We start from the raw sequence: 576,716 nt of genomic DNA, 5'->3' as shown, positions 1-576,716 counted from the left end.
GAAGACCCCTGGAAGCATTTCTGACTCCCAGGTCACAGCTGTGAACAATGTTGTCAGAATCTTACGCCATTTTTACAGGCGCAAAATAACACATACAAAAACAAAAACAAAATGGATTTTCCTGGGAAATATGTTAAGGAACATCCTTTCCAGGGTAATGACTTTTATATAAGGCAAAATAAATAGCTCAAAACAAAAATGTTCCTCCACCACTTGGGCTATGTTCACACGTAGTGTTTTTGATGCGTTTTTCAACTTTACCATTGCTTTCAACCAAGAGAAATGCATTCACTGGGAAATGTCACTTTAACAGTTTACAAAGTTATTTGGCCATATGGTGTATGACACATCATCAGACACATCCTGCTTCATTTATGAAGGAGGGACTCTGAAAGTCACAAAGTTATTTTTTTAAGGCCAGCAGTCGGCCCTCACTATTCTTAGAGAGGTATCAGCAGGCTATGGTTTGTTGTTTCCATTATTAAACATTGAGTCCCTTATACAGTTAGTGCATATGCAGTGAGTGGCAGGACTGCCCAAAATTTGGACACACCCCAACAACCTATTGAACAGATGTCATGGATGTCCACATGCAACCAAAGTTCCAAGTATTCATTTGGTACTCCCATACTGTTTGCTTATGCATTGAATGCAAGGCCTTCCCTGCAGCAAAGTTACATGCACCCCAATAAGCCTTTGAATACATGTACTGGATGGCCACAGGAAAACCAAGTTCACATTATTCAACTGGTACTCCCATAATGTTTGCTTATGCATTGAATGCAAGGCCTGCCCTGCACCAAAGTTACATGCACCCCAATAAGCCTTTGAATACACGTACTGGATGGAGACAGGAAAACTAAGTTCACATTATTCATTTGATATTCCCATACTGTTTATGCATTGAATTCAAGGCCTGCCCTGCACCAAAGTTACATGCACCACAATAAGCCTTTGAACCCACAAACTTGATGGCCATAGGGAAACCAATTTCACAATATTCATTTGGTACACATTGAGGAGAAGGAGGATAACAGTAAATAGCCAAAATCAGGAAGCGTATACCCATGTGTGGGTGTGAAGAGGTGCATGAGAATATACCTCACAAAAAAAGACAATGGATTTGAGTTTAGGTTTCACTGTTATCATGAGGTGGTGTACATAATTGTGGCCCAATCCAGCCCTTGTTCATTTTTATAAGAGTCAGCCTGTCAGCTTTTTCAGTTGACAGGCGGATGCGCTTATCAGTTATAATTCCACCAGAGGCACTAAAGATGTGCTCTGACAACACGCTAGCGGCAGGACAGTCCAGGACCTCCAAGGCGTAAAGAGCCTGTTCATGCCAGGTATCCATCTTTGAGACCCAATAATTAAAGGCAAAGAGGAATCTTGGAGAACTTTGGTATGGTCAGCAAGGTACTCCCTCACAATCTTCCAAAACTTTGCTCTCCTTGTGAGAGTACCCTACACCTCAGGGCCACTGCGATGGGAGGGTCTGAGAAAACTCTCCTAGAACTTTGCCAGTGTTCTTGTGCCTCTGCTGGATTGGAGTTGTGTCTCTCTCACCTGTACTCCTTGGTTGTTCAACAAACTGTTACCTCTGCCGCCAGCATTCTCAGATGGGAATTTTTTTAATAATTCCGGAACAAGGGCCTTCTGGTACTGCAACATTTTAGTACACCTGTCTGCCTCTGGAAGAAGAGATTGAAAGCTCTCCTTGTAGTGCAGGTCTAGAAGTGTCACCAACCAGTAATGACTGTCAGCCAAAATTTTGACAATACGATGGTCACGGCAAAGGCAGCGCAACATAAAGTCAGCCATGCATGGCAGACTTCTAACGGGCAAGACTTCCGTGTCCTCACCAAGAGGACGATTGACCATGCTCTCCTCCTCCTCCTTGTCCTCAGGCCATCCATGCTGAGCAGTCGGTATGACAGTTGTGCTTGTAGTACAGTCTATAGCGCATGAAAGTAGCTCCTGTTCCTCCTCCTCCTCTTCCTCATTGTAAACCAATTCACATTGGGATGACATGAGTAATCACCCTGTATGCTTCCTTGATCCATCTCATTGTGCTCAGCCTGCAATGCTACCTCTTTGATTGTGAGCAGAGAGTGTTTCAGAGAAGCAAGATTGTGATGCTAGTTATGGCATCATCGCCGCTCACCATCTTGGTGGACTCCTCAAAGTTTTGTAGGATGGTACATATGTCTGACATTCATGTTCACTCCTGAGGTCTTATGTGTGGAGTCTAAACTGAATACTGACGGCCTTGTTGATGCTATTAGTCAACAACTGCCCTCTTCTGCTCACAAATCCTTTCCAACATGTGCAGTGTTGAGTTCCAATGCGTGAGAACATCACACACCAGTCGGTGAGCAGGAAGTTGCAAACGCTGCTGAGGCATGGGAAGGGCAGAGGAAACTGGAGCTGACTTTCTAAATGGGCATACAGGCGGCGTACTTTGACAAGCAGATCTGGCAGCTCCGGGTAGCTTTTGAGAAACCGTTGAACAATGAGGTTAAGCACATGGGCCAGGCATGGTACGTGTGTGAGCTCAATAGAAATGTCCAGCTCACCAGAGAAAGCATCCTGGGCATCGGAGCACGAGACCGCCGTGTGAAGGCGCTTGAATAGCACACTGAAGAAAATAAATTGTCCAGCTCCACGATGTGGTGAAAAAATAGTATTCCTTTTATTCACTTCATTCCATACAATTGTGAGGTTAAAATGCCAGCACAGAAAAAACAAATGATTGCGTTCTCAATGCGTTTCTGGTGACTTCTCACCCTTAGTCATGATACTAAGCTTTGTTACACATAGATCTTATATACTATGTCCGGTTGACACACCGGTAAAATAATTAACATTTAAGAAGGTAAAAACGTGATGCAGACAGAATTAAAATCATGAACGAAATCAAAAGTTATACATGACGTAATATGCAATTCAACTGTGTCATAATATGCAGATGATTTGACATATTTTCATAGATTAAAGAGTAAATTTCCTTTTTTTCTCCATATATATATATATATATATTTATATATATATACATACAGTTGTGGCCAAAAGTATTGACATTCCTGCAACTCTGTCAGATAATACTCCATTTCTTCCTGAAAATGATTGCAAACACAAATTCTTTGGTATTATTATCTTCATTTAATTTGTCTTAAATGAAAAAACACAAAAAGAATTGTCCTAAAGCTAAATTGGATATAATTCCACACCAAACATAAAAAAGAGGGCGGACAAAAGTATTGGCACTGTTCGAAAAATCATGTGATGCGTCTCTAATTTGTGTAATTAACAGCACCTGTAACTTACCTGTGGCACCTAACAGGTGTTGGCAATAACTAAATCACACTTGCAGCCAGTTGACATGGATTAAAGTTGACTCAACCTCTGTCCTGTGTCCTTGTGTGTACCACATTGAGCATGGAGAAAAGAAAGAACACCAAAGAACTGTCTGAGGACTTGAGAAACCAAATTGTGAGGAAGCATGAGCAATCTCAAGGCTACAAGTCCATCTCCAAAGACATGAATGTTCCTGTGTCTACCGTGTGCAGTGTCATCAAGAAGTTTAAAGCCCATGGCACTGTGGCTAACCTCCCTAGATGTGGACGGAAAAGAAAAATTGACAAGAGATTTCAACGCAAGATTGTGCGGATGTTTGATAAAGAACCTCAACTAACATCCAAACAAGTTCAAGCTGCCCTGCAGTCCGAGGGTACAACAGTGTCAACCCATACTATCCGTCAGCGTCTGAATGAAAAGGGACTGTATGGTAGGAGACTCAGGAAGACCCCACTTCTTACCCCGAGACATAAAAAAGCCAGGCTGGAGTTTGCCAAAACTTACCTGAAAAAGCCTAAAACGTTTTGGAAGAATGTTCTCTGGTCAGATGAGACAAAAGTATAGCTTTTTGGGCAAAGGCATCAACATAGAGTTTACAGGAGAAAAAAAGAGGCATTCAAAAAAAAGAACACGGTCCCTACAGTCAAACATGGCGGAGGTTCCCTGATGTTTTGAGGTTGCTTTGCTGCCTCTGGCACTGGACTGCTTGACCGTGTGCATGGCATTATGAAGTCAGAAGACTACCAACAAATTTTGCAGCATAATGTAGGGCCCAGTGTGAGAAAGCTGGGTCTCCCTCAGAGGTCATGGGTCTTCCAGCAGGACAATGACCCAAAACACACTTCAAAAAGCACTAGAAAATGGTTTGAGAGAAAGCACTGGAGACTTCTAAGGTGGTCAGCAATGAGTCCAGACCTGAATCCCATAGAACACCTGTGGAAAGATCTAAAAATGGCAGTTTGGAGAAGGCACCCTTCAAATATCAGGGACCTGGAGCAGTTTGCCAAAGAAGAATGGTCTAAAATTCCAGCAGAGCATTGTAAGAAACTCATTGATGGTTACCGGAAGCGGTTGGTGGCAGTTATTTTGGCTAAAGGTTGTGCAACCAAGTATTAGGCTGAGGGTGCCAATACTTTTTTCTGGCCCATTTTTGGAGTTTTGTGTGAAATGATCAATGTTTTGCTTTTTGCTTCATTCTCTTTTGTGTTTTTTCATTTAAGACAAATTAAATGAAGATAATAATACCAAAGAATTTGTGTTTGCAGTCATTTTCAGGAAGAAACTGAGTATTATCTGACAGAATTGCAGGGGTGTCAATACTTTTGGCCACAACGGTATATATATACATATGCATATGTATATGTATTTTTTTCTTTTCTTTATTTTTTTTTTCTTTTCTGTGCCAAACTACCGTATTTTTCGCTTTATAAGACGCTCCGGATTATAAGACGCACCACAATTTTTGATGAGAAAAATAAGAAAAAAAATATTTTTTAATAAAATGGTGGTGCCTCTTATAATCCTTGCATCTTATTGCTTACCGGGGTTGGTGGCTGCGGTGTAGAGGGGTCCCAGGCTCGCTGCTGGAGGAGGCAGGCGTGGAGTGATGCTGCAGGCCGCATTCAGGGATGAGGGGGGGCTCCGATGTGTGCTGTTGCTGCTGCAGAGTCTTGTGCTGGTGTCAGGTTTCTCCACTTGTCCGGCGGTTGGAGGCCGGTGCTGCGGGTGCTCCGGTGCGGCGTTGTGTGCCCATCGATGCCCGGGGCTCTGCCGACATTGTTTGACAGACCAGAGCCCCAGCATTTCCTTGGTTCCCTGTATATGTGCGCTGAAGTGCCGGTAAAAAAAAAAAATGGCCGCCGGCGCATGCGCAGATGGGATCTCGGGACCAGTTCTCGAGAGTTGAGATCTGAAATCTCATCTCTCGAGAGCTGGGTCCCGAGATCCCATCTGCGCACGCGCGGCGGCCATTTTTTTGCAGGCACCACCGCGCGCACACAGGGAACCCAGGGAAAATGGCCGCCGGCGCGTGCGCAGATGGGATCTCGGGACCCACCTCTCGAGAGATGAGATTTCAAATCTCATCTCTCGAGAACTGGGTCCCGAGATCCCATCTGCGCACGTGCCGGCGGCCATCTTTTTACCGGCACACAGGGAACTGAGGAAATGCCGGGGCTCTGGCCTGTCGCACAATGTTGGCAGAGCCCCGGGCAGCGACGGGCACACAACGCGGCACCGGACACACCCGCAGCAGCGGCCAGCAACCGCCGGACGCCCCGATCACAGCCTAGTTTAGGCATGTCCGCTTTGTAAGACGCACCCCTGTTTTCCCCCCAAATTTTGGGGAAAAAAAGTGCGTCTTACAAAGCGGAAAATACGGTATTTGTTTTTGAGCAAGGGTAAAAAAGAGAAGTAATTGCGATTTATTCCTGAACAGACAATATTTTTTCTAACAATTTGGCATGATAAAATGATGACACTTTTGGCAATATTGTATAGAAAACCCCAATGATATATGATGCAAATGATGCAATTTTTAATTTCCTTAGAGGAAAAAATGCTCTACCAATTTTTTATTTTTATCTATCCAAGTCAAAAGATAACAGATGATTTATTTAGATACACATATTAATTAGAATCCATAACTATGCAAATTTGTTATTAATAACATTATAAGATGCATGAATGGGTGTTCAAAATTCACGAAAATTTATATGAACTCATTTTTCATCTAATTTTTCCCAATTATTCAGAAATTGCCTAGATTTGTTAGATCAATAAAAAAGCATAATATCCTTTCTTTTATTTAACCCCCGTGGTGTTCTGGTATTTAACTTGAAGATCCACCAAGCTTCTATGTTTCTAAGTGTGGTTTCTGTATCACCTCCTCTGATTCGCTTCTGGATTTTTTCTATGCCATAAATTTTCAATGAGTCTAATTTATTTTTATGAATTTCGACAAAGTGCTTCGATAATTGATATATATTTCTATCCTCATTAACGTTCTCTACGTGTGGATGTGCTCCCTGATTCTTGATTTCAATGTGCGCTTTATACTGCCCACATATTTTAGCTGACAGGTTATGCACTCCATGACATAGACAACGTTCTTAGAATTACAATTTATAAAATCTTTGATTTCAAACAAGGTATTATCATTGAAATCTCAGAATTTTGTGCACTTTTTGGTATATTTACACGTTTTGCACTGATTAGCACCACATTTAAAAAACTTTTCATGTTCAACCAATTAGTGGCATGTTCCTGCGATGTATCAAGAAAACTTGGTGATAAACTTTGTTTTATTGAGGGCGCCCTCCTCAAAACTATTCTTAATCCTTTTTTTTATTATTTCCTCTATTTCTGGATCCTCTTTGAGGATTGACAAATTAACCTGAATAATTCTTTTTATACATGGAAATTGGTTGCTAAATTGTAGAACCAGCGTTACAGGGTTACCAGAATTATTAATTGCGTCATGTTGTTTTTTAAAACGAGGTTTTTTAGCTACAATTTTTTCAGCCCTATGTAGGCTCCATTGATTTTAGCCTCTTCTGCTTAAACGCTGTTTTATACCACATACTTCTTTTTTGTAATCCTCATAACGAATGCAATTTCTTTTGGTACGTGTCATTTCACCCACTGGTATACTTTTGATCGTATGCTTTAGGTGATGCTTTTAGTGTGCAGTGTCGTATTTTCAGCTGTGTCTTTTCTGAAAGTGCATGTTATGAAAAGAAAAAAAGAAATAAAGAAAAGTAAAAAAATACATATGCATACGTATATATATATATATATATATATATATATGGAGAAAAAATGGAAATTTAATCTATGAAAATATGTCAAATCAAGCCTCTCGCAGCTTTCAACCTCTGAGACACACAATGATGGTAACACCCTTGATCTGGTCTTTGTCCGGCTCTGCTCAATCTCCCACCTAAATAACTCCCCGCTTCCACTCTCTGACCACAACATTCTCTCCTTCACACTCACAAATCCTCGCCCACCCCAGCTCACTCCTACCTACCACACAGTCAGAAATCTACAAGCCATTAACCCTCAGACACTTTCAGACTCGCTACACTCATCACTGTCCCCAATCTCCTCTTTTTCCTGTCCTAATCTGGCTGTTCATCACTACAGTGACACTCTTAGAAGCACCCTTGACCAAGTAGCTCCCCTCACCCTCCCCTCAGAACCTCCAAGCACAGAGTTAAACAGCCCTGGCTCACATCGCAAACTCAACTTCTCCAGCGATGCTCTAGGAGTGCTGAACGTCTATGGCGAAAAACCCGCACACCAGAAGACTTCATGCACTTCAAATTTATGTTAAGAACCTATAACGCTGCTCTTCACCTCGCCAAACAGACCTAATTCACCACCCTGATCTCCTCACTAGCCAACAACCCCAAGAAACTTTTTGACACTTTTCACTCCCTCCTCAGGCCAAAAGCACAAGCCCCTTTCACAGACATTTGTGCTGATGACCTGGCCTCCCACTTTACAGAAAAAATAGATAATATCCATCAGGAAATCTGCCCCCAGCCACCAAGTGCTGTGACTCCCATCCCTTCCATCCCCTGGCTCACTTTCCACATTTGATCCCATCACAGAAGAAGTCTCCAGACTCCTCTCTTCTTCTCGTCCGACTACATGCACTACCGACCCCATTCCCTCACATCTCCTCCAGTCTCTATCTCCAGTCGTCACAACCCACCTAACTACAATCTTTAATCTCTCACTCTCCTTGGGTATTTTCCCAGCCTCCTTCAAACACGCCATCATTACTCCATTACTAAAGAAACCCGCTCTCAACCCATCCTGCACAAACAACTACAGACCAGTCTCCAATCTCCCCTTCATCTCTAAATTTTGGAGCGCCTAGTTTACTCCCGCCTTACCCATTACCTCTTCACTCACTCCCTTCTAGACCCTTCACAGTCAGGCTTGCGCCCCCTACATTCGACTGAAACTGCACTCATCCATCAAAGTGACCAATGACCTTCTGACAGCAAAACGTAATGGTGACCACTCTCTGCTCATTCTTCTTGACCTATCTGCTGCTTTCGATACTGTTGACCACAATCTCCTACTCTCTAGGCTCCAGTCACTAAGCATTAAGGACACTGCTCTCTCTTGGTTCTCTTCCTATCTCTCTGACCACTCCTTCAGTGTTTTGTTCTCTGTCTCCACTTCATCTCCTCTTCCTCTTGTTGTCGAGGTACCTCAGGGCTCACTCCTTGGCCTCCTTCTCTTCTCTCTCTACACAGCCCCAATTGGACAGACCATCAGCAGATTTGGCTTTCAGTACCATCTTTATGCTGATGACACACAACTATACACGTCATTCCCCGACCTTACCCCCTCTGTACTACAGAACGCCAGTGACTGTCTGTCCACAGTCTCCAATATCATGTCCACTTTCTATCTGAAACTCAACCTCTCCAAAACTGAACTTCTTCTGCTCCCGCCGTCTACTAACCTCCCTACATTTCCCTCTCCGTGGGTTGTACCACAATAACACCCCGGCAGCAGGCGCGCTGTCTAGGCATTATGTTTGACACCAATTTCTCCTTCACATCCCATATAAAATCTCTTGCCCACTCTTGCCGCTTACACCTAAAGAACATCTGTAGAATCGGCCCTTTTCTCACCATGGAAACAACAAAAACCCTCACTGCAGCATTGATCCACTCCCGCTTGGATTACTGCAACGCTCTATTAATTGGCCTCCCCATCACTCGACTATCCCCTCTCCAGTCCATACTTAATGCAGCAGCCAGGGTTGTCCATCTGGCTAATCGGTACTCGGACGTGTCCTCTCTTCGTCAGTCATTACACTGGCTGCCCATTCATTATAGGATCCAATTCAAAGTACTTGTTCTCATCCACAAATCTCTCCACAGTGCGGCACCCCCCTACATCTCCTCCCTCATTTCTGTCTATCAGCCTAGCCGATCGCTGCGCTCTGCAAACGACTTTCGACTAACCTCTGCACTCATCCGTACCTCCCACTCCCGACTCCAAGACTTCTCCCGTGCTGCTCCTATCCTCTGGAATGCTCTACCCCAAGAAATTAGGACTAACCACAATTTGCATAGTTTTAGGCGCTCCCTCAAAACACATTTGTTCAGAGTGGCTTATCACGTTCACTAATCAAAGTCATTCTATGTGTAAGTGTGTGTGTGTAGCCCATTCACTATATCCATCCACCCTTCACTCCCTCAAGATGGCTGGACCTTAATTGTAAATATACAATTGTAAATACACACCTGTACTTTGTATCTCCCTCACCTCATTGTAGATTGTAAGCTCTCACGAGCAGGGTTATCTTATTTCGTCTTATTTTGCTTTAATTATTGTATTGTTAACGTTGTTACTTATGGCTTGTGTTTTGAAACTGTTAAACTGTAAAGCGCTGCGGAATATGTTGGCGCTATATAAATAAAGATTATTATTATTATTATTATTATCTGCATATTATGAAACGGTTGAATTGCACATTACGTCATGTATAACTTTTGATTTCGTTCAAGATTTTAATTCTGTCTGCATCACATGTTTTTACCTTCTTAAATGTTAATTATTTTACCCGAGTGCCGACCGGACATAGTATATAAGATCTCTGTGTAACAAAGCTTGGTATCATGACTAAGGGTGCAAAGTCACCAGAAATGTGTGTGAGCTCGCCTTGCTTCAGACCCACCATCAGATTCTGGCCATTGTCACACATGACCATGCCTGGCTGCAGGTCCAGCGGTGTCAGCCACACGTCTGCCTGCTCTTTCAGAGCTGTCCACAACTCTTCAGCATTGTGTGGTTTGTCACCTAAGCATATTAGCTTCAGTACAACCTGTTGATGCTTGGCTGAGGCAGTGCTGCAGTGCTTTCAGCTTGAGACTGATGTGGTTATTTCAGAAATGGAGGCTGAAGAGGAGGAGGAGGTGCAGAAGCTGTAGAATGTGGGGGCAACCCTGATTGAAGTAGGGTCCGCAATCCTTGGTGTCAGGAGGACGTGTTCCATCCCAAGGTCCCTGTGGGACCTGGCTTCCACTATGTTAACCCAGTGTGCCGTCAGCAAGCTGTAGCATCCCTGCCCACAAGCACTTGTCCATGTGTCCGTGGTAAGCTGGACTTTCCCAGTAACAGCATTGTTCAGGGCACGGGTAATGTTGTGGGACACATGCTTGTGTAATGCCGGGAGAAATAGTGGTGGCTGGGCACTGAGTACCTTGAAATGGCCGCTGCCATCAGGCTGCGGAAGCTTCTGTCTCCATGAGCCTTAAAGGCAACATTTCGATTGCAAGCAGATGAGAAATGTCTGAATTTAGTACTGTGGCCTGTGGGGCGTTGGCTGCGTATTAATGCTTGCATTCCAATGACTGGGTTATGGGCAACTGAAGGCTGCGCTGGGACAAGGACATGAACATGCTTGATGATGGTGGTAGTTGAGTGTGGGCAATGACAGGTGCAGGCAGGAAGCATCTTCACATGCAACATGGACAGGGGATTGGCTTGCACGCACAACAGTGGAAGAAGCAGTGTTTCCACCCACAGACACTGTTCCTGGAGCCTAATGTTCGGCCCACAAAGTCGTGTGCTTTGCTGCCATGTGCCTGATCATGCTGGTGGTGGTCAGGCTGTTAGTTTTGTTACCCCTGCTGATGCGGGCATGGCAGGTTGTGCAAATGGCTTGTTTGGAGTTATCAGCAGAGTCTTTAAAAAGCAACCAGACTCAGGAAGATGTAATAGTTGTACTGCCAACTTCCGTCGTGTTGGTGTTATGAGGAACGGTTGCCCGCCTTCTGTCTGCGGACACCACACTGCTTCTTCCTACTTGTTGGGGTGCTACGCCTCCCTCCCCCTGTGTGATGCTGTCCTCGCTCTGCATGTCCTCCTGCCAGGCTGGATCAGTTATTATATCATCCAGCACCTTGGCTTCCACTTCCGCGCCCTGGTCCTCCTCCTGACTTTCTGGCAATTGTGTCTCATCATTGTCCACCTTTTGTGACATGTTCCCACTGTTGCCTTCGTGTGAACATGGCTGCTCAAATATTGGGGCATCGCTACATGCGATCTCATCTTGCCCCGCTTTGAGAGGCCCGAATCTATAAATTGAAAAGAGAACAGATATTCAGAGTGTTCAAGTGTGGGATCAGTTGTCTCCGGGCACTCAGCATGGCAGGAGGAAGGAGGATCAGGGTGAGGAATATGTGGTCCAGACTCACGGCTACTCAGACTTGACTGTGTGGATGACACGGTGCTGGAGGAAAAGTGTCTGGAAGCATTATCTGCTATCCAACCAACAACCTTTTGACACTGCTCTGGTTTCAATAGTGCTGTTCTGCGGTCCCCTATGAATTTGGACAGGAAGGTCATGTGAGAAAATGTCAGTGTTTGCTTCCCCATCCCTTGCCATGTGCCTTGCCCATTTTAAATGGACTACAATATTTTCCACATTCACTACAAATGGCTGAATTGGGAGCGAACTTGTACTGTATGTGATCAGTGTGTGGGAATACCACACTTTAAAATTTCTGGAATATAGGTAAAAATTTATTTTTTGTTATCAAATTAGTGTCAATAACTAGGGTAAGACACAGCAAACACAGTGGAATGGAGGCTTGAAATGCAACAATTTGTAACCCACAGATAGATGAGACGCCTGACGGAGATGACACACTGTTCAATATGTGGCCTGTATTTTTTATTTTTTACCCCAAAATAGTGTGGCGCCCCTGAGGCTCAGTCGCCACAGAGGTACTGCACCTTCTCCTAAGGAGTAGTGCCCCACCATCCTGGTAAGTTGGGAGCTCCTTTCCACACTCCAACACCTACACCCGCACACAGGATAGTTCAGCAAAGGACCAGATTGCAGCTCCATGCTTAGAGAGTAGCAGAGCACCTTTCGTGGGTCGTTGCTTCGTAACACGAGATGTGCTGGGAGGTGGGTGGAGTTTAGATCCATATAAAAGGTTGGGAAGGTTTAGAATGACAGGTCAGTCCCTTAGAGGGCAGTCTGACAGAAGGACAGTCTTGGGTGAGTCCCAGAGGAGAGAAGAACAGTCAGTCAGGAGAGTCTGAGGACGGGTCCGAGGAGAAGGAGAGAGACTTAGAACTGTAACCTAAGCATCCATACGAAGGAGAGACAAGTACGGAATGAAGGAGTGAAGAGAACAGAGAGGAGGAGTGGGTTGGATAGGAACCCTGCCTATAGGTTCTCAGCGCAAGGCTGGGGCCCGGTCCCCGAGGTTGTATGGACACTTATGGTTCTGCAGCAGACACCGGTGGAGTAGTTGGCTGTAAATGCACTACTCCCATCCAAGACTTGGGACACAACAGCAACACGGATAGAGAGCCGGGATCCAGGAGCATCCCCGAGCAGGCTACAGCTGTCTGTCATACAAGTAGAGTTCTAGGAACATCTAGACAGGAGGTATTCCAGGGTAACTAAGTACTGGAGTGCTTCACACCACAAGGCGCATTGGAGGAGTCGTTCAGAAAAGGAACATGTTGGCGGAGTGTTGGAGAGGAGAGCCCTGACTTGCTCAGGAGGTTGATTGAGTTTTTACCCCGGAGGACATGGCACGGAGGCAGGCACCAGTGTGTACCACGAACTGTGAGTAAAGCTTTGAAACTGCAAGCTCTGGTGGCTTCCATTCCTTCGTCGCTAACACCTTCAGCACCGCTACATCTGGGTACCAGCATCCACACCATCCTGCACTTCTCCAGATCCATTGCACCTACACTGCCCTGGGACTACAGCTCCACCTGTGGGGAGCTACACCATCTTTGCTGCATCACACCATCAGTCCCAGCGGATCTGCACACAGCGTTGGCTTAACATCTTACTTGCCAAACACCACAGGTGGCGTCACGAACTATTCCATTAACCACAAAAAAAATCACATTGATATTGGGTGCCCAGGACCACAGACTGGGTCACCGCCACCACTGTGACACATTCCCCCTGACACCGGCCGGTACCGAGTACCCCACAGCCCTGGGAGGGCGACCCAATAGTGCATAGACCTAGGGTAACGTACAGCAAATACAGTGGAATGGAGGCCTGAAATGCCACAATTTGTGGCCCACAGATAGATGAGGCGTCTGAAAAAGATACCAGACTGCTCAATATGTGGACAGTATTTATTTATTTTTTACCCCAAAATAGTGTATAGAACTAGGGTAACAGACAGCAAATACAGTAGAATGTAGGCCTGAAATGCAACAATTTGTAGCCCACAGATAGATCAGACATCTGACTGACACCACACTGTTCAATATGTGGCCTGTATTTTTTATTTTTTACCCCAAAATAGTGTCTAGAACTAGGGTAACAGACAGCAAATACAGTAGAATGTAGGCTTGAAATGCCACAATTTGTAGCCCACAGATAGATCAGGCATCTGACGGAGATACCACACTGTTCAGTATGTGGCCTGAATTTTTTTTATTTTTTACCCCAAAATAGAGTATAGAACTAGCGTAACAGACAGCAAATACAGTGGAATGGAGGCCTGAAATGCCACAATTTGTAGCCCACAAATAGATGAAGTGTCTGACGGAGATGAAACACTGTTCAATATGTGGCCTGTATTTTATTTGCCCAGCTAAATTGTGTCAACAAGTAGGCTAAGATACAACAAAAGAATTTTATGGAGGCCTGAAATTGCACATATTTGAGCGCAATGATATGCGATCCGTGTAGCGGACAAAACCCGGTGTAAAATATCTGCTTTGTAGCTAAATATTTTTTTGGAAGCTAAGTATTTTTTGGGCAGCAAAATGGTGTCAAGAAATTATATAAGAAACTCCAAAAATTTTTTCAGTACCATAAAAATGTCAGAAATGTCTGCGCACTCAGATGTGATGGCTGGGATGGGCAAACCTGTTTAAAACAGCTGGATTTTCACGCTGTACTATGAAAAGGATCTGGCTGTATTCTGCAGTGTCAACAAGCAAATGGAGAAAAAAGGGGGCTTTGGATTGCTTTGGAATAAAATAATCAGGATTAAGATACAAAAAAAAATTTTTCCTGCCTACTAAGACCTGGGGCTAGGTATATACGGTCAATATATGTAATAGGCAGCAGCAGACGGTAATGGAATGGACCCTCTTGATGTATGCAATGAAGTATGCCACTGATATCTATATACCCACATACAGTGCCTGCATGCCTTGCACTGATATGTATATACGCACATACACTCCCTGCCTACCTAGTACTGCAATCTATATACCCCGTAATTAGTCCTTAGAAGGACTGTTGATTTAGCTGGATTTGTGTATTCTATTATGGTATACCCACACTAACTTAGGGCGGCGAATAATCTCGGAAATGCTCGGCGCTCACCGAGTGCCGCGAGTACAGCAATGCCCGGGCGAGAACCGAGCATTACCGAGTATGCTCGCTCATCACTAATAACTACCCATTCTTTCTAATACATATGGGGCAAATGACACTGCAAGGAAGGACCTGGAAACCGTCTGCAGTGACTTTGACGACTTGGGCAAGAAAGTGAAAGAACTGGGAGCGCAGGTGGTCTTCTCATCCATCCTCCCAGTCGATGGCCATGGAACAAGGAGGTATAACAACATTCTGCAGCTAAACAACTGGCTATGTTGATGGTGAAATCAGCAAGGATTTTGGATTTCTGGATCAAGTAGTGAATTAGCTATACAATGGACTACTTGCAAGAGATCGTCTGCACCTTACCAAGACTGAAAAACACATATTTAAAAGTCACGTTGCTACACTCATCAGGAGAGCTTTAAACTAGCACATTTTCCCATTGAAAAAGCTTACGCGAAATGTGCGTCTGGGTTTGGCCGCTGGGAATTATGTGGTCTGTGCACTGGCACTTTACAACATGGGTAAGTGCAAACAACCCTTCTAACTTGGGTATGGGGAGTACATTTACTTTATGCCACTGCTTTCCACATTATCAGTTTATAATTTGTGGTAGATCCTCTCAGCACCAGGACTTTATGTTAATTGCAATATTACTACATTTGCACTAGGAGAGTATATGTTTACATGATCTTCCGATACTGTAAACTTATGTAATTTGTGGAACTGCCTCTTACCCCTAATGCCTCATTTCCAGTGCTTCTATTGCGGATCCTATATTTTCCTTCCTCAATATTTTTTGTGTATAAGATTATGTAAGTTACTTATCATTGTAGTAATAAAATCATGTTTAATTTTTGAAGTTCGCACTCCAAGTATCGTTATTTATAAATCTTGTGGGAAGGCAAGCAAAAGGTCAGGGAAAGCCATACAGCGAACAAATACTATTGAGGACACTGCTGTTAGAAGTGGAAAAGAAGAACAAAGACAGAAAAATCAGAATAATGAAAATATTGGAGAAAGAGAAACCTATCACAAACTAAGATGTTTCTATACAAATGCACAAAGCATGGGCAACAAACAAGGAGAATTGGAACTACTAATGCAGGAGAAGAAATATGAAGTTATTGGCATCACTGAAACTTGATGGGACGATACATGTGATTGGAATACAAGACTAGAAGGATGCAATTTATTTGCAAGAAACAGACTTAATAAACGAGGAGGAGGTGTCGAATTGTGTGTTTGAAAAGCATATATCTCTACAGAGATTGAAGCTTCAGAGACTGGGAATTCTGTGGAAAATGTTTGGTTAAGAATACAAGGAAGCTTTGAAATTTAAACATTAACGTTAAATAGTGAAATACTTGCTTGGTTATTCTTTATTATTATTATTATTATTATTATTATTATTATTATACTGTCCTCATACACGTTAGCAGGGTGTGCAATGAGACATGTAGCTAAACCCCCTGTCTTCTTTAAGAAAAGAGGCTGTAAAATTGTAACCTTCTTTTATTGATTGCAGATGTGACAGGAAAGGGTGAAACTATAGGATGCAATAACAGGAGCATTTCAGAACATATAACTGCACAGAGCATAAAATACAGATAGTCTGCAATACACAGTAATATGAGGTAATACATAGGTACCATGAGGTAATACATAGGTTCCATGAGGTAATACATAGGTAACATGAGGTAATACATAGGTACCATGAGGTAATACATAGGTGTGATGGTCAACGTGTGACTGGATACACCGCCTCCAGTAGGGCGAATTTAAATAATATAACGTGCAGCCAGATACACCGCCTCCAGCAGGGGAATTTCAGAATTACACGTGAAACTGGATACACCGCCTCCAGCAGGGCAAATTTAAATAATAAGGGGACACACCAGGGAAACCGTTACACGTTACAATGGAGGGCCGTGCGATAGGGAACGGGGACGTGGAAACCTCCTGCACTCCCCTGAGCCAGTCTCTACACTCCTAACAGTCCCTATACAGTCTCCGCACCTGTCGCCAAGCTGGAACCTAAGAACCCTAGCTCGTCCTGCACCTAGCCCTTTCTAATGAAATGGACGGTGCATAAACTAATCCCACCACTGCACTGAAACACACATAAGGGAAGTCACAAACAGGGATAACACCACTTAGCTTTGCTCTGTTGCTCTTGCTCCCAGCAACAGAGTCCACCACCAGAATGCAGCTTTCTTCCAGAATCGCTGCTACTTCTCCAAGCTTTGTCAGAGCTGCAAGGAACACCTCTCTGTAATTCCTTCCTTCACCAGACTTTACACCAGAGCTCTCCTGAACTGCAAGGAACTCCTCTCTGTAGTTCCTTCCTCCACCAGACTTGGTTGGAAATGAGCAATATCACCAACAGTGAGTGAGAGAACAAGACACTCCTATATAGTTAAACCAGAGCAATCACACCTGTTAGTGATAATCACGTGCACTAAACCAAAGTAACCAGAGTGCAATGACCCTAACGGCCACCGGGGGCAAAACTAGAACTGAAATCACCACAGTTCAATGACCCTAATGGCCACCGGGGGCAAAACTACCTTTAAGCACACAGCCTAAGGAAAAAAAAAGGTTACTTGTGCATTTATCTGTCATAATCCAACCTGGATCTCGCCTTGTTTTCCTATTTTTACTTCCACCTTACGTACGATTCCATCCTTACTTGGGAATGTCTGGGTAATGAGACCTAATGGCCATTCATTTCTTCGAGACTGACAGTCTTTCATTAGTACTATATCGCCAGGCTGGAGGTTAGGCTTGCTGGTTTGCCACTTTCGCCTCTGTTGCAGAGTAGGCAGGTACTGTTTTTCCACTTGTCCCAAAAGGCATTGGAGAGACTCTGTACTTGTCTCCATCGACTCCTGTAACGGTCTTTAACATTAAATTCTCCAGGTGGAGAGCAATTAGGGTCGGTCTTCTGCGTAAGCAGCGGGGCTGGGGTGAGAACAGTTGGGTCATCAGGATCGCTGGAAATTGCAGTCAACGGTCTGGCGTTTATGATGGCTGACACTTCGCCATGAATGTTGTCACACTTTCGTGTGTCAGTCTTGCAGATCCTTCCTGTAAGATTAAATCGAGGATTCTCCTTGCGACACCTATCATTCTCTCCCATACACCTCCCATATGTGAAGAATGTGGTGGGTTGAGTGTCCAAGTACACCCTTGTACACTTAGGTATTTTTCTACGTCATTCATATCCAAGTTGGAAGAGAGTTGCAGTTCTCTTGCTGCTCTGGGTTTCCTCAGAACACTATCTTTTAGTATTGGTCAATGATTGGATAAACAGTCGATTTCTTTGGCATAGTTTTCCCGTTGTACAGCTCGGATAATTATATTCTTCAACTGCTCTAGCTGTAGAGCTGTGTGGATGTGTTTACCATGGTACCAGTGGTCCTCAAAGTCTTGAAGTGTAGGTGCTAACTCTGCATGACCGTTCTTACATATCTTCTCCATGAAGGTTAAGAAATGGTCTTTCATCTTTGGTCTACTACAGAAGCTGAGCATGATGGAGACAAAGTGCTTGTAAACTTGTTCTCTTTTATCAACAAACGTTGTCTTTGAGGCTTGAAGGGTAGAGATGCAATCCATCTCTTCGTTTTGTCCTGCACCATTCCTTGCTCCATCATCTCTAGGAACAGTCTATCTTCAAATGACATTGCTGTACTATTATCTTCTTTGGTCTTGTGGAAGACTGTACACCCAAGGTGATCTTGGTCACAATTCTGAATGCAATCATCATTGGCACGACTCGCTAAGATACTTGGTGCTGAAGTCCTGTGTAGCAACTCCTTTATGAAGTAGTGATTTTCACATGGTTGAAGGAGAGCTCAAGCGTACTGGTAAGCATGTTGTTAACCACTGTCAGTTTGTGTGCTTCTCCTAAACAGTCCTCTCTTACAATGACCCACCCAAGGTCGAGTCTCTGGGCATATGGAGCGTTGTGAGAGCCATTGATATGCTGCCTAACCTTGTGGACTCGTAGAATATCTCTCCCAAGGAGCAAGACTATTTGAGCCTCTGGGTCAAGGTTAGGAATCAGGCGTTCTATACGCTTCAGATGAGGATGATACGATGCCACTTCAGGCGTATGTATCTCTGACCTGTTGTCAGGAATCTGGTTACATTCCAATATGGTTGGTAAGGGCAGACGCATTTGGTCATCTATAGACTCGACTACGTAGCCTGTTACTCTCCTACCAGCTGTCTCAACTATACCGACACAAGTTTTCAAAGAGTAGGGGGCACTGGGTCCTCTGACGTTAAAGCTATCAAAGAAGACAGACTTGGCTAATGACCTGTTGCTCTGATCATCTAAAATCGCGTATACTTTGATGGCTTTGTCCTTTTCATCTGCCGGGTAGACTCTCACTAGGGAAATTTTAGAGCAGGACTTGCCTCCTATGAGATTTCCACAAACTTCTGTACACTTAGAAGTAATGGCTGGAGTGTCAGTATTTGAGTCATTCAGCTCCCCGCTATGCTCTTGGGGCAAAGCATCCGATGGTGGTCCAGGGTGTAGAACTGAGTTATGTTTGGTGCTGTCACATTCGGTACACCTTGCACTAACCTCACAGTCCCTGGCGAAGTGGGATGTTGAAGAGCAGCATTTGTAGCAGATGAGGTTCTCCTTAAGGAAAGCCTTCCTTTATTCCAATGATTTTTCTCTGAAAGCTCTGCACTTAAGTAAGGAATGTGGCTTCTTGGGAAAGGGACACTGCCTGCTTGGGCCTTTGGATTTGTCTTCTCCTTGACCGGAGCTGAACTTTTTGCGAACTGAACCTGTGGAAGAAATGTTAGTTTTGTGGACTTCTACAGTTGTTCTACGAGGTTTACTAACAGAGTTATTGACACATGACAGCATGAAATCAAAGCTAGGATCATTTCTAATTTTTGCTTGTTCTAAGACAAAATCTACAAACACATTGAATGGAAGAAATGGTACATTGTAAGTCTGTTTATACCTAGAACCATATGTAACCCATTTGTCTTGCAGGTTATATGGGAGTTTTTGAACTATGGGGTTCACACCTCTAGCAGTGTCAAGATATGTCAACCCCACAAGATCTCCTTCTGCTTTTGCTACACACAACTCCATTAACAAGTCAGTTAATTCTCTGAGCTTTGAATAATCCTTGTTTGCTATTCTAGGAAAGTCCTCTATTCTTTTAAACAAGGCACTTTCTATAACTTCAACTGAGCCATAGCATTCATCAAGTCTATTCCAAATTCTTTTGAGGCCGACATCTGGATAATTTACATTAATGTCTCTGATTCTCTTTGCGTGTTTGGCAGACTCACTTCCTAGCCATTTTACCAAGAGATCCACTACATGATAGACATATGTCTCTTATGGTATTTTTGAAGGAGGCTCGCCAAGCCCTGTAGTTTTCAGCGCGATCGCTGAACTTTACAAGTCCCTTAGTGACCAACTCACGGCGAGCCAGAAACTTGGCAAAGTCCATCGTGGCTTGATTGGCACTGATGCCAGCTGATGGAGTGTTGTCAGTGTACATGTGTACTGTGCGATCATACCTGTTAGATGTCTCTGGTTTGGTCCAACTGCTATATAGCAAATGGATAATAGACATATTATATGTGGAGGCCTAAAATCTACGATTTGTAATGGCCATAAAAGATGATCAGTAATATAAATCATATATCATGATCCACATAATTGAAACAGGACAAATGCAGGACAACTGCACATTTACTAGAAATTACCAAAGAAAGAAGCAGTCAAAAATCCATAGAATTACAATGTTTATTGAAAATACTAATAAATATGGACACACAGTATATGGAAGGGGAGAAACAGCATAAAAATGAGCACAATGGTCCTTAGGGCCAGCTATGCTGCGAACACCTCGTCAGGCAAATAGTATGCAGCGCTAAATATTATAGCTGGTAATAAGTCAGGGGCACATAATTACAGATAGTATAGCAAGAGGTGTATATAACATCATCATGTAGCAAATGCTACTGCCCTTAATAAAAATGTTCCCTGACAAAGTAAAAGACACAAGGTCATTAAATAGACAGTGCACAAAGAGCATCATAACAATGATATAAAGGACTGCATAACTATACCTAGAACCAGTGAAGCAGCAAGGTCGGTCCTGTCCCCGATGCGCGTTTCGGAGCCAAAAGGCTCCTTCCTCAGGGGGCGTGGAGAGTGGCGCAACCATCGGGTTTATATAACGCGCCCGCCGGAGGTCATCAAAGTGCGCAAACAGCCCATCATCAGTAAGCTGGATCAGTGCTGCGGCGAAACCGGAAACACGCGGGCCCACGTGATCCAGCACACCGGGCAAAGAACGCCCACTGGCTAACCGATGGACAGTGCGCATGCGTGTAAATGACACCAGGCTGGAGTCGCCATATTTAAAAAGGGCAAAGTATGGGGCAAGCATAAATAAATGTACAAGACAGCAAGGTATTGTGTAAAATACACCCAGAATATAGCGTCAGGATACAAACTGATAACAGATATTCAAAAAAGCATATAGAGAATATAATATATAAACAAAAAAAGAAAAAAAGAAAATTACACTAGGCATATTACACTGGCCTATGCCAATAACAGATGGCCTATACCAATAGCAGATGGCTGCATATAGGGTACATCAATATGCACATATTCGTCATATTAGGAGCTAAACTGACTCACAATTAGGCGAAAACCCGATGTTGGGTCTATGTTATACAAAAAATAGTGTCCATATATAGATGCAATCGTCAAGATTTACATATAGACTCTTACTATATACGAAGATATCTTAAGACCATCAAAAAGCCCCCTACACATAGATGGTTATATACATGGAGGAAAAGGCCACAATGTGCACATACACAGTAAAATAAAAAAGATTACAGAACACAAAAAGTTGCCAAAATATGATTAACCAAAATAAAGTATGCAATACACTAGACTATAATACAATGTGGATGGCACAAAACAAACTGTCACTATAAGATTGACAAGTATATACTACCCCATATATATATTATATATTATTAAAAGTTAGTAAACTGATGCATAGCACAAATCTATCAAATTGTGTCAGATTATATCAGAAAAGCCAACATAGGTATAGCATCCATTTAGCAACTTTATGGTGCCAGACCACCTTCAGACTCTTTCCACAATTCCGGAAGACATCAGATCATGTTCAGAATACTACAAGGATAAAAAACAAAATAATTAAAATACAAAACCACAGTGCTCATCTGGGTATCAACTCAAATGAAACTACAAGTATGGAACATATGAAATATTTTCATTTAGTCCACGTGGATGAATAGTGTCTAAGGTCCAAATCCATCTGCTTTCGGACCCCGCCAAGCGATTGGACAATTTGCCACCCCTTACATTGATGCTAAGAGCATCAATACCCCTTACTTTGAGGAGTGTAGCATTACACTGGTGGAATTGCTTAAAATGCCTGGGCAAGGTCTTTAAACTTAAATCATCATCACAGGTAGCAGCAGCCTGTATGCCCAGGACATGTTCCCTTGTGCGCACTTTCAACTGGCGTGTGGTCATCCCCACATAAATGAGTCCACAAGGGCAGGTAGCATAGTATATCATGTACCGAGTGGTGCATGATATACGTTGCTTAATGGAGAATGTCCTAGTACCATCATAATTAGTAAAAGAGGTACTCCTCTCGATATTAGGACAGGCTATACATCTGCCACAAGGGAAGCATCCATTTTTAGTCGGGATATCATCCAGAAAGGTACGTATTGGATGATCAGCATAATGGCTAGCCACCAACTGGTCACGTAAATTCCTTGCCCTTCTAAAAGTAATGGATGGATATTCCGGGAGAAATTTACTCAGAATTGGATCCACCGCAAGGATGGGCCAAGCCTTTCTCATTGCATCACGCATCATCTTATGTTGGGGGTGAAAAGAAGTGATGAACCTTACAACATCACTCCCCTCCGTTGTTTTGCGATTCCCATTGACCAGATCATTACGAGTCACATGTTTGGCACGTTGATAGGCCTTTTTAACGCTTCGTCTACTGTATCCACGGGATAAAAAACGAGCTTTCAGTTCATTAGCACGATATTCAAAATCCACATCGGTGGAACAGATATGACGGAGACGTAAGAACTGCCCCATGGGGATAGCCTTAATAAGATGATGCGGATGGCAGGATGAGGCGTGAAGCAAGGTGTTACTAGATGTTTCCTTACGGTGGATATCCGTCTGGATTATTCCTTCTGTATCCTTTCTAATGAAAACATCCAAAAAATTATTCTTTGCCGGATGCCAGGTCAAAGTAAGCTTAATATTGAGATCATTGCTGTTCAAGGTGGATATGAATTGCAGGAGGTCGATGGAGCTGCCCTGACAGATAAAGAAGATATCGTCGATATAGCGTGCCCATAATTGGACACGCTCAATCGACCCCTGTTTATCAGACAGGAAGAGGTCCCTCTCCCACAGCCCCAGGAAGAGATTAGCATGGGATGGCGCAAAGGCTGCACCCATAGTGGTCCCCTGAAGCTGCAGGTAGAAGGACCCCTTGAACACAAAAAAGTTGTGTGTGAGAGTGAACTCTAAGAGTTCCAAGATGAGGTCCCTAAGTCCCACCGAAAGGGTGCAGGTGGTCAAAAAAAATAGAACGGCACGTAGGCCATCAGTGTGCTTTATGTTGGTATATAGGGACTCAACATCAGTGGAAACAAGAAGAGAATCACTCTCCATACAGAGTCCATCGACCTTCCGCAATAGATCTCCAGTGTCCTTGAGGAAAGACGGGAGACTGGACACCAGCGGCTGAAGATGATGATCAATCCATTTATTGATGTTCTCAAGGAAATTCCCTCGACCATTGGGCAATGTGGTGATCTGGCCTATAGTAATGTATGAGAGGGAGGCACTCCGTCAATTAAACAACTCGGTGTGCTACAAAAAACTCACATATAACCCCCTCTCGGCCTTTGTGCTAAATTGGATCTGATTATTAACAAGGCTGTGATCAACGGCATTGTCACCAAACAATTGGCCCCGGCACTCACTGTAAAAGAGCCCACCATAGCCACATTGTACCTCTTGCCTAAAATTCATAAGGACATCAGGTCGCCACCGGGCAGACCTATTATATTTGGTCGGTGGGACTTAGGGACCTCATCTTGGAACTCTTAGAGTTCACTCTCACACACAACTTTTTTGTGTTCAAGGGGTCCTTCTACCTGCAGCTTCAGGGGACCGCTATGGGTGCGGCCTTTGCGCCATCCTATGCTAATCTCTTCCTGGGGCTGTGGGAGAGGGACCTCTTCCTGTCTGATAAACAGGGGTCGATTGAGCGTGTCCAATTATGGGCACGCTATATCGACGATATCTTCTTTATCTTTCAGGGCAGCTCCATCGACCTCCTGCAATTCATATCCACCTTGAACAGCAATGATCTCAATATTAAGCTTACTTTGACCTGGGATCCGGCAAAGATTAATTTTTTGGATGTTTCCATTAGAAAGGATACAGAAGGAAAAATCCAGACGGATATCCACCGTAAGGAAACATCAAGTAACACCTTGCTTCACGCCTCATCCTGCCATCCGCATCATCTTATTAAGGCTATCCCCGTGGGGCAGTTCTTACGTCTCCGTCGTATCTGTTCCACCGATGTGGATTTTGAATTTCGTGCTAATGAACTGAAAGCTCGTTTTTTATCCCGTGGATACAGTAGACGGAGCGTTAAAAAGGCCTATCAACGTGCCAAACATGTGACTCGTAATGATCTGGTCAATGGGAATCGCAAAAGAACGGAGGGGAGTGATGTTGTAAGGTTCATCACTTCTTTTCACCCCCAACATAAGATGATGAGCGATGTAATGAGAAAGGCTTGGCCCATCCTTGCGGTGGATCCAATTCTGAGTAAATTTCTCCCGGAATATCCATCCATTACTTTTAGAAGGGCAAGGAATTTACGTGACCAGTTGGTGGCTAGCCACTATGCTGATCATCCAATACGTACCTTTCTGGATGATATCCCGACTAAAAATGGATGCTTCCCTTGTGGCAGATGTATAGCCTGTCCTAATATCGAGAGGAGTACCTCTTTTACTAATTATGATGGTACTAGGACATTCTCCATTAAGCAACGTATATCATGCACCACTCGGTACGTGATATACTATGCTACCTGCCCTTGTGGACTCATCTATGTGGGGATGACCACACGCCAGTTGAAAGTGCGCACAAGGGAACATGTCCTGGGCATACAGGCTGCTGCTACCTGTGATGATGATTTAAGTTTAAAGACCTTGCCCAGGCATTTCAAGCAATTCCACCAGTGTAATGCTACACTCCTCAAAGTAAGGGGTATTGATGCTCTTAGCATCAATATAAGGGGTGGCAAATTGTCCAATCGCTTGGCGAGGTACGAAAGCAGATGGATTTGGACCTTAGACACTATTCATCCCCATGGACTAAATGAAAATATTTCATATGTTCCATACTTGTAGTTTCATTTGAGTTGATACCCAGATGAGCATTGTGGTTTTGTATTTTAATTATTTTTTTTTTTATCCTTGTAGTATTCTGAACATGATCTGATGTCTTCCGGAATTGTTGAAAGAGTCTGAAGGTGGTCTGGCACCATAAAGTTGCTAAATGGATGCCATACCTATGTTGGCTTTTCTGATATAATCTGACACAATTTGATAGATTTGTGCAATGCATCAGTTTACTAACTTTTAATAATATATAATATATATATGGGGTAGTATATACTTGTCAATCTTATAGTGACAGTTTGTTTTGTGCCATCCACATTGTATTATAGTCTAGTGTATTGCATACTTTATTTTGGTTAATCATATTTTGGCAACTTTTTGTGTTCTGTAATCTTTTTTATTTTACTGTGTATGTGCACATTGTGGCCTTTTCCTCCATGTATATAACCATTTATGTGTGGGGGGCTTTTTGATGGTCTTAAGATATCTTGGCATATAGTAAGAGTCTATATGTAAATCTTGACGATTGCATCTATATATGGACACTATTTTTTGTATAACATAGACCCAACATCGGGTTTTCGCCTAATTGTGAGTCAGTTTAGCTCCTAATATGACGAATATGTGCATATTGATGTACCCTATATGCAGCCATCTGCTATTGGCATAGGCCATCTGTTATTGGCATAGGCCAGTGTAATATACCTAGTGTAATTTTCTTTTTTGTTTATATATTATATTCTCTATATGCTTTTTTGAATATCTGCTATCAGTTTGTATCCTGGCGCTATATTCTGGGTGTATTTTACACAATACCTTGCTGTCTTGTACATTTATTTATGCTTGCCCCATACTTTGCCCTTTTTAAATATGGCGGCTCCAGCCTGGTGTCATTTACACGCATGCGCACTGTCCATCGGTTAGCCAGTGGGCGTTCTTTGCCCGGTGTGCTGGATCACGTGGGCCTGCGTGTTTCCGGTTTCGCCGCAGCACTGATCCAGCTGACTGATGATGGGCTGTTTGCGCACTTTGATGACCTCCGGTGGGCGCATTATATAAACCCGATGGTTGCGCCACTCTCCACGCCCCCTGAGGAAGGAGCCTTTTGGCTCCGAAACGCGCGTCGGGGACAGGACCGACCTTGCTGCTTCACTGGTTCTAGGTATAGTTATGCAGTCCTTTATATCATTGTTATGATGCTCTTTGTGCACTATCTATTTAATGACCTTGTGTCTTTTACTTTGTCAGGGAACATTTTTATTAAGGGCAGTAGCATTTGCTACATGATGATGTTATATACACCTCTTGCTATACTATCTGTAATTATGTGCCCCTGACTTATTACCAGCTATAATATTTAGCTCTGCATACTATTTGCCTGATGAGGTGTTCGCAGCATAGCTGGCCCTAAGGACCATTGTGCACGTTTTTATGCTGTTTCTCCCCTTCCATATACTGTGTGTCCATATTTATTAGTATTTTCAATAAACATTGTAATTTTATGGATTTTTGACTGCTTCTTTCTTTGGTAATTTTTGGTCCAACTGCTGTAGCACCTTTCTGAAGTGAAGGGATTCTCTTTAAGCCGGGACAGATTCCGGATCTTCTGTTTTGGAGAAAGATTATTGTAGTCAGTATCATCCCAATGTGTTTTTCCTTACTTTTGGTAAGAAGACTGATAGTTGGCTTTCTGGGGGGGTCCGAATTATCTGGTTGGCTTGGCTTGTTGACAAAATGCTCTGTCTTCACCTGTGGGTCTGGATCGTCATTTGATTTGGAATGCTGATGGACGTACTCTGCAGTACGCTGCAATGGATCATGAGTAACTTGTTGTAGGCCTAGCACACTGCTGTGTTCGTCGTCAGAATATATGGCAGCTTCAAAGGCTTCTGCTTCTGCTATGGCAGCTGCTGTTTCTTTTTCAATAGCAAGTTTCTGTAAAGTTGCTTCAAGGTGCACTTTCTCTGCATCCAGGCATGCTTGTTGACGTGCTTTCTCTGCTTCCAGGCATGCTTGTTGTAGTTTCAATTCTATCTCTTGCTCAGCAAAGGTGCTTCTTGCTTTTGCTGCTTCAGCTTTTGCGCAGGCAATAGCGGCGGCATTGCTGACGGCTGATGTCTTAGAGGAACCAACTCGTGATCTTGTCTTGAAAGAGGATGCTCGTCCATGAGACATGATTCAACAGTTAGGCGACCGCTGTGATATCCCTTTGTCGGCTCTGCGTGGATAATGGCGGGCTCAGTATGGTCCGATTTCGGTCCGACCGTTAGGAGGTTGCTGCAATACTGTATCAGTATGCAATAACCGTATGCTTGGATAATGGCGGGCTCTGTAACTTCAGATCTTCTGAGCTTGTTCTCAGCAGTTGTTTCACTATACTGTCCTCATGCACGTTAGCAGGGTGTGCATTGAGACATATAGCTAAACCCCCTGACTTCTTTAAGAAAAGAGGCTTTAAAATTGTAACCTTTTTTTATTGATTGCAGATGTGACAGGAAAGGGTGAAATTATAGGATGCAATAACAGGAGCATTTCAGAATATATAACTGCACAGAGCATAAAATACAGATAGTCTGCAATACACAGTGGCATGAGGTAATACATAGGTACCATAAGGTAATACATAGGTACCATGAGGTAATACATAGGTACCATGAGGTAATACATAGGTACCATGAGATAATACATAGCTGATGATTACCTATTTAATACAACAAACGTTATGAACACAGGATTATAATACCTAGATAGTGCTTACCAACTATGCTTAGAGCAGGCTGTTTAAGAAGCATGAAGAACACGAATGGTGTAGTTTTTCCTAAGACACATGGAGGAATAATGGCTGCTGTTCCCCTCACAGTGTCATAAACAAAACTATGATGTAACAGGAACAATCCCACAATGCATTGCAAATTAAACTAGAATCTATGCATTAAACGGCCAGCAGGTGGTGTTGTTAGCTTACAGTATGAAATATATGAAGGATTAATACACACAAAAATACAATGTCTGTAATAATCGAAGACATAAAAATTGACTAGACCTTCCAGACAGCAATTATATGGCTGGACAGAACAATCATAATTATTATTATTATTTATTTATAAAGCGCCATTGGTTCTATGGTGCTGTACATGAGAAGGGGTTACATACAATTTACAGATATCACTTACAGCAAACAAACTAACAATGACAGACTGATATAGAGGGGAGAGAGGACCCTGCCCTTTCCGGCTTACATTCTACAGGATGATGGGGAAGGAGAAAGTAGGTTGGGGGTTGCAACAGCTCCAGTGATGATGAAGTGGTAGCTCCAGTAGTGGTGAGGGGGCAGCAGGGGATCATTGCAGGCTGTAGGCTTTCCTGAAGAGATGGGTTTTCAGGTTCCGTCTGAAGGATCCAAGTCTGGTTGATAGCTGGACTTGTTGGGGCAAAAGAATTCCAGAGGATGGGGGCTATTAGGGAGAAGTCTTGGAGGTGGTTGGGTGAGGAGCGAATAAGTGTGGAGGAGAGAAGGAGGTCTTGGGAGGATCGGAGATTATGTGAGGGAAGATATCGGGAGATTAATTCAGAGATATATGGAAGAGACAGGTTATAGATGGCCTTGTAGGTCAGTATTAGTAATTTGAATTGGATACATTGAGGGAATGAGAGCCAGTGAAGAGATTTGCAGAGGGGAGAAGCGGAGGAGTAGCGAGGAGACAGATGAATTAGTCGAGCAGCAGAGTTAAGGATGGACTGTAGAGGTGCGAGGGTGTTAGCAGGGAGGCCACAGAAAAGGATGTTGCAATAGTCGAGATGGGAGATGATGAGGGCATGCACAAGCATTTTAGTAGAGTGAAGATTGAGGAAGGGACAGATTCTGGGAATATTTTTGAACTGGAGGCGGCAGGAGGTGGAGAGTGCTTGGATGTGCGGTTTGAAGGACAGGGCAGAGTCAAGGGTTACTCCGAGGCAGCGGACCTCCGGTACGGGGGAAAGCGTGATGTAGTCAATTGTTATAGATAGGTCAGGTAAGGAAGATCTGTGAGATGGGGGAAAGATGATCAGTTCAGATTTGTCCACATTCAGCTTGAGGAAGCGAGAGGAGAAGAAGGAGGTTATGGCTGATAGACACTCCGGGATTTGGAGAGCAGAAAGGTGACGTCTGGGCGAGAGAGGTAGATCTGGGTATCATCAGCATAAAGGTGGTACTGGAATCCGTGGGACTTTATGAGTTGCCCCAGGCCAAGTGTATAGATTGAGAAGAGTAGGGGTCCTAGAACAGAGCCTTTGGGGACTCCAACAGAGAGAGGGTGGTATGAGGAGGTAGTGTGGGAGTGGGAGACACTGAATGTGCGGTTGGAGAGGTATGAGGAGATCCAGAATAGGGCAAGGTCTTTGATGCCAAAGGAAGAGAGGCTCTGTAGGAGGAGGCAGTGGTCAACTGTGTCGAAGGCAGAGGACAGGTCTAGAAGGAGGAGTATAGAGTATTGTCCGTTCGCTTTGGCTGTAAGTAGGTCGTTAGTAATTTTGGTTAGGGCTGTCTCAGTGGAGTGATGGGGCGGAAACCAGATTGTAGATTGTCAAAGAGCAGGTTAGATGAGAGATGGGAGGAAAGTTCAACATGGACGTGCTGCTCCAGGAGTTTGGAAGCGAATTGGAGCAGCGATAGCTGGACATAGCGGTTGGGTCGAGGGTTGGCTTTTTGAGGATAGGTGTGATTATAGAATGTTTGAAAGCAGAAAGGAAGGTACCCGAAGTTAGTGATAGGTTGAAGAGGTGTGTTAGAGATGGGATAAGAGTGGTGGCGAGGTTGGGGAGGAGGTGGGATGGGATGTGGTCAAGTGCACAAGTGGTGAGGTGTGATTTGGAGAGAAGATGAGCAAGCTCCCCTTCAGTGATGTTGGATAAGGAGGTTATGGGGTTTGGCATTCGTCTGGTATACAAAGGGGTTGTGGTGGTTGAATAATAAAGACTTGCCGTGTTTGGTCTATCTTATTTTTGAAGAGGATGGTGAAGTCCTCAGCAGAGATTAGGGAAGTTGAAGGCTGCAGTGGTGGGCGGAGGAGGGAGTTAAAAGTACTGAACAACTGTTTAGGGTTGTGGGATAAGGCACATACAAGGAATGTAAAGTAGGCCTGTTTAGCAGAGGTGAGAGCTGATTTGAATACAAGTGTTGCTTGTTTGAGTGCAGTGAAGTCGTCTTCTGAATGTGTTTTCTTCCACGGCCATTCAGCAATTCTGGATCCTTACCGAAGGTTTTAAGTGGTGTTATTGTGCCAGGGTTGTGTATTGATTCGTCGCATTCTGTTATGCATGACAGGGGCGACCGAGTCGATGGCTGATGCAAGAGTGGCATTGTAGAAACTAGTGGCAGTGTCTGTCTCTGTAAGGTTCTCAGTCTTTTTTTACATGTTTTTGAAATTCATTTTTTTCCCTCGGCCATTTTGCTTTCTGTCCTGCAGCAGCTATCTTGCCCTCAGTTAATATGGAGTTTCCAGTTTTCATGTTCCCGCCCTGATTCTCTCCCTCTTGCCTCTTAAGCAGCCTCAGCTGAGCAATCAGTGCTTCGGAATCAAGTCTGCAGTTAGCCTGTGACCTGCTCCTGGAAGTCTTGGACTTGGTACTCCAGCCATCTCCTGCTGAGGAACTTTTGAACACTTGTGGACCCTGGAAACCTGCTGCCTGCTAAATCCACAGTTGCAAGGGAAGTAACAGAGAAAGACCATGAACCTGTTGTGGAAGTTCTGATATGCTTAATGTTTACTCTGACCTGCTGTGTCTCCTGCCTCTGTATCTGCAAACTGTGTGAACCCTTTTGGCTTACTTGTATGAAGTAATACAAGTCCTTTCTAATTACACCTGTGTCTCCTGTGTTTTTCCTCGCACCCAAGCACAAGATGCCATATGAATTGTACACAGTACATCACAAGATTCTGAAGCCAGCGTTGGTGTCTGCTGGGTCTGGGAAGGCCGTGTCTGCCGTGACCGTGGATGTCAGATATCTGTTTATATCTTCTGTGATGACAGTGGTTGTGACTTCTCACAACCATTCCAGGTGAGCACATTCCCTTCTTTTTACTCTGGAGTGTTACCACAGGTAAACACTATTGTGTGCTTTTTTTTTTCCTTCCAGTACTTTTGCCTTAAAGGATCTGGAAGATGGAGGCTCGCATCAAGGAGTTGTGCAGAGTGACTGCATATATACAGACTTTAAAAACCCGCTTTTCACGCCTGCAGGAACTTACTAATCGTAATTTGCAGGTTTTTGGACAAACTACTCAGGATTTACGAGTCATGATTGAGGCTCTAGAGGAACGAGTCCAGGCTCCAGCCATAACCCCGAGTTTCCCCCCCTTTCGTTTTGGCGGTGAACGTGAAAAATTCAGGGGATTTATTAACCAATGCAACCTATTTTTCTCTGCACATGCTTCACAATTTCCCACTAAACGGTGCAAAGTACTTACTATAATCATTCTGCTTACCAACAAGGCTCTGATGTGGGCAAATCCTCTGATTGAGATTGAGGATGAATGTTTGAATCATCTTGATGCTTTCATTTCAGCCATGGGGCAGGTGTTTGATGACCCCAACCGAGGTGCAACAGCTGAATCAGCCATGTTAGCTTTGCGCCAAGGTAAGCGCTCAGTAGCTGAATATGCCTTGGATTTCAGGAGATGGGCTCTTGATACCACTTGGGACAGTTCCGCTAAAAAAAATCTATTTTTCGGAAGGGGTTGTCTCCTCTGATGAAAGATGAACTTGCTTGAGCAGACCCTCCCACTGTGTTAGGTGACTTTATTAACTACTGCATCCGTATCGATGCTTGTCTTAGTGAACGCAGACAGGAGAGATGGTTCGAAAGTAATCGCACTAACTTTTTCCTACCTTACTCCCCAGCTAAGGAAACTTTGAGCAGAATCACAGGGGAACCTGAACCCATGCAGGTGGACTCAGTACAGAGACGGGTTAGTGATGCACGCAAGAACCATCGCCTAAAGGAAAATCTATGTTTCTGCTGCGGTAAGTCAGGGCATTTCATTATAAACTGCCCAAGCCGTTCTCGTAAGAGTACTGCAGCAGTCATTCACTGTGAGTGTTGCGAAAGGAGGTCTGTCATGTCTGAGCCTCAGGCTCCAGAGAGATCTGCAGCCATAGGTATTGATTTCTCAGACTTAAACTCTGTTAGTTCTGAGGCCGATGACTGTGTAAACGTAGCAATTTTTCAAGTTACCTCAGCAGTGTCCCAGCTGAGCTGTAAGAAGAACTAGATGTGTATTTCCTGAAGGAAGTACAGATAGTGCTTTGAAATGGTGCCCGGGCTGCCCCTGTAAGAGAGACTTGCCTGCTACCCCTGCAAGACTTTCAACTCAGGATCCGTTTTAACTGTGGGTGCCTCTCAGGGGCCACTTTGGCCTCAGGGTCTGATTTGGTGGGTGGGGCCCCTCAGGATCCGATTCGGTGACCTGGGCTCCTCAGGGCTTGAATTGGTGGCCGGGATCCCTCAGGGTCTGATTTTGTGGGTGGGGCCCCTCAGGGTCTGATTTTGTGGGTGGGACCCCACAGGGTCTGTTTTTGTGGTTGGGGCCCCTCGGGGTCCGATTTTGTGGTTGGGGCCCCTCAGGGTCCGATTTTGTGGCTGGGGCCCCTCAGGGTCCGATTTTGTGGGTGGGGCCCCTTAGGGTATGATTTTGTGGGTGGAGCCCCTCAGGGTTTGATTTGGTGGGTGGGCCCCTCAGGGTCCGATTTGGTCTGCGGGGCAACTCTGGGTCCGATTTGGTGAGCGGGGCCACTCTGGGTCCGATTTGGAGGCCAGGGTGGCTCAGCCTCCGATTTGTAGGCCAGGGTCGATCAGCCTCCGATTTGGGGGCCGGGGTGGCTCAGCCTCCGATTTGGAGCCTGGGGTCACTCAGCTTTCGATTTGGCGCGCCGGCCCTTTAAGACTCATTTCGGTGCGCTGGCCCTTTAAGAATCACTTTGGCGCGTCTTCCCTTTTAAGAGCCAGTTTGGCACACTGGGCTTCTGTGACGCACAGTCTCTCTCAGGGACATGCGTCATGTGATGAAGCTAGATTTGCATTTGTGCTGTGGGTTTCGCTTTAAGAGCTGAAATTATCTGGCAGAAACTGTGTCCTGCTGGGATCAGGTAAAGTTCGTAGGCGTTGGCATAGTAACTGGGTCTGCCTGCGCATATCAATGAGCTTAACTGCCATTTGAATCGCCTCAGGGCATGTTTTCTCTGTGGCAACATTTTCCCATTGAAATGCATTGAGACAGTGCATTCCAATGATGGGAAAAAAAATTTTCAAACGCAAATTGCGCAAAAACTACAAATCCGATCGACATGAAAAATACTTAGCACACCACTCGTGGACGCTGGCTTCGAAGCGACACCTCAACGGAGTCTGTGCGTGTAGCGGTTCGGGCCGCATTAATTGCGGAAATCAACTGAATAATAATAAGAAGCAGAAGAAGAATAAGTTAGCAGCATTCGGATTACAAGATAGTGCTTTCTTCAAAGCACTATAACAATTCTTATAGCTTCCTTTCCATCAAACTCTGGGTTGACTCTGTCTGAGTGTCTAGCTCTGCTATGATCGACTCAGGGGCAAGTGGCAATTTTATGGATATTTCCTTTGCTCTGAAACATGGAATATGTTCAGTGAAGAAGGCTACTCCAGTACAGATGGAGACTGTGGATGGCTCCCTGCTGACCTCTGGACCAGTGGATCAGGAAACGGAGCCTTTGAAGGGCCTTATGGGTAAAGATCATCAGGAGAAACTGTCGTTTATGCTTATCTCTTCTCCCCACTTTCCCATTATTCTAGGGCTATCATGGCTGCAGGCTCAGAACCCTACAATTAACTGGGAGACCAAGGAACTACACTTTCCTGAGAAACAGATGAGTCCAGAAGTTTCAGCTTGCTCTGATCCTAAAGGAACCATGTCAGTCCTGGAACTACCAGCTGTATACCAGGACAATGCGGATGTGTGTGACAAGGAGAATACTGACCAGCTTCCCCCTCACCGTCCATATGATTGTCCAATTGAATTATTGCCTGGAGCAGAGATACCTTTTGGTAAGATCTACCCCCTGGCAGGGCATGAGCTAAAGGCTTTGAAGGACTATATAGACAAAAATCTAGCCAAGGGCTTCATACGCCACTCTTCATCTCCTGCATGTGCGCCTATCTTCTTTGTAAAGAAAAAGGATGGATCGCTGAGACCCTGCATAGACTATAGGGAACTCAAAAAGGTTAATGTTAGAAACCGTTATCCATTGCCTTTGATCCCGGAGTTATTGAAGAGTGCGGCATGCCAAAATTTTCTCTAAACTGGATCTCTGTGGGGCCTATAACTTGGTCTGTATTAGACCTGGGGATGAATGGAAGACTGCATTCAGGTCACGCTACAGACACTTTGAATATCTAGTCATACCTTTTGGTCTGTGTAACACCCCAGCCACTTTCCAACACTTGGTGAATGACATCTTCAGGGATCTCCTAGATACATTTGTGGTGAGTTATCTGGATGATATTTTAATTTTTTCTAACTCCACAGAGGAACATCATGGACATGGGAGAATGGTTTTAGAACGCCTAAGACAGAACTATTTTTACGTCAAACTTGAAAAGTGTGAATTCCATAAGACCGAAATTCAGTTTCTGGAGTATGTAATGTCTACACAAGGAATTAGTATGGATGGAAGCAAGACCCAAGACATCAAAAATTGGGCAGTTCCTAGGAATGTGAAGGAGGTGCAGCGCTTCATCGGGTTTGCCAATTTCTATAGACGATTTATTAGGAATTTCTCTGAGGTAGTGTCACCTATCACACAACTTACCCGGAAGGAGTCTAGGTTCTCCTGGACCCCTCAAGCCCAAGAAGCATTTTCCCGTCTAAAGGATAAATTTACCACCGCACCTATCCTAGTGCATCCCAACCCCGAACTTGCCTTCATAATAGAGGTGGATGCTTCAGACTGTGCCATCGCAGCTGTACTGTCTCAGAGAAGAGGTGAGAAGAATGTTTTGCACCCTTGTGCTTTCTTGTCCCAGCGGTTGTCTTTGGCTGAGGGGAACTACGATGTGGGCAATAGAGTTGTTGGCCATTATTGCTGCCTTCAAGGAATGGAGACATCTTCTTCAGGGAGCTGCACAGCAAATAGTCGTCCTGACAGATCATCGCAGCCTTGAATTTATCAGGTCAGCTAAGTGCCTGACTCCTCGCCAGGCTCGTTGGAATCTTTTCCTAAACCAATTTAATTTTGTAATTTCTTATAGGCCAGGATCTCGCAATGGAAAGGCTGATGCACTCTCTAGGATTCATTCAACAGAGACCCGTCCACTTACTCTTCCTAAGACTATTCTTCCTGACTCTAGATTCCTGGGAGTGATTCATAATCAAGACCTACTTAAGGACATCAAGGAAGCATACCATTCAGATTCTTTGTTGGCACAACCTCCAAGGGACGTAAGTCTTGTCTTTAAGAATGGTGTGTGGATACAGGGACAACGCTTGTATATACCCGAAATGGTCAGATTGAGAGTATTGCAACTTATTCACGATTCTAAGATAGTTGGGCATAGTGGAGTTCTAAAAACACAAGAATTTCTTTCTCGTTTCTTTTGGTGGCCCACCTACAGAAAGGATGTTTTAAACTATGTCACTTCATGTGAAGTCTGTGCAAGATGCAAGACACCACGCTCCTCGCCAACGGGTCAATTGCAACCCCTTCCCACCCCGTCCCGCCCATTGGGATCCATTTCTATGGACTTCATTGTGGAGTTACCAACCTCTCAAGGGAAGAACACCATTCTAGTGGTGGTGGATCGGTTAACAAAGGCAGCCCATTTTATTCCCTATGTTGGCTTACCCACTGCAAACAGACATCAGATTTGGTGATTCAGAATGTGTTTTGCTTGCATGGAGTACCGGATGAGGTCATTTCAGATCGAGGGGTGCAATTCACTTCAAGGTTTTGGCAGAATTTCTGTGCCGCATTGGACATTAAAGTAAACCTTTCTTCTCCTTTTCATCCCCAGACTAATGGACAGACAGAATGGACCAATCAGACCCTAGAGCAGTATCTCCGTTGCTTTATCTGCCACCTACAGGATGATTGGGTGGATCTATTTCCACTGGCTGAGTTCTTTTATAACAACTCTCAGAGCGCCTCCACTAAGCAGTCTCCTTTTTACGCCAATCTAGGTAATCATCCTAACATTCTTCCTCGATTCCCCATAGATACGCCCTTGCCGGCAGTGGCCAAAAGAATCACATCTTTACAAAAGACTATTGATCTTCTAAAGGAAAATCTGGAATTGGCTCAGGAAAGGTACAAGAAAGCAGCAGATAAATTTCGTAAACCTGCACCAGCTTTCAAGGTAGGAGACTTGGTCTGGCTGTCAACCAGAAATCTTATGTTAAAAATTCCATCATCTAAATTGGGACACAAGTACATTGGACCCTAGAGAATTATAAGTGCCGTTGCTTGTCGTTTTCAACTGCCCAGATCTATGAGAATCCACCCTGTCTTTCATGTTTCCCTACAAAAGGCTGCAACACCTAACACATTTCCTGGACGTTCTTCTCCTCACCCTGACCCAGTGCTGGTTGATGGTCAGGAAGAATTTGTGGTGGAAAGAATTCTAGATTCCAGGTTGTACAGAAATCAGTTACAATACTTGATTAAATGGCAGGGCTACCCAGTGGAGGACAACTCATGGGAACCAGTCAATAACATTAATGCTCCTCGCTTACTCCGCCAGTTTCATCAGAGGTACCCAGACAAGCTTGGTCTGAGGTCATCCGGAGGCTGTCCCTAAGGGGAAGTAATGTAAGGTTCTCAGACTTTTTTGACCTGTTTTTGAAATTCAGCTTTTTCCATCGGCCATTATGCTTTCTGTCCTATTGCAGCTATCTTGCCATCAGTTAATATGGAGTTTCCAGCTTTCTTGTTCCCGCCCTGATTCTCTCCTTCTTGCCTCTTAAGCAGCCTCAGCTGAGCAATCAGTGCTTCAGAATCAAGTCTGCAGTTAGCCTGTGACCTGCTCCTGGAAGTCTTGGACCTGGTACTCCAGCCATCTCCTGCTGAGGAACTTTTGAACACTTGTGGATACTGGAAACCTGCTGCCTGCTAAATCCACAGTTGCAAGGGAAGTAACAGAGAGAGACCATGAACCTGTTGTGGAAGTTCTGCTGTGCTTAATGTTAACTCTGACCTGCTGTGTCTCCTGCCTTTGTATCTGCAAACTGTGTGAACCCTTTTGGCTTACTTGTATGAAGTAATACAAGTCCTTTCTAATCACACCTGTGTCTCCTGTGTTTTTCCTCGCACCCAAGCACAAGACACCATATGAATTGTACACAGTACATCACAATCTCATGGAGTGAGGATATGGAGGACAGTGGTAGGATAGAGTCAGAGAGTGTGTGAGTGTCTAGATGTGCAAGGTTTCTGCAGGGGGGTGCGCGTATTGCTGGACAGGTGTGGAGGACAGGGATGAGAAAGTGAGTAGATGGTGGTCAGATAGAGGGAGAGTGGAGGTTGTGTAGTTAGATAGGGAGCAGAGATGGGTGAAGACCAGGTCTAATGTGTGTCCATCTGTGTGGCTGGCTGAGGAGGACCACTGAGTAAGTCCAAAGGAAGAAGTAAGGGACAGAAGTTTGGAAGCTGCTGACTGGTGGGTGTCAATGGGGATATTGAAGTCACCCATGATTATGGTGGGAATGTCAGCAGAGAGGAAGTGAAGGAGCCAGGTAGAGAATTGGTCAATGAAGGCAGTGGTCGGGCCCGGAGGTCGGTATGTAACAGCCACTTGGAGGTTGGAGGGAGAGTAAATGCGGACAGAGTGGACTTCAAAAGAGGGGAGATAAGAAAGGGAAGAGGTGGGATTGGGTTGAAGGTGCAGTTGGAAGAAAGGAGAAGGTCCACTCCTCCACCACGTCTTTTGCCAGGGCGATGAGTGTGGGTGAAGTGGAGGCCGCCATAGCATAGTGCAGCAGGGAAGGTGGTGTCAGAGGGTGTCAGCCATGTTTCAGTGAGGCCAAGGAAGGAAAAATTGCAAGAGGTAAAGAGGTCGTGAATCACATGGAGCTTATTGCAGATGGAGGGGGCATTCCAGAGTGATGCAGAGAGAAGGAGCAGGGTGGTGGGCGTCAAAGGTACGGATTTGAGGTTGGAAAGATTTTGGGTGTTTTTATTGGATTGGGGGTGATAGAAGCGGGTAATAATGGAAGGTATGAGCTGTGGGGGTCCAGGACTGGGAGATATGTCGTCAGCAGTGAGAAGCAGAGAGAGGCAGAGCAGGTGGGAGGAGGAGAGTGTGAGACGTGTTTTGTGTGCTATTAGGAGTGAAGTTGAGGAGCAGGTCAGCGGAGGAGGTCAGGTGAGGAGGCAAGAGGGAAGGAGATTATTACTTGGTTAGAGGGTGCTGGGGTCTGTGAATAGTGATGGAGAGTAAGGAGTAATGGAGGCAAAACCATTAGAGCATATTTCAGCATGGTGAGAGTAAGTGTAGAGCTAACAGAAAGAAATTTTGTAGGTTTAAACAGAGTTTTGGCTTACCTTCTGGTCACTTCTGGCTCATTTCAGGCATATTTCAATTGTTATCCTTAAAATGACATCCTTGTAATGACAGACCAGAGTCTAGACATACCAATGGGTCTGAATTTATAACCGTTCGAATGCACATCAAACAAGCCAGGTGTGATCATTAGGGAGGGGCAGCAGGGACACTGGTTGCACACCCAGGAGGGGATTAATTAGAAGTCAGGAAGGAAGAGAGAAAAAAAACAGATCCAAAAGGACAGATAAATCATTGATAGCAGACAGATACAGGAGTGATTGGGGTTCAGGAAAGATGGGTGCTGAAGGTATTGCAGCCACGGGACATACCATTGATAGCAGACATTGATATTCTAAACTTATTGTTATCTGTTTTCCTGTTGATTTGCATATTTACTAACATTAATTGTTTAAAGTTACTGTTGTATATAAATAGCATTGTATCAATTCCATACTGTTCCCGCTTAGTAATCTGTTTGTTGCATCCAGACACCTGCATTACATATGGATAAACACTTTATGCATCAGATGATCAAGTTCTCAAAAATATGACATAGTGGTCATGGGAGATTTCATCTATTCAGACATTTGTTGGGAATCTCAGGCAAAAGTAACAGGTCCAGCAAATTATTTTTCTCTCTTGATGTATACTTTATTCATAAAGCAGAGGAGAAAAAAAGAGGATCTGCTACCTTGGATCTTATCCTTATATACAGTGAGGAAATGGTTGTTAGGGTAAGGGTGGATATCCTTAAGGACAGAAATGTCCAAGAAGGATGGGAAATTTTGAAAAATGAGATTCTCAAAGCACAATCGTTAACAATCCCTAAAAGAGGGAAGAATACGAAGCATTTAATTAAACCAGGATGGATGAACACAGAACTTAAGCACATGATAAACAGGAAGAAAGAAATGTTTATCAAATGGAAAGAGGGAGGCATATCTAAAGAAGAATATAATGCTGTCTGCAGAGCTTGCAGGGCACGAATCAGATTACTAAAGCTGACAATAAATTAAAGCTTGCAAAGTATGTCAAAAGCAATAAAATAGTATTTTGGGGATATGTCAAAAGTAATGGAAAAGTCAAAGATGCTATAGGAGTTTTACAGGATGAAAGTGGTGAAGTGGTACAAAATGATGCTGAGAAGACCAAACTTTTAAATTAATCTTTTGCATCTGTTTTCTTTCAGAAAGTGAACGTAACATCAGCTGCTTTTCACTGCATTATTGAAAGAATAGAAGCATCCACACTATCTGTACACAAAGAAAAAGTGAGGGAACAATTAGCTAATGTAAATTAAATAAAGTCTCCAAGTCCAGATGACTTACATTCTAGGGTAATGAAGAGACGAATACCAAGAGACGGGGTCAGAGATCAGTCCGGGTCATACACGTGAATATCAGTCAAAGGCAGGAGGATCACCAAGGTACAAGGGTCAGAGGCTCTAAACTGGAAGCTTGAGCTATCGCTAACACTGATCAGCAGGCTGTGAGAGACTGAAATAGCCCAGCTAGCTCCAGAACGAGGCTGAGGAGATTAACCCCCGCATGACCAGTCTGGAGTGAAGACAGCAGAAAATAAACTCCGGACTGGACCATGACAAGATAGAGGATTCGAAAATATCTAAACAAACTGGAACCATGTCCTATGAGGAATGGTTAGAGGATCTGGGAATGTTTAGCTTACAAAAGAGAAGACAGAGAGGAGACTTAATAGCTGTCTAAAAATATCTCAAGAGCTGTCACATTGTAGAGGGATCATCTTTATTCTCATTTGCACAAAGAAAGACTAGAAGAACTGGAATAAAACTGAAAGGGACAAGACAGATTAAATGGGAGAAAAAAATTCTGACAGTGAAGGTGATCAACGAATGGAACAGGCTGCTAAGAGAGGTGGTGAGTTCTCCTTCAATGGAAGCCTTCAAACAGAGACTGAACAGACATTTGTCTTGGATAATTTAGCGAATCCTGCATTGAGCAGGGGGTTGGATTGGATGACCCAGGACGTCCCTTCCAACTCTAACATTCTATGATTCTGGAGCAATAGTGTGATTGTAACCTCCGCTTCCCCTATATATAAATCCCTGACACTATATGAAGCATTGTACAGACCGCCCGAAATCATAAAACAGCCCCAGATAAAAGAACACTATAGATTTGGGGCAGAGTAAACATTCATACTAATATTTTAATCTATTTTGAAGCAAATTTAATTTTCTTGCAGAAAACCAACAAGTCGTTATTAATGAGAAGTCTAAAGGACAAGAGGAACTAAAGATATTTTTATGGAAATAAGGTTTAATGTTTAGTCCAAACCAATATCTGAATGAGATGGCAGAAATGAAAATTAGCTGTTGATGACATGTTGATATCTGCAGTGATGCCGTGTAAATCTGAACATGGCTCTTTACATGACAATTAAATGCATACTTATTCATGCTAGTGGTGCTCATTTATAAATACAGCAAATTCTTTGCTCTTTAGCTATCTTGACATTTTGGCAATTTGTAGCTTGTTTATGTTGACGCATAAACACAATGCCACCAATCCTGTCATGGAGAGGCCCCTAAAGAGCCCAATTAGCAGACATGGGTCGCCCTCCCAGGGCTGTGGGGTACTCAGTACCAGGCCAGTGTCAGCGGGATGTGTCACAGTGGCGGTGACCCGGTCCGTGGCCCTGGGCGCCCAAGTAATGGGGGAGATTGAATGGTGGAATGTAATTGATTAAATGAATAGTTTGTGACGCCACCTGTGGTGTTCGGCAAGGGAGGTGTTAAGCCGACGCTGCATGCAGATCCGCTGGGACTGATGGTATGGTGCAGCAAAGATGTAAAAGCTCCCCACAGGTGAAGCTGTAGTCCCAGGGCAGTGTAGATGTGGTTGGCACGGGGATGTAGCGGTGCCGGAAGGGTAGGAAGCAGACAAAGACACAGCGGGGTGTAATTTACCTTTACTTGATAAATGCAGTCCAGGGACCTGATTACAGATGGCACAGGAGCAGGCTAGCCTGGAAGCAGCTCAGATTCTCTCTCAGCAGATGGGCTGTGCAGTCTCCTTCCTAGCGCTTATTTGAGTGAAGTACTCCTAGTACTGAGTTACACTGAAGTTCCTCTCAATTCTCCTCTACTTGCACTCCTCGTATGGCAGACAGCTGTAGCCGCTCTTCCTGTCTTGGCTCACTCCGTGCTTTTGTGCCTCCGAGTCTTAGATGGGGGTAGTGCATTTACAGCCTCCTACTCCTCTGGTGTCTGTCGCAGGACCATTAGTATCCATACAACCGTGGAGACCTGGCTCCAGTTAATGCGCTCTCTCTCTGCTCGATCTCCGCACTTCTCCACATCTGCACACTTCACCCTCCTCACACTAACCAACCACTCCTTCCTCCTGGCCCTCAGAGAGCACTCCTCCACTTAATTCCGGTTCAGAGTCCACCCTGCTGGCCCGGAGTGGAACTGTGTTGCACGTATAGGTTAACTGCGAGAGAGACCCTTCACTGCTTCCAAGCCTGGCATTACCCTCCCTGGAGGAAGGCAAAGCCACTGTGGCGGCCATACTCCTGGGGGCGCCACAGATACCAGATTCCATCACAGTGTCTTAGGATAGATACGTTACTCACACGTAACCCTCCAGTGGTGATGTGCTGCTGGTTGCTGCGGGAGCTCGGATAGGTTTCTTACACACTATTCCAGACACAATTGGCAGTATTCAATGTAAGGACTTGGCAACTATTTTAGGTTTGTACCAATATTTGCAAACATTTCACCATGTCTGCACACAGAAAGGGTCTTCCTAGTAATTGAGTACAGAGCTCGACCTCTGCACTAACTCAGTAATGAATCTGATCTCCAAGCCAAAACATTTCCTGCCGAAGAGCCAAACTTCCATAAAGAGAAATCTACAGTGGAGGAGGGCTGGAATGAATCTGTAACTAGACCTTAGGAACGTTAAGTAAAAGGATTCCTTTCTATAGCCTCTGAGCACAGAGACATAGGGCTTATCTCTTTCTCTCTATATATACTCCTCGCTAGCACTTGTAAATCCACTGTAAAACTGGGCAGATAAAAACTGGAACTGTACAGTCAGACAAACAAGCTGGTGTTTATATACAGATATTGTCACATGCCTGTACCCCACTGGGGGTCTGAATTTTAGAACTTGTGAATTAGGTAAACTGGGTATAAAAGTTAAGAATCATAAAGAGCATAAGGATGTTTTTCTCCAAGTATCAGTGTCCTATTTCTGTGCTCACGTTTACCTTACATTTTTTAAAGTGTGTGCTAAATGAACAGCAAATCACTGCAATTTGCCTCATGATAGGGTGAGGTTGGACTTCTCGGACCAGAGCTTATCTGAAGAATAAAAGGTATGAAACATCTAAAGAGCCTTACTTTAGGTGCACCACCAGGTCTGTAGGGTAATCTTAGAAGGGGATGCCGTGCTATACTAGTGCTGTGGGTCCTTCATTCTCAGGATCAATGAGGACCTGGGGGTCAAATTGCGACTTATCATGAAAAGATGGTATATATTTGCAATGTGTAATCACTTTGCCAAATGTATAAGCCCATGAAAAATGTTCTCTTGAACTATTTAAAAGAATGGTTTCCAATGGCTTCAAAAGCTTGTTCCATGAAGACAACCTCTTTCCATATCCCCTGGTAGGCCATAAAGCTTTAAAAGGGAGAGAAGTTAGATTGGATAGCTGGGGTTAAAAAAACACTTCCATTTTAGGTGACCAATCACAGACTTGACATAATAATTGGCTATTCATTTGAATTACCACCACATACTAATTGAGAAAGGGAAATTGAGCGGTTTCTCCCAACCCTTGTGTCACAGAGATCCAGAAAGTTGAGATCTGGAAATAGGTATGACAGGGTCGTCACACTAGAGAGATGGGGCTCACTGATTAATATTGCTGAGTAACTCAGTGGTGGTTCTACATGGTTATAACTGAAACATGAATTCTTCTGGTCTTATGGAGGGGGAACAACATATTGATGATCATGGTCGTCATACTTAATGGTGAATGATTTGAGTAGCGACTACTGTTGAGCGATACCAACCGATATTCAGAAATATCGGATCGGATTGGATCGGCCCGATACACAAAAAGTATCGGGTATCGCCGATTCCGATACCGGAAGTCCCATTCAAGTCAATGGGACAGAAATATCAGAATTAAAAAAAACCTTTCTTGCCTTGTACATCCTGTTCGGGAGGGGGGAAGAGTGTGGGCGGTGCGTGGACGGACACTGTGCGTGTCTGTGTGTGCGGGCGTGGGTCTGTGCGGGCCTCTCGGGGGTCTGTGCCGACTGTCGGGGGCCTGTGCCGGCTGCCGGTGGTCTGTACAGGCCTCTCGGGGGTCTGTGCCGACTGTCGGGGGCCTGTGCCGGCTGTCGGTGGTCTGTACGGGCCTCTCGGGGGTCTGCACAGGCCTTCGGGGGCCTGTGGCGGCTGCCGGTGGTCTGTACGGGCCTCTCGGGGGCCTGTCACGGCTGTCGGTGGTCTGTAAAGGCCTCTCGGGGGCCTGTGCCGTCTGTCGGTGGTCTGTACGGGCCTCTCGGGGGCCTGTGCCGGCTGTCGGTGGTCTGTGCCGGCTGCTGGGGGCCTGTGCCGGTTGCCGGTGGTCTGTACGGGCCTCTCGGGGGCCTGTGCCGGCTGTCGGTGGTCTGCGCGGGCCTGCCGGGGGTCTTGTGTGTGTGCAGGCATCGTCTGATGGGACCACAAGTCCCATCGGGCGATGCCTGCTACAATGACAGTGATTGACACATTAGCCAATGATGGGACAGTAGTAGTCCTATCATCCAGCTAATGTGTTGAATGTAAAAAAAAACCATACTACATACATACTACATATATACTACATTCATACAACATACATACATACTACATACATACTACATATATACTACATTCATACAGCATACATACATACTACATACTACATACATGCTACATATATACTACATTCATACAACATACATACTGCATACTACATACATGCTACATATACAGTATACTACATTCATACAACATACATACATACTACATACTACATACATGCTACATATATACTACATTCATACAACATACATACTACATACATGCTACATATATACTACATTCATACAACATACATAAATACTACATACTGCATACATACTACATACTACATACTGCATACAATACATTCATACAATACATACATATAGACATACAGTACATATAACATAGAGTACATACTCACCATCACTTGTCACTTTGATCCTCGAAGCCAGTGTCATCTGTGGAAAAATATGAAAATAACAAACAAACAATATACTCCCTGATCCGCAGAAATCCACGCGTGTCCCACGCCGATCTCCCGTGGAAAACAGCAGCATCAGCTGATGTGACCGCTCTCTACGGGGCTCCAGGAATCCTGTGACGGGAGGTAGGTATCCTTCCGCACTGTATTCCTCCGCCACTGTAAAAAAATAGTCCCTGGTCTCACTTTATGGCCAAAGCTGCGTGGCAACTTTCTCACACAGCAATGCCAAAAGTGAGACTAGGGACTATTTTTTTACAGTGGCGGAGGAATACAGTGCGGAAGGATACCTACCTCCCGTCATTGGATTATTGAAGCCCCTAGAGAGCGGTCGCATCAGCTGATGCTGCTGTCCTCCACGGGAGATCGGCGTGGGACCCTCGTGGATTTCTGCGGATCAGAGAGTATATGACTTGTTTGTTATTTTCATATTTTTTCATAGATGACACTGGCTTCGGGGATCAAAGTGACATGTGATGTGAGTATGTTCTCTATGTTATATGTACTGTATGTCTATGTATGTATTGTATGAATGTATTGTATGCAGTATGTAGTATGTATGTATGTATGTTGTATGTCTGTAGCATGTTGTATGTATGTAGTATGTATGTAGTATGTATGTATGTTGTATGAATGTAGTATATATGTAGCATGTATGTAGTATGTATGTATGTTGTATGAAAGTAGTATACATGTAGTATGTATGTAGTACATAGTATGTATGTTGTATGAATGTAGTATATAGGTAGCATGTATATAGTATGTAGTATGTATGTATGTTGTATGAATGTAGTATATATGTAGTATGCATGTATGTATGTTGTATGAATGTAGCATATATGTAGAACTATGATATGCCATGGACTTCTATGGCCCCCACCCTGGATATGCCCCAACCCCCCATCCACCTTCCCTGTGCCATGGACTTCTATAGCCTCATCCTGGATCTGCCCCCATGCCCCTATCCACCTTCCCTATGCCATGGACTTCTATAGCCCCACCCTGGATCTGCCCCATTCACCTTTCCTACAGCCCCTACCCAACATCCCTACAGTCCCTATCCCTATTCCCTTCTGTACACTTGTTTTGGCAAAACTAATGTGTATTTAGTCCTGCCAATAAAGCTTCTTTGAATCTTGAATCTTGAATCTATGTAGTATGTATGTAGTATGTAGTATGTATGTATGTTGTATGAATGTAGTATATATGTAGCATGTATGTAGTATGTAGTATGTATGCATGTTGTATGAATGTTATATATAGCATGTATGTAGTATGTATGTATGTTGTATGAATGTAGTATATATGTAGCATGTATGTAGTATGTAGTACGTATGCATGTTGTATGAATGTAGTATATATGTAGTATGTATGTAGTATGTATGTATGTTGTATGAATGTAGCATATATGTAGTATGTATGTAGTATGTAGTATGTATGTTGTATGAATGTAGCATGTATGTAGTATGTAGTATGTATGTTGTATGAATGTAGTATATATGTAGCATGTATGTAGTATGTATGTACGTTGTATGAATGTAGTATATATGTAGCATGTATGTAGTATGTAGTATGTATGTATGTTGTATGAATGTAGTGTATATGTAGTATGTATGTATGTTGTATGAATGTAGTATATATGTAGCATGTATGTAGTATGTATGTATGTTGTATGAATGTAGTATATATGTAGCATGTATGTAGTATATATGTATGTTGTATGAATGCAGTATATATGTAGCATGTATGCAGTATGTATGTATGTTGTATGAATGTAGTATATATATGTAACATGTATGTAGTATGTATGTATGTTGTATGAATGTAGTATATATGTAGCATGTATGTAGTATGTATGTATGTTGTATGAATGTAGTATATATGAAGTATGTATGTAGTATATACAGTATGTATGTTGTATGAATGTAGTATATATGTAGTATGTATGTAGTATGTTTTTTTTTTTTACATTCAACACATTAGCCGGATGATGGGACTACTACTGTCCCATCATTGGCTAATGTGTCAATCACTGTCATTATAGCAGGCATCGCCCGATGGGACTACAAGTCCCATCGGACGATGCCTGTACACACACACAAGACCCCCGGCAGACCCGCACAGACCACCGGCAGCCGGCACAGACCACCGACAGCCGGCACAGGCCCCCGAGAGGCCCGTACAGCCCACCGGCAGCCGGCACAGGCCCCCGACAGGCCTGTACAGACCCTAGAGAGACCCGTACAGACCACCGGCAGCCGGCACAGGCCCCCGACAGGCCTGTACAGACCCCCGAGAGGCCCGTACAGACCACCCGCAGCCGGCACAGACCCCCGACAGTCGGCACAGACCCCCCGCAGTCGGCACAGACCCCCCACAGTCGGCACAGACCGCGCATCATGATGCGCACAGATCGCGCATCATGATGACATCATTTCAGCAGCCAATCACAGCCACAAGAGTGGCTCATTGCATTATGGGGACTTCCGATTCCGGTATCCGATATTGAAAAAATATCGGTACTCGGTATCGGAATTCCCATACGGCAAATATCGTCCGATACCCGATATTTGCAGTATCGGAATGCTCAACACTAGTAGCGACAAAGTAAAAATTAAATTTGAGGGAGGATATTTATACAGGCAACCCCTCTCAGATTGGTCCTTACAATAGTGTATGTGTACAAAGGGAAATTGACCTCTTTCTCTTTGGGCTTAGGAATATAAATGAACTCAGGAGAGGCAGAAAGTAGAGCTGAACGAAAAGAACTGCAGGCCCTGGTTCGACATCCAAGTTGGTAATCCATGGCAGCCGTACCAAGGTAGTGCCACGGAGAACAAAAATGGATGATGAACAAGGCTTCTGTGAATCTTTTTGCTCAGCTGTAGTAGTAACAGCTTTACTTTAAACTAATAAAGAACTCCACTGTCCATAAGAGCTTACACACTACTGTATAGAGAGACTTAGTGACTCTGGAAAAATGACTCTGCCATAGAAACTGTGCCCCACTGGGGACCACTGTTTTTTGATGGACCAGGTATTGTCCACCACTGTACAAGGTATGATAAGATGTCATAGCACAAGGGTATTATGAGAGGCCCACGCGGAAATGCAAAATGACATTTGCCTGCTCTCTGATGCTTAAATGTCACTAATTTCTCTACCCTGAGAGAGAAGTGGCCAGAAAAGCATGAAGATTTATCTTCTAAAAATAAATTGCATTTTTTATTTAATATACACATAATATTTAACAAATAAACAAAATAATGAGTAAAAAACAAATGCCTCCAATGTGAGGGACGCTAATGGCTAAGGATACCTGTTGCGAATTCACTTTCTGGCCTACTTCTGGATGCTGGTGAAGGTAGTGGAGATGGTTGTATTGACAGAGGGGTCGCAAGTTCTCTTTCCGGGCTCCCTCTGGTGGTTACAGGAGGTAATGGAGTGGATCTAATTAACAGAGGCCTGCCACCTGATAATGAGGAGGACGATTGGACATTGGGAGTTTCTGACTGGATTTAAGACAGCCGACTCCCTCTATCCCTGCTGGTGATATTTCCTGCCTCCTGAGGTCTTAGTTTCCAGCTCAGTCCCTGCATGCTCAAGCTAAGTGTTCTTTTGCTATTGTTCACATTTGATTTGGTTTTGTCTATTTCAGTTTTGTGTCGTCAGCCAGCCCCGGCTGGGGCTGTGCTGAATTTCCATCCTTATGTTATTGTTTGTGCCAGTTTGTTTTTGTCCCTTATTAGATTGGCCTCTCTTTGCTCTGTTTTCAGAATATACCAGAGTGCTGATATAGTGGGCGAAGTCTAGTGACTTCAGTATTTTTTCTATCAGATGTGTTGGGCATTTTTTGCAGGGTTTTTTGTGTGATTGCAGACAGTGTCTTTCCTTTCCTGTCCTGTCTAGTTAGTTTGGGTGCCATCATTTGCTCAGCCTATTTTCTACCTGCGTTTGTGTTTTCATCTTGTCTCACCGACAATATATGTGTGGGGGCTATCTATTCCTTTGGGGTCTGCTCTGGGGCAGTTTAGATTTCCCCTTTCTTGCGTTAGGCTTATTTAGTTCTTTGGCTGTGTCGAGGCATCTAGAATCATCGTAGGTACACTCCACAGCTACTGTTAGTTGTGTGGATAGGATCAGGGGTCTGCAATCCGCTTAGTTACCAACCTCTCTGGTTTTTTGTGGCTTAGCTTGGTCTTGCTTTCCTCCTCGGTGACCCAATCATAACAGATACCATTAAACACACATAGCTAGTAATTATGTGTAGCCAATTCCAGTAATAGATATAACATATCCCATTGTTGGGTGTAGGAGAAAGGAAGAAAATGCGGCTTGCCTGATATGGCATGTATTGAATGCCTCCAAGAGTATGCTATGATATCTAAAGTGCTTGTGCTTCAATTGGACTGAAATAACTGCCTGCGTATTGTATTTGCATATGGATATACCAAAAGCAAAACATCTTGCCATGGGACTCCACTAAATAATGAGAGCATGCCACCACAGAAAACCCAGATGAGGCTATACAAAAAATTCACATGCCACTTCCCAATAATTTAAAGCAGCCTGAAAGCTCATAAATGATACCTACAGTGTGTACTGTGTCCAAGCCACGTTTCACCACCCCGACGCGCGTTTCATCCACACTTCTTCAGGGGGCGAGCCTGCTTTAAATTATTGGGAAGTGGAATGTGAATTATATGTGTAGCCTCATCTTGGTTTTCTGTGGTGGCATGCTTTCATTATTTAGTAGAGTCCCAAGGCAAGATGTTTTGCTTTTGGTATATCCATATGCATAATTCAATATGCAGGCAGCCATTTCAATCACATTGAAGCACAAGCACTTTAGATATCATAGCATACTCTTTTAAGCATTCTATACAGGCCATATCAGACAAGCCGCATTTTCTTCCTTTCTCCTACACCCAACAATGGGATATATTATATCTTTTACTGAAATTGGCTACACATAATTACTAGCTATGTGTGTTTAATGGTGTCCTTAGCCATTAACGTCCCTCACATTGGAGGCATTTGTTTTATACTCATTATTTTGTTTGTTTGTGAAATATTGTGTGTATATTAAATAAAAATTGCAATTTATTTTAATAAGATAAATGTTCTTTGTGCACCAATTTTTGATTAAATCTCTGATGCTTCAGCAGTATGGGAAATGGTGCTTTGCAAGTTTTTTTTTTTTTTTAGCGAACCGTGAATTGATTCTCAAAATGTTCAAATTTATGAGTTTCAGGAAATTAGACTTAAACTCGATTATTCACTAATTGATCAGCTCATCTCTAGTTCCTACTCAAGATCTTGGCTCTGAATCCTACTAAAAACTGGCAGTTGTTACTTTTGAAAGGGAAAAGCAGTCCGGGCTTTCTTGTGCCTTAAAAAATATTTTGATTTAGTTTAAGATTTTGTATACTGTATATACTGTATATATGAGTGTGTAGTACTGAGTACCCACAAAAAAAAGAATTATTTACTTTTTTTTATTCAAGATAACATCTTGAAAACATTAGTTCCCTTCAAAATATTGTCCATTACATGACATGCACTTGTCCCAACGGTTTTTCCACTGTTTGAAACTTTTTTATATTCTTCTGAACTAATGCCAAGTGCCTCCAGCTATCTTTTCTTAACCCCTTCTATGTCCTGAAATGTTTTTTAAATAAATAATACTTGTTTTTTTTAAGTACCCCCTCATATATACTATATATATTGGTCTGATTACTAAGGAGAATCGCATGACGTTGGTGTCCCCGATACTGATGTAGTGGATAGCGTGATCATGAGAAGAGAAAGAGAGAGGCGTGATGAAAGGACAAAGTGATCTACCAGAGATGGGTCCTGCGAAAGGACGCCTAATAGTACAACCCCAAGTTTATAACTCAGAAAGGTAATGGGCCAGGATGGAACAGAGAATGTGAGATGAGGAGAGTGCCCCAGGTAGGAGTTCCAAGGCATCAGCAATCTGAGAAGCTAAGTACCAGCCATATTGGAAAACGAATTTCCTTAAGAGGGAAAATCACGTGGAACCACAGGTTAAGAATAGGACTCTGACCAACTGGACTCTAGTAGTGTGCTGGGTGGTGGTGAAGACAGAGAAACTTGAAGCAGGAACAAGGAAACTTGAAGAGGCAGTGAGACTGTGTGTGAAGAGGCTGCGTGTTGTAAAAGAAATGTTCATGAAATTACGCACCATCTATCTATGGTACATAGTTCCCACCAAGTTAATGTTGAGTAAAAGACAGTTTAATTTTGAGTGGTGGTCTCCCTCATTGAAGTCCTCAACATCGGGTCCTGGCCAGCAGAAAAGTTACTGGCATCATGCTCCCTGCAAGGGTGTGGCGCCCTCATATACGAATTACACACACCCAGCAAGGAACCCCATCTTCACGTAGGGTATCTGGGAATGAGAGACGAGTACTTCACCCATGGCTACCACTCTGTGCCGCATTACATATTCATGAGAATATTGTTTTTCATCATGATCTTGGGAACATCTCTAAGTTTTGGAAAGCTTTTAACACCACCTTAAAGGGAGTCTATCACTAAACTTTTGTAAATCTGAGAGCAGCATGGTGTACAGCAGAGAGCCTAAATCCAGCAATGTAACACTTGTTGGAGTTTTGATAAAATCAAGTAGACCATCAGAAAGGCCACTTTCATAGGAGGTAGACAAATATCGGGTGAGTCATAAAGGACGGACGTTTTTAAACTAATCATAAAATCGTTAAATATTTATTAAATATAAATGTATTCACAGATTTGGTTACGTATACTAATAGCATTTGACAAATTCAAGTGTGGAAAACAACATCTGCCATGTGGTGGCCATTATCAGTGATGCATTTCCAAAGGCGTTCTTGGAAGTTGGCATCAACACGTTCCAACACAACTCTGTCGATTTGGGCAACTTCCACTCGAATAGCTTCCTTCAGTTCTTGTAATGATCGAGGCTTAAGCTTGTATACACGTGATTTGAGGTGACCCCATAAGTAATAATCGCACATGGACAGGTCTGGGGACCTAGGAAGCCAATTAATATCGCCAAACCTGGAAATGATGCGACCAGGGAAGAGAGGGCGAAGAACGTTCATTGTTGCTCCGGCTGTGTGGGCCGTTGCCCCATCTTGTTGAAACCACACACTAGAGATGGGGATATGTTGCCGTCGTAACTCAGGAACAAAGAAGTTATTTATCATGGCGATATAACGTTGTGAGTTCACGGTAACAGTATTGCCATTATCGCCTTCGAAAAAGTACGGACCGATCACGCCATATTCGCCCATAGCTCACCACACCGTTACCTTAGGGCTGTGCAGCGGTCGTTCATGTAATTCTTTCGGATTTTCATAGGCCCAATAACGGCAGTTCTGCTGATTAACCATGCCATTGACATGGAAATGAGCTTCATCACTCATGAATAAAATAAGGTTGTCGTTTTGCTCAATAATTGCTTCCATCTCATGTGCGAACTTCAGTCGCGCTGCGTAATCCCCGCGCTCCAACTGTTGCACAATGGCCAATTTATAGGGGTGGAAATGCAGGTCTAAATGCAAAATACGCCTTACTGTACGATTACTGAGGGCAAGTTCTAAAGAATGTTTCCGAGCAGATCGACTCGGACTATGCAGCATGGCTTGCCTGACGCGTTCCACATTTTCAGGGGTACGTGCCGTTCGTGGAGCCCCCGGTGGTCGTTTGTTCATTAGTGTACCTCGTGTACGGAGTGCTTCAACCCAACGTAGGATAGTGTTACGAGCGGGAACAGCTTGATTTCTGTGAATATTGAAATGACGCCGAAACTCACGCTGAACGGCTGTGATACACTCATTACTCTTGACAAAACTGTCGTACGCAAAAACGCGATGTTCTATCGTCCACGGCACCATAGCTTAAACTGAAACTAAAATAAAAACAATGCTTTCACCTCACAAACATAACCCCGCCTCCCGCACATCTCTACCTCCACCTGGTGGTGAGTTATAGCCACTTCAAATACATCCGTCCTTTATATTTAACGATTTTATGATTAGTTTAAAAACGTCCGTCCTTTATGACTCACCCGGTACTTATCCTGTCAAGAGTTTAATGAATATTAATGACTTCCAGTAGAAAACTCCCAGCATACAATAATTACATATGGTGTATATGTTATGGCATAGTGGTATATGAATTGTTTGTAATCTGAGAATATGCTGACTATTAGTTGTCCCATATTAGGGAACTAAGTAAATCTAACTATTGGCTTGAGCTAACCTTCACCTTGTGTCCTTAACAAGAGGGCAATTCTCTAGAAATATGAATCCGAGTGACCATCTATAAAAAGTAACACTTAAAAATAACGCTTCAATATATTTGTGGAGTCTGATGAGAAAATCTGGAATATTGCCATGAAGTTCTCTAAAAGACCAGAAGTCATATGCCAGCTAATAGGATTTTTTTCTTTTATTGTCCACCTGTTTGTATTAGGCATGAACTTTCATTGCTTTTTTAACATGTGTTTTTTTTAAATTTTATGTATCACACAGTAAATATTTTGTGTATAAAATATTACAAAATCCATTAATAAACTGTATTTTTGATTATCTAAAAAAAACACTTTTAAAAGAGTGTTGTGTATTGTATGAGTATTGGAAATGTGTTAGACAGGTGTCTGTAAGCTGTAGGGCATCGGGATGGCTCGAATCCTGGTAGGCAGTGGGAAAGTTGCTTTTCTTAAGAGATTATCAGGTGTAGAGTATGGATGTTGATGGTGCAGTGCATAGAACAGCACAAAATTAGCAGCAATTTAAACTTTATCAGATAGATTTAAGAGGAGTCTGTCAGCCGATGTTTGCTATGTAATCTGAGAGCAGTATTATGCAGGGGCAGAGAGATCGATTCCATTGATGTATCAGTTGCTGAACTGCTTGGTGTAGTTTTGATAAAATCATTGCTTTCTTTGCTGCAGGTCTAGCAGGGCTCTGAATGCTGTGCTCTGTTATGCCCGCCCACACCACTGATTGGCAGCTTTTTATGTACTCTTTTCATTGGCAGAAAGCTATCGATTAGTGGTGGGGCAGGGGTTACATAAACAGGAGGATTACATGGCACTAGAAAAGTAGTCTCTTATTCAAAATCTCCTGCTGATAAAACACTAGTTTTATTGAAACTACAACAAGCAGCCCAGTAAGTGACATGTCAATAGATTCAGGGTTTCTGCCCCTCCATCATGCTGCTCTCAGATTAAACAGAAAACCTGTCGATATATTCGTTTACAGCGCAGGTAAGAATCACCAGGGTGACTTTAAGGGCAAAAGCTTTATAGTTTTAATTCTTTTAATATGAGTGAATTTCCCTTTTAGTGACCCCCCACCCTTGGATTGAAATGTGATTATTAGTTTCATGGCCGAAAGTGTTGGCACCCTTGAAATTGTTTCAGAAACAGACGTTATTTACTCAGGAAATTATTGCAGTTACACGTTTTGTTATACATGTGTTTATTTCCTTTGTGTTATAGATTGCTCTCAGTGGGAGAAACAAAATAGGAATCTTCTGGGTGTGATACCTGTTAATGGCTAACAAAATATAGTGAATGATGTTACAAAGCAAGCTTTCAATACTGCTTACTTATCACAGCCGTAAAATTCCTATTTTGTTTCTCCCACTGAGAGCAATCTATATCTCTTTTTTTTTCTACTGGCTAACACAGTACCAAACCACTTTTTTTTTGTTTTCCTTTGTGTGTATTGGAAGAACATAGAAAAAAAGAAAAAAAAGCAAATTGGACATAATTTCGAACAAAACCCCCAAAATTGGTCAGAAAAAATTGTAGGCACCCACAACTTAATATTTGGTTGCACACCCTTTGGAATAAATAACCACAATCAATAGATTCCTATAACCATCAACAAGTTTCTTATATCTCTCAACTGGAATTTTTGACCACTCTCTTTTGTAAACTGCTCCAGGTCTCTCATATTTGAAGGTGCCTTCTCCCAACAGCAATTTTTAGATCTCTACACAGATGTTCAATGGTATTTAGATCCAGACTTATTGCTGGCCACTTCAGAACTTTCCAGTGCTTTGTTTCCATCCATTTCTGGGTGCTTCTTGAAGTATGTTTGGGGTCATTGTCCTTCTAGAAGACTCATAACCTTGGCTTAGGGTCCCGTTACACTTAGCGCCGCACCAGCGATCCCGACAATGATATGACCTGGTAAGGATCGCTGGTACGTCGCTACATGGTCGCTAGTCAGCTGTCAAACAGGCAGATCTACTCAATGACGCAGCAACGATACGGAGATCCGTATAACGACCTTGACGGTCGTTGGGCCCTTGTCAGACAGCAGCTATTCTGACAACTCAGACCTCGATAGGCGTGCTTCAGCGTTGCCTTTTCCATGCCCCTCTGCTCCAATTGGTGGCCACTACTGCGTTATCACTGCGTGGTTTGTTTCAGCGTCCCTGTCTGAGTTGCTAGTGCGCTATTTATTCGTGGATCCACAGTCACTGACACAGGGACACACGATTATTATAACTGTACATGTTAAATGTTATGATTGCATATAATTGATAGCTGACCTATAAAAGGAAACCCTACAAAGATTCTAATTTGAGACCACCAATCGGAGCTGAGGGGGCGTTATAAAGGCAAAGCAAAATCACACCTGCATCCCTGAGTTCTGAGTCGCCGACGAGGTCGCTCGTCGTTGTTATGGTGTCAAACACAGCGATGCATGCTGGTCAGCGGGACACCAACGATCAAAAAATGGCCTAGGACATTCGAGCATGATCAGCAATATCGCAGCGGGGGGCCGGTCGCCGCTATGTGTCACACGTAGCAAGATCGCTGGCGAGGTCACTGTTGCATCACAAAACCTGTGACGTTTCAGCGATCTCGCTAACGATCTCGCTATGTGTGAAGTACCCTTTACTCATGTACATTTTGTAAAACTGCAGTCTAGTTTTTTATGCCTTTGAGTCAGCAGTAGGGTCATCTTAGGTCTCCTGCCATAGCATTTAATTTCATTCAAATGTTGATGGATGGGTAGTTTGCGCTGACACTGATATCACGTGAGCCTGCAAGACAGCTTGAATTTCTTTCGAACTTGATTGGGGCTGCTTATCCACCATCGGGACTATCCTGCTTTGTAACCTTTCAGCAACTTTTCTATGCCATCCAAGCCCATGGATTGTAAACTTCTTGATTGTATTCCGCACCGTGGACAAAGAAACATCAAGATATCTGTAAATGGACCTGTGATCTTGAGATTGCTGCTATTTTTCAACAATATTGGTTCCCAAGTCCTCAGACAATTCTCTTCTCCTCTTTCTGTTCTCACAATGCAAAGATTGCGTCAACTCCTTCCCTTTTTATCTGTTTTCCGGTGTGAATTTCATTTTGCCCACACCTGTTACTTGTCACATCTGAGTCTGAACTTGCAACTCATGCTTGAAACAAAGTTGTTTACTCATAATTTTGTAAAGGTGCCAACAATTTTGTCCAGCCCACTTTTGGGGTTTTGTGAGAAGTCCAATTTGCATTTTTTTTCTCTGTTTTTTTTTTGTGTTGTTCCAATACACGCAAAGAAAATAAGCATGTGTATTACAAAACAAGGCTGCTTCTGTGGAATAATATCTAAAGACAGACCAGCAATATAATCTAAAGATTAGGACACCTTTGCTAATGAACACACATTAGTTTATTGTTATTTAAAACATACTTACAGATGTTTTGCTCTGAATCATCCTGTTAATAGCATTTTAGGGTTCAAAGCTTTACATCTAATAAATACAATAAATCTACAATTGTTTGAGCAACTGTTAGTTCAACCTTCCCAGTATCATATATTTTTAGTTATTCTACAACTATTTATGTTATTTCAGAAAGAGTGAAGGTGATGTCACCTACCACTTATCTAAATCCAGGATCAGGTAAGCCCCAATGGACATTTGATGGACACTGACTCTCACTCAGAAATGTGGAGATTCTATCAACTAGCCTATTAATGTGTTTTGATTTCTTAAAAGTAGATGTCGGAAGCCAACAGTGAATTTCATGCCAAATATCTAACTATTAACTTAATAAAGTGACCCATTTTGTTATGAACATCAGTTAAACATTCCCATTCCCTTGCTACTCTTACTTCCTGTCTGTTTTTTTTAAACTTCCGATGACATGTTGTTTCAGGATCCCAACAGGCACTGAGGATTCTCAAATGAGTCATCGGGGGGGGGGGGGGGGGGGGGGCAGGTGCTGTGGTCACTGCCTGAGCTGCTTTCACCAAATTGAAATGGGACATCATCAGTAATGTCCCTTCAATCAAGGGGTTGGGCTTATCTCTTTTCCACTGAGAATGTGTAAGGAGGTGTTCAGGGACCCTCGTGTGCTTCCTCTCTCCTGAACACTGAGTACAGGGTCACGTATGGCACACTGACAGTTATTCATTTTCACTAATGCTTATGTAATGTGCGGTTCCCTAATGTTCATTAATGTGTGTCATGTATTGTAATGTGTTGCATTTGTTATGTACTGTGTGTAAACTTAGGAACAGTATAGGACCATAGGTGGATTAGAAAAGAGGGGCCATATTAGAGATAGAGAATAGGATAGATAACAGAATTGGCTTAGACACAAGCAGCAAGGAGTTAAGTAGATGGGAGGGGCATATAGCAGGACAGCACAGGGCAGGGAGTTATAGGACAGATACTTCCTGGTTCTGTCAGACTCCTGAGCAGTCTGCCAAAGGGGCAGAGCGCATGCAGTGAGACAGTTACAGCCTGTGGGGGATAAGTCTGCAGATGGCAGTAAGGGGCCCCTCGGCTGAAGAATAGTACAGTCAGGCACCAGCTCAAGAGGACCGTTCCCAAGAAGGATCCGGGTTCTATGACTGGGGCGGAAGCAGCTGAGATGGCGTTCCTGGCACCTTTCCCTATTGGAACTGGACAAGGGGCTGACAGAGAGCTGGTGACGTTGAAGGTACAGATGGGACATGAACTGTCCAAAGGGACTGCCCATATGACAGAGGAAAGAAAAGTACAGGAAACGTTGCACTGTGTGAACTCTGCTGCTGATGTGATGGATGCCTTACTGTTTAGTAAAGTTCAACTGTTGGAAAAGAACTGTGACTCTGTGGTGTTTCCTGGAACCTGGAAGCCAGAAGCTGTAGTAACAGAGGTATACAACTGTATAGCAGTTCCAGAACTTTATTTGTCTTTTCTTATGTAAGGTGTCAGGGTGTTCACTGACTGTTCCTTAGTGGACTTGCCCACGACTACCACTCCGTGCCACCTTGTTACACATGCGCCATTTGTCTATTCCAACACATGCTCATTATGGACTCCCTGATTACTGCGATGACTGCACTGTATTTCTTTCACTGCTCATTGTGCTCCTATGCTGGGTCTAAATAGAAGTGCACAAAAGGAGAGAACACGCCAAGCAGGGAGAGCAGAGACTAGCCCAGCCCTCAAAACAGACGTCACTGATGATGTCCCATTTCAGGGCAGTGACATCCATTTCTGTAATGGGTGAAGGTATATGCAATGGGGGAAAACTACTTGCCTGACCTGACACAGAAGAGAACATTGAGAAGAGCCCTAAAAATTACTAATACTATTACTAATCCGTCAGATTTTGCAGCTAGGCAATCATTAGTGACTTAGAGATGGTTTTCTAATTGGAGCAGAGAAATTCAAAAGCCTTCCTGAGTGGTGGGACTGCACATACTGTAAAATATATTAAGAAAGAAATCAATGCTAAGATAGTTTATGTTTTACATTAGGTAAAGTAATGTAAACTCGAGGCAACTTTTATTAAATGCCATAAAACATTGTTGTACAAAATCCCATAATGAATGGAAAGCTAAACATTGGACCTTGGTGTCTGGATATGAATGAACCTAAAAATCTCATTCATGTGGGGCCTTATCACTGAAGCTTCATATTGTATCACAGTAACAAAGTGAACTTTTAATGTATACTACAAAACCAATTCTACCAGGCTGACATAAGAAATGTAATGAATTTACATTGTGTGCCAAATCGTATATCAGGTTAAAGCTGGCTGTTGGTTTTGAAAAAGTTTCAGTAAATATTTCTCTGCATTTAATGATCTGTTAATGGTTTTTCACCTATGATGTTACACTGTACAGAACTTTCTAAATCACACAGGAGGGGGAAGGTTTCTAAAACTATCTTGTTCATTATTTTAGTAGTAAAAGCTGTCGGAGGTGGGAACAGAATAGGCATTAGAAATCACCAACAAAACAAATGTATTAATTGATATTATTCCCAAAATAGTAGTGGAACACTAAACCTAGAAAGAGAACACAAAGGCTATTTGCCTACTAATTTATTCAATTTTTGGCAAATGATTGATGACAGAAGAGGAGGTATGACATAGCCATTGGTGTCTTTAAGGGGTTGTTCAGGACGGCCACTACACAGATTACGGAGCTGTGGTGTTCCAGCTCCTTTCACTTTGTACAATCAGCGTAGGTGTTCGCAGGAGAAAACTCCACATGTGAATTTGTGAATCATTGCGGATTTAAAAACTACAAGCTAGATCCACATTAAGTATGGATACTATACTGCACATTATATACCATTATGAATGAATTATTTGACAACGTATTAATTAATTTTTTTATCATTTATTTCTGATTACATATTTAATTTAATTTTGTTGAGAGTTGTTGTCCTGGATTTGTAGCCTCATTTACCATTAGAGGATATAAACCTTATGACTAGAGTTGAGCGACTTTTGGTTTTTTTATGGTCGAGTTTCGTTTCGTGAAACCCGACTTTTCCAAAAGTCGGGTCGAGCAAGATCGGCCGATTATAGGGAAAAGTCGGGGTCGTCCCGAAACACGAAACCCAATGTAAGTCAATGGGGAATAAAAGTCGGCAGTGAGAGGAGGACAGGAAACACACCTACAGTGCTCATTTGAATGCCAAAAGCATCAATTCTTCTTACTTAAGCTGGTCAACCTTAATTAACTTCATAATACAAGTTACGCACTGAAAAATGGAGGAAATTTGGCTAAAGTTGGGGGGGTAGGGCTGGCTCCAGGTTTTCATGTGCCCTGGGCGAAAGAGTGCCCCTTTAACACATAATACCACAACTCATCATGCTCCGATACGGCAGAGAAATAGCGGTATAGTACAATGAAAAATACTTCACTTTTTACATCTCATGACGAGGCCCATCTATTTCTCCATACAGAATCATTGGTCCCATATAATGTTTGAAACAGTATATGATGAGCTCCACATAATGCTACAGTATATGTTGGTCCCCATGGATGAAGCTCCACTGTCTTATGGGCCCAAATAATGCTCCAAACATAATGGGCCCCATTTCTAATGCTCTAGTGTATAATGGGCCCTGTAAATGCTGCTCCAGTGTCTGATGTCCACCTTTGGAATGTTCCAGTGTATGGTGGGCCCCATCTATCATTCTCCAGAGTATAGTGCTCCCCAAAAATTGCTGTCCCAACATTGAAAACAATCAAATAAGTCTCCTCGCTAGGGAATCCCTGTACTAGTCTGGACTTCTCGTCGTCCCCATCTTCCATCTCACTGCACAGTATTTCAACCTTGCAAGTGCTGTGATCCTGAGCAAGCAGGGGGGGCCCACTCGTTGGCGACGGCACTGGCACAGGGCCCCTGATAGTACGGTGGTGTGTCTGATGGCGGGTGGGCCGAACCTGCACTTTCATCTGCAGCTTCCTCTTTGTCACCATGTAAGATGGAACTGTATATGGGAAGGGTAACCTGAGTTTCATCAGGGTCAGATTCAGGCCGGGTAGCGTGCGAGGGGAATGTAGTGGTCAGGGTCAATGTACCAGCAGATTCATCGAGCAGTGGCTGGGCATCAGTGCACTTGTGTCGCCCCCAGGAGTACGGTCGCCACAGTGGCATTACCTTCCTCCTAGGGAGTGTGATGTCATGCTTGGGAGCAACGAAGGATCTCTCTAGCAGGTTAACTGATTGGGCGGCGTTATTCCCACGAGTCATGACCCTCCAAACAGCGTTCATGAAGGCAAAGTGTTTGTTTTACGTGGGCAGTATGGTTGCAAAGCTGAACCTTAAAGGAATGTCCAGAAGGGCACCACCAGGAGTGGAGCCTACGGGGTAATTTGACTCAACACGGGCAACCTCAACCATGCCAGCTACAGAACAGATGCACACATTGCAAGCTTAATTCCGCTAACGAACGAGACTCCGTCATGCCCCGTGGTCCGAGTCTGGCTTACTAAAGGGACATGTGAGGCTCTGGCACATGAGATTGGCCAATAACTGGTGTGTCATGCCCTTACATGTCCGTGGCTGCATGTGCGCTACACTGAAAAGGCCAGCGTTTGTCGCTTACAGGTGCAGATAACCCGCTGAACAACGTTAGTGATGGGGATCACTGATTACAATTATTACTCGCGAACGATGATTTCCCAGTAAGTGCAGGTCAACCGCAGTTCCGGAATTAGGCCTAACCGTCAGTCCTGAAAAAAATGAAAAACGTGTGCAAACCACAGGTGCTGTAGCTTGCTTAACAGCTCGCCAGCCGTTCTCACGCCCAGTATGGGTTACACGTGATTGCACAAAGGTGAGAAAGGGTACCGTATCCCCGGATAACATGTATGGATAGCATACACATTCAAAATATATGTCTATACATCAGGAGGCAGGCTCAGACGGTGTTAGGCCCAGTATGGCTTGCACGTGATTGCACAAAGGTGAGAAAGGGTACCGTATCCCCGGATAACATGTATGGATAGCGTACACATTCAAAATATTTGTCTATACATCAGGAGGCAGGCTCAGACGGTGTTAGGCCCAGTATGGCTTGCAAGTGATTGCACAAAGGTGAGAAAGGGTACCGTATCCCCGGATAACATGTATGGATAGCGTACACATTCAAAAGATATGTCTATACATCAGGAGGCAGGCTCAGACGGTGTTAGGCCCAGTATGGCTTGCACATGATTGCACAAAGGTGAGAAAGGGTACCGTATCCCCGGATAACATGTATGGATAGCGTACACATTCAAAATATATGTCTATACATCAGGAGGCAGGCTCAGACGGTGTTAGGCCCAGTATGGATTGCACGTGATTGCACAAAGGTGAGAAAGGGTACCGTATCCCCGGATAACATGTATGGATAGCGTACACATTCAAAATATATGTCTATACATCAGGAGGCAGGCTCAGACGGTGTCAGGCACGGTATGGCTTGCAAGTGATTGCACAAAGGTGAGAAAGGGTACCGGATCCCCGGATAACATGTATGGATAGCGTACACATTCAAAATATATGTCTATACATCAAGAGGCAGGCTCAGATGGTGTTAGGCCCAGTATGGATTGCACGTGATTGCACAAAGGTGAGAAAGGGTACCGTATCCCCGGATAACATGTATGGATAGCGTACACATTCAAAAGATATGTCTATACATCAGGAGGCAGGCTCAGACGGTGTAAGGCCCAGTATGGCTTTCAAGTGATTGCACAAAGGTGAGAAAGGGTACCGTATCCCCTGATAACATGTATGGATAGCGTACACATTCAAAAGATATGTCTATACATCAGGAGGCAGGCTCAGACGGTGTTAGGCCCAGTATGGATTGCACGTGATTGCACAAAGGTGAGAAAGGGTACCGTATCCCCGGATAACATGTATGGACTAGGTGGTGACCCCGGCCATGGGGGGGAGGCAGCACAGTTAGGGAGTTTTAGAAAGTGGCATATGCTGATGTTGGACATTCAGCTGATGCAAAAGGCGAAATAGGTCAAGTCCCAGGAAGAGGTGGGCCAAAGCAAGCCATTTTTCTGTCACCCTATGTGTCATCAGGGGAAGGTGGGACAAAATCCTTGGAAACCCATGCATGGTTCATTTTAATGAAGGTTAGATCATCCACATTTTGGGTTGACAGACAGGTCCTTTTTTCTGTCAGGATTGATCCAGCTGCACTGAAGACTCTTTCCGATAGCACACTTGCAGCTGGGCAAGCGAGCTCCTGTAAGGCATATTGTGCCAATTCAGGCCAGGTGTCCAGTTTAGCAGCCCAATAGTCAAAGGGGAATGACCTGTGTGGGAGAGCATCGATATGGGAGGAAAAGTAGTTTGTAACCATAGTTGACAACTGCTGTCTCCTGTCACTTTCCATCGATGCTGTATTACCAGTTGTGTGAGCGGTACTTGAAAAATCAGTCCACAACATTGTCATGAAACCCCTGTCTCCAACGCCACTTCTGCTGTGTGCACCATGAACACCTCTGCCAAGCTGCCCCCGGCCCGTACGGCTCGTGTGAGAACCATCACCGCTGCTGTGTGCTGGGAATGCCTCAAGCAACCGATTTACCAGAGTTGCTTGTTTATTAGCCAATATTAGGTCAAGCTTCTCCTGTGGCATGATAATTTGTAATTTGCCTTTATAGCGTGGATCCAGGATGCTGGCCAACCAGTAGTCGTCATCGTTCATCATTTTGGCAATGCGGGGGTCCCTTTTTAGGATCCGCAAGGCATAATCTGACATGTGGGCCAATGTTCCCGGTGTCAATGATGCACTGCGAGTGCTGGTTGGAGGAGCACTTTCTGGCAAATCCACATCCCTCCAGTCACGCACAAACCCTGTACCAGACCTTGCCACGCCAACATTTTCACTTGCCCCACGAGATGCATCCTCCTCCCCTAAGTAATCATCCCCATCATCATCCTCCTCCTCCTCTTCTTCCTCCAACTCGTCCAGGAGAGGTCCCTGAGCAGACAATGGCTGAATGTCATCAAGGATTCCCTCCACCTCTTCCTCCTCGTCAACATTGGCTGCAGACGCCTGCTCCTTAAGGTGCGTCAAAGTTTGCATGAGCAGACGCATAAGTGGGATGCTCATGCTTAGGATGGCGTCGTCTGCGCTTACCAGCCGTGTGCATTCCTCAAAACACTGAAGGACTTTACAGAGGTCTTTCAGCTTCGACCACTGCACACCTGTCAACTCCATGTCTGCTCTCAAGGTGCCTGGCCGTGTATCCTCCCTCAAATGCATTATGGCCTGCCTCTGCTCGCACAGCCGCTCCACCATGTGCAGGGTGGAGTTCCACCTTGTTGCAATGTCGATAATGAGGCGGTGGTTGGGAAGGTGGAGCAATCGCTGCAGCTTCTGCATACGAACGGAGTGTACAGGCGACCGGCGGATGTGCGCGCACAGTCTTCGCACCTTATGGAGCAGGGCTGTTAACTCCGGATAATTTTAGAGGAAGCACTGCACCACCAGGTTCAAGGTGTGAGCCAAGCAAGGTATGTGGCTGAGTTTTGAAAGGGCTATGGCTGCCACAAAATTACGGCCGTTATCACTAACTACCTTGCCTGCCTCAAGATGTACACTGCCCAGCCATGACTCAGTTTGTCGCTTCAAGTACTCGGCCAGCACCTCGGCGGTGTGTCTGTCGCCCAAACACATCATCTGCAACACAGCCTGCTGACGCTTTCCACTAGCTGCTCGATAGGGGGACACCTCGTGTGCAACAGTGGCAGCTGCAGATGGAGTGCTCGTACGACTGCGCTCTGTGGACGAGCTTTCGCTTCTGGAGGAGGAGGAGGAGGAGGAGGAGGGTGGAACGCCTACAGCCAACTGTTTCCTATACCGTGGGCTAGGCAGCACTGTCCCACCACCGCTGTCCCCTGTGGACCCTGCATCCACCACATTAACCCAGTGCGCAGTGATGGACACGTAACGGCCCTGGCCATGCCGACTGGACCATGCATCTGTTGTGAGGTGCACCTTTCCACTCACTGACTGCTTGAGTGCATGGACAATGCGGTCTTTCACATGATGGTGGAGGGCTGGGATGGCTTTGCGAGAGAAGAAGTGGTGACTGGGTAGGTCATAGCGTGGTACTGCATAGGCCATGAGTTCGCGGAAAGCTGCGCTTTCCACCAACCGATAGGGCATCATCTCAAACGAGATTAGTTTGGCAATGTGGGCGTTCAAACCCAGTGTACGCGGATGAGAGACTGAGTACTTTCTTGACCTACTCATAGTGTCTGGGAGGGTGAGCTGGACTTGAGAGCTGCATCTGGTAGAAGTAGCGGTGGACAGGGCGGACTGAGAGAGGGTTGATGATGGTGATGGAGTTGGTGTTCTTTCTGATGGCCTAGATTCAGTATTTCGTTGATATAACAGTGGGATTCCCTGACTGCTGTGGCCTTGCAACGACACCTCAACATTTGCTGCTGTGCTAACCGGTGGGCTTACAGTGGGGGAAACAATGTAGCATTGCTGACTACCTTCTTTGTGATCAGTTGCACATGTGGCACTTGAGGTTTGGTGTTGTGTCCACGCTTGCAAGTGCATGCTGGTTAAATGTCTAAGCATGCAACTGGTATTCAAATTTTTCAGATTTTTCCCTCGGCTAAAGGTCTTTGCGCACTTCTTACAGATAACCTTGGCCTGATCATGAGGATTTTGTTCAAAAAAGTGCCACACTGCACTCTTCCTACTTTGGCAGACATTTTGCGGCCTAGCACGCTGTGATGTTTTGACCCTCTGGACAAGCTGTCCAGCAACTCTTTTGATTTTTGGAACCTGTCTTTGGAGTGCTCCGGGCCTGCCAGATAACAGCTGTCGCGATGTTGATGTCTGCTGTGGATGCTCCTCATCTGAGCTATTGGAAGCAGCACCCTCTTCCCCCAATGGATGCCAATCTGGGTCAACAACTGGGTCATCCATCACCTCCTCTTCAATGTCATGTGCACCTTCCTCTGTGTCACCGTGTATGGTGGTATAGTGTGCGGGAATGGGCACCTGAGTCTCATCAGGGTCAGAATCTGGCTCTGTACACTGCGAGGACAATGTAGTGCTCTGAGTGAATGTACCAGCAGAATCATCTATCAGCGGCTGTGCATCAGTGCACTCCATGTCAGATTCATCTTGGCCTGGGTAATTCACCATTTCATTTGATAATCCAGGCATGGTATGTGAAAACAGCTCCATGGAGTAATCAGTAGTATGGCCTGCGTCATCCTTCAATCTTGGTTGTGGTGAAGGACACAAGGAAAGGTGTGGTTCATGAACATGAGCCTCGAATGACGACTCAGTGCTTTTACTTTTTACAACTGAAGAAGAGGAGGCGATAGAGCTGGAGGCTGAGTCAGCAATGTAAGACAAAACTTTTTCCTGATGCTCTGGCGTTAAAAGCGGTTTGCCAACTCCTAGAAAACTAAGCCTTCGAAGCCTTATGGAGCCAGACGATGATGCAGGCTCAACACCTCCTGCATTCGGTCCTATTTTGCTTTTGCCACTACCATCAGATCCACCACCAACACCATCATTACCAGCTGCCAACCCCCGCCCAATTCCACGGCCTCTTCCACCAGCCTTCCTCATTTTTGGTAGAAATGTAGACAAAATCCAACAAACTATATAGTAATGTAAAACAAGGTACAAGGTGTCTATAGGACAGGGGAGATTTAGATTTTCTGCACACACTAGTGGACACTGGACACTTTTGGATTGTGTGAGGCCCACTGAATATCAGAGCGCTATGTCACAGGCTCGATGGCACAGGTGTGAAAAAAGTGACTACAGGATAAGGGAGATTTTGAATTTCTGTGAGATTTTGAATTTCTACAGACACTTGTGGACACTGGACACTTGGATTGTGTGAGGCCCACTGAATATCACAGCGCTATGTCACAGGCTCGATGGCACAGGTGTGAAAAAAGTGACTACAGGATAAGGGAGATTTTGAATTTCTGGGAGATTTTGAATTTCTGCAGACACTTGTGGACACTGGACACTTGGATTGTTTGAGGCCCACTGAATATCACAGTGCTATGTCACAGGCTCGATGGCACAGGTGTGAAAAAAGTGACTACAGGATAAGGGAGATTTTGAATTTCTGCAGACACTTGTGGACACTGGACACTTGGATTGTGTGAGGCCCACTGAATATCACAGCGCTATGTCACAGGCTCGATGGCACAGGTGTGAAAAAAGTGACTACAGGATAAGGGAGATTTAGATTTTCTGCAGACACTTGTGGACACTGGACACTTGGATTGTGTGAGGCCCACTGAATATCACAGCGCTATGTCACAGGCTCGATGGCACAGGTGTGAAAAAAGTGACTACAGGATAAGGGAGATTTAGATTTTCTGCAGACACTTGTGGACACTGGACACTTGGATTGTGTGAGGCCCACTGAATATCACAGCGCTATGTCACAGGCTCGATGCAGCAAGTGTGAAAAAAGTGACTACAGGATAAGGGAGATTTTGAATTTCTGCAGACACTTGTGGACACTGGACACTTGGATTGTGTGAGGCCCACTGAATATCACAGCGCTATGTCACAGGCTCGATGGCACAGGTGTGAAAAAAGTGACTACAGGATAAGGGAGATTTTGAATTTCTGCAGACACTTGTGGACACTGGACACTTGGATTGTGTGAGGCCCACTGAATATCACAGTACTATGTCATAGGCTCGATGGCACAGGTGTGAAAAAAGTGACTACAGGATAAGGGAGATTTTGAATTTCTGCAGACACTTGTGGACACTGGACACTTGGATTGTGTGAGGCCAACTGAATATCACAGCGCTATGTCACAGGCTCGATGGCACAGGTGTGAAAAAAGTGACTACAGGATAAGGGAGATTTTGAATTTCTGTGAGATTTTGAATTTCTGCAGACACTTGTGGATACTGGACACTTGGATTGTGTGAGGCCCACTGAATATCACAGTGCTGTGTCACAGGCTCGATGGCACAGGTGTGAAAAAAGTGACTACAGGATAAGGGAGATTTTGAATTTCTGCAGACACTTGTGGACACTGGACACTTGGATTGTGTGAGGCCCACTGAATATCACAGCGCTATGTCACAGGCTCGATGGCACAGGTGTGAAAAAAGTGACTACAGGATAAGGGAGATTTTGAATTTCTGCAGACACTTGTGGACACTGGACACTTGGATTGTGTGAGGCCCACTGAATATCACAGCGCTATGTCACAGGCTCGATGGCACAGGTGTGAAAAAAGTGACTACAGGATAAGGGAGATTTTGAATTTCTGCAGACACTTGTGGACACTGGACACTTTTGGATTGTGTGAGGCCCAATGAATATCAGAGTGCTGTCACAGGCTCGATGCAGCAGGTGTGAAAAAAGTGACTACAGGATAAGGGAGATTTTGAATTTCTGCAGACACTGGACACTTTTGGATTGTGTGAGGCCCAATGAATATCAGAGCGCTATGTCACAGGCTCGATGCAGCAGGTGTGAAAGAAGTGACTACAGGATAAGGGAGATTTTGAATTTCTGCAGACACTGGACACTTTTGGATTGTGTGAGGCCCAATGAATATCAGAGCGCTATGTCACAGGCAATGTAAGACAAAACTTTTTCCTGATGCTCTGGCGTTAAAAGCGGTTTGCCAACTCCTAGAAAACTAAGCCTTCGAAGCCTTATGGAGCCAGACGATGATGCAGGCTCAACACCTCCTGCATTCGGTCCTATTTTGCTTTTGCCACTACCATCAGATCCACCACCAACACCATCATTACCAGCTGCCAACCCCCGCCCAATTCCACGGCCTCTTCCACCAGCCTTCCTCATTTTTGGTAGAAATGTAGACAAAATCCAACAAACTATATAGTAATGTAAAACAAGGTACAAGGTGTCTATAGGACAGGGGAGATTTAGATTTTCTGCACACACTAGTGGACACTGGACACTTTTGGATTGTGTGAGGCCCACTGAATATCAGAGCGCTATGTCACAGGCTCGATGGCACAGGTGTGAAAAAAGTGACTACAGGATAAGGGAGATTTTGAATTTCTGTGAGATTTTGAATTTCTACAGACACTTGTGGACACTGGACACTTGGATTGTGTGAGGCCCACTGAATATCACAGCGCTATGTCACAGGCTCGATGGCACAGGTGTGAAAAAAGTGACTACAGGATAAGGGAGATTTTGAATTTCTGGGAGATTTTGAATTTCTGCAGACACTTGTGGACACTGGACACTTGGATTGTTTGAGGCCCACTGAATATCACAGTGCTATGTCACAGGCTCGATGGCACAGGTGTGAAAAAAGTGACTACAGGATAAGGGAGATTTTGAATTTCTGCAGACACTTGTGGACACTGGACACTTGGATTGTGTGAGGCCCACTGAATATCACAGCGCTATGTCACAGGCTCGATGGCACAGGTGTGAAAAAAGTGACTACAGGATAAGGGAGATTTAGATTTTCTGCAGACACTTGTGGACACTGGACACTTGGATTGTGTGAGGCCCACTGAATATCACAGCGCTATGTCACAGGCTCGATGGCACAGGTGTGAAAAAAGTGACTACAGGATAAGGGAGATTTAGATTTTCTGCAGACACTTGTGGACACTGGACACTTGGATTGTGTGAGGCCCACTGAATATCACAGCGCTATGTCACAGGCTCGATGCAGCAAGTGTGAAAAAAGTGACTACAGGATAAGGGAGATTTTGAATTTCTGCAGACACTTGTGGACACTGGACACTTGGATTGTGTGAGGCCCACTGAATATCACAGCGCTATGTCACAGGCTCGATGGCACAAGTGTGAAAAAAGTGACTACAGGATAAGGGAGATTTTGAATTTCTGCAGACACTTGTGGACACTGGACACTTGGATTGTGTGAGGCCCACTGAATATCACAGTACTATGTCATAGGCTCGATGGCACAGGTGTGAAAAAAGTGACTACAGGATAAGGGAGATTTTGAATTTCTGCAGACACTTGTGGACACTGGACACTTGGATTGTGTGAGGCCAACTGAATATCACAGCGCTATGTCACAGGCTCGATGGCACAGGTGTGAAAAAAGTGACTACAGGATAAGGGAGATTTTGAATTTCTGTGAGATTTTGAATTTCTGCAGACACTTGTGGATACTGGACACTTGGATTGTGTGAGGCCCACTGAATATCACAGTGCTGTGTCACAGGCTCGATGGCACAGGTGTGAAAAAAGTGACTACAGGATAAGGGAGATTTTGAATTTCTGCAGACACTGGACACTTTTGGATTGTGTGAGGCCCAATGAATATCAGAGCGCTATGTCACAGGCTCGATGCAGCAGGTGTGAAAGAAGTGACTACAGGATAAGGGAGATTTTGAATTTCTGCAGACACTGGACACTTTTGGATTGTGTGAGGCCCAATGAATATCAGAGCGCTATGTCACAGGCTCGATGCAGCAGGTGTGAAAAAAGTGACTACAGGATAAGGGAGATTTTGAATTTCTGCAGACACTTGTGGACACTGGACACTTTTGGATTGTGTGAGGCCCACTGAATATCAGAGCGCTATGTCACAGGCTCGATGGCACAGGTGTGAAAAAAGTGAATTGTAGAATTGGGCAGAATAGGAATCTCCCTAGAGTGTAGGTCTGTAAGAACCAAACAAGTCCTCCACAGTGACACACAGATAGCTTCACTGTGGCTGTGATAACAGCCGTTACACGGTACTGTGTGAGGAGCGTACACCGCTGTATGGTGTGAATAAATGCACGCTCAGTACCTTAGCAGGACAAAAAAAAAATTGGGATTGCTTTTAAAAAAGCAGTTTGCAGAGCATTGGGGAAACAGCAATGCAGCTGTCAGGAAGCCTTAGAAGGCAGCCTAACAACCAACACCGCTGATCCACCACAATATAGCCTCCCCTTGCACTGCACACACAGTGACTGGTGTGTTGCACAGGCAAAATCGCTAGCAGCAGAAGCAGTTTTTTTTTCTTCTTCCCTGCCTAACGCTCTCCCTACAGAATCAGCAACCTCTCCCTATGCTAAGATCGGCAGAAGTAAGATGGCGGTCGGCGTGCACGCCCTTTTATACCCCCTGTGACGCCCACCAAAGCAAGCCAATCACTTGCATGCCCTTCTGAAAGATAGTGGTGACCCCTGCCTATGTCATCACGTTGTCCACAGTGTCCGTGGATCCTGATTGGCTGAAAAAGAGCGCTAAACAAACTTTTGAAACGCGACTTTGGCGCGTAAGTCGCCGACCTCGTGGCCGACCTCATCCTAGGATCGGGTTTCGTTTCATGAAACCCGACTTTGCCAAAAGTCGGAGACTTTTGAAATTGTTCGACCCGTTTCGCTCAACTCTACTTATGACTATACAGGATATGACTTACAAGACAGCGATTTTCACACCTTTTATGCAATATCTAAGGACTCTGTTGCAAATGCATTTGCTTTTCTTTTTTTAAGGAAGCTGTGACCTTTTTTATCTGTATAATAAAGAACTGTTTTTATAAGAAGATGCTGACTCTGAATTTCCTTAATCTATTGTCATGGTACATTACCTTGTGGCACTATAAGTTTCCATGCATTGAGTCTTGTAGTAGGTGAGCTGTACTTTGCAATCCCTTGTGTCCCAAAAGTTCATATGCTTACAGCAGATAAATGGTTAACTTCAGGTCTCAGCTAGGAAGTAAATGCAGTAAGTTGATAAACAAGCAGTTATTTGTTGAATAGATAATTAGCCAGCTGAGAGAAGTGGATAATGAGGCAAACTAGGTGGTAACAGAGTGGTGTTGATCCTGCTGTCTTAGTCAGCCTTAAAAGATGTTGATTGATGAAGTGAAAGAAGATTAATGGGTCACCATTAGTGATGAGCGAATATATTCATTACTCGAGATTTCTTGAGCATGCTCAGGTGATCTCCGAGTATTTGGATGTGCTCGGAGATTTAGTTTCTGTAGCCGTAGCTGCATGATTTTCAGCTGCTAGCCAGCCTGAATACATGTGGGGATTGCCTGTGTGTTAGGAAATCCCCACATGTGTTCAGGCTGTCTAGCAGCCGCAAATCATGCAGCTATGGCGACAGAAGCTAAATCTCCGAGCACATCCAAATACTCGGAGATCACCTGAGCATGCTTGGAAAATCTTGAGTAACGAGTATACTCACTCATGACTAGTTACCATAGTAACCCAATTTAAACTTGCACAAAAGGAATGGACCCTAGGGAAAGGAACAAAGAACCAGAGCTTGGGCTAGGAGATGTGAGTAACAGTACCCCCCCATTAGGTCCCCTCCCAAAACAGTTTGTTACAGTAGAGAGGGGATTCTTGGCATGAAATTTCCTAATTAAGACTGGAATCCAGCATCTGAAAGTGAGCTCACCATATAAACATATGGTAACCAGTGACAACCAACAACTTGTGTAACAAAACAAAATTATCCAAAAATTGTCCTTTTTGAGTTCAGTTGCCTACCTTTGCATGTCTATAATGCCTTTTTTTCACAAGACATGCAAAAATTATGGGATGAACAGACATGTTCACTGTTTAGATATAGAAACCCCATTACTAACCCCATAGTTAGATTGTAAAAAAAGACAGCCAGAATAAAGTCCTATATTGAAATAAAGACACTGACATGTTTATTTGAAATAAAAATAAAAAACTAAGTTATATTCACCTTTACACCTAATCCACTGAAACCCATGTCCCCTGTAAAAGAATAAAAATATTAAACCACCATAATCCTCACCTGCACAATGTGAAGATTATCCTCTGATGCCCATGTCACCTGTAAAAGACAAAAAATAATCCACTAAACTTCTCACCTGTGCGATGAGAAGATAATCTATACTGTTGCACAAAGATCCATATGAGTTGATGAACCCCGGTCACCCCTATTACAGCACTGTTGTCAGTTTGAGAACTTTGCTATCTAACTTGTCTTATAAACACCTCTCCATTTCTAACCCCTGGGCTTGATGGTGGCCATAAAACAGCTGATATCAACCTCAAACCTATTGCCCCACTTGTCACTGCCTCAGGGCAAGTGGAAAGATCTGAGCAAAGCGCCAAAGTTGGCGCAGCTAATAGATGCCCTTTTTCTGGGGCGGCAGCTATATTTAGGCTGGGGGTGCAATATTCATAGCCCCTCGCCAGTCTGAGAATACCAACCCCCAGCTGTCTGCTTTAGCTTGGCTGGTTGTTAAAAATAGGGGAGCAAACCATTTTTTTAAAATTATTTATTTAAATATTTTTAAAATAATGTGTGGGACGCCTCTGATCTTGATAACCAGCAATGATAAAGCTGACAGCTGAGGGTTGCTGTTGGTTTTGCTTGTGCTGGTTATCAAAAATAGATGAGACTCCACTTCATTTTTTTATTTATTTATAGCACAGGTGCCAGCTGATGAAAACTCTTATCAGTCTTGCCTGCTGTCTCTGCAATCAGCGACAGCAGATATACGCTGATGAGAGTAGTGCTCCCTCATCAGCCGATGCCTGTGACTGGCAGTAACCTTTTTACCACTGATCACAGCTGTTGGCTAGCACGCTGTCATCTGTTTGAAAGCGTGGGAGCAGCAGTGCTCTGAAGGACAATAACAATCTTATCACCAATCAGATGACAGCATGGCAAACAATCGATGTTTGTGAACTCCATTCGTCTGATCGGGGTCCGTGTTCGAGTTAAAGTATGGGTACTGTTGTGGTACCCAAACCTAACTTTTTTAACATTTTGTCCTGATCCGCCAGTCTTGAACATCAATGGGTTTGCGCATCAGTACTTACTAGTCTTAGAGAGGATCTGGCTGCAAAAACACAATTCATTGCAGATTTGCAACAGGTCATCTCTGATCTGTCAAGGCTTGGTATAAACAGCATGTTACCCTTGCTCATGAAACACGTTTTTGTTTCCAAAATGGCACAGGAGGAGACAGCAGCAACAGAGTCCACATCTCCCATGAATCAAAGAACTTCAGATACCAGGGGACAGGTGGATCGGTCGCTACAGCTCACTCCAACAGCATTGGAGTACAGCTGCTTCCAGAGTCAGGAGGATAGTTGGGGATAAAGAAGTGGGTGGGAAATGGATCACACCATTTCCAATCCGCCAAATCATCCAGAAAGACCAGAGGAATATTATATCAAACATAGCATGGAAAGGATAAGTTTCTTGTTTCAGATCTTCAAGGAGATCTTAACATACGATCCCTTTACTTCATGCAACCATGCAACACCTTAGAGGGTCATTGCAATAAATATTCTCTGGCCCTCGTTTGGAGGAGTTATTCAAATTGTGATTGCCTACACACCTTGTGCAGAGGTATGGGGCAACAGGAGAATGCAACCCAGGAATGGGCAGTTTCATGATGAGACAGAACACCTTTCCTTACTCATGAGATTGGCAACGGGACACTGGAACGCTACTCCGGAAATCCTGACAAAGTTCAAGCCAACTGTAAGCAGTGAGCCTTTGACTCTGTCTCTACATTCTTTGTCTCTACAGCAGATAGGACATGACAGTAGACCACTGGGATATTTTTCCCGTATCCTCTCGCCTGTCAAATGAGGGTTTGACAAATTGCCGGTAAAAAAGGACACCAATGCATGTCGTCTCACTATAAAGCTGTGTGTCCCTAATAAATACACCCCGATCTCTGACCCTGTAGTTGCACAGACTCCCAACATAATGACAAGGATAAGTTGCAAAAGCTACAGTATGTATTCTCATCCATCGATGTCCCCAAAGGATTCTTTTCAATCGAACTCACTAAGAGCTGTATTTGCAAATTTGCCTTTACAGTTGGAAACAAACAGTACATGTTTGATGTACTTCCTCATGGGTTTCACAGCAGTTCCATGTATTTTCACCAGGCATTGGTAGCCATACTGAACATGTTTTCTTGTCTGGAATGTCTCATTCAATACTTAGATGACTTGCTCACAGAAACCATGGAAGAACACTTGGTTCTGTTATGGAAGCTGTTGGGACTACTAGCTAAATCTGGACTCAAGCTGAGTACTCACAAGGAAAATTTGGCCAGGGCAGACTCTCCTTGGGGTCCTGATTTCATTTGAAGCAAAATAAATTGTGGCAGCCCAGATGGAAGACATGGTTACATTACCTTGGACCGACTCTCTGCAGGACTTGTTATTGGGATTTGTCAACTTCATGAGGGAGTTTATGCAGGATTTTGCTACTAAAAGTGAAACCTCTTTATGAACTCCTTCGAGGAGAAGAACTCTCACTTAAGGGCTGGTCAGAGGCACAGGAAGAGCCCTTTTCAACTTTGAAAAGAGATCTCTTCTCTGTGCCTGTATTGGCCATCCCCAACTTTGATAGGGAAATAGACTCAATACCAATATGACTATCTCAGTTGTCCTTCTACAGTAGATAGGGCATGATAATAGACCACTGGGATACTTTTCCCAACTCTTCTCGTCTGTCAAACGAGGGTTCAATGAATTTGCCAAACAATTTGCTACTATACATTATGTCGCTATAACCACAGAGCATATTGTGTAGTCGGTTGGAAGCTATCTAGAGGAAAGTTTCAATGCTTCAAGGTATCAGTGTTCTACAAGTTATGATCTGCATGTTTGTTGAAAAATTCCCATACCTTGACACTGCACTTCAGCTAAGTGCAGCGAGGGAACCATCTCTTAGGCTGGGTTCACACGTAGCGGAACTCTCTCGGAATTTACCGAGAGAGTTCCGGAATTCCATTCCGTGGGAAAATCGCGGGAATTTAAAATGCGATTTTCCCATGGAATGGAATTCCGGAACTCTCTCGGTAATTTCTTGCAAAATTAGCTTGCAAAATGCTAGCGTTTTCCAAGCAATCTGTAGCATCGCTTGGAGAACTGATTGACAGGTTGGTCACACTCATCACACATAGTGTTTGACAAGAGTGACCAACTTTTTACTATTGAGGCCGCCTATGCAGCATCAGTAGTAAAAGATAAAATGTAAAAAAATAATAAAAAAAATAAAAAATGGTGTTATTCTTACCTTCCGACGTCCCACGCAGCCTTCCCGCCTCCCTCCACGCTCCCGTTCCCAGTAATCCTTTGCGAAAATGCCCGCGATGATGTAAGTTCTCGCGGGATCGCGACGTCTCACGGTAAATCGCGATGACGTCGCGTGAATGACCGCGAGACTTCGCGATCACACGAGAACGGACGCCATCGCGGCCATTTTCGCAAAGGATTACTGGGAACGGTAGTGTTGAGAGATGCGGCAAGGCTGTGCGGGATGTCGGAAGGTGAGAATAACAATATTTTTTATTTTAAATTCTATTTTTTGCAGGGATATGGTACCCAAAGCCCGGAGGACAGTCTCCTCTCCTCCGGACCGTGGGTACCATCCGCAATTGTTCTGCTTACTTTTCGCATGGTGTGCACAGCCACATGCGGAAAGTAAGCAGAACAATGCATTCCTATGGGTGCGGGATCGCCGCGATTCCGCAAATTAATGAGCATGCTGCGTTTTTTACTGCAAAGCAATTCCGCCGCGGTAAAAACCGCAGCATTAGCACAGCATTGCGGAATCCCACAGGAATGCATGGGATGCTTATTTTTCGCGTTTTTGCGGCAAAATCGCGCGGTTAAAACCGCCGCGGAAACGAGAAAAAAATGCCACGTGTGAACTCAGCCTTACTGATGTAGCCAGCCCATAATTATTGAGCAATGTAGATAAGATCTAATACATAGAATCGTAGAGTTGGAAGGGACCTCCTGGGCCATCTGGTCCAACCCCCTGCTCAAAGCAGGATTCGCTAAATCATCCCAGTCAGATGTCTGTCCAGCCTCTGTCTGAAGACTTCCATTGAAGGAGAACTCACCACTTCTCGTGGCAGCCTGTTCCACTCATTGATCACTCTAACTGTCAAAAAGTATTTTCTAATATCTAATCTGTGTCTCCTCCCATTCAGTTTCATCCCATTGCTTCTAGTCTTTCCTTGTGCAAATGAGAATAAAGTTGATCCTTCTACAATGTGACAGCCCTTTAGATATTTGTAGACAGCTATTAAGTCTCCTCTCAGTCTTCTCTTTTGCAAACTAAACATTCCCAAATCCTGCAACCTTTCCTCATAAGACAGGGTTTGCAGGCTTGTTCCAGTTTGTTGATGTCTTTTTTAAAATGTGGTGCCCAAAACTGGACACAATATTCCTCCCATTCTGTATAAGCTTTTTTCATTTTTATTGCCCAGATGTAGTACTTTGCATTTCTCCCTGTTAAAAACCATTCTGTTAGTTGCTGCCCACTTCTCCAGTTTATTTATATCTTTTTGAATCCTCTCTCTCTTCTCTAGTATTAGCTATCCCTCCTAGCTTTGTGTCATCAGCAAATTTAATCAGTTTACCCTCAATTCCTTCATCTAAATCGTTGATAAAGATGTTGAACAATACAGGGCCCAGGACAGAGCCCTGTGGTACCCCACTTGAGACATTCTTCCAACTGGATGTGCAGCCATTTACGACCACTCTTTGGGTCCGATCACTAAGCCAGTTATGAATCCACCTAACAGTTGCCTTGTCCATTCCATACTTAGTCATTTTTTCAATAAGGATTGTATGAGAGACTTTGTCAAATGCTTTGCTGAAGTCAAGCTATACTATATCTACAGCATTTCCTTGATCCACCCAATCAGTGATTCCGTCATAGAAGGAAATTAAGTTAGTCTGACATGACTTATTAGTTACAAACCCATGCTGACTCTGTTTAATCACTTCATTCTTATCCAGGTACTGACATACATGTTGTTTAATAATTTGTTCAAAGATCTTTCCTGGTATAGAAGTCAGACTCACCGGCCTATAGTTGCCTGGGTCCACCTTCTTCCCCTTTTTGAAGATAGGAACAACATTTGCTCTTCTCCAGTCTTCTGGCACTTCTCCTGTTCTCCAAGAATTTTCAAAGATTATGGAGAGGGGTTCAAAAATTTCTTCTGCTATCTCCTTCAGTACTCTGGGGTGTAATTCATCTGGACCTGGACAATTACACTGCACAATTAGAAGTCCGTTAAAGTTAGGGAGCATGTGCCTGTACACAACAGATCAGAAAATGAACTTGAACATCGTGATAAAATTAAATTAACTGTTCACCCCATGGCTCTGCCATTGGAAAGGACAGGGGAGAGAATTTGATGTTTTCTTTGTTTGCAATATGAACACCTGAGATATTGTCCTCACTGGATATGGCACCGTAACGACCCTGAAATATCTGGCAATAATAATGGTTTCAAGATGAAACCTAATTATGCCATAACATGGGATGGAACAGGCAGAAAGAAATCAGGAACATTTAAAAGGGCAGGCACCTAAACATATGGCCATTGTGAATGCCCCAGCTCATGTAACAGTGGGTGTGAAATCTAACGATTCCACAAAAAGAACTATGGTTGAGAACCCAAAAGTGGCAGAATGTACCTCACACTTTCATTACTTACTTGGAGTGTTGCCCACATCGATTTACAAGCAGGTATTCCCAAAGATCTGGAGCCAGAATGTCATGTCATACTGAATGTTTCTGGGAGACACCACATAAAGACCAGAATCAAAGATCAAGATACGTAAATCATGCTTGACACTGGTGCATTACTAATGTCAAACATGATTTACATTCCAACAGACCTCAGTGTGTGGTGATCGGATTTGATCACCAACAAGGGGAGGGGGTTACGGACCACAGAATTATTCCCTTAGTTACCAAGCCATTTTGGTACTTAATGACCAAGCCACTTTTTACAATTCTAACCACTGTCAGTTTATGAGGTTATAACTCTGAAATGCTTCAATGTATCCCACTAATTCTGAGATTATTTTTTCATGACATATTGTACTTCATGTTAGTGGTAAAATTTCTTCGATATAATGTGCATTTATTTATGAAAAAAATGGAAATTTGGCAAAAAATTTTAACATTTTACAATTTTCAAACTTTTAATTTTTGTACACTTAAATCAGAGAGTGGTGTCAAACAAAAGTTAATAAATAACATTTCCCACATGTCAACTGGACATCAGCACAATTTTGGAAATATAATTTTTTTTTTTGGAATGTTATAAGTAGTGTTGAGCATTCCGATACCGCAAGTATCGGGTATCGGCCGATACTTGCTGTATCGGAATTCCGATACCGACTTCCGATATTTTTTCAATATCGGAATTCGGCATCGGAATCGGAAGTTCAGTTGATTGACGGCCTGACGTCATCATGATGCGCGGTGTGTGCGCATCATGATGCGCCGTCATTTCGGGCCTTCCGGGGGTCTCTGCCGGCCTGCCGGGGGGCTGTGCCGGCCTGCCGGGGGGCTGTGTGGACTGCCCGGGGTCTCTGCCGGCCTGCCGGGGGGCTGTGCCGGCCTGCCGGTGGTCTGTGCACCCTGTGGGGGGCTGTACCGGCCTGCCGGGGGGCTGTGCCGGCCTGCCGGGGGGCTGTGCTGATGTCCGGGGGTCTGTGCAAGCATCGTCCGATGGGACTGCAAGTCCCATCGGGCGATGCCTGCTACCATGACAGTGATTGACACATTAGCCAATGATGGGACAGTAGTAGTCCCATCATCCGGCTAATGTGTTAAATGTTAAAAAAAAAAAAAAAAAATACTACATACATACTACAAGCATGCTACATACATACTACATGCTACATACATACTACATATATACTACATACATACTACATACATGCTACATACATACTACATGCATGCTACATACATACTACATGCTACATACATACTACATGCATGCTACATACATACTACATATATACTACATACATACTACATACATGCTACATACATACTACATACATACTACATGCATGCTACATACATACTACATATATACTACATGCATGCTACATACATACTACATGCTACATACATACTACATATATACTACATACATACTACATACATGCTACATACATACTGCATGCTACATACATACTACATACATACTACATACATACTACATGCATGCTACATACATACTACATGCATGCTACATACATACTACATGCTACATACATACTACATGCATGCTACATACATACTACATATATACTACATACATACTACATACATACTACATACATACTACATACATACTACATGCATGCTACATACATACTACATATATACTACATGCATGCTACATACATACTACATGCTACATACATACTACATATATACTACATACATACTACATACATGCTACATACATACTGCATGCTACATACATACTACATACATACTACATACATACTACATGCATGCTACATACATACTACATGCATGCTACATACATACTACATGCATGCTACATGCATGCTACATACATACTACATGCTACATACATACCACATACATACTACATACATACTACATACTACATATATACTACATGCATGCTACATACATACTACATGCTACATACATACCACATACATACTACATACATACTACATACTACATATATACTACATGCATGCTACATACATACTACATGCTACATACATACCACATACATACTACATACATACTACATGCTACATACATACTACATATATACTACATGCATGCTACATACATACTACATGCTACATACATACCACATACATACTACATACATGCTACATATATACTACATGCATGCTACATACATACTACATATATACTACATGCATGCTACATACATACTACATGCTACATGCATGCTACATACATACTACATACATACTACATGCTACATACATACCACATATATACTACATACATACAATACATTCATACAATACATACATAGACATACAGTACATATAACATAGAGTAACATACTTACCAATACTTGTCACATTGTTCCCCGAAGCCATTGTCTTTCCGGAATAAATATTAACATAACAAACCACAAAAATACTCACCCACGATCCGAAGCAGTCCACGAGTGTGTCCCACGACGATCTTGGGTAGAGAACGGCAGCATCAGATGATGCTGCCGTTCTCTACGGGCTGCAGGAATCCAATGACGGAAGGTAGGTATCCTTCCGCACTGTATTCCTCCGCCACTTAAAAAAAAAAAAAGTCCCTAGTCTCACTTTATGCCATTGCTGTGTGGGAAATTCCCACGCAGCAATGGCATAAAGTGAGACTAGGGACTTTTTTTTTTTAAGTGGCGGAGGAATACAGTGCGGAAGGATACCTACCTTCCGTCATTGGATTCCTGCAGCCTGTAGAGAACGGCAGCATCATCTGATGCTGCAGTTCTCTACCCAAGATCGTCGTGGGACACACTCGTGGACTGCTTCGGATCGTGGGTGAGTATTTTTGTGGTTTGTTATGTTAATATTTATTCCGGAAAGACAATGGCTTCGGGGAACAATGTGACAAGTATTGGTAAGTATGTTACTCTATGTTATATGTACTGTATGTCTATGTATGTATTGTATGAATGTATTGTATGTATGTAGTATATATGTGGTATGTATGTAGCATGTAGTATGTATGTAGTATGTATGTAGCATGCATGTAGCATGCAGTATGTATGTAGCATGCATGTAGTATATATGTAGTATGTATGTAGCATGTAGTATGTATGTAGCATGCATGTAGTATATATGTAGTATGTATGTAGCATGTAGTATGTATGTAGCATGCATGTAGTATGTATGTAGCATGCATGTAGCATGTAGTATGTATGTAGCATGCATGTAGTATGTATGTAGCATGCATGTAGTATGTATATGGTATGTATGTAGCATGTAGTATGTATGTAGCATGCATGTAGTATATATGTGTTATGTATGTGGTATGTATGTAGCATGCATGTAGCATGCATGTAGTATGTATGTAGTATGTATGTAGTATATATGTAGTATGTATGTAGCATGTAGTATGTATGTAGTATGTATGTAGCATGCATGTAGCATGCAGTATGTATGTAGCATGCATGTAGTATATATGTAGTATGTATGTAGCATGTAGTATGTAGCATGCATGTAGTATATATGTAGTATGTAGCATGTAGTATGTATGTAGCATGCATGTAGTATATATGTGTTATGTATGTAGCATGCATGTAGTATGTATGTAGTATATATGTGGTATGTATGTAGCATGCAGTATGTATGTAGCATGCATGTAGTATATATGTAGTATGTATGTTGCATGTAGTATGAATGTAGCATGTATGTAGTATGTAGTATGAATGTAGCATGTATGTAGTATGCATGTTGTATGTATGTAGCATGTAATTTTTTTTTTTTTTTTACATTTAACACATTAGCCGGATGATGGGACTACTACTGTCCCATCATTGGCTAATGTGTCAATCACTGTCATGGTAGCAGGCATCGCCCGATGGGACTTGTAGTCCCATCGGACGATGCCTGCACAGACCCCCGGAGCCTGCACAGACCACCGGCAGGCCGGCACAGCCCCCCGGAGCCTGCACAGCCCCCCAGCAGGCCGGCACAGCCCCCCGGCAGGCCGGCACAGCCCCCCGGCAGGCCGGCACAGCCCCCCGGAGCCTGCACAGACCACCGGCAGGCCGGCACAGACCACCAGAGCCTGCACAGACCCCCTGGCAGGCCGGCACAGCCCCCCGAAAGGCCCGTACAGACCCCAGAGAGGCTGTACAAGGGCAGGAAAGGGTTTTTCTTATTCCGATACCGGAAGTCCCATAGACTTGAATGGGACTTCCGGTATCGGAATCGGCGATACCGATACTTTTTTTAAAGATCGGCCGATACCATCCGATACGATACTTTGAAGTATCGGACGGTATCGCTCAACTCTAGTTATAAGGGTTAAAATTTGACCATCGATTTCTCATTTTTCCAACAAAATTTACAAAACCATTTTTTTAGGGACCACCTCACATTTAAAGTGAATTTGGGGGTCAATATAACAGAAAATACCCAAAAGTGACACCATTCTAAAAACTGCGTCCCTCAAGGTGCATTAAACCACATTCAAAAAGTTTATTAATGCTTCAGGTGCTTCACGAAAGCTAAAGCAATGTGGAAGGAAAAAATGAACATTTTACTTTTTTCACAAAAAAATTTACTTTGGAATCAATGTTTTATTTTCACAAGGGTATCAGGAGAAAATGGACCACAACATTTGTTGTGCAATTTCTCCTGAGTTCACCAATACCCCGTAAGTGGGGGAAAGCCACTGCTTGGGCACATGGTAGGGCTCAGAAAGAAGGGAGCACCATTTGACTATTTGAACGCAAAATTGGCTGGAATCAATGGTGATGCCATGTCGCGTTTGGAGACCCCCTGACATACCTAAACAGTGGAACCCCCCAATTCTAACTCCAACCCTAACACCAACACACCCCTAACCCTAATCCTAACCATAACCCTAACCACAAACCTAACACACCCTTAACCCTAAACCCAACCCTAACTGTAATCCCAACCATAACCACAACCCTAACCCTAGCTCCAACCCTAACTTTAGCCCAACCCTAACTTTAACCCAACCTTAACCCTAGCCCCAACCCTAACCCTATCCCCAACCCTAACCCTAGCCCATCCATGACCCAAACTTTAGCCCAACCCTAACTTTAGCCCAACTGTAACTTTAGACCAACTCTAACCATAATGGAAAAATAGAAATACTTTTTTTATTTTATTATTTTTACCTAACTAAGGGTGTGATCAAGAGGGGTTTGATTTACAATTTTTTTTTATTTTGATCACTGTGATAGGGTCTTCACAGTGATCAAAATGAACCAATAGGAAAAAGTTCCTATTGTTGCCGGGTGCCGGCCGGCAGATCTCGGCCGGCGCACTGCTCATGCGCCCGCCATTTTCTTCCCAGAAGGGGAAGTTCACGGGGGGTTACAGGGACACCGGAGGTACCAGAGGTGATCAGGGGACCCCATTTCTTTCTCCTCTGATGTGCGATTTGGGAAATCAGGCTTTTTTTGCAGTCACTGTTATTCCCATAGAAGGAGTAGAGGAGGATAATTACTTCAAGTGATCTAGACTCTATGCTTCTCTTAATTCATCCTTGAACGTGTTTGCCTTTTTTTGCTGCTGAATGCAACTGTTGACCTATGTGCAGTCTGTGATCTATTAGTATACCCAAGTCTTTTTCACACATGCTATTGCTTTGTTATATTCCTCTCACTCGGTAGATGTAACGTTCGCTTTTTTTTGCCCAGATGTAGAATCTTGCATTTCTCCCTGTTTAATACCATTCTATTGATCGCTGCCCGGGGGACTTAAAAGGTGGGTTGCATGGACACCAGCTGTCCATGGGGGTGATCAGGGGGACCCCATTTTTCTCTCCTCTGTTGTGCGATCAAGTTCTCTGGGGGCACCGGTAGCCAAGACCCCGGAGATATTCCGACTCCGGGGGGCACTATACACTTATTTCTCAGCTACGTTAAAAAGCGGCGCTGAGGCACATGTGCCCTTAACTGCAGCAATTAAAAGGCGTATTGGCAGTCGTTAAGGGGTTAAGGAAGTGATTGACCAGATTGCCAAATATGTAACCCTCAGGATCCAATTTTGTATTACCCGGTTCTGACAACCTTGCAGGCAATGGAAATCTCAGCAGGTGCACTCGAACACAAATAGCTAGAATCACAGAATCATAGAATATTAGAGTTGAAATGGACCTCAAGGATCGTCATGTTCAACCCCCTGCTCAATGCAGCACAGGATTCCATAAACCACCTCAGACAGTTGTATTTCCAGCCTCTCTTTGAAGACTTCCATTAAAAGAGAACTCACCACCTCTCATGGCAGCCTGTTCCACTCATTCATCACTCTCACTGTTGAAAAGGTTTTTTTTCTAATATCTAACCTATATCTTCTCCCTTTCAGTTTCATTCCAGAGCTTCTCATGTTTCCATGTGCAAATGAGAATAAAAATGATTCCTCTACACTGTGACATCCCTTCAGATATTTATAAATACCAATTAAGTCTCCTATTAGCCATATTTTTTGCAAGTGCAAGCTAAACATTCCCATAGGAGGAGAAGAGGAGGATAGTTACTTCAAGTGATCTAGACTCTATGCTTCTCTTAATACAGTATATCCTTTAACTGTGTTTGCCTTTTCTTGCTGCTGCATTCAACTGTCCTATGACCTATGTGCAGTCTGTGATCTATTAGTATACCCAAGTCTTTTTCACACATGCTGTTGCTTAGGTATGGACCATCAATAAATGTCAGTGAAAATACATTTTAAATCAAATCTGTCACCAGATTTTACCTTTCTTTACCTTTCTATATTCCTCTCATTCTGTAGATGTAACTTTCGTTTTTCTTGCCCAGATGTAGAATCTTGCATTTCTCCCTGTTAAATACCATTCTATTGAATGCTGTCCATTGTTCAAGCTTATCTATCCCTATTAGCTTTGCATCATTGGCAAATTTGATCAGTTTACCTTTAGTTCTTTTATCTAGATAATTTATTAAAAGCTTTGTGGTACCTCACATGAAACACTCTTCCAATGGGATGTGCAACGATTTATTCCCACTCTTTGAGTATGATCACTGAGCCAGTTATGAATCCACCTAACCATAGCCTTGTCAATCCCATACTTGGTCATTTTTTCAATATGGATAGTATGAGTACTTTATCAAATGCTTTGCTGAAGTCGAGATATACTATATCTACCGCATTTTACTTATCCACTCAGTCAGTGATTCCATCATAGAAGGAAATTAGATTAGTTTGGCATGATTTGTTTGCTACAAACCCATGCTGGCTTTGGTTAATTACTGTATTTTTATCCAAGTATTTACATATATGCCATTTAATAATTTGTTCAAAGATCTTTCCTGGTATAGAAGTAAAGCCCCCGTCACACAAGTCCCTAAGTCACGAGTTTTGTGATGCAACAGCGATCTCACCAGCGAGATCGCTGTGTGTGACACTGACCAGCGAGCGCCCCCCCTGCCGGTTATCGCTGATCGTCCTGGAAAGGCCAGGACATTTTTTTTTATCGCTGGTCTCCCGCTGGCCAGCACACATTGCTGCCTGTGCCAGGCGGGAGACCAGTGATCAGCGCGCTGGTAACTAAGGTAAGCGTCGGGTTTCTAAGCGGCGTGCAGCGCTTAGAAACCCGATGTGTACCTTAGTTACCAGCGCGCTGGTGCATGGAGCTGGTAACCAAGGTACACATCGGGTTTCTAAGTGCCACGCGCTGCTTAGAAACACGATGTGTTCCTTGGTTGCCAGCTCCCTGCAGCAGCGAGCTTGCAACTAAGGTACACAGTGGGAAACTAAGTGACGTGCGTCGCTTGTTACCCTCCTGTCGCTGTGCTGATAGCTGGTAAAGCTGCCTGTTTGACAGTTCACCAGCGATCATGTAGCGACACACCAGCGATCCTGACAAGGTCATATCATTGTCGGGATCGCTGGTGCGTCGCTATGTGTGATGGGGCCCTAAGGCTCACTAGCCTGTAATTTCCTGGCTCCATCTTTTTTCCTTTTTTGAAGATAGGGACAATATTTTCCCTTCTCCAATTTTCTGGGACGTCTCCTGTTCTCCAGGATTTTTCAAAGATTATGCCTAGTGGTTCTGTAATTGCCTCTGCTAACTCTTTCAGTACCCTAGGATGTAAATCATCTGGACCAGGAGATATAAATCCATTTAAATTAGCTAAGTGTTCTCTCACCATCTCTCTGTTTATAGATAGTGTGGATTCTTTTATTACTTCTAAGATCAGTTGATGTTACAATTTCTTTCTTTGAACACACAGATGCAAAATGGGAATTTAAAAGTTTGGCCTTCTCAATATCATTTTTTTACCACTTCACCCTTTTTTGCTTTTGACATACCCCAAAATCCCTTTTTACTGCTTTTGGTCTCCCTTTCAATTCTTACTTCATCACAGGCTTTAGCTCTTCTAACGCTTGCCTTGCATTCCCTGCAAACAGCATTGTATTCTTCTTTAGATATGCCCCCTCTTTCCATTTGATATTCAGTTCTTTTTTTCCTTTTTAGCAAGTGATTAAGTTCTGTGTTCATCCTTCTTGGTCTCTTGAAATGCTTCCAATTCTTCATTCTTTTCTAGATTATTACCGATTTTGCAGTGAGAATTTCATGTAGCAAAATCTCCTCTCTGTCTTGGACATTTCTGTCCTTTAGAACATCCAGCCATTGGACCTTTCATACCCTCTTTCTGAGTCCATTAAAATCTGCCATTCTGAAGTCCAACTTTAAAGTCGGAGTCCTCACTGTTTTTTCTCCTTTTGTAATCCAGAATTAGAGGATAGCATGATCGTTGCCTCTTAAATGCCCAGCCATCTTTACTTCATCAACCATTTCCTCTCTGTTGGTAAGAATTAGGTCCAGGATTATAGATCCTCTTGTTCTCTTTTCTACCTTTTCAAATATAAAGTTGTCAGCAAGAGAAGATAAGAATTTTCTGGACCAATTACTTTTGTCTGAGAGAGATTTCCAACAAATACAGTATATGGATAGTTAAAATCTCCCATAATCACTATGTCATATTTTTATTAGATAAGAGCACATCTGATGTAAAACAAGTTCATCCATATCTTTAGTCTATCCAAATGGCCTATAGAAAACACCTACAATATTGTCCTTTCTGTTCTTCTCTCATTGTATTCTTACCCAAACAGTTTCTACAGAGCTACTAGTCTTGGAAACTTGGATCTTTGTAGAGATATACGTTTTCCTAACATACAATGTAATACCTCCTTCCCTCTTGTTAATCCTGTTTTTAATAAGTTGTAGCCTTCAAGGTTTGCATTCCAATCATGTGTATCATCCCACCAAGTTTCAATGATGCCTATGACATCATATCTCTCTTCCTGTTAGCACCTCCAATTCACCTAGTTTGTTTCCCATGCTCTGTTCATTTTTATAGGTACATTTTAGTTTGTAGTCAATATCTTTTCGCCTCTATTTTCATTCAGAGCTTGTTGTTTTTGTTCTTTATTTCCATTTCTAATAGCAGTGTTCTCAAAAGAATCACTTAGCTGCATATTTTTTCCTGGCCATATATTTCCCATCCCATATTGCACTAGTTTAAAGCTCTCCTGATAAGTGCACCAAGGCATCTGCCCCCAAATATGTGTTTTCCTGTTTTCGTAAGATGCAACTAATCTCTAGTAAGTAGTTAATCATGCAGGTAATTCACTTCACGCTCAAGAAACCCAAAACTTTGCCCACGGCACCATCGATGTAGTCAGTTGTTCAACTGTAAAACCAGGTTCAATCTCCTTGGTCCATGTCCATCCATTTCTGGGAGGATGGATGAGCAGACGACATGCGCTCCCAGTTCATTCCCTTTCCGACTTAGATCTTCAAAGTCTCTGCATATAGCTTCCAGGTCCTTTTTTGCCGTGTCATTTATTCCTACATGTATTTGTAATCGTAGGTAGTCGTTTGTAGCACTGATGAGTCTTGATATCCCTTCAGACACATCTTTGATTTGAGCACCTTGAAGACAGCACACTTCTCATGAGGTAATGTCCAGTTGGCAGATGGTGGCTTCTGTTCCTCTTAATTTAACACAATCCAACATATTTAAGAATATGAATTCATTTTCTTATTAAAGAAAAGAATTGTTCAAACATCATGGAGATATGACAACTCCCATACCAATTATATAATCCTACATCGAATATCCGGAGTGTAATGCCCAAAATTCAAACTCAAACAAATAATATAGTGAAAAAATATGTACACTCTTTATTGAAACACATACATAAAAGAATGAGGTGCATTAAAAATACAATAATATGATCAGGTGGCGGAGGCGACACAAAGGGGAAACTGACAGCAGCATTAATCACATATTACGCCTTGGTCCATAAAGTAACCAACAAATCCCCAGCACAGCAATGACTCACTGAATAAATTGTGCCACAATACATTCAATCTGCATTTCAATTGATAAGGTGCAAAACAGCATACCATCTCATGAATGCTGTGCAGGGCATAAAGAGACATGCATAGCAAGTGTTAAGGTGCCTAGTGCAGAAAATGAGGGAAATGTTGTAATGACCATGCTTACCCGTTTGGGGCATATATCAGCTGCGTGTCAGGTCCCAAGCCCCAACGCACGTTTCACGCTGGGATTCGTTGGGAGGCTTGTGTGTGTTGCTGCTCAATGCACAGAGTTTAAAAACATCCATCACAGCTGGCCGTAATTACCACCGCTCCAAAGGGCACATGAGAGGCGGACTCCCGGTTCCTCTTAGTAGGGAATCGCCCATGACTACAACTCTCCTTTTCTTCTTCACCACAGCACTTCTTTTTCTCCCTTCAAGAGGCTCCTGATTTCTTGATGGGGTGTTCTTTGTGGACAAAGCACTTTTTTAATGTCCATCTTCATACTTGTCCTGAATGAGAGCCTGGTAGCGGTTCTCCAGCAGTATGGGTGCTGACTGCCTCCTCATCCTCCTGCTTCTTAGGGTCACATGCTTCCATTTCTCTTCTTCTGAAGGTACATTAAAAAGGTGCTTCTGTTTGAACACTCTGAACAGTTATTTCTACTCTGTCATTAGCTGCTGCAGGAACACTGAAAAGCTCTTCTCTTGCAATATTCACACAACATAGACCTTTAACCCATTGTGTACGAACATCCTGATCTGTGGGCCAAGAGTAAAAACAACTGTGACATAATGATTGGTGTTCAGGTGCACATACAAGGGCAAGACTCACCTACTCAATGCCAATACCACTTCCCACCAGAAGCGACACAGTCTATACACTACACTGTCCTGGAATTGGAGACGAAAGGTGTGGTCATCGAGGGAAATTCAAAGTGCAACAACCCTCTTAGGCTGGTGAATAGGAAGGATAGCAATGCATGGCGTCTCACTATAGCCCTGTGTGTCCTTAATAAATACACCCCATGTCTGCCCCTGTAGTAGCACAGAATCCTGACATAATGGTGAGGATAAGTAGCAAAAGCTGTGTATTCTCGAGCATCAATGCCAACGGATTCTTTTCAATCGATATCACTGAGTACGGTAGGGACAAATTTGCTTTTACAGTAGGAAACAAACAGTTCATGTTTGGTGTACTTCCCCAGGGGTTCCACAGCAGTCCTACAAATTTTCACCAGGCACTGATGGCCGTAATGAGCCTGTTTTCTTGGCTGAAATGTCTACTGCAATATGTAGATGACTTGCGATTGTACACAGAAATAATAGAAGAATACTTGGTTCTGCTAAGGTAGCTGTTAGAAATCATATTTAAATTTGGACTCGAGTCCTCACAAGACCAATTTGGCCAGGGCAGAGGTGCCTTTCCTTGGGGTCCAGAATTCATTTGGAGCCAAAGGAATTGTGGCGGCCTGAGTCGAAGACATGGTTACGTTACCTTGGGCCGACTCTCTGCATTATTTTGTGAAAGTTCCTCAGAGTGGCCACCTTCATGTGGGCATTCACAGAGGATTTTGCTGCCATAGCAAAGCTCTTATATGAAATCTTCAGAGGAGAAGAACCCTCACTTAAGGGTGTCGGAAGCACAGGAAGAGGCCTTTTCAACTCTGAATTGAGACTTCTCCTCTGTTAAGACACGACAGTAGACCGCTGGGATACTTTTCCCGGCTTCTCTCGCCTGTCAAAGGAGGGTTCTACGAATTTGCCAAACAAATGGCTGCCATAAATTATGCAGTTTAATCCACATAGCATAATATAGGCTTTAGAAACCTCACTTATCTGACTCTGCATTCCCCTTTGGTCCTCTTGCTCCAAGATACACTCCATGGAGTCGCCTAATAGAGATTCGAGAGGTGGATCATGGACCTCAGAGGCCGGAATATAAAAGTGGACCAAAAGGCAAAGTATGTTCTGTCCTAGTTATTGAATATTACAGGGACCGAACATGACTGTGGACAATCACCACAGATCGCTTTACCACAAATATTCAGGACTGACAGCCATCCGGCAGACAGGGTTATCATTGTTAATGGCTCTCTATTCTGTCTGGACGCACCTATGTGTTATGATTTGCATTGCAAGATGAGATAACAGGCACCCATAGTTTCATCAGGCTGCCAGGTTACATGTCAACACACTGGGCTGAACTGTAGGCTGTCAAAAAGGCTCTCCTCCTTCAGGGAATTGAACAATATATAATGACAGTTCATATGTACAGCAGATACAGAGAGTATTCAGACCCCTTGAAATTTTTCGCTCTTTGTTTCATTGCAGCCGTTTGGTAAATTCAAAAAAGTTAATTCCATTAATGTAAACTCTGCACCCCATCCTGACTGAAAAAAAACCCAGAAATGTAGAAATTTTTGCTAATTTATTAAAAAAGAAAAACTGAAATATCACATGTTCATAAGTATTCAGACCCTTTGCTCACTCATATTTAAGTCACATGATGTCCATTTTCCTTGTGATCCTCCTTGAGATGGTTCTATTCCTTCATTGGAGTCCAGCTATGTTTAACTAAACTGATAGGACTTGATTTGTAAAGGCACACACCTTTCTATATAAGACCTCAAAGCTCGCAATGCATGTCAGACCAAATGAGAATCATGAGGTCAAAGGAACTGGCCAAGGAGCTCAGAGACAGAAATGAGGCAAGGAGCAGATCTGGTCAAGGTTACAAAAGAATTTCTGCAGTACTCAAGGTTCTTAAGAGCATAGTGGCCTCCTTAAATGGAAGAAGTTTGGGACCACCAGAAGTCTTCCTAGACCTGGCTTTCAGCCAAACTGAGCAATTATGGGAGAAGAGCCTTGGTGAGAGATGTAAAGAAAAACCCCAAGATCACTGTGACTGAACTCCACAAATGCAGTAGGGAGATGGGAGAACGTTCCACAAAGTCAACTATCACTGCAGCCCTCCACCAGTCAGGCCTTTATGGCAGAGTGGCCCAACGGAAGCCTTTCCTCAGTGCCAGATAAATGAAACCCCACATAGAGTTTTGTAAAAAACGCATTAAGGACTCCTAGACTATGATAAATAAGAGTCTCTGGTCTGATGAGATGAAGATAGACCTTTTTGGTGATAATTCTAAGCGGTATGTGTGGAGAAAACCAGGCACTGCTCATCACCTGCCCAATACAATCCCAACAGTGAAACATGGTGGTGGTAGCATCATGCTATGGGGGTGTTTTTCATCTGTAGGGACAGGATGACTGGTTGCAATTGAAGGAAACATGAATGTGGTCAAGTACAGAGTTATCTTGGATGAAAACCTCTTCCAGAGTGCTCTAGACCTCAGTCTTGGCTGAAGGATCCCCTTCCAAGAAGGCAATAACCCTAAGCACACAGCTAAAATAACAAAGGAGTGGCTTCAGAACAACTCTGTGACCATTCTTAAATGGCAGAGGATCCCCAAATCCAAGTGTGAAAAACTTGTTGCATCATTCCCAAGAAGACTCATGGCTGTGGTAGCTCAAAAGGGTGCTTGTACTCAATACTGAGCAAAGGGTCTGAATACTTATGACCATGTGATATTTCAGTTTATCTTTTTTAATAAATTTGCAAAAATCTCTACATTTCTGTTTTATTCAGTCACGATGGGGTGCAGAGTGTGTATTAATGAGAAAAAAATTGAACTTTTTTGAATTTACCAGATGGCTGTAATGAAACAAAGAGTGAAAAATTTAAAGGGGTCTCAATACTTTCCATACCCACTGTACATGGGGAAACATAGGACAACAGAGGAGCATGATGTGAGGCCAGGTTCATATGTGAGGTGACATTATATATATACACTCACTGGCCACTTTATTAGGTACACCTGCCCAACTGTGTGTTAAGACTTAATTTCTAATCAGCCAATCACATGGCGGCAACTCAGTGCATTTAGGCATGTAGACATGGTCAAGACAATCTCCTGCAGTTCAAACCGAGCATCAGTATGGGGAAGAAAGGTGATTTGAGTGCCTTTGAACGTGGCATGATTGTTGGTGCCAGAAGGGCTGGTCTGAGTATTTCAGAAACTGCTGATCTACTGGGATTTTCACGCACAACCATCTCTAGGGTTTACAGAGAATGGTCCGAAAAAGAAAAAAAATCCAGTGAGCGGCAGTTCTGTGGCCGGAAATGCCTTGTTGATGCCAGAGGTCAGAGGAGAATGGGCAGACTGGTTCGAGCTGATAGAAAGGCAACAGTGACTCAAATTGCCACCCGTTACAACCAAGGTAGGCAGAAGAGCATCTCTGAACGCACAGTGCGTCGAACTTTGAGGCAGATGGGCTACAGCAGCAGAAGACCACACCGGGTACCACTCCTCTCAGCTAAGAACAGGAAACTGAGGCTACAATTTGCACAAGCTCATCGAAATTGGACAGTAGAAGATTGGAAAAACGTTGCCTGGTCTGATGAGTCTCGATTTCTGCTGCGACATTCGGATGGTAGGGTCAGAATTTGGCGTAAACAACATGAAAGCATGGATCCATCCTGCCTTGTATCAACGGTTCAGGCTGGTGGTGGTGGTGTCATGGTGTGGGGAATTTTTTCTTGGCACTCTTTGGGCCCCTTGGTACCAATTGAGCATCGTTGCAACGCCACAGCCTACCTGAGTATTGTTGCTGACCATGTCCATCCCTTTATGACCACAATGTACCCAACATCTGATGGCTACTTTCAGCAGGATAATGCGCCATGTCCTAAAGCTCGAATCATCTCAGATTGGTTTCTTGAACATGACAATGAGTTCACTGTACTCAAATGGCCTCCTCAGTCACCAGATCTCAATCCAATAGAGCATCTTTGGGATGTGGTGGAACGGGAGATTCGCATCAGGGATGTGCAGCCGACAAATCTGCGCCAACTGTGTGATGCCATCATGTCAATATGGTCCAAAATCTCTGAGGAATGCTTCCAGCACCTTGTTGAATCTCTGCCACGAAGAATTGAGGCAGTTCTGAAGGCAAAAGGGGGTCCAACCCGTTACTAGCATGGTGTACCTAATAAAGTGGCCAGTGAGTGTATATATATATATATATATATTCTGGCGCAGTGTAGTGCTGTACATCTGTCTGCTCAACCTAGCCTAACTGGTAACAATTAAGGATGGAATTAATTCTAATACTGCACTTACTGTAGGTTCTTAGACATCACCTATGCAGCCATCAGCTCTTCCTGCCGTTCACCAGAACCTAAGGTCTCCATCCACAGAATGCACTGTCTTCTTCTTTCTGGATCTTTTCTTGGTTCATGATGAAAGTCTTTTTGTTGTCTCAGTTTTTCATGGTTCAGGTCTTTCTCTGCAGTCGTGTGGTAGACTTTCATACAATGTGAAAGGGGACTCTCATATATGTTAGATGCTAGTGTAAGGGGTCTCAATGTGTGGGGGACAATATACTGCATGGTGTCTAATTTGGGGGTCATTATATAGTGTAGGGTCTATTATGGGGGCCCTCATACAATATGGGAGCTAATGTGGGGGAGCCTAAAATTGGGGACTAATGTGCAGGCATTCATAAAGTGTTAGGGATGACTGTGAGGGCCATCATAAAGTGTGGATACAATAGAGGGGGCCATCATACAGTGTGAGGGTAATTATACAGTTTGTGGGCCATCATACAGTGTGAGGATTACTGTGAGGGGCATTATACTCTGTTTTTGTGGAAACAGTGAGGACTAGAGTTGAGCAACTTTGGTCGGATCGGGTTTCATGAAACAAAATTTGTTTCAGATGAAACTGGTCCGACTAGGGCAAAAAAAGTCGGAGTTTCGTCCGAAACCCGACCCCAATGCAAGTCAATGGGGAATGCCGACTTTTATTTCCCATTGACTTGCATTGGGGTCGGGTTTCGGACGAAACTCCAACTTTTTTTGCCCTAGCTGGACCAGTTTCATCTGAAACAAATTTTGTTTCATGAAACCCGATCCGAAGAAAGTCGCTCAACTCTAGTGAACACATCATACCATTATACTGTGTATAGGGGAGTTGAGGACCCATCATACTGTGTATGGGGGAGCTGTAAATGGGGATCAGGAGACATTATTAAAGAAATTCTGTTTTTATTATGGCTCTGCTATTTCGGATCTGTGGACCAGAATTGGGCAAACAGGGCACGTCACTGGTGGGGGGTGGGGCAGCGTTAGTGACAGCAGTCTGAGCACACATGCTCAGATCAGACCTCACTCTCCTCTCTGCTTGGATGCTGCTTTGAAGTGCTGTCCATTCAGCTGAGAAGCCAACAAAGTATTTCACAGGTCTTATCAGCTGAAGGGACAGCACTTGTGAACTCGGTCATGCGTGGTGCCGACCGAGTCTGCTGATGCTTTGAAGTGCCGTCTACAAGCAGAAAGAAAAGTGAAGTCTGATCTGAACGTGCATGTGTAATAACGTGCAGGAATGAGAGTTTGTCCCCATGGAACAGATGGACCAACAGTTAAAGGGAGGTTTATTTACAGTGAATAACACTGGCAGAATTATCAGTGTAGATATGAATATAATATGAAAACAAGTTAAGCAAGCAGCCAAAAATCATGAACAGTGTTGAACAGTAATAAAGGTAATTTTCCTATGCGGAACTTATCAGTCTGTGGGGTTACTGCGGGAGCCAGAGGGGCATGAGACAAACGATATCCCCTATGCTCCAAGTCCTTCTTTCCAACTCCACAGCGGTGCTTCCCCACCGGAATCAGGGACTCTGCATTAACACAAGGGTCACCGGAACTTTGTACGTGGTATAGTCTCTCTAAGCAAGTCACAGCCCTGTCACGGGGCGTAGTCTCTTTGCAGGGATAAGCTCTTATCGCAGCACACAGTCTCTTTACAGGGAAGCATCTTGTCACAGCACACAGTCTCTTTGCAGGGAAGCGTCTTGTCACAGCACACAGTCTCTTTGCAGGGAAGCGTCTTGTCACAGCACACAGTCTCTTTGCAGGGAAGCGTCTTGTCACAGCACACAGTCTCTTTGCAGGGAAGCGTCTTGTCACAGCACACAGTCTCCTTGCAGGGAAACATGTTATCACTGAGGTGAGCACGCAACCTTCCTGTCACTGCAGTACCCGGCTTCACATACTCACGGTCCGCAGCCTTTGCACATGGTCCCTCTGACTCTGGCTGTTGTACCGGAGATCTCTGTCTCTCCCGGTCTGTGTCAGCATCCTGCCCTCTCTGCGCCGCTCTGAGGAAAGCACGCGCTGTTTCCCGCTCTCTGCTCTCTTCCCTTCCTGTTCCTGGCTGCCGAACAGGCTGCTTTTGTCTCCCCTGGGGAACCTGCTGCCCTGCTCAATGGTTCCAGGCACGGAGCAGAAAAGGCAACTCCCCTCAGCTCTTCCTGTACTTCACCCCCTTACACATGCTCAGACTGCTGTCACTCACTGAGGCATAGCCCTGCCCCACCAGTTACGTGTCCTGCTGTGATCATCCCACTCTGGTCATCAGATTGGAAGTAGCACAGCCAGAATCAAAACAGAAGGATGTATGATGCACAGAGAGATGAGCTTAAAGATGCAGGTAATAAAAGTGTATTAGAAAAGTGTTAGGAAAAGTTAGGACGAGTTAGGACAAATAACAGGTGGTGAAATTAGTAGTGGAAAACCTCTTTAAAGGTTAAGTGGGGAGTTAAGCATTATTGCTATAGGGTCACTCAGAGTACTGTGACCAACAAAGGTGCACATGGGACATTATTACATTCTAGGGGCAGAATGTGGACACTGTTTTCTAGGGTACTTGCCCGGGGCATTAATATTTTCAAGGGAGCAATTCATCTAGTGGGCATTTCACTTTATAAGGGGCAAAGTGGTGACATTGTTATGTGGGGCAGTATGAGGAGCGGTTATTGTACCACACAGCAGGTGCAGTTATAGGGACACATACCGCAGCAGGGGCTCAGCATTGGTGTATCAGCACGATGAGGCATTTGTGCAGGTTGGGAATCCAGTCCTCCTGGATGGAGAAAGAAAAATGTTGTGAAGAAGAAACGGAGAGTGGTGGTCATGGGGGATTCCCTGTTGAGAGGAACAGAGGCCGCTATCTGCAGACCGGATATAACTTCAAGAGCAATGTGCTGTCTTCCAGGTGCAAAAATTAAAGATGTGTCTGACAGGATATCAGGACTCTTCAGACCTACAGATGACTACCCATTCCTGCTACTACATGTGGGGACAAATGACCTCAAGAAATGACCTGAAAACCATCTGCAGAGACTTTGAAGACTTAGGCAAGAAAGTGAAAGAACTGGGAGCGCAGGTGGTCTTCTCTTCCATCCTCCCAGTGGATGGCCATGGAACAAGGAGGTGGAATAAAATTCTGCAGGTGAACAACTGGCTACGTCGATGGTGCCGTCAGCAACGATTTGGATTCATGGATCACGGAGTGAATTACCTTTACAATGGACTGCTTGCTAGAGATGGGGTGCACCTTACGAAGACTGGAAAACATGTATTTGGAAGTCGCCTTGCTACACATGTAAGGAGAGCTTTAAACTAGAACAACGTGGGAAGGGAAGCAAAAGACCAGAAAAAGCCATACACCTGACAAATGCTATTGAGAACTCTGCTATTAGAAGTGGAAAGGAAGAACAAAGACAAAAAAATCTAATTAATACAAAAATTGGAAAAAGAGAAACCAATCACAAACTAAAATGTTTCTATACTAATGCACAAAGCATGGGCAACAAACAAGGAGAATTGGAACTACTAACACAGGAAAAGAAATATGATGTCATTGGAATCACTGAAACTTGGTGGGACGCTACACATGATTGGAATACAAGACTAGAAGGATACAACTTATTTGCAAGAAACAGACTTGATAAACGAGGAGGTGTCGCATTGTATGTTAGAAACGCGTATATCTGCACAGAGATTGAAGCTTCAGAGACTGGGAGTTCTGTGGAAACTGTTTGGGTAAGAATACAAGGACAGAACAATGGAAAGGACACCATTGTAGGCATTTACTACAGGCCGCCTGTGCAAGCTGAAGATATGGATGAACTCTTTATGCATCAAATGGCCAAGTTCTCCAAGAAATATGACATAGTTGTCATGGGAGATTTCAACTATCCAGACATTTGTTGGGAATCTCTCTCAGGCAAAACTAACAGGTCAAGGAAATTCTTATCCTCTCTTGCTGACAACTTTATATTCCAAAAGGTAGGGGAGAAAACAAGGGGAACTGCTACCTTTGATCTAATCCTTATAAACAGGGAGGAAATGGTTGAGGAGGTAAAAGTGGCTGGGACCCTAGGAGGTAGCGACCATGCTATTTTAGAATTTTGGATAACTAGAGGTGGAAGACCTGTGAAGACTCAGACGTCAAGGTTAGATTTCAGAAAGGCAGATTTTAAGGGATTCAGAAAGAGAATTGGAGGGATCCAATGGCTGGATATCCTTAAAGACAAAAATGTCCAGGAAGGATGGGAAATCTTGAAAAATGAAATTCTCAAAGCACAATTGTTAACAATTCCGAAAAGAGGGAAGAATAGGAAGCATTTAAGGAAACCAGGATGGATGAACACAGAACTTAAGCACATGCTAAAAAGGAAGGAAAAAATGTTTATAAAATGGAAAGAGGGAGGCATATCTAAAGAAGAATATAATGCTGTCTGCAGAACCTGCAGGGCACAAATCAGATCTACTAAAGCTGAAAATGAATTGAGGCTTGCAAGAGATGTCAAAAGCAATAATAAAGGATTTTGGGGATATGTCAAAAGTAAAAGAAAAGTCAAAGATGCTATAGGATTTTTACAGGATGAAAATGATGAAATGGTAAGACAGGATGTTGAGAAGGCCGAACTTTTAAATTCCTATTTTGCAACTGTTTCCTCTCAGAAAGGAAACGTAACATCAACTGTTCTTCACTATCCTATTAAGGGTATAGAAGAATCCAGGATATTTATAAACAGAAAGATAGTGAGGAAACACTTAGCTAACCTAAATGAATTCAAGTCTCCAGGTCCAGATGAATTACACCCCAGAGTACTGAAGGAGATAGCAGAAGAAATTTTTGAACCCCTCTCCATAATCTTTGAAAATTCTTGGAGAACAGGAGAAGTGCCAGAAGACTGGAGAAGAGCAAATGTTGTTCCTATCTTCAAAAAGGGGAAGAAGGTGGACCCAGGCAACTATAGGCCTGTGAGTCTGACTTCTATACCAGGAAAGATCTTTGAACAAATTATTAAACAACATGTATGTCAGTACCTGGATAAGAATGAAGTGATTAAACAGAGTCAGCATGGGTTTGTAACTAATAAGTCATGTCAGACTAACTTAATTTCCTTCTATGACGGAATCACTGATTGGGTGGATCAAGGAAATGCTGTAGATATAGTATATCTTGACTTCAGCAAAGCATTTGACAAAGTCTCTCATACAATCCTTATTGAAAAAATAACTAAGTATGGAATGGACAAGGCAACTGTTAGGTGGATTCATAACTGGCTTAGTGATCGGACCCAAAGAGTGGTCGTAAATGGCTGCACATCCAGTTGGAAGAATGTCTCAAGTGGGGTACCACAGGGCTCTGTCCTGGGCCCTGTATTGTTCAACATCTTTATCAATGATTTAGATGAAGGAATTGCGGGTAAACTGATTAAATTTGCTGATGACACAAAGCTAGGAGGGATAGCTAATACTAGAGAAGAGAGAGAGAGGATTCAAAAAAGATATAAATAAACTGGAGAAGTGGGCAGCAACTAACAGAATGGTTTTTAACAGGGAGAAATGCAAAGTACTACATCTGGGCAATAAAAATGAAAAAAGCATATACAGAATGGGAGGAATAGGGCTAAGCAACAGCACATGTGAAAAAGACTTGGGTATACTAATAGATCACAGACTGAATATGAGTCAACAGTGTGATGCAGCAGCAAAAAAGGCAAATGCAATTCTAGGATGTATTAACCGAAGCATACAGTCTAGATCACGTGAAGTCATTATTTCCCTCTACTCCTCTTTGGTCAGACCTCATCTGGAATATTGTGTCCAGTTCTGGGCACCACATTTTAAAAAAGACATCAACAAACTGGAGCAAGTTCAGAAAAGAGCAACCAGAATAGTGACCGGTCTGCAAACCCTGTCTTATGAGGAAAGGTTGCAGGATTTGGGAATGTTTAGTTTGCAAAAGAGAAGACTGAGAGGATGCTTAATAGCTGTCTACAAATATCTAAAGGGCTGTCACATTGTAGAAGGATCAACTTTATTCTCATTTGCACAAGGAAAGACTAGAAGCAATGGGATGAAACTGAATGGGAGGAGACACAGATTAGATATTAGAAAAAACTTTTTGACAGTTAGAGTGATCATTGAGTGTAACAAGCTGCCACGACAAGTGGTGAGTTCTCCTTCAATGGAAGTCTTCAAACAGAGGCTGGACAGACATCTGACTGGGATGATTTAGCGAATCCTGCTTTGAGCAGGGGGTTGGACCAGATGGCCCAGGAGGTCCCTTCCAACTCTACGATTCTATGATTCTATTCTAGATAGAAATGTTATAAGTCAAATGCGTCTTTGTTGTATTCTCTGCAGACGAGTCGTGGCCAGCAAAGTTAATGTGTCCATCTTGGTCAGATGGAAAAGATGGGAAAAATTAAGAACGAATGTCATCTGTAAGTCACCATCTATAACTGGGCTTTAATCTCATATATGTTCTGCAGGACTGCTGTCTACCACTATATGAACACCATATGGCAGTAATATCATTGTTGGTATTTTTATATTGATTTATTTTTATTAACAGCACTGTCATCTGCTGAGGTTCCTCCATGCTCACTATTAGCTGCACCATCATAGTTGTAATCAGGGTTACTTGGTCAGGGGCCACTTATATGTTTTGCCCCCCCCCCTTAGTTGAACTTCTAGCTATGCCTCTGGCTCATGAAATTGCTCAGTTGCAGCTGACAGGTAAACCATACAGCAGGAGATAAATTTGCTCCTTGATGCAAATTGTCACTAACCTTTTGTTTCCTTCAAGACTCTGGCTTAATGTTAGTTTTTGCCCCCGGTGGCTGCTGGGGTTATTACAACCTTGGTGGCTGCTAATGGGTTTTGCCCCATGTGGCCGCTGGGGTTATTACAACCTAGTTGCTGCTAATGGGTTTTGCCTCCTGTGGCCGCTGGGGTTACTACATGTTAAATTAGCCAGCAGGTGTTAACCCTCCCCTCCTTCCTATAAAGGGGTGTCATGTGCTCTGGATCACCGTTGGTGATACTGGTCATTTCCTAACCAACCTTGTAGGAGAGAGGAGCTATTGGGAGCAGTGCTTTGCAGCTCATCCAGAGCTTTGGTGTTTCAGCTGTTCAGTTGGAAGCTGTATCCGGGTGCCGTACTCTGTTGCCTCAGGAGCATTGGCAACAGAGAAACCTAAGTTGTTTGTTTTTCCCTGTTCGTTATTTTCCCTAGTGTTATATTAGTACAGCGGTGGGACCAGTGTCTGCACTAGCCAGTTCCCTAGTAAGGGATAGGTGCAGGGCTAGTGAGGGACTAGGTATCCTGGTCAGCGACAGGTGAAGAGCCTGTATAGGGAACGTTGGGAGTGTTCAGGGACACAGCCTCAGGAGAGAGCAGAAGGTGTCCATGTCCCCGTTCCCTATTGTAGGGCCCACCGTTGTAACTGTGTCCCCTTTGTTCCCTTGTTTGTTTTGTCGTTCTAGTTACCAGCCTGCTGGTCACGTCACACAGGACACGTCACTACGTGACACAAATAAACAACTCATCTGTCATATGACGTTTTAGTCCCTCAAGCTCTAAAACTGCTTGACAGCACTTTCCATTACATTAGAGAAAATAAGGAGAGCGGTGTGTGAAATCAATGATCTTCCATGTGGCTGTAGATGATGGGGTTTGGTCCATTGATTCCATTCAAGAGGAAATACAGAAGGAGACAGATATCCATCACATGGAGATGGAACTAGATATAAATCATAGTCATGGAGGCCTCACCACCTTTTCTGCTTCAAAACATTTACTCAGTGGACTGCGAAAATCATGTCCACAGTTGCTTTCTACAGTACAGTGCACTTTAAAGCTCAAAGACAAGTCAAAAGAACAGCCAGTGTTTTCCTGTATGTGAGAACACAGAGCAGACACCCCTTTCTGTGAGAAAAAGTGGTGGCTAATTATCTACAAGTGAGGTCGAGCACACGCCATCATTTTTGTAAAGGCAGTTGACTCCACTAAGTGGTACAGAAGCAACTGCACCACCAGCAGCTTGACTAAGTGGGAGTTTCTGAATGACAAGTGGATTAGAGCATATGTCTGTTTCATTGACACACAAAAAGGGATGGATATATTGTAGCACAATGGTAAAGGAGAAATACTCAGAGTACGACAAGCATTAGTAGTGGGTGACGATGATGGCAATCATGACACCAACCAGGTACCTCGGCCTGGTTCATAAAAAGACAAGCATTAGCATAATTAGAATAATTGCTGTCCGGTTTGCTTTTTCAAAATGAACAGGTGATGTTGCCTCATGTGCTCATAGAGAGCTTTAATTCCTATTCTATGCGAGCCTAGATGTCTTTGGTTTATTTTCATCACACAGAGCCTGCAGCCTATCAAAGATTCATCTGTCGGTAAAATGCCAAAAAAAAACCTCCCACATCTAAAATGCCCCCACGTGTGACTCATTACCACCACAACTATAGCTTTCAGTCCCGGTTGAAAATCCTCCATCAACAGCATAACTTTACCTGTTCCACAGTGAACTGCGAAATAGATTTTTCACTGGATGATCTTTGAACCAAAAATCACCATTTCTGTGCATTACCGAGCCCATTACCTTCTTACTCTGATGATATCAAATCCTCGTCATCTCTAACTGGTTCCCATGACTCGTCCACCACACAATCATTATCCCCGAGTTGGCTGACACTGATGTGGAATATGTCCCAAGCTCCGTGCTCCTCTATCTGATTCCTTCTTTGATATTTGCCCTTGTTCAGAGTGTCAAGTATCTTTGCCAGTTTCACTAGCACCACAGCTCGTAGAGACAGCAACATCATGAGACATTTAAATAGTTCCACCACTGAATTGAAATTTTTTTTAATTCGCCAGGACCTGTGAATTTTATGAAATTAAACTCAAAGTCGATTCAATCATCTCTAATTGGAGAGAATTTCAGATGGTTGATTTGATGCATAAACTAGAATGTACCAATTAACTTAGAATCTAGTTTCTTGCATTGACTGTTTAAATGGATGTTTTTGGTGGAAACTGAAACCTTATCTCTATAAGAAGTGTTGGGATCAGGTTGACGGTGTTAATCAGCATTCATCTTTCGCTTTAGACACACCCGTAGCGAAACTGGATTGCACCTCAATCTAGATGTTATGAATGTCCTAAGAGACATTGTTTATCACATAAAGTTGATTTTTTTTTATGAAAGTGGAAGATGAAGCTTTTGAGCATACACTCTGACAAATGGAGATTTCCAAGAAAACTTCAAAACTGAATTGTTGTGGGTACATTTGGCCCAAGGAAACAAATTTAGCCAAATATCTTGATGAGAATTGGAGAATTTTAGGTATTGCTCCATAGACTGATTGATGTTCTCAGGTTGCTCATTACTTTGGTGATAATAAGCAGAAGAGAAGATTATTTCAGAGAGTCCTCCAGAACCTAGAAACAAATTGTACACCACAGTCAGACACTGTAAGAGCTGGGAGACAGTGGAACTGGAACATTTATTTGAAAAACATATGGGTAAAATGTGGAGGAGTTGTAAGTCCTGGTAATGCAACAAAATGAGACTTCTTGGAGAAATGGTCTACTCCAACACAGAAAGTAGTGAACGCTTGGGCCTCAGTAACATCTGTAACAAAAATCCTTAGAAACCTAATTCCAGGGCTTTTTATGGTATAGGTGTAGGGGAAGTGGACTGACCTATGGACCTGTCTGTAGTGGGAAGGTAAATGTACATTGTGCTTGACATGGACTGCTGTATATGAAGGTGGGAGACAGCTGGAGATATTAAGGGATGGTGGAGTACTGGGTTTGGCCACTAGAGGGAGACCAAGAACAGCAGAAATAGAAGAAGGTGTAGTACTGTAGTTTGGCCACAAGATGGGAGAAGGGAGCAGTGAGGAAAGGGCTTAACATCAGCTTAGGGCTACGAAACTGCAGAGTCATGGGGGTGTAGTTATAGGAACTCTAGAGGGGGAATTCCCAGGGAGGGCAATATAAGAAGGGGTAGAGAGTTCCAGAAGGAAGCCAGTCCAGGGAGAGGAGCTTAGGAGAAGAAGAGAAGAAAGGTGGAAACGGACAGAGGAGAAGCTCCGGCAGGGACTGAGGAAGAAGACAGTCAGGGGGGTGGCCCCTGACAGGAGAGCCACAGGACAGAGAAGGCCCCGGGGGTACCAGTCGGACGGACTCGGACAGGTGAAGCGCCTTGGTGGTGGGCCTAAGGCAGCCACAGTGAAAGAGCCGCGAGGGACGTCACTGTATAGGACAGAGAAGAAGGTGAAAGGTACCTGGGCCTGTGCGTAGAAGCTGTCGTGCTACTGTTGTGTTGCTGTGGTCATTGACAGGACGGCCAATAAAGAAGGACCTCTTGAACGAACATCAGTCTCTGTCTCAAGTCTATCTGCGGCGGAAAACGGTCCACCCCCAGTCAGCCCACGTACCTACATAGGAAGAAGCTGAAGAGGACCTACAGGTGCCTCATGTGAAGGTTTGAGCTGGAGCCTAGAAAAGGAGTGATGATATTCTTAGGAACTAAAGATGTATAGTTATTCCAGGAATTGCCGCAGACAAAAGGTTAACAGCATAGTTGCATGCTATCATCAGACATACGATCAATGGTAGAGACATGAGGATAAGCACTACAGAGTTTACTAAGCTGTAGTGTTCCAGCTTGGTACACTGTGTATACGTCTGTCTGCCACAAGACCTGTGCCGGGGTTCTTTGACCTTTCCTGGCACATGCGCACTGCTGTACTTTTCTCTGCCCTCAACAGAGCAGAGAAGTATACTTGCACAGGAGTGCAATGCAAAGGACACTGTGTGGATGACATATGGATGCGTCATCCACACAAAGCAAGAAGGAGAATGGCATCAAAAGAAGAAGGGAGGCGCCAGACCAAGACAGCAACACCCATCGGACCCAACCGATCCCACAAGTGAGTATAATAAAAGGTGTTTTTCTTTTGTTGCAGGCCGGATAGGGGGCATATACACAGTACATTAGTATGCTGTATATGAGGGCTGAAAGGTGGTGGCCATACCTCATATTGAGCAAACCTGGTGACAGGTTCCCTTTAAGTACAAGTAAACACTCAACCTGAATAATACTGTACTTTCCTATAATAACACTTCAGGAAAGTTTCTAAAGGTCAGTCATAAGAATGTACATTCAATTATCTAATTCATAGTTAGTGGTTGAACATTTAAGTTTATCAGAAATAATAAAAATAAAGTTAAAACAAACGCATTAGCCTGTGTCCATAAAGTCATATACATCCATCTGTGTAAATGCATAGATGAGTGTGTCAAATTTAACAACAAATTCAGGTGTTCTACCTTTATCTTTTTACTAAGTTGCATAATATTTTTGGACAATTTTTATGAATCCTTATCTATTTTAACTTCCCATACAATATTGACAACTCAGATTCTTGAAGAGTTCTTAGAACTGAAGAGTATGAGCCATGATTTGCTCTTCAACCAGTGTTTAGTTTACAAATTTCACCCACTTTGTATCTAGTTGTTGACGTCTAGTGCCTTAGAATATGGATGATAGTGGAAAGTTCTAAAAAAGTTCTAAAAAAGCACTATCTGTATAGTTGCTAAAAGTCAACCCTGACTTAATTGCAAATACAAATAATAATAATAATAATAATAATAATAATAAGGTGACGTTGAAGATAAAGAAGAAGAAGAAAAAAATAATACAGATTAAGGTTCATGGAATAATCAAAAATGTAGACACCTGTGCAATAGTCACTTCAAAACCATTACAAAATTAATTTTTCCTGAATATTTGTTTGTTTGGTGCTTTAAAAAAGCTAATTAATCAGATTTCCTCATAGAGTCTCACCATCAGGGCTTTTTTCTTCTGAGTCCAACTGCTGAGGTCAGGTAAACGGTTCTCATCCATGTGGTCTCATGTTGCTGACATGAGGATTAACACCTTAGGGATCCACATACACAGCTCTCATGTCTTCCTGCCCCCGCACAGATGACAGACCTGAAAGTGTGACTTTTCTCCAGGCTCAGTTACTCTTAGAGCAGAATGCATGACCTGACATCTTCATTCCAGATGGCATAAACATAGGTCAAGATCTATCAGTTTCCTGTCAGCATAAACACCCCCGCCTGCTTCCAATCTGCAATGCTTCTCCAGCCTCATAGCTGCTGTGTCTTTCTGCGACTAATGACTGCCCTTACATGGGGAAGATCAGCAAAAGGCTGTTTACTGTAGGGAACCTTGCAGTCAGGTGCCTGCTCTATTGCTTCTTTAGAGAAGCCAAATGGTTTTACAAATATATCAAACCCTTCAGCTTATCATTCAGTGCCCCCCATCCTTTACCTGTTTGACATTTTCTGAGACTGAGTGAGAAGGTTTATCTGGGATAAAGCATGATCCTCAGTAAGTCCAACTTCTCAGGAGAACCAAGTTAACTTCCTTTTTGGAATCTAAAAGGCTGTCTTCAAGGGTGTCTACTGACAAAAATGTTACCTTTGGTGCTTTAGAAATTAAGGAGCTGTCCATTAGTACACAAAATATTTAATTATCTCTTCATGGAGGAAGACAACTGGACCACATGGTATAAGTACACAAAGAGAAAGTGTAAATGCAACTGGTGCACCGACTATGGCCTAGTGAGGAAAACTAAAGATACTGTAAACCAGAGACTGTAAGTGGCTTTATATGGAGAGCCTGACCTGTCAGCCAGCACAAACAGAGGCTACTAGTGACTGTATGTTAAACTGATCAGCTACAGCACTTCCATGACCACAAGGACCTGTGTTAATTTCTCTCCATTAGGTTAAACACCTGGTGAACCAGAGTCATTGTTCAGATATTCTGCTCCGGTACAGAATGATTCCTACTTGACCCTCAGGGACACTTAGCTGGCAATAAACTTGCAAGGCTGAGGTTCTAATGTCTGTGGCCGGCCTGGAAGTACAGAAGAATATCGCTGTGTTACAATTCCTGGTTGATAAAGAGAGTTATTACAAAATCAAAGTGTTTTCTGTGTCCTTGGAAGGTCCATCATACTTCACATATTGTCACCCAAAATTTGCCTGGTGATACTTGTGTCCAACCAGAGCAAATTTTTCTGAGGGGCTAAACTATACAGAACAGGTACACATCCATTTTTCACTGCATAATAAACCTTGTGGTTATACACAGCATATAGTATAAATATGCTACTGGAAATCAACCTATAAGAAATTGAGTCAAGTGGCAGATTGGCTGATAAACCAGTATTTTTAAGCTGTATATTTTGGGCTTTTTTGTGTGCCAAAGCCTAGGCCCTAAGAACAGGTGGTTGGCCATTCTGACCATGTTGTCAGTTTTGTAGGCTTCTAACTCAATATAAAAGCTTGAAAATTGAAGTTGAATAATATCTCATAATTAGTGTTGAGCGACTTTTGTTTTTTTAGGGTCGAGTTTCGTTTCATGAAACCCGACTTTTCCAAAAGTCGGGTCGAGCAAAATCGACCGACTATAGGGAAAAGTCGGGGTCGTCCCGAAACACGAAACCCAATGTAAGTCAATGGAGAATTAACGTCGGCAGTGAGAGGAGGACAGGAAACACACCAACAGTGCCCATTTGAATGCCAAAAGCATAAATTCTTGTTACTGAAGCTTGTCAACCTTAATTAACTTCATAATACTAGTTACGCACTGAAAAATGGGGGTTATTTGGCTACAGTTGTGGGGGGGGGCTGGCTCCAGGTTTTCGTGGGCCCAGGGCCAAAGAGCGCCCCTTTAACACATACCACAGCTCATGATGCTCCGATACGGCAGAGAAATAGCAGTATAGTAAAATGAAAAATACTTCACTTCTTACATCTCATGACTGATATCCATTTTAAATTCTCCAATACCTCCAAAAACGGACAGTATATAACTCCATACAGTATTATGGCCAGCGCTTAATGCGCTATACAGAGTAATGAGGCCCATATATTTCTCCATACGGAATCATTATTCCCATATAATGTTTCAAACCGTATATGATGAGCTCCACATAATGCTACAGTATATGTTGGTCCCAATGGATGAAGCTCCACTGTCTTATGGGCCCAAATAATGCTCCATATATAATGGGCCCTATTTCTACTGCTCTAGTGTATAATGGGCCCTGTAAATGCTGCTCCAGTGTCTGATGTCCACCTTTGGAATGCTCCAGTGTATCGTGGGCCCCATATATCATTCACCAGAGTATAGTGCTCCCCAAAAATTGCTGTCCCAACATTGAAAACAATTACATAAGTCTCCTTGCTAGGGAATCCCTGCACTACTCTGAACTCCTTGTCGTCCCCATCTTCCATCTCACTGCACTTGGCTGTTTAGGCCCTCCCACCGGCAGAGACACTTTTGCGTACTATGCGGTGCCCTGTGCCAGTGCCATCGCCCATGAGTATGCCCCCCCACCTGCTCAAGGAACCTTCACTTTCATCTGCACCTTCCTCTTTGTCACCGTGTAAGGTGGTACAGTATGCGGGAAGGGGAACCTGAATTTCCTCTGGGTCAGATTCTGGCTGTGTAGAGTGCGAGGGGAATGTAGTGGTCTGGGTCAATGTACCAGCAGCATCATCCAGCAGTGGCTGGGCCTCAGTGCACTTGTGGCGTCCCCAAGAGTACGGTCGCCACTGTGGCATTGCCTTCCTCCTAGGGAGTGTGTTGTCAATCTTGGGAGAGCCACAGGACAGAGAAGGCCCCGGGGGTACCAGTCGGACGAACTCGGACAGGTGAAGCGCCTTGGTGGTGGGCCTAAGGCAGCCACAGTGAAAGAGCCGCGAGGGACGTCACTGTATAGGACAGAGAAGAAGGTGAAAGGTACCTGGGCCTGTGCGTAGAAGCTGTCGTGCTACTGTTGTGTTGCTGTGGTCATTGACAGGACGGCCAATAAAGAAGGACCTCTTGAACGAACATCAGTCTCTGTCTCAAGTCTATCTGTGGCGGAAAACGGTCCACCCCCAGTCAGCCCACGTACCTACATAGGAAGAAGCTGAAGAGGACCTACAGGTGCCTCATGTGAAGGTTTGAGCTGGAGCCTAGAAAAGGAGTGATGATATTCTTAGGAACTAAAGATGTATAGTTATTCCAGGAATTGCCGCAGACAAATGGTTAACAGCATAGTTGCATGCTATCATCAGACATACGATCAATGGTAGAGACATGAGGATAAGCACTACAGAGTTTACTAAGCTGTAGTGTTCCAGCTTGGTACACTGTGTATACGTCTGTCTGCCACAAGACCTGTGCCGGGGTTCTTTGACCTTTCCTGGCACATGCGCACTGCTGTACTTTTCTCTGCCCTCAACAGGGCAGAGAAGTATACTTGCACAGGAGTGCAATGCAAAGGACACTGTGTGGATGACATATGGATGCGTCATCCACACAAAGCAAGAAGGAGGATGGCATCAAAAGAAGAAGGGAGGCGCCAGACCAAGACAGCAACACCCATCGGACCCAACCGATCCCACAAGTGAGTATAATAAAAGGTGTTTTTCTTTTGTTGCAGGCCGGATAGGGGGCATATACACAGTACATTAGTATGCTGTATATGAGGGCTGAAAGGTGGTGGCCATACCTCATATTGAGCAAACCTGGTGACAGGTTCCCTTTAAGTACAAGTAAACACTCAACCTGAATAATACTGTACTTTCCTATAATAACACTTCAGGAAAGTTTCTAAAGGTCAGTCATAAGAATGTACATGCAATGATCTAATTCATAGTTAGTGGTTGAACATTTAAGTTTATCAGAAATAATAAAAATAAAGTTAAAACAAACGCATTAGCCTGTGTCCATAAAGTCATATACATCCATCTGTGTAAATGCATAGATGAGTGTGTCAAATTTAACAACAAATTCAGGTGTTCTACCTTTATCTTTTTACTAAGTTGCATAATATTTTTGGACAATTTTTATGAATCCTTATCTATTTTAACTTCCCATACAATATTGACAACTCAGATTCTTGAAGAGTTCTTAGAACTGAAGAGTATGAGCCATGATTTGCTCTTCAACCAGTGTTTAGTTTAGAAATTTCACCCACTTTGTATCTAGTTGTTGACGTCTAGTGCCTTAGAATATGGATGATAGTGGAAAGTTCTAAAAAAGTTCTAAAAAAGCACTATCTGTATAGTTGCTAAAAGTCAACCCTGACTTAATTGCAAATACAAATAATAATAATAATAATAATAATAATAATAATAATGTGACGTTGAAGATAAAGAAGAAGAAGAAAAAAATAATACAGATTAAGGTTCATGGAATAATCAAAAATGTAGACACCTGTGCAATAGTCACTTCAAAACCATTACAAAATTAATTTTTCCTGAATATTTGTTTGTTTGGTGCTTTAAAAAAGCTAATTAATCAGATTTCCTCATAGTATATGAAAAATATATATAAAATGTGAACGTTTCAATAAGCGCGAGGTGAAGGAAAAGATATTTTTCATATACCATTTTTTTATATACGATTTTATACAAAAGACAATTTAATATATATACACATTTTTTTATTATTTTTTTCCATTTTAGCAATATGTTTAGATAATTTTAGAAACATGGTATGAATCCCCCTTTCCCAAGCGTGTTTCTTCTCTAGTCCAGTGTTTCTGGCTCTGGACCTTCATTTCCCCTTTTTTTTCCCTTTTCTTGACGGGTTCGTTTTACATCATTCTCATGTCTTTTCGGGAGAATTTCATTCTTCCTCATCTCCTCTCCTTTTTCTTCTATAAATCCCTTTTTAAGATATCCCCTGCAAACATTAGAAGAAAAATGATTAAAATGATTACAATGATTTTAACTTTGCTCCTGCGCAATTTTAACCTCTGAACTCTGACTCTTGTTCCCTGTCACATGTGTTCTTGGCGCCAAAGTTCAAATATTGCATGTATTTAACCAGAAGCCGCTGTATCACTTCCCCTTATGTCAACCCCTGAAGAAGAAGTGGTTTACACTTTGAAACGCGTAGGGAATTAAATGGTCAAATTTCTTACATTGTGGTGATTTCATTACGGTCAAGCAGCGCACAGTAAGCCCGAGAATAACTTTATATCCTTAAGGATTTGCATTGGAGGTCACGCAGTGGACCTTCGGGCGTGCAGCAAGCTGACGGCGAGTCTATATGCTTATACCTCTCCTGGAAAGGGTGAGTAGACTTTTTTCATATCTATTCCATTTATCACCAGATAAGACCCTATTGCGCTCTTTTGTTTCCTAGTCTCATTATATTTGTTGATATAACAGTGGGATTCCCTGACTGCTGTGGCCTTGCAACGACACCTCAACATTTGCTGCTGTGCTAACCGGTGGGCTTACAGTGGGGGAAACAATGTAGCATTGCTGACTACCTTCTTTTTGATCAGTTGCACATGTGGTACTTGAGGTTTGGTGTTGTGTCCACGCTTGCAAGTGCATGCTGGTTAAATGTCTAAGCATGCAACTGGTATTCAAATTTTTCAGATTTTTCCCTCGGCTAAAGGTCTTTGCGTGCTTCTTACAGATAACCTTGGCCTGATCATGAGGATTTTGTTCAAAAAAGTGCCACACTGCACTCTTCCTACTTTGGCAGACATTTTGCGGCCTAGCACGCTGTGATATTTTGACCCTCTGGACAAGCTGTCCAGCAACTCTTTTGATTTTTGTAACCTGTCTTTGGAGTGCTCCGGGCCTGCCAGATAACAGCTGTTGCGATGTCGATGTCTGCTGTGGATGCTCCTCCTCATCTGAGCTATTGGAAGCAGCACCCTCTTCCCCCAATGGATGCCAATTTGGGTCAACAACTGGGTCATCCATCACCTCCTCTTCAATGTCATGTGCACCTTCCTCTGTGTCACCGTGTATGGTGGTATAGTGTGCGGGAAAGGGCACCTGAGTCTCATCAGGGTCAGAATCTGGCTCTGTACACAGCGAGGACAATGTAGTGCTCTGAGTGAATGTACCAGCAGAATCATCTATCAGTGGCTGTGCATCAGTGCACTCCATGTCAGATTCATCTTGGCCTGGGTAATTCACCATTTCACTTGATAATCCAGGCATGGTATGTGAAAACAGCTCCATGGAGTAATCATTAGTATGGCCTGCGTCATCCTTCAATCTTGGTTGGGGTGAAGGACACAAGGAAAGGTGTGGTTTATGAACATGAGCCTCCAATGATGACTCAGTGCTTTTATTTTTTACAACTTCAGAAGAGGAGGCGATAGAGCTGTAGGCTGAGTCAGCAATGTAAGACAAAACTTTTTCCTGAAGCTCTGGCTTTAAAAGCGGTTTGCCAACTCCTAGAAAACTAAGCCTTCGAGGCCTTGTGGAGCCAGACGATGACGCAGGCTCAACACCTCCTGCATTCGGTCCTATTTTGCTTTTGCCACTACCATCAGATCCACCACCAACACCATCATTACCAGCTGCCAACCCCCGCCCAATTCCACGGCCTCTTCCACCAGCCTTCCTCATTTTTAGTAGAAATGTAGACAAAATCCAACAAACTATATAGTAATCTAAAACAAGGTACAAGGTGTCTATAGGACAGGTGAGATTTTGAATTTCTGCACACACTTGTGGACACTGGACACTTTTGGATTGTGTGAGGCCCACTGAATATCACAGCGCTATGTCACAGGCTCGATGTCACAGGTGTGAAAAATGTCACTAGAGGATAACGGAGATTTTGAATTTCTGCACACACTTGTGTACACTGGACACTTTTGGATTGTGTGAGGCCCACTGAATATCACAGCGCTATGTCACAGGCTCGATGTCGCAGGTGTGAAAAATGTCACTAGAGGATAACGGAGATTTTGAATTTCTGCACACACTTGTTGACACTGGACACTTTTGGATTGTGTGAGGCCCACTGAATATCACAGCGCTATGTCACAGGCTCGATGTCGCAGGTGTGAAAAATGTCACTAGAGGATAACGGAGATTTTGAATTTCTGCACACACTTGTGGACACTGGACACTTTTGGATTGTGTGAGGTCCACTGAATATCACAGCGCTATGTCACAGGCTCGATGTCGCAGATGTGAAAAATGTCACTAGAGGATAACGGAGATTTTGAATTTCTGCACACACTTGTGGACACTGGACACTTTTGGATTGTGTGAGGCCCACTGAATATCACAGCGCTATGTCACAGGCTCGATGTCGCAGGTGTGAAAAATGTCACTAGAGGATAATGGAGATTTTGAATTTCTGCACACACTTGTGGACACTGGACACTTTTGGATTGTGTGAGGCCCACTGAATATCACAGCGCTATGTCACAGGTTCGATGTCGCAGGTGTGAAAAATGTCACTAGAGGATAACAGAGATTTTGAATTTCTGCACACACTTGTGGACACTGGACACTTTTGGATTGTGTGAGGCCCACTGAATATCACAGCGCTATGTCACAGGCTCGATGTCGCAGGTGTGAAAAATGTCACTAGAGGATAACGGAGATTTTGAATTTCTGCACACACTTGTGGACACTGGACATTTTTGGATTGTGTGAGGCCCACTGAATATCACAGCGCTATGTGACAGGCAGAAATTGGCTAGTGTATGACAAACTACAAGGTGTATATGGAATTGGGCAGAATAGGAATCTCCCTAGAATGTAGTTCTGTAAGAACGGAACAAGTCCTCGACTTATCCTTACAGAGCGACACACAGATAGCTTCACTGTGGCCATGACAACAGCCGTTACACGGTACTGAGAGAGGAGCGTGCACGTACACGGCTGTCCGGTGTACGTAAAATTGTCAAGCTCCGTGATTTTTAAGTATTCGGACTGACACACGCTGTCTCTCTATAGTTTTGAATGTGATCAAACAGCAAATATATTTAACTGTTTGAAAGCTAGACAAAACTAGAAGGTGCAGGTCTGTAAGAACGGAACATGTCCTCGACTCATCCTTACAGAGTGACACACAGATAGCTTCACTGTGGCTGTGATAACAGTCGTTACACGGTACTGTGTGAGGAGTGTGCACCGCTGTATGGTGTGAAAAAATGCATGCTCAGTACTTCACCAGGACAAAAAAAAAATTGGGATTGCTTTTAAAAAAGCTGTTTGCAGAGCAGTGGGCAAACAGCAATGCAGCCGTCAGGAAGCCTTAGAAGGCAGCCTAACAACCAACACCGCTGATCCAGCAAAATATAGCCTCCACTTGCACTGCACACACAGTAACTGGTGTGTTGTACAGGCAAAATCGCTAGCAGCAGAAGCAGTTTTTGGTGTCTTCTTCCCTGCCTAACGCTCTCCCTACAAAATCATCATCAGCAGCAGCTCTCCCTATTCTGAGATCAGCATGAGTAACATGGCGGTCGGCGTGCACGCCCTTTTATAACCCCTGTGACGCCCACCAAAGCAAGCCAATCACTTGCATGCCCTTCTGAAAGATGGTGGTGACCTCTGCCTATGTCATCACGTTGCCCACAGTGTCCGTGGATCCTGATTGGCTGAAAAAGAGCGCAAAACACACTTTTGAAACGCGACTTTGGCGCTTAAGTCGCCGACCTCGTGGCCGACCTCATCCTAGGGTCGGGTTTCGTTTCATGAAACCCGACTTTGCCAAAAGTCGGCAACTTTTGTTATTTTTCGACCCGTTTCGCTCAACTCTACTCATAATAACTTTCCATCCATCCATCTTGCATTGGACTGCCGTAAAATGGATCATTAGCTGACAGGCTAATCTGGCAGTGTTCGCTGTAGTATTTCACACTGCTAACACAATCATTCAACTGGGACACAATTGAAATCTAACAAATAGAGAATTTCCCTCTACATACATATAATTCATACAGTTATATGTCCATCACACGGTAGCTGATGAACTCCGTCAGTGTTGATACATGCAGGAGATATGTCATTAATGCCTCAGCTGTTCCCATTAGTTTTTGCTTTCAACATTTCTACCAATGGGAGCTGAAAAGTAAGAATGCTTCTGGACAGGTGGTTGAGAGAAAGCTCTAGTGTTGACTACTGCAGAAAATGGCAACCATGAAGAAAATTAAACCTACAGAGCACAATATGGATTTTGTTCTTTGTAGGACATCTGAACAGCTGAATACCGCAAATTTCCAGCAGTGCTTCCCTATTGATTTACTTTCCTAACATTACCACTCCATAGCTAAATGAAAATTAATTGAATGAATTCATAATCCATTGATAACAATATCTGTTCTGATGAGAACTTGGTTAACCTTACCAATGGTAGTCAATAGACATTAAAAAGCTGCTATATGATTGGTTGAAAGGAGCTGCAACATATACTGTACATCACTTTAAAACAATCAATGTGACTGATTTTTACCATTTTATCTAATAACTATACAAAACTTTTTCTTAAAGGCTGATAGTTGATAATCATGCCTTAAGGCTAATTTAAATTGAACCTAAGATAAAAACAAAATGAACAAATATCCTCTAATAAGTAAATACAGTTGTGGCCAAAAGTATTGACACCCCTGCAATTTTGTCAGATAATACTCAGTTTCTTCCTGAAAATGATTGCAAACACAAATTCTTTGGTATTATTATCTTCATTTAATTTGTCTTAAATGAAAAAACACAAAAGAGAATGGAGCAAAAAGCAAAACATTGATCATTTCACACAAAACTCCAAAAATGGGCCAGACAAAAGTATTGGCACCCTCAGCCTAATACTTGGTTGCACAACCTTTAGCCAAAATAACTGCGACCAACCGCTTCCGGTAACCATCAATGAGTTTCTTACAATACTCTGCAGGAATTTTAGACCATTCTTCTTTGGCAAACTGCTCCAGGTCCCTGATATTAGAAGGGTACCTTCTCCAAACTGCCATTTTTAGATCTCTCCACAGGTGTTCTATGGGATTCAGGTCTGTACTCATTGCTGGCCACCTTAGAAGTCTCCAGTGCTTTCTCTCAAACCATTTTCTAGTGCTTTTTGAAGTGTGTTTTGGATCATTGTCCTGCTGGAAGACCCATGACCTCTGAGGGAGACCCAGCTTTCTCACACTGGGCCCTACATTATGCTGCAAAATTTGTTGGTAGTCTTGAGACTTCATAATGCCATGCACACGGTCAAGCAGTCCAGTGCCAGAAGCATCAAAGCAACCCCAAAACATCAGGGAACCTCCACCATGTTTGACTGTAGGGACCGTGTTTTTTTCTTTGAATGCCTCTTTTTTCTCCTGTAAACTCTATGTTGATGCCTTTGCCCAAAAAGCTCTACTTTTGTCTCATCTGACCAGAGAACATTCTTCCAAAACATTTTAGTCTTTTTGAGGTAAGTTTTGGCAAACTCCAGCCTGGCTTTTTTATGTCTCGGGGTAAGAAGTGGGGTCTTCCTGGGTCTCCTACCATACAGTCCCTTTTCATTCAGACGCCGATGGATAGTACGGGTTGACACTGTTGTACCCTCGGACTGCAGGGCAGCTTGAACTTGTTTGGATATTAGTCGAGGTTCTTTATCCAACATCCGTACAATCTTGAGTTGAAATCTCTTGTCAATTTTTCTTTTCCGTCCACATCTAGGGAGGTTAGCCACAGTGCCATGGGCTTTAATCTTCTTGATGACACTGCGCACGGTAGACACAGGAACATTCAGGTCTTTGGAGATGGACTTGTAGCCTTGAGATTGCTCATGCTTCCTCACAATTTGGTTTCTCAAGTCCTCAGACAGTTCTTTGGTCTTCTTTCTTTTCTCCATGCTCAATGTGGTACACACAAGAACACAGGACAGAGGTTGAGTCAACTTTAATCCATGTCAACTGGCTGCAAGTGTGATTTAGTTATTGCCAACACCTGTTAGGTGCCACAGGTAAGTTACAGGTGCTGTTAATTGCACAAATTAGAGAAGCATCACATGATTTTTCGAACAGTGCCAATACTTTTGTCCACCCTCTTTTTTATGTTTGGTGTGGAATTATATCCAATTTGGCTTTAGGACAATTCTTTTTGTGTTTTTTCATTTAAGACAAATTAAATGAAGATAATAATACCAAAGAATTTGTGTTTGCAATCATTTTCAGGAAGAAACTGAGTATTTGACAAAATTGCAGGGGTGTCAATACTTTTGGCCACAACTGTAAATAGTAATAGTACATGCAATAACAGAGTACTTAGTACTTAGTTGACAATATTTTGATCAAAATAGCCTAAAAGCCATCCCACTGCTACGAGGTGTACCCAATCGGGAGGGACCCTAACTGTTGCAGTTCAACTCACTATGTGTCAGTTGACCTCAAAATAGATGAGAAATGAGCAGGACCGGGCCCCGACTGTTCAGACACCTGCCCATGGTAAGTTATATAGATGATGTGGAGACAAAAGGGTCAGTGGGTGCTCTCGTCCGCTGGCCTGGCTGCGTTTAGAAAGACTCAGTAGACCAGGGCTTATCCCACTGAGCGCTCCTGGGCATAATTCTACTCAGATATCACAATGAGGGTAAAACAGTGTGACAACACTTTATTGAACTACCAACAGACAAAAAAAATTTAGAACAGTCCCAGCTAATACACAAAATGGTGCAAATTACAGAGTCTCATCTTTCCTCTGGCACGCTGGGATTAGAACAGCTGCAACTTTGGGGCTTCCAGGGCCGACTACTCCCACCACTGGCACCCCGCTTTTGGCAGGTACCCACAGAAAGGAGCTAATGACAAGCTAAGGAAGCTGATAGTCCATTGAGGTACATGGCCAGATGATCTGATTGTCCCAACCTGGCTTCTCCAAATGTCTCGATGTGGCCAGGTGACCTGATTGTCCAAACTTGGTTTCTTTGAACGTCTCCATGGGGCCAGGTGACCTGACTATACCAACCTGGCTTCTCCCAGTGTCTCAATGGGTTCAGTGATCGTCAATGGATCAGATGTATATTCCTCCAACTGGTCCCTTAAGCTGGCGTTGTGTACAGTGTCAAATTTGTATTCCTCCGGTTGGAGCCATGGGTCCCTAGCTGCTGCTCTGTAGAGTCTCTCTGCAGATGGATAGATGTACCTTTTTATACCCACATCTGTCCTTCAGGCCATCATCCACAGGTCAGGGGAAGGTGGGATAAACAAACGCTATTTGTTTGAGTATTCAATCAATCTGCATACTTTGTTCTTCAACGTTTGCAGGTCAACAAGCTGCATGGGCTGATACAATCAGTAATCAACGAATCAGAAAACATTGATTGTTCAATGACCCTGTATCCTTGTCCTGTAAGAATACTAGCAAAATACGCTACAACATACATCAATTCAAGAGTCAATGTTCACGCTAATATGAACAATGGCCTATGTCTCTTGACCTACTGGAAAATATGTCTATAAATGCAATGTCGTCACAGATTAAATGTCCAGCCCAAAATGAGAAGATGATACTTTATTGCACAAAGTAAAAAAAACTAAAGCAAAACTGAAGCATTTCTTAACAGCTCAGAAGGACTCCTTAGAGAGTCCCGACCAATTTTTTACATCAGCCCCCTTTCGGTTAAGATCCGTGAGTGGTTTAACAACTTGTGAGAAACTTTTAATGAATCTCTGGTAATAGTTCGCAAATCCTAAGAAGTGCTGGAGCCCCTTGAGATCTCGAGGTTGAACCCAGTCTGCGATTGCCAGCACCTTCTTAGGATCCATACGAAACCCCTCACAGGACACAATCAGCCCCAAAAAAGACAGTTCCTATACGAAAAATGAACTTTTTTTCAATTTAACAAACAATTGGTTCTCCCTGAGTCTTTGGAGAACTGTCCGTAGAAGTTGCAAGTGAGACTGACTGTCGGGGGAATATACCAAAATGTCATCCAAATAAATGATAACAAAACAGCCTATCAGGTCAAAAAACACAACATTGATAAAGTTATGGAAAATAGCGGGGCATTAGTTAACCCAAACTGCATAACCCAGTTTTTCAAAGAGTCCCTCTGATGTGAGGAACGCCGTTTTCCACTTGTCCCCTTCCCAAACCCTTATCAGGTTGTAGGCCCTCCAGAGATTTAATTTGGAGAACCATTGGGCCCCTGATAACTGGTTACATAAATCTGAGTTGAGGGGAAGCGGGTAAGTGTTCCTAACTGTTATCTTGTTAAGTTCCCGAAAGTCGAGGCATGGCCACAAACCACCATCTTTCTTCTTCTCAAAGAAGAATCCTGCTGCCACAGGTGAAACAGAAGGCCTGATATGACCTTTGCGGAGACTCTCAGCTATGTACTCCTTCATGGCTTGGCGCTCCGGCCCAGACAAAATTGAACAACCGAGCCTTAGGTAACTTGGCTCCGGGTACAAAATCAATGGCACAATCGTAGGGTCTATGTGGTGGCAGCGCCTCAGCCTTTCTTTCGGAAAACATGTCTTAGAAATCCTTCAGGTATTCCGGAATACCCTCCAGACCGACAGATGACACAGATACGGATTTAACAGAGTTAACAAAAGGTCCCAGGTTACAACATTTATCCTTGCATCCCCATTGAGTGTTCTCCCCATTACCCAATCAATGCTAGGATTATGGCATTGAAGTCAAGGCAGCCCCAGTACCAGTCCCGCAGGCAAGTTATATAACACAAGACCACTTAGTTTTTCCACGAGTGGGACCTGTCATGGTCCAGTCCGGAGTTTATTTTCTGCTGTCTTCACTCTGGACTGGTCATGCGGGGGTTAAGCTCCTCAGCCTCGTTCTGGAGCTAGCTGGGCTATTTCAGTCTCTCACAGCCTGCTGACCAGTGTTAGTGATAGCTCAAGCTTTCAGTTTAGAGCCTCTGACCCTTGTACCTTGGTGATCCTCCTGCCTCTGACTAGTATCCACGTTTATGACCCGGACTGATCTCTGACCCCGTCTCTTGGTATTCGTCTTTGCTCCTATGTTTCCTCTCTGGCATTTGATTTCCCGGCTTGTACCCCGACCACATATTTCGACTCACGTTTCTGGACCCTGATCTCATGTTTTGGCTTTCTGACCCTCGGCTTGGTATTTTGACTAGGTGTATTGCTGCTCCTTCTGGTACGTCTGCTCCTGCTAGTTTCTGACTTGGTTCGTCTGACCATTCTCTCTCGTTACCTGTCACACCTGTGCTATTGCTCAGTGTTTGCTACTCTTAGTGTGTAACCTCTCTTCCCTCACCAGCTACCCCTGGTGGATGTTTCACTACAGGACCCACTTTCAGAGAAAAAAGTTCAGACCTGAAACACAGTCCTGGGTATGAGGTGACGAGTCAATTGCCACAAGTTTAACAGGATCCTGAACCCTGACAGTCCCTATCTTATTAAGAGTCATAATCCGGGTATCAATCAGGTTAATGGCAGAACCACAGTCAACAAAGGTGGTAGTCTGAACAGGACTGTCACCAAGTTCTAGTTCCACCTGAAGCACAATTTTTGCAAGTGAGGAAAAATGTACCTGAAGGTCAGGGTAGCCTCCTCGACTACTACCCAGACCTAGCTGTTTCCCACCACCTTGGAGGATGACGGACAGGAGGGGCAGTCCTTCTTCCAATGTCCAGATTCCCCACAATAGAAGCACAACTGCTTCTCCACGCAGCGTCTTCTTTTCTTCTCCTCACAGGTGACAGTGCTCACCTCCATAGCCACAGGAGGAGTCCAGGTCTCACCTCCACTGGAGAATAACGATGTTTCAAGTTGCATAACGCCACTTACCCGCAGTCTGTGATCCATGAGACCTGCTTGGGTAATGGCGTCCTCCAGGGAGTCAGGTGGAGGATGAAGTGCCAGGACATCCTTCAGACGTTCACACAGGCCTCTATGGAACAACCCCTAAAGGGCGGCATCACTCCAAGAAACCTCAGCTGCCCAACTTCTGAATTCAGAACAGAACCACTCGGCCGATTGCTTCCCCTGACAGACACTCATCACCTTGTACTCAGCCAAACACACTCTATCCGGCTCAAAATATGCCCTAAGGCCTCAAAAACGCATCCACAGTCATTCTCTCTGGGGCAGAAGAGGAAAGAGAAAATGCCCAAGCTTGCGGTGTCCCCCTAAGCAGGGACTTAACCACCCCCACCAACTGTTTCTCATCCCTAGAGGAGCGGGGTCTCAAGGAGAAAAAGAGCTTACAGCCCTCCTTAAACACTCTAAATTCACTTTTGTTACCAGCAAATGTATCTGGTAACTTAACCGGGGGATTGGGTGGGACTAAAATGACATCTCTAACCCCCACCTGCTGAAAACCTGCGGAAAGCGCCCCTGAACTGAGTCCGCAACCTGCCATTGGGACTGGGCCAGAGCTGGTGCTCCAAATTTAGCTTCTGCAGCGACTGAGTCAAGTGTTTCACCTGCTCAGATAAAGCATGCATCTGGTCCTTGCTGCAGAAGGGAACAAAACGTTCACGGTCAGTTATAATATTAGGAGAAACTGCCAGGTGGGCACTTACCAGCGGTTTCAGCAGCCCTGACAGTGAGAGCCCGGAGCCTCTGATGGCCTGTGACAGCTGTACTTACAGCGTCTGGGAGCTGGGCAAGATGACAGCAATACAGCAGGGCTGGAGTGAGCAGAACGCAGGGTGGTGAGTGTACTGACAGGACCTGCAGCACGTGACCACAGGGGCTGGGGCTTAGCGTCCTGCTGCTGGAGATGAGTGAAGGATGCTACAGGGACCCTGGAGCAGAGGAGAGGGGGAAGGGGACCATCGGACACCAAGGAAAGGACAGGGCACCAGAGGGAGACGAAATCCAAGACAAGCTGAGGTCAGTAAATGAAAGAGGCAACACGGTACATAAAGAGCAGGCTAATCAAGAATGGTCAGGGACGTAGCAGGAGTCAGAGAACCAAACAAGCAGATCCAAAGGCAAACTCACAATGGGGGACACAATCGGGTCAGAACCACACAAGCAAGCTAGAACACAGGCATAAGGCACAGGCACACAGGAGTCGACACACTTAGTCAAGGGCAAAAGTATAACTGACGGGGATTGGAGCTTCCCAGGGCTATAAGAAGCTCTCCCCGAATCAAAGAGAGGCCACTATAATTAACCCCAGGTGTGCAGGTCAGAACCTGCACTGGGATCAAGACATTAACCCCTGGCATGCAGGTCAAAACCTGCACTGGGATCATGACTATTGCGGTATTGATATAAAATTGGCAATGCAAGTCTATGGATCAGTGAAAAAATCGGACAGCACTCAGATGCCATACGTGTGTGGTCTGATTTTCACAGCCCATTAGACAGGTAAAGGTGGAGAAACTTTTTATTCACGTTAGAGAAAAATTGATGAAAATTAGACCATATTTTGATGAAAGTCGGATGACACTTTGATGAAAATTACTGATGAAACTTGGTTTGTTTTTACGGTAAAAACAAACCAAGTTTCATCAGTAATTTTCATCAAAGTGTCATCCGACTTTCATCGAAATATGGTCTAATTTTCACCAATTTTTCTCTAACGTGAATAAAAACTGACAATCTGAATAATATATATACACTGTATATATATATATATATACATATATATATATATTATTCAGATGTCAGTTTTTCATGTACCCAGCAGCTGACTGGTCACGTTATGTATATATATATATATATATATATATATATATACAGCTCTGGTAAAAATTAAGAGACCACCACATCAAAACCCTGTCATGGGCAGCCCATTCTCCAGACCTGGACCCCATTGAAAACCTCTGGAATGTCATCAAGAGGATGATGGATAGTCACAAGCCATCAAAGATAAGCTGCTTAAATTTTTGCGCCAGAAGCAGTGTGAAAGACTGGTGGGGAAAGCATGCCAAGACGCATGAAAGCTGTGTTTTAAAATCATGGTTATTCCACAAAATATTGATTTAAAAACTCTTCAGAACTCTTCCTGAATTAAAACATTAGTATTGCTGTTTCTAAATGACTATGAACTTGTTTTCTTTGCATTATTTGAGGTCTGAAAGCAGTGTTTTTTTTTATTTTGACCATTTCTCCCTTTCAGAAAAAAAACAAAACAAAATTTATTGCGTGGAAATTTGGAGACATGTTGTCAGAAGTTTCTGGACTAAAAGAACAATTTACATTTTACTCAAAAATATACCTATAAAGAGAAAAATCAGACAAACTGAACATTTGAAATTGGTCTCTTAATTTTTTCTATATATATAGATATATATATATATATATATATATATATATATATATATACTGTATTGACAACCTAAATGGAATTTTAACCCCTTTCTGCCATGTGACGTACTATCCCGTCCATATGCCCTGGGACTTAATTCCCAGGGACGGGATAGTACGTCACAGCGATCAGCGGCGCCCACGTGGCGAGCGCCGCTGATCGCGGCCGGGTGTCAGCTGATTCTCACAGCTGACACCCGGCACAATGTGTCAGGGGCAGTCACGGACCACCCCCGACACGTTAACCCCTTGCACACCGCGATCAAACATGATTGCGGTGTACCGGGGGTTAAAGGGAAGCATCGGCAGGGAGGGGGCTCCCTCTGTGCTTCCCTGAGCTCCCCACAGCAGCGCAATGTGCAGCGCTGCTGTGGGGGGCTCTTTCTCTACAGGCCCCCGAATCCAAGATGGTGACGGGGACCTTCGGGGGCCTGCAGGGAGCTGGCTTCCTCATGCCTGCAAAGCGCAGGCAAGGAGGAAAACTTGTGCACTGCCTGTGACAGATCGCTGATCTGTCACAGTGATCTGTGATGTGACAGATCAGTGATCTGTCACAGGACAGTGATGTCCCACCTGGGACAATGTAATAAAGTTAAAAAAAAAGTGTAAAAATAATTTTTAAAAAATCGCTAAATAAATTAAAAAAAATATATATTCCCTAATAAATTCATTTTTTGGAAATAATAAAAAAACAATAAAAGTACACATATTTGGTATCGCCGCATCCGTAACGACCCGCCCTATAAAACTGTCCCATTAGTTAACCCCTTTAGAGAACCCCTTAAAAAATAAAAATAAAAAAACGAAGCAAAAAATAATGATTTATTATAATACTGCCGAACAAAAAGTGCAATAACGCGCGGTCAAAAAGACGCATATAAATATGCATGGTACCGCTGAAAACGTCATCTTGTCCCACAAAAAACGAGCCACCATACAGCATCATCAGTGAAAAAATAAAAAAGTTATAGCTCGCAGAATAAAGTGATGCAAAAATAATTATTTTTTATATAAAATTGTTTTCATTGCATAAAAGCATCAAAACATAAAAAAAGACCTAAATGAGGTATCGCTGTAACCGTACTGACCCAAAGAATAAAAGTGCTTCATCAATTTTACCGCACGCGGAACAATGTAAACGCACCCCCCAAAAGAAATTCATGAAACGCTGGTTTTTGTTCATTCTGCGTCCCAAAAATCGGAATAAAAAGCGATCAAAAGATGTCACGTGCCCGAAAATGGTATCAATAAAAGCGTCAACTCGTCCCACAAAAAATAAGACCTCACATGACTCGGTGGGTCAAAATCTGGAAAAATTATAGCTCTCAATATGTGGTGATGCAAAAACAATTTTTTACAATAAAAGCGTCTTTTAGCGTGTGACAGCTGCCAAACATAAAAACCCGCCATAAATAGTAAATAGTGTTAGGGTTAGGGTTGGAGTTAGAATTGGGGGGGGGGTTTCCTCTGTTTGGGCACATCAGGTGCTCTCCAAATGCAACATGGCGTCTGATCTCAATTCCAGCCAATTCTGCGTTGAAAAAAGTCAAATGGTGCTCCTTCCCTTCCAAGCTCTGCCATGCACCCAAACACTGTTTTACCCCCATATCTAGGGTATCAGCCTACTCAGGACAAATTGCAAAACAACTTTTGAGGTCCAATTTCCCCTGTTACCCTTGGGAAAATAAAAAATGGGGGGCAAAAATATCATTTTTGTGGAAAAAAATGATTTTTTTATTTTTGCCCGCGGGCGTTATAAACTTCTGTGAAGCACTTGGGGGTTCAAAGTGCTTACCACACATCTAGATAAGTTCCATGGGGGGTCTAGTTTCCAAAATGGGGTCACTTGTGGGGAGTTTCAATATTTTAGGGACATCAGGAGCTCTCCAAATGCACGACACCCGCAGAACATTCCATCAAAGTCTGCATTCCAAAACGTCACTACTTCCCTTCCGAGCCCCGACGTGTGCCCATACAGTAGTTTTATCCCACATATGAGGTATCAGCGTACTCAGGACAAATTGTACAACAAATTTTGGGGTCCAATTTCTCCTGTTACCCTTGGGAAAATAAAAAATCGGGGACTAAATGATCATGTTTGTGGAAAAAATACGATTTTTTTATTTTCATGCCCGGGCATTATAAACTTCTGTGAAGCCCTTGGGGGTTCAAAGTGCTCATCACAAATCTAGATAAGTTCCTTAGGGGGTCTAGTTTCGAAAATGGTGTCACTTATGGGGGGGTTTCCACTGTTTAGGTACATTTGGGGCTCTCCAAAGGCAACATGACACCCGCAGAGCATTCCATCAAAGTCTGCATTCCAAAACGTCACTACTTCCCTTCCGAGCCCGACGTGTGCCCATACAGTAGTTTTCTCCCACATATGGGGTTTCAGAATACTCATGACAAATTGGACAACAACTTTTGGTCCAATTTCTCCTGTTACCCTTGGGAAAATAAAAAAATGGGGACTAAAAGATCATGTTTGTTGAAAAAATATGATTTTTTTATTTTCACGCCCGGTCGTTATAAACTTCTGTGAAGCACTGGGGGGTTCAAAGTGCTTACCACACATCTAGATAAGTTCCTTAGGGGGTCTAGTTTCCAAAATGGGGCCACTTGTGGCGGGTTTCCACTGTTTAGGTACATCAGGGGCTCTCCAAAAGCAACATGACACCCGCAGACCATTCCATCAAAGTCTGCATTCCAAAACGTCACTACTTCCCTTCCGAGCCCCGACGTGTGCCCATACAGTAATTTTCTCCCACATATGGGGTTTCAGCGTACTCAGGACAAATTGGACAACAACTTTTCACGTCCAATTTCTCCTGGTACCCTTGGGAAAAAAAAATAATTGGTGACTAAAAGATCATGTTTGTGGAAAAAATACGATTTTTTTATTTTCACACTCGGGCGTTCCTTGGGGGGTCTAGTTTCCAAAATGGTTTAATTTTGGGGGGGTTTTCACTGTTTTGGTACATCAGGGGCGTTCCAAACGCAACATGGTGTCCGATCTCGATTCCAGCCAAAAACGTCAAATGGCGCTGCTTCCCTTCTGAGCTCTGCCATGCGCCAAATAGTCGTTTACACCCACATATGGGGTATCAGTGTACTCAGGACAAATTGCACAATAACTTTTAGGGTCCTGTTACCCTTGGGAAATTAAAAATTGGGAGTGAAAAGATCATTTTTGTGCAAAAAATATGATTTTTTAATTGTACCGCTGTACGTTATAAACTTCTGTGAAGCCCTTGTTGGCTCAAAGTTCTCACCACATATCTAGATAAGTTCCTTGGGGGGTCTAGTTTCCAAAATCGGTTCACTTGTGGGGGGGGGGGTTTCCACTGTTTAGGTACATGAGGGGCTCTCCAGACGTGACATGGCGTCCGATCTGAATTCTAGCCAATTTTGCATTGAAAAAGTCAAACGGTGCTCCTTCCCTTCTGAGCTCTGCCATGCGCCGAAACAATGGTTCCCCCCCATATATCAGGTATCAGCGTACTCAGGACAAACTGCACAATAATTTTTGCAGTCCAACTTCTCCTGTTACCCTTGGTAAAATAAAAAAAATTGAACCTGATGTATTTTTTTTGTGAAAAAAAGTTAAATGTTCAAAAAATTCCTGTGAAGCACCTGAATGGTTAATAAACTCCTTGAATGTGGTTTTGAGCACCTTAAGGGGTGCAGTTTTTAGAATGGTTTCACTTTTGGGTATTTTCTATCATATAGACCCCTCAAAGTGGCTTCAAATGTGATGTGGTCCGTAAAAATAAAATGTTGTTGCAAAAATGAGAAATCGCTGGTCAACTTTTAACCCTTATAACTTCCTAAGAAAAAAAAATTTGGGTTCCAAAATTGTGCTGATGTAAAGTAAACATGTGGGAAATGTTACTTATTAAGTTTTTTGTGTGCCGTATCTCTGTGATTTAAGCGTTCCAGAGTTATTACCTCATAAAGGGACAGTGGTCAGAATGGTAAAAATTGGCCCGGTCATGAACGTGCAAACCACCCTTGGGGGTTAAGGGGTTAATTATAATATGTGAAAAGTAGAGTTGGTGCGAAATGATTTGCAAGGCCACGTCTGTAATTTATGGCAACTGGACGGGGCCCCTGAAAACTGCCTCTTATGTGATGGCATCCTCAGCTCTTTGTCAAAGGTGTCATTGTTCTTAGTTACCTAGCAGCTCTAAAGAGGGCCTCCACAGACAGTCTTTCCAGTAATCACACCATTTACCAGATCCCAGGCTCAGGCCATATGGGCTTCTACAGGGACTATGTCCATAGGGGTAAACTGCTGCCCAGTAGTGTGAACTGGTGACACAAAGGGTCGTCACCCAATGTCAATGCCAAGAAGTCAAGACAGGGACTGCATTGGAAAGCAACCAGGTAGTCAAAATACAAGCCATAGTCAGAAAACTGAGAAATCAGGATAACAGAGCAAATTCAATTAACATTACTATAGAATATACATGACCTCCCAACTTTTACAGAACAGTTGTCGGCTTTCCCTCTGCTGACTATGAAAATTACGGGGGACTCCAACATTTTTTTATTACTTTTTTAATTGTCAACAAGAAGAGTAAGGTCACCTGAGTTCATAGCAGCTGTTTCTTTTGCTTTGCAAGTGCCAGTGCCGGACTGATGAAGTGTGTCCAGTATTCTACACTCTGGCATTCAACAGTTTGGTACTGGCGCTACCGTGAGACCCGATGGCTTGAATTCAGGTAACCAGAGTTCAGAGCTGCCTGGTCTCCTGGCAGCTGTGAGGCCCGACAACCTCATATGAAACTTTGAGGGACATTTTAAAGTTATTGAAGTTTCCAGCTCCAGGAACACCTGATGACTGTAAACTATGGATACCTTGGGTGTGTATTTTACTGTACTAGTAAATAAATTAAAATAAACAAAAAAACAGAACGGGGTCACCCGTAATTTTCAAAAACAGCTGAGGGAAAGCCGATGGCTGGGGGCTGATGTTAATATTCTGGGCAAGAGACAATATTGATAAAGGTTCCCAGGCTATAAATATCAGCTCACAGCTGTAAACGTAGCCTCTCATAGTTATTAAAATGGGATACCTCCCCCAAAAAATAATGTAGGGTCCCCCTATATTTAATAACCAGCAAAGGTTAGTCAGACTATAGTGTGTGCTACCACTGCTCAGTTTCTTGTGGTGTACTGCTATGCCCTGACTGACCTGAGGGCACCGGGAGCATGAGAAAGTTCTCCTGCTCATCGCGGTGCCGACAGACAGGTCTCAGGAGTTCACAGCCAGTGAACTCACTTCACCTTTCTGACTTCAGTGCGAGCGTCTCAGGAAAATTTCCCATGGCGCTAGCGCCGATGTCACATGTGAAGTGAGTTCATTGTCTGTGAATAGAGTTGAGCGATACCAGCCGATACTTGAAAATATCGGATTGGAATGGATCGGCCGATCTTAAAAAAAAGTATCGGTATCGCCGATTCCGATACCGGGAACCAATGCAAGTCAATGGGGCCAAAATATCGGAATTAAAAAAAACCCTTTCTTTCCTTGTAGGTTAATTCTACATGAAGAAAAACAACTAAGAATAATGTAGAATGTATTGTGGGAGGTGGAGGAGACATTAAAGCCATAGAGGTTTAGCCCAATCAAATGGAATAGCAGGAATTAAACTTTTTTTTTAAAGACGTTAGGAGTTACAAAGATATTGACTATGTTAGCCGCATTTATATTTTGCCAGACATGTATGTCTTCTTCTTCTTTCTTCTTTCTTCTTCTTTCTTATTCTTCTTCCTTTTTTACCTTCTTCTTCTTATTATTATTCCTTTTTTTACATTCTTCTTCTTCTTCTTCTTCTTCCTTTTTTTACATTCTTCTACTTCCTTTTTTTACATTCTTCTTCTTCTTCCTTTTTTTACATTCTTCTTCTTCTTCCTTTTTTTAAATTCTTCTACTTCCTTTTTTTACATTCTTCTTCTTCTTCCTTTTCTTACATTCTTCATATTCTTCTTATTCAACAATTATTATTCTACATATTCAACTTCTTCATCTTCTTCCTATTCTTCTTCATCATATTCTTATTTGTGTCAGGCATTCCTGTAGTTGTTATCTAGAAAAGTTAGAAGTTTACACCTTCCGTTCTGCCTGTCACAAAAGATTTACAACAGGATTTGTCCGCGTTCAGTTTGGCCTGCAGCAGCAGGCCTTTTCCAGGGGCACCACGAGGAGGAACGGACTCACCCCCATACACTGCTTAGTCTTCTTCTGCTTATAAATAAGATAATATCATTTGCTCAGAGTATTAGTCTTATGCTTAATGTTCTTCTGCTTTGTTTTTTTATGCTTCTTTGTCTTCTCTCTCTTGTTGTTCTGCATCTTGGTGGTTGTCTTCCTGTTCTTTGTCCTCTTGAACCAGCTGACGGTACTGGCACCCGGAGGGGCAGCAGAAGGAACAAGAGCCAATGGCACTACCGAGGACCAGCTGACGGTGCTGGAACCCGGTTACTAAGCAGGAGGTACCTGTGCTACAAAGCACTACCAAGGACCAGCAGACGTTGCCGGAACTCGGATACCGAGATGAAGGCACCTAGGCCAAAGGCTCTGCCGAGAACCAGCTGACAGTGCTGGAACCCGGAGGGGTAGCATAAGCTGCAAGAGCAAATGGAAATAGCGAGGACCAGCTGACAGTGCTGGCACCCGGAGGGGCAGCAGAAGGAATAAGAGCCAATGGCACAACCGAGGACCAGCTGACGGTGCTGGAACCCGGTTACTAAGCAGGAGGTACCTGTGCTACAAAGCACTACCAAGGACCAGCAGACGTTGCCGGATCTCGGATACCGAGATGGAGGCACCTAGGCCAAAGGCTCTGCCGAGAACCAGCTGACGGTGCTGGAACCCGGAGGGGCAGCTGAAGTTACCCCTGAAAAGCAAAGTTGGCATGCCGCAAGCTGGCCGCAGTTACCGAATCACACAGTCCTACAGGGGGTGCTTGTCCTACCGGCACTACGGAACAAGCCTTTCTTACCAGAACCCGCAGTCCACATAGGAAGCACCTAAACTGCTGGCACCCTAGCCTCGGCTAACCCAACCGCAACACGACATGGCAACTTGGGGTGGCAAACTGACATTGACACTTCCCGGAAACAGCAGGCAGGGCTGGAACCAAGCTGGGCAGGAGGGAGTACCCGTGCCAAAGTCAGTTATGAGCAGCAACTGGCGATGTTGGAGCCCAGGGACAAGCACTTAGCAGGCTGAGGCCTGATGTGCTGTCAATTGGGAGGCAGCAGGACAGATTGCCATCAAAACTAGTTATGGGAATGTGGACAGAGCAGGCGACATTGCCGGACACACATCAGGTGATTAACTGACCGGACTGAACACCTGTAACACAGGAACAAGTGTGGATTGTGCAGACGCCACTTCGGACTGGCAGGGTTGGAGGACAGGGGAAATACGAGAGACAGTGGAGCCACAGGCCTAATTGGAGCACGGTTAAAAATCAGTAGTAGTAGGACTGTGTAGGCAGCAGGAGACTTTGCCATCCACACAGCAGGGGATCAGCTAGCGTTACTGAACCCCACTGAGACACGGCAGCAAGTGTCTCTTTCCGTGTGGACGGCACTTTCGAGCTACAACTGGCTGTGTTGAAGCCCAGGAAATAGGAGGGTGTAGGCAGAGGCCTACTGTCTTTGGAATGCGGAGACAGCAGGAGAGACTGCCATCCACACAGCAGGGGAACAGCTGGCGTTACTGAACCCCACTGAGACACGGCAGCAAGTGTCTCTTTCCGTGTGGACGGCACTTCCGAGCTACAACTGGCTGTGTTGAAGCCCAGGAAATAGGAGGGTGTAGGCAGAGGCCTACTGTCTTTGGAATGCGGAGACAGCAGGAGAGACTGCCATCCACACAGCAGGGGAACAGCTGGCGTTACTGAACCCCACTGAGACACGGCAGCAAGTGTCTCTTTCCGTGTGGACGGCACTTCCGAGCTACAACTGGCTGTGTTGAAGCCCAGGAAATAGGAGGGTGTAGGCAGAGGCCTACTGTCTTTGGAATGCGGAGACAGCAGGAGAGACTGCCATCCACACAGCAGGGGAACAGCTGGCGTTACTGAACCCCACTGAGACACGGCAGCAAGTGCCTCTTTCCGTGTGGACGGCACTTCCGAGCTACAACTGGCTGTGTTGAAGCCCAGGAAATAGGAGGGTGTAGGCAAAGGCCTACTGTCTTTGGAATGCGGAGACAGCAGGAGAGACTGCCATCCACACAGCAGGGGAACAGCTGACGTTACTGAACCCCACTGAGACACGGCAGCAAGTGTCTCTTTCCGTGTGGACGGCACTTCCGAGCTACAACTGGCTGTGTTGAAGCCCAGGAAATAGGAGGGTGTAGGCAGAGGCCTACTGTCTTTGGAATGCGGAGATAGCAGGAGAGACTGCCATCCACACAGAAAGGGAACAGCTGGCGTTACTGAACCCCACTGAGACACGGCAGCAAGTGTCTCTTTCCGTGTGGACGGCACTTCCGAGCTACAACTGGCTGTGTTGAAGCCCAGGAAATAGGAGGGTGTAGGCAGAGGCCTACTGTCTTTGGAATGCGGAGACAGCAGGAGAGACTGCCATCCACACAGCAGGGGAACAGCTGGCGTTACTGAACCCCACTGAGACACGGCAGCAAGTGTCTCTTTCCGTGTGGACGGCACTTCCGAGCTACAACTGGCTGTGTTGAAGCCCAGGAAATAGGAGGGTGTAGGCAGAGGCCTACTGTCATTGGAATGCGGAGACAGCAGGAGAGACTGCCATCCACACAGCAGGGGAACAGCTGGCGTTACTGAACCCCACTGAGACACGGCAGCAAGTGTCTCTTTCCGTGTGGACGGCACTTCCGAGCTACAACTGGCTGTGTTGAAGCCCAGGAAATAGGAGGGTGTAGGCAGAGGCCTACTGTCTTTGGAATGCGGAGACAGCAGGAGAGACTGCCATCCACACAGCAGGGGAACAGCTGACGTTACTGAACCCCACTGAGACACGGCAGCAAGTGTCTCTTTCCGTGTGGACGGCACTTCCGAGCTACAACTGGCTGTGTTGAAGCCCAGGAAATAGGAGGGTGTAGGCAGAGGCCTACTGTCTTTGGAATGCGGAGACAGCAGGAGAGACTGCCATCCACACAGCAGGGGAACAGCTGGCGTTACTGAACCCCACTGAGACACGGCAGCAAGTGTCTCTTTCCGTGTGGAAGGCACTTCCGAGCTACAACTGGCTGTGTTGAAGCCCAGGGAAATAGGAGGGTGTAGGCAGAGGCCTACTGTCTTTGGAATGCGGAGACAGCAGGAGAGACTGCCATCCACACAGCAGGGGAACAGCTGGCGTTACTGAACCCCACTGAGACACGGCAGCAAGTGTCTCTTTCCGTGTGGACGGCACTTCCGAGCTACAACTGGCTGTGTTGAAGCCCAGGAAATAGGAGGGTGTAGGCAGAGGCCTACTGTCATTGGAATGCGGAGACAGCAGGAGAGACTGCCATCCACACAGCAGGGGAACAGCTGGCGTTACTGAACCCCACTGAGACACGGCAGCAAGTGTCTCTTTCCGTGTGGACGGCACTTCCGAGCTACAACTGGCTGTGTTGAAGCCCAGGAAATAGGAGGGTGTAGGCAGAGGCCTACTGTCTTTGGAATGCGGAGACAGCAGGAGAGACTGCCATCCACACAGCAGGGGAACAGCTGGCGTTACTGAACCCCACTGAGACACGGCAGCAAGTGTCTCTTTCCGTGTGGACGGCACTTCCGAGCTACAACTGGCTGTGTTGAAGCCCAGGAAATAGGAGGGTGTAGGCAGAGGCCTACTGTCTTTGGAATGCGGAGACAGCAGGAGAGACTACAATCCACACAGCAGGGGAACAGCTGGCGTTACTGAACCCCACTGAGACACGGCAGCAAGTGTCTCTTTCCGTGTGGACGGCACTTCCGAGCTACAACTGGCTGTGTTGAAGCCCAGGAAATAGGAGGGTGTAGGCAGAGGCCTACTGTCTTTGGAATGCGGAGACAGCAGGAGAGACTGCCATCCACACAGCAGGGGAACAGCTGGCGTTACTGAACCCCACTGAGACACGGCAGCAAGTGTCTCTTTCCGTGTGGACGGCACTTCCGAGCTACAACTGGCTGTGTTGAAGCCCAGGAAATAGGAGGGTGTAGGCAGAGGCCTACTGTCTTTGGAATGCGGAGACAGCAGGAGAGACTGCCATCCACACAGCAGGGGAACAGCTGACGTTACTGAACCCCACTGAGACACGGCAGCAAGTGTCTCTTTCCGTGTGGACGGCACTTCCGAGCTACAACTGGCTGTGTTGAAGCCCAGGAAATAGGAGGGTGTAGGCAGAGGCCTACTGTCTTTGGAATGCGGAGACAGCAGGAGAGACTGCCATCCACACAGCAGGGGAACAGCTGGCGTTACTGAACCCCACTGAGACACGGCAGCAAGTGTCTCTTTCCGTGTGGACGGCACTTCCGAGCTACAACTGGCTGTGTTGAAGCCCAGGAAATAGGAGGGTGTAGGCAGAGGCCTACTGTCTTTGGAATGCGGAGACAGCAGGAGAGACTGCCATCCACACAGCAGGGGAACAGCTGGCGTTACTGAACCCCACTGAGACACGGCAGCAAGTGTCTCTTTCCGTGTGGACGGCACTTCCGAGCTACAACTGGCTGTGTTGAAGCCCAGGAAATAGGAGGGTGTAGGCAGAGGCCTACTGTCTTTGGAATGCGGAGACAGCAGGAGAGACTGCCATCCACACAGCAGGGGAACAGCTGACGTTACTGAACCCCACTGAGACACGGCAGCAAGTGTCTCTTTCCGTGTGGACGGCACTTCCGAGCTACAACTGGCTGTGTTGAAGCCCAGGAAATAGGAGGGTGTAGGCAGAGGCCTACTGTCTTTGGAATGCGGAGACAGCAGGAGAGACTGCCATCCACACAGCAGGGGAACAGCTGGCGTTACTGAACCCCACTGAGACACGGCAGCAAGTGTCTCTTTCCGTGTGTACGGCACTTCCGAGCTACAACTGGCTGTGTTGAAGCCCAGGAAATAGGAGGGTGTAGGCAGAGGCCTACTGTCTTTGGAATGCGGAGACAGCAGGAGAGACTGCCATCCACACAGCAGGGGAACAGCTGGCGTTACTGAACCCCACTGAGACACGGCAGCAAGTGTCTCTTTCCGTGTGGACGGCACTTCCGAGCTACAACTGGCCGTGTTGAAGCCCAGGAAATAGGAGGGTGTAGGCAGAGGCCTACTGTCTTTGGAATGCGGAGACAGCAGGAGAGACTGCCATCCACACAGCAGGGGAACAGCTGACGTTACTGAACCCCACTGAGACACGGCAGCAAGTGTCTCTTTCCGTGTGGACGGCACTTCCGAGCTACAACTGGCTGTGTTGAAGCCCAGGAAATAGGAGGGTGTAGGCAGAGGCCTACTGTCTTTGGAATGCGGAGACAGCAGGAGAGACTGTCATCCACACAGCAGGGGAACAGCTGACGTTACTGAACCCCACTGAGACACGGCAGCAAGTGTCTCTTTCCATGTGAATGGCACTTCCGAGCTACAACTGGCTGTGTTGAAGCCCAGGAAATAGGAGGGTGTAGGCAGAGGCCTACTGTCTTTGGAATGCGGAGACAGCAGGAGAGACTGCCATCCACACAGCAGGGGAACAGCTGGCGTTACTGAACCCCACTGAGACACGGCAGCAAGTGTCTCTTTCCGTGTGGACGGCACTTCCATGCTACAACTGGCTGTGTTGAAGCCCAGGAAATAGGAGGGTGTAGGCAGAGGCCTACTGTCATTGGAATGCGGAGACAGCAGGAGAGACTGCCATCCACACAGCAGGGGAACAGCTGGCGTTACTGAACCCCACTGAGACACGGCAGCAAGTGTCTCTTTCCGTGTGGATGGCACTTCCGAGCTACAACTGGCTGTGTTGAAGCCCAGGAAATAGGAGGGTGTAGGCAGAGGCCTACTGTCTTTGGAATGCGGAGACAGCAGGAGAGACTGCCATCCACACAGCAGGGGAACAGCTGACGTTACTGAACCCCACTGAGACACGGCAGCAAGTGTCTCTTTCCGTGTGGACGGCACTTCCGAGCTACAACTGGCTGTGTTGAAGCCCAGGAAATAGGAGGGTGTAGGCAGAGGCCTACTGTCTTTGGAATGCGGAGACAGCAGGAGAGACTGCCATCCACACAGCAGGGGAACAGCTGGCGTTACTGAACCCCACTGAGACACGGCAGCAAGTGTCTCTTTCCGTGTGGACGGCACTTCCGAGCTACAACTGGCTGTGTTGAAGCCCAGGAAATAGGAGGGTGTAGGCAGAGGCCTACTGTCTTTGGAATGCGGAGACAGCAGGAGAGACTGCCATCCACACAGCAGGGGAACAGCTGGCGTTACTGAACCCCACTGAGACACGGCAGCAAGTGTCTCTTTCCGTGTGTACGGCACTTCCGAGCTACAACTGGCTGTGTTGAAGCCCAGGAAATAGGAGGGTGTAGGCAGAGGCCTACTGTCTTTGGAATGCGGAGACAGCAGGAGAGACTGCCATCCACACAGCAGGGGAACTGCTGGCTGTGCTGAACCCCACTAACACTTGAACGAATGTGTTTGGCTCTGTGGAGACGACACTTCTGAACACCAACTGATGCTGTTGGAGCCCAGGATTAGGCGAGGAGCAGGCTGGGGCCTGTTGCTTTTGGCAGGTGAAGGCAGCAGGAGACTTGCCATCTCCACCGCAGGGGAACAGCTGGCAGTGCTGAACCCCACTAACTGTCATGGTATGCCTAGGTTACTTTAGGCAGAAACCCCGGGACCCCTGCGATGTCCCTCAGACTCGGGGAACCCTGTCTGTCCCTCTACCCAGGGTTTACACTGAAGGTGTGCCTGCCTGAGCCTCCACCCTGTCCCTGTCTCCTGTCCAGCCCTAAGCTGAACCCACCACCCTCCACCCAGTGAGGGGACCAGACACCAGACCCCACAAATACGTATGGACAGGGGTAAAAGAAACACCACACAGTTAATACAATAATGTGCAAGGGCAACCAAATATATATATATAACAGATTGGAGAAAGAACCACTGAGGGATATACTGCACCAGTTATCAGACGCTCCAACACCACCACTGCTGACCGGTATTGCTAGCACTAGGCTAAAGCTATAGTCGGCGACGCCCATAGTCAGGACGAACTATTTAAAGACCAAGGGCGTGGCCCATCCCTCAGCCAGCATGACAACCTGGTTAACCCTATCCCGACTGGAACAGAATACCCAACAGGGTATTACCGCTGTCTGCCAGACACCCTGGTGTGAACAGTGTCTGACATGACAGTACCCCGCCTTCTACGAGGGACCTCCGGAACCTCACCATGTCGAGGACCTGGCTTGTCCGGATGGCGATGATGGAACATAGTAACCAGTCGATCAGCATGAATGTCAGAGGCCGGCACCCATGTCCTCTCCTCAGGACCATAACCACGCCAGTGGACCAGGTACTGTAGAGTGCGACGCACAACCCTAGAGTCCACCACTTTGGACACCTCAAATTCCAACGCGCCATCCACCAAGACGGGAGGTGGTGGCCCGGGGGAACCATCCACCAAACCCACGACCTTCTTTAGCAATGCTTTGTGAAATACATTATGAATCTTATACACAGCCGGCAACTCCAAACGAAATACCACGGGGTTGATCACTGCGGAGATTCTAAATGGGCCAATGAACCTGGGACCCAACTTAAGTGACGGTATCTTGAGCTTAATGTTCCTAGTAGATAACCACACCCAATCACCCACACACAGGTCCGGACCTGGCACACGTCTGCAGTCAGCCACCCGTTTGTACCTGGAACCCACCTTCAACAAGCGCTGCTTGACTTTCCTCCAAACAGACGACAATTGAGCTCCCAACTGGTCCTCCTCAGGGACGCCAACTGAGCACCCCTGACGCAAGGTGCAAAATTGAGGATGTTGACCATACACACAAAAAAAAGGAGATTCCCCAGACGATTCCTGGCAATGGTTGTTTATTGCAAATTCTGCCAGAGGAAGAAACGCTGACCACTCTTCCTGATTGTCGGAAATAAAGCAGCGCAAGTATTGCTCCAGGTTTTGGTTCATCCGCTCAGTCTGTCCATTCGACTGAGGGTGGAAAGCCGATGAATGAGATAATTTGATTCCAAGGCGAGAACAAAAAGCTCTCCAAAACTTTGCCACAAACTGCGTACCTCGATCAGACACAATGTCAGACGGGACACCATGAAGTCTGACCACCTCGCGAATAAATATCTGAGCAAGAGTCTTAGCATTGGGCAAAGACGGTAAAGCAACGAAATGTGACATTTTGGAGAACCTATCAACAATTACCAAAATGACCGAGTTCCCTGCCGAGGCGGGCAAGTCAGTAATAAAATCCATGGAAATCTCAGTCCATGGCTTACTGGGCACCCCGAGAGGCTGCAAGCTACCAGCGGGACGGGAACGAGGAGTCTTGGCCCGTGCGCACGTGGTACAGGCAGCCACATATGAGGCCACATCCTGCCGGATTTTAGGCCACCAAAAACGACGCAATACCAGTTCCAGAGTGCTCTTAACCCCTGGATGACCTGCCAGTACCGTGTCGTGATGTTCGCCCAACACTCTAGAGCGTAGATGTAGCGGCACAAAAGATTTATTAGCAGGCAACCCCGGCGGTACCACCTCCTGAGCCTCCGCAATCTCTGCCTCAATCTCTGTCGTGATGGCAGATACCACCACACCCTTTTGGAGAATAGGCACCGGCTCTTCACATAACTCTCCACCAGGAAAACACCTGGATAAAGCGTCTGCCTTAACATTCTTCGACCCAGGTCGATAGGTAACAATGAAGTTGAACCGGGTGAAGAATAATGCCCAGCGAGCCTGTCTGGAGGACAGGCGCTTAGCAGATTCTAAATAAAGCAAATTCTTATGGTCGGTTATCACAGTAATCTGATGAACAGCCCCCTCCAAAAAGTGTCGCCACTCCTCAAATGCCAATTTGATGGCCAATAGTTCCCTGTTGCCAATATCATAATTACGCTCCGCAGGCGACAGCTTCTTGGAGAAGAAGGCACACGGATGCAACTTGGCCCAAGAAGGGCCCTGAGACAGTACAGCCCCCACTCCAACCTCCGACGCATCCACCTCCACGACAAACGGTAAGGAGACATCGGGCTGCACCAGAATGGGCGCTGAGGCAAAACTATTCTTGAGGAATTCAAACGCCTGTACCGCAGGCTCAGACCAGTCAGAAAAGTCGGTACCCTTCTTAGTCATGTCAGTCAGTGGTTTGGCAATCATAGAGAAGTTCTTAATAAATTTCCTATAGTAATTGGAGAAGCCAAGAAATCGCTGAAGCGCCTTAAGATTATCAGGCCGATCCCAATGTAGTACCGCCTGCACCTTAGCGGTGTCCATCTTAAAACCTGAGGTGGAGATTATATAACCCAAGAACGGTAGCTCCTGTACGAAAAACACACATTTTTCAAGCTTGACATAGAGCCTGTTCTCTCTGAGCAACTGCAGAACCTGTCTAACATGCTCTATATGTGTATCATGGTCGCGAGAGAAAATGAGGATGTCGTCAAGATAAATTATAACGAACCTCCCCAACAACTGAGAGAAGACATCATTAATGAAGTGTTGAAAGACCGCCGGTGCTATAGTCAACCCAAACGGCATTACCAAACTCTCAAAGTGACCCTCAGGGGTATTGAACGCTGTCTTCCACTCATCCCCCTGACGGACTCTTATAAGATTGTACGCCCCCCTGAGGTCCAGTTTGGAGAACCACCTGGCACCAACCACTTGGTTGAATAAATCGGGTATAAGTGGCATAGGGTAAGGATCACGGACCGTAATCTGGTTGAGTTCTCTGAAATCCAGACACGGGCGTAAACCGCCATCCTTCTTTTTAACAAAGAAGAAGCCAGCAGCCAGAGGAGAAGAGGAAGGTCTAATATGACCCTTGCTCAGGCTATCCGCAATGTATTCCTTGAGAGCTAGCCTCTCGGGACCTGAGATATTAAACATTCTAGCTTTAGGTAACTTGGCCCCTGGTTTCAACCTAATAGCACAGTCATAGGGGCGATGCGGTGGTAGTTCCGAACAACCCTTCTCAGAAAATACATCCGCATAATCCAGCAACGGCTCCGGGATACTGGGGGTCAAAGCGGAAATACATGTAGCCAGGCACCTCTCCTGACACTCCCTGCTCCACTGAATTATGTCCTGGGTCTTCCAATCAATAACAGGGTTATGCATTGACAACCATGGAAAGCCCAGAACCATCTGAGCCGGTAAGTTACTAAGCACCTTACAAGTTACCCGCTCTGAGTGTAATACTCCGATGTGGAGTTGTATATCCAACACACACTCTGTGATCTCCCCTTGAGACAACGGGGAAGCATTGATGGTAACCACCCGGATGGGGTTCGGCAATTTCTCCACCGGAAATCCCGCTGTTTGCGCGAACCTCTCATCAATGAGATTGGCAGCTGAGCCACTATCAATAAATACTGTAATAGAGAGCATTTGCCCCCCAAGTACCACCCTAGCAGGGAGCATACACTGGGAAACCATGACGGAGGATACACAAAGGCTCAGACTAGACTCCTCCAAACCCTCTGAGCCTATCAGTTTTCCGCCGGCGCGCCCTTCTTAGGTACCAGGGGGCAAGCGTTAATAAAATGTCCTCCTTTGCCACAAAAAAAACAGAGCCCCTGCCTTCTGTGCCAAGGACGTTTAGGCTTGTTACTCGGTGACTGTGCTATACCAGCGATCTGCATGGGTTCCACGGATTCACCCGAGGCAACCTCACCGACCACTCCCCCACCTCCCGGAGGCAACGAAACCAGCGCCCCCTGACGGAGACGTCGGTCTATGCATACTACAAGTGCCATCGCAGCCTCCAGAGAGGCGGGAGTCTCATACATTAGGAGAGTCTGTTTAACCCTTCCAGAAACCCCATGCAAAAATTGACTTCTAAGCGCAGGGTCATTCCACTGCGTGTCCACTGCCCAGCGCCGGAATTCCGTGCAGTAATCCTCAGCTGGTCGATCACCCTGTAGCAGTGAGCGTATCTTAGACTCTGCTAAGTTTAATCTATCCGGATCGTCATAGATCAAACCCAGAGCAGAGAAAAAAAAAATCTACAGATTCAAATGCCGGTGAGTCTGAAGGGAGTGAAAAGGCCCAGGCCTGTGGGTCACCACTCAGCAAAGAAATCACCAAGCCCACGCGTTGAGCCTCATTACCTGAGGAATGTGGACGCATACGGAAATACAATTTGCATGATTCACGAAACACCGTGAACTTACCACGATCACCAGCAAATCGTTCAGGAAGGGGAAACTTGGGCTCAGCTGCCCTGGCTGCAGCCTCAGCAGGTACTGCAGGAGCTGACAGGCCTTGTTGCTGGACCGCCCCCCTGAGTTCAGTGACCTGTATGGATAGAGCCTCCAGCTGCTTGGTTAGGGAAAGTATAGGATCCATAGTAAGTAACCCCTATATTCCCTATCTATACCTTTTTTTTTTTTTTTTTTTTCCTCTCACTTTATTATTTGGGCCGACTATAATGTCATGGTATGCCTAGGTTACTTTAGGCAGAAACCCCGGGACCCCTGCGATGTCCCTCAGACTAGGGGAACCCTGTCTGTCCCTCTACCCAGGGTTTACACTGAAGGTGTGCCTGCCTGAGCCTCCACCCTGTCCCTGTCTCCTGTCCATCCCTAAGCTGAACCCACCACCCTCCACCCAGTGAGGGGACCAGACACCAGACCCCACAAATACGTATGGACAGGGATAAAAGAAACACCACACAGTTAATACACAAGGGAATACAATAATGTGCAAGGGCAACCAAATATATATATATATAACAGATTGGAGAAAGAACCACTGAGGGATATACTGCACCAGTTATCAGACGCTCCAACACCACCACTGCTGACCGGTATTGCTAGCACTAGGCTAAAGCTATAGTCGGCGACGCCCATAGTCAGGACGAACTATTTAAAGACCAAGGGCGTGGCCCATCCCTCAGCCAGCATGACAACCTGGTTAACCCTATCCCGACTGGAACAGAATACCCAACAGGGTATTACCGCTGTCTGCCAGACACCCTGGTGTGAACAGTGTCTGACATGACACTAACACTTGAACGAATGTGTTTGGCTCTGTGGAGACGACACTTCTGAACACCAACTGACGCTGTTGGAGCCCAGGATTAGGCGAGGAGCAGGCTGGGGCCTGTTGCTTTTGGCAGGTGAAGGCAGCAGGAGACTTGCCATCTCCACAGCAGGGGAACAGCTGGCAGTGCTGAACCCCACTAACACTTGAACGAATGTGTTTGGCTCTGTGGAGACGACACTTCTGAACACCAACTGACGCTGTTGGAGCCCAGGATTAGGCGAGGAGCAGGCTGGGGCCTGTTGCTTTTGGCAGGTGAAGGCAGCAGGAGACTTGCCATCTCCACAGCAGAGGAACAGCTGGCAGTGCTGAATCCCACTAACACTTGAACGAATGTGTTTGGCTCTGTGGAGACGACACTTTTGAACACCAACTGACGCTGTTGGAGCCCAGGATTAGGCGAGGAGCAGGCTGGGGCCTGTTGCTTTTGGCAGGTGAAGGCAGCAGGAGACTTGCCATCTCCACAGCAGGGGAACAGCTGGCAGTGCTGAACCCCACTAACACTTGAACGAATGTGTTTGGCTCTGTGGAGACGACACTTCTGAACACCAACTGACGCTGTTGGAGCCCAGGATCAGGCGTGGAGCAGGCTGGGGCCTACTGGATTTTGGCAGGTGTAGGCAGCAGGAGACTTGCCATCTCCACAGCAGGGGAACAGCTGGCAGTGCTGAACCCCACTAACACTTGAACGAATGTGTTTGGCTCTGTGGAGACGACACTTCTGAACACCAACTGATGCTGTTGGAGCCCAGGATTACGCATGCCGCATGCAGAGGCCAATGGGCAGCGGTTTTTATGGAGGTTGTTGACTACTACTGATTCTAACCATGCTCCACTTAGGCCTCTGGCTCCACTGTCTCTACTATTTACCCTGGCCTCCAACCCCGCCAGCTACATCTCTGAAGTGGCGTCAGCAAAATCTACACTTGTTCCTGTGTTACTGGTGCTCAGTCCCGTCAGTTGATCCCCTGATGTTTGTCCGGCAAGTTCGCCAGCTCTGTCCTCATTCCCACTACTGGTTATGGGAATGTGGACAGAGCAGGAGACCTTGCCGGACACACATCAGGGGATAAACTGATGGGACTGAGCCACAGGAACACAGGAACAAGTGTAGATTGTGCTGACGCCACTTCAGAGATGTAGATGGCGGGGTTGGAGGCCAGGGGAAATAGTAGAGACAGTGGAGCCAGAGACCTAAGTTGGGCACGGTTAAAAATCAGTAGTGGTTTGAATGTTGATGGAGCTGGTGACTTTGCCGTCCACACAGCAGGGGATCAGCTGGCGTTACTGAACCCCACTAACACAGGAGCTAGTGTGTTTCTCTGTGCAGACGACACATCTGAGCGACAACTGGCTGTGTTGAAGCACAGGGATTATAGTTCAGGTGGTAGAAAAATGAACACACCAGCAGACCTGGATACAGTTGCCAACTACTAATTTAGTCTGTAAGAGGAATGGCAAAGTCTTTGGAGATCCAGGCCTTGTTCATTTTCAGAAAAGTCAGCCGGTCAACATTATCGGAAGATAGTCGCGTGCGACGGTCTGTTAGTACACCACCTGCGGCACTAAAGACGCGTTCCGATAATACACTGGCAGCAGGGCAAGCCAGCACCTCCAATGCATACTGGCTAAGCTCTGGCCATGTATCCAGCTTAGAGACCCAAAACTTGAAGGGGGAAGAGCCATCTGGGAGTACAGTGACAGGACAAGACACGTAGTCTGACACCATCTGACGGAAGCGTTGCCTCCTGCTGACTCGAGGCGTCGCTGATGGTGTAGACAATTGTGGTGGACACACAAAACTTTGCCACATTTGGGCCATAGTGGTCTTGCCTTGTGCTGCGGCGCTGCCTCTGCTCCCTCTTTGTGCAGAGTTTCCTCCACTGCCTCGACGCACAGAGCTGCTTTGTAAAGCACTAGCAACAATGCTGTCGGGTGGAATGGAAAACATTATGGACTGCACCAGTGACTCTTCGTACTCCCGCAGTTTACGCTCCCGGTTCAACGTTGGTATGAGCCTTTGTACGCTGTCCCGGTAGCGAGGATCTAGGAGGGTGGACACCCAATAATCAGCCGAGACGAGAATGTGGGCGATGCGGCGGTCGTTTCTCAGGCACTGCAGCATGAAATCAACCATGTGCTGCAGACTCCCAACTGCCAAAGAACCGCTGCCCCCTATTTGAGGCGTGACCTCGGCCTGCTCTGCATCACCCCACCCTCGCTGTACATACTGAGTAGAGGTTTGTGTACCTCCCTCCTCTGGAGAGATGTCTTCCTCCTCCATCGACTCCTCCTCATCCTCCTCACAAAGTGTCCCCTGCCTAGGCCTTTGTGAGGAAACACGTAGGGCAGACTGTCCAGAAGCAGATGGCATTTGGGACTCCTCATCCTCCACCTCTTCCGAAACCTCATCCCTTAGTGCTTGCAGTGTTTGTTGAAGCAGGCAGATAAGGGGGACAGTCATGCTGACTAGTGCAACATCTGCACTCGCCATCCGCGTGGATTCATCGAAGGCATGCAAAACGAGGCAGATGTCCTTCATAGAGGCCCACTCAATGGTGCTGAAGTGTGAACGGCGCACAGTGCGACTTGTTTGCGCCTGATGCAGCTGGTACTCCATGACTGCTGCCTGCTGCTCACACAACCGCTCCAACATATGTAACGTTGAATTCCACCGGGTGGGTAGGTCACATATGATGCGATGTTCCGGAAGGCCAAATCGTCGCTGCAGAGCAGCGAGGCGCGATCTTGCCGCAAGTGAGCGCACTCTATGCGGACCTTGTGCAACAGTGCATCAAGATCCGGATAGTCCCTCAGAAAGCTCTGCACGACCAAGTTAAGCACATGTGCCAGACATGGGATGTGTGTGAGGTTGCCTAGGCCAAGAGCTGCCACCAGATTTCAGCCATTGTCACACACTACCAAGCCCGGCTGGAGATTCGCTGGCCCAAACCACACATCGCTCTCCTGCTTGATAGCATTCCAGAGCTCCTGCGCTGTGTGGCTTCGATTCCCCAAAGAAATTAATTTGAGTACAGCCTGTTGACGTTTGGCCACGGCTGTGCTCATATCGGTCGTAACAGGCTCCTGCTCTGCTGTTTCTGAGGAACTTGAGTAGGAGGAGGAGTCTATGTGTACAGACTGGAGTCCTGCAATCCGTGGCGTTGGAAGAACACATACAGCGCCACTCTCCAGATCTGTACCCGGCTCCACAACATTGACCCAGTGGGCAGTGAGGGAAAGGTATCGTCCCTGTCCATGGTTACTGGTCCACGCATCGGTGGTCAGGTGGACCTTGCTACTAACGGCGTTTAGTAGCGCATGTTTTATTTTGCCCTCAACATGTTTCTGCAGGGCAGGGACGGCTCGCCTGCTGAAATAAAAGCGGCTGGGCACGTTGTATTGGGGGACTGCCAATGCCATTAAGTCCCGGAAGGTGTCAGTGTCCACCAGCCTGAATGACAGCATTTCAACTGCCAGAAGTTTGGCAATGCCAGCATTCAGAGACTGTGCTCGGGGATGGTTTGCCGAGTAAGGGCGCCTTTTATCCCATGCCTGTGCTACCGATTGCTGTGATGGATGGGAACGTGCTGCTATGGGTGGAATCTGACGGGGTCTCTGGACAACAGTGGCAGAGGTTCTTCCTTGGCGATCCTGTGAGGAAGCCGAACCAGCAGTGTGTGAGCTGGAGGAAGAGGCCCCAACACGAACTGAAGAGGTGGTAGGTGGTGCTGTATGTTGGCCTACGTCTTCAGGGTGTCTCTGCAACTCCAACTTGTGCTTGGTGCGCACATGTTTCCACATATTTGTGGTATTGAGGTTGCTGACATTTCTCCCTCTTTTGACTTTCTGATGACACAGCTTGCATTTGACAAAGCAAATGTCATCTGCAACTGTGTCAAAAAAGGACCACGCACTGCAAGTCTTGGGAGCGCCCGTTTTGCCTTTGGAATGAGGAATGCTCCTAACGGGTGCCGAAGTGGAGGGTACAGGCAACCAAGTCTTCCCCCTCCCTCTGCCTCCTGTTTTGGCTGGTAGGGGAATCTCTTCCTCCGAGCTGCTCCCACCACCTTCCTGTTCCTCACGCCATGATGGGTCAAGGACCTCATCATCTTCCCTCCCCTCTTCAAACAGCTGCTTCTCCGGAGTTGTCTCGCCAGCACCGTACGCACCAGAAAGTGGCAACTGAGTCTCGTCATCATCTGATGCATACTGAGGTGTGCTGACCATAGGCATTGGCCCACTCGCCTCTTCAGATTCAGAGGGACAAAGAAGTTGCGCATCACTGCATACTCCCTCTTCTTCACATTCAGGAATGCTGCTTGGCTGGCCCCCTCTTTTCAAGCCAACAGATTCCGAGAACAGAAGTAGAGACTGTGATGGCTCCTGTCCATGTCTCTCTGACTGCCTGGGCACTTTGGCAGGTGGTGAAGAGACAGATGGTTGCTCTTCGGTTCTCTGGTCCTGAGAGGCTGTGGAAGTAATTGAAGTCGATGCGTTAGCTGCCATCCATCCGACAATGGCTTCAATTTGTTCCTCCCGCAGCAGTGGGGTACGTTGAGGTCCTACAAAGCTGCTCATAAAGGACTGTTGCCTGCTAAAACTGGGGGATGCTGATCCACTGGTGCCCGCAGCAGGCCCAGAATCCCCACGTCCTCTACCTGCAGAATCCCCACGTCCTCTCCCTGCAGAATCCCCACGTCCTCTCCCTGCTGAAACTCCACGCCCACGCCCACGCGCCTTACTCCCTGCCTTCTTCATCTTGCCAGACTGCTTAAGATAGGCAGAAAAGTACAAAGGGGGCCTTAGTGTGCTTATTCCTGAACAGCTGGTTACAGGTACAAGAAATACTAATTTTATGAAGTGTGTGTGAATCATAGAATCATAGAATCATAGAATCGTAGAGTTGGAAGGGACCTCCTGGGCCATCTGGTCCAACCCCCTGCTCAAAGCAGGATTCGCTAAATCATCCCAGTCAGATGTCTGTCCAGCCTCTGTTTGAAGACTTCCATTGAAGGAGAACTCACCACTTCTCGTGGCAGCCTGTTCCACTCATTGATCACTCTAACTGTCAAAAAGTTTTTTCTAATATCTAATCTGTGTCTCCTCCCATTCAGTTTCATCCCATTGCTTCTAGTCTTTCCTTGTGCAAATGAGAATAAAGTTGATCCTTCTACAATGTGACAGCCCTTTAGATATTTGTAGACAGCAATTAAGTCTCCTCTCAGTCTTCTCTTTTGCAAACTAAACATTCCCAAATCCTGCAACCTTTCCTCATAAGACAGGGTTTGCAGACCGGTCACCATTCTGGTCGCTCTTTTCTGAACTTGCTCCAGTTTGCTGATGTCTTTTTTAAAATGTGGTGCCCAAAACTGGACACAATATTCCAGATGAGGTCTGACCAAAGAGGAGTAGAGGGAAATAATGACTTCACGTGATCTAGACTGTATGCTTCTGTTAATACATCCTAGAACTGCATTTGCCTTTTTTGCTGCTGCATCACACTGTTGACTCATATTCAGTCTGTGATCTATTAGTATACCCAAGTCTTTTTCACATGTGCTGTCACTTAGCCCTATTCCTCCCATTCTATATATGCTTTTTTCATTTTTATTGCCCAGATGTAGTACTTTGCATTTCTCCCTGTTAAAAACCATTCTGTTAGTTACTGCCCACTTCTCCAGTTTATTTAAATCTTTTTGAATCCTCTCTCTCTCTTCTCTAGTATTAGCTATCCCTCCTAGCTTTGTGTCATCAGCAAATTTAATCAGTTTACCCTCAATTCCTTCATCTAAATCGTTGATAAAGATGTTGAACAATACAGGGCCCAGGACAGAGCCCTGTGGTACCCCACTTGAGACATTCTTCCAACTGGATGTGCAGCCATTTACGACCACTCTTTGGGTCCGATCACTAAGCCAGCTATGAATCCACCTAACAGTTGCCTTGTCCATTCCATACTTAGTCATTTTTTCAATAAGGATTGTATGAGAGACTTTGTCAAATGCTTTGCTGAAGTCAAGATATACTATATCTACAGCATTTCCTTGATCCACCCAATCAGTGATACCGTCATAGAAGGAAATTAAGTTAGTCTGACATGACTTATTAGTTACAAACCCATGCTGACTCTGTTTGATCACTTCATTCTTATCCAGGTATTGACTTACATGTTGTTTAATAATTTGTTCAAAGATCTTTCCTGGTATAGAAGTCAGACTCACTGGCCTATAGTTGCCTGGGTCCACCTTCTTCCCCTTTTTGAAGATAGGAACAACATTTGCTCTTCTCCAGTCTTCTGGCACTTCTCCTGTTCTCCAAGAATTTTCAAAGATTATGGAGAGTGGTTCAGAAATTTCTTCTGCTATCTCCTTCAGTACTCTGGGGTGTAATTCATCTGGACCTGGAGACTTGAATTCATTTAGGTTAGCTAAGTGTTTCCTCACTATCTTTCTGTTTATAGATATCCTGGATTCTTCTATTCCCTTAATAGGACAGTGAATAACAGTTGGTGTTACATTTCCTTTCTGAGAGAAAACAGATGCAAAATAGGAATTTAAAAGTTCAGCCTTCTCAACATCCTGTCTTACCATTTCATCATTTTCATCCTGTAAAAATCCTATAGCATCTTTGACTTTTCTTTTACTTTTGACATATCCCCAAAATCCTTTATTATTGCTTTTGACATCTCTTGCAAGCCTCAGTTCATTTTCAGCTTTAGATAATCTGATTTGTGCCCTGCAGATTCTGCAGACAGCATTATATTCTTCTTTAGATATGCCTCCCTCTTTCCATTTTATAAACATTTTTTTCTTCCTTTTTTGGAAGGGGTTAAGTTCTGTGTTCACCCATCCTGGTTTCCTTAAATGCTTCCTATTCTTCCCTCTTTTCGGAATTGTTAACAACTGTGCTTTGAGAATTTCATTTTTCAAGATTTCCCATCCTTCCTGGACATTTTTGTCTTTAAGGATATCCAGCCATTGGATCCCTCCAATTCTCTTTCTGAATCCCTTAAAATCTGCCTTTCTGAAATCTAACCTTGACGTCTGAGTCTTCACAGGTCTTCCGCCTCTAGTTATCCAAAATTCTAAAATAGCATGGTCGCTACCTCCTAGGGTTCCAGCCACTTTTACCTCCTCAACCATTTCCTCCCTGTTTATAAGGATTAGATCCAAGGTAGCAGTTCCCCTTGTTTTCTCCCCTACCTTTTGGAAGATAAAGTTGTCAGCAAGAGAGGATAAGAATTTCCTTGACCTGTTAGTTTTGCCTGAGAGAGATTCCCAACAAATGTCTGGATAGTTGAAATCTCCCATGACAACTATGTCATATTTTTTGGAGAACTTGGCCATTTGATGCATAAAGAGTTCATCCATATCTTCAGCTTGCACAGGCGGCCTGTAGTAAATGCCTACAATGGTGTCCTTTCCATTGTTCTGTCCTTGTATTCTTACCCAAACAGTTTCCACAGAACTCCCAGTCTCTGAAGCTTCAATCTCTGTGCAGATATATGCGTTTCTAACATACAATGCAACACCCCCTCCTCGTTTATCAAGTCTGTTTCTTGCAAATAAGTTGTATCCTTCTAGTCTTGTATTCCAATCATGTGTATCGTCCCACCAAGTTTCAGTGATTCCAATGACATCATATTTCTTTTCCTGTGTTAGTAGTTCCAATTCTCCTTGTTTGTTGCCCATGCTTTGTGCATTAGTATAGAAACATTTTAGTTTGTGATTGGTTTCTCTTTCTCCAATATTGTTATTAATTAGATTCTTTCGTCTTTGTTCTTCCTTTCCACTTCTATTAGCAGAGTTCTCAATAGCATTTGTCAGGTGTATGGCTTTTTCTGGTCTTTTGCTTCCCTTCCCATGTTGTTCTAGTTTAAAGCTCTCCTTACAAGTGTAGCAAGGCGACTTCCAAATACATGCTTTCCAGTCTTCGTAAGGTGCACCCCATCTCTAGCAAGTAGTCCATCGTATAAGTAGTTCACTCCGTGATCCAGAAATCCAAATCGTTGCTGACTGCACCATCGACGTAGCCAGTTGTTCACCTGCACCTGGACTACACTTTAATAGGAGCTGATGTGGCCTACACAAGTTCCAAATGTAGTGTTTGGTGAACTTTTTTTGTGGTTTCTTTGTTGGAAACAAACTCAAAGTATGTGAACAAAGAATTGAAACTGATAGTATCACCAACTTTTTGGAGCTATTACAATGCAGGCAGGTAACCTACAATGCAAAAGATGAGGCTCCAAAAAAATTGGGTAATACTAATCTGGCTGCCCCGGCAGGGCACAAGCCAGAAAAAAAGGCTCCTCTATCTACTCCTATATAGTGTTTGCAACCAACCAATGTTGATGGATACGGATGGATGCACACTAATAGGAGAAGAAAAAATGAGCTGCACTCAAAGACAAATATGTGTGAGGCAGTGACGCACGTTGAGCGTCCTACAACCAGACGTAGCTGCAGGACACTCTACTCAGCGTGAGCTGAACTCACACACAGTCAGAGACCTCTCAGACAGCCGTGAACAGTGCAGCTAAGTGGGCACTGGCACTGACAGGCTGCAGAAAGGCTCCGCTGTGTACTCCTATATAGTGTTTGCAACCACCGTAGATGGAGATGGATGGATGCACACTAATAGAAGAAAAAATGAGCTGCACTCAAATAAAAATATGTGTGAGGCACTGACGCACGCTGAGCGTCCTACAACCAGACGTAGCTGCAGGACACACTACTCAGCGTGAGCTGCACTCATAAACAGTCAGAGACCTCTCAGACAGCCGTGAACAGTGCAGCAAAGTGGACACTAGCACTGAAAGGCTGCAGAAAGGCTCCGCTGTCTACTACTAGTGTTTGCAACCAACGTATGTGGATACGGATGGAAAGATTGAAATTATGTAAAAAATGCAGCTCAAAAATTAAAAGATGTATGAGGCAGCAGTGAGGCACGCTGGGCAGCCTACAACCTGACGTGGCTGCAGGACCCACTCCACAGCGTGAGCTGCACTCACACAGCCCTTGCAGACAGCTGTGAACACTGCTGCTAGGGCAAAGAAGGCTACAGTGGTGGTTTATGTAGCCTGGGTAAAGCACTAGATGTTTGGTGGAATCGCTATTTCTAACTGTCCCTCACAGTCTTCTACAGCAGCCTGTCCCTAACTGAATTCACAGCAGAGTGAACCAGAAATGGCGGCTGCGGTGGCTTTTATAGTGCATCATGACATCATTTCGGCAGCCAATCACAGCCATGCCAATAGTTAACATGCCTACATGCCTAACAGGATGTGCCCACACTTCGGAGGATTCCCATTGGCTTAATCAAAGCAAGCAGGCTCATAGCATGATGGGAACTTCCGATTCCGGTATCTGATATGACAAAAGTATCGGAAGTCAGTATCGGAATTCCGATACCGCTAATATCGGCCGATACCCGATACTTGCGGTATCGGAATGCTCAACACTAGCTGTGAACTCGCAGTACCTGTCTGTCTGAACTGTGAAGAGCAGGAGAACTTTCTCATGCTCGTGGTGCCTTCAGACAGAGAATAGCAGTTCACAGGGAGACACTCTACACACGGTGCTCAGTGTCTACTGGATGACAGGCTGTATGGATGCATCATGCATCCATACAGCCTGCCATTTAGATGTAGCAGAGCTGGATCCATTGTGGGACTAATGGATTAAAAGCATCTCTGTGGAAAGGTGAGGAATACTGTTGTTTGTTTTTTTACCTCTTTTGCAGATGACGAGGACATCGGGGGAATGGGCGAGGCCATTAGTATGGTTTAATTAAGAATATTAAAGGAGTCTGTGTCATTTTTTCAATTAAAGGACTTTTTTCTGGGTGTCTATGTTTTCTTACAATGTGACTATGAGGTTAGTAATGGGGGCATCTTATTGATGCCTCTCCATTACTAACCTCGAGTCTTGATGTCAGCTGACAATACAAAGGTGACTTCAACCCTCCCCAACTATCACCCTACTTGCCACCGATTCAGGGCAAGTGGAAAGAACGAGGCTAAATGTCAGAATTGGCGCATCTTTGAGATGCGCCTTTTCTGAGGCGGCTGAGAGCTGATGTTTTAGCCAGAGGGTGGCCAGTATTCATGGTCCCTTCCTAGGTTATTAATATCAGTCCCCAGCTGTCTGCATAGCCTTTGCTGGTTGTTAATTACAGGCGGACCCTACGCCAATTTTTAGGGGGGGGCCCACCATTTTAATAGCCAGTAAAGTATACAGTTGTGAGCTGAGATTAAAAGCCTGGGAAGCTCCATGGGTATTACCCCATTCCCAGGCTATAAACATCTACCCCCCCAGCCGTCGGCTTTCCCTCTGCTGGTTATGAAAATTTCACGGGAGCCCACGCCATTTTTTTCTGAAATATAATCTTTTATTAATTAAATTAAATACATGTACACTAATTTGCACACACATTGTACTAATTGTATTTGCCGGCTTTTATTCTATATATCTATGCAATATAAATACATATATATATATATACTGACATATATTCTATGTGTATATATCTATTCTATCTATTCTATTCTAACTTGTCACCCTGTGATCATACTGTACGCGGCAGGTGAATTGCCGGCCTTTAATCTTTCTTTCTATCTATTATATATATATCATATATATACACTCACTGGCCACTTTATTAGGTACACCATGCTAGTAAGGGGTTGGACCCCCTTTTGCCTTCAGAACTGCCTCAATTCTTCGTGGCAGAGATTCAACAAGGTGCTGGAAGCATTCCTCAGAGATTTTGGACCATATTGACATGATGGCATCACACAGTTGGCGCAGATTTGTCGGCTGCACATCCCTGATGCGAATCTCCCGTTCCACCACATCCCAAAGATGCTCTATTGGATTGAGATCTGGTGACTGAGGAGGCCATTTGAGTACAGTAAACTCATTGTCATGTTCAAGAAACCAATCTGAGATGATTCGAGCTTTATGACATGGCGCATTATCCTGCTGAAAGTAGCCATCAGATGTTGGGTACATTGTGGTCATAAAGGGATGGACATGGTCAGCAACAATACTCAGGTAGGCTGTGGCGTTGCAACGATGCTCAATTGGTACCAAGGGGCCCAAAGAGTGCCCAGAAAAAATTCCCCACACCATGACACCACCACCACCAGCCTGAACCGTTGATACAAGGCAGGATGGATCCATGCTTTCATGTTGTTTACGCCAAATTCTGACCCTACCATCCGAATGTCGCAGCAGAAATCGAGACTCATCAGACCAGGCAACGTTTTTCCAATCTTCTACTGTCCAATTTCGATGAGCTTGTGCAAATTTTAGCCTCAGTTTCCTGTTCTTAGCTGAGAGGAGTGGTACCCAGTGTGGTCTTCTGCTGCTGTAGCCCATCTGCCTCAAAGTTCGACGCACTGTGCATTCAGAGATGCTCTTCTGCCTACCTTGGTTGTAACGGGTGGCAATTTGAGTCACTGTTGCCTTTCTATCAGCTCGAACCAGTCTGCCCATTCTCCTCTGACCTCTGGCATCAACATGGCATTTCCGGCCACAGAACTGCCGCTCACTGGATTTTTTTTCTTTTTCGGACCATTCTCTGTAAACCCTAGAGATGGTTGTGCGTGAAAATCCCAGTAGATCAGCAGTTTCTGAAATTCTCAGACCAGCCCTTCTGGCACCAACAATCATGCCACGTTCAAAGGCACTCAAATCACCTTTCTTCCCCATACTGATGCTCGGTTTGAACTGCAGGAGATTGTCTTGACCATGTCTACATGCCTAAATGCACTGAGTTGCCGCCATGTGATTGGCTGATTAGAAATTAAGTCTTAACACACAGTTGGACAGGTGTACCTAATAAAGTGGCCAGTGAGTGTATATATATATATACACTCACTGGCCACTTTATTAGGTACACCATGCTAGTAACGGGTTGGACCCCCTTTTGCCTTCAGAACTGCCTCAATTCTTCGTGGCAGAGATTCAACAAGGTGCTGGAAGCATTCCTCAGAGATTTTGGACCATATTGACATGATGGCATCACACAGTTGGCGCAGATTTGTCGGCTGCACATCCCTGATGCGAATCTCCCGTTCCACCACATCCCAAAGATGCTCTATTGGATTGAGATCTGGTGACTGAGGAGGCCATTTGAGTACAGTGAACTCATTGTCATGTTCAAGAAACCAATCTGAGATGATTCGAGCTTTATGACATGGCGCATTATCCTGCTGAAAGTAGCCATCAGATGCCTGTTCTTAGCTGAGAGGAGTGGTACCCAGTGTGGTCTTCTGCTGCTGTAGCCCATCTGCCTCAAAGTTCGACGCACTGTGCGTTCAGAGATGCTCTTCTGCCTACCTTGGTTGTAACGGGTGGCAATTTGAGTCACTGTTGCCTTTCTATCAGCTCGAACCAGTATGCCCATTCTCCTCTGACCTCTGGCATCAACAAGGCATTTCCGGCCACAGAACTGCCGCTCACTGGATTTTTTTTCTTTTTCGGACCATTCTCTGTAAACCCTAGAGATGGTTGTGTGTGAAAATCCCAGTAGATCAGCAGTTTCTGAAATACTCAGACCAGCCCTTCTGGCACCAACAATCATGCCACGTTCAAAGGCACTCAAATCACCTTTCTTCCCCATACTGATGCTCGGTTTGAACTGCAGGAGATTGTCTTGACCATGTCTACATGCCTAAATGCACTGAGTTGCCGCCATGTGATTGGCTGATTAGAAATTAAGTCTTAACACACAGTTGGACAGGTGTACCTAATAAAGTGGCCAGTGAGTGTATATACAGTATATATACATGTTTTTAATGTTTTTCTGTGTTTTCACATGGCCTAGATTCATGCACATGTGCTGCTGTGCTCTTTTTTGTCTATATTATGCAGTTTTCGCAGCTTGCACGTGTTCACACCAGGAGGTGCCGCAATCAGCTCTACCAGCCCATAAATTGTAGGCTTAGCCCAGTAGTGACATGTTTGTCCAAAGTTGTAGGCTGGTGGCCTGGAAGTGGCTTGTAGTATAGAGCAGGGACTCATCAAAGGGCGGTCAACTTGCCATGGTTGATGGGCATACATGAATTGGCCAATTTGTGCCCTAAGAACCTTCATTTTTTTCATCTATTACTGTAAGTAAAGAAAAAAATTTTGAAAAAAGTTTTTTGAAAAATTTTGCTAAATTGAATGTTTTTAACTTGTCACCATGTGATCATACTGTACGCAGCAGGTGAATTGCCGGCCTTTAATCTTTCTTTCTATCTATTATATATATATATTATATATATATATATATATACATGTTTTTAATGTTTCTCTGTGTTTTCACATGGCCTAGATTCATGCACATGTGCTGCTGTGTTCTTTTTTGTCTGTATTATGCAGTTTTCGCATCTTGCACGTGTTAACACTAGGAGGTGCTGATTGTTTTTTTTGGCTTATCTATTATATATATACACTCACTGGCCACTTTATTAGGTACACCATGCTAGTAACGGGTTGGACCCACTTTTGCCTTCAGAACTGCCTCAATTCTTCGTGGCAGAGATTCAACAAGGTGCTGGAAGCATTCCTCAGAGATTTTGGACCATATTGACATGATGGCATCACACAGTTGGCGCAGATTTGTCGGCTGCACATCCCTGATGCGAATCTCCCGTTCCACCACATCCCAAAGATGCTCTATTGGATTGAGATCTGGTGACTGAGGAGGCCATTTGAGTACAGTGAACTCATTGTCATGTTCAAGAAACCAATCTGAGATGATTCGAGCTTTATGACATGGCGCATTATCCTGCTGAAAGTAGCCATCAGATGTTGGGTACATTGTGGTCATAAAGGGATGGACATGGTCAGCAACAATACTCAGGTAGGCTGTGGCGTTGCAACGATGCTCAATTGGTACCAAGGGGCCCAAAGAGTGCCAAGAAAAAATTCCCCACACCATGACACCACCACCACCAGCCTGAACCGTTGATACAAGGCAGGATGGATCCATGCTTTCATGTTGTTTACGCCAAATTCTGACCCTACCATCCGAATGTCGCAGCAGAAATCGAGACTCATCAGACCAGGCAACGTTTTTCCAATCTTCTACTGTCCAATTTCGATGAGCTTGTGCAAATTGTAGCCTCAGTTTCCTGTTCTTAGCTGAGAGGAGTGGTACCCGGTGTGGTCTTCTGCTGCTGTAGCCCATCTGCCTCAAAGTTCGACGCACTGTGCGTTCAGAGATGCTCTTCTGCCTACCTTGGTTGTAACGGGTGGCAATTTGAGTCACTGTTGCCTTTCTATCAGCTCGAACCAGTCTGCCCATTCTCCTCTGACCTCTGGCATCAACAAGGCATTTCCGGCCACAGAACTGCCGCTCACTGGATTTTTTTTCTTTTTCGGACCATTCTCTGTAAACCCTAGAGATGGTTGTGCGTGAAAATCCCAGTAGATCAGCAGTTTCTGAAATACTCAGACCAGCCCTTCTGGCACCAACAATCATGTCACGTTCAAAGGCACTCAAATCACCTTTCTTCCCCATACTGATGCTCGGTTTGAACTGCAGGAGATTGTCTTGACCATGTCTACATGCCTAAATGCACTGAGTTGCCGCCATGTGATTGGCTGATTAGAAATTAAGTCTTAACACACAGTTGGACAGGTGTACCTAATAAAGTGGCCAGTGAGTGTATATATGTATATATAGTATATATACAGTTGTGCTTAAGGCTATGTGCCCACGCTAGCGTTTTTAAACGCTCAGGAAAAGGATCTCCTTTCCCAGAAAACGCGCGGAAAAAGACGCGCGTTTTTTTACGCGTTTTTTGACACGCGATTTCTGGGAACATTGAGGATGGCTAAAAACGCTCAGCTATGCGGAAAATAATGTGCATGCTGCGTTTTTAGCCGCTAAGCGATTCCTGAGCGGTTAAAAACGCATGCATTGGCACAAAAAGCCAAAAACGCATGCAAATGAATTAGAAGCATCTTGTAATCATTTCTGCAGCGTCTGAGCCGGCACAAATGCTGCGGAAACGCTTACAAAAATGCAACGTGGGCACACAGCCTAAAAGTTTAGAACCCCGGTATGTAAACTTTTGAGAACAACTGTATATGTGTGTGTGTTTTGAAGAATATTTCCGTTGAAAACGATGTGTAAATGACAGAGAATTGCTGTATGTAAAATCTCATGTTAAAATCGCATTGCAATCAGATAGAAATCGCAATGCACTCGGATGTAAATTGGATGGTAGGTGTGAGAAATCGGATTGTACTCGCATGACTCTCGCATTACACTCCTGCGATTCTCAGCAGGGAGACTCGGACCGATTTTCCATACGTTAAGTGTGAAGCTTGCCTAAAGGTTAAAACAGTAGCACAATACAATAAGATGTGTGTGGGTCGGAGCTGTTCAGTCAAATAAGCTATTTATATGCTGAGAATTAGAAATAAAACATTATCCCAGCTCCTGTCCGTGAAATGGTCATTGTGTGGGCATGACTATTTTGCTCCCCCTGCTGGTACAACATTGTATAATTAGTCTGAAAATATAATATACATTACATATGAGTGATGCCCAAATGGTGGCCCTCATGTTCTTGGGGTCCCGCTGCCTGGGTGTCAGTAAATTCAGTATTGGTCAGTTATTTTAACGCTGGCAAGCCAGTAAGACCAGATCTAATCTGTTTCCTTTATGGAGACACTATGCTATCTTTCCCATGTCTAAACATTATGTAAATCCAAACTAAACATTTTCATTTTTCCACTCGATTAGGTCTCCTTCACACGCCCTGATATTTCTAGTACTGTAATAACCAGTACCAGTAAGGTCCGTGGTTTGTGTCCGTGTGCCATCCGTGTGTACATGTGTGCTGTCCGTGTGCCATTCATGTGCACCATCAGTGTGACAAGTGCTGGAATAGATTGAAGAATCCAAATGACAGATGTTGAGGTGTTGGATGTGCAAATATAGATAGATACAGTGGGGAAATAAGTATTTGATTCATTGCCGATTTACAAGTTCTCCCACCTACAAAGAATGGAGAGGTCTGTAATTTTTATTGTAAGTACACTTCACCTGTGAGAGGCGGACTCTGAAAAAAAAATTCAGAAAATCACATTGTATAATTTTTACATTATTAATTTGCATTTTATTGCATTAAATAAGTATTTGTTACAATAGAAAATCAGAACTTAATATTTAGTACAGAAATCTTTATTTGCAATTACAGAGGTCAGACGTTTCCTGTAGTTCTTGACAAAATTTGCACACACTTCAGCAGGGATTTTGACCCCCTCCACCATACAGATCTTCTGCAGATCTTTCAGGCTTTGGGGCTGTCGCTGGACAACACTGAGTTTCAGCTCCTTCCAAAGATTTTCTATTGGGTTCAGGTCTAGAGACTGGCTAGGCCACTCCAGGACCTTGAACTGCTTCTTATGGAGCCATGCCTCAGTTACACTGGCTGTGTGTTTCCGATCATTGTCATGCTGGAAGGTCCAGCCACGACCCATCTTCAATGCTCTTACTGAGGGAAGGAGATTGTTGGCGAAAATCTTGCGCTACATGACCCCATCCATCCTCTATTTAATGCGGTGCAATTGTAGCATTCCTTAGTCTCATCTGACCACATGCCATTCTCCCTCCCCTGGATCATCCAGAAGGAAATTGGCGAACTTGGAATGGGTCTCAACATGTGCTGGTGTGAGCAGGGGGACCCTGGGTGCCCTGCAGGATTTTAATCCATGATGGCGTACTGTGTTACTATTGGTAATGTTTGAGACTGTTGTCCCAGCTCTTTTCAGGTTATTGACCAGGTCCTCCCGCGTAGTTCTGGGCTGATTCCTGACCTTTCTCAGAATCATGCTCACCCCATGAGGCGAGATGTTGCATGGAACTCTAGACTGAGGAAGATTGACAGTCATCTTGTGTTTCTTCCATTTTCTAATAATTGTGCCAACAGTTGTTGCCTTCTCACCAAGCTGCTTGTCTTTTGTTATGTAGCCCATCCCAGCTTTGTGCAGGTCTACAATTTTGCCCCTGATGTCCATAGACAGCTCTTTGGTCTTGGCCATGGTGGAGAGTTTGGAGTGTGATTGATTAAGTGTGTGGACAGGTGTCTTTTGTGCAGGTAGCGAGTTCAAAAATGTGCAATGAATACAGATAATGAGTGCAGAGTAGGAGGGTTTTTTAAAGAAAAACTAACACGTCTGTGCGAGCCAGAATTTTTGCTGGTTGGTAGGTGTTATATATTTATTTCATGAAATAAAATTTAAATCATTTAAAAATCATACAATGTGATTTTTTATTTTTTATTTGTAGATTCTGTCTCTCACCGTTAATGATAGATAGATGGGTAGATAGATAGATAGATAGATAGATAGATAGATAGATAGAAATATGTCAGTGAGATATAATTAGTGCTGTGTAGTTTTTTGTACTTGTGTTTATCTAAGAATTAAAAAATGGATCTGGGTCCCCCTTATATTTATTAACCAGCTGATGGGAAGTAGACAGCTGGGGACTGGTGTTATTATTCTGGGAAAGGACCAGTATTCTTAAAGGTTCCAGCCTAATAAACCAACAACTAAGTGACAAACAAAATCACTCAATAACCCTTTAGCATAATAGAATATTCATAATTAACATCATAACCTTCTCAAAAAAATGAATAAATCAAAGAGTCCCAGAAATATAAAGACTCAAATAATTTCATTTAATAATACAAAAAGGAAATACAGAACAAATGGACATATTGAAATACCATAAACATTTATTTTTTAAAAATTACAAGGAGATAGATGCATAGTAAACACATTGGCCACAATAACAAAAGTAATCATATGAGCATAATAGCAATAATAAAGTGCATAGTATAATTAGGCTGAAACCAGCCTATTAAAGTGCTTAAGAAGTATAACTAAATCATAGATACCCGTAACAAGTGGCTCAGTGTGTCTCAAGCTCCCTCCAACGTACGTTTCGCCTACCGTGGCTTTTGATATTAATATCAACTCACAGCTGTCTACGTAGCCTTCACTGGTCGTTAAAACGGGGGACACAAAAAATGACTTGGGTTCCCCATTATTTTTAATAACCAGCAAATGTTAAACAGACAGCTGTGGTCTGATATTACTGATATTAATAGGCTCAGAAGGGGCCATGGATATTTGCCCGCTCTGAAACTAATAACACCAGCCCTCATCTGCCCATGAAATGGCGCATCCACTAGATGCACTAATTCAGGGGCTTAGGATTATTTTTTCCCACTTGCCTTGGTGTGTTGGCCAGCTGGCTAATGGTGTAGGGCAGGGTTCCCCAGCTCCAGTCCTCAAGGCCCACCAACAGGTCATGTTTTCAGGATTTCCCTTGTATTCTACAGGTGATGCAATTAGAGTAGCATGAAAACCTGGCTGCATTGACGAGTAGTTACATTATTAAGGTTGCCATATGTCACAGGCAGTAGTTCTCAAGGTAGCTGTGTGAGCCAGCTATGTGTGACCTGCGGTAACCTTACTGAAGTCACAGCTTGCAGCGTGAGAACTTTTTTATTTACTTATTTGTTTAATGCACTCACTACAACTGTCATCTCCGTCGCCTGGTCTCGCTGATTACAGGGACACCAAGAGAGGGTGATGAGAGTTATAGTTAGCACCGGGCGCTTGGGAACAGCGCTAACTGAAATACTTTTCCTAGTCGCCGGTACCTGTCACACTGTACTTGTGTTTAGCTCAAAAATAAATAAATAATTTTTAAAAAATGGTGTGGCGTTCCAACTATTTTTAATAATGAGCTGAGGGGAGAACAGATAGCTATCTAAGGAGAAGGCTAAGCACCAAAATTGGTGCATATAAGGAATGTGCCATTTCTGGGACAGGTGAGGGTTGATCTTATTAGCCTGGGATGGGGGCAATATCCATAGAGCTTCACAGTTTACTAATATCAGCTCACAGCTATCCAATTAGCCTTAACAGGGTTCTAAAAAGGGGGGACCCTAAAAAATATTATGTGGGGTCCACCCTATGTTTAATAACCACCAAAGACTAAACCAGCAGCTGTAGGCTGATATTAATAGACTGGGAATGGATATTGGCCCCCTCCCAGTCTAATAAGACCAGCCCTCAGCTGGCCCAGAAGGATCATGGACTATATCTTTGGTGGACAATTCTGCACGCTTGCTCAAAACTTGCGACATCTGTGGCATTGTGCTGTGTGATAAAACTGCACATTTTAGAAAAGCCTTTTATTGCGGCACCCTAAGGCACACCTGTGCAATAACTGTAAGGGGGATGACAAGACAGCAGTTGCCTACGTAGAATCATAGAATCGTAGAGTTGGAAGGGACCTACTGGGCCATCTGGTCCAACCCCCTGCTCAAAGCAGGATTCGCTAAATCGTCCCAGACAGATGTCTGCCCGGCCTCTGTTTGAAGACTTCCATTGAAGTAGAACTCACCACTTCTCGTGGCAGCCTGTTCCACTCATTGATCACTCTAACTGTCAAAAAGTTTTTTCTAATATCTAATCTGTCTCCTCCCATTCAGTTTCATCCCATTGCTTCTAGTCTTTCCTTGTGCAAATGAGAATAAAGATGATCCTTCTACAATGTGACAGCCCTTTAGATATTTGTAGACAGCTATTAAGTCTCCTCTCAGTCTTCTCTTTTGCAAGCTAAACATTCCCAAATCATGCAACCTTTCCTCATAAGACAGGGTTTGCAGACCAGTAACCATTCTGGTCGCTCTTTTCTGAACTTGCTCCAGTTTGTTGATGTCTTTTTTAAAATGTGGTGCCCAAAACTGGACACAGTATTCCAGATGAGGTCTGACCAAAGAGGAGAAGAGTGGAATAATGACTTCACATGATCTAGACTGTATACTTATGTTAATACATCCCAGAATTACATTTGCCTTTTTTGCTGCTGCATCACACTGTTGACTCATATTCAGTCTGTGATCTATTAGTATACTCAAGTCTTTTACACATGTGCTGTTGCTTAGCCCTATTCCTCCCATTCTGTATATGCTTTTTTCATTTTTATTGCCCAGATGTAGTACTTTGCATTTTTCCCTGTTAAAAACCATTCTGTTAGTTTCTGCCCACTGCTCCAGTTTATTTATATCTTTTTGAATCCTCTCTCTCTTCTCTAATATTAGCTATCCCTCCTAGCTTTGTGTCATCAGCAAATTTAATCAGTTTACCCTCAATTCCTTCATCTAAATCGTTGATAAAGATGTTGAACAATACAGGGCCCAGGACAGAGCCCTGTGGTTCCCCACTTGAGAGTGCCGGGTCTGGAACTAGAGAGACTGCGTCCACTGTTCCCAGGGGGAAGTATTAGTAATGTGGACCTTCCCCTGCTGCCTGAGGGAAGCGCTAGTGAGGCGCACCTTCCTGCTGACTGAGGGGGCTGAGAAAGAGGATAAATAATCGCGTGCAGCAGAGCAATTTGGCGCAAACTGAGGGCAGCGCAGAGACAGGTGAGCAGTGTGCTCCGCTCTTCATCCCTTTATGTTATGGCCTCCCCATAAGAGCGACACCTTTAACAAGGTGCTACAGATTCTAGAGGAAATGATCGGGGACCCCACAGATGTCGGAGATATTAGAATCTATTTTGTTTTGACCATCCGCCGTCTTGTTGTGGTTTTCTAGCACCTGGTCTTTTTCCCCTTGTGCTGGGATTGTCTGAGGTCAGGTGATTGTATCACCCTTTATTACTCAGCACCTGCCTCCCAGTCCTTGGTGGACAACAGTGTTAATCCGCTAGAGTTCTGGCAAGGTGCTTTGATAGCGTTCTGTGTTTGATGTCATGTAGTTCTGGGATCTCTAGTTCTGCCTGCTTTGTCTTTTTGGTTTTCCTTTCGTTTCTGCAGCTCCCTCTATTTTCCTACTAGGAGGTTACCTGTTTTTTTATTCCCAGTCCCTAGTTCATTTCAGGGAGACCTTTAGTCTTGAGTTGCAGATCCATAACAGTATTCATTTTTTCCACCATGTGCAAAGGGGGAGTCCGTGAATACATGAATGAACGTGGTGCAGGAGATCCACGCTGCAATTGTTAAGCAAGATGGTAAGATGACATAGGCATAGGACCCCCTGACATAGTGCTGCAAGACCAGTTAGTGACTAGCTTTAGAGATGCGCTGCTTATGCAAGCCCTTTGTGAATGCCTGCGAGCTAACCCATGCATAAGAAGCCTTGCGTATGCATTTTTTCCGCCATGTCCAAAGGGAGGTGGAGTCCGTGACATCTGGATTTCAAACTGAACAATGGCATGATGGGAGCGTTCAGGGTGAAATCCAGGTGATACTGAGCTCCTGAAAGTGCAGCTTGATTGACAAATGGTGATGTCTTAGAGGGTACCGCCGGTCACTGAAGCTGCGGTTCTCATGGGTAGTTCACTGTGAGTGGGCCGATGAACTGCAGTGACCTCAATGAGATCACCGCTAGCACCAGATCCTGACTTTTAGGACTGCTACTTCCAATAGGTGGCCCTAGAGTTCTAGTCCTCTGAAGAGACAATTTACATATTTCCCAGAGGAGCATTGCAAGGCTTAAAAGTCTCCTCACCTTAGCATGTCAGGCTTGACACGTCAGTCTCCGCAAGGAGTATCGTTACCCCTTGGATGCACGTCAGACGCTTCTCACCTAGCAAAGCCAGATTTCACCTTTTGTACTGAGGAGGGACAGTACCAAAAACAGTGTCTGCAAATTAAGATTTTGGTTTTGGCTTTTACCCTAAAGGCCCCGTCACACTAAGCGATCTCGGTAGCGAAATCGCTGCTGAGTCACAACTTTTGTGACGTAACATCGATCTCACCAGCGAGATCGCTGTGTGTGACAGCGATCAGCGAGCGGCCCCCCTGCCGGTATCGCTGATCGCTCTGGGAAATCTCTGGACATTTCTTTGGTCGCTGATCTCCCGCTGGCCAGCACGCATCGCTGTGTGTGACAGGCGGGAGACCAGCGATCAGGTGTAAAAAATAATAATAAAAAAAAAAAATATATTGTTATTCTCACCTTCCGATGTCCCGCGCAATCTTCCGGCCTCTCTCCACGCTCCGGTCCCAGTGATCCTTTGCACGAATGACCGCGAGATGTCGCTGCCGCGAGACCGTGACATTCTCGCGGTCATTCTCGCAAAGGATCACTGGGACCGGAGCGTGGAGAGAGGCCGGAAGACTGCGCGGGACATCGGAAGTTGAGAATAACAATATTTTTTATTTTAATTCTATTTTTTACAGGGGTGGCCAGTGATGCCGCACGCTCGGCATCGCTGTGCTGATCGCTGGTGAAGCTGTCTGTGTGACAGCTCACCAGCGATCACATAGCGACTTACTAGCGATCCTGACACCTTGATATCGGTGTCGGGATCGCTGGTAAGTCGCTTAGTGTGACGGGGCCTTAAGTTATGTGGCAAGGCTCATTAGAGGGTCAATATTGACTTTTAGGATTGCTATTTCCAATAGATGGCACTAGAGTTCTAGCAATCTTCCTCTGTGAAGAAACAATTTGCATTTTGTTACTGAAGCTGATCCGGGCACGTCTGGTAGTGGCTTACGTCCGGGAAGAACAACCAGATTGAACCTATCATGCCTGTTTGTTCTTTCCAAGAAAGTTAGGAGACCATTAGTGATGAGCGAGCATGAAAATGCTCGGGTGCTCATTGCTCAGGTCGAGCAAATTGGAATGCTCGGGTGCTTGACCCGAGCAACAAGCCTAATGTAAGTCTATGGCAAAACCGATTATTTTTACCGCAACCACCCCATGGGTCCTTTTAGGGTCTAAAAACGTCTGAAAATTATGTAAGCAGTGCTCAAGTGACATGGGTACATCATGGTGACGACCCCTGGAAGCATTTCTGACTCTCAGGTCACAGCTGTGAACAATGTTGTCAGTCTTACGCGATTTTAACAGGCGCACAATAAAACCTACAAAAATGAAATCAAAATGGATTTTCCTGGGAAATATGTTAAGGAACATCCTTTCCAAGGTAATGACTTGTATATAAGGCAAAATAAATGACCCAAAACAAAAATGTACCTCCACCACTTGGGCTATGTTCACACGTAGCATTTTTGATGCGTTTTTCAACTTTAGCATTGCTTTCAACCAAGACAAATGTATTCACTGAGAAATGCGATTTTAACAATTTACAACCTTATTTGGCCATGTGGTGTGTGACACATCATCAGACACATTCTGTTTCATTCATGAAGGCGGGACTCTGAAAGTTACAAAGTCTATTTTTATAGGGCCAACTGTCAGCCCTCACTATTCTTAGAGAGCCATCAGCCGGCTATGCTTTGCTGTTCCCATTATTAAACATTGGGTCCCTTATACTGTTATTGCGTATGCAGTGAGTAGCAGGGCTGCCCAAAATTTAGAAGCACCAAAAACAAGCCATTGACTTCATGGATGACCACATGCAACCAAAGTTCCCATTATTCTTTTGGTACTCCCATACTGTTTGCCTATGCATTGAATGCAAAGCCTTCCCTGCACCAAAATTACATGCACCCCAATAAGCCTTTGAACCCACGTACTGGATGGCCACAGGAAAACTCATTTCACATTATTGTTTTGGTACTCCCATACTGTTTGCTTATGCATTGAAGGCAAGGTCTTCCCTGCACCAAAGTTACACGCCCCCCCAATAAGCCTTTCAACCCATGTACTGGATGGCCACATTCAATCAAAGTTCCCAAAATTTATTTGGTACTCCCATACTGTTTGCTTATGCATTAAATGCAAGGCTTGCCCTGCACCAAAGTTAAACACACGACAATAAGCCTTTGAACACAAGTACTGGAAGGCCTCAGGAAAACCCACTTCACACTATTCATTTGGTACTCCTGTGGGGAGGAGGACTCCCAGACAGTGACTGGGCCGGTACCCAGGGGACCGCCATCAGGGTTCCTGAGGGAACAATACTGGGAGAACAGTAAAGGGAGAGACATGACTCGAGTTGTCAGGGCAACAGGGGGCGGGGCGAGGATAAAAGGAGCAGGGGGCGCGCTCAAGTAGCAGTTGGGAGAGAGTGTGACAGGAGGCAGGAAGCCGGGTGACTGGAGGAGACACGGACAGGGGCCTGTGAGGAGGATACTGCGCACTCACCGACAAGTGAGACGTGAGAAACTTTTACCGGAGGCCACTTCCCCGCCCACGTTCACAGAGAGCCATGCCCGCCGTCCCCCGCCCTTGTGAGACAGATCCCTTACCTCAGGTCGCGGCTGCGGCTACGCATAAAACTGCCACAGAGGCTTTGACACTGCCCCCCGGCCTTCTCCCACCGTGGCGACCCTGTCATCACTGGCCTCAGGGGACGCCACCTCGCCATACGCGACATTAGAGGCCCCTGTCCCGGCTACGGACGGACCCTTAGCGGAGGACAGTCACCGGACATTTAGGGGAACTGCATCCTTACCGCGCCCCACCGGCATCGTTTCTTCAGGGCCTGCTGCGCCCCATCGGCATCGTTTCTTCGGGGCCTGTTGCGCCCCACCGGCATCGCTTCTTCAGGGCCTGTTGCGCCCCACTGGCATCGTTTCTTCATGGCCTGTTGCGCCCCACTGGCATTGTTTCTTCAGGGCCTGTTGTGCCACACTGGCATCGTTTCTTCAGGGCCTGTTGCGCCCCACCAGCATCGCTTCTTCAGGGCCTGTTATGCCCCACCGGCACCGTTTCTTCAGGGTCTGTTGTGCCCCAGCGACACCGTTTCTTCAGGGCCTGTTGCGCCCCATCAGCACCGCTTCTTCAGGGCCTGTTGCGCCCCAAGTCTTCCCGGAATATCGAGGCGTCAAGACAGCCGCATCAACTATCTCAAAGCAGCCGCATCTGCGATCCCGAGTGACGCAAGGAAGGATAAGTGGACTATAGCAATAAGTACCATAGTTTGGCCATATTTCGGTCTTTGACACCCGGACTAGCCGGGTACTTCCCGCTACTTAGGAAAGTATTGTTTATTTTATTGAGTCCCTGCGAGCACAGATTTGTGTTACCCCTTCTTCGGCCTGTTCAGCATAGCCCTAGTGGCGCCAGTTTATAAAAGTTAATTACACAAGTCATACCCTGTTTAGTGTCTCGTCACTGCATCCTGAGAATCTGCTAGACCCTACACTCCCATACTGTTTGCTTATGCATTGAATGCAAGGCTTGCCCTTCACCAAAGTTATTCAGACAAATAGAACTTTTTGTGGATTTATTGTGCTGCTAGACATGACTCAGAATCAATCATTCATAAAAGGAATGCAGATTTATTCATATTCCCAACGCATTTCGAAGCTAAAAACACTTCTTCCTCAGGGGATGATATAAAAGTACAATAGCGTTGCTTGCAGGTTAAATACATTTGACATTTGAAAAAACTGGAGCCCAAAAATCACATGTCAAAAAAAGTCAAATTTCATACAATGACCTATACACCATCATATGATTGTATCAGATCATTTTCTTTTGTATAAAACAACTTTTAGAATAATATTATTTTTTCATTTAATTTGCAGATACAAAATAAATATATATAAAGAGAAAAAGAAGAAAAAAGGAAGAGAAAGGTTCAATTTATCTGAATATCTCTGCGGTCATTGATTTGGCTGACTGACAATTCTATGCGGTATACTTCTCATATATCAGGTGAGTGGAACTGTAGTACTATCTGTACCCTGTCTACCAGATAAGACCCTATTTGCGCTTTTTCAAATCCTACAGTGTGAATCACTGCACCAAAGTTACACACACCCCATTAAGCCTTTGAACGGAGGTACGGGATGGCCACATGCATCCAAAGTTCACATTATTCATTTGGTACTCCCATACTGTTTGCTTATGCACTGAATGCAAGGCCTGCCCTGCACCAAAGTTACAGGCACCCGAATAAGCCTTTGAACCCACGTACTGGATGGCCACAGGAGGACCCACTTCACATTATTCATTTGGTACTCCCATACTGTTTGCTTATGCATTGAATGCAAGGCCTGCCCCGCACCAAAGTTGCATGCACCCCAATAAGCCTTTGAACCCATGTACTGGATGGTCACCGGGAAACCAAGTTCACATTATGCATTTGCTACTCCCATACTGTTTGCTTATGCATTGAATGCAAGGCCTGCCCTGCACCAAAGTTACACGCACCCCAATAAGCCTTTGAGCCCACGTACTGGATGGCCACAGGAGGACCCACTTCACATTATTCATTTGGTACTCCCATACTGTTTGCTTATGCATTGAATGCAAGGCCTGCCCCGCACCAAAGTTGCATGCACCCCAATAAGCCTTTGAACCCATGTACTGGATGGTCACCGGGAAACCAAGTTCACATTATGCATTTGCTACTCCCATACTGTTTGCTTATGCATTGAATGCAAGGCCTGCCCTGCACCAAAGTTACACGCACCCCAATAAGCCTTTGAGCCCACGTACTGGATGGCCACAGGAAAACCCACTTCACATTATTCATTTGGTACTCCCATACTGTTTGCTTATGCATTGAATGCAAGGCCTGCTCTGCACCAAAGTTGCATGCACCCCAATAGGCCTTTGAAACCACGTACTGGATGGCCACAGGAAAATCAAGTTCACATTATTCATTTGGTACACATTGAGGAGAAAGAGGAGGATAACAGTAAATAGCCAAAGTCAGGAAGTGTATACCCATGTATGGGTATGAATAGTTGCATCGGAATATACCTCACAACAAAAGACACTGGATTTGAGGTTAGGTTTCACTGTTATCATGCAGTGGTGTACAGAAGTGTGGCCCAATCCAGTCCTTATTCATTTTTATAAGAGTCAGCCTGTCAGCGTTTTCAGTTGACAGGCGGATGCTCTTATCAGTTATAATTCCACCAGCAGCACTAAAGACACGGTCTAGCAAAATGCTAGTGGCAGCACAGGCCAAGATCTCCAAGGTGTAGAGAGCCAGTTCGTGCCACGTATCCAGCTCTGAGACCCAATAATTAAAAGGCACAGAGGAAGCTTGGGGGACATTGGTACAGTCAGCAAGATACTCCCCCACCATCTTCCAAAACTTTGCACTCCTTGTGTGAGTACCCTATGGCCACTGCGATGGGAGGGTCTGAGAAAATTCTCCCAGAACTTTGCCAGTGTTTACCTGGATTGGATTGGAGTTTTGTCTCTCTCGCCTGTATTCCTTGGTTGTCCAACAAACTGTGACATCTGCCGCCAGCATTTTCAGATGGGAATTTTTTTTAATAATTCCGCAACAAGGGCGTTCTGGAACTGCAACATTTTAGTACACCTGTCTGCCTCTGGAAGAAGAGATTGAAAGCTTTCCTTGTAGCATGGGTCTAGAAGTGTCACCAACCAGTAATGACTATCAGCCAAAATTTTGACAATACGAGGGTCACGGGAAAGGCAGCGCAACATAAAGTCAGCCATGCGTGGCAGACTGCTTACAGGCAAGACTTCCATGTCCTCACCAAGAGGATGACTGACCATGCTCTCCTCCTGCTTCTCCTCCCTGTCCTCAGGCCATCCATGCTGAACAGACGGTATGACAGTTGTGCTTGTAGTACTGTCTATAGCGCATGAAAGTAGCTCCTGTTCTTCCTCCTCCTCCTCTTCATCATTGTCAACCAATCCACGTTGGGATGACATGAGGCTGTGCTGTGTGTAATCACCCTGTATGCTTCCTTGCCCCATCTCATCGTGCTCAGCCTGCAATGCCACCTCTTTGATTGTGAGCAGAGAGCATTTCAGAAGATAGAGAAGTGGGATGGTGATGCTAGTTATGGTGTCATCACCACTCACCATCTTGGTGGACTCCTCAAAGTTTTGTAGGATGGTACATATGTCTGACATCCATGTCCACTCCTGAGGTCTTAAGTGTGGAGTCTGAACTGAATATCGATGGCCTTGTTGAAGCTGGTAGTCACCAACTGCTCTCTTCTGCTCACAAATCCTTTCCAACATGTGCAGTGTTGAGTTCCAACGCGTGGGAACTTCACACACCAGTCGGTGAGCCGGAAGCTGCAAATGCTGCTGAAGCATGGCAAGGGTGGCGGAAACTGGAGCTGACATTCTAAAATCGGCACACAAGCTGATCCGGCTGCTCCAGGTAGCTTTTGAGAAACCGTTGAACAACGAGGTTAAGCACATGTGACAGGCATGGTACGTGTGTGAGCTCGCCTTGCCTTAGAGCCACCACCAGGCTCTGGCTATTGTCACACATGACCATGCCTGGCTGTAGGTTCAGCGGTGTCAGCCACACATTTGTCTGCTCTTTCAGAGCTGTCCACAAATCTTCAGCATTGTGCTGTATGTCACCTAAGCATATTAGCTTCAGTACAGCCTGTTGACGTTTGGCTGAGGCAGTGCTGCAGTGCTTCCAGCTTGTTACTGATGTGGTCATTTCAGAGATGGAGGCTGAAGAGGAGGAGGAGGTGCAGGAACTGTAGACTGTGGGGGCAACCCTGACTGACGTAGGGCCAACAATTCACGGCATTGAGAGGACGGGTTCCATCCCAAGATCCCTCTTGATCCCGGCTTCCACTATGTTAACCCAGTGTGCTGTCAGCGAGATGTAGCGTCCATGTCCACAAGTACTTGTCCACATGTCCGTGATTAGGTGGACTTTCCCAGTAACAACATTGTTCAGGGCACGGGTAATGATGTGAGAAACGTGCTTGTGTAATGCCGTGACAGCACACTGGGAGAAATAGTGGTGGCTGGGGACTGTGTACCTTGGGACGGCCACCACCATCAGGTTGCAGAAAGCTTCTGTCTCCACAAGGCTAAAAGGCAACATATCGAGCGCAAGCAGACGAGAAATGTGTGAATTTTGTACTGTGGCCTGTGGAGCGTTGGCTGCGTATTTACGCTTGCGTTCCAATGACTGAGATATAGACAACTGAAGGCTGCGCTGGGACAAGGACGTGGACGTGCTTGATGATGGTGGTAGTTGAGTGTGGGCAACGACAGGAGCAGAGCAGGAGGCATCTTCGCATGCAACGTGGGCAGGGGATTGGCTTGCATGCATAACAGTGGAAGAAGCAGTGTTTTCATCCACATAAACTGTTCCTGGAGCCTGGTGTTTGACCCACAAAGTTGAGTGCTTTGCTGCCATGTGCCTGATCATGCTGGTGGTGGTCAGGATGTTAGTTTTGCTACCCTTGCTGATGCGGGCATGGCAGGTGGTGCAAATGGCCTGTTTGGGGTTATCGGCAGAGTCTTTAAAAACAACCAGACTCGGGAAGACCTAACAGTTGTACTACCAACTTCTGTCGTGTTGGTATTACGAGTTACTATTTTGGCCAAAGCAGATAAGCTCGCAACCCAACGTCAAGGGTCCCCAAATTTTGCGAGTCCCTAACACTAAATCTGAACAGCGCACATAAGAAAATTGGAAAAAATTCCCAAAAATTAAAAAAAAAACACATTTATGTAGTAGACTCACCAAACAGTGACTAATGCACTAGCAGGATGCAGCACCATTAATAAAGGCTGGGGCAGCACAGGTGCAAACCACTGATGAAGACAGCCAGTAACCCAAGAGGGTCTGGTTGCCTAGTGGAAAAAATGCACACAAATAAGGCTTGCATAGGACATCAGTCACACAGATAAGTGTGGTGCAAAGTGTCTGAACAGCCTATTAATGATGCCCATAGTATTAGCAGGCGGGCTGCTCAGCACTATATATATGCATCACATAGAAAAAACAAGCCAACATAAAGAGGCCTAGCTGCTTCCTGCAAAAATGATAAAAAGTGCAAAAAGATAAATAGATATGGGGTATTAGTTACTATTTTGGCCAAAGCAGATAGGCTCGCAACCCAACATCAAGGGTTCCCAAATTTTGCGAGTCCCTGTCCTAGTGAGAACCCACCCCCTGTACAGGTAGTGTCAGGGGCAAGGCCAAGGGGGTGAGCCACCATGGCAGCTGGACCAGACGGCAGGCTCAGGGAGACACTATTGAGTGCCTGGCAACAGGCCAGGAACAGGTACAAGAACGGAGGCCTGCGCGTGTAGAGAGACATGCCAGGGACAGGTACATGGATGGAGGCCTGCACGTGCAGAGGGCATGCCAGGGACAGGTACAACATACAAACAAGGTGCGTGTATAGAGACATGCCAGGGTCAGATTCAAGGCAGAGTCCTGCGCATGCAGAGAGACACGCCAGGGTCAGGGTTTGAGGCAGAGTTCTGCGCGTGCAGAGAGACACGCCAGGGTCAGGTTCAAGGCAGAGTCCTGCGCGTGCAGAGAGACACGTCAGGGTCAGGTTCAAGGCAAAGTCCTGTGCGTGCCCTCTGCACGCCAGGGTCAGGATGTGAGAACAGGGTTAGGGCCTGTGCGTGCAAGAGGCACGACAGGGTACATGGCAAGACCTGCGTGTACTTTTACAGAAGCACGGGGAGGTATGCCAAGGAGCAGGCGAGGGCCTGCGCGTGCTTTAGAGAGCATGTAGACCACAGTGCAGAAACAGCGTGAGGTACAAGGAAGCACAGAGAGCATGGCTAGGGCACTGGCTCGCTGGACGGGCTGCAGCACTGATAGACGGGCAAGACTCCAGCGAACCCAGCTGAGGCATAGCAGGCGACACAGCTGTCACTGACTGACGAGCACGGCTGAGGCACAAGCAGGCGGACATGGCTAGGGCGGGCACGGCTGAGGCACAAACAGGAGGCTAGGAAGGCCAGGCGCATGCAACGGGCACACGAAGCAACAAGACAAGGCAAAGCAAGAAACAAGGCAAGGCAGGGAGCGGAACATGGAGAGGAACATAGGCAGAAACACAGAGTCAGGTCAGAGAGAGAACAGAGCTATCAGCGGAGCGTAGGCCGAAGCCCTGAGCCGAGCCAAGGCAGAGCCTTAGGACTAGTCAGGGAGTATGCTAGAGAGCACCAGAGGACAGAGTCTAGCAGCGGAGCGTAGGCTGAAGTCCAGGGCCGGGCCAAGGCAGAGCCTTGGGACTAGACATAGAAATGTGCAAGAGAGCACAAAAGGTAAGAGAGGAGGAATGATGCGAGTGCCAGGAGGTACCACAGAGCACCATAGGAAGAGAGCGAGGCAGAACAAGCAAAGACCGAGAACATAGGAAGGAACACAAGGCAGAGTATAGCGAAGGCAAGACATGGCAGAAACAGGCAAGGCAGAGAACAACGGAAGGACAACAAGTCCAAGCAGGACAACGACAAAACATGGCACAACGGACAAATATAAGACAAGGCACGGGACAAGAGACGGAGTACAAGCACGTAGCATGTGCAAAGACGCACGACAGGGCAGAGTGCAGGGGCACAGAATAGAGGGAGCGACTCAGCAGACCAAGCAGCCATGCAGGGAAGCAACACAATACTCAGGCCCTGACCATAGGGAGGGGCGGTCTGATATAGCACGAAAGCACCAGTACTTCCGGGTCAGGACCAGGGAGGGACTTTGGGTTCAGATCCTCCAGTATCATAGAGAGCAATGCTAGAACAGCCTGGGTAGAACCATAGAGAATGTCACATGATCAGGGGTTCCAGGAATACTGCGGATTGCAGAACCAGAGCAGGGCTGGAACATAGGAAAGGTCACATGATCAGTGGTTTCCAGGAATACAGCAGATTGCAGAGCCAAAGCAGGCCTGGAACATAGGAAAGGTCACATGATCAGGGGTTTCCAGGAATACAGCGGATTTCAGAACCAGAGCAGGGCTGGAACATAGGAAAGGTCACATGATCAGGGGTTCCAGCCGTACAGCGGATTGCACAGTCAGACAGAGACGGATGGTTACCCAGCAACAGCGTGCAGCCATGAGGTAAGGCGCGTGCACACTGCTCCAGGCAACTTGCGGCATAACAGACATAGCGGACATGACAGGCAACTTACGGCATAACAGACATGGCGGACATGGCGGACATGACACTGATGTCCTATGCAAGCCTTATTAAGGTCAGTATTAGTAATTTGAACTGGATACACTGAGGGAATGGAAGCCAGTGAAGAGATTTGCAGAGGGGAGAAGCGGAGGAGTAGCGAGGAGAGGTGTGAGGGTGTTAGCAGGGAGACCACAGAAAAGGATGTTGCAGTTGTCGAGGCGGGAGATCATGAGGGCGTGCACAAGCATTTTAGGAGATTAAGGGTTGAGGAAAGGACGGATTCTGGAAATATTTTTGAGCAGGAGGCGACAGGAGGTAGAAAGAGCTTGGATGTGCGGTTTGAAGGACAGGGCAGAATCAAGGGTTACTCTGAGGCAGCGAACTTTCGGTACTGGGGAAAGCATGATGTCATTAATTGTGATAGATAGGTCAGGTAAGGAAGATCTGTGAGATGGAGGAAAGAAAACCAGGGGAAGAGTCTTGAGGAGATCATTTGCATATTCTCAGTGCCTTCTGGGATAAGTGAAGAGTCTCCGCGAGCTCAATGATCACTGGGTTTTGGCCGTTGCAGCTGAAAAGAGGAAATCGGAAAACCGCGCGCCGAATTTTGGCTCATCTTTCATCGTCTTTAAGAAATCTCAATATGGAAGAGGCCAGGAGCCATTTGGTGAGCTGCATTTCTTGCTGCATGTTCACAGACTTACCAGTGGAAAAGCCAAACTTCACATGCCACAAATGCAAGCTTGTGTCCCTGTTGGAGGAAAAGTTGCAAAATCTCGAAGAGAGGTTAGCTACGTTGAAGATCATTAAGGAAGGTGAAGAGTTCTTGGACAGAGCAGAATTATCTCTTCATGTTACAGAAAGAGAAGAAATTCGAAGTGCACCTGAAGAAACAGAGGAATGGAGACTTGTGACCCAGAGAAGCAGGAGGATCAGGAGGCAGTCAGCACCCATACTGCTCAGGAAACAGTACCAGGCTCTCACGCAGGAAAACGATGAAGAAATACATCAGGATAAGACTTTCCCACAATCAGCAACCTTGTACGCCTTCAGAGTCCTCCTGGATGGAGAAAGAAAAATGTTGTGAAGAAGAAACGGAGAGTGGTGGTCATGGGGGATTCCCTGTTGAGAGGAACAGAGGCCGCTATCTGCAGACCGGATATAACTTCAAGAGGAATGTGCTGTCTTCCAGGTGCAAAAATTAAAGATGTGTCTGACAGGATATCAGGACTCTTCAGACCTACAGATGACTACCCATTCCAAATGACACCGCAAGGAATGACCTGGAAACCATCTGCAGAGACTTTGAAGACTTAGGCAAGAAAGTGAAAGAACTGGGAGCGCAGGTTGTCTTCTCTTCCATCCTCCCAGTGGATGGCCATGGAACAAGGAGGTGGAATAAGATTCTGCAGGAGAACAACTGGCTACGTCGATGGTGCCGTCAGCAAGGAATTGGATTTCTGGATCACGGAGTGAATTACCTTTACGATGAACTACTTGCTAGAGATGGGGTGCACCTTACGAAGACTGGAAAACAAGTATTTGGAAGTCGCCTTGCTACACTTGTAAGGAGAGCTTTAAACTAGAACAACATGGGAAGAGAAGCAAAAGACCAGAAAAAGCCATACACCTGACAAATGCTATTGAGAACTCTGCTATTAGAAGTGGAAAGGAAGAACAAAGACAAAATAATCTAATTAATAAAAATATTGGAGAAAGAGAAACCAATCACAAACTAAAATGTTTCTATACTAATGCACAAAGCATGGGCAACAAACAAGGAGAATTGGAACTAGTAACGCAGGAAAAGAAATATGATGTCATTGGAATCACTGAAACTTGGTGGGACGATACGCATGATTGGAATACAAGACTAGAAGGATACAACTTATTTGCAAGAAACAGACTTGATAAACGAGGAGGAGGTGTCGCATTGTATGTTAGAAACGCGTATATCTGCACAGAGATTGAAGCTTCAGAGACTGGGAGTTCTGTGGAAACTGTTTGGGTAAGAATATAAGGACTGAACAATGGAAAGGACACCATTGTAGGCATTTACTACAGGCCGCCTGTGCAAGCTGAAGATATGGATGAACTCTTTATGCATCAAATGGCCAAGTTCTCCAAAAAATATGACATAGTTGTCATGGGAGATTTCAACTATCCAGACATTTGTTGGGAATCTCTCTCAGGCAAAACTAACAGGTCAAGGAAATTCTTATCCTCTCTTGCTGACAACTTTATCTTCCAAAAGGTAGGGGAGAAAACAAGGGGAACTGCTACCTTTGATCTAATCCTTATAAACAGGGAGGAAATGGTTGAGGAGTAGTGTTGAGCATTCCGATACCGCAAGTATCGGGTATCGGCCGATACTTGCTGTATCGGAATTCCGATACCGACTTCCGATATTTTTTCAATATCGGAAGTCGGCATCGGAATCGGAAGTTCAAAGTTGATTGACAGCCGAAATGACGTCATCACGATGCGCGGTGTGTGCGCATCATGATGCGCCGTCATTTCGGGCCTTCCGGGGGTCTCTGCCGGCCTGCCGGGGGGCTGTGTGGACTGCCCGGGGTCTGTACCGGCCTGCCGGGGGGCTGTGCCGGCCTGCCGGTGGTCTGTGCACCCTGTGGGGGTCTGTACCGGCCTGCCGGGGGGCTGTGCCGGCCTGCCGGTGATCTGTGCACCCTGTGGGGGTCTGTACCGGCCTGCCGGGGGGCTGTGCCGGCCTGCCGGGGGGCTGTGCTGATGTCCGGGGGTCTGTGCAAGCATCGTCCGATGGGACTATAAGTCCCATCTGGCGATGCCTGCTACCATGACAGTGATTGACACATTAGCCAATGATGGGACAGTAGTAGTCCCATCATCCGGCTAATGTGTTAAATGTTAAAAAAAAAAAAATACTACATACATACTACATACATACTACATGCATGCTACATACATACTACATGCTACATACATACTACATATATACTACATGCATGCTACATACATACTACATGCTACATACATACTACATACATACTACATGCATGCTACATACATACTGCATGCTACATACATACTACATACATACTACATACATACCACATATATACTACATACATACTACATGCATGCTACATACATACTACATACATACTACATACATACTACATACATACTACATACATACCACATATATACTACATACATACTACATGCATGCTACATACATACTACATACATACTACATACATACTACATGCATGCTACATACATAACACATATATACTACATGCATGCTACATACATACTACATGCTACATACATACTACATATATACTACATACATACTACATACATACTACATGCATGCTACATACATACTACATGCTACATACATACTACATATATACTACATGCATGCTACATACATACTACATGCTACATACATACTACATATATACTACATACATACTACATACATACTACATGCATGCTACATACATACTACATGCTACATACATGCTACATATATACTACATGCATGCTACATACATACTACAAGCTACATACATACTACATATATACTACATACATACTACATACATACTACATACATGCTACATACATACTGCATGCTACATACATACTACATACATACTACATACATACCACATATATACTACATACATACTACATGCATGCTACATACATACCACATACATACTACATACATACTACATACATACTACATGCATGCTACATACATAACACATATATACTACATGCATGCTACATACATACTACATGCTACATACATACCACATACATACTACATACATACTACATACATACTACATGCATGCTACATGCATACTACATGCTACATACATACTACATATATACTACATGCATGCTACATACATACTACATGCTACATACATACTACATATATACTACATACATACTACATACATACTACATGCATGCTACATACATACTACATGCTACATACATACCACATACATACTACATACATACTACATGCTACATACATACTACATATATACTACATGCATGCTACATACATACTGCATGCTACATGCATGCTACATACATACTACATACATACTACATGCTACATACATACCACATATATACTACATACATACTACATACAATACATTCATACAATACATACATAGACATACAGTACATATAACATAGAGTAACATACTTACCAATACTTGTCACATTGTTCCCCGAAGCCATTGTCTTTTACGGAATAAATATTAACATAACAAACCACAAAATTACTCACCCACGATCCGAAGCAGTCCACGAGTGTGTCCCACGACGATCTTGGGTAGAGAACTACAGCATCAGCTGATGCTGCCGTTCTCTACGGGCTGCAGGAATCCAATGACGGAAGGTAGGTATCCTTCCGCACTGTATTCCTCCGCCACTTAAAAAAAAAAAAGTCCCTAGTCTCACTTTATGCCATTGCTGCGTGGGAAATTCCCACACAGCTTTTACCATAAAGTGAGACTAGGGACTTTTTTTTTTTAAAGTGGCGGAGGAACACAGTGCAGAAGGATACCTACCTTCCGTCATTGGATTCCTGCAGCCCGTAGAGAATGGCAGCATCAGCTGATGCTGCAGTTCTCTACCCAAGATCGTCGTGGGACACACTCGTGGACTGCTTCGGATCGTGGGTGAGTATTTTTGTGGTTTGTTATGTTAATATTTATTCCGTAAAAGACAATGGCTTCGGGGAACAATGTGACAAGTATTGGTAAGTATGTTACTCTATGTTATATGTACTGTATGTCTATGTATGTATTGTATGAATGTATTGTATGTAGTATGTATGTAGTATATATGTGGTATGTATGTAGCATGTAGTATGTATGTAGTATGTATGTAGCATGCATGTAGCATGCAGTATGTATGTAGCATGCATGTAGTATATATGTAGTATGTATGTGGTATGTATGTAGCATGTAGTATGTATGTAGCATGCATGTAGTATGTATGTAGTATGTATGTAGCATGCATGTAGTATATATGTAGTATGTATGTAGCATGTAGTATGTATGTAGCATGCATGTAGTATATATGTAGTATGTATGTAGCATGTAGTATGTATGTAGCATGCATGTAGTATATATGTAGTATGTATGTAGTATGTACCGTATGTGGTATGTATGTTGCATGTAGTATGTATGTAGCATGCATGTAGTATATATGTGTTATGTATGTAGCATGTAGCATGCATGTAGTATGTATGTAGTATGTATGTAGTATGTATGTGGTATGTATGTAGCATGTAGCATGCATGTAGTATGTATGTAGTATATACTGTATGTGGTATGTATGTAGCATGTAGTATGTATGTAGCATGCAGTATGTATGTAGCATGCATGTAGTATATATGTAGTATGTATGTAGCATATATGTAGTATGTATGTAGCATGTAGTATGTATGTAGCATGCAGTATGTATATAGCATGCATGTAGTATATATGTAGTATGTATGTAGCATATATGTAGTATGTATGTAGCATGTAGTATATATGTAGTATGCATGTTGCATGCATGTAGTATATATGTAGTATGTATGTTGCATGTAGTATATATGTAGTATGCATGTTGCATGCATGTAGTATATATGTAGTATGTATGTTGCATTTAGTATATATGTAGTATGAATGTAGCATGTATGTAGTATGTAGTATGAATGTAGCATGTATGTAGTATGCATGTTGTATGTATGTAGCATGTATGTAGCATGTAATTTTTTTTTTTTTTTTTTACATTCAACACATTAGCCGGATGATGGGACTACTACTGTCCCATCATTGGCTAATGTGTCAATCACTGTCATGGTAGCAGGCATCGCCCGATGGGACTTGTAGTCCCATCGGACGATGCCTGCACAGACCCCCGAAGCCTGCACAGACCACCGGCAGGCCGGCACAGCCCCCCGGCAGGCCGGCACAGCCCACCGGAGCCTGCACAGACCACCGGCAGGCCGGCACAGCCCCCCGGCAGGCCGGCACAGACCACCGGAGCCTGCACAGACCACCGGCAGGCCGGCACAGACCACCGGAGCCTGCACAGACCCCCTGGCAGGCCGGCACAGCCCCCCGAAAGGCCCGTACAGACCCCAGAGAGGCTGTACAAGGCAAAAACAGGGTTTTTCTTATTCCGATACCGGAAGTCCCATAGACTTGAATGGGACTTCCGGCATCGGAATCGGCGATACCGATACTTTTTTTTAAGATCGGCCGATCCATTCCGATCCGATACTTTGAAGTATCGGACAGTATCGCTCAACTCTATTGAGGAGGTAAAAGTGGCTGGGACCCTAGGAGGTAGCGACCATGCTATTTTAGAATTTTGGATAACTAGAGGAGGAAGACCTGTGAAGACTCAGACATCAAGGTTAGATTTCAGAAAGGCAGATTTTAAGGGATTCAGAAAGAGAATTGGAGGGATCCAATGGCTGGATATCCTTAAAGATAAAAATGTCCAGGAAGAATGGGAAATCTTGAAAAATGAAATTCTCAAAGCACAATTGTTAACAATTCCGAAAAGAGGGAATAATAGGAAGCATTTATGGAAACCAGGATGGATGAACACAGAACTTAAGCACATGCTAAAAAGGAAGAAAAAAATGTTTATAAAATGGAAAGAGGGAGGCATATCTAAAGAAGAATATAATGCTGTCTGCAGAACCTGCAGGGCACAAATCAGATCTACTAAAGCTGAAAATGAATTGAGGCTTGCAAGAGAAGTCAAAAGCAATAATAAAGGATTCTGGGGATATGTCAAAAGTAAAAGAAAAGTCAAAGATGCTATAGGATTTTTACAGGATGAAAATGAAGAAATGGTAAGACAGGTTGTTGAGAAGGCTGAACTTTTAAATTCCTATTTTGCATCTGTTTTCTCTCAGAAAGGAAATGCAACATCAACTGTTATTCACTGTCCTATTAAGGGAATAGAAGAATCCAGGATATCTATAAACAGAAAGATAGTGAGGAAACACTTAGCTAACCTAAATGAATTCAAGTCTCCAGGTCCAGATGAATTACACCCCAGAGTACTGAAGGAGATAGCAGAAGAAATTTTTGAACCCCTCTCCATAATCTTTGAAAATTCTTGGAGAACAGGAGAAGTCCCAGAAGACTGGAGAAGAGCAAATGTTGTTCCTATCTTCAAAAAGGGGAAGAAGGTGGACCCAGGCAACTATAGGCCGGTGAATCTGACTTCTATACCAGGAAAGATCTTTGAACAAATTATTAAACAACATGTATGTCAGTACCTGGATAAGAATGAAGTGATTAAACAGAGTCAGCATGGGTTTGTAACTAATAAGTCATGTCAGACTAACTTAATTTCCTTCTATGACGGAATCACTGATTGGGTGGATCAAGGAAATGCTGTAGATATAGTATATCTTGACTTCAGCAAAGCATTTGACAAAGTCTATCATACAATCCTTATTGAAAAAAATGACTAAGTATGGAATGGACAAGGCAACTGTTAGGTGGATTCATAACTGGCTTAGTGATCGGACCCAAAGAGTGGTCGTACATGGCTGCACATCCAGTTGGAAGAATGTCTCAAGTGGGGTACCACAGGGCTCTGTCCTGGGCCCTGTATTGTTTAACATCTTTATCAACGATTTACATGAAGGAATTGAGGGTAAACTGATTAAATTTGCTGATGACACAAAGCTAGGAGGGATAGCTAATACTAGAGAAGAGAGAGAGAGGATTCAAAAAGAAATAAATAAACTGGAGAAGTGGGCAGCAACTAACAGAATGGTTTTTAACAGGGAGAAATGCAAAGTACTGCATCTGGGCAATAAAAATGAAAAAAGCATATACAGAATGGGAGGAATAGGGCTAAGCAACAGCACATGTGAAAAAGACTTGGGTATACTAATAGATCACAGACTGAATATGAGTCAACAGTGTGATGCAGCAGCAAAAAAGGCAAATGCAATTCTAGGATGTATTAACAGAAGCATACAGTCTAGATCACGTGAAGTCATTATTTCCCTCTACTCCTCTTTGGTCAGACCTCATCTGGAATATTGTGTCCAGTTTTGGGCACCACATTTTAAAAAAGACATCAACAAACTGGAGCAAGTTCAGAAAAGAGCGACCAGAATGGTGACCTGTCTGCAAACCCTGTCTTATGAGGAAAGGTTGCAGGATTTGGGATTGTTTAGTTTGCAAAAGAGAAGACTGAGAGGAGACTTAATAGCTGTCTACAAATATCTAAAGGGCTGTCACATTGTAGAAGGATCAACTTTATTCTCATTTGCACAAGGAAAGACTAGAAGCAATGGGATGAAACTGGATGGGAGGAGACACAGATTAGATATTAGAAAAAACTTTTTGACAGTTAGAGTGATCAATGAGTGGAACAAGCTGCCACGAGAAGTGGTGAGTTCTCCTTCAATGGAAGTCTTCAAACAGAGGCTGGACAGATATCTGACTGGGATGATTTAGCGAATCCTGCTTTGAGCAGGGGGTTGGACCAGATGGCCCAGGAGGTCGCTTCCAACTCTACGATTCTATGATTCTATGAAGATGATGAGTTCAGATTTGTCCACATTGAGCTTGAGGAAGCGAGAGGAGAAGGAGGATATGGCTGATAGACACTCCGGGATTCTGGACAGCAGAGAGGTGACGTCTGGGCCAGAGAGGTAGATCTGAGTATCATTAGGATAAAGGTGGTACTGGAATCCATGGGACATTATGAGTTGACCCAGGCCAAGGGTATAAATTGAGAAGAGTAGGGGTCTTAGAACAGAGCCTTGGGGGACTCAAACATAGAGAAGGTGGGATGAGGAGATAGTGTGGGAGTGGGAGACGCTGAATGTGTGGTTTGAAAGGTATGAGGAGATCCAAGATAGGGCGAGGTCTTTGATGCCAAAGGAGGAGAGGATCTGTAGTAGGAGTCAGTGATCAACTGTGTCGAATGCAGAGGACAGGTCTAGAAGCAGGAGTATAGAGTATTGTCCATTTGCTTTGGCTGTAAGTAGGTCGTTAGTAATTTTGGTCAGGGCTGTCTCAGTGGAGTGATGGGGGCGGAAACCAGATTGTAGATTGTCAAAGAGTAAGTTAGATGAGAGGTGGGAGGAAAGTTCAGCTTGGACGTGCAGCTCCAGGAGTTTGGAAGCGAATGGGAGCAGTGATATTGGGCAATAGCTGGGCATAGCGGTTGGGTCGAGGGTTGGTTTTTTAAGGATAGGCGTGATTGTGGCATGTTTAAAAGCAGAAGGGAAGGTATCGGATGTTAGCGATAGGTTGAAGAGGTGGGTTAGGGATGGGATAAGTGTGGTGGTGAAGATGGGGAGGAGGTGGGATGGGATAGGGTCAAGTGCACAGGTTGTGAGGTGCGATTTGGAGAAGAGGCGATTAAGCTCCCCTTCAGTGATGTTGGAGAGGGAGGTTATGGGGTTTGGGCATTGGTCTGGTATACAAAGGGGTTGTGGTGGTCGAACAATGAAGACTTGCCATGTTTGGTCAATCTGATTTTTGAAGTGTGTGCAAAGTCCTCAGCAGAGATGAGGGAGGTTGGAGGGGGCAGTGGTGGGCGGAGGAGGGAGTTGAAAGTTTTGAATAACTATTTGGGATTGTAGGATAGGGAAGATACAAGGGTTGTGAAGTAGGCCTGTTTAGCAGAGGTGAGGGCAGATTTGAAAGCGAGTGTTGCCTGTTTGAATGCAGTGAAGTCATCTTGCGAATTTTTTTTCTTCCATCGCCACTCTGCAGCCCTGGACACTTGCCAGAGCTTTTTAGTGGTGTTATTGTGCCAGGTTTATCTGTTGGTACGTCGCTTTCTGCCATGAACGAGAGGAGTGACTGTGTCAATAGCTGATGCGGGAGTGGCATTGTCTGTGTCTTGGAGTGAGGATATGGATGCCAGTGGTAGAATAGAGTCAGAGAGCACGTGGGTGTCTAGGTGTGCAAGGTTTCTGCGGGGGTGCGCATGTTGCTGGACATGGGTGCCAGGAGAGGAGGACAGGGATCAAAAAGTGAGTAGATGGTGGTCAGAGAGAGGGAGAGGGGAGGTGGTGAAGTTAGAAAGAGAGCAGAGGTGGGTGAAGACCAGGTCTAATGTGTGTCCGTCTGTGTGGGTGGCTGAGGAGGACCACTGAGTAAGTCCAAAGGATGAAGTAAGGGACAGGAGTTTGGAGGCTGCTGACTGAAGGCTACCAGTGGGGATAGTGAAGTCACCCATGATGACAGTGGGGATGTCAGTTGAAAGAAAGTGAAGAAGCCAGGTAGAGAATTGGTCAATGAAGGCAGTGGTTGGGCCTGGAGGTCGGTATATGACGGCCACTTGGAGGTTGGAGGGAGAGTAGATGCGGACAGAGTGGACTTCAAAAGAGGGGAGTATTAGGGAATTAGGGAGGGAAGAGGTGGGATTGGGTTAAAGGTGCAGTTGTAAGAAAGGAGAAGACCCACTCCTCCACCGTGTCTGTTGCCAGGGAGAGGAGTGTGGGTGAAGTGGAGGCCTCCGTAACACAGCGCAGCAGGGGAGGCGGTGTCAGAGGGTGTCAGCCAGGTTTCTGTGAGGCCGAGAAAGGCAAGATTGCGAGAGAGAAAGAGGTCATGAATCACATGAAGCTTATTGCAGATGGAGCGGGCATTCCAAAGTGCTTCAGAGAGAGGGAGCAGGGGGTTGGGTGTCAATGGCACGGGTTTTAAGCTGGAAAGATTGCTGTAGTTCTTATTAGACAGGGAGTGGTAGGAAGGGGTAGTAATGGGGGGTATGAGCTGTGGGGGTCCAGGATTGGGAGATATGTCGCCAGCAGTGAGGAGAAGCAGAGAAAGGGAGAGCAGGTGGGAGGAGAGTGGGCAGCTTGTTAAATGTTTAATTAGGACATATTTGAGTTTGAGGAGCAGTTCAGCAGAGGAGGTCAGGTGGGAGGAAAGAGGGAAGACGAGATGATTATTTGGTTAGAGGGTGCTGGGGTTTGGGGATAGCAAAGGAGAGTGAGGATTAAAGGCGCAAACACTGTGAGGGCATATGTAAGCATGGTGAAGGAGTAGGAGGGTTAATAGAAAAGCTATAGAGTTATAGATTGTTCAGTGCACATTGGCTGCAATTGTTCTCGGCAGAACAAGTCTTGTATAAGTAAAATGATGCACTGCCGAGAATGATGATCTTTTGTGCAAACCAAATGGTCATTTTACCTAATGAAGGAACATTTTCCTTGTTCGTTGCTGTTCGGCAGCCTGTTTAGACTGCACGATTATTGTGAAACAAGAACAGCTTGTTAACGATCATCAAGTATAGTAAATGCACCTGTACTTTCATATCAGTAGCTGATTCATGGCTTTTATAATGTGAAGTTTGATAGTCTTGGAAGTAGTTGCCTCAGTAACAAGTCACACAATTAAATTTCAGAGTCACTTTTATTTTCCTTTTGTCACTAGGGAGCATTTCCTTGTGTGTAGATCTACAACATGCAAATGCTGTTGATTCATGGTTTAAAGTTCTCTTAATGAAGAAATAATGAGGAAGAAAGAAATGATTATCACTCACCATAGCGCGTACGATGGCAGCACTTCACGAACGTCTCAAGCTATGGCAAAGGATATTGCTTGGAATTTTCTGCTTCCCTCTGTTACCTTTCTACCTGTGTTTCTACTGCTTATGTGAGTACAAGATCCCTCTGCTCCTCCATATGTAATATTATTATGCATGATTACATTACATGCTATCTATAGGATCAATTATGCAGTAAATTAGAAACTATTATGTGTACAATTTGCCACTTTTCACCTCTACCATTATTATTATGCTTTGCTTATTATACTGCCATCATAATGCACAGTGCTGTATTAACATCATCACTGTCCCCATTGGGGCTCGAAATCCAAATTCTCTATCGGTATGTCTTTGGGATATGGGAGGAAACCCTATAAAACACGGGGAGAACCTACAAACTCCTTGCAGATGTTGTCTTTGGTAGGATTTGAACCCAGAACCCCAGCGCTGCAAAGCTACAGGGCTAACAATTGAGCCACTGTGCTGTCCATGTAGCCAGGTTGCTTCATTTACATCAAGGTAATAGGGGCAAACATGATTCCATGATTCTCTAAGCCGATATCAGCAGAATATATTTGTCAATGAATATAGCAGGTGAGTGGTTACAAAACACTTACAGAAAATGTGGTTTTCTTTAGCCCTTTCGCCACCAAGCCTGTTTTCACCTTCACGACTAGAGCAAATTCTGACCACTGTCACTTTATGTTGTAATAACTCTGGAACACTTCAACAGATCCCACTGATTCTGAGGCTGTTTTCTATGCAACATATTGTACTTCATGTTAGTGTTAAATTTATTTATTTATGAAAATGTCAGAATTTTGGAGACATTTTAAAAATTTCGCAATTTTCAAACTTTTCATTTTTATGCCCTTAATCTTTTCATTCCCCTCCCCCCTAAGTCTGTTTCCACTTTCATGACCAGGCTAAATTTTACAATTCTGACCAATGTCAATTTGTGTGGTAATAGCTTTAGAATGCTGCAATGGATCCCAATGATTCTGAGAACATTTTTTCATGACATATTATAATTCATGATAGTGGCAAAATTTATTCAGTATGACATGGATTTAATTGCGAAAAAATTGGAAATTTGATACAAATTTTCCAATTTTCAAACTTTTAGTTTTTATGCCCTTGAACCATAGAGTTATGTCACACAAAATAACTAATAAATAACATTTCCCACATGTTTACTTTACATTAGCACAATTTTGGAACAAAAATTTTTTTTGTTAGGAAGTTATAAGGGTTAAAAGCTGACCAGCGATTTCTCATTTGTACACCATTTTATTTTTAGGGACCACATCACATTTGAAGTCACTTTAAGGGGGCTATATGATAGAAAATGCCCAAAAGTGACACGATTCTAAGAACTGCACCCCTCAAGGTGCTCAAAACCACATTCAAGAAGTTTATTAACCCTTCAGGTGCTTCACAGGAATTTTTTGAATATTTAAAAAAATGAACATTTATCTTTTTTTCACAAAAAAATTACTTCAGGTCCAATTTTTTTTATTTTACCAAGAGTAACAGGAGAAATAGGACCATAAACATTATTGTGAAATTTGTCCTGAGTACGCTGATATGTGGGGGGGAACCACTGTTTCGGTGCATGGCAGAGCTCGGAAGGGAAGGAGCGCCGTTTGACTTTTTCAATGCAAAATTGGCTGGAATTGAGATCGGACGCCATGTCACTTTTGGAGAGCCCCTGTTGTGCCGAAACGATGGGACTCAAACTGCATTCCTCGAGGGCTGCAAACCATGCGTGTTTTCAAGATTTTCTTAGCATTGCACAAGGTGCTGGAATCATTATCTGTGCAGGTGATTAAATTATCACCTGTGCAATACAAGGAAATCCTGAAAACATGACCTGTTTGCGGCCCTTGAGGAATGCAGTTTGAGACCTCTGACCTAAACAGTGGAAACCCCCCACAATTGACTCCATTTTGGAAACTAGACCCCCCCATGGAACTTATCTAGATATGTGGTGAGAACTTTGAACCCCCAAGGGCTTCACAGAAGTTTATAACGTACAGCCGTAAGATTAAAAAATCATATTTTTTCCACAAAAACTATCTTTTCACCCCCAATTTTTATTTTCCCAAGGAAAACAGGACCCCAAAAGATATTGTGCAATTTGTCCTGAGTACGCTAATACCCCATATCTGGGGGTAAACCACTGTTTGGGCGCATGGCAGAGCTCGGAAGGGAAGGAGCTCCGCTTGATACAAAATTGGCTGGAATTGAGATCGGGCGCCATGTTGCGTTTGAAGAGCCCCTGATGTGCCTGAACAGTGGATACCCCAACAAAGTGACCCCATTTTGGAAACTAGACCCCCAAAGGAACTTATCTAGATGTGTGGTGAGCATTTTGAACCCCCAAGTGCTTCACAGAAGTTTATAATGCCCAAGCGTGAAAATTAAAAAAAATCATATTTTTTTCACAAACATGATCTTTTAGTTCCCAATTTTTTATTTTCCCAAGGGTGACATGAGAAATTGGACCCTAAATGTTGCTGTCCAATTTGTCCTGAGTACGCTGATACCCCATATGTGGGAGAAAACTACTGTATGGGCACATGTCTGGGCTCGGAAGGGAAGTAGTGACGTTTTGAAATGCAGACTTTGTGTGATGAGCACTATGAACCCCCAAGTGCTTCACTGAAGTTTATAACATAGAGCCATAAAAATAAAAAAATCATATTTTTTTCCACAAAAAATGATTTTTTTGCCACCAATTTTTTTATTTTCCCAAGGGTAACAGGAGAAATTGGACCCCAAAAGTTGTGCACTTTGTCCTGAGTAGGCTGATACCCCATATGGGGGGTTAACCACTGTTTGTGTGCATGGTAGAGCTTGGAAGGGAAGGAGCACCGTTTGACTTTTTCAATGCAGAATTGGCTGGAATTGAGATCAGACGCCATGTTGCGTTTGGAGAGCACCTGATGTGCCCAAACAGTGGAAACCCCCCAATTCTAACTCCAACCCTAACCCCAACACACCTCTAACCCTAGCCCTAACCCTAACCCTAATGGAAAAATGGAAATAAATATATTTTTTTATTTTATTATTTTTCCCTAACTAAGGGAGTGATAAATGGGAGGTTTGATATTCTATTTATGGCAGGTTTTTATGTTTGGCAGCTGTCACACGCTAAAAGACACTTTTTATTGTAAAAATAGTTTTTGCATCACCACATTTTGAGAGCTATAATTTTTCCATATTTTGACCCACAGAGTCATGTGAGGTCTTATTTTAGGCGGGACAAGTTGACGTTTTTATTGGTACCATTTTCGGACACGTGACATTTTTTGATCGTTTTTTATTCCGATTTTTTGGACGCAGAATGAACAAAAAACAGCATTTCATAAATTTCTTTTGGGGGGGCGTTTACACCGTTCCGTGTGTGGTAAAATTGATAAAGCAGTTTTATTCTTCGGGTCAGTATGATTACAGTGATACCTCATTTATATAATTTTTTATGTTTTGGCGCTTTTATACAATAAAAACAATTTTATATAAAGATAATTATTTTTGCATCGCTTTATTCTGCGAGCTATAACGTTTTTATTTTTTTGCTGATGACGCTGTACGTCGGCTCGTTTTTTGCAGGACAAGATGACATTTTCTGCAGTACCATTTTTTTTTATATACGTATTTTTGATCGCGTGTTATTGCACTTTATGTTCGGCGGTATGATGATAAAGCATTTGTTTTTTGCCTTGTTTTTTTAAGGGGTTCACTAAAGGTGTTAACTAGTGGGACAGTTTTATAGGGTGGGTCGTTACGGACTCGGCCCCCGATACACTGCGATCATGTTTGATCGCAGTGTGCCAGGGGTTACTGTGACCTGACCTGGCACATAGTGCCGTGAGTGCCGCTGATCGCTATGACGTACTATCCTGCCCATGGGTATTAAGTCCCAGGGCACATGGACGGGATGGTACGTTATATGGCAGAAAGGGGTTAAATAAAATGTTCCTGTGTTGAGATAATCTTATAAATGTGCCCCTGTTGTGGACTGTGTAATGGCCATTTCTGACGGTACAGGAACAAGGTCAGATCACACCACATCTCCTGGGCAGGGAAAGATACAAAAGAAAATATACAGGTAGCTTAGCATGGGATCACAGCTGATTCTTTCTGTGAGGTAAAATATTTCCAAGCCTGCTTTTAAACAATGTTTTTCTTCAAAGAAAGAATCATTTGTGATCACCTACTGTAATGTCTGTATACTCTTTTGCATCCGCCCCTGTCCAGGAGATGTGATATGACCTTCCTTAATTTTTTACATCATTTATTCTATTTCTATAATTATTTAAAGGGAACCTGTCAGGTCCCCCATGACCTCCAACCCAGCAGCATTCACCTACGTATGATTAAACTCCCTGCCTAACCAGCCCTGTATAATGTAATTCAGTTAAATAAATGCTTTAAAAAAAGATTAATAGTGTTTCAGTTTCCTATGCTAATGAGCGATTTGACTAGTTTATAGGGCGTTAGTTTCCGCAGACTAATCAGCCCTCTTTCCATGTTATCAATAACATAATTTGCACAAGCCTGCCTTATCGCTAGCTCATGCAAATCTAGCACATCACACAGCTCATTTTGACAGCATCCATGCATCTCTGAAGCCGGGTGTACGCTTCCCAGCTTCAGAGGTGTATTGCGCATGACCAGAAGCTCAGAAGATGTCCCCTGGTCCTGAAACCCTGCGGCCAACTCCAGAACTGTTTACAGAAACTGCACAGTTTGTCTCTGTCCCAGTGACTGTCTTGTCCTCTCTAGGACTTTCTATTCAAATTAATGTCTCTGACCCTTGGGGTCAGCTGCTATTGCCAAACGCTGCCCTGGTAAATACCTGCCGCACAAGCCTGACCTCATCGCCAGAGGCTCCAGTGAACACCAAGGTAGCTGCTTAATTACACCCCTCCTGGGTAAGTCCGGCCAATCGCACAGTGGGTCCATGAACCACGTGTGCCACCTGCAGGCGTGACACCTCACTGTTCATCTATAGATCTGCACATTTTGCACTGACCAGCTGAGTCCTCAGTTGACTCTATCTTCAGACACTAATAAAGTGTACTCATATCTATATAGCTATGCGTTATCAGTGATACTAGTATATGACAATCCTCTCTGCTGTTATGTATTTCCAGGTCTTAAAGATGATAGAAAGGTGGAAGATATTGAAGAAAACCGCCAGAGCTCCAGTGAGTCATCACAAAACAAAAGTAATCCTTACTGGGTTATTTCCATCTCAGTTGTTAATAGCTTAGATAGTAATAGCGTCCAAGGCGCTAGTAACAAGAGGTGTTCTGGGAACAGTCATAAAAACAGCAGAGCTGGTCTGCTGACATTCATTTCTATGGGAGTTGCAGAATTAGAGTGAAACAGCCTCTTGGACATTGATATTTCCATCTCAGTCATGAAAAGACGTGACAAAAATAACCCACAAAGATTTGGCATGTGTCTACCACCTTGAAATGGAGATAATTGCTGTAAATTAAACTCTAACATTGTGATATTTCTTTATCAGGTCTGGAAAATGGACGAAAAAACCAAACCAGATTATCATTCATTAACCAAGGTATGAACACCACTATGGTATTGTAAATGCACCAAGCTGGATGATAACAGTGTTGTGAGCTATAATGGTGACCATATTGATCGTCACTCAGACGTGTCTATGTTTGTTGGAACTATATTAAGAAACTAAAAACTAAAAAATCATAAAGACAATGAAGCAGTATAGCACATGATAGTACTGTATATACACATTACAAGAAAGTAGTCTGTAGATGATCTACTATGTCATACAATCAGGAAATTTGACAATCAATCAAGAAATAAGATTCCCCAAAAATAAAATCTTCTGGATGCACCAATTTCAGTCGGACTAACGAGCTATCTTATGTGTATTGAGGCATCCTGACTATCCACCTCATCTGAAACTGCGGGATGCTTTTGTACTCAGAGGAACTAAAGCTCCGTCTAAGTTGCCTCAAAACACTTCACAAATGCTAATGCAAATAGCCACAAAACATATTGTCAAGCAGACAACATTCTGAAAACAATAAGACCGGATACTGTATATCTCAGCTTCAGCAAAGCATTTGATAAACTATCTCATAGATCCTTAGTAAAAAAAAAAATGACCAAGTATGGGATTAAAAAGGCTATGGTTAGGTGCATTCATAACTGGCTGAGTGATCATACTCAAAGAGTAGTAATAAATGGTTGCACACCCATTTGGAAGGATGTTTCATGGGGGGTACCACAAGGCTCTGTCCTAGCTCCAGTGTTGTTCAACATTTTTATAAATGATCTAGATATGGGAACTGAAGGTAAATTGATCAAATTTGCAGACAATGCAAAGCTAAGAGGGATAGCTAACACTAGAGAAGACAGAAAGGGTTTAGAAGCATCTAGGTGAGCTTGAACAATGGGCAGCAACTAAAAGAATGGTATTTAACAGGTAGAAATGCAATATTCTACATCTGGGCAAGAAAAATGAAAATTACATCTACAAAATGGGAGGAATAGAACTAAGCAACAGCATGTGTGAAAAAGACTTGGGCATACTAATAGATCACAGACTGCACATGAGTTAACAGAGTGATGCAGCAGAAAAAAAGGCAAACACAGTTCTAGGATGTATTAAGAGAAGCATAGAGTCTAGATTACGTGAAGTAATTACCCCCCTCTACTTCTCCTTGGTCAGGCAGCATCTGGAATACTGTGTCCAGTTCTGGGCATCACATTTTAAAAAAGACATTGAAAAACTGAAACAAGTTCAGAGAAAGCTACCAGGATGGTGAGCAGACTACAAAGTATGTCCTAGCAGGAATGGTTAAAGGATCTGGGAATATTTAGCTTGCAAAAAAAGGATAAGAGGAGACTTAATAGCTGTCTACAAATAGCTGAAGGGATGTCACAGTGTAGCGGAATCATCATTATTCTCATTTGCACATGGAAAAATGAGAAGCAATGGAATGAAACTGAATGGGAGGAGACACTGATTAGATATTTGAAAAAACTTTTTGACAGTGAGGGTGATCAATGAGTGGAACAGGCTGCCATGAGAGGTGGTGAGTTCCTTCAATGGAAGTCTTCAAACAGAGGCTGTCTTAGACAGTTTAGGAAATCCTGCACTGCGATGACCCCGGAGATTCCCTCCAACTCTAACAGTCTGTTTCTTTGCTTCTATGATTGGTTCAGACAGCATGTATCAGCTGTCAGGTTCCCTTTAAAATGTAATTATGCCTCCTTTCTGCTTTCTTAATAGTAGTTGCCCCCCCATAGTGCTCGCTATCTAGTGTAGTTCTCCTCCCTTATCAGCAATCCATATTACTAAGTTAGGGTTGTTAATTTAGCAGTAATGTTAAGTTATGTATGGTAATTTGGCTGGTAGTTTTTATGTATATTTTGCTACACTGCGGAGAGTATATTATAGTCATTCACTACATTTCACAAATGGTCTGTATATGTTGCCCATGATGTTTTATTCGATAAAAGATGGAGGAAGGTTGACTGGTTGATATCTGACATGGCGTATCTAAGCAATTGTTTCTTTTGGGAAATTTACAATTTATTAACTGCCTTAATTTCACTTTTTGTTTGTTTCTTGTCTCGAAATGAAGAAAAAATGTTTGTTTTTTTGCACATTCACAATGTTCTTGTAAGACAGTATTTATTACTACTTTTGTCAGATTCAAGTTATTTCTGTGACCATTGTGAGCTTTTCTGTTATTAAACGAGGGGTACCAACAATTTTGACCACATGAATATATGCACCCTACATACCAGTAGATATGCGTCCTGGCCCCATCCCATCCTGGTATATATATATATATATATATATATATATATATATATATATTAGCTGAAGAGCCCGGTGCTGCCCGGGCATAGTAACTAACTGTAGCTAGTTATAGCAAATTATAATTATCCTCCCTCCTATAGTCCCGTGCCCATATACCCCTCACACATCCTCCATCCCATAGTCCCGTGCCCATATACCCTTCACACATCCTCCATCCCATAGGCCCGTGCCCATATACCCATCATACATATCCTCCATCCCATAGTTGAGTGCCCATATACCCATCACACATCCTCCATCCCATAGTCCCATGCCCATATACCCATCACACATCCTCCATCCCATAGTCCCATGCCCATATACCCATCATACATATTCACCATCCCATAGTCGAGTGCCCATATACCCATCATACATATCCGCCATCCCATAGTCCCGTGCCCATATACCCGTCATACATATCCTCTATCCCATAGTCCAGTGCCCATATACCCATCACACAGGCCCGTGCCCATATACCCATCATACATGTCCTCCATCCCATAGTCGAGTGCCCATATACCCATCACACATCCTCCATCCCATAGTCCCATGCCCATATACCCATCACACATCCTCCATCCCATAGTCCCATGTCCATATACCCATCATACATATTCGCCATCCCATAGTCGAGTGCCCATATATCCATCACACATCCTCCATCCCATAGTCCCATGCCCATATACCCATCATAAATATTCTCCATCCCATAGTCCCATGCCCATATACCCATCATACATATTCTCCATCCCATAGTCCCATGCCCATATACCCATCATACATATTCGCCATCCCATAGTCGAGTGCCAATATACCCATCACACATCCTTCAGCTCATAGTCCCATGCCCATATACCCATCATACATATCCTGCATCCCATAGTCCCGTGCCCATATACCCATCATACATATCCGCCATCTCATAGTCCCATGCCCATATACCCGTCCTACATATCCTCCATCCCATAGTCCCGTGCCCATATACATATCCGCCATCCCATAGTCCCGTGCCCATATGCCCGTCAAACATATCCTCCATCCCATAGTCAAGTGCCCATATACCCATCACACATCCTCCATCCCATAGTCCCGTGCCCATATACATATCCGCCATCCCATAGTCCAGTGCCCATATACCCAGCACAAATCCTCCATCCCATTGTCAACCATTATGACATCATAATGAGCGGCGGCAGGGCTTGCAACCTATGATGACATCAGTGTCACCATGGCAACCATTGTGACATCATAATGAGGGGCGGGTGTTGTGAGTTCATTTTCCCCTTCGTCACTGAGGTCTGGTGAACTCCCTATTCGGGTAAAGGAAGGTAATGTGCCTGATTATCAGGCACCTGAGACTAATGAGGATGACTGGCTGAGTGGAGTCACTGACTGGATATAAGGCTGCCGACGCCCTTCTGCCCTGCGGGTGATTTCTCTGTGGACTTCTAGGACACCAGTCTGATTCCTGCTTCCCTAAAGCTAAGTTTTCTGCTTTGCCTGTTTGCATTTATGTTTTGTTTTTGTTTTCCTTGCTTTTCTGGATTCTGCCATTCCCTGCTGGGGTGAGCTGAATCTCCTTTTGCCTGTTGCTCTGTCTTCAGAATAATCCGGAGTACTGACATAGCTTTTTTGAAGCCTAGCGTCTTCAGGGCCTTTTTCACTGTCAGTCTGTTGGCTCTTATTTTCATAGGGTTTTTCACGGATTGCAGACAGCAGCCTTCCTGTCCTTTCCTATCTAGGTAGTTTGGGCCCCGTCTTTGCTCAGTCTATCTTTCTGTCTGTGTTAGTGTTTTCATCTTGCTTCACCGTCATTATATGTTGGGGGCTGCCTATTGCTTTGGGGTCTGCTCTGGGGCAGTTTAGATTTCCCCTTTCTTTCTGTAGGCCTATTTAATTCTCCGGCTGTGATCGAGGGGTCTAGGGCATAGTAGGAACCCCCAACGGCTACTGGTAGTTGTTGTGATAGGATCAGGAGTCTGCAATTCGATAGCTGCCAACTGCTCTGGTTTTCTGGACTTAGCTAGCATTTCTGTTTTTGCCTCCTACGGTGACTCAATCATAACAGAATCACCCGCCATACCGCAGATCCTGGGGTACTCAATAGCAGGAAAGAATTGTGTTTAAAAGAAAAAAAAAAAAAAAAAGTGTGTGTATATTCTTTCCTCTATATCTCTGAGGCCGTAGGGGGAATTTTTTTTTCTCTCAATGGAGATAAAGCAATTGTCTGATTGTGTGGAGCAGCTCGCTGCGGAAGTGCGGGGAATTTCCGCCTACCTTGCTCGTTCGCATGCTGTTGAACCAAAGATCCCTACACCTGATGTATTTTTTGGGGATCGATCTAAATTTTTGAGTTTCAAAAATAATTGTAAATTATTTTTTGCCTTGAAGCCTAACTCGTCAGGGAGCTCCACGCAGCAGGTTAAAATTGTCATCTCTTTGCTGCGTGGCGATCCCCAGGATTGGGCGTTTTCTTTGAAACCAGATGATCCTATTCTGACTAATGTGAACACATTCTTTCAAGCTTTGGGGTTGTTGTATGACGAACCTAATGCTACTGATCAGGCTGAAAAGACCCTGTTGGCATTAAACCAGGGTCGAGATTCTGCAGAGTTGTACTGTCAAGAGTTCCGAAAGTGGGCGGTCCTTACTACCTGGAATGATAATGCCTTGGCTGCTCTCTTTCGGAAGGGTTTGTCAGAAGCCGTAAAAGATACTATGGTGGGATTTCCTGTTCCCTCTGGTCTGGACGATTCTATGTCATTAGCCATTCAGGTTGATCGGCGTTTACGTGAACGCAGGATTGCACGAGAGGTGTTGCCACCGGTTGAACAGACGTCTGAACCTATGCAATGTGATAGAGTTTTGTCTAAGGCGCAACGTCAGGAGTTCAGAAGGCGTAATAAGCTGTGTTTTTTCTGTGGAGATGCCTCGCATATTATTTCTGTTTGTCCTAAACGAGAGAAACGCTTTGCACACACGTTTCCTGTTGGTGGTGTTCAACCTAAGTTTCTTCTGGCAATTACTCTGATCTGCTCCCTGTCCACATTTTCCGCCAAGGCTTTTGTGGATTCGGGAGCAGCGCTAAACCTAATGGACTTGGATTTTGCTAAACGTTGTGGATTTCTGATGACACCTCTGCAGACGCCTATCCCTTTGAGGGGGATTGATGCTACTCCTTTGGCTAAAAATAAACCTCAGTTTTGGACCCAGGTGGTCATGCGGGTTGCCCCAGACCATCAAGAAAATTGCAGATTTTTGGTGTTGCATGGTCTGCATGATGCCGTTGTTCTGGGGTTTCCCTGGTTGCAAATTCATATTCCAGTTTTGGATTGGAAGTCTGTGTCTGTGGTGAGTAGGGGTTGTCGGTGTGCCTTTAGTGAGGCTCCGGTTTTTTCCACCTCTCCTCAGTCGCATGATGTTCCTGACTATTTGGCGGACTTTTATGATGTATTTAGTGAGAATGAGTCTGCGTCCTTGCCTCCTCATAGGAGTTATGACTGTGCAATTGAACTAAGCTCAGGGTGTAAATTTCCCAAGGGTCGGCTCTTCAATTTATCTGTACCCGAGCACGAGGCTATGCGGTCCTATATTAAGGAGGCGTTGGAGAAGGGTCATATTAGACCATCCTCTTCACCCTTAGGTGCCGTTTTTTTTTTTGTGGCCAAAAAGGATGGTTCTTTAAGGCCTTGTATTGATTATCGTGCCCTCAATAAAATTACTATTAAATATCAGTATCCGTTATCCCTGATTTCGGATCTATTCTCTAGAGTTAGAGGTGCTTGCTGGTTTACCAAGCTTGACCTCAGGGGGCGTATAATCTTATCCGCATTAAGCAGGGGGATGAATGGAATACTCCGGAGGGACATTTTGAGTACCTGGTGATGCCTTTTGGACTCACTAATGCCCCTTCTGTCTTCCAGTGCTTCATGAACGATATTTTCCGAGACTTAGTCGATAAATTTTTGATTATCTATCTGGATGATATTTTGATCTTCTCCAAGGATTGGGATTCTCATGTGGAACATGTTCGGACTGTGTTCCGGATCTTGAGGGAGAATTCCCTGTATGTCAAAGGATCGAAATGCCTTTTTGGAGTACAGAGGATTTCATTTTTGGGATTTATTTTGTCTCCGTCAACTATTGAAATGGACCCGGCCAAGGTACAGGCCATATATGATTGGGTTCAGCCCACTTCTTTGAAGGCCCTCCAGAAGTTTTTGGGTTTTGCTAATTTTTATCGGAAATTTATAGCAAAATTTTCTAGTATTGCCAAGCCATTGACTGATCTGACTAAGAAGGGTGCTGATGTGTTGAATTGGTCTCCGGAGGCTGTTGCTTCCATTCAGGAGCTGAAGCGAAGATTTACCTCTGCCCCGGTTTTGTGGCAACCTGATGTCTCACTCCCGTTCCAGGTAGAGGTGGATGCTTCTGAGATTGGTGCAGGAGCTGTTTTGTCCCAAAAGGATCCTGTAACATCTAAAATGAATCCCTGTGCTTTCTTTTCCTGAAAGTTCTCTCCATCTGAACGTAACTATGATGTGGGGAATCGGGAACTGTTGGCCATGAAATGGGCATTTGAGGAGTGGAGACATTGGTTGGAGGGAGCTAAACATCAAGTTGTGGTCCTCACTGACCACAAGAATTTGATTTACCTAGAGTCGGCTAAACGCTTGAACCCTAGACAGGCTAGGTGGGCCTTGTTTTTTACACGTTTTGATTTTGTGGTCTCTTTTCTTCCTGGAACTAAGAATGTCAAGGCAGACGCCCTCTCTAGGAGTTTCTTTGCTGATTCTCCTGTGGTGACCAAGCCTGCTACCATCTTAGGCGAAGGGGTAGTTCTTTCTGCCATCTCGCCCGATTTGAGACTTGCTCTGCAAGAGTTCCAGGAGGACAAACCTGAGCATTGTCCCAGTGGAAAGTTGTATGTTCCTGACCAGTGGAAGAAGAGAGTGATGTCTGAAGTTCATTGCTCTGCATTGGCTGGTCATCCAGGTATTTTTGGTACTAGAGATCTGGTGAGTCGCTCTTTTTGGTGGCCCACCTTGTCTCATGATGTCAGGAATTTTGTGCAGTCCTGTGGGACTTGCTCCCGGTCTAAATCTTGTTCTCGCTCTAGTGGGTTGTTGATGCCTTTGCCGGTCCCCAGGAGGCCATTGACCCATATTTCAATGGATTTCATCTCTGATATGCCGGTCTCTCAAAGAATGACTGTTATTTGGGTGATTTGTGATAGGTTCTCTAAGATGGTTCATCTTGTACCACTCCCTAAGTTGCCATCTTCCTCTGAGTTGGTGCCCCTGTTTTTGCAACAGGTGGTTCGCTTACACGGGATTCCTGAGAACATTGTATCTGACAGAGGAGTTCGTTTTGTGTCTAGATTTTGGAGGACCTTCTGTTCCAAGCTGGGAATTCAGTTGTCCTTCTTCTCTGCTTTTCACCCTCAGACCAATGGGCAGACAGAGAGAACAAACCAGACCTTGGAGTCGTATTTGAGATGTTTTATTTCCGCTGATCATGATGATTGGGTTTCATTTTTGCCCTTGGCCGAATTTGCTTTAAATAATAGAGCTAGTTCTGCTACTTTGATGTCACCTTTTTTTTGTAACTTTGGGTTTCATCCTCGATTTTCTTCAGGGCAGGTGGAGCCTTCTGCCTGCCCAGGTGTTGACACTGTGGTGGAGAGAATGCACCAGATCTGGGACCAAGTGGTGGATAAGTTATCTCTCTCCCAGGAAAAGGCCCAGCGGTTTTCCAATCGACATAGGACCATTGGTCCCCAGTTTAAGATTGGTGATATGGTGTGGTTATCATCAAAAAATATTGCTATGAAGGTGGCTTCTCCTAAGTTTAAGCCTAGATTTATTGGACCTTACAAGATTTTGGAGATTATTAATCCAGTCTCTTTTCGTTTGGCTCTTCCTGTCACATTTAAAATCCATAATGTGTTCCATAAGTCCTTGTTGAAGAGGTTTGTTGAACCAGTTGTTCCTGGGGTGGCACCTCCAGACCCTGTATTGGTTGAAGGTAACATGGAATATGAGGTAGAGAAAAAACTGGATTCCCGTCTGGCTAGACGGAGACTCCAGTATTTGGTTAAGTGGAAGGGTTATGGTCAGGAGGATAATTCCTGGGTCTCTGCCTCTGATATTCATGCCAAAAGATTGGTGCATGCCTTTCATCGGGCTCTCCCTGATCGCCCTGGTGGAGTGGTTGAGGGTTCGGTGATCCCTCCTCAAGGGGGAGGTACTGTTGTGAGTTCATTTTCCCCTTCGTCACTGAGGTCTGGTGAACTCCCTATTCTGGTAAAGGAAGGTAATGAGCCTGATTATCAGGCACCTGAGACTAATGAGGATGACTGGCTGAGTGGAGTCACGGACTGGATATAAGGCTGCCGACGCCCTTCTGCCCTGCGGGTGATTTCTCCTTGGACTTCTAGGACACCAGTCTGATTCCTGCTTCCCTAAAGCTAAGTTTTCTGCTTTGCCTGTTTGCATTTATGTTTTGTTTTTGTTTTCCTTGCTTTTCTGGATTCTGCCATTCCCTGCTGGGGTGAGCTGAATCTCCTTTTGCCTGTTGCTCTGTCTTCAGAATATTCCTGAGTACTGACATAGCTTTTTTGAAGCCTAGCGTCTTCAGGGCCTTTTTCACTGTCAGTCTGTTGGCTCTTATTTTCATAGGGTTTTTCACTGATTGCAGACAGCAGCCTTCCTGTCCTTTCCTATCTAGGTAGTTTGGGCCCCGTCTTTGCTCAGTCTATCTTTCTGTCTGTGTTAGTGTTTTCATCTTGCTTCACCGTCATTATATGTTGGGGGCTGCCTATTGCTTTGGGGTCTGCTCTGGGGCAGTTTAGATTTCCCCTTTCTTTCTGTAGGCCTATTTAATTCTCTGGCTGTGATCGAGGGGTCTAGGGCATCGTAGGAACCCCCCACGGCTACTGTTAGTTGTTGTGATAGGATCAGGGGTCTGCAATCCGATAGCTGCCAACTGCTCTGGTTTTCTGGACTTAGCTAGCATTTCTGTTTTTGCCTCCTACGATGACTCAATCATAACAGGTGGGGCTTGATATGCACACACTGCTTCCCCAGTATTCAAATAGGGGCATTATGAGATCACAATGAGGGGCGGGGCTTGACGCACACACACTTTTTCCCCCAGTATGTAGATAGGGGCAAAATTGTTTGGTGAATTGGAACGCGCGGAGTTAAAATTTCGCCTCACAACATAGCTTAGGACGCTCTCGGGGTCCAGACGTGTGACTGTGCCAAATTTTGTGGCTGTAGCTGCGATGGTGCGGATGCCTATCCCAGACATACACACATACATACACACATACATACATACACACTTTGAGCTTTATATATTATATATATATATATATATATATATATATATATACTGCTCTGGCAAAAATTAAGATTTTTCTCTTTATAGGTATATTTTTGACTAAAATTGCTCTGCCTTCATACACGTTGACACGGTGTGCACTCTAGCATACAGCATAAACCACCTTCTATATTCCAAAATAAGCAGACCGTTCTCTGTAGTCCAACTTGTTTATTTGGTGAAAAGTATAGAACATGCGGTAAAACTATAAATATAAATACAAACACAAACAACATGGGTAAGTATTGGGGAGACGATCACACAGCTAACACAATTACAGGAAGTATACAGTGTGATGCAAACTTTACATAGAATACACAGGTGTCTAATTACATCTGCTGTGCACTGGCTACTGTACAGTTAATAACATCTCTGTAACACTGCATTGCAAGAAAAGACATTAATCTTACCAGATATGCTTTACCCGGATAACGAACTCAAGTTGGGGAGTTACAGGAGGACAAATAAACATGTGCGTCCCATGAAATACACAGAAGAAAATAGCATCTTCCTCCTCCCAGAATACATTGCTTCAATCTCACAATGCAACACTCTGTTAAAGACACAGTCTATAAAGCTATTTAAGACACAGCTATAAATTCAGCCACCACTAGATGGTGCTAACTAAACCAGCACATAATACAAACATATTTGCCCTATATTCAGAGGGCAGAACACTCCCTGCTTGGCCAAAAGTGATGCCACTTACATTTTCCAGGTTTGGAGCTGTAAAGGCGTGCTTGTAGTGGTGCCAACCTTTACAAGACTGAATGGTGGGTGATGTTGACTTGTAAGGCTGAGCCACATGAATTAAACAAGCAATGGCACAAACAAGCGAGTTTCAGGTTGAAAACCTGCTGAAATGGTGGGATTTGAGGTGATTGTCTGAAGTCACCATACTTAGAGTGGATACCTGAGGGCCGATTTCTTCATCTGCATCCGGATATACCAGTTCAAAGGTGTCTGATTCGTCACTGTAGGGCATTGAACGGTATAAGAATGCAGGGCCCGTAAACCAGGTTGTGTCCTTAAGGTGTCTAGATTCAACAGATCTAGTTGCGTTGTCCTCAGGATTGTGGTGTGTGGTAACTGTTTGCCACTGTTTAGGGCAAGTGGACCACCTGATCCTTAACTCAACGTCCTTGATTTCCAGGTCAATTTCTGTTGAGATAAGCTCAGCTAACTCTACTGCTAGCACAGCCACACAGAGTTCCAGCCTGGGTATTGTGTGCTCCTGGACTGGCGCTAGTTTTGTCCGGCTCATAGCAAGCCTTACATGGCATTGCTCCTTGATGTCAGTAGTTTTCAGATATGCTTCCGCTGCAATCGTCTTGGTTGAGGCATCGCAGAAGATACAGAGACTTTGCGTCTTGACTCCTGTTGATGGCACGGAAGCGTATGGTCGTGCCACATAAAGATATGACAAGGCTTCTAAAGTTTTCTTCCATCTTACACACAAATCTCTCTTCTCCATGGGAAGCGAATCATCCCATTCAGACATCTCTTGGGTGAAGTCTCTCAACATCATTTTACCTTGGATAGTTACAGGGGTTACAAATCCTAGAGGATCATACCGGCTGTTTATCACGGATAGGACGCCTCTACGTGTGAAAGATTTTTCTTCTTCATTGATCCGAAAGGTAAATGCATCTCTCTTCAAATCCCAGAGCAAACCAAGGCTCCATTGCATGGGAAGGGAGTCCGTGTCTAAATCCAAGTCTTTTAGATCAGTTGAGTAATCTTGAGAGGGAAAAGCTGCCATCATTTTTTGGCTGTTGGAAGCAATTTTGTGCAGCATCAAATTGTGTCCTCTTTAGGAGACTGACTGCCGATTCATCTGTGGGTGTGGATTTCAAGCAGTCGTCCACGTAGAAATCCTTCTCCACAAACGATCTAACATCCGACCCGTACTTTGCTTTGCCCTCTCTGGCTGAATGTCTAAGACCATAGATGGCGACAGCAGGGGAAAGGCCGTTCCCGAAGATGTGTACTCTCATCCGATACTCCATGATGTCTTTGTAGGGGTCATTATTGTGGTACCAGAAAAACCTCAAATAGTTTCTATGTTCTTTTTTGACAAGGAAGCAATGAAACATCTGTTGTATGTCAGCCATGAATGCCACTGCATCTTTGCGGAAGCGAAGAAGTACTCCTAGAAGTCTGTTGTTGAGGTCTGGGCAAGACAAAAAGACATCGTTTAGCAAGACACCTTCATATCTGGCGCTTGAGTCAAATGCTACTCTTATCTGACCAGCTTTCTTAGGATGATACACATCAAAAATGAGTAGGTACCAACATTCCTCGGAATCTTGGAGTACAGGTGCAATTTCTGCATGGCCATTCTGAAGTATTTTCTCCATGAAGGCAAAGAAGTGCTCTCTCATTTAAGGTGCCTTCTGAAATTTGCGTTTGAGGAGACAAATCGACCGTAGACAGGTTCTCTGTTGTTGGGTAAGTGTTGCCTCTGGAGTTTAAATGGTAGAGAGGCCATCCAACTCTTTGACTCATCTCTTACCATCTCTCGATCCATGATGTCCAAAAACAGTCTGTCTTCTATGGACATTGCTACCTTGTTGTCCTCTCTTGTTCTGTGGAAAAATGTGCACTCTATGTGATCTTGGTCACCGTCACATGTGTGGTCTTCTCAGGAAGGATCAGCTAACGGACAAGGTAGAGGAGCTGTCATGATCCAAGGTGGATCTGACAAGTAAATGGACAAAGTGAACTTTTTTTCCTTTGGCTTGTTGCCAAAGTGGGTTGATTGCCCCCGGTGGCCATTAGAATTATTACACGTGGTGTCGTTCATTCTAAGTTGCCCCGGTGGTGGTGAGCGGTAGTGCACTTTAGTTTCTTTGGTTTAATGTGCACGTAATTATAAATCAGGTGTGAGGCTCTATAAAAGAGAGTCAGGTGTGTTCAATCACTGTTGTTGATATTGTGAGTTAGTCATCCTCAAGGAAGCCTGGGTGAGGAAGGAGCTGAACATGAGTCCTGCGCAGCCCAGCCAGAGGGGACGAGTGGCAGCTATGTGGTCTGCAAGAAGGGATGGCATGGCGTGGTGGAGTCACAGTTTGTGGTGTCGGCAGAAGGTGCTTGCATGGCTTGGTGGAGTGGCGATGATGGAGAGAGTTGTACTCAGCATGCGGGACTTGGTTGCTGAGAGCTAGACTCAAGCATGATTGACTTTTTGGGCAGGAGCTGAACTCATCTTTGGAACTCTGTTACTGGACTTCTGCAATTGGCGGTGGACTCTGCTCCAAGGATGCACTATGGTGAAGGATCTAGTTATAGTGATGGATCCGGGTGGAGGAGATGATGCACACAGGTGGTGGGCTCTGTTGCTAGGAGCGTACGCAACAGAGCAAAGCTAAGTGGTGTTTCCCCTGTATTGTCATTTTCCCTCATGTGTGTTTAGTGCAGTGGTGGGATTAGTTTCCGCACCGACCAATTCCCTAGTGAGGGTTTAGGTTTAGGGCGAGCTAGGGTTTTTAGGTTCCTGTGCGTCGCCCGGTGCGGAACTGGCATAGGGAACGTTAGGAGTGCAGGGACACTGGCTCAGGGGAGTTCAGGAGGTCTCCACTTCCCTATTCCCTATTGCAGGGCCCACCATTGTTAATGTTACCCAGGTTCCCCTTTATTATTTAAATTCGCCTTACTGGAGGCGGGGTTTCCAGACTATTGTATAATACGTGTAATACCTAAATTCACCCAACTGGAGGCGGTGTATCCAGGGTCACGTGTGTCATATGGGTTCGCCTTGCGGTACTCGCTGCGTCCAGACACACGTGACCGTGACAGGAGCATTGCGTGGCAACTCTTTTATCAGGAAGCTACTCTTACATGGCTGGAAGAGAGACGGATGTCCATTTTCAAGAGTATTGTGAAGCATGCTGTCGACTAAGGCCGGCTTGTGTGCTCCTCCTAGACAGACGTCTCCTATGATGACCCATCCAAGGTCGTGCCTCTGTGCGTATGGAGCGTTCCTGGAGCCGTTTATACATTCTCTAGCCTTGTGGACTTGTAATATATCTCTTCCCAGAAGTAGAGCTATTGGGGTTTCTGGATCCATCTCAGGTATCAGGTGGGCTATACGCTTTAGATGGGGGTGATGTGTCGCCACCTCCCGTGAAGGTATTTCTGACCTGTTGTCAGGAATCTGGATGCACTCCAGGATGGTCGGTAATGATAGGCAGGTTTGGCCATCTATGGACTCCACCTTGTATCCGGTTTCTTTTCTCCCCGCCGTCTCAACGGTACCTGAACACGTCCTCAGGGTGTAGGGAGAACCAGGGCCTACAATGCTGAAGTTGTCAAAGAAGATGGACCTGGCTAGAGACCTGTTACTTTGGTCATCCAGGATTGCATATATCTTGAAGGCTTTGTCCTTGCGGCCTGGAGGATAGACTCGGACAAGGCAGATCTCCATACATTTAGAGCTGACCTCAGGGGTGTCTTCGTCGGTGTCTTTCTGCTTCTCATCGTGCTCTTCTGTTTGTGACAACACTCGTGGAGTTGATCCAGGGTGCAAGGCTGTATTGTGATCCGTGCTGCTGCATTCTGCACATTTCATGCTAATGTAGCTTCACAGTTCCTGGCGAAGTGAGAGGTTGTGGCACAACACTTGAAGCAGATGTTGGTCTCCTTGAAGAAACCTTTGCGATCCTCTAAAGACATCTCCCTGAAGGCTCTGCATTTTAGTAGAGGATGTGTTTTCTTGTGTAGAGGACAATGTTTACTGTCTGGAGGAGGTTTATTCACGTTGTGAGGAGAGCCTGTGGAAATCACTGGGGAACAATTTGAAAAAATTTTTCTGTTGAGTAAGGTTTTTGAGCTGATTTATACTAAAATTGGCATGCTGATTCCAAAAATGTAGTCAGTTTTTTTCTATCACGTCAAGTTTTTCCTCCTCAACTTACCTGCCATAGAAGAACAATTGCACTGATTTCTGTAATAAGACTTGTTATCTGAGTACAATTCGACTCATATAGAGCTACGTGGCAACTTGTAAGAGTAGTCACAACTGAGACAGTGTGGTGAGAGGTGTGTACAGCTCCCAATACGTCAAAATTATCAATATCTTTACACAAAAAATGTATCATAGTAGGAATAAATAGGATTTGTGATAGCTTTTCTCTTTATATTGGGCGCTTAGTTGTAATTTATATATCTTTTATGATTTTTTTCTTTGTTAGTTTTCAAAGCTTGTAACTTTCCATCTCAGTGTTTTATTTACTTACCGTATTTTTCGCTTTATAAGACACTCCGGATTATAAGACGCACCACAAATTTTGAGGAGAAAAATAAGAAAAAAATATTTTTTAATAAAATGGGGGTGCCTCTTATAATCGTTGCATCTTATTGCTTACCAGGGTTGATGGCTGTGGTGTAGCGGGGTCCCAGGTTTGCTGCTGGAGGAGGCAGGCGTGGATTGATGCTGCAGGCCGCATTCAGGGATGAGTGGGGGCTGCCATGTGTGCCGTTGCTGCTGCTGCCGGTATTTGTAAGCTGGCCGGTGCTGCGGGAGTCTCCGGTTCCCAGCGGTGCTGCATTGTGTGCCCGTCGATGCCCGGGGCTCTGCCGACATTGTGCGACAGGCCAGAGCCCCGGCAGTTCCTCGGTTTCCCTGTGTGCTGGTAAAAAAAATGGCCTCCGGCGCGTGCGCAGATGGGATCTCGGGTCCCAGTTCTCGAGAGATGAGATCTGAAATCTCATCTCTCGAGAGCTGGGTCCCGAGATCCCATCTGCGCACGCGCGGCGGCCATTTTTTTTACCAGCACCACTGCGCGCACACAGGGAATCCAGGAACAATGGCCGCCGGCGCATGCGCAGATGGGATCTCGGGTCCCAGTTCTCGAGAGATGAGATCTGAAATCTCATCTCTCGAGAACTGGGACCCGAGATCCCATCTGCGCATGCGCCGGCGGCAATTTTTTTACCGGCACGCAGGGAACCGAGGAAATGCAGGGGCTCTGGCCTGTCGCACAGAGCCCCGGGCAACGACGGGCACACAACGCGGCACCGGAGACACCCGCAGCAACCGCTGGACGCCCCCGATCACAGCCTAGGTAAGGCATGTCCGCTTTGTAAGACGCACCCCCGTTTTCCACCCAATTTTGGGGAAAAAAAAGTGCGTCTTACAAAGTGGAAAATACGGTATGTACATATTTCCTTTGTTTCAGATCATGTCTGCTCCTTCTTCCTCTCGTCGTAAATGCCTAAACAACCCTGACTCCTTCTGCTATATTTGTGGTGTTTTCACCATTCCAGTTCAAAGGGCAAACATCAGTGCATTTGTCAAACAAGCATATTTTGCATATTTTAAAGTAAAACTCGGTGATCAAGATAAGCCATGGGCCCCTCACATAGTGTGCAAGCAGTGTGTCGAGAGTTTACGGATGTGGACCAAAGGAACACGTGAAAAGTTGGCATTTGGTATCCCCATGGTGTGGAGAGAGCAAAAAAGTCATTCCACAGACTGTTACTTCTGTTTAGTGAAAACATCAGGAAAAATAAAAGTAAAATAGAATATCCAAATCTACCGTCAGCTATCAGACCAATGCCTCATTCAGCTGAAATTCCAGTGCCAGTTTTCGAACAGCTACCATCTCTAGAAGTTCTGAGTGATGTTGACGAACACAGTGACAGCAATGATGCAGAATTTGAAAGTCACAAGGATTCAGTTCGTAAGGGATTTGATCAGTACGAGTTAAATGATTTAGCACGTGAATTGGGCTTATCAAAAAAAGCTTCAGAATTACTAGCATCAAGGCTGAATGAGAAACAGTTACTTGAACAAGGAGCGAAGGTATCATACTTTTGTACTAGAGAAAGTACATTTTTGCAGTACTTTCGGTGTGACAGCGGTTTTGTGTTTTGCCATAATATTCCTGGTTTACTACAAGAATTAGGACTTTCAATGTACAATCCAAATGAATGGCGACTGTTTATTGATAGCTCAAAGCGGAGTCTTAAGTGTGTCCTTCTACACAATGGCAATTTATTTGGTGCAGTCCCTATTGGGCATTCTGTCTCTCTTCGTGAAGAACATGGAGATGTAAAGAGAGTTATTGAGTTATTTAAATATGACACACACAATTGGATCATCTGTGTTGACCTTAAAATGGTTTGGTTCCTTCTTGGTCAGCAACGTGGGTACACAAAGTATCCCTGCTTTCTCTGTATGTGGGATAGCAGAGCTCGAGAAAAGCATTGGGTTGAGTCGAATTGGCCTCCAAGATCTGGTCTTAAACCTGGAGATCCTAAGATTCTACATCAGCCACTTGTTGACAGGAAGAATATACTATTCCCAACTCTGCACATAAAACTAGGTCTCATGAAGCAATTTGTAAAAGCATTGCCAACTGACGGCGACTGTTTTAAGTACATCATGTTGGCACTTCCTGGACTGTCCATTGAAAAAATCAAGGCTGGTGTGTTTGATGGTCCACAAATTCGACAGCTCATCAAAGATGAACATTTCACCGGGACTATGTCAGATCTTGAGAAGAATGCTTGGTTATCATTCAAAGACGTCGTCAAGAACTTTCTTGGAAATACACGTGCAAGTAATTACAAAGAAATTGTTCAGAAACTATTGGAGAGCTACAAAGCGCTTGGTTGCAACATGAGTATTAAACTACATTTTCTGCATTGCCATCTTGCCAACTTTCCGGAAAATCTTGGTGCTGTTAGCGATGAGCAAGGTGAACGATTTCACCAAGATTTGAAAGTTATGGAAGACCGTTACCAGGGTAGATGGGATGTACATATGATGGCTGACTATTGCTGGAGCATCAAACGTGATTGTCCTCAAGTTAAACACTCCAGAAAAAGCTATAAATGTACATTTTTACCTTAAATACTTGCATATATATATAAATATATATATATCCTTTGTAAAAAACATGATAGTGTTAAAAAACATATTTGTCATGCCTATTTCTTATATATTTCATTTTTTGTTCATATTTGTACTATTTAAAAAAAAAAAAAAACTTTTTAGGTACAGTAGTTTACATATTTTTGAGAAGACAAAAATCCTATAGTTCAAAAACTTGACGTGATAGAGAAAAACTGAGATCATTTCTGGATTCAGCATCCAAAAATTAATTAAGAACAGTTGTCTGACCTAACTCCTAAAAAATTGCGTTCCCCAGTTTTGTGGACTGCCACGGGTGTCCTACTGGGTTTGACACCAGGGGCAGTGGAACATGACAGAGTAAAGTCAAAACTAGGGTAATTTCTAATCCTAGATTGCTGGGTGACAAAATCAACAAATACAATGAAAGGAGGGAATGATACATTATGATTTTGTTTATACCGTGAACCACATGTAATTGACTTTTCTTGTAGGTTGTAAGGAAGTTTCTGTACTATCTGATTGACACCCTTAGCGGTGTCTAAAAATGCCAATCCGGGCAAATCTTCTTGCTCCTGGGCAACCTGTAGCTCAATCAATAAATCACTCAGTTCTCTAAGCTTTTGATAACCTTTAGGACCTATCTTAGGAAAATCATCAATTCTTTTATATAAAGCATTCTCTATGACTTCTACTGTCCCGTAGCATTCATCAAGTCTTTCCCACACTTTACATAGACCTGTGCGAGGATGCTTTACATTAATGTCTCTAGGTCTTTTGGCATGTTCGACCAACTCACTTCCGAGCCACTTTACTAGGAGATCTAACTCCTCACTACAAGAAATGGCGTTCCGCAATGAGGCTCTCCATGACCTATAGTTCTCGGGTGTGTCAGTGAACTTTACAAGTCCTTTTGTAACCAGTTCTCGGCAGGCAAAAAACTTTGCAAAGTCCATGATGGCTCCATCAGTGCTGGCACGAGCCGGCGTGTTGTAGTCATGCCTAGTGTGTGGTGTATCACCATACCTGTAAGACGCTTCTGACTCCGGAGAGTCTGTGCAGTACCTTCTCGGTGAAGAAGGTGGCTCTTTAAAGCGGGATGGGAGCTGTACCTTCTCAGTGGAACAGTAACTGTGGTCAACATCTCTGTGCTGGACGTCTCCTCGCCTATGGTAATGAAGTTCGAGGTTGGATCTCTGGTAATCGGCATGGGTTGATCGATATGATGCGTCAGGGCTGTCATCCATGCCGAAATGTTGACGGACGTACTCTGTCACTTGCTGCGCTGGATCTTGCTGCTCTAGATCTGGTCCGAGAATGCTGCTGCGTCTCTCAGAATCTGGATTCTTCATAGCTTCCAAACACTCAGCCTTAGCTATTGCAGCTCCTGTCTCTTTGTCTGCCACAAGTCTTTCTCTCTCTGCCTGCAAACGTGCGGCTTCCAACTCTTGCTCTCTTTGTCTCAGCTTTAGATGCATCTCTCGTTCGGCAAAGAGGATCTTGCTTTGGCTGCATCGGCCTCGGCATAAGCAACAGCCGCAAGCTCTGCTATTGACGACCTGCCAGAACTTGCTCATAACCTCATTTTGAGTGAGGATGTGCTGTTTCGAGACATTGTGCGCTTAGCTGCGTACTGCTGAGTATACTGGCGGGAAACAGTCTATGCGTAGCGGCTTCCACGTGGCGGGAATGGTGTAGCACTTGTTGGTGGGCTGCACTCTCATACTGCGGCTGTATGGCGGTTGCTGTGATACCCGTATGCGAAGCAGTGTGGGTGTTAGCGGTCCTGTACAGTCTATGCAATCACCGCGTGCGACCGGTGGCCCTTTACTGAGCCCTCGGCTTTTATTCCCTGTGACTGTATGGCGGCTGCTGTAATACCCATATGCAGTGCAGTCTGGGTGATAGCGTTACCATACAGCCTGTGTAACCACCGCCTGCGACCGGCTGTTCCGTTTTTACTGGACCCTGGACTCTTGTCCCCTGTGGCTGTATGGCGGCTGTTGTAGTACCCATATGCGGAGCAGTCAGGGTGATAGCGGTCCCTTACAGCCTCTATTCACTATCGCAGGCATCTAGCATCTGTTCTACTGTTCTGCCTTCATACACGTTGACACGGTGTGCACTCTAGCATACTGTATAAACCACCTACTATCTTCCAAAATAAGTAGACCGTTCTCTATAGTCTAATTTGTTTATTCGGTGAAGACTATATGTGGCGCCCCTGAGGCTCAGTCGCCACAGAGGTACTGCACCTTCTCCTAAGGTGTAGTGCCCCACCATCCAGGTAAGGCGGGAACTCCTGACCACACTCCAACACTAGCATCCCACACAACAGGGTAGTTCAGCACAACCACATTGCGGCTCCATGCTTAGAAAGTAGTAGAGCACCTTTGGTGGTTCCCTGCTTGGAACACTGGACGTGCTGGGAGGTGGGTGGAGTTAAGATACATAAAAGATTGGGGATGTTTAGGATGACAGATTAGTCTGACAGAAGGTCAGTTGGGAGAAGGTCACTCAGACAGGAGTGAGGATCCCTGGAAGAAGGGATGGAGGAAGGAGTGCTGCAGCTGCCTCAGTGATCTGAGCCAGCTGGCACAGGAAAGGAACAGAAGGAGAAAGACGTAGAACTGTAACCTAAGATTCCATAAGAAAGAAAGATAAGTACGGAACGAAGGAGTAAAGAGAACAGAGTGGACCTGGGTTAGAGGAAGAACCCTGCCTAAAGGTTCAAAGCGCAAGGCCGGGGCCCGGTCCCCGAGGTTGTATGGACACTTATGGTTCTGCAGCAGACACCGGTGGAGTAGTCGGCTGTAAAGGCACTGCTCCCATCTAAGACTTGGGGCACAACAGCAACTGAATAGAGAGTCGGGACTCAGGAGAAGGGAGTCCCCAAAGCAGGCTACAGCAGTCTGCCGTACAAGTAAGGTTCTTGGGAACATCTGTCAGGAGGAATTCCAGTGTAACTCAGTACTAGGAGATCTTCACACAAATAGGCGCTATAGAGGAGACGTTCAGAAAGGTACATGTTGGTGGAGTGTAGGAAGAGAGGGTCCTATCTTGCCTGGAGGTTGGCTGAGTCTCTGACCCGGAGGACACGGCACGGAGGCAGGCACCTGAGTGCACTACAGACTGTGAGTAAAGCTTTGGAACTGCAAGCCCTGGTGTTCTCCATTCATTCTTGCGCCAACACCACTACATCTGGGTACCAGCTTCTACACCGCTTGCACCTCTCCTCTAAGTCCTCCTCTACACTGCCCTGGGGCTACAGCTTCACCTGTGGGGAGCTACACCATCTAGGCTGCAACACACCACCAGCCCCAGAGTATCTGCATGCAGCGTCGGCCTAACATCTCATTTGCCGAACACCACAGGTGGCGTCACAAACTATTCCTATAAACCAATACATTAACCACCATTACTTGGGCGCCCAGGGCCACGGACCGGGTCACAGCTGCTGTGACACATTCCCCCTGACACCGGCCCGGTACCGAGTACCCCACGGCCCTGGGAGGGCGATCCATATAGAACATGTGGTAAAACTATAAATAATACAAATGACATGGGTAAGTATTGGGGAGATGATCACACAGCTAATACAATTACAGGAAGTATACAGTGTGATGCAAACTTTACATAGAATATACAGGTGTCTAATTACATCTGCTGTGCACTGGTTACTATACAGTTAATAACATCTCTGTAACACTGCATTGCAAAAAAAGACATTAATCTTACCAGATATGCTTTACCCGGATAACGAACTCAAGTTGAGGAGGTACAGGAGGACAAATAAACACGTGCGTCCCATGAAATACACAGAAGAAAATGGCATCTTCCTCCTCCCAGAAAACATTGCTTCAATCCCACATGCAACACTCTGTTAAAGACACAGGCTATAAAGCTATTTAAGACACAGCTATAAATTCAGCCACCACTAGATGGTGCTAACTAAACCAGCACATAATACAAACATATTTACCCTATATTCAGAGGGCAGAACAAAAATGTAAATTGTTCTTTTAGTCTACAAACTTCTGACAACATGTCTCCAAATTTCCAAGCAATACATTTTTTTTTTTTCTGAAAAGGAGAAATGGTCAAAATTAAAATAAAAAACCCAGTGCTTTCAGACCTCAAATAATTCAACGAAAATAAGTTCATAATCATTTAGAAACACCAATACTAATGTTTTAACTCAGGAAATGTGAGTTCAGAAATCAATATTTTGTAGAATAACCATGATTTTTAATCACAGCTTTTATGTGTCTTGACATGCTTTCCACCAGTCTATCACACTGCTTCTGGCTCAAAAATGTAAGCAGTTCTTCTTTGTTTGATGGCTGGTGACTATCCATCATCCTCTTGATTACATTACAGAGGTTTTCAATGGGGTTCAGGTTTAGAGAAGGGGCTGCCCATGACAGGATTTTAATGTGGTGGTCTCTTGATTTTTGCCAGAGCTGTATATCGCTAATTCTGGTATATGTCACTTGTCCTGGGCCCCATCCTGGTATATATATCTTTGTGAAAAAGTGTTTGCCCCGTGCCTGTTTTCCTATTCTTTTGCATGTTTGTCAAAATTTAAATGTTTCAGATCACCAAACCAATTTAAATATTAGACAAAAATAACACAAGTAAACACCAAATGCAGTTTTTACCTGAAGGTCTTTATAATTAATCCCTTAACCCTCTGAGCTTTTTTTCGGTTTTGCGTTTTCGTTTTTCGCTTCCCTCATTTCCAGAGCCATAATTTTTTTTTATTTTTACATCAATATCGCCATGTGAGGGCTATTTTTTTGTGGAACGAGTTGTACTTTTGAAGGTCACCATTGGTTTTACCATGTCGTGTACTAGAAAACGGGAATAAATTCCAAGTGCGGTGAAATTGCAAAAAAAAGTGCAATCCCACATTTGTTTTTTGTTTGGCTTTTTTGCTAGGTTCACTAAATGCTAAAACTGACCTGCCATTATGATTCTCCAGGTCATTACGAGTTCATAGAAAAAAAAGAAACTAGACATGTTTGTTTAAGTGGTGAAAAAAAATTCCAAAGTTTGGTAAAAAAAAAAAATTGTGCCATTTTCCGATACCTGTAGAGTCTCCATTTTTCGTGATCTCGGGATGGATGAGGGCTTATTTTTTGCTTGCTGAACTGACGTTTTTAATGATACCATTTTGGTGCAGATATGATCTTTTGATCGACCCTTCTATATCATCCATTATTGCATTTTACTGCAATGTCGCGGTGACCAAAAAACGTAATTCTGGAGTTTTGACTTTTTTTCTCTCTACGCCGTTTAGCGATCAGGTTTATCCTTTTCTTTTCTTGATAGAGCGGGCGATTCTGAACTTGGCGATACCAAATATGTGTATGTTTGATTTTTTTTATTTTATTTTGAATGGGGCGAAAGGGAGGTGATTTGAACTTTTATATTTTTAAACATTTTTTTTTTACTTTTGCCATGCTTCAATAGTCTACATAGGAAACTAGACACTGGCACAACTCGATCGGCTCAGCTGCATAAGGCGATGAGCAGATCGCCTCTATGTAGCTGAATTACTGACTTGCTATGAGCGCCGACCACTGGGTAGCGCTAATAGCAATTCGACACAGACAACCATAGAGGTCTCCAGGAGACCTCAGGTTGTCATGCCGACACACTGGCGTGGGTCACCAGTATGTATATTTCCGGCCCGATGGCCGGAGGCGCCATTTAAATGCCGCTGTCAGAGTTTGACAGCGGTATTTAACTAGTTAATACCCATGGGTGGATCATGATTCCACCTGCGGCTGTTGCGGGCACATGTCAGCTGTTCAAAACAGCTGACATGTCCCAGGAAAGATGTGGGCTCAGTGCCAGTGTTAGGCGTCGGATTCCTGCAGCTACACAACAGGAATCCAGAGTTCCTCTGCCTCTCCACTGAGCATGCTCACAAGACGATCTCCCATTGGAGGTCGGGAGTCACGTGCTCAGGTCCTTCTCCAGACCTGATTGGTCCATCTCAGAGATCTGGAAGGTCCCGGCAGTGCACGGCTATAAAAGGCCAATAGACTCAACTTGCTAGATGTGTGAATGGTGATGGATGTATGATTCCGGTGAATGACTTATTAAGATTCCCCTCCCTCTGATATTACGCATGTGGATAGGGAACTAATTAATTAATGGTGCTATATAAATAAATAATGTTTTTATTTAAGGCTTCCAATACCATGATGGTGAACATCAACAGGAGGCACTCAGTACAGAGTCTAGTAAGTCAATTACTTAATTTATATGACAAAAGATTCACATTTTGTAAAATATCCCCCTTCATGCAGAAATATGCCCCATCATGATCTCCTTCATGTAGAAATGCCCCATCATGATCCCCTTCATGCAGAAATATTCCCCATCATGATCCCCTTCATGTAGAAATGTAGAAATTGCCCATTGCACCACCTTCATCATTTCCTCCTGCCCAGTGTCAGGCAGCTGCCACCAAAGCAAATAGGGTCATGGGATGCATTAGAAGAGGTCTGGGGACACGAGATGAAAACATAATTCTCCCTCTGTACAAATCACTCGTCAGACCACACTTGGAGTATTGTGTGCAATTTTGGACACTGGTGCTCAAGAAAGACATTACTGAACTTGAAAGGGTTCAAAGGCGGGCTACTAAAATGATAAATGGAGTTGGTTCACTACAATACCCAGAAAGGTTATCAAAATTAGGTCTATTTATTCTAGAAAAGAGAAGACTTGGGGGAGACTTAATATATATGTACAAGTATATCAGAGGGCAATACAGAGATCTCTCCAATGAACTGTTTGTACCAAGGACTGTGACAAGATCAAGGGGGCATTCTCTTCGTTTGGAGGAAAGACAATTTCTGCACCAGCATAGAAGAGGGTTCTTTACGGTAAGAGCAGTGAGGCTCTGGAATTCTCTTTCTGAGGAAGTGGTGATGGCCAACTCACTGAATGAATTTAAGAAAGGAATGGATGCTTTTCTTGTGAGTAAAAGTATAGAAAGTTACGAATAACAGAATATTATAGGTAGATGGTTGACCCAGCTTAGGGGAAGGAATTTTTTTCCCTATGGAGAAAATTGGCTTCTACTCTGTGGGTTTTTTGCCTTCCCCAGGATCAACAATGCAGAACAACTGCACTAAAAATAGGCTGAACTAGATGGACATAAGGTCTTCCTTCAGCCTTCAAAACTATGTTACTATGTTACTATCACCCCATCATTGCCCTCTCCCCCCACCATCGTTGCCCTCTCCCCATCACTCCCATCATTGGCCCTCTCACCATCACTCCGATCATTGGCCCTCTCCTCATCACTCCGATCATTGGCCATCTCCCCATCACTGCCATCTTTGGCCCTCTCCCCATCACTCCCGTCATTGGCCCTCTCCCCATTACTCCTGTCATTGGCCCTCTCCCCATTACTCCTGTCATTGGCCCTCTCCCCATCACTCCTATCATTGGCCCTCTCCCTATCATTGGCCCTCTCCCCATCATTGGCCCTCTCCCCATCACTTCCATCATTGGCCCTCTCCAAATCACTCCCATCATTGGCCCTCTCCCCATCACTGGCCCTCTCCCCATCACTCCAGCAGCTTCACTGGCACACACTCATACCACAGCACCCTAACTGACACACACACACACACATACACACACACACCAAAGCAGATTCACTGGCATGCACACACACCCACACACCACAGCAGCTTCAGTGGCACACACACACATGCAACCACACACCACAGCAGCTACACTGGCACACACACACACGCATCCACACACCCACCCACCACAGCATCTTCACTGACACTCACACACACACCACAGCAGCTTCACTGCCACAGTGGCCACACTCACCTCTCCGCGTACCGGCAGCTTCCTTACTCTCACTGGCACAGCGGCTGCAGAGCTGAATGATGTCATCCAGCCTTGGCCGCGCCGCTCAATGTGTGAGGCAGGAAGCTGCAGCTCCGAGCTCCAGAACAAGCATGAGGCGATGCCGCGTGCCATCTGAGAGGGCTCTGCTTGCCCTCTCTGGCACGCATGCCATAGGTTCGCCATCAGTGGCCTAGGACAACTCATAAAATCCCATGGCTTCCAGTACCACCTGTTTGCGAATTACACTTAGATCTACTTCTCTGGCCCAGATGTCACCTCTGCTGTCCAGAATCCCAGATTGTCTATCAGCCATATCTTCCTTCTTCACCTTTCGCTTCCTAAAACTCAATGTAGACAAAACTGAACTCATTATCTTTCCTTCATCTCACATATCTTCCCTACCCGTTCTATCTATTATGGTAAACGGCATCAATCTCTCTCCCGTACCTGCAATCCGCTGCCTTGGAGTAACTCTCGACTCTTCCCTGTACTTAGAATCATAGAATCGTAGAGTTGGAAGGGACCTCCTGGGCCATCTGGTCCAACCCCCTGCTCAAAGCAGGATTCGCTAAATCATCCCAGTCAGATGTCTGTCCAGCCTCTGTTTGAAGACTTCCATTGAAGGAGAACTCACCACTTCTCGTGGCAGCCTGTTCCACTCATTGATCACTCTAACTGTCAAAAAGTTTTTTCTAATATCTAATCTGTGTCTCTTCCCATTCAGTTTCATCCCATTGCTTCTAGTCTTTCCTTGTGCAAATGAGAATAAAGTTGATCCTTCTACAATGTGACAGCCCTTTAGATATTTGTAGACAGCTATTAAGTCTCCTCTCAGTCTTCTCTTTTGCAAACTAAACATTCCCAAATCCTGCAACCTTTCCTCATAAGACAGGGTTTGCAGACCGGTCACCATTCTGGTCGCTCTTTTCTGAACTTGCTCCAGTTTGTTGATGTCTTTTTTAAAATGTGGTGCCCAAAACTGGACACAATATTCCAGATGAGGTCTGACCAAAGAGGAGTAGAGGGAAATAATGACTTCACGTGATCTAGACTGTATGCTTCTGTTAATACATCCTAGAATTGCATTTGCCTTTTTTGCTGCTGCATCACACTGTTGACTCATATTCAGTCTGTGATCTATTAGTATACCCAAGTCTTTTTCACATGTGCTGTCACTTAGCCCTATTCCTCCCATTCTATATATGCTTTTTTCATTTTTATTGCCCAGATGTAGTACTTTGCATTTCTCCCTGTTAAAAACCATTCTGTTAGTTGCTGCCCACTTCTCCAGTTTTTTTAAATCTTTTTGAATCCTCTCTCTCTCTTCTCTAGTATTAGCTATCCCTCCTAGCTTTGTGTCATCAGCAAATTTAATCAGTTTACCCTCAATTCCTTCATCTAAATCGTTGATAAAGATGTTGAACAATACAGGGCCCAGGACAGAGCCCTGTGGTACCCCACTTGAGACATTCTTCCAACTGGATGTGCAGCCATTTACGACCACTCTTTGGGTCCGATCACTAAGCCAGTTATGAATCCACCTAACAGTTGCCTTGTCCATTCCATACTTAGTCATTTTTTCAATAAGGATTGTATGAGAGACTTTGTCAAATGCTTTGCTGAAGTCAAGATATACTATATCTACAGCATTTCCTTGATCCACCCAATCAGTGATACCGTCATAGAAGGAAATTAAGTTAGTCTGACATGACTTATTAGTTAGAAACCCATGCTGACTCTGTTTAATCACTTCATTCTTATCCAGGTATTGACATACATGTTGTTTAATAATTTGTTCAAAGATCTTTCCTGGTATAGAAGTCAGACTCACCGGCCTATAGTTGCCTGGGTCCACCTTCTTCCCCTTTTTGAAGATAGGAACATTTGCTCTTCTCCAGTCTTCTGGCACTTCTCCTGTTCTCCAAGAATTTTCAAAGATTATGGAGAGGGGTTCAAAAATTTCTTCTGCTATCTCCTTCAGTACTCTGGGGTGTAATTCATCTGGACCTGGAGACTTGAATTCATTTAGGTTAGCTAAGTGTTTCCTCACTATCTTTCTGTTTATAGATATCCTGGATTCTTCTATTCCCTTAATAGGACAGTGAATAACAGTTGATGTTGCATTTCCTTTCTGAGAGAAAACAGATGCAAAATAGGAATTTAAAAGTTCAGCCTTCTCAACATCCTGTCTTACCATTTCATCATTTTCATCCTGTAAAAATCCTATAGCATCTTTGACTTTTCTTTTACTTTTGACATATCCCCAAAATCCTTTATTATTGCTTTTGACATCTCTTGCAAGCCTCAGTTCATTTTCAGCTTTAGATAATCTGATTTGTGCCCTGCAGGTTCTGCAGACAGCATTATATTCTTCTTTAGATATGCCTCCCTCTTTCCATTTTATAAACATTTTTTTCTTCCTTTTTAGCATGTGCTTAAGTTCTGTGTTCACCCATCCTGGTTTCCTTAAATGCTTCCTATTCTTCCCTCTTTTCGGAATTGTTAACAACTGTGCTTTGAGAATTTCATTTTTCAAGATTTCCCATCCTTCCTGGACATTTTTGTCTTTAAGGATATCCAGCCATTGGATCCCTCCAATTCTCTTTCTGAATCCCTTAAAATCTGCCTTTCTGAAATCTAACCTTGATGTCTGAGTCTTCACAGGTCTTCCGCCTCTAGTTATCCAAAATTCTAAAATAGCATGGTCGCTACCTCCTAGGGTCCCAGCCACTTTTACCTCCTCAACCATTTCCTCCCTGTTTATAAGGATTAGATCCAAGGTAGCCAAACCACACGTCCAAACTCTTGCCACCTCCTGTCGCCTCCAACTCAAAAATATTTCCAGAATCCATCTCTTCCTCAGCCCTCAATCTACTCTAAAACATGCCCTCCTCATCTCCCACCTTGACTACTGCAACACTCTCCTCTGTGGCCTCCCTGCTAACTCTCTTGCACCACTCCAGTCTGTCCTCAACTCTATTGCCCGACTAATCCACCTCTCTCCTCTCTACTCCCTTGTCTCTCCCCTCTGCAAATCCCTCCACTGACTCCCAATTCCCCAACGAATCCAGTTCAAACTACTAACTGACCTACAAAGCCATCCACAACCTGTCCCCTCCCTATAACTCTGAACTAATCTCACAATATCTTCCCTCACATAATCTTCGATCCTCCCAAGACCTCCTACTCTCCTCCACACTTATTTGTTCCTCACACAACCGCCTCCAAGATTTCTCCCGACTATCCCCTATCCTCTGGAATTCCATGCCTCAACATGTCCGATTGTCCACCACCCTCGGATCCTTCAAACGGAACCTGAAAACTCATCTCTTCAGGAAAGCTTAAAGCCTACAATAACCATTCTGCCGCCTCACCACCGCCCGAGCTGCCGCCCCATCACCACCAGAGCTGCTGCACCCCCGACCTGCTGTCTCTTCCCCATTATCCTGTAGAATGTTAGTCCGCAAGGACAGGGTCCTTTCCCCTTTGTACCAGTCTGTCATTGTATATTTGATTACTGTTAACAATATCTATAACTTTGTATGTAACCCCTTCTCATGTACGGTACCATGGAATTAATGGTGCTATATAAATAAATAATAATAATAATAATAATAATAATAAAAAATGATCCTTTTTTATATTGACTTCTTATTGTTTTTATTTAAGGCTTCCAACACCATGATGGTGAACATCAACAGGAGGCAATCAGTACAGAGTCTAGTAAGTCAATTACTTCATTTTTATGACAAAAAATTCACATTTTGTAAAATATTGCCCCTGGAAGAAGCTGAGCGAAACGCACGTCAGGTTGGGGGAACACTGTGCCAATCTCTTCTCATGCAGGGATTGATTTATTAATGAAAGGTATACCCAGTCTCTCACTATATCATATTTATTATTGCATGTCACTCATTGCTGCACTTTATATCTAGCACATAGTAGGTTATTTCATATGGTGGAAAGCACATACAGTATATATCCATATTGGACATAATTCATTAATTCCACAGTACTTTACAGACATATGCTGTTACTCCCCCAAAAATACCATTCTCTAGCTCTCTTGTATATTCTTACCTGGCTATATCTGTGTCTCTAATGTAAGGCATATTTTTAATATATTTTTATCTATATCGTATTTAATAAAGATTTAATGATTATATTTTTTGGGTAGCTCACTTCTTTCTGCCTTTCGGCTCATTCTAGTCCCAGGCTGTCATGTTGTTTAGTCTTAATTGAAATGGTATGTAACAGTTACATTTAATAAACAGTTTGCTGAACAGTTCTTCAAACATATTCGAACACCAGAGGGGTATCTAGGGGGGCAGCCGGGGCATGTGCCCAGGGTGCATCCGGCCGGGGAGGTGCAGTCGGGCCACCTAATGTGGCGGTCCAAAGTGTCCCCCCTGGCAGCTGCATTCTGCATTCTGTCAAGCTCAGAAGATGCATTGCGCCGGCCACAGTATTCAATTGCGATTGCATCGTACAGATATGAGAACAATTGAAGCTCTGCCCGCAGGTCAGAGCGATGTCGGCAGCATGACTAGGTTGTGTGATTATGCTGGTGACATCAGTAACCGATGTGGAACGCATTGGTCATAAGTGCTCTGCGTTAGTGCAGCTGAAGACACCAAGACTGCAGACTTTCATCTCAAACATGGACAAGCCCTTTAATTAAAAAATGAAGCCCTGTAGTATGCTACTGCTAACAGCGTGTAATATACTCACTGTCAGCATTCAGCCCTGCAGGTTCCAGCAGTCATCACATGACCACTTCACTTATATGCGATTTTCATACTTACTGACACACTGTCACATAACAACGAGCTTCTCTTCCTGCTTCTCTTAGTTTTTCCCTGAACACTGAATTAGGGCGAACAGGTCATCAGCACCTCACTAAGTGTGCAAATTCTATATGTGCTTGGGAGGGATGGGACGCCAAACTGAATTCTTGCCCCGGGTGCCACAAAACCTAGATATACCTCTGCTGAACCCTACTTAATTCAATGGGAGGCAAAATGAAACGAATAGACAACACCTTCAGGGGGGCTAAAAAGCTGCTAAAACAGCTCATATTAGGGGCAAATACCAGGAAAAGTAGCATCAATTGACCCAGAGTACAAAATAGTGTAATTTTGCAGCATGGATGCATGGGACAGGGCCTGGACCACTATTTCTATCTGAAACATTAACCAGTAACAGGTGGTTGAGTGACAGGTGTAGGCCTGGTGCTCTGAGAGGTCTGCCAAATTCAGGCAACACACATGAAGGAGACCCAACTTGGAGTCCAAACATTTTCCAAAATTAGAGGCAAACACCAGTAAAAGTGGCATTAAATGAACCAAAGTACAAAGGCACAGCAGAACCAAAGTACAAAGGCACAGCAGCAGTCATGCATGGGCCATGCATGATACAGGGTCTGGCCCAGCATTTAGAGCTTTGAAATGAAATTAAAATTAAGAGGTGGGTGAGGGACCGGTGTAGGTCTGCTATGCTGGGAGATTTGCCAAATTCATGCAACACACATGAAGTAGACCCAACTTGGAGTCCAAACATTTCCAAAAATTAGGGGCAGACAACAGGAAAAGTGGCATCAATTGACCCACAGGAGAAATTTAGTAAAGGCACAGCAGCATTCTGCCATGTTCCATGCATGAGGTATCAGGGTCTGGGCTAGCATTTATAGTTTTTAATTTAAGTTTAAAATAAGATGAGGTGGGTGAGGGACTGGTGTAAGTCTGCTTTGCTGGGAGCCCTGATACCTCATGCAACAGCTCACACGGCTTTTCTGCTCAGCCACCCTCAGGTGCCACAAATATCAACTTTGTCAACTACTATTGTTAGAAAGATGTAAGGATAGTAACACAGGTAGTTGACAGAAAGTAAGTGCAGGCCTGCCATTCTGAGAGCTCTACTGCTACAAGCAATACACATGAAGGAAACCTAGCTTGGAGTACAAACATTTCTCAAAATTATTACCACACACCACAAAAGTGGCATCAATTTCCCGAGAGTAGAAATAGTATAACTGCAGGTTTTTTTTAAACTTCGGTAACTGTATGGCAGTGATCCCCAACTTTTCTGACTTAGAGAGCCACATTCATCTCTAAGAGAGGTTCGTGGGCCACATCCAGCTCCTGCCCCCCTCACAGTAGTGGCAACCAAAGCCACCATTATGGATATAATAATAACCAAAGCTTTTCCACAGAAATCACCCCAAAGCACTATACCAAAGATCCAGTGGTCCCCACAATATCCCCATTCAGTATTCTCCCATCCAGCACTCCCAATACACTGTCACATCCATCTTCATGCAACTCCTTTGACAGGTAGAATCATCCTGTCTCCAGTGTACCATACTTAAATTATCTCTAAACCCCTAAGAACTGTATATGTGCATCCAGATCTGCTCTTCTGTGCAGGGCTGCTCACGTAAATCACTATTGTGAGATGTGCTCCTCATACCTGTTTGCCAGACCTGGAGCTAATGCACCAAGTTGGCAGACAGCCGCAAGCCACAATTCACGGGACCACGAGCCACATGTGGCTCCCGAGCTACAGGTTGGGGACCCCTGCTGTACGGTCTACTCAACTTTCTTAGGCAGCTGCACAGCTGTAGTATTATTATTATTATGGCACCATTTATTCCATGGCGCTTTACATGTGAAAAGGGTAGAACGGCTTGTGCAGTAGTATGACGGAGCGATGGTTAGTGTAGGTTGTAGGCTTGTCTTCAGGTTACCTTTGAAGGTTCTCATGGTAGGTCAGAGTACGATATGTTGTGGTAGAGAGTTCCAGAGAAGAGGGGATCTACGGGAGAAATCTGATATGCAATAGTGGGAAGGTGTGATAAAAGGGGAGTAGAGAAGGAGATCTTGTGATGATCAGAGGTTGCGTGCAGGTAAGTACCGAGAGAGTAGGTCACAGATGTATGGAGGAGACAGGTTGTGGATGGCTTTGTATGCCAAAGTTAGAGTTTTGAACAGGAATCGCTGAGCAAAGGGGAGTCAGTGCAGGGATTGATTGAGGGGAGGAGTCAGGGAACAGTGGGGTGACAGGTACATTAGTCGGGCAGCAGAGTTTAGGATAGATTTGATGAGTGCGAGAGCATTAGAAGGAAGGCCACAGAGCAGAAGGTTGCAGTAGGTTAAGCGGGAGAGGAGGAAGGCATGCAGCATGCACTAGCTTTTTGGCAGATTCATGGTTGAGGAATGTGCGGATCTGTGACATATTTCTGAGCTAGAGTAAGCAGGAAGGGGACAATGTGCAGCCATTGACGTTGATGGATAGGTCAGGTAAAATTGAACAAGAGCAGATGAAGCTTGAGCAAAGAATGATAGTAAATATACAGAGTACATCACAGATTAAAAACATATGTGACATGCACAAATGTGAACAAGTCGGTTAGACAGTGTTCACACCACCCACTGACTGAAACACAACAAGAAAACACAAAATGACAAATTTGCAAAAATACTCTGCAGTAAAAAAATGACAGTAATCAGCAAGTGCTGGATAACAAATACAGGGTATTTAGTCGATACGTTTTTTGCAAAAAATGTACACCAAGCTGCTACACCTCGTCACGGTAACCGTTCACGGATCAGTCCCTATCTAATGTATTTAAAACCTGAACATGTGAACAGTGTCTAAATGAACAGGATATAGACAGGCACCTCCTAGTATGGGCTCGTGGTGTAAGACAGCTCATTTATGTGCATGTCACACAAGAGAGGTGTGGGGTCTCCCAAACCATGCTAAGCAAGGAAAAAATGGATTAAAAACATATGTGCAAAAAACGTATCAACTAAATACCCTGTATTTGTTATCCAGCACTTGCTGATTACTGTCATATTTTTTACTGCAGAGTATTTTTGCAAATTTGTCATTTTGTGTTTTCTTGTTGTGTTTCAGTCAGTGGGTGGTGTGAACACTGTCCGTCTGACTTGTTCACATTTGTGCATGCCACATATGTTTTTAATCCATTTTTGCCTTGCGTAGCATGGTTTGGGAGACCCCACCCCTCTCTTGTGTGACATGCACATAAATGAGCTGTCTTACACCACGAGCCCATACTAGGAGACGCCTGTCTGTATCCTGTTCATTTAGACACTGTTCACATGTTCAGGCTTTAAATACATTAGATAGGGACTGATCCGTGAAGGGTTACCGTGACTAGGTGGAGCAGCTTGGTGTACATTTTTTGCAAAAAATGTATCGACTAAATACCCTGTATTTGTTATCCAGCACTTGCTGATTACTGTCATATTTTTTACTGCAGTGTTTTTGCAAATTTGTCATTTTGTGTTTTCTTGTTGTGTTTCAGTCAGTGGGTGCTGTGAACACTGTCCGACCAACTTGTTCACATTTGTGCATGTCACATATGTTTTCAATCCGTTTTTTCCTTGCTTAGCATGGTTTGGGAGACCCCACCCCTCTCGTGTGACATGCACATAAATGAGCTGTCTTACACCACGAGCCCATACTAGGAGGCACCGGTCTCAAGAAAAAAGAGGGGGAGAAGCCAGCGCTGCTTGTGGTCAGAACGTAATACAAAAAGTGTGAAAACACACATAGGTTTCAATCTGTATTCAAAAATGAGACATTTAGCAAAAAATTGATCAATTGTTTGAGCTACCCCGCCACGTCAAGGCAGTCTCGTATGGGGAGTCCTACTCTACGTTTTTTATATTCGCTGTGCCATTACGGCCTCCTAAATGTATAAAAGCAAGACCTCATTACATGCACACTGTACCTCAAGCATTTCAGAATCGCTCCTATGGCACCAGAGAGGACAAGCGCAGGTAAAGATTAGCCAGGTCCAAGCAGACATTTCAGGTCCAACCTCCACACTGCCTGTCCAGCACCACATGATAAAGGACGATCCAGGCCCAGATACAGGTGCGTAATCAAATAAAGCCTAGGGCAGGGCAGGGCTGCCGTTTAATGTGAACAGCAGCCTAGATCAATCACTAAGAAAACAGAAAGAATGGCGTACATGACCCAGCGCGCACGGCTACAGTGGTGGTCAGCCACAAAACCAATATCAAGAAAAAAGAGGGGGAGAAGCCAGCGCTGCTTGTGGTCAGAACGTAATACAAAAAGTGTGAAAACACACATAGGTTTCAATCTGTATTCAAAAATGAGACATTTAGCAAAAAATTGATCAATTGTTTGAGCTACCCCGCCACGTCAAGGCAGTCTCGTATGGGGAGTCCTACTCTACGTTTTTTATATTCGCTGTGCCATTACGGCCTCCTAAATGTATAAAAGCAAGACCTCATTACATGCACACTGTACCTCAAGCATTTCAGAATCGCTCCTATGGCACCAGAGAGGACAATGTCGTCATGGACCTGGCTAATCTTTACCTGCGCTTGTCCTCTCTGGTGCCATAGGAGCGATTCTGAAATGCTTGAGGTACAGTGTGCATGTAATGAGGTCTTGCTTTTATACATTTAGGAGGCCGTAATGGCACAGCAAATATAAAAAACGTAGAGTAGGACTCCCCATACGAGACTGCCTTGATGTGGCGGGGTAGCTCAAACAATTGATCAATTTTTTGCTAAATGTCTCATTTTTGAATACAGATTGAAACCTATGTGTGTTTTCACACTTTTTGTATTACGTTCTGACCACAAGCAGCGCTGGCTTCTCCCCCTCTTTTTTCTAGGAGGCACCGGTCTGTATCCTGTTCATTTAGACACTGTTCACATGTTCAGGTTTTAAATACATTAGATAGGGACTGCTCCGTGAAGGGTTACCGTGATGAGGTGGAGCAGCTTGGTGTACATTTTTTGCAAAAAACGTATCGACTAAATACCCTGTATTTGTTATCCAGCACTTGCTGATTACTGTCATATTTTTTACTGCAGAGTATTTTTGCAAATTTGTCATTTTGTGTTTTCTTGTTGTGTTAGAGTACATCACAGGTAAATATTGCAAGAACGTGCAAACAAAATCACCATAAAAGAGTAAATTACACTGAAAATAATGCCATCCAATTCAATCTCTAAACCTTTTAATATGGTGATCAGAAGCACTTAGAAAGTGCTAATGCATAAGTGCAAAACAGAGCCACTTAAGAGAATATAAAAAGAGTAGGAAAGTATTATATTGCATGGAAAGTATTATATTGCATGAAAAGATGAAGAGAACACTAGTAATGATGGGTAAAGGGCTACCACAGAAGTCAATAAATCATATGATATGTGTACTAAGTAATACTCAACTGAGGTGCTTAAGTTGAATTGTTCATGCTGAAATATGATTACGCTGACAACTCATGCAATGTACTATGAGACTTGTATATACCAATTGATGAAACAGCATGAAAAATGTCTGAGAAGATCTGATATTGAAAACAGCAATAAAGTGCAAATGCAGGAGAGAAATATAACATACTGTATACTCAGATAGTAGATGGTATACATGTATGGACAAATGTATAAGGGCTCTTTGAGTTGAAGTGATACCTGGATGGTTGACCTGCACAAGCGGAAACCCCAATGTGCGCTTCGCAGTTGCTTCTTCCTGGGTGGGTACTACTACTGCTAATAAAAATTTAAATGTACGTTATAATATTGTTTGTGAATGCATTATCATTTTGAAGCTTTCTGTACTTTTTTTTTACAACAGATAATAGCATCGACTGATATAAGTATCCAAAAATCTTTCCTCAAAAAACCCATTGCCTGCATCTTTAGAATTTTGGGTACCCCCAGTATAAATGGAGCACAGTACCATATATTATACAATACTTTTTTGCAGAGCATCTCAAACCCATTTTACACTGAACTAAAATTTAAACGCAACACTTTTGCTTTTGCTGACATTTTTCATGAGCTGAAATCAAAGATCTAAGACTTTTTCTATGTACACAAAAGGCCTTTTTCTCTCAAACATTGTTAACAAATTTATCTAAATCTGTCTTGGTGAGCTCTTCTCCTTTGCCGATATAATCCATCGACCTCACAGATGTGGCATATCAGGATACTGATAAGACAGCATGATTATTGCACAGGTGTGGCATATCCAGATGCTGATTAGACAGCATGATTATTGCGCATATGTGGCATATCCAGATGCTGATTAGACAGCATGATTACTGCACAGGTCTGGCATTTCCAGATGCTGATTAGACAGCATGACTATTTCACATACTGTATGTGGCATATCCAGATGCTGATTAGACAGCATGATTATTGCACAGGTGTGGCATACTCAGATTCTGATTAGACAGCATGATTATTGCACAGGTCCGGCATATCCAGATGCTAATTAGGCAGCATGATTATTGCACAGGTGTGGCATATCAGGATGCTGATTAGACAGCATGATTATTGCACAGTTGTGGCATATGCAGATTTGGATTAGGCAGCATGATTATTGCACAGGTCTGGCATTTCCAGATGCTGATTAGACAGCATGATTATTGCACAGGTCTGGCATATCCAGATGCTGATTAGACAGCATGATTATTGCACAGGTGTGCATTAGGGTGGCCAACATACAAGGCCACTCTAATATGTGAAGTTTTACAGTATTGGGAGGTTCCGGGGGTCAGTAAACCAGTCAGTATCTGATGTGAGCACTTTTTGCCGCAATTTAAAATTTTGATAGATCTGCCTTTTACAGATCTGGTGATATCAAATGTTTTTTTTCATTTATATTTAATAGTAATGCAGTAATGTAATTCATTATTCATTTTTCATGTTTGCATGGTTTGGCATTACAGTGTGCTTCCTTTTTTGCTTGAATGTATATGAGTTGGTGACTCTAGCTAAAGAACCTGTTCACACTATGCTTATACTTGGATGTGATGGTCAGTTTTTGAAATTTGCATTCATTTACCTTCTGACTGAGCACTCCACCTGTTAGCTGCAGGCGTTTTTAATCAAACCAGGGCCATTTCCCCTCCACAAAGATATAGACTTCAGTCCTTGCAGAGGATTTTTTATAGGTTCCCATTCAGATGGAGACTACAGTCTTAGTGAGGACTGGCATAGAATAGGGACCTGGAAAACGAGAAATGCCTTAACGTGGCTTCCAGGTACACATTACTTGGCCATTTTATGCGCTAAACTTTCTCAATTTTTCATTTTTCAAATTTTTCATTTTTCATATTTCTAATGCAGTAATGCAATTCATTATTCATTTTTCATGTTTGTATGGTTTGGCGTTACAGTGTGCTTCCTTTTTTGCTTGAATGTGTATGAGTTGGTGACTCTAGGTTAAGCACCTGTTTACACTATGCTTATACTTGGATGTGACGGTCAGTTTTTGAAATTGGCTCCGAAGCATGGGCGGCCGGAGCAGAGCCACGGGAACACGAGAAAAGACAGTAGAGTTTCCCAAGATGGCGGCTGCAGCGGTGTCACAAATCGGGAAGCACAAAAGCAAGGGAAACCCGGAGGCACAGCTGAAAACAACCAGGACAGAGCGGGGAGAGGCAGGGGGAACGCGCTTAAGCCCCAAAGGAGACCGCCGGCCGGAATCGTCAGGTGGGGGGCCCTGTGACAGGGATGCTCTTCCAGGGAGACCGCATGGAGCTGGCAAGAGAGGTGGCTGGGTATCTCATGGGAGATATAAAAACCGCAGTGAAGGAGGCGGTAAAAGATGCCCTGGAAGAGATCCGCGAAATTTCAGCGCACCATGCCAGCAGGTTGGAGCACCTGGAACAGAGGGTGTCTGATTTGAAGGATAGAACAATCCAACTTGAATAGGAGCTGGAGACATCCTGGAAACAGGGCACTTGGATGAGGGATAAACTTGAGGACCTAGAAAATAGGTCCCGAAGAAACAACCTGCGATTAGTGGGGCTGCCCGAATCCGTCACATAGCAGCTTAATGACATTTTTGAACAAGAATTACCTAAAGCCCTAGGAGTAGAGTTGAGCGATACCAGCCGATACTTGAAAATATCGGATCGGAATGGATCGGCCGATCTTAAAAAAAAGTATCGGTATCGCCGATTCCGATACCGGGAACCAATGCAAGTCAATGGAGCCAAAATATCGGAATTAAAAAAAACCCTTTTTTTCCTTGTAGGTTAATTCTACATGAAGAAAAACAGCTAAGAATAATGTAGAATATATTGTGGGAGGTGGAGGAGACATTAAAGCCATAGAGGTTTAGCCCAATCAAATGGAATAGCAGGAATTAAACTTTTTTTTTAAAGATGTTAGGAGTTACAAAGATATTGACTATGTTAGCCTCATTTATATTTTGCCAGACATGTATGTCTTCTTCTTCTTTCTTCTTCTTTCTTATTCTTCTTCCTTTTTTTACCTTCTTCTTCTTATTCCTTTTTTTACATTCTTCTTCTTCTTCTTCTTCCTTTTTTTACATTCTTCTTCTTCCTTTTTTTACATTCTTCTTCTTCTTCCTTTTTTAAATTCTTCTACTTCCTTTTTTTACCTTCTTCTTCTTCCTTTTCTTACATTCTTCATATTCTTCTTATTCAACAATTATTATTCTACATATTCAACTTCTTCATCTTCTTCCTATTCTTCTTCATCATATTCTTGTTTGTGTCAGGCATTCCTGTAGTTGTTATCTAGAAAAGTTAGAAGTTTACACCTTCCGTTCTGCCTGTCACAAAAGATTTACAACAGGATTTGTCCGCATTCAGTTTGGCCTGCAGCAGCAGGCCTTTTCCAGGGGCACCACGAGGAGGAACGGACTCACCCCCATACACTGCTTAGTCTTCTTCTGCTTATAAATAAGATAATATCATTTGCTCAGAGTATTAGTCTTATGCTTAATGTTCTTCTGCTTTGTTTTTTTATGCTTCTTTGTCTTCTCTCTCTTGTTGTTCTGCATCTTGGTGGTTGTCTTCCTGTTCTTTGTCCTCTTGAACCAGCTGACGGTACTGGCACCCGGAGGGGCAGCAGAAGGAACAAGAGCCAATGGCACTACCGAGGACCAGCTGACGGTGCTGGAACCCGGTTACTAAGCAGGAGGTACCTGTGCTACAAAGCACTACCAAGGACCAGCAGACGTTGCCGGAACTCGGATACCGAGATGGAGGCACCTAGGCCAAAGGCTCTGACGAGAACCAGCTGACGGTGCTGGAACCCGGAGGGGTAGCATAAGCTGCAAGAGCAAATGGAAATAGCGAGGACCAGCTGACAGTGCTGGCACCCGGAGGGGCAGCAGAAGGAATAAGAGCCAATGGCACAACCGAGGACCAGCTGACGGTGCTGGAACCCGGTTACTAAGCAGGAGGTACCTGTGCTACAAAGCACTACCAAGGACCAGCAGACGTTGCCGGAACTCGGATACCGAGATGGAGGCACCTAGGCCAAAGGCTCTGATGAGAACCAGCTGACGGTGCTGGAACCCGGAGGGGTAGCATAAGCTGCAAGAGCAAATGGAAATAGCGAGGACCAGCTGACAGTGCTGGCACCCGGAGGGGCAGCAGAAGGAATAAGAGCCAATGGCACAACCGAGGACCAGCTGACGGTGCTGGAACCCGGTTACTAAGCAGGAGGTACCTGTGCTACAAAGCACTACCAAGGACCAGCAGACGTTGCCGGAACTCGGATACCGAGATGGAGGCACCTAGGCCAAAGGCTCTGACGAGAACCAGCTGACGGTGCTGGAACCCGGAGGGGTAGCAGAAGTTACCCCTGAAAAGCAAAGTTGGCATGCCGCAAGCTGGCCGCAGTTACCGAATCACACAGTCCTACAGGGGGTGCTTGTCCTACTGGCACTACGGAACAAGACTTTCTTACCAGAACCCGCAGTCCACATAGGAAGCACCTAAACTGCTGGCACCCTAGCCTCGGCTAACCCAACCGCAACACGACATGGCAACTTGGGGTGGCAAACTGACATTGACACTTCCCGGAAACAGCAGGCAGGGCTGGAACCAAGCTGGGCAGGAGGGAGTACCCGTGCCAAAGTCAGTTATGAGCAGCAACTGGCGATGTTGGAGCCCAGGACAAGCACTTAGCAGGCTGAGGCCTGATGTGCTGTCAATTGGGAGGCAGCAGGACAGATTGCCATCAAAACAGCAGGGGAACAGCTGACGTTACTGAACCCCACAAACACAGGAGCTAGTGTTTTACTCTGTGAAGACGGCACTTCCGAGCAACAACTGGCTGTGTTGAAGCCCAGGGACAAGCACGAAGCAGGCTGAGGCTGCATTGAAGAAATTTTAAGATCGGTTTTAGACTTCTACTAATTTTAACCAAGCTCCACTTAGGCCTGTGGCTTCACTGATACTCGTATTTCCCCTGTCCTCCAACCCCGCCAGTTACAGCTCCGAAGTGGCATCTGCACAATCCACACTTGTTCCTGTGTTACAGGTGTTCAGTCCGGTCAGTTAATCCCCTGATGTGTGTCCGGCAATGTCGCCTGCTCTGTCCACATTCCCATAACTAGTTATGGGAATGTGGACAGAGCAGGCGACATTGCCGGACACACATCAGGGGATTAACTGACCGGACTGTTATGGGAATGTGGACAGAGCAGGCGACATTGCCGGACACACATCAGGGGATTAACTGACCGGACTGAACACCTGTAACACAGGAACAAGTGTGGATTGTGCAGACGCCACTTTGGAGCTGTAACTGGCAGGGTTGGAGGACAGGGGAAATACGAGAGACAGTGGAGCCACAGGCCTAATTGGAGCACGGTTAAAAATCAGTAGTGGTACGACTGTGTAGGCAGCAGGAGACTTTGCCATCCACACAGCAGGGGATCAGCTGACGTTATTGAACCCCACTGAGACACGGGAGCAAGTATCTCTTTCCGTGTGGACGGCACTTCCGAGCTACAACTGGCTGTGTTGAAGCCCAGGAAATAGGAGGGTGTAGGCAGAGGCCTACTGTATTTGGAATGTGGAGACAGCAGGAGAGACTGCCATCCACACAGCAGGGGATCAGCTGACGTTACTGAACCCCACTGAGACACGGGAGCAAGTGTCTCTTTCCGTGTGGACGGCACTTCCGAGCTACAACTGGCTGTGTTGAAGCCCAGGAAATAGGAGGGTGTAGGCAGAGGCCTACTGTATTTGGAATGTGGAGACAGCAGGAGAGACTGCCATCCACACAGCAGGGGATCAGCTGACGTTACTGAACCCCACTGAGACACGGGAGCAAGTGTCTCTTTCCGTGTGGACGGCACTTCCGAGCTACAACTGGCTGTGTTGAAGCCCAGGAAATAGGAGGGTGTAGGCAGAGGCCTACTGTATTTGGAATGTGGTGACAGCAGGAGAGACTGCCATCCACACAGCAGGGGATCAGCTGACGTTACTGATCCCCACTGAGACACGGGAGCAAGTGTCTCTTTCCGTGAGGACGGCACTTCCGAGCTACAACTGGCTGTGTTGAAGCCCAGGAAATAGGAGGCTGTAGGCAGAGGCCTACTGTATTTGGAATGTGGAGACAGCAGGAGAGACTGCCATCCACACAGCAGGGGATCAGCTGACGTTACTGAACCCCACTGAGACACGGGAGCAAGTATCTCTTTCCGTGTGGACGGCACTTCCGAGCTACAACTGGCTGTGTTGAAGCCCAGGAAATAGGAGGGTGTAGGCAGAGGCCTACTGTATTTGGAATGCGGAGACAGCAGGAGAGACAGCCATCTCCACAGCAGGGGAACAGCTGGCAGTGCTGAACCCCACTAACACTCGAACGAATGTGTTTGGCTCTGTGGAGACGACACTTCTGAACACCAACTGACGCTGTTGGAGCCCAGGATTAGGCGAGGAGCAGGCTGGGGCCTGTTGCTTTTGGCAGGTGTAGGCAGCAGGAGACTTGCCATCTCCACAGCAGGGGAACAGCTGGCAGTGCTGAACCCCACTAACACTCGAAAGAATGTGTTTGGCTCTGTGGAGACGACACTTCTGAACACCAACTGACGCTGTTGGAGCCCAGGATTAGGCGAGGAGCAGGCTGGGGCCTGTTGCTTTTGGCAGGTGTAGGCAGCAGGAGACTTGCCATCTCCACAGCAGGGGAACAGCTGGCAGTGCTGAACCCCACTAACACTCGAACGAATGTGTTTGGCTCTGTGGAGATGACACTTCTGAACACCAACTGACACTGTTGGAGCCCAGGATTAGGCGAGGAGCAGGCTGGGGCCTGTTGCTTTTGGCAGGTGTAGGCAGCAGGAGACTTGCCATCTCCACAGCAGGGGAACAGCTGGCAGTGCTGAACCCCACTAACACTCGAACGAATGTGTTTGGCTCTGTGGAGACGACACTTCTGAACACCAACTGACGCTGTTGGAGCCCAGGATTAGGCGAGGAGCAGGCTGGGGCCTGTTGCTTTTGGCAGGTGTAGGCAGCAGGAGACTTGCCATCTCCACAGCAGGGGAACAGCTGGCAGTGCTGAACCCCACTAACACTCGAACGGATGTGTTTGGCTCTGTGGAGACGACACTTCTGAACACCAACTGACGCTGTTGGAGCCCAGGATTAGGCGAGGAGCAGGCTGGGACCTGTTGCTTTTGGCAGGTGTAGGCAGCAGGAGACTTGCCATCTCCACAGCAGGGGAACAGCTGGCAGTGATGAACCCCACTAACACTCGAACGAATGTGTTTGGCTCTGTGGAGACGACACTTCTGAACACCAACTGACGCTGTTGGAGCCCAGGATTAGGCGAGGAGCAGGCTGGGGCCTGTTGCTTTTGGCAGGTGTAGGCAGCAGGAGACTTGCCATCTCCACAGCAGGGGAACAGCTGGCAGTGCTGAACCCCACTAACACTCGAAAGAATGTGTTTGGCTCTGTGGAGACGACACTTCTGAACACCAACTGACGCTGTTGGAGCCCAGGATTAGGCGAGGAGCAGGCTGGGGCCTGTTGCTTTTGGCAGGTGTAGGCAGCAGGAGACTTGCCATCTCCACAGCAGGGGAACAGCTGGCAGTGCTGAACCCCACTAACACTCGAACGGATGTGTTTGGCTCTGTGGAGACGACACTTCTGAACACCAACTGACGCTGTTGGAGCCCAGGATTAGGCGAGGAGCAGGCTGGGGCCTGTTGCTTTTGGCAGGTGTAAGCAGCAGGAGACTTGCCATCTCCACAGCAGGGGAACAGCTGGCAGTGCTGAACCCCACTAACACTCAAACGAATGTGTTTGGCTCTGTGGAGACGACACTTCTGAACACCAACTGACGCTGTTGGAGCCCAGGATTAGGCGAGGAGCAGGCTGGGGCCTGTTGCTTTTGGCAGGTGTAGGCAGCAGGAGACTTGCCATCTCCACAGCAGGGGAACAGCTGGCAGTGCTGAACCCCACTAACACTCGAACGAATGTGTTTGGCTCTGTGGAGATGACACTTCTGAACACCAACTGACGCTGTTGGAGCCCAGGATCAGGCGTGGAGCAGGCTGGGGCCTACTGGATTTTGGCATTGTAGGCAGCAGGAGACTTGCCATCTCCACAGCAGGGGAACAGCTGGCAGTGCTGAACCCCACTAACACTCGAACGAATGTGTTTGGCTCTGTGGAGATGACACTTCTGAACACCAACTGACGCTGTTGGAGCCCAGGATCAGGCATGGAGCAGGCTGGGGCCTACTGGATTTTGGCAGGTGTAGGCAGCAGGAGACTTGCCATCTCCACAGCAGGGGAACAGCTGGCAGTGCTGAACCCCACTAACACTTGAACGAATGTGTTTGGCTCTGTGGAGATGACACTTCTGAACACCAACTGACGCTGTTGGAGCCCAGGATCAGGCGTGGAGCAGGCTGGGGCCTACTGGATTTTGGCAGGTGTAGGCAGCAGGAGACTTGCCATCTCCACAGCAGGGGAACAGCTGGCAGTGCTGAACCCCACTAACACTTGAACGAATGTGTTTGGCTCTGTGGAGATGACACTTCTGAACACCAACTGATGCTGTTGGAGCCCAGGATCAGGCGTGGAGCAGGCTGGGGCCTACTGGATTTTGGCAGGTGTAGGCAGCAGGAGACTTGCCATCTCCACAGCAGGGGAACAGCTGGCAGTGCTGAACCCCACTAACACTTGAACGAATGTGTTTGGCTCTGTGGAGACGACACTTCTGAACACCAACTGACACTGTTGGAGCCCAGGATTACGCATGCCGCATGCAGAGGCCAATGGGCAGCGGTTTTTATGGAGGTTGTTGACTACTACTGATTCTAACCATGCTCCACTTAGGCCTCTGGCTTCACTGTCTCTACTATTTACCCTGGCTTCCAACCCCACCAGATACATCTCTGAAGTGGCGTCAGCACAATCTACACTTGTTCCTGTGTTACTGGTGCTCTGTCCCGTCAGTTTATCCCCTGATGTTTGTCCGGCAAGTTCGCCAGCTCTGTACTCATTCCCACTACTGGTTATGGGAATGTGGACAGAGCAGGAGACCTTGCCGGACACACATCAGGGGATAAACTGATGGGACTGAGCCACAGGAACACAGGAACAAGTGTAGATTGTGCTGACGCCACTTCAGAGATGTAGATGGCGGGGTTGGAGGTCAGGGGAAATAGTAGAGACAGTGGAGCCAGAGACCTAAGTTGGCCACGGTTAAAAATCAGTAGTGGTTTGAATGTTGATGGAGCTGGTGACTTTGCCGTCCACACAGCAGGGGATCAGCTGGCGTTACTGAACCCCACTAACACAGGAGCTAGTGTGTTTCTCTGTGCAGACGACACATCTGAGCGACAACTGGCTGTGTTGAAGCACAGGGATTATAGTTCAGGTGGTAGAAAAATGAACACACCAGCAGACCTGGATACAGTTGCCAACCACTAATTTAGTCTGTAAGAGGAATGGCAAAGTCTTTGGAGATCCAGGCCTTGTTCATTTTCAGAAAAGTCAGCCGGTCAACATTATCGGAAGATAGTCGCGTGCGACGGTCTGTTAGTACACCACCTGCGGCACTAAAGACACGTTCCGATAATACACTGGCAGCAGGGCAAGCCAGCACCTCCAATGCATACTGGCTAAGCTCTGGCCATGTATCCAGCTTAGAGACCCAAAACTTGAAAGGGGGAGAGCCATCTGGGAGTACAGTGACAGGGCAAGACATGTAGTCTGACACCATCTGACGGAAGCGTTGCCTCCTGCTGACTCGAGGCGTCGCTGATGGTGTAGACAATTGTGGTGGACACACAAAACTTTGCCACATTTGGGCCATAGTGGTCTTGCCTTGTGCTGCGGCGCTGCCTCTGCTCCCTCTTTGTGCAGAGTTTCCTCCACTGCCTCGACGCACAGAGCTGCTTTGTAAAGCACTAGCAACAATGCTGTCGGGTGGAATGGAAAACATTATGGACTGCACCAGTGACTCTTCGTACTCCCGCAGTTTACGCTCCCGGTTCAAGGTTGGTATGAGCCTTTGTACGCTGTCCCGGTAGCGAGGATCTAGGAGGGTGTACACCCAGTAATCAGCCGAGATGAGAATGTGGGCGATGCGGCGGTCATTTCTCAGGCACTGCAGCATGAAATCAACCATGTGCTGCAGACTCCCAACTGCCAAAGAACCGCTGTCCCCTGTTTGAGGCGTGACCTCGGCCTGCTCTGCATCACCCCACCCTTGCTGTACATACTGAGTAGAGGTTTGTGTACCTCCCTCCTCTGGAGAGATGTCTTCCTCCTCCATCGACTCCTCCTCATCCTCCTCACAAAGTGTCCCCTGCCTAGGCCTTTGTGAGGAAACACGTAGCGCAGACTGTCCAGAAGCAGATGGCATTTGGGACTCCTCATCCTCCACCTCTTCCGAAACCTCATCCCTTAGTGCTTGCAGTGTTTGTTGAAGCAGGCAGATAAGGGGGACAGTCATGCTGACTAGTGCATCAACTGCACTCGCCATCCGCGTGGATTCATCGAAGGCACGCAAAACGAGGCAGATGTCCTTCATAGAGGCCCACTCAATGGTGCTGAAGTGTGAACGGCGCACAGTGCGACATGTTTGCGCCTGATGCAGCTGGTACTCCATGACTGCTGCCTGCTGCTCACACAACCGCTCCAACATATGTAATGTTGAATTCCACCGGGTGGGTAGGTCACATATGATGCGATGTTCCGGAAGGCCAAATCGTCGCTGCAGAGCAGCGAGGCGCGATCTTGCCGTGCTGGAACGCCGCAAGTGAGCGCACTCTATGCGGACCTTGTGCAACAGTGCATCAAGATCCGGATAGTCCCTCAGAAAGCTCTGCACGACCAAGTTAAGCACATGTGCCAGACATGGGATGTGTGTGAGGTTGCCTAGGCCAAGAGCTGCCACCAGATTTCGGCCATTGTCACACACTACCAAGCCCGGCTGGAGATTCGCTGGCCCAAACCACACATCGCTCTCCAGCTTGATAGCATTCCAGAGCTCCTGCGCTGTGTGGCTTTGATTCCCCAAAGAAATTAATTTGAGTACAGCCTGTTGATGTTTGGCCACGGCTGTGCTCATATCGGTCGTAACAGGCTCCTGCTCTGCTGTTTCTGAGGAACTTGAGTAGGAGGAGGAGTCTATGTGTACAGACTGGAGTCCTGCAATCCGTGGCGTTGGAAGAACACGTACAGCGCCACTCTCCAGATCTGTACCCGGCTCCACAACATTGACCCAGTGGGCAGTGAGGGAAAGGACCTCATCATCTTCCCTCCCCTCTTCAAACAGCTGCTTCTCCGGGGTTGTCTCGCCAGCACCGTACGCACCAGAAAGTGGCAACTGAGTCTCGTCATCATCTGATGCTTACTGAGGTGTGCTGACCATAGGCACTGGCCCACTCGCCTCTTCAGATTCAGAGGGACAAAGAAGTTGCGCATCACTGCATACTCCCTCTTCTTCACATTCAGGAATGCTGCTTGGCTGGCCCCCTCTTTCCAAGCCAACAGATTCCGAGAACAGAAGTAGAGACTGTGATGGCTCCTGTCCATGTCTCTCTGACTGCCTGGGCACTTTGGCAGGTGGTGAAGAGACAGATGGTTGCTCTTCGGTGCTCTGGTCCTGAGAGGCTGTGGAAGTAATTGAAGTCGATGCGTTAGCTGCCATCCATCCGACAATGGCTTCAATTTGTTCCTCCCGCAGCAGTGGGGTACGTTGAGGTCCTACAAAGCTGCGCATAAAGGACTGTTGCCTGCTAAAACTGGGGGATGCTGATCCACTGGTGCCCGCAGCAGGCCCAGAATCCCCACGTCCTCTACCTGCAGAATCCCCATGTCCTCTCCCTGCAGAATCCCCACGTCCTCTCCCTGCTGAAACTCCACGCCCACGCCCACGCGCCTTACTCCCTGCCTTCTTCATCTTGCCAGACTGCTTAAGATAGGCAGAAAAGTACAAAGGGGGCCTTAGTGTGCTTATTCCTGAACAGCTGGTTACAGGTACAAGAAACACTAATTTTATGAAGTGTGTGTGTGTGGACTACACTTTAATAGGAGCTGATGTGGCCTACACAAGTTCCAAATGTAGTGTTTGGTGAACTTTTTTTGTGGTTTCTTTGTTGGAAACAAACTCAAAATATGTGAACAAAGAATTGAAACTGATAGTATCACCAACTTTTTGGAGCTATTACAATGCAGGCAGGTAACCTACAATGCAAAAGATGAGGCTCCAAAAAAATTGGGTAATACTAATCTGGCTGCCCCGGCAGGGCACAAGCCAGAAAAAAAGGCTCCTCTATCTACTCCTATATAGTGTTTGCAACCAACCAATGTTGATGGATACGGATGGATGCACACTAATAGGAGAAGAAAAAATGAGCTGCACTCAAAGACAAATATGTGTGAGTCAGTGACGCACGTTGAGCGTCCTACAACCAGATGTAGCTGCAGGACACTCTACTCAGCGTGAGCTGCACTCACACACAGTCAGAGACCTCTCAGACAGCCGTGAACAGTGCAGCTAAGTGGGCACTGGCACTGACAGGCTGCAGAAAGGCTCCGCTGTGTACTCCTATATAGTGTTTGCAACCACCGTAGATGGAGACGGATGGATGCACACTAATAGAAGAAAAAATGAGCTGCACTCAAATAAAAATATGTGTGAGGCACTGACGCACGCTGAGCGTCCTACAACCAGACGTAGCTGCAGGAAACACTACTCAGCGTGAGCTGCACTCACACACAGTCAGAGACCTCTCAGACAGCCGTGAACAGTGCAGCAAAGTGGACACTAGCACTGAAAGGCTGCAGAAAGGCTCCGCTGTCTACTACTAATGTTTGCAACCAACGTATATGGATACGGATGGAAGCACACTAGATTGAAATTATGTAAAAAATGCAGCTCAAAAATTAAAAGATGTATGAGGCAGCAGTGAGGCACGCTGGGCAGCCTACAACCTGATGTGGCTGCAGGACCCACTCCACAGCGTGAGCTGCACTCACACAGCCCTTGCAGACAGCTGTGAACACTGCTGCTAGGGCAAAGAAGGCTACAGTGGTGGTTTATGTAGCCTGGGTAAAGCACTAGATGTTTGGTGGAATCGCTATTTCTAACTGTCCCTCACAGTCTTCTACAGCAGCCTGTCCCTAACTGAATTCACAGCAGAGTGAACCAGAAATGGCGGCTGCGGTGGCTTTTATAGTGCATCATGACATCATTTCGGCAGCCAATCACAGCCATGCCAATAGTTAACATGCCTACATGCCTAACAGGATGTGCCCACACTTCGGAGGATTCCCATTGGCTTAATCAAAGCAAGCAGGCTCATAGCATGATGGGAACTTCCGATTCCGATCCCGGAATCCGATATGACAAAAGTATCGGAAGTCAGTATCGGAATTCCGATACCGCTAATATCGGCCGATACCCGATACTTGCGGTATCGGAATGCTCAACACTACCTAGGAGTACAAGACAAATGCAAGGTGGAAAGAGCACACAGGGTGGGCCCGCCTGGAGGGAGAAGTGACGACCAACACACCCAGAGACCTCGTCAGGCTATTGGAAAATATTTGGACTTCAAGGATAAGGATAAAATTTTGAGCCTTTTTAGAGCCAGGCGACAACCACTCATACTTCAGGTGCACAAGGTTGTCATCTTTGAGGACTTTTCGCCAGAAGTTACTAAAAAACGCAGGGCCTTCAGTGAGGTCTGCAGCCTCCTCTACAAAGCATTCAGTTCCAGCTACTTTACCCTGCTGTCCTCAAAAGGAGACACACGGATGGCTCCTTTAAAGTTTGGAGGGATTCCAGCGAAGCTACGAGGGAGTTCATGCCATCTCCAGCGGGATCTTCTATTGGACATCGTGACGAGGAGAGAGAAAGTGAAGACAACCAAAGCCACCCAGATCGTCTCAAGACATGAGAGCTTCATCGGAACAGCATCTTTGCTTGGACATTTCCAGGCAGGAAGGTCTTTCTGACGCTGTTGGCAGTTGCTGTGCTTTGATCTTCGCGGAGTTGCTCGAAAGTGAAGAAGGTCTCGCGAACTTTTGAGAGTTATCATAGCATGCTCATCTGGACACGTAGATATATGATGATTGTATTCTATATGTTTTCAATTTTATGTCTTTTATGGTTCGTTCAAATCTTATTGCCGGTACTTTAATTCCGTCAAATTGGTCAGGCTGGGGAGAAGGTAGTGGAGGGCCATGAAGGAAAAAATGGAAGTACTAGTGATACACATGGCAAGGGAGGGAGGGGGAGCGGCAGAAGGGGAAGGGAATGTTGAAAATGTTTTTCACGTTGGGGTATTTAGTTTGGGGACCAGTTGGGTTGGGATTATGTGCTCTAGTACCTTAGATGCTTTCGTCAAGCTTTGGTTCACTTCTTACATCACATCTGGGGGTGGACTTTGGTTGCCCTGTCCAATACCTTATATGCAGACAGATCATTTGTTATTGAGACAGATCGTTATCATGAATGGTTAAAATCATGACATGGAATGTTAATGCTCTCAAGACCCCAGAAAAAAGGTCCCTGGTACTCAAGCATCTAAAAAGATGACGGGCTGACATAGCTCTACTTCAGGAGACACACTTACCCCAACATGATATGTTTCGTATGCATAGACTCTGGGTGGGAGAGGTTTATGGTTCAGGAGCCAGGGGAAGACAGGCGGGGGTGATCATTTTGGTCAACAAAACACTTCCACACAAACTGGTAACGTACCAGCATGACGATCAAAGACATCAAGTCTGAGTGGTCCTAGAGACTCCTAGCAGAACACTTGACTTTCATAATATTTATGCCCCCAACTCGGCTACGGGATTTGTTTTTCCGGACCCTTTGCACCTCAATTATGACTTCTGGCGCGCATAACTTGATCATTGGAGGAGACATGAATGAGGTCATGATGGAATCGGAGGACAGATTGAGATGTGGGAGGGGGGGAAGTAGCTCTGACACAGGGAGGGGAAACTCTCCTTTGTGCAATTTTGCAACTGACCTACTGACTAAAGATGTGTGGAGACAACAACACCCGATTGAGCGGCAGTACACCCATTATTCACACCCACATAATTCATGGTCTCGTATTGACCTGTTCTTAATTAGTGAGAGCCTATCTGCAAAGGCTAAAGAGGTCGAGATAGGTGATTTAGTCATTTCCGATCATGCCCCAGTTATCCTGACACTATTCGATATACACCCAAAAGGCTCAGATATAATATGGAGATTCCCTCATTTTCTAAAAAATGACAAAGACTTCACCAAACTGTTGGGAGAGTGGTGGTCAGAGTATTTGCTCCAAAACCACCAGTCTACAACGGATCATGCACTACTCTGGGAGGCGGCTAAAGCCGTCCTCAGAGGTAAAATCATAGCACACACCTTAGTGATAAAGAGGAGAGTGACCGACCAATATTTTAAAGACAAGTAACTTTGTCAGACAAGCGTACAATAAGTTCCAAGAGCACCCTCTTGAGGTTAATAAAAGAGCTTGGCTGGAAGCGAAGTTAGAATTTGACACGTGGGCTAGAAAGAAGGAGATGATGGGGAGGTCTTTGAGGGATGCTGAGTTCCATAGGTTTGGAGACAAAGTGGGACGCATGATGGCCAACCTAGGCAATGGTAGACGCCCAGGGACCCAAATAGCAGCACTTAAACAACAGGATGACTCTATAACGACTAATCCACGAGAAATAAACAGCGTTCTGGGGAGATTTTATGCTTCTCTGTACGAACCACGACGGTCTGATCGACAACAGGGACGGAGATGACTGGAGAGCATGGAACTCCCACTGATCTCTGAAACTGATCTATTGGAGCTAAACAGGGACATATCGGAGGAAGAGATTTCTGGGGTTAACGGGGATCTGAATATACATAAGGCCCCTGGCCCAGATGGGTTTGATGCCAGCCTCTATAAAATCTTGAAGGATCAGATTGTCCCGCACTTAAAGAATTTATACAATGATTTCTTGGGGGGTCGAGCCATTTCTGACCATATGAACACAGCATATATTAAACTCATCCCTAAGGGTGATAAACCCAGGGATAACCCGGCCATCTTTCACCCTATTTCACTGATTAATCAGGATCTAAAAATTGTGGCAAAAGTTATGGTAGACAGACTGGCAGGGATTCTTCCTAAATTATTGGGACCTGAACAAGCGGTATTTATGAGGGGGAAATCGGCAATGGGTAACATAAGACAATCAATGATGGTGCTGGAGGTGGTGAGGCAGGGAGAACATCAGGGAGGAGCTCCGGCCATGGTCATGTTAGATGGAGAAAAAGCATTTGAAAATGTGGGGTGGCCATGGTTGGAGCAGGTGCTGGTCAAGTTTTTTGTGCAGGGGGGATTCAGAAACTTCTTGTACTCAATCTACACTAATCCCAAAGCCAGAGTTCATACACCGGGGTTTTTGTCAGACATAATACCTTTGGGAAGAGGCACGAGACAGGGCTGCCCCCTTTCACCGCTACTGTTTAATTTAGCCATCGAACCACTTGCCAGGTTTATTAATGCGGGTCCAAGCTTCCAGGGGATTAAAGAGGGCAAAAGAGAGATAGAATCTAGTTTCTTTGCGGATGACATTATCCTTTATATGGCAGACCCAAGCAGAGATCTTCCTAGATTGATGAGGGAGCTGGATACCTTTGGAGAGATATCGGGGTTTACGCTTAATAAAACTAAATGCGAGGCTTTGTTCCTTACTCATAGGCCTCAAGGAATTGGCCAGTTAGAACGGGGACATGCCTTCATACATGCTATACTAATAACAAGCAAGGCGACAAAATATCTGGGGATTTTTCTGGGAAAAGACACAAGGGACATCTACAGACTTAATTATAAAGAAATAAAATAAATAAAATTATTCAAGAATTAAAAAGATGGAAAGACCTGCCACTGTCGCTCTTGGGAAGGAACTATTTGATCAAGATGATCAGCTTTTCTCGTTTGTTATATCCCCTGCAAACATTGCCCCTTCTCTTAAAACACGTCAATATAAACAAGCTCAATAAGGCCTTTTCTGACTTTCTATGGAGAGGGAGAAAAAGTAGAATTTGCAGATGTACATTGATGTTACCGAGGGATGTGGGAGGGATAGCATTGCCCAACATCAGAGGGTATAATCTGGCTTGCATCACCAGACACATTCTTGACTGGCTAAGACACACTAGTAAACATTCAGATTATACATTGGAGGGAGATTGGTGCAAACCTTGGGACCTCACAGCAATCTTGTACTCCTCAAGCGGGACATTAGACCCGAAAGTGAGAAGTTCAGTGATCTTTCAGGATACTACGGGGGCTTGGAAGGCCATAAGATGCAAACTAGGCATGTCATGGAGGATATCTAAATATCTGACAACCTGGGGACACCCTGACTTATGTCAAGGAAAGGATAACGCTCTGTTTAAAATCTGGAGAGAAAAGGGAGTCAGAACTTTGGGGGACTTGATGCAGATTCAAGAAAACAGATGGATGACGGCAGACGAGATTTTTTCCTGGTGGGGACTTGAACCCTCCCATATTTTGCAATATGCTCAGTTACGACATCACTTGTTCTCCAAATTGCGAGACTTACACAAAGAGTGTTATTCTTCTGAACTCGACAATCTTCTTTCAAGGCACATATCTGACGTGAACATCTCAACCATATACCGGACAATGGGGCAGACCGTATTACCATCGGGCCCACAAGAACTGTTTAAGAGTTGGGAGACTAGATTGTAGGAGACCGGGGTAGGGGAATCGATTTTGTCTCGGTGGAATGAGCTGCGTAAGCATGTAAGTAATAAAAGATGGAGGGATACCCACTTCCGATTGATGCACAGAGCTATATTGGGCTTTAATATACCGGTCACATAAACACACAAAGAAAGGCGACAGGTCTGCCCAAAATGTGATACTTTCAGGACAGACATGTTTCATGGCATATGGGAATGTGATAACGTATACACTCAGTGGGAGAAGATAAAAAAACTGGGTGGAGGGTTTGATGAACATACACCTTCCATTAGACAAAATGTTATGGATTTTTCATAAGAGCACTGATTTAAGGTTAACCAAGTCAAACACTCAGCTATTGCAAACTGTTGCAATCTTATACAAAAGACTTATTTTAAGGCATTGGTTGGATGGGAACACATCGGGTCTTTCTTCAGCTGTTGGTGGAACTAAAGAGAGTAATGACTCTAGAGAAAATAGAAGCAGAGAGCGACAAAGACACCAAGACGACAAAATTCTTTTCAAAATGGAAGGATTTTATTCTACAACAACTTTCCAGAGATGATATCTATGACCTGGTTTCTCCCTTCCAGAATACATCCTGGTACAATCTAGAGGATTTGCAGGGCACGTTGGGAGGCTTGAGGATAGGGGTAGATCCACGGACGTGAATCAGAGGGTAGGAAAGTGGAGGGAGAACCATGTCGTGATATGTAAAGTTCATTCATGATCCAGAAAGCATCACTTGATTATACTGGGGGGAAGGGGTGGGAGTGGCACTGTTGGGATATTTGGATTTTCTATCAGTGGTTCTGTAGTGTTCATATTAAGCGGGTATATGTACGCTACTTTGAGATGTACCATTAATGTTTGACTTTTGCACTTTGATGTTTTATGTTTTTGAAAATCAATAAAACGGATTTATAAAAAAAAGAAAGTTTCCGACTGTAGATTCCAGAGAAGCATTTGCTTGATGTCAGCGATGAAGGCAATGGAATCCTTACGGAAGCGCATAAGTACTCCTAGCAGTTTGTTGTTGAGATCTGGTCCTGTCAGTAGAACATCATTCAGGGAGACATCATCAAACTTAGCACTGGAGTCTAACACCACTCTAATCTGGCTCGATTTCATAGGGTGGTATACTCCAATCATGGGTAGGAACCAGCATTCTTCAGAGTCTTTGAGAGTGGGAGCTAGTTCTGCATGGCAGTTCTCAAATATCTTTGACATGAAGGAGAAGAAGTGATCTCTCATCTCTGGCTTATTTTGCAGATTATGTTTGAGAGAGGAGAAACGTTTGAATGCCTGATCTCTGTTGTTCGGTAGACGTGGTCTGTGGGTTCTGAAGGGGAGAGGTGCGACCCAGCTGTTGGTCTCATCTTTTACAAGTCCTTTGTCCATTACCTCTAAGAACAACTTATCCTCTACCGACATTGCTACTTGGTTGTCTTGCTTAGTTCTTTGGAAGACTGTGCACCCCAACTGATCATTATAGCTTCCTGACATCATACTGCTGTCATGAATAAAGTCTATTAAATGGTTGGGTACATGGATGATCTGTGGCAGTTCCTTGACATGGAACTCGTTGTTGCAAGGTTGAAACAGAAACCATGAAAACAATTGGTTTCGTTTAAAAATAATTTTTTATTAATATTAAAAAAAGTTTTTTTCATGAACCAATTAACAAACAAAATTGTATATCAGGTGCCTCAAATAGTAGGGGGAATCTAGCCACCATATTCTCTATATGTGCATTTATAAGTAGATAGGTAGACCATTGAGTACAATATATCCAAGACAAGGATATATAAATTAATTGAAAATAATAAGAAAAAAATAGAAAAAAATCAGAATAATAATATATCCTTATATTGGATATCCACCACGGACCCATATTGCAAGTAACGACATGAGTAAAATTCAAATTGCCCTTTATGAACAAAATTATTGCACAAAAACACTAGCTCACAAATGTGAATAAAGGGTATTTGCATAGAATCCCTATAAGGACGCTTGAAATGCAGAATATAAATACTATAACAGTGAATGTCTGCAGTAATCAAGCGAAATGTATAGACAAAATTATCACATGAAGTTACTAGCTCACAAATGTCAATGAGAAGTATTTATATAAGAACTCTATTGAAGCGTTTAAATACAGAGTAACATAGTAACATAGTTTTGAAGGTTGAAAGAAGACCTTATGTCCATCTAGTTCAGCCTATTTTTAGTGCAGCTGTTCTGCATTGTTGATCGTGGGGAAGGCAAAAAACCCACAGAGTAGAAGCCAATTTTCTCCATAGGGAAAAAAATTCCTTCCCCTAAACTGGGTCAACCATCTACCTATGATATTATGTTATTCATAACCTTCTATACTGTTACTCCCAAGAAAAGCATCCATTCCTTTCTTAAATTCATTCAGTGAGTTGGCCATCACCACTTCCTCAGGAAGAGAATTCCAGAGCCTCACTGCTCTTACCGTGAAGAACCCTCTTCTATGCTGGTGCAGAAATTGTCTTTCCTCCAAACGAAGAGAATGTCCCCTTGTTCTTGTCACAGTCCTTGGTACAAACAGTTCATTGGAGAGATCTCTGTATTGCCCTCTGATATACTTGTACATATATATTAGGTCTCCCCTAAGTCTTCTCTTTTCTAGAGTAAATAGACCTAATTTTGATAACCTTTCTGGGTATTGTAGTGAACCAACTCCATTTATCATTTTAGTAGCTCGCCTTTGAACCCTTTCAAGTTCAGTAATGTCTTTCTTGAGCACCGGCGTCCAAAATTGCACACAATACTCCAAGTGTGGTCTGACGAGTGATTTGTACAGAGGGAGAATTATGTTTTCGTCTCGTGTCCCCAGACCTCTTCTATGCATCCCATGACCCTATTTGCTTTGGTGGCAGCTGCCTGACACTGGGCACTCCAATTTAGCTTCTTATTGACTAAGATGCCTAAGTCTTTTTCCATGTCTGATTTCCCCAGCAATTTCCCATTTAGTAAGTAATTGTAGCATCTGTTTCTCCTTCCCATGTGCATAACCTTACACTTATCTGTGTTAAACCTCATTTGCCATTTTTCAGCCCAATTCTCCAATTTACTCAAATCTGTCTGTAGTTGCAAACTGTCCTCCTTTGTGTTAACTACCTTACATAGTTTTGTATCATCGGCAAATACTGATATTTTACTGTGTAAGCCATCCACTAGATCATTAATAACTATATTAAATAGTAGGGGGCCCAATACAGAACCCTGTGGTACCCCACTAGTAGCCCTGGCCCAATCTGAGTATGCACCATAAATAACCACTCTTTGTTTTCTATCACTAAGCCAGCTACCAACCCATCTACACACATTTTCCCCTAGCCCAAGCTTTCTCATCTTACTTAACAATCTTTTATGTGGGACAGTGTCAAATGCTTTAGAGAAGTCGAGATAAATGACATCCAATGATTCTCCTTTGTCCATTTGAGAGCTTACATCCTCATAGAAGCTGATCAGGTTAGTTTAACAGGAGCAATCCTTCATAAATCCATGTGGATATGGAGTTAAACATTTATTAACATTGAGATATTCCATAATGGTATCCCATAGAAACCCTTCAAAAATTTTACCCACAACAGATGTTAAGCTTACCGGTCTATAGTTTCCTGGTTCCCTTTTACACCCCTTTTTGAATATTGGTACCACATTTGCTTGCCGCCAATCAAAAGGAACAGACCCTGTTTCTATAGAGTCTTTAAATATAAGGAATAGAGGACTGTCTATCACATTACTTAACTCCCTTAATACCCGAGGGTGAATGCCATCAGGGCCTGGTGATTTGTCAATTTTAATCTTACTAAGGCGGTTCTGCACTTCTTCCTTGGCTAGGCAGGTAATACTTAATGGGGAGTTTACATTATCACTCTGCATTTCCCCTGGCAAATCCTTTTCCTGTGTGAACACTGTTGAGAAAAAAGTATTTAAAACATTTGTTTTTCCCACATCGCTCTCTATGATTTCACCCTCATTGTTCTTTAAAGGGCCGACACCATCAATTTTAATCATTTTACTGTTTATATAATTAAAGAATAGTTTGGGGTTTGTTTTACTTTCCTTAGCAATGAGTCTCTCAGTTTCCACTTTTGCTAAATGTATTTGTTTTTTGCACATTTTATTTTTTTTCCCTATAACTTTTTAATGCTTCTTCATTGCCTTCTTGTTTTAGCTTCTTAAATACCTTGTTCTTGTTATTTATTGCCCTTTTTACATCCTTATTTAGCCACATTGGTGTTCTCCTGTTCCTAGCCCTTTTATTTCTGTGAGGTATGGCTAGCTCGCAGAGGGTGTGTAAAACTGATTTAAATATTTCCCATTTATTTTCTGTGCTCCTATTTTTATGGACATTGTCCCAATCAATTCGGCGAAGGTCCTCTCTAAGCTGATCAAACTTTGCTTTCCTGAAATTCAGCGTTTTTGTAACCCCCTTCCAGAGCACCTTACTGAAGGACAAGTGGAATTGTATTATATTGTGGTCACTGTTCCCTAGGTGCCCATCGACTCGGACTTCTGTTATTCTATCTGGCCTGTTGCTTAAAATTAAGTCCAGAACGGCTGTCCCTCTAGTTGGGCCCTGCACAAGTTGTGACAGATAATTATCCTTGGTCACTGACAGAAATTGGCTTCCTTTCTGAGGTACGCAGGTTTCAGTTTCCCAGTCTATGTCGGGGTAGTTGAAGTCCCCCATAATAATCACCTCATTGTGATTTGCTGCTTTGTCTATTTGTTTCAATAATACATTTTCAGTGGTTTCTGTTATATTTGGTGGCTTAAAACAAACCCGTATGAGGATTTTATTACTTTTCCCTCCTTGTATCTCCACCCATGGAGACTCCACCTCTTCATTTCCCTCTTGTATATCTTCTCTTAGTGTGGGCTTTAAAGTGGACTTTATATATAGACAGACTCCACCCCCTTTCCTTTTTTTACAATCCCTCCTAAACAAATAATATCCTTGCAAGTTAGCCGCCCAGTCATAGTTGTCGCCTAACCATGTCTCAGTTATTCCTACAATGTCGTATTTTTCCTCATACATTACCAACTCCAGATCTTCAATCTTATTTGTCAGGCTTCTTGCGTTGGTCAGCATGCAGGAAAGAAGTTTTGCTTCCTTTTTCTTAGCTTCCTTCTGAGTACCTTGTCTTCGGTCCTCTTTACCACATCTAGTATCCTTGATTAGTTTGTCCTTCTGCTGCATGTTCTTGTCCACTGTTTTTCCTCCCATCCCCTCTTCTTCTAGTTTAAAGCCCTCCTGATGAGTGTGGCAAGTCTTCTGGCGAATGTGTGTTTCCAAGGTTTTGTGAGGTGTATCCCATCTCTTGCGAGAAGTCCATCGTAGAGGTAATTCACGCCATGGTCCAAGAATCCAAATCCTTGCTGCCTGCACCACCATCATAGCCAGTTGTTCACCTCTAGTATCCTATTCCATCTTCTGATGCCATGACCATCGACTGGGAGGATTGATGAGAAAACAACCTGTACGCTCCGTTCCTTTATTTTCTTCCCCAGAATTTCAAAGTCTTCGCAGATAGTTGGTAGGTCATTTCTTGCCGTGTCGTTTGTGCCTACATGTATCAGTAGGAAAGGATAGTCATCCTTGGATTTGAGGATAGTTGGTATCCTGTTGGCCACATCCTTGATTTTTGCTCCTGGGAGGCAGCATACTTCTCGTGCGGTTATGTCCGACCTTCAGATAGTTGCCTCTGTGCCTCTTAGTAGTGAGTCGCCCATAACTACCACTCTTCTTTTCTTTCCGGAAGCACTGCTTGTTGCTCATGAGTGGTTTTGAGTGTCATTTGTTTCCGCTTTTGTGGACAGAGTAACTGCTTTTGTTGACAGAGTAACTTCTTTTGTTGATAGTGTGTCTTCTCTTGTAGATACGATATCATCCTGAGCTGTGCCATTTTCGTTCTCCAGCATGAGGACTTCATGGTTGCTAAGCTGTGTGGGTGGTGATGACCACTTGATCCGTTTGCTTCTTTTCATCACATGGCTCCACTTTTCAGCCTGTGTATGTGCTCTGAAGCTTTTCTCACTTTCAGTGCCCTGAATGGTTGCTTCTGCTTCATCCAAGAAGTCCTCATGTTCTTTAATTACCTTCAATGTTGCTATTCTTTCTTCCAGTCCCTGCACCTTTTCCTCTAAGAGGGCAACAAGTTTGCACTTCTGATAGGTAAAGTTGAGTTTTTGGGCCGGAAGATCCGTAAACATGTAGCATGTGTAGCAGGTGACCATGTGGACTTTCTTCTCTTCCATATTGCTATTGCTGATGCAGTCTATGATGTGTGGAAACTCCTAACGGCACGCGGTTTTGCGAAGTCCCAGCAATCGATCAGCTTAAGGCGACTCTTCTCTTCTTCCCAGAATGCACCGGAAATATGCAGATGAGCTTCCTGCTTCTCCAATCCCTGGTTTTGCGATGTCCTCAAACAGCGAGACCCGGCAAGTCCCAGCGATCGATCAGCTTAAGTATGAAGTATGAATCACTTGCTCATAAATATGAATAAAGGTCATTTGCATAAGATCTCTAGGAGGAAATATAACATGGCGAGCATAAGTATTATTAAAGTGAGTATATGCTAAAAATGTATCCAGCAATCAAGCAGAGTATACATGCTAGTGCACTAGATATCCACTATTTCCTGCTACGCTTGAGCAAACAGAGATCGCAGGTTATAATTACCCACATCGCAAATAGGTCCGTTAAGGTCCAACTAAAGTGCAGAGTGCTGGTGGCGTCTTTCCCTCACCCCAATGCACGTTTCGTCATTTCTTCATCATGGGGCGTGGATTTTATGAAGTCTTCAGTGCCGAATCTTCCTTCTCTTCTTACATTTGCTACACATGGTGGTCAGCCATTTGATCCATAGGCACGACCGGCTTACAGGACTATTTTTGGTGAGCACAAATCCATTTCCCTTTTCCCATTTTTTCAAGTTTAAACTGACTTATTGTGCTCCCAATAAGCCGTGTATTTATTATTATGGAAGCCGGGACTAAAAATATTACAGCAACTTGCTTGCTAAGAAGACAAAAAGCTGATGAATTATTTGGCATTGTTTCTGTCGATGGACATGAATTCACTTTTTTCTGAGTTGGAGAGAAAGATGACCTCCCACCTTAAGACCTGGTGGGACTCAGTGACTCTTGAGAAATACATTAGTCACAAAATGATACCGCGAGGTCTAAGATTAAAGAAGGTACCGACTGTGATTTATAATGACACTTTCTTACAGAAATGGAATGACATTCTGAGCGAATGTTCTTTGAAATTAATGTCTCTCATTGTGGAAGAAGAATCTGTCAAATTGACTAATATTGAAGCTTCCATTAAGGATTTGGAGTCAACTTTGGAAACAATTTCTGATCATGTGACATTTTCAAAAAGCTACGAACGATTACATGCTAATATTGATAATTTGGAAAGTGGCATTACTAAATCTAAGAAGAACAAGTTCTTGTGTGATCGCAGGGACTATGACTCTAACATGGTTTATGCTTGGAAGCAATTCACTCCGTATAAGCCTAGATCTATTCTTAAAAGAGGTCAATCATTCCGCAGTAATAATGTCAGTTTTTCCTCATGTGAACAGTCATTTAACTCACCTACCACATCTGAGGGCTCAGTGGATTCCAACCAGGTGTTACTATCAACATTGTATGCAAAAAACGATCAAAAGAAAAAAAGGAGAGGAGGACGTTGACGTAAGAAGAAAGCATCAATATGGTCTGCGGAACACGAATCGTTGGAGGAAATAGACGGTAACATTGTTGCTTCAGATGAGTTTACAGTTATTAACATTTCAACTACCATTCTGAGCGAAGCTCAGCTGAGTGTTTTGAAGAGGGGACTTTCCTTTGTTCCAACATGCAGAGGAGATCTGATCAAATATTATGTGATGTTAATCGTTTTGTGCGATTATTAACAGTTAAGAGACATTTTTTTACTCCCGAGTCTAGTATCGATAATCATAATTCTGATATACCACCTTTGAGTCTCAATAATGATAATTTGTTACCACTTGCGGCTCCCGTTAAAGATCAAACCATGTTTGAGATGTTGTCTAGTATGGAGGATACAAATCAACATGCAGTAGCTCAATGTGACTCAGATGTTTTAATATCCAATCCCACTTTTTACCCCTTGGTATCCAGAGTGCCTATTATGGATACCTTTCAGAGGGCAATTGAACGTGATGTTAAATCTTTGTTGGATTCTGATGTGCAGTCTTGTATGAATTTATCTGCAAATGAGCAGCATACTCTTTATTTGTTAAGTAGGAACCATCAGACAGAGGGGGGGGGTCAGTGGTGATTTTGGATTCATTATTATATCGCAATGAAATCATATCTATGTTATCAGATACTAATATGTATCGTCACCTGAGTAATGATCCTACCAGCTGTGTTCAGCAAGGTTTATCTGTGGTTTTGCAAGAGGGTCTTGCGTTGGGGATATTGGACAAACGTATGGCAGATTTTTTATACGTCGATAAACCAGTGTGTCCTGTGTTCCATGCCTTGCCTAAAACTCACAAGGGCGTGTTCCCTCCACCCTTTAGGCCCATAGTGGCTGGCATTGGAGGGGTTAATGAAAGACTCTGAATGGATAGATAAAAAACTACAACCTTTCGTTTTAAGAACACCAGGTCACATTAGAGATACCAAACAGCTATTGCAGGCACTTCAGGAGGTTACATGGGGGCCACATCATACATGGATAACATGTGATGTTGTTGCTTTATATTCATGTATACTTCACGATTTGGCATTATCTGCTGTCTCCACTATTCTGACTGAGAGAAGCAATTTTCAGATTCATTATCATGGCATTGCAACATCTCTTGAGCACGAATTTTTTAAAATTTGATACTCAGTACTATCTACAGGTGTGTGGTCGCCCGATGGGGTCTAAATTTTCTCCTACTTTAGCCAATTTATATATGTACTTATGGGAAAATAAATATATATACACTATGGATAATCCCTTTTTGGATAATGTATTGTGGTGGGGGAGATACATTGATGACGTGATCCTGTTATGGTTCGGTTGCAGCGATGTATCTCCCTCTCCTGGCATGCTTGATTTTTTCAGATACATTGGAAATAATTCCTTGAATATCAGGTTCACCTATGAAATACATGGTGCTTGTGCCACATTTCTTGATGTTAAACTTACAGGAGATGTTAATAAGGGGAATATACATACAGTGGGGAAAAAAAGTATTTAGTCAGTCAGCAATAGTGCAAGTTCCACCACTTAAAAAGATGAGAGGCGTCTGTAATTTACATCATAAGTAGACCTCAACTATGGGAGACAAACTGAGAAAAAAAAATCCAGAAAATCACATTGTCTGTTTTTTTTTCATTTTATTTGCATATTATGGTGGAAAATAAGTATTTGGTCAGAAACAAAATTTCATCTCAATACTTTGTGATATATCCTTTGTTGGCAATGACAGAGGTCAAACGTTTTCTGTAAGTCTTCACAAGGTTGCCACACACTGTTGTTGGTATGTTGGCCCATTCCTCCATGCAGATCTCCTCTAGAGCAGTGATGTTTTTGGCTTTTCGCTTGGCAACACGGACTTTCAACTCCCTCCAAAGGTTTTCTATAGGGTTGAGATCTGGAGACTGGCTAGGCCACTCCAGGACCTTGAAATGCTTCTTACGAAGCCACTCCTTCGTTGCCCTGGCGGTGTGCTTTGGATCATTGTCATGTTGAAAGACCCAGCCACGTTTCATCTTCAATGCCCTTGCTGATGGAAGGAGGTTTGCACTCAAAATCTCACGATACATGGCCCCATTCATTCTTTCATGTACCCGGATCAGTCGTCCTGGCCCCTTTGCAGAGAAACAGCCCCAAAGCATGATGTTTCCACCACCATGCTTTACAGTAGGTATGGTGTTTGATGGATGCAACTCAGTATTCTTTTTCCTCCAAACACGACAAGTTGTGTTTCTACCAAACAGTTCCAGTTTGGTTTCATCAGACCATAGGACATTCTCCCAAAACTCCTCTGGATCATCCAAATGCTCTCTAGCAAACTTCAGACGGGCCCGGACATGTACAGGCTTAAGCAGTGGGACACGTCTGGCACTGCAGGATCTGAGTCCATGGTGGCGTAGTGTGTTACTTATGGTAGGCCTTGTTACATTGGTCCCAGCTCTCTGCAGTTCATTCACTAGGTCCCCCCGCGTGGTTCTGGGATTTTTGCTCACCGTTCTTGTGATCATTCTGACCCCACGGGGTGGGATTTTGCGTGGAGCACCAGATTGAGGGAGATTATCAGTGGTCTTGTATGTCTTCCATTTTCTAATTATTGCTCCCACAGTTGATTTCTTCACTCCAAGCTGGTTGGCTATTGCAGATTCAGTCTTCCCAGCCTGGTGCAGGGCTACAATTTTGTTTCTGGTGTCCTTTGACAGCTCTTTGGTCTTCACCATAGTGGAGTTTGGAGTCAGACTGTTTGAGGGTGTGCACAGGTGTCTTTTTATACTGATAACAAGTTTAAACAGGTGCCATTACTACAGGTAATGAGTGGAGGAAAGAGGAGACTCTTAAAGAAGAAGTTACAGGTCTGTGAGAGCCAGAAATCTTGATTGCTTGTTTCTGACCAAATACTTATTTTCCACCATAATATGCAAATAAAATGAAAAAAAAACAGACAATGTGATTTTCTGGATTTTTTTTTCTCAGTTTGTCTCCCATAGTTGAGGTCTACCTATGATGTAAATTACAGACGCCTCTCATCTTTTTAAGTGGTGGAACTTGCATTATTGCTGACTGACTAAATACTTTTTTTCCCCACTGTACTTCCATATTCAGAAAAGAAACTAGTGGCAATGCTATATTGCATGCGGATAGTTGTCACCTGCCACGTGATACGTACCGTATTTTTCGCTTTATAAGACGCTCCGAATTATAAGACGCACCACAAATTTTGAGGAGAAAAATAGGAAAAAACTTTTTTTAATAAAATGGTGGTGCCTCTTATAATCCAGGTGTCTTATTGCTTACCAGGGGGTGGCTGCGGTGAAGCGGGGTCCCAGGGTCGCTGCTGGAGGAGGCAGGAGTGGGGTGATACTGCAGGCCGCAGGAAGGGATGAGAGGGTGCTCCGATGTGCAGCGCGCTGCCAGGGGGGCTCGTGATGCTACCAGGGGGGCTCGTGCTGCTGCTAGGGGGGCTCATGCTGCTACCAGGGGGGCTTATGCTGCTACTATGGGGGGCTTGTACTGCTACCAGGGGAGCTTGTGCTGCTACCAGGGGGGCTCGTGCTGCTACCAGGGGGGCTCGTGCTGCTACCAGGGGGGCTTGTGCTGCTGCCAGGGGTCTCGTGCTGCTATCAGGGGGGCTTGTCCTGCTGCCAGGGGTCTGTGCTGCCATCAGGGGGGCTTGTGCTGCTGCCAGGGGGGTCTGTGCAGCAGCCCGGGGCTCTGCCGACACTTACCGGGTGTAGGCCGCAGGGGTGTCCGGGCATCTCCGGGTGTCCGTCGGTGCTGTGGGTGTCGCCGGGTGCCCAGCCGTGTCTCCACGTGCCCAGCGGTGTCTCTGGTTCCCATCCCGGGGCTCTGCCGACATTTTGCGACAGGCCGAGCTCCGGGGATCCCTCTCGGTCCCCTCTGTACTGGCTGGCTCCAGCAATATGGCGGCCGCCGCCGGGGACGGCGCATGCGCTGATGGTGATCTCGGGACTGAGATCTCAAGGGATGAGATTTCAGTGCTGAACCCGGCGACACCCACAGCGCCGACGAACGCCCGGACACCCCTGCAGCCTATACCCGGTAAGGTATATCCTCTTTGTAAGACACACCCCCATTTCCCCCCCCAAGTTTGGGGGAAAAAAAGTGCGTCTTACAAAGCGGAAAATACGGTAATTTACCGTTGGGTAAACTAATCTGTGCCAAGAGAACGTGTTCTAATGATGCTCTTTATAAATCTGAAAGTCACAATATTTGCACCAGGTTATCAAAAAGGGGTTATAAGGACTGGATGTTGAACAGGGCCATTAAGAAAATGGATAATAAAACTAGGAATAGTTTATTGCAAAGTAATACATCACATATTAATCAAAACAAAAATATTCCCACTTTCTCAACCGCTTTCAGTTCAGACTACAAAGGTGTTATCAAAATTTTACATAAACATCTTCCTCTGTTGCACCAAGATCCGGTTTTATCGCAAATATTAGCTGGAGGATATAGGTGTGTTCCAAAGAGGGCTAAAAATTTAAGTCATTTTTTGTCCCCCTCGTTGTATTTGTCTGATCGCACTAAACCCACGTGGTTAAATTATTTGGGTAATTACAAGTGTGGCGAGAAATTGTGCGGCTTGTGCCGTTATATGGATATCACAGATAGATTTGTTAATTATAGCACACAGCAATCCTATAAAATTAAAACCTATATGAACTGCAATACCACTCATTTAGTGTATATGGCAGAGTGCACATTGTGCGGTATTTATTATATTGGTTGTACCACACGTAGTTTGAAGAGGAGATTAAGTGAGCACATTACTGCCTCTTATCCAGAGTCCATGTCCTGTCCCAAGAATGTGTCTGGTTTATCTAAACATTTTCTAGAAATACATGGCGGCAATTTATGTAGTCTCAAAGTAAAGGGAATAGAACGGGTAGCGAAACCCCCTAGAGGGGGTGACTGGGAACATTTAATACATTGTCGGGAAGTGTTCTGGATACTTGCGCCTCATGCACGATACCCGCAAGGTTTAAATTATAGGAATGATCTCATGTATTTTTATTGAGCACTGAGGTTTTTTTTTTTTGTGTTTTTTTTCTCTTTCTCCTTTGAGGATTGTGGATTTCTATGTATTATGAATAAGATTAATATGTTATTTGTAATTTGTCATGTATTTGCATATTTATACGTACGTAATGCATACATATTTTTGCACATTTTATGTGTTTTGTCTATTGGTGTTCAGGTGTTTTTTCAAGCAAGGGAGTGACTTCACCGGTAATCTGAGGGCTTAATTGCCTGCCTCCTTGATTATACACATGTGTGAAGTCTCTCGGTTGGTTGAGAATGTTTATAACTAGTTTGCAATTTATTTTGTTTTATGCCTCTGAAGAAGAACCTGTTGTGGGGTTCGAAACGTGTAAGACGTGGGGGTCCTCTTCCCCTTTCTGTTTTTATTATGAAAATAAGTGAATAAAGTTTCCTGTGGATTTTATGAAGTCTTCAGTGCCGTATCTTCCTTCTCTTCTTACATTTGCTACACATGGTGGTCAGCCATTTGATCCATAGGCACGACCGGCTTACAGGACTATTTTTGGTGAGCACAAATCCGTTTCCCTTTTCCCATTTTTTCAATTCTATGCAAATACCCTTTATTCACATTTGTGAGCTAGTGTTTTTGTGCGATAATTTTGTTCATAAAGGGCAATTTGAATTTTACTCATGTCGTCACTTGCAATATAGGTCCGGGGTGGATATCCAATTTCAATTAATTTATATATCCTTGTCTTGGGTATATTGTACTCAATGGTCTACCTATCTACTTATAAATGCACATATAGAGAATATGGTGGCTAGATTCCTCCTACTATTTGAGGCACCTTATATACAATTTTGTTAGTTAATTGGTTCATGAAAAAAACTTTTTTAATATTAATAAAAATTATTTTTAAACGAAACCAATTGTTTTCATGGTTTATGTTATGTGATCTGGTCAGTGCTATTGTCCGAATTCACATCTATTGATTTGATATTCTGTTTGAAACCATATGATATTTTGAGGACTTGTTATATTGATATTCTTGCAAGGTTGAAACAGAGATGGGCGCCCTTTCTCCAATGTGTTTGTTAGCATACTTGTCACGGAAGATGTGGCGTGCATGTGTTCCAAGCATACGTTTCCTATTATGACCCATCCTCGGTCTAGCTTTTGGGCATAGAGAGCATTGTTGAGTCCATTGATATGACTTCTCACTTTATGAACCTGTAGGATATCTCTTCCCAACAGCAGCATTATGTGTGCCTGATGGTCGAGTTCCGGTATAAGGTGTGCTATGCGTTTCAAGTGAGCATGACGGATTGCCACATCTGGTGTAGGGATTTCAGATCTATTGTCTGGGATCTGGTTACACTCGATGATTGTAGGTAGTGGCAGGCAGAATTTTCCATCTAGGGACTCAATTTGGTAGTCAGTGGCTTTTCTGCCCGCTGTTGTCACAGTACCTGCACATGTCTTTAATGAGTAGTGCTTGGTCCTTTAATGTTGAATAGGTCAAAGAATGTTGATCTAGCCAGAGATCGATTACTTTGATAATGCAAGATAGCATACACTCTCACAGCTTTGTCTCTATGGCCCTTTGGGTACACTCTGACGAGGCATATTTTTGAACAAGACCTACTGTCTATTGTCCCTTTACAAACTTCAGTATATTGTGAAGTGATCTCTGGCGTAGCTGCATCAGTGTTCTTTTCCTCCCCACCATGCTCACTGTCAGCTGGCGTGTTCTGTGCACTCCATGGAGCTGGGCCAGGGTGTAGGGCAGTGTTATGATCTGTGCTGCCACATTCTATGCATTTTACATTAACCTTACAATCCTTGGCGAGATGAGTGGTAGATGAGCAGCACTTGTAGCAGATACCGTTCTCTTTCAGGAAGCTTCTGCGATCTGGCATAGATTTTCCTCTGAAGGCTCTGCATTTCAGGAGAGGATGAGGCTTCTGATGGAGCGGGCACTGCTTGTCAGGTTCTTGTACCTTTGTCTCTGAGAGCAGCCAGCACACCTGTAATTGGAACTTGGAGAAGAAACATTAGTCTTGTGTACTGCCACAGATGTTCTGCGTGGGTTTGCAGCTGGTGGTGGTGCAGCATATGACATTGCAAAGTCAAAGCTGGGATCATTTCTGAATGTCGCTTGTTCGTGTATAAAGTCTACAAAAACAGAGAAGGGAGGGAATGAAACACTGTGTTTGTATTTGCAGGTGGAACCATGTATGAGCCACCTCTCCTGTAGATTGTAGGGCAACTTTTGGACTATAGGGTTAACACCTTTGGCTGTGTCGAAGTATGCAAGTCCTTGTAGGTCACCTTCACATTTGGCAACTAGGACCTCTTGTAGCAGGTCACCTAGCTCTCTAAGTTTTGGGAGACCTTTGTTAGATATTTTAGGAAAGTCATCAATTCTTTTGAACAAGGCTCTCTCTATTACCTCTGCAGAGCCGTAACACTCACCTAGCCTCTTCCAGATCTCTTTAAGGCCGATTTGCGGGTGGTTTATATTAATGGCTCTGATCCTTACTGCGTGTTTGACTGACTCTTCTCCTAGGTATTTGACTAAGAGGTGTATCTCTTCCCTTTGTTGCAGCCCCAAGTCTCTAGTAACATTTTGGAAGGAAGCTTTCCAAGCTCTGTAACCTTCAGCGTGGTCAGTGAATTTCATGAGTCCCTTAGTAACCAGATCATGTCGTGTAAAGATCCTAGCAAGTTCTGATGTGAACCGGTTGTCAGCAGAGTATACTGGTGATGGGTCACCCTGATAGTGATGTGATGTGCGTTCATACCTGTTAGTATCCTCAGGGTGGCGCCAGCCAGTGTCATATTGCTTCGATCTGACATGTGGTGTGTCAGCAAGGTGATTCACGTTGGTTACCTGGTGAAGGGCAAGGTAGACATTAGCAGATTTGTTTTGCTCCACATTTTCCTGGAGCTGAGCCTCATGATGACTCTCACTCGCTTCACTGGATGTGTCGTAATCTTGGTAATAGTTTGGATCAGGAAATTCATTAACATATTGAGATGTGCGTTGTGGCGAATCTTGCAATCTTGCAATGGCAACGTCAGACTTGACGCACTGCTGTGGCTATGCAGCTCAGGGCTGTGCGGGGCTTCAAGTGATTCTGCCTTGGTCAATGCTGCAGCAACCTCTCTTTTTACTGCTAGGCTCTCTAAGGTGGCATCCACACGTGCCTTCTCTAACTGCATATTTCTCTCTTGTTCATCTCTTTCTAAGTATAACCTTCTCTCTTGCTCCTCTCTTTCTATGCGTGACCTTCTCTCTCGGTCTTCTCTATCTATGCATGACTTTCTCTCTTGATCTTCTAGGCGCGCTTTCTCTAATTTAAGTTCCATCTCTTCTGCAACAAAGCTTGCTCGCATTTTGGCGGCTTCAGCATTTGCGCACTCAATAGCGACCGTGCTGCTGATGGATACAGTCTTTGAGGAGACAGATGTAGCAGATTTTGTCCTGTGTGATTTGTGGGACATGTTGTCTTTGGGGGATGTTTAGCTGTGCAGAGAGTGCTGTAGCTGTATTAGTCTCTGTGTAGCAGGTGACTTGAATCTCGCTAGATGGATTTCTGCAGCATCACTAGTTCCTGCAAACTGGATGAAGGGCTGTCCTTTGAATTTCACTAGCTGGATAGCTGCTGTTTAACTGCGGTCTGCAAGATGAAAGGCTCTTCTCTCTGTATTCCCACTAGCTGGAGAGCCATCGTTTCACTATTCCGTCCTTACTAATGAACCTGGATTCATATAGCTTATACGGGTAGCTAAACCCCTATACCGGGGGTCCAATAAGTAGACTGTAGGTTGAATCTGTGCTTTATTGAATGTGATGGTATATAGATGCGGTGAAACTGCAAGCAAAAAACATACAATACAGTTAATCAGTATGGGTACATAAAAATACATAGTACATTATTCAGATTGCCTGTGCTAATAACTAACCAGGGGAGCGCTAACTAAGGGGTGATCTAAGACAGGGATTAGATGTGGGGAGCGTGATTACTCACCGACAATGCTGAAAGCCTGGAAGGGGCATAACTAGGTGACCTACCAAATCCCTACTCGGACAAGTGGCAGCAGGCAAAATCTGCGACCCAAGGAGGTGCGAAGAGGTGGCACCAGGTGCTACTCCATGGCTGACCTACAGAATGTGGCAGCCGACCCCCTACAGCGGGTAAGCTGCGGCCCAAAGGAGGGATGAGAAATGCAGGCAGGCACTGTAGGGACTCTGGAACCACAGGTGCAGATGGAACCGGCTGAGGAACAGAAAAGCACTGGCAGGTGTGGGCTGGACCGGGTGTTAGAGAGATAGGCAATGGCAGGTGCGATCTAGACCGGCTGATGGACAGAAGATGGCAGACAGGTACGAGCAGATGGAAACAGACAGGTAAGAACAGATGGGTACAAGCAGACAGGGGGACCCGGGGAACCTGATAACTAGCAAGCATACAAGACAAACTAACAATGTAGCTTAGGCACCTCCATGTTGGAGGAGAAGCCTTAAATAGAAGGTGTTGCCCAGCTATAGGTTGGGAATACCTAAGGTTGGTGCGGGCGGTCCCTTTAAGAGGGAGGGAGCGTGCGCATGTTCCCTCTAAGCATAGTTCCTGGTCCTACAACTGAACCTTGGTGGACACCACACATAGGGGTCGAGATGAGGAGGTGGTGTGTGAGTGGGAGACACTGAATGTCCTGTCTGTTAGGAGATCCAACAAAGGGCCAAGTCTGTAATGTCAACAGATCAGAAAGTCTGTAATAAGAGGGAATGGTCTGTAAAGAGGTGGTGGGGACCCTCACAAACTTCCTCTCTCCTGAACATTATGCACATGTGTTCCATGGGGCAACCTGATGTTTATTGCTGGTTTATTATTGTAATGTAGAATGTTTTATATACTCTGTCATTGTATAAAGCTAGCTCAGGGATAGAAGGGGTTAATAAAGGGGCCAGTCCAGCAAGCAGACAGGGAAGGAATTTCCTGTTCCTGCAGCAGAGCCCTGGTAGGCTTGCCCAGGGCAAGATGCTCTACACAGGCCGAAGTAGAGGGTACCCCGGTCAGGGGGGATACAAGCTGCCAAGGACTGCTGGGCAGTGTAGATGGGCCCTAGTGGTGTGGGACCGTCCCCAGAAGGACTTTTTGTGGCTTCCAATCTTGGATGGGAGCTAGCGCTGCTGGACAGGCTCATGAAGTTGCAGGGACAGAGCAGTAAGCATTATATTATCTACAGTAAAGTTTTCCTTTTGGAACAGAACTGTGTCTGTAGTAGAGTTGAGCGACTTTTGCTTTTTTAGGGTCGCGTTTCGTTTCGTGAAACCCGACTTTTCCAAAAGTCGGGTCGAGCAAGATCGTCCGATTATAGGGAAAAGTCGGGGTCGTCCCGAAACACGAAACCCAATGTAAGTCAATGGGGAATAAAAGTCGGCAGTGAGAGGAGGACAGGAAACACACCTACAGTGCCCATTTGAATGCCAAAAGCATCAATTCTTCTTACTTAAGCTTGTCAACCTTAATTAACTTCATAATACAAGTTACGCACTGAAAAATGGGGGTTATTTGGCTAAATTTGTGGGGGGGAGGGCTGGCTGCAGGTTTTCATGTGCCCTGGGCGAAAGAGCGCCCCTTTAACACATACCACAACTCATCATGCTCCGATACGGCAGAGAAATAGCGGTATAGTACAATGAAAAATACCTCACTTTTTACATCTCATGACGAGGCCCATCTATTTCTCCATACAAAATCATTGGTCCCATATAATGTTTGAAACAGTATATGATGAGCTCCACATAATGCTACAGTATATGTTGGTCCCCATGGATGAAGCTCCACTGTCTTATGGGCCCAAATAATGCTCCAAACATAATGGGCCCCATTTCTACTGCTCTAGTGTATAATGGGCCCTGTAAATGCTGCTCCAGTGTCTGATGTCCACCTTTGGAATGTTCCAGTGTATGGTGGGCCCCATCTATCATTCTCCAGAGTATAGTGCTCCCCAAAAATTGCTGTCCCAACATAGAAAACAATCAAATAAGTCTCCTCGCTAGGGAATCCCTGTACTTGTCTGGACAGGTGCTGTAGCTTGCTTAACAGCTCGCCAGCCGTTCTCACGCCCAGTATGGATTGCACGTGATTGCACAAAGGTTAGAAAGGGTACCGTATCCCCGGATAACATGTATGGATAGCGTACACATTCAAAATATATGTCTATACAGCATGAGGCAGGCTCAGACGGTGTTAGGCCCAGTATGGATTGCACGTCATTGCACAAAGGTTAGAAGGGGTACCGTATCCCCGGATAACATGTATGGATAGCGTACACATTCAAAATATATGTCTATACAGCATGAGGCAGGCTCAGACGGTGTTAGGCCCAGTATGGATTGCACGTCATTGCACAAAGGTTAGAAGGGGTACCGTATCCCCGGATAACATGTATGGATAGCGTACACATTCAAAATATATGTCTATACAGCATGAGGCAGGCTCAGACGGTGTTAGGCCCAGTATGGATTGCACGTCATTGCACAAAGGTTAGAAGGGGTACCGTATCCCCGGATAACATGTATGGATAGCGTACACATTCAAAATATATGTCTATACAGCATGAGGCAGGCTCAGACGGTGTTAGGCCCAGTATGGATTGCACGTCATTGCACAAAGGTTAGAAGGGGTACCGTATCCCCGGATAACATGTATGGATAGCGTACACATTCAAAATATATGTCTATACAGCATGAGGCAGGCTCAGACGGTGTTAGGCCCAGTATGGATTGCACGTCATTGCACAAAGGTTAGAAGGGGTACCGTATCCCCGGATAACATGTATGGATAGCGTACACATTCAAAATATATGTCTATACAGCATGAGGCAGGCTCAGTCGGTGTTAGGCCCAGTATGGATTGCACGTCATTGCACAAAGGTTAGAAAGGGTACCGTATCCCTGGATAACATGTATGGATAGCGTACACATTCAAAATATATGTCTCAGGAGGCAGGCTCAGACGGTGTCAGGCACAGTATGGATTTGATGGCCCAGATTACACAGCGGAGGAGCAGGGAGAGGTAAAGATTGCAAATGCTGGGGCCCTGGCCAAGCAAGGGGGGCCCACTCGTGGGCGTCGGTACTGGCACTGGGCCCCTCATAGTACAGCGGTGTGTCTGACGGCGGGTGTGCACCACCACCGTCAGAGACACTTGATTGCACTATGAGGGACCCTGTGCCAGTGCCCGCGCCCAAGAGTCGGCCTACCCACCTGTCCAGGGCAACGGCACTCGCACGGTGTCGTGCGCTAGGTGGTGACCCCGGCCATGGGGGGGGAGGCAGCACAGTTAGGGAGTTTTAGAAAGTGGCATATGTTGATGTTGGACATTCAACTGATGCAAAAGGCGAAATAGGTGAAGTACCAGGAAGAGGTGGACCAAAGCAAGCCATTTTTCTGTCACCCTATGTGTCATCAGGGGAAGGTGGGACAAAATCCTTGGAAACCCATGCGTGCTTCATTTTAATGAAGGTTAGATCATCCACATTTTGGGTTGACAGACGGGTCCTTTTTTCTGTCAGGATTGATCCAGCTGCACTGAAGACTCTTTCCGATAGCACACTTGCAGCTGGGCAAGCGAGCTCCTGTAAGGCATATTGGGCCAATTCAGGCCAGGTGTCCAGTTTAGCGGCCCAATAGTCAAAGGGGAATGACCTGTGTGGGAGAACATCGATATGGGAGGAAAAGTAGTTTGTAACCATAGTTGACAACTGCTGTCTCCTGTCACTTTCCATCGATGCAGTATTACCAGTTGTGTGAGCGGTATTTGAAAAATCAGTCCACAACATTGTCATGAAACCCCTGTCTCCAACGCCACTTCTGCTGTGTGCACCACGAACACCTCTGCCAAGCTGCCCCCGGCCCGTACGGCTCGTGTGAGAACCATCACCGCTGCTGTGTGCTGGGAATGCCTCAAGCAACCGATTTACCAGAGTTGCTTGTTTATTAGCCAATATTAGGTCAAGGTTCTCCTGTGGCATGATGTTTTGTAATTTGCCTTTATAGCGTGGATCCAGGATGCTGGCCAACCAGTAGTCGTCATCGTTCATCAGTTTGGCAATGCGGGGGTCCCTTTTTAGGATCCGCAAGGCATAATCTGACATGTGGGCCAATGTTCCCGGTGTCAATGATGCACTGCGAGTGCTGGGTGGAGGAGCACTTTCTGGCAAATCCACATCCCTCCAGTCACGCACAAACCCTGTACCAGACCTTGCCACGCCAACATTTTCACTTGCCCCACGAGATGCATCCTCCTCCTCTAAGTAATCATCCCCATCATCCTCCTCCTCCTCCTCCTCTTCTTCCTCCACCTCGTCCAGGAGAGGTCCCTGAGCAGACAATGGCTGAATGTCATCAAGGATTCCCTCCTCCTCTTCCTCCTCATCAACATTGGCTGCAGACGCCTGCTCCTTAAGGTGCGTCAAAGTTTGCATGAGCAGACGCATAAGTGGGATGCTCATGCTTAGGATGGCGTCGTCTGCGCTTACCAGCCGTGTGCATTCCTCAAAACACTGAAGGACTTTACAAAGGTCTTTCAGCTTCGACCACTGCACGCCTGTCAACTCCATGTCTGCTCTCAAAGTGCCTGGCCGTGTATCCTCCCACAAATGCATTATGGCCTGCCTCTGCTCGCACAGCCGCTCCACCATGTGCAGGGTGGAGTTCCACCTTGTTGCAATGTCGATAATGAGGCGGTGGTTGGGAAGGTGGAGCAATCGCTGCAGCTTCTGCATACGAACGGAGTGTACAGGCGACCGTCTTCGCACCTTCTGGAGCAGGGCTGTTAACTCCGGATAATTTTTGAGGAAGCACTGCACCACCAGGTTCAAGGTGTGAGCCAAGCAAGGTATGTGGCTGAGTTTTGAAAGGGCTATGGCTGCCACAAAATTACGGCCGTTATCACTAACTACCTTGCCTGCCTCAAGATGTACACTGCCCAGCCATGACTCAGTTTGTCGCTTCAAGTACTCGGCCAGCACCTCGGCGGTGTGTCTGTCGCCCAAACACATCATCTGCAACACAGCCTGCTGACGCTTTCCACTAGCTGCTCGATAGGGGGACACATCGTGTGCAACAGTGGCAGCTGCAGATGGAGTGCTCGTACGACTGCGCTCTGTGGACGAGCTTTCGCTTCTGGAGGAGGAGGAGGAGGAGGAGGGTCGAACGCCTACAGCCAACTGTTTCCTATACCATGGGCTAGGCAGCACTGTCCCACCACCGCTGTCCCCTGTGGACCCTGCATCCACCACATTAACCCAGTGCGCAGTGATGGACACGTAACGGCCCTGGCCATGCCGACTGGACCATGCATCAGTTGTGAGGTGCACCTTTCCGCTCACTGACTGCTTGAGTGCATGGACAATGCGGTCTTTCACATGATGGTGGAGGGCTGGGATGGCTTTGCGAGAGAAGAAGTGGCGACTGGGTAGGTCATAGCGTGGTACTGCATAGGCCATGAGTTCGCGGAAAGCTGTGCTTTCCACCAACCGAAAGGGCATCATCTCAAACGAGATTAGTTTGGCAATGTGGGCGTTCAAACCCAGTGTACGCGGATGAGAGACTGAGTACTTTCTTGACCTACTAATAGTGTCTGGGAGGGTGAGCTGGACTTGAGAGCTGCATATGGTGGAAGTAGCGGTGGACAGGGCGGACTGAGAGAGGGTTGATGATGGTGATGGAGTTGTTGTTCTTTCTGATGGCCTAGAATCAGTCTTTCGTTGATATAACAGTGGGATTCCCTGACTGCTGTGGCCTTGCAACGACACCTCAACATTTGCTGCTGTGCTATCCGGTGGGCTTACAGTGGGGGAAACAATGTAGCGTTGCTGACTACCTTCGTTGTGATCAATTGCACATGTGGCACTTGAGGTTTGGTGTTGTGTCCACGCTTGCAAGTGCATGCTGGTTAAATGTCTAAGCATGCAACTGGTATTCAAATTTTTCAGATTTTTCCCTCGGCTAAAGGTCTTTGCGCACTTCTTACAGATAACCTTGGCCTGATCATGAGGATTTTGTTCAAAAAAGTGCCACACTGCACTCTTCCTACTTTGGCAGACATTTTGCGGCCTAGCACGCTGTGATATTTTGACCCTCTGGACAAGCTGTCCAGCAACTCTTTTGATGTTTGGAACCTGTCTTTGGAGTGCTCCGGGCCTGCCAGATAACAGCTGTTGCGATGTCGATGTCTGCTGTGGATGCTCCTCATCTGAGCTATTGGAAGCAGCACCCTCTTCCCCCAATGGATGCCAATCTGGGTCAACAACTGGGTCATCCATCACCTCCTCTTCTATGTCATGTGCACCTTTCTCTGTGTCACCGTGTATGGTGGTATAGTGTGCGGGAAGGGGCACCTGAGTCTCATCAGGGTCAAAATCTGGCTCTGTACACTGCGAGGACAATGTAGTGCTCTGAGTGAATGTACCAGCAGAATCATCCATCAGCGGCTGTGCATCAGTGCACTCCATGTCAGATTCATCTTGGCCTGGGTAATTCACCATTTGACTTGATAATCCAGGCATGGTATGTGAAAACAGCTCCATCAGTAGTATGGCCTGCGTCATCCTTCAATCTTGGTTGGGGTGAAGGACACAAGGAAAGGTGTGGTTCATGAACATGAGCCTCCAATGACGACTCAGTGCTTTTACTTTTTACAACTGAAGAAGAGGAGGCGATAGAGCTGGAGGCTGAGTCAGCAATGTAAGACAAAACTTTTTCCTGATGCTCTGCCTTTAAAAGCGGTTTGCCAACTCCTAGAAAACTAAGCGTTCGAGTCCTTATGTAGCCAGACGATGACGCAGGGTCAGCACCTCCTGCATTCGGTCCTATTTTGCTCTTGCCACTACCATCAGATCCACCACCAACACCATCATTACCAGCTGCCAACCCCCGCCCAATTCCACGGCCTCTTCCACCAGCCTTCCTCATTTTTGGTAGAAATGTAGACAAAATCCAACAAACTATATAGTAATGTAAAACAAGGTACAAGGTGTCTATAGGACAGGGGAGTTTTAGAATTTCTGCACACACTTGTGGACAGTGGACACTTGTGGATTGTGTGCGGCCCACTGATATCTGAGCGCTATGTGACACGCTCGATGGCACAGCTGCCTGTGACCAAAGTGACGAGAGGATAATGGAGATTTTGAATCTCTGCGTACACTTGTGGACAGTGGACACTTGTGGATTGTGTGCGGCCCACTGATATCTGAGCGCTATGTGACACGCTCGATGGCACAGCTGCCTGTGACCAAAGTGACGAGAGGATAATGGAGATTTTGAATCTCTGCGTACACTTTTGGACACTGGACACTTGTGGATTTTAGCTAAAGCTGAAAATGAATTGAGACTTGCAAGAGATGTCAAAAGCAATAATAAAGGATTTTGGGGATATGTCAAAAGTAAAAGAAAAGTCAAAGATGCTATAGGATTTTTACAGGATGAAAATGATGAAATGGTAAGACAGGATGTTGAGAAGGCTGAACTTTTAAATTCCTATTTTGCATCTGTTTTCTCTCAGAAAGGAAATGTAACATCAACTGTTATTCACTGTCCTATTAAGGGAATAGAAGAATCCAGGATATCTATAAACAGAAAGATAGTGAGGAAACACTTAGCTAACCTAAATGTATTCAAGTCTCCAGGTCCAGATGAATTACACCCCAGAGTACTGAAGGAGATAGCAGAAGAAATTTTTGAACCCCTCTCCATAATCTTTGAAAATTCTTGGAGAACAGGAGAAGTGCCAGAAGACTGGAGAAGAGCAAATGTTGTTCCTATCTTCAAAAAGGGGAAGAAGGTGGACCCAGGCAACTATAGGCCGGTGAGTCTGACTTCTATACCAGGAAAGATCTTTGAACAAATTATTAAACAACATGTATGTCAATACCTGGATAAGATTGAAGTGATTAAACAGAGTCAGCATGGGTTTGTAACTAATAAGTCATGTCAGACTAATTTAATTTCCTTCTATGATGGTATTACTGATTGGGTGGATCAAGGAAATGCTGTAGATATAGTATATCTTGACTTCAGCAAAGCATTTGACAAAGTCTCTCATACAATCCTTATTGAAAAAATGACTAAGTATGGAATGGACAAGGCAACTGTTAGGTGGATTCATAACTGGCTTAGTGATCGGACCCAAAGAGTGGTCGTAAATGGCTGCACATCCAGTTGGAAGAATGTCTCAAGTGGGGTACCACAGGGCTCTGTCCTGGGCCCTGTATTGTTCAACATCTTTATCAACGATTTAGATGAAGGAATTGAGGGTAAACTGATTAAATTTGCTGATGACACAAAGCTAGGAGGGATAGCTAATACTAGAGAAGAGAGAGAGAGGATTCAAAAAGATTTAAATAAACTGGAGAAGTGGGCAGCAACTAACAGAATGGTTTTTAACAGGGAGAAATGCAAAGTACTACATCTGGGCAATAAAAATGAAAAAAGCATATATAGAATGGGAGGAATAGGGCTAAGTGACAGCACATGTGAAAAAGACTTGGGTATACTAATAGATCACAGACTGAATATGAGTCAACAGTGTGATGCAGCAGCAAAAAAGGCAAATGCAATTCTAGGATGTATTAACAGAAGCATACAGTCTAGATCACGTGAAGTAATTATTTCCCTCTACTCCTCTTTGGTCAGACCTCATCTGGAATATTGTGTCCAATTTTGGGCACCACATTTTAAAAAAGACATCAACAAACTGGAGCAAGTTCAGAAAAGAGCGACCAGAATGGTGACCGGTCTGCAAACCCTGTCTTATGAGGAAAGGTTGCAGGATTTGGGAATGTTTAGTTTGCAAAAGAGAAGACTGAGAGGAGACTTAATAGCTGTCTACAAATATCTAAAGGGCTGTCACATTGTAGAAGGATCAACTTTATTCTCATTTGCACAAGGAAAGACTAGAAGCAATGGGATGAAGCTGAATGGGAGGAGACACAGATTAGATATTAGAAAAAACTTTTTGACAGTTAGAGTGATCAATGAGTGGAACAGGCTGCCACGAGAAGTGGTGAGTTCTCCTTCAATGGAAGTCTTCAAACAGAGGCTGGACAGACATCTAACTGGGATGATTTAGCGAATCCTGCTTTGAGCAGGGGGTTGGACCAGATGGCCCAGGAGGTCCCTTCCAACTCTACGATTCTATGATTCTATGATTCTATGATTCTATGATTGTGTGCGGCCCACTGATATCTGAGCGCTATGTGACACGCTCGATGGCACAGCTGCCTGTGACCAAAGTGACGAGAGGATAATGGAGATTTTGAATCTCTGCGTACACTTTTGGACACTGGACACTTGTGGATTGTGTGCGGCCCACTGATATCTGAGCGCTATGTGACACGCTCGATGGCACAGCTGCCTGTGACCAAAGTGACGAGAGGATAATGGAGATTTTGAATCTCTGCGTACACTTTTGGACACTGGACACTTGTGGATTGTGTGCGGCCCACTGATATCTGAGCGCTATGTGACACGCTCGATGGCACAGCTGCCTGTGACCAAAGTGACGAGAGGATAATGGAGATTTTGAATCTATGCGTACACTTGTGGACAGTGGACACTTGTGGATTGTGTGCGGCCCACTGATATCTGAGCACTATGTGACACGCTCGATGGCACAGCTGCCTGTGACCAAAGTGATGAGAGGATAATGGAGATTTTGAATCTCTGCGTACACTTGAGGACAGTGGACACTTGTGGATTGTGTGCGGCCCACTGATATCTGAACGCTATGTGACACGCTCGATGGCACAGCTGCCTGTGACCAAAGTGACGAGAGGATAATGGAGATTTTGAATCTCTGCGTACACTTTTGGACACTGGACACTTGTGGATTGTGTGCGGCCCACTGATATCTGAGCGCTATGTGACACGCTCGATGGCACAGCTGCCTGTGACCAAAGTGACGAGAGGATAATGGAGATTTTGAATCTCTGCGTACACTTGTGGACAGTGGACACTTGTGGATTGTGTGCGGCCCACTGATATCTGAGCGCTATGTGACACGCTCGATGGCACAGATGCCTGTGACCAAAGTGACGAGAGGATAATGGAGATTTTGAATCTCTGCGTACACTTGTGGACAGTGGACACTTGTGGATTGTGTGCGGCCTACTGATATCTGAGCGCTATGTGACACGCTCGATGGCACAGCTGCCTGTGACCAAAGTGACGAGAGGATAATGGAGATTTTGAATCTCTGCGTACACTTTTGGACACTGGACACTTGTGGATTGTGTGCGGCCCACTGATATCTGAGCGCTATGTGACACGCTCGATGGCACAGCTGCCTGTGACCAAAGTGACGAGAGGATAATGGAGATTTTGAATCTCTGCGTACACTTTTGGACAGTGGACACTTGTGGATTGTGTGCGGCCCACTGATATCTGAGCGCTATGTGACACGCTCGATGGCACAGCTGCCTGTGACCAAAGTGACGAGAGGATAATGGAGATTTTGAATCTCTGCGTACACTTGTGGACAGTGGACACTTGTGGATTGTGTGCGGCCCACTGATATCTGAGCCCTATGTGACACGCTCGATGGCACAGCTGCCTGTGACCAAAGTGACGAGAGGATAATGGAGATTTTGAATCTCTGCGTACACTTGTGGACAGTGGACACTTGTGGATTGTGTGCGGCCCACTGATATCTGAGCGCTATGTGACACGCTCGATGGCACAGCTGCCTGTGACCAAAGTGACGAGAGGATAATGGAGATTTTGAATCTCTGCGTACACTTTTGGACACTGGACACTTGTGGATTGTGTGCGGCCCACTGATATCTGAGCGCTATGTGACACGCTCGATGGCACAGCTGCCTGTGACCAAAGTGACGAGAGGATAATGGAGATTTTGAATCTCTGCGTACACTTTTGGACACTGGACACTTGTGGATTGTGTGCGGCCCACTGATATCTGAGCGCTATGTGACACGCTCGATGGCACAGCTGCCTGTGACCAAAGTGACGAGAGGATAATGGAGATTTTGAATCTCTGCGTACACTTGTGGACAGTGGACACTTGTGGATTGTGTGCGGCCCACTGATATCTGAGCACTATGTGACACGCTCGATGGCACAGCTGCCTGTGACCAAAGTGACGAGAGGATAAGGGAGATTGGATTGCTTTTAAAAAACAGTTTGCGGAGCAGTGGGTAAACAGCAATGCCAGCGTGTCAGGAAGCCTTAAAAGGCAGCCCAACAACCAACACCACTGATACACCACAATATAGCCTCCCCTTGCACTGCACACACAGTGACTTGTGTGTTGTGCAGGCCAAATCGCTAGCAGCAGAAGCAGTTTTTTTGTCTTCTTCCCTGCCTAACGCTCTCCCTACAGAATCAGCAGCAACCTCTCCCTATACTAAGATCGGCAGAAGTAAGATGGCGGTCGGCGTGCACGCCCTTTTATACCCCCTGTGACGCCCACCAAAGCAAGCCAATCACTTGCATGCCCTTCTGAAAGATGGTGGTGACCCGTGCCTATGTCATCACGTTGCCCACAGTGTCCGTGGATCCTGATTGGCTGAAAAAGAACGCAAAACAAACTTTTGAAATGCGACTTTGGCGCGTAAGTCACCGACCTCGTGGCCGACCTCATCCTAGGGTCGGGTTTCGTTTCATGAAATCCGACTTTGCCAAAAGTCGGCGACTTTTGAATTTTTTCGACCCGTTTCGCTCAACTCTAGTCTGTAGTGTTTTTCTGCATGCTTATTCCCAAGCAGCTGAAGTGTGTGAATGAAGAAGATAACTAACTGTGCTGCAGGACTGGGACTTCACTTGTCTATATATGTGCAAGGTGTTGGGGTGTTCACTGACTGTGACTTGGTAAACTTGGCCATGACTACCACCCTGTGCCACCTTGTTACAGGTCCACTGTGTCAAAGACAGATGCCATATCCAGTATAAATACATGTAGGAAGGGAAAAAAGAAAAGAAAAAAACAAGGAAGCCAGCTCACCAGTCTCAGTAGTAATCCACAGTTCTGTCACGCATGGAGATCAAGGGGTTGACTGAAGCAATACGTGAAGGAAGAGTCTCCAGCGTAGTAATAGTATTTTTTTTACATTTTACTATGCATAGTTAAAATCATATAATGAAAAAAATGGACAAAATAAAAAAAGCAGGCAGATGGGGTCTCTAGTGGTCTGAAACCAATGCGTTTTGACCTAGGTGGTCTTACTTCTCCAGAGACTCTTCCTTCATATATCGAGTAGAAGGAAGAGGACAAACTCACATCGTTTTAATTTGGTGGTTAGTAGGTCGTTGGTGACTGTAGTCAGGGCAGTTTCAGTGGAATGGTGCGGTCTGAAGTCAGATGGAAAGCGGTCAAAGAATGAGCAAAAGGAGAGGTGGGAGGAACAGTTCAAAATGGATGTGTTGTTCCAGTAGTTTGGAGGCATAGAGGAGAAATGATATTGGGCGATAGGTAGACACAGAGGATGGGTCAATAGTGGGCTTTTTACGGATGGGTGTGATCGAGTTATGTTTCAATCAGGATGGAAGACACCAGTTGTTAGTGACAGGTTGAAGAGGTGGGTTATGCTTGTGATGAAGACTGTGGTAAAGTTTGGAATGAGGTGGGAATTTATTGTGTCAAGTTCACAGGTGATGAGGCAATGTATTCAGCTGAGATGAGAAGAGAGGGAGGGGGAACTGGTGAACGCAGTAAAAAATTGAAAGTACTAAGTAAATAGCTGTTTAGGGTTGTAAGACAAGTATGATATGAGGGATGAGGAGTCAGTTTGTTTTGTTACAGTCAGAATTTTCACAGCATTTTTACAACTGACATAAAGCACTTTTACAACTTCTGTTACTGGATGGGTAACTCCTAACTTTGGCCACCGTACAATGGTACACTTTGTAGATGAGGGCCAGAAAGAACAATAGATGGCAAGCGCTGCATAAAGTGGCCTCTGCTCCTCTTCCTCCACCTTAACATCACACACAGTACAGTCCTCAGTGGTGGAACCCAATTAACCTTTTTTCCCCCACATCACAACTCTCCAGCGCCCAACTGACTGTTGGGAACCACAGATTGCTGAGTCTGCAGAGCTCTTCACACACTGTATGCCATGGGCATAGGAAGTGTACTCTAAAGATTCACAGAGTCAAGAGGAGGAAATCATCTGCACTGATGGCCAAATTTTTTCTCACTTTGATCCATGGTCAGACAAAGTTTTGTCCGAGTATAAACCAAACCCTCGTCAACAGACATTAAGCCCGTTGGGTGAAGGTGATCCATTTGTGAAGAGACTCAGATATTTGAGGCGCCCATGGACTGTATTATGCTGTCAAGGCAGGAAGAGGAGGAGGATGACTCTCAGGGCGAGGAGTGGGAGAACAGAGAGAATGATGATGAGGTTGTAGCTCACACTTGGTGTAAACCCAGAGGCATGCAGCTGAGTAGCTCAGCAGAGTAGAAGGAGGAAGACGAGGAGGTTACATGGACACAGAGTTATGCAACTGTAGGAGGAAGGGCCCCCGCCACGTGTCCGGGCCGGAACCAAGGGGGCCATCATCAAGGTTCCTAGGGGGTCTGTTTCAGGGGTCAGAATTAGGGGACGGACCACAGAGACTTCCAGAACAGTTGGGTGGGGGAGGAGCTTATACAAAGGGGGCAGAGGACGCCAGCCAGAGTAAGTCAACAGATCGGGAGAGGAGAAGCAGGAGACCTAGAGGGCGCCAGGGACCCAGAGCCTCCAGCAGCAACCAGGGAGGAGGACAGCGACGGGAGAGACAGGAGAGAGACTCACGGTGGACCGCAGGGAGACGGCACAGAGCCGACTGACAGAGGACCACCGCTTCAGTCCTGCCCGCGGCTGCGGCCTGCCCGCTGCCGCCCACGGCCATTGCCACTTCACTCCAGCCCGCGGCTGCGGCCTGCCCGCTGCTGCCCGCGGCCATTGCTGCCTCACTCTAGCTCGCTGCTGCGGCCTGCCCGCTGCTGCCCACGGCCGTTGCCGCTCCACTCCAGCCCGCAGCTGTGGCCTGCTCGCTGCTGCCTGCGGCCACCACCGCCCCGCTTCAGTCCGCAGTTGGGGCCTGCCTGTCGCCATCCGCGGGTCTCCTAGTACAGCCTCAGGGTGCGCCGGTGGCCTACCAGCCGCCACTCAGCATCGCCACTGCCCGTCCCTGTTCAGGGGCTGCGGCCTCCACTCTCCCACTTTCAGGCGGTATCCCGCTGCCTCCACTGGGGGACATTCCACTAAAGAACTCTCCTAGGGCCTGTTGTGTCCCTGCCTCGCCTGGGCGTAGGAACGCCCGAAGTCTTCGCCAGATCCTTGGCGGCTGGGCCCAGCGGCTGCGACGCCGAAGCACCTTCGAACAGCATGCCGTTGGACGTCAGGATGGCTAAGTGACACATAGTAACTAAGGACACGTAGTCAGCCATACCGCTGCCCTATAGTGACCGGCTTTTGCCGAGTTAGTCGTGTTTGCATTATCAGTGTTTTCTTGTATTTGGTCCCTGCGAGGACAATTGTTGTTATCTTGTTTGGTTGCTTGGGATAGCCCTATCGGCATCTATATATATAAAAGATACTACCTAAAGTTCAATCCGTCTCACGTCTCGTCACTGCATCCCACGTACCTGCCATTACCACACAACCACGCCAACCAATGTATCCTGAGGCTAAACTCTGGCAGTGGACAACAGCATTCGCAGTTCTGCAGTTGGCTATCTTGAGTTTTTTTTTCAGGCCAGCAAAAATCTAAAAATCATGCTATCTGTCAACTTTTTTAAAAACAACCTAGTAGAGTAAAAAAAGAAATAATTTCAGTACTACTAGCATGACATGGCACATGCACAGTCAACATGTGTTAATCTGGGAATGTCATTGTGCTAAAATGCAGACTAGTGGGTCTTGCCAACCACCATCCACCCCATCAACCACATGTTCTGATTCTTTCTCCTCCCTTACCATGGCAAGTGTTGTCACACAGGTCTCCGGCCAAAGAACCTCCACTTGTTTACCCCCTACAGTTGGGGTAAATGAGTGCCTGTCAGGGGGACAGAAAACAAGGGGAGAAAACAAGGGGAACTGCTACCTTGGATCTAATACTTATAAACAGGGAGGAAATGGTTGAGGAGGTAAAAGTGGCTGGGACCCTAGGAGGTAGCGACCATGCTATTTTAGAATTTTGGATAACTAGAGGAGGAAGACCTGTGAAGACTCAGACGTCAAGGTTAGATTTCAGAAAAGCAGATTTTAAGGGATTCAGAAAGAGAATTGGAGGGATCCAATGGCTGGATATCCTTAAAGACAAAAATGTCCAGGAAGGATGGGAAATCTTGAAAAATGAAATTCTCAAAGCACAATTGTTAACAATTCTGAAAAGAGGGAAGAATAGGAAGCATTTAAGGAAATCAGGATGGATGAACACAGAACTTAAGCACATGCTAAAAAGGAAGAAAAAAATGTTTATAAAATGGAAAGACGGAGGCATATCTAAAGAAGAATATAATGCTGTCTGCAGAACCTGCAGGACACAAATCAGATTAGCTAAAGCTGAAAATGAATTGAGGCTTGCAAGATATGTCAAAAGCAATAATAAAGGATTTTGGGGATATGTCAAAAGTAAAAGAAAAGTCAAAGATGCTATAGGATTTTTACAGGATGAAAATGATGAAATGGTAAGACAGGATGTTGAGAAGGCCGAACTTTTAAATTCCTATTTTGCATCTGTTTTCTCTCAGAAAGGAAATGTAGCATCAACTGTTCGTCACTGTCCTATTAAGGGAACAGAAGAATCCAGGATATCTATAAACAGAAAGAGGGTGAGGAAACACTTAGCTAACCTAAATGAATTCAAGTCTCCAGGTCCAGATGAATTACACCCCAGAGTACTGAAGGAGATAGCAGAAGAAATTTTTGAACCCCTCTCCATAATCTTTGAAAATTAATGGAGAACAGGAGAAGTACCAGAAGACTGGAGAAGAGCAAATGTTGTTCCTATCTTCAAAAAGGGGAAGAAGGTGGACCCAGGCAACTATAGGCCGGTGAGTCTGACTTCTATACCAGGAAAGATCTTTGAACAAATTATTAAACAACATATATGTCAGTAACTGGATAAGAATGACGTGATTAAACAGAGTCAGCATGGGTTTGTAACTAATAAGTCATGTCAGACTAACTTAATTTCCTTCTATGACGGAATCACTGATTGGGTGGATCAAGGAAATGCTGTAGATATAGTATATCTTGACTTCAACAAAGCATTTGACAAAGTATCTCATACAATCCTTACTGAAAAAATGACTAAGTAGATATAGTATATCTTGACTTCAGCAAAGCATTTGACAAAGTATCTCATACAATCCTTACTGAAAAAATGACTAAGTATGAAATGGACAAGGCAACTGTTAGGTGGATTCATAACTGGCTTAGTGATCGGACCCAAAGAGTGGTCGTAAATGGCTGCACATCCAGTTGGAAGAATGTCTCAAGTGGGGTACCACAGGGCTCTGCCCTGGGCCCTGTATAGTTCAACATCTTTATCAATGTTTTAGATGAAGGGATTGAGGGTAAACTGATTAAATTTGCTGATGACACAAAGCTAGGAGGGATAGCTAATACTAGAGAAGAGAGAGGATTCAAAAAGATATAAATAAACTGGAGCAGTGGGCAGCAACTAACAGAATGGTTTTTAACAGGGAAAAATGCAAAGTACTACATCTGGGCAATAAAAATGAAAAAAGCATATACAGAATGGGAGGAATGGGGCTAAGCAACAGCACATGTGAAAAAGACTTGGGTATACTAATAGATCACAGACTGAATATGAGTCAACAGTGTGATGCAGCAGCAAAAAAGGCAAATGCAATTCTAGGATGTATTAACAGAAGCATACAGTCTAGATCACGTGAAGTCGTTATTTCCCTCTACTCCTCTTTTGTCAGACCTCATCTGGAATATTGTGTCTAGTTTTGGGCACCACATTTTAAAAAAGACATCAACAAACTGGAGCAAGTTCAGAAAAGAGCGACCAGAATGGTGACCGGTCTGCAAACCCTGTCTTATGAGGAAAGGTTGCAGGATTTAGGAATGTTTAGTTTGCAAAAGAGAAGACTGAGAGGAGACTTAATAGCTGTCTACAAATATCTAAAGGGCTGTCACATTGTAGAAGGATCAACTTTATTCTCATTTGCACAAGGAAAGACTAGAAGCAATGGGACGAAACTGAATGGGAGGAGACACAGATTAGATATTAGAAAAAACTTTTTGACAGTTAGAGTGATCAATGGGTGGAACAAGCTGCCACAAGAAGTGGTGAGTTCTCCTTCAATGGAAGTCTTCAAACAGAGGCTGGACAGACATCTGACTGGGATGATTTAGCGAATCCTGCTTTGAGCAGGGGGTTGGACCAGATGGCCCAGGAGGTCCCTTCCAACTCTACGATTCTATGATTTTATGATATTTAATTGGACATGCCTGCTATTTTTGACCGATCTTACATACCAAGCACACCCCATCTTTCTCAATCCACTGTAATATCCCTGCCTGCACCTCTCTCACAGTCCAGCAGCTTGTCATGTTCACCCTACTCCACCCTGTGTCAGCACAGCAACAAACCCTTATTTGTGCAGTTGTGCTCACGTAAAAGATTCTTTACTCCTAAACATGGCAAAGTTAACAGCTTGAATTTCACCATCTTCAATCTACACCACAATTTTTGGTTAAAAGTAACATTTATAACATTCTGCATATGAAAAAGGGATCTCCACTAAACTAATAGACAAGGGATTGGATAAATAAACTACTAAACTGCTTGGGTTGGAGAAGTAAACTAGCACACACCAGGGGATGGAGAACTAAAGCAGTAGACACCATTGTGTCACTAGACGCCAAGTCTTAGAATCCCTAGGGCTTGCTGAACAAACCTCTGTATGTAACAGTTTCTGCAGTGCTTCTGCCTGCTCCACCTTCTCTATGGCCCGCACCTGCGCCCTCAAGCTCTGCCTTAATTAAACACACGTTCCAACCCTGCAGAGAGGATCCTTCCCCCACCTTTGTACTGCGCTGCCAGGACTCACCGTAATCAGGCATTGTTTACAATAATATGCCTTGAAGATTGCAGTTATACAGATCAACAGTTGTGGACAGCTATCCATGCCGAGTTTGAGCAATGGCTGACTTCACTCAACCTGGAGCCTGGGAAGGCTGTGTGCAGTAATGGTGCAAACCTGGTGGTGTCTCAGTGCCAGGCCAACATTACACACGTGCCTTGCATGGTTCACATCCTTAACCTGATGGTACTGCAATTCCATTGCCACTGTCCCAGCCTGGATGCGCTTCTATAGAAACTACTGTCATGCTGACTTCCAGCATTCCACCTCAGTTGGTATAGAGATCTTTCGGATAACCGGTTAATCAGTTGATATGTCATATGACCACACCGTGGAATTAAACTCTGCTCATGTAGCAGCGACTGTGGCAGCAGTGCTGATACCTGGTGCAGGATGACATTTTTCATGGCCTGGCACAACGCAGTATGGACGCAGTGCAATTCACACTTGCGCACTGGATGCAGATGAAGGACATCTGCACCCTTCTGTATGTTTTCTTAATGGCTACTAAGATGGTTAGTGGTGATGATGCTGTCATCAGTATCCATATTACTGTCATCTACATGCTGGAGCACACTTTAAATAGTGTGGGTGAGCAGGTGGTGGTGGTGGTCCTGGAGTGAGAGGAGGAAGCAGAGGAGGATACCTTTAGGGTTAACAATGTCTATAAGTTCAGGTCTGTCATCTCACAAACATTTGCCATGGGAGGACCAAATGGAGAAGGACCATCAATAGGACGAGAAGGAAGAGGTGATGGACATGCAACAGTTAGGAGATGAAGACGATAATGATTCCCTCTATGTTGTCCGTGGTTGTCAGGAGGGGATGGAGGAAAAAAGCTTGAATGTTATAACACCACCAACACACTGTGGAGTTGGACCTCATGAAAGAGACTGACCCATGAGCGCCTTCTTGCAGCACTATCTGCAACATGATTTTTACCCATATAGTTATGATTCCAAATAATGGGAATGACTACTGGGTTGCCAGTGTGATCTAACCAAATACAAAAGTAAATTTTGCCTGTTGCTTCTTCCCCTAGAAAGGGACCCGCCCATGCTCCAGTATCAAAACATGCTGGAAGACAATCTTGACAGTGGTTTTCTCCAACACAGCAGTGAGGCACACAGTTTGAATCTCAGTCATAGCCTTCCAACCACATAAACGTTCCGTTGTCAACATAAAAACATTAGCAGTCTTACAGCACTGTAGTCCTGTGTTGCAACCCCACCAAGGACAGCATCTGCAAAGAGTTTGTATGTTCTACCTGTGTTTGCCAGGGTTTACTCCAAGTAATAATTTTTCTACCCACACTACAAAGACATACAGATAGTAAATTTAGATTGTGAGTTCCAATGATGACAGTTCCAGTAATGTCTGTAAAGCGAATGTTGAATTATTGGCGCTATATAAGTGATAAAACCCCCCCAAAAATTGAAAGTGATGCTCAGCCACACTCAGGTGACACACATATCTGTTTCGTAGATTACTATTGTCAGAAAAATGTAAGGATAGTAACATGGGTAGTTAACTCAAAGACATTGGAGGACTGCCGGTATCGAAGGCCTACTGCTACAGGCAACACACATGAAGGAGACCCAATGCAGAATCTACACATTTACAAAAAATAGTGTCAGACACTAACAAAGTGGCATCAATTTTACCACAGTATAAATAGCATAATAGGGACCGACAGGTCTTCAACTATACCCAACCCAGCAGATGGACATGCAAGCAGGACTGTTCACATTTCCACAAATTATTGTTAACATCTCCAGCAGCAACGGCAGGCACATAAGCCCTACTAAAGATATCAGAGACTGCAATTATGCAAGAACAATGCAGCACACTATAACCTACAACATGCAGTATCAAAAGTTGTCAGTTTTCTTTGGATAGGACACCTCAAACCAGGGGGCCCCCTCCATCATTTGCAGCCCCACTTTATCATTTCCAGCACCCCCTCCATCATTTGCAGCCCTCTCCATCATTTCCAGCACCCCCTCCATCATTTGCAGCCCTCTCCATCATTTCCAGCACCCCCTCCATCATTTGCAGCCCTCTCCATCATTTCCAACACCCCCTCCATCATTTGCAGGCCCCTCCATCATTTCAAGCACCCCCTCCATCATTTCCAGCACTCGCTCCATCATTTGCAGGCCCCCTCCATCATTTCCAGCACCCCCTCCATCATTCGCAGCCCCCTGCATCATTTGCAGCCCCCTCCATCATTTCCAGCACCCGCTCCATCATTTCCAGCACCCCTCCATCATTTCCAGCACCCGCTCCATCATTTGCAGCCCCCCTCCATTATTTGCAAATGATGGAGGAGGTGCTGCAAATGATGGAGGGGGCTGCAAACGATGGAGGGGGTGCTGGAAATGATGAAGCGGGTGCTGGAAATGATGGAGGGGGCTGCAAATGATGGAGGGGGTGCTGGAAATGATGGCACGGGTGCTGGAAATGATGGAGGGGGTGCTGGAAATGATGGAGCAGGCCAGCAAATGATGGAGGGGGTGCTGGAAATGATGGAGGGGAGCTGGAAATGATAGAGGGGACTGCCAATGATGGAGGGGGGCTGCAGTGCAAATGATGGAGGGGGGCTGCCATTGATGGAGGTGAGTGCTGCAGTGCAAATGATGGAGGGGGTGCTGCCAATGATGATAGCGGGGCTGCTAATGATGAAGGGGGGCTACAAATGATGGAGGGGGTGCTGAAAATGATGAAAGGAGTTATGCAAATGATGGAGGGGGTGCTGCAATTTGCAAATTATGGAATGGGGCTTGCAAATGTTGGAAGGGGCTGCAAATGATGGAGGGGGGCTGCATATGATGATGTGAGGGAGGGGATAGGGGACTGCACATGAAGGAAATGTGACTGCACATGAAATGGGGGGAGAATGGGGGACTGCAAATGATGAAATGAGGGGGTAAGGGGGACTGCAAAAGATGAAGAGAGGGGGGAAGGGGGACAACGAATGATGAAGTGAGGGGGACTGCAAATGATGAAATGAGGGACGGGGACAGCAATTGAATTGAAGGTGAGGGAGAACAAATGAGGACCTGGGGGGAAGCAAATAATGAATTTTCAGGGTGATAGGAGTAAATGATGTATGGAATGTGGGGTAGAGCAGTTGATAATGAATAGAGGGTGGGAGAGAAAGACATGACAATAAATTGGGGCAGAAGGGGCATATAAATATAATGAATTGGGGGAGCAGGAGGCACATATTGGGGGACATTGAGGATGTAGTGACTGGTAATGAATTGGAGGAAGAGTACAGGGGCTAAATAATGTATATATTTATTAGGTGGGGAAATTGCTATTTATTGTTGGTGGGGGCGCAGTGGTGACTTATAATTTATATTTGGAATCGTGGATTATTATATATTAATGGTGGGTGCACGTCTGTATTTAGATGTGTAGTGTAGAAGAAAGGGGAAAAATGGGGAATGTGCTCTGGAAGCCGTGCTCAAGGTAACTTTGTGTTATTTTATGCAGAGACGAGTCCTGGCTGAAAGAACTGATGGCAGTCTGCCCTGCATAAAAAAGAAAAGCAAAGACGAGGGACATCAGCTGGAGACGTCACTGGTGAGTCAGTGTGCTACCTGTACACTGACACTATACACTATAACCTGTTCACTGTGCACTATATACAGATCACCTGTGTATAATGTCACAGGTAATCAATGTATTACCTGGACACTGACACTGTATACAGAGCTCCTGTGTATAATGTCACTGGTGAGCTCTGTATTACCTGTACACTATATACAAAGCTCCTGTGTATAATGGCATTAGTGTTGTGTAATTTTTTATTAATGATCTGTATTGTAGTCATCGGTCACTATATGGTGCTAGTATGTGATCTGGTTATGGTGTGGTGGTATTTCTCCCTGTATGCGGTATTATTTGGCACTATGTGATGGTAATATGTGGTCTGGTCATGGTATGGAGGTATTTGTTCCTTATATATGGTATTATTCGCTCGCTATGTGGTGGTAATATATGGTCTGGTCATGCTGTGACAGTTTTTGTCCCTTGTATGTGGTATTAATGGTCATTCTAAAAAATATATGCGACTCATTCCCTTAAAGAAAAATAAATAAAAATAAACCTAAAAAGAGTATTGGATATTTTAGGAAATGTTTAATAAGTAAGGGTAGAATATGGCCCAGCCAAAAGAGTCTACCTTGTTGTGGTGGTGGCTTAAAAATTCTTTTGGCCAAAACAAAAGCTGCTGGTTATGTATGTGATCTGGTGTTTGCTGGGAACTGTTAATAGATTGGTGAGGACGTGGTGTAGAAGATGAGTTTTTCCAAGAGCGGGTGGTGGGACTGTGGCAGGCTCGAGGTGTGGAGGCAGAACTGGGGTGGAGCCTGGGTGGAGTCTCAAGGGGTCCCGAAAATTTTGCCTGTATGGGGCCCCGAAATTCCTAGTGGCAGCCCTGACTGTAATCATGTATGTGTTCTGCAGGACTGGTATCTACCAAAATAGGGTTCCGGTAAGGTGGGACTAGTGCTCTTTTTAGTAGCTTTTGTTTTTTTATTTATTTAGTAACAGCTTAATGTGTTTCGGTCATTATGTAGTAGAAGGTGTATGGTGGTGTCATTGGTCTGATTAGAGTGTTTTGTTATGTAGAGGTAATGGTCATATTATATTATGTATTCACGGTGTTGCGGTGATAGTAGTGGGCATTGTGCAGAAGTATTATTTTGGCCTTTTATAGTAGTAATATTGATCATATTGGTCTTTGCAGTGTGTGTTTTTGGGTAGCAACAGTGGTATAAAGTTAATTATATATACATGCTATTTTAAATGGCTAAAGGTTGGTCTTATGGGGAGACATGCTTTTTGGGGCTTGGGCCCTTGAGCTTTAAGGACCCTGGCAACGCCCCTTCCATATTGTGTGTTTAAATGTCTGTGTTTCTGGAGTTGTATGTTTGTAAGTAAGCTCAATTATGGTACCATATCTAAGCAGTAACCTTGGTTCTGATACTGTATTGATGTAGTAATCTAGATTCTGGTGCAATATGTATGCCATAAGCTTGGTTCTGTTTCTGTATCTTGTAGTAGACATAGTAAGCTCTGTTCTGCTTCCTTATCTCTCTAGTAAGCTCGGTTCTGCTCCCATATCTCTGGAGTAAGCTCCTTTCTGCTCCCATATCTCTGGAGTAAGCTCCATTCTGCTCCCATATCTCTGGAGTAAGTTCGATTCAGCTCCTATATCTCTGTAGTAAGCTCGGTTCTGCTCCCTTATCTCTGTTGTAAACTCGGTTCTGCTCCCTTATCTCTGTAGTAAGCTCGGTTCTGCTCCCTTATCTCTGTTGTAAACTCGGTTCTGCTCCCTTATCTCTGTAGTAAGCTCGGTTCTGCTCCCTTATCTCTGTAGTAAGCTCCGTTCTGCTCCCTTATCTCTGTAGTAAGCTCGGTTCTGCTCCTTTATTTCTGTAGTAAGCTCGGTTCTGCTTCCATAGCTCTGTAGTAAGCTCGGTTCTGCTTCCATACCTCTGTAGTCAGCTTCCTTCTATTACAGTATCGATGTAGGCAGCAAGCTTGGTTCTGCTCCCATATCTCTGTAGTAAGCTCGGTTCTACTCCTTTATTTCTGTAGTAAGCTTGGATCTGCTTCCATAGCTCTGTAGTAAGCTCTGTTCTGTTCCCATATCTCTGTAGTAAGCTCGGTTCTGCTTCCATATCTCTGTAGGTAGCTTGCTTCTGTTACAGTATCTATGTAGGCAGCAAGCTTGGTTCTGCTCCCATATCTCTGTAGTAAGCTCTGTTCTGCTCCCATATCTCTGTAGTAAGCTCCGCTCTTTTCCCATTTCTCTGTAGTAAGCTTGGTTCTGCTCCCACATCTCTGTAGTAAGCTCCAGTCAGTTTCCTTGTCTACGTAGCAATCTTGGTTCCGGTCTCGTGTCTATGTAGTCAGCTTGCTTCTGTTACAGTATCTATGTAGGAAGCAAACTTAGTTCTGCTCCCATATATATGCAGCTAGCTCCGTTCTGTTCCCATATCTATGTACCAGCCTGCTATTAAAGCCTGTTATCTCTGCTGCTTTAATGCAGCGGCCAGAGATAAGCAGGGCAAAAGCACCGCAACTGGAGGGCCACCAAGCCTAATCCAGCTTCCTCCATGACCTCGCTTTTTCCCAGTCATTTTGCTCAGATAGTGTGCTGGGAGCACACTATTGGCAACTAAAAATAGGCATTTTGCTCTTCTGCAACCTCTGCACACAGCTAAATTTCAGCGGCACAAAATTAGAATGTGAAATATGGCGTGATTAATCACATTACTCACCACAGAAAGTATTGTTTAAGTGTCAATTAGGACTGTATGACAAAGAAAATCTGCTCCAAAAAATTTCAAAGTGAGTTGTCCCCTACTGTATGACATTAGTAACAGATTTTTTTTTTGTTTTTTTTTTTTGTGTGGTTGAGGCCTGTATAACATTTACTAAATGCTACAAAATATTTCAAAGTGACATGTCCCCTACTGTATAACATTAGTAACAAAATAATTTTTTTTGGCCTGTCGATAAGGCCTGTAAAACATTGACTAGATGCTCCAAACAATTTCAAAGTGAGATGTCCACAACTGTATGATGTTAGTAACAGAAGACGTTTTTGGGGCTTGTCGATGAGGCCTGTATAACATTGACTAGATGCTTAAAACAATTTCAAACTGAGATCTCCCCTTCTGTATTCAGTTAGTAACATAAAATAAATTTTTTTTAGTGTGGATGAGGCCTGTATAATCTAGAATATTGTCCGTGGTGTTGGCACGACCTCTTTCCTACAGTTGATGCTGGTAAAGGTTTGCTGGAAAGATATGGCCGAAGTGTCATTACATGAGCTGATCAGGAAAAGGGCCATCATGACGGCAGGATTGGGAACATACAACAGGATCAATAAAAGGGCGGCTATGGGAAGTACTGTAAGGAGGTGGCGGGGACCCTCAGTTGCCCCCCTCTCTCTCATGTGGTGGGCCCGTACATCTTATGTGGTACTCGGATGGTGTACCCGTTTAGTAATGTCTGTATTTCTTAATGCCTTGTATATTAATGTATTGCCCTTCTATCCCTATGTTATGACTTGTGTTAACTCGTAATGTAATGTATGTGGTGTGTTTGTAATGTTTGATAATGTTCACTATGGTATTTGCCTGTATGTTAGAGACAGGGACAGAAGGGGTTAACCCAGGGGGTTAGGTTAACAGCCCCAAAAAGGAGCAGGAAGTTCCTGCTCCTCAGTTGGAGCCGAGGCAGGCTTGCATACTGCAGGACATGCTCCCCTGTGGGGGGTTAACCAAACTCCAGGAGGGGTAAAGACTGCTTCCCTGGTCCCATGGGCAGAGAAAAGGGGACCGGGACTAAATAGTTCCCCGCTGAGGACTATAAGTGTCCAGGAATCGGCTAAAGGACTGTGACTGTCGTCACGGCTGTCTTTGCTGCCGCAGTTGCTGCTGCCGCTAATTCAGCAGCAGAAGAACTTAGGGAAAGAGCAGGAAGAATAATTGATTTGCTGCAATTACCTTTTGTCTTCCTTCTTCTACTTATTACTACCTCCTCTACGCATTCAGTAGAAAGTTATCCCTTTTGGAGTTTAACTGAGTCCCTGGATCCTGTTTGCCTGTTCTGCAGCGACTGCTGAGAAGAGGTAATTTGGGTTATATCTGTCCTGTCTGTTTCATGTGCAAGGGGCCAGGGTGCTTGCTGACTGCTCAGTGGACTCTTTTCGTGGACCGTAGCTTTAAGTGACTCGGCTAGGACTACCCCCCTGTGCCACCTTGTTACATTTGGCATAATTGGCAGGATCCGACCTTAGCAGCCTTGCCACCTAAAGACTGATGGAGAGGATTCCTGGGACGTGTGATTTAGAAATGTTGTCCACCATGAAAGAATTGAAGATGGCAGCCGACAGTGATTTTGAGGTGTTCACTGTGAAAGAATTGAAGATGGCGGCTGATAATGACTTTGTGATGTTGACCGCCGTGACACAGGCAAAGATGGCGGATGTTGCTGATTTAAAGATGGCGCTGACTGCTACCAAGAAGATGGAAGCCGTTGGCGCAAAAAGGAGAAATATTGCCGCCTTCAGTGGGCATCATGGAGGAGATTTGGCACCAGGAGAGAGAAGGTTGTGCCTCCCTGTGAAAAAGGCCCACCCTTAATGGGTGCGGGGGAAGAAGACGTCCCCACCCATGCAGCCAAACCCAAAGAAACGGGTGGAACAGACAAGTGTGACCCTGCCCACTAATGGGTGGAACCAAGCTGCGCAAGACGGCGTGTCCTGAAGGTAGACACCATTTCTTACTGAAATGGAAAGACGGAGCATGTCGTTCTGCGGCGGAATCGGCTACCAGGACAGGAGGAGATCCGTGGCCTGGGCGGAGACGGGCCTACACTTCGAGGCCTAGTGGTCGGAGGGCCTCGTGGAGTGGCATCCCTTTCGGCGTTCGGACAAGCGGCCAGTGGAGAACAAGGAGCCTGTGGAATTGCAGGAGCCGGAACTGGAAGGAGTTCAGAGGACATTTGAAGCTGACATGAGAGGGATCGTTGCGGCCGTCGTCACCGACTTTGTGTATGGGGTTTCTGTCCTAGCACCCTACTGCACCGGCCGCTGCTCCCTCACCTCTTGTGGCCCCGCCACCATCCCCAGTCTTGCCCTGTCTCCTGGCTCCGCCATCGACCCAGACGCTGGTGGCGTCTGGTTCCTGTCGGCCCGCACCTGCCCTGCCCAGCGCCAGCAGCATGTATGTGGAAGAGCCCCGGACACCCTTGGCAGGAGAGGCCCAGTGGATACTCCGTGTGATCCAGGAGAAGAAGCGGCAAGAGCGCTGTGTTGTTAAAGAGTTACAGCGCCCCGGCGGGGGTGCCACCGCTGGCTGAATGACCAGTGGCATGGTCCGATACCTGGATATCAAAAAGGGATGTGGCTTCATTCAAGAGACCAACACTGGAGAAAAGATCTATGAAATTCCAGGTCCCTTACTTTCCATGTGCCCCTGCAGATGGGGGACCGTGTAGCCTTTGTAAATGAACAAGGACCTCGAGGGCCATATGCTGTGGCCGTACGCATGGCCTCCGACCGGGAGACAAGCCCACCTCGGTGGGATGAATGGCCGGTTGCCGTAGCCGTAGATCCCTCAGATGTGCAGGAGAGTGCGGTGCCAGGACGTATTGAGTCAGCCGCCAATGTGGAAGCAGAGCCGGAAGCTCTGGGAGCCGCAGGACCACCGCTGGAGGGTGAGCGGAGCTGAAAGAACAGATCCCTCAGATGTGCAGGAGAGCAGTGCCAGGACGTATTGAGTCAGCCCCCAATGTGGGAGCAGAGCCGGAAGATCTGGGAGCCGCAGGACCACCGCTGGAGGATGAGCAGAGCCAAAGGAACAGTGGGGATGCCTCCTCCTCCAGCAGATCCTCATCCCACATGTATATAGTTGTGCAGGGTCTGCATGCGGCCCATTACACTAACTAGCAGCCGCGCATAGACTGAAGCGGCCCCTTTAAAATTTTGTGTGGTGTTGGATGCACCTGTGGAAAGGTACCAGGGACTGTTCAGTGTTCCTGAAGAGGGCAGGGAGCCCAATATGGCGCCCAAAGGATGGACGTGTCAGTGGTGGCCGATGCAGTCACATTAGACCAAAGTTAACTCTCCCCTCCTCCCTGATTTCAATTGCACTTGTTGTGACTTCCCTGCTGGACCACGGGGTTGTAACCCCATGAGGTTTATTTATGGTGGGCTCTGTGTGCGGCTGAAGAACTGAACTGTGTTGCCCTGGACTTTGCCCCATTTCTGCCCCTGGACTAGCCCCATGTAATATGCATCCCACCACCGTCAAAAAGTCCGTGGCCCTCTCAAAGGAGGGAGCAGGAGAGTGCCATCAGGAGAACCCGAGGGTCGAGCCTGGTTAAAAACTGTGTGCTAAGTTTCCCATCGGGCCGACATACTGGCTTTAATGGTCCCAGGAGTAAGGGGACCAGGGTCACGTGGACCAGCTTTACAAGAGACTAGGACTCTCTTTCTGAAAGTTTTTGTGCTGAAGTTTTTATATATGTGTCATTTTAGTTCTATAGGTGCTGTTATGGCTGGGGATGGCCATGTTTTAGGAGGGAGGGGTGTAAGGAGTTGGTGGTGACCCAGTCATATGCTCCCCCCTCATGTGTTGGGCCCGTACATCTTATGTGGTACCCGGACAGTGTACCCGTTTAGTAATGTCTGTATTTCTTATGCCTTGTGTATTAATATATTGCCCTTCTATCCCTATATTATGACGTGTTAACTCGTAATGTATGTGCTGTGTTATTAATTTTTGATAATGTTCACTATGGTATTTGCCTGTATGCTAGAGACAGGGACAACCCTCAGTTCCTGCTCCTCAGTTGGAGCCGAGGCAGGCTTGCCTACGGCAGGACATGCTCCCCTGTGGGGAGCTGACCAAACCCCAGTAGGGGTAAAGACTGCTGCCCCGGACCAAAGAAACGGGCACTGGGACTGCATAGTGCCCCACCGAGGACTATAAGTGTCCAGGAATCAGCTAAAGGACTGTGACTGTCGCTGCGGCTGTCATTGCTGCCGCCATTGCTGCTACCGCTGACTCAGCAGCAGAAGAACTTAGGGAAAGAGCAGGAAGGTTGATTGATTTGTTGCAATTACATTTTTCTTCCTTCTACTTATTACTACCTCCTTTACGCATTTCTTAATAAATTATCCCTGTTGGATTTTAACTGAGTCCCTAGATCCTTTTTACCTATGCTGCAGCGACTGTGAAGAAGAGATAATTCGTCTGGGTTATATGTGTCCTGTCTGTTTCATGTGCAAAGGGCTGAAGTGCTCGCTGACTGTTTGATCACTGGACTCTGTTCGTGGACTGTAGCTTTTAGTGTCTCGGCTAGGACTACCACCCCATACCACCTTGTTACAGTACTAGATCCAGGATCCAACCTACAATGATTACTCATTTACCCAACACCAATTACCTGAGAGCGCTTGTAGCTCGTCAGAAGATAGGTGTAACAGATGCGCGTCTCAAGCTAGGTATAAAAGATGCCATGAGAAACTGGATGCCAAAGAAGCACGTAATCTAGTAGATAGGCTCAAATCATTTTCAAACTCAGATCTCAGCTGCTGTATCACTTTTGTAAAAAAATAAAATAAATTAATGTGCAACAGCTCTGCACACAGAACAATTTCAACGCCACTAAATGAAAAGGTTGGATATAGCGGGCTGTATCACGTTTATCAACAGAAAAAAATAAATATTTTAATGTGCTAGAGGTCTGCAGACAGGTTCATATCACTGCTACAACATGACAATGTGGTATACGCGGGCTGTATCACATTCAGCAACAGAAAATATATATATTTTTTTAATGCACGTTAGGTCTGCACACAGGTTCATATCACTGCCACAGCATTACAATGTGGGATACAGCAAGCTGTTTCACATTTAGCAACAGAAAAAACTAATTTTTTTTGTAATGCGCCTTAGGTCTGCAGACAGTTTCATATCACCACAGCAATAAATGACAAGGTGGGATACAGTAGGCTGTTTCACATTTAGCTAGAGAAAAAATATTAATTAGAATGTTATACTCATGCATGAGCAGTGTACAACACACTTGTAGGACATGTGTCCTGTTGGCTTTGTCTGTGGACCTCAGTAATGGCCAAAAAAAAAAGTGCTGGAAGTTAAATTTAACAGCCACACTGGACACTTGCTAGCTACACTATCTGACTGACATACAACCACCTAACTAACTAGCTAAAATCTTGCTGCTAACAGTGACAGCGTCAGGAGCAGTCTCTCTGCACTGTCACAGTGTCAAAATGGCGCTAAAACAAGATGTCAGCGATTTATATGGAGAGGGACTTGTGATTTCAGCAGCCAATGACACAAGCCGTTGTGTCAGGAAATTGTGGGTGTTTCCTGCACCCTAATTGGCTAGCCGCAATGTGCACACATAAAGTTAGAGGAAAAAAGTAACTGCTTAAAAAAACGCAGCGCCTCTGAGCTCTTCAAAACACCTTCTCTCATTAAACATGTACCAAATGCTCATGATACACCACCATTAGGCTATGTGCACACGTACCGGAACTCTCGCGGAAATTACCGCGAGAATTCCGGAATTCCATTCCGCGGGAAAATCGCATTTTAAATTCCCGCGATTTTCCCGCGGAAAAACTAGCATTTTGCAAGCGTAATTAGCTTGCAAAATGCTAGCGTTTTCCGAGCGATCTGTAGCATCGCTTGGAGAACTGATTGACAGGTTGGTCACACTCGTCAAACATAGTGTTTGACGAGTGCGACCAACTTTTTACTATTGAGGCCCCCTATGCGGCATCAGTAGTAAAAGATAGAATGTAAAAAAAAATAAAAAATGGTGTTATTCTCACCTTCCGACGTCCCACGCATCCGTTCCCAGTAATCCTTTGCGAAAATGCCCGCGATGACGTCCGTTCTCGTGGGATCGCGATGTCTCGCGGTAATTCGCGATGACGTCGCGCGAATGACCGCGAGACTTCGCGATCCCGAGAGAACTGACGCCATCACGGGCATTTTCGCAAAGGATTACTCGGACCGGGAGCGTGGAGAGAGGCGGGAAGGCTGCGTGGGACGCCGGAAGGTAAGAATAACAATATTTTTTATTTTAAATTCTATTTTTTACAGGGATATGGTACCCAAAGCCCGGAGGACAGTCTCCTCTCCTCCGGACCGTGGGTACCATCCACAATTGTTCTGCTTACTTTCCGCATGGTGTGCACAGCCACATGCGGGAAGTAAGCGGAACAATGCATTCCTATGGGTGCGGGATCGCCGCGATTCCGCAAATTAATGAGCATGCTGCGTTTTTTACCTCAAAGCGATTCCGCCGCGGTTAAAACCGCAGCATTAGCACAGCATTGCGGAATCCCATAGGAATGCATGGGATGCTTATTTATCGCGTTTTCGCTGCAAAATCGTGCGGTTAAAACCGCAGCGGAAACGCGAAAAAAACGCCACATGTGAACTCAGCCTTATCGTTGCTAAAGTGCTGAAAATACTTTTGTGGTAACAAATATTTTCCCACACTTTTACCTAATGTTACCGATTTTTATAAAATTTTGCTCTTGTTTCTGATCACGAATCCGAATGTGCCATATTTGTCCTGAATTTATGTTTGGTGATCGCTTTCCAAACAAATTCGCTCATCACTAATAATAACCAATAAACCCTTGCTATGACATTAAAACAAAGATAACGTCACCATAGAAAGGGAAAAAGATATAGGCTTCAATCAGACACATAACAGTTAAGTAGGTAAATGCTGTCCTCCAAATAGGCATATCAGGGTAAGAACAGTAATATACTCATCCGCAATGTTCAGCCAGCTCCATAGTGCAGGTCAACCAGACCTATAATCTTGGTCCCATATGTCAGAACCCCTTTTCTTGTCGACCCTTGTTTAAATTTACTTGACTATTTTTGAAATATTGATATATCCAATTAACATAAACCTGTGATGTTGTCTTTTTTAAACTTTCTATTAAAAGTTATATTTTAGGGGTTCATACGTTTGTGGTTTTCTGTTTTTGATTGGGACCTCAACCTTACAAGTTTTTTGGTCTTTTCTCTCAAAGTTTAAAAGGAAGTAATGGAGAGCATGTATTGTAAGTCCTTCTGTAACTTGTTAAAAAAGAGAGACGTATGAGTAGAGTATTATAACACACCTATTTGTACATGGCACTACTTTCCGTATGTCATAGCCTCTGATCTCCTCATTGTAGTTCACCACTTTCTGACATCTCAAAGGCACAGGAACACAGTTGGTGCTCAGCCTACGACTAGCTACTTCTCTAAACCTACTCAGTTCTGCCAATTTTGATGTAGCAACAAGGTTCCTTGGCCCCTAATACTATGTACTTTGGCTCAAATTCACAATAAGAATGGTAACTCAGGATGACACTATCCTGGTTATTCGGACTCCCAGCAATCAGACATTTCTAGTATATTTCATAAATGTGCAATTAATGACTCTAACTGGAATATTCCTTCAATGATGAATGATATGGTCTTCAGAATCTCATATATGTTTATGTATGACAATTATCTGTATAATTTCTTTATGTACAATAATTATTAATTAATCCTCTATGTTTCATGTCTTATTCTATATTTTAGGCTTTCAAGAAGATAACAAACAAAGCCAAAAGGTGAAACTCAACCAAGATATTGGTTAGTATTGAATACAGAGAGCTGCTATGTTATACTCACCCTTAAAATAGCCATATTATTGCTAAGAGCTTGTTCATACTTTGTTTTTTTAATTATTAGGCAAATGAGTATTATGATCACATCATCCTTTTTATACATGTTGTCCTACTCCAAGCTGTATAGGCTTGAAAGCCAACTGCCAATTAGGTAAATCAGGTGATTTGCATCTCTGTAATGAAGAGGGGTGTGTCTAATGACATCACCACCCTATATAATTTGTGCTTAATTATTAGGCAACTTCCTATCCTTTGGCAAAATGGGTCAGAAGAGAGATTTGACGGACTCTGAAAAGTCAAAAATTGTGAGATATCTTGCAGAAGGATGCAGCAGTCTTGAAATTGCCAAACTATTGAAGCGTGATCACCGAACAATCAAGCGTTTCATGGCAAATATCCAACAGGGTCGCAAGAAGCGTGTTGATAAAAAAAGGCGCAAAATAACTGCCCATGAATTGAGGAAAATCAAGCGTGAAGCTGCCAAGATGCCATTTGCCACCAGTTTTGCCATATTTCAGAGCTGCAACATTACTGGAGTATCAAAAAGCACAAGGTGTGCCATACTCAGGGACATGGCCAAGGTAAAGAAGGCTGAAAAACGACCACCTTTGAACAAGAAACATAAGATAAAACGTCAATACTGGGCCAAGAAATATCTTAAGACTGATTTTTCTAAGGTTTTATGGACTGATGAAATGAGAGTGACTCTTGATGGGCCAGATGAATGAGCCCGAGGCTGGATTAGTAAAGGGCAGAGAGCTCCACTCCGACTCAGACGACAGCAAGGTGGAGGTGGGGTACTGGTATCATCCAAGATGAACTTGTGGGACCTTTTCGGGTTGAGGATGGAGTGAAGCTCAACTCCAAGACCTACTGCCAGTTTCTGGAAGACACCTTCTTCAAGCAGTGGTACAGGAAGAAGTCGGTATCGTTCAAGAAAAACATGATTTTCATGCAGGACAATGCTCCATCACATGCATCCAAATATTCCACAGCGTGGCTGGCCAGTAAAGGTCTAAAGGAAGAAAAAATATTGACATGGCCCCCTTGTTCACCTGATCTGAACTCCATAGAGAACCTGTGGTCCCTCATAAAATGTGAGATCTACAGGGTGGGAAAACAGTACACCTCTCGGAACAGTGTCTGGGAGGCTGCGGTGGCTGCGGCACGCAATGTTGATCATAAACAAATCAAGCAACTGACAGAATCTATGGATGGAATTTTGAGTGTCATCGTAAAGAATGGTGGCTATATTGGTCACTGATTTTTTTTTGTTTTGTTTTTGTCAGAAATGTTTATTTCTAAATTTTATGTTGCTATATTGGTTTACCTGGTGAAAATAAACCAGTGAGATGGGTATATATTTGGTTTTTATTATGTTGCCTAATAATTCTGCACAGTAATAGTTGCCTCCACAAACAGATATCCTCCTAAGATAGCCAAATCTAAAAAAAACCACTCCAACTTCCAAAAATATTAAGCTTTTATATTTATGAGTCTTTTGGGTTGATTGAGAGCAAAGTTGTTGTTCAATAATAAAAAGAATCCTCTGAAATACAACTTGCCTAATAATTCTGCACACGGTGTATGCATAATAATTATTAATTAATCGTCTTTGTTTCATCTCTTACTCTATATTCTAGACTTTCAAGATGATAACAAACAAAGGCAGTGTGTTACAGTAATATTAAAATGAGAACAGGTGACAAGTGGCCTTGCTCCCTTACATTTGGAGCTTCAGTATATGCATATATGAAATAGTTGCACTGTTTATTTCGCATATTTATACCCTATAGATGAAGATCGTACTTTACAAGAAAAGAAGAAAGAAAAATCCAAGCCTGCTGGAAAGTTCTGTGAGATATGATTAATTTTATTATTTCTTTTTTCCTCTATATATTTCCTTATTCACATGGTACATTCCTTACCATAGATTTTAGGACATTTACTTATTCCCTCTGTGTTACATATTTAGCCCAGAGTATTATGCAAACATCACTGTAGAGTGAAATAAAAGGTTTGAAAGTCTGATATATGGATATGCCGAGTTTCATCACGTGAAGAGCAGAGGTCCTTCAGGGCCCAAAGGTATCAGGAGTATATGTAAATGGAAGGGCAGGTAATGTAGCGCCTTTAATGACTTTTGGTAATGGGTATGTATGGAAGGGTCTGGCAGAAGAGGGGAATCAGGGGTGAGCTGTATTAGGCTACGTACCCTTGTGTTTTGGTGAGTTTTTTACTCTGCATATATTTGAAAAAAACAAAGTAGCCTATTTTACTTAATGGGTGCAAAAATGGTGCCAAAAATATGCAAAATCAAAAACTCATCAAAAGCTGATCATGGGAACGTAACCTTCAGGCTGCGTTCACACGTTGCGTTTTTTTTTTGCTTTTTCACGGCGATTTTCTGCTGCAAAAATGCTAATAAAACAAATCCCATACAATCCTATGGGATTCCGCATTGCTGTGATAATGCTGCAGATTTTACCGCTGCGGAATCGCATCGCTGTAAAATCTGCAGCATGCTCATTGTTTTTGCGGAATCGCGGCGATTCCGCACCCATAGGAATGCATTGATCCGCTTACTTTCCGCATGAGGCTGTGTACACCATGCGCAAAGTAAGCGGATCATGTGCGGATGGTACCCAGGGCCTGGAGGAGAGGAGACTGTCCTCCGGGCCCTGGGTACCATAATCCTGTAAAAAATAGAATAAAAATAAAAAATAGTGATATACTCACCCTCCGGCGGCCCCCGAAATTCTTCCCACCTCTCACCACGCTCCCGGCATCTTCCGGTTCCAGTAATGCTTTGTGCGAATGACTGCGATGACACCTCACTCTCGCAAGCATGATGTCATCTCAGGTCCTTTGTGCAAAGCATTACTGGGACCGGAAGATGCCGGGAGCGCCGCAGAGCAGATCGGGGGGCCGTCGGAAGATGAGAATAACAATATTTTTTATTTTTTTATTAACATCCTACCTATCACATTAACATCACTTGGAATGCGCAAGCATTCCGAAAGCAAAAAACGCTTGCAAAACGCTTGTTTTCTGTGGGAAAACGCATGCGAATTCGCATGCATTTTACCCACGGCGGGAGCGTGGAAATGTTGCGGAAATTTCCACAGCACTTCTGCAACGTGTGCACATAGCCTAAATGTTGAGGAAAACTGGGTGGAGGAGAGAAGAAGGAAGTTTAAAGAGGAAAATCATACATTAATTTTGGATAACTCCTTGTCATACCCTATGCTTGGCCCTGATAAAATTAAAAAGCTTATACTCACCTCCTGCCTTCTAACAAATTGAACATGAAGAAGAAGTCAGAGATCAGCTGCAGCCTGGACTTCCTCTTCATGTTTGATTTGTGCGAAGGTGGGGACAGTGACACCGGCACTGATTGGGCACTGGGGTCATGTGTCACAGCAACTACATGAGAGCCCCAGGAGTGCGAGTGCAGACACTGATTAGGAGGTGAATATAGACTTTTTTATTTTATTGGGGCCAATTATTTAGATCAAGAAGGGGTTGTCCAAGTAGTAGACAACTCCTTTAAGGGCAGGTTGAAGCATTTTGGATACTCGAGGATAAAGAAAGAGTGTCTTTGAGAAATGTTTTTCAGGTGGAATGAACTGAATTTGGTAAGAACTTAAATGCCAGGAAAGAATCTAAGATTTCCCTAAACCACAAAGCTGAGGCATGTAGCGATAATCCTTGTGTTGGTTCCAGGAGGGTGGTTGAAAGAGATTGCAAGCAGATTATGAATTTGGTTAGGTCCATGTTGACTTTTAGGAGGGGGATTGGAAAAGATTGACGTTATAGATAACAGAGGTAACATTCAGGACTAAAAAGGACTATACATAAGCTATATGTGTTATATTCTATGTAACTCACCATTTTGTATATGTATGTATGCCTGTCTTTCCCCTATCTTCATAGGAGTATTCTTTTATCTCTTTCCCTATACCTTCTTTCCCTTATTCTTACCTCCCTATTACCCTATTTTCCTACCTTGTTCTTTATATTTTATCCTTACCCTTTAAAAAATTTTAAAATACCAATAAAGATCATTGGGAAAAAGGACTATACAATGTGGGTGAAATCAATGTAAAAGTGGTATAGAAAATCATGACATTTTTGTAAGTTGTTCTAGGCCAAATCTATAGATAATGGTGAGAAGTAGTTCCAGACCTTATAAGCAGAAATCCCCATAAATATAGACCAAAGCTGACTGTGATAAAATCTTATGGCTGTTTATATATCAATTGTATGTTATTACACAGCTTATCCTTGGGACAGGTCAAGTCTGAAGTCTTTGCAGATAGACCTAAAGGCTTTGGAAAAGTTGGATCAATTTGCGTCAAAGGTAAAATGTTGTTGTCCTGATAAAAGGTGTAATTAATGTGAGTTTGGGTGACATTGATGTGGGACCAAGGTGACATGGATTTGGAGCTGAATGTGTTAACAATCGCATCTGTCTTGGATAGATAATTTAAGAACATTACTGGAGAAAAAAACCAAGAATTATACTGACAGCCTATTCATGTTCTGGTGCAATGCTACTTTTTCCTTTGTGGTCCCGCTACAGGAAAATGAAGTGCTAACTTTTTGCATAGGTTACTGCTGATCAATGGTGGATTTAGCAGTTAGACACCCCAATATCAAATTATTTTCCAGGTAACAGCGAACAAGAGCAGACTGTTCAGGACTTTAGTTTGAGTTTTATGCAATACCATAAATTATTAGTATGAGTTCATCATATTGATCCTTTCTTGAAAGATGTATCTAAAAATGATATATTAGGGACCTGTAAATAGATAATCAATATCAGATTGGTGGCAGCTAGTGTTGAGCTTTCCGATACCGCAAGTATCGGGTATCGGCCGATATTAGCTGTATCGGAATTCCGATACTGACTTCCGATACTTTTTTCATATCGGATACCGGAATCGGAAGTTCCAATAATGCTATCAGCCCGCTCGCTTTGATTCAGCCAATGGGAATCCTCAGAAGTGTGGGCACATCCTGTTAGGCATGTAGGCATGTTAACTATTGGCATGGCTGTGATCGGCTGCTGAAATGATGTCATGATGCACTATAAAAGCCGCTGCCGCCATTTCTGGTCACTCTGCTGTGAATTCAGTTAGGGACAGGCTGCTGTTGAAGACTGTGAGGGACAGTTAGAAATAGCAATTCTCAAAACAATACTGTGCTTTACCCAGGCTACATAAACCACCACTGTAGCTTTCTTTTCCCTAGCAGCAGTGTTCACAGCTGTCTGCAAGGGCTGTGTGAGTGCAGCTCACGTTGTGGAGTGGGTCCTTCAGCCACGTCTGGTTGTAGGCCGCCCAGCGTGCCTCACTGCTGCCTCATACATATTTTTCTTTTTGAGCTGCTTATTTTTAAAAAATTCTATCTAGTGTGCTTCCATCCGTATCCATAAACATTGGTTGCAAACACTAGTAGTAGACAGCAGAGCCTTTCTGCAGCCTTTCAGTGCTAGTGCCCACTTAGCTGCACTGTTCACGGCTGTCTGAGAGGTCTCTGACTGTGTGTGAGTGCAGCTCACACTGAGTAGTGTGTCCTGCAGCTACGTCTGGTTGTAGGCCGCTCAGTGTGTGTCACTGCCTCACAGATATTTTTCTTTAATTGCAGCTCATTTTTTCTTCTCCTATTAGTGTGCATCCATCTACATTGGTTGGTTGCAAACACTATATAGGAGTAGATAGAGGAGACGTTTTTCTGGCTTGTGCCCTTCAGCTGCAGCCAGATTAGTGTTACCCTATTTTTTTGGAGCCTCATCTTTTGCATTGTAGGTTACCTGCCTGCATTGTAATAGCTCCAGAAAGTTGGTGATACTCTGACTTTCAAATCTTTGGTCACATCCTTTTAGTTTTTTTTCCCCCCCAAAAAAAACAACAAAGTTCACCAAACACTACATTTGAAAGTTGTATAGGCCACATTAGCTCCTATTAAAGTGTAGTCCACACACACACTTCATAAAATTAGTGTTTCTTATACCTGTAACCAGCTGTTCAGGAATAAGCACACTAAGGCCCCCCTTTGTACTTTTCTGCCTATCTGTCTCAGTCTAGCAAGATGAAGATGGCAGGGAGTAAGGCATATGACCGTGGGCGTGAAGTTTCAGCAGGGAGAGGACGTGGGGATTCTGCAGGGAGAGGACGTGGGGATTCTGTGCCTGCTGTTGGCACCAGTGAGTCAGCATCCCCCAGTTTTAGCAGGCAACAGTCCTTTATGCACAGCTTTGTAGGACCTCACCGTACCCCACTGCTGCGGGAGGAACAAATTGAAGCCGTTGTCGGATGGATGGCAGCTAACGCATCGACTTCAATTACTTCCACATCCTCTCAGGGCCAGAGCACCGAAGAGCAACCATCTGTCTCTTCACCACCTGCCAAAATGCCCAGGCAGTCAGAGAGCCCTGGACAGGAGCCATCACAGTCTCTACTTCTGTTCTCGGAATCTGTTGGTTTGGAAAGAGGGGGCCAGCCAAGCAGCATTTCAGAATGTGAAGAAGAGGGAGTATGCAGTAATGCGCAACTTCTTTGTCCCTCTGAATCTGAAGAGGCAGGTGGGCCAGTGCCTATGGTCAGCACACCTCAATACGCATCAGATGATGACGAGACTCAGTTACCACTTTTTGGTGCGTACGGTGCTGGCGAGACAACCCAGAAGAAGCAGGTGTTTGAAGAGGGGAGTGTAGATGATGAGGTCCTTGACTCATCATGGCGTGAGGAACAGGAAGGTGGTGGGAGCAGCTCTGAGGAAGAGATTCCCCGAACGGCCAAAACCAGAAGGAGAGGGATGGGGCACACTTGGTTGCCTGTAGCCTCCACTTCGGCACCCGTTAGGAGCATTCCACTTTCAAAAGGCAAAGCGGGCGCTCCCAAGACTTGCAGTGCGTGGTCCTTTTTTGACACAGTTGCAGATGACATTTGCTTTGTCAAATGCAAGCTGTGTCATCAGAGAGTCAAAAGAGGGAAAAATATCAGCAACCTCAATACCTCTAATATGTGGAAACATGTGCGGACCAAGCACGAGGTGGAGTTACACAGACACACTGAAGACGTAGGCCAACGTACAGCACCACCTACCACCTCTTCAGCTCGTGTTGGGGCCTCTTCCTCCAGCTCACACACAGCTGGTTCGGCATCCTCACAGGATCACCAAGGAAGAACCTCTGGCACTGTTGTCCGGAGACCCTGTGACATTCCACCCACAGTACCACGTTCCAAGTCATCCTCACACTCCCAGGCCACTTGGCAGCCATCGGTAGCACAGGCATGGGAGAAAAGGCGGCCATACTCGGCAAACCATCCCCGAGCACAGGCTCTGAATGCTGGCATTGCCAAACTACTGGCCCTTGAAATGCTGTCATTCAGGCTGGTGGAGACTGACACCTTCCGGGACTTCATGGCATTGGCAGTCCCACAATACACCGTGCCCAGCCGCTTTTATTTCAGCAGGCGAGCCGTCCCTGCCCTGCAGAAACATGTGGAGGCAAACATAAAACATGCGCTACTAAACGCCGTCAGTAACAAGGTCCACCTGACCACTGATGCGTGGACCAGTAACCATGGACAGGGACGATACCTTTCCCTCACTGCCCATTGGGTCAATGTTGTGGAGCCGGGTACAGATCTGGAGAGTGGCGCTCTACGTGTTCTGCCAACTCCACGGATTGCAGGAATCCAGTCTGTACATATTGACTCCTCCTCCTACTCAAGTTCCTCTGAAACAGCGCAGCAGGAGTCTGTTACGACCGATATGAGCACAGCCGTGGCCAAACGTCAACAGGCCGTACTGAAATTAATTTCTTTGGGGAATCGAAGCCACACAGCGCAGGAGCTCTAGAATGCCATCAAGCAGGCGAGCGACGTGTGGTTTGTGCCAGCGAATCTCCAGCCGGGCTTGGTAGTGTGTGACAATGGCTGAAATCTGGTGGCAGCTTTTGGCCTAGGCAACCTCACTCACATCCCATGTCTGGCACATGTGCTCAACTTGGTCGTGCAGAGCTTTCTGATGGACTATCCGGATCTTGATGCACTGCTGCACATGGTCCACATAGAGTGCGCTCACTTGTGTTGTTCCAGCATGGCAAGATCGCTCCTTGCTGCTCTGCAGCGCCGATTACACCTTCCGGAACATCGCATCATATGTGACCTACCCACCAGGTGGAATTCAACGTTACATATGTTGGAGCGGTTGTGTGAGCAGCAGGCAGCAGTCATGGAGTACCAGCTGCATCAGGCGCAAACAAGTAGCAATGTGCGCCGGTCAGACTTCAGCACCACTGAGTGGGCCTCTATGAAGGACATCTGCCTCGTTTTGCGTGCCTTCGATGATTCCACGCGGATGGCAAGTGCAGATGATGCACTAGTCAGCATGACTGTCTACCTTATCTGCATGCTTCAAAAAACACTGTAAGCACTAAGGGATGAGGTTTTGGAAGAGGTGGAGGATGAGGAGTCCCAAATGCCATCTGCTTCTGGACAGTCTGTGCTATGTGCTTCCTCACAAAGGCCTAGGCAGGGGACACTTTGTGAGGAGGATGAGGAGGAGTCGATGGAGGAGGAAGACCTCTCTCCACAGGAGGGAGGTACACAAAGCTCTAGTCAGTATGTACAGCGAGGGTGGGGTGATGCAGAGCAGGCAGAGATCACGCCTCAAGCAGGGGACAGCGGTTCTTTGGCAGTTGGGAGTCTGCAGCACATAGTTGACTTCATGCTGCAGTGCCCGAGAAACGACCGCCGCATCGCCCACATTCTCTACACTGCTGATTATTGGGTGTACACCCTCCTAGATCCTCGCTACCGGGACAACTTGCAAACCCTCATACCAACGTTGAACCGGGAGCGTAAACTATGGGAGTACCAAGACACACTGGTGCAGTCCATCATGTTTTCCATTCCACTCAACAGCAGTGGTGCTAGTGCTTTACAAAGCACCTCTGTGCGTCGAGCCAGTGGAGGAAACTCGGCACAAAGAGGGAGCAGAGGCAGCGCCTCAGCACAAGGCAAGACCACTACGGCCCAAATGTGGCAAAGTTTTGTGTGTCCGCCACAATTGTCTACACCATCACTGACGGCTCCAGTCAGCAGGAGGCAACGTTTCCGTCAGATGGCGACAGACTACATGTCTTGCCCTGTGAGTGTACTCCCAGATGGCTCTTCCCCCTTCAAGTTTTGGGTCTCTAAGCTGGATACATGGCCAGAGCTTAGCCAGTATGCATTAGAGGTGCTGGCTTGCCCTGCTGCCAGTGTATTATCGGAACGCGTCTTTAGTGCCGCAGGTGGTGTACTAACAGACCGCCGCACGCGACTTTCTAACGATAACGTCGACCGGCTTACCTTTCTGAAAATGAACAAGGCCTGGCTCTCCCCAGAATTTGCCAGTCCTCTTCCCGACTAAATAATTGGTTGGCAACTGTATCCAGGTCTCCTGTTGTGTTCATGTTTCTACCACCTGAACTATAATCCCTGGGATTCCACACAGCCAGTTGTTGCTCAGATGTGTTGTCTGCACAGAGAGAAACACTAGCTCCTGTGTTAGTGGGGTTCAGTAATGCCAGCTGCTCCCCTGCTGTGTGGACGGCAAAGTCTCCTGCTCCATCCACATTCAAACTACTACTGATTTTTAACCCTGCTCTACTTAGGCCTCTGGCTCCACTGTCTCTAGTATTTCCCCTGGCCTCCAACCCCGCCAGTGACAGCTCTTAAGTGGCGTCTGCATAATCCACACTTGTTCCAGTGTTACTTGGCCTCAGTCACGTCAGTTGATCCCCTGATGTGTGTCCGGCAAGGTCTCCAGCTATGTCCACATTCCCATTACTAGTAGTGTGAATGAGGACAGAGCAGGAGACCTTGCCGGACACACATCAGGGGATCAACTGACGGGACTGAGCCCAAGTAACACAGGAACAAGTGTGGATTGTGCTGACGCCACTTCAGAGCTGTCACTGGCGGGGTTGGAGGCCAGGGGAAATACTAGAGACAGTGGAGCCGGAGGCCATAGTGGAGCACGGTTACAATCAGTAGTAGTCTACTACCTCTATAAAACGTGCTGCAAGTTGGCCTTAGCCAGCTCCATGCCACATCCTGGGCTCCAACAACGTCAGTTGGTGTTCAGAAGTGCCGTCTTCGCAGAGAAACACACACTAGCTACTGTGTTAGTGGGGTTCAGTATTGCCAGCTGTTCCCCTGCTGTGTAGATGGCAAAGTCTCCTGCTGCCTCCACATGCCAACACCATCAGGCCTCAGCCTGCTCCATGCCTCAACCTGGGCTCCAACAACGCCAGTTGGTGTTCAGAAGTGCCGTCTTCACAGAGAAAAACCACACTCGCTACTGTGTTAGTGGGGTTCAGTAATGCCAGCTGTTCCCCTGCTGTGTGGACGGCAAAGTCTCCTGCTGCCTCCACATGCCAACACCATCAGGCCTCAGCCTGCTCCATGCCTCATCCTGGGCTCCAACAACGCCAGTTGGTGTTCAGAAGTGCCGTCTTCACAGAGAAAAACCACACTCGCTACTGTGTCTGTGGGGTTCAGTAATGCCAGCTGTTCCCCTGCTGTGTAGACGGCAAAGTCTCCTGCAGCCTCCACATGCCAACACCATCAGGCCTCAGCCAGCTCCATGCCTCATCCTGGGCTCCAACAACGCCAGTTGGTGTTCAGAAGTGCCGTCTTCACAGAGAAAAACACACTCGCTACTGTGTCTGTGGGGTTCAGTAATGCCAGCTGTTCCCCTGCTGTGTGGACAGCAAAGTCTAGTGCTGCCTCCACATGCCAACACCATCAGGCCTCAGCCTGCTCCATGCCTCATCCTGGGCTCCAACAATGCCAGTTGGTGTTCAGAAGTGCCGTCTTCACAGTGAAAAACACACTCGCTACTGTGTCTGTGGGGTTCAGTAATGCCAGCTGTTCCCCTGCTGTGTAGACAGCAAAGTCTCCTGCTGCCTCTACATGCCAACACCATCAGGCCTCAGCCAGCTCCATGCCTCATCCTGGGCTCCAACAACGCCAGTTGGTGTTCAGAAGTGCCGTCTTCACAGAGAAACACACACTAGCTCCTGTGTTAGTGGGGTTCAGTAATGCCAGCTGTTCCCCTGCTGTGTAGACGGCAATGTCTCCTGCTCCATCCACATGCAAACTACCACAGATTTGTAACTGTGCTCAACTTAGGCCTCTGGCTCCACTGTCTCTAGTATTTCCCCTGGCCAACAACCCCGCCAGTTGCAGCTCTGAAGTGGCATCTGCACAATCCACACTTGTTCCTGAGTTACTGTGGCTCAGTCCCGTCAGTTGATCCCCTGATGTGTGTCCGGCAAGGTCTCCTGCTCTGTCCACATTCATATTACTAGTAGTGTGAATGAGGACTGAGCAGGAGAGCTTTCCAGACACACATCAGGGGATCAACAGACGGGACTGAGCCACAGTTACACAGGAACAAGTGTGGATTGTGCAGACGCCACTTCAGAGATGTAACTGGCGGGGTTGTTGGCCAGGGGAAATACTAGAGACAGTGGAGCACGGTGACAATCAGTAGTAGTCTACAACCTCTATAAAACCAGCTGCAAGTTGTCCTCCGCCTGCAGCATGCTTCATCCTGGGCTACAAGACAGCCAGTTGTAGCCTGGAAGTGCCGTCCGCACAGATATAAACACTCGCTCCTGTGTTAGTAGGGTTCAGGAGCGCCAGCTGTTCCCCTACTGTGTGGATGGCAAAGTCTCCTGCTGCCTCCAAACTCACACTACAACGCTTTTTCTCCTCGCTCCAAGTAGGCCTCTGCCTGCTCGGAGCATTGATCCTGGGCTACAACACAGCCAATTGTAGCCTGGAAGTGCCATCCGCACAGATTGAAACACTCGCTCCTGTGTTAGTGGGGTTCAGTAATGCCAGCTGTTCCCCTGCTGTGTGGATGGCAAAGTCTCCTGCTGCCTCCAAACTCACACTACAATGCTTTTTATCCTCGCTCCAAGTAGGCCTCAGCCTGCTCGGAGCATTGATCCTGGGCTACAACACAGCCAGTTGTAGCCTGGAAGAGCCGTCCGCAAAGATTGAAACACTCGCTCCTGTGTTAGTGGGGTTCAGTAACGCCAGCTGTTCCCCTGCTGTGTGGATGGCAAAGTCTCCTGCTGCCTCCAAACTCACACTACAACGCTTTTTCTCCTCGCTCCAAGTAGGCCTCAGCCTGCTCGGAGCATTGATCTTGGGCTACAACAGCCAGTTGTAGCCTGGAAGTGCCGTCCGCACAGATTGAAACACTCGCTCCTGTGTTAGTGGGGTTCAGTAATGCCAGCTGCTCCCCTGCTGTGTGGACGGCAAAGTCTCCTGCTCCATCCACATTCAAACTACTACTGATTTTTAACCCTGCTCCACTTAGGCCTCTGGCTCCACTGTCTCTAGTATTTCCCCTGGCCTCCAACCCCGCCAGTGACAGCTCTGAAGTGGCGTCTGCACAATCCACACTTGTTCCTGTGTTACTTGGCCTCAGTCACGTCAGTTGATCCCCTGATGTGTGTCCGGCAAGGTCTCCTGCTCTGTCCACATTCCCATTACTAGTAGTGTGAATGAGGACAAAGCAGGAGATCTTGCCGGACACACATCAGGGGATCAACTGACGTGACTGAGCCCCAGTAACTCAGGAACAAGTGTGGATTGTGCAGACAACACTGCAGAGCAGCAACTGGCATGGTTGGAGGCCAGGGGAAATACTAGAGACAGTAGAGCCAGAGGCCAAAGTGGAGCATGGTTACAATCAGTAGTTGTGTACAACCAATATAACACTCGCTCCAAGTTGGCCTCAGCCTGCTGCATGATTGACCCCTGGGCTTCAACATCGCATGTTGCTGCTCAGAAGTGTGTTTGCCATGGGTACTCCCTCCTGCCCAGCCGGGATCCAGCACCGTCAGCTGTTTCTCGGCAGAGCCTTTGGCCTAGGTGCCTCCTTCTTGGTATCCGAGTTCCAGCAACGTCTGCTGGTCCTTGGTAGTGCTTTTTAGCACAGGTAACTCCTGCTTAGAAACCGTGTTCCAGCACCGTCAGCTGGTCCACGGTTGTGCCATTGGCTCTTGTTCCTTTTGCTGCCCCTCCAGGTTCCAGCACCGTCAGCTGGTTCTCGGCAGTGTCTTTGGCACGGGTACTACCTCCTTCCCAGCCTGGTTACAGCACGCCTGCTGTTTCCGGGTAGTGTCAACGTCACTTTGCCACTGATACGTTGTCCTGTCGTGTTGCGGTCGGGTTAGCCGAGTCTATGGTGCCTGCAGTTTCAGTGCTTCCTATGTGGACTGTGGGTTCTGGTAAAAAAGGCTGGTTCCATAGAGCCAATAGGACAAGCACCCCCTGTAGAACTGGGTTTCGGTAACTGCGGCCGGCTCGCGGCCTTGCAACTTTGTTTTTCATGGGTACCTTCTGCTACCCCTCCGGGTTCCAGCACCGTCAGCTGGTTCTCGGCAATGCCTTTGGCTGAGGTGCCTCCTTGTCGGTATCCGAGTTCAAGCAACGTCTGCTGGTCCTTGGTAGTGCTTTTTAGCACAGGTACCTCCTGCTTAGAAACCGTGTTCCAGCACCATCAACTGTTCCACGGTTGTCCCATTGGCTCTTGTTCCTTCTGCTGCCCCTCCGAGTTCCAGCACCGACAGCTGGTTCCCGGCAGAGCCTTTGGCCTAGGTGCCTCCTTGTCGGTGTCCGAGTTCCACCAACGTCTGCTGGTCCTTGGTAGTGCTTTGGAGCACAGGTACCTCCTGCTTAGTAACCGTGTTCCAGCACCGTCAGCTGTTCCACGGTTGTCCCATTGGCTCTTGTTCCTTCTGCTGCCCCTCCGAGTTCCAGCACCGTCAGCTGGTCCTCGCTAGTTTCATTTGCTCTTGCAGCTTCTGCTACCCATCCGGGTTCCTGCACCGTCAGCTGGTTCTCGGCAGTGCCTTTGGCCTAGGTGCCTCCTTGTCGGTATCCGAGTTCCACCAACGTCTGCTGGTCCTTGGTAGTGCTTTGGAGCACAGGTATCTCCTGCTTAGTAACCGTGTTCCAGCACCGTCAGCTGGTCCACGATTGTGCCATTGGCTCTTGTTCATTCTGCTGCCACTCCGGGTTCCAGTACCATCAGCTGGTTCTCGCCAGTTCCTCAGCCTTCTTGTAACTTCTGCTACTTTTCAAAGTTCAAGCTTGTGGAAATGGTTTTTGATTCTCACTCTGGATCTCCCTGACAATGACCCTGAAGACGATGACCCTGAAGACCACACAGAAGAATACCTAAAATATGACCCTGAAGAAGATGACCAAGAGGACAAAGAACAGGAAGACAACCACCAAGATGCAGAACAACAAGAGACAGAAGACCAAGAAGCATAAAAACCAAAAGCAGAAGAACATTAAGCATAAGACTAAAAATCTGAGCAAATGAGATTATAAAATTTATAAGCAGAAGAAGACTAAGCAGTGTATGGGGGTGAGTCCGTTCCTCCTCGTGGTGCCCCTGGAAAAGGCCTGCTGCTGCAGGCCAAACTGAACGTGGACAAATCCTGTTGTAAATCTTTTGTGACAGGCTGAACGGAAGGTGTAATCTTCAAACTTTTATAGATAACAACTACAGGAATGCCTGACACAAATAAGAATATGATGAAGAAGAATAGGAAGAAGAATATGATGAAGAAGAATAGGAAGAAGAATATGATGAAGAAGAATAGGAAGAAGAATAGGAAGAAGAAGAATAGGAAGAAGAATAGGAAGAAGAGGAAGAATAAAAGAAGAAGCAGAAGAATAAAAGAAGAAGAAGCAGAAGAATAAAAGAAGAAGAAGAAGAATAAAAGAAGAAGCAGAAGAATAAAAGAAGAAGAAGAAGAATAAAAGAAGAAGAAGAAGAAGAATAAAAGAAGAAGAAGAAGAAGAAGAAGAAGAAGAAGAAAAGAAGAAGAAGAAGAAGAATAAAAGAAGAATAAAAGAAGAAGAAGAAGAAGAATAAAAGAAGAAGAAGAATAAAAGAAGAAGAAGAAGAATAAAAGAAGAAGAAGAAGAATAAAAGAAGAAGAAGAAGAAGAAGATACTGCTGCTGCTGAAGATGATGAAGGAGAAAGTGTGGGAGAAGTAAAAAAGAAGGTGAAGAGCATGGAAGTAGTGAAACATACATATCTGACAAAAAATTAAAGACTTTAACATAGTCAATATCTTTGTAACTACGAACGTCTTTAAAAAAAAATAAAAATCCTGCTATTCCATTTGATTGGGCTAAAGCTCTATGGCTTTAATGTCTCCTACACCTCCCACAATACATTCTACATTATTATTAGTTGTTTTTCTTCATGTAGAATTAACCGACAGGGAAAGAAAGGGTTTTTTTAATTCCAATATTTCTGTTCCATTGACTTGAATGGGACTTCCGGGATCGGAATCGGCGATACCCGATACTTTTTTTAGATCGGCCGATCCATTCCGATACTGAAAAATATCTTATCGGGTGGTACCGCTCAACACTAGTGGCAGCATGACATCCAGCATAGCCACCAATCATCTGTTTGCAGTTGTGGGGTAGCCATACAGGTGCATCTCACAAAATTAGAATATCAACAAAAAGTTAATTTATTTCAGGTCTTCAATACAAAAAGTGAAGCTCATGCATTATATAGAGTCATTACACACAGAGTGATCTATTTCCAGTGTTTTTTTCTGTTAATGTTGACGTTTATGGATTACAGCCAATGCAAACCCAAAAGTCATTATCTCAGTAACTTAGAATACTTTATAACACCAGCTTGAAAAAATGATTTTAAAATCCGAAATGTTGGCCTACTGAAATGTATGTTCAGTAACTGCACTCAATACTTGGTCGGGGCTCCTTTGGCATCAATTACTGCATCGATGCGGCGTGTCATGGAGGCGATCAGCCTGTGGCACTGCTGAGGTGTTATGGAAGCCCAGGTTGCTTTGATAGCAGCCTTCAGCTTGTCTGCATTGTTGGGTCTGGTGTCTCTCATCTTCCTCTTGACAATACCCCATAGATTCTTTATGGGATTAAGGTCAGGCGAGTTTGCTGGCCAATCAAGCACAGTGATACTATTGTTTTTAAACCAGGTATTGGTACTTTTGGCTGTGTGGACAGGTGCCAAGGGGCAGTACCCCGAAACGCAGTGTCTGCAAATTGAGATTCTGGCTTGGCTTTTGTCCTAAGTCATGTGACAAGGCTCATTAAATTGTCGACATTGAGGTTTAGGATTGCTGCTTCCAATAGGTGGCACTAGAGTTCTAGTCCTCTTCCTCTCTGAAGAGACAATTTGCTTATTTTAGCGGTAAAAGTCAAAAACAGAAGCTTGCAAAAACGAAAAAAGTTTTTGGGTTGTGTTGCCATTTTCTGAGATCAGTAACATTTTTTTTCTCTTTGGCTGATGGAGCTGTTTGAAGGCTTATTTTTCTCGGGGTGAGACAATGTTTTTATTAATACCATTTTGGGATAGATGTGACTTTTTGATCGCTTGTTACAGCCTACTTTGTGGAATTGTGGTGACCAAAAAAATGTAATTGCATTCTTGATTTTTTTTTATTTTTACAGTGTTTACCTATGGGGTTAATTGTTTTTATATTTTGATAAATCTGACTTTTCTGAATGCAACAAAACCACATATGTGAATTTTTTAAAAACAAAATGGCATCTTTATTTTCAAAGGGGGAAAAGAAAGGTGATTTGAACTTTTATTTATTTATTGTTTTTAAACTTTTGTTTACTTGTCACTGTTATAGTTAATGCCTTAGTGAACTTGAAGATGCGATCGTCTGATCGCTTGTGCTACATGCAGCGATGCAACAAAGCAGCTCCAAAATGACAGACACAGGGGTCATCCTTTGACCCTCCCTCACATCGTCGGCTGTAATGCCAACCAATCGGCGACCCGCGATCATGTCACAGGCACGCCTATCGGCGGAGAATAAGATGCGCACACATGCCGATGCGTGTTAAATGGCACTGTCAAGAGACTGACAGTGGCATTTAACAGGTTAAAAATAGTGGGCGGAGCACCGCTACAAAGGCAATTGTTAATACACAGCCATCAGAAAAAGCAAACCTCCCATCTTTTGAAGATGGGAAAGAGGGACAAAGGCTGTAGCGCGCTGCCCGTGTGGTGGCAAATTTTAGGCCACATCACTGACCACACCCATTTCACAACAATTCACACCCATATCCACGCCCCAATCACACCCATTTAGCACTGCTGATCACACTGACTGGTACTGAGGGTACAGTGGCTGGTACTATGGGCACACAGACTGGTACTAAGGAAAAGAAAGAATGAACAGAGAGAGAAAAAAGAAAAAACAGAGATAAATAAAGGAGAGAGAGAAAGAAAAAACAGAGAGAACGAAAGAACAGAGAAAGAAAGAAAGAGGAGAAATAAAGAACAGAGACAGAAAGAAAGAACAGAGAGAGAGAAAGGAAGAACAGAGAAAGAGAAAGTAAGAAAGATAGGAAAGAAAGAACAGAGCGCATCAGAAAGAACAGAGAGAGAAAGAAAGGGGAAAGAAAGAAAGAACAGAGAGAGCAGAGTTAGAAAGAAAGATTCTATAAAGATACTATAGCAGCCCGGCTCCCATTGTAATGCACACCTGAGCCTTCCGGTGCAGGACATATCATGATCCGCTCACATGGCTGGCATCCCCGATTTCAAGGTGATCCCGCTATCTGCACTGTCTGAGGACACAGTGATGGATCTGAAGCATTCCCTGAAGTGCCTCCATGGTTCCATCACAATCTCCTCCTGAAATTACCTCATTTAAGGTCAGCTTCCAGCATGTCACTTCCAGTGGAACGTCATGTATGAGTTTTAAAGTGCTCCTCGGGGAACCGCCGTGTACTCCTGTGTCTACAGGAAAAGTAAGCTCCCGGCTGGGACAGCAGGGCAGACTCTCAAAATCAGGACTGTCCTGCTGGATCGGGACAGTTGGGAGGTATGAATGCTCCCCACCATAAACTTTGTACAGGCACAGCTCCGCACACCTCATTCAAACACGGTTCTGCTTTGTATGCCTCGTACACACACGGCTCCGCTCTGTCCACATCGCACACACAGCTCCACTCGGTACACACATGGCTCCACTCCGTAAACCTCGTACACATGCGACTCTGCTCCGTACACCTTGTATACACACAGCCATGCTCCATACACCTCATACACACATGGCTCCACTCCGTAAACCTTGTACACATGCAGCTCTGCTCCATACACCTCGTACACACGTGCCTCTGCTCCGTACGCTTCATGCACTAACGACTCAGCTTTGTATGCCTCATACAGACATGGCTTGGCTCTGTACACCTCGTACACGTGGCTCCATTCTGTACGCCGCGTACAAACATGGCTCTACTCCACTCCATACACACAGAGCTCCACTCCATACACACACGGCTCAACTCCGTATATTTCGTACACACAGGGCACCGTTTCGAACACCCCATACACACGTGGCTCAGCTCTGTACACTTCGTACACACAGGGCTCCATTTTGTACACCCTGTACTCACATGACTCAGCTCCGTACACACAGGGCTCCGTTTCATACACCCCGTAGACATGCAGCTCCACTCTGTACACCCCGTACACCAAGTTCACACACAGCTATGCTCCATATACCAAGTACACACATGGCTCCACTCTGTACACCAAGTACACACACGGCTCCGCTCCATACATCTTGTACACATGCGGCTCCGCTTTGCACACCTCGTCCACATGACTCCGCTCCGTACACCTTGTACACACACTGCTCTGCTACATCCACCCTATAAACCCCTCCTGACCCCACACATAAACTTCCCCTCAACCAGCACCATGACAATCAGCACAGCAGAGTCCTGCATACATTTGGGGGCCTGATCATGTGACCCTTTACTTCTCCTCTCCTGTGACCTCATCACAGGTCCTGTGCACACAGAACAGCCTTATATGAGCATCCCGAGCAGATGCAGGAGAGGAGTGACTTTAGCTTCAGGACCTTTGATGATGTCACAGTCATGTGACCGGTCATGTGAGCCGGGGAGGGCTTCAGTTCAGTACACAGCCCCTTCTGAAATAACAGGTGGGTGTGGCGGCTGATTCGCAGTGCGGGAAAACTAAAATTCTTGGCCGGAACAGTGGGTGGGAGTGTAAAAATCGGGACTGTCCCGCTGGATCCGGGACGGTTGGGAGCCCTCGAAAAAGTAATCCAGCTTCCGGTGATGATATTAAAGAAGATATCAAAATAAAACAAAAAGAAACAAAAAAGCACACAAATTTGGTATTTCAATGTCCGGAATGACCAATCTATAAAATGGTCACACTAGTTAACCCCTTCAGTGCACACCGTAAAAAAAATAAAATAAAAAACTATGCTTTTTCATCATACTGCTGAGCAAAAAGTGGAATAAAACATGATCAAACAGTCCAATGGAAATGAAAATGGCATAGCTGAAAACACCATCTTATCTTGCAAAAATCAAGTCACCATATAGTGATGCAAAAATAATTATTTTCCTGTAAAATAGTTTTTATTGCATAAAAGCAACAAAAACATAAAAATAATAAATGTGGTATCAATGTGATCGTACTGATCGGAAGATTGAAGCTGCCTTATCACTTTTACCACACGGTGAATGGCATTAAAAAATAAATAAAAATACTTAATTTCAGGATTTTGTTCATTCATTCAGCCTTTCAAAATTCTCATTAGAAAGTGATCTAAACACGTTATATGCCAAGATATGTAACCAATAAAAATGTCAACTTATCCCGCAAAAAAACATCCCCTCACATGACTGTCAGCACAAATATAGAAAAATTCTCAAAATATGGAGATGCAAAAACTTTTTTTTATAAAGTGTTTTTTAGTGTGTGACAGCAGCGAAACATAAACCCAATATAAATCTGGTATCATTGTAATCGCTCCGAACCGAAGACTAAAGTCATCTAATCACTTATACCACACGGTGAACGGCATAAAAAATAAATAAAACCAATTCTTGATCTGCTACTGATTTTTTCACTGATCCAAAAGATTTCCAAAGATCACAGTAAGGCATGGCTTACATTTATCCTGCACTCTATGCTGATTGCTTACACCTGGGTTTACTTGTAAATCTTTAAAATTCGTGATTCAGACTGAACCCCTGATCGAAGAATCCCTATAATGAGGCAAATGGAGGTAGTATGCACACCAGCTGGACCATGATCCAGCGGTGTCTCTTGAAAAGAAGACCACCCCTGAACAGAGGCCAGACAGTCGAGAGTAACTCTGCTGCCTCATTATAGTGAATTGATCCTTTGGGGGCTTCATTTGAATCACATCATTCAGAGATTTAGATGGAGACCCCGATGTAAGTGCTCAGCGCAGAGCGCAGGATAAATGTGATTCAAAATGTTATGTAAAATGTTCCCAACAAAAGTTTCAACTCCCACAAAGAAAGCAAGTCCCCACACAGGTCTGTCATCTATGGAAATATAGGGGACTTCCATGTTACTGATAGCACAATGGCTCTGGAAAAGCACTACATTTTACGTCCACATGTTTGGTATTTCAATAGCGATGAGAGCCTGCTTAATTTACTGGGTGCATGTGTTCAGAAGTACAAGCTGGGCACAATGTGTGGGAACTGCAATGTACTGTCTGCAATGTACTTGGCACTACAATAGAAGATTGGCAATTTTCATTAGGCAACATGCATTGCTGTTTTTTTCTGGAAAACACCCATGGAGTCAAAAATTGTCACTACACCTGTAGATAAATTCCCAGAGGAGTGCAATTTCCAAAATGGAGTCATTTAAGCATGAATTTTGCTCTTAGTAATAAATAATAATAATCTTTATTTATATAGCGCCAACATATTCTGCAGCGCTTAACAGTTTCAAAAAACAAGTCATAAGTAACTACGTTAACAATACAATAATTAAAGCAAAATAAGACTACCCTGCTTGTGAGAGCTTACAATGTACAATGAGGTGGGGGGAGATACAAAGTACAGGTGTGTATTTACAATGGTAAATAGAACCTGAAGACCTACCTCTTCCGACAAGCCTACAACCTGCAGTAACCACCTATCCACCAAACCACTGCATGACCAGCTCTACCCTCACCTACTGTATCCTCACCCATCCCTTGTAGATTGTGAGCCCTCACGGGCAGGGTCCTCTCTCATCCTGTACCAGTCATGACTTGTATTGTTTAAGATTACTGTGCTTGTATGTATTATGTAAACCCCTCCTCACATGTAAAGCGCCATGGAATAAATGGCACTATAATAATAAATAATAGTAATGGTGTATTTACAATGATGGTCCAGTCGTCTTGAGGGATGGATGGAGATAGTGAATGGGCTACACACGCACACTTACACATAGAATGACTTTGATTAGTGAACTTGATAGGCCGCTCTGAACAAATGTGTTTTAAGGGAACACCTGAAACTAAGCAAATTGTGGATAGTCCAAAATTCTTGGGGTAGAGCATTCCAAAGGATTGGAGCAGCGCAGGAGAAGTCTTGGAGTCCGGAGTGGGAGGTATGGATTAGTGCAGAGGTTAGTCGAAAGTCGTTTGCAGAGTGCAGCAGTTGGTTAGACGATAGACAGAAATGAGGGAGGAGATGTAGGGGGGTGCTGCACTGTGGAGAGCTTTGTGGGTGAAAACAAGTACTTTGAATTGGATCCTATAATGAATGGGCAGCCAATGTAAGGACTGACGAAGAGCAGATGCGTCCGAGTACCGATTAGCCAGATGGATGACCCTTGCTGCTGCATTAAGGATGGACTGAAAAGGGAATAGTTGAGTAACGGGGAGGCCAATTAATAGAGCATTGTGTGGCGCCCCTGAGGCTCAGTCACCACAGAGGTACTGCACCTCCTCCTGAGGTGCGGTGCCCCACCATCCAGGTAAGGTGGAGACTCCCAACCACACTTCAACACCTGCACCCCACACCACAAAGTAGTGTAGTAAAGCACCTTCGGCGGCTCCCTGCTTGGAGTATAGCAAAGCACCCATTGATGGCTCCCTGCTTGGAACACGAAACGTGCTGGGAGGTGGGTGGAGTTAGTTTATATGACAAATAGCGGGAATAGTTTGGATTCAGTCATTCATTGAGCATTCAGTCAGTCACTGAGAGTGAGTGAGGATGCAGAAGGACAGAGAGTGAGACAGAGAAGATCCCTGGGAGAGGGATGGATGAAGGAAGTGCTGCAGCAGGCCACAGTGACCTGGGTCTGCTGGCACAGGAAAGAGACATAGAAAGGAAACCTGATTTTTCTGTAGAAAGAAAGGATTAGTACGGAACGTGAGGAGTAAAAGAGAACAGAGGACGTGGGTTAGAGGAGAACCCTTCCTAGAAGTTCTAAGCGCAAGGCCAGGGCCCGCTCCCCGAGGTTGTATGGATACTAATGATCCTGCAGCAGACACCGGAGGAGTAGAAGTTAACAATACTTTATTCCCACATCAGACTTGGGGGCACAACAGCATCAGAGAAGTGAGCCGGGACTAAGAAGCAAGGAGTCCCCAAAGCAGGCTACAGCTGTTTGCCGTACAAGGAAAGTTCATAAGAACATTGAACAGGAGGAACTCCAGTGTAACTCAGTACTAGGAGTACTTCATTTATAGGCGCTATAAGAGGAGATCTTCAGAAAGGCACATGTTGGCGGAGTGTTGGAAAGGAGTATTCCATCTGGCCTGGAGGTTGACGGAGTCCCTGACCTGGAGGACATGGCACAGAGGCAGGCACCTGTTTGCACAACAGACTGTGGGTAAAGCTTTGGAACTGCATGCTCTGGTGTCCTCCATTAATTCCTGCGCCAACACACCCGGCACTGCCACACCTTGGTGCCAGACATTACCTCACCTACGCCTGCCCTTTGCCTCTACATCTACACTGCCCTAGGACTACAGCTCCACCTGTGGGGAGCTATAACATCTTTGCTGCGCCATACCACCAGTCCCAGAGGATCTGCATGCAGCATTGGCTTAACATCTCCCTTGCCAAACACCACAGGTGGCGTCACAAACTATTCATTTAATCCACTACATTCCACCATTCAATCTCCCTTTTACTTGGGTGCTCAGGGCCATGGACCGGGTCACCGCTGCTGTGACATTCCCATCTGAGAGACCGGCCTGATACCGAGTACCCCACAGCCCTGGGAGGGCGACCCAATTGCAGTAGTCCAGGCGGGAGTCGATCAATGATACAGTGAGGGTTTTTGTTGTCTCCATGGTGTGTAAAGAGTGGATTCAAGAGACGTTCTTTAGTTGTAAGCGTCAAGAGTGGGTAAGAGATTGTATATTGGATGTGAAGGAGAGATTGGTGTCAAACATAACACCCAGACAAGTGCGCCTGCTGCTGGGGTGTTATTATGGTGCCACCCACGGAGAGGGAAATGTCAGATTTATGGAGGTTAGTAGACGGCGGGAGCAGAAGAAGTTCAGTTTTGAGAGGTTGAGTTTCAGATAGAGAGCGGACATGATGTTGGAGACTGTGGACAGACAGTCACTGGCTTTCTGTAGTACAGTAGGGGTAAGGTCGGGGGGATGACGTGTATAGTTGTGTGTCATCAGCATAAAGATGGTACTGAAAGCCAAATCTGCTGATGGTTTGTCCAATTGGGGCCGTGTAGAGAGATAAGAGAAGGGGGCCAAGGACTGAGCCCTGATGTACCCTGACAGCGAGAGGAAGAGGAGATGACGAGGAACCAGAGAACAAAACACTGAAGGAGCGGTCAGAAAGATAGGAAGAGAACCAGGAGAGAGCAGTTTCCTTAATGCCCAGTGATTGGAGCCTAGAGAGTAGGAGACAGTGGTCAACAGTGTCAAAAGCTGCAGAAAGGACAAGAAGGATAAGCAGAGAGTGGTGACCATTACATTTTGCTGTCAGAAGGTCACTGGTCACTTTGATGAGTGCAGTTTCAGTCGAATGTAAGGGGCGGAAGCCGGACTGTGAAGGGTCTAGGAGGGAATGATTGGAGAGGTAATGGGTAAGCAGAGAGTAGACTAGGTGCTCCAAAAGTTTAGAGATGAAGGGGAGATTGGAGACTGGTTTGTAGTTGTTTGTGCAGGATGGGTCGAGAGTGGGTTTCTTTAGTAATGGAGTAACGATGGCATGTTTGAAGGAGGATGGGAAAATGCCCAAGGAGAGGGAAAGGTTAAAGATTGTGGTTAGGTAAGTTGTGACGACTGGAGAGAGAGACTGGAGGAGATGTGAGGGAATGGGGTCGGTAGTGCACATAGTCGGACAAGAAGAAGAGAGGAGTCTGGAGACTTCTTCTGTGATGGGATCAAATGTGGAAAATGAGCCATGGGAAATACAGGGAGGGATTTGGTGGTTGGGAGCAAATTTCCTGATGCATATTATCTACTTTTCTATAAAGTGGGAGGCCAGGTCATCAGAACAAATGTCTGTGTTAGGGGCTTGTGCTTTTGGCCTGAGGAGGGAGTGAAAAGTGTCAAAAAGTTTCTTGGGGTTGTTGGCTAGTGAGGAGATCAGGGTGGTGAAGTAGGTCTGTTTGGCGAGGTGAAGGGCAGCGTTATAGGTTCTTAACATAAATTTGAAGTGGATGAGGTCTTCTGCTGTGTGAGTTTTTCTCCATAGGTGTTCAAACACTCCTAGAGTATCGCTGGAGAAGTTGAATTTGCGATGTGAGCCAGGGTTGTTTTACTCTGTGTTTGGAAGTTCTGAGGGTGAGGAGCACTAATTGGTCAATGGTGCTTCTAAGAGTGTCATTGTAGTGGTGAACAGCCAGATCAGGACAGGAAAAAAAGGAGATTCGGGACAGTGATGAGTGTAGGGAGTCTGAAAGTGTCTGAGGGTTAATAGCTTGTAGATTTCTGAATGTGTGGTAGGTAGGAATGAGCTGGGGTGGGCGAAGATTTGTGAGTGTGAAGGAGAGAATGTTGTGGTCAGAGAATGGAAGCAGTGAGTTATTTAGGTGGGAGATTGAACAGAGCCGAACAAGGACCAGGTCAAGGATGTTACCGTCCTTGTGTGTCTCAGAGGTTGAGAGCTGTGAGAAGCGGTTAGTCATAGAAGCTGGGATGCAGATGTGGAAGTGGGGCTGTTAATGGGGATGTTGAAGTCTCCCAAGATAAGGGTTGGTAGTTCTGAGGACATGAAGTGTGGCAGCCATGCTGAAAAGTGGTCAAGGAAGTGGGTGGCTGAGCCTGGGGGCCGGTATATGACTGCTACTCTGAGGGAGAGGGGACGGAAGAGCCTGATCATGTTGACCTCAAAAGAAGGGAATGAGAGTGATGGAACTGGGGGGATGACCAGGAAAGTGCATTGTGGGGACAGGAGAATGTTGACTCCACCACCATGTCTGTTTGTGGGTCTCGGGGAATGGGAGAACTGTAAGCCACCATAAGAAATGGCAGCAGGGGAGACCATGTCAGTATCCTAAATCCAGGTTTCAGTGAGGGCCAACAGATTAAGAGACTTGTTCAGAAAGTAGTTGTGCAGGAAAGGAAGCTTATTACAAACAGACCGTGGATTCCAGAGGGCACAATTAAAAGATGGAGATGAGGGAGTGCAAGTAATATTAATAAGATTATTATGGTTTCGATATGAGGTAGGGTAGGGGTTGAGGTTGGGGGATGGTGGAGCAGGGTTGGGGGAGATGTCCCCTGCAATCAGTAGGAGTAGGAAGATAAAGAGTAAGGAGTTGTTGGAATTGTAAGTAGATTTTTCTGCGATGTGTTTGGGCAAGATGGGCTGAGGTTTTTCAGGAAGGTGAGGAGTGCATGGGAGCTGTACATGGGAAAGGGAAGTATAGAGGGGTAAAGTGTATGAGTTGTGATGGAGGGGGGATGGGGTGGTGAATGTGGATGGTGAGGGAACACAGGAGGATAGAAAAAAAGCACATGGTTTAAAAGGGAAAGCAAAGTGTGGGTTACCTGACTCCTGCCCTGACTAACTGCCATGGAATAACTGCCGTTTTGCTTGATGCTTAGCTTCTGTGACTCTATGCTTATGGGATGCTTGCGTGCTGCTCCCCACACTGCGTGCTCCTTTAGGAACTACTACTGTAAATATATAGGCCACAGTACAGGGTCAGGAAAGAGGGATTGTGGGAGCTGGTTGGGGATAATTTGGCAGCTGGGGCCAGCACACCAGGGGGTGGTTAGATGATCAAAGGCCCTAGATCTGGATACATCTATATGCTATAGCAGCTTGCACCTGATAAGATCTAGAGAGGCCCCAGTCACAGATATAAAGCAGTAATTATAAAATACAGTGCAGCAAATGAATTATACCAAAGATTTAGCAGGCACAATAAAATATGTTGCAAAATGGTAAAGCAGCAGTTGACAGACAGCAAGCTGAAGTATGGAGTTGTACCATTAGGATATATTGCAGAAGAAAAGACAGCCAGCATAGGTGGGGGTTGTAAGATTCAGGCTGCTTGCTAACATTGAATAGAGTGAAATGCATACAGGGTGGATCAGTTCAGAGGCTGAATGATTTCATTACCATTAAAATATATTGCAGCAGAAAAGACAGCCAGCTGAGGTGGGGAGTTGTACCACTCAGGCTGCTTGCTAACATTGAATGGAATGAAATACATGCAGGGTGGATCAGTTCAGAGGCTGAATGATTTCATTACCATTAGGATATAGTGCAGCAGAAAAGACAGCAAGCAGAAATGGGGAGTTGTACCATTCAGGTTGCTTGCTAACATTGAATGGAGTGAAATTCAAGCAGGGTGGATCTGTTCAGAGGCTGAATGAATTCATTTCCTGTGTGAACAGAGAAGATGAATGTTAATTCCTTGCCATGGAATAACTGCCGTTTTGCTTGATGCTTAGCTTCTGTGATGCTTTGCTTATGGGATGCTTGCGTGCTGCACCCCACACTGCGTTCTCCCCTTAGGAACTACTAAATATATAGGCCACACTACAGGGTAAAAAGAGAGGGATTTTGGGAGCTGGTTGGGGATAACTTGGCAGCTGGGGCCAGCACACCAGGGGGTGGTTAGATGATCAAAGGCACTAGATCTGGCTGCATCTTTGTTCTATAGCACCTTCCACTTGACGAGATCTAGAGTGGCCCCAGTCACGGCTATAAAGCAGTAAGTATAGAATACAGTGCAACAAATGAATTATACCAAAGATTTAGCAGGCACAATAAAATATGTTGCAAAATGGTAATGCAGCAGATGACAGACAGCAAGCAGATATATGGAGTTGTACCATTAGGATATATTGCAGCAGAAAAGACAGCCAGCAGAGGTGGGGAGTTGTACCATTCAGACTGCTTGCTAACACTGAATGGAGTGAAATACATGCAGGGTGGATCGGTTCAGAGGCTGAGTAATTTCATTGCCATTAGGATATATTGCAGCAGAAAAGACACCCAGCAGAGGTGGGGAGTTGTACCATTCAGGCTGATTGCTAACATTGAATGGATGAAATACATGCAGGGTGGATCAGTTCAGAGGCTGAATGATTTCAATACCTGTGTGAAGAGAGAAGATGAATGTTAATTCCTTACCATGGAATAACTGTCGCTTTGCTTGATACTTAGCTTCTGTGATGCTTTGATTATGGGATGCTTGCATGCTACACCCCACACTGCATGCTCCCCTTAGGAACTACTAAATATATAGGCCACACTACAGTGTCAGGAGAGAGGAATTGTGGGAGCTGGTTGGGGATAATTTGGCAGCTGGGGCCAGCACACCAGGGGGTGATTAGATGATCAAAGGCCCTAGATCTGGATACATCTATATGCTATAGCACCTTCCACCTGATAAGATCTAGAGAGGCCCCAGTCACGGATATAAAGCAGTAAGTATAAAATACAGTGCAACAAATGATTTTTACCAAAGATTTAGCAGGCACAATAAAATATGTTGCAAAATGGTAAAGCAGCAGATGACAGACAGCAAGCAGAAGTATGGAGTTGTACCATTAGGATATATTGCAGCAGAAAAGACAGTCAGCAGAGGTGGGGAGTTGTACCATTCAGGCTGCTTGCTAACATTGAATAGAGTGAAATGCATGCATGGTGGATCAGGTCAGAGGCTGAATGATTTCATTACCATTAGGATATATTGCAGCAGAAAAGACAGCCAGCAGAGGTGGGGAGTTGTACCATTCAGGCTTATTGCTAACATTGAATGCAGTGAAATACATGCAGGGTGGATCAGTTCACAGGCTGAATGATTTCATTACCATTAGGATATATTGCAGCAGAAAAGACAGCCAGCAGTGATGGGGAGTTGTACCATTCAGGCTGCATGCTAACATTGAATGGAGTGAAATACATGCAGGGTGGATCAGTTCAGAGGCTGAATGATTTTATTACCTGTGTGAAGAGAGAAGATGAATGTTAATTCCTTGCCATGGAATAATTGCTGTTTTGCTTGATGTTTAGCTTCTGTGATGCTTTGCTTATGGGATGCTTGCGTGCTGCACCCCACACTGCGTGCTCCCCTTAGGAACTACTAAATATATAGGCCACACTACAGGGTCAGGAGAGAGGGATTGTGGGAGCTGGTTGATGATAATTTGGCAGCTGGGGCCAGCACACCAGGGGGTGGTTAGATAACCTCTCTCTTCTGGTATCTTTCCCTCCTCATTTAAGCATGCCGTCATACATCCACTACTTAAAAAAACATCCCTCGACCAAAACTGTGCTGCTAACTATAGACCTGTCTCTAATCTTCCCTTCATCTCTAAACTCCTGGAACGCCTGGTCCACTCCTGTCTTATCCGCTATCTCTTTGATAGCTCTCTTCTCGACCCTCTCCAATCCGGTTTCCACTCTTTACACTCTAATGAAACTGCCCTCACTAAAGTCTCTAATGATCTGCTAACAGCTAAATCAAATGGTCATTACTCCATGCTAATTATCTTGGATCTCTCTGCAGCATTCAACACTGTGGATCATCAGCTCCTCCTCACTATGCTCCGTTCCATTGGCCTCAAAGACACCGTTCTCTCCTGGTTCTCCTCCTATCTCTCTGACCGCTCCTTTACTGTATCTTTTGCTGGCTCCTCCTCTCTTTTTCCTCTTACTATTGGGGTTCCTCAAGGATCAGTCCTAGGCCCCCTCCTCTTCTCTTTGTATACTGCCCCTATTGGTCAGACAATCAGTAGATTTGGTTTCCAGTACCATCTCTATGCTGATGACACCCAATTATACGCTTCTTCTCCTGACATCATGCCAGCCTTTCTAGAAAACACTGGCGATTGTCTACACGCTGTGTCTAACATCATGTCCTCACTGTATCTGAAACTGAACCTGTCAAAGACTGAACTCCTTGTGTTTCCTCCCGCTACTAATGTACCTATACCCGACATTGCCATTTCCATGTGTGGTTCCACTATTACTCCCCAGCAACATGCCCGCTGTCTTGGGGTCATACTTGACTCCGAGCTTTCCTTTGTCCCCCACATACGATCACTGGCTCGCTCTTGTTATCTGCACCTCAAAAACATTTCTAGAATTCGACCTTTTCTTACTTTTGACTCTGCAAAAACTCTGACTGTTTCTCTTATTCATTCTCGTCTCGACTATTGTAACTCCCTTCTAATCGGTCTCCCTCTTACCAAACTCTCCCCCCTCCAATCTGTCTTGAATGCTGCTGCCAGGATCATATTCCTCGCCAATCGTTACACCGATGTCTCTACCTTGTGCCAGTCATTACACTGGCTACCCATCCACTCCAGAATCCAGTACAAACTTATTACCCTCACCCACAAAGCTCTTCATGGCTCAGCACCACCCTACATCTCCTCCCTTGTTTCAGTATACCATCCTACTATCCTGACCTGAGGTTAGCATCCTCAATAATCAGAACCTCCCACTCCCGTCTCCAAGACTATTCACGTGCTGCGCCAATTCTTTGGAATGCACTTCCCAGGTCAATACGATTAGTCCCCAATCCCCACAATTTTAAGCGTGCCCTGAAAATGCATTTATTCAGACTGGCCTACTGCCTCAACACATTAACCTAATCTATCCCTATGTGGTACAGCCAAAAGTTTTTACCATAACCAGGTTCCCTGCATTATGTTCCTACATGCTTTATGCAACCATTAGCCCTCTGCATCTGTGCTGTTACACACTTAACATTATGGCTGGTCCATACAATCAGGGCAACTGTTACCACCCACCTTTCGTGTCTCCCCTTTTTTCCTCATGGATTATAAGCTTGCGAGCAGGGCCCTCATTCCTCTTGGTATCTGTTATGATCTATGTGATTATTGTTATGTTGTAATGTCTATTGTCTGTACAAGTCCCCTCTGAAATGTAAAGTGCTGCAGAATATGTCGGCGCTATAGAAATAACATTTATTATTATTATATTATTATTATAATCAAAGGCACTAGATCTGGCTACATCTATATGCTATAGCACCTTCCACCTGATAAGATCTAGAGAGGCCCCAGTCATGGATATAAAGCAGTAAGTATAAAATACAGTGCAGCAAATGAATTATACCAAAGATTTAGCAGGCACATTAAAATATGTTGCAAAATGGTAAAGCAGCAGATGACAGACAGCAAGCAGAAGTATGGAGTTGTACCATTAGGATATATTGCAGCAGAAAAGACAGCAAGCAGAGATGGGGAGTTGTACCATTCAGGCTGCTTGCTAACATTGAATGGAGTGAAATACATGCAGGGCGGATCAGTTCAGAGGCTGAATGATTTCTTTACCATTAGGATATATTGCAGCAGAAAAGACAGCCAGCAGAGGTGGGGAGTTGTACCATTCAGGATGCTTGCTAACATTGAATGGAGTGAAATACATGCAGGGTGGATCAGTTCAGAGGCTGAATGATTTAATTACCATTAGCATTTATTACAGCAGAAAAGAGCCAGCAGAGGTGGGGAGTTGTACCATTCAGGCTGCTTGCTAACATCGAATGGAGTGAAATACATGCAGGGTGGATCAGTTCAGAGGCTGAATGATTTCATTACCTGTGTAAAGAGAGAAGATGAATGTTAATTTCTTGCCATGGAATAACTGCCATTTTGCTTGATGCTTGGCTTCTTTGATGCTTTGCTTATGGGGACACTTGCATGTTGCACCGCCCACTGCAGGGTCAGGAGAGAGGGATTGTGGGAGCTGGTTGTAGATAATTTGGCAACTGGGGCCAGCACACCAGGGGGTGGTTAGATGATCAAAGGCATTAGATCTGGCTACATCTATATGCTATAGCACCTTCCACCTGATAAGATCTAGAGAGGCCCCAGTCATGGATATAAAGCATCTTGTATAAAATACAGTGTAGCAAATGAATTATACCAAAGATTTAGCAGGCACAATAAAATATGTTGCAAAATGGTAAAGCAGCAGATGACAGACAGCAAGCAAAAGTATGCAGTTGTACCATTAAGATATACAGCAGCAGAAAAGACAGCCAGCAGACATGGGGAGTTGTACCATTCAGGCTGCTTCTTAACATTGAATGGAGTGAAATACATGCAGGGTGGATCAGGTCAGAGGCTGAATGATTTCATTACCTGTGTGAAGAGGGAAGATGAATGTTAATTCCTTGCCATGGAATAACTGCCGTTTTGCTTGATGCTTGGCTTCTTTGATGCTTTGCTTATGGGGACACTTGCATGTTGCACCGCCCACTGCTCTTCTTAAGGACTCTATATATGGAGTCTGCAATCTCTTTTGTGATAATTTGTTATCCAAGAGTCAAATAGCAGTCCTTTTCTCCAGAGCCTCACTATGTAGCTAAGCAGTACTAGACACAGATGCCATGCTCAACAGAAATTGAGTGACACATTTTGGTGCCATTTTTATCCATTTCACTTGTGAAAATGAAACTCTTGGGCTAAAACAATTTTTTTTGTGGTAAAAATGTAATTATTTTTTCTTTACTGCACAATAGCATAAAATTATGCGACACATCTGTGGTATCAATGTGATCACTGTACCCCTAGATGAATTCATTGAGAGGTGTAGTTTGTAAAATAGGGTCACTTATGGAGGTTTTTGCTGTTTTGAAACCTCAGGGACTGTGCCAATGTGACTTGGCACACAAAAACCATACCAACAAAATCTGCACTGTAATATGGCACGCCTTCATTTCTCAGCTTTGCACTGCACCTCAAAAGTATTTTGTGACCACTTATGGGGTATTGGCGTGCACAAGAAAAATTACAAAGCAAATTGTACTGTTTACTTTATCCTATTATCCCTTTTGAAAATTAGAAACTTGGGGTCAAAGCAACATTTTAGTAGAAAAAATGGTAATATTTAATTTACTCAGCCCAATGTTATACAAGTATGTGAATCGCCTGTGGGTTAGCACTCACTACTCCCTTAGAGGAATTCCTTGAGAGGTGTAGTTTCCAAAATGGGGTCACTTGTGAGGGTCTCTTCTGTTTTCGCATGTCAGGGGCTCTTCAAATATGACAGGGTTTCCGCAACCTATTCCAGACAAAACGGCGTCCCTTCCCTTCCAAACCATGCTGTGCTCCCAAACAGTTGTTTTGTACCACGTGTGGGGTACGTGCATACATAGGAGAAATTGCGCAACACATTTTTGGGTCTGTTTTCTCCTATTACCATTTCAAAAATGAAAAATGTTTTGGCTAAAACAACATTTTTGTGAGAAAAATTAGATTTTTTATTTTCACAGATCAAAGTTATAAAACTCCTTGGGGGATTTAAGGTGCTCACCACACATCTAGTTAAATTCCTTGAGAGGTCTAGTTTCCAAAATGGGGTCACTTGTGGGAGGTTTCCACTGTTTAGGCACATCAGGAGCTCTCAAAACGCAACACGGCATCTGCTATCGATTCCATCCAATTTTGCGTTTCAAAAATCAAATGGTGCTCCTTCCCTTCCAAGCTCTGCCGTGTGCCCATATTTCAGTTTTCCACCACATATTGGGTATTAACGTACTTAAGAGAAATTGCACAACAAATTTTCGGGTCCATTTTCTCCTGTTACCCTTGTGAAAATAAAAAAATGTGGGGCTAAAAGAACATTTTTGTGGGTAAAAATGTGATTTTTATTTCACGACTCAACGTTATAAAATTCTGTGAAGCACCTTGGGATTCAAGGTGCTCATCACACATCTAGAAAAATTCCTTGTGGGATTTAGTTTACGAAATAGGGTTTTTTGTGGGGGTTTTCCATTGTTTAGGCACATCAGGGGCTATCTAAATGGAACATGGCATCTGCTATCGACTCCAGCCAATTTTGCATTCCAAAAGTCAAATGGCACTCCTTTCCTTCTGAGCCCTGCCACGCACCCAAACAGTAGTTTCCCACACATATGGGGTATCAGCAGAGAAATTGCACAACAAATTGAATGGTGCATTTTATTTCCTATTACCCTTGTAACAATGCAAAATTTGGGGCTAGGGCTAAAGTAACATTTTGTTGCTTTAATTCTTCTGAAGCACCTGAATGGTTAATAAGCTTCTTTAATATGGTTTTCAGAACTTTGAAAGGTGACGTTTTTAGCAGTGTCACTTTTTTGGTATTTTCTGTCATATATTCCTTTAAAATTCACTTCAAATGTGATGTGGTCCCTAAAAAAAATGGTTTGGTAAATTTTGTTGGAAAATTTAGAAATTGCTGATAAACTTTTAACCCTTACAACTTCCTAACAAAAAAATTAAGTTTACAAAATGATGTAGGCATGTGATAAATGTTATTTATTCATTATTTTGTGTAATGTCCAATAATTGTCTGGTTTAAGGGAGTAAAAATTAAAATTTTGAAAAGTGCTAAATTTTCAAACTTTTCACCAAATTTCCGATATTTTCACAAATAAATACAAAAAATATCGTTCTAAATTTACCACCAACATGAAGTACAACATGTCATTAACAAAACAATCTGCTCATCATTGGGATTCATGGAAATAATCCAGAGTTAGTACCACATAAAGTGACACTGATCAGAATTGAAAAAATTGGCAAGGTCACAAAGGTGAATACAGGCTCTGGCGCAAAATGATATACATAGCTTTCTACATTTTAGGATGGGCAGGAGAAGTTCAAGGGGAGATGGCCACTGAACACTTTTTACCTAAGCTTGGCACTTGGTCCCAGAGGAAATTAGTTCTTTAACATATTTTGCTACTTTTGACATTTTATGGTAATCAGGATATGTGGCATTTGGTTATGGAAATGTAATCATGTAGATGTAAGGTGCAAGAAGGTGGTAGCCATGGTCAAGCTTCTGCTCTTTACAGGAAAATTGTGTCCCAGATGTTAGGAATCTGTGTCCTGCCATTCTTATGCAGAGATCCAGATCCTCACATTTGTCTCCAGAGGCTGTCCTTTCAGCTAGCTTCTGAGCATGCTCCTGGAATGAGCTCCCATTGGAGGTCACGAGTCAGGTGCTCAGGTCCTGCTCCTGATTCCATTGGCTTAGCTCAGAGCTCTGGAGTTTTCTGACAGGTCCTGTACGCTATAAAAAGTGCGCATGGCCGCTATGCCATGCGCTAGTATTTTCATACTGCTGCTGTATGTATGGTGATGGATGCTTGGACTGGTGACTGACTTATTATGAAACCCCTTCCCTCTGATATTACGATTGTGTGAGTGATTGGGCAGCCGCCAGTAGCAACGCTAGTGCCAGCGCGCTCCAGCTATACCTCTCAGCAGCTAACGTCCTGCATCGCGCCACCGACATTGCGGTGTCTCCTCTGTGGCTCTGTTCACACCGCGCTGAGATTGCAGTTCTCCGGCGTCTGCAGTTGCGATGCCTACTGTCTTCTTTAACGGTAGGTCTAGAGGGAGTAGTCCTGCTGCCTAAAGGCTACTTCTGTGACTCTAATTACCGTAACAGTTTCGCTGTTAGTCTGTGTCCCAGAACAGACTCAGCGTATTTTTGTATACTTTTGTCTGCAGCTCTGTGAGCATAACAGAGCTCGCTCCTGTGCACTTAGGGTACAGTTAACCCCGTGCACGTTATCGCCTCAGTGCTCTGCCACTCTAGCAGCGGTTATGCCACCTGCCGCACGGTGGACCCCGAGTGGGAAGGCACTTCATTTATTTTTTATTTAGTGCCTTCCACCACTCATAACATAATACTAGCGCCAGGGTCTGGCTGGAGATGGCAGATCGGCAGCAACTGTTGCAATGCATTAAGCAGCTCGTCGACCGGGTGGCCGCTCTTGAGAAGTCTTTCTCAGCTGCACAAGCTACAGATGCTGCTGTACAGCCGTTAATGGATGCAGTAGCGCGTTTGTCCAAGTCTAGCCTTGCGCCGACAGTTACCCGCCTCCCGTTGCCAGATAAGTTCTCCGGGGATGGCGCCTCCTGCAGGGGTTTTATCAGCCAATGCTCGATCCATCTGGAGCTGCTGGCTGCACAATTCCCTACGGAACGGGCCAAAGTGGCGTTCATTATATCCCTACTGTCGGGCAAGGCTCTAGAATAGGCCACGCCGTTATGGGAACGTGGTGATCCCGATATACGAACCGCAGCGCACCTGCTGATGGCCATCAAGCAGGTTTTCCTCGGTCCACGGGTCACGCACAACACCTCCCTACAGCTACTCGCACTCTCTCAGGGATCCCTCTCGGTGAGCCAGTATACCGTACGTTTTTGGACACTGGTGTCCGAGTTGGAGTGGGCTGATAGGCCCTTATCCCTGACTTTTGGAGAGGGTTGGCGGAGCACGTCAAAGACGCTCTTTCTACCAGAGAGATTCCTACTACCTTGGAAGAGTTGATTTCCATCTCCTCGCGTATTGACCTCCGTTTTTCGGAGCGCAGCTTGGAGCGTGCTCATTCAAAATGGAAGGGTACTCCGCTTCCCAAATTTTTTGAGCCTCTGGAGCCACCTGAGCCAGAGGTCTTACCCCCTGAGCCCATGGAGGTGTCTTGTGCCGATTTTAATACAGACTCGGACCAGGAATCCGTTTGCGGTTGTCACCACGTATGTGCGGTTTTTCCGGAAGCCAGCTCCCCGCAATGGACTGAGTCTGAGCCGGTTGTCGAGACCTTTGTCCCTCCTCATCTTAGGGCTCAGGTACTCACCTGGGCGCATGACTCCAATGCGTCTCACCACTGAGGCTACATGCAAGTCTCGAAGCTCTTGGCCAGAGCGTATTGGTGGCCCCATGGAGCACGAGATATCAAAAAATTCATTCAGGCTTGCACCTTATGTGCTCAGCCTAACCCTCCAAGACAGAGTGTGGCGACATCTGCCGGCACGCGTCAGCATGCCTCTGTCACTCCCGCTCCTACTATCTCCCAAGTGTCCCTCTTGAAACCTGGTGACCTCGGTTCCTCTGATGCCTTCCTGGTGTCTCGGGTTACTGTAACCCCTACCTGGACACCAAGCTCGCCCTTGGACGAGTTTGAGCCCTATACCACCGTAGGGCACAGAGTATTCGCCCGGAGGGCTCGGGGAGGAGGGGGCCTTAAGAGGGGGGGGTAATGTTAGGAATCTGTGTCCTGCCATTCTTATGCAGAGATCCAGATCCTCACATTTGTCTCCAGAGGCTAAGTCCTTTCAGCCAGCTTCTGAGCATGCTCCTGGAATGAGCTCCCATTGGAGGTCAGGAGTCAGGTGCTCAGGTTCTGCTCCTGATTCCATTGGCTTAGCTCAGAGCTCTGGAGATTTCTGACAGGTCCCGTATGCTATATAAAGTGCGCATGGCCGCTATGCCATGCGCTAGTATTTTCATACTGCTGCTGTATGTATGGTGATGGATGCTTGGACTGGTGACTGACTTATTATGAAACCCCTTCCCTCTGATATTACGATTGTGTGAGTGATTGGGCAGCCGCCAGTAGCAGCGATAGCGCCAGCGCGCTCCAGCTATACCTCTCAGCAGCTAGCGTCCTGCATCGCGCCAACAACATTGCGGTGTCTCCTCTGTGGCTCTGTTCACACCGCGCTGTGATTGCAGTTCTCCGGCATCTGCAGTTGCGACGCCTCCTGTCTTCCTTAACGGTAGGTCTAGAGGGAGTAGTCCTGCTGCCTAAAGGCTACTTCTGTGACTCTAATTACTGTGACAGCTTCACTGTTAGGCTACTTTCACACATCAGGTTTTCGGCGTCAGGCGCGATCCGGCGTCGTGCCGGAATGCCGGATCCGGCAAATGTTTTGTAAAACCTAAAGTGCCGGATCCGGTTTTCTGCCGGATCCGTCTTGTTCTTGACAGACAAAACCGGATCCGTCTCATCCGGTTCATCCGTTTTTCTATCCGTTTTTCGACGGATTACGCCGGATCCGGTTTTTAAAATTTACCCTTCTGGCCTTCCGAACGGGATTGGCTACTGGAAAACTAGATATAGCATGTTCCTACAGCCCTTCTTTGACAGGTTGTAGAGAAGAAAGTGCAGGTTGGAGAGAAGAGCAAGTTACTGGCGAAGATGGATGTTGTCATTGGAAATATTACCACTAGAAGTTCTGTGACGGTTTCAGTAATGAGGGACAATTTTGCACTATACTTTATGTCACCTCAAGGCAGAGTACACTGGCAGGATGACAGAGTGTGAAAGATTTGTGCCCTAACCAAACTTGTGTATCTTCTGGACCAACAGTATATACCTTTGCCAACCAAAGTTGGCTATCTTGTCATGGTCTTACTATTTTTACCTTTAGGCCACAGGTGTGTACCTGGTTGTGTTTTATGCAAAGTATTTCACCTTTTAACAAAAGTTGTGTACATTGGTAGGAAATCACCAACAATAAACACAACTTTTTAGGTGAAATACTTTGCTTCAAACACAACCAGGAACACAACTGTGGCAAAAAGCTAAAATTTACCCACAGTTATATACCTGGTTTTGAATACCTTTTTACCTTTGAAATACCCTGTATTTAACCTTTTTTTAAAACATAGTTCGCCGCAGAAAGAAATGACAGACAACCATTGTGAAACGATAATTTAACTTTTATTTAATTTTTTTTTTTTTTTTTGTAAAATGTTTTTAAAGTGCAAAAAACTTTTTTAATAAAGGTTTTAAACCCAATGGGCATTTTTATTACAAAAAACACACATTACAAATCTGTGTACTGTGGGGTGGAAATACTGCTGGAGGGGCTGCGGGACACTTCGACACTGGGTGTGTGGAGAGAGGACTGGGATCGTGGTGGGGAAGGAACAGTTAGAGGTGATGGTGTTGAAAAAGCTACAGAATGGGTGGACATGTGGGAGGCAGAAGAGGTGGTGGGCGGTGGAGTGGAGGGTTGGGCAGGGACTGTAGGAGCAAATGATGTTGATGGAAAGTTGTATGGGGAAGGAGTTTGGTACGGGGAAGGAGTTTGGTACGGGGAAGGAGTTTGGTACGGGGCAGGTTGCTGGAAGTGGGGAGATGTCTGGTACTGGGGAGGTTGCTGGTACTGGTGAGGTTGCTGGTATGTAATAGGAGGGGGAGGATGGAAAGTGGCTGGAGGGGGTGCAGATGTAATAGGAGGGGGAGGATGGAAAGTGGCTGGAGGGGGTGCAGGTGGAGGAACTACAGTGGTGGGAGGTGGAGGTTGGGAGGTAACCTGCTGTAGAGCACTGTGGCACGAATGCATTACATGCATCTGCTGGGTAGGAGATAGCGTTTCCATGCGCTCCACAACAGACCTGAAAAAGGTGTGGTTTGGCGAAGATCTTGCTTCTGAATGCATGGTTTGCAGAAGTGTCTTCACCTCCAGAATGCTGGAGTTGATCTGCTGAAAGCCTGCGGAGATTTGCTCTGACAAGACTTTGAGACAGTTCTGGAAAGATGCATTCAGATGCAAGAACTCTTGCGCATAACTCTTTTCCTGACCCCTCTGCCGCTGCCGCCCAGTACCCGCAGGTGTACTAGAGGTGGCAGGGGCAGAAGGGTGGGGTAAAGGGAAAGCGATCTCCTCACCAGCAGCTTCATGTAATGTAGGCGGCCACGATGCTCCTGTGCTGGTGGATGGGACAGATGGGTCAAATGTGTGGGAAGGCTGGGAAGGTGCAGATGTACCGGGGCGGTCGAAGTGTCCCTCGGTGCCGGTCTCCTCAGGGATCGCCTCAGAAGGGTCCAATCGTGCAGGCTCCCGAGTGCTGCTCACCGTGCTGTGTAATAAAGAGAAAAAAAAACAATTAAAATACTGACATGGTATGGCCCTGGCTGAAAAAAAAAAGTTACATCTAACATTCTTTTCACATGTGGTGTGTAATATTTACCTTCTGGTGAGCATTGTTTCCCGGAGGAACGACAGGGCTTGTGCGTACTTGTACTTGCTCCTGCGTCCTCCAGATCCACTCGGGGCCCGCATCTCTTTATTGAACTCCTTCTTGAAACGATCCCTCACAGACCGCCACCGATTCACAATTCTGTTCCCTGAAACGAGAAAGGAGTGGTTGGTATACAACATCAGTGTTTCACAAACTCCAGTCCTCATGGTCCCCAGGGGTCATGTTTTCAGGATTTCCATAGTAAATAGAAATCCTGAACACATGATCCGTGGGGACCACGAGGACTGGAGTTCGGGAAACACTGGTTTACATCAAGCAACCGGTACTGTATATACAGTCATGGCCAAAAGTATTGACACCCCTGAAATTCTGTCAGATAATATTCAGTTTCTTCCTGAAAATGATTGCAAACACAAATTCTTTGGTATTATTATCTTCATTTAATTTATCTTAAATGAAAAAACACAAAAGAGAATGAAGCAAAAAGCAAAACATTGATCATTTCACACAAAACTCCAAAAATGGGCCGGACAAAAGTATTGGCACCCTCAGCCTAATACTTGGTTGCACAACCTTTAGCCAAAATAACTGCCACCAACTGCTTCCGGTAACCATCAATGAGTTTCTTACAATGCTCTGCTGGAATTTTAGACCATTCTTCTTTGGCAAACTACTCCAGGTCCCTGATATTTGAAGGGTGCCTTCTCCAAAGTGCCATTTTTACATCTCTCCACAGGTGTTCTATGGGATTCAGGTCTGGACTCATTGCTGGCCACCTTAGAAGTCTCCAGTGCTTTCTCTCAAACCATTTTCTAGTGCTTTTTGAAGTGTGTTTTGGGTTATTGTCCTGCTGGAAGACCCATGACCTCTGAGGGAGACCCAGCTTTCTCATACTGGGCCCTAAATTATGCTGCAAAATTTGTTGGTAGTCTTCTGACTTCATAATGCCATGCACACGGTCAAGCAGTCCAGTGCCAGAGGCAGCAAAGCAACCCCAAAACATCAGGGAACCTCCGCCATGTTTGACTGTAGGGACCATGTACTTTTCTTTGAATGCCTCTTTTTTCTCCTGTAAACTCTATGTTGATGCTTTTGCCCTAAAAGCTCTACTTTTGTCTCATCTGACCAAAGAACATTCTTCCAAAATGTTTTAGGCTTTTTCAGGTAAGTTTTGGCAAACTCCAGCCTGGATTTTTTATGTCTCGGGGTAAGAAGTGGAGTCTTCCTGGGTCTCCTACCATACAGTCCCTTTTCATTCAGATGCCGACGGATAGTACGGGTTGACACCGTTGTACCCTTGGACTGCAGGGCAGCTTGAACTTGTTTGGATGTTAGTGGAGGTTCTTTATCCAACATCCGCACAATCTTGCGTTGAAATCTCTTGTCAATTTTTCTTTTCCGTCCACATCTAGGGAGGTTAGCCACAGTGCCATGGGCTTTAAACTTCTTGATGACACTGCGCACGGTAGACACAGGAACATTCAGGTCTTTGGAGATGGACTTGTAGCCTTGAGATTGCTCATGCTTCCTCACAATTTGGTTTCTCAAGTCCTCAGACAGTTCTTTGGTCTTCTTTCTTTTCTCCATGCTCAATGTGGTACACACAAGGACACAGGACAGAGGGGTTGAGTCAACTTTAATCCATGTCAACTGGCTGCAAGTGTGATTTAGTTATTGCCAACACCTGTTAGGTGCCACAGGTAAGTTACAGGTGCTGTTAATTACACAAATTAGAGAAGCATCACATGATTTTTCGCACAGTGCCAATACTTTTGTCCACCCTCTTTTTTATGTTTGGTGTGGAATTATATCCAATTTGGCTTTAGGACAATTCTTTTTGTGTTTTTTCATTTAAGACAAATTAAATGAAGATAATAATACCAAAGAATTTGTGTTTGCAATCATTTTCAGGAAGAAACTGAGTATTATCTGACAGAATTGCAGGGGTGTCAATACTTTTGGCCATGACTGTACTTACGCTCTTTAATCTGGGCCCGAGCTTCGAGGTCCTCCCAGCGGCCCACAAGGAGAGAACAGATTTCCTCCCAGAGTCGTCGGGTAACTATCAGGTCAGCGTGGCGGCGGTCAGCCATATTCCAGAGCGGCTCCCTTTCTCTGACGAGATCGATGAGGCGGTCCACATCAATCCCTCCATCCTCACCGTCAGAGTCAGGAGCACGCTGTGAAGGCTGTTAAAGAAAAAGACAAAAATAACATAGTTAGCCTCCACAAAAGAAATGAAATAAAAAGTGCAAAAAAACAAAGCAAAAATATTTATACTTACACGCTGGTGACCGCCGCGTTGCTGTCGCCGACGACCCTGGGAGGCACTGCGAGGACCTCTTGGCCGAGCACCAGATTGGGAATACTAGAGAAGAAAACAAAAAATGTTATGTCTTTGGATGTAGGCATTTGTTTGCTGTGTGTGGTCTGCAGAACATTGTTTTCTATGTGTTGTGTGTAGTGTGATGTTGTGTTTCTGCGTTTGATGCAAAAAACTTACCAATTGTGAGCCCACTCCAGGTGTCTGTCCACCCCTTCCTTCTTCTTCTGGGAGCTCCTCTTCATCTTGTGATTCCTGTTTTGAAATAAAAGTCAATGAATAGACATATATTACAGAGATGATGGATTTTGGAAATAAAAACTTACCGTCAAACGCTGACGATGCGAGGGAGGGCTCCAAGATGATGTGCTGTCCTGTTGATGGCCAGACTCCATGGCTGTGGGTATTGCTGCTGCTGTTGCTGCTGCCAGTGATGCCATTTCTGCTGCTGCTGCATCTCTTTGGCGGCTGTTGAATAAAGAGAAACAAAGGGCCAATGAATATCTTGATATTCCATGGCCCTAGTTTGGAGGAATGGGGGATTTGATAATTACCGTCTCTCATCTGCTTCTGGACTCCCCTCCTCAGCATGTTCCCTTTGCTGCTCCATTTGGGGTGGTGGTGGTGCTGATGGTGCTGCAGATGTCTGCTGCCTTCTCCTGGTTCTTGGCTTGGGTGGCATGTTGGGTGTGGCTGTGGGTCCCACTGTCTTGCTTTTATATATGTCTTGTGGGCAGAGCTACTGAGCATGCTCAGACCAAAAAAAACGGATCCGGCCACCGGATCCGGCTTTCTCCGGATCCGGTGCATTGCGGCGCTCATAGGCTTTCATTGTGTGAAAAAGCCGGACGCGCCGGATCCGGACGCGCCAGAGACAAAAAACGTTACAGTAGACGTTTTTTCCAGACGCCGGATCGCGACACATTGCCGGATCCGGCGAAAACCGGATGAAACGCATGGCCATCCGGCGCGATCCGGCGCGATCCGGCGCAAATGCAAGTCAATGGGGGGGAAACCGGATCCGGCATTGCATTTCGCCGGATCCAGTTTCTGTCAAAAGCGCCGGATCGCGCCTGACGGCGAAAACCTGATGTGTGAAAGAGGCCTTAGTCTGTGTCCCAGAACAGACTCAGCGTATTTTTGTATACTTTTGTCTGCAGCTCTGTGAGCATAGCAGAGCTCGCTCATGTGCACTTAGGGTGCAGTTAACCCCGTGTACGTTATCGCCTCAGTGCTCTGCAACTCTAGCAGCGGTTATACCACCTGCCGCACGGTGGACCCCGAGTGGCGAAGGCATTTCATTTATTTTTTATTTAGTGCCTTCCGCCACTCGTAACACCAGAGCATTGTCTTGTGTGAGGTGTGTCACACTCACTTGTAGGCTGCAGGCCTCAGCTTTCACTATGTTTTTGACTGAAGGAGTGGACACATGCAGATTAGGGGACACCAAGTTCACTTTAGCACTCAGAAGTCTACTGGACGCTTCAAGTTCATCAGATTGTAACACATAGTATCGGGCACAACACCCTCTGTTTCTCATTTTCTTAATATAGTACATTTCCAGCTTTTCTTTATATTCTGCTTGGACTGTTCCTGTCAACCTCAGGAATTTCCCGTCTGGCCCCGCAGTATTAACATGATCCATTACCTTTCCCTCACAATGTTTCACGTCCATTGTCTTCTGTACACAAGGTGTTAAGGTGATCTTCATAGCACCTGTTTTGAGCCTTAGGCCGGAGTCACACTAGCGAGAAAAATGGACGAGTGTAATGCGATAAAAAATCGCATTGCACTCGTCCCAATGTTAATCTATGGGGCAGCTCCAATGATCCGATTTTTTTCTTGGCCGTTTAAATCGGGCTGAGAAAATCGCAGCATGCTACGATTGTCACCGATTATCGGATCGGACTCGCCAATGCAAGTCTATGGGGCCGAGAAAAAATCAGATTACACACGGACCACAAGTGTGACTTGCGAGAAAAGCGCACCCGGTGTCCTTTACCAAAAGCCGGCAATTCATTTTGCAATACAGTAAAATAACACTGACATGTTTAATAAAGAAGCGAAAGAATAGCTATATACACATAGAATACATATATACATATATATATACACGTCATTGAGACACATATATATATATATATTTATATTTCATACAGTTCTACATAGCAGAGTAACCGCAAAATCAATTGCCGGTTTCTGTAAAATCATTCCCCAACCCGACATGAAATGACACATGGTTTACATACAGTAAACCATTTGATTTCATTTTTGTTTATATGTCTTTCACTAGTAATTAGATGAGGGTTTATGTGTAAAATTTGGGAGGTGTAGGTGTTAATTTAAGGGGTTAATTCGTTGTCAAAAATTGCGTGGGTTCCCGCGGTAATTTGTCACCCAGAGATGTAAAGCAGGTGAGTGAATGCAGATTTTAATAGCCACGAGAGGGACCATTGTTTTTGGTCCCGCTGGCTAAAAAAATCTGTGTCCAGACACCCCAGAAAAGGCGCATCTATAAGATGTGCCTTTTCTGGCACTTATCCTCTCTATTCCCATTGCCCTGTAGCGGTGACAAATGGGTTAATAACAAGGGGTTAATGTCACCATTCGATTGTAAGGTGACATTAAGCCGATTAATAATGGAGAGGTGTCAATAAGACACCGATCCATTATTAACCCTAGACTATGAAAGGATTAAAAACCACACACAAACATTAATTAAAAAGTCTTTTAATGAAGTAAAGACACCAAGTTTTTGACAAATTTTTATTACTCTGCTATTCCAAAATTAAACCATGATCTGCAAAAACAAAAAGAGGTAAAGCAGGTGAGTGAGGGCAGATTTTAATAGCCTTGAGAGGGACCATTGTTTTTGGCCCCAGCCCCACTGTAAACTACTTCAGAATGAATTAATTCAGCTCTGCGCAGCCTCACTGGCTGCCTGGGGACGAACTAATTAGCGTGGGAAAGTTTTTTTCCACGCTCATCAGTTCACCTCAGGTCAGCCGGGGACTGCCGCTGACGTCACTGAGACTGCGCGGAGTCCCCTGGCTGACCTGAGGTGAACTAATGAGCATGGGAAAAGATGCTGAAGTAGTTTACAGTGGGGCTGGTCGCATTAGCACCGGTCCTCATTGTAAACTATTTAACCCCTTGCAAAGGATTACAGCTTGGGACATGCCTGAACGGCGGAGAGGTAAGGATATTGTTGATTTTTTTGTTTTTTTTTTGCAGATCATGGTTTAATTTTGGAATAGCAGAGTAATAAAAGTCTGTCAAAAGCTTGGTGTCTTTATTTCATTAAGAGACTTTTTAATTGTGTGTGTGTGGTTTTTAACCCTTTCACAGTCTAGGGTTAATAATGGATCGGTGTCTTATTGACACCTCTCCATTATTAATCGGCTTAATGTCACCTTCCAATAACAAGGTAACATTAACCCTTTGTTATTAGCCCATTCGCCACAGCTACAGGGCAATGGGAATAGAGAGGATAAGTGCCAGAAAAGGCGCATCTATGCGCCTTTTCTGGGGTGTCTGGGGGCAGATTTTTGTAGCCGGAGGGGGGGCAAAAACAATGGTCCCTCTCAAGGCTATTAAAATCTGCCCTCACTCACCTGCTTTACCTCTCTGGTTAACAAATTACCGCGGGAGCCCACGCAATTTTTTACAACGAATTAACACCTTAAATTAACACCTACACCTCCCAAATTTTACACACAAACTCTCATCTAATTACTAGTGAAAGACATATAAAAAAACATGAAATGAAATGGTTTATTGTATGTAAACCATGTGTCATTTCATGTCGGGTTTTGGAATGATTTTAATGAAGCCGGCAAATCTTTCAGCGGCTATTCTGCTATGTAAAACTATATGAAATATAAATATATATATATACTGTATATATGTTTGTCTCTATGACATGTATGTATATATATATATATAGTGAGAATCATGTGGGAATAGTGGATGAGGGCAGGTATATCTCGCCCAGATACCTTTCCTATGTGGCCTAGTCTGTTCAGTATCTCACCTGGTTACTAATGAATAATGGGAGGCGGATATAAAAGGATGCCAGGTGGTTGTGTGAGTGTCTCAGCCTGGGAACACAGAGAGCTTGTCTGTGTGAGAGACACATGAGTGAAAGCAGTGCCCACTGCAACTGTGGTTTGGCTGGACGGGAGAAGCCCGCCAGTTGGTAGTTAGGTTGTACTTTTGTTTAGTTAGTGCCGGACAGGCAAGGATTTGTTTTATGTTTTTTTTTTTTCTTTATGTATTGCTTTCACCTTTAATAAACCTGACCCAGTGTCAGTTATACCCGGCCCCTGGCTGTGCGCCTGAGTTTCATGCTGAACGCACGTGATCTTTGACCCCAGCAAAGGCGATCCCGGATTGTTTTATCACATTGTGGTGGAGAATGTGGGCAGCATGAGCATGGAGGATGTGGTGAAAGCGCTGGTACAGTCCACCGCGTCCAGCAAGAAGCTAATCGGGTGATGATGGCCCAGCTGAAGGAGTTGGTGAACACGACAGCTACCGATCGTTCGCTTCTCCAGCAGGTGGCGCAGCGCCTGGCAAGCTTACCTGAGGTTAGCCTGGCAGCCGAGTCGAGAGTGATTCACGTGAGTCGGTACTGGCAGAAGATGACGACCGAAGATGACGTCGAGGCATACCTGACCATGTTTGAACGGACGGCGGTGCGAGAAAAATGGCCGAAGGCACGATGGGCCGGCCTGATTGCCCCGTTTCTTTCCACTGAAGCCCAAAAGGCTTATTATGACTTAGAACCTGAAGCCGCGCAGGACTTTGACAAACTGAAAGACGAGATCTTGGCCCGGCTAGGAGTGACGACTGCTGTCCGTGCACAGAGAGTGCATCAAAGGACTTATCAGCCGGATAAACCACCGCGGTCACAGATGTTCGACCTGATCCACGTGATGAAGAAGTGGCTACAACCCGAGGTGTTGACAGCGCCAGAGATAATCCAGAGAGTCGTTATGGACAAATACCTGAGAGCCCTACCGCCAGCCCTGAGGAAGTGGGTAAGCCATGGAAATCCTACGACGGCAGATCAACTGGTGGATCTGGTTGAACTTTACTCCGTGGCGGAAGGACTTCAAGACGACGCTACCCCACCTCGTTCTTCATCATCTCCACATGGAACCGGTAAGACTGTTCCAGGGAGTAGGGGAGAAGGAGAAATCCCTAAGACAGTAGGGGAGGAAAACGGGACTGCCCACACTGCGAGGCCGAGAGTAACGAACTATGGTCTAAGCAAGGGGCCCGTTAGGTGTTTCCGCTGCCAAGAGATGGGACACATTGCTGCGAACTGTCCGGTCACTACTGAACCCATGCAGTGCGACATCACAGACTCTAAAAACCGCATGTCTATGGTTGTACGGGTAGTGAGTGTGAATGCTGGTCAGAAGGATGTGGAAAAACACTTGTGTGATTTAACTGTTGATGGAAAAAATGTGGTGGCATTGTTAGACTCGGGAAGTGTGGTGACTCTGGTGAAGGCCAGTCTGGTGTCAGCCCCGACTGGACCATCAGACAAATTTTCTGTAACGTGTGTGCATAGAGACACCTGCTCGTACCTCACCACGGTCATATGCATGACTACTTCCTATGGGTCTGTGCAACATAAAGTGGGACTCGTCCCTGCGTTATTGCATGAGGTTATATTGGCCCGGGATTTTCCCCACTTCTGGCAATTGTGGGAGAATCAGTTGATACCCCAGGGTAATAGTGTACATGATTCTTCTCCCAGGGCGCGTGTGGTTCCCGAACCCCTGGAAGAGGTCTCCCCGGAAGACTCGGGGGGAAGAGCCTGATGGAAATGACCTGCAGTTCCCGTTTTCAGCCATGGCGGGTGATACGGAGGAGACCGGGGAAGGGGAGGAGGCCGACAGCTGTCCACCTCCCCGTCTGCCGGATTTGGAAGTTCAGAAAGATGACTTCCAAAGCGAGCAAATAAAGGATCCTACCCTTTCTCAGGCTAGGACAAATGTAAAAGTGATAAATGGGGTACCCGTAGAATCTGGCTCTAGGCTGGCATTTCCTTACATGGTCCTGGAGAATGATTTACTCTATCAGATAGAGAAAAAGGGGGAAGGCACGGTGCAACTATTAGTCGTGCCAAAACTCTACCGGCGGCAAGTGCTGGACCTGGCCCACGGACATGTGATGGGAGGTCACATAGGAGTCCAGAAAACCACCAAAAGGAGATTACACTGTTTTGTTTGGCCAGGCATGCATCACGATATTCGTGTATATTGTGAGTCTTGTCCTGACTGCCAAGCCTCTGCACCTAAGCCCCGGTTCTGTAGCCCTTTGGTACCCCTACCGATTATTGAAGTCCCGTTTGAGAGGATTGGGATGGATTTAGTTGGGCCCCTTCCACGGTCTGCACGTGGACACCAACATATCCTGGTCATCTTGGATTATGCCACTCGTTACCCGGAGGCCATCCCTTTGCGTAACACGGCCACCAAGACGATTGCCAAGGAACTGGTGCATGTGTTTAGTCGGGTCGGTATACCAAAACAGATACTCACTCACCGACCAGGGGACCCCCTTTATGTCCAGGGTAATGAAGGAGCTCTGCCAGTTGTTACAAATCAAACCATTACGCACATATGTGTATCACCCTCAAACAGACAGGTTGGTCGAACGGTTCAATAAAACTCTGAATCAGATGCTGAGAAAGGTGATAGACAAGGATGGGAAGAACTGGGACTATTTACTTCCGTATTTGCTTTTTGCCATCAGGGAAGTACCCCATGTCAAGAACACCGCACTGTACTTGCTCACTAAGCCAGTGCGCGTGTCCTGAGTGTCAGGATCCTGTCAGCGCCGGCGTGCAGCCTCCGCTGAGCAGGGACTCACCCGCAATGTAGGGGTATCGGGGTCAGGTACAGCCAGAAAGTACCGATGCACAGGACCTGTGGATGCTGAAGTTCAGTAAGCCAGCATAGGACCTTTGGTCATGTGAACGGTCATGTGACTGCAATGGGGCGGGGCTTAGCATCCTGCTTACAGAGAAGCTAGAGAACTCAGAGTCAGGCAAAGCAGAGGTTATGCACAGTACAGACCAGCGAGGTACAGGAGGGATAAACAGATGGGAGGTCAGACAAGCCAAAGGTCATACACAAGATATCAGTACAGTACCAGGGAGGAGACAGAACGGATAATCAGGGCCAAGCAGAGATCAAAACCAAACAGACATAGGAGGTACCAGGCAGAATCCAAAGTGATATCCAGAGAACAGACCGAGTCATACACAGGGAATCAAGTAACCAGAACACAGCACAAACACACTCAGGGGTCACCACACAATGCCAAGGGCGAAAGTATAACTTACGGGGGATGGGAGCTTCCTGAGGCTATAAGAAGCCTCCCCAGAACCAATGAGAGGCCACCATAATAGGTCCCAGGTGTGCAGGTGAGAGTCTGCATTGAGATCAGAACATTAACCCCAGAAGTGCCAGTCACCCAGCACTGGTAACATGACAGTACCCCCCTCTCAACGGGGGGCCTCTGGACCCCCAGGCTTGCCCGGGTACCTAGCATGGAAAGCCCGAATCAGACGATCCGCATGCATCAACCGGGCCGGCACCCAGGACCTGTCCTCCGGCCCATACCCCTTCCAATGAACTAGGTACTGTACTGACCGCCGTACCAACCTAGAATCTACAATGTGACCAATCTCATATTCCACATGTCCCTCAACTGAAACCGGAGGAGCAGCGGACTCGGATTCTCCCCGGACTGCTTCAAACGGCTTCAGTAGAGATCTATGGAAGACGTTAGGGATCTTGAAAGAGGGTGGAAGGCACAGCCTGTACGCTACTGGGTTGATTTTTTCCACAATCTTGTACGGGCCAATGAATTTGGGGCCCAACTTGGCTGACGGAATCTTTAACTTAATGTTTCGCGTGGAGAGCCAAACTTTCTCTCCCACCCGAAACATGGAACCAGGTGTTCGTTTCCTGTCCGCAAAAAACTTATACCTGCCTGGAGATCTAGATATACGCCGCTGGACTTCTGCCCATGTATCTTTTAACCGCTGAACAGAGTCCTCAGCCCCGGGACACCCCGAATCCAGACGAGAAAACTCACCAAAATGAGGACTGAACCCATAGTTGATCAAGAAAGGGGACATACCAGTGGATTGACTCACCCGACTATTGAAGGCAAATTCAGCCAACGGCAGTATATCACACCAGTCATTCTGTCTAGCAGAAGTCAGACATCTGAGGATCTGTTCCAGAGACTGATTAGTGCGTTCCGTCTGACCATTACTCTCAGGATGGTATGCAGACGAAAAGGACAGAGATATCCCTAATTTTTTGCAGAAAGCACGCCAAAACTTAGCCACAAACTGCACACCACGATCAGACACCACATTCAGGGGTACCCCATGCAAGCGTACCACATGCTGCACAAACAATCTGGATAAGGTCTCAGCAGAAGGTAATGCGGACAAGGGTATAAAATGAGCCTGCTTAGAAAATCTGTCCACCACTACCCATACCACCGTATTACCCCTGGAAGAGGGAAGATTGGTAATAAAATCCATGGACAGATGGGTCCACGGTCTTTCGGGAACTTCCAAGGGCATCAGCTCCCCCGCCGGCCGGCTATGGGAGCTTTTAGAACGAGCGCAGACCCCACAACCAGAAATTAATTTCTTAATATCAGAACCCAGAGTAGGCCACCAGTCGTGTGGCTGATATACCAGGGTGAGCACACAACTTGGATTCGTGGAACTCTTGCAAGAGTTTAAGGCGAAGTTGCTCTGGGACAAACAACTTGGCCCCTGGCTTGGCTGCAGGAGCCAGCGACTGGGCCCCCTCAATTTCCCGTTCCAATTCAGACGAGATCCCTGCTAACACCACCCCAGGGTGCAGAATGGAGGACGGTGGCTCAGGGACAGACACAGGGTGAAAACTACGAGATAAGGTGTCAGCCTTGACATTCTTTGACCCTGGACGGAATGTAATAGTAAACTGGAAACGAGAAAAAAAGTGACCAACGGGCCTGTCTGGGCGTTAATCTTTTAGCAAACTCGATGTAAGACAAATTTTTGTGATCAGTGATCTCAGTAACCGGGTGACTGGCCCCCTCCAAAAAGTGCCTCCATTCCTCAAACGCCAACTTAACCGCAAGAAGCTCTCTATTGCCTACATCATAATTTCTTTCAGCAGCAGAGAACTTCCTGGAAAAGAAGAAGCGCGGTATTTGGGATATGTAATTGGGAGGGGTATTGTTAAACCCCAGCTCGATAAGATTCAGGCGGTTCAGGACTGGCCGCAACCTGTCAACAAGAAGCAGGTGCAAGCCTTCCTGGGGATCGCCGGCTATTATCGCCGGTTCACACCCAATTTTGCAGCCATCGCTACCCCCCTGACGGATCTTACAAAAGGGAAAGACTCCGTCATGATTAAATGGAGTTTAGCGGCTGAAGAAGCCTTCCATAGCCTAAAACGGACACTTTGCTCTCAGCCAGTACTGGTGACTCTGGACTTCTGCAGCGAGTTCGTGGTCCAAACGGATGCCTCTGATACCGGTATCTGGGCCGTACTGTCATAAATGAGGGACGGAGTGGAACACCCAGTCCTCTATCTCAGCAGGAAGCTGAATAAACATGAGCAAAAGTATGCAGTCGTGGAAAAAGAGTGCCTAGCCATTAAGTGGGCTCTAGAGGCCCTCAAATATTACCTGGTGGGCCGAAAGTTCAGGCTGATCACTGGCCATGCCCCTCTCAAGTGGATGCACTTGCACAAGGAACGGAATAGCCGGGTGACCCGGTGGTCCCTTGCCCTGCAGGCCTACACTTTTACGGTGGAGCACCGCCCAGGGGTACAGATGGGGAATGCAGATGCCCTGTCCCGAGTGCACTGTTTGGCGGGTGTCATTGCTCGTCCGGAGTGGTCTGAGCAGAGGGGGGGGATATGTGAGAATCATGTGGGAATAGTGGATGAGGGCAGGTATATCTTGCCCAGATACCTTTCCTATGTGGCCTAGTCTGTTCAGTATCTCACCTGGTTACTAATGAATAAGAGGAGGCGGATATAAAAGGACGCCAGGTGGTTGTGTGAGTGTCTCAGCCTGGGAACACAGAGAGTCTGTCTGTGTGAGAGACACGTGAGTGAAAGCAGTGCCCACTGCAACTGTGGTTTGGCTGGACGGGAGAAACCCGCCAGTTGGTAGTTAGGTTGTACTTTGTTTAGTTAGTGCCGGACAGGCAAGGATTTGTTTTATGCTTTTTTTTTTTCTTTATGCATTGCTTTCACCTTTAATAAACCTGACCCAGTGTCAGTTATACCCGGACCCCGGCTGTGCGCCTGAGTTTCATGCTGAACGCACGTGACCTTTGACCCCAGCAAAGGCGATCCCGGAGTGTTTTATCACAATATATATATGTATATATATATATATATACACTCACTGGCCACTTTATTAGGTACACCTGTCCAACTGTGTGTTAAGACTTAATTTCTAATCAGCCAATCACATGGCGGCAACTCAGTGCATTTAGGCATGTAGACATGGTCAAGACAATCTCCTGCAGTTCAAACCGAGCATCAGTATGGGGAAGAAAGGTGATTTGAGTGCCTTTGAACGTGGCATGATTGTTGGTGCCAGAAGGGCTGGTCTGAGTATTTCAGAAACTGCTGATCTACTGGGATTTTCACGCACAACCATCTCTAGGGTTTACAGAGAATGGTCCGAAAAAGAAAAAAAATCCAGTGAGCGGCAGTTCTGTGGCCGGAAATGCCTTGTTGATGCCAGAGGTCAGAGGAGAATGGGCATACTGGTTCGAGCTGATAGAAAGGCAACAGTGACTCAAATTGCCACCCGTTACAACCAAGGTAGGCAGAAGAGCATCTCTGAACGCACAGTGCGTCGAACTTTGAGGCAGATGGGCTACAGCAGCAGAAGACCACACTGGGTACCACTCCTCTCAGCTAAGAACAGGCATCTGATGGCTACTTTCAGCAGGATAATGCGCCATGTCATAAAGCTCGAATCATCTCAGATTGGTTTCTTGAACATGACAATGAGTTCACTGTACTCAAATGGCCTCCTCAGTCACCAGATCTCAATCCAATAGAGCATCTTTGGGATGTGGTGGAACGGGAGATTCGCATCAGGGATGTGCAGCCGACAAATCTGCGCCAACTGTGTGATGCCATCATGTCAATATGGTCCAAAATCTCTGAGGAATGCTTCCAGCACCTTGTTGAATCTCTGCCACGAAGAATTGAGGCAGTTCTGAAGGCAAAAGGGGGTCCAACCCGTTACTAGCATGGTGTACCTAATAAAGTGGCCAGTGAGTGTATATATACATGCATTCTATGTATCTATATCTATTTTTTCATTTGTGTATTAAAACCTGTCATTGGGCTCCATTATATGTCCATTTTGCAAGCCTGCGAGAAAATCTTGGCAGACAGATGTCACAAGGATGTCAAACGGATGCTTAGATGCGACGTAATCTCATCCTCGCATTAAAATTGGATGATATACGGATGACTGTTCATGAAACATTTGTGCGATCTTGTTCCGTCAAAAACGGTCCGATTTTTTTCATCGTTGTGTGTGACTCCGGCCTTAGGCTCCGGACGTTGCAGTAATGGCTGCAGGGCGTCTTGTAAGGCTTTATACCACCCAGAACAACTCCTAGTGCTATCAGCCAACTGCACCTTCAACTTTACCTTGTCCCTGTCATCAACGAACTCACTATCTCTATATCTACAGTATCAGATCTACTATGAGGAAGTCAGTTTCTTTTTACTGGCTCTAGCCCCTCCAAATTTTATGTTGTGCATACCCTATGCACATTCTGCATTATACTCTTATATATTCTTACATTACTTATACACTGTACATTACCATAACAGAATACATGGCAGTTCACCGCATATCACATACTACACATGGCGCCACATATCTATGTATATCAAAATGCGTGACACTGTTCACAGGATGCGATTGTTGTCTTCAGAGCCAGGAATACAACAGCACAGTCCAAACCCTTACATAGTGAGGTTCATCTTCTTAAACTTGTATAGTATTCAGCAACACAACTTCACCAGATCAGAGAAACATTTCCATCATCCTGAAAGAGCAGATGTTTGAACTTTTCATGTCAACCTTGTACAAATCAAAATGATACTTACTTACAGTATTTTATCTCTGTATCAGTTGGACACCAAGGGGACGGCGGAGCAATTAGTGCAGGCCCTTATATGTGATACCAATACTGAGCTGGAGAAAACGAGAGCTATCTGGATATGGATCTGCTATCACATAGGTAAGCCCTATGTAATGATGAAGTATAAGGGTATATTTTGCACTGGCTGGTTATCATGAACACACATTTCCCTATAAAGGCAATATTAACAAGCTGACAATCACGTGACAAATAAGCGAAACTCTCATTCATCTGGTGACATGACACTTTATTATTATTATTATTCATTTATAAAGCACCATTGGTTCCATGGTGCTGTACATGAGAAGGGGTTACATACAAATTACAGATATTACTTACAGTAAACAAACTAACAATCACAGACTGATATAGAGGGGAGAAAGGACCCTGCCCCTGCGGGCTTACATTCTACAGGATGGTGGGGAAGGAGACAGTAGGTTGGGGGGTTACAGCAGCTCCAGTGATGGTGAGGCAGTAGCTCCAGTAGTGGTGAGGAGGCAGCGGGGATCAATGCAGGCTGTAAGCTTTCCTGAAGAGGTGGGTTTTCAGGTTCCGTCTGAAGGATCCGAGTGTGGTTGATAGTCTGACGTGTTGGGGCAAAGAATTCCAAAGGATGGGGGATATTCGGGAGAAGTCTTGGAGGCAGTTGGGTGAGGAGCAAATAAGTGTGGAGGAGAGAAGGAGTTCTTGGGAGGACCGAAGATTTCGTGAGGGAAGATATCGGGAGATTAGTTCAGAGATATATGGAGGAGACAGGTTATAGATGGCCTTGTAGGTCAGTATTAGTACCGTAATTTGAATTGGATACGCTGAGGGAATGGGAGCCAGTGAAGAGATTTGCAGAGGGGAGAAGCAGAAGAGTAGCACGGAAAGAGATGAATTAGTCGGGCAGCAGAGTTAAGGATGGACTGGAGAGGTGCGAGGGTGTTAGAAGGGAGGCCACAGAAAAGGATGTTGCAGTAGTCAAGGTGGGAGATGATGAGGGCATGCACAAGCATTTTAGAAGAGTGAGAGTTGAGGAAAGGACGGATTCTGGAAAAATCTTTGAGATGGAGGCGACAGGACGTGGAGAGAGCTTAGATGTGCAGTTTGAATGACAGGGCAGAGTCAAGGGTTACTCCAAGGCAGCAGACATCCAGTATGGGGGAAAGCGTGATGTTGTCAATTGTTATTGATAGGTCAGGTAAGAGAGATCTGTGAGATGGGGGAAAGATGATCAGTTCAGATTTGTCCACATTCAGTTTGAGGAAGCGAGAGGAGAAGAAGGAGGATATGGCTGATAGACACTCTGGGATTCTGCACAGCAAAGAGGCGACGTCTGGGCCAGGGAGGTAGATCTGGGTATCATCAGCATAAAGGTAGTACTGGAATCAGTGGGACTTTTTTTTTTTTTCAAAATCATGGTTGTTCCACAAAATATTGATTTCTGAACTCCTCCTGAGTAGTGTTGAGCGATACCATCCGATATTCAGAAATATCGGATCGGATTGGATCGGCCTGATACACAAAAAGTATCGGGTATCGCCGATTCCGATCCTGGAAGTCCCATTCAAGTCAATGGGACAGAAATATCGGAATTAAAAAAAACCCTTTCTTTCCTTATACATCTTGTTCGGGAGGGGGGAAGAGTGTGGGCGGTGCGTGGGCAGACACTGAGCGTGTCTGTGTGTGCGGGCGGGGTCTGTGTGGGCCTCTCGGGGGTCTGTGCTGACTGTCGGGGGCCTGTGCCGGCTGCCGGTGGTCTGTACGGGCCTCTCGGGGGTCTGTACCGACTGTCGGGGGCCTGTGCCGGCTGCCGGTGGTCTGTGCCGACTGTCCGGGGTCTGTGCCGGCAGCCGGTGGTCTGTACGGGCCTCTCGGGGGTCTGTACAGGCCTGTCGGGGGCCTGTCGGCTGCCGGTGGTCTGTACGGGCCTCTCGGGGGCCTGTGCCGGCTGTCGGTAGTCTGTGCCGGCTGCCGGGGGCCTGTGCTGGCTGCTGGTGGTCTGTGCGGGCCTCTTGGGGGCCTGTGCCGGCTGTCGGTGGTCTGTGCCGGCTGCTGGGGGCCTGTGCCGGCTGCCGGTGGTCTGTACGGGCCTCTCGGGGGCCTGTGCCGGCTGTCGGTGGTCTGTGCCGGCTGCCGGGGGCCTGTGCCGGCTGCCGGTGGTCTGTACGGGCCTCTCGGGGGCCTGTGCCGGCTGTCGGTGGTCTGTGCCGGCTGACGGGGGGCCTGTGCCGGCTGATGGTGATCTGTGTGGGCCTACCGAGGGTTTTGTGTGTGTGCAGGCATCGTCTGATGGGACTACAAGTCCCATCGGGCGATGCCTGCTACAATGACAGTGATTGACACATTAGCTAATGATGGGACAGTAGTAGTGCCATCATCCGGCTAAGATGTTGAATGTAAAAAAAAAAAAAAACATACTACATATATACTACATTCATACAACATACATACATACTACATATATACTACATTCATACAGCATACATTCATACATACTACATACATGCTACATATACACTACATTCATACAACATACATACATACTACATACATGCTACATATATACTACATTCAAACAACATACATACTACATACATGCTGCATATATACTACGTTCATACAACATACATACTACATACATGCTACATATATACTACATTCATACAACATACATACATACTACATACTACATACATGCTACATATATACTACATTCATACAACATACATACATAATACATACATGCTACATATAAACTACATTCATACAACATACATGCATACTACATACTACATACATGCTACATATATCCTACATTCATACAATATACATACATACATGCTACATATATACTACATTCAAACAACATACATACATACTACATACATGCTACATATATACCACATTCATACAACATACATACAGTAAATGCTACATTCATACAACATACATACATGCTACATATATACTACATTCATACAACATACATACATAGTACATACATACTACATATATACTACATTCATACAACATACATACATACATACATACATACTGCATACATACTACATACATACTGTGTTGTGAGCTCATTTTCTCGTTCACCTTTGATGTCCGATGAACTCCCTCTGCTGGTGAAAGGAGGTGGTAAAACTGATTTGGATGGGAGAATCCTGTCATCTAAACAGGTGGATTGCGATTGGACATCCGGAATCTCTGAGTGGATATAAGGCTGCCGACGCCCTTGTAAGGTTGCTGGTGATTTCTCTGCTCTGAGCTCTGGCCTCCAGTTCAGTTCCTGTCTTCTGAAAGCTAAGTTTTGCTTTGTTATTGTTCCATGAGATTTTGTCTGATTTGCTTAGTTTTGTGTTCAGCCAGTCCCGGCTGGGGCTGTGCTGAATTTCCATTTTGTCCCTGATCAGTTAAATCTCTTTTGCTCTGTCTTCAGAATATATCAGAGTGCTGATATAGGGATTTTGCACACACAAGACCCCCGGCAGGCCCACACAGACCACAGTCAGCCGGCACAGACCACCAACAGCCGGCACAGGCCCCCGAGAGGCCCATACAGACCACCGGCAGCCGGCACAGGCCCCCGACAGTCGGTACAGACCCCCGAGAGGCCCGTACAGACCACTGGCAGCCGGCACAAGCCCCCGACAGGCCCGTACAGACCCCCGACAGCTGGCACAGGCCCCTGGCAGGCCCGTACAGGCCCCCCGCAGTCGGCACAGACCACGCATCATGATGCGCGCACAGACCGCGCATCATGATGACATCATTTCAGCAGCCAATCACAGCCACAACAGTGGCTCATTGCATTATGGGGACTTCCGATTCCGGTATCTGATATTGAAAAAATATCGGTACTCGGTATCGGAATTTCGATACAGCGAATATCGGCCGATACCTGATATTTACAGTATCGGAATGCTCAACACTACTCCTAAGTTAAAACATTAGTATTGATATTTCTAAATATTTATGAACTTGTTTGCTTTGCATTATTTGAGGTCAGAAAGCACTGCTTTTTTAAAACATTTTTGAACATTTCTCCTCAGAAAAAAAACTAAATTTATTGCTTGGAAATTCGGAGACATGTCAGAAGTTTATAGACTAAAAGAACAATTTACATTTTACTCAAAAATATACCTATAAAGAGAAAAATCAGACAAACTGAACATTTGGAAGTGGTCTCTTAATTTTTGCCAGAGCTGTATATTAAATAAGTATACATTAAAAACATTGGACTGACAAACATAGATAAGACCAAAAAATCCAAAAATTAGGATAATGTGAGTATTTTAATTGAATCAACCCTGCGACAAAGCCAGGTAAATAAAGAGGGCACTAAATCATCCTACGATTTTATCCTAAAGTCTAATACTGCCTAGCTGCAGAGGTTGACACCCTAATGAAACGTCGATACTGGCACTCCTGCTCCATGACATGCCTTACATGACCCTAATAGCTGTCTATATTGATATAGACATTGTGAGGTTGCACTGTTATTAAGTTAGGGGATCCTCGCTAGGCAGCGAACAAAACACATCCGGCACCGGGTTTTCATAAACCATAACATAGTCCATGCGGTTTATTCCTCCATCATAAACCCACAGCAGCAATATAAACTTCATATTACAGCATAGCATCCATTATAGCTTCACTCTGGTTGTCCTTTTATCACACAGGTTATGCAAATGTCCATTACACAGGCTCTTCAGCCTCTGCGTTATCTCACCCACGTCAGGGTCACGCATGGTTCTTTCACCATCATGCCGCAGACATCCTATTCCCTCCAGGGAATTACCAGGCATGTGCAGCCATTACACACAGCGTTCACTTGCTGTCAGAAGGCAGCCCCATCTCACTCAGATGGGACCTTCCACACTGGACCAACCAGATCCCAGCACTCACCTCCTGTGACCTCCTGGCCACATTATATGGTTTATAGCCACGCCCACTGGGTCACATGACTCTGACGTCATCACAGGTCCTTCATGCATTTACACACTCTTTCCAACAGTGCTTTAAACACACCCCCTTGGTGGGTTTGTAGGTAACCAGGCTAGCCCATCTCTCTAGTTACCTGGAGACTTCTCCCTTACACATTGAAACAACACCTCAGCAATATCATTGCTGAACAACACATAAGTCTCCATCTCATGGCCACCCACCTTGAGATACATAGCGGTCCTTCCATATTCTGTCACTCATCCTCTCTTGGGACATCCACACAGCGCCCCCTAGTGGACACATTGGTCATTACACCACAACATAAATAAAGTGTTGACTCAGCTGCAATCTGGCCACTAGAGTGAGGGTGAAATATTCTTAATTATGCCAGATGTATTATTCTTTTTTTCCCTATCTCAAGGGACATGACCCATTGTTTCATGTGAGACTGTTGAGTGCCCCTTTTTGTATGCTAGTTTGTAGAGTGTCTGCTGATTTCAGATTGCTTCAGCTCCTTGTGGTGTAATAGTCTGCATCAGTTGGAGGACAATTATGCAGTCTAATAGAATTAGCAAACAATGATGGAATAACCATGGTTATCTCCCCACCAAAAGTGGGGTGCTGATGGCTGGTGTAGTTTGCCTGGATGCACAAAAGCCACGTAGGTCCTAATACCTGGTGAGCCATCAGAAGGGTGAGACTGTCACTTGCACCATCTTGTATCATTGTTGGGAATGTTGAGGACTCAATAAAGTCTTACTGGAGTGTAGTACCCTCACCCTGTTTTGTCTGAATAGTGTTCTGCCCACGAGGAAGGAGTATGTGCATTCAGTTGGATGAGTCCTGGCCCATGCGGTCTTTTTAAAGACAGCCAGGCCAGCGGACAAGAGCACTCACTGACCCTGGTGTCTCTATAAACACCACAACGACGCATTTCCCCAAGCGAATTATCAGAAAGCCAATATTGAATCATAATGGCAGGCATGGTGTGCCTGACTAGGGAAATGTCCATGTTCAAATAGCCTACCTTCATTAATAGATACACCCGCAACTCCAATACCTCACAGCCAACCTTGATACTCTGCACAGTGTAGTGGAAACATATTGTCCTCATAACAGTAGTGCACATTCGCCCAAAAGACTACCTCCTAAAGATATATACTAAACAGGGAAAAAAATGGAGTACAAGTCCAATATCATAAAAATAAACAAGATTTATTAAACATGTAGTACTGACAATTACATAAATGACAAAAGATATATGAAGGATCAGATAGTATCACGGCACCTTGAAAAAGAGGCGAAACGCGCGTCGGTGGCGGCGCTGCTTGTGGTCCTTGGCAGAGTTCAATATAGGTAAGCACTATGGCTTGGGATAGTGGATTTTTTTCAGGATGCGCACCTGTTAGGATCTCTCTTACTTTTATATCCCTCAAGTATGGCCCATATTTGTTACAATCACTAAGCACTTTATTTTGTTAATTCTTAGGACTAACAAGCAGCAGATACTATCTGATCCTTCATATATCTTTTGTCATTTATGTAATTGTCAGTACTACATGTTTAATAAATCTTGTTTATTTTTATGATATTGGACTTGTACTCCATTTTTTTCCCTGTTTAATATGTTATGCTGGAGTGTCCATTCCCCATTTAGTCGGCACTACAAAGTGGGCGACTCTATTGGGATATATATTTGGTTCCGTATGGTTTTGTTTTATATATCTCCTAAAGATATATACAGTAGTTGAGATAAATCATGGCCACAGCACGAGATTAGTGCACCTGCGTAGATGTGATGTGTGCATGTGAGGCTGTGCTATATACCATATGGTGCTGGGCTATATACTCTGTGTGGCTGTGCTATATACCATGTGGGGATGTGCTATATACCATGTGGAGCTGTGCTATATACCATGTGGGGATGTGCTATATACCACGTGTAGCTGTGTATATACTATGTGGGGCTGTGCTATATACCATGTGGGGATGTACTATATACCATGTGGTGCTGGGCTATCTACCATGTGTGGCTGTGCTATATACCATGTGGTGCTGGGCTATATACCATGTGTGGATGTGCTATATACCATGTGGTGCTGGGCTATATGCCATGTCTGGCTGTGCTATATACCATGTGGTGCTGGGCTATATACCATGGGTGGCTGTCCTATATACCATGTGGTGCTGAGCTATGTACCTTGTGTTGCGGGAGTTGGAAGTTTCGCCCCCAGCAATTCGCCCCCAGCATTTCGCCCCCAGCAGTTCGCCCCCAGCAGTTCGCCCCCAGGTACACTTCGCCCCCGAACATTTCGCCCCCAGCATTTCGCCCCCAGGTTGTTTCGCCCCCGCACATTTCGCCCCCACACATTTCGCCCCCAGCAGTTTGCCCCCGGATGTTTCGCCCCCGGATGTTTCGCCCCCGGATGTTACGCCCCCGGATGTTTCGCCCCCGGATGTTTCGCCCCCGGATGTTTCGCCTCCGGATGTTTCGCCCCCAGCAGTTCGCCCCCGGATGTTTCGCCCCCGGATGTTTCGCCCCCGGATGTTTCGCCCCCAGCAGTTCGCCCCCGGATGTTTCGCCCCTGGATGTTTCGCCCCCAGCAGTTCGCCCCCGGATGTTTCGCCCCCAGCAGTTTGCCCCCAGCAGTTCGCCCCGGATGTTTCGCCCCCAGCAGTTCGCCCCCGCATGTTTCGCCCCCAGCAGTTCGCCCCCGGATGTTTCGCCCCCAGCAGTTCGCCCCCAGCAGTTCGCCCCCGGATGTTTTGCCCCCAGCAGTTCGCCCCCAGCAGTTCGCCCCCGCATGTTTCGCCCCCAGCAGTTCGCCCCCAGCAGGTCACCCCCGGATGTTTCGCCCCCGGATGTTTCGCCCCCAGCAGCTCACCCCCGGATATTTCGCTCCCAACAGTTTGCCCCCGGATGTTTCGCCCCCACAGTTCGCCCCCAGCAGTTCGCCCCCGGATGTTTCGCCCCCAGCAGTTCGCCCCCGGATGTTTCGCCCCCAGCAGTTCGCCCCCGGATGTTTCGCCTCCGGATGTTTCGCCCCCAGCAGTTCACCCCCGGATGTTTCGCCCCCGGATGTTTCGCCCCAGCAGTTCGCCCCCGGATGTTTCGCCCCCAGCAGTTTGCCCCCAGCAGTTCGCCCCGGATGTTTCGCCCCCAGCAGTTCGCCCCCGCATGTTTCGCCCCCAGCAGTTCGCCCCCGGATGTTTCGCCCCCAGCAGTTCGCCCCCGCATGTTTCGCCCCCAGCAGTTCGCCCCCGGATGTTTTGCCCCCAGCAGTTCGCCCCCAGCAGTTCGCCCCCAGCAGTTCGCCCCCGCATGTTTCGCCCCCAGCAGTTCGCCCCCAGCAGGTCACCCCCGGATGTTTCGCCCCCGGATGTTTCGCCCCCAGCAGTTCACCCCCGGATATTTCGCTCCCAACAGTTTGCCCCCGGATGTTTCGCCCCCACAGTTCGCCCCCAGCAGTTCGCCCCCGGATGTTTCGCCCCCAGCAGTTCGCCTCCGGATGTTTCGCCCCCGGATGTTACGCCCCCGGATGTTTCGCCCCCAGCAGTTCGCCCCCGGATGTTTCGCCTCCGGATGTTTCGCCTCCAGCAGTTCGCCCCCGGATGTTTCGCCCCCGGATGTTTCGCCCCCAGCAGTTCGCCCCCGGATGTTTCGCCCCCGGATGTTTCGCCCCCAGCAGTTTGCCCCCGGATGTTTCGCCCCCGGATGTTTCGCCCCCAGCAGTTCGCCCCCGGATGTTTCGCCCCCAGCAGTTTGCCCCCAGCAGTTTGCTTCGGATGTTTCGCCCCCAGCAGTTCGCCCCCGCATGTTTCGCCCCCAGCAGTTCGCCCCCAGATGTTTCGCCCCCAGCAGTTCGCCCCCAGCAGTTCGCCCCCGCATGTTTCGCCCCCAGCAGTTCGCCCTCAGCAGGTCACCCCCGGATGTTTCGCCCCCAGCAGTTCGCCCCCGCATGTTTCGCCCCCAGCAGTTCGCCCCCAGATGTTTCGCCCCCAGCAGTTCGCCCCCAGCAGTTCGCCCCCTCATGTTTCGCCCCCAGCAGTTCACCCCCAGCAGTTCGCCCCCGCATGTTTCGCCCCCAGCAGTTCACCCCCGGATATTTCGCTCCCAACAGTTTGCCCCCGGATGTTTTGCCCCCAGCAGTTTGCCCCCGGATGTTTCGCCCCCAGCAGTTCGCCCCCAGCAGTTCGCCCCCGCATGTTTCGCCCCCAGAAGTTCGCCCCCAGATGTTTCGCCCCCGGATGTTTCACCCCCAGCAGTTTGCCCCCAGCAGTTCGCCCCGGATGTTTCGCCCCCAGCAGTTCGCCCCCGGATGTTTTGCCCCCAGCAGTTTGCCCCCAGCAGTTCGTCCCCGGATGTTTCGCCCCCAGCAGGTCGCCCCCGGATGTTTCGCCCCCAGCAGTTCACCCCCGGATGTTTCGCCCCCGGATGTTTCACCCCCGTATGTTTCGCCCCCTGTCAGTTCGCCCCCAGCAGTTCATCCCTGGATGTTTTGCCTCTAGCAATTTGCTCCTGGATCTTTCGCATCCGGGAAAGACCTGCCTGAACTGAACATTGGCAGGTTTGCTTATCACTAATAATACACCATATGAGTCTAAGATATACAATTCTGATCAAATTAGGTTTTTTTATTCTCAAACTTTGTTTTCTAGATGAGTAATTTTACAAACAGACAGGAAAATAGTAGGATTTCATTGGTTACTAAGGAGGTCGTGCCCCCTTGGGAGCAGAACGGATCCTGGCTCCCTATGATACATTCAGGGCTGCTTGTTCACAGCCCTCTGCAAAGCTCCCCTTCACCCTCCGCTCATGTGCTCTGTCCTGGACAAGAGGAGGGCTCCCCCCTGCCTGTGTAAAGCCGTTACAGGACGGAACACATGGGGGGGCTTTGCAGAGGGCTGTAAACCAGCAGCCCTTTATACATCATAGGGAATATATTGTTAGCTGCATGCTCCTGTGCAGCCACGCCCTCTAGAATCCATCCACAAGTACTGCTACTAAGGAGAAACAACCTCCTTGGCAACCACTGAAATCCTGCAGAACATGGAGCTTTTACTTGGATGAGACTTTTCACACAGAAGTGAAGCTGCTGGAAGGTCTCCTTTGGAAATGAATATCATGGGCACAGGTACTATAACATAACATGTTTTTTGCAGAGTTATGCTTTAACTGTATATATCAAAACTGTTTTAACAAGAAACATAAAAAGGTATAGAGGGGAAGGATTAGAGAAAAAGAGAAAATACAAATTGCAGGTTATAATGCTTGAATTATTTTACAGCTAAAAACACTGCTCTCAAAACATACAATATGTGACCATGAACTAAAAATCAAAGCTGTAGGCAATGCCTCTCAGATAATCCATCAAGCTTCTATTATCGAAATCTTGCACGATACGTTTAACCCTTGCTGAAATTGCAGCATACTTTTTGTTTCTTGCAGCGATGGGATTTCCTGCTATTATCTGAATAATTTCAAAACTATGGAGCTCTTGCTGATGTTTCAGACAGTTAATGAACCGGTATATATTTTGGAAAAGAGTACCACATGTTTCTCGAAAGCTACGGTGCCATCCTTCGACATCATTATTTGTTCGCTGTTGATCATTCAATGTTCGTTCATACACATTCCAGAATTGAACTGGAAACAAAGGTGCTTGACGTCCTCTGCGAGTCATTCAACCAATTTACGTATCTTCATAATAGCTGGCAATGGGTATAGCTTCTTGTGGAAAGTCAGGATCTTCCACCAATTCTTCAAATGATTGCACAACATTCTGTGGTGGTAGAAAGGCCAGGGCAGGTATCATGCTTATCCAACGGGCAAATTCATGGTCACCTTGGTATTGCATCTTGAGTCCTTCATTTTGAACTTTACGCCAAACCGACTGTGATAGGTGGAAAAAGCAACCAGTCTTCACAAGGTTGGGGAATTCACTTTCAAATGCCTGTATTGCAGCTAGTTCAAAATCCAACATCAGGTTGTCTGGCTGCAGTCCAGGCTGCAAGTTCTTCAGCTCTTGCAGCAACGTCTGGTATGTAGAACGGCTCTTGTCTGTCAGCAAGGTGAACACTACAGGAACAACAAGGCCGCTGTGGACTACATGGATTGTGTAAAGTTGCTTAAACAAGGCTGGTGTAGTGAAAAACATGCCATCAGCAAACCACTCTTTACTTTGTGCCAGTAGATGGAGATTGTCTCTTGTTCCAAATATCAACATACGGCTGTGTCCATTTCCTAATTTAAAATGAAAGTATTAGTAGAGGAAATAACAGGAAAAGTGTAACAAGCAGCAGACAGAGTTTTGGGATAAATTCACAAAAAAAATATCCTAATCAGAAGCCTCTGTTCATATCTCACATTAAATACTCACATTTTGCTCCAGATTTTTTGATTTCATAATAAAAAAACTGAAGCAAAATCTAGTGTGAAGGGGCCAACCAATAGTTTTTTACAACATATATTGTCCCAGTGGAAAATTATATATTTTTGTTTAAAATTAAAATTACTTCCAAACTTGAAATACATTTTTAGATCCTTCAACTAGACGGCCGTTCAGCACGGCCGATCGCCGCCATGCTGAACGGGCCGTCTAGTTGACAGCCGCATCCAGATGCGGCATGTGGCTGGACGTCTGAATGAACGACTGGGCGGTCCGCCCGCCTGAATGGGGCATTCCATTCAGGTGGATGGGCGCGCTAGTCGTCGGGTGGGCAGCGCGGACGTTCGTGACATCCGCGCTGCCTATGCTGTCTCATTGAGAGGATTGTGCAGGACGCAAAAAACGCCAGTAAAATCACCAGTGTGCTTTTGGCCTAAGGCATAACTGAATGGTCCATTAGGCTGGGGTCATATGCAGCATTAATGTGTAAATCCCATCCACATGCTGATGAAAAAATTTTGTTTACAAAAAAAAAACATGCAGTGCAGCATGTCAATGTATGCTGCCATTATACAAACAAAATTCCAGCCATTCAGACAAGGGGCTGAAATCCTGCACTAAAACCTGCACCTAAATCCATAGAGTTAAGTGAAGATTTTGATACAGAATTAGGGTACCACAATAGTGGCCACAATTGCAGGCACAAATAGATTCCTGTGGGATCTCAAATTGCTACCGTAATTACAGCCGCTGCGGAGATGCCGCTCCACAATCCCCTTCCGTCAGTGGGCACGAGGCCTCAGGCTTTATCCAGACAAGCTGGATTTACAGGCGTATTCCGTGCTGTGTTTCCTGCCTGAAACCCGCCCTTTCATGTCTATGGTGCGGGTTACGGGCGGATTCCGGCCGGGGCCGGAAAACGCCCCACCGGAAAATAGCTTCAAAGCTATTTTCCGGCGGATCCCGGAAGGAATGGGAATGGGCAAGAGGGAAACCTCCCGAAAAATGCCTGCAAACCACGCCAAATACGCTCGGTTTAGGCCATAGCAGGGCATGGCCACGCCCATAGCAGAGCTTGCCACGTCCCCTATTTGCAGAAGCGTTTTGCCAAAGCGCTTGCAAAGTGCTTAAAAAGTGCTTGGAAGCAGCAGGCAAAACGCATCTGCAAATCATGGCGTATCTCACCTGAGCTCCGGAGTTCAGCCCGACCTGTCCACGGATCTGCAGGACTGAACTACGAGAGCCGAGGAATCAGCCGGCGATGGCAGTTCAGTCCGTGCATGCCGCAGACAGGCGAGGCTGAACTCCAGGGCAGCATCCAGGACAGGTATGGCCAGTACAATGCTGCATATTTGGAATTAGTGTTGGCTGGTCCGATCACTGAAGATCGTAATTTATTACGATTTTCAGGCTGATCCTTATTTTAAATTACGATCCGATTTGTAGCCAGATCATGATGATGATCTGAATTAGAAATCGGAATCCTCCGTAATCTGAAAACACTGTCCGGGCATACACTCCCGAACAGTGTGCGCATATATATATATATATACACACACACACACACTATACAGGTGTACAGCGTGTGTGCATATTTAGCTTTAGTAAATGGCTCCAGGCTGCGCTGTTAAAAAATAAACAAACCCAGTCACTCACCTCTTTCTCCAGTGTCCAGTACTGGCTCCGGCTCCTAGCCCAGCAGTGCAGGGAATCCCGAAATCCAGGCGGCGCATCGCCGCCTCTGTGCCTGCCGTACTATAACTACAGTGGAGAGTGATCCCAGGACCGCTCACTAGACGGTCCTGGGAAAGCACCACATCACGTCACAGAACAGCCCGGCACATGTGCAGAGGTGGTGATGCACAACCCAGAATGCATAGCATTGGGATTTCGGAATTCCCTGCACCGCCGGAGACAGCGCTGGACACCGGAGAGAGAGTTGAATAACTGGGTTTGTTTATTTTTTAACAGCGCAGCTTGAGGCCATTATATATATGCAAGAAAGCTGGAAGAAGAGTGGCTCAACTGAGATTGTTGCTGAGGACTCAGTGTGCTGCTAGAGCAGGGGTTGGCTTCCGCCCGTACTTAACATGCATCCATGAAGAAAGACCTCCGCGCTCCTGAAGTCCTATACAAATCCTTTATTGCATTTCAAAGTTCCAAAAGTGCCAGACCACCATCACCCACCCACATATATGCATATATATACATACACACACTGTTCGGGCGTACAGTGTGCATATATATATCTATATATATATATCTACATCTAGCTCTGGAGATTGGATCTGAATTAATTCCAATCTTTCGGTATGATCAGCCCGATCTGATCCTATCTTTCCAGTGATCGGCCAACACTAGTTGGAATCAGTAGGCCTCACTACATTATATTACCCTCAAAGTTTCCCTTGAAGGCAAAAATCACATAGTATTTTATATCAGCACCTTATAGTGTAGCATTTTTCACATTTGTGCAAAATAAACTTTGCAATAATTATGCATAATGGAATTGTTTTAATACAATGTTAAATGGTTAAGTAGCTTACCAGAGTCATGCAGAAGGAACTTCTGCTGGACACCATCAATACTGATCTCCTGGAACTCGAGGGGGATAACAAGTTGATCAAGGGTTTGAGGTAACCTTGGGATATTGCCAAGTTGCCTTGCTAATCGTATTGTCCTCTTCAGTGATGCTTTCCTTGGGAGAAGTGCTGCAACATTAGAATGGGCTCCTGAAACGACGTCTGTGAGAATCTGTTGTGGTGTCTCCTGTGTTGTCCTTGCCCTGGTGAGTGCCTCATTGCCAAGTCGGATTGCTTCAGGTCTTGCAGCTTGTGCTGCGTGATTGTGAAGATTGACTACTTTCACAACTTCGCCAAATTCTTCATTGTCCAAACACGTCCCTTGCAAGTTGACCGTTTTTCACATACCCAGATGGAATGAACATCGTCAGCGGTTCGTTTGGAAAATAAGTAATTGTGATTCTCATGGACCAACTTCCTCCTTCCACGTTTGGACAGAACTGAATTCATAGTTGTAGAAAGTGAATTGCTGTGGAAGCTGACTGATTTTTTGTGGCAGTACACTTCTCTCTTTGTGGAGATTTCAGACACTGCTATATTCTGATATACAGATGGAATAAAAGCTAGTCTAATGTAACTTGCAGGACATGTGACCTGCTACTTGTTACATCTGCAACAAAACTTGCAACAAAGCAGGTCAGTGCTGGGTCAGGTAAAAGTTCAAAATTGTTTAGATTTTAGGCCTCTTGCACACTGTAATTTTAGAGTGGTTTCACACTTGTGTTTGTGGCCGCCAGAGGTCGATCCGCTCTGGATCTGACATCCAGCTGACCCCAGGGCAATGCTGGCTGAATGCTGGCATTCCGCTTGCATTGCCCATAGAAGTGAACGGCTGGGTTCTGCGATCTGCAGACGCCTGTTCGCTTTCGTAATGCCGCATTCCGCTATCAGTGTCAGAACAAAAAGAAGAGCATTTTCTTCTTTTCGTTCCGCTGCAGGTTAGCGGAATGCGGCATTACAGAAGCGAACGGGTGGCCTGTAGTGCATATGTAGCGGAAGTTTGAAAGCACCCTTATGCTGCCACTGTTTTAGAACTCCAAAGCACGTGCTTTATTGGCATTTTTCAGAGCGCTTTTGTGAGCACTCTCGGTAATGACCCATAAGATACAGGCTATTGATGAACGCTAAGTGCTCAAAAATAGCTCCTGTAATAAAATAAAAAGAGCTGGCCGAAACAACACCTCGCTTTTCTAGCCATTGACTTATCTACTATATAATTGTCTAAGGGTCACTTTCGTCTTTCTGTCTGTAACGTTTTATTCGTATATTCATTGGTCGCGGCGTCTGTCTGTCATGTAAATCCAAGTCGCTGATTGGTCGTGGCAAAACGCCCACGACCAATCAGCGACGGTCACAGTCTGCCATAAAAATGGCCGCTGCTTCACTGCCCTGCACTCACTGCTGACCGCTCACACAGGGTTAATGCCAGCGTTAACGGATCGCGGTGTACCGCACTCCGTTAACGCTGCTATTAACCCTGTGTGACCAACTTTTCGCTATTGATGGTGCCTATGCAGCATCAATAGTGAAAAGATGTAATGTTAAAAATAATAATGATAAAAAAAAAGTTATTCTCACCCCCTCCAACGTCGCGCTGTCCTCCGCGCCTCTCTCCAATGCACACCGTCCAGGACCTGCGATGATGTCACGGTCATGTGACCGCGACATCATCGCAGGTCCTACGCTCAGACCGGAAGCCACCGCCAGCACTGCAGAGAGGCGCGAGGACTTCAGGGCCCGTGGCTGAGGTGAGTATATCTTTATTATTTTTTTTTAAACACGAATATAGTGCCCACATTCCTAGACTACGTGGACAGTGCAATATACTACGTGACCAGTGCAATATACTACGTTGGCTGGCCAATATACTATGTACGCTGTGTAATTTACTATGTGCACTGTGCAATTTACTACGTGGACTGTGCAATTTACTACGTGCGCTGTCCAAAATACTATGTCGGCTGTCCTATATACTACGTGGCCTGTACAATGTACTACGTGGACTGTCCAATATACTACATAACCTGTGCAACATACCACGTGGCTGTGCCTTCTAGAATACCCGATACATTAGAATCGGGCCACCATGTAGTATATTCAAAATTGGCAATCTTCTTAGCGATTTTCCAGTGCTTAGCACTTGGGAAAGTGGCTACTGTGAAAGCGGTCTTAGGGCTAAAACACAAGGCCAAAATTCCCTGCCTAATTTGGGGCCGAAACATCTGGGGGCAAAAAGCAGGGGGCGAAACATCCGGGGGCGAACTGCTGTGGGCGAACTGCTGGGGACGAAACATCCGGGGGTGAACTGCTGGGGGCAAAACATCTGGGGGCAAACTGCTGGGGATGAAACATCCGGGGGCGAACTGCTGGGGGCGAAACATCCGGGGGCGAACTGCTGGGGGCGAAACATCCGTGGGTGAAACATCCGGGGGCGAACTGCTGGGGGTGAAACATCCGGGGGCGAACTGCTGGGGGCGAAACATCCGGGGGCGAACTGCTGGGGGCGAACTGCTGGGGGCGAAACATCCGGGGGCGAACTGCTGGGGGCAAAACATCTGGGGGCGAACTGCTGGGGGTGAAAGATCTGGGGGCAAACTGCTGGGGGCGAAACATCCGGGGGCGAACTGCTGGGGGTGAATCATCCGGGGGCGAAACATCCGGGGGCGAACTGCTGGGGGCGAAACATCCGGGAGCGAACTGCTGCAGGCGAAACATCCGGGTACGAACTGCTGGGGGCGAACTGCTGGGGACGAAACATCCGGGGGTGAACTGCTGGGGGCGAAACATCCGGGGGCGAACTGCAGGGGGCGAAACATCCGGGGGCGAACTGCTGGGGGCAAAACATCCGGGGGCAAACTGCTGGGGGTGAATCATCCGGGGGCGAAACATCTGGGGGCGAACTGCTGGGGGCGAAACATCCGGGAGCGAACTGCTGGGGGCGAAACATCCGGGTACAAACTGCTGGGGGCGAACTGCTGGGGACGAAACATCCGGGGTTGAACTGCTGGGGGCGAAAAATCCGGGGGCGAACTGCTGGGGGCGAAACATCTGGGGGCGAACTGCTGGGGGCAAAACATCCGGGGGCGAACTGCTGGGGGCGAAACATCCGGGGGCGAACTGCTGGGGGCGAAACATCCGGGGGCGAACTGCTGGGGGCGAAACATCCGGGGGTGAAACATCCGGGGGCGAAACATCCGGGGGCGAAACATCCGGGGTCGAACTGCTGGGGGCGAAACATCCGGAGGCGAAACATCCGGGGGCGAAACATCAGGGGGCGAACTGCTGGGGGCGAAACATCCGGGGGCGAAACATCCGGGGGCGAAACATCCGGGGGCGAACTGCTGGGGGCGAAAAGTGCGGGGGCGAAATGTGCGGGGGCGAAACAACCTGGGGGCGAAATGCTGGGGGCGAAATATTCGGGGGCGAAGTGTACCTGGGGGCGAACTTCTGGGGGCGAACTGCTGGGGGCGAAACTTCCTAAAACCTGTGTTGCTGGGCTATATGCCATGTCTGGCTGTGCTATATACCATGTGGTGCTGGGCTATATACCATGGGTGGCTGTCCTATATACCATGTGGTGCTGAGCTATGTACCTTGTGTTGCTGGGCTATATACCATGGGTGGCTGTCCTATATACCATGTGGTGCTGGGCTATATACCATGGGTGGCTGTCCTATATACCATGTGGTGCTGAGCTATATACCATGTGGTGCTGGGCTATATACCATGGGTGGCTGTCCTATATACCATGTGGGGCTGGGCTATATACCATGGTGGGTGTAAAATAATGCATATCCTGTAAAATACTCAGGACTAGTTACCAGATAAAAATATAGTGGTTTATTTGGATTCTTCCATCAAAGAAAGGTTATTACAGAAAAACAGGTGAATAAAAATAAGTGAAAGAGAAATTGTCCATAGTTCATACTCTGAAATCTCACATGGCAAAAGCAACATGTATTCTTCTTTCTCTCGGGGATCTCACATGGCAAATGGCGTCTGTCTCTTAGTTCGGCTTCTTCGTAGTCAAGTAACATACCAGCTGTTGAGTTATGTCATCTTGCGTCTGTGTCTCATGATGGTGAGGGAAGAAGAAGAGCGACCTCTACAGTTAGCCATGAATTATATACGTCTCCTAAAGCACGTGGTCTCTACATATATGGAGCTGTCTTTCTACCATGAGCCAAGCTTAAAAATAGCCTATGTCATGTAAGCTAAAGCATTCTACAGAACTGGGTGTAATAAGAAATAATTAACGGATTATTAATATTTAACAATTCCCCCTTTTGAGGGAGACAGACATTAATTGGAACCCTCAAATATAACGATCTTTTTTTTTCTTTTCTTCTTCTTTGACAAAATAATTTAATATCAATAATAATAATAATAATAATAATAATATTAGATTACCGTTATAAGTACTCAATGACATAATTGATGTGAACTCATGTTATGGTAAGCCATGAACAATATTCATATAAAATATGTATAATTATACTTCCCTAAGTCTAAATTGAAGCATCTCAGGTCCAGTCATCATCATCTGATGTCATCTGGTCTTCATTTTGATGTCTTCTGTCTTCTTCTTGGTTCTTTTAAAAACACAGTTTTTCTATAGCATATAGAAATTGTGTTGTGTATCAAATCAAAGTCCATAATTTCAAATGTTAATACGAAAACAAAGTCTATGCAGCTTTAATATCTGTGCAGTGTCATCTTTAAAAACCTGGGCTTACATTGGCTCGCCTTGGATATTCTGGAATCCTCCATCGGTACTGGTCTTTGAACAGGTGTGACGTCTTTGGTCAGCAAAGCAAGGGTTAAAATGACTCTTCCTTGCTAAACATAGCACCATAACCAGTCTTTGTCCTAATGCACAGGACATATGTCAGGGTTGTAGCTTCCTGATAATTACCTTCATTGTTCACCAGCTTTCATCGAAGCTTTTCAGGTGATTGAAAACCTCTGGAACTTGATAAGAACGTGATAACACCGTTCATCTCAGCATCATAGGATCATCGTCCTCTGGTTGTCAGGTTAGACACTTTAATTGTGACTGTCAGTGGTGGATACTGCACTTGTGACTGTCAGTGGTGGATACTGCACTTGTGACTGTCAGTGGTGGATACTGCATTTGTAATTAACACAGTCTATTACTCAGTAATCATAGCTTTGTTACCTTCTGGGACTTCTGGATCGCGGCATTCTTCTTCTTGCAACTGATAAAAATCAATGAAGTTTAGAAATGTGAAAAGTCTTTATTAACATAATTTCAGTATCTTGCTTGAAGTCTTCATTCCCTATTCTATACCAAATCTGGTAATTTCCCTATCCCATAATATCACAGCGTACCATAGCAATCAGTAATATCCATATAATTATTATCAGAATTTGTACCATATATGGATTTCAATATTTGAAATAATAAACCAATAATACATTATTATCCGCATTTTTCATGTGATAGAACATTTTTTTATGTCATAGGTGTAATTACCTTTTTCAACCCATAGGTGTCACTGTGTTTTATGTAACCAGTGTTATCATCTTTATTAATAAGGAATATATTTATTATACTAATAATATGTAGGAATGTAAAGCCATGAACCAAAATAAGAATATATGAGTGAGCGAATGAATGAATAAAAGAATTGTTGCATATAACTCAGAAGTGAAACATTTTCCTTAGTAATAGAACCATATAATTGCTATATTTAATGAAGCAATATTCTCAGTAGATATTACTTTACTAAATATTGGTGAAAGAATTAAAAATAATGAAAAATAAGAATGAAAAATAAAAATAAGAATAAGGCCTTTATGTTGATGCAGAGTAGTTATGTCTTCAGTAACATATACCCTTAATATTTCCATGATCTGGATTATTTCATAATTGTCATAAACTTGTGTTACCAAAATATTCAAATTATGCAACTTTGCATGTAATTCCTCTTAGTGTAAAGAAATGACTCTTTATAATACTTGTTATTATACCCAATACTTATACCATTGTACCTTATTAATATTTTTTTCCTATTAAAATGTGTGAAGAAGAGGTATTAATCAAATGTGATGATGTAGTCAGGATAAAAAACATATTTTCCCCCTTAATACCAAAAAATATTGTTCTATGAAATAATTCATTTATCAAAACCAAAATTAAAAATAATTAATGTATAAATTATGTGAATTTATACTTGCTTATACCATTATTTGTCTGAAGATGTGTAACCATTAAAATTAATTTGAATATCATAAAATTATCCTTTGGAAAAATTAATTTGCATAAACCATTTTGATGTGCGATTGCACTTTGCACTTATCCACTATTAACTAAATCAAGAAATAATAATTACTATAGAAATATAGAAATATATGTTTGTATAGATAATATTTCATTATGTATCTTAATATTCTAATAATTTCCTAAAGATAAAAGCTTTGGGTTTTTTTTTTTTTTTTTTTTCTCATGCATTCAGGATCCTGAGGTCTCACAAACATATCACATTACTCGCTCAGCAGCTGCTCATCCACTCAGTCACTGTCACTCAGACTGTGTCACATATTAACTTTAAACCAAATACCTCACATATGAAGGTGTGATGAATACACGTATTTTAACCCAAATTATCCTAATTATCAATGCATTGTAAACTATTTCAATTTAGTCTCTTAATATTTCTTTGAATATTCCCCAAATACACATGACATAAATATATATATAGCTATACTTGACATTTAGGCCTGGAAAAAAAATTCTATTGCTTTGCAAAAGTTGAGACCCCCTTTAAAATTCTTTTCCTAAGGAACAGGGACATAGTATACTGGTATACTTGTATTATTAGAACAAGGTTCAAATTCCCCTGCTGTGGTTGTCATTCAAACCATGCAGTAAAGCACACACCCAGAACATATTTTAAAATGCAATTAGCTATTTCCTTTTAAGGGTTAGATATAAAATCATGCAATTATTGCAACATCCTGTGTAAATAAAGGCATAAATCCTTGGAAGAGAATTTTTCCCGATTAAGTCCTGCTTTGAAATGAAAATTCTAAGGAAACATAAAAGATAAGGTTAATATCATATTCATAATTCTAAATTATTACTGATGTAGATTTTAATTTTCATTAAAAAATACAGTTCTACTATTTCTACTTCTACAAACACTCTATATATACTGTATGACTATGTATATATCCACAAACCATTGAACTACAGGATTATACTCTATAAAATAATTACATATAACTCACTAATTGTATAACACTGTTACACAAAATATATATATATAATTACTTTTTCTAGCCAATTCCTAAACCCATACTTATTTCTCTGCAAAAAATATCCTGAAAGGTTCTTGCCATTTTAAAGCTGATAGATTCTTGGAGCAGAGTATTCAGTTTACAGGCCATGATGTCACTCACCACCTGTTTCTGTCTGTTAAATTCGGCCATCTTTGTTACAGAAAGAAAATCAGAACTCATCACTTTTCTTAATTCCATTTGTGTCTTTTCGGTGTTCTTTTGCATCATTCCATATGGCTTATAACAAACATGTGATTTTCTTTTTCTTTCTTCGTAGATTTGATTTTGGGGAAAACTCATTTTAGAAGGTTTTGCTAATACAGGCTTCTGATAAGATTTTACTCTGCCTGTCTTTACAAAATTAGCACAATTTACTTTCCTCTCACGATTCTCGTGTTTTCTGGCAAAATCAAGGGATTGCGCACATTTAAACAAAGAATCTTTTTGTGACGCAATAACACGAGATGCAGGATTTAGAAACCAAAATTTGCTTACAAAACTCCTTATGAGGGACGGTGTTTTGACATTCTCACTCAGCATTTTGTACAAACGTTCATATATGGACATGAACGTAAAAATACATTCCTTCCGACCAATTCTTAATTTTTGAAGAATATCAATATCTGGATGATTTTCATTTGATGAACAAAAAATGAGAATTTTTAATCTGTCTTTATCAGTTAAATTCTCATGTGTTTCACCAGATAACTTTAAAGACAATCTCCTAGCAAAATTTACAGGGATCCACATTTTGAACAACTGATTCTTCTCCTCGTTAGATAAATCAAATTTATCAGAACAACTTTCAAAGATCTCAGAGTTCCTACAAACATCTATTTTGTTGTCATAAGCAGGAATTATTTGGCATATCTTTATCAAATCCTTCCTCACGCTACTTCGGATTTGGGCCTGTGAGTCTTCTATTTTTAGTGGTACGTCTTTCCCTTGTACGTCCTCTACGTCAGTTCTGAAGTCTCCTCCTACTTCTCCATCTTGTTCCACGTCTGCAAGGTCACCTTCAATGGCTGCTACAGACACTTGATTACAGTCAATCTCCCTAACTTTACAGCCAATCTCGAGAACATCACAACAATCATTTTTGGATTTCTCTGACACAGATCTATGAAATATATCTACCATCTGTAGAATATTTTTTAATCTCTCTCTTTCTCTATTGAAAAACTTAGAATCTAACCTCTGATTCTCGAGTTCACACTCGGCATATAAACTTAACCATAAAACTTCTGAATTAGAATTGTCTACAGACTTAAATTTCAATTTACTCTGCTTAGCAAGACAATTAATGACATCCATTTTATCTTACCTTGAAATGTCTCAGCTCCTTTGATGGACAACGCTGGGTTCCTGTCTTTACACGTCTGGCTTACGTCTGGTACTTTTGGCACTTGTAGTACTTCTCAATCTATCTGGTACTTCTTACTTCTAGGTTCTATGTGATTCTTGTAAGTAGTGGAATTCCCGATAACTTGCACATATGATTTGACGTTAGCAAAGTCCAATCCCCCGTGTGGGCAAGTTGAGGGAAATCCGCAAAAAAGTACAAAAATTCAGATCTGGCTGGCTCTCCAATGTAAAATAATGCATATCCTGTAAAATACTCAGGACTAGTTACCAGATAAAAATATAGTGGTTTATTTGGATTCTTCCATCAAAGAAAGGTTATTACAGAAAAACAGGTGAATAAAAATAAGTGAAAGAGAAATTGTCCATAGTTCATACTCTGAAATCTCACATGGCAAAAGCAACATGTATTCTTCTTTCTCTCGGGGATCTCACATGGCAAATGGCGTCTGTCTCTCAGTTCGGCTTCTTCGTAGTCAAGTAACATACCAGCTGTTGAGTTATGTCATCTTGCGTCTGTGTCTCATGATGGTGAGGGAAGAAGAAGAGCGACCTCTACAGTTAGCCATGAATTATATACGTCTCCTAAAGCACGTGGTCTCTACATATATGGAGCTGTCTTTCTACCATGAGCCAAGCTTAAAAATAGCCTATGTCATGTAAGCTAAAGCATTCTACAGAACTGGGTGTAATAAGAAATAATTAACGGATTATTAATATTTAACAGTGGGCTGGGCTATAAACCATGTGGTGCTGGGCTATATACCATGTGGGGCTGGGCTATATACCATGTGGTGCTGGGCTATATACTATATGGCTGTGTTATATACCATGGTGGGGTACATTTTAAATTATATTCTATGGGGGAGGCTGTTATATAATATGGGGGACTACATTATATTCTATGGGGAGGTGGGCTGTATTATATTCTGTTTGGGGCTACATTATATTCTATGTGGGGCTTTATTATATTTATTCTATATGAGGTGATTGCATCATACTCGGAGGGGGCTACATTATACTATATGAGGAGGCTATATTGTATTCTATGGGGGCTAGATTATAATGTATGGAGACTCCATTATACTTTATGAGGGGGCTACATTATATTCTATAGGTGCTGCATTATACTATATGAGGAGGGCTACATTGTATTCTATGGAGGGGCTACATTATACTATATGAGGGGGGCTGCATTATATTCTATGGGGGGTTACATTATATTTTGTGGAGTGGTTGCATTATACTCTGTGGGGTAGCTGCATTATGCTCTAAGGGGTGGCTGCATTATATTCTATGGAGGTTACATTATATTGTATGGCGGGGCTGCATTATACTCTGTGGCATGGCAGCATTATGCTCTACGGGGTGGCTGCATTATACTATATGTGGGCTGCATTATACTGTATCGAGGACTATGGGGAATACATTATATGAAGAACTATGGGGTGCATTATACTATGGGAAGTGAATTGTACTACATGGATGACTATGGCGGTGCATTATACTATATGGAACAGTATGAGGAGTGTTATACTATATGGAGGACTGAGCAGTGTATTTTAATATATGGAGGGCTATGAGGAGTGTATTATACTATATGGAGGACTGAGGAGGGTATTATACTATATGGAGGACTATGGGGAGTGTATTATACTATATGGAGGACTGAGGAGTGTATTATACTATATGGAGAACTATGAAGAGTGTATGATACTATATGGAGGACTATGAGGAGTATATTTTAATATATGGAGGACTATGGGGGGCGTATTATACTATATGGAGGACTGAGGAGTGTATTATACTATATGGAGGACTATGGGGGACATTATATTATATGGAGGACTATGGGGTGTAAACTGTAGATGTGTTGCTGATAACATGATACTGTATGGGGACAGATTGATCCATTAGTGATCGTTCTGTCCCCATCATTCTTTCTCATATGGTGGAAGGAGGCCGGGAAACAATATTGTTGATCACACTCATTTAGCGTCCTGAACTCAGCGCATATAACTACAACCGAAATGTTTCTGTGTGATGTGCAATATGTTAGCATTTGGGGCCCCATTTTAAACTTTGCCTAGGGCACCACTTTGCCTAAAACTGGCCCTGCAGCCATGCTCAAGTAAATCAGCAGTGACGTAAGCATTTTAAAACATTTATAAAGCACAATGCATAACACTAATAAGCTTACTAAAATAATGAGGTTACACAGCTTATTTGACCAAAAAAGCTTTTTTTTCTAGAGTACGATTATGAAGGATATAAAAACAAGGCCCTAAGATATTCTGACCCGAAAGATGTACTGCGTGCAAGAAAAGGGGTCTGCGCTGGATATGCCTCACTTTTCCAACATATGGGCAGGTAATACTTGTACAGTAGCTGGTGAGTAAGGAATCATTTGCTGCTGGCTCAGTCAGTTATTCCTATCTATTGGCTCTTTGCATCAAACACTAACGATGCATTTACACTGAAAAATTATCGTCAATGAGCACTGCAATGTTAACAGGCTGCCGATCACCCAATGAGTGAGCGAAATGCCCGATCATTGGGTGAAATATTTTTTTAATCGGCACAAAAGATCATCTTTCTTGACAGCACATCATTCTGTGTAAACAGGACTCAAGTTGCCGAGAACTATGGAAGCCTATGCGTACTGAACGATGCATTACTGATTTATTAGAGATCAATCGGTGCGTGTCATTTACCATAGTGTTCATGTGTGGACAAGGTGGTAAATGACCACCAATGGGTAACTCATACCTGAAATACAGATATTACTGTTTTAGGCTATGTGCCCACGTTGCGTGTTAAAACGCACACCAAAAACCGGACTCCTTCCCAGAAATCGCGCGTTTTTTGCCGCGCGATTTCACCGCAATTTTACCGCAATTATGATCACGATTTTGCCGCGATTTTCGTGTGCGATATTCAAGCACTTTCCAAGCGATTTGAAGCATCGCTTGGAAAGTGATTGACAGGTTGGTCACACTCGTCAAACATAGTGTTTGACGAGTGTGACCAGGTTTTTACTATTGAGGCCGCCTATGCGGCCTCAATAGTAAAAGATAGAATGTTAAAATGCTAAAAAAAATAAAAAAATCGGGGTATATTTACCTTCCGGCGTCCCGCGCTGCATTCCCGGGCCTTAGCGTTCCCAGTAATGCCTTGTGAGACCTGTGATGACGTAGTCTCGCGTTGCTATAGCGATCTCGCGAGGCCGCTAGAGTCACGCGAGACTACGTCATTACAGGACCTTGCCGCAGGGCATTACTGGGAACGCTGAGGCCCGGGATGGCAGCGCGGGACGCCGGAAGGTAAATATACCCCAATTTTTTATTTTTTATTCTTTTTTTTACAGGGGTATGGTACCCAGGGCCTGGAGGACAGTCTCCTCTCCTCCACACCGTGGATACTAACCGCACATGAGACGCTTAACTTCCCGCATGGTGGGCATAGCCACATACGGGAAGTAAGCAATTCTCATGCATTCCTATGGGTGCGGAATCACGGCTATTCTTTGCGATTCCGCACAAAAGAATGAGCATGCTGCGATTTTTTTCCGCGATGCGATTCCGCCGCGGAAAAAAGCGCAGCATTAGCACAGCATGTGCGGAATGCCATAGGAATGCATGGGGGGCATTCTGTACACGATTTTTAAACGTTTTCGCGCCGAAAATCGCAGCAAAAACGCTTAAAAATCGCTACGTGGGCACACAGCCTTAGTGTCAGGGGTGATCTGAGGAGTCCTCATTTACAGTACATCTAATATATAAAGCTCAAAGTGTGTATGTGTGTGTGTGTGTGTATGTCCGGGATAGGCATCCGCACCGTCTCGCAGCTACAGCCACAAAATTTGGCACAGTCACGCGTCTGGACCCCGAGAGCGTCCTAAGGCCTCTTTCACACTTCAGTTTTTTACAATCAGTCACAATCCGCCAGGTTTTGAAAAAAACGGATCCTCAATTTTCTTTTGAGGATCCGTTTTTTTCCCCATTGACTTCCATTATTGGCGGATTGTGACGGATTGCCGTCCGTTGCATCAGTTTTTTTTGCGGATCCGCCAAAAGTTGCTGTCCGTCACCATCCTCAAAGATTTCAAAACGGAGCTTGCAACGTTTTTTCCTCTGGCGGATCCTCCAGACACTGATTTAACCCGAAATTCTTTCTAGGTGCAGGACAAAAAAATTCTCTCTCTCTCTCTCTCTCTCTGGCTGCGATTCCTTTAAAATTCTTCATTTGTCGGATCCGTCAAAAAAACGGACAGGTGGCATCCGTTCTCATCAGTACTAAAACGGATCCGCCATCCGTCCTTTTGGCGGATTTTGACTGATGCAAAAAACTGAAGTGTGAAAGAGGCCTAAGCTATGTTGTGAGGTGAAATTTTAACCCCGCGCTTTCCAATTCACCAAACAATTTTGCCCCTATCTACATACTGGGGGGAAAAGTGTGTGCGCGTCAAGCCCCGCCCCCCATTATGATGTCACAATGGTTGCCATGGCGACGCTGATGTCATCAAAGATTGCAAGCCCTGCCACCGCTCATTATGATGTCATAATGGTTGACTATGGAATGGAGGATATGTGATGAGTATATGGGCACCGGACTCTGGGATGGAGGATATGTATGATGGGTATATGGGAACGGGACTATGGGATGGAGGATGTGTGATGGGTATATGGGCACTGGACTATGGGATGGAGGATATGTATGACGGGTATATGGGCACGGGACTATGGGATGCCGGATATGTATATGGGCACGGGACTATGGGATGGAGGATGTGTGATGGGTATATGGGCACTGGACTATGGGATGGAGGATATGTATGATGGGTATATGGGAACGGGACTATGGGATGGAGGATGTGTGATGGGTATATGGGCATGGGACTATGGGATGGAGGATATGTATGATGGGTATATGGGCACGGGACTATGGGATGGAGGATGTGTGATGGGTATATGGGCACTGGACTATGGGATGGAGGATATGTATGACGGGTATATGGGCACGGGACTATGGGATGGAGGATGTGTGATGAGTATATGGGCACCGGACTATGGGATGGAGGATATGTATGATGGGTATATGGGAACGGGACTATGGGATGGCGGATATGTATATGGGCATGGGACTATGGGATGGAGGATGTGTGATGGGTATATGGGCACTGGACTACAGGATGGAGGATATGTATGATGGGGGTATGGGCACGGGACTATGAGATGGCAGATATGTATGATGGGTATATGGGCACGGGACTATGGGATGGAGGATATGTATGATGGGTAAATGGGCATGGGACTATGAGATGAAGGATGTGTGATGGGTATATGGGCACTCGACTATGGGATGGCGAATATGTATGATGGGTATATGGGCATGGGACTATGGGATGGAGAATATGTATGATGGGTATATGGGCATGGGACTATGGGATGGAGAATATGTATGATGGGCATATGGGCATGGGACTATGGGATGGAGGATGTGTGATGGGTATATGGGCACTAGACTATAGGATGGAGGATGTGTATGATGGGTATATGGGCACGGGCCTATGGGATCGTGGATATGTATGATGGGTATATGGGCACGGGACTATGGGATGGAGGATAATTATAATTTTCTATAACTAACCACAGTCAGTTAGTATGCCCGGGCAGCGCCGGGCTCTTAAGCTAGTATGAAATAATGTTGTCCTTCTGTATAACTAAATAAGTAATTCCTGTACTGAAAGGTATGAGCTTCATGGAGGCTACAATCCCTATAGGACTGTATGAGTAGTATTTGTGTTGTGGGGCCTCCCATAAACTTTTACCCCCCTAATTTGGTGTGTATATGTATGCAATGTAGTGTGAGTGTATTAATATACACATCTACTGCTACTTTCTCCGGGGTACAGCACTGTTCTGTTCCTCTTCTCATTGACGTCATAGCGTTATTGATATTTGTGTGTATAGTCAACACAAACTGAATACAGCAATACCTATACAGTATATCATAAAGTAGAATAACTAGTGTTGAGCATTCCGATACTGCAAATATCGGGTATCGGACGATATTCGCTGTATCGGAATTCCCATACCGAGTACCGATATTTTTTCCATATCGGATACCGGTATCGGAAGTCCCCATAATGTAATGAGCCACTGTTGTGGCTGTGGTTGGCTGCTGAAAGATGTCATCATGATGCGCGGTCTGTGCGCATCGTGATGCGCGGTCTGTGCCGACTGCGGGGGGTCTGTACGGGCCTCTCGAGGGCCTGTGCCGGCTGTCGGTGCTCTGTGCCGGCTGCCGGGGGCCTGTGCCGGCTGCCGGGGGCCTGTGCCGGCTGCCGGGGGCCTGTATGGGCCTCTCGGGGGCCTGTGCCGGCTGTTGGTAGTCTGTGCCGGCTGCCGGGGGCCAGTGCCGGCTGCCGGTGGTCTGTACGGGTCTCTCGGGGGCCTGTGTCAGCTGTCGGGGGCCTGTGCCGGCTGCCGGTGGTCTGTGCGGGCCTGCCGGGGGTCTTGTGTGTGTGCAGGCATCGTCCGATGGGACTACAAGTCCCATCGGGCGATGCCTGCTATCAGTGGCGTATCTAGGGGGGGGCAGCCGGGGCAGTTGCCCCGGGCGCAGCCAACTGGGGGGCGCAGTCGGGCCGCCTAATGCAGCGGTCCGCAGTGTCCTCCCTGGCGGCTGCGTTCTGCCGCCCCCTGCCTGAGAGTCGGCGGTTCTCTGTGTCGGCTGTCAAGCTGACAGCCGGCGCAGAGAAGGAGGCCGTGCCAGCTCCCAGGGAGCAATTGTACTGGCGTCTATACAGACGCCTGTACAATTGAAGCTCTGACCGCCGGGCCAGAGCGATGTCAGCAGCGTGATCATGTCATGTGATCACGCTGCTGACGTCACTCCCCGGCGCCCAAAGCAAACGCTGGTGGTAAGTGTGCTCCACTGTGGAGCTGAAGAACCACCGAAGATGGGAGATGAGGGGGAGTTAATGAGTGGAGATGGGGGGGATTTGTAGAGGGGATGGCGGTTAATGTGTGGGGGTATTTAGAGTGGGGATGGGGGTTAATGAGTGGGGATGCCATGGGGTTAATGTGTGGGGGTATTTAGAGTGGGGATGGGGGTTAATGAGTGGGGATGCCATGGGGTTAATGTGTGGGGGTATTTAGAGTGGGGATGGGGGTTAATGAGTGGGGATGCCATGGGGTTAATGTGTGGGGGGATTTGGAGTGGAGATGGGGGTTATTTAATGTGATGGGGGTTAATGAGTGGGGATTGGGTTAATGTGTGCGGGGGTTAATGAGTGGGGATTGTGTTAATGTGTGCGGGGGTTAATGAATGGGGATGGGGATTAATGTGTGGGGGTGTTAATGAGTGGGGATGGGGGTTAATGTGTGTGGGGGTTAATGAATGGGGATGGGGGTTAATGTGTGGGGGTATTTGGAGTGCAGATGGTTATTTAATGTGTGGGGGGATTTGGAGTGGTGATGGGGTTAATGAGTGGGGATTGGGTTAATGTGTGCTGGGGTTAATGAATGGGGATGGGGGTTAATGTATGGGGGCGTTAATGAGTGGGGTTGGGGTTAATGTGTGGGGGTATTTGGAGTGCTGATGGGGGTTAATGAGTGGGGATTGGGTTAATGTGTGGGGGGATTTGGAATGGGGATGGGGGTACTTAATGTATGTGGGGGATTGGGGATGGGGGGATTTAATGTGTGGGGAGATTTGAGGACACAAAATAAAGAGTATGTATGAGGAAACAGTATGGGGGATTGGTGCAGACAGTATGGGGAGCGAATGGGTTAATGTAAGTGGACACAGTATGGGGAGTCGGGGATATGTGTGAGCAGACAGTATAGAGAGTGAGGGGGTAAATATATGAGGAGACAGTATGGTGAACAGGTGGGATGTTAGAGGAGACAGTATGAGGAGGGAGGGGAATAGTGTGAGGGGACAGTATATTGCAGACATTTTTTATTTAGGAGCATTATAATGACACTTCTATCTTTAAGGGCGTCGTGTGGAGATTTGCTGCAGAAGACCGGAGAAGATGGAAGTCTACAGAGACGGCTGTGGATGAGAAAACTCATCATGGGGTCTAGAAGAAAAGGAGACTGACTGCAGAGACGACGTCATCTATAAGGTACTTGGATGTAAATGTTATTTGTGATACTGACTAATTCTCATGTTTTTATTTGTTAGGAACATTAAAGGGGTTGTCCAGGTTTGTACGGAGTCTGCAGTCATTCTATGTGACTGCAGACGTCTGAATTCTCACAGTGCTCACTGAACGCTGTTAGGATTCTCTCATGCCGGTAATTTACATCCATGCGGTCACATGCTGACTAGACATGTGTGGCCTCACTCAATGAAAGTGAACGGAGCGAGGCCGGGCACGTCTAGTCGGAATGTGGCCAGAAGTATATAAATCACATACTTGTGCTGACATGACTGTACATCGGCAAGGGAGAATCCTAAAAGTGTGCAGTGCATTCGTTGTGAGAATTCAGAAGCTGCAATGTCAGGATTCAGCGCTGCAGGTTCCAGTAGTCATCACATGGACACTTCACTCATGTGCGATTTTCATACTTGACAACGAGCTTCTCTTCCTGCTTCTCTCATTTTTTTACTGAACATTGAGAGCATTAGGAGGAGCAGCTCGTGGGTACATGGCTAAGTGTGCAAGTCGCATATGTACTTGGGGGGGGGGCGCCGAACCGAATTCTTGCCCCGGGTGCCAGAGAGCCTAGATACGCCTCTGCCTGCTATAATGACAGTGATTGACACATTAGCCAATGATGGGACAATAGTAGTCCCATCATCCGGCTAATGTATTGAATGTAAAAAAAAAAAAAAGAGAAAAAAAAACATACTACATACATACTACATTCATACAACATACATGCTACATATATACTACATTCATACAACATACATATATACTACATACTACATACATGCTACATATATACTACATTCATACAACATACATATATACTACATACATACTACATATATACTACATTCATACAACATATATATATACTACACACATGCTACATATATATTACATTCATACAACATACATGCTACATATATACTACATTCATACAACATACATATATACTACATACTACATACATGCTACATATATACTACATTCATACAACATACATATATACTACATACATACTACATATATACTACATTCATACAACATATATATATACTACACACATGCTACATATATATTACATTCATACAACATACATGCTACATATATACTACATTCATACAACATACATATATACTACATACTACATACATGCTACATATATACTACATTCATACAACATACATATATACTACATACATACTACATATATACTACATTCATACAACATATATATATACTACACACATGCTACATATATTACATTCATACAACATACATATATACTACATACATGCTACATATATACTACATTCATAAAATATACTACATACTACATACATGCTACATATATACTACATTCATACAACATACATATATACTACATACATGCTACATATGTACTACATTCATACAACATACATACATACTACATACATGCTACATATATACTACATTCATACAACATACATATATACTACATACATACTACATATATACTACATTCATACAACATACATATATACTACATACATGCTACATATATACTACATTCAGACAACATATATATATATATATATATATATATATATACTACATACATGCTACATATATGCTACATTCATACAACATACATACTGTATATACTACATACTACATACATGCTACATATATACTACATTCATACAACATACATATATACTACATACATGCTACATATATACCACATTCATACATGCTACATATATACTGCATTCATACAACATACATACATACTACATATATACTACATTCGTACAACATACATATATACTACATACATGCTACATATACACTGCATTCATACAACATACATACATACTACATACATGCTACATATATACTACATTCATACAACATACATACATACTACATACATGTTACATATATATACTACATTCATACAACATACATACATACTGCATACATGCTACATATATACTGCATTCATACAACATACATATATACTACATACATGCTACATATATACTACATTCATACAACATACATATATACTACATACATGCTACATATATACTACATTCAGACAACATATATATATATATACTACATACATGCTACATATATGCTACATTCATACAACATACATACAGTATATACTACATACTACATACATGCTACATATATACTACATTCATACAACATACATATATACTACATACATGCTACATATATACCACATTCATACATGCTACATATATACTGCATTCATACAACATACATACATACTACATATATACTACATTCGTACAACATACATATATACTACATACATGCTACATATACACTGCATTCATACAACATACATACATACTACATACATGCTACATATATACTACATTCATACAACATACAGTGGGGAAAAAAAGTATTTAGTCAGTCAGCAATAGTGCAAGTTCCACCACTTAAAAAGGTGAGAGGCGTCTGTAATTTACATCATAGGTAGACCTCAACCATGGGAGACAAACTGAGAAAAAAAAAATCCAGAAAATCACATTGTCTGTTTTTTTTTCATTTTATTTGCATATTATGGTGGAAAATAAGTATTTGGTCAGAAACAAAATTTCATCTCAATACTTTGTGATATATCCTTTGTTGGCAATGACAGAGGTCAAACATTTTCTGTAAGTCTTCACAAGGTTGCCACACACTGTTGTTGGTATGTTGGCCCATTCCTCCATGCAGATCTCCTCTAGAGCAGTGATGTTTTTGGCTTTTCGCTTGGCAACACGGACTTTCAACTCCCTCCAAAGGTTTTCTATAGGGTTGAGATCTGGAGACTGGCTAGGCCACTCCAGGACCTTGAAATGCTTCTTACGAAGCCACTCCTTCGTTGCCCTGGCGGTGTGCTTTGGATCATTGTCATGTTGAAAGACCCAGCCACATTTCATCTTCAATGCCCTTGCTGATGGAAGGAGGTTTGCACTCAAAATCTCACGATACATGGCCCCATTCATTCTTTCATGTACCCGGATCAGTCGTCCTGGCCCCTTTGCAGAGAAACAGCCCCAAAGCATGATGTTTCCACCACCATGCTTTACAGTAGGTATGGTGTTTGATGGATGCAACTCAGTATTCTTTTTCCTCCAAACACGACAAGTTGTGTTTCTACCAAACAGTTCCAGTTTGGTTTCATCAGACCATAGGACATTCTCCCAAAACTCCTCTGGATCATCCAAATGCTCTCTAGCAAACTTCAGACGGGCCCGGACATGTACAGGCTTAAGCAGTGGGACACGTCTGGCACTGCAGGATCTGAGTCTATGGTGGCGTAGTGTGTTACTTATGGTAGGCCTTGTTACATTGGTCCCAGCTCTCTGCAGTTCATTCACTAGGTCCCCCCGCGTGGTTCTGGGATTTTTGCTCACCGTTCTTGTGATCATTCTGACCCCACGGGGTGGGATTTTGCGTGGAGCACCAGATCGAGGGAGATTATCAGTGGTCTTGTATGTCTTCCATTTTCTAATTATTGCTCCCACAGTTGATTTCTTCACTCCAAGCTGGTTGGCTATTGCAGATTCAGTCTTCCCAGCCTGGTGCAGGGATACAATTTTGTTTCTGGTGTCCTTTGACAGCTCTTTGGTCTTCACCATAGTGGAGTTTGGAGTCAGACTGTTTGAGGGTGTGCACAGGTGTCTTTTTATACTGATAACATGTTTAAACAGGTGCCATTACTACAGGTAATGAGTGGAGGAAAGAGGAGACTCTTAAAGAAGAAGTTACAGGTCTGTGAGAGCCAGAAATCTTGATTGCTTGTTTCTGACCAAATACTTATTTTCCACCATAATATGCAAATAAAATGAAAAAAAAACAGACAATGTGATTTTCTGGATTTTTTTTTCTCAGTTTGTCTTCCATAGCTGAGGTCTACCTATGATGTAAATTACAGACGCCTCTCATCTTTTTAAGTGGTGGAACTTGCACTATTGCTGACTGACTAAATACTTTTTTTCCCCACTGTACATATATACTACATACTACATACATACTGCATACAATACATTTATGCAATGCATACATATAGACATACAGTACATATAACATAGAGTACATACTCACCATTACTTGTCACTTTGATCCCCGAAGCCAGTGTCATCTATGAAAGAAATTAGAAAATAACAAACAAGCAATATGCTCCCTGATCCACAGAATTCCACGAGTGTCCCACACCGATATCCAGTGGAGAACAGCAGCATCAGCTGATGCGACCGCTCTATAGGGGGCTCCAGGAATCCAATGACGGAAGGAAGGTATCCTTCCGCACTGTATTCCTCCGCCACTGTAAAAAAATAGTCCCTAGTTTCACTTTATGGCCTAAGCTGCGTGGGAACTTTCTCACACAGCTTTTGCCAAAGTTTCCTCACAGTGGAAACTGACAGGTTAAATCTCTGAGACAACTTTTTGTATCCATCCCCTGAAAAGCTATGTTGAATAATCTTTGTTTTCAGATCATTTGAGAGTTGTTTTGAGGAGCCCATGATGCCACTCTTCATAGGAGAATCAAATAGGAGAACTACTTGCAAGTGGCCACCTTAAATACCTTTTCTCATGATTTGATACACCTGGCTATGAAGTTCAAAGCTCAATGAGGTTACAAAACCAATTTAGTGCTTCGGGAAGTCAGTAAAAAGTAGTTAGGAGTAGAGTTGAGCGAAACGGGTCGAAAAAATTCAAAAGTCACCGACTTTTGGCAAAGTCGGGTTTCATGAAACGAAACCCGACCCTAGGATGAGGTCGGCCACGAGGTCGGCGACTTACGCGCCAAAGTCGCGTTTCAAAAGTTTGTTTTGCGCTCTTTTTCAGCCAATCAGGATCCACGGACACTGTGGGCAACGTGATGACATAGGCACGGGTCACCACCATCTTTCAGAAGGGCATGCAAGTGATTGGCTTGCTTTGGTGGGCGTCACAGGGGGTATAAAAGGGCGTGCACGCCGACCGCCATCTTACTTCTGCCGATCTTAGTATAGGGAGAGGTTGCTGCTGATTCTGTAGGGAGAGCGTTAGGCAGGGAAGAAGACAAAAAAACTGCTTCTGCTGCTAGCGATTTGGCCTGCACAACACACAAGTCACTGTGTGTGCAGTGCAAGGGGAGGGTATATTGTGGTGTATCAGTGGTGTTGGTTGTTGGGCTGCCTTCTAAGGCTTCCTGACACGCTGGCATTGCTGTTTACCCACTGCTCCGCAAACTGCTTTTTTAAAAGCAATCCAATCTCCCTTATCCTCTCGTCACTTTGGTCACAGGCAGCTGTGCCATCGAGCGTGTCACATAGCGCTCAGATATCAGTGGGCCGCACACAATCCACAAGTGTCCAGTGTCCAAAAGTGTACGCAGAGATTCAAAATCTCCATTATCCTCTCGTCACTTTGGTCACAGGCAGCTGTGCCATCGAGCGTGTCACATAGCGCTCAGATATCAGTGGGCCGCACACAATCCACAAGTGTCCAGTGTCCAAAAGTGTACGCAGAGATTCAAAATCTCCATTATCCTCTCGTCACTTTGGTCACAGGCAGCTGTGCCATCGAGCGTGTCACATAGCGCTCAGATATCAGTGGGCCGCACACAATCCACAAGTGTCCAGTGTCCAAAAGTGTACGCAGAGATTCAAAATCTCCATTATCCTCTCGTCACTTTGGTCACAGGCAGCTGTGCCATCGAGCGTGTCACATAGCGCTCAGATATCAGTGGGCCGCACACAATCCACAAGTGTCCACTGTCCACAAGTGTACGCAGAGATTCAAAATCTCCATTATCCTCTCGTCACTTTGGTCACAGGCAGCTGTGCCATCGAGCGTGTCACATAGCGCTCAGATATCAGTGGGCCGCACACAATCCACAAGTGTCCAGTGTCCAAAAGTGTACGCAGAGATTCAAAATCTCCATTATCCTCTCGTCACTTTGGTCACAGGCAGCTGTGCCATCGAGCGTGTCACATAGCGCTCAGATAACAGTGGATTGTGTGCGGCCCACAAGTGTCCAGTGTCCAAAAGTGTACGCAGAGATTCAAAATCTCCATTATCCTCTCGTCACTTTGGTCACAGGCAGCTGTGCCATCGAGCGTGTCACATAGCGCTCAGATATCAGTGGGCCGCACACAATCCACAAGTGTCCACTGTCCACAAGTGTACGCAGAGATTCAAAATCTCCTTTATCCTCTCGTCACTTTGGTCACAGGCAGCTGTGCCATCGAGCGTGTCACATAGCGCTCAGATATCAGTGGGCCGCACACAATCCACAAGTGTCCAGTGTCCAAAAGTGTACGCAGAGATTCAAAATCTCCATTATCCTCTTGTCACTTTGGTCACAGGCAGCTGTGCCATCGAGCGTGTCACATAGCGCTCAGATATCAGTGGGCCGCACACAATCCACAAGTGTCCACTGTCCACAAGTGTACGCAGAGATTCAAAATCTCCATTATCCTCTCGTCACTTTGGTCACAGGCAGCTGTGCCATCGAGCGTGTCACATAGCGCTCAGATATCAGTGGGCCGCACACAATCCACAAGTGTCCAGTGTCCAAAAGTGTACGCAGAGATTCAAAATCTCCATTATCCTCTCGTCACTTTGGTCACAGGCAGCTGTGCCATCGAGCGTGTCACATAGCGCTCAGATATCAGTGGGCCGCACACAATCCACAAGTGTCCACTGTCCACAAGTGTACGCAGAGATTCAAAATCTCCATTATCCTCTCGTCACTTTGGTCACAGGCAGCTGTGCCATCGAGCGTGTCACATAGCGCTCAGATATCAGTGGGCCGCACACAATCCACAAGTGTCCAGTGTCCAAAAGTGTACGCAGAGATTCAAAATCTCCATTATCCTCTCGTCACTTTGGTCACAGGCAGCTGTGCCATCGAGCGTGTCACATAGCGCTCAGATATCAGTGGGCCGCACACAATCCACAAGTGTCCACTGTCCAAAAGTGTACGCAGAGATTCAAAATCTCCATTATCCTCTCGTCACTTTGGTCACAGGCAGCTGTGCCATCGAGCGTGTCACATAGCGCTCAGATATCAGTGGGCCGCACACAATCCACAAGTGTCCAGTGTCCAAAAGTGTACGCAGAGATTCAAAATCTCCATTATCCTCTCGTCACTTTGGTCACAGGCAGCTGTGCCATCGAGCGTGTCACATAGCGCTCAGATATCAGTGGGCTGCACACAATCCACAAGTGTCCACTGTCCACAAGTGTACGCAGAGATTCAAAATCTCCATTATCCTCTCGTCACTTTGGTCACAGGCAGCTGTGCCATCGAGCGTGTCACATATCGCTCAGATATCAGTGGGCCGCACACAATCCACAAGTGTCCAGTGTCCAAAAGTGTACGCAGAGATTCAAAATCTCCATTATCCTCTCGTCACTTTGGTCACAGGCAGCTGTGCCATCGAGCGTGTCACATAGCGCTCAGATATCAGTGGGCCGCACACAATCCACAAGTGTCCACTGTCCACAAGTGTACGCAGAGATTCAAAATCTCCATTATCCTCTCGTCACTTTGGTCACAGGCAGCTGTGCCATCGAGCGTGTCACATAGCGCTCAGATATCAGTGGGCCGCACACAATCCACAAGTGTCCAGTGTCCAAAAGTGTACGCAGAGATTCAAAATCTCCATTATCCTCTCGTCACTTTGGTCACAGGCAGCTGTGCCATCGAGCGTGTCACATAGCGCTCAGATATCAGTGGGCCGCACACAATCCACAAGTGTCCACTGTCCACAAGTGTACGCAGAGATTCAAAATCTCCATTATCCTCTCGTCACTTTGGTCACAGGCAGCTGTGCCATCGAGCGTGTCACATAGCGCTCAGATATCAGTGGGCCGCACACAATCCACAAGTGTCCACTGTCCACAAGTGTACGCAGAGATTCAAAATCTCCATTATCCTCTCGTCACTTTGGTCACAGGCAGCTGTGCCATCGAGTGTGTCACATAGCGCTCAGATATCAGTGGGCCGCACACAATCCACAAGTGTCCAGTGTCCAAAAGTGTACGCAGAGATTCAAAATCTCCATTATCCTCTCGTCACTTTGGTCACAGGCAGCTGTGCCATCGAGCGTGTCACATAGCGCTCAGATATCAGTGGGCCGCACACAATCCACAAGTGTCCACTGTCCACAAGTGTACGCAGAGATTCAAAATCTCCATTATCCTCTCGTCACTTTGGTCACAGGCAGCTGTGCCATCGAGCGTGTCACATAGCGCTCAGATATCAGTGGGCCGCACACAATCCACAAGTGTCCACTGTCCACAAGTGTACGCAGAGATTCAAAATCTCCATTATCCTCTCGTCACTTTGGTCACAGGCAGCTGTGCCATCGAGCGTGTCACATAGCGCTCAGATATCAGTGGGCCGCACACAATCCACAAGTGTCCACTGTCCACAAGTGTACGCAGAGATTCAAAATCTCCATTATCCTCTCGTCACTTTGGTCACAGGCAGCTGTGCCATCGAGCGTGTCACATAGCGCTCAGATATCAGTGGGCCGCACACAATCCACAAGTGTCCACTGTCCACAAGTGTACGCAGAGATTCAAAATCTCCATTATCCTCTCGTCACTTTGGTCACAGGCAGCTGTGCCATCGAGCGTGTCACATAGCGCTCAGATATCAGTGGGCCGCACACAATCCACAAGTGTCCACTGTCCACAAGTGTGTGCAGAAATACTAAAACTCCCCTGTCCTATAGACACCTTGTACCTTGTTTTACATTACTATATAGTTTGTTGGATTTTGTCTACATTTCTACCAAAAATGAGGAAGGCTGGTGGAAGAGGCCGTGGAATTGGGCGGGGGTTGGCAGCTGGTAATGATGGTGTTGGTGGTGGATCTGATGGTAGTGGCAAGAGCAAAATAGGACCAAATGCAGGAGGTGCTGACCCTGCGTCATCGTCTGTCTACATAAGGCCTCGAACGCTTAGTTTTCTAGGAGTTGGCAAACCGCTTTTAAAGGCAGAGCATCAGGAAAAAGTTTTGTCTTACATTGCTGACTCAGCCTCCAGCTCTATCGCCTCCTCTTCTTCAGTTGTAAAAAGTAAAAGCACTGAGTCGTCATTGGAGGCTCATGTTCATGAACCACACCTATCCTTGTGTCCTTCACCCCAACCAAGATTGAAGGATGATGCAGGCCATACTACTGATTACTCCATGGAGCTGTTTTCACATACCATGCCTGGATTATCAAGTCAAATGGTGAATTACCCAGGCCAAGATGAATCTGACATGGAGTGCACTGATGCACAGCCACTGATGGATGATTCTGCTGGTACATTCACTCAGAGCACTACATTGTCCTCGCAGTGTACAGAGCCAGATTTTGACCCTGATGAGACTCAGGTGCCCCTTCCCGCACACTATACCACCATACACGGTGACACAGAGAAAGGTGCACATAACATAGAAGAGGAGGTGATGGATGACCCAGTTGTTGACCCAGATTGGCATCCATTGGGGGAAGAGGGTGCTGCTTCCAATAGCTCAGATGAGGAGCATCCACAGCAGACATCGACATCGCAACAGCTGTTATCTGGCAGGCCCGGAGCACTCCAAAGACAGGTTCCAAACATCAAAAGAGTTGCTGGACAGCTTGTCCAGAGGGTCAAAAGATCACAGCGTGCTAGGCCGCAAAATGTCTGCCAAAGTAGGAAGAGTGCAGTGTGGCAGTTTTTTGAACAAAATCCTCATGATCAGGCCAAGGTTATCTGTAAGAAGTGCGCAAAGACCTTTAGCCGAGGGAAAAATCTGAAAAATTTGAATACCAGTTGCATGCTTAGACATTTAACCAGCATGCACTTGCAAGCGTGGACACAACACCAAACCTCAAGTGCCACATGTGCAACTGATCACAACGAAGGTAGTCAGCAACGCTACATTGTTTCCCCCACTGTAAGCACACCGGTTAGCACAGCAGCAAATGTTGAGGTGTTGTTGCAAGGCCACAGCAGTCAGGGAATCCCACTGTTATATCAACGAAAGACTGATTCTAGGCCATCATAAAGAACACCAACTCCATCACCATCATCAACCCTCTCTCAGTCCGCCCTGTCCACCGCTACTTCCACCATATGCAGCTCTCAAGTCCAGCTCACCCTCCCAGACACTATGAGTAGGTCAAGAAAGTACTCAGTCTCTCATCCGCGTACACTGGGTTTGAACGCCCACATTGCCAAACTAATCTCGTTTGAGATGATGCCCTTTCGGTTGGTGGAAAGCACAGCTTTCCGCGAACTCATGGCCTATGCAGTACCACGCTATGACCTACCCAGTCGCCACTTCTTCTCTTGCAAAGCCATCCCAGCCCTCCACCATCATGTGAAAGACCGCATTGTCCATGCACTCAAGCAGTCAGTGAGCGGAAAGGTGCACCTCACAACTGATGCATGGTCCAGTCGGCATGGCCAGGGCCGTTACGTGTCCATCACTGCGCACTGGGTTAATGTGGTGAATGCAGGGTCCACAGGGGACAGCGGTGGTGGGACAGTGCTGCCTAGCCCACGGTATAGGAAACAGTTGGCTGTAGGCGTTCGACCCTCCTCCTCCTCCTCCTCCTCCAGAAGCGACAGCTCGTCCACAGAGCGCAGTCGTACGAGCACTCCATCTGCAGCTGCCACTGTTGCACACGATGTGTCCCCCTATCGAGCAGCTAGTGGAAAGCGTCAGCAGGCTGTGTTGCAGATGATGTGTTTGGGCGACAGACACACCGCCGAGGTGCTGGCCGAGTACTTGAAGCGACAAACTGAGTCATGGCTGGGCAGTGTACATCTTGAGGCAGGCAAGGTAGTTAGTGATAACGGCCGTAATTTTGTGGCAGCCATAGCCCTTTCAAAACTCAGCCACATACCTTGCTTGGCTCACACCTTGAACCTGGTGGTGCAGTGCTTCCTCAAAAATTATCCGGAGTTAACAGCCCTGCTCCAGAAGGTGCGAAGACTGTGCGCGCACATCCGCCGGTCGCCTGTACACTCCGTTCGTATGCAGAAGCTGCAGCGATTGCTCCACCTTCCCAACCACCGCCTCATTATCGACATTGCAACAAGGTGGAACTCCACCCTGCACATGGTGGAGCGGCTGTGCGAGCAGAGGCAGGCCATAATGCATTTGTGGGAGGATACACGGCCAGGCACTTTGAGAGCAGACATGGAGTTGACAGGCGTGCAGTGGTCGAAGCTGAAAGACCTTTGTAAAGTCCTTCAGTGTTTTGAGGAATGCACACGGCTGGTAAGCGCAGACGACGCCATCCTAAGCATGAGCATCCAACTAATGCGTCTGCTCATGCAAACTTTGACGCACCTTAAGGAGCAGGCGTCTGCAGCCAATGTTGATGAGGAGGAAGAGGAGGAGGGAATCCTTGATGACATTCAGCCATTGTCTGCTCAGGGACCTCTCCTGGACGAGGTGGAGGAAGAAGAGGAGGAGGAGGAGGAGGATGATGGGGATGATTACTTAGGGGAGGAGGATGCATCTCGTGGGGCAAGTGAAAATGTTGGCGTGGCAAGGTCTGGTACAGGGTTTGTGCGTGACTGGAGGGATGTGGATTTGCCAGAAAGTGCTCCTCCACCCAGCACTCGCAGTGCATCATTGACACCGGGAACATTGGCCCACATGTCAGATTATGCCTTGCGGATCCTAAAAAGGGACCCCCGCATTGCCAAAATGATGAACGATGACGACTACTGGTTGGCCAGCATCCTGGATCCACGCTATAAAGGCAAATTACAAAACATCATGCCACAGGAGAACCTTGACCTAATATTGGCTAATAAACAAGCAACTCTGGTAAATCGGTTGCTTGAGGCATTCCCAGCACACAGCAGCGGTGATGGTTCTCACACGAGCCGTACGGGCCGGGGGCAGCTTGGCAGAGGTGTTCGTGGTGCACACAGCAGAAGTGGCGTTGGAGACAGGGGTTTCATGAAAATGTTGTGGACTGATTTTTCAAATACCGCTCACACAACTGGTAATACTGCATTGATGGAAAGTGACAGGAGACAGCAGTTGTCAACTATGGTTACAAACTACTTTTCCTCCCATATCGATGTTCTCCCACACAGGTCATTCCCCTTTGACTATTGGGCCGCTAAACTGGACACCTGGCCTGAATTGGCCCAATATGCCTTACAGGAGCTCGCTTGCCCAGCTGCAAGTGTGCTATCGGAAAGAGTCTTCAGTGCAGCTGGATCAATCCTGACAGAAAAAAGGACCCGTCGGTCAACCCAAAATGTGGATGATCTAACCTTCATTAAAATGAACCACGCATGGGTTTCCAAGGATTTTGTCCCACCTTCCCCTGATGACACATAGGGTGACAGAAAAATGGCTTGCTTTGGTCCACCTCTTCCTGGTACTTCACCTATTTCGCCTTTTGCATCAGTTGAATGTCCAACATCAACATATGCCACTTTCTAAAACTCCCTAACTGTGCTGCCTCCCCCCCCATGGCCGGGGTCACCACCTAGCGCACGACACCGTGCGAGTGCCGTTGCCCTGGACAGGTGGGTAGGCCGACTCTTGGGCGCGGGCACTGGCACAGGGTCCCTCATAGTGCAATCAAGTGTCTCTGACGGTGGTGGTGCACACCCGCCGTCAGACACACCGCTGTACTATGAGGGGCCCAGTGCCAGTACCGACGCCCACGAGTGGGCCCCCCTTGCTTGGCCAGGGCCCCAGCATTTGCAATCTTTACCTCTCCCTGCTCCTCCGCTGTGTAATCTGGGCCGTCAAATCCAAACTGTGCCTGACACCGTCTGAGCCTGCCTCCTGATGTATAGACATATATTTTGAATGTGTACGCTATCCATACAAGTTATCCGGGGATACGTTACCCCTTCTAAACTTTGTGCAATGACGTGCAATCCATACTGGGCCTAACACCGTCTGAGCCTGCCTCATGCTGTATAGACATATATTTTGAATGTGTACGCTTTCCATACATGTTATCCGGGGATACGGTAACCCTTCTAACCTTTGTGCAATGACGTGCAATCCATACTGGGCCTAACACCGTCTGAGCCTGCCTCATGCTGTATAGACATATATTTTGAATGTGTACGCTATCCATACATGTTATCCAGGGATACGGTACCCTTTCTAACCTTTGTGCAATGACGTGCAATCCATACTGGGCCTAACACCGTCTGAGCCTGCCTCATGCTGTATAGACATATATTTTGAATGTGTACGCTATCCATACATGTTATCCGGGGATACGGTACCCCTTCTAACCTTTGTGCAATGACGTGCAATCCATACTGGGCCTAACACCGTCTGAGCCTGCCTCATGCTGTATAGATATATATTTTGAATGTGTACGCTATCCATACATGTTATCCAGGGATACGGTACCCTTTCTAACCTTTGTACAATGACGTGCAATCCATACTGGGCCTAACACCGTCTGAGCCTGCCTCATGCTGTATAGACATATATTTTGAATGTGTACGCTATCCATACATGTTATCCGGGGATACGGTACCCCTTCTAACCTTTGTGCAATGACGTGCAATCCATACTGGGCCTAACACCGTCTGAGCCTGCCTCATGCTGTATAGACATATATTTTGAATGTGTACGCTATCCATACATGTTATCCGGGGATACGGTACCCCTTCTAACCTTTGTGCAATGACGTGCAATCCATACTGGGCCTAACACCGTCTGAGCCTGCCTCATGCTGTATAGACATATATTTTGAATGTGTACGCTATCCATACATGTTATCCGGGGATACGGTACCCCTTCTAACCTTTGTGCAATGACGTGCACTCCATACTGGGCCTAACACCGTCTGAGCCTGCCTCATGCTGTATAGACATATATTTTGAATGTGTACGCTATCCATACATGTTATCCGGGGATACGGTACCCCTTCTAACCTTTGTGCAATGACGTGCAATCCATACTGGGCCTAACACCGTCTGAGCCTGCCTCATGCTGTATAGACATATATTTTGAATGTGTACGCTATCCATACATGTTATCCAGGGATACGGTACCCTTTCTAAACTTTGTGCAATGACGTGCAATCCATACTGGGCCTAACACCGTCTGAGCCTGCCTCATGCTGTATAGACATATATTTTGAATGTGTACGCTATCCATACATGTTATTCGGGGATACGGTACACCTTCTAACCTTTGTGCAATGATGTGCAATCCATACTGGGCCTAACACCGTCTGAGCCTGCCTCATGCTGTATAGACATATATTTTGAATGTGTACGCTATCCATACATGTTATCCGGGGATACGGTACCCCTTCTAACCTTTGTGCAATGACGTGCAATCCATACTGGGCCTAACACCGTCTGAGCCTGCCTCATGCTGTATAGACATATATTTTGAATGTGTACGCTATCCATACATGTTATCCAGGGATACGGTACCCTTTCTAACCTTTGTGCAATCACGTGCAATCCATACTGGGTCTAACACCGTCTGAGCCTGCCTCATGCTGTATAGACATATATTTTGAATGTGTATGCTATCCATACATGTTATCCGGGGATACGGTACCCCTTCTAACCTTTGTGCAATGACGTGCAATCCATACTGGGCCTAACACCGTCTGAGCCTGCCTCATGCTGTATAGACATATATTTTGAATGTGTACGCTATCCATACATGTTATCCGGGGATACGGTACCCCTTCTAACCTTTGTGCAATGACGTGCAATCCATACTGGGCCTAACACCGTCTGAGCCTGCCTCATGCTGTATAGACATATATTTTGAATGTGTACGCTATCCATACATGTTATCCAGGGATACGGTACCCTTTCTAACCTTTGTGCAATGACGTGCAATCCATACTGGGCCTAACACCGTCTGAGCCTGCCTCATGCTGTATAGACATATATTTTGAATGTGTACGCTATCCATACATGTTATCCGGGGATACGGTACCCCTTCTAACCTTTGTGCAATGACGTGCAATCCATACTGGGCCTAACACCGTCTGAGCCTGCCTCATGCTGTATAGACATATATTTTGAATGTGTACGCTATCCATACATGTTATCCGGGGATACGGTACCCCTTCTAACCTTTGTGCAATGACGTGCAATCCATACTGGGCCTAACACTGTCTGAGCCTGCCTCATGCTGTATAGACATATATTTTGAATGTGTACGCTATCCATACATGTTATCCGGGGATACGGTACCCCTTCTAACCTTTGTGCAATGACGTGCAACCCATACTGGGCCTAACACCGTCTGAGCCTGCCTCATGCTGTATAGACATGTATTTTGAATGTGTACGCTATCCATACATGTTATCCAGGGATACGGTACCCTTTCTAACCTTTGTGCAATGACGTGCAATCCATACTGGGCCTAACACCGTCTGAGCCTGCCTCATGCTGTATAGACATATATTTTGAATGTGTACGCTATCCATACATGTTATCCGGGGATACGGTACCCCTTCTAACCTTTGTGCAATGACGTGCAATCCATACTGGGCCTAACACCGTCTGAGCCTGCCTCATGCTGTATAGACATATATTTTGAATGTGTACGCTATCCATACATGTTATCCAGGGATACGGTACCCTTTCTAACCTTTGTGCAATCACGTGCAATCCATACTGGGTCTAACACCGTCTGAGCCTGCCTCATGCTGTATAGACATATATTTTGAATGTGTACGCTATCCATACATGTTATCCGGGGATACGGTACCCCTTCTAACCTTTGTGCAATGACGTGCAATCCATACTGGGCCTAACACCGTCTGAGCCTGCCTCATGCTGTATAGACATATATTTTGAATGTGTACGCTATCCATACATGTTATCCGGGGATACGGTACCCCTTCTAACCTTTGTGCAATGACGTGCAATCCATACTGGGCCTAACACCGTCTGAGCCTGCCTCATGCTGTATAGACATATATTTTGAATGTGTACGCTATCCATACATGTTATCCGGGGATACGGTACCCCTTCTAACCTTTGTGCAATGACGTGCAATCCATACTGGGCCTAACACTGTCTGAGCCTGCCTCATGCTGTATAGACATATATTTTGAATGTGTACGCTATCCATACATGTTATCCGGGGATACGGTACCCCTTCTAACCTTTGTGCAATGACGTGCAACCCATACTGGGCCTAACACCGTCTGAGCCTGCCTCATGCTGTATAGACATGTATTTTGAATGTGTACGCTATCCATACATGTTATCCAGGGATACGGTACCCTTTCTAACCTTTGTGCAATGACGTGCAATCCATACTGGGCCTAACACCGTCTGAGCCTGCCTCATGCTGTATAGACATATATTTTGAATGTGTACGCTATCCATACATGTTATCCAGGGATACGGTACCCTTTCTAACCTTTGTGCAATGACGTGCAATCCATACTGGGCCTAACACCGTCTGAGCCTGCCTCATGCTGTATAGACATATATTTTGAATGTGTACGCTATCCATACATGTTATCCGGGGATACGGTACCCCTTCTAACCTTTGTGCAATGACGTGCAATCCATACTGGGCCTAACACCGTCTGAGCCTGCCTCATGCTGTATAGACATATATTTTGAATGTGTACGCTATCCATACATGTTATCCGGGGATACGGTACCCCTTCTAACCTTTGTGCAATGACGTGCAATCCATACTGGGCCTAACACCGTCTGAGCCTGCCTCATGCTGTATAGACATATATTTTGAATGTGTACGCTATCCATACATGTTATCCGGGGATACGGTACCCCTTCTAACCTTTGTGCAATGATGTGCAATCCATACTGGGCCTAACACCGTCTGAGCCTGCCTCATGCTGTATAGACATATATTTTGAATGTGTACGCTATCCACACATGTTATCCAGGGATACGGTACCCTTTCTAACCTTTGTGCAATCACGTGCAATCCATACTGGGCCTAACACCGTCTGAGCCTGCCTCATGCTGTATAGACATATATTTTGAATGTGTACGCTATCCATACATGTTATCCGGGGATACGGTACCCCTTCTAACCTTTGTGCAATGACGTGCAATCCATACTGGGCCTAACACCGTCTGAGCCTGCCTCATGCTGTATAGACATATATTTTGAATGTGTACGCTATCCATACATGTTATCCAGGGATACGGTACCCTTTCTAACCTTTGTGCAATGACGTGCAATCCATACTGGGCCTAACACCGTCTGAGCCTGCCTCATGCTGTATAGACATATATTTTGAATGTGTACGCTATCCATACATGTTATCCGGGGATACGGTACCCCTTCTAACCTTTGTGCAATGACGTGCAATCCATACTGGGCCTAACACCGTCTGAGCCTGCCTCATGCTGTATAGATATATATTTTGAATGTGTACGCTATCCATACATGTTATCCAGGGATACGGTACCCTTTCTAACCTTTGTACAATGACGTGCAATCCATACTGGGCCTAACACCGTCTGAGCCTGCCTCATGCTGTATAGACATATATTTTGAATGTGTACGCTATCCATACATGTTATCCGGGGATACGGTACCCCTTCTAACCTTTGTGCAATGACGTGCAATCCATACTGGGCCTAACACCGTCTGAGCCTGCCTCATGCTGTATAGACATATATTTTGAATGTGTACGCTATCCATACATGTTATCCGGGGATACGGTACCCCTTCTAACCTTTGTGCAATGACGTGCAATCCATACTGGGCCTAACACCGTCTGAGCCTGCCTCATGCTGTATAGACATATATTTTGAATGTGTACGCTATCCATACATGTTATCCGGGGATACGGTACCCCTTCTAACCTTTGTGCAATGACGTGCACTCCATACTGGGCCTAACACCGTCTGAGCCTGCCTCATGCTGTATAGACATATATTTTGAATGTGTACGCTATCCATACATGTTATCCGGGGATACGGTACCCCTTCTAACCTTTGTGCAATGACGTGCAATCCATACTGGGCCTAACACCGTCTGAGCCTGCCTCATGCTGTATAGACATATATTTTGAATGTGTACGCTATCCATACATGTTATCCAGGGATACGGTACCCTTTCTAAACTTTGTGCAATGACGTGCAATCCATACTGGGCCTAACACCGTCTGAGCCTGCCTCATGCTGTATAGACATATATTTTGAATGTGTACGCTATCCATACATGTTATTCGGGGATACGGTACACCTTCTAACCTTTGTGCAATGATGTGCAATCCATACTGGGCCTAACACCGTCTGAGCCTGCCTCATGCTGTATAGACATATATTTTGAATGTGTACGCTATCCATACATGTTATCCGGGGATACGGTACCCCTTCTAACCTTTGTGCAATGACGTGCAATCCATACTGGGCCTAACACCGTCTGAGCCTGCCTCATGCTGTATAGACATATATTTTGAATGTGTACGCTATCCATACATGTTATCCAGGGATACGGTACCCTTTCTAACCTTTGTGCAATCACGTGCAATCCATACTGGGTCTAACACCGTCTGAGCCTGCCTCATGCTGTATAGACATATATTTTGAATGTGTACGCTATCCATACATGTTATCCGGGGATACGGTACCCCTTCTAACCTTTGTGCAATGACGTGCAATCCATACTGGGCCTAACACCGTCTGAGCCTGCCTCATGCTGTATAGACATATATTTTGAATGTGTACGCTATCCATACATGTTATCCGGGGATACGGTACCCCTTCTAACCTTTGTGCAATGACGTGCAATCCATACTGGGCCTAACACCGTCTGAGCCTGCCTCATGCTGTATAGACATATATTTTGAATGTGTACGCTATCCATACATGTTATCCAGGGATACGGTACCCTTTCTAACCTTTGTGCAATGACGTGCAATCCATACTGGGCCTAACACCGTCTGAGCCTGCCTCATGCTGTATAGACATATATTTTGAATGTGTACGCTATCCATACATGTTATCCGGGGATACGGTACCCCTTCTAACCTTTGTGCAATGACGTGCAATCCATACTGGGCCTAACACCGTCTGAGCCTGCCTCATGCTGTATAGACATATATTTTGAATGTGTACGCTATCCATACATGTTATCCGGGGATACGGTACCCCTTCTAACCTTTGTGCAATGACGTGCAATCCATACTGGGCCTAACACTGTCTGAGCCTGCCTCATGCTGTATAGACATATATTTTGAATGTGTACGCTATCCATACATGTTATCCGGGGATACGGTACCCCTTCTAACCTTTGTGCAATGACGTGCAACCCATACTGGGCCTAACACCGTCTGAGCCTGCCTCATGCTGTATAGACATGTATTTTGAATGTGTACGCTATCCATACATGTTATCCAGGGATACGGTACCCTTTCTAACCTTTGTGCAATGACGTGCAATCCATACTGGGCCTAACACCGTCTGAGCCTGCCTCATGCTGTATAGACATATATTTTGAATGTGTACGCTATCCATACATGTTATCCGGGGATACGGTACCCCTTCTAACCTTTGTGCAATGACGTGCAATCCATACTGGGCCTAACACCGTCTGAGCCTGCCTCATGCTGTATAGACATATATTTTGAATGTGTACGCTATCCATACATGTTATCCAGGGATACGGTACCCTTTCTAACCTTTGTGCAATCACGTGCAATCCATACTGGGTCTAACACCGTCTGAGCCTGCCTCATGCTGTATAGACATATATTTTGAATGTGTACGCTATCCATACATGTTATCCGGGGATACGGTACCCCTTCTAACCTTTGTGCAATGACGTGCAATCCATACTGGGCCTAACACCGTCTGAGCCTGCCTCATGCTGTATAGACATATATTTTGAATGTGTACGCTATCCATACATGTTATCCGGGGATACGGTACCCCTTCTAACCTTTGTGCAATGACATGCAATCCATACTGGGCCTAACACCGTCTGAGCCTGCCTCATGCTGTATAGACATATATTTTGAATGTGTACGCTATCCATACATGTTATCCAGGGATACGGTACCCTTTCTAACCTTTGTGCAATGACGTGCAATCCATACTGGGCCTAACACCGTCTGAGCCTGCCTCATGCTGTATAGACATATATTTTGAATGTGTACGCTATCCATACATGTTATCCGGGGATACGGTACCCCTTCTAACCTTTGTGCAATGACGTGCAATCCATACTGGGCCTAACACCGTCTGAGCCTGCCTCATGCTGTATAGACATATATTTTGAATGTGTACGCTATCCATACATGTTATCCGGGGATACGGTACCCCTTCTAACCTTTGTGCAATGACGTGCAATCCATACTGGGCCTAACACTGTCTGAGCCTGCCTCATGCTGTATAGACATATATTTTGAATGTGTACGCTATCCATACATGTTATCCGGGGATACGGTACCCCTTCTAACCTTTGTGCAATGACGTGCAACCCATACTGGGCCTAACACCGTCTGAGCCTGCCTCATGCTGTATAGACATGTATTTTGAATGTGTACGCTATCCATACATGTTATCCAGGGATACGGTACCCTTTCTAACCTTTGTGCAATGACGTGCAATCCATACTGGGCCTAACACCGTCTGAGCCTGCCTCATGCTGTATAGACATATATTTTGAATGTGTACGCTATCCATACATGTTATCCAGGGATACGGTACCCTTTCTAACCTTTGTGCAATGACGTGCAATCCATACTGGGCCTAACACCGTCTGAGCCTGCCTCATGCTGTATAGACATATATTTTGAATGTGTACGCTATCCATACATGTTATCCGGGGATACGGTACCCCTTCTAACCTTTGTGCAATGACGTGCAATCCATACTGGGCCTAACACCGTCTGAGCCTGCCTCATGCTGTATAGACATATATTTTGAATGTGTACGCTATCCATACATGTTATCCGGGGATACGGTACCCCTTCTAACCTTTGTGCAATGACGTGCAATCCATACTGGGCCTAACACCGTCTGAGCCTGCCTCATGCTGTATAGACATATATTTTGAATGTGTACGCTATCCATACATGTTATCCGGGGATACGGTACCCCTTCTAACCTTTGTGCAATGATGTGCAATCCATACTGGGCCTAACACCGTCTGAGCCTGCCTCATGCTGTATAGACATATATTTTGAATGTGTACGCTATCCACACATGTTATCCAGGGATACGGTACCCTTTCTAACCTTTGTGCAATCACGTGCAATCCATACTGGGCCTAACACCGTCTGAGCCTGCCTCATGCTGTATAGACATATATTTTGAATGTGTACGCTATCCATACATGTTATCCGGGGATACGGTACCCCTTCTAACCTTTGTGCAATGACGTGCAATCCATACTGGGCCTAACACCGTCTGAGCCTGCCTCATGCTGTATAGACATATATTTTGAATGTGTACGCTATCCATACATGTTATCCGGGGATACGGTACCCTTTCTAACCTTTGTGCAATGACGTGCAATCCATACTGGGCCTAACACCGTCTGAGCCTGCCTCATGCTGTATAGACATATATTTTGAATGTGTACGCTATCCATACATGTTATCCAGGGATACGGTACCCTTTCTAACCTTTGTGCAATGACGTGCAATCCATACTGGGCCTAACACCGTCTGAGCCTGCCTCATGCTGTATAGACATATATTTTGAATGTGTACGCTATCCATACATGTTATCCGGGGATACGGTACCCCTTCTAACCTTTGTGCAATGACGTGCAATCCATACTGGGCCTAACACCGTCTGAGCCTGCCTCATGCTGTATAGACATATATTTTGAATGTGTACGCTATCCATACATGTTATCCGGGGATACGGTACCCCTTCTAACCTTTGTGCAATGACGTGCAATCCATACTGGGCCTAACACCGTCTGAGCCTGCCTCATGCTGTATATACATATATTTTGAATGTGTACGCTATCCATACATGTTATCCGGGGATACGGTACCCCTTCTAACCTTTGTGCAATGACGTGCAATCCATACTGGGCCTAACACCGTCTGAGCCTGCCTCATGCTGTATAGACATATATTTTGAATGTGTACGCTATCCATACATGTTATCCGGGGATACGGTACCCCTTCTAACCTTTGTGCAATGACGTGCAATCCATACTGGGCCTAACACCGTCTGAGCCTGCCTCATGCTGTATAGACATATATTTTGAATGTGTACGCTATCCATACATGTTATCCGGGGATACGGTACCCTTTCTAACCTTTGTGCAATGACGTGCAATCCATACTGGGCCTAACACCGTCTGAGCCTGCCTCATGCTGTATAAACATATATTTTGAATGTGTACGCTATCCATACATGTTATCCAGGGATACGGTACCCTTTCTAACCTTTGTGCAATGACGTGCAATCCATACTGGGCCTAACACCGTCTGAGCCTGCCTCATGCTGTATAGACATATATTTTGAATGTGTACGCTATCCATACATGTTATCCGGGGATACGGTACCCCTTCTAACCTTTGTGCAATGACGTGCAATCCATACTGGGCCTAACACCGTCTGAGCCTGCCTCATGCTGTATAGACATATATTTTGAATGTGTACGCTATCCATACATGTTATACGGGGAAACGGTACCCCTTCTAACCTTTGTGCAATGACGTGCAATCCATACTGGGCCTAACACCGTCTGAGCCTGCCTCATGCTGTATAGACATATATTTTGAATGTGTACGCTATCCATACATGTTATCCGGGGATACGGTACCCTTTCTAACCTTTGTGCAATGACGTGCAATCCATACTGGGCCTAACACCCTCTGAGCCTGCCTCATGCTGTATAGACATATATTTTGAATGTGTACGCTATCCATACATGTTATCCGGGGATACGGTACCCCTTCTAACCTTTGTGCAATGACGTGCAATCCATACTGGGCCTAACACCGTCTGAGCCTGCCTCATGCTGTATAGACATATATTTTGAATGTGTACGCTATCCATACATGTTATCCGGGGATACGGTACCCCTTCTAACCTTTGTGCAATGACGTGCAATCCATACTGGGCCTAACACCGTCTGAGCCTGCCTCATGCTGTATAGACATATATTTTGAATGTGTACGCTATCCATACATGTTATCCGGGGATACGGTACCCTTTCTAACCTTTGTGCAATGACGTGCAATCCATACTGGGCCTAACACCGTCTGAGCCTGCCTCATGCTGTATAGACATATATTTTGAATGTGTACGCTATCCATACATGTTATCCAGGGATACGGTACCCTTTCTAACCTTTGTGCAATGACGTGCAATCCATACTGGGCCTAACACCGTCTGAGCCTGCCTCATGCTGTATAGACATATATTTTGAATGTGTACGCTATCCATACATGTTATCCGGGGATACGGTACCCCTTCTAACCTTTGTGCAATGACGTGCAATCCATACTGGGCCTAACACCGTCTGAGCCTGCCTCATGCTGTATAGACATATATTTTGAATGTGTACGCTATCCATACATGTTATACGGGGAAACGGTACCCCTTCTAACCTTTGTGCAATGACGTGCAATCCATACTGGGCCTAACACCGTCTGAGCCTGCCTCATGCTGTATAGACATATATTTTGAATGTGTACGCTATCCATACATGTTATCCGGGGATACGGTACCCCTTCTAACCTTTGTGCAATGACGTGCAATCCATACTGGGCCTAACACCGTCTGAGCCTGCCTCATGCTGTATAGACATATATTTTGAATGTGTACGCTATCCATACATGTTATCCAGGGATACGGTACCCTTTCTAACCTTTGTGCAATCACGTGCAATCCATACTGGGCGTGAGAACGGCTGGCAAGCTGTTAAGCAAGCTATAGCACCTGTCCAGACAAGTACAGGGATTCCCTAGCGAGGAGACTTATTTGATTGTTTTCTATGTTGGGACAGCAATTTTTGGGGAGCACTATACTCTGGAGAATGATAGATGGGGCCCACCATACACTGGAACATTCCAAAGGTGGACATCAGACACTGGAGCAGCATTTACAGGGCCCATTATACACTAGAGCATTAGAAATGGGGCCCATTATGTTTGGAGCATTATTTGGGCCCATAAGACAGTGGAGCTTCATCCATGGGGACCAACATATACTGTAGCATTATGTGGAGCTCATCATATACTGTTTCAAACATTATATGGGACCAATGATTTTGTATGGAGAAATAGATGGGCCTCGTCATGAGATGTAAAAAGTGAGGTATTTTTCATTGTACTATACCGCTATTTCTCTGCCGTATCGGAGCATGATGAGTTGTGGTATGTGTTAAAGGGGCGCTCTTTCGCCCAGGGCACATGAAAACCTGCAGCCAGCCCTCCCCCCCCACAAATTTAGCCAAATAACCCCCATTTTTCAGTGCGTAACTTGTATTATGGAGTTAATTAAGGTTGACAAGCTTAAGTAAGAAGAATTGATGCTTTTGGCATTCAAATGGGCACTGTAGGTGTGTTTCCTGTCCTCCTCTCACTGCCGACTTTTATTCCCCATTGACTTACATTGGGTTTCGTGTTTCGGGACGACCCCAACTTTTCCCTATAATCGGACGATCTTGCTCGACCCGACTTTTGGAAAAGTCGGGTTTCACGAAACGAAACGCGACCCTAAAAAAGCAAAAGTCGCTCAACTCTAGTTAGGAGTGTTCAAATCAAGAAAATGATAAGGGTGCCCATACTTTTGCACCAGTCAAATTTTGTTAAAATGCAGATTGCACATTTTCTGTTAGTACAATAAACCTCATTTGAATCCAGAAATATAACTGAGTCCATCAGTTATTAGATATATGAAACTGAAATAGCTGTTGCCAAAACCAAAATTGTTATAAAAAAAAAAAGGTTAACATTAATAGGTGTGCCCAAACTTTAACATATGACTGTATGTAGCATGTATGTAGTATATATGTATGCTGTATGAATGTAGTATATATGTAGCATGTATGTAGTATTTAGTATGTATGTGTGTTGTATGAATGTAGTATATATGTAGCATGTATGTAGTATGTATGTTGTATGAATGTAGTATGTACGTATGTTGTATGTATGTTGTATGAATGTAGTATATATGTAGTATGTATGTAGTATGTATATATATATATATATTTTTTTTTACATTCAACACATTAGCCGGATGATGGGACTAGATACTGTCCCATGATTGGCAAATGTGTCAATCACTGTCAGCGTAGCAGGCATCGCCCGATGGGACTTGTAGTCCCATCGGACGATGCCTGCACACACACAAGACCCCCAGCAGGCCCGTACAGACCACCGGCAGCCGGCACAGGCCCCCGGCAGCCGGCACAGACCACCGACAGCCGGCACAGGCCCCCGAGAGGCCCATACAGACCACCGACAGCCGGCACAGGCCCCCGGCAGGCCCGCACAGACCCCGCCCGCACACACAGACAAGCACAGTGTCCGCCCACGCACCGCCCACACTCTTCCCCCCCTCCCGAAAGGGTTTTTTTTATTTCCGATATTTATATCCCATTGACTTTAATGGGACTTCCGGTATCAGAATCGGAATCGGCGATACCCGATACTTTTTTGTATGTTTGAGTTTCGTAAATATTTTACAACGTATCAAAGTGTTTAACCCCCTCACTCCCTTAATGGTGAAAATACACTCATGAATCCGAGCCAAAGAATTTATTCCAATATAAGGGCAGCAGGAGCAGAGTGAATATGATTCAATAAATGAAAAATGGAAGGAAAAACTATATGTATTTAATCTGGCCACTAGACCTCTTTTGTAGTTGGTTCCCTGAATGGCCCTACTGATGGCTGGCCTGTGGGACCTTCAATGGCGGTGGTGGGGGGTGTTTGCCACCTAACAGAAAGGGAAAGCAATTCACCTACAGAGGAACTGATGAAGAGTATGCTGGGTGGCAATTATGTCTCCCAGCAATGATGTCACCACTACCTTCCCTGCCATAAGTCAGATTAGTGGTACCTGACAGCAAAGATAACTGGCACATTTATGAAGACAGGTAAGTTTAGGACAAGCATGTGCTGCACATTTACAAGTTCGGTATTCAATATGTGTATCAAAACAAAACGTTCTCAATTTTATCGACATACTTTCCGGATGATGAAGATATTTAATAATGTAACTACTCTCACTGATTGTAAACAGCATTGCTGGACTGCAGTGTAAGGAAGTCAGAGGCTTATCCAAGGGACAAGGCTATATGATAGGACAGAAGATTTCTAGAAACACAAACCATGCCTGGAACATGATATGTTTAAATGGAAGGTGGCACTTATTGGACAGCACATGGGGAGCTGGAGTGGTTGATGACTCAAAATTCACCTATAAGTAAGTAATTTTGTAATGCATGCACTCTTGAGGATTTGTTTTGATTTGCAGGTTTTGTGGTGTTTTTTTTTATCAGTAACATACTGAAATTGGGTCAAATCTATGATTTTCCAAAGCTTCAGCATTATATTTAAGGGGTCTATGTGATAGAAAATACCCCAAAGTGATACCATTCTAAAAACTGCACCCCTCAAGGTGATAAAAAGCACATTCAAGAAGTTTATTAACCCTTCAGGTGCTTCACAGGAATTTTTGGAATGCTTAACCCTAGAACGCATGACCATAAAAATCTACACTTTCACATACCTGGGGCCTTTTAGGCCCGTGTGCAAATAACATGGAATAACTCAAACAAAAATAATTTTCAAAGTTTATTTGAAAATTGCAAAGTAAGGATGCATTCCCACTAGCGCTGGTGTCTGACAGGAGGAGATCTGTAATGGATCTGACCTCCTGGTGACCCCAGCTAAGGCTGGCGGAATCCCGGCATTCCAGCAGCCTTAACTGGAGTTACCAAGAGATCAGATCCATTACGGATCACCTCCTGGCAGACCCCAGTGCCAGTGGGAACACAGCCTAAGATGTGAATAATTCAAAACATTACTATGTGCACAAAAAAAAAAGAAATTTAGCAGGTTTGCTGGGCATATACTGAATGACATTGCAACATCCCCTAAATGCAAGAAGTTGCTCATCCACTGTCACATTGTCACTAGAATGGTAATGCTTAGTACAGTTCTTGATAAAAAGATTCCAGATGTAGCTAATTGGGGCTAATTTATCTGTTTCCAACCTGACAGGACGAGTTCTCTTGTCATCAAAACGAAGGCTTCTCCGAATATCCTCAAATCTATTGACTGACATTGTAGCTTTGTAATGTGGATCTGAAAAAGGGTTCCTAAAGAGTTTTCTGATAGGAACATCGTATGATTTTGTACCCCCTGCCAGAAGAGTAAGGCCAATATAAGCATACAGTTCCTCTTTTGTTATATTTTTCCATGTTTTTTTCTTCCTGAAGCGATACGTTTTCCTTCTAAGTTAGTACACAAAACTACCTCATCTACAATATCATCTGAAAAAACTTACAGAACATATCTCTTTTGGACAAGAATTGTGGAATTCCTACAGTTCCTTGAGCAACTCTTACAATATTATGTGATGGGGTTCATCTAAGAACCTCAGCAGTACTGTTCCAAAAAACATTAGTTTTGGATGTTCTATTTGTACGTTCTGCTGGATCCATTACTTCATCATCTGAAGAATCACTGGACGATGAAGTAGAGACATTAGCTGGTGGCATGTGCTCTTCATCAGACAAAGAAAGTTCACTGTTTTCATCACTATCAAAAATGATTGCTTCGATTTCTTGGTCAGTCAAACCCCTGGATGTAGACTGTGCCATTGTAACCTTAGAAGTCAGTAAACTAAAATGAAAAAAAAAAAAAAGATTACAGTCAGGGTTGTACATTCTTTGTTAGTGTGTTTGCTAAGGGTAAAGTGCAGACCCCTCCTCTCACCTTCAGCAGGTCACCACTTTCTTTTAGGTGCAGTAGAAGCTTTTGGATTTTTGGAACTCAGAAAGTTTCTTTTTCAAGAAACAAGAAAGCTGACTCCTTCCTCCAAAGTCTCTTCAGCAAGTAGCACACAATGAACAGTGTTCAGGACCTATGATGATGTCAGAGACGCATGAGGTTGTGAGGGAGCCTCCTTCCCAAGATCACATGACCATGTAGTCAGGCAGAATTCACACTCTTCATAGCAACAGCAGAGTCATAAAGACTGAGTCAAAGTCTCCCCCAGCAACAGTGAAGACAAAAAGACTTAGGACCACATGTAAACCTAGTACGGGCCTAAAAGGCCCCAGGTATGTGAATATGGGGTATTCACAAAAAAGAGTTGTTATACCGAAATGCCTGTAACATAAAAATAAATGAACAACTGGAAATGACAAACAACTATATACCTGAGGAATACCTAGAGTTTCAAAATTCTAACTAAAGTAATCTTGCAGAAAATAGAAAACAATTAACAGGGCGGGCCTGCGAGGCCCCAGGTATGTGTTCTAGGGTTAAAAAAATATGAACATTTACATTTTTTTCAAAAATAATTTACTTCTGATCCAATTTTTTTTTTATTTTACCAAAGGGTAACAGGAGAAATTGGACCCCAAAAGTTGTTGTGCAATTTGTTCTGAGTACGCCAATACCGCATATATGCTGGTACACCACTGTTTTGGCGCATGGCAGAGCTCAGAAGGAAAGGAGCACCGTTTTACTTTTCAATGCAAAATTGGCTGGAATTGAGATTGGATGCTATGCCGCATTTGGAGAGCCCCTGATGTGCTTAAACAGTGGAAACCCCCCACAAGTGGCACCATTTTTGAAAGTAGACCCCCTAAGAAACTTATCTAGATGTGTGGTGAGCACTTTGAACCCCCCAAGTGCTTCACAGAAGTTTATAACGTAGAGCCGTAAAAAAAAAATCATGTTTTTTCCCCCCTAAATGATCTTTTCGCCCCCAATTTTTTATTTTCTCAAGGGTAACAGGAGAAATTGGACCCCAAAAATTGTTGTGCAGTTTGTCCTGAGTACCCTGATACCCCATATGTGGATGTAAATCAATGTTTGGGCGCATGGCAGACACTTTTTATTGCAAAAAATTGTTTTTGCATCACCACATTTTGAGAGCTATATTTACATATTTTCGCCCACAGAGTAATGTGAGGTCTTGTTTTTTGCGGGACCAGTTGACGTTTTTATTGATATTATTTTCAGGCACATGACATTTTTTGATCGCTTTTTATTCTGATCTTTGTGAGGCAGAATGAACGAAAACCAGCAATTCATGAATTTCTTTTGGGGTGGCGTTTATACCGTTCCGCATGTGATAAAATTGATAAAGTAGTTTAAGGCTAAGTGCACACGTACCGGAACTCTCGCGGAAATTACTGCCTATGCGGCGTCAGTAGTAAAAGATAGAATGTAAAAAAAAAAATAAAAAACGGGGTTATTCTCACCCTCCGATGTCCCGCGCATCCGTTCCCAGTAATCCTTTGCGAAAATGCCCGCGATTACGTCAGTTCTCGCGGGATCACGACGTCTCGCGGTCATTCGCGATGACGTCGCGCGAATGACCGCGAGACTTCGCGATCCCGCGAGAAGGGATGTCATCGTGAGCATTTTTGCAAAGGATTACTGGGAACGAGAGCGTGAAGAGAAGCGGGAAGACTGCGCGGGACGTCGGAGGGTGAGAATAACAATATTTTTTATTTTAAATTCTATTTTTTACAGGGATATGGTACCCAAAGCCCGGAGAACAGTCTCCTCTCCTCCGGATCATGGGTACCATCCGCAATTGTTCTGCTTACTTTCCGCATGGTGTGCACAGCCACATGCAGGAAATAAGCGGAACAATGCATTCCTATGGGTGCGGGATCGCCGCGATTCCGCAAATTAATGAGCATGCTGCGGTTTTTACCGCGAAGCGATTCCGCCGCGGTAAAAACCGCAGCATTAGCACAGCATTGCGGAATCCCATAGAAATGCATGGGATGCTTATTTTTCGCGTTTTCGCGGCAAAATCGCGCGGTTAAAACCGCTGCGGAAACGCGAAAAAAACGCCACGTGTGAACTCAGCCTTATTCTTCGGGTCAGTACGATGACAGTGAAACCTCATTTTTATCTTTTTTTGTGTTTTGGTGCTTTTATACAATAAAAACTCTTTTACATAAAAAATAATTATTTTTGCATCGGTTTATTCTGAGAGCTATAATGTTTTTATTTTTCCGGTGATGGAGCTATATCATGGCTTGTTTTTTGCGGGACAAGATGACGTTTTCAGCGTTACCACGTGTATTTATATCCGTCTTTTTGATCGCGAGTTACTCCACTTTTTGTTCAGCAGTATGATGATAAAGCATTGTTTTTTTGCCTTGTTTTTTATGGTGTTCATGTGGCGCCCCGAGGGTCCAGTTGCCACAGAGGTACTGCACCTAAGCCAGGTAAGGAGTGGGCACTATTCAGGACCTACAAATTTGCACCCAACACTAGAACTCTTTAGGCCGGGGAGGAACAAGATGGAGGGTGTAGGTGTAGGAAATAGATAAGGGTAGGACAGTTAGAGAGAAAGCTGATAGTTGGGAGTGGAGAGTTGTTATGGTAACAGGAGTCAGTTGGAAGAGGAGTCAGAAAGAGAAGACAGTTTGTGGAGAGGACTGAAGGAGTGAGGAGCTCATCCCAGGACTGGAGAGTAAAGTGGAGTGAAGAAGAGGTCCTAGGGGATGGGTTGAAGGACCAGGTCGCAGTTGGGGACCGCCCCAGACTAGTGGAGAAACTGTAGGACTCAGCTTGCAAACCGGAGGCCCGGACCGAGTGCACCACGACCCTGGTTGGCACCGCATTCACTAAAGGGGTTAACTAATGGGACAGTTTTATAGGTCGGATCGTTATGGACGTGGAATACTAAATATGTGTACTTTTATTGTTTAGATTTTTTTATTCAAATATTTATTTAATGATAGAATATATTGATTTTTATTGATTTTTTTTGATTAGTATTTTTTTAAAATATTTGTACAATTATTTTAATTTTTTAAAATTTCATTCTAGCTTTTACACTTTGTCCCACTATGGGACACTCATTTTGTGCAGGCTGATCTCTTCTATAGCATGCAGATCTGCATGCTATAGAAGCTGTCAGCGCTGCAGTTTCTATACACTAACCTGGGAGACTTCCTGATCATCAATGCGCATGACAGGAAGTTTCTCAGCTCTGGTAACCCAGATGTCTTCACGACGACATTGGGTTACCACAGCAGCAATCGGGACCCTGTCTCGTGGGGTCTCCAATCCAAAGCCCCTCTGCCGGATCCGGAACCCTGCAATTATGTTTGATCACAGTGTTCCGGGGGTTAAAGTGCCAGCAGCGGTCCGTGACGCTCCTGGCACTTAGTGCCGGGTGTCAGCTGTGAGAATCAGCTGACACCCGGCCGCGATCAGCCGCGCTCCCCCTGTGAGCACGGCAGATCGCCCATGACGTACTATCCCGTCCATGGGCAGTTAGTCCCAGAGTACATGGACGGAATAGTACATCAGATGTAACAAAGGGGTTAATGATATTTCCAGAAAAAAAATACGGCACAAAAACATCATTCACATATAAATACACTCGCAGACGGCCTATACACACAGCAATAGTGATCCATGAGTTAAAAAAATGCATCACAAGCGACTTGCTAGCAATTTTTGGACTTATCTTTAGTAAGCCTACTCATTGACTTTGTCACATTTGATGGCAGAATTTCAGCTGTCAGTGGTGTCAAAATAATGGGGAGCTTGACAAGCCCTATTATACGCACACGTGCGGTCTCCCCTGTGACTCCTCACCCACCATCGGACATTTGGTAATAATTACCGTTTTTGCTGCCTGTCATTTTGTGCATGGTAGCATCGTCACTCCTGTCGGTCATGGAGGGTGAGGGTTAGAGAGATCTTCCCTCAAACATTTTTTCATCTCCCCTACAAGGCCTGTTTGTAATATATAACATATGTAATGGTTATAATGAGGATGCCACACCACCATTTGGTGGTATATGCTGATGGTGACATCCGTTAGCCGCTATTATAGTGGCCTTTCTGACAATATGTTTATGTTTATGTAGTATCATTGTCCTGCTCCAGTGTCCATGTACATATATATATTTGTTTATATTCATTCATTGACTTTGCATTAGTATGTGTATACTATGTGATTAGGACTAGTGATAGGGAGTATAGTGTCTCTATGGTATATTTTGGTGAGGAGAATTTTATGACCTAATTGGACCACACCATCTGTATGATCTAGGGAGATCCGCTGTGTTTTCCATAATGCGTGGATTTATTCTGTGCACTTTAGCATTGTTTGTCTAGGATCTGTTTGTATGTCCCAATAAAGATATATTATATATTTTTATATCGGATCTGTGGTCGTGTCTGAGTGGCTCTCCACTCCCCCCTTATCTTTAAGCCCTATTATAAGTCAATAAAGATCATTAGGATATACGGTATTTGGATCAGCCATAAAATGGCATAATTATAGCAGGTGTGAACAAAGCCTCTATTTTTGAAGATTAGATTCTTTACTGTTATAGAATCATAGAATCGTAGAGTTGGAAGGGACCTCCTGGGCCATCTGGTCCAACCCCCTGCTCAAAGCAGGATTCGCTAAATCATCCCAGTCAGATGTCTGTCCAGCCTCTGTTTGAAGACTTCCATTGAAGGAGAACTCACCACTTCTCGTGGCAGCCTGTTCCACTCATTGATCACTCTAACTGTCAAAAAGTTTTTTCTAATATCTAATCTGTGTCTCTTCCCATTCAGTTTCATCCCATTGCGTCTAGTCTTTCCTTGTGCAAATGAGAATAAAGTTGATCCTTCTACAATGTGACAGCCCTTTAGATATTTGTAGACAGCTATTAAGTCTCCTCTCAGTCTTCTCTTTTGCAAACTAAACAATCCCAAATCCTGCAACCTTTCCTCATAAGACAGGGTTTGCAGACCGGTCACCATTCTGGTCGCTCTTTTCTGAACTTGCTCCAGTTTGTTGATGTCTTTTTTAAAATGTGGTGCCCAAAACTGGACACAATATTCCAGATGAGGTCTGACCAAAGAGGAGTAGAGGGAAATAATGACTTCACGTGATCTAGACTGTATGCTTCTGTTAATACATCCTAGAATTGCATTTGCCTTTTTTGCTGCTGCATCACACTGTTGACTCATATTCAGTCTGTGATCTATTAGTATACCCAAGTCTTTTTCACATGTGCTGTCACTTAGCCCTATTCCTCCCATTCTATATATGCTTTTTTCATTTTTATTGCCCAGATGTAGTACTTTGCATTTCTCCCTGTTAAAAACCATTCTGTTAGTTGCTGCCCACTTCTCCAGTTTATTTAAATCTTTTTGAATCATCTCTCTCTCCTCTCTAGTATTAGCTATCCCTCCTAGCTTTGTGTCATCAGCAAATTTAATCAGTTTACCCTCAGTTCCTTCATCTAAATCGTTGATAAAGATGTTGAACAATACAGGGCCCAGGACAGAGCCCTGTGGTACCCCACTTGAGACATTCTTCCAACTGGATGTGCAGCCATTTACGACCACTATTTGGGTCCGATCACTAAGCCAGTTATGAATCCACCTAACAGTTGCCTTGTCCATTCCATACTTAGTCATTTTTTCAATAAGGATTGTATGAGAGACTTTGTCAAATGCTTTGCTGAAGTCAAGATATACTATATCTACAGCATTTCCTTGATCCACCCAATCAGTGATACCGTCATAGAAGGAAATTAAGTTAGTCTGACATGACTTATCAGTTACAAACCCATGCTGACTCTGTTTAATCACTTCATTCTTATCCAGGTATTGACATACATGTTGTTTAATAATTTGTTCAAAGATCTTTCCTGGTATAGAAGTCAGACTCACCGGCCTATAGTTGCCTGGGTCCACCTTCTTCCCCTTTTTGAAGATAGGAACAACATTTGCTCTTCTCCAGTCTTCTGGCACTTCTCCTGTTCTCCAAGAATTTTCAAAGATTATGGAGAGGGGTTCAAAAATTTCTTCTGCTATCTCCTTCAGTACTCTGGGGTGTAATTCATCTGGACCTGGAGACTTGAATTCATTTAGGTTAGCTAAGTGTTTCCTCACTATCTTTCTGTTTATAGATATCCTGGATTCTTCTATTCCCTTAATAGGACAGTGAATAACAGTTGATGTTGCATTTCCTTTCTGAGAGAAAACAGATGCAAAATAGGAATTTAAAAGTTCAGCCTTCTCAACATCCTGTCTTACCATTTCATCATTTTCATCCTGTAAAAATACTATAGCATCTTTGACTTTTCTTTTACTTTTGACATATCCCCAAAATCCTTTATTATTGCTTTTGACATCTCTTGCAAGCCTCAGTTCATTTTCAGCTTTAGATAATCTGATTTGTGCCCTGCAGGTTCTGCAGACAGCATTATATTCTTCTTTAGATATGCCTCCCTCTTTCCATTTTATAAACATTTTTTTCTTCCTTTTTAGCATGTGCTTAAGTTCTGTGTTCATCCATCCTGGTTTCCTTAAATGCTTCCTATTCTTCCCTCTTTTGTTAACAACTGTGCATTGAGAATTTCATTTTTCAAGATTTCCCATACTTCCTGGACATTTTTGTCTTTAAGGATATCCAGCCATTGGATCCCTCCAATTCTCTTTCTGAATCCCTTAAAATCTGCCTTTCTGAAATCTAACCTTGACGTCTGAGTCTTCACAGGTCTTCCACCTCTAGTTATCCAAAATTCTAAAATAGCATGGTCGCTACCTCCTAGGGTCCCAGCCACTTTTACCTCCTCAACCATTTCCTCCCTGTTTATAAGGATTAGATCCAAGGTAGCAGTTCCCCTTGTTTTCTCCCTTACCTTTTGGAAGATAAAGTTGTCAGCAAGAGAGGATAAGAATTTCCTTGACCTGTTAGTTTTGCCTGAGAGAGATTCCCAACAAATGTCTGGATAGTTGAAATCTCCCATGACAACCATGTCATATTTTTTGGAGAACTTGGCCATCTGATGCATAAAGAGTTCATCTATATCTTCGGCTTGCACAGGCGGCCTGTAGTAAATGCCTACAATGGTGTCCTTTCCATTGTTCTGTCCTTGTATTCTTACCCAAACAGTTTCCACAGAACTCCCAGTCTCTGAAGCTTCAATCTCTGTGCAGATATACGCGTTTCGAACATACAATGCGACACCCCCTCCTCGTTTATCAAGTCTGTTTCTTGCAAATAAGTTGTATCCTTCTAGTCTTGTATTCCAATCATGTGTATTGTCCCACCAAGTTTCAGTGATTCCAATGACATCATATTTCTTTTCCTGTGTTAGTAGTTCCAATTCTCCTTGTTTGTTGCCCATGCTTTGTGCATTAGTATAGAAACATTTTAGTTTGTGATTGGTTTCTCTTTCTCCAATATTTTTATTAATTAGATTCTTTCGTCTTTGTTCTTCCTTTCCACTTCTAATAGCAGAGTTCTCAATAGCATTTGTCAGGTGTATGGCTTTTTCTGGTCTTTTGCTTCCCTTCCCATGTTGTTCTAGTTTAAAGCTCTCCTTACAAGTGTAGCAAGGCGACTTCCAAATAGGGCAGTGAGAATCAGGAATTCCGTGCCTGAGGAGGTGATGATGGCGAACTCAGTCGAGGGGTTCAAGAGAGGCCTGGATGTCTTCCTGGAGTGAAACAATATTGTATCTTACAGTTATTAGGTTATTTAGAAGGACGTAGATCTGGGGATTTATTCTGACAGAATTTTATAGGCTGAACTGGATGGACTAATGTCTTTTTTCGGCCTTACTAACTATGTTACTATGTTAAAACTATAAAGGGTATATTTTACTTGAATTGTATATAAATATTCTACATGATTTCGTTTACTAAACGATTTAGGTTTATAAGTTTAAATTGAGGATATGACTTTAAGTGTGGAAAAGTAGAGGAGATTACCCAAGCTACAATGCCAGTTGTAGATGATCTGCTAAGACTAATGCAATTTGCCTGACTGTCTTCCACTTGTCTCTTCTAGGTACAATGAAATTTATTTCCTCACCCATCCAGCTATTTTCATCATGGATCATCTCCCTGAAGATCCTGATTGTCAGCTATTGGAAACATGTCTATCCCACCAGCAATTTGAAAATAACGTTTATCCTGACAATCACTATTACAATTTCAACATGGTTTCCTACCATCCACAAACTTGTGTTATTGAAACAGGTAACATGAAATGAAGGGATTAACCCTGCTGTTCTGGTCGTTTCCACTATACACTTGTACTGCTCTGGTCATTTTTGACCGGACCTATTAAAATGCTGTTTTAGCTACTTAAAAATTTTTTTTGAATACCTGTTGCATTATTATACTGTATGTGAACATGGTTGGTCATTATAAAAAAAAAATATGTAAAAAACTCAATTTTTTTTACTTATTTTGTGTTTATAAAGGTTACAAGGGCTTATTGAATTCTGCACAGAAATTACAAATTTGAGCTTAACAAACTAAAACAACTACTACTACTACTATAACAACTATAACTAACTATAACTAAAATTAACTATAGTATAAAATTTAACTGCGTGCAAACATTTTGAAAAAAATAGTAAAAATAATAAAAAATAAAAAAAAATCACTTTGCAATATGCAACCTAAGCAACAGAAATTAACAATTTGAGAAGAAAAGCATAGTTTATAAGCCTCATACCTGTACAGATTTGCATTCAAGGCTCAGATGTCTCCAGATCTTCTCTCCAACATTAGCAGCCTGTTAAATTGAGGTGTAATCTATAGTGGGCCTGAGATAATAGTTCAGCCTCCTAAAATCTCTAGGGAGCTTCCAATTCTCCCCAATACTATATACACACCTTGTACTTTGTCATACACCAGCGAATTTCTTTAGCTTTTCAAGTCTGCTTTGCACAGTGAGAGAACCAACACAAGGAAAATAAAAAAAAACCTCTTTTCTTTTACAATATGCAATCTTGACAACTGAATGTATTAATTTTTAGAGGAAAAGCAGGGTAAATAACAGAGAGAGAAAAAAAATTGCACAGAACTGTACTGAAAGCCAATGCGTATAGTTTGTACTGAAAGCATGTGTAAATCTGCACCTAAAGCAACTGTTTACTTCATAAACAATAGTAGATGCAATAAGTAGTCTCAAAAGAAATTATAACTCATTTGTTTTACTCAAAAAATGGCTGAAATTAGCATAAAATGCTATTCGGCCATTTTTGACCGGGCACAGTACAAGTGTAAAAAAAAAATGTGGCCCAAAAACTAAACCAAAAAAAAAAAAGTACCCTTAGAAAGAACCCCTCAAATTAGGAAAATAGAAGTAACCACAAGTTTCAGAACCGCGTAATGAATTTTTTAAAAAATATCAAAGTTCAAAAACGGTCATATTTGACCGAACATAACAGCAGGGTTAAAGTCTTTGGTTTGGTTACTTTTGTAAGAGCACTGGGATTTCTAAATCTTTTTGCACTAATTACAAATGATAATATAACCGCTGTAGCAAAAAAATTATGTTGCCCCTGTCAAGTGTTGCTTGGACTTTACCATAGGCCTTACCATCTGTTATCTGATTTGTTGACCTGAATACATTTTCCAAGACCTGTAGGGGTTTTTCAAACCAGTGCTCCATTCAGTTTGAACAAAATGCTTCCCAATTTTCCAATGACTTTCTTAATATTATCTAAGATTTCACAACTCTGGTTGCAATGCTTTCTGGCAACTTTATGCAATATTTCTTCTGTAGAAACTTTGTTGTAACTGAGACAATGAAGTTCTATTTTTCCATAATATGCAATCAAATCTCACACTCATCAGATTTTCTGGGAACAATGATGTTGTAACAATCCTGCTGGCATCACTGCATGGCCTCCCACCAACTTACTCACTGCTCCAGGTCATGCTGTGATGTCTTTCTGCTGCCAGCCCCATGCTCTGGGTCTCTTGCTTCCTGTCTGCTCAGTTCATGCTTCCTGGCTGTGTGCATAGGGGGCGGCGCCGGCACTCTCTGGTTCTTATGGAATCAGTGTGCACCTGCCTAATGTGCTCCCGGCCAATTGTCATAAGGTCTATGGTATTTAGGGCAGCTCCACCCAGTGGACCCTGCCTGTGCAATGTCCTAACTCAGTTAGTGTCTTGCTGCTGAGCTGCCAGGCCTTGTTCTGTGTTTCGCCTTCTCTGGAGGCTTTATTCCTAGCTTTGCTTTGTACTTGTCTGTCTGCCCTCCAGGAGGCAGAATATTCTGGTCTCTGTGCTATTGCTCCTAGCTTTGCCTTGTACCTGTGTTTACCCTGGTCCCTGTGTCCTTGGTCCTGTACCTTGTCTCGCACCATTACCTTGTCAGAACTCTATCCTACTTCTGTCTGTCAGTCTCCTTGTTTTTGGCTTCTTTCCCTGCTGTGTCTTTCCTTGTGTCATCTCTGTCTGCTTGTGCTCAGCACTCTTGCGGCTCTGCTTGTGCTTCGCACTCTTGCGGTTCTGCCCGTGCTCCGTACTCTTGTGGCTCTGCCTGTGCTCCGCCTGTGCTCCGTACTCTTGCAGCTCTGCCCGTGCTCCGCACTCTTGCGGAAGCACTGTTTTAGCAATAACCATTATGTCTCTAACTCAGTTAGAAGACAGGAATAAAAAAGATTCTCAGGTCTTTGGCAATGAACCGATAGAAGCCGGTGATTATCTAGACTTTACAGAGCAAGTGGTACAGCTGGAAAAATTAACTCAGCAAGAAACTAAAACATGGTGGGACTCCACTACGCTGCAAAATTATGTAGCAAAAGAGATGATCCCCAGAGGACTTAGAATAAAAAAACTGCCGACAGCTAGTTTCGATGCTGAATTTATGGAAAGCTGGAATCAAATACTCACAAACAGCTCTCTGAATTTAATGAGATTGATCATTAATCAGGAAGAAAAAAAGCTTGTTGAAATTCAGAAAGAAATTGAAGAGATGCAAAAAGCTATGGAGAAACACAAAACCCTGCCACAATATGACCAATCTCTAAAAAACATAAAAGAAAATCTCTCTGCTCTAGAGGAAGATATCATGAGCAGGAAAAAAAGAAAATTTTCAAGAGATTTAAAGGATTATGCAACCGGCAAAATGTACGAATGGGGTCAATGGGAGAAAACACCGCGCAGACCTAAGTCTATTTTAAAACATAGCCAGACTCAAAGTACTCCAACCAGAAAATCGCATGTTGCTTTTTCTATCTCATCAGATCCTGATTCATCTGACTCTAATTGCAGCACTTCTGATCTTTCTTTCAGCAATAGTGCCCATAGAAATAAAAAGAATTTTTTGGGACATTCAAAAAACGCAGGAGGCGTGCCGGTAGGAAACACAGGAGAAGCACAAGGTGCAATGACCAGGCACAGAAAGAAAAAAAAAAAAAAAAGGAGGAACTGAATGTGCTCAATTTATCTTCATGGACTCTTACACAAGATCATTTGGACATTTTAGCTTTAGGAATAAACTATGCACCTGATTAAAATTTTGACTTTTTTCTGACAATTTTTTTGATTTCAATAAATTTATTAGAAATCTTACAATCAAAAAACATTTTTTTGCTGAAACTGAAAATGAAAAAATGGATTGTGAAATTTCATAGGAAATAAACATTTACCAAAAATTCGATTATAGAGAACAATTATCTATCTTAAATTTACAGTCTTTAGAATCTGAAAATGGCGTAAGTGACAGATAAAGTCAATCAGTCTCAGCATTTAAATGTAAAAAATCCTTATTTTTTTATCCGATGCAGAGGGGAGTGTATGGATAAATTTCAGAAGGTTTTAGAAAGAGAATTGAAACAACTTAAAGATGAAATTTCTACTAATGCTCGTTATATCAAAATAAACCAATAAAAAACAAAAAGCTGCATTAACAGATTTGAAAAATATGACAGATATAGTTATCAAACGCAGTGATAAGGGAGGTATGGTGGTGGTCCTTAACGCTGAAGATTATAAAAATCAAATGTTAAAACTTCTATCTGATAATGAGGTTTATGAAAAATTAATTTCCGATCCAACCAAAACCTATAATAAAATAGCTGAACGGGTTGAAGCGCTCGAGCAGCGCGAAACGGCCGTTGTCAGCCTTTCTTGCACTCCTTATGTCACTCCCCCGACTTGACATGTTTATGATATGTCAATAAATCAGTGAAACTTCCATCTCGATGAGTGTGACCTTTTCTCTTTGCATGGATTCTAAGGTTTGCGTTATGTTAGTAATTTGCAGCTGTGATAAAGATCCATGTAGGATCGAAACGCGTAGCTGGTGTCTCAGTGCCTCACTGCACATCCATTTATTCATGAGTTGAAAGCTGCTGTATTGCATTTTAATTCTTCAATAAAGCAAGAAATTTTCTCAGCTGGAATGTCCCTTTTCTTCTGTCTACTATCGATGGGTCCAGACGAGGTTCTGTGCTGTGGCTGTGGTTGGTGAGCCGGCTAGGGCTTTTTTCAGCCCATTTTTTTCTATTTGTACTCTTGCGACTCTGCCTGCTCTGTACTCTTGCAGCTCTGTCTGTGCTCCACACTCTTACGGCTTTGCCCGTGCTCCGCACTCTTGCGACTCTGCCTGCGCTTTACTCTTGCACCTCTGCCTGTGCTCCATACTCTTGCAGTTCTGCTTTGTTCTGGTTCTGCAGAACCTCTTGCTGCTCTACAGCTCTTCTCCGCAGCCTTGACGGAGTCTGTGTGTGGTTCCTGTTCCACAGCTCCAGAATCCAGTGAGGGTGTTTGGTGATGGCTGTGCCCTACCTATGAACAGTCCAGTGTTGAAGGGACAACTACAGCTCCTAATTGGAGCATTATACACAGAGAAGTTTGTTTTCCACTCGCTGACCAGTTTGCCCATTGGTTGTTCTGAGCCGGGTACTCTACTGCCCGATCCAGTCCCAAGACTCAGCGTGGTGCTGCATTTGGAGCTACCTAGTCACCAGAGGTCTCTGGTTCCAATATTGCAAGGTCAGTCTACAGTGTTGTCTCCTTCTCCACCTGATCTGCTAGTTATTAAGTCATGGTGTGCTGACGCCACTGAAGAAAAGGAAGCAGTGGCGCCCTCTCCACACACCTCCTGTGACTATACCTGTGACCAGTCCCCAGGAACATCCCTGTCACTTGAAAATTTTCCTCTAGACCATGGGCAGAAGATGGATCCTGTGAGGATGCCTTCAGATTCTATGTGGCAGGTGGATGAAGAAGTTGGAGCAGAACTCTTCGTATCTCTGTTTTTCACCAATCCGGAGGAAGAGGCCCAAGTTTCTTTAGATAACGGGCAGAGAATGGATCCTATGTGGGTACCCTCAGCTTCCATGTGGTTGGTTGGTGAAGATACCCAGGCGGAGGTGCTTCCCTCTGATCCAAAGGAGCAGCCCCAGTTTTCTCGGGATAACGAACTGAAGTTGGACCCAGTGAGGGTGTCTTCAGTTCTCAAGTGGCCAGCTGATGTAGAGCTCTTCTACAAAAAGGCCTCTTGATCTCTGACTTAGTGCTTTTGTTAACTTCATTGTTTCTGATGCATTTATAGACTCTGAAGCTGCATAGAGCTTCCTGGATTTAGACCTATTTCAAAAATTACAACTCATCTTACTACTCCTGGAACCCTTTTAGCTTATTTTTGTCACTGACTCTACCAATCATGAAGATTAAGTACAGTTCTGCATGTCATCAGTTCAGCTGTCGGTTAACCAGTCCCATCATAGGGAGGTTACATATATTGTGCTGCCATCTGCTTCTCATTCTTTAAAGTTGCTTTGGCTTTTTCAGCCGAACTCATACGGGATGGCTGGTTTGTTGGAACGTTACTGCTACCAAAGATTCCTAAAACTGTCTTAACTTTCATCTAATTGGGGTACTGTTGTAATAACTTCAGACCTTTCCTGATGGATGTAATCTCTCAGATGTGGCTCAAAAGAAAAAACCTTTTTGACACTTCCAAAGAGTGGAAGCAGTATTTAAGACGTGTGTCATTAAAAGTGGCTTGTGCTTCATCACCAATTTTACTCCAATCAGGCACTGGACTAAGATTTGTGGCATAAGGTATGCCAAAGCTCATCATGAGTTAAATGAGTAGGCTTTACCACACACCAACCCACCTTTGTCCTGCTTCAGCTCCGATCATTTTAGCAAGGCTTACAGAAACTGGTGTACAATCACCAAAAGTTGCAAACTTTTTGCAAAAATGTTTGTGACTTTTAAAAGCGTTTTATGGACATAATTGCTCTAATAAATCAGGGCCAAAGAGTTTACCAATTACACACTATAATTAGAGTTGAGCGAAACGGGTCGGCCAAATTTACTAAAGTCGGGATTCGCCGTTCAAAACCCGACCATAGCGTGAGGTCGGCCATGAGGTCGCCGACTTGAGCGCCAAAGTCGCATTTCAAATAATGCTTCCAGTGCCTTTTCTCTGCCAATCATCAAGGACGCACACTGTGGGCAACGCGATTACGTACGCAGCGGCCCCACCATGTTAGAGAAGGGCATGCAAGTGATTGGCTGGCTTTGTATGGCATCACAGTGTCTATAAAAGGCCGTGACCGCCAACCGCCATCTTACTTCTGCCGATCTTAGGATAGGGAGAGGTGCTGCTACTGATTCTGAATAGGGAGAGCGTTAGGCAGGGAACAAGAAAAAAAAAAAAGCTTCTGCTGATAGCGCTTTTCACTGTACAGTTATTGTGCAGTGAAAGGGGAGGATTTTTGTTGTGTGCAGTAGTGCTGGTGTTGATTAGGCTGCCTTTTAAGGCTACCTGATAGCTGCATTGGTGTGTGCACACTGCTGTTCAAGCTGCTTTTTTCAAAGCACTCCAACTTTTATTATTTTGTTCTGCTCAGGTACCGAGCGTTCATTTTTTCACACACCGTATAGCGGTGTACGCTCCTCACACACTACCGTGTACCGGCTGGTATCACAGACAAATACAAGCTGTGTGTGACTCTGGAAAAACAAAAAGAGATTTTCCATTTTTCCTGACCTACACCGTATAGAGCTGTCCGCTTTTCAAACAGTGAAGCTCTCTGTGTGTGACTCTGGAAAAACAAAAAGAGGAGATTTTCCATTCTTCCAGACCTACACCGTATAGAGCTGTCCGCTTTTCAAACAGTGAAGCTATCTGTGTGTGACTCTGGAAAAACAAAAAGAGGAGATTTTACCATTTTTTCAGACCTACACCGTATAGAGCTGTCCGCTTTTCAAACAGTGAAGCTATCCGTGTATGACTCTGGAAAAACAAAAAGAGGAGATTTTCCATTCTTCCAGACCTACACCGTATAGAGCTGTACGCTTTTCAAACAGTGAAGCTATCTGTGTGTGACTCTGGAAAAAGAAAAAGAGGAGATTTTCCATTTTTCCAGACCTACACTGTATAGAGCTGTCCGCTTTTCAAACAGTGACGCTATCTGTGTGTGACTCTGGAAAAAGAGGAGATTTTCCATTTTTCCAGACCTACACCGTATAGAGCTGTCCGCTTTTCAAACAGTATCGTATATCTGCTGTTTGATGACGGTCAAATCTATACAGAGACAGCGTGTGTCACTCCATATAAAAATAGATGGAGATTTACAATTTTCCATACAGACACCAAATAGAGCTGTCCGATTCTCAAACAGTATTGTATATCTGCGTTCGCATTACGGCCACATCTATACAGAGTCAGCGTGTGTGTGTGCCACTCTGTAAATACATATACGGACATTTCCATTTATCCATACACCGTATTGAGCTGTCCAATTCTCAAACAGTGTTGTTTATCTGCTGTTCGCATTACAGTCACATCTATACAGAGTCAGCGTGTGTGTGTGATACTCCATAAATACATATACGGACATTTCCTTTTCTCCATACACCGTATTGAGCTGTCCGATTCTCAAACAGTATTGTATATCTGCTGTTCGCATTACAGTCACATCTATGCAGAGTCAGCATGTATGTGTGACACTCCGTAAATACATATACGGACATTTCCATTTCTCCATACACCGTATTGAGCTGTCCGATTCTCAAACAGTATTGTATATCTGCTGTTCGCATTACAGTCACATCTATACAGAGTCAGCGTGTGTGTGTGACACTCCGTAAATACATATACAGACATTTCCATTTCTCCATACAGGCAGGAGGTGTTGAGCCTGCATCATCATCTGGCACAAGAAGGCCTTTAAGGTTCCCTTTTCTGGGAGTAGGTAAACCGCTTTTAAAGCTGGAGCATCAGGAACAGGTTTTGGCTTACATTGCCGAAACAGCTTCCAGCTCTATTGCCTCCTCTTCTGAAGTTACAAAAACTGCAAGCACGGAGTCATCAGTGCAGGCCTCTGGTCAGGAACAGCACCTTTCGTGGTGTCCTTCACCCACACCAAAAGTGAAGGATGCTGCAGCACACACTTCAGATTACTCCATGGAGCTCTTTTCACATACCATTCCTGGGTTATCAAGTCAAACCCTGAATTCCACAGTCCAAGATGAATCTGGTATGGAGTGCACTGATGCAAAGCCACTGCTAGATGAATCTGCTGGTACATTCACCCACAGCACTACATTGCCCTCGCAGTCGACTGAGCCCGAATCAGACCCTGATGAAACTCAGGTGCCCCTTCCCACATACTGTACCACCTTACACGGTGACACAGAGAAAGGTACAGAGGAAGGTGCTGATGACATTGAAGACGAGGTCATGGATGACCCAGTTGTTGACCTGGATTGGCATCCATTGGGGGAAGTGGGTGCTGGTGACAATAGGTCAGAACAGGAGAAGGATCCGCAGCAGGCATCGTCATCACAGCAGCGGTTATCCGGCAGGTCCATAGCTGTCAAAAAACTTGGCAAGAAAACTAAAAGAGTTGCAGGACAGCTTGGCCACAGTCAAATTAGCGCAGCGTGCAAGCCCTGAAAATTTGCACCATAGTAGGAAGAGTGCAGTGTGGCACTTTTTGAACAAAATCCTTCTGATGATGCAAAGGTTATCTGTAAGACGTGCCGAAGGACCTTTAGCAGAGGGAAAAATGTAAGAAATTTGAGTGCCAGTTGCATGCTTAGACATTTAACCAACATGCACTTGCAAGCGTGGACGGACTACAAAAGCTCAGGTAGCACATGTGCACCTGCTCCGACTGAAGTTAGCCAGCAACGCTCCATTGCTTCCCCCACTGTAAGGCCACCGCTAAGCACACCACCATCAAGAAATGTTGAGGTGTCGTCGCTAGGCCAAACCAGTCAGGCAATCACAATATTTTCGCGATGAAACACTGAATCGAGGCCATCAACACCCTCACCATCACCAACCCCTTCTCAGTCCGTCATGTCCAATGCTAGTTCCCCCATATGCAGCTCTCAAGTCCAGCTCACCTTACCAGACACACTGAGTAGGACAAGAAAGTACTTATCCTCCCACTGGCTTTGAACGCCTACATTACCAAACTGATCTCATTAGAGATGATGCCCTTCCGTTTGGTAAAAAGAAAAGCTTTCCGAGAGCTCATGGCCTATGCTGTCCCAAGCTATGACCTACCCAGTCGGCACTTCTTTTCTTGAAAAGCCATCCCTGCCCTCCACCGGCATGTGAAAGACCGCATTGTCCATGCACTAAAACAATCAGTGAGTGGAAAGGTGCACCTCACAACAGATGCATGGACCAGTAGGCATGGCCAGGGTCGTTACGTGTCCATCACTGCGCACTGGGTTAATGTGGTGGATGCAGGCTCCACAGGGGACAGCAGCGGTGGAACAGTGCTGCCTAGCCCACGGTATAGGAAACAGTAGGCTGTAGGCGTTTGTCCCTCCTCCTCCTCCAGAAGTGAAAGCTCGTCGACAGAACGCATTCGCACGAGCACTCCATCCACATCTGTCAGTGTTGCACACGAGGTGTCCCACTATCGAACAGCTAGTGGTAAGCGGCAGCAGGCTGTTTTAAAAATGATGTCTTTGGGAGACAGTAGACACACCGCGGAGGTACTGGCCGACTACTTGCATCGACAAACTGAGTCATGGCTGGGCAGTCTACATCTTGAGGCAGGCAAGGTAGTCAGTGATAATGGGTGGAATTTTGTGGCAGCCATAGCCCTTTCAAAACTCACACACATACCTTGCCTGGCTCACACCTTGAACCTGGTGGTGCAGTGCTTCCTAAATAATTATCCAGAGTTAACAGCCCTGCTCCATAAGGTGTGAAGACTCTGCTCGCACATCCGTTGCTCAAACGCCCACTCCAGTCGTATGCAGAAGCTGCAGCAATCACTCAACCTCCCCAATCACCGTCTAATCATAGACGTTGCTACAAGATGGAACTCCACCATGCACATTGTTGAGAGGCTGTGCGAACAGAGGCAGGCTGTAATGCATTTGTGGGAGGATACACAGGCAGGCAGTTTGAGGGCAGACATGGAATTGTCGGGTGTGCAGTGGTCAAAGCTGAAAGACCTCTGTAAAGTCCTTCAGTGTTTTGAGGAATGCACACAGGTGGTAAGCGCAGACGACACCATCATAAGCATGAGCATACCACTTATGCATCTGCTCATGAAAACTTTGATGCACATCAAGGATCAGGCATCTGCAGCTGAGGAGCAACAGTAGGAGGAGGAGGAGGGAAGCCGTGATGACAGTCAGCCATTGTCTGGTCAGGGAACTGGCATGGATGAGGTGAAGGAAGAAGAGGAAGATGAGGGGGATGATTATTTTGGGTAGGAGGATGCTTCTCAGGGGGCAAGAGAACATGTGGGAGTGCCAAGGTCAGGTACAGGGTTTGTGCATGACTGGAGGGATGTGGATTTGCCAGAAAGTGCTCCTCCACCCACCAGTGGCAGTGCAGCATTGACACCTGGAACATTTGGCCCGCATGTGTGACTATGCCTTGCGGATCCTAAAAAGGGACCCCCGCATTGCCAAAATAATGAGGGATGACGACTACTGGTTGGCTAGCATCCTCGATCCACGCTATGAAGGCAAATTACACAACATCATGCCACAGGAGAACCTAGAGCTAATATTGGCTAACAAACAAGCAACGTTGGTAAACAGGTTGTTTGAGGCATTCCCAGCACACAGCAGCGGAGCTGGTTCTCCCACGAGCCGTAGTGGGCAAAATGGAAGAGGTGTTCGTGGTGCACATAGCCGAACTGGCATTGGAGACAGGGGTTTCCTGACCATGTTGTGGTCTGATTTCTCAAGTCCCGCGCACAACTAATACAGAATCGATTGCAAGTGACAGGAGACAGCAGTTGTCAACTATGGTTACAAACTACTTCACCTCCCATATCGAGGTTCTCCCTCACAGGTCATTCCCCTTTGATTATTGGGCCTCAAAACTGGCACATGGCCTGAATTGGCACAATATGCCTTCAAGGAGCTCGCTTGCCCTGCTGGTAGTGTGCTATCTGAAACAGTCTTCAGGGCTACTGGTTCAATCCTGACAGAAAAAAGGACCCATCTGTCGAGCCAAAATGTTGATGATCTAACCTTCATTAAAATGAACCATGCATGGGTTTTAAAAGATTTTGTCCCACCTTCCCCTGACAGCACATAGGTTGGCAGAAAAAACGCTCGCTTTTGTCCTCCTCTTCCTCTGACTTCTCCAATTCCTCCATTTGCAGTAGCTGAAAGTCCAGCCTACACATCAACATATGCCATTTTTTAAACCACCCGAATTGGGCTGCCCCCCCACCCCAGGCCCAGGGTCAACACCTGCCGCACCCGGGCAAGTGCTGTTGCCCTGAACAGGTGTGTGGCCCCACCCTTGGGCGACGGGACTGGCACAGGGCCTCTCATAGTACAATAAATTGTCTCTGACAGTGAGGGGGCCCTCTCACCGTCAGACACACTGACGTACTATGAGGGGCCCTGTGCCAGTACCGGCGCCCACGAGTGGGTCCCCCCTGCTTGCTCAGGGACACAGCACTTGCAATACTTACCTCTCCATGCTCCACCGCTGTGTAGTCTGTCCAGTTAAATCCGTCACAGGGACGGCCACTACAAATTTGGTGATTTGGTGTACTGATCGATGATGTTTAAGATGTAGCTATGTCCTGTGCTGCTGGCCTCTACCTTCAGATTACCAATGGCTACCATTTGTAATGGACGTCAACTCCGAATCGGATGCAGTGGTGCTTTATGATCACCTTTCACATTTTTCATAGTCACAGACGTGTGACATTCCTGCCACCATTTTTCAATGTCTCCTCTCATGGCAATCCCATAGAATCCCCTATGGCATGTGGCTTGTGTGTTTTGCACTCCAAAGTGACCAGACAGATCATGATAGGCAGTGAGGACCATGTCTACAGCTCTCCCTGTGATCACAATTTGATGGAGACGAGTTACTGTGATGGGATCGATGCTACTGCGATACAGCAACCCTTTGTTCACTAATTTGCATTTTAGCTGTATCCACAGTTAAAGTTATTGAGGATCAGCATCGCCTCTGCGAATTCTCCCGGGAGGTTTTCCCGTGATTAATAATTCAAAAACATCTAAAATCACTCGACTTTACGTCTGTACTTTTATCCATCTACCTTCCTCTAGCGGAGAGTCTGGACTGGCAAACTGACACTGAAATATAAACGAAGATTTCAAAGTACTCCAACACTGTATACTGGTGTATGTTTCGAATACATTTCCCTTTTTCTCATTTTTATATTCTGGTGTAATCCATACTGAGCCTGTGAGAGTTTGTGTCTTACTCTCGTAAAACATAAGGAGATTTAAAATGACACCAACACTGTATGCAGCTGAACTATTGTAAAACATTACCCTTTTTCAAGTTTTTATATTCTTGTGTAATCCATACTGAGCCTGTGAGAGGCTGTGTTACTCCTGAAATATATATGCAGATCGCCAAATGACCCCAACAATGTATACAGCAGTACGCTTGGGATCCATTCCCCTTTGACTGCTTTTTATATTGTTGTGTAATCCATCCTGGGCCTCAGAATGTCTGTGTCTGCCTCCTGAAATAAATACGGAGATTTTGAATGTTGAAACTATAATATATATTCCTTGGATCTGAAGATACTGTACCCTTTTTTGACTTTTTAGATTGTTGTTGAATCCATACTGCCCATGACAGCGTCTGTGTCTGCCTTCCCAAATATATACGTATTTATAATGTTGAAACTATACAATATATCCCTGTTATCTGGTGTTAAAATGAAACACCACGCAGGGGCAGGGGTTACTCAGTACCGGGCCTTTCAGGCTCTTTTAAGGGGGAAGTATGTCACGGTGGTGATTGGGACCCGGTCCATGGCCCTGGGTGTCCAATAAAGAAGATGGCAGTTCAAATGAGGGGGAAGATGGAATGATAATTAATTTGGAAAAGGGGGATCGTGACGCCACCCGTGGTAATCGGCTAGGGTAGCCGACGCTGCAATGCAGATCTTCTGGGCCAGTGTTAAAGCAGCCAAGATGATGAAGCTTTCCACGGGCAGAGCTGTATCCCAGGACAGTTGAGATGGTTTTTGTGAGCTATTGACGGTGATGGTGAGTGTAGCGTGTGTAGTAGGTGAGTTGTAAAAGCCACCAAGGACACAGTTGGGTGCAGTTTCTGAGTTTTTCCTCTAAAGTTTTGTGCACAAGATGACCCGATTGGTACTGTGTCATCCGAGGGAGGGGTCCGGCAAACTCCAAGCTAGATCAGGAACACCTGTTCAAGACTTCTCCTTGTGTATCCTTTCTAGGCCGTGTCTCTGCGCTGATATCTCCCTTCCTTCCTGCTGTGCGTCTTCGCAAACAGTGTCCCAAGCCGGCAGCCACGGATCACATCGGGCGACGTGGGTCATGCTCCGGGGTCCTTTATTCCAACAGCTGCCTTTTTGAGTATTGAAAGCGGCTGCGACTGAGGCACCTAAAGTTACCTCCGTCTTTCTAGCTGAGCCCTGTATTTCTCCACTACCTTCATGAGCCACCTTCCCTAACGAGGCCTGGTCCTTCCATCTCCAGAAACGGGCTTCACAGGTGGCTTATTGCAATTCCCGTGCCCCAAGGACCCCTTCCTTCCAGTATATGAGCTTGGACAAAATTTTTCTCTCTTCTCTGACCCTCAGCCCTCTCACAGCAATCCTGCTCTTACTCTGTCCTGTCACCGACTGACAACTCTCTAGAAAGATCCATTTACCTCAGACTAGCTACACCCATCAACTGTCAGCTTGCTCTCTCTGATTGGATGCCCACAATCACTCCACTACCTAAGCTCCTCCCACTGTACCTACCTTCCACACTAACCCCCAACACCCTTTCCTAGTCAGTCTGGGATGAGACCATCCTCCCGCCGGGTACACCCAGAAAGCACTGACTAACTAGTGTGTGTTGAGTGCAGGGTTAGGAGTCCTGAGTGGTGATCCCTCCTTACTTGAGGGTGGGATACCACACCTTTGGATGAGGTGTAGTACCTCTGTGGCGACCGTACCTTCAGGGGCGCCATAGTACCCTTTCTCAACTTTCTATATTGTTGTCGGATCCATACTGGGCCTGAAAGCGTCTGTATTTGCCTCCTGAAATATATACAGAGATTCAGTATGTTTAAACTATACTATATATACCTTGTATCAAGTGGTACTGTAACCTTTTGCAAATTTTTAGATTGTCTAATCCATACTGAGCCTGTGACCATCTGTGTCTGACTCATGAAATATATACGGAGATTTGCAGTTATCCTTAGACTGTATAGAGCTGTCTGCTTCTGAAACAGTACCATATATCTGCTGGTATTTTTAGTCCATTTTCACAAAAATTATTACGTATGGTGGAAGAGGCCGTGGATGTGGGTGTGGGGGGGCCAGCTGGTACTGATGGTGGTGGTGCATCTGCTGGTATTGCCAAAAGCACAATAGCAGCTAAGGCAGGAGGTGTTGAGCCTGCATCATCAGCTGGCACAAGAAGGCCTTTAAGACTTTCTTTTGTGGGATTAGGTAAACTGCTTTTAAAGCGGGAGCATCAGGAACAGGTTTTGGCTTACATTGCCGAAACAGCCTCCTGCTCTATTGCCTCCTCTTCTGCAGTTACAAAAACTGCAAGCACAGAATCGTCAGTGCAGGCTTCTGGTCAGGAACCACCCCTTTCCTTGTCTCCTTCACCCCCACTAAAAGTGAAGGATGCGGCAGCTCACACTTCAGATTACTCCATGGAGCTCTTTTCACAGGCCATGCCTGTGTTATCAAGTGAAATTCTGAATTCCCCAGTCCAACATGAATCGGAGATGGAGTGCACTGATGCACAGCCACTGCTAGATGATTCCGCTGGTACATTCACCCACAGCACTACATTCCTCTCGCACTCTATAGAGCCATAATATGACAATGGTGAAACTCAGGTGCCCCTTCCCGCATACTATACCACCTTACTACACAGTGACACAGAGGAAGATGCAGATAAAAGTGCTGGTTCCCTGAGCAGGTGGGGGGGTCCTACTCGTGGGCGACGGCAGTGGCACAGGGCCCCTTATAGTGCGCAAAAGTGTCTCTGCCGGTGGGAGGGCCCACTCGCCGTCAGACATACCGTCGTACTATGAGAGGCCCTGTGCCAGTACCGTCGCCCACGAGTGGGCCCCCCATGCTTGCTCAGTGTTAGGCATCGGGTTCCTGTCGCTGCACAGCGGGAATCCCGAGTCTTGCTTCCGGCGGTCTCCCATTCCTCTCCAGCCGCAGAGGACATTGCTCAGCAGACTCGTCGATCCCGGTGCTCTGCCCAGAATAGCTCCCTGGGTTTGGTTACTGCTGCCACCTCTGGGTCAACTATAGCAAAGCATGCTGGTCAGCAGCAAGTCTCTCCAGGAACTAAGTCCTCCTGTCAGTCCACTGAGCATGACCGTGGAGTGATCTCCCATTGGAGATCAAAGGTCACGTGATCAGGTCCTGCTCCTGTTCGGATGGGCCCATCCGAGAAGCCAGGAAGGTCCCGGACGCTCGCGGCTATAAAAGGTTTGCATGGCCGCTCGGCCATGCGCTAGGATAGACTGTATTTTCAGACTATAAAGAGTGAGTGATGAATGCACGTATGAATGTCTCTGGTGACTGACTCATTATGAAACCCCTACCCTTGGTACGCATGTGTTGTGCAGCCTAGCCTGCTAGTGCCCAGGCTTAGGCGTAGGTAGGTCAGAGTCTGAGTCAGGCATTAGGCATCATCAGTGACTCGGCACGCCTCAGTGTAAGTGCTCCACACTCCATAGCCAGCGTCTTTAGCGGCGTTCGTGGCAGCAACGCCGCGCGCTCAGTGGGCCTAGAGGGTCTCTAACTCCGTGTCCTTTGGGGTAGAGTCCTGTGGCCGCTTTCTGTGCGCTCTTTGGCTGGGCTCTGTGAGCTAAGGCCCCGGAATTTATGTTCAGCAGTAGTGCGGATCTCTGAATTAACAGAGTTCGCTTCTGTTCACACTGGGTAACGTAACCCACGTGTGACGTTTCCACACCGCTTTATACTTCCGCCATTACCTAGCAGCAGTGTACCACCTCTGCACGGTGGACCCCGGGCTGCGAACGCACCTACTATTATTTTATAATTTGGTGCGTTCCGCCAGCCCTAACATTATCCTAGCGCCAGGGTCTGGCTAGTAATGGCGGACGAACAGCGACTGCTGCAGTACATCTGGCAGCTGCAGGGCAAGTTGGCGGCTCTCGAGCGTCCAGCCTCAGCTGCGGATGTTACTGCGGTCACTGTTCAGGCAGCCACAGTGGCTGTCTCCCATGTGACCACTGCCATCCCTGCCCCGACTTTGTCCCACCTCCCGCTGCCCGAGAAGTTCTCGGGTGATAGTGCCTCTTGTAGGGGTTTCGTGTGCCAGTGCTCGATACAGCTGGAGCTGCTGGCAGCACGATTCCCCTCCGAGCGGGCCAAAGTGGGATTTATTATTTCCCTCTTGTCGGGCAGGGCTTTGGATTGGGCCTCACCGCTGTGGGAGCGTGGTGATCATGTGGTGCAGAGTGCCTCATGGTTCTTGAACACTCTGAAGCATGTCTTCCTAGGACCGCGAGTCACCCATGACACCATGCTTCGGCTGCTGGCATTGTCACAGGGCTCGTCCATGGTCAGCCACTTTGCCATCCAGTTCCGGATGCTGGCCTTGGAGTTAGAGTGGCAAGATAAGGTCCTCATTCCGACATTCTGGAGAGGTTTGGCTGGCCATGTGATGGACTCTCTGGCCACCAGGGAGATTCCTGCTACACTGGAGGAGCTTATCACCGTCTCCAGCCATATAGACCTTCGCTTTGCCGAGCGAAGGTTGGAGCGGTCCCAGTGTAAGCAGAGGTTTAGGTTGGCACCCAGTTTTGCTAAACCTCTGGAATCTCCCGATCGGGCGTCCAAGCGTCAGGGGGCTTCCCGCGAGGAATCCAGGCCCCGACCCGCTCGAGCCCCTGTGATCTGTCATGGTTGCCGGCAGTCCGGTCACTTTGCCAACCAGTGCCCACAGCGGCTGGGAAGACGCTCGCCCCTAGTGGCCGTAGGAGGCGGCTCACTAGAATCCGCGGCATTTTCCTCCAAGTTGTCCTTTAAGAGGACACTTGGGTTTGGTTCCTCCACTCTGACGGTGGAGGTTTGCGTGGATTTCGGAGCGGAGGGCAATTTTATGTCATCTGCCTTCGCTCAACGGCACATGATACCACTGCTTATGATGTCCAAGCCAGTCACCGTCAGAGTAGTGAATGGCGCGACTCTGCCCTCACAGATTACCCACCAAACTGCTCCACTGTTACTCTCGGTATCTCCATCTCATCAGGAGACGAAATCCCTCCTTGTCATGCCCGAGGGTATCGACCAGGTCCTTCTAGGGGTCCCCTGGTTGCGGTATCACTCTCCCCATATAGAGTGGTCCTCGGGGAGAATTCTTGGTTGGAGTAAGTCATGTGAGGGTAGATGTCTGAGGGAATGCATCCAGGTTGCCTCCACCGAGGTCCCCGCAGATCTTTCCTTGCTTCCCAAACACTATCGACAGTATGCGGACGTGTTCTCCAAAAAGGCGGTGGAGACACTTCCACCGCATCGCCCCTATGACTGTCCTATTGACCTCTTGCCTGGTGCTGAGTCTCCCCGGGGTCGAGTCTATCCCCTATCTCTCCCGGAGACAGAGGCCATGTCTCAATACATCAGAGAGCATCTGGCAAGAGGATTCATTAGGAAGTCAGTGTCACCAGCGGGGGCGGGATTCTTCTTCGTCCAGAAGAAGAGTGGGGAACTACGTCCTTGCATCAATTACAGGGATCTTAATGCCATCACCGTTAAGAATAAGTATCCTCTACCCCTGATATCGGAGCTGTTTGATAGGCTACGGGGAGCGAGAGTGTTTACCAAACTTGATCTGCAGGGGGCTTACAACCTGATTCGCATCCGTGATGGGGACGAATGGAAGACGACATTTAACACCAGAGACGGGCACTATGAATATCTGGTGATGCCCTTCGGGCTCTGTAATGCCCCAGCCGTCTTCCAAGACTTTGTGAACGATATCTTCTGGGATATGCTTACCAGCTCAATAGTAGTCTATCTAGATGATATTCTCATCTACTCTCCAGATATTGACTCCCACTGGAGAGATGTTTGCAAAGTTTTCGACTTCCTGTGGGCAAACTCCCTCTATGCCGAAGTTGGAGAAGTGTGTGTTTGAGCAGGAGTCCTTGGCTTTCTTGGGCTATATCATCTCTGCCCAGGGTTTGGCCATGGATCCAGCCAAGCTACAGGCGGTGATGGATTGGCAGGAACCCCATTCTCTCAAAGCGGTGCAGCGCTTTACGGGGTTCATAAATTACTATCGCCAATTCATTCCCCACTTCTCAACTTTGGTAGCTCCCTTGGTAGCCCTCACCAAGAAGGGTGCGAACCCTAAGTTGTGGTCAGAACCTGTCTCCAAGGCCTTCTCTATTAAATCTCATTTCTCTAGTGCTCCCATTCTACATCGCCCCGATGTCGATAAACCCTTCATTCTGGAGGTGGATGCCTCTTCCATCGGTGCTGGAGCAGTCCTGTTCCAGAAGGACTCGCAAGGTCGGAAGCACCCATGCTTCTTCTCCAAGACCTTCACACCGGCGGAGAGGAATTATTCCATCGGGGACAGGGAGTTGCTAGCAATGAAGTTGGCGTTTTCAGAGTGGAGACACCTCCTGGAGGGGGCTCGCCACCCTTTCCAGGTGTTCACCGACAACAAGAATTTGGTCTATTTACAAACAGCCTAGCAGCTGAATTCTCGCCAGGCAAAATGGTCCTTGTTCTTCTCCCGATTCCACTTTACCCTGCATTTTCTCTCCGGGGAGAAGAATGTCCGGGTCGATGCTCTCTCCCGCTCCGTGGTGTCATCGGGGGAGGAGGAGGAGCCTCGGCTGATAGTCCCATCTGAGAGCCTGAGGACCGTGGCTCCGGTCGCCCTCGAGTCTATACCTCCGGGCAAGACTTTTGTCCCTGCCCATCTTTGACCGGAGGACCTTTGTTGGGCTCATTCGTCCAGAGTGGGTGGACATTTTCGGACCAAATGGACCTCTGAGCTTCTGGCGAGGACGTACTGGTGGCCGCATATGCCTGTGATGTCAGGGACTATATTCAGGCATGCGTCTCTTGTGCCCAGAATTGGTCCTCTCGGCAGCGGCCCGCTGGGCTCCTCTATCCCCTGCCGGTAGCGGACAAGCCCTGGGAGATGGTCGGTATGGACTTTGTGGTGGAACTACCCAAGTCTTGTGGCAGCACCGTCATTTGGGTTGTCACCGACCATTTCTCCAAGATGGTGCATCTGGTACCACTCTCTCAGCTACCTTTTGCACGGGGCCTGGCAGTGTTGTTTATTCAGCATGTTTTCCGCCTGCACGGCATGCCGGAAAAGATTGTCAGCAACCGGGGTCCTCAGTTTGCATCTCGGTTCTGGAGAGAGCTCTGTTCCCTGCTCAGCATTGAGCTAAATCTCTCCTCGGCCTATCACCCCAAGACGAACGGGTTGGTAGAGAGAGCCAACCAGACCCTGGTCACATATCTACGACATTTTGTCTCAGCCAGGCAGGATGAATGGGCATCCTTGCTGCCGTGGGTGGAGTTCGCTTTGAACAATGCTGTGGCCGACTCCACCGGTCAGACCCCATTCCTCCTAAATTACGGTCGGCATCCGGGTGCTATCCGGGCCTCCAAGGAGAGAATGAGGATCTCCGCTGATGCACACCAGTGCCCCGCTCTGACCTTCGCCCCTGATGACTTAGTGTGGCTCTCCACCCGAAACATCAGGCTGCGGGTCGAGTCCGCTAAGTTCGCACCGCGCTACATTGGCCCCTTCAATGTCCTTGAGCAGATCAACCCTGTGGTCTACCATCTGGCCCTTCCTCCACACTTGGCTATCTCTGACACGTTCTATGTGTCCCTCCTTAAGCCTGTTCACATGTCCCGATTCTCCGAGCCATCTCCTGGGACATCAGACCTGTCTTCGGACGAATTTGAGGTCAATGCCATAGTGGGATGCAAGGTGATGTGGGGCAAAAAGTTTTATTTGGTGGATTGGAATGGTCATCTTCCAGAGGCTCGGACCTGGGAGCATCCACGCTCCACTTCTCATTGCGGAGTTTGAGCGGAGCAAGGCTCAGAGAGGAGGGGGGGTAATGTTAGGCGTCAGGTTCCTGTCGCTGCACAGCGGGAATCCCGAGCCTTGCTTCTGGCGGTCTCCCATTCCTCTCCAGCCGCAGAGGAGGTTGCTCAGCTGACTCGTCAGTCCCGGCGCTCTGCCCAGACTAGCTCCGTGGGTTTGGTTACTGCTGCCACCTCTGGGCCAACTATAGCAATACATGCTGGTCAGCAGCGAGTCTCTCCAGGGGCTAAGTCCTCCTGTTGGTCCACTGAGCATGCTCGTGGAGTGATCTCCCATTGGAGATTGAAGGTCACGTGCTTAGGTCCTGCTCCTGTTCGGATTGGCCCATCCGAGAAGCCAGGAAGGTCCCGGATGCTCGTGGCTATAGACTGTATTTTCAGACTATAAGGAGTGAGTGATGAATGCACGTATGAATGTCTCTTGTTGTGAGTTCATTTTCCCCTTCACTACTGAGGCCCGAGGAACTCCCTCTTCTGGTAAAGAAAGGTAGTGAGCCTGATTATCAAACACCTGAGGCTGATGATGATGACTGGCTGAGTCGAGTTGCTGACTGGATATAAGGCTGCCGACGCCCTCCTGTCCTGCGGGTGATTTCTCTGTGGGATCCTTGGAGACCAGTCTGAATTCCTGCTCCTCTAAAGCTAAGTTTGCTGCTCGGCTTTTTGCATTGGTGCTTTGACTTTGTTTTGCTTTGTGTTTCTGGATTTCTGCCATTCCCTGCTGGGGTGTGCTGAATTCCTTTAGCTCTGTCTTCTGAAAATACCTGAGTGCTGATTTAGTTTTTGAAGCCTAGCTGCTTCAGGGCCTTTTTCATATCAGCTTGTTGGCTTATGTCTTTGATAGGGTTTTGGCAGATTGCAGACAGCAGCCTTCCTGTCCTTTCCTATCTAGGTAGTTTTGGGCCCCGTCTTTGCTCAGTCTATCTTTCTGTCTGTGTTAGTGTTTTCATCTTGCTTCACCGTCATTATATGTTGGGGGCTGCCTATTGCTTTGGGGTCTGCTCTGGGGCAGTTTAGATTTCCCCTTTCTTTCTTTAGGCCTATTTAATTCTCCGGCTGTGATCGAGGGGTCTAGGGCATCGTAGGAATCCCCCTCGGCTACTGCTAGTTATGTTGATAGGTTCAGGGGTCTGCAATCTGATAGTTGCCAACTTCTCTGGTTTTCTGGACTTAGCTTGTATTTCTGTTTTTGCCTCCTACGGTGACTCATTCATAACAGAATCACCCGCCATACCGCAGATCCTAGGGTACTCAATAGCAGGAAAGAATTGTAAAAAAAAAAAAAAAAGTGTGTATATTTTTTCCTCTATATCTCTGAGGCCGTAGGGGGAATTTTTTTTTCTCTCAATGGACATAAAGCAATTGTCTGATCGTGTGGAGCAGCTGGCTGCGGAAGTGCGGGGAATTTCCGCCTACCTTGCTCATTCACATGCTGCTGAACCAAAGATTCCTACACCTGATGTATTTTTTGGGGATCGGTCTAAATTTTTGAATTTCAAAAATAATTGTAAATTATTTTTTGCCTTGAAGCCTAACTCGTCAGGGAGCTCCGCGCAGCAGGTTAAAATTGTCATCTCTTTGCTGCGTGGCGATCCCCAGGATTGGGCGTTTTCTTTTAAACCAGATGATCCTATTCTGACTAATGTGAACGCATTTTTTCAGGCCTTGGGGTTGTTGTATGACGAACCTAATGCCATTGATCAGGCTGAAAAGACCCTGCTGGCATTGAACCAGGGTCGTGATTCTGCAGAATTATACTGTCAAAAATTCCGAAAGTGGGCAGCACTTACTACCTGGAATGATAATGCCTTGGCTGCTCTCTTTTGGAAGGGGTTGTCAGAAGCCGTAAAAGATACTATGGTGGGATTTCCTGTTCCCTCTGGTCTGGACGATTCTATGTCATTAGCCATTCAGGTTGATCGGCGTTTGCGCGAACGCAAAGCTGCACGAGAGGTGTTGCCACCTGTTGAACAAATGTCTGAACCTATGCAATGTGATAGAGTTTTTTCCAGAGAGCAGCGTCAGGAGTTCAGAAGGCGTAATAAGTTGTATTTTTTCTGTGGAGATGCCTCACATATTATTTCTGTCTGTCCTAAACGAGAGAAACGGTTTGCACACACGTTTTCTGTTGGGGGTGTTCAACCTAAGTTTCTTCTGGCTATTACTCTGATCTGCTCCCTGTCCACATTTTCCGCCAAGGCTTTTGTGGATTCGGGAGCAGCCCTAAACCTAATGGACTTGGATTTTGCTAAACGTTGTGGATTTCCGATGACACCTCTGCAGATGCCTATCCCTTTGAGGGGGATTAATGCTACTCCTTTGGCTAAAAATAAACCTCAGTTTTGGACCCAGGTGGTAATGCGGGTCGCCCCAGACCATCAAGAAAATTGCAGATTTTTGGTGTTGCATAATCTGCATGATACTATTGTTCTGGGGTTTCCCTGGTTACAAATTCATAATCCAGTTTTGGATTGGAAATCTGTGTCTGTGGTGAGTTGGGGTTGTCGGTGTGCCTTTAGTGAGGCTCCGGTGTTTTCCACCTCTCCTCAGTCACATGATGTTCCTGATTATTTGGCGGACTTTTATGATGTATTTAGTGAGAATGAGTCTGCGTCTCTGCCTCCTCATAGGAGTTATGACTGTGCAATTGAACTGAGCCCGGGGTGTAAATTTCCCAAGGGTCGGCTCTTCAATTTATCTGTACCGGAGCACGAGGCTATGCGATCCTATATTAAGGAGGCGTTGGAGAAGGGTCATATTAGACCATCCTCGTCACCCTTAGGTGCCGTTTTTTTTTTTGTAGCCAAAAAGGATGGATCATTAAGACTTTGTATTGATTATCGTGCCCTCAACAAAATTACTGTTAAAGATCAGTATCCATTACCCCTGATTTCTGATCTATTCTCCAGAATTAAAGGTGCTTGCTGGTTTACCAAGCTTGACCTCAGGGGGGCGTATAATCTTATTCGCATTAAGCATGGGGATGAATGGAAGACAGCGTTTAATACTCCGGAGGGACATTGTGAGTACCTGGTGATGCCTTTTGGGCTCACTAATGCCCCTTCTGTCTTCAAGTGCTTCATGAACGATATTTTCCGAGATTTTGTCGATTAAATTTTTGATTATCCATCTGGATGATATTTTGATCTTCTCCAAGGATTGGGATTCTCATGTGGAACATATTCGGACTGTCTTCCGGATCTTGAGGGAGAATTCCCTGTATGTCAAAGGATCTAAATGCCTTTTTGGAGTACAGAGGATTTCTTTTTTGGGATTTATTTTGTCCCCATCAACTATTGAAATGGACCCGGCCAAGGTACAGGCCATTTACGATTGGGTTCAGCCCACTTCTTTGAAGGCCCTCCAGAAGTTTTTGGGTTTTGCTAATTTTTATCGGAAATTTATAGCAAAATTTTCTAGTATTGCCAAGCCATTGACTGATTTGACTAAGAAGGGTGCTGATGTGTTAAATTGGTCTCCAGAGGCTGTTTCTTCCTTTCAGGAGCTGAAGCGAAGATTCACCTCCGCCCCAGTTTTGCGGCAACCTGATGTCTCACTTCCATTCCAGGTAGAGGTGGATGCTTCTGAGATTGGTGCAGGAGCTGTTTTGTCCCAAAAGGATCCTGTAACATCTAAAATTAATCCCTGTGCTTTCTTTTCCTGAAAGTTCTCTCCATCTGAACGTAACTATGATGTGGGGCATAGGGAACTGTTGGCCATGAAAGACCTGTATTTTCAGACTATAAAGAGTGAGTGATGAATGCACGTATGAATGTCTCTGGTGACTGACTCATTATGAAACCCCTACCCTTGGTACGCATGTGTTGTGCAGCCTAGCCTGCTAGCGCCCAGGCTTAGGCGTAGGTAGGTCAGAGTCTAAGTCAGGCATTAGGCATCATCAGTGACTCGGCACGCCTCAGTGCAAATGCTCCACACTCCATAGCCAGCGTCTTTAGCGGCGTTCATGGCAGCGACGCCGCGCGCTCAGTGGGCCTAGAGGGACTCTAACCCCATGTCCTTTGGGGTAGAGTCCTGTGGCCACTTTCTGTGCGCTCATTGGCTGGGCTCTGTGAGCTAAACAGGCCCCAGCATTTATGTTCAGCAGTAGTGCGGCTCTGTGAGTTAACAGAGTTTGCTCCTGTTCACACTGGGTGACGTAACCCACGTGTGACCTTTCCACACCGCTTTATACTTCCGTCATTACCTAGCAGCAGTGTACCACCTCTGCACGGTGGACCCCTGGCTGCGAACACACCTACTATTATTTTATAATTTGGTGCGTTCCGCCAGCCCTAACACTCAGGGCCACAGCACTTGCAATACTTACCTCTCCCTGCTCCATGGCCGTGATGTCTTCTGCCTTTCCTGACAGTGACATTCAGGTTACAGAGCGCGATGACATCACACCTGTATGCCCTCTACCGAAACAGTACAAGTGCAGAGAGCTTTAAAATGGCAATGCTGAGGAGTCCAGAGTAGAGCAGTGCCCAGCAAGGAGAGGTATTTAACTTTTTTAAAATGTTGGGAGCATTTTTTGGTGAGCAATATACACTGGGGAATGATATATGGGGCCCATCATACACTGGAGCATCATCCATTTGGCCCATCATATACTGGAGCATTCCAAATGGGGGACATCAGACACTGGAGCAGCATTTACAGGGCCCATTATACACTGGATGATTAGAAATGGGGCCCATTATATATGGAGAATAATTTGGGCCCATAACACACTGGAGCATCGTCCATGGGGACCAACATATACTGGAGCATTCCAAATGGGGGTCAACAGACACTGGAGCAGCATTTACGGGGCCCATTATACACTGGATGATTAGAAATTGTGCCCATTATATATGGAGCATAATTTGGGCCCATAACACACTGGAGCATCGTCCATGGGGACCAACATATACTGGAGCATTCCAAATGGAGGACATCAGACACTGGAGCAGCATTTACGGGGCCCATTATACACTGGAGCATTAGAAATGGGGCCCATTATATATGGACTCTATGGAGCATTATTTGGGCCCATAAGACAGTGGAGCATCATCCATGGGGACCAACATATACTGTAGCATTATGTGGAGCTCATCATATACTGTATGGAACATTATATGGGACCAATTATTCTGTATGGAGAAATATATGGGGCTCATTATTCTGTATGGCGCACTAGGTGGTGGCCATAATACTGTATGGAGTAATATACTGTCCGTTTTTTGAGCTATTGTAGAATTTAAAATAGATAATATCAGTCATGTTATGTAAGCAGTGAAGTATTTTTCATTGTACTATACCTATATTTCTGTGCCGTATGGGAGCATTATGAATTGTGGTATGTGTTAAAAGGGCGCACTGACACTCTTTGGCCCAGGGCACACGAAAACCTGGCGCCAGCCCTACCCTCCCACAACCTTAGCCAAATAACCCCCAGTTTTCAATGCATAAACTATTATTATAAGGTAAATTAAGGTTGAAAAGCTTAAGTAATAAGAATTGATGTTTTTGACATTGAAATGGGCACTGTAGGTGTTTTTACTGTCCTCCACTCCTTGCCGACTTTGCTTCCCCATTGACTTGCATTGGGTTTCGTGTTTCAGTTGGACCCTGACTTTTCCCTATAGTCGGCCAATTTCGTTCGACCCGACTTTTTAGAAAGTCGGGTTTCATGAAACCCGACTCAACCCGAAAAAAGGCAAAGTCACTCATCTCTAATTATAATAAAAGGCCCATGCAAAACCAGAAATAAACAATAGTTTTAAAAAAATCTACGGATTTTAAATTTAGATTTTTCAATGTAACATGCACTGGTGTATCTTGATTAGTTTTCCTTTTTTTATGTTTTATAAAATGTAATTTTTTTTTCAGTGAAAGGAAAAGCTTCAATTGCCATTGAAAGCGGTTGTAAAATGGAATTCAGCTTTGAACTCAATAACACAGAAACTCCTGGTATACTGAAGTTGATGGACAATGGAATGAATCTCGATGTTTATCCCAAAAAAACTGGCCAACACATCCTTTCTATATTTGCTCGTAAGGAAAACTCTGACGGGGACTTAAAGTGCATTATGAAATACAGAGTAGACTGCAGCTTTGTTGATACCAGTATGGTCATACCCAAATGTCTTTATAATCCTGTTGGCCCAAACTGGATATCACAAAAAGCTGGATTATTTAATCCATCTCATCCTGATCCAATAATTCATACAGATGATGGGTGTTGTACTATCAGTTTTAGAACTGAGAAAATGACAGCAATTTCTGTGAGGTTGAAATCCGATGATATACAGAATATGCCCAATCATGTTATATTAAGTCTGAAAAAGGACAAGGTAAAATCTATGGTTCACCTCCCTCAAGCTGGATCTTATGCTCTGTTGTTATTCGATGATATCACTGGGTACATCGGCAGCTACCTAATTGTCTGCTCAAATCCTAATGTAAAATGGCCACCCTTTCCATCTTCCCTTCATAATCCTGTTGGACCGTCGTCAATGATAGAAAAAGCTGGGCTCCTACAGCCATCTCACACTGACCCAATAATTCATGCAGATGACGGGTGTTGCACACTCAGCTTTAGAACAGAAAGGATGCTAAAAATTACTGTGAACCTGAGATCTGATGATATACAGACTATGCCCAACCATGTTATATTAAGTGTGAACAAGGACAAGGTAGAACTTATTGTCCGCCTCCCTCAAGCTGGATCTTATGCTCTGTTGTTATTTGATGATGTCACTGGGTACATCGGTAACTACCTAATTGTCTGCTCAAATCCTAATGTAAAATGGTCACCTTTTCCATCTTTCCTTCACAATCCTGTTGGTCCTTCCTCTAGTACAGAAAAAGCTGGGCTCCTACAGCCTTCACAAGCCGATCCAATCATCTATGCAGAAGATGGAACCTGTACGATCAGTTTTTCTTTGAAAAAGGATGTAAAAATTTACTGCACATTAGACTCTGATGAAATAACACTGCCAATAGAGATGCAAAATAGACATGTCTTACAAACACAAAAGAATGACAACTTAGAGATAAAGGTCCACCTCCCAAGGTCGGGAACATATGTTCTACAAATTTTTATTAAGCCAAGAGAAAGTACTAGTTGTACATACAGCTATCTATGTAACTATCTCATTACTTGTTCCAACCCCAGTGTGAAATTGCCCATGTTTCCTTTAGCATACAAGGGATGGAAGGAACACTTTGAGCTAGTCTGCCCTCTAGAAGGTGTTCTACCTAAGAACAGCAACATCTTCTTCAGACTCAAGATTACAGATATCGCTGCAGTTTGTGCTGATGGAAAAATGTCAATTCCTTTGACTCTAACTGACAGTGGTTACTGGGAAGGAACAAGCAGCACAGAGGGTGTTAAGGAGCTTTTTGTCACAATCAAATACAATAAGGAATCAGATATTAGCTATTACATATTGAAATATACTATTGAAGGTTATTAGATGTCTAGTGGCAGCAATACCTCCAGTTTCAGGTAAAGTTCACGAGTTGGTCAAAATTCCACCATATTCTTCCCTATATTTCTATACCCTACTTTTAGTTACACAAGGCAGTATATCCTAGTCACAGAGAAACTAACTCCATTTCTGTTGTCAGTTCTTCTTGATATATGTCACCTATAGATTGCATAATGTCTAGAGCACTGTTGAGATTAAGTATTGTTGATACATGTAGAGTAGATGGTTGTCATGAAAACGATGCTTTGGCTGATCTTCTGGCTGACAGGCATCTCCTCTGACACTCCCATACACAGGAGCACTTGTTCTGCTGAAAGCCTCCAGTAATTTCTATGGGAAAGCTTCCAACTGACACATCTTACCTCGGGGTAGATTGACAGTTGTGTTTGCCATCTTCCTGATTTCCTATTCTTTTGCATGTTTGTCACACGGAAATGTTTCAGACCTCCAAACAAATTTAAATATTAGACAAAGATAACACAAGTAAACACAAAATGCAGTTTTTAAATGAAGGTCTTAATTATTAAGGGAAAAAGAAATCCAAACCTACAGGGCCCTGTGTGATAAAGTGATTACCCGCTAAACCTAATAACTTGTTGGGCCACCCTTAGCAGCAACAAATGCAATCAAGCATTTGCGATAACTGGCAATTAGTCTTTTACAATGCTCTGGAAGAATTTTGGCCCAGATATATTTGCACAATTGTTGTAATTCAGCCACACTGGAGGGACTAAGAGCATGAACCGCATTTTTAAGTTCATGCCACAGCATCACAATCACATTAATTTCAGGACTTTGACTAGGCCACTGCAAAGTTTTAATTTTGTTTTTATTAAGCCATTCAGAGGTGGACTTGCTGGTGTTTTCTGGATCATTGTCCTGCTGCATAACCCAAGCGTGCTTCAACTTGAGGTCACCAGCAGAATTCATGGTTCCATTTACCACAGCAAGTCTTTCAGGTCCTGAAGCAGCAAAACAGCCCCGGACCATCAAACTACAACCAGCATATTTTACTGTTTTTATCATGTTCTTTTTCTGAAATGCTCTGTTACTTCTACACCAGGTGCAATGAGACAAGCACCTTCCAAAAAGTTCAACATTTGTGTAGTCAGTCCACAGAGTATTCTCCCAAAAGTCTTGGGGATCATCAAGATGTTTTCTGGCAAAACTGAGATGAGATTTTATGTTCTGAAACCACAGTTAGTTTATATTTTAAGGGGGGACGGGCAATCACTTTTTCACACAGGGCTTTGTAAGTTTGGATTTCTTTTTCCCCTAATAATAAAGTCCTTCATTTAAAAATTGCATTTTGTCTTTACTTGTGTTATCTTTGTCTAATTTTTAAATTTGTTTGGTGATCTGAAACATTTAAATGTGACAAACAAGCAAAATAATAGGAAATTCGGAAGAGGACAAATACATTTTCACACAACTGTATGTAATCAAAAGTCCAAAATCAGACATGCGTGATCGACATCTTTCCTGACTTAATAGTCGGACAGCGCACCCATACACATTGCACCATGTTCAACTGACATTAGTCTAAAGTTTACAGGGGCTTAACACCTTAACAATTCTTTCATATTGCCATTCTGTAGTGATGCATACTGTTCCATAATCCAGATGAGACACCCAGACCCTACACCACTTGAATACCATGTACAACCCTCGAGGTTTCTAGATAGATTAAGTAGAACCATTGGCTAGGTGGTATCTAGAAAACAGACAGTCAGTGGTCCAAAACTTTTCTTTTGAATGATGTCTAAATATCCCCATGCACATTAGATGAAAATCAGCTGATTCTGCTGCTTATAGTGTAACCAAATGCATGGGTGCCTGTTTAGTGAAAGAAGGATCAGGCAGTTTAAATTTAAGCACCTGATGCTTTTGGGGCCCTATTGGATAAGCTGATGTTACAGATGTCTGTCCGTGTCTTTTCTCTGCTTCCAAATTGCAAACACAATAACCCTTGCCCAAATTGAGCAATAATAAGTGTAGTGGAGTTAGAGTAGATAGCTTGGCTGACAAAGGAGCTATTCTGACTCCATAAGTAGGCTATGGGTTTAGTGCACTTGAGACTCTGTTACTTGGCTGTCTCTATGTACCAGTACTCACATAAAGAGATTTCATCAAATATCTTAACTCCTCTGCAGGAGACATGTGAAGATTCCTGAAGAAGGTTTATTTTCAAGCTGAATTCTTGTAGTTATTTATGCACAATTACTTTAACAGTAGCTGTAAGAGCTGCAGTAGGTAAAAAGACTATTCTGAACCAGAGCTGCAAGACATGACGTTCATACGATGGCAGCCATATTCACAACGACATGAGAGGTAGGGAGGTAGACAGGGAGAGAGAGAACAAAGTTTTAAAAGGCAAACCCTAATACCTAACAACACAACAATACAATATAATACAATACTGTATGATTCCAAAGTCGTGAGACATCACAGGAGCATCCAGCCAACAGTTATCTAAATTCTATGGGCAACTTTAGATAGAGAGGGTATGGTGTGGAAATGTGCCAATATTGCAGCTGAGGTGCAGGAGGATTTGCATAATTAACAATATGGCAAATTTATACCGGAATCTAAAACTGGTGGTATACATTAGATAAACTATAAACCTGTATAACTTGAAAGCTGAATGTATTTACTAAGTGATAATCACAAATCTGCTTCAATATGTAATAAATTATTTCTTTTGGTGGATCTAATAGAGACACACATTAGTCATTTTGATAGGTAGACTAAATGTTCTATTACCTTCATGTAGACAGTTTTGTACGTACAATAACTGTTAAAGAAAATAATTATTTTTGCTTAGGTTTTTTGAGTTAATAAAACAAAAACAAAGAATCCACATTTGCTTTTTTTCACATTCAATGATATAATCTATGTTGGATCACTTACAGCTTCAATACACATGAAATGTGACATACAAAGTAGCTAAAGTAAAATGAACATTTTCTGCAAACCTGATACACTATGTCATGCATGTGTGGTAGGGGCTGGGATTGGGGGGGTGGACCACTGCTTACCCTGTTCGGACGCCGCAGACACCAGGAGACTCAAAGGACGAGGTGGAGACAGATTTCACGTGTAACAGTTCCGAATTTATTCGTCGTCCTCCTGATGACCACCAAACACTCACCGCAGCTTCTTCACACTGTCTCCAGGCCCGGGTACCTGCGCCTTCGTTCCAGTCACAGTAACGCACCTCACGGATCTTTCACTGGGGGCTGTCCTAGACCAATCTACCCCCAGCGCTTCACCTGTCTGAGGTCGTCGTCCAGTCGGTACCCCCTGGGCCTCACTTGTCCTGCGGTACGTCACCTCGCCTGTCCTGCGGTCCGTCGGGTCAGGGCCACCCCCCTGACTGTCTCTTCTCTGTCCGCCCCCTGGCCGAGCACTTCTCTCTTCCCTGTCTTCTTCTGAGCTCCTCCCGCGACTAAACTCCTCTCAAGCCCCGCCTACTTCTATTTATCCCATCTCACAGGGGAATTCCCCTCCCAGGCTCCTATCTGCTCGCCCCCATGACTAAGCATATCCTGAAATAGAAGCAACAAGGCACTCTTCAAATGAATGGTAGTAGGTGCACAAGTAGGGTCTCCAGCCCACGTAATATTATGAAAAAAGTTGGCACTCAAATGGCAAAGTGGATTAGATCCTTTGTTTTATTTGCATCCAAATTGTATGTTATTTTAAACGTTTTCGATCCAACAACGGATCTTCATCAGAACTTCTCTAAAAAGCATATATACAAAAATAGAAAACATCTATGTTATTGAGTATCATATTTAGAGAAGATAGCAAACATTACAATGCATACTTCAAGAAACAAGGTTGAGCTATTTATCAAGGAATATAAATCTTGTAAAACAGAATCTTGAAGGTGAATTCCAGGTGTGAAGTGATCCGTGAGGTAAGGTATATAAATCTGTGTTAAGGAGATATCCGCCAAAATTACCTAAAGAATCTATAAAATCTACAGCATAGGTGAGAACATGGTTAAGGATATTATGGAGTTCCGGTAACAAGGTGCCAACCAAAAAGTGAAAGGTGACAGAAATACACGTGATGTGTAAAATATGTCTTTCCTAAAAAAGAGCAAAAAGACAATCACATGCAGAGCGGGATCTTTAAATCATTGTAATATGCAGAAAACAAACGCTCAATGGTAGCAGTGCAAGTGAGTGAGCGCAGGAACATCTCTAAAGAAAATGTTAATAGTACCTAAATTGAATATGATATAAGGAGAGGTAATGCGCTGGTGTAGCGATCTATGTCACTTAATTTGTATGGCGCTGCAGAGGACAAAAATGAAAAGAATTGCTCCATGTTGTTTAATGTATACCACTCATGGAGCGATGTGGAAAATTTTGTTTTAACCGCTGGGTCTGCAATGCGCAGGCGCGATGACGTGGACAGGCTTGTCCGCCCCAGGCTGCACATGACCGCTAAGCCAGTGAGGTGCAGACATGATGACGCTTTGGGGAGTTTCCCCACCGGGACATATAAACCCGGAAATGGAGTCTAGTGCCCTGGCGTCCTTCACTTCATCGGACACACCACGGTTTCCCTGACGTCCTCCGCTTCAGCGGTCACACCGCAGGATTCTAATGGCTAGAGGAAAAATTTTGTTTTACTGTTACCTGCTTCCTCTAGCCATTAGAATCCTGCGGTGTGACCGCTGAAGCGGAGGACGTCAGGGAAACCGTGGTGTGTCCGATGAAGTGAAGGACGCCAGGGCACTAGACTCCATTTCCGGGTTTATATGTCCCGGTGGGGAAACTCCCCAAAGCGTCATCATGTCTGCACCTCACTGGCTTAGCGGTCATGTGCAGCCTGGGGCGGACAAGCCTGTCCACGTCATCGCGCCTGCGCATTGCAGACCCAGCGGTTAAAACAAAATTTTCCACATCGCTCCATGAGTGGTATACATTAAACAACATGGAGCAATTCTTTTCATTTTTGTCCTCTGCAGCGCCATACAAATTAAGTGACATAGATCGCTACACCAGCGCATTACCTCTCCTTATATCATATTCAATTCAGGTACTATTAACATTTTCTTTAGAGATGTTCCTGCGCTCACTCACTTGCACTGCTACCATTGAGCGTTTGTTTTCTGCATATTACAATGATTTAAAGATCCCGCTCTGCATGTGATTGTCTTTTTGCTCTTTTTTAGGAAAGACATATTTTACACATCACGTGTATTTCTGTCACCTTTCACTTTTTGGTTGGCACCTTGTTACCGGAACTCCATAATATCCTTAACCATGTTCTCACCTATGCTGTAGATTTTATAGATTCTTTAGGTAATTTTGGCGGATATCTCCTTAACACAGATTTATATACCTTACCTCACAGATCACTTCACACCTGGAATTCACCTTCAAGATTCTGTTTTACAAGATTTATATTCCTTGATAAATAGCTCAACCTTGTTTCTTGAAGTATGCATTGTAATGTTTGTTATCTTCTCTAAATGTGATAATAACATAGATCTGTTTTCTATTTTTGTATATATGCTTTTTAGAGAAGTTCTGATGAAGATCCGTTGTTGGATCGAAAACGTTTAACATAACATACAATTTGGATGCAAATAAAACAAAGGATCTAATTCACTTTGCCATTTGAGTGCCAAGTTTTTTCATAATAAGCATATCCTGAGCCATAAGCTGATGTATAGTCCTGCACTACTCTCCCCTGCCATCTTGTGGTCACTTCTCAGTACTATACCCTCCTATCCTATCTGTCCTAGCTGTCACCCTTCTATCCTGTCAATCTCCATCTCTGGTGTACAAACCGTCCCCTCCTACTGCCAGTCACGCCTCTCCTTCAAGTCACCTTCCCCACACATACCAGCTTTCCTTAATTCAGTACCGACTCTTATTGCAAAGTGTAGGTTATAAAACCCTAGCTGGGTATGGCCATGTTCAACTATGGCTTCCACCTTATAGGTAACCTGTCATATTGTACATGCAGTTCAATCTGTGGACAACATGGTACAGAGAAGAAAAAGCTGAACAGAGTCACCTATTGGTTTGTGGGAAAGGATTCCGTATGACTTGTAATTTATTCATTGAATTCCCCCTCCGTCAGGAACAATGGATCTGACAGGCGCAGCTCTTCTACTTTCATTTCTCCCTTCTCACCAGATTTTCAGGAAACCCCCTCCCTCTAGATAGTCTCCTGGCTCTAGCTGCTGTGTGAAACCTGATACCACAGTTGGTCTGCAGAGCTTCAGGAAGGAAGATATAGCTGTGCTGGCTTCTCAGGCTCATTGGTCCTGAACACATCACACTTTATAAGGTTGGTATATAATGTTTTTAGTCATTACTATTGTTTATTTAGCTTGTTTTATGAATTGATAGAGAAAGATTTGTGGATATTTCATATAAATAAGGCAGATTTTCTTACAAATGAAAGTGTACTTCTCAGGAGTTTTGAAATTTGTGTATATCAAAGTTATTACTTTTATGTTGAGTAAATGGGTTTGTTTTGCACCTGATAATGTGTAGTCTCTTTTATTACATCCCTATGAAGGTCTCTGATCACTTTTAGATCACTGAAATTGAGAAAATTAGATATTCTAGGCATTTTTCTAGCCTGCGCTTGACAGGCACATTGTTCCATTACGAGTTAGTGCAAATATTGTTCCTGACGGAGGGTTAAACACGAGATGTTTCCATTAAATTTGTTGCCAAATACTATATCTCCAGAGTGGGAATACCCTGGTGAGAATACCGTGAGTCTCTCACCAAATACTACCAGACCTAAATGTAGAAATCATGCAGCCGCAAAGGAAAAATTTTAATTAGGCCCTCCCTTCCTTCAAAAAGTAGGTGGAATCATATATCTCAACTTAATCTTGGAGCGGGACATCTACTGTGGCAGAGTCAATCCCCCCACAATCACCCCACATGTACAGTATGATACCAGTACAAGGCTACAAACACAGTATTATACCCCCACAACATGATGCCCCTAATGTGCCTCCCCCATGGTAGGATGTTTCCATAGTTCCCCCACACAGTATCATGCCCCCCATACAGTCAGTTGGCTTGTCAGTGTAATGGCCCCCACTTAGTATGAAGGGTCCCTTCCCTGGTCCCTGCAGCAGTAATTCAATATGGGTAAGCTTTCCTGATGTTTTACTTATATTTCAGTAATAAGAGTTTACTTTGAGTGCATTGCAGTGAATGTATCGTCACTTACACGATATTATTGAGGCTGAATCAGTCTGACCAATTTTTGATCCTGGATTTTGTGTCTTCCAGCTTCACACCACCGGGGTTAACTCCATTTAGCCTGCTAGGTAAATGAATCACTACTAATTACATAAGAGACACATATTACTTGTGATTTCTAATTATTGAGATGCTTGATTTGTTCCCCTAACAGACTGTTATCTAGTTCTGTATATACACCATACCTTGTTACATATACTTTTGTAATCAACTTGATATTAACAAATCTGGTTGCATACCGCTAGTCACTACATTGTGTTTTATTATTGATTCTACCTCTTTTTTACACAGCATGTTATGTGCTATAATTTGTATTATATTTCAATAAAAAAGTTATATTTTACTCAAGAAAGTACTCCAATTGTATTATTATAGGCTATACTGTATGTATTATATATGGAGATTACTTGAATAACTTATGCAATATGTAACCCACACCTTGGAAGAGGGAACTGCATGCTGCAATAACATGATGTTCTTAACTTATCTTATGACTCTATATCCTGTGAATTTAATAATAATGATCCCCCGGTGCTATTACTTGGTATGTTGCCTCCACAGCTCCCCATTAAGTATGATGCTGATACCCACAGACCCTCACTCAGTATGTTGGCTCTCGCAGCCCCTCACTTAGTATAAAGGCCCCACAGACCCCCATGAAGTAGGTACTGGAAGCACTGGAGGACGCAGGCAGAGAACAGCTTAAACTAAGGGTACCGTTACACATAGCGATGCTCCAGACAACAATACGACCTGGTAAGGATCGCTGGTGTGTCTCTACATGGTCGCTAGTAAGCTGTCAAACAGGCAAATCTACTCAACAACGCAGTAACGATCCAGCGGTCTGTATAACGATCTCCGCGGACGTTGGGACCTTGTCACACAGCAGCTTTTCGGATGACTCACGCCTGCGTCCATGAGTTCTGAGTCGCCAACGAGGTCGCTCGTCAGCGTCAAACACAAAAATGCATGCTGGCCAGCAGGACACCAGCGATCAAAAAATGGCCCAGGACATTCGAGCATGATCAGCGAGATCGCAACGGAGGCCCGGTCGCCGCTATGTGTCACACGTTGCGAGATCGCTGGCGAGGTCGCTGTTGCGTCACAAAACCTGTGACATTTCAGCGATCTCACTAACGATTTCGCTATGTGAGACGGGGCCTTACGAGGCAGGTGTGTGTCTTGGTGAGCTTTATATACAGTGGTGTGAAAAGGGATAATGGGACATACATCAGATGTAATGGGACATAAACCTTCCTAAAAGTTCAACTTTTGTCTTGTCAGTCCCCATGTTATTGATCAGCAGTGGCTTTCATCTTGAAACTCTGCCATGCAGGCTATTCTTGCCCAGTCTCTTGCTTATGGAGACCTCATGAATACTAATCCTAACAGAGGCAAGTGAGACCTGCAGTTGTTTGGATGTTGTTGTACGGTCTTTTTGAGTTGTTGAAGCACTCTTAGGGTAATTTTGGTTGGTCGGCCACTCCTGGGAAGGTTCACCATTGTTACATGTTTTCGCCATTTATAGATAATGGCTTTCACTGTGGTTCGCTGGAGTCGCAAAGTTTTAGAAATGGCTTCGTGACCTATTCCAGACAGATAGATCTCAATTACTTTGTTCCAGAATTTCTTTGGATAGCGGCATGATGTCAAACTTTTGAAGAGCTTTTGGTCTACTTCACTTAGTCGGGCAGGTCCTATTTATGTGATTTCTTGATTGAGAACAGGGGTGGCAGTAATCAGGCATGGGTATGGCTAGGGAAATTGAGCTCAGATTCCCAAAGATGTGATAAACCACAGTTAATTTATATATTCAATTTTTCACAAAGGGCCCTGTAGGTTTGGATTTCTTTTCATTTAAAAACTGCATTTTGTGATTACTTGTGTTATCTTTGTCTAATATTTACATTTGTTTGGTGGTCATAAACATTTAAGTGTAACATGCAAAAATATAGGAAATCAGGAAAGGGGCAAATAGTTTTTCACACCACTTTAGGTCTAGGCAAACAATCACATGGGAGCGTGCCAGGCCACTTGGAAATACCAAAACAGAGGTCATTGATATAATGACACTTATGGTAATATTAGTATTGTGTTTTTTTCTATTTAATAATCAGTATTGTATTATTTGGCCACTATGTGGTTGTAATATGATGTCCGGTCATGGTGTGACAGTATTTGTTCCTAGTACAGTGGGTATGGAAAGTATTCAGACCCCTTTAAATTTTAAACTCTTTGTTTCATTGCAGCCATTTGGGAAATTCAAAAAAGTTCTTTTTTTCTCACTAATGTACACTCTGCACCCCATCTTGACTGAGAAAAAACAGAAATGTAGAAATTTTTGCCAATTTATTAAAAAAGAAAATCTGAAATATCACATGGTCATAAGTATTAGGACCGTTTCCTCAGTATTGAGTAGAAGCACCCTTTTCAGCTAGTACAGCCATGAGTCTTCTTGGGAATGATAAAGTTTTTCACACCTGGATTTGGGGATCCTCTGCAATTCTTCCATGCAGATCATCTTCAGTTCTGTCAGGTAGGATAGTGAACTGTGGTGGACAGCCATTTTCAGGTCTCTCCAGAGATGCTCAAATGGGTTTAGGTCAGGGTTCAGGCTGGGCCAGTCAAGAATGGTCACAGAGTTGTTCTGAAGCCACTCCTTTGTTACTTTAGCTGTGTGTTTAGGGTCATTGTCTTGTTGGAAGGTGAACCTTCAACCAAGTCTGAGCTCCAGAGCACTCTGGGAGAGGTTTTCATCCAGGTTATCTCTGTACTTGGCCACATTCATGTTTCCCTCAAATGCAACCAGTCGTCCTGTCAATGCTGCTGAAAAACACCCCCATAGCATGATGCTGCTACCACTATGTTTCACTGTTGGGATTGTATTGAGCAGGTGATGAGCAGTGCCTGGTTTTCTCCACACATACTGCTTAGAATTATCACCAAAAGGTTCTATCTTTGTCTCATCAGATCAGAGAATCTTCTATCTCTTAGTCTGGGAGTCCTTGTGTTTCTTAGCAAACTCTATGTGGGCTTTCATATGTCTTGCACTGAGAAGAGGTTTCCGTTGTGCCATTCTGCCATAAAGGCCTGATGGTGGAGGCCTGCAATGATAGTTGACTTTGTGGAACTTTCTCCCATCTCCCTACTCCATCTGTGGAGCTTAGCCACAGTGATCTTGGGGTTCTTCTTTACCTCTCTCACCAAGGTTCTTCTCCCATGATTGCTCAGTTTCGCTGGATGACCATGTCTAGAAAGACTTCTGGTGGTCCCAAACTTCATCCATTTAAGGATTATGGAGGCTACTGTGCTCTTAGGAACTTTAAGTACTGCATAAATTCTTTTGTAGCCTTGGCCAGATGTGTGGCTTGCCACAATTCTGTCTCTGAGCTCCTTGGTCAGTTCCTTTGACCTCTTGAATCTCATTTGGTCTGACATGCACTGTGAGCTGTGAGGTCTTATATAGACAGGTGTGCGCCTTTACAAATCAAGTCCTATCAGTTTAATTAAACACAGCTGGATTCCAATGGAGGAGTAGAACCATCTCAAGGAGGATCACAAGGAAATGGACAGCATGGGGCTTAAATATGAGTGTCTGAGCAAAGGGTCTGAATACTTATGACCATGTGATATTTCAGTTTTTCTTTTTTAATCCCTTAATGACAGCCAATACGTCTTTTAACTGACCTGAGATATAAGAGAATAGTCTTCCCATACAGATGACAATCCAGCAGCTGTCGGATGTACACTATAGCTGACAACTTGCTCTATCACAAATGCTCAGTGTTGTCACCGTCCATATCTGTTTAACCCCTTAGTTGCTGAGGTCAAAAGTGACTACATCAAATAAATGGTTAATAAATTGTGGGGGCTTCCGCTTTAGGCTGAGTTCACACGTGGCGTTTTTTCGCGTTTCCGCGGGGGTTTTAACCGTGCGATTTTGCCGCGAAAATGCGAAAAATAAGCATCCCATGCATTCCTATGGGATTCCGCAATGCTGTACTAATGCTGCGGTTTTTACCGCGGCGGAATCGCTTCGAGGTAAAAACCGCAGCATGCTCATTAATTTGCGGAATCGCGGCGATCCCGCACCCATAGGAATGCATTGTTCCGCTTACCTCCCGCATGTGGCTGTGCACACCATGCGGAAAGTAAGCAGAACAATGGCGGATGGTACCCACGGTCCGGAGGAGAGGAGACTGTCCTCCGGGCTCTGGATACCATATCCCTGTAAAAAATAGAATTTAAAATAAAAAATATTGTTATTCTCACCCTCCGACGTCCCGCGCAGCCTTCCCGCTTCTCTCCACGCTCCCGGTCCCAGTAGTCCTTTGCAAAAATGCTCGCGATGACGTCCCTTCTCGCGGGATTGCGAAGTCTCGCGGTCATTCGCGCGACGTCATCGCGAATTACCGCGAGACGTCGCGATCCCGCGAGAACTGACGTCATCGCGGGCATTTTCGCAAAGGATTACTGGGAACGGATGCGCGGGACGTCGGAGGGTGAGAATAACACCGTTTTTTTTTATTTTTTACGTTCTATCTTTTACTACTGATGCCGCATAGGCGGCCTCAGTAGTAAAAAGTTGGTCACACTCATCAAACACTATGTTTGACGAGTGTGACCAACCTGTCAATCAGTTCTCCAAGCGATGCTACAGATCGCTTGGAAAACGCTAGCATTTTGCAAGCTAATTACGCTTGCAAAATGCTAGTTTTTCCGCGGGAAAATCGCGGGAATTTAAAATGCGATTTTCCCGCGGACTGGAATTCCGGAATTCTCGCGGTAATTTCCGCGAGAGTTCCGGTACGTGTGCACTTAGCCTTAATCTAATTGACACACCGAGATCATGATTGTGTGGTCCTGATGTTTGCCATAGCAGTTCATGGCCAAATAGCGGCCATAGAGTCTCCCGGCTTTAGCGGTCACTTCAGAAGTTAGCGACATTTAGGTGGTAAACAAACACTTTTTCATTCCGGCTATACCACTTTACATCAATTCCTGGCAATCACCTGAAGGGTTAATAAAATACCTGACAGAAGTTTTCAATATGTCAGGGGGTGCTGTTTTTAAAATGGTATCATGTTTGGGGTTTTCCAAAATATAGGACCTCCAAAGTCACTTCAAACCTGGATATACTCCTCAAAAAATAACTTTTGTAAATGTACTTGAAAAAATGAAAAATTACTGCTACATTTTTAAACCTCCTAAAAGGCTAAGAAAATAAATTAGCGTTTACAAATGGTGCTGATGTAAAGTAGACATGTGGGAAATGTTATTTAATATTGTTTTTGTGTGGTATGACTATCTGGATTAAAGGGATAATCATTCAAAGTTTGAAAATTGCAATTTTTTTACATTTTTGTCAAGTTTCTGATATTTTTTATAAATAAACAAAAAACATATCAACCTACATTTACCATTTTCATAAATTTTAATATGTTACAAGAAAACAATCTCAAAATCACTGGCATTTGTTGAAGCGTTCCAGAGTTATTACCACATAAAGTGACATTGGTCAGAATTTTAAAAATTGGCCCTGTCACTAAGGGGATAATAAATTAGCAAAAATTTCTACATTTCAGGTTTTTTTTCAGACGGGGTGCAGAGTGTACATTAATGAGAAAAAAATGAACTTTTTTAAATTTACCAAATGGCTGCAATGAAGCAAAGAGTGAAAAATTTAAAGGGGTCTGAATACTTTCCATACCCACTGTATGTGGTATTGTTTGGTCACTATGTGGTGTAATATGTGATCTGGTCACGGTGTGGCAGCATTTGATCCTTGCATGTAGTATTTTTCGTAATTTTAACCTCTTAATGACCACCAATACGACTTAAAACTGAACTGTGATAGAGAAGAGCATCCTCCAACAGGTGACAATCTAGCAGCTGTCAGCTATACAGAATAGCTGACAACTTGCTGCATCAGCCATGATCAGTGTTGACACCGACTATTTAAATTTTCCCTTTAAATACTACTGTATATAGGGACTATAGCATCTAGATGGTTAACATAGTGTGGGGGCTACCTATTTAACCTCATCGGCATCCTGAGATTTTGATTGTGTAGTCCTGATGTTTGCAATGGCACTTCATAACCAAATAACGCCTTAAAGTCTTCCAGCTATAGTAACCTCTTCAGAAGTCAGAAACATATAGGTGGTAAAAATACATGTTTGCATTCCTGTCTTGTCACTTTGCATTAATTCCTGAAAAGCACCTGAAGGATTAATAAACTACGTGAAGGCAATTTTGAACACATTGAGGGGCGCTGTTTTTTAAATGGTATAACGTATGAGGAATTCCAATATATAGGATCACCAAAGTCATTTCAAACCTGAATTGGTCTCTAAAAAAATAAGTTTTGTACATTTTCTTTAAAAAAATGAAAAATTACTGCTATATTTTTACACTCTTTAAAATGTTAGCAAAATAAAAGAACATTTTACAAGTGGCGCTGATGTAAGGCAGGCAGGATGGAAATGTTATGTATTAATGTTTTTGTGTGATATGACTATCTCGAATAAAGGGATAAGCATTCAAAGTTTGAAAATTGCTATTTTTTTCATTTTTGTTAAATTTCTGATATTTTTATAAATAACACAAAACATATCAACCTAAGTTTACCAATACCGTAAAGTATAATGTATCACGAAAAAAACAAATCTCCAAATCAATAGGATATGTTGAAGCATTTCAGAGTTATTTCTATATAAAGTAACACTGGTCAAATTTCAAAAATTTTGCCCAGTCATTAAGGCGTTTAAAAAAAGTATGTGACACATTACCTTAAAAAATAAATAAAAATACACTTTGGATATTTTAAGAAATGTTCAATAGGTTACAGTAGAGTATGGCCCTGCCAAAATAGTCTACCTTGCCAGTGGGCCCTATTTGCTAATCCAAATCATTTGGGCTAAAACTTGAAGGTCATAGTGGAAGGGGGAATTATTTTTGATGTTTGACAGGTACGTGAGTTAGGTGTTAATGTTAATGAAAGCTCAACTGAACACATTCTCATCCTATCCAAAGACCACTGACAACATTTCATAATGCACGGGCTACTCAACTCCCTTTCTTTGGCAGCCAGACAGCGGTACACCTTGTAGATGAGAATCAGAAAGCGCATGTGCTCCAGTGGATGGCAAGCACTGCATCAAGTGGCCTCTCTTCCTCTTCCACCACTTTAACATCACATAGTACAGTCCTCAGAGGTGGCACCCAAAGCACCCTTGTTTCCCCCGCGTCACAAATTTCTAAATGCCCAACTTACTGTGGGGAACCGCAGATGGGCTATTCTGCAGAGCTGCACACACTTTCTATTTCATGGGCATCAGAGATCCTAACCCAAGAATCACAGAATCCAGAGGAGGAAAGCATCTGCACCGATGCTCAAAATGTTTTCATGTTGGAGCCAGGGCTGGACGAAGTAGGGTCCTAGTAGAATCAAGACCCTTGTCATCAGATGTTAACTCCCAGGGATGGAGGCTATCCTGATGAGACTCAGATAACAGAGGCGCACATAGACTGTACTGTGGTGTCAGGTCAGGAAGAGGAAGAGGGTGACTCTCAGGGCAAGAAGTGGGAGAACAGAGAGGATGATGATTAGGTTGAGGATCCTTCTTAGTGTGAAAGCAAAGTAATGCAGCTGAGTAGCTCAGTAGAGGAGGTGGAAGAAGAGGAAGACGAGGAGGTGACGTTGCGGCTTGCCGCACAGACACAGAGTAATGCAACTACGACAAGCACTGCATCCTCAGCCTCAACTGTGGCTGTGGCCAGCACTGTTCGATAGTGTGCAGTTTGCAGGGGTGGCAAGGGTTGCATAGCCTGGGCATTTTTTGAGAAAGAATGACTCAACTCACGTTATCTGCCAAATTTCCAAAAAAAAAGGCTCAGTAGATGCAAAAATTGCTATAATTTGAGAACCACATGCATGAACCATCAAATCTGCAATTAACATGTCTTAGTCTGGGAATCTCATTGTGCTAAAATGCGGACTAGTGGGCCTCACCAACTGCCGGTTGTCCCATCAACCACATCTGCTGCTTCTTCCTCCTCCACCACCTTGATCTCACATAAGTTTCCAGCCACAGAAACTCCACTTGGACATACCTGCTGTTTTTGTTTCACCAAGCACAACACATCTTTCTCAATCCACCATAACATCTCCACCTGCACCTCACTCAGGGTCCAGCAGTTTGTACTGTTCACCCTACTCCACCCAAACTCAGCACAGCAGCCAGTACTTGGTCCCGCAGTTGTCATCACATAAAAGAATGTTTCCTCCTACACATGCCAAAGCTAAGAGCTTGAACTCCACCATCTTCAATCTGTTGGCCACAGAAATGCTGCCTTTCTACCTGGTGGATACAGATGGTTTCCAAAAGTTGATAGCCATCACAGTCCCCCAGTACCAGATGTCCAGTCATCATTACTTCTCTAGGAAAGCTATGCCTGCGCTACACCAGCATGTCGCAGACAACATCACCCGTTTCCTAAAAATATCTATGTCTCCCAGATTTTGCATTTCACCATTGACACCTGGACGAGCAAAAAAGGGCAGGGGCATTACATCTCACTGACTGGGAAGTGGGTGACTATGGTGGCTGTGGGGGAAGGCGGTCAAGGGTCTGCTCCACAAGTTTATTTACGATAACAGTGCAAACCTGGTGGTGGCCCTACTCTGGGGCAACCTCACACACATGCTTTGCATAGCTCAAGTCCTCAACCTGGTGGAGCAGCAATTTCAATATCGTTATCCTGGTTTGGATGCGCTGCTGCAGAAAACCTAGTCGCTGTGTGCTCACTTCCACTGACCGCACCCGGCAGGTCAAAAAATTGCATAGCTACAAAGCTCTGTCAGCCTGCTGGTTAACCATTTGATTTGCAATACTTCAACACGGTGGAATTCAACTCTGCACATGGGCAAACATAGTACGGTCGTGGTGCAAATGACTCTTGTGGAGTGGGCACAGATGAATGAACTGTGCACCTTTCTGCACAGTTTTGAAATGGCTACTAAGATGGTTAGCGCTGATGATGCTATCATCAGCATCAATATTATGGTCATCTACATGCTGGAGCACACTTAAAATAGGTGGTGGTCCCAGAGGAAGAGGTACAAGCAGAGGAGGATGCGGAAGGGATAACAATATCTCTAAGTTCCAGACTGTTGTCGCACAGGCGGATGCCATAGGAGGGTGGATTACAAAGATCAAGAGGAGCTCATGGTACCAAAAAAACTGTTAGTAAAGGTGCAGGAGCCTAGAAACAAATTGAGGAGGACAAGGAGGAAGAGGTGATGGACATGCAACAGTCAGGAGACAAAGAGATTAATGATCCCCTTTCTGTTGTCAGTGGATGGAAGGAGGGGATGGAGAAAGCAACCTTGCTACCCTACCAAAAACACACCATGGACTTTGACCTCAAGGAAGTGCCTGACAGATAAGCGCCTTCTTGTTGCACTATCTTCAGCATGATGCCCATATCCTGAGGCTTAGAAACTGTGATGACTACTGGGTTGCCACTCTGTTAGATGCACGGTACAAGAGTACATTTTGCCCCCCTTCCCCTAGAAAGGAACGCGTGCATGCTGGAGTATCGAAACATGCTTGTAGACAATCTTAAGAGTGGTTTTCCCAAAAAAACAGTGGGGCACACAGTGTGCATCTCAATTCTAGACTTCCAACTCAGGGAATGTCAAAGCATCACCGCAAAAACATTAGCAGCAGCAGCAGTGTAAGTAACTTAAGCAATTTCTGTTTGTCATTTCACACATTTTTTAGACCAGCCTGTGCAGAAGCAGAACAGAGTACAAGTCTGATATGTTGTGAACGACTAGAGAGGATGGTGCAGGAGTATCTTGAGCTCAATATCAATGCCATCAGGGGGAATTTGGACCATTATGCATTTTGGTCTTGAAAAATGGAAGAGTAGCCTGCGCTGGCCTGTCAAACCTTAGAGGTTTTGTCATTTCTGGCAGCCGGTATTTTCTCAGAGTGTGTGTTCAGCACTGCTGGTGGTGACCTGAAGTATAAGTGCAATTAGCTGTCCCCTGAAAGTATAGAATGCCTAACTTTCATCAAAATTAACAAGTCATGGATCTCCAAACACTTTTGCACCCCAATCGCAGACTGGGCAGACTAGGTGTCGTTTTTAGTCTGTGACACCTTTGTCATGGCTTCTGTGCCTACCGTTGCTACTGCTGCTGATGTTACAAACTATTTTTTGCAATGTGGAGAATCCAAGTTGGGTCTCCATCTGGTGGGTTGCCTGTAGTGGAAGGTGTATCAGAGGCCTATTATACTGTTTCCACTCTGTGGAAATTGATGCCACATTATTGGTGTGTCACAATAATTTTTTGAAATGTGGAATATACAAGTTGGATCTCTTTCATGTATGTTGCCTTTAGTAGTAGGGCTCCCATACCATCAGGCCTGCACTTACTTTAACTCAACTACCTGTGTAACTATCCTTACATTTTTATACCAATAGTACTATATTAAACTGATGTTTGTGCCACCTGAGTGGCTGAGGAAAAAATTGAGCTGTTGCATGAGGTATCAGGGCTCCCAGCAAAGAATGATTAGACAGCTCCCTTACCCACCAGATCTTAATTGAAACTTCAATTTAAAGCTCTAAATGCTGGCCCAGACCCTGATATCTCATGCATGGACCATGGCTGACGGCTGCTGTGCCATTAGCAAATTTCTACTGTGGGTCACTTGATTCAGAAAGCTTTTTGTCACCCCTTAAGGTGTTGTGTATATGTGACACCCCAGAGTCCGGTTGTCACAGTGACATCGCCTCCCTCTAAGAGGTGAAGTCATGCTTGGAGGCAGAAAGGGACTCCCATGCCAGGCAGCGTAGATTTAATCACAATTTCCTGCTGCAGATCAGAAAAGGGAGATGCCTTATAAATTCTGGCCAGCAGAGGGGGTTGGTGAGTCAGCTAGAAATCAGCTGAGGGGGTTGTCATGGAAATGAAACAGCTGTGAGCTGTGAGAAATGATAATGACAGTTAAACGTGAGGACGTGAGGTAAAGAGATCTTTCTGGAAGATCCTGTCAGATGAAGACAGGGGGCTAATCTGAAAGGAGCTCGATAGGCAGAGCTGATCTGTGAAGAGGGAAAGGACAAGAGCAGAGATTGAGAGACTCTAGGGAAGCTAAAATACTGCATATGGCAGACCCCTGAGTGAAGCGCTAATAAAGAGAAAAGGGACATCAGAGTCCAAGGCTGACAGGAGTTGTACACCCTGATAGCAGAATCTGAAAGTACAGGGGATTGTAAATTCCTGTGCACATTGAACACCTGAGGGCATGGCAGCAGATAAGGGGCCCAGGGCCGACAGTGAAAAGAACGATACCCGTGGAATAGGCTCACGCTGACAGCCGTACAGGTTAGTGAAATCATCACGCAATTGAGGGTCGCAGCATAGTTATATTCAGCGGAGACCCACACACAAAGCGCAGAAAGGAAGGTCCTAATCCCCACCTGGCAAAGTGGATCCCCTGAATGCCTCCAGGCGAGCCGGACTCATTCCATCACCTGTATGTGGTACTCCGGACTGCAACCTATTACCAGTAAAAGGTAAAGAATCTGCACAACTCTGTGTCTTTCTCTCATTTATCTGCACCCCAACATTTACAGCCACTTTTACTATTTATTTAACATCTTTGCCCTGCGACTACAGCCCTACCTGTGGAGGGCTACAACATCACAGCTGCGCCCAACATCCATCCCAGAGAAGCAACACTGCAGCGCTGGTCACCCCTGACTAGAATACCACAGGTGGCGTCACGTATTTCACCATCTAATAACTTTAATCTTCATTTTTACACATAAATACCACACAACTTTCCCCTATTTTTATTACTGGACGCCTCTGGGCCATGGACCGGGTCACCGCTGCCGTGACACCGTCCCCCATGGAAGTCGACGGGCCCGGTACCGAACACCCCCCAGGGCCCGCGGGGCGCTCCAACTGGTGTCACAAACAGGATTTAGCGAGCCTAGGAAAGCTGGGTAAAGGAGCTGGCAAAGCTGGGTACTGTGTTCCAGAGACTTTAATGCGCTTTCAAATAACCGCCATAACTGCGTCACACAGTGCGTGCGAGCAGAGAGGGGCATGCCAGTGAAGCTGGAGCTGCGCTCTATTGTGAGCAAGTGAAAAAAACAGGAAGAAAATGCCCAACGCGGGTGAAGATTCAGCGGCGGTCACAGCCGCAGCCTCAATAATGCCGCTATCAATGCCATATATACCAGGAGCAACCTGGTTACCACAGTACTCAGGGGAGTCGCACACCCTGAGCGATTTTAAAGAAAGACTATGTAGTTTGTTCAAAGTGTACCCCCTGTCAGAAAGCCAAAAAGTCAGTATCCTCATTGGCCAGTTAACTGGTGCGGCTCAGGGGGAAGTAAAGTCCTGGCCGGACACTGATAAAAGAACTGTCAAACAAATCTTAGCCAGACTGAAAGACACTTTTGATACCCGTACTGCAACAGAGATAAAAATGAGATTTTTTGGGTGCAAACAGAGAGTGCAGGACAGTATACGGGACTATGCCCTTAATCTTCAGGAGGCACTACGGGCTGTAAAGCAGGTTGATCCTGAGAGCGTGCAAGATGAAGATAGATTATTAACAGAGCAGTTCATAGAGGAACTCCAGTCTAACAACCAAAGGACACAGCTGTGCATAATGGCCCTACAAAATCCTGAATTGGACTTTGCACACTTTAACTCCTTACTGCCATGTGACGTACTATCCCGTCCATGTGCCCTGGGACTTAATCCCCAGGGACGGGATAGTATGTCACAGCGATTAGCGGCGCCCACGTGGTGAGTGCCGCTGATCGCGGCCGGGTGTCAGCTGATTATCACAGCTGACACCTGGCACGGACCGCCCCCGACACATTAACCCCTTGCACACCGGGATCAAACATGATCGCGGTGTACCAGGGATTAAAGGGAAGCATCGGCAGGGAGGAGGCTCCCTCCGTGCTTCCCTGAGCCCCCCACAGCAGCGCAATGTGGAGCGCTGCTGCGGGGGGCTCTATCCCTGCAGGTCCCCGAATCAAAGACCTTCGGGGGCCTGTAGGGAGCCGGCATCCTCATGCCTGCAAAGCGCAGGCAAGGAGGAAGACTTGTGCAGTGCCTGTGACAGATCGCTGATCTGTCACAATGATCTGTGATATGACAGATCAGCGATCTGTCACAGGACAGTGATGTCCCACCTGGGGCAATGTAATAAATTTAAAAAAAAAAAAGTCTAAAAATAATTTTTTAAAAATTGCTAAATAAATAAAAAAAAAAAAATTCCCTAATAAATTCATTTTTTGGAAATAAAAAAAAAACAATAAAAGTACACATATTTGGTATGATCACGTCCGTAACGACCCGCCCTATAAAACTGTCCCATTAGTTAACCCCTTTAGCGGACCCCTTAAAAAATAAAAGTAAAAAACGAAGCAAAAAATATTGATTTATTATCATACCGCCGAACAAAAAGTGCAATAACGCGCGATCAATATAAATATCCATGGTACCGCTGAAAACATCATCTTGTCCCGCAAAAAACGAATCACCAGACAGCATCATCAGCAAAAAAATTAAAAAGTTATAGCTCGCAGAATAAAGCGATGCAAAAATAATAATTTTTTATATAAAATAGTTTTCATTGCATAAAAGCGCCAAAACATAAAAAAAGACATAAATGAGGTATCGCTGTAACCGTACTGACCCGAAGAATAAAACCGCTTTATCAATTTTACCGCACGCGGAACGGTGTAAATGCACCCCCCCAAAAGAAATTCATGAAACGCTGATTTTTGTTCATTCTGCGTCCCAAAAATCGAAATAAAAAGCGATCAAAAAAGTCACGTGCCTGAAAATGGTAACAATAAAAACGTCAACTCGTCCCACAAAAAATAAGACCTCACATGACTCGGTGGGTCAAAATGCGGAAAAATTATAGCTCTCAATATGTGGTGATGCAAAAACTATTTTTACAATAAAAAGCGTCTTTTAGCGTGCGACAGCCGCCAAACATAAAAACCGCCATAGTTAGGGAAAAATAATAAAATTAAAAAAAGTATTTATTTCCATTTTCCCATTAGGGTTAGGGCTAGGGTTAGAGCTGAGATTAGGGTTAGGGTTGGAGTTATAATTGGGGGGATTCCACTGTTTGGGCACATGAGGTGCTCTCCAAATGCAACATGGTGTCTGATCTCAATTCCAGCCAATTCTGCGTTGAAAAAGTCAAATGGTGTCCTACCCTTCCAAGCTCTGCCATGCGCACAAACAGTGATTTACCCCCACATATAGGGTATCAGCCTACTCAGGACAAATTGCAAAACAACTTTTGGGGTCCAATTTCTCCTGTTACCCTTAGGAAAATAAAAAATTGGGGGCAAAAATATCATTTTTGTGGAAAAAAATGATTTTTTTATTTTCACGCCCGGGCGTTATAATCTTCTGTGAAGCACTTGGGGGTTCAAAGTGCTCACCACACATCTAGATAAGTTCTGTGGGGGGTCTAGCTTCCAAAATGGGGTCACTTGTGGGGAGTTTCAATAGTTTAGGTACATTAGGGGCTCTCCAAAGGCAACATGACACCCGCAGAGCATTCCATCAAAGTCTGCATTCCAAAACGTCACTACTTCCCTTCCGAGCCCCGACGTGTGCCCATACAGTAGTTTTCTCCCAAATATGGGGTATTAGTGTACTCAGGACAAATTGGACAACAACTTTTGGGGTCCAATTTCTCATGTTACCCTTGGGAAAATAAAAAAATTGGGGACTAAATGATCATGCTTGTGGAAAAAATATGATTTTTTTATTTTCATGCCCGGTCATTATAAACTTCTGTGAAGCCCTTGGGGGTTCCAAGTACTCACCACACATCTAGATAAGTTCCTTCGGGGGTCTAGTTTCCAAAATGGTGTCATTTGTGGGGGGTTTTCACTGTTTTGGTACATCAGGGGTTTTCCAATCGCGACATGGTGTCCGATCTCAATTCCAGCCAAAAAGTCAAATGGCGCTGCTTCCCTTCTGAGCTCTGCCATGCGCCCAAATAGCCGTTTACACCCACATATTGGGTATCAGCGTACTCAGGACAAATTGCACAATAACTTTTAGGGTCCTGTAACCCTTGGAAAAATAAAAATTGGGGGTGAAAAGATCATTCTTGTGGAAAAAAATATGATTTTTTAATTGTACCGCTGTACGTTATAGACTTCTGTGAAGCCCTTGTGGGTTCAAAGTTCTCACCACATATCTAGATAAGTTCCTTGGGGGGTCTAGTTTCCAAAATGGGGTCACTTGTGGGGGGTTTCCACTGTTTAGGTACATCAAGGGCTCTCCAAACGTGACATGGCGTCTGATCTGAATTCCAGCCAATTTTGCATTGAAAAAGTCAAACAACGCTCCTTCCCTTCTGAGCTCTGCCATGCGCCGAAACAGTGGTTCCCCCACATATCAGGTATCAGCGTACTCAGGACAAACTGCACAATAACTTTTGCAGTCCAATTTCTCCTGTTACCCTTGGTAAATTAAAAAAAAATTGAACCTGAAGTATGTTTTTGTGAAAAAAAGTTAAATGTTCATTTTTTTAAATATTCAAAAAATTCCTGTGACGCACCTGAAGGGTTAATAAAATTCTTGAATGTGGTTTTGAGCACCTTAAGGGGTGCAGTTTTTAGAATGGTGTCACTTTTGGGTATTTTCTATCATATAGACCCCTCAAAGTGACTTCAAATGTGATGTGGTCCGTAAAAATAAAATGATGTTGCAAAAGTGAGAAATCGCTGGTCAACTTTTAACCCTTATAACTTCCTAACAAAAAAAATTTTGGTTCCAAAATTGTGCTGATGTAAAGTAAACATGTGGGAAATGTTACTTATTAGGTTTTGTGTGTGCCGTATCTCTGTGATTTAAGGGCTGTGAGGTAACGCTGACCCAGGTCAGTACCACACAAACACCTGTCTCATACCTGTGTCGGCCACACGGGTCACCGTTTTACTAATTGACCCAGGTCAGTACCACACGAACACCAGTCCGTTTCTCCTGTGTCGCCCACACAGGTCCTCGGGTACCTCTTCTCCGCAGAGGCACCCTAGCAATTACCAGTCTCTTTCTCCTGGGGAAGCGGCCGCACTGAGCTCACCGATCCGGACAGTGCTTTACTCACTAGGCCGCCCCACGGTTTCCAAAACCACAGCCGGACAGTGGCTTCCCCTCTTGCAGGCCGTCACAGGCTTTGCTCACATATGGCCAGTCAGCAGCACATCACACGGCTTCCACAAACGTCAGCCCTCCTGGCTCAGCGTTGCTCTTTGCCACCAAATTTTGCAGTCCTTTTCCTTTGCTCACAGCAACAAGGCTACAACACTGCCCATAGCTTCTCCACCAATTGTGAGGTAACGCTGTCATTCAAGGTTGGGGGACACTCGCTTGGCAGACACACAATCAGATCCAGCTCGGATTTTCATAAGCCATAACAGTCCATGAGGTTTATTTGTCATCATAAACCACAGCAATATAGCAAAGTTCACCACAGCATAGCGTCCATTACAGAGCTTCCCTCTGTTGAGCCTGTGATCATACAGGTTATGCTTAGGAGGCTTTCTAGCCTCATTTATCTCACCCACGTCAGGGTCTCCATGTGGTTCCTTCATTCAGGCTGCAGACGTCCATATCCCTCCAGGGAACTCTCAAGCTCAGGCAGCCATTACACACACAGCCACACACAGGCTGTTAGTGAGGAGATCCTTCTCCTCACGGGACCTTCCAAACTGGACCGGTCAGGTCGCAGCATTCACCACATGTGACCTATCCTGGCCACATTATATGGTCTATAGCCATGCCCACCGGGTCACATGGTATGACCTCATCACAGGTCCTTCACATACTCACATAGCCTTTTACAATAGGTGTTATCAGACACACCCCTGGGTGGATTTGTAGGCAGCTAGAACCCGCCCATCTCTCCAGCTGCCTGAAGGCTTCTCCCTAACACATAGGCACGAAAGATCAGCTCTGCTGATCAGCACATAACCAAGCCTTCATCTCAAAGCCACCCACTTTGAGATACACAACGGCCACTCAGTATTCTGCCACTCATCCTCTCTCTTGGGACATCCACACAGCGCTCCCTAGCGGACACAGTAGTAATTACACCATATACCCCGCCCCTCTGTTCAAACTTGTGGGGTTGAACACACAATCTTACACCAGGATCTCGAGACCGGGCACTCATTACACCTTGCCCCCCAGGTCAAGAGAACCGTCTCCATCTGTCATATGGCCTCATCTCTGCGTTAGGCCTCCCCCGCCCCCAGCGGTCAAAATATCGGTCATTGTCTTTGACCCTCCAGTTGCAGTCTGTCTGCGTCATCAGACACTGTTTAGTCACGCCCCTCCTAGAATGCGCTTCGTCACCTGACCATTCTCCCACTGACCGGCTCTCCCGGTTGGTGCGGTCATCAATCTTAATCGGTCCTACTGTCTGGCCTAAGTCTGACTCATTCAGCGTCTCACAGGAACTAATGCCTCTCAGCTTCGCACGGCCCATCGAACTGCCACTTGCTGACATTCTTCGGCCATCTGCCCTGTCACTTCTTGGCGGAACTCTTCGGGTCCTTACATCTTGTTGGGTTGCAGGCGGCCGCCACCTGGTATTCCGTACTTCTTTATTAATTCGCTGACGATCCAGCCTCAACTGCTCAATTTCTCGCAGGTACCCCACTCGATACTCCACGAGCATCCGAAAGTCTCTCAGGCTCTCCATGGAGCCAACCACGATGATGGGAATTCTACCCACTTCACTGGATATCTGGTCTTCATCATCAGGAGGGATCCTCACCCTCACCACACCGGAGATATTCACGAGGTCTTGCATCACCTTCCCGGATCTTCCAATGATTCTCCCAATCAGAGCTTTGGGTACCGGAACCACATCTTTCCGCAAACCCCGCCAATCCATAGCCTCCCTTGCTATCTCTAGGCGTCGAGCAGCCTTCACATTACTCTGCCTAACCAATTGTTTGACACGTAGACACTGCAAATGCATCTCTTTCAGGACAGCTACTCGGTTTGATGTATTTTCTTTGGCTGATACTATCACTAACTGCCGAGTCTCAGGTGCCCAGTGCACCTCACACGCCTTGACCACCTCTTTGAAAGCCTCATGTACACCTTCCTCAGCACAGGCTTCTTGCATGTCCTCTGGAACATCAATCACAGTCTTGAAGGACGTGGTCTTGCTCTCTTCCAGGCCAGGAGGCTCTGGCCTTACCATGGACACTTCCCTAACTACAGTTGACCCGACCGGGTGACTGTCTTCTTCAGTTCTTAACTCATCAACTTCACATGGTTGGATCACTTCATGACCCTTGGCCACTATGGCTACTGGCAGTTCTGTCTTATAATCACTCACGCTCACCCGCGGTAAGTCTTCGTCCAACTTCTCTCGCAGAAGACTTTTTACTACTCCTCTGAGTTCCCCCATCTCTTTCTTGAGGTTCTTGTTCACACTTTGCCAGGTGGACAGGTGACCTCGGAGCTCCAAGATCTCTTTCTTGAGCTCCTCGACCCTGTGCTCGGCCATTTGTCTTAGTACTCTTTCTCGTTTGACACATTCATCCACCTCCTCTTTGAGGGCCTTATTCAGTCCTTGCCACGTTACCATGTGGCCTTTGAGCTAAGAGACTTCTTTCTCTAGCCCTTCTATTATGTGCTCCCTTTCTTTCTCAGAGCCACAGTCACCCCCAGAGATTAAGTCATCCCTCCAGTTACTCACTAACCGTCTGACTACTTCAGCCGTCTTATCCACCAGGTCAGCGTCAGTTTTGTCACGAGATGTCAGGTCCATCCGTTGGGCTGACGTACCCCTTTTCCCGGTCACTTCCACCTCTGACCTTTCCACGTCAGGAGCCGTCACCGTCTTAATATCTGTTAGCCCAACCATAGGAACGTCTCCCTCCTCGTACCATAGGTCATCCAACACGACAAAGTCCCGGCCGCCCTCCAAGGTATACACTAAGTCTGGTTGTATCCCGCCACCTTGGCACTCACTGCCTCCGGGCCCCTCAAACACCACTCTTTCTAGCACATAGTTCACCGTGACCCCATGTTTACAGCGAACCTGGGCCATTTTCTCAGTCAGACAGAAAGTGAGAGGAGTTCCTACCAGAGTCACCTGACTCTTGGAGTCCAACCGTCCCGAGATTCCTTCCCGGTGCAGCCGCACAGTACACACTTGCGGTCCGTCATGCTCCGGAAAGTATAACCCACATTCTGGAAGCGACATACACGCACACTGCGGTTTCCCAGACATACCCACTGAGCCAACCAGTGCTGCTATTTCTTCACACTCGGCCCCTTTCTGGACCACCAACCCAATTTGGGTCACCAGCCCCCTCTGGGACTCCACCCCCTTTTGGGTTACCACCCCAATCTGGGACTCCACCCCCTTTTGGGCTACCACCCCGATTTGGGTCACCACCCCCTTTTGGGACTCCACCCCCTTTCGGGATCTCCCCATGTCTGTTATACCGGTCTTCTCAGACCACAGTTCACACCACACAGTTTGTCTCTTATGATACCACACAAGTCTTTGTTGGCACCACCACAGCTCCTGCTGTCACCGATCACCGGCTGCTGTTCACACACACAGCGGCTGGAGTCACTGCAGGTCCTGCTGCGCCTTCTTCGTGGACCCGCCGATCCACCGGGAGCCGCTTGTCACCTTCGTGGCCCCACTGAGCCACATCAAGCCGCTTGTCACCTTCTTGACTCCCACTGAGCCACCGCAGGCTGAGTCGAGCAAAAAGAAGAAAAAACACACCACAAAAAAACTCAAAAACTCACGTGTCCTGACTGTGTGCTATTCAGGATGCTCCTGTCTCCACCTGAGACCATCCAACACACCGGGCGCATCGAGTGTGATTCAGGGAGCAACCCTCCTCCCAGGGTCTCCCCACACACCGGCCTCACCAGGTCCAGGGGCTCGGCGGGTGCTCTTCAGGACATCTGTCTCCACCTGAGACTCAACTTGAGCCAAAGCTCCAAAAACACGACAGACCAGGTCCACAAATTAGTGTAATAAAAAATAGATTTATTGGTATATACTGTATAATAATTTAATACATACAGGGACACATAGCAAAAAGAATGAGGAGACAGGGATGCTGTCACATCCAAACACACATGGGTAACAACAAAGGGGGCTGAATTAAGACAGCCTAACTGGCAAATAATATTATAATCATAATATAATCATATAAAATGAGTAGACATCATGAAAATCCACAGGGAAATGTAATGGTCACTACACTGTGCTCATTTCACACAAGGTACCAAAAAAGCCACCAAAAAGCGTCATGATGAAAAATAAGTAAATACAATGTACCTGAGGACAAAATGCCAGCGGCTACCAACGTCCCGACACCCACCCCGACGTGCGTTTTGGAGGGTCAGTCCTTCATCAGGGAGCGTGACAAGAAGAAAATAAAGCGCTGTATAACCTGTATTCCTGTAAAACCGGAAGTGGCGGCGCCGTCTGACTTGAAGTGACGCATCCGCCATTCCAGCTCCCACCGTGTCGAGCGGCATCGACATCATGCAAGAGGGAATCACCAGGGTAACCCCTGAAGCATAGAGACGCCGAGAGCCGCGCGACAGTGAGGGTGCGGGATGCACATGCGTCACGTCAGTGGGGGAACCACATAGGAATCAAAATGAGGTAGTGCGGCATATGAGGAAATAATAGCTGCACAGAGTGCAGGGTATTCACATTATAAAGCGGTCACATAATAAATATGACACCAAAGTAATAAATATAAATGGTGCACATAAAGACAACTCCCTATGCGTCCAAGAATTGTTCACATGTAAAAAATAAACATGAAGAATTACAGAGGTATGTCATACACATATTAATAAATATATAACCAGTGTATTATGGAATAGCGATACATTTAGTAACAATCCTTATAGATATAAATCACATAATACACAATATAAATACAAAAATTAAACAAAAAGTATATATATATGACAATACAAATTATATACTCAAAAAATCTTAAAGAAAATAATAATACATCAGTTGAATAAGCATTTATAATGTATAAAAAGAAAACAGAAGAAAAAAGAAAAACGAAAAAAGACGGGAAAGAAAAAGGAAAAGACAAAGAAGAAAAAAGAAACTGAGAAAAAGAAATGCCGTCCAACATCAGAATCAAATTGTGTGAATCCACCAGGTTACCGGTACAGTAACAGCGATGTCAAAGTGCAACAAACTCAAAAATAAAAAGAATAAAAACAATTAATAAAAGTACACCATTGGTGATGGAAAATGACACAAGTGTGCAGCAAGAAAGGCAATCACAAAAAGGGAGCAAAACTGAGACTCTCATTCAGGCCATTGGGGTGCACTGTATTCAATCTCCAAATCCATTGGGTCTCCATTTGTGCCAGGCGTTGAGAGACCCTACCTCCACGAATACCCACCTCCAGTACATCAATCCCCCTAATCCTCAAGCCACCTGCTTCGCATTGATGATGGATTTTAAAGTGGCGGGGTAGGGTCTTGAGCGTGGACATGTCCTCGTGTCCCACAGCAGCCTGTATACCTAGCACATGCTCCCTGACACGTATCTTAAACTGTCTGGTGGTCAATCCAACATATATCAGGGAGCAGGGGCAGGTAGCAAAGTAAATCACATTCTTGGTGGTACACGTAATAAATTTACGTATTTTAAATTCCCTTGACCCAGAGGAATTGGTGAATGTAGTACTTCGTTCGATGTTTGCACAAGCCACACAGTGGCCACAGGGGACGCATCCACGCCTAGGGGCGATGTGACTAAAAAAATGCGATTGAGGAGCTGGAGCATAGTGACTATGCACCAGCTGATCACGCAGATTCCTGGCTCTGCGGAAGGTAATAAGTGGTTGATTTGGCAGGATTTTAGAGAGAATCAGGTCAGTCAACAAGATCGGCCAGGATTTAGACAGGACCATACGTAATTCATCCGCCTGACTATGGAAGTTGGTTATAAACCTGAAGTAGTAGCCTGATCTGAGTGTTTATATAAAAGCATATTTCTAGAATTAAATTTAGCCTTGTGGTAGGCCCTTTTTACTACCCGATGACTATAACCCCGATCAAGAAGACGTATTTTAAGTTCGTTTGCCCGTAATTCAAAGTCGTCATCTGTAGAGCAAATTCGCCTAAGGCGAAGAAATTGGCCAGTTGCTACTGTGCGAATCATATGAGCAGGATGCGAGGAATCAGCATGAAGCAACATATTAGTTGATGTCGGCTTCCTAAAGATATCAGTTTGTATATTTCCTGATGGATCTCCCCTTAAGTTGTCATCCAAAAATTCATTGTGGTCAGGATCGTATTTAACAGTAAGATGAATATTACGGTCATTGTCATTAAGCCTCAAAATAAATTGTTCAAGGGACAAGGCAGAATCCTGCCAGTTCAGGAGCACATCATCAATGTAGCGTGTCCACAAGAGGACGCGCTCCATTGACATCTCCCGATCCGACAGGAAGAAGTCCCTCTCCCACAGCCCCAGGAAGAGATTTGCGTAGGCGGGCGCGAAGGCCGCGCCCATCGCAGTCCCCTGGAGCTGTAGGAAGAAGGACCCCTTAAACGTAAAAAAATATGAGTGAAAGTAAATTCCAGGAGTTCGAGTATGAGAGCCCTCATACCTATACTTAGATTGGACATTTCAAGAAAATACCTCGCAGCATACAACCCATCACTATGTCGTATATTCGTATATAGGGACTCAATGTCCGCTGCAACAAATAGAGTCCCTGGATCTAATGAAAGCCCATCCATCCTGCGAAGTAATTGGTTCATATCCTTCAGGTAAGAAGGGAGGTCCTCAACCAGTGGTTGTAGCATAGAATCTATCCAACGATTAACACACTCTAGGTGGTTTCCCCCACTCGACACAATTGGGCGTCCCGGAGGGTTGATAGAGTTCTTATGAATTTTAGGGAGTAAATAGAAAGTTGGTATCGTGGGTTCAACCACAACCAGTGCTGAAGCCAGTTCCCTAGTGATGGTGCCATTAACAGTGGCTGACGTAATAATCTCCCTGAGTTGAGTCATAAAGGCGGACAAGGCGTTATAAGTAAGTTTCTTGTAGCAGATAATATTATTTAACTGCCTATAAACCTCCTTTTCATACATAGTCACAGGCCAAACTATAATGTTACCCCCCTTGTCCGCCAGTTTGATAAGAACATCAGGGAGATTTTGTAAATACTTAAGGCGTTGGCGTTCATCACTGGTTAGATTATCACGCACTATCTGTTTTTTCACCTGTATCAACTCCCGAGAGACCACCTTAACAAACAAATCAATGTTACTGCAGGTTGAAAGTGGGGGAAACTTCCTAGAGCGCGGCCGAATGGACAGGGGTATCTTACCTCCCTCCACCATATTATGTTCGCAGGATAAATCCTCCAAAATCCTCAGGGCTGCTTGCTCCTCATCTGTAGGAAAAACTTTGAAGTGAATTATCATCAAAATAAAAACGCTTAAATAGCAATGATCTTCTTTGTCTTTTCCTTTTTCTTTCCCGTCTTTTTTCGTTATTCTTTTTTCTTCTGTTTTCTTTTTATACATTGTAAATGCTTATTCAACTGATGTATTATTATTTTCTTTATTATTTTTTTGTACATTTTTTGAGTATATTATTTGTATTGTCATATATATATACTTTTTGTATAATTTTTGTATTTATATTGTGTATTATGTGATTTCTATCTATGAGGATTGTTACTAAATGTATCGCTATTCCATAATACACTGGTTATATATTTATTAATATGTGTATGAGATACCTCTGTAATTCTTCATGTTTATTTTTTACATGTGAACAATTCTTGGACGCATAGGGAGTTGTCTTTATGTGCACCATTTATATTTATTACTTTGGTGTCATATTTATTATGTGACCGCTTTATAATGTGAATACCCTGCACTCTGTGCAGCTATTATTTCCTCATATGCCGCACTACCTCATTTTGATTCCTATGTGGTTCCCCCGCTGACGTGACGCATGTGCATCCCGCACCCTCACTGTCGCGCGGCTCTCGGCGTCTCTATGCTTCAGGGGTTACCCTGGTGATTCCCTCTTGCATGATGTCGATGCCGCTCGACACGGTGGGAGCTGGAATGGCGGATGCGTCACTTCAAGTCAGACGGCGCCGCCACTTCCGGTTTTACAGGAATACAGGTTATACAGCGCTTTATTTTCTTCTTGTCACGCTCCCTGATGAAGGACTGACCCTCCAAAACGCGCGTCGGGGTGGGTGTCGGGACGTTGGTAGCCGCTGGCATTTTGTCCTCAGGTACATTGTATTTACTTATTTTTCATCATGACGCTTTTTGCTGGCCTTTTTGGTACCTTGTATGAAATGAGCACAGTGTAGTGACCATTACATTTCCCTGTGGATTTTCATGATGTCTACTCATTTTATATGATTATATTATGATTATAATATTATTTGCCAGTTAGGCTGTCTTAATCCAGCCCCCTTTGTTTTTACCCATGTGTGTTTGGATGTGACAGTATCCCTGTCTCCTCATTCTTTTTGCCATGTGTCCCTGTCTGTATAAAATTATTATATATACCAATAAATCTGTTTTTTATTACACTAATTTGTGGACCTGGTCTGTCGCGTTTTTGGAGCTTTGGCTCAAGTTGTGTCTCAGGTTGCAATAGGTCCACTTTTTTCCATATGCCTTAAATACTCTTTGAGCTATTAGGCTATATATTATCTATGATGACAATCTGTCATGAGCACATTATTAATCTCCACCTGAGACTGCCCAACACTCGCACCTCACCAGGTCCAAGGTCACATCACTTGCTGCTGGGATCTGACTCTGCTCCCAGGGCTGACCCTCCAGGACCTTTCCTCACTGGACCCTCCAGGTACACTGTCTTCCTCACTGACCCAGGTCAGTACCACACGAACACCTGTCCGTTTCTCCTGTGTTGCCCACACAGGTCCTCGGGTACCTCTTCTCCGCAGAGGCACCCTAGCAATTACCAGTCTCTTTCTCCTGGGGAAGCGGCCGCACTGAGCTCACCGATCAGGACAGTGCCTTACTCACTAGGCCGCCCCACGGTTTCCAAAACCACAGCCGGACAGTGGCTTCCCCACTTGCAGGCCGTCACAGGCTTTGCTCACACGTGGCCAGTCAGCAGCACATCACACGGCTTCCACAACCGTCAGCCCTCCTGGCTCAGCGTTGCTCTTTGCCACCGAATTTTGCAGTCCTTTTCCGTTGCTCACAGCAACAAGGCTACAACACTGCCCATAGCTTCTCCACCAATTGTGAGGTAACGCTGTCATTCAAGGTTGGGGGACACTCGCTTGGCAGACACACAATCAGATCCAGCTCGGATTTTCATAAGCCATAACAGTCCATGAGGTTTATTTGTCATCATAAACCACAGCAATATAACATAAAGTTCACCACAGCATAGCATCCATTACAGAGCTTCCCTCTGTTGAGCCTGTGATCATACAGGTTAAGCTTAGCAGGCTTTCTAGCCTCATATATTTCACCCACGTCAGGGTCTCCACGTGGTTCCTTCATTCAGGCTGCAGACGTCCATATCCCTCCAGGGAACTCTCAAGCTCTGCCAGCCATTACACACACAACCACACACAGGCTGTTAGTGAGGAGTGTTATGGATGAGTCACCGAAGGAGGAAAAAACAAAAATAATTGCTAAGTCCAGAAAACCAGAGAAGTTGGAAGCTATCGGATTGCAGACCCCTGAACCTATCCACAACAACGAGCAGTAGCTGTGGGGGGTTCCTACGGTGCCCTAGACCCCTCGATCACAGCCGGAGAACTAAATTAGCCTAAAGACAGAAAGGGGGAATCTAATCTGCCCAAGAGCAGAACCCAAAGCAATAGGCAGCCCCCAACATTTAATGACTGTGAAGCAAGATGAAAAACACTAACACAGATAGAAAGATAGGTTGAGCAAATGATGGGGCCCAAGCTAACTAAATAGGACAGGATAGAAAAGCTGCTGTCTGCAATCCGCAAAAACCCTATCCAAAAATGAACCAACAGACTGATAGGAAAAACAGGCCCTGAAGTCGCTAGGCTTCAAAAAAACTATATCAGCACTCAGCTATATTCTGAAGACAGAGCAAGAGATCAACAGATCAGAGACAAATATGGAATTCAGCTCACCCCCGGCCGGGGATAGCTGAACTCCAAAAAACAAGGCAAACAAAACCAGAACTAAAGTGTACAAAAGGCAGAGCAAAACTTAGCTTTGAGAAGCAGAAATCAGACTGGTCTCCAAGAATCCAGCAGGAAAATCACCGGCAAGGCAGCAGGGCGTCGGCTGCCTTATATCTAGTCATCAGTTCCTGTGACCCAGTCATCATCTACCTGCTCAGCTGTTTGGTAATCAGCCTCACTACCTTCCTTTGCCAGAAGAGGGAGTTCATCAGACCTCACTGGTGAAGGGAAAAATGAACTCACAACAGTACCTCCCCCTTGAGGAGGGGTCACCGAACCCTAATCCATGCCACCAGGGCGATCAGGGTGAGCCCGATGAAAGGCACGCACCAATCTTTCGGCATGAATATCAGAGCCAGAGACCCAGGAATTATCCTCTTGACCATAACCCTTCCACTTAACCAAATACTGGAGTCTCCGTCTAGCCAGACGGGAATCCAGTATCTTCTCTACCTCATACTCCATGTTACCTTCAACCAATACAGGGTCAGGAGGTGCCACCCCAGGAACTACTGGTTCAACAAATCTCTTCAACAAGGACTTATGGAACACATTATGCATCTTAAACGTGACAGGAAGAGCCAACCGAAAAGAGACCGGATTAATAATCTCCAAAATCTTGTAAGGTCCAATAAATCTAGGCTTAAACTTAGGAGAAGCCTCCTTCATAGTGATATTTTTTGATGACAACCAAACCATATCACCCACCTTAAACTGGGGACCAATGGTCCTATGCCGGTTGGAAAACCACTGGGCCTTTTCCTGGGAGAGAGACAACTTATCCACCACTTGGTCCCAGATCTGGTGCATTCTCTCCGCCACAGTGTCAACACCTGGGCAGGCAGAAGGCTCCACCTGCCCTGAAGAAAATCGAGGATGAAACACAAAGTTACAAAAAAAAGGTGACATCAAAGTGGCAGAACTAGCTCTATTATTTAAAGCAAATTCGGCCAAGGGCAAAAATGAAACCCAATCATCCTGATCAGCGGAAATAAAACATCTCAAATACGACTCCAAAGTCTGGTTTGTTCTCTCCATCTGCCCATTGGTCCGAGGGTGAAACGCAGAGGAGAAGGACAACTGAATTCCCAGCTTAGAACAGAAAGTCCTCCAAAATCTAGACACAAACTAAACTCCTCTGTCAGACACAATGTTCTCAGGAATCCCGTGCAAGCGAACTACCTGTTGCAAAAACAAGTGCACCAACTCAGAGGAAGATGGCAACTTAGGGAATGGTACAAGATGGACCATCTTAGAGAATCTATCACAAATCACCCAAATAACGGTCATTCTCTGAGAGACAGGCATATCAGAGATAAAATCCATTGAAATATGGGTCCATGGCCTCTTGGGCACCGGCAAAGGCATCAACAACCCACTAGAGCGAGAACAAGGTTTAGACCGGGAGCAAGTCCCACAGGACTGCACAAAATTCCTGACATCACGAGACAAGGCGGGCCACCAAAAAGACCGACTCACCAGATCTCTAGTACCAAAAATACCTGGATGACCAGCCAATGCAGAGCAATGAACTTCAGACATCAGAGAATCAGCAAAGAAACTCCTAGAGAGGGCGTCTGCCTTGACATTCTTAGTGCTAGGAAGAAAAGAGACCACAAAATCAAAATGTGTGAAAAACAAGGCTCACCTAGCCTGTCTAGGATTCAAGCGTTTGGCCGACTCCAGGTAAATCAAATTCTTGTGGTCAGTAAGGACCAGGACTTGATTTTTGGCTCCCCCCAACCAATGTCTCCACTCCTCAAATGCCCATTTCATGGCCAACAGTTCCCGATTCCCCACATCATAGTTACGTTCGGATGGGGAGAACTTTCGGGAAAAGAAAGCACAGGGATTCATTTTAGATGTCACAGGATCTTTTTGGGACAAAACAGCTCCTGCACCAATCTCAGAGGCGTCCACTTCTACCTGAAACGGGAGTGAGACATCAGGTTGCCGCAGAACCGGAGCAGAAGTGAATCTTCGCTTCAGCTCCTGAAAGGAAGAAACAGCCTCCGGAGACCAATTCAGCACATCAGCACCCTTCTTAGTCAAATCAGTCAATGGTTTGGCAATACTAGAAAAATTAGCTATAAATTTCCGATAAAAATTAGCAAAACCCAAAAACTTCTGGAGGGCCTTCAAAGAAGTGGGCTGAACCCAATCGTAAATGGCCTGTACCTTGGCCGGGTCCATTTCAATAGTTGACGGAGACAAAATGAATCCCAAAAATGAAATCCTCTGTACCCCAAAAAGGCATTTCGATCCCTTGACATACAGGGAATTCTCCCTCAAAATCCGGAACACAGTCCGAACATGTTCCACATGAGAGTCCCAATCCTTGGAAAAGATCAAAATATCATCCAGATAGATAATCAAAAATTTATCCACCAAGTCTCGGAAAATATCGTTCATGAAGGATTGGAAGACAGAAGGGGCATTAGTGAGCCCAAAAGGCATCACCAGGTACTCAAAATGTCCCTCCGGAGTATTAAACGCCGTCTTCCATTCATCCCCATGCTTAATGCAAATAAGATTATACGCCCCCCTGAGGTCAAGCTTGGTAAACCAGCAAGCACCTTTAACTCTGGAGAATAGATCAGAAATCAGGGGTAACAGATACTGATATTTAACAGTAATTTTGTTGAGGGCACGATAGTCAATACAAGGCCTTAATGAACCATTTTTTTTTAGCCACGAAAAAAAACCCAGCACCTAAGGGTGAAGAGGATGGTCTAATATGACCCTTCTCCAACGACTCCTTAATATAGGATCGCATAGCCTCGTGCTCGGGTACAGATAAATTGAAAAGCCGACCCTCGGGAAATTTACACCCCGGGCTCAGCTCAATTGTACAGTCATAACTCCTATGAGGAGGCAAAGACGCAGACTCATTCTCACTAAATACATCATAAAAGTCAGCCAAATAGTCAGGAACATCATGCGACTGGGGAGAGGTGGAGAAAACAGGAGCATCACTAAGGGCACACCGACAACCCCAACTCACCACAGACACAGATTTCCAATCCAAAACTGGATTATGGATTTGCAACCAGGGAAACCCCAGAACAATGGTATCATGCAAATTATGCAACACCAAAAATCATCAATTTTCCTGATGGTCTAGGGCGACCCACATTACCACCTGGGTCCAAAACTGAGGTTTATTTTTCGCCAAAGGAGTCGCATCAATACCCCTCAAAGGGATAGGCATCCGCAAAAGCGTCATAGGAAATCCACAACGTTTAGCAAAATCCAAGTCCATCAGGTTCAGAGCTGCTCCCGAATCAACAAAAGCCTTGGCGGAAAATGTGGACAGGGAGCAGATCAGAGTAATTGCCAGAAGAAACTTAGGTTGAACACCACCCACAGAAATCGTGTGAGCACAACGTTTCTCTCGTTTAGGGCAGACAGAAATAATATGCGAGGCATCTCCACAAAAAAAACACAGCTTGTTATGCCTTCTGAACTCCTGACGTTGCTCCCTGGACAAAACTCTATCACATTGCATAGGTTCAGACATTTGTTCAACAGGTGGCAACACCTCTCGTGCGGTCTTGCGTTCACGCAAACGCCAATCAACCTGAATGGCTAATGACATAGAATCGTCAAGACCAGAGGGAACAGGAAATCCCACCATAGTATCTTTTACGGTTTCTGACAAACCTTTCCGAAAGAGAGCTGCCAAGGCATCATCATTCCAGGTAGTAAGGACCGCCCACTTTTGGAATTTCTGACAGTACAACTCTGCAGAATCCCGACCCTGGCTCAATGCCAACAGGGCCTTTTCAGCTTGATCAATAGCATTAGGTTCATCATACAACAACCCCAAGGCTTGAAAAAATGCATCCACATTATTTAGAATAGGATCATCAGGTTTCAAAGAAAACGCCCAATCCTGGGGATCGCCACGCAGCAAAGAGATGACAATTTTAACCCGCTGCGTGGAGCTCCCCAACGAGTTAGGCTTCAAGGCAAAAAATAATTTACAATTCTTGAAATTCAAAAATTTAGACCGATCCCCAAAAAACACATCAGGAGTGGGGATCTTTGGTTCAGCAGCATGTGAATGAGTAAGATAGACGGAAATTCCCCGCACTTCCGCAGCGAGCTGCTCCACACGATCAGACAATTGCTTCATCTCCATTGAGAGAAAAAAAATTCCCCCTACGGCCTCAGAGATATAGAGGAAAAAATATACACAATGAAATTCTGACACCTTTTTTTTTTTTTTTCCTTACAATTCTTTCCTGCTATTGAGTACCCTAGGATCTGTGGTATGGCCGGTGATTCTGTTATGGATGAGTCACCGAAGGAGGAAAAAACAAAAATAATAGCTAAGTCCAGAAAACCAGAGAAGTTGCAGAACCCTGAACCTATCCACAACAACTAGCAGTAGCCGTGGGGGGTTCCTACGGTGCCCTAGACCCCTCGATCACTGCCGGAGAACTAAATTAGCCTAAAGACAGAAAGGGGAAATCTAAACTGCCCTAGAGCAGACCCCAAAGCAACAGGCAGCCCCCAACATATAAAGACTGTGAAGCAAGATGAAAAACACTAACACAGATAGAAAGATAGGTTGAGCAAATAATGGGGCCCAAGCTAACTAAATTGGACAGGATAGAAAAGCTGCTGTCTGCAAGCCGCAAAAACCCTATCCAAAAATGAACCAACAGACTGATAGGAAAAACAGGCCCTGAAGTCGCTAGGCTTCAAAAAAAACTATATCAGCACTCAGGTATATTCTGAAGACAGAGCCAGAGATCAACAGATCAGAGACAAAAATGGAATTCAGCTCACCCCCGGCCGGGGATAGCTGAACTCCAAAAAACAAGGCAAACAAAACCAGAACTAAAGTGTACAAAAGGCAGAGCAAAACTTAGCTTTGAGAAGCAGAAATCAGACTGGTCTCCAAAAATCCAGCAGGAAAATCACCAGCAAGGCAGCAGGGCATCGGCTGCCTTATATCCAGTCATCAGTTCCTGTGACCCAGTCATCATCTACCTGCTCAGCTGTTTGGTAATCAGCCTCACTACCTTCCTTCGCCAGAAGAGGGAGTTCATCAGACCTCATTGGTGAAGGGAAAAATGAACTCACAACAGAGGAGATCCTTCTCCTCACGGGACCTTCCAAACTGGACCAATCAGGTCCCAGCATTCACCACATGTGACCTACCCTGGCCACATTATATGGTCTATAGCCATGCCCACCGGGTCACATGGTATGACCTCATCACAGGTCCTTCACATACTCACATAGCCTTTTACAATAGGTGTTATCAGACACACCCCTGGGTGGATTTGCAGGCAGCTAGAACCCGCCCATCTCTCCAGCTGCCTGAAGGCTTCTCCCTAACACATAGGCACGAAAGATCAGCTCTGCTGATCAGCACATAACCAAGCCTTCATCTCAAAGCCACCCATTTTGAGATACACAACGGCCACTCAGTATTCTGCCACTCATCCTCTCTCTTGGGACATCCACACAGCGATCCCTAGCGGACACAGTAGTAATTACACCACAGGGCATACAAATTCAAAGTTGGAAAATTGCAAAATTTTAAAAATTTTCACCAAATTTCCATTTTTTTCACAAATAAATGCAAGTTATTTGAATGAAATTTTACCTCTATCATGAAGTACAATATGTCATGAGAAAACAAGGTCAGAATCGCCGGGATCAATGGAAGCGTTTCAGAGTTATTACCTCATAAAGGGACAGTGGTCAGAATTGTTAAAATTGGCCCGTTCATGAACGTGCAAACCACCCTTGGGGGTTAAGGGGTTAAGGAAAGAGCCATCAGAGTGCTGCGTGAACTGAACCCCAGCAGCACAGAGCCCTCAAAGCATCCTGCAATTACATACCAGCAGAAGACAGCATCCTTTCAAAAGACCTCTATTGAGACTGACAAGCCATCCCAAGATGATGATTCTGCGACAGACTTAAGTCTCCAAGTCAAGGAACTAACTTAAAGTGTGGCTACACTCACAAAAACTGTGCAGTCCCTGCAAGTGATTCCAAAGAAGAAGATCCAGCTGGCCTCCAGTCCAGATGACGTCCCGTGGCGACAGCAGAAGAGGATCCCACCAACCAGAGGGAGAGACAGCGATCATTACGACAAGGACGGACAGCCCATCTGTCGCCGCTGCAACAAGGCAGGACACCTAGCAAGATACTGTCATTTAAACAAGCAACCCTGGGGCAAAGGGCCATCCCCCAGGAGTAAGATGGCCAGGCCCGCCAAATTGGCGAGACAAGTACGTAGGAGGACGACCAGTCTTGCCTGTCGTGATTGATGGTTTTCCGATGAACGTTTTACTGGACACCGGTTCCCAGGTGACAACGATGCCATATGTTCTTTTTAAGCAATACTGGGCAGATTCAGACATTACTCATAGCCAAGATAAAGACCTTACCATTTTTGCCAGCAATGGTCAGCCCTTTTCTCAGATGGGATATAAAGAGGTGACCATCAAAATTGGCCGAGTAGAATTGCAATCGCAAGGTTTGATAATAATAGTGGATATTGACAAATGAGAATGCCATTCTATGATAACTTTAGGCACTAATGTAATTGAAAATTGACTTGGATAAATTATTGCTTTGTTACAACAGGTAGCCGAGACCGCCAGCTCCAGTCAGCAACGGGTCCAGCAAAAGGAGATCAGAGCCCTGATGCAGAGACAATAGGTAGAGCTGTCTGGTGGAGAAGTCGGCAGTGTCAGAGTAAGTGATTCTTTCCCCAATGAAGTACCTCCCAGAAGTGAAATGTTAATTTGGTGTCGGGCAGCAATAGGCCTAAGGGGTCAAGATTACCAAGCCTTGGTAGAACCCATGTATTCTGATAGTAGGCCCACTATCCTGAGAGCCAAAGGGGTAGTTGATGTCCGCAAGGGGAGAGTACCAATACGCATCTTAAATTGTGGGGAGAGAGAGGTCCAGTTACCCCGGTATGCCACCCTTGCTAAATTGTTCACCGTCAGTAACAATGCAATCGAGACACTATAACCCTTGCTTCGGTCTGACAAGGTGAAAGAGAATGGCTCTGAAGGGCAACAGGAGGATTGGTGTCAGCAGCTACACGTAGGCACTGACTCCACCCCTTTACACCAAAAGCATGGGGCTTACCGGGTGGCTTGAGAATTTGAACGGGTCTTCAGCAAGCATCCTCTAGACTTTGGGCAGGCAAAAGGGGTTCAACATCATATTCCCACTGGAGATCATCCACACATTAAAGAGAGACACAGGCCTGTACCCCCAGCACACTACCAATGTGCCAAGAGTATATTATGAGAGATGAAGGAGGCTGGGGTAATCAGAGATAGTTGTAGCCCCTGGGCAGCTCCATTAGTCCTCGTTAAGAAGAAAGACGTTACTATGAGAATGTGTGTAGACTACAGGCTGACTAACAGCATTACACATAAAGACCCGTACCCATTGCCTAGAATTGAGGAATCACTAGCTGCACTGAGAGCTGCTAATTATTTCTCTACCTTAGATCTCACCAGTGGGTATTGGCAGGTTCCTGTGGCAGAGGCAGACAAAGAGAAGACAGCGTTTACAACACCAATGGGCCTCTGCGAGTTTAACTACATGCCGTTCGGGCTCAGCAATGCACCAGGAACATTTCAGTGGTTAATGGAATGCTGCCTTGGACATAAAAACTTTGAAACCATTCTGCTGTACCTGGATGACATCACCATCTTCTCCCAAACCTACGAAGACCATTTGAAGCACCTAGCCGAGGTATTCGAAGCCCTGTCAAACTTTGGCCTGAAAATAAAACCATCCAAATGTCACCTTTTGAAACCTAAGGTGCAGTACCTAGGCCATGTGGTGAGCGCGGAAGATGTGGCACCCAATCCTGACAAAGTCACCATTATCTGGGACTGGAAAAGACCAAGCACTATCCATGAAGTGAGGCAATTTCTTGGGTTAGTAGGCTACTACCAAAGATTTATCAAGGACTTCACCAAGATAGCAGCACCGCTGCAAGATCTTCTAGTGGGCCAATCCAAGAAGGCAAAGAACAAAAATCTTCCGTTTGAGTGGAACAAAAGGATAGAAGAGTCCTTCACCAAGTTGAATCTGGCCCTCACAGGAGATGAGGTCCTGGCCTACCCTGACTATGACCAACTATTTGTACTTTACACTGACGCCAGCAACGTGGGTTTGGGAGCAGTGCTGTCACAAGTGCAGAACGGCAGAGAGAGAGTGATTGCCTACGCCAGCAGGAAGCTTCGTCCCTCTGAGAAGAACCCCGACAACTACAGTTCCTTTAAGCTGGAGTTCCTCGCCATAGTCTGGGCAGTAACAGAGCGCTTCAAGCACTTCTTGGCTTCCGCAAAGTTCACCATCTACACAGACAATAATCCGCTAACCCACCTTGAAACAGCGAAGATTCGGGCACTTGAGCAGCGATGGATGGCCCGGCTGTTCAACTATGAGTTCACCATCAAGTACCGAGCAGGACATAAGAACGCTAGTGCAGATGCGTTGTCCCAGATGCCTAATTCACCAGACGGGGGAGAAGATCCAAAAGAACTCGAAGAAATTGAGTTACCAGCCTTCCACTGTCCAATTGCAGCCCAGCAAGTTCATCTACAAGGGTAAACTGTGTCTGAGGAACATCAACTCGCGGACACACGAACTGGTCTGGTAGGTGGTAGTCCCGAAGAGGGATGTGCCAATGGTCTTAGAGGCGTACCACAATGGAGCAGGACACTTCGGTTGGAAGAAGTTGGAGGTCTTACTTCGTGAAAGGTTCTACTGGGTTGACATGAGGAGTTCCATTGAGAAGTGGTGCCGAGAATGTGGCCCATGCAACCTGCGCAGAAAAGACTGAAACAGCCAGCGAGCCCCATTACAGCCGATCATCACAAAACAGCCGCTTGAACTGGTAGCCTTGGATTACGTGAAGTTAACTCTGAGTAGGAATGGCTACACCTATCCTCTGACCATCGTGGACCATTACTCAAGGTTCTTGGTAGTTTTGCCTGTTAAAGACCAAACAGCGAAGACAGCAGCCAAGGCATTTCAGCAGCACTTTTGCCGACAGCACGGATACCCTGAACAAGTGCTCACCGACCAAGGTCCAGCCTTTGAGGCAGAAGTGTTTCCGGAGTTTTGTAACATGTACGGTTGCAAGAAAATCAGAACAACGCCATACCATCCACAGACAAATGGCATGTGTGAGAAGATGAACCAGGTGGTCATTGACTTATTGAAGATCTTACCTCTGGAAGAACGAAACCAGTGGCCAGAGAAGTTGCCAGATCTGGTAGATCTATATAATCATATACCGGTAAACTCCACCAATTACCCTCCGACCTACTTCATGAGAGCAAGACCTTGCAAGTTACCTATTGATTTAGACATGGGAGTCTTAACACCCGAGACAACATCACCAGATGCAGACTGGGATACAGAGTGGCAGCAACAATACCGCAAGGTACAAGAATGTGTGGAGAAAAGTTTGTCCCAAGCAAGACAGAGACAGGAAAGAAATTACAACCAACATGCCCCTGCAGTTCCCTTGACACCAGGAGAACAAGTACTTAAAAGAAAGAGACGTGTTCACAAACTAAATGATCAGTGGGAAGCAGAGCCATACACCGTGATACCTTCAGACTTTAATAACACCAAAGTATGTATCATCAGCAAAGATGGAGGAGAAACCTTCGAAGCAGTCTCAAGAGATCATCTAAAGATGTGCCCTGATCAATTGAAGGACAAGAAAGAAGTCCAAGACACTCCACAACCCATAGTAGAGGTAGAAGAAAAGATTCTAACTATACTTGGAGAATTTCCTCGGACGTGGCACAAGTAAATCAGGCAATAGTAGTACCAGTACTAACCTTTCATCAGCCTACTGCACCAGATGAAGAAGAGACTCTAAATGAAATGGCTCCAGTAACAGATACCACATCTGCAGAGGAATGCGGAAATCTGTCCCCTGCTAACAGCGAATCTAACAAACTCATGGTGAGTCTAGGAGTAGAGAGAAGGCAGTCTAGAATACCAATCTTACACAAGTCTACTTATAGCGTAGTGACTAGTGCACCCACAGTAGACATCAGAGAACAGGTCAGGTCATCAGAAATACCTATACTGTGTAGATCCACTCATAGTACAAGAGGTCAAATCCCTGCCCGTTACAGAGATTACATAATGTAAATAAAGTAATAAGAATGTATAGTAGTAACTGTTAAGCATGAGAGCCTACAGAGACTTACTGTAAGAACCTTCTTAAGTATTTGCAATAACCAGTTAAAGGACAATTGGGCCACAGGACTATGTGTGGTCAGAACTCTATTTGTAAATAGTTACTCCAAAAAGGCTCTGAAATAAGCCAGCCGCATGGCCGAAAAACAGGCCCATCTACAGAGTGCCCTGTAGCCACACCCAGGGACGACACACAAAGTGGGTTAAGGTGGTTCCCACCATCCAAACTCCAGATACAAGCATAAAGACAATTCCTGGACAGCAGCGTAAGGACTGGTCGCTGCAGTAACTGTGCATTGTTTTCTTTTGCTTGTCTGGTTTTTGATAATATTTACATTTTTAAGACTTTGTAGATTTTCATTAATTGTTGTTGTTAACAATTTTTGTTATTTTCTCCTCAGTCCAGGAGTACTGAACTTAACTGGGGGGGAATGTGACACCCCAGAGTTCAGTTGTCACAGTGACATCGCCTCCCTCTAAAAGGTGAAGTCATGCTTGGAGGCAGACAGGGACTCCCGTGCCAGGCAGCATAGATTTAATCACAATTTCCTGCTGCAGGTCAGAAAAGGGAGATGCCTTATAAATTCTGGCCAGCAGAAGGGGCTGGTGAGTCAGCTAGAAATCAGCTGAGGGGGTGGTCATGGAAACGAAACAGCTGGGAGCTGTGAGAAATGATAATGACAGTTAAACGTGAGGACGTGAGGTAAAGAGATCTTTCTGGAAGATCCTGTCAGATGAAGACAGGGAGCTAATTTGAAAGGAGCTCGATAGGCAGAGCTGATCTGTGAAGCGGGAAAGGACAAGAGCAGAGACTGAGAGACTCTAGGGAAGCTAAAATACTGCATATAGCAGACCCCTGAGTGAAGCGCTAATAAAGGGAAAAGGGACATCAGAGTCCTAGGCTGACAGGAGTTGTACACCCTGATAGCCGAATCTGAAAGTACAGGGGATTGTAAATTCCTGTGCACATTGAACACCTGAGGGCACGGCAGCGGATAAGGAGCCTGGGGCTGATGGTGAAAAGGACGGTACCCGTGGAATAGGCTCACGCTGACAGCCGTACAGGTTAGTGAAACCATCACGAATAAAGGGTCGCAGCATAGTTATATACAGCGGAGACACACACACAAAGTGCAGAAAGGAAGGTCCTAATCCCCACCTGACAAGGTGGATCCCTTGAATGCCTCCAGACGAGCCGGACTCATTCCATCACCTGTATGTGGTACTCCGGACTGCAACCTATTACCAGTAAAAGGTAAAGAAACTGCACCTCTCTGTCTCTTTCTCTCATTTATCTGCACCCCAACGTTTACAGCCACTTTTACTATTTATTTAGCATCTTTGCCCTGGGACTACAGCCCTATCTGTGGAGGGCTACAACATCACAGCTGCGCCCAACATCCATCCCAGCGCTGGTCACCCCTGACCAGATTACCACAGGTGGCGTCACATATTTCACCAGCTAATAACTTTAATCTTCATTTTTACCACATAAATACCACAAAACTTTCCCCTATTTTTATTACTGATCGCCTCTGGGCCACGGACCGGGTCGCCGCCGCCGTGACACCGTCCCCCATGGAAGTCGACAGGCCCGGTACCGAGTACCCCCAGGCCCCACGAGGCGCTCCATATACGTTTGGTTTTGCCTCCCATTGAATTTAATGGAATTCGGGCAATCTTATTAGGAAATTTCATCAGCCTTTCCCTGACAAGCTGTTGTCCCAAGAGTTTGGAGGCCTCTCATAACAGGGGGGGTACTGTGACATCCTTGCCAGTGTCTGTCTCCTCTATGTCCGCATCAGTTGATGAGTGACAATACGGTAGCCACGTTTTACTCTTGGGACTCTTGGGACATTTTACACAGCTTAGAAGCTTGGGGGTTAATTCTTGCCAAGGTAGTGTTTCTCCCTGTTGTCAGCCCTCAGAAAGGCTGCTGATTATTTAAACTTATGATAATTCAGTCTCCAGTGCCTTCAGCTTGTTGGCACAACTCCCACTTGGTCACTCTAGTCTGATCTTCATTGACAGGTCACCAGCCTTCTTCATGCCATGAGTCCTGTTGATCTTCGCTGCCCCCAGCACTGAATAGGACTTATAATGTCATGAAGACCGGTGGCCTAAGAATGAAGACTGGATCAGAACGACTAAGGCTACTTTCACACATCAGGTTTTCGGCGTCAGGCGCGATCCGGCGTCGTGCCGGAATGCCGGATCCGGCAAATGTTTTGTAAAACCTGATGTGCCGGATCCGGTTTTCTGCCGGATCCGTCTTGTTCTTGACAGACAAAACCGGATCCGTCTCATCCGGTTCATCCGTTTTTCTATCCGTTTTTCGACGGATTACGCCGGATCCGGTTTTTAAAATTGACCCTTGTGGCCTTCCGAACGGGATTGGCAACTGGAAAACTATATATAGCATGTTCCTACAGCCCTTCTTTGACAGGTTGTAGAGAAGAAAGTGCAGGTTGGAGAGAAGAGCAAGTTACTGGCGAAGATGGATGTTGTCATTGGAAATATTACCACTAGAAGTTCTGTGACGGTTTCAGGGACAATTTTCCACTATACTTTATGTCACCTCAAGGCAGAGTACACTGGTATGACAGAGTGTGAAAGATTTGTGCCCTAACCAAACTTGTGTACCTTCTGGACCAACAGTATATACCTTTGCCAACCAAAGTTGGCTATCTTGTCATGGTCTTACTATTTTTACCTTTAGGCCACAGGTGTGTACCTGGTTGTGTTTTATGCAAAGTATTTCACCTTTTAACAAAAGTTGTGTACATTGGTAGGAAATCACCAACAATAAACACAACTTTTTAGGTGAAATACTTTGCTTCAAACACAACCAGGAACACAACTGTGGCAAAAAGCTAAAATTTACCCACAGTTATATACCTGGTTTTGAATACCTTTTTACCTTTGAAATACCCTGTATTTAACCTTTTTTTTAAACATAGTTCGCCGCAGAAAGAAATGACAGACAACCATTGTGAAACGATAATTTAACTTTTATTTAAAATTTTTTTTTTTTTTGTAAAATGTTTTTAAAGTGCAAAAAACTTTTTTAATAAAGGTTTTAAACCCAATGGGCATTTTTATTACAAAAAACACACATTACAAATCTGTGTACTGTGGGGTGGAAATACTGCTGGAGGGGCTGCGGGACACTTCGACACTGGGTGTGTGGAGAGAGGACTGGGATCATGGTGGGGAAGGAACAGTTAGAGGTGAAGGTGTGGAAAAAGCTACAGAATGGGTGGACATGTGGGAGGCAGAAGAGGTGGTGGGCGGTGGAGTGGAGGGTTGGGCAGGGACTGTAGGAGCAGATGATGTTGATGGAAAGTTGTATGGGGAAGGAGTTTGGTACGGGGAAGGAGTTTGGTACGGGGAAGGAGTTTGGTACGGGGCAGGTTGCTGGAAGTGGGGAGATGTCTGGTACTGGGGAGGTTGCTGGTACTGGTGAGGTTGCTGGTATGTAATAGGAGGGGGAGGATGGAAAGTGGCTGGAGGGGGTGCAGATGTAATAGGAGGGGGAGGATGGAAAGTGGCTGGAGGGGGTGCAGGTGGAGGAACTACAGTGGTGGGAGGTGGAGGTTGGGAGGTAACCTGCTGTAGAGCACCGTGGCACGAATGCATTACATGCATCTGCTGGGTAGGAGATAGTGTTGCCATGCGCTCCACAACAGACCTGAAAAAGGTGTGGTTTGGCGAAGATCTTGCTTCTGAATGCATGGTTTGCAGAAGTGTCTTCACCTCCAGAATGCTGGAGTTGATCTGCTGAAAGCCTGCGGAGATTTGCTCTGACAAGACTTTTAGACAGTTCTGGAAAGATGCATTCAGATTCAAGAACTCTTGCGCATAACTCTTTTCCTGACCCCTCTGCCGCTGCCGCCCAGTACCCGCAGGTGTACTAGAGGTGGCAGGGGCAGAAGGGTGGGGTAAAGGGAAAGCGATCTCCTCACCAGCAGCTTCATGTAATGTAGGCGGCCACGATGCTCCTGTGCTGGTGGATGGGACAGATGGGTCGAATGTGTGTGAAGGCTGGGAAGGTGCAGATGTACCGGGGCGGTCGAAGTGTCCCTCGGTGCCGGTCTCCTCAGGGATCGCCTCAGAAGGGTCCAATCGTGCAGGCTCCCGAGTGCTGCTCACCGTGCTGTGGAATAAAGAGAAAAAAAAACAATTAAAATACTGACATGGTATGGCCCTGGCTGAAAAAAAAAAGTTACATCTAACATTTTTTTCACATGTGGTGTGTAATATTTACCTTCTGGTGAGCATTGTTTCCCGGAGGAACGACAGGGCTTGTGTGTACTTGTACTTGCTCCTGCGTCCTCCAGATCCACTCGGGGCCCGCATCTCTTTATTGAACTCCTTCTTGAAACGATCCCTCACAGACCGCCACCGATTCACAATTCTGTTCCCTGAAACGAGAAAGGAGTGGTTAGTATACAACATCAGTGTTTCAGAAACTCCAGTCCTCATGGTCCCCAGGGGTCATGTTTTCAGGATTTCCATAGTAAATAGAAATCCTGAACACATGATCCGTGCGGACCACGAGGACTGGAGTTCGGGAAACACTGGTTTACATCAAGCAACCGGTACTGTATATACTTACGCTCTTTAATCTGGGCCCGAACATCGAGGTCCTCCCAGCGGCCCACAAGGAGCAAACAGATTTCCTCCCAGAGTCGTCGGGTAACGATCAGGTCAGCGTGGCGGCGGTCAGCCATATTCCAGAGCGGCTCCCTTTCTCTGACGAGATCGATGAGGCGGTCCACATCAATCCCTCCATCCTCACCGTCAGAGTCGGGAGCACGCTGTGAAGGCTGTTAAAGAAAAAGACAAAAATAACATAATTAGCCTCCACAAAAGAAATGAAATAAAAAGTGCAAAAAAACAAAGCAAAAATATTTATACTTACACGCTGGTGACCGCCGCGTTGCTGTCGCCGACGACCCTGGGAGGCACTGCGAGGACCTCTTGGCCGAGCACCAGATTGGGAAGACTAGAGAAGAAAACAAAAAATGTTATGTCTTTGGATGTAGGCATTTGTTTGCTGTGTGTGGTCTGCAGAACATTGTTTTCTATGTGTTGTGTGTAGTGTGATGTTGTGTTTCTGCGTTTGATGCAAAAAACTTACCAATTGTGAGCCCACTCCAGGTGTCTGTCCACCCCTTCCTTCTTCTTCTGGGAGCTCCTCTTCATCTTGTGATTCCTGTTTTGAAATAAAAGGCAATGAATAGACATATATTACAGAGATGATGGATTTTGGAAATAAAAACTTACCGTCAAACGCTGACGATGCGAGGGAGGGCTCCCAGAAGAAGATATGCTGTCCTGTTGATGGCCAGACTCCATGGCTGTGGGTATTGCTGCTGCTGTTGCTGCTGCCAGTGATGCCATTTCTGCTGCTGCTGCTGCATCTCTTTGGCGGCTGTTGAATAAAGAGAAACAAAGGGCCAATGAATATCTTGATATTCCATGGCCCTAGTTTGGAGGAATGGGTATTTGATAATTACCGTCTCTCATCTGCTGCTGGACTCCCCTCCTCAGCATGTTCCATTTGCTGCTCCATTTGTGGTGGTGCTGATGGTGCTGCTGCTGCTGCAGATGTCTGCTGCCTTCTCCTGCTCCTGGTTCTTGGCTTGGGTGGCATGTTGGGTGTGGCTGAGGGTCCCATTGTCTTGCTTTTATATATCTCCTGTGGGCAGAGCTACTGAGCATGCTCAGACCAAAAAACCGGATCCGGCCGCCGGATCCGGCTTTTGCCGGATCCGGCGCATTGCGGCGCTCATAGGCTTTCATTGTGTGAAATCCGGCGTGTCCGGCTTTTTCGCCGGAGACAAAAAAACGTTACAGTAGCCGTTTTTTCCAGACGCCGGATCGCGACACATTGCCGGATCCGGCGAAAACCGGATGAAACGCATGGCCATCCGGCGCGATCCGGCGCAAATGCAAGTCAATGGGGGGGAACTGGATCCGGCATTGCATTTCGCCGGATCCGGTTTCTGTCAAAAGCGCCGGATCGCGCCTGACAGCGAAAACCTTATGTGTGAAAGAGGCCTTAGCAAGAAGCTGGGCAGAGGTGAGTGAGCAATGCTAATTATTTTAACTCGATCACGGATCTGGTCGCTATATACCTTGATTCACAAAAATCGAAATTCAACAAATTTTGTATATCAAATCTATTATTAAATTGGTTCATTTCTAGGGGCTATGATAAATATTTAGCATTGCATTCTGGTAACATCTAGCTTTATCTAGAAGCACATAAGACCGCTTGTCAATCCTCAGTGGTGCTAACAGTCTTATAGTGTTTTGAAGACCTCATTCAAAAGTTTTATTATCCTATTTATTAAGTCAATTCTATGTACAAAATTATTCAGTCATTATCTCGAAAAACAGAGATTATTTGCAGATCTGTCTGGGAGGAGAGGTTATGTTTTCAGCTTTGTGTTATCAGTCACTTGTGAGGTAGCGTAGTTGAGGAAATAAGGTGTTTAACCAAAGGTCATGTGAGCACACCCAAACTCAAGTTCAAAAAAGGGATTGTGTTGACAGTGCGTCATATTGGGCTTGTAGCTACGAGGTTTTATATGCATTTACAGTTTAAAGTTCATGCAGTCAGTAACACTGAAAACAACCGGGATCCTACACAATATAACCCTGGAAATGCATCATGGCACTGCACCACCGACTCAGTCAGTGGCAAAGGATACTACTGGCAATCCTCTGCTTTCCTCTGCTCCCATTCTACTTGTGCGTGTACTACCTGTGTAAGTACTACTCTGTCTTATGCATTATAGACACATTGATTTGGGAACATTTTGACAGACAAATGAGGCTGAAAAGGCAATGCTATTTTTTCAGAGTTTGCCTGCTAGCCCATAACTGGTCTATACATTTGTTGTATGGGAATAGCTTTTTTTTGCAAATTTATGAGCAGATAACAGAAACTTTGAATTTCTCTGCATTTTATTGTGTGATCATACTCACCTTCGGGTAATAATTCCAATTATATTCAAGAACATTGCTAATAGGAAGGGAGAGAAGGCTAAACGTACATGGTCAATTGGACATGATTTGTCGTAAAATACTACTATGGGACCAGAACTGGTCCAAGAACCAGTCCCAGCCATCGCTGGAGAGAAAGCTAAAGGTGTGACTCTACAACTTCCATTCATTTAATCGATAAGCGAAGGGCTTTTATTTTCATAGGTTTGGTTCTATGGCTATAACTTTCACTGCATAGGTGGCCAAAACGTTAAGATAAATGGTGGTCATGAAAATGATCTTTTCTGCACACTCTGACCACAGAAAATTAATTACATAAGTTAGGATACAAAATATTTACTTAACTTCCTATGTGATTACCCTCAAAGCTGAAAGATCTTTTAGGTCAATCCGGTTATTTGAGGTTAAACATGGGATCTAGTTTCTCAGGAAGCTTTGTTTGTAAGACTCCCTACAACATCTGGATCTCCACAAGGAGAAATAGTGCCCTCCATACCATAGAGTCTATATGGTGGGAATAGAATTCAGTTGATCATGCCGTGTCTATGTCCCTGTACATCTCTGTTTGTCTTGTGACCATTGTAATGCCAATCATTTGTTATTCTGCTCTTCAAAACAGTTATACATAACTCACGAGTGTGTAAGGTATTTACAACTGCAATCAAAGCTCACAGGTGTTTGAGGAAGATTTCCTCAGCTTCGGAGGACAGACCTCCGCCTAGATGCTAACAGTGCTCGCCGATACTAAGAAAGCAATAAAACAATAGAGAAATGTAAAAACACCAGAATCCATTTGTATCCAACCAGTAAAACCTCAGGTTTGCTTTTTTATTTTTTTTAATCTTGGCTAAAAACACAAACTAAATTATAAAGGTCAAATTAATACATATTTAGCTGTTAATAGTAAAAAAAGACAAGTCAATGAATCTGTATTTTTATATGGCAGAGATCAATAGTTCTCATCAAATATTAATTATCATTATTATATAGCACCATCATATTCCACTGCACTTTACACACATTATCGGCACTGTCCCCATTGGGGCTCACAATCTAGATTCCCTATCAGTATGTGTTTGTAGTGTAGGAGGAAACCAAAGAACCTGGAGGAAACCCACGCAAACACAGGGAGAACATACAAACTCCTTGCAGATGTTGTCCTTAGTGGAATTTGAACCCAGGATCCCAGCGCTGCAAAGTAACAGTGCTAACCACTGAGCCACCGTTCTGTTATAGTACACATACAGTACCAACAATGGTGCCCCCACTATAGTCTCATTCAACAACATTTAACAGGAAGCCTAGTCCTTGAGGGTATAGAAATGTTAAACAAATATTTCCGAAACTCGGCAATCTGAATGGGAGGAGACACAGATTAGATATTAGAAAAAACTTTTTGACAGAGTGATCAATGAGTGGAACAAGCTGCCACGAGAAGTGGTGAGTTCTCCTTCAATGGAAGTCTTCAAACAGAGGCTGGACAGACATCTGACTGGGATGATTTAGCGAATTCTGCTTTGAGCAGGGGGTTGGACCAGATGGCCCAGGAGGTCCCTTCCAACTCTACGATTCTATGATTCTATGATTCTATGATATACTAATTTGGATCATGTAATTGTAGGGAAGGTGACCTGATGGACGGACAGACTTGTCAGAATAGAGAAAGGAGGGTTTGCACAGTTTACACAGGTGTCAGTTACTACAGTGGGGAAACAGCTGAGAAAGTGTAGTGGACGTGCAGTACCTTGGGTTGACCATTAGAGGGCAGGGAGGAGTGTGAGCAAAGGACTTGACATCAGCTTAGGGCTTAGGAAACCATTGGTCATGGGGGGCGGAGTTACAGGGAACAGGGAATGATATATATTTGACAGGAGGGTTCCAGAAAGTTCCAGTCCCCAGGGGGAGCTCCAGTGACAGGAGGACTACGACAGTTTGTGCACTGTGAGTAAAACCAAACCAGGGGGACTGAGGAGAGAGAACATCAGGGGGGTGGTCCTGACACAAGAGTACTGCAGTATAGACGAGGCACTGAGGTAAAGCATACCCTACTGAGGGAGAGACGACTGTTCCGAAAAAGTACTGTTGGCTTACGGGCCTAAGGCGGCCACAGTGACCGATCTGACAGGAGTGTCGAAGAGTGAAGAGGGGGACAGTGCGTATATGTATGTCCCCGGTGTAAAGTACGGTGTGCGGGAAGCGGCCCTGGAAACGGAGGGCCGATAAGTGAAGTGAGGTGAATTGCAGTGCGGTGTACTTCGGAGGCCGTCAGGCGGACAACAAGAGAATAAACTTGGACCTGTTGTACCCGAAACCTGCCTCATATTGTGTCTATACATTACTGCGCGGTATCCAGAGGGACCACCCCCCAGCCCGGCCCACTGACCCTACACTTGGCGTAGTCGGCAGGATCGCCAACGCTAATACGTCATCTTCTGCGGCAGGCCTGCCCTAAAGAATGGGGAAAGACTTGGACTACACTGCTTGGATTACAAACACCTGCGGATTATAAATTACCCACCTGTGGAGTACAAATTGGGAACCCTGTGGCGGATCTGCGTTGCCAGCAGAGGATCCGGGGCGGTACCAGGTGCTGTGCAGTATGGCCGTGTTGCATCAGCGCAGAGGAGAGGTCCAGGTGTTTGCAGTTGTTCTGAATGGACTGGGACCCCCTCCAACTTACCCCAGGGGGAAGCGGTATGTACCCGGAGGCCGACGTTCCCATAGACTGGACCCTAGTAGATGGGTGGAGAGGCCTGCCATTGCCCCACCCAGCAGAGGGAGTGGCACAGAGGAAAAGCTTGGCTGTGGCTGCTTGGCACCATTCAACTGCTGCCCAACGGACGGTATGATACGCTGCAGGTGTCGAGGCATCGGGCGCCTGGAGTGGCGATGGCGGTGGGAGGTCGATCTCCGCCAGAAAGCGTCTCCCTCAGAGCCACGGACAGGTAGCTGGCTGTTGATTTGAGAAGTGGAGCCTGTGCGGAGCCAGCGGGAACGGCCACCGAAGTTACCAGCAGAGAGCCTCCCTGCGGAGCCCCTGAGCCTGGAGGCTAGCCCCGCCGGATGGCAGCGTGAAGAGCCGCGTGATGACATGATGGAGGCCATGGCGCCAGGGAAGGTGAGAGTTCCCCCGGCCCGGACAGTGGCTCTGCAATCGACCCCTACCATTCGGCCGCAGCGCGCGGCATCCTGTGTCCCCGAGAGCCCGGCCAAGGAGGGCTCTGCTATATATGCAGAACTGAGCAAGGTCTCCGCTCCAGGTCCTGAACCACTTCACCCGGTGGCGCCACGCCCCGTGTCGCCGGTGCGGAGCCTAACTGTAGAAGACACTGTTGCATCCCCTCTGCCACTAGCGACTGCATCTTCAAAGGTGGCCGCTGCCCCGGCTCCGGATGCAATTGCAGGTGCGGCCTACCCTGTGGCCACTGCTGCTATGCCGGCACTGGAATCTACTGAGGCCTGTGTGACAGACCCTCTGTGGCCCAATCTCCTAAGAACATGGCTGCTCACATCGGCCACCCGGCCCCAGCGGCTGCTGGGCTGCTGACATCATCGGCTGCCTCTGCCCCGCTCTCTTCTTCGGCGGAGCCCCGCCCACCGGACTCCAGAGCCTGCGCTGTACCCTCCGTTTGGGTTGCGGAGGTTATCAAGAAAAAGAAGGCCAGGGAGCAGGAGATATGGAACCTGCGCCATGCAAAGGGAGAGGCTGGTATGGCGACTACGAGATCTTTGGGGCGGCTCTTGTATACGAACATTGCCAGAGGGTATGGGTTTATATGCGATCTAGCTACCGGCCAGAAAGTCTATATTAATGTGGCCTCTATTCGCCACGGCCGGGCTCTAGACGAGGGGGACTTCGTGTCGTACTACAAAGAGTACTGTCCCCGCGGCTACTACACGGTAGCTGTGATTGCTGAGCCAGAAGAGCACGAGCCCCCGTAAAGAGGACTGTTGCGGACACTCCCTACATCCCGGGAGCTCCACGGCTGTGGGGCCCCCTGCTGCCGGCCACTAGGAAGTGGTTTGAACTTTCAAAATTTCGTTGCACCGTTGTGCAAATCACAAGGACAGTTTGCGTCCGAGTTTAAAAAAAGGAAAGTTTAATATAGAAGTTTGGGTTTTTCTTTTTGTATTAAGCCTGACAAAGCAGAGATGTCAAGAAGAGAGAGTGTCCATGTCCAAGGAAGGGGGAGAGAAAGAAGATATGCAATGTTACATTGTTATATGTTGGTTTTAAAAGCAAAGGAAAATGAAAAAAAATATATAAAAAATGGGGTACTTGTGACATTGTAAAGTTGTTTTGTTGTATAATATACACAAGTAAATGCAACAGGTCCGGGTAAGGGAAGGTCTGAGGGACCAAAGGGAAGTGTGAGATCCGAAAGGGGTCTATGTGTGGAGAAGGTCTGGGAGACCGAGACGCCGACCATGACATGTAACTGGAAGAAAGGTAAAAGAGATGGAAGATGTGAGAAAGACAGCCGTTCTAGGTCAGGTCCCCGACACCACGGACACCCCTGAAGGAGGAAGGTGGACGCCGGCAATGATCTGGTAGGTGTGAGGCCTCGATCATGGCGTGCCGGACAGTGGAAGGTGACAGAAGGGGAGAGTAGGGGAAGGTACATGCCATAGAGAGAATATGGGTGTACCTAGCCCAATTTGAAAGACGTTGTCATGTGGCGTGCGCACTGGTGAGTAGCAGTAGGCTGCTCAGAGCTTGGTGCTCCCGGTATGGTTCGCCCCCGCGGGTAGTGGGTTTGGCCCAACAACTGGTCCGACAACAGAGTGTAGGTGAAGCTTCAGAACGGCGAAGGCAGGGATTACAATTGTCGAGGACGACAATAGACAAAGGAAGGAGGCGTGTAGGGAAGGTGACCTGATGGACAGACAGACTTGTCAGAATAGAGAAAGGAGGGTTTGCACAGTTTAGACAGGTGTCAGTTACTACAGTGGGGAAACAGCTGAGAAAGAGTAGTGGACATGCAGTACCTTGGTTTGACCATTATAGGGCAGGGAAGAGTGTGAGCAAAGGACTTGACATCAGCTTAGGGCTTAGGAAACCGTTGGTCATGGGGGCAGCGCTACAGGGAACCGGGAATGATATAAATTTGACAGGAGGGTTCCAGAAAGTTCCAGTCCCCAGGGGGAGCTCCAGTGACAGGAGGACTACGACAGTTTGTGCACCAAACCAGGGGGACTGAGGAGAGAGGACATCAGGGGGGTGGTCCTGACACAAGAGTGCTGCAGTATAGACAAGGCACTGAGGTAAAGCATACCATACTGAGGGAGAGACTACTGTTCAGAAAAAGTACTGTTGGTTTACGGGCCTAAGGCGGCCACAGTGACGGATCTGACAGGACCGTCGAAGAGTGAAGAGGGGGACGGTGCGTATATGTACGTCCCCGGTGTAAAGTATGGTGTGCGGGAAGCGGCCCTGGAAACGGAAGGGCCGATAAGTGAAGTGAGGTGAATTGCAGTGCGGTGTACTTCGGAGGCCGTCAGGCAGATGGCAAGAGAATAAACTTGGACCTGTTGTACCCGAAACCTGCCTCAAATTGTGTCTGTACGTTACTGTGCAGTATCCAGAGGGTCCACCCCCCAGCCCGGCCCACTGACCCTACATAATATTGGATAATAAGTTTAAACTTTTTACATAGATTACATCAGGAATTTGGTATAAAACAGATATAGGGGTCCATTCATTCATCAAGACCAGCATTTTCATGGTGGTCTTGATGAAGAGCTGGAAGGAGTGTGAGGTTTCTGATTCTTAGGCTAGGTTCACATAGTGTTAAAGCAGTCTGTTCAACGCATAGCGTTGACGGACTGCATTAACGCTACTCCCTCCCGCGTTCGCGTTACGCAATCTGCGCTAGCAGTGACGGACCCTCGGACGCTGCAGACCGCGTCCGAGGGTCCATCACAGAATGACGATACATACGCATGCCGATTGTGACATGCGTTAGTGATGCGCTCGTCTATAGCAGTCTTTGGGTGCATTAATGCATCCGTTACATAGCTTTAATGCCGCTATGTAACGGATGTGTTTAATGCAGCACCCGAACGCTATGTGAACCCAGCCTTAGGGTGGCTACACACATAGTAGCTTTGTCACAGGTTTTCTGGAGATAACTTGCAGCAGATCCGTCTTAAAATCCAAATACGTTGTATGTCATCAATTTCCTGCAAATTTCACTCTATGTATTGCAAAGAGAGAAATCTACAATGTAAAATTGCAGAAAGAATAGATTTGGTGCATACTGAAAAATACACTACTCACGCACTCACCTTTAGAATTTGTGCACATTTTGCTTTTTTGTAACATTTATTCTGCAAAGAGTTGTCATAAATCGTGAAGGATTTCGTTATACAAGCAAAGTGAATGAGATTCCAGAAGTATTATTCACATTTTGCTTATTTTTTCTTTGCAGTTTAAGGCTAACTTTCTAACTAGCGTCGGCCGACGGACATCGCACTGCGTCGTGCCGACGTACCGTCGCACGCTGTGAAAGTTTTGCACAACGGGGGCAGCGGATGCAGTTTTTCAACGCATCCGCTGCCCCATTGTAATGTTCAGGGAGGAGGGGGCGGAGTTTCGGCCGCGCATGCGTGGTCGAAAATGGCGGACACGACGCACAAAAAAAGTTACATGTAACGTTTTTGTGTGCGTCGCGGCCGCCAAAACACGACGCATCCGTCGCAAGACGGATGTGACGTGTGGCCATACGTCGCAATGCGACGCTGATGCAAGTCTATGGAGAAAAAACGCATTCTGCGGGCAACTTTGCAGGATGCGTTTTTTCGCCAAAACGACGCATTGCGACATACGTCGGCCGACGCTAGTGTGAAAGTAAAAGGAACAGCATCCGGTCTAGGTGAAAAATCGTATCAAGAATTTATTCTGCCAGTAATATTGGCAGAATACATTTTTGAAATAAATTTTTGATAAATTTTCAATAAGATTTTTCACCTAGACCGGATGCTGTTCCTTTTCCTTATTTGGACTATCATTCATTTGGGTCCATGAACCTCTGAACCTGCATCTACTCCTCCGCTGTGCTGTCGGCTGCTCTTTGCTAGTGTGAAAGTAGCCTTAGTCTGCATAATGTCAATTCTTTCAGGACTTTTGCTGCAGATTTCACCTATACTAATGAGTGGGAAAAACACATAAAAAATGCATGCAAAAAAGGCTTGTATTTTATGCTGCATTTTTCCAGTCAACATGTACATTCGGCAGCTTTTTCTGCTGCAAAAACTGAACGTGTCCTCATACTCTTAGGATATGTGCACACAGTGCATTTTTGATGCGTTTTCAAGGCTTTTTTTCTTCGTGGAAAATGACCAAAAATGCTATGGAATCCATATGCAAGCTACTTCAATGTCAATCCTGAAGTGTTGTGCACATGATCAGTAATTTTCCTTATTTGCACTACGGTTTTTTTCTGCAGCATGTCAATTCTTTGTGCATTTCTGCAACGTTGTTCACCCATTGACTTCAATTGAGTCATACAAATCCACAGCAAAAACACAGGTATGAAAATGTTTGTGAATTTGATGCAGATTTGCCAAGTTTTAGTTTGCGCTTTTCCACCTTCCTTTGGGGTTTCCCATGCTGTCATCTGTGTGACAGTGCGGGAAACATCAGCACAATGGTTATTATCAGCGGTAACGCTACCACTGGTAAGACTGTCGATCAGAGCGCTGCGGGGTCATGCTGTCAGATGTCAGCATAACCCCGCAGCTGTGATTGTGACCCACAGCACTGACCTGCAGTAATAAGCTTACCGCAGGTCAGCAGGCATGGGCTAATGAGACTACTGCTCCCATCAGGCTACGCCTTCAAATAAATAAAAAAAATTATACTCAGTTAATGCCCAATCCCCAATGCCCTCGTCTCCTAGAAATAATGTAAAATAATAAACCAATCGAGTGTTCCATGGCGATTTCACCAGGAGATGTGACTGCTCCACCCAGCTGCCGGTGATACACTCACATAAGGTAATTGCTCCCGCAGTGTATCACTGAGGTGCCGTGAGAGAGTTCACTGGAGTTCATCAGCTGACCAGCTCCGGTGATCTCACTTACGGCACCACTGCATGAGAACTTTCTCATGGCAGTTCAGTGATACACTGCGGGAGTGATTACCTCCTGTCATTGTATCACCGGTTGTCTTTGAGAGCAGTCACATCAGTGACTGCTATCAAAGTAATCAGGATCATCATGGGACATTATGGATTATCTTCTCTGCACACAGGTGAGGAATATTGTGGTTTATTATTTTATTTTTGTTGCATGAGACGTTGGCTTCGGTGAATTAGGCGTTTGGTGAGTATGGTTTAATTAAGATTCATTGAGGGAGTCTGTGTCCTTATTTCAAATAAAGGACTTTATTATGGATGTCTGTGTTTTTATACATTATCACTATGGGGATAGTAATGGATAGTCCACAAATTGAGAAAATAGATATCCGGCACTGTTGTGTGAAAAAATACCCTGAATGTCTGCACATATATTTTTCACATTAATAAAAAACACCTTAATCCCACTTGGAACGGGTGCTCAATCCCATATTGAAAAAACAGAACATTTCGTTGTAAAGCAAGAGAAAAAGCAGGATGGCACTCCCCGCTCATGTGAATCAAATCACTTTATTTCACATACACAAGGCATCGGCATAGGCACGGGAGCAATGTGCTGGAAGACGGACAACAGCCGTTTCGCGCTCAATACGCTTCAACAGGTCCTATGCTCAGAATACAGGTAATGCAAATTAAAACACATGTGTGAATAATAACTCCTCCCCTTCACCTGAGCTTGTCTTGTGACTCCTCTACCAATAAAAACTCTTTAATGAAAAACAAAAACAAAAAAGCAAAAAAACAAAAAAACACAAGAAGATAAAAAACATTTCCCTCTACAGCACTATATTGCAATTGAGAAATATGATGTTAAATATTCAAAGGAATACCGCCATATCTACCTTTTCATTTAACCCTAATGGACCTGTGGCTTTAGTGCGGAGAATCCATCTAGCTTCGACCTGCAAAAGACGCTTATCATGATTCCCTCCATATTGCGGCGCAGAGACTCTTTCAATACCAGCAAAACGCAGTGCCTCCGCATTTCCACCATGAAATTTCCTCATGTGTTCTATAAGTCTGGGGACTCCTTTTCCTGTAGTAATTGAATTAAAATGTTCTCTAAACCTGATGTAAAGAGGCCGAATTGTTTTGCCAATGTAGAAAAAACGCATGGGCAAAATAGGACATAAACCACAAAAGCAGTTTTACATGAGATAAATTCTTTTACCTCATGATACACAGATCCCATTTTTACAGTTTTTCCACTCAGCTTAAAGGGGCACCAAGAACAATTCTTGCACTTGTAGTTCCCTACTGGACTGCTGGATTCCAGCCAATTGTTCCATTTATCCTGATATCTATTTTTTACCAGCAAATCTCGGAGATTAGTGCTCCGTTTACTTGCAAACACGGGACCTCTGCCGACCACATCCAATAAATCTCTATCACCTTCCAAAAGATGCCAGTTCTGTCTGATTACAGTTCTAATATGTCTGTCCATAGAGTTAAAGGTAAAACAAAACACAAAACGTTTTTCTTTTTGCTTTCTGCTCTGATTATTAGTGATTGCTACATCATTAACCCTTTATATGGCCGAGTCTAAAATAGATACAGGGTAACCTCTCTCTCTGAATCTGCTGTGTAGTTCACCTGCTTGTTTTCGGAAACCCTCCTCATGGCTATTGAATTTTTTAAGTCTGAGAAATTGGCTGAAAGGTAGGGAATTTTTAACATAATAGGGGTGTGCACTGTTGTAATGCAGGAGAGAATTAGTGTGTTTTAATTTGCATTACCTGTATTCTGAGCATAGGACCTGTTGAAGCGTATGAGCACGAAACGGCTGTTGTCCGTCTTCCAGCATATTGCTCCCGTGCCTATGCCGATGCCTTGTGTATGTGAAATAAAGTGATTTGATTCACATGAACGGTGAGTGCCATCCTGCTTTTTCTCTTTCTTTACATAGTAAAGGATTGGTGTCTTATAGACGCCTCTCCATTACTAACTTGTGGGCTTGATGTCACCACTGCAGGGCAAGTGGGAAGAGCAAGGCTAAGTTCCAAATATGGAGCATCTTATAGATGCGCCTTTTCTGGAGCAGCTGAGAGCAGATGTTTTTAGTCTGGGAGGGGCCAATATCCATGGCTCTTTTCTAGGCTATTAATATCAGCCCGCAGCTGTCTGCCTAGCCTTTACTGGTTAGATTTTATAGGGTAACTCTATGTCAATTATTTTCTGGGATCCCATTGTAAACTAGCCAGTAAAGTCTAAGCAAACAACTGTGACCTGATATTAATAGCCTGGGAACCTTTATGGCTATTGGCTCCTTCCCAGAATATTAACATCAGCCCTCAGCCGTCGGCTTTCCTTCTACTGGTTACTAAAATTATGCAGGAGCCCATGCAATTTTTTTTTCATTTATTTCTTTAAAATTAACAGTAGCTGTCTGGTTACAGCCTAGGAACGCTTTTTCTGTTAACGCTCCTAAATAGGCTGGTGAAAATGTGTGTGTGTTTGTGTGTGTTTGTCTATGTGTTTGTGTTTACTTATCAGCTTACTAATGAGGGTTTCCGGCTGACACATTTCATTACTAAGCCTAGGGCTAGGTGTCAATGACAGATGCTGACACCAAGCCCTAATCCCATTACCCTGATGCCACTGCATCAGCATGAAAAATGTGATGTTGAACCATAGAAATTACATTACAAAACTTAAAAATATCTTTATTTAGCTCAAAAAAGCCTTCATTTCATACAAAAATGTGGCAAAAACTCACCAAAAACGCGTTTTTGCTGCAGCTTTTTTCCAGCCAAGAGATACTAAAACCTTGCAGAAATTTCTGAAAGCAAATGCTCAACATGCGCACATAGCCTAACTCTAGCTTTCTGCATGTGAAAAAAACTTGCCAAAAAACTACCTGTATCTAGTGAATCTCTTCCAACTCCCCCATGAATATGCATGATTGGATCTGAAAAGCTTATATAACTAAATTGGACTATGCAGACATTTGTTTCGGACTGTCATCCAGGGAAATAAAGAATTGGGCATGTTAAAATAAATTCAGGCACCATATACACATTAGATAATAGGTTAATTGGGCATAAACTGCTCTAGATTGTGAGAACAACTGTGTCTACCATTCCTAGTGGCACTTAGGGACATTATGTGAAATAGCATTTTTGCAATACAAGCAGGGGCGTAACTACCACGGTCGCAGCAGTCGCCACTGAGACTGGGCCCGGGGGAAGCCAGGGGCCTGGCAAGTCAGACCGTTATATCTCCCAACCATCTCAATTCTCACGGGACAGTCCCGTTTTTGACCCCCTCCACCTGCGTCCCACCCGGGAGTCTATTCTTCATGCACAGAACTGAGCCACTACGCCCCCCCCATGCACCCCATCCTCGCCCTCCCAGATAGACCCACCGCAGCCCCCCACAGCCTGAAATGAGATCACAGGAGGGGAGGAGTCAGGGGTCACATATCTATTTATGTTGTGAATCACAGTACAAAGGATGAATGCTACAACAAATAAACGGCATTCATGCAGCACAATCCACAATGACATCTACATGTTTTTGGTGTGGATTTTGCTGCAGATTTGACGCTAAGTCTAGGGGTTTATGACCAACTTGGATATCAGACTGCATCAAAGCAAAATTTCTATCTTACAAGGCAATATTGTGCATGTGTCACCATTCATCCTGCAACTCTATTGATACTGATATGTCATTTACATCCAGGTCTTAAAAATAAAAATGAATCAGAACCAGATGGAAAATATCAAGATTTAGGTAAGATATATTAATTAGTTATATCATAATACTGTATTAATCAATAATATCAGTCAGTAGCGGACAGTTTGTGGAATGAACCACTCGGAATATTGCCCTAGATCGCTGGAGCACCCTCCATACGTCCGGCTATCGAGGGAGCTGCAAACAGCAGTGGGGTTTCCAGGTATAGGATATGATCCTAAGTGGAGGTCACTAATAAATAAGTCAACCCCAACCCTAGACAACCCCTGTTTAACAAAGTCATTTTTGACAGCATTGTATCTGTCTATCCATCTACACTATATGGATGAAAGATTTGGGACACACTTCTTAATAATTGACTTCAGATTTTGTATTTAGTCCCCCTACCACAGATGTATAAAATCCAGCCTTTTGCCATGCCGTTTTCCTGTACTAACATTTAGGAAAGCATGGCTCGTTGTATAGAGCATCACTAGTACCAGCACTGTCCTGTAGTAGGAGCCACTGTTGCAACAAGTCACGTCATGAAATTTCTTCCCTTTTCAGTGTTATACAATCATCTATGAGTAGTAGTATTGAAAAAAATGCAGCTTTTACGAATCATAGTAACTCCATGATGAATTGGAAACCATATAAAGTAACAGAGCAGGGTCTCCGAGTGCTGAGGTTCTTGGTGCATGAAAATCACTGACTGTCTGTGTACTTCTTAACTATAGAATCCAAAATATCTATGGCAGTAACATTGGCATAAAACTGTGCGCCAAGCGCCTAATGGCATGGGTTTCCATTACTAAGCATAAGGCCAAGTATCAAATGTAGTGGTGTAAGGCTGCTAACACTGGACTCTGGAGCAGTGGAAACGTGTTCTGTGGAGTGATGGATCACACTTCTCTGTCTAATAGTCTGATGGATGAGTCTGGCTTTGGTGAGTGCCAGGAGTACGAAACCTGCCTGACTGCAATGTGTCAGCTGTAAAGTGTAATGAAGAGGGATAATACTAGGGGTTTGTTTTCAGTGGTCGACCTTGGTTCATAAGTTCCAGTGAAGGAAAATCTTAATGATTCAGCATACAAGACATTTGCAAAGTTGTATCCAACTTTGTGAGAACAGTTTGGGATGTCCCTTTATTATTCCGGATTGACTATTTCCTCATGCACAAAGAAAGGTCCATAGCTGGGGTAGTTTGATGTGGAAGAACATGGCTGGCCGCCCTGGACCTCAGCCCCAACACCCTTACAATGAACTAGAACAGAGATTATGAGGCCAGCTCTATCATCCAACAACAGTGTCTGACCATCCGAATGCTGTTTTGGATGAACTGGCAAAAATTCCAAAAGGCAAGCTCCAAAATCTTGTAGAAAGTCTTCCTTGAAGAGTGGAAGCTGAAAAAGGAGAGATGAGGGGGTGAAGGAAATCCAAGATTAGTGCCTATGAATTTAGAAAATGATGCCATAAAAGGTCTTCTAAGTGTAACGTGGAGGTGTCCCAATACGTTTGTTAATGTACTGTAGTATATACTGTTTAACTCCAACACAGTATAAGTTCTCTCCATTGTAGCTTAAAAGAAATGAGAAATTAATAATGGCTCTTCTATTCATAATGTAAAAATCATGTCTTACAGAAGTTTCAAACAATACCACCGAGGATGTAAGAACGAGACTGTCAACTATTAATAATAATGGTATGAAAGAAACACATGTTCTATAGTAAATAGTATCTACATGTAAAATAATGGCTGCATGACATAAAAACATAACAACTCTTTCATCAAGTCCAGATGGTCTGTGAACCAGAATTATAGCTAGGCTTTCCTTCATTTGTGGCAATCAATCAGTTTCTTCCACTAGCCCTTCAAAAGGAAATGTATTTTCAACAAAGCTTTGCATAAATCAATAGTACAAACAAATAAAAGAATTTGCAATATATAACTTTTTAATATATCCTATCAGAGAAGTTTTCTTCTTTCTCCACTTATGCACTTCTTCTTACCCTTACTGTCTCCTGAATTTTGTCATCACTATGAAAAAAAAAGTACCACTAGCACAGTGAGGTGACTGGTTCTAACTCCTATTATACACAACGGAGAAAGAAAGGGAAAGGAGGAGTGTGGAGCAGCATGAGAAAAAAAAGCAGAAATCATGCTGAGCTTTCTAACAAGACTTTTACCTCACAGCTGTGCTGGATTCACATTCACAGTGCTCAGTACTGCTGAATAATTTTCTCCATGTTGCTGTGGTTTCTCTTGTATGATAACTAAGGACTGAAGGGCAGCAATTTTTCATGCGTATTGGAGACATCAGAATAGATAGTCTCCTTCCATCAGAGTCAATTTTAAATTAATAGTCTGCAGAGGGTTAGCATTTGGCTCATATATTTGACAGAAATATTGTGATTCATCATGTGCACACAGGGCAGCATATTCTGAAAAGTTAATATTTAATTTTTTTTAACTTTTAATGTTAATTTCATGGTCAAGGTGGAATGGCCCATTGTCAATCAGTACTTGGAGTACATGTCATTGAATGTAATCTGTCACGTTCCCATATCTTATCAACCTATATAGAGGGTTAATCTGAAGGTTAATAGAGTTCTAAAGCTGCCTGGCTGCCACACTGAAAGCCTGTCTATAGGGAGGAAATTCATTTAATTCTCCCCAGCAGCCTCAGGCTTTCAGTCATAGAGGTGCAGCTGGCATGTCTTCAGTCACCGCTCAGTACATAGTAAGTGGAGGCTGTAAGCACACTCGGCACTACAGTGGCTGCTGTCAGATACTGTGTCAGGATGTGCTAACAGCCAGCACTCACTATGTTCCCACAGACCCCTAAATATAGTATGATGCCCCCACAGCCTCCCCTATATAATATGATGCTCCTACAGCCCCCACTGTATGCTGTTCCCACAGCCCCCTTACATATAGTAAAATGTCCCCACAGCCCCCTATTTATAGTATGTTGGCCCTCCAGCTCTCTATATACTAATATGCTATATACTGTAGTATGATGGCCTGAACAGCTCCTTATATGCTGTATTATATCCTCCACTGCCCCTCTATATATAGTATGATGGTCCCCAAAGCTTCTCTACATGTAGTTTAATGGTCTTCACAGCCCCGCTATATATAATGTGATGTACCCAAAGCGCCTCTATATATAGTATTAAGCCCCACATCTGTATGCGTACAGTATGATGGTCCCCACAGCTCTCTAAATACTGTATTATGTTCCCAACCGCCTCCTACGTAGTTTTTTTTAATCCTCACAGTCCCTTCTACAGCAATTTATATATAGTATGATGATCTTCCAGCTCCTTCTATAGAGTATGATGTCTTTACAGCCCCTCTATATATAGTATGATGTCCCAACAGCCACTATATATATAGAATGATCCCTCCCTTAGCTCTTCTATATTTAGTATGAGCCCCCACAGCCCCTCTATATAAAGCATGATGGTCCCACTGCCGCCCTATATATGGTACGATGTCTCCACAACCATATATATAATATGATGGTCTCCACAGACCCTCTATAGACAGTATGTGGCCCCACAGCCTCACATATATATTATGATGATCTATACTATGATATATAGCATGATGGTCCCACTGCCGCCCTATATATGGTATGATGTCTCCACAACCATACATATAATATGATGGTTCCCACAGCCCCTCCATAGATAGTATGTGGACCTACAGCCTCATATATATAGTATGATGGTCTCACAGCCCCTCTAAGTATAGTATGATATCCCCACAGCCCCTCTATATATAATATGGTAGTTTCACAGCCCATCTATACATTGTTAATCAGAAGATCAAAAATAGTAGGTAGCGGTACTGGTACATAAAAACAACACTTTGTTCGATCAACACCTGAGAGGCACAGTCATGGAGGAAAATGAACCTTGTCGCTGGATACTGCTGTACAGGCTGGCAGACATTTACTAGAGGAAAATAATACTGACTCAATTTGTGAGAATTTACAATTTCAATTTCAATTTACAATTTCTATTGAGACATAATTTGTTTCAATTTGGTGACCACTGGTATGCCCAGTTGGCGGGCAACTTTTGCCAATATTTTCTTGGGACAATTTGAGATTGATAAAGTTTTCAACAGAATTAGTCCCTTTGCATAAAAATATCAAGTTTGTAGGTTACATTGATGACATTTTTATTGTGTGGGATGGCACTCCACAATTATTCAAGGACTTTATTGATTATCTAAATGATAATCAGGTAAATATGAAGCTTACCTGCAATATTGCAAAGAATTCAAATGAGTTTTTAGATGTCCAGACTGAAATTCTCAAGTGTGCCATTTGCACAAAGGCTTATTGTAAACTCACAGCTACCAACTGTCATGATCCATGCTGGATCATGACAGATAAAATGCACTAGTAACCTTTTTTTTCCTTATGCTGTGGTGCTTAAAGATAGTTTTGCCACCGGTGGCCATTAGGGTCATTGCACTGTGGTGGTTTCAGTTCTAGTTTTGCCCCCAGTGGCCTTTAGGATCATTACACTCTGGTTTCTTTAGTTTAGTGCATGTGATTATAAAGCAGGTGTGATTGCTCTGGCTCTGCTATAAAAGAGTGTCAGGTGTTGCAATCACGGTTGGTGAAATTGCTCATTTCCAACCAAGACTGGTGAAGGAAGTAGAGAGAGAGTTCCTGGCAGCTCAGTCAGAGTCCTGGTGTAGAAGTAGTCAGAAAGGATTTCCTTGCAGCTCTGACAGAGCTTGGTGGCAGCTATTCAGGAGGAAAGCTGCATTCTGGTGGTGGACTCTGTTGCTGGGAGCAAGAGCAACAGAGCAAAGCTACGTGGTGTTCCCCTGTTTGTATTTTTCCCTGGTGTGTATTAGTACAGCGGTGGGGCCAGTGCCTGCACCACCCAGCTCCCTTGCAAGGGATAGGTGTAGGGTGTGCTACGGTGACAGGTTCCGGCTCGGCGACAGGTGAGGAGCCTGTATAGGGAACGTTAGGAGTGTGAGGGACACTGACTCAGGGGAGTGCAGGAGGTCTCCACGTCCCCGTACCCTATCGCAGGGCCCACCATTGTAACTGTTTTCCCTTCCCCCGTGTCTTGTTTTCTGAGTTACCTGCCTGCAGTCGTGTCATACAGGACGGGTCCACGTGACACCAACTCGCTGTCGAAGTATCACAATTATCACCTGCTCCATATCAGATGCTCTTTACCATATAGACAGCATCATATTAATAGTTCTGACAGTACCTTTTTTCAGCAATCTGATAAATTAAAAAATAGAGTATTAGAACTGGGCTATCCAAGAGATATAATTGATAACAGTTTTCAGAGAGCATTAAATAAAGATTGGAGTCGTTTATTTCAGTATGGCAAAAAAACAAATGGTAGTAGGTTTGTGTTATCTTTTCAACATGATCTAATTAGTAGAATTGTTAAATGTATAATTCATAAAAACTGGCACATGATAGAGAGTGATCCCTTACAAGCAGACATTGCAGTTAAACAACCTATGATAACATTCAGGAGAAGGAGAAATTTAAAGCAAACCTGTCAACAAAATTTTGCTAAGTAAACTACAGGCATTGTCAGTTTGACAGTGTTGCACTGATTAAAATGATGCTTGGGGTGAAGAAATCCATCTTGTGGTTCTTGTGTAATCAGTGTTAGAAGTTTTCAGCTAATGATATTCTCGTGCTCTGGGGAGGGACTGTAGGCAGAGTCTTATCTTCCTGTTCTAGGTTAGAGAAGCCAAGGAAAGATCTGCCCACAGGCCGCCCTTTTTCATAAACACATTAGCAAACATGTGCACTTGTTATCGTCAGGAATGGTTCTCCTAGACTTATTGTTCACATGAGACAATCTCATCAAGGCAATCCTAAATGCAAGTGTCTACAGTCTGTTGGGTCTACATTCTGTACCAGTAACTATGGAAGGCGTTGACCAGCACAATTTACTACTTCAAAAAGAGACTTACTTCATTTAGAAACCAGAAGTGTTGGGTCTATTGGGTCTAAATGATCGGCATGAATTAAGTCCATTCTTACAGTAAAAAAAGTTCTATTTCTTTATATATTTTTAATTAGATGAATTTTAGACTGTTGTCTTTTTTGTATATATACTTGTATTGGTAATTGTTATATAACTTCTGGGGTTAGTATAAAAAGGAAACATGTCTCTAATGATGTAAGAGCTGGAAGAAACTTGAGCACACGCAGAGAAGCTGTCGCTCGTTTTCCTCCAAATAAAGTGCTGTTTTAATGTCCCAGTGGTGAGTGCCGCTACCTACTATCTTCGATCCTCTGATTACTTATCTGCAAGGGCTTTTTATAGCTGAGCACCACACATTCTGATTTTCTGGATTAGTAAAAAATGAAAACCAGAAAATACGGTACCAAACTGTTGCCTACAGTCTGAATCAGTCCTTAATATAAAGCATACCACATGATAATGAGCTAGGTGGTGCATGAAAAATGTTTTGAAGTATATTCAGTATTGAAAAAAGAAACAGCACTCACTAGAGTTGAGCGAAACGGGTCGGTCAAATTCATAAGTCGCCGACTCGCTGAAGTAGGGTTTCATGAAACGAAACCCGACCATAGCGTGAGGTTGGCCACGAAGTCGGCGACCAGAGCGCCAAAGTCGCGTTTCAAATGATGCTTCCAGCGGCCTTTTTCAGCCAATGATGGAGGACGCACACTGTGGGAAATGCGATGACATGGGCATTGGTCACCACCATCTTTGAGAAGGGCATGCAAGTGTTTGGCTGGCTTTGTGTGGCATCACAGGGGTTATAAAAGGGCGTGCACGCCGACCGCCATCTTACTTCTGCTGATATTAGCATTAGGGAGAGGTTGCAGCTGCTGATTCTGAATAAGGGAGAGCGTTAGGCAGGGAAGAAGAACAAAAAAACTGCTTCTGCTAGTAGCGATTTCCACTGTACAACACAACAGTATGTGTGCAGTGACAGGGGAGGCTATATTTTTGTGCATCAGCTCTGTTGGTTATTAGGCTGCCTTATAAGGCTCCCTGATAGCTGCATTGCTGTTTGCACACTGCTGTGCAAACTGCTTTTTTAAAAGCAAAAATACTTTTCTTCCTCTTTTCTGCACAGTTACCAAGCGTTCATTTTTCCACACTTTTGTGTGCAGCAGTCCTGCTTATTAGGCTGCCTGCGTCCATACTTGGACTGAGAGCATCATTGTCAGCCTCCTAAAATCTCTGCGAAGCTTCCAATTCTCCCCAATACTATATACACCTTGTACTTTGTCATACACCAGCCAATTTCAGCCTGTTAAATTGAGGTGTAATCTATATTGGGCCTGAGATAATAGTTCAGCCTCCTAAAATCTCTAGGGAGATTCAAATTCTCCCCAATACTATATACACACCTTGTACTTTGTCATACACCAGCTAATTTCAGCCTGTTAAATGGAGGTGTAATCTATAGTGGGCCGGAGATAATAGTTCAGCCTCCTAAAATCTCTAGGGAGATTCAAATTCACCCCAATACTATATACGCCTTGTACATTGTCATACACCAGCCAATTTCAGCCTGTTAAAATGAGGTGTAATCTACACTGGGCCTGAGATAATAGTTCAGCCTCCTAAAATCTCTAGGGAGCTTCCAATTCTCCCCAATACTATATACACCTTGTACCTTGTTTTACAGTACCATATAGCTGGTGGTATTTTGGGTACATTTTTCCACAAATGAGGAAGTATGGTGGAAGAGGCCGTGGAAGTGGGCGGGGGTTGCCAGCTGGTACTTATGGTGGTGGGGGTGGTGGTGCATCTGCTGGCAGTGGCAAAAGCACAATAGCACCTAAGGCAGGAGGTGTTGAGCCTGCGTCATCGTCTGGCTCCACAAGGCATGAAGGCTCCCTTTTCTGGGAGTAGGTAAACCGCTTTTAAAGCCGGAGCTTCAGGAACAAGTTTTGGCTTACATTGCTGACAGAGCCTCCTGCTCTATCGCCTCCCCTTCTGAAGTTTCAAAAAATAAAAGCACTGAGTCGTCAGTGGAGGTTCCTAGTCAGGAACAACACCTTTCCTTGTGTCCTTCACCCCTACCAAAAGTGAAGGATGCGGCAGGCCACACTACAGATTACTCCATGGAGCTCTTTTCACATACCATGCTTGGGTTATCAAGTCAAATCGTGAATTCCCCAGTCCAAGATGAATCGGACATGGAGTGCACTGATGCTCAGCCACTGCTAGATTTTTCTGCTGGTAAATTCACTCAGAACACTACATTGTCCTCGCAGTGTACTGAGCAAGAATCTGACCCTGATGAAACTCAGTTGCCCCTTCCCGCATACTATACCACCATACACGGTGACACAGAGGAAGATGCACATGAAATTGAAGAGGAGGTGTTGGATGACCCAGTTGTTGAGCCAGATTGACATCCATTGGGGGAAGAGGGTGCCGCTGCCAATAGCTCAGAAGAGGAGGAGGAGGATCCGCAGCAGGCATCGACATCGCAACAGCTGTTATCTGGCAGGTCCGTAGCGGTCCAAAAACGGCTTACAAAAACCCAAAGAGTTGCAGGACAGCTTGGCCAGACGGTCAAATTAGCACAGCGTGCAAGGCCTCAAAATGTCTTCCATAGTAGGAAGAGTGCAGTGTGGCACTTTTTGAACAAAATCCTAATGATCAGGTAAAGGTTATCTGTAAGAAGTGCGCAAAGACATTTAGCCGAGGGAAAAATCTGAGAAATTTGAATACCAGTTGCATACTTAGACATTTAACCACCATGCACTTGCAAGCATGGACGGACTACCAAACCTCACGTACCACATGTGCACCTGCTCCGAATGAAGGTAGTCAGCAACGCTACATCGCTTCCCCCACTGTATAAGCCCACTGGTTAGCACACCACCAGCAGCAAATGTTGAGGTGTCGTCGCAAGGCCAAAGCAGTCAGGGAATCACAATGTTACTGCTACGAAAGACTGAATCTAGGCCATCAGCAAGACCACCAACACCATTGCCATCACCAACCCTCTCTCAGTCTGCCATGTCCACCGCTAGTTCCACCATATGCAGCTCTCAAGTCCAGCTCACCCTACCAGAGACTCTCAGTAGGACAAGAAAGTACTCATCCTCTCATCCGTGTACACTGGGTTTGAACGCCCACATTGCCAAACTAATCTCGTTAGAGATGATGCCCTACCGGTTGGTTGAAAGCAAAGCTTTCCGCGAGCTCATGGCCTACGCAGTACCACGCTATGACCTACCCAGTCGGCACTTCTTTTCTCGAAAAGCCATCCCAGCCCTCCACCTGCATGTGAAAGACCGCTTTGTCCATGCACTCAAGCAATCAGTGAGTGGAAAGTTGCACCTCACAACAGATGCATGGTCCAGTAGGCATTGCCAGGGCCGTTACGTGTCCATCACTGCACACTGGTTTAATGTGGTGGATGCAGGGTCCACAGGGGACAGCTGCGGTGGGACAGAACCCATGGTATAGGAAACAGTTGGCTGTAGGCGTTCAACCCTCCTTCTCCTCCTCCTCCAGAAGCGAAAGCTCATCCACAGAGCGCAGTCACACGAGCACTCCATCTGCAGCTGCCAGTGTTACACACGAGGTGTCCCACTATCGAACAGCTAGTGGTAAGCATCAGCAGGCTGTGTTGAAGATGATGTGTTTGGGCGACAACAGACACACCGCGGAGGTACTGTCCGACTGCTTGCAGCGACAAACTGAGTCATGGCTGGGCAGGCTACATCTTGAGGCAGGCAAGGTAGTTAGCGATAACGGCCGGAATTTTGTGGCAGCCATAGCCCTTTCAAAACTCAGCCACATACCTTGCTTGGCTCACACCTTGAACCTGGTGGTGCAGTGCTTCCTCAATAATTATCCAGAGTTAACAGCCCTGCTCCATAAGGTGTGAAGACTGTGCTCGCACATCCGCCGGTCGCCCGTACACTCAAGTCGTATGCAGAAGCTGCAGCGATTGCTCCACCTTCCCAAGCACCGCCTAATTATCAACGTTACAACAAGGTGGAACTCCACCCTGCACATGGTTAAGAGGCTGTGTGAACAGAGGCAGGCTGTAATGCATTTGTGGGAGGATACACGGGCAGGCAGTTTGAGGGCAGACATGGAGTTGTCTGGTGTGCAGTGGTCGAAGCTGAAAGACCTCTGTAAAGTCCTTCAGTGTTTTGAGGTATGCACCCGGCTGGTAAGCACAGACGATGCCATCATAAGCATGAGCATCCCACTTATGCGTCTGCTCATGCAAACTTTGACACACATTAAGAAGCAGGCATCTGCAGCCGAGGATGAAGAGGAGGAGGGAAGCCTTGATGACAGTCAGCCATTGTCTGGTCAGGGAACTATCCTGGATGAGGTGGAGGAAGAAGAGGAAGAGGAGGAGGATGATGGGGATGATTATTTAGGGGAGGAGGATGCTTTTCAGGGGGCAAGAGAAAATGTTGGCGTGGCAAGGTCAGGTACAGGGTTTGTGCGTGACTGGAGGGATGTTGATTTGCCAGAAAGTGCTCCTCCACCCAGCACTCACAATGCATCATTGACACCTGGAACATTGCCCCACATGTGTGATTATGCCTTGCAGATCCTAAAATGGGACCCCCGCATTGCCAAAATGATGAACGATGACGACTACTGGTTGGCCAGCATCCTGGATCCACGCTATAAAGGCAAATTCCAAAACATCATGCCACAGGAAAACCTAGAGCTAATATTGGCTAACAAACAAGTAACTCTGGTAAACCATTTGTTTGAGGCATTCCCAGCACACAGCGGCGGTGATGGTTCTCCCACGAGCCGTAAGGGGCAACATGGAAGAGGTGTTCGTGGTGCACACAGCTGAAGTGGTGTTGGACACAGGGGTTTCATGACCATGTTGTGGACTCATCTTTCAAGTACTGCTCACACGACTGGTAATACTGCATCAATTGAAAGTGACAGGAGACAGCAGTTGTCAACTATGTTTACAAACTGTCACGGTCACGTGTGTCTGGACGCAGCGAGCACCACAAGGCGAACCCATGACACGCGTGACTCTGGATACACCGCCTCCAGTAGAGCGAATTTAAATAATAAAACATGCAGCTGGATACACCGCCTCCAACTGGCGAATTTAGGTAATGCACGTTATATATACAGTAATCTGGAAACTCCGCCTCCAGTAAGGCGAATTTAAATAATAAAGGGGAAACCTGGGTAACAATAACAATGGTGGGCGCTGTGATAGGGAATAGGGATGTGGAAACCTCCTGCACTCCCCTGAGCAAGTGTCCCTGCACTCCTAACGTTCCCTATGCCAGTTCCGCACCAGGTGACGTACGCATACCTCAAACCCTGACTCACCCTGCACCTAAACCCTCACTAGGGAATTGGTTGGTGCGGAAACTAATCCCACCACTGCACTAAACACACATAAGGGAAAATGACAATATAGGGTTAACACCAATTAGCTTTGCTCTGTTGCGTACGCTCATAGCAACAGAGCCCACCACCTGCATGCATCTTCTCCTCCAACCGGATCCATCACCATAACCGGATCCATCACCATAGTTCAGCCTTGGAGCAGAGTCCACCACCAGTTGCAGCTGCCCAGTAAACAGACTCCCAAAGATGAGCCCAGCTTCTGCCAAAAAGTCAAGCATGCTCGAGTCCAACTTTTCTGCCAAGAAGTCAAGCATGCTTGAGTCCAGTTTTCAGCAACCAAGTCCAGCCTGCTGAGTGCAACTCTCACCATAGTCGCCACTCCACCAAGCCAGGCAAGCACTTTCTGCTGACACCATAAACTGCGACTCCACCACGCCATGCCAGCCCTTCTTGCAGACACCAACGTTGAACTCCACCAATCCATGCCAGCACTCCTTGCAGACTCCATAGCTGACTCATCCCCTCTGACTGGGCTGCCCAGAACTCTCATTCAGCTCCTTCATCACCCAGGCTCACTTGTCAATGAAGACCTATCACCAACAGTCATCAAACACACCTGAAACTCTTTTATAGAGCCTCACACCTGATTTGTAATACGTGCACATTAAAACAAAAGTGTAATACCACTACCCACCACCGGGGCAACTTAGAACAAACGACACCATGTGTAATAATTCTAATGGCCACTGGGGGCAATCAACCCACTTTGGCACTAAGCCAAAGGAAAAAAGTTCACTTTGTCCATTTACTTGTCAGATCCACCTTGGATCATGACACAAACTACTTCTCCTCCCATATCGATGTTCTCCCTCACAGGTCATTCCCCTTTGACTATTGGGCCTGTAAACTGGACACCTGGCCTGAATTGGCACAATATGCCTTACAGGAGCTCGCTTGCCCTGCTGCTAGTGTGCTATGCGAAAGAGTCTTCAGTGCTGCTGGATCAATCCTGACAGAAAAAAGGACCGGTCTGTCGATCCAAAATGTTGATGATCTAACCTTCATTAAAATGAACCATGCATGGGTTTCAAAGGATTTTGTCCCACCTTCCCCTGCTGACACGTAGGTTGCCAGAAAAATGGCTCGCTTTTGTTATCCTCTTCCTCGGACTTTTCCAATTCCTCCATTTTCAGCTGCTGAATGTTCAACATCAACATATGCCATTTTTTCAACCTCCCTAACTGGGTTGTCTCCCCCCCAGGGCCGGGGTCATCACCTGGCGCACGCACCCGTGCGAGTGCCGTTGCCCTGGACAGGTGGGTGGGCCCACTCTTGGGCGACGGCACTGGCATAGGGTTCCTCATAGTACAATCAAGTGTCTCTGACGGTGGGGGTGCGCATAGTACACACTGGTGTACTATGAGGGGCCCAGTGCCAGTACCGCCGCTCACGAGTGGGCCCCCCTGCTTGCTCAGGGCCCCAACACTTGCAATACTTACCTCTCCCTGCTCCACCGCTGTGTAGTCTGGGCTGTTAAATCCTTCACTGGGACTACCAATACAAATTTGGTGAACTGATAGATGATAATTAAGACGTAGCTATGCCCTGTCCTGCTGGGCTCTATCTTCAGATGATCAATGGCTTCCATTTCTTATGGACGTCGACTCACAATGAGATGCAGTGGTGGTTTATCATCAGCTTTCATGGTTTTCCTACTCACAGGCGTGTGACATTCCTGCCCACATTTTTAAATGTGTCCTCTCGAGCCAATCCAATAGAATCGCCTACGGCCTGTGGCTTTTGTCTTTTGCACTCCAAAGTTACCTGACAGATCACGATAGGCAGTGAGGACAATGTCTACCCATGAACCTAGCTATGCCGCCTGTTTATGAAAGAACCAGTTTTTGACTGCATTTAGCCCAGTTAATACTTTGGGCCTAGTAACTGTGTCTGCTACTCAGCAGAGGAGCCCACCCGTGAACCAAGCTGTGCCGCCTGTTTATGTAAGAACCATTTTTTAACTCCATTTAGCCCAGTGAATACTTTGGGCCTAGTACCTGTGTCTACTGCTCAGTAGAGGAGCCCACCTGTGAACCTAGCTATGCCGCCTGTTTATGTAAGCACTGTCTGCTACTCAGCAGAGTTGCCCACCCGGGCCGTGAACCCAGCTATGCCGCCTGTTTATGTAAGAACTGCATGCTACTCAGCAGAGGAGCCCAGCTGTTAAGCAAGCTACAGCACCTGTGGTTTGGACACTTAATTTTTTCTCATTCTTTCTGGAATGCCGGTTAGGCCTAATTCCGGAATTCCGGTTGACCTGCACTTACTGGGAAATCCTCGTTCACGGGGAAGAATTGGAATCCCAGATCCCCATCACTAACGGTGTTCATCGGGTTATCCGCACCTGTAAGCGACATACGCTGGTCCTTTCAGTGTAGCGCACATGCAGCCCCGGACATGTAAGGGCATGACAGACCTGTTATTGCTCGATCTCACGTGCCAGAGCCTTGCGTGTCCCTCTAGTAAGCTGGACGCAGACCGTGGGGGCAGGCCGGAGTCTCGTTCGTTAACGGAATTAAGCTGACAAATCGCTAGTGGGTCGCCCTCCCAGGGCTGTGGGGTACTCGGTACCAGGCCGGTGTCAGGGGGATGTGTCACAGCAGTGGTGACACGGTCCGTGGCCCTGGGCGCCCAAGTAATGGGGAAATGTATATGTAGTTAATGGAATAGTTTGTGATGCCACCTGAGGTGTTTGGCAAGCAAGATGTTAAGCCAACGCTGCGTGCAGATCCTCTGGGGCTGATGGTGTGTTGCAGCAAAGATGGTGTAGCTCCCCACAGGTGAAGCTGTAACCCTAGGGCAGTGAGGAATGCTGGTACCCAGATGTAGCGGTGCTGACGGTGTTAGCGCACAAATGAATGGAAGACACCAGGGCTTGCAGTTCCAAAGCTTTACTCACAGTCCGTGGTACACACTGTTGCTTGCCTCCGTGCCGTGTCCTCTGGGTCAGAGACTCAATCAACCTCCCGGGCAAGTCAGGGTTCTCCTCTCCAACACTCCGCCAACATGTACCTTTCCTGAACGACTCCTCTATTGCGCTTTAAGGTGTGAAGAGCTCCAGTACCGTGATACTCTGGAGTTCCTCCTGTCAGATGTTCCTAACAACTCTACTCGTATAGCAGACAGCTGTAGCCTCTCTCGGGGACTCCCTTCTCCGGAGTCCTGGCTCTCTATTCAGTTGCTGTTGTGCCCCAAGTCTTAGATGGGAGTAGTGCATTTACAGCCAACTACTCCACCGGTGTCTGATGCAGAACCATGAGTGTCCATACAACCTCGGGGACCGGGCCCCAGCCTTGCGCTGAGAACCTATAGGCAGGGTTCCTCTTCCAACCCACGTCTCCTCTCTGTTCTCCTACTCCTTCGTTCCGCACTGTTCTTTCTCTCTTTCACGGAAGCTTAGGTTGCAGTTCTACGTCTTTCTCCTTCTGTTCCTTTCCCGTGCCAGCTGGCTCAGATCACTGAGGCAGCTGCAGCACTCCTTCTTCTCTCCTTCTTCTAGGGATCTCCTTCCTCTCGGACCCATCCTCAGACTCTCCTGATTGACTGTGACTGTCCAGACTCCCCTCAGACTGACCAGTAATTCTAAACCTTCCCAACCTTTTATATGGATCTCAACTCCACTCACCTCCCAGCACATCCAGTGTTCCATGCAGGGAACCACCAGAGGTGCTCTGCTACTCTCCAAGCACTGAGCCACAATGTGGTTTTGCAGAACTACCCTGTCATGTGGGATGCGAGTGTTGGAGTGTGGAAAGGAGTTCCCACCTTACCTGGATGGTGGGGCACTACACCTTAGGAGAAGGTGCAGTACCTCTGTGGCAACTGAGCCTCAGGGGTGCCACATACCCCCCGTTAAACACAGCACATCCGCGGGCTGCAAGGTAAACAAAGTTGACAGCAAAGAAACATACAAAAAATTTTTAATGCAGGACAAACTTTTCTTATACTAAACTTCCTAGTATAGGAGGTACTTATTCTTGAACGTTACAAACAATTCTTATTTAACTATCTAAATTTCAAGTCAAAAAGTGCAATTTTTCATTCTAAGTGCCATTATCTGTGACTCAGTATCACTTCAGTATTATTCAGCTTTTCCTTCTCTAGTACACATTTTCTTTATTATTTTAATCTCTTCTAGATGCAAGACACTGACCGCAAGTACCTGGTCCTTCAACTGTCTACTTTCAATTCTTTATTCTTAATTCTGTATCAAAACATTCTCAATTCTCTGTAAAAGCCATTTCTCAGTTACTAATACTCTTATAAAACACCTTATCAACAATAAAACATTTCAAAGATTCTTGGAAGTGCTGGACACAGCTCCCAGCCGGGATTTCTTGCAGTGTCCCTTGAGGTAGACATCAACTTCAAAAAGTGTCCATGCAAAACATCATCTTCGCAAAGTGTCCTTATATAAAATCTTGACATCATCTTCGCAAAGTGTCTTTATGTAAAACCAAGAGAAAGCACCTAAAGAGGCGCAAACTATTTACAAAAGACTTTGTGATACACTCCAAGTTCATGATCACTGTAGTTCAAAATTGAGGAACGCTGCCACTGCAAAAATTAGGCAACAAAAGTGCTACCAGAAAAACATGATAACAACAAAAATAGAAACAGGCACAATGGTGCAAACAAACTCTCCTGGGTAACGAGATTTACTGTAAATTTTTCTAATTGTGGTCCCCTCCTGGGGTTCTGGAAGCCGAACTGGAACTGTCCTCATCCTGATTCTGGTTTCCTGCTAATGGGTCGTGAAGCTGTGGCAAATGGATCCCATGATGTATCTCAATGCCCATCAACTGTTCCTCCTCGATAGGTGGTTCCGCTGTTCTGGTACGAGGTCTAGCTCCTAGGGCTTCTGCAGCTTGTCGGCGCTGATAAGCAACTACCTGGGGACTTGGCAGTGAAGGGATCCCGAGGTCACCATCCCAAAACGATCCAGACCCCCCTCTTCCCTGAAGATGTCGGATCGGGCGTGCCGGCTCCAACCGTATCGCTAGCAGCAGGGACCTCCTCCACCTCCCCATCAACCCATTAGGAGGGCCGGGATATATACCTGGGAGTTCCCGGCGGTGCGGTCTCTGCTCCAGTGCAGGCGTGGTGGCAACGGGTGTTGCCTGGTGAAACACAGGGGACGGCGGTGGGGCCAACGGCAGCCCCGGTTCCGCGGGGGTCGCTGGCAGGACCTGCGCAGCCGCGTTAGGTCCAGGCAGGGGCTTCTCTTCCTCCGCTTCAGCTCCCTGGGCTGTGTACAACTCATCCGGTGGTAGCGGCAAAGCGGGGACAGAGTACGCTGCCGGTGACATGGCAGCGGCTCCAAGCTCCACAGGGTCTGCCAGGAAAAAGTCCGGTGCAGCAGCAGCGGGTACTGGTGTCGCGGGTACCACAGGTGTAGGTCCCTCCTGGGCGCGCTGCAGGTTCAATGTCCATAGCGCCACTCGCCTCAGTCGCAGGTGGCGCGTCAACTGGATAATCTCTGTGGGGTACTCAGTATCGGGCCGGTGTCAGGGGGATGTGTCACAGCAGCGGTGACCTGGTCCGTGGCCCTGGGCGCCCAAGTAATGGGGAAATATATATGTAGTTAATGGAATAGTTCATGATGCCACCTGTGGTGTTTGGCAAGCAAGATGTTAAGCCAACGCTGCGTGCAAATCCTCTGGAGCTGATGGTGTGTTGCAGCAAAGATAGTGTAGCTCCCCACAGGTGAAGCTGTAACCCCAGGGCAGTGTAATGGCAATAGATGAGGACAGGCGCAGGCGGTGTGAGGAATGCTGGTACCCAGATGTAGCGGTGCTGACGGTGTTAGCGCACAAATGAATGGAAGACACCAGGGCTTGCAGTTCCAAAGCTTTACTCACAGTCCGTGGTACACACTGGTGCCTGCCTCCGTGCCGTGTCCTCTGGGTCAGAGACTCAATCAACCTCCCGGGCAAGTCAGGGTTCTCCTCTCCAACACTCCGCCAACATGTACCTTTCCTGAACGACTCCTCTATTGCGCCTTAAGGTGTGAAGAGCTCCAGTACCGTGGTACTCTGGAGTTCCTCCTGTCAGATGTTCCTAACAACTCTACTCGTATAGCAGACAGCTGTAGCCTCTCTCGGGGACTCCCTTCTCCGGAGTCCTGGCTCTCTATTCAGTTGCTGTTGTGCCCCAAGTCTTAGATGGGAGTAGTGCATTTACAGCCAACTACTCCACCGGTGTCTGCTGCAGAACCATAAGTGTCCATACAACCTCGGGGAGCGGGCCCCAGCCTTGCGCTGAGAACCTATAGGCAGGGTTCCTCTTCCAACCCACGTCTCCTCTCTGTTCTCTTACTCCTTTATTCCGCACTGTTCTTTCTCTCTCTTATGGAAGCTTAGGTTGCAGTTCTACGTCTTTCTCCTTCTGTTCCTTTCCCGTGCCAGCTGGCTCAGATCACTGAGGCAGCTGCAGCACTCCTTCTTCTCTCCTTCTTCTAGGGATCTCCTTCCTCTCGGACCCATCCTCAGACTCTCCTGACTGACTGTCCAGACTCCCCTCAGACTGACCTGTAATTCTAAACCTTCCCAACCTTTTATATGGATCTCAATTCCACCCACCTCCCAGCACATCCAGTGTTCCATGCAGGGAACCAGCAGAGGTGCTCTGCTACTCTCCAAGCACTGAGCCACAATGTGGTTTTGCAGAACTACCCTGTCATGTGGGATGCGAGTGTTGGAGTGTGGAAAGGAGTTCCCACCTTACCTGGATGGTGGGGCACTACACCTTAGGAGAAGGTGCAGTACCTCTGTGGTGACTGAGCCTCAGGGGCGCCACACTAGCACAACTAAAAACGTCCATGCACCAACACCCTCAGAATCGACAAACTTGCAATCTGTCCATCTTTTCCGTGGCTGGCATGGTTGAGGTTGCCCGTGTGGAGTCCAATTAAGCCGCAAGCTCCACTCCTGGTGGTGCCCTTCTGGACATTCCTTTAAGGTTCAGCTTTGCAACCATACTGCCCCCGGAAACCAAACACTTTGCCTTCATGGACGCTGTTCAGAGGGTCGTGGGAATAACGCCGCCCGATCGGCAGTTGGCATAATTTATGGTGGGAAGTCCGACGGTATATGATCGTCTTCGATTTTAGAATTTTAGATTATTTTTTATTTTAGATTTTTAGTCCAGCCTTTCTTGACTTTATAAGGGCATGACATGCCTATATCTGTGTCTCCTCCTCCTTTTACTCCTCCACCTCTTTTCTATATGTAGTTGCCCTTTTCCATATGTTATTTTTGTCTTCTTAGCATTTGGTCTGCTTTGGGACACCTTTTAAGGTGTTTTGTAATTGTTTTCTATGTGTTTGTATGTGTTTGCCTGCCATTGTTTTCAATGGGGCTCGATGGTGTTTGTCGAACGTTCGCCGAACATTCGACGAACTTGCCTCCTGTTCGACGAACCGAACCAAAGTCGAACACTAGCGGGGTGGCTCAACACTACTCCTGATAAATAGACGTACATTTTTAATGTTTAAACTATGCTATATATACCTGGTATCTGGTGATACTGTACCCTTTCTGCCAGGAGGTCCTCCTCCACCCACTGCTCTAAGTGTATCATTGACACCTGGAACATTGGCCCACATGTATGATTATTTCTTGCGGATCTTCTTTTTATATTGTGGTGTGATCTATCCTAAGCTTGTGAGAGTCTGTGGGTTACTTCTGCAATTTATATGTAGATTTAAAAATTACCCCAACACTGTATACAGCTCTACGCTTGTGATACATTACCCATTTACTGCTTTTTATATTCTGGTCTAATCCAAACTGACCAAGTGAGAGTCTGTTTTTGACTGTGGAAATAAATACTGAGATTGACAATGACCCCTACACTGTGTACAGCTGTACGTGCCAGATCCATTACCGTTTTACGGCTTTTTATATTGTGTTGTAATCCATACTGAGCCTGAGAGCGTCTGTGTCTGTCTCCTGAAATATATACGGAGATTAAGAATGTTTAAACTATACTATATATACCTGGTATCTGATGATACTGTACCCTTTTTCTACTTTTTATATTCTTGTCTAATCCATACTGAGCCTGTGAGCGTCTCTGTGTGACTCATGAAATATATAGGGAGATTGACAATTATCCTTTGACAGTATAGAGCTGTACGCTTCTAATACAGTACCATATATCTGATGTCATTTTGGGTACATTTTCTCCAAAATTTGGAAGTATGGTGGAAGAGGACGCGTACTTGGGCGTGGGGGGGCCAGCTGGTACTGATGGTGGTGGTGCATTTGCTGGTAGTGGCAAAAGCACAATAGCAGCTAAGGCAGGATGTGTTGAGCCTGCATCATGGTCTGGCTTCGGAACGCCTGGAAGGCTAACTTTTCTGGGAGTAGGTTAACCACTTTTAAAGCCGGAGCATCAGGAACTGGTTTTGGCTTACATTGCCGAAACAGACTCCAGCAAATATGCCCTCCTCTTCTGAAGTTTCAAAAAATGCAAGCACTGAGTCTTCAAGTGTTGGCTCCTGGTCAGGAAGAACCCCTTTCCTTGTGTCCTTCACCCCCACCAAAAGTGAATGATGCAGCAGGCCACACTTTACATTAGTCCATGTAGCTCTTTCCCACATACCATGCCTGGGTTATCAAGTCAAATCGTGAATTTCCCACTCCAAGATGAATCTGACATGGAGTGTGGGTGGCAAGCCAGGGCAGTGGGGTTAATCGGTACCAGGCCGGTGTCTCAGAGGGATGTGTCACAGTGGTGGTGACCCGGTCCATGTGCTTGGGCGTCCATGCAAAGGGGTGAATAACGTTTATAGGTGAATGATACGTGATGCCACCTGTGGTTTCTGATCGGATTGACCAGCGCTGCAGTGTCGCTTCTCTGGGACAGATGTGGTGCAGCTAAGATGTAGAAGCCCTGCACAGGTAGGGCCATAGTCACAGGGCAGATGAAAGAGTTGGTAGATGGTGTGCAGTGCAGGATGTAGCAGAGCCGTGTGCCAGGCGCAGGAGAAAGATGACAGACACAGTCGTGCAGTTCCTTTACCTGTACTTGGTAAGTGCCGTACAGGACCCAGAGTACAGATGGAGAAGGAGTTGGTCAGCCTGTAAGCAAATTAGGAATTCTCTCTCTGCAGACAGGTAGTGTGGCCTCCGTTCTAGTGCTTATCTGAGGTACTCGCAGTGCTGAGTTCAATGAAGTTCCCCTTGTTGACTCTCTTTTGAAACTTTCTCGTATGGCAGGCAGCCGTAGCCTTTTCCTTCCGGCTCACACAAGTCGCTGCTGGGGCCTCCGAGCCTTAGTTGGGAACAGAGCATTTACAGCTGCTACTTCCTCCGGTTTCTGCTGCAGGACCGTCAGTGTCCCTACCAACTCGGAGACCGGAATCCGGACCATGTGCTCCAGCTAGGAGTGAGCCTTAACTCTGCTCATCCTCCAGCTCCCCTTCTCACATCCACACACTTCACCTTCCCTTCACAGACTGCCCTAACTTCCCTCCTCTTGACCACAGAGAGCAGCTCCTCAGCAGTCAGGTTCAGAGCTCTCCCTGCTGGCCTGGAGTTGGAACTGTGTTGTGTGTTGGTTTAACTGCTACGATCCTTCGTTGCTCCCAAGCATGACATCACACTCCCTAGGAGGAAGGTAATGCCACTGTGGCGACTGTACTCCTGGGGGCGCCACAAGTGCACTGTTGCCCAGCCACTGCTAGATGATTCTGCTGGTACATTGATACAGACCACTACATTCCCCTCGCACTCTACACAGCCAGAATCTGACCCTGATGAAACTCAGGTTCCCCTTCCCGCATACTATACCACCTTACACAGAGACAAAGAGGAAGGTGCAGATGAAAGTGCAGGTTCCTTGAGCAGGTGGGGGGGGCATACTCATGGGCGTCGGCACTGGCACAGGGCCCCTCCTAGTATGCAAAAGTGTCTCTGCCGGTGGGAGGGCCCACGGGAGGGCCCACCCGCTGTCAGACACACCACCGTACTATGAGGGGCCCTGTGCCAGTGCCGTCGCCAACGAGTGGGCACCCCCTGCTTGCTCAGGATCACAGCACTTGCAAAGTTGAAATACTTACCTCTCCCTGCTCCACCGCCGTGATGTCTTCCACGTTTCCTGACAGTGACATTCTGGTCAGAGAGCGCGATGACATCACGTCTGAACAACTTCTGCCTAAAAAGTCCAAGTGCAGAGAGATGGAAGATGGGGACGACGAGGAGTCCAGACTAGTACAGGGATTCCCTAGCGAGGAGACTTATTTAATTGTTTTAAAGGTTGGGAGCAATTTTTGGGGAGCACTATACTCTGGAGAATGATATATGGGGCCCACCATACACTGGAGCATTCCAAAGGTGGTGTCACGATACTAGTGGAGACAACTGGACACCAGTGGCTAGGTCAAAGAGACTGCAGACACAATGGGTTGCGCAAGCAATATTGTATTAGTAATCTGATAGCATATATAGTGGGGAAAAAAAGTATTTAGTCAGTCAGCAATAGTGCAAGTTCCACCACTTAAAAAGATGAGAGGCGTCTGTAATTTACATCATAGGTAGACCTCAACTATGGGAGACAAACAGAGAAAAAAAAATCCAGAAAATCACATTGTCTGTTTTTTTTTCATTTTATTTGCATATTATGGTGGAAAATAAGTATTTGGTCAGAAACAAGCAATCAAGATTTCTGGCTCTCACAGACCTGTAACTTCTTCTTTAAGAGTCTCCTCTTTCCTCCACTCATTACCTGTAGTAATGGCACCTGTTTAAACTTGTTATCAGTATAAAAAGACACCTGTGCACACCCTCAAACAGTCTGACTCCAAACTCCACTATGGTGAAGACCAAAGAGCTGTCCAGAAACAAAATTGTAGCCCTGCACCAGGCTGGGAAGACTGAATCTGCAATAGCCAACCAGCTTGGAGTGAAGAAATCAACTGTGGGAGCAATAATTAGAAAATGGAAGACATACAAGACCACTGATAATGTCCCTCGATCTGGTGCTCCACGCAAAATCCCACCCCGTGGGGTCAGAATGATCACAAGAACGGTGAGCAAAAATCCCAGAACCACGCGGGGGGACCTAGTGAATGAACTGCAAAGAGCTGGGACCAATGTAACAAGGCCTACCATAAGTAACACACTACGCCACCATGGACTCAGATCCTGCAGTGCCAGACGTGTCCCACTGCTTAAGCCTGTACATGTCCGGGCCCGTCTGAAGTTTGCTAGAGAGCATTTGGATGATCCAGAGGAGTTTTGGGAGAATGTCCTATGGTCTGATGAAACCAAACTGGAACTGTTTGGTAGAAACACAACTTGTCGTGTTTGGAGGAAAAAGAATACGGAGTTGCATCCATCAAACACCATACCTACTGTAAAGCATGGTGGTGGAAACATCATGCTTTGGGGCTGTTTCTCTGCAAAGGGGCCAGGACGACTAATCCGGGTACATGAAAGAATGAATGGGGCCATGTATCGTGAGATTTTGAGTGCAAACCTCCTTCCATCAGCAAGGGCATTGAAGATGAAACGTGGCTGGGTCTTTCAACATGACAATGATCCAAAGCACACCGCCAGGGCAGCGAAGGAGTGGCTTCGTAAGAAGCATTTCAAGGTCCTGGAGTGGCCTAGCCAGTCTCCAGATCTCAACCCTATAGAAAACCTTTGGAGGGAGTTGAAAGTCCGTGTTGCCAAGCGAAAAGCCAAAAACATCACTGCTCTAGAGGAGATCTGCATGGAGGAATGGGCCAACATACCAACAACAGTGTGTGGCAACCTTGTGAAGACTTACAGAAAACGTTTGACCTCTGTCATTGCCAACAAAGGATATATCACAAAGTATTGAGATGAAATTTTGTTTCTGACCAAATACTTATTTTCCACCATAATATGCAAATAAAATGAAAAAAAAACAGACAATGTGATTTTCTGGATTTTTTTTTCTCAGTTTGTCTCCCATAGTTGAGGTCTACCTATGATGTAAATTACAGACGCCTCTCATCTTTTTAAGTGGTGGAACTTGCACTATTGCTGACTGACTAAATACTTTTTTTCCCCACTGTAAGTCCAGATAAATGTTCAGTCAATCTGATAAACGGTTATAGCAGAGTTGATACTCTGCGATACAGCATTCAAAGTCACTGAGCAATGCGGGCACAAGACACAGACTCTTGCAGAGCGGAGGAACACACTAGCTGGCTGGAGTTCTTACTTCACCGCAGGTGTAGTCAGGCAGAGGTTTCTGAAGTCAGGTGTTCAGCAATCACTCGATCAGCAGGCAGGGATCCAGACGTGCAGGTTGACGGAGGACTCCGCCGTTAAGAGAGGACCAACAGGGATAGTAAGTCCAGGCTTGGGACTGCAGAGGCACAAAGTCCAAAACATAATACTCAAGCAATGAAACAGAACAGGTGCTGGCTTTATGTACAGCTTTGGCAGGAAGCAAGATGGCCGACTTGTGAAACATCAAGATCCATGTTAACTAAGGGAAAGTCTAAGGGCAAGAAAAAACAGATTCTAGGACTAGATACTGACATTACTCCCACCTCAAGGACGGCCTCCGGACGACCCTAAACCAGGCTTGCCAGGGTACCTTTGATGGAACTGCTCAATCAGTCGGGAGGCGTTAATATTATCCACGGGTTCCCAGGAATTCTCCTCTGAGGAATAGCCTTGCCATTTAATCAAATACTGCAGTCGATTTCTGTAGATTCTTGAATCCAGAATCCTCTCAACGATGAACTGCTCTTGACCATCCACAAGAACGGGATCAGGAGGAGGAGATGAACATCCTGGAAAAGGATTTGGTACTACAGTCTTTAGTAGAGAAGTATGAAAGACAGGATGTATCTTCAGTGTTCTTGGGAGTTTTAAGCGACATGCAACAGCACCTACCAGGCCACTGATCCTATAAGGACCGATGTACTTCTGTCCCAACTTAGGGGAAGGGATCTTCATCTTTAAATTTTTTGTAGATAACCAGACTAAATCTCCTACCTTAAATGTTGGTGTTGGTTTGCGAAATCTGTCAGCTGCATTCTTGTACCTCTCTTGTGTGGAACCCAAAGTCTCTTTCAGAAGTTCAAGGTTCTGTTGAAGTGAAGAGATCCTGTCGGCAACTGCTGGTAAAGATGTATCTACCGGTAATCTGGGAAGAATGCTAGGGTGATATCCCAGGTTAGCGTAGAATGGAGACTGTTTGGTGGAGGCACTCTGGGAGTTGTTATAAGAGAATTCGGCCAAGGGGAGTAGCCTGACCCAATCATCTTGCAAATGGCAAACGTAGCAGCGAAGGTATTGCTCTAGTGTTTGGTTGGTACGTTCTGTCTGCCCGTTGGACTGTGGGTGGAAAGCAGAAGATAAGTTAACTTCTATGCCTAATGCTGAACAAAAGCTTCGCCAAAACTTTGAAGTAAATTGAACTCCACGGTCAGAAACAACTTCATCCGGAACCCCGTGTGGGCGAAAGATGTTCTGGATAATTAGGTCAGCAGTGTCCTTCGCAGAGGGTAAATCGGAACAAGGGATGAAATGGGCCGCCTTGGTCAGGCGATCGACCACCACCAAAATTGTACTCTTTCCCTCAGAAAGGGGCAGTTCTACAATAAAGTCCATAGAAATGGATCCCCACGGGTGAGACGGCACTGGCAAAGGCTGTAACAGACCAGTAGGGGAGGCACATGGAACCTTGAATTTGGCACATACCTCACAAGATGAAACGTACTTCTGGACATCCTTCCGAAAACCTGGCCACCAGAAGAAGCGAGATAAGAATTCTTGAGTCTTCTGAATTCCTCTGTGCCCTGCAACCTTGGAATCATGAACCAATCTCAACACTCTTAACCTCACGGCTTCAGGAATGTAGAGGCGCCGTTCCCGGGTCCAAACTCCATTCCTAAAAAGAAGGCTTACCTCATCAGATGGCTGAGACAGGAAAAGATCAGAGTTGTAAGCTTCTTTGATGACCTGCAGCAAATCTTGATTCTGAATGACTCCTACAAAATTGCAATCAGAAAGTATGGTCTTAGGTGGAGCATCTGGAACAGCGTCAGTGGAGAACATCCGGGATAGAGCATCTGCTTTTCCATTGCGAGAACCTGGTCTATAAGAGATTGTAAAATTGAATTGATTAAGGAAAAGACTCCAGCGGGCCTGCCGTGGGGTCAGGCATCTTGCTGACCTGATGAACTCAAGGTTGCGGTGATCCGTGAGGACCACGATCGGCTGTGAGGCTCCTTGCAAAAGATGTCTCCACTCCTTGAAGGCGGCGATGATAGCCAGTAATTCTTTATTTCCTACATCGTAGTTCTTTTCGGCAGGAGACAGTCGCTTTGAAAGAAAAGCACAAGGATGAAGTAAATTCTTCTCACCTGTTCTTTGGTACAGTATAGCCCCGGTGGCACAGTTTGAGGCATCCACTTCAATAATGAAGGCGAGTTCCAGGTAAGGGTGGATCAGTACTGGTGCTGACATGAACTCGGTCTTGAGCCGAGAGAATGCTTCTTGGGCATGAAGGGACCAAATAAATGCTGTCTTCTTCTGTGTCAACCGGGTGATGGGCGAGACGATGTCAGAGAAGTTCTTGATGAAACGTCTGTAGAAGTTAGCAAACCCGATGAAACGTTGGACCTCTTTGACGTTCTTGGGGATTGGCCACTCCTGAATCGCCTTGATCTTGCTGTTATCCATACTCAGACCCTGTGGAGAAATTACATAACCTAAGAATTGGATCTCCGACTTGTGAAATTCGCATTTTCCCAGCTTGATGTACAGCTGGTGTTCCCTCAACCGCTGCAAGACAGTCTTGACATGTTGCTGATGTTCCTCCATGGAGCTAGAAAAAATCAGAATGTCATCCAAATAGATTACGACAAAAATATCAAGAATGTCTCTGAAAATATCATTTACGAGATGTTGAAACGTTGCTGGGGCATTGCAAAGTCCAAATGGCATGACCAAATACTCAAAGTGTCCATATCGAGACCTAAATGCTGTTTTCCATTCGTCTCCAGGTCTTATACGGACTAGATTGTATGCCCCGCGTAGGTCCAATTTTGAAAAGACCTTGGCCTGACGAACTCTCTCAAGAAGCTCCGGAAATAATGGCAGAGGGTAGCGGTTCTTGATGGTTACCTTGTTAATTTCCCGGTAATCAACACAGGGTCTGAGGGATCCATCCTTCTTTTTAACTAAAAAGATGGGTGCACCGGCTGGAGAGGATGAGGGGCGTATAAACCCCTTAGACAGGTTCTCGTCGATATATTCTTTGAGAGTCTTGAGCTCAGGACCGGACAATGGATAAATATTACCAAAAGGAATGGTAGCAGCAGGCAGAAGCTCGATTGGGCAGTCATAAGAGCGGTGTGGTGGTAATTTATCTGCATTCTTTTTATCGCACACATCTGAAAATTCTTTATAAACTGCCGGTAACTCTAGGTCCGATGATGAGTTGGCCGGAGATGGATCAGTCGATTTCTCAGAAGTTACCTCTTTAGCTGGGAAGCGCAATCTCTTAGTCTCCCAGTCAATGATGGGATTTTGAGCCTGCAGCCAGGGTAAACCCAAGATAATAGGGAAATGTGGAGAGGAAATCAGAAGGAAGGGCAATTTCTCCTGGTGATCATCTCCCATGAGGACCTTCAGTGGTTCAGTCTGCTGGTCTACGGGCCCCGAGGTCAAAAGGGACCCATCCACAGTCTCCATCAGAATTGAAGACACTCTTCTTTGTGATCGGATTCCATATTCCTTAGCAAAAGAAGTGTCCATGAAGTTACCGCTAGCCCCAGAGTCTATCATGGCGGAACTGTTCACCCAACGGGAGTCAATCCAGATCTTGATAGGAAGGTAACAATGTGAATCTTTTTTCTTATTGCAAGGGTATGAAACTGCAGAAGATAGAATAACAGCATTAATGGGTAGTATCGTTTCGGATGTAACAGAGTTCATATCTGAAAAGTCATAATCAGGAGCGGTTGCTGCAATTTCGGGTGGCCCTGATTCGGAAGTCATGGAGTATGATTCGGAGAAGTCGCGTTCTACCACAGCTGCGGTTGTTCAGCGAGAACGATTGGGGCAGTTGATAACAAAATGTCCTGACTTCCCACAGTAAAAACATAAATTCTCCTTGAAGCGAAATTCCTTCCGTTCGTCACTTACTCGACTTCGTAGGGAATTTACCTGCATCGGCTCAGGTGTGGACTCCTGGGGACTTGGGTCCGGACTCTACTTAGGAAGGAAAGGAAGAAGCGATTTATTGCTGCGGTTCATCTCAGACCACCTTTCTAGTTTTCGTTCGGAGATGCGAGCGTCTAGGCGAATACAGTGATTGATGAAATCACCTAGAGCAGTGGGAGCCTCCGCACGTGCAAGCTCGTCCTTGATAGAACTGGACAACCCCTTCTTAAATATTGAGTACTTCGCTGCACTATTCCAGGTGGTGTCCTGAGCCCACCTTCTAAAATCCATAGCATACTCAGTCACTGGGCGTTTACCTTGATGCAAATTCAGCAGGGCCGTCTCAGCTGTAAGGCCACGGTTCGGATCGTCAAACATCTGCCCCATGGCGGCGATAAACATATTGAAGTCATTCAGACATGCATCCTGTGATTCTATCAGAGGGTTTGCCCAGGCAAGGGCCTTATTTGTCAGCAACATGATGATAGTCAATACTTTGGATCGGTCTGTAGGAAACTGTGTGACATGTGCAGCAAAGTATAAACGACACTGGTTCAGAAACCCACGGTACTTGTCTCGGTCACCACCAAACCTAAATGGCGGTAGTTTGGGGATGGTAGGAACAGAAGCCTGAGATTGTGCCTCCAGAGCCGCAACTCGGCCACGCAATTCCTGAAGGGTCTGACTGAGCACTTGTATGTCATATTTAGTCTGCCCCTCTAGGCCTTCTATTCTGCTCTTCCATGTCTGCACTTCAGCGTGTACAGTGGCAGTGATATTATTTAGCTTCTTAACACGCACTTCTAAAGTCTCTGACCCAGTGGCATCCATTTTTTTAAGGCTTGAGTATCCTGTCACGATACTAGTGGAGACAACTGGACACCAGTGGCTAGGTCAAAGAGACTGCAGACACAATGGGTTGCGCAAGCAATATTGTATTAGTAATCTGATAGCATATATGTCCAGATAAATGTTCAGTCAATCTGATAAATGGTTATAGCAGAGTTGATACTCTGCAATACAGCATTCAAAGTCACTGAGCAATGCGGGCACAAGACACAGACTCTTGCAGAGCGGAGGAACACACTAGCTGGCTGGAGTTCTTACTTCACCGCAGGTGTAGTCAGGCAGAGGTTTCTGAAGTCAGGTGTTCAGCAATCACTCGATCAGCAGGCAGGGATCCAGACGTGCAGGTTGACGGAGGACTCCGCCGTTAAGAGAGGACCAACAGGGATAGTAAGTCCAGGCTTGGGACTGCAGAGGCACAAAGTCCAAAACATAATACTCAAGCAATGAAACAGAACAGGTGCTGGCTTTATATACAGCTTTGGCAGGAAGCAAGATGGCCGACTTGTGAAACATCAAGATCCATGTTAACTAAGGGCAAGTCTAAGGGCAAGAAAAAACAGATTCTAGGACTAGATACTGACAGGTGGACATCAGACACTGGAGCAGCATTTACAGGGCCCATTATACACTGGAGCATTAGAAATGGGGCCCATTATATATGGAGCATTATTTAGGCCCATAAGACAGTGGAGCTTCATCCATGGGGACCAACATATACTGTAGCATTATGTGGAGCTCATCATATACTGTATGGAACATAATATGGGACCAATGATTCTGTATGGAGAAATATATGGGCCTCATCACTCTGTATAGCGCACTATGCGGTGGCCATAATACTGTATGGAGTAATATACTGTCCGTTTTTGGAGCTATTGGAGAATTTAAAATGGATATCAGTCATGTGATGAAAGAAGTGAAGTATTTTTCATTGTACTATACCGCTATTTCTCTGCCATATCAGAGGGCATGTGGCATGTGTTAAAGGAGCCCATTGACACTCTTTGGCCCTGGGCCCACGAAAATCTGGAGCCAGCACTACCCCCAGCAACTTTAGCCAAATAACCCCCATTTTTCAATGCCTAACTATTATTATAAAGTAAATTAAGGTTGACAAGCTTAAGTAATAAGAATTGATGTTTTTGGCATTAAAATGGGCACTGTAGGTGTGTCTCCTGTCCTCCACTCACTGCCGACTTTTCTTCCCCATTGACTTGTATTGGGTTTCGTGATTCAGTTGGCCTTAGACTTTTCACGATAATCGACCAATTTCGTTCAACCTGACTTTTGCGAAAGTCGGGTTTCATGAAACCCGACTCGACCCGAAAAAAGGCAAAGTCGCTCATCTCTAGCACTCGCCATTGCTTCTTAAAAAAGGTTTATGTCCTTTATTCCATGTGGCGGCACAATCCTTTAACATGCAGGGGGAGTGGGGAAGTGAAAGAGGACAACAGCTGTTTCGAGCCTATTCCAGCACTTCTGCGGTTCCAAAAAAAAGTGATGGGCAGTGATGTAGATGGACGGGATTGAACTGTATCAGCATTATGTTGATGATGACACGTTTCAATGCAGTGGTTGCCTAAGATCCGGGGTTCCGGGTAAGAAGTTCAGAGGCAGAGCCCCGGATCCCCGACACTTGTGATGCCCCTACTTATGACTGAATCTCCAGAGAATTATTCCAATAATACAGTTTACATTTTCTTGTCTGTGACAAACTTATCAGAATGGCATACAGTTTTATAGAAATATAGAGCTTCTTACTGGGTCCAGGCCATTGGTATTAGGGAAATGCTATTTGTTGTCATACTACAGTTTTTCTGCCACTTTTACTTTGTTGCTAAACACATCTTTCTGGACCATTGTTGTATTCATAAAGCTGAAAAGCCTCTCAATCAATCCTAGTTCAGCATGGAAAAAATAATTCCTATACAGGACATGATCGCCTTTTCTGTGACACTAAGGCGTGGCATAGGTTAATAATTGCTGCACAGAAAAGTTGACTTTTCCTCCTTTCATTTATAAAACATTCCTATCATTCCACAAGGTTTCAAAGGTTAAGGAGAGGCAGATGTGAAATAGTACTTATTAAAGAAACATCATCCATTTTCATTTTAGAACTGAATACAATTCGATTATTGACCATAATGACATATGGGGCCAAGTTACTCCTCGTAGGTGAACATGTTGTTGGTATTTCTTATGTTGTGTAACATCTGCTGTTATTTTCTAGTCACCTTGGAGGATGAAATTTTAAACTCTTCCATTACAGAAAATAAGAAACAAGGAGTTAAACCAGCCATTAAATCTGGTAAGACTGCCATTATAAGCACCCAAAAAAATCTTTAGGAAAGTCACAGATTAAACACGTGTTGGGTTACAAAAATAACTGTGAAAAATTAGTTCAAATTCCATTGTGAAATTAGTATGTAGGAAATATACTTAGTTCTTACACCCACAGCCAACCTTAGGGCTTTCATTACTGAAGAAGATGGAGTACCACTAGCACTAAAAGGAATTTCACTGGCCCCTATGACTAAGATCATGTGGTGTATCTATAACACACCTTCTACTACTTGGATATTGATGATAACTTATCTTTGGGATGGGTCACCAATACCAGATGGGTGGAGTGCGGTAGGAGCTGAGCTTCAGAACCTGACGGCGGCAACTCTACTGTGTATGGAATGGATTTATTCTGGCTCCATAAACTGGTTACCTAAAGTCACCAATGGAGCTGCAAACAGCTGATTAGTGAAGGTCCTCGGGGTCAGATCCCCACTGATCTTATATTGAAGGCATTAATATAGGTGATCAATATCTACATAGTGGAGAAACCCTTCATAGGGAGCATCACAGGAGAGACATACACACAGGGACATCCAACCGAAGGATGGTTCGCTGGGCTGCTTACATGTCTCACATACTTAGGCCTCTCGCACTTTGCCCCACGTACAAGTCTTTGTACATGGATAGCCGAGTGCCTACACTTCCATTTTCACACAATAATTAGGGAATTTGCTTAGACTGGCCAAAACAGAAGCACACTCAGATGTACCACAGATTTATTTATGAAGCACACATCTGTAAATATAATTAACAAATCCTGGGATAAAAAGTGCTATAAAATAAGATTTATGCCAGATATGAACAGGTCTACATTTATGCTATATTCCATTAATTGAAAAACAAACAATACCTCGTTAAATCATTAATTTTATTAGATATGCAAGATTACTGCTATACCTTACACCGATTTCTAATTTATACTATGAGGAAATCTATTAGAAAGTGGGGTGCCCCTTCTCTCCCGCTGAACCCCGACAGCTTCTTCTGTCCCTTTTTATATGAACATGATTTTCAAGACAAGAGAAACTTGTGTGACCAGCCTGACAGTGAATATACACGTATTGTCTCCTGTATATCAGTGTTTTTACTCTTTATAAGGAAGGAAAAGCTCTTACGAGAACAAGGAAGAAATCAAGCGAAAGAAAAGTAATCACAGCTCTGGTGAGTAATCACAAAGTAAATAGCCTGGGGTTATTGCCTGCACACCCACAGAGGACAGAATAAGATGTAAAGAACAGCTAGATTAAAAAACACTTTCTCCTCTTGTCAATTGACTATAGTGAGTGCTCGCGAGCCGACCATGGTGAAAGCAGGGTCTCTGTCAACACAGTAAATTTGTTTTATGGAAGCGGAACAAAATAGAAGTCAAAGGACAAAAAAATACTAGGTAATTACAGTCTTCGTCTTCAGAAAGTATTGGAAACAAGGAAGATTAGGAGACAGGTTTATGATCAATTTCCTTACATAGACTATGGGGCCAAAAATATATGACCATGGCCAACTGACCAATATACTTGGCGGCTTTGTTGGACATCTCATTCCAAAACCATAGTGCTGTCACTGCGATGTAATGGCTATAAGGGTATGTGCACACGCTGCAGATTCACCCGCGGATTTGTATCTGCGGATCCGCAGGTAAAACCGCAGTTAAAATGACCTGCGGATTGGCCTGCGGTTTTACCTGTGGATTGGCCAGCAGTTTTCCCCTGCGGTTTGACACCTGGACAATGGAATAGGTTGCAAACCGCAGCAGAATCTGGAGAAAGAATTGACATGTCAATTCTTTCTGCGGATTTAAAACCGCAGCTTTTCCGCAGTTGAAAATCCGCAGCATGTGCACTGCGGATTGTAAATCCTCTAGACTTCCATTGAACTGTACACTGTCTGCGGAACTGCTGCGGATCCGCAAAGGCCAAATCCACAGCGGATCCGCAGCGTATGCACATAGCCTTAGAGTGTTCATTTGTCCTGGAGGAATTTCTACAACATCTTGGACTGTGAGGATGACTGAAAAGGTCTAGTTCTCAATTGGCAGTCTAATTCGTCACAAAGGTGTTTCACTGGGTTAAAGTCAGTGCTTTTGTACAGGCTAATGGAGTTGCTCCAGATAAATCCCCAAATCTTGTTTACATGGACTTCACTTTGTACAAAGGGACAAAGTCATAGTAAAACAGAGAAAGACCTTCCTCAAGCTCTGGCTTGAAAGTTTGAAGCTTACAATTGCCAAAAATGTCTTTGTATGCCATAGTATTAACATTATCATTCATTGGAAATAAACGATTACCAATCAGGGGTTGTTTAAATGCCTGTTTACACAGGCAGACCAAAGGAAGCAATGTGCACTGAGCAATCTAGACTAGATTGTTCACTGTGCATAGGCTGCCGTAGTTCTCAGCGTTTAGCTTGTTTTCCTAAACAAATTAGGCAAGTAGAATAACAAAGGCATGATTTTCCACAGGATTTGGCCTAAATAACAGATAGGCTTTAAATGAAATATGTATCTTCTCATTATCTGCATAACGGTAGAAGAATTCTCCAAGAATTATAAGAATCAACAATCTTTCTCCTGACTGTATCTCTGTGTTTCTGGTGCAGATCACATACAGAACAGAGAAAACAACCCGACATCAACAAACAGTAAGATAATCATTATATATCATTATATATCTCCTTATAGTTTATCACAGAAATATAATTTCAAACATATGAACAATTTATTAACTGCACACTATTGTTCGAAAAAGAAACAAAAAATTCAGGGGCCAAGAGCGAGGGAGTAGATACAATAATTGAATACTACCCTGGAAAACGTGCAAAAGTGGAGTGTTTTTAACCAACATTTACCCATGGAGAGTGCAATTCGTGTATCTGCCAAAGACTTGTGTATGGCCACATGCACACTTTCAGTATTTGGCGAGATTTTTAGCCTCAGTATCTGTAAGCCAAAACCAGGAGTGGGTGATAAATCCAGAAGTGGTGACGTGTTTCTATTATACTTTTCCTCTGATTGTTCCTCTCCTGGTTTTGGCTACAAATACTGAGGTAAAAAACTCACCAAATACTCAATGTGTGCATGTGGCCTAAGGGTAACAATAACCTTAAACCCAATGAATATCTACGAAAACTACAATGTTCTCCTCTGTCACACTGATTTTTACTGGAGTGTCTCTGTAGAAGTGTTGTCCAGGATTAGAAAAACATGGCTGCCTTTTTTTTTTAGAAACAGCACCTGCCCTGATCAAGGGTTGTACTTTGTATTTCAATTCAGGCCCGCAAGGGCTCATAGCAATGTAGAGGAGAGAAAGATCCATTTTTCACTGCACTAAAAATATGGTTCTTTCCATTATTGCCCTATTGTTAGGGTTCATGCAGACGTCCAAGGATCTCGGTCCAGTCAAGGAGCGTAATGTATGGACTGGCTGCGGGACTCCAGGTTGTAGCATGACAGTTTCATATGTTTTTATGAGGCTGTCATGCTCTGGTCAAGAGAGCCACGGCAAGTCCATGCTTAACGGTCCGTGATCAGACCGAGATCCATGGACGTCTGCATGACCCCTTATAAGTTAATAAGACATCTCTGAATAGTGCAAGCATCATGGAATGTTGTATATTCTTAAAAGGGTAATGCTGCTGTTTTCTGCTCTTTTTTTACACAGCTTATCCCTGGGACAAAAGAAACCTCAAGTCTCTAGAGGTAGACTTAAGTGTTTTTGAGAACATGGACCTCCATGCCACAAAGGTAAAATAATGTTCTTATGCTGAGTTCATATTTCCAGTAATTATCCTTTTTATATGAATCCAGGAAACAAAAATAAAAAAACAACCGCCAGACATGCAGCCACGGAGACTTGAACATAGTATTAGAGTACGCCAAAGATGCCGTATGAGCAATCGAGCATACTCGGATAACACCGTATCTGAGCACGCTCGCCCATCACTAATGGCTATTATCAGATCTATTCAATAGCATAAGGAATGTTGCCACTACTCATGAAATTGTTAAGTGAGGGCCATCACATCCCCGTTCTGCCCCAGCTCTGCCCACTGCGTTTGAGCTGGGCAAAAGTAGAGTAGAAACAGTAAAAGTTTAAAAAATTTGTGCAGCCTCTTGTACAAAACTTTTGCAACATTTTCAAACTTTTTATGCTACAATTCAGGCCAAAAACCTGTGATGAATCGAGGCCTGTTCACTAGTGGCCAGCAACACTAGCAAGGTTTCTTGGTGCCAGGGCTCAAGGTGGCTTACCACCTCTTGTACCACAAGGGCTTAACAGATGCATAAACAGGTGTGAAGCCTCATCAGGGCACCCAAACAGGGCAGCAACAACAATTAAAATAAGGGGTATTATGAGAGTTAGGGTATGATCACATCTGCGTATATAAAGTAGCAGAGGTGCTCTGAGATGAGTTGAAGATTTCCAGGTGATTGTCATGCACTTTTTCCTCATCTATCATCCTTATGACATGTGTATGCAATTCGTATGCATTGCATTTTTGACATCAGCTTTTACATACAGTAATTCCTTGTCATTTCAAGTTACTTTAGTAACTAATAAAACAATCTTATATACAGATATAGATAAATCTAGAGATAGATAGATAGATAGATAGAAATATGTCATTGAGATATATAATCAGTGTTTTGCATGTGTAGCTTGTTGTACATCTATTTAGCTACTAAATAAATAAAAGGAAAAAATGGTGTGAGGTCCCGCTTTTTTTTATTAACCAGCTGAGGGAAAGCAGACAGCTCAGAGTTGGTCTTAATAGTCTGGGAATGGGGCAACAAACATGGAGCTTCCCAGGCAGTTAATATCAGCTCACAGCTGTCTGCATAGCTTTACTGGTTATTAAGAAGGAGGGATGCCCCAAAAAAGTGATGTGCGGTATAAACTCTGGTCTCTTTACTGACCTCAGCGCTCATCACTGCAGGTGTGTTCTCACGCTACTGTCCGTGTGTACTGACTGACGTACTGAGTGGTTGCATTATGTCACCGCTCAACATACTATGTGGATGTAGCAGAATTGGGGATCATCGTGAGATCTCTTTATTATGGAATTACGGTAGACATGTGAGTATAACTTTCATTTCTATGGGAATAAACAGCAAAAAGAGGACTGAGAAGTGTTTTTTTCAACTAAATCACTATTGTCAGTTTGTCTTTATTACTTTTGACAATGGAGTTAGTAATGGGTGTGTCTGATAGATATATCACCATAATTATTAACCCCTGGGCTTGATGTCAGCCAACATAAAACAGCTGACCTGACATCAACCCCAAAACTATTACTCCACTTGCCAACGCACCAAGGCAAGTGGGACGATCTGAAGCTAAGAACCAGAATTGGTGCATCTAATGAAGGCAACATTTCTTGGGCAGCTGAGGGCTGGTGTTATTAGTCATCTGGGAAGGGGCCAATATCAATGACCCATTCCCAGTCTGTTAATATCAGCCTGCCACTTTCTGTTTAGCCTTTGCTGGTTATTAAAAATAGGAGGAACCCATGTAATTTTTTTTTAATAACTAGTAAAGGCTATGCAGACAGCTGTGTACTGATATTAATAGCCTGGGAAGCTCCATGTTTATTGCCACCTTACCAGGCTATTAAGACCAGCTCTCAGCTATCTGCTTTTTCTCAGCTGGTTAATAAAATATTAGCGGAACTCCACACCATTTTTTATTTATTTCTTTTTTTTACTAAATACAACTACAGAAAACTACACATGCACTGCACTAATTGTAGATCTCAATGACATCTTTCTATCTATCTATCTATCTATCTATTCTATTCTGTCTGATCACGCTGTGAATTTACTGTACTCGGTTGATGAAATGTCGGTTTTCCTATGAGATGTGTGTGTAAAAACTGAACCCATTGACTTGCATTGGTAAGTCTCGGCTGTTTAAGGGTATGTGTGCACGTTACGGATTTTGATGTGCTTCCGCAGCGTTTTTGGATGAGTGGAATTGCCTCAAATCCACAGTGCGTTGTGCACACAATGTTAATGAATGGGAAATGCAAAAACGCTGTGCACATGCTGTGGAAAATTCCGCGCGGATTCACAGCGGTTTATTTTCCGCAGCATGTCTATTCTTTTTGCATATCCGCAGCTGCGGTTTCCATTCTGGCACATAGAAAATTCTCTCTCTCACTCTCTCTCTGTTCTCCAGAGTCACAAAGTAGAAAGTTCACAAACCAAATCCGCACAACAAAAACACAATGGAATCCGCAAGGAATCCGCATCAATTCCACAGGAAAACCGCAAGCGTTTTTCCTTGCGTTTTCTGCCAAGCGATGTGGATTCTCTGCAGAAAATCTCGCAGGCTAATCCACAACGTGTGCACATACCCTTACACCTCCATACGTAGCATGCTGCGATGTTTTTCCTCACCTCAATTCCAGGTGAGGAAAAACTTGCAGATGAACACTGCTTAATTAAATAACATTGTGGAGTGCAAGGCAATTTTTTTCCCACATTGCACTCGCCGATTTTATACACAAATGTGAGCAAACCCTTACTACTCTACCCTGCAGGCTTAAATGTACGTGAGACGATGACACTCTCCCTCTTACAGGTGACTTGTGTGACATTGGAACAGTTAGTAAATGAACTTACACGTGGTGCTAACACAGATTTGGAGAAGACACGAGTTATCTGGATGTGGATATGTCATCATATCGGTATGTTGTATGTGTCATCTAAAAATTAGTACAATGTTCTCAAATAATTAAACATGCCAGATTCAATCCAGAATAAAGGTCATAATTTTGAGATCCAGTAGCAGTATAGTACATTTCTTTTATGTTACTTTTGATAGTCATATATTCCAGAGTTATTATAGTTTGCATTTCCTAAGAAGAGTCATAATTTGGATCTTGTGGGCCTCAATGAAATATCTGTAACAGCCCCCTCTGTACATCATGTGCTATTTACAATGTTTGAAGGGGTGGTCAGAAATCCAAATTAATTTTCATCCTAAACCCCTATCTATTTAATGCAATAATCTAAACTTTTTTCTAATATACTCAAATTAAAAATCCCCTATCTTTCCCTAACGACACTATCCAACTGCTTTTGTTTTCCTATTCCTTTTTGATGATGCTTCATTAAAGAATCCCAGTACATGCAGTGATACTCAAACGAAGCATCATTAGGGGGCAAAGGCTGTGGTCACTGCTGCAGCCTCTGCCCACTCTCTGGAATGAAGTGTCGCCAGTGATGTCCTTTTCAGGGGCTGGGTTAGTCCTAGTGTGATGTGCACAATAGCAGTGCTCTCCTTCACTTTCTAAGATTAACAGTAACAAGCTGGTGGTGTCACTTGCAGGGGCAGTGCTGGTCTCTGTTCGCCGGGTATTCTGACACTGCACCCTAACAGAGAGCTCTGTTGCCATTACTACTGATCTTAGCCGGTGAGATAGTGAGCTGTCACTGTGCATATCACACATCATGCAGCCCAACCCCTGAAACGAGTGTCACTGCTGGCACTTCATTTCAGGGAGGGGGCAGGAGCTGCAGCAGTGACCACAGCTTCTGCACCCTAGCTATGCTTCGTTCTATTATCCCTGAATTCACTGGGATTGCTCAACAAGGTGTCATCAAAAAGGAAGTGGGAAAAAAACAGGTAGTGTAGTGAGGAAAGGATAGGGAATTTTTAATTCGAGTATATTAGAAAATAGTTTAGATTATGACATTAAATAGATAGGAATTTAGGATGAAAATTTATTTGGATTTCGGACCACCCCTTTGAGCTCCTGTAATGTGGAAAAAAGGGCCATTATAGGCACCAGAAACAGGGTGTGGCTGCTACTTCTGATCCCCATATAGTTATAACTTTGTTTCTGTGATTTGTAGTAGGTGTTTGAACTCTTCTTGAACCTTAGACTGTAGATCCCAAAACTAGAAAAAATGTCTTTAGTCCCTACATCTAGAGATTGAGAACCAATGCTAGTCCTTTTGTATAGTAAATTCTGTCGCTATCTGACACATACAATATATAATATATGAAAGACATTAAAATGTCTGGGGTACCAATGGCCCAAGGGAAATATATGAATGGATAGTATCCAAACGTATATATTATATATAAATCTCACAAAATCATATAAATATAACTAGCCATAGATCCCCAGACAATGCATAGGACTGGTAAGGACAGATTGCCAATAATCATACAAGGAGGAAAGGAAACCAACAAAAATTGCAATCACAAGAGTCCATATAATGCACAAAATATATAATTTTTTATTAGTCAAGATGAACAGACAAGGCCCCCTGATGAAGGAGTAATCTGAAACGTGCGTAGGGGAGGGCGGGCAGGCCTCTTGGAGACGCTGCTGCCATCCATCACCACTTATCACCAATGGGTAATTATTGTAAGACTTTGTGCACTCTATTATATATATATGTTGGACATTCTGATGTTTGAGCCCATATGCTTCTGTTCATAGAAGTGAGAGTGATGGATATACTTGCGTGCAGTGGCTGCTTTACCTCTATGGCTGATATAGCCGGGCACTGTGCAATATGAGTCAGTGCCCATGTGGGGCCTGTCCCGCCCTATGCAGTGCAGGGTGTTATATCCACTGATGTTTTTAACTCTTTCTATCCTTGTCTGCTCATCTTGACTAATAAAAAATTATATATTTTGTGCATTATATGGACTCTTGTGACTGCAATTTTGGTTGGTTTCCTTCCCTCCTTACATACAATATATAATCAATGATGGCTAGTAATGGGTGATTAGAGGGAACCCTGCCAAAAAAAACATAAACCTTAACAGTAAGCAATCTACTTCTCTGTCAGCTTCTGTTGCTCACGACTAGATTAGATCTTGGTGGAAGTTGCCACATTTTGGAATCCTTTATTCCTTTGCTGGGCCAGTCAAACGCTTTAAATCCATGATGACATTTTTGATAAATATAACACAAATGTATAACAGAAGTAATCACTGATCGAATAGGTCCTTGTACTTTACAAGACTCCTTTACAAGACTTTACGACATACTTTACAACAGTCATTTCTCTCTCTCGTTATCTCAGAGTATGAAACCGCAGCGCTAAAGAATAAAGACCTGGTATCATCTGACCCAGAAGTCGTGTTTCGCACCAAGAAGGGTGTCTGCACAGGATACAGCGCAATCTTTGAACACATGTGCAGGTGATGTTTATCATGGCCTTACATTAATACTCCTTTAACCAAATCAATATCTATATATCACAGGCTGCATGCAGGCAGCAGATTTTATAGGTTAAAGATTTTATCTTTACTAGAAGAAAGTCTATGTACACAGCTTCTATGCCGATCTATATGTCACAGCTTTCTTGGTACACAGCTCAACAACTGAGCTCTGCTAGATTTGCAGCAGAGAAACCTCTTCCACACCACTGCTTTCTGTGTACAATGTATAGTGGCAGGGAGCAACTAATTAGTGCTGGGGATGTAGTTGGACTAAGATGCACAAGGCCAGTTGTCCTGTAGTGATGATCTCCTGCTAATAAAACACTCTGCTACACAAAGCGGGCTCACTAGGTGAGGTGCATCCTCTATGCCCAAGATCCGGTTGAGCACACGGTCCAAGGGTGTTGGTGCAGGAGGTGGATGTAGCACGTGGGAAACAGCTAGTAGATTTACTGAAATCCACAGGTGAAAACTTAGAAGCAAACTCAAAGTGTTAAAGAGGTCCTTGAAGCTTCAAGCAGAGAGGGGACATCCTGAAAGCCGCAGGTGGACACGTAGAGGCAAACTGAAAGTATTAAAGGAGTCCTGAAAGTCACAAAAAAGCTGGTGAAGTCCTGCACCCACAGGTAGCAAGGTTACTGGAAACTGCAGAGAAGCTGGTGAAGTCCTAAAGACCACTAGCAAGTAGCAGTGTTAATGGAAACCACAGACAAGAAAGTGACGTCCTGAAGACCACTGGCAGGTAGCAGGGTTACTGGAAACTGTAGGCAAGCAGGTGATTTCCTCCACTGACAGGTTGCAAGGTTACTGGAAGACACCCATAAGCGGAAGTTCTCCACTGATATGTAGCGAGGATACTGGAAACTGCAGACAAGCAGGTGAAGTCCTGAAAAACAACTGGCAGAAAGCAGTGTTACTGGAAACCACAGACAAGCAGGTGAAGTCCTGAAGACCAGTAGCAAGTAGCAGTGTTACTGGAAACCACAGATAAGCAGGTGAAATCCTTCACTGAAAGGTAGCAAGGTTACTGGAGACTGCAGACAAGCAGGTGATGTCATCCACTAACAGGAAGCAGGGTTACTGAAAACCACAGAAAAACGGGTGAAGTCCTGAAGACCAATGACAGGAAGCATGGTTACTGGAAACTACAGACAAATAACTCAGGGACGGGAAATCACAGACAGCCAGGAGACAGCCTGATGACAGTTGGCTGGAACTGTGCAAAATAACTAAAAGAGTTACTAGAAAGTCTTAATACAAAACCTTATACCAATAGCCCTTAAATAAGCCTAGTTAATGCAACACATAGAATCATAGAATCATAGAATCGTAGAGTTGGAAGGGACCTCCTGGGCCATCTGGTCCAATCCCATGCTCAAAGCAGGATTCGCTAAATCATCCCAGTCAGATGTCTGTCCAGCCTCTGTTTGAAGACTTCCATTGAAGGAGAACTCACCACTTCTCGTGGCAGCTTGTTCCACTCATTGATCACTCTAACTGTCAAAAAGTTTTTTCTAATATCTAATCTGTGTCTCCTCCCATTCAGTTTCATCCCATTGCTTCTAGTCTTTCCTTGTGCAAATGAGAATAAAGTTGACATGGGAGCACTCCGGGCTACTTGCAAAGCCCAATGAGGAGAACAAGGAACTCTAACGGACTGGGGCACTGGCGTAACTTATTGATTGTATTGAAACCACAAATCAAGGCCCAGTAAGTGACACATCACTGTCATCAGGGTCTCTACTTCTACATAATGCTGCTCTTAGATTATATAGCAAGAACCTGCTGATAGATTCCCTTTAATGGTTGCAACACATGGAGGAGGCAGTAAATCTTAATGGTTAAGACAGAAAAAGAGGCACTGATGCCTAGAGATGTAGAACTTATCTAAAGCACAGGGACCATGAAAAATTGTGTAAACCTCAACCCTCTCCCTGTTCACTTTACACGAGCCACATCGCAGGACTTTGTTATTTTACGCAAAACTCAACAAACTGAATTCCATCTTGCCCAGGTCCTATTCTACCAACCAAGCTTCCCTTCCTGTGTCTACGTCTTACTGCTTCTTCCAGTATACAGGCAGGAATCAGTACACCACTGAGATGCTTGTCAGATAACTCAATGAGTCTAATGGAAGGACCAGGCCACTTCCTAAAGAATAAACCATAGTTCATGTATTTGAATGGAGGGTGTAAAATCAGCCTTTACAAGTGCATCAATGCTTCTTTCACTCTCCTACACATAACCATTAAGAAGAAACCCCTTACAAAATATAACTTTTAATACATTTATTCTACAAACTGGGACATGAATTTCTGGAACCTTACACTACCACAAGTCAGCAAAGTATAGTGTTTGCAGAGCACAGCTTAATTTGATGTTGAGTCTGAATATTAATATATTGTTTATTCCTATGTGTATTGGCATACTGCAATGATTTTTGGTAGTGTTAACACTTATTGTGTAGGAAGGGTGCAGATTAGCATCTCTAGGGCCATTCGACGTTAAGCGGGGGCGGCACTGCGTATCATTCATGTTGCCAAACTCCGTGACTAGATAGGGTTAACGTAGGATTGTATATACAGTTGTGGCCAAAAGTATTGACACCCCTGCAATTCTGTCAGATAATACTCAGTTTCTTCCTGAAAATGATTGCAAACACAAATTCTTTGGTATTATTATCTTCATTTAATTTGTCTTAAATGAAAAAACACAAAAGAGAATGAAGCAAAAAGCAAAACATTGATCATTTCACACAAAACTCCAAAAATGGGCCAGACAAAAGTATTGGCACCCTCAGCCTAATACTTGGTTGCGCAACCTTCAGCCAAAATAACTGCGACCAACCGCTTCCAGTAACCATCAATGAGTTTCTTACAATGCTCTGCTGGAATTTTAGACCATTCTTCTTTGGCAAACTGCTCCAGGTCCCTGATATTTGAAGGATGCCTTCTCCAAACTGCCATTTTTAGATCTCTCCACAGGTGTTCTATGGGATTCAGGTCTGGACTCATTGCTGGCCACCTTAGAAGTCTCCAATGCTTTCACTCAAACCATTTTCTAGTGCTTTTTGAAGTGTGTTTTGGGTCATTGTCCTGCTGGAAGACCCATGACCTCTGAGGGAGACCCATCTTTCTCACACTGGGCCCTACATTATGCTGCAAAATTTGTTGGTAGTATTCTGACTTCATAATGCCATTCACATTGTCAAGCAGTCCAGAGCCAGAGGCAGCAAAGCAACCCCAAAACATCAGGGAACTTCCACCATGTTTGACTGTAGGGACCGTGTTCTTTTCTTTGAATGCCTCTTTTTTTCGCCTGTAAACTCTATGTTGATGCCTATGCCCAAAAAGCTCTACTTTTGTCTCATCTGACCAGAGAACATTCTTCCAAAACGTTTTAGGCTTTTTCCGGTAAGTTTTGGCAAACTCCAGCCTGGCTTTTTTATGTCTCGGGGTAAGAAGTGGGGTTTTCCTGGGTCTCCTACCATACAGTCCCTTTTCATTCAGACGCCGATGGATAGTACGGGTTGACACTGTTGTACCCTCGGACTGCAGGGCAGCTTGAACTTGTTTAGATGTTAGTCGAGGTTCTTTATCCAACATCCGCACAATCTTGCGTTGAAATCTCTTGTCAATTTTTCTTTTCCGTCCACATCTAGGGAGGTTAGCCACAGTGCCATGGGCTTTGAACTTCTTGATGACACTGTGCACGGTAGACACAGGAACATTCAGGTCTTTGAAGATGGACTTGTAGCCTTGAGATTGCTCATGCTTCCTCACAATTTGGTTTCTCAAGTCCTCAGACAGTTCTTTGGTCTTCTTTCTTTTCTCCATGCTCAATGTGGCACACACAAGGACACAGGACAGAGGTTGAGACAACTTTAATCCATGTCAACTGGCTGCAAGTGTGATTTAGTTACTGCCAACACCTGTTAGGTGCCACAGGTAAGTTACAGGTGCTGTTAATTACACAAATTAGAGAAGCATCACATGATTTTTCGAACAGTGCCAATACTTTTGTCCACCCTCTTTTTATGTTTGGTGTGGAATTATATCCAATTTGGCTTTAGGACAATTCTTTTTGTGTTTTTTATTTTAAGACAAATTAAATGAAGATAATAATACCAAAGAATTTGTGTTTGCAATCATTTTCAGGAAGAAACTGAGTATTTATCTGACAGAATTGCAGGGGTGTCAATACTTTTGGCCACAACTGTATTGTTTTTTATCAATTTTCCATGGCCCTATCATTTATAAGCTCCTTCATTATTTTAATATATGAGTGACCTTGTAAGTGTTTAGAGCATATTTATTAAAATGTATATTTTATGAGGGGTTTCTGGTGGTTATGTGCTATATGGACCCCCAACTGATCCATTTTTTTTCTTGTTTCTTTTGTCCTTCCATTCTCCTACGCTTGTGGAATCCGTTTGTGGGTTGTAAGTCTGAAACGTTACTTGTGAACTATATTTGCATTGCAAAAATGAAACCATTCATTATCAGCATCATCTTTTGCACATGTATCCCTGTGCTTCGATAGACTTCCCCTCAAGTTGTCACATTAGGCTACTTTCACACATCAGGTTTTCGGCGTCAGGCGCGATCCGGCGTCGTGCCGGAATGCCGGATCCGGCAAATGTTTTGTAAAACCTGAAGTGCCGGATCCGGTTTTCTGCCGGATCCGTCTTGTTCTTGACAGACAAAACCGGATCCGTCTCATCCGGTTCATCCGTTTTTCTATCCGTTTTTCTATCCGTTTTTCGACGGATTACGCCGGATCCGGTTTTTAAAATTGACCCTTGTGGCCTTCCGAACGGGATTGGCTACTGGAAAACTAGATATAGCATGTTCCTACAGCCCTTCTTTGACAGGTTGTAGAGAAGAAAGTGCAGGTTGGAGAGAAGAGCAAGTTACTGGCGAAGATGGATGTTGTCATTGGAAATATTACCACTAGAAGTTCTGTGACGGTTTCAGGGACAATTTTCCACTATACTTTATGTCACCTCAAGGCAGAGTACACTGGGATGACAGAGTGTGAAAGATTTGTGCCCTAAACTTGTGTACCTTCTGGACCAACAGTATATACCTTTGCCAACCAAAGTTGGCTATCTTGTCATGGTCTTACTATTTTTACCTTTAGGCCACAGGTGTGTACCTGGTTGTGTTTTATGCAAAGTATTTCACCTTTTAACAAAAGTTGTGTACATTGGTAGGAAATCACCAACAATAAATACAACTTTTTAGGTGAAATACTTTGCTTCAAACACAACCAGGAACACAACTGTGGCAAAAAGCTAAAATTTACCCACAGTTATATACCTGGTTTTGAATACCTTTTTACCTTTGAAATACCCTGTATTTAACCTTTTTTTAAAACATAGTTCGCCGCAGAAAGAAATGACAGACAACCATTGTGAAACGATAATTTAACTTTTATTTAAATTTTTATTTTTTTTGTAAAATGTTTTTAAAGTGCAAAAAACTTTTTTAATAAAGGTTTTAAACCCAATGGGCATTTTTATTACAAAAAACACACATTACAAATCTGTGTACTGTGGGGTGGAAATACTGCTGGAGGGGCTGCGGGACACTTCGACACTGGGTGTGTGGAGAGAGGACTGGGATCGTGGTGGGGAAGGAACAGTTAGGTGAAGGTGTGGAAAAAGCTACAGAATGGGTGGACATGTGGGAGGCAGAAGAGGTGGTGGGCGGTGGAGTGGAGGGTTGGGCAGGGACTGTAGGAGCAGATGATGTTGATGGAAAGTTGTATGGGGAAGGAGTTTGGTACGGGGAAGGAGTTTGGTACGGGGAAGGAGTTTGGTACGGGGCAGGTTGCTGGAAGTGGGGAGATGTCTGGTACTGGGGAGGTTGCTGGTACTGGTGAGGTTGCTGGTATGTAATAGGAGGGGGAGGATGGAAAGTGGCTGGAGGGGGTGCAGATGTAATAGGAGGGGGAGGATGGAAAGTGGCTGGAGGGGGTGCAGGTGGAGGAACTACAGTGGTGGGAGGTGGTGGTTGGGAGGTAACCTGCTGTAGAGTACCGTGGCACGAATGCATTACATGCATCTGCTGGGTAGGAGATAGTGTTGCCATGCGCTCCACAACAGACCTGAAAAAGGTGTGGTTTGGCGAAGATCTTGCTTCTGAATGCATGGTTTGCAGAAGTGTCTTCACCTCCAGAATGCTGGAGTTGATCTGCTGAAAGCCTGCGGAGATTTGCTCTGACAAGACTTTGAGACAGTTCTGGAAAGATGCATTCAGATGCAAGAACTCTTGCGCATAACTCTTTTCCTGACCCCTCTGCCGCTGCCGCCCAGTACCCGCAGGTGTACTAGAGGTGGCAGGGGAAGAAGGGTGGGGTAAAGGGAAAGCGATCTCCTCACCAGCAGCTTCATGTAATGTAGGCGGCCACGATGCTCCTGTGCTGGTGGATGGGACAGATGGGTCGAATGTGTGGGAAGGCTGGGAAGGTGCAGATGTACCGGGGCGGTCGAAGTGTCCCTCGGTGCCGGTCTCCTCAGGGATCGCCTCAGAAGGGTCCAATCGTGCAGGCTCCCGAGTGCTGCTCACCGTGCTGTGTAATAAAGAGAAAAAAAAACAATTAAAATACTGACATGGTATGGCCCTGGCTGAAAAAAAAAAGTTACATCTAACATTTTTTTCACATGTGGTGTGTAATATTTACCTTCTGGTGAGCATTGTTTCCCGGAGGAACGACAGGGCTTGTGCGTACTTGTACTTGCTCCTGCGTCCTCCAGATCCACTCGGGGCCCGCATCTCTTTATTGAACTCCTTCTTGAAACGATCCCTCACAGACCGCCACCGATTCACAATTCTGTTCCCTGAAACGAGAAAGGAGTGGTTAGTATACAACATCAGTGTTTCACAAACTCCAGTCCTCATGGTCCCCAGGGGTCATGTTTTCAGGATTTCCATAGTAAATAGAAATCCTGAACACATGATCCGTGGGGACCACGAGGACTGGAGTTCGGGAAACACTGGTTTACATCAAGCAACCGGTACTGTATATACTTACGCTCTTTAATCTGGGCCCGAGCTTCGAGGTCCTCCCAGCGGCCCACAAGGAGAGAACAGATTTCCTCCCAGAGTCGTCGGGTAACGATCAGGTCAGCGTGGCGGCGGTCAGCCATATTCCAGAGCGGCTCCCTTTCTCTGACGAGATCGATGAGGCGGTCCACATCAATCCCTCCATCCTCACCGTCAGAGTCGGGAGCACGCTGTGAAGGCTGTTAAAGAAAAAGACAAAAATAACATAATTAGCCTCCACAAAAGAAATGAAATAAAAAGTGCAAAAAAACAAAGCAAAAATATTTATACTTACACGCTGGTGACCGCCGCGTTGCTGTCGCCGACGACCCTGGGAGGCACTGCGAGGACCTCTTGGCCGAGCACCAGATTGGGAAGACTAGAGAAGAAAACAAAAAATGTTATGTCTTTGGATGTAGGCATTTGTTTGCTGTGTGTGGTCTACAGAACATTGTTTTCTATGTGTTGTGTGTAGTGTGATGTTGTGTTTCTGCGTTTGATGCAAAAAACTTACCAATTGTGAGCCCACTCCAGGTGTCTGTCCACCCCTTCCTTCTTCTTCTGGGAGCTCCTCTTCATCTTGTGATTCCTGTTTTGAAATAAAAGTCAATGAATAGACATATATTACAGAGATGATGGATTTTGGAAATAAAAACTTACCGTCAAACGCTGACGATGCGAGGGAGGGCTCCCAGAAGAAGATGTGCTGTCCTGTTGATGGCCAGACTCCATGGCTGTGGGTATTGCTGCTGCTGTTGCTGCTGCCAGTGATGCCATTTCTGCTGCTGCTGCATCTCTTTGGCGGCTGTTGAATAAAGAGAAACAAAGGGCCAATGAATATCTTGATATTCCATGGCCCTAGTTTGGAGGAATGGGGGATTTGATAATTACCGTCTCTCATCTGCTGCTGGACTCCCCTCCTCAGCATGTTCCATTTGCTGCTCCATTTGGGGTGGTGCTGATGGTGCTGCTGCTGCAGATGTCTGCTGCCTTCTCCTGCTCCTGGTTCTTGGCTTGGGTGGCATGTTGGGTGTGGCTGAGGGTCCCATTGTCTTGCTTTTATATATCTCCTGTGGGCAGAGCTACTGAGCATGCTCAGACCAAAAAACCGGATCCGGCCTTCGCCGGATCCGGCTTTTGCAGGATCCGGCGCATTGCGGCGCTCATAGGCTTTCATTGTGTGAAAAAGCCGGACGCGCCGGATCCGGCGTGTCCGGCTTTTTCGCCGGAGACAAAAAACGTTACAGTAGACGTTTTTTCCAGACGCCGGATCGCGACACATTGCCGGATCCGGCGAAAACCGGATGAAACGCATGGCCATCCGGCGCGATCCGGCGCAAATGCAAGTCAATGGGGGGGAAACCGGATCCAGCATTGCATTTCGCCGGATCCGGTTTCTGTCAAAAGCGCCGGATCGCGCCTGACGGCGAAAACCTGATGTGTGAAAGAGGCCTTAGTTTGGCAATTTCTTTCTCCCGCGTCCAAAGTTCATTCCCAGCTTCATACCACTATCTATTTGTTTATTCTCTTACTTAAACCAAAGACTAAAGATTTTTTCTGGTACTTTTATTGATTTTCTCATTGTCCCTGGATTTAATACAACACTTTTTTCCCTTTAGCCCCATTTTTTTTATTAATCTTCAAATACATAGATACTTCTTCTCATACATACATATTTTTTATCACCACATTGTTAAACAAAATAATTAAAGGTGCTTTCCGATTTATACTATAAAATTATTAAGAATTGAAAATAATTTCTTTTTTAACTCTTTCTGTAGCATTTAAATAAACAGTATTCAATCAAATAATAATCTCTTCCCCTCTGATGGGACGGCCCATCCAGACACTCAGCTTTTTTTTGGGATTCATGTCGGCATGAGTTCTTTCCCATTTCCCTTCTTTCTTTCATTTTTTTTCCCTCTTTTTCCATTTTCTTCTTCTCATTTTCTTAAATATTTGTCCTACAATTAAAAAGATGCCTAGATAAGTTATATTATAATATATACCTACAACTTGAACAATTTTTTTTTCCTCTGTGCATATCACATGTATGTTATGTGCCATCCCATGTGGTACCTGACCGAACTTTGACATCTGTCATGTGTTTTTGACATCCATGTTTGAAACCTCCATTGCTATTGAAACAATGCTTTTGCTGATTTTGCTGTATACTTGTGGTCTTTCCTGATGAAGACGTCCTTTGTACTTTGAAACGCGTAGATAAACCACCATTTCGTTTTATATCCTGGGATATACATCTCATTAACTGTCGTCAAGCGCAGAAACCATCCACCAACCTTTCCTTCCATCCTTTGGGTTGTACGTCTGAAACGTTACTTGTAAGCTATGTTTGCATTGCAAAAAATGAAACCATTCATTATCAGCATCATCTTTGGGAGGGCAAAGTTCTTTCTTACAAGTTGTATTATGGGGCACAACCCTATTTGAGCATCCTAAAACCTATGAGTGATGTGTATTTTACTTATTACTTTTTTAATAGGGCATTTCCTACAGTGTGCTTCTACTCTACCTCTTTTTAGATATTTACATGTAGATTATTTTTTAGTTAAAATATTACTAAAGAAATAAGCTTATCCTCCAATAGACTTGCTGGTGTTCAGTGCCGATCCGTAAGCGGCTACTGTAAGGGAACATCGTTCAAGCCGGGGCAGATGATATCTGGGGATTCAGATCACACTTGGAACATGGTATTTTTGGAGGGACATTGGCACCTCCTGGACTGCACATGGGGAGCTGGACAAGTCGATGAGCATATAAGCAAGTTTGTTTTCCAGTAAGTAGTGTGATCTTTAGATTTTCCATGTTAAAGTACTTAACTTAAGTGTTGGTAAAAAGGAAGTTGAGCTCATTTGAGGGAAAATATGTTCTCCTTGGGCATCCTCACTTCTAGATCTCATGCACATGGCAGAAATATAGAGATATACAAATGTTTTATGGAGAAGCAGAAAGTCCTTTTTCTGTACTATGAAGCCGTGATACCTCCATAGCCCTTCGCGGTTTGTCTTCCACAGTTCCCCACACAGTATGATCCCACACAACACCTCCCCATACATGCAGTATGATGAGCCACAGCCCCAACACACAAATGATGACCCCACCACCCTTCCACACATACACACAGTATGAAGTCCCATAGTTTACCCCCACACAGTATGAAGTCCCATAGTTTCCCCCTATACAGTATACTGGCCCTAGATCTCCCCACACATGATATGATGGCTTCTTCCACAGGCCCAGACACAGTATAATGCCCTCAAAATCCCTTCCACACATTCTGTGATGTCCCCATTGTCCTCCCACACAGTTTGAAGGCCCCACAGTCCTCACACACAGCATGATGCTCCTATAGTTTCCTCCAAGTACTGACTGACAATAAACAAAAATGATTCACCTACCCCCTCGATAGGCTGTTATGTTCTGTGCAGTGTGTGATCAGAGGCTCCATTCAATAGGCGTGATCTACTAACATCATTGTGTCTATGTCTACATTTCGCTCAGGGTGAATGATGTAAGAAGGAGCTGCAGACTCCCTGATCCCTTATTGCATGGAATGGTGCCTGCATTCTAAGAATGCAAATACCCTTAAAATTCAGAGATCAGGTGTGGAAGGGGGGGTGGAGATACATGGTACACCACCACTTCCAGCCCTATGGCTGACCAGGTTCATGGGCTGAACAGGAACAGCCAAAGGGCCGAATGTGGCTTGTATTAAAGAATTACCCATTGTTTTCAAGTTTTTGTAGCAGGTTTTTAATATATTGAATATGGACTATATAGGTCATCTCACACAAAGGTTATTCTAATGCATTACAATACACTGCTCGCACATGACTTGGGGGCGCTATCTCAAATAACTCCCGTCACCTTCGATAGTGATACTTTTTCACCATTTCTTATTTTTGTTTATTCTTCATTTTTCCAAGGTACAATGAGTTTTATTTCCTGACTCATCCTGCTCTCTTTATTGGCGATCACTTCCCGGATAATAAAGAGTTTCAATTACTGGAGCCAGAAGTGTCCCAGAAGCAGTTTGTGCTAAGTGTTCACCGCAGAAGCCACTTCTACAGCTTAGGACTGATTTCCTCTCAGCCAGAAGCAGCTGTTATTGAAACAGGTAAAATATTCTCACTAGATTATTGATTGCGTCCAGCTTGGTTCCACATGGAAGCATTTTACTCCGTAGATTCTATGGCGTCGAACAATGGGGAAAGACGTTTCCCCGCCTTACTTGTGTAGGCAGAAAAAAGGATGCTGACAAAAACAGTACATTTTAAAATTAATTTTGTAATTGTGTTTAATGCAAGTGCGGGTAAAGTAAAACTAGGGAGGGGGGAAATAAAAACAGACAATATTGACAAAAAACCACACCACTTTTTTTTACTTGAGTTGGAAAATTGTCTGCTGTATCTGAATTACACACACATGCTCTAAAAAGGTATATCTATAAGTCAAATCATTTCCTGGTACTCGGAAAATACATTTAGTTACGACATGATGGACATTAGTATTATTCTAGTAACTAGGAATGTTTTTTTTTCTAGAAAACGGGAAAGTATCCATCACAATAGAGAGCCAGCATGACCTGCTCTTCCTCTTCACCCTGCAAGAAACAGAAGATCCTGGTCTACTAAAACTCATTGATCGTGAAGCTAAGTTTGATATCTATCCCCAAAAGACTGGTCAACAGATTTTACAAATTTATGCAAGGAAACAAGATACAAAAGAGGTATACCAGATGGTTTTGGATTACAGAATAGATTGCAAAGGTGTTGACAACCAAATGAAGATTCCCAAATGCCTCAATAACCCTGTTGGTCCAAGCTTGTTATCAGAGCAAACTGGGCTCTACTCCCCTTCACACGAAGAGCCAGTCATTTATACACACGATGGGTGCTGTTCTGTAAGTTTTACCATGAAGAAAAAGCTAAAACTTGCAGCCTGTCTTAAATCCAGTGAAGGAAAAAACATTCTTAATCATATCATACAAGCAGTACAAGAACAAAAAGTGGAGTTTAGTGTTCATCTGCCACAATCTGGTCACTATGTTCTCCAAATATTTGATGCTCATATTGGGTACATCTGCAACTATCTCATAATATGCTCAAATCCCAATGTCACATGTTTGCCGTTCCCAGCATTGATACGTAACCCAGCTGGCCCCAATCCAGACACAGAAAAGGCCGGTCTTCTTCAGCCTTCACATCTGGACCCGATAATTCGTGCAGATGATGGCTGTTGTACTATCAGTTTCAAGCTCAACAACTATTTAAAATTAAGCAGCAGCTTAAAGTCTGATAAGATGCATACTATACTCCACCACGTTATACAGAGGGCAGAAAAGCATAAAGTTGAGTTTAATATCCGTCTTCCCAACTTTGGTTTTTATGTGTTCCAGATATTTGACAGCAATAATGGTTTTATCTGCAACTACTTATTGCATTGCTCAAATCCTAAAGTGAAATGGTCGCCCTTTCCAAGTATACTCCATAATCCAGTAGGTCCCAGTCCAGACACAGAAATGGCTGGACTGCTCCAGCCCTCACATCCTGACCCAATTGTGCACACGGAAGATGGATGCTTCATCCTCAGCTTTTCTACTAACCGAATATTAAATGTCACAGTTAGTCTGAAGTCTGAAGAAGTACAGATCGCACCGGAGGCTATGCATGTATTACAGAGCACACAGAAGCATAAGTTAGAGCTTAATGTTCGTGTTCCACGTTTTGGCTCTTACGTTCTTCAGATATTTGATGGCTCTGCCGGCTACATCTGTAATTATCTAGTAACATGTTCGAACCCCAAGGTGAAATGGCCATCTTTCCCTTCTAGCCTCCATAACCCTGTGGGACCAGGTCCAGATACAGAGAAGGCTGGCCTCATTCAGCCTTCACACCCTGATCCTATAATATATTCAGAAGATGGTTGTTTTACTTTGAGTTTTGCATTTTTGCGGGAATTAAGCATTTTTCCTACTTTACACTCTGATGAAATACAAATGACTCCAGAGATGACCCAAAGACACGTCTTCCAAACTCTAACGGAGGGCAACGTGCAGATAAGGGTCCACCTTCCACAGCCAGGAACATATGTGTTGCATGTGAACGTGAAACCTAAAAACAGTAACGTGTACAAACACCAGTGTAACTACCTCATTATATGCAAAAAACCCACAGTGAAATGGCCACTATTCCCATTAGCATACACAGACTGGGCTGAACAATATGATCTTGTTACACCACTGGAAGGTGTCCTGCCCGAAAATAGCAATGTTTCATTCAAGCTTCGGGTTCCTGATGTTGCCGAAGTGAGCATAAAAGGAAAAGACTTCTTTCCTTTGCTACTCATAAAGGATGATTACTGGGAAGGAACTTGCAGTACAGAGGATTGCAAATACATGTATGTCATGATCTGTTCTAAGGACGACCCAACAACTAGGAAGTTTGTTTTACAGTACCAAGTGGGGGAGAAGAACCTACAAAGTGGATGGAACAAAAGGGTGTCCATCAAATGAATCTGTATTATTTATTATTTATTTTACTATATAGTATTACTTTACTTGAAATTTTGATATAAAAAGATCATACTAATTTATTGAGACGATGTACAAATTCTTTCCTATAACCAAGTACAACAGACGCTGTATATTTTTTGTGAAAGATAATATATTGACCAAGGTATTGTAACTTTTCTTGACTTGTTATTATATCAGTCACACAAATGCCTGTCTTTTATTTATTTATTTATTTTTTAAATCTAGGAATAAATGGTATTGATATGCTATATCAGGTTACGATTATCATATCTGCTGACATCCTACTGAAAAAATGCTTATAGTGCCACTGTTTAAAGGAACACTGTGGGAACAAAATTCTGCTTTATACCAAGAGAAAATGTAGTGCATATGTAAGCTGCCTCAGGTCCTTTAGAGATAATATAGTGATGGAGATTTTATAATACCTGGACACTGTCTGAACAGTCATTGAACCTCCCCAAGTGCCTTAGATTTATCAATAAGGGAATACATTTGGTGGTAAATAGGTTGCATAGCACTAAGATATTGATGACTTGGAGTTAGAACACTACAGATCCACAGTTAGTCCAATGGTCTTTCTCATGTTTTGCTCAGCTCTTATTCAGTTCAGTAGAAGATGAGTGGCAATTTGTTTTGAGCGATACCTTCCGTTATCGGGAAATATCGGATCGGATTGGATCGGACCGATACCCAAAAAGTATCGGATCGATACCCAAAAAGTATCGGATATCGCCGATTCCGATACCGGAAACCAATACAAGTCAATGGGACAGAAATATCGGAATTAAAATAAACCCTTTCTTTCCTTGTAGGTTAATTCTACATGAAGGAAAACAACTAAGAATAATGTAGAATGTATTGGGGGAGGTGGAGGAGACATTAAAGGCATAGAGGTTTAGCCCAATCAAATGGAATAACAGGAATTAATTTTTTTTTAAGACGTTCGGAGTTACAAAGATATTGACTATGTTAACCTTTTTTATATTTTGTCAGATATGTATGTTTCACTACTTCCATGCTCTTCACCTTCTTTTTCACTTCTCCCACACTTTCTCCTTCATGATCCTCAGCAGGAGCAGCATCTTTTTCGTCAACTTCTTCTTCACCTTATTCATCTTCTTCTTTTTCACCTTCTTCCTATTATTCTTTTTTTTTTACATTCTTCATATTCTTCTTATTCAACTATTCTTCTTCATATTCTACTTATTCATCTTCTTCCTATTCTTCTTCTTCATCATATTCTTATTTGTGACAGGCATTCCTGTAGTTATCTATAAAAGTTTGAAGATTACACCTTCCGTTCTGCCTGTCACAAAAGATTTACAACAGGATTTGTCCGGGTTCAGTTTGGCCTGCAGCAGCAGGAATTTTCCAGGGGCACCACGAGGAGGAACGGACTCACCCCCATACACTGCTTAGTCTTCTTCTGCTTATAATTTAGATAATATCTTTTGCTCTGATTTTTAGTCTTATGCTTAATGTTCTTCTGCTTTTTGTTCTTCTGCTTTTTGTTCTTCTGCTTCTTGGTCTTCTGTCTCTTGTTGTTCTGTATCTTTGTGGTTGTCTTCATGTTCTTTGTCCTCTTGGTCATCTTCTTCAGGGTCATCTTTTTGGTCTTCTTTGGGGTGGTCTTCAGGGTCATCGTCTTTTGGGTCGTCGTCTTCTTCGGAGTGGTCTTCAGGATCGTCGTCTTCAGGGTCGTTGTCAGGGAGATCCAGAGAGATTACCAAAAACCATTTCAAAAAGCTTGAACTTGGAAATGTAGCAGAAGGTACAAGAAGGCTGAGGAACTGTCGAGAACCAGCTGATGGTACTGGAACCCGGATGGGTAGCAGAAGGAACAAGAGCCAATGGCACTACCGAGGACCAGCTGATGGTACTGGAACCCGGTTACTAAGCAGGAGGTACCTGTGCTAGAAAGCACTACCAAGGACCAGCAGACGTTGCTGAAACTCGGATACCGAGAAGGAGGCACCTAAGCCAAAGGCACTGCTGAGAACCAGCTGACGGTACTGGAACCCGGATGGGTAGCAGAAGCTACAAGAGCCAATGGAACTATCGAGGACCAGCTGACGGTGCTGGAACACAGAGGGGCAGCAGAAGGAACAAGAGCCAATGGCACTACCGAGGACCAGCTGATGGTACTGGAACCCGGTTACTAAGCAGGAGGTACCTGTTGTTAGGCGTCGGATTTCCGGCGCTGCACAGCGGGAATCCCGAGCCTTGCCTCCGATGGTCTCCCATTCCTCCCCAGCCGCAGAGGAGCTTGCTCAGCAAACTCGTTGGTCCCGGCGCTCTGTCCAGACCAGCTCCATGGGTTTGCTTGCTGCTGCCACCCCTGGTTCAGCTTTGGCAATGCATGCTGCTCAGCAGCAAGATCCTCCAGGGACTAAGTCCTCATGTCGGGCCACTGAGCATGCCTGTGGAGTGATCTTCCATTGGAGATCAAAGGTCATGTGCTCAGGTCCTGCTCGTGTTCGGATTGGCCCATCCGAGAAGCAAGGAGGATCACGGACGCCTGCGGCTATAAAAGGTTCGCATGGCCGCTCGGCCATGCGCTAAGATAGTGTGTATGATGATGGATGCATGTATCTGGTGTCTGACTCATTATGAAACCCCTACCCTTTGATACATCTGTTGTTAGGGTTTAGAGTCTGAGTCAGCGCCTGCTAGTGGCTAGCCTGTAGGCCACAGTGCATACCGGCCGTCTGCACACTTGCACACACCATTTATTTGATCCCTGTTGGTATCGCAGTCGCGGTGCCGGGCGCTAGCGGTCTAGAGGGACTTCATCCTGCTGTCTAAGGGCTGAGTCCTGTGACGTTACGCTAGCGCTTACTCTGCCGAGCTCTGTGAGCGAAAACAGGCTACGGCATCTATTATTTGCGGTAGTGCGGCTCTAAGTCATAAGAGTTCGCCTCGGTACACCTTGGGTGAGGTTAACCCCGTGTGTGCCGTTATTGCACCGCCATATCGCGTCCGCCATTACCGAGCAGCAGTTAACACCTCTGCACGGTGGACCTCGGGCTGCAAACGCACCTAAACACCATCTTATTATTTGGTGTGTTCCGCCAGCCCTTAACATTATCTTAGCGCCAGGGTCTGGCCGATAATGGCGGATGAACAACAACTGCATAGGTACATCCAGCAGCTGGAGGGTAGGTTGGCAGCGCTAGAGCGTTCCACCTCAGCTGCGGATGTTACCTCGGTCGCCGTACAGGCAGCTACAGAGGCTGTCGCTCGTGTCTCCACGGCCAGTCCTGCCCCGACCTTGTCCCGCCTCCCGCTGCCCGAGAGGTTCTCAGGGGATAGTGCTTCGTGTAGGGGTTTCGTGAGTCAGTGCTCCATTCACCTAGAGCTGCTGGCTACATGATTTCCCTCTGAGCGGACCAAGGTGGGATTTATCATCTCCCTCCTGTCAGGCAGGGCCTTGGAATGGGCCACTCCACTGTGGGAGCGTGGGGATCCCCTGGTACAGAGTGCCACCCACTTCTTGGTCGCTCTGAAACAGGTGTTCCTGGGACCTCAGGTCACACATGACACGGCACTCCAGTTGCTGGCGCTAACCCAGGGTTCGTCTTTGGTCAGCCAGTATGCCATCCTCTTCAGAACTCTGGTCTCTGAGCTGGAGAGGCCAGATAAGGTGCTCATACCCATATTCTGGAGAGGCCTGGCTGATCATGTCAAGGATGCCCTGGCCACCAGGGAGGTGCCTACCACCCTAGAGGAGCTCATTACAGTCTCCACCCGGATTGACGTTCGCTTCACTGAGCGAGGGTTGGAGCGCTCCAGGTCCCGCCAACGCTATAAGTTGGCTCCAAATTTTGCCAGACCGCTGGAACCCCTCGGCCCACCGCCTGAGCCTCCAGAGGCCATGGAGGTGTCCCGCTCTGGGTCCAGGGTCCGGTCCGTGCGGGTACCCCCAGTCTGCTTCCGTTGTCGGCAGACTGGGCACCACGCTAACCTGTGCCCACAGCGGCCGGGAAACGCCCCCGTCTAGTGGTTATCGGAGGGGGTCTACTAGACACAGCTAAGTTCTCCTCCAAGCTCCTGTTTAAAGGGGCTTTAGAGTTTGAGTCTTCCACTCTGATGGTGGAGGTTTGAGTGGACTCTGGAGCGGAGGGCAACTTTATGTCATCTGCCTTCGCTCAACAACACGCAGTCCCTCTGGTCTTGCTACCTCAGCCAGTCACCATTAGGGTGGTGAATGGGGCGACACTCCCGTCCCTAATCACCCACCAAACGGCTCCACTGAGACTCTCACTGTCTCCGTCTCATCAGGAGATGCTGTCTCTCCTTGTGATGCCAGAAGGTATCGACCAGGTCCTCCTAGGGGTTCCCTGGTTACGGGCCCACTCTCCCCACATAGACTGGTCCTCGGGGAAAATCCTCACTTGAAGTCCTGCGAGGGTAGGTGTCTGAGGGACTGCATTCAGGTCGCTACTTCTGAGGTTCCTGCAGATCTCTCCTCGCTTCCCAAGCCATATCGGCAGTATGCAGACGTTTTCTCCAAGAAGGCGGCGGAGATCCTTCCGCCGCACCGCCCTTACGACTGTCCTATTGACCTCTTGCCCGGCGCTGAGCCTCCCTGGGGTCGAGTATACCCCCTATCTCTCCCAGAGACAGAGGCCATGTCGCAGTATATCAGGGAGAATCTGGCAAGGGGATTCATTAGGAAGTCGGTGTCCCCGGCGGGAGCGGGATTCTTCTTTGTCCAAAAGAAGAATGGGGAATTACGTCCATGCATCGATTACAGGGGACTTAACGCCATAACCGTTAAGAACAAGTATCCTCTGCCCCTGATATCGGAACTATTTGATAGGCTACGGGGAGCGAGAGTGTTTACTAAGCTTGATCTGCGGGGAGCCTATAACCTGATTCGCATCCGTGATGGGGACGAATGGAAGACGGCATTTAACACCAGAGATGGGCACTAGAGTTGAGCGAAACGGGTCGAAAAAATTCAAAAGTCGCCGACTTTTGGCAAAGTCGGGTTTCATGAAACGAAACCCGACCCTAGGATGAGGTCGGCCACGAGGTCGGCGACTTACGCGCCAAAGTCGCGTTTCAAAAGTTTGTTTTGCGCTCTTTTTCAGCCAATCAGGATCCACGGACACTGTGGGCAACGTGATGACATAGGCACGGGTCACCACCATCTTTCAGAAGGGCATGCAAGTGATTGGCTTGCTTTGGTGGGCGTCACAGGGGGTATAAAAGGGCGTGCACGCCGACCGCCATCTTACTTCTGCCGATCTTAGTATAGGGAGAGCTTGCTGCTGATTCTGTAGGGAGAGCGTTAGGCAGGGAAGAAGACAAAAAAACTGCTTCTGCTGCTAGCGATTTGGCCTGCACAACACACAAGTCACTGTGTGTGCAGTGCAAGGGGAGGCTATATTGTGGTGTATCAGTGGTGTTGGTTGTTGGGCTGCCTTTTAAGGCTTCCTGACACGCTGGCATTGCTGTTTACCCACTGCTCCGCAAACTGCTTTTTTAAAAGCAATCCAATCTCCCTTATCCTCTAGTCACTTTGGTCACAGGCAGCTGTGCCATCGAGCGTGTCACATAGCGCTCAGATATCAGTGGGCCGCACACAATCCACAAGTGTCCAGTGTCCAAAAGTGTACGCAGAGATTCAAAATCTCCATTATCCTCTCGTCACTTTGGTCACAGGCAGCTGTGCCATCGAGCGTGTCACATAGCGCTCAGATATCAGTGGGCCGCACACAATCCACAAGTGTCCAGTGTCCACAAGTGTACGCAGAGATTCAAAATCTCCATTATCCTCTCGTTACTTTGGTCACAGGCAGCTGTGCCATCGAGCGTGTCACATAGCGCTCAGATATCAGTGGGCCGCACACAAACCACAAGTGTCCAGTGTCCAAAAGTGTACGCAGAGATTCAAAATCTCCATTATCCTCTCGTCACTTTGGTCACAGGCAGCTGTGCCATCGAGCGTGTCACATAGCGCTCAGATATCAGTGGGCCGCACACAATCCACAAGTGTCCAGTGTCCAAAAGTGTACGCAGAGATTCAAAATCTCCATTATCCTCTCGTCACTTTGGTCACAGGCAGCTGTGCCATCGAGCGTGTCACATAGCGCTCAGATATCAGTGGGCCGCACACAATCCACAAGTGTCCACTGTCCACAAGTGTACGCAGAGATTCAAAATCTCCATTATCCTCTCGTCACTTTGGTCACAGGCAGCTGTGCCATCGAGCGTGTCACATAGCGCTCAGATATCAGTGGGCCGCACACAATCCACAAGTGTCCACTGTCCACAAGTGTGTGCAGAAATTCTAAAACTCCCCTGTCCTATAGACACCTTGTACCTTGTTTTACATTACTATATAGTTTGTTGGATTTTGTCTACATTTCTACCAAAAATGAGGAAGGCTGGTGGAAGAGGCCGTGGAATTGGGCGGGGGTTGGCAGCTGGTAATGATGGTGTTGGTGGTGGATCTGATGGTAGTGGCAAGAGCAAAATAGGACCGAATGCAGGAGGTGCTGACCCTGCGTCATCGTCTGGCTACATAAGGCCTCGAACGCTTAGTTTTCTAGGAGTTGGCAAACCGCTTTTAAAGGCAGAGCATCAGAAAAAAGTTTTGTCTTAGGCCTCTTTCACACTTCCGTTTTTTACAATCAGTCACAATCCGCCAGGTTTTGAAAAAAAACGGATCCTCAAATTTTTTTGAGGATCCGTTTTTTTCCCATTGACTTGCATTAATGGCGGATTGCCATCCGTTCACATCAGTTGAGAACGGATCCGCTTGTCTGCCTTTTTGGCGGATTATAACTGATGCAAAAAACTGAAGTGTGAAAGAGGCCTTACATTGCTGACTCAGCCTCCAGCTCTATCGCCTCCTCTTCTTCAGTTGTAAAAAGTAAAAGCACTGAGTCGTCATTGGAGGCTCATGTTCATGAACCACACCTTTCCTTGTGTCCTTCACCCCAACCAAGATTGAAGGATGACGCAGGCCATACTACTGATTACTCCATGGAGCTGTTTTCACATACCATGCCTGGATTATCAAGTCAAATGGTGAATTACCCAGGCCAAGATGAATCTGACATGGAGTGCACTGATGCACAGCCGCTGATGGATGATTCTGCTGGTACATTCACTCAGAGCACTACATTGTCCTCGCAGTGTACAGAGCCAGATTTTGACCCTGATGAGACTCAGGTGCCCCTTCCCGCACACTATACCACCATACACGGTGACACAGAGAAAGGTGCACATGACATAGAAGAGGAGGTGATGGATGACCAAGTTGTTGACCCAGATTGGCATCCATTGGGGGAAGAGGGTGCTGCTTCCAATAGCTCAGATGAGGAGCATCCACAGCAGACATCGACATCGCAACAGCTGTTATCTGGCAGGCCCGGAGCACTCCAAAGACAGGTTCCAAACATCAAAAGAGTTGCTGGACAGCTTGTCCAGAGGGTCAAAAGATCACAGCGTGCTAGGCCGCAAAATGTCTGCCAAAGTAGGAAGAGTGCAGTGTGGCACTTTTTTGAACAAAATCCTCATGATCAGGCCAAGGTTATCTGTAAGAAGTGCGCAAAGACCTTTAGCCGAGGGAAAAATCTGAAAAATTTGAATACCAGTTGCATGCTTAGACATTTAACCAGCATGCACTTGCAAGCGTGGACACAACACCAAACCTCAAGTGCCACATGTGCAACTGATCACAACGAAGGTAGTCAGCAACGCTACATTGTTTCCCCCACTGTAAGCCCACCGGTTAGCACAGCAGCAAATGTTGAGGTGTCGTTGCAAGGCCACAGCAGTCAGGGAATCCCACTGTTATATCAACGAAAGACTGATTCTAGGCCATCACAAAGAACACCAACTCCATCACCATCATCAACCCTCTCTCAGTCCGCCCTGTCCACCGCTACTTCCACCATATGCAGCTCTCAAGTCCAGCTCACCATCCCAGACACTATGAGTAGGTCAAGAAAGTACTCAGTCTCTCATCCGCGTACACTGGGTTTGAACGCCCACATTGCCAAACTAATCTCGTTTGAGATGATGCCCTTTCAGTTGGTGGAAAGCACAGCTTTCCGCGAACTCATGGCCTATGCAGTACCACACTATGACCTACCCAGTCGCCACTTCTTCTCTCGCAGAGCCATCCCAGCCCTCCACCATCATGTGAAAGACCGCATTGTCCATGCACTCAAGCAGTCAGTGAGCGGAAAGGTGCACCTCACAACTGATGCATGGTCCAGTCGGCATGGCCAGGGCCGTTACGTGTCCATCACTGCGCACTGGGTTAATGTGGTGGATGCAGGGTCCACAGGGGACAGCGGTGGTGGGACAGTGCTGCCTAGCCCACGGTATAGGAAACAGTTGGCTGTAGGCGTTCGACCCTCCTCCTCCTCCTCCAGAAGCGACAGCTCGTCCACAGAGCGCAGTCGTACGAGCACTCCATCTGCAGCTGCCACTGTTGCACACGATGTGTCCCCCTATCGAGCAGCTAGTGGAAAGCGTCAGCAGGCTGTGTTGCAGATGATGTGTTTGGGCGACAGACACACCGCCGAGGTGCTGGCCGAGTACTTGAAGCGACAAACTGAGTCATGGCTGGGCAGTGTACATCTTGAGGCAGGCAAGGTAGTTAGTGATAACGGCCGTAATTTTGTGGCAGCCATAGCCCTTTCAAAACTCAGCCACATACCTTGCTTGGCTCACACCTTGAACCTGGTGGTGCAGTGCTTCCTCAAAAATTATCCGGAGTTAACAGCCCTGCTCCAGAAGGTGCGAAGACTGTGCGCGCACATCCGCCGGTCGCCTGTACACTCCGTTCGTATGCAGAAGCTGCAGCGATTGCTCCACCTTCCCAACCACCGCCTCATTATCGACATTGCAACAAGGTGGAACTCCACCCTGCACATGGTGGAGCGGCTGTGCGAGCAGAGGCAGGCCATAATGCATTTGTGGGAGGATACACGGCCAGGCACTTTGAGAGCAGACATGGAGTTGACAGGCGTGCAGTGGTCGAAGCTGAAAGACCTTTGTAAAGTCCTTCAGTGTTTTGAGGAATGCACACGGCTGGTAAGCGCAGACGACGCCATCCTAAGCATGAGCATCCCACTTATGCGTCTGCTCATGCAAACTTTGACGCACCTTAAGGAGCAGGCGTCTGCAGCCAATGTTGATGAGGAGGAAGAGGAGGAGGGAATCCTTGATGACATTCAGCCATTGTCTGCTCAGGGACCTCTCCTGGACGAGGTGGAGGAAGAAGAGGAGGAGGAGGAGGAGGATGATGGGGATGATTACTTAGGGGAGGAGGATGCATCTCGTGGGGCAAGTGAAAATGTTGGCGTGGCAAGGTCTGGTACAGGGTTTGTGCGTGACTGGAGGGATGTGGATTTGCCAGAAAGTGCTCCTCCACCCAGCACTCGCAGTGCATCATTGACACCGGGAACATTGGCCCACATGTCAGATTATGCCTTGCGGATCCTAAAAAGGGACCCCCGCATTGCCAAAATGATGAACGATGACGACTACTGGTTGGCCAGCATCCTGGATCCACGCTATAAAGGCAAATTACAAAACATCATGCCACAGGAGAACCTTGACCTAATATTGGCTAATAAACAAGCAACTCTGGTAAATCGGTTGCTTGAGGCATTCCCAGCACACAGCAGCGGTGATGGTTCTCACACGAGCCGTACGGGCCGGGGGCAGCTTGGCAGAGGTGTTCGTGGTGCACACAGCAGAAGTGGCGTTGGAGACAGGGGTTTCATGACAATGTTGTGGACTGATTTTTCAAATACCGCTCACACAACTGGTAATACTGCATCGATGGAAAGTGACAGGAGACAGCAGTTGTCAACTATGGTTACAAACTACTTTTCCTCCCATATCGATGTTCTCCCACACAGGTCATTCCCCTTTGACTATTGGGCCGCTAAACTGGACACCTGGCCTGAATTGGCCCAATATGCCTTACAGGAGCTCGCTTGCCCAGCTGCAAGTGTGCTATCGGAAAGAGTCTTCAGTGCAGCTGGATCAATCCTGACAGAAAAAAGGACCCGTCTGTCAACCCAAAATGTGGATGATCTAACCTTCATTAAAATGAACCACGCATGGGTTTCCAAGGATTTTGTCCCACCTTCCCCTGATGACACATAGGGTGACAGAAAAATGGCTTGCTTTGGTCCACCTCTTCCTGGTACTTCACCTATTTCGCCTTTTGCATCAGTTGAATGTCCAACATCAACATATGCCACTTTCTAAAACTCCCTAACTGTGCTGCCTCCCCCCCCATGGCCGGGGTCACCACCTAGCGCACAACACCGTGCGAGTGCCGTTGCCCTGGACAGGTGGGTAGGCCGACTCTTGGGCGCGGGCACTGGCACAGGGTCCCTCGTAGTGCAATCAAGTGTCTCTGACGGTGGTGGTGCACACCCGCCGTCAGACACACCGCTGTACTATGAGGGGCCCAGTGCCAGTACCGACGCCCACGAGTGGGCCCCCCTTGCTTGGCCAGGGCCCCAGCATTTGCAATCTTTACCTCTCCCTGCTCCTCCGCTGTGTAATCTGGGCCGTCAAATCCATACTGTGCCTGACACCGTCTGAGCCTGCCTCCTGAGACATATATTTTGAATGTGTACGCTATCCATACATGTTATCCGGGGATACGGTACCCTTTCTAACCTTTGTGCAATGACGTGCAATCCATACTGGGCCTAACACAGTCTGAGCCTGCCTCATGCTGTATAGACATATATTTTTAATGTGTACGCTATCCATACATGTTATCCGGGGATACGGTACCCCTTCTAACCTTTGTGCAATGACGTGCAATCCATACTGGGCCTAACACCGTCTGAGCCTGCCTCATGCCGTATAGACATATATTTTGAATGTGTACGCTATCCATATATGTTATCCGGGGATACGGTACCCCTTCTAACCTTTGTGCAATGACGTGCAATCCATACTGGGCCTAACACCGTCTGAGCCTGCCTCATGCTGTATAGACATATATTTTGAATGTGTACGCTATCCATACATGTTATCCGGGGATACGGTACCCCTTCTAACCTTTGTGCAATGACGTGCAATCCATACTGGGCCTAACACAGTCTGAGCCTGCCTCATGCTTTATAGACATATATTTTGAATGTGTACGCTATCCATACATGTTATCCGGGGATACGGTACCCCTTCTAACCTTTGTGCAATGACGTGCAATCCATACTGGGCCTAACACCGTCTGAGCCTGCCTCATGCTGTATAGACATATATTTTGAATGTGTACGCTATCCATACATGTTATCCGGGGATACGGTACCCCTTCTAACCTTTGTGCAATGACGTGCAATCCATACTGGGCCTAACACCGTCTGAGCCTGCCTCATGCTGTATAGACATATATTTTGAATGTGTACGCTATCCATACATGTTATCCGGGGATACGGTACCCCTTCTAACCTTTGTGCAATGACGTGCAATCCATACTGGGCCTAACACCGTCTGAGCCTGCCTCATGCTGTATAGACATATATTTTGAATGTGTACGCTATCCATACATGTTATCCGGGGATACGGTACCCTTTCTAACCTTTGTGCAATGACGTGCAATCCATACTGGGCCTAACACCGTCTGAGCCTGCCTCATGCTGTATAGACATATATTTTGAATGTGTACGCTATCCATACATGTTATCCGGGGATACGGTACCCCTTCTAACCTTTGTGCAATGACGTGCAATCCATACTGGGCCTAACACCGTCTGAGCCTGCCTCATGCTGTATAGACATATATTTTGAATGTGTACGCTATCCATACATGTTATCCGGGGATACGGTACCCCTTCTAACCTTTGTGCAATGACGTGCAATCCATACTGGGCCTAACACCGTCTGAGCCTGCCTCATGCTGTATAGACATATATTTTGAATGTGTACGCTATCCATACATGTTATCCGGGGATACGGTACCCCTTCTAACCTTTGTGCAATGACGTGCAATCCATACTGGGCCTAACACCGTCTGAGCCTGCCTCATGCTGTATAGACATATATTTTGAATGTGTACGCTATCCATACATGTTATCCGGGGATACGGTACCCCTTCTAACCTTCGTGCAATGACGTGCAATCCATACTGGGCCTAACACCGTCTGAGCCTGCCTCATGCTGTATAGACATATATTTTGAATGTGTACGCTATCCATACATGTTATCCAGGGATACAGTACCCTTTCTAACCTTTGTGCAATGACGTGCAATCCATACTGGGCCTAACACCGTCTGAGCCTGCCTCATGCTGTATAGACATATATTTTGAATGTGTACGCTATCCATACATGTTATCCGGGGATACGGTACCCCTTCTAACCTTTGTGCAATGACGTGCAATCCATACTGGGCCTAACACCGTCTGAGCCTGCCTCATGCTGTATAGACATATATTTTGAATGTGTACGCTATCCATACATGTTATCCGGGGATACGGTACCCCTTCTAACCTTTGTGCAATGACGTGCAATCCATACTGGGCCTAACACCGTCTGAGCCTGCCTCATGCTGTATAGACATATATTTTGAATGTGTACGCTATCCATACATGTTATCCGGGGATACGGTACCCCTTCTAACCTTTGTGCAGTGACGTGCAATCCATACTGGGCCTAACACCGTCTGAGCCTGCCTCATGCTGTATAGACATATATTTTGAATGTGTATGCTATCCATACATGTTATCCGGGGATACGGTACCCCTTCTAACCTTTGTGCAATGACGTGCAATCCATACTGGGCCTGACACCGTCTGAGCCTGCCTCATGCTGTATAGACATATATTTTGAATGTGTACGCTATCCATACATGTTATCCGGGGATACGGTACCCCTTCTAACCTTTGTGCAATGACGTGCAATCCATACTGGGCCTAACACCGTCTGAGCCTGCCTTATGCTGTATAGACATATATTTTGAATGTGTACGCTATCCATACATGATATCCGGGGATACGGTACCCTTTCTAACCTTTGTGCAATGACGTGCAATCCATACTGGGCCTAACACCGTCTGAGCCTGCCTCATGCTGTATAGACATTTATTTTGAATGTGTACGCTATCCATACATGTTGTCCGGGGATACGGTACCCCTTCTAACCTTTGTGCAATGACGTGCAATCCATACTGGGCCTAACACCGTCTGAGCCTGCCTCATGCTGTATAGACATATATTTTGAATGTGTACGCTATCCATACATGTTATCCGGGGATACGGTACCCCTTCTAACCTTTGTGCAATGACGTGCAATCCATACTGGGCCTAACACCATCTGAGCCTGCCTCATGCTGTATAGACATATATTTTGAATGTGTACGCTATCCATACATGTTATCCGGGGATACGGTACCCCTTCTAACCTTTGTGCAATGACGTGCAATCCATACTGGGCCTAACACCGTCTGAGCCTGCCTCATGCTGTATAGACATATATTTTGAATGTGTACGCTATCCATACATGTTATCCGGGGATACGGTACCCCTTCTAACCTTTGTGCAATGACGTGCAATCCATACTGGGCCTAACACCGTCTGAGCCTGCCTCATGCTGTATAGACATATATTTTGAATGTGTACGCTATCCATACATGTTATCCGGGGATACGGTACCCTTTCTAACCTTTGTGCAATGACGTGCAATCCATACTGGGCCTAACACCGTCTGAGCCTGCCTCATGCTGTATAGACATATATTTTGAATGTGTACGCTATCCATACATGTTATCCGGGGATACGGTACCCCTTCTAACCTTTGTGCAATGACGTGCAATCCATACTGGGCCTAACACCGTCTGAGCCTGCCTCATGCTGTATAGACATATATTTTGAATGTGTACGCTATCCATACATGTTATCCGGGGATACAGTACCCCTTCTAACCTTTGTGCAATGACGTGCAATCCATACTGGGCCTAACACCGTCTGAGCCTGCCTCATGCTGTATAGACATATATTTTGAATGTGTTCGCTATCCATACATGTTATCCGGGGATACGGTACCCCTTCTAACCTTTGTGCAATGACGTGCAATCCATACTGGGCCTAACACCGTCTGAGCCTGCCTCATGCTGTATAGACATATATTTTGAATGTGTACGCTATCCATACATGTTATCCGGGGATACGGTACCCCTTCTAACCTTTGTGCAATGATGTGCAATCCATACTGGGCCTAACACCGTCTGAGCCTGCCTCATGCTGTATAGACATATATTTTGAATGTGTACGCTATCCATACATGTTATCCGGGGATACGGTACCCCTTCTAACCTTTGTGCAATGACGTGCAATCCATACTGGGCCTAACACCGTCTGAGCCTGCCTCATGCTGTATAGACATATATTTTGAATGTGTACGCTATCCATACATGTTATCCAGGGATACGGTACCCTTTCTAACCTTTGTGCAATGACGTGTAATCCATACTGGGCCTAACACCGTCTGAGCCTGCCTCATGCTGTATAGACATATATTTTGAATGTGTACGCTATCCATACATGTTATCCGGGGATACGGTACCCCTTCTAACCTTTGTGCAATGACGTGCAATCCATACTGGGCCTAACACCGTCTGAGCCTGCCTCATGCTGTATAGACATATATTTTGAATGTGTACGCTATCCATACATGTTATCCGGGGATACGGTACCCCTTCTAACCTTTGTGCAATGACATGCAATCCATACTGGGCCTAACACCGTCTGAGCCTGCCTCATGCTGTATAGACATATATTTTGAATGTGTACGCTATCCATACATGTTATCCGGGGATATGGTACCCCTTCTAACCTTTGTGCAATGACGTGCAATCCATACTGGGCCTAACACCGTCTGAGCCTGCCTCATGCTGTATAGACATATATTTTGAATGTGTACGCTATCCATACATGTTATCCAGGGATACGGTACCCTTTCTAACCTTTGTGCAATCACGTGCAATCCATACTGGGCGTGAGAACGGCTGGCGAGCTGTTAAGCAAGCTACAGCACCTGTCCAGACAAGTACAGGGATTCCCTAGCGAGGAGACTTATTTGATTGTTTTCTATGTTGGGACAGCAATTTTTGGGGAGCACTATACTCTGGAGAATGATAGATGGGGCCCACCATACACTGGAACATTGCAAAGGTGGACATCAGACACTGGAGCAGCATTTACAGGGCCCATTACACACTAGAGCAGTAGAAATGGGGCCCATTATGTTTCGAGCATTATTTGGGCCCATAAGACAGTGGAGCTTCATCCATGGGGACCAACATATACTGTAGCATTATGTGGAGCTCATCATATACTGTTTCAAACATTATATGGGACCAATGATTTTGTATGGAGAAATAGATGGGCCTCGTCATGAGATGTAAAAAGTGAGGTATTTTTCATTGTACTATACCGCTATTTCTCTGCCGTATCGGAGCATGATGAGTTGTGGTATGTGTTAAAGGGGCGCTCTTTCGCCCAGGGCACATGATAACCTGCAGCCAGCCCTCCCCCCCCACAAATTTAGCCAAATAACCCCCATTTTTCAGTGCGTAACTTGTATTATGAAGTTAATTAAGGTTGACAAGCTTAAGTAAGAAGAATTGATGCTTTTGGCATTCAAATGGGCACTGTAGGTGTGTTTCCTGTCCTCCTCTCACTGCCGACTTTTATTCCCCATTGACTTACATTGGGTTTCGTGTTTCGGGACGACCCCGACTTTTCCCTATAATCGGACGATCTTGCTCGACCCGACTTTTGGAAAAGTCGGGTTTCACGAAACGAAACGCGACCCTAAAAAAGCAAAAGTCGCTCAACTCTAATGGGCACTATGAATATCTGGTGATGCCCTTCGGGCTATGTAATGCCCCAGCCGTCTTCCAAGATTTTGTGAACGATATCTTCCGGGATATGCTTGCCACCTCGGTAGTAGTCTATCTGGATGATATTCTTATTTTTTCTCCAGATATTGACTCCCACCGGAGAGATGTTCGCAAAGTTTTCGATCTCCTGCGGGCCAACTCCCTCTATGCCAAATTGGAGAAATGTGTGTTTGAGCAGGAGTCCTTGCCTTTCCTGGGTTACATCATCTCAGCCCAGGGTTTGGCCATGGATCCTGCCAAGCTACAGGCGGTGATGGATTGGCAGGAACCCCATTCTCTCAAAGCGGTGCAGCGCTTTATGGGGTTCATAAATTCATAAATTCAAATTCGCCAATTCATTCCCCATTTCTCAACTTTGGTTGCACCCGTGGTAGCCCTCCCCAAGAAGGGTGCGATCCCCAAACTGTGGTCGGAGACTGTCTCCAAGGCTTTCGCCTCCATTAAGTCCCATTTTGCTAGCGCTCCCATTCTACATCGCCCTGATGTAGATAAGCCATTCATTCTAGAAGTGGATGCCTCCTCCGTCGGTGCTGGGGCGGTCCTTTTCCAGAAGGACTCGCAAGGTCGGAAGCACCCATGCTTCTTCTTCTCCAAGACCTTCACACCGGCGGAGAGGAATTATTCCATCAGGGACAGGGAGTTGCTAGCAATGAAGCTGGACTTCTCAGAATGGAGACATCTCCTGGAGGAGGCTCGCCATCCTTTCCAGGTGTTCACCGATCACAAAAATTTGGTCTATTTGCAGATGGCTCAGCGGCTGAATTCTCATCAGGCCAGATGGTCCTTGTTCTTCTCCCGGTTCCATTTCACACTACATTTTCTCTCCGGGGAGAAGAACGTCCGAGCCGATGCTCTTTCTCGCTCTGTGGTGTCATCAGAGGAGGAGGAGGAGCCTCGACTGATAGTCCCATCGGAGAGCCTGAGGACCGTGGCTCCAGTTGCTCTTGAGTCTGTACCTCCAGGCAAGACTTTTGTCGCTGTCCATCTGCGACCGGAGGTCCTCTCGTGGGCTCATTCGTCCAGAGTGGGAGGTCATTTCGGGATCAAACGGACCACTGAACTACTGGCGAGGACGTACTGGTGGCCGCATATGGCCCGTGACGTCAAGGACTATATTCAGGCGTGCGTCTCTTGCGCCCAGAATCGTCCCTCTCGGCAGCGGCCCGCTGGGTTACTCTATCCTCTGCCGGTTGCGGACAGGCCCTGGGAGATGGTTGGTATGGACTTTGTGGTGGGTCTGCCCAAGTCCAGTGGCAGCACCGTCATCTGGGTGATCACCGATCATTTCTCCAAGATGGTGCACCTAGTACCACTCTCTCGGCTACCGTCGGCACGAGGCCTAGCGGCATTGTTCATTAAACATGTTTTCCGCCTACACGGCATGCCGGATAAGATTGTCAGTGACCGGGGTCCCCAGTTTGCTTCTCGGTTCTGGAGAGAGCTCTGTTCTCTGCTCAGCATTGAGCTAAATCTCTCTTCGGCCTATCATCCCGAGACGAATGGGTTGGTGGAGAGAGCCAACCAGACCCTGGTGACATATCTGCGACATTTTGTCTCGGCTAGGCAGGATGATTGGGTGTCCTTACTGCCGTGGGCGGAGTTCGCCTTGAACAACGCGGTAGCCGATTCCACCGGTCAGACCCCATTTCTCATAAATTACGGTCAGCATCCGCGCGTCCCCGTGCCCATGCCCATGTCATCCACCGACTCTAGGGTGGCAGACTGGGCGGTGGAGGCACGTGACATTTGGGACCGCACGCAGGATGCTATCCGGGCCTCCAAGGAGAGAATGAGGTCCTCCGCTGATACCCGCCGGCGCCCTGCTCTGACCTTTGCCCCTGGCGACTTAGTGTGGCTCTCTGCCCGTAACATCAGGCTGCGGGTGGAATCCGCTAAGTTCGCACCACGCTACATCGGTCCTTTCAAGGTCCTCGAGCAGATTAATCCTGTGGTCTACCGTCTAGCCCTTCCACCACACTTGGCTATCTCGGACACGTTTCATGTGTCTCTCCTCAAGCCAGTTCACATGTCCCGGTTTTCTGAGCCAGCTGCCAGAACATCAGATCTGTCGTCTGACGAGTTTGAGGTCAATGCCATTGTGGGATGCAAGGCAAAAAGTTTTACTTGGTGGATTGGAAGGGTCATGGTCCAGAGGCCCGGACCTGGGAGCTGGTGGAGAATATCCACGCTCCTCTTCTCATTGCAGAGTTTGAGCGGAGCGAGGCTCAGAGAGGAAGGGGCCCTAGGAGGGGGAGTAATGTTAGGCGTCGGATTTCCGGCGCTGCACAGCGGGAATCCCGAGCCTTGCCTCCGACGGTCTCCCATTCCTCCCCAGCCGCAGAGGAGCTTGCTCAGCAAACTCGTCAGTCCCGGCGCTCTGTCCAGACCAGCTCCGTTGGTTTGCTTGCTGCTGCCACCCCTGGTTCAGCTTTGGCAATGCATGCTGCTCAGCAGCAAGATCCTCCAGGGACTAAGTCCTCATGTCGGGCCACTGAGCATGCCTGTGGAGTGATCTCCCATTGGAGATCAAAGGTCATGTGCTCAGGTCCTGCTCGTGTTCGGATTGGCCCATCCGAGAAGCAAGGAGGATCACGGACGCCTGCGGCTATAAAAAGTTTGCATGGCCGCTCGGCCATGCGTTAAGATAGACTCAAATAGTTTGGTGTGTATGATGATGGATGCATGTATCTGGTGTCTGACTCATTATGAAACCCCTACCCTTTGATACGTCTGTTGTTAGGGTTTAGAGTCTGAGTCAGCGCCTGCTAGTGGCTAGCCTGCACACTTGAACACGCCATTTATTTGATCCCTGTTGGTATCGCAGTCGCGGTGCTGGGCGCTAGCGGTCTAGAGGGACTTCAGTCCTGCTGTCTAAGGGCTGAGTCCTGTGACGTTACGCTAGCGCTTACTCTGCCGAGCTCTGTGAGCGAAAACAGGCTACGGCATCTATTATTTGCGGTAGTGCGGCTCTAAGTCATAAGAGTTCGCCTCGGTACACCTTGGGTGAGGTTAACCCCGTGTGTGCCGTTATTGCACCGCCATATCGCGTCCGCCATTACCGAGCAGCAGTTAACACCTCTGCACGGTGGACCTCGGGCTGCGAACGCACCTAAACACCATCTTATTATTTGGTGTGTTCTGCCAGCCCTTAACACCTGTGCTAGAAAGCACTACCAAGGAGCAGCAGACGTTGCTGGAACTCGGATACCAAGAAGGAGGCACATAAGCCAAAGGCACTGCCGAGAACCAGCTGACGGTACTGGAATCCGGATGGGTAGCAGAAGGTACCCATGAAAAACAAAGTTGCAAGGCCGCGAGCCGGCAGCAGCTACCGAAACCCACAGTCCTACAGGGGGTGCTCGTCCTATTGGCACTACGGAACCAGCCTTTATATGCCAGACCCCGCAGCCCACATAGGAAGCACCTAAACTGCAGGCACCATAGAGTCGGCTAACCCGACCGCAACACAACAGGACAACGTATTGGTGG

At 45.1% G+C, this 576,716-nt stretch overlaps 2 protein-coding genes across 2 annotated transcripts; both read left to right on the top strand.

Moving 5' to 3' along the window:
- The first annotated feature begins 184,597 nt into the window (after positions 1–184,597).
- LOC141091131 (kyphoscoliosis peptidase-like) lies at positions 184,598–441,569 on the top strand. The gene is made up of 13 exons (XM_073576523.1): positions 184,598–184,697; positions 189,753–189,806; positions 190,133–190,183; positions 213,905–213,958; positions 219,264–219,317; positions 292,701–292,754; positions 294,586–294,645; positions 297,070–297,152; positions 346,434–346,542; positions 371,275–371,392; positions 403,380–403,562; positions 413,157–413,347; positions 439,546–441,569. Exons 1-13 carry the CDS (start codon positions 184,598–184,600, stop codon positions 441,132–441,134), a joined length of 2,700 nt encoding a protein of 899 aa, XP_073432624.1. The 3' UTR covers positions 441,135–441,569.
- Positions 441,570–491,521: 49,952 nt separating this feature from the next.
- Positions 491,522–557,510, top strand: LOC141091130 (uncharacterized). Its single transcript, XM_073576522.1, has 12 exons — positions 491,522–491,716; positions 503,774–503,824; positions 505,410–505,469; positions 534,428–534,505; positions 535,642–535,704; positions 537,139–537,180; positions 538,200–538,282; positions 541,122–541,227; positions 543,587–543,704; positions 553,383–553,571; positions 554,722–554,912; positions 555,340–557,510. The coding sequence occupies exons 1-12, from the start codon at positions 491,620–491,622 to the stop codon at positions 557,307–557,309; spliced, it is 3,048 nt and encodes a 1,015-aa protein (XP_073432623.1). The 5' UTR covers positions 491,522–491,619; the 3' UTR covers positions 557,310–557,510.
- The last annotated feature ends 19,206 nt before the right edge of the window (positions 557,511–576,716 follow it).

Source organism: Dendrobates tinctorius, unplaced genomic scaffold (genome assembly GCF_039654945.1).
Source record: "Dendrobates tinctorius isolate UK_male_01 unplaced genomic scaffold, ASM3965494v1 ptg000049l, whole genome shotgun sequence".
Lineage (NCBI taxonomy): Eukaryota > Metazoa > Chordata > Amphibia > Anura > Dendrobatidae > Dendrobates > Dendrobates tinctorius.
This window is presented reverse-complemented; position numbering and strand designations above follow the sequence as displayed.

What these genes read in the sequence shown, in the direction of transcription:
- LOC141091130 (XM_073576522.1), top strand. Translation starts at nt 491,620, where the DNA reads ATGGCACTGCACCACCGACTCAGTCAGTGGCAAAGGATACTACTGGCA. An exon ending in CAACCCGACATCAACAAACA is followed by an intron (nt 537,181 to 538,199) that starts GTAAGATAATCA and finishes TTTTTTACACAG; the next exon opens with CTTATCCCTGGGACAAAAGA. An exon ending in GTGGATATGTCATCATATCG is followed by an intron (nt 541,228 to 543,586) that starts GTATGTTGTATG and finishes TCGTTATCTCAG; the next exon opens with AGTATGAAACCGCAGCGCTA.
- LOC141091131 (XM_073576523.1), top strand. Translation starts at nt 184,598, where the DNA reads ATGGCAGCACTTCACGAACGTCTCAAGCTATGGCAAAGGATATTGCTT. An exon ending in AGAAAACCGCCAGAGCTCCA is followed by an intron (nt 189,807 to 190,132) that starts GTGAGTCATCAC and finishes TTTCTTTATCAG; the next exon opens with GTCTGGAAAATGGACGAAAA. An exon ending in TGGATCAATTTGCGTCAAAG is followed by an intron (nt 297,153 to 346,433) that starts GTAAAATGTTGT and finishes TCTCTGTATCAG; the next exon opens with TTGGACACCAAGGGGACGGC.